The sequence below is a fragment of the Emys orbicularis genome, chromosome 6 (genome assembly GCF_028017835.1).
Source record: "Emys orbicularis isolate rEmyOrb1 chromosome 6, rEmyOrb1.hap1, whole genome shotgun sequence".
Lineage (NCBI taxonomy): Eukaryota > Metazoa > Chordata > Testudines > Emydidae > Emys > Emys orbicularis.
Window position 1 is genome coordinate 52279432 of NC_088688.1, and position 576716 is coordinate 52856147.

The 576716-nt window shown below is 41.2% G+C and overlaps 3 protein-coding genes across 3 annotated transcripts; 2 read left to right on the forward strand and 1 right to left on the reverse strand.

Moving 5' to 3' along the window:
* Positions 1 to 9871: 9871 nt before the first annotated feature.
* Positions 9872 to 37804, reverse strand: TMEM167A (transmembrane protein 167A). The gene is made up of 4 exons (XM_065406380.1): positions 37725 to 37804; positions 24139 to 24248; positions 19649 to 19683; positions 9872 to 10283 (listed from the first exon to the last, which is right to left on the reverse strand). The coding sequence occupies exons 1-4, from the start codon at positions 37725 to 37727 to the stop codon at positions 10213 to 10215; spliced, it is 219 nt and encodes a 72-aa protein (XP_065262452.1). The 5' UTR covers positions 37728 to 37804; the 3' UTR covers positions 9872 to 10212.
* A 147-nt stretch (positions 37805 to 37951) lies between these two features.
* Positions 37952 to 345005, forward strand: XRCC4 (X-ray repair cross complementing 4). The gene is made up of 8 exons (XM_065406751.1): positions 37952 to 38007; positions 74876 to 75025; positions 89784 to 89974; positions 211260 to 211426; positions 218082 to 218234; positions 219255 to 219361; positions 262689 to 262833; positions 344897 to 345005. Exons 2-8 carry the CDS (start codon positions 74887 to 74889, stop codon positions 345003 to 345005), a joined length of 1011 nt encoding a protein of 336 aa, XP_065262823.1. The 5' UTR covers positions 37952 to 38007; positions 74876 to 74886.
* A 67055-nt stretch (positions 345006 to 412060) lies between these two features.
* VCAN (versican) lies at positions 412061 to 533131 on the forward strand. Its single transcript, XM_065406321.1, has 12 exons — positions 412061 to 412130; positions 419830 to 420207; positions 435277 to 435451; positions 435576 to 435703; positions 450609 to 450902; positions 500001 to 500114; positions 501938 to 502051; positions 509906 to 510064; positions 511426 to 511508; positions 530823 to 530967; positions 532100 to 532282; positions 533001 to 533131. The coding sequence occupies exons 1-12, from the start codon at positions 412061 to 412063 to the stop codon at positions 533129 to 533131; spliced, it is 1974 nt and encodes a 657-aa protein (XP_065262393.1).
* Positions 533132 to 576716: the final 43585 nt, after the last annotated feature.

Sequence of the window (576716 nt, forward strand, 5' to 3'; positions counted from 1 at the left end):
CATTGAATAAGGGACCCCATTAAATGGTTGTCTTTTGTGGTTTCTTGCCACAAAGTTGACCAAGAGTAGTGATATAAAAAAATGTAATCCATTTAAAGGGAAAGGTCTTTCAGATTAAATTTGATTGATAGTTTTCATACAAATCTACTGGTAATTTATGGGTGGTAATGGGTTTTTTTTTTGAGCATCTGACGGGTGGGTGCTCATTAAATTTAATTAATATTTTATCTGAACCAGTTTGCCCATCTCTAAATATCAAGTAACAGAATACAGTAGTATACTGAACTGTTTAGAGGAAATTAAAGCAACGGATTATTTCTTGGCGATTACATTCTTATACTAACCAAATAAATGTAAGAACCTATTATAAAACTCACTCAAATTATTTTCAAACAGCCAAACATTATAGGCTACATTTTCAATATGTCAGTTCTATTACCTAGGTGTTCCTGCCATGCCCATAATCCGTATCTAAATTTCTACAAAAGCACAAGAGAAAAAAGTGCTTTTTCCTCATTTGATAAAGCACACCCATTACAAATAATACTTAAGTCAAACACACAAACAGAACTGTATGAAACCTACTGCGTGTAGGTCTGTGGCAGGGTGAAGTCCTGCTCCTGTCTTCTGCCCTGTCGACACAGATTCCGAGACCTTCGGTTGTTAAACACCCCAGTGCAATTTATTTACATTTGCTCCTCCCACCACCTTACTGAGCCATACATCATAGTTTTTCACAGCTTCAGTTTCACATGCTGCTCAGTCACTGAAGTACACTCTAAAGTGTATACATTGCTTTAAGATCTAGCCACCTTATTTTTATTGTTAATGGGAGCTGTGGGGGAAAACACTGATCATCACACTGAAAAAATAACCTTAAAAGTCCTTGCCAAATTTTAAATAGGATTTTAATTGCAAAGGAGATTAGGGGAAAATATTAATCAGAGTTTAGCCTACAGCACATATTAACAACTGAGTTTTGAAATGCTAGAAAAAAAGATTTTGAATAGACACTCCAACAGCAGCATAACTCTAGTGGAGTTTCCAGGGGCTTTGCTGTAATTTGTTTTACAAGGAGTACTGCAGGTTGCTTCTGTGTAGAGGAAACATGTCATGCCAGGACACTCTATGAGCCAGGACAACATCTTGAAGTGGCAACAGATTACATCCTTGCTGTCAATGTCCACAGAGGATTTCCCATTCTATAGCCTCTTCTTTGAAGAGCCAACCTAATGGATCGCCATCTATTGACAAATAAAGTCTTTTGGCCAGTGGTGTTACTCATTCCTGAATTACCTTCAGACTTAATTTCTGAAGATGAAACATCTCCATTTTCATAATATTGGAGAACGTATCTGACACAAATGTGCTGTACAATAGTAATTGGAATTAAATACAGTACTGTACCTCACAGAACTTCAGTCTCCCTGGATTTATGCAATTTGTGAACGGTTTGGAAAAGTAAATACTTTACAGTACTAACAATAGAATAATTGTTTCCTCTACCATACTGTAATTTCACCTCTTGGCTACAACATAACTCCATTTGCTCACACTCGTTCTAGTTAATAATGTAGTAAGTGCATTCACAGAACTGTAACTTTGTTCCAAGGCCAGAAATCTTGGAATCATTGTTGGTCACAAACTTGACATTTTCCTCCTGCATCTTCCTTGTCTGCATATTTGCTTATCAGTCTCTCCAGAACATTGTCAGACTAAATCCTTATCTTGACCCTGTCTCTGATGAAATTCTTATTCATGCCTTACTCATTTCCCAGCTTGACTATTGCAATTTCCTCTTTCACAACCTTCCTAAATCACTACTTTGAATTTGAAATGTAGCTGTGCACAAAAGTTAATATTCGTATGTTTTGGATTTGGGGAAGGATGCAAAGACATTTGCTTATCCAAAAAACTACACATCATCTGTCAGGATTTCACCTATGAGATGAAATCTTTGCATGATATAAGTATATTGCACCACTAAGCACTGAACTGAAATATAGAAACAGCATTATCATGTGTCTAGTCCAGCTTCCAAGTTTGCGACACACTCACCTTTCTGCATTATGTTAAGGGTGGTGGGCTTGTAAAAGAATAAATCTGGGTTTCAATCTCATTTTGTCACAGAATTCCTCTGACACGCTGGTTGAATTACTTAATCTCTCTGTGGCTCAGTTTCGCTATGTGCAAAATGCCTAAAATCACACACGAGATCTAAGGCAGAGCTGATGATTGAACCCAGATCTGAGTCTTAGTCTGGTGTCAACCACAAGATCAAGTTTCCTACCTTGTTCCCTCTGCTTACGTAACACTTGTCTCCTCTTCTTCCCTGAGTGTAGGTTTGTCATAGGTGGTGAGGAGCCTTCTCCTTTGCAGCATGAAATGCTAATCTGGAAGAATTTACCTGTATTTCTCTGACTATTTGATCCTCCATTTCAAACTCATCTTAAAAACATTTCTCTCTCTTCCTAGACAATACTTTCAAAAAGAAAACCCACAGCATCTGAGAAAAATTAACTCTGCAACTGCATTATTCATAGGGTAAAACTGTCAAAAGCACTTAAGTGATTTACGTTACCAAGTCCCATTGACTCCTCCCAATGAAAATCAATGAGGCTTAGGAGTCTAGGGCTAGATTCATAAAGGTTGCACTGCTTAACCCCTAGTGCGCTGTTGTGTAGTGGAATTCTCAGCCCCAAGTTAGGTGCCAAGGCTCCCCAATCATTGTAGGGGGGAAGATAAGTGTCTAAGAAAAGGGATTCTCAGAAGCCAGCAAGCAGTGCAGGGACCCACCTAAGTTACTCAGGAGTGAAATGCAGAGTTTAGGGCTCATATTTACAAAGGCACTTAGGTATCTAACTCCCATTGATCTGGGTACCAGGTGCCAAACGGATAAGCTAGAGATAGGCACTTCCCTCTTCATGAGACTCTGAGCCATGAACCTTCTCCTGGAGTTTGGGGCCTAAGCCAGATGAGCCCTTCCTTGCGGAAAAAGCAGATAGAGACCCACCCCAGAATACCGAATAGCCTGGTGGTTAGGATGCTTGCTTGGATGTGGGAGACCTGGCCTCAAGTCCCTGCTCCAAATGGGGAACAGAAGGGAGTCAAACTTGGGTTTCCCAATCTTAGGTGAGTGCCGGAGCCACTGGGCACATTGGGACACATGCATCTCTCCCCCAACCCCAACTGTCTTTTATGCAGGGCCTAACCCTACAGGCATGCTGACAATTTGGGCAGGTCTACACGGGGGGTTACATTGGCTTAACTCCATCTCTCAGGAGTGTGGATTTTTTCACAACCCTGAGAGAGGTAGCTAAGCCAATGTAACTTATCAGTGTAGACCAGCCCAAAATTGTCAGCAGATTCTCAGTTTGGCTTCATATCCTTCACCAAGCTCACACCATGGGCTAAATTTTACCAAGAAGAAATAATGAAGGAAATAAGTTGCCTTATTGCAATATGTTGCTCTTTTTATCCCAATTTAAATATGTATTAATATGTATTTAATCACAAATGGACTTACTATGGTTGATGTAATTCAAACAAAATTGCCTAGTGAATAAAAACCACTTTCATTCTGCTGCCTGAATGGAATTAATTTCATGACCAGGTGAACGTCTTCCACTATAGATGTGGTCCTATCTCCTTCATTGCCACCACCTTTTTTTGTCAAATAGTACTACTTTTCTACTCACCTTCACAGAATAATACCATGCCCAAGCTCAGTCATCTAGCTGTCACCCTGGCCTTCACCTGCTGCACATGCCTCCGTCCCCTCACAGTATTTTATTGACTTTTTCAAAGAGTTAACAAGACATGACATGACCTCCCACCTCGCCTGTCCTTCCGTGCCTACTTTTACCAATATTGATGATTCTTGTCTGCTCTCCTATTAGCTCCTCCAACTACTCTAGTGAGACCAACCCTTATCTCCACTCTCAGCCCCTCCTCTTTATGATTTCTTCCCTTCACAGTATAAGCATATGCTGATCTGACTCACCCCTTTTAAAAAAATAAATAAAAAAAATAAAAGTCCATACTTGACCCCACCTGCCTCCTAAGCTACCATATCATCTTCCTTTGTCCCTTCACATCTAAGCATACATTACCTACAGCCATTGATTTAAGTTCCTCTTCTCTAATTCCACTCCGGATTCCCTCTGGCAGGCTTTTTATCATCTCCATTCTTCTAAACTTCTCACATAGATGTTGTGTGGCCAAAATTCAGAACTTCTCTTTCATCCTCATCTTCCCTGACTTTCCTACTGTTTTTGACACAGTCTGTCATACCCTCTTTGAAATCTTGTCCTCCCTTGGTATTAACTCCAGCCTCTTATGGTTCTCCTGCCTCTCATAGACTCCAAGGTCAGAGGGACCACTATGATCTTCTAGTGTGACCTCCTGCACAACGCAGGCCACAGAATCTCACCTACCCTGTAACAAACCCCTGACCTATGTCTGAGCTATTGAAGTCCTCAACTTGCGGTTTAAAGACTTCAAGGTGCAGAGAATCCTCCAGCAAGTGACCCGTGCCCCATGCTGCAGAGGAAGGCAGCATTTTTGCATTTTCTTCTGTGGGTCCACGTATTTCCATCCTCCACTGACTCACAGATTCTGTCCTGGCCTTACTCCTTTGTTCTCTACATCCTTTCTGTAGGTGATCTTATTGGCTATCCTGGCTTCACTTACCATTTTCATGCGAATTTCACACACATATGCCTCTCCAGTCCTGACCTGTCTCCATCTATCCAAACCTACATATCTCATCTTATTTCTCTAACAGTTCCTGGATGCCTTGTTGCCAGCTTAATATAGCTAAAACTGAACTCCTGACCTTTCCTCTCAAACCTCTCCACTCTCCTCACTCTTTGTCACTGTGTGACATCTTTCCCTCTTCTCCCCCTATACATTTTGCATGCTTAGGAGGGATAGGGGTAGCTCAGTGGTTTGAGCATTGGCCTGCTAAACCCAGGGTTGTGAGTTTAACACTTGAGGGGGCCACTTAGGGATCTGGGGCAAAATCAGTACTTGGTCCTGCTAGTGAAGGCAGGGGGCTGGACTTGATGACCTTTCAGGGTCCCTTCCAGTTCTATGAGATAGGTATATCTCCATATATATTAGGAATCGCTGAATGTTTTCAGTGTATGTACTGAAAACATGTGAATGCATCTGACTCTACACAGAGCCTCTCCAACATGGTTACTTTAAGGCCAATTACCTGATGAAACAATTCAAAGCAGACTTTGTTTGGCAGAGACAATTAGAACAAATACCAAAATACTTTTCATGGGTTTGCAATCTCTTGAGTTATTTCTAATCTGGACCTTTTCAGTGGACATTGTTTTCTTTTTTAAAAGCACCACAGTTCAACAACCACAGTGTTTCTATCAGCAATAAGTATAGAAAGCATAGCCTGGTGTATGTCAGGAATAGACTGTTTCTCCGTGTCTTTCAATAGCCATGTGGCAACAGTAATTGTTCACCTAATATGGTGGTAATAGAAAAATGGGCATGCATATTTAACACGTATTGTCATTTTTAAAAAAAAGTTTGTTGTGACGAGTTGGTGGCTCTTCTTTGCTTCTGTGACCATCCCAGCACGAGGTGACCGCCACCATCTGCTTCACAGATCATGTTGGATATTGCTAAAATAAACATTGCAAAGAATTTGAATGCTGCATTAGGCCTTTCATTTAAAAAAAAAAAAAAAAAAAAAAAGAAAAGAAAGTAAACTCTAATTTTTTGTTTCTGGTGCTTAGTCCCACACAAGTGCTTTAGAAATAGCTCTCTGATGCATTGTCCTACCCATCAAATATAAGGGACGATTAACAACAAGAGGTTAACAATCCCATTGCAAAACAGAATACTGAGAAGAAAGTAGCTTCTAAAAAAAGCTATCATTTCTCTTTGGAAATCTGTAGCAAAACTAGTTTCTTGACAGGAATCTCTGGTGCATCCTAACTTACACCATTCCTCTCCTTCAATCTTCCAAAATGAGGAGAAAATAGTCACATCTGCATCCCACGGTTGGACAGAGAATCAGAGGAAAGGCTCAGAAATGTGAGCCTTTACCATCAAATAATGTTTTCGTCTAAAAGGAAAAAAGGTAGTGTTGATTGGTAATGGGATAGACTTTCACCCTTAAGGGGCAACTACTAAGCCAATTTAGCTCAGTAATGAACAGTAGGTTACCATCTAAGAGCAATTTTGTGGCCTATGTGAAATTTATTTGGTGGTTTTAATCCTGTTCTCAGTAGACAAGTCCCCATTTTACCTATATTAACACAAATGTTCTCATGACAGTCTCAGAGAGCTCGGCCGAAGATGACATGGGCTTGAAGAAAACACTTTTACCCGACAAGGCAGTTAGTCTAGTTTAAAGAAGGAGTGTATTGGTAGGGCATACACTACAATTTTCAGTGCTTCATCTGACGTGCTGCTAAAGAGCCCCAATCTCTTTAGGGTTCATGCTCAAGGCCCATTAATCTGGGGCTTTTCGGAAGTGCTGTCACTTGTAAACAATGTTTTTGTTATGGATTGAGCGAAATCACCAGCTTTCATTTAAGATAGTTGTAAGAAGCCAGAGCTGGTCAAATCCTGTGCACTGAATGGGGTCTTACAGGGAAAAAAATAGTTATGTGATCATGTAATTAAAGACTGTAGCACAATACATATGCACAAGAGGTCCAAATAAATGTTCACAAGCAACCTTAACAGGCATTTCCTAACTCCAGTACTCACCACACACTCCAGCCAGGAGTTCTCTCTCTCAATCAAGTATCAGAGGGGTAGCTGTGTTAGTCTGAATCTGTAAAAAGCAACAGAGGGTCCTGTGGCACCTTTAAGACTAACAGAAGTATTGGGAGCATAAGCTTTCGTGGGTAAGAACCTCACGAAAGCTTATGCTCCCAAGAACCTCACTTCTTCATATGCATCTGAAGAAGTGAGGTTCTTACCCACGAAAGCTTATGCTCCCAATACTTCTGTTAGTCTTAAAGGTGCCACAGGACCCTCTGTTGCTCTCTCAATCAGTGGATCACAGTGTCTTTGCCCAATTAGTCCCTGTTCTGCCCCCAAAATCCAGCTCGTCGGATCGGTTTCCCCCCCACCTGCTCATCTCCCCTCTCAGTAGTTCCCAGTCCTCCCGTTCCCTAGCTCCCAGTTGTGGTCTACTTGCCTAGCCACTCTCAAGTCTCTCCCTCCACCACCTCCATGCCCAAAGCTACTCTTTCCCCTCTGCATTTGAGTCAAGATCCTTTCTCCCACACATTGCCTAATGGGGGAAGGGTGAGGCTTCAGAGCACAGGACAGACCAGGAAGCATCTCACCAAAATGGCTATTTTCTTTAAAACAAACAAACAAACAAACAAACAAAAAACACTGTAAAACAACATTTTCTGCTACCCTTGTTCTCTGAGAGAGCTGAACTGTTTTGGCTGAAACTTTCCCCAGAAAATCAGCCTGCTAGAGAAAATTTCAACCTCAATGATTAAAGTCTAGCAAAGTTAAAAGGAACTGGAAACAAGGTCTTACAATGGGAAGAAATGGCCAACCTTAAGAATAGGTGGCACTGTTCACTGCATAGCACAACAGACCGTGCTATGTGGATCTCCTACTGGTTCTTAATATGTACATTGTAAGCAACTGGCTAGACATTAATTCTATTTATCTGGTTTTGTTGCAGAAGCAGAACTGCTCAGCCAACATGCAGCTAGCATAGGAGCATGGGGGAGGGATAGCTCAGTGGTTTGAGCATTAGCCTGCTAAACCCAGGGTTGTGAGTTCAATCCTTGAGGGGGCCACTTAGGGATCTGGGGCAAAATCAGTACTTGGTCCTGCTAGTGAAGGTAGGGGGCTGGACTCTATGACCTTTCAGGGTCCCTTCCAACTCTATGAGACAGGTATATCTCCATATATTATATTAATGTCCCATAAATTACAACTGATTTCAGTGGTGCTTCCTATAAAACACCAGGGGAACTAATGTCAAGCATTCACAGATGTATCTGCAGCGTGGATGTAAGCATAGTTAATATGCAGAAGTATTTTGTACAACAAGAATGTTAGTTTATGCCTACAAATCTAATTATCAAACATTTTAAAATAAAGCAATACAATGCATCGTCCAAGAAAGTTTTTATTTCTGAATTTGTTGGCCAGTAACGTTAACTGTTTTGAAAAGGAAAAATAAAGACATTTTTCCAGAGAGCTCTTTTAAAGTATTAGTTTGCTATGTTTCTAGATACTCAAGCATGAAAAAAACAAACATTGTTTGGATTGCTTCACCATAGGGTTAAATCTGTGGCTTGGAATAGTAGGGAATATTAGGAACTAGATGAGGTGGGGCTGTACATGAATATCATTGTTATATCAAACATCTTTTTTTAAAAAAAAAAGTTTGGAATTCTGTAAATAAAACAACCTAAATGTGAATCTAATATAAGGAGACATGCAGTAGTTGTTTTATCAAACAATTCTTTGGGATGCATAATTTACATGTGACAGAGGCCATAGTAGGGTTTTTCTTTGTTTCTAAAAATCTTCTGTAAAAGGAAACCTGTAACCACATAACTTTGAAACTGCTTTTTGGAACTCAAATTTAAAGATAGGACCAAATCTTGAGGACCAGAGACAAAACACTCACAGCACAGGTCAAGGCATGTGAAATGGTCACAAAGTTCACCTTTGTAATCTTCTGATCTTGGATTGCTGCATACTGAACCAACTGTTTGGCATAGGTTAGAGCAAACAGCAGCCAAAAATGTGACCCATTCTCAACTGCTCAGTCTTACTTAGATTCATTTTTCTAGCTACAAAATAGAAATATAAGCATTCAGAATTGCATGATAGGTATAGCCAAGCTGATGCTATCACCTGCTTGTATAACAGTTAACGGGTGTCAAATAGTCACTTCTTCTCTGAGACATAGAGCAATTTGCATTCAATGTAACTTTCATCTGTAGTAACTGAAAGGTATTTTTCTAACAAGAATTCAGTGACTTCTGTACATCTTCCAGTTTGTTTTAGTGCCACCTTGCTCATTCCGATTACACAGCTTAGCTTTTCAAAATGCCAATAGTGATGGTGACAACTCTTAGATGCTGGCAAAAATTTTAATGTCACTAAGTATAAATATGCCTTTCAGGCACGCTATCAAAATAAGTTACTAGATAGTTTTTTAAAGACTAAAGCTTGCAGAAATATGGAATAAACCCAAAATGCAAGCATTAATATGCAGCAGTTAATTTAATTACAGTAGCTTTTCTTACCCTTTAGAACACTGGCACTTACAAGGCTGCTCAAACAGTTAAATGAATGGCTAGATTACATAAAATCTTCAGTTTAGAAAGGGTTGATGTACTAAACAGCTCATTAACAAATACTCATCTGTACAGCCATTAGAATTCCTTTGTGGCACAGTATTGAAAATATTTTGAGAACTTTACCTTCTAAAAATGCACATGTACAGTTTATACACATACTGGTTTGAGTTCACAACACCCAACTTTGTGTATTCTAATCAGATAGTTAGATACAAAGCTACATGATTTGCAATGATGATGACCCTTAATTGTAGAAATAGTTTCTTTTTAAATTTGATAAGACCTGCATCCATTATTACTGTATACTTGTATAAGAAGTGTTTTAAAAAGTATTAAAATTGCAGATGTAATTTAAACCAGAAGTAGTATGATTAGTGTACATAAATGTGTTGGCCATGAAATACACAGGAATTTATTAAATGAATTAACAGTGAAGTGAATGCATTTCTGTAACCATATTCTATGATGATGTGGATTTTTTATTCCTACCAGAGTTGGTCTTCCTGTTCTAGGAATGTCTTTTTAAGCACACAGAAAGAGACCTCTCAAACTGATATATATTTATTAACTTTGTTTTCAATTGCATGGCTTAAAAATAACCACTTTGAAATCCAATATACAATGCACGTGAATGACCTTTGCAGAATTTATAACATCAATAATCAAAATACAGGTCTTCAATTCCAGAATTACATTTTGTTAAACTGTACACCATGGTCCACTAACAGGAAAAAAAAAAAAAGGAAAGGCTTGCCAAAAGTATGGCCCATCCAATACACGCAACAGAGAGATAGAGGGGTTAGAATATGCTTTTCATCTTTTTTGCTGCTCAAAGTTCATTTAGCCATTGGCTTGACAGCAAGATATTCTTGACATTCTTCAGTTGCTACTGTGCGAACAGAATGCTGAAGGCCATCACTATACAGCACACAGCTACATATGGACTCTTCCGTTCACCTGGTGGAAAGAATTAAAGTGAATTACTGACCAGATGTCACCACAGGAGCAGGCAGACATTATATCTAACTGGTTCTGGCTCAATATAATCTAATGTATGATAAAATAATTACAATCCTGTTTAAATTAGTAAACTAGAAGATTATATTCAGTAGTTACTCTTGAAAGTATTGTAAAAATGTGAATGCGGCTATTTTAGGATGTTGAAGGAAGGTGCAAGAGAGGGTGGAGAAGGGGAAAATTGTAAGTGAAAGATATAGAGGCAGATTTGCTGTTGCATCCAAGGTGCACTTGGCAAAACATGGAGGAGAGAGGAGGGCATCAAGAAATTATGGTTCCCCGAATCTCTGCCTAGCTCTGTCTCAGCACAGTTTAGCTTAAACAGCTCCCCGGCTGCTCTATATCCATTGAGAACAGATGTAGCTCATCAGTGCTTGGCCATGCTCCCTCCCATTACACCCTCTACACCAGCGTTTCTCAACCTTTGGGTCGGGGCCCAAAAATTAGGTCGCCAAAACGTTTCAAAGGGCCATGTGGCAGCTCCTATTCCACAGGGCTGGCTGGACTCACCTCCCTGCTCCAGGCACTGCAATCTCTGGTGTTCCAGCACCACTCAGGTTTGGCCCAGTCATCATGATGCCAGGAATCTGGGTAGGCCAAATTTGAGTGAGTGGCATTGCAACCCCGTGAGCCAGGTCACAACTCCACTCTCACAGATTTGGTCCAGTCAGGGGGTCAGGGCCAAAACTGAGCGCTGCGGCAACACTAGAGGTTGCAACGCCCACAGCAGAGAGCCAAGCCCAGCCAGCCCCATAGCACAAGTATTGCAGGAGCTGCCCCTGTGGGGTGAATGCCAGGCAGGACTCAACCCCTCCCCCCCCCTTTCAGGATCTGACTGAAACCACCCCCAGGGTATGCTGTAACCAGAGCAAGGCAAGTGCAGCAGGGCAGCGACACCAGGCGGTGTGGGACAGTGGGGTTTGGGGAAGGAGCACCACCTACACCCCCTGACTCACCTCAGCAGGCTGCTGAGTCTGTTTGGGTTGGGGGGGCTGCAACCAAAAAATCTGGAGGAGCATGTGACCCCAGGTGCCTCCCCCTCCCATGCATCCCCTCTGGTAGGGGGCGCAAATATACTTGCTTGCTCCAGGTGCCAAAATGTCTAGTTATGGCTCTGCCCCAGGGCCTCCACCTGCAGACTAATTACGGAGTTGCGACAGGCCATAAATATTTACAAATGGGTCGTGAGCCAAGGTTGGGAACTGTTCTACACCCAGCCTAGGAGTGGTGTAGGAGCCAGCTCTCAGAGGAAGTTTGCAGCTAACTTGATATGCCCAGATTCTAGCTTTTTTGTACTGCTAGAGAGGCATAATATAGCCAGAAGGTGGACAGAATCTGGCCCATACATTTTTAGTTCAAAATGATAACCAGGATTAAAAATACAAAGAGTGACCAGAGATATCTATTGCAGAAACATTTCTTCCAACTATTGCTACTGTTCTAATTATGTCAAAGGTTTCTATAATCCTGAACTATTTGTTTGCACTACTTCAAATAAACAACAATCATAGCTCTATACAGGGCCGGCTCCAGGGTTTTGGCCGCCCCAAGCAGCCAAACAAACAAATAAACAAAAGCCGCGATCGCGATCTGCGGCAGCAATTCAGTGGGAGATCCTTCGCTCCGAGCAGGAGTGAGGGACCATCCGCTGAATTGCCGCCGAACAGCTGGACGTGCCACCCCTCTCCAGAGTGGCCGCCCCAAGCACCTGCTTGGTAAGCTGGTGCCTGGAGCCAGCCCTGGCTCTATATGAAGTTACATTCATTCAATGAACAGATTTCTTTGTGGTTTCATTGTCGTGTAGATCAAGGAGGACTTTTCTTGCCCCTCTGATCCAGAATTAAGTTATGGAATCTCCATCATTGGAGAGTTTTTAAGAACTGGTTAGACAGACACCTGTCAGGAATGGTCTAGTTATTACTTAGTCCTGCCTTGAGTGCAGGGGACTGGACTAGATGACCTACTTAGGTCCCTTCCAGTCCTTCACTTCTTTGATTCTATGCCATTGGGGCCTTCCAAGGCGTGAGAAAGTTGAATATGAAAAAAGAGACTGGAACATGAACAGGCACAGGATCACTATATTGGAGTTGGGGCTGGGATATCTGCCGCTGTGTGGAACACACAGCCACCGTGAGGGCTCATCTTTGCAGACATCAGCACCAGTTTAACTTAACGTGTGTGCACGTGGACATTCTTATTTCAGTTTAGCTTCAAACTCTTCCTAAGGCTTTGTCTTCACTACCCGCCGATCCGGCGGGTAGCAATCGGTCTATCGGGGATCAACTTACCGCGTCTAGTGAAGACGCGGTAAAATCGATCCCTGATCGCTCTGCCGTCGACTCCGGAAATCCACCTCGGCAAGAGGCGGCAGCGGAGTCGGCGGCAGCGGTCGACTTTCCCGCGTCCTCACCGCCAGGTAAGCCGACCTAAAATACGCAACTTCAGCTACGGTATTCACGTAGCTGAAGTTGCGTATCTTAGGTCGGACCCCCGCTGTAGTGTAGACCTAGCCTAAAGGACTTAAGCTAAATCAAATCAGCCTGGTTCAGAACAGAGTAAGTGTCCACAGGCGCACACTTGCACTGGTTTAATATCACATTAAACTAAACCACTGCAAGTTGGAGTACAGATAAGCTCTGAATGAGACATTACAGCCTGTGAGAGGGAGCTGATCGGAGCATAGCACAAGTCCCAGGCTGCTGGTGTTAGAGGAGCGATGGAAGAAGATGTGGGGGAGGGATAGCTCAGTGGTTTGAGCATTGGCCTACTAAACCCAGCATTGTGAGTTCAATCCTTGAGGGGGCCACTTAGGGATCTGGGGCAAAAATCAGTACTTGGTCTTGCTAGTGAAAGCAGGGGACTGGACTCGATGACCTTTCAAGGTCCCTTCCAGTTCTATGAGATAGGTATATCTCAATATATTATTATTATATACTTTAGCCACACCCCAACCTTTTATATGGTGGTTATATTTATATCCTCTAACAAAGTGAGCAGTGGTGCATTTGGTTTCTGCCCTTCCTCCACTCAGCATCACCCCATCTATCTCACTGACAGTTCTCTCTCTGTTGTCTGCTGAAAAAAAGCTTCCTACATGAGAGTGCATGGTCAAACTAGAGAACGAGGACTCTGGTAATACATTAACAAAACAAGAATGATCTTTGAGAGAAGATTGTCATTTTTAATCATTTTGGAGTGTAAAGGCACAGAGTTGACACTGTTTGTTGTTAATGGAGCCCAATTAAATTTCCCTTTGCTATTAAGGACATTCTTGAAAGTTCATCTCTCAACTAGAATTTTTTTTTTTTCCAAGCTGTAGTTTCCAGAAAAGTGTTTGTTAAAGAAAAAAAGCTGCCAGAGCTCTTGAATTGGTACAATATTTATGTTGACTCTACATACAAATACTTTCTTTCACATTACTCCTGGGGGAATTCTGCACCACTGTGCATGTGCAGAATTCATGTCCCCCACAGATTTCTTTGCTTTCCCTGCAGAAAAATGATTTTCTGACAGGGAAGCTGCAGGAGCAGTCACACACCACTCTCTAGCTGCGCAGGTACTTTGTTTCAGGAACCCGGAGCAGCCAACGGAGAGGTAAATAACCACAGGGCTGGGGACACCCCAGCCAGTGGCTCCTATGCTTAGACGGAATCAGCTGCTAGTCCCGGCTGCACTGGAAGCAGAAGAGGATGGGACTTCCGCTTCCCCTGCAAGAAGTGGCTGGGGCTGTGTCAGACCCACCCCCAGAAACCTCTCCCAGCTGCAGGAAGCTCAGCATCCTGCCCTCCTTCCTGCTCCCATCGCTCCTCAGCTGCGGGGGAGAGGTCACTGTAAGGGGAGCTGCCCCCCATCCGCCCAACTCCTGTGCATCCGGACCTCCCATACCCAGACACCCCCATCAAGCCTCACCCCATATACCCAGAACCACCCTAGCCCTCCATAACCAAACCCCACTGAAGCTCAACCCCTGCATCTGGAGCTCCCTGCCCCCAGACCACCCCCCACTGAGCTCCCTGTACTCAAATCTCCACCCTGACGAACCCAACCCCCTGCACCACCCTGACCCCCACATCCAGACCCCCATGCCACAGACCCCCCAATTAGTTGCACCCAGACCCCCACCCCAACTCCCAGACCCCTCTGCTGAGCACCAACCACCTTCACCTAGAGGCTCCTGCAGAGTCCCATTGCCCTGCACCTGGAACCCCCCCAACAAGCCTCTGTGCATCCAGATCCCCCCACATCGAGCTGCCTGCAGCTAGAATGTCCCACACAGAATCCTCTCCCCCCACACCTGGATCCCTTCACACTTGGATCCTGCCTGGATGAGCCTGCCTGCCCCACACCTGGTGACCCTGGCACAGAAGGGCAGGGCCCCAGCGTGTTTCTGGGCCAGGCCCAGGCCTTGTGCTGTGTCAGGGTCAGGTGCAGCCTCACCACTGAGTTAGTGTCCCCAGCGTGGGGGGTGAGGAGGCTGAAGGGTGATGTCCCACCTTCGCGCAGCCAGTGAGTGGCCTGTGCTCCCCACTGCCATGATGGAGCCTCTGCATTTATTTATTGACAAATAATAATTATAATTAATAATTAATGGAGATATCCCATCTCCTAGAACTGGAAGCGACCTTGAAAGGTCATCGAGTCCAGCCCCCTGCCTTCACTAGCAGGACCAAGTACTGATTTTGCCCCAGATCCCCAAGTGGCCCCCTCAAGGATTGAACTCACAACCCTGGGTTTAGCAGGCCAATGCTCAAACCACTGAGCTATCCCTCCCCCCCGATTTAATTCTGCAAATAAAACTTGCAGAATTTTAAAATATTGTGCACAGAATTTTTGAGTATCACATGCAGGTCCTCCAATTTTGAGTAACATCTTGCCATTGCAAAAGAAAAATAAAATACTCAGTGACACCTCCAATAAGTAAGGGGGGCTACCACAATGGCATTACAAGACTTCGTCATCATCTGGCACAATTTAACTGAACCTCAAATAACTGAGAGAATTAATGTCTGGACTTTCACATGTGTTTAAAATTCATTTTTGAGGAAGTACACCTTCTCCAGGTTAGAGTATTACAATTTTTATATGAGTTACTTTCCTGCTCTTAATTTTCTTGAAAGAGAGATCACCATGTGGCACGTTTAAACAGCTTTTAGCACAACTTCATAAATACGTAACCACTTGCCTGTTTTCAAGGCTTTTATATATATGAATATGAAAAGGTTGCTTAAACCTACTCTGCAAGTTAATTAAAAGATTAACTAGATTTGTTTAAGCCTACATTTTGGTGGAAGTATTTGTGCATATCTTCTAACATTTTATTTGATAATAATAGTACATAAACATCTCCAAAGCCATTTTCCTACACTGAGTATGTCATGACATCATATTGGAGGAAGGAGGGGGGAGAAGAACAGCGGAAATGCCAAGATGCAACCTACCATGTCAGGAAACATAATCCAAAGGAAGGAAATCAAACCAAACCACACAGTGAACATGCTGAAATGTTTTAATAACCTATTTTTCCTCAGACAAAAGAAATATAAAATCTTGTATGAGACCATAAAAACAATGTCTGAGCTCACACTGATACATACAGATAGATAGATGCACATCTGTGTCGTAACCCATCCTTTATCTTTCATGTGCTCTGGGAAGTGGTCCCACATCTTTAGTATGAAGGTGTGAAAACTTCTGATGGGTGATTGTGTTGATGAAGTGATCCCTATGCACAGCATCAGGCGTGTATGATAGGCTCTGCAGCTTTGGCACAAGAAAATAAATTCCTGGATAGAATCAGAGAACTTTTCTTGGCACTGAAGATGAAGCTGTGTGCATGGAGAAGATTCAGTGTCTGAGACATGGCCCTGTGTGCTGCTGACTGCAATGGAGCTCTGATCAGGATGTCATCTAGGAAAGGATACAGGTGAGTTCTGTGAAACCTAAGTCTGGCTATTATCACCACCAAACTCTTTGTAAATAAACCTGAGGGCTGTGTGGGGCCAAACAAGAATGTCCAGTACTGATAAGGTTTCCTGCTCCAGGCAAGCCTCAGAAGTCTGTGATTGCACAGTCTGATGGGGATATGGAGATATGTGTCTGCTAGATCTACTGAAATGAAGAAGTCCTCCTGAGACAGGGATGTCTCAGTAGAAGTCAAGGTCTCCATTCAAAATTTAATTTTCTTCATCTATTTATTGAGCCTTTTGAGGTTGAGAATACCTCCCAATATCCCTCATGCACTTCTGTACAATGAAGATGATGGAGTAGAACCTGGAGAAACTTTCTTCTGAGGGAACACTCGCTATCTCTCCCATATCTGGAAGATGGGATATTTTGTTCTGGATCAGACTGTGTTTTAGGGGTTGTTGGAAATAGGTGACTGGATAACGAATGAATGAGGGGATGACTCAGCTTGAAGGAATATCCCTGGCTCACTATTTCCCTAACCCACTTGCCTGTGGTCAATGAAAACCATTTCTCTAGGAAATGGGACATCCTGCCTTGCTTCAGCATTAGGCAGAAGCCTATGTGACCTTTGTCATAAAGTGGATTAGGGTCGCAGATCCTTCTGGACTTTCCCTTTGGCTCTCGATTCTACTGTTTTTCCTTGGGGAATCTGTTGACCCTTTTCTGGTACTTCTGGAGGAAGAGGAGCGAAAAGAGAGCCTCTCTCTGATGTCTATATTCTATGTCTATATTCTATTCTGAGGATCCTTAGTGGGGAAGGGAGACACTGTTTGGATTTTGCTGCATTGTCAGCCAACACCTTATCCAGCTTTTCGCCAAAAAGGAGGAAGCCTGTAAACCTGGCCAACCACCAGACTTACTTAGAATGAGTATCTACCTTCCAGGGACACAGCCATTGGTGATGCCTGGCTACTGAAGTGAAAGCCATGTCTTGGTCTAAGAACCTCACTGCACCTATTGAGGCATCAACTACAAATGCTGTTACTAGGGAGACTTTCTTTAAAGTGGAACCAAAGTCAGGATGATCTCTCTCATTAAGGGCTTTGAGATCTTCCATCCAGGAAATAGATGCTCCTGCAAAGCAGGTAATTGCCAGGGAGCCCCAACCACCTACACACACAGCCCCCGCTGAGCTCCAACCACTTTCACTTAGTCCCCCGTGCAGACTCCCATTGCCCCTGCACCTGGAACCTCCCTGTGCATCCAGATACCCCACTGAGCTGCCCACACCCAGTCTGCCCCACACAGAACCCTCTTACCCCCATTGGGATCCCCCCACACTAAGTCCCTCTGCACTTGGATCCTGCTGCCAGGCTGAGCCTCCCTGCTCACATCTGGTGTGCCTGGCGCAAAAGGGGCAGGGCCCCAGGGTGTCTCTGTGGCAGGCCTGGCCCTTGTGCTGTGTCAGGGTCAGGTTCAGTCTCACTGCCAAGTCCCTGTCCCAGGGGGGCGGGGGAGGCTGCAGGGTATTCTCCCCACCTCAGTGGCCTGTGCTCCCCACTGCCATGGTGGAGCTTCCACATTTATTTATTGTAAAAAAATAAATAAATTGCAGAATTTTAAAATATTATGCACAGAATTTGATGCAGAATTCCCTAAGGAATATGGGGCGCTGTACAGATGTGATGGTGGGACTGTGAAGGGGGTGCTGGACAGTAGGGGGATCTGTGGGTGGGGGAGCTGGGCAGGGGGTATGGTGTGCAGGGTGCTGTGCAGTTGTGGTGGGAGGTCAGCGGGAGGGGTCTCTGGGTAGGGGGTGTTGGACAAAGCAGGTCCGGGGGCATAGGGAACTGTGGGGGAAGTCTCTGGGTGAGGGGGTGCTTGGCATGGGGGCAGTGTGGAAGGCGCACGCTGGCAGTGCAGGACTGGGTGGGCCAGTGAGAGTCTAGCAGTTGTGGATTTGTAAACAGTGCCCTTGTGCTGGGCTGAGTGGAGCCACTCTCCCTGCACTGTGCCTCATTGCCCCCAAGCAGCCCCACGCTCTGCGGACCCCATCACATGCCCTATTTCCCCAATGGGGGCCCACAAATATGTTTGGCGCTGGGCCCACAAAAAGTTAATCCGGCCCTGCCACTGTCTGCTGCTGTGGAGGCAGAGAAACTGCAGTAAGTAGGAGCAAACTGGGTGTGGCCAGCCTGCGCGACACCAAACTGTGTATGGCCAGACTGTTCCACCTCCATGAGCTGCAGAGAGAGGAGAGCAATCCACAGGTTCAGAATTGTGGGAAACACTGGGCTGCAGAAAAATATTTCAACCAAATATTTTAATTATTCAAGTTTTGATTGCAAGTGTTCCACTGTGTTGAATTAGAAAAGAAAATTGTATGCAGTCTCCTACACTGAGTTTCCTGATGTCAGTGTCACAAATGACCTCTCATTTGGGCAAGATAGACAACACCAGCACTTTGTTTATAGTGAGAAATACTTCTTACCATTTAAATAACTAGACAAAGAAAAATGGAAACAATTAGTTTTCATTTAAACTTGAGGTGGCAACTAGCAAGAGCTACACAAATAAGTATATGTTGGCTATACATATATTGTACAATCTAAACTTTAGCATTTCATTTTTCTTTTAAATACTTTATTCACAGAAGAAAGGTATACCTGATTGTTCTTTACTTGTCACACCCACACAGAACTGCCACTGAGCTGTACCATTTCCCCAAAAGACATTTGAAATATAAAGTTAACCACAACTAGCATCATGGAAGGCTAAATTCATTATGACTTCAATTAAAGTGAAAATTTCCCTCTAGATCACAGCTGACCAATCTCTTTATACTTGCCATTTGGCACCAATGGCTTTTCAAGAATAGCTGAAAAGGGTAGAGAAGCTAACCAAGAAGGAGAATGGAAAGGTTATTTATGATGAAATAGAACTTTACTACATGAAAAATTCCAGGTCCCTTTATTATTATGAGAAATTACTGCCCAAAGTCAGACATTTACACTTAGAATTTCTAATGGGCAATAACTCTTAATAATATAGGTAATTTTTGCACATGTTTATTATAAATAAAAAAAATATGTAATAATAATAATAATATGTAATATAAGGAATTAACAAGGCCTAGTCCAAAGGATTTTGTAAATTTAACAATGTAGATATTAATAAGCACTCAGCAACAAGTCCACTTAGCACTACAGAAACCTGCAATCACAAAACCAGTCATGCAAAATCCTACAGGATCTCATACCATCCTGCATTTTTAAGCTGATATATGAGTATATATATTTTCATGTCGACGTACAGACATATAATCACTGAAATAATATTGTGTATTATGGAAAGAGTTTGAGCTAGCTATCAGAGCCAAGGAGAAAAAACACACTTACCAATCCTGGCACACTTCCAGAATATCCCCAATAATCTGTATAGATATATAAAAAGTTGTTAAAGTTCTACATTTAATATGATAATTTAAAAATAATTTAAATGACCTCTGATGCATGATTTACTATTCAAGTTTTTTCTCCATACTGAAACAGTGTATTAGAGCACTAACTTTTCACCTCTGAAGACTTGATCAAATTAAACATTTGAACTCATCCTTTTCTTGCCCTCCCAAAACACCAACACAAATGGCAGTCTCTGCCAACAAAGTGCCAGGGCAGAAATAGTGCTCTGCCAACCTGTTAGGGGAAACTTGCACAGTATTTGCTCACATGCCCATCTCCTAATGGTTTTTTGATATCTAAATTTTTTCACTGTTTATATTCTTTACTCTGCATTCCTCTCAGTTTAGGCAATAAAAGTAGAGAAAGTATCTTTCTGAGGTGCATATGTAACAACGCACACCTTTTGTGTTGCAAACACAAGAGAAGAAAGTTTACATTTAAACAAATCTGTTTTCATTGGAAATTAATTGAAAATGGAAGCATTACTACTGGTGTTATGTTTTCCAAAAACTTATTTGAAAAATCTAGATATGGGGCCAAATTTTACCTTGACAGAGTTCCTTTAAGTTAAGCCTTTTTCAGGCTTTTCCTTCTTTACTAAACTGTGATTTAACAGTATGTCCAGATGCATGTTCAGAAGAGTGGCAGAGTATAGGTGACACACAATTTAAAAGCTTTGGCACCCCAAGAAAGATAGATATCACATGAAACTGATGAGTTGAGAGGAAGAATGTACTGTACTCAGTTGAAATGATAGAGTTATTTGTTACGAAAAAGGTTGCAGATGAAAACAAATTGTAGAGGCTTAAAACTCCTGAAGTGGGTGATAAATGGAATTTTTTCCATCCCATCATCCCAAATGGTATCAGAAAGACCACTGTACAGGAAGGATATAGCACATGGGAGTATTCAAGATACTTCCAAGTAAGAAAAGGTTTTTAAAAGTTTGTTTTGCTGCATTAGCTAGGTACAGTTCAATACTATTTTGGCAAAGAGAAAATCTAGCAGCAAATACGAGGGGCCTCTTAAAGACTATGGGGGTATATTATATCACTTTGCTGTATCATCTCCCATCCATCAAAGATGAGATTGTATTTAAAGTAACAGTGACTCAACAGATCCAAATTTTCTTTCTTAGTACAGAAATGTAGCTAATAAATATTACTGCTGATCATTTCTCAAGAGCAGTGAACAGGAAATAGTAATACTTTGCTGGTCCTAATTTAGAGCAGGCATAATGAGGTACATACTTTTCTGTGGTAAGATGAAATATCACTAGAATTCATTTTATCCAGTATGTCTAGACATTCCCAACTAAGCATGGAATATTCTAGCACAAAGGGACAGGGGCTTTACAGTATATGAGTTCTTTGTAAATATCTAACTTTCAGGAAACTAAGTGTTGGCCTGGAAGCAATGAAATTTCATTTTCTGGTACAAAGTATTCAATATATATATAACAAAAATAAAATGGCACTTCCAACATCTATGTAAATACAAACCTACAGATCAAACGCTTAAGTCATCCACTGTGACAGCACCCTTTGAAAACATTTCTGGTGCATAAAGACAGTTCTATTGTACTTGAGAGAGATTTGCTTCAAGAGTAAACATAGTAGCTCCAGATTAAAGGAAGTATTACATGCCAAAAACAGCACTAGAATTTTAATCAGTAAAATAAATGTTCTAACTTCTTACTGTGTACACCTCATTGACTATTATCTTATCCTCCATTAGCAGAAACTCAGATAAAAAATAAAATCTTTTTGTAAATTTTCATGTCTTTCCTTCTTTATTAATGTCAAGAAAAATCCCTCATGACAATGGTAATGGTATGGTTTTCTTGTGTAAGGACAGATAAATGTTTTCATACTAGTTTTCCAAATGGAAAAGGCTGGTGTATCTTCTTATATAGACATTCAAGTACAAGTTAAAAGAAAACCCCAGTGTGATAAGAGCTATTCTACCCTCAACACAGAGTAAATCATTTTTAAGGATTTTACAAATACAATCCTCTTAGTAAAGAATTATTAAAAATTGGTCTGTTCTGAAAAGTACATGTAGAAACAGCAGGATAATATATAGTTATTGTTCTTAATGGCTTCCAGATCAAATTGGCTGTATTTTCAAGCAAAAAGATAGTATTTTAAATGACAGGCCTGCAAACTCAACATGGGATCTAAATATCAAACTCTATTCTTCCTGGCTCAAACATCATTGATAAATAGGTTGCATGTGTGTGAATGAGAGCAGAATTTAGTCCAGCAATTGGTACCTCATTTACCATTCTGTTGAGAAGCAACCAGAACAGAATCCAGCTCAGTGTCCCACAACAGTTGGTCCAGCAATATTAACAGAAATAAGTAATAAATACTAATATGACTTGGAGTACACAGATGGAGAAAATTTGTTAAATACGTTAGTGCCCTTTTCAAACTGTCATTTTCCAGAATAGAACCAGACTTTAAGACTCAAAGTGGATAATACCATGTTGGCAGTCTAATGAGGCAAAAGAGGACAACAATAGCAAAACCAATTAAAACAAGGAGAATCCAATTGTATGTTTGGAAAGTAGAAAATTTCCAGAGTTGTTCTAAGCAACGTTCCCTCTAATTTATTCCATCCATGTGCGGAATGAATTTGTTATGTGCACCAATATTGAGGTAACGTGCGGATGTGCGCCACCAGTAGAAACAAAAAACCTAGATATAATATATATATTTTTAAAAATTACCATAGGGATAATTACTCCAGCCAGGTCAGGTTAGGCATTTTAGAACTCACTACTCAAAGAATTAAATTTTAGCATAAGAGAGAAATAAAATTATGAAATGCAGACCAGTCAAAAAACTAAAATAACAGCACTTTGTAAGAATAAAACTACAGAGAATATATGTGTATTCAGGAAGTACCAAGAAGTAACAGCAACACCACCACAAGTTTGTGTTGGAAGGTATGTGTGAGAGATAGAGACTGTGTGTGTGTGTGTGTGTGTGTGTATGTGAGACACAGAGACAGAGTGTGTGTGTATCTTAGACTGTGTGTGTGTGTGTATATATGTATGTGAGACTGTGTGTGTGTGAGAGAGAGAGAGAGCGAGCCAGAGAGAGTATGTGTGTGAGTGCGAGACTGTATGTGTGCACATGCATGCAAGACAGACTGCATGCGCGTGTGTGTGAGAGAGAGAGAGAGAGAGAGAGAGAAACGGTGTGTGTGTGTGTGAGAGAGACAGAGACAGAGTGTGTGTGCGCTAGCTGCTGGAGAAGTGCATGAAAGACCATGCACTGTCTCTTTAAGCACAGGCGCACTCACCAGTCTGAAGGCTCATTCAGATTGCAGTGACTGCAAGCAGCTCTGTCTAACTCCCAAGCCCTGTCCCCCCACCCCTGCTCTGTGGAGATGGGGTACATGGGTGGGGGAGGGGGACACCCTGATGTCAGTACCCTTCCCCCCCAGCTCTGCACAGCAACAGGAGGGTCCCGGGAGCAGCTGGCCAAGGGCTCCAAGGCAGAGGGCAGGAGCAGCGTGGCAGCACAGCAGTGTGGGGAGGGGCACCTGAACACAAGTCACCGGATGTGTGCGGCTCTACTAATCAAGTGCGTGGCATTTGACTGACTCTTGTACGGCCATGCAGGTGCGCAGCTTAGAGGCAACACTGGTTCTAAGGCAAGTTCCTTTAATATCTTTGAAAGATATTAAAACAGCATGATGAGAGACTACTCACTTCTATGGAGATAATGAGGCTTTGTTCAATAAAATATTTTGAAAATTCATTTTAATCTGAATTCCTAGTTAAATGTTTAACTATCTGTGGTACTATTTTCCTTCATACTTGTACCCTCAAAGACTTAATTTAATAGAACTATAATAAAAAAGGTTCCCCCCCCCCTTTCTTTCCATCCCCACTTTAAAAACCACACAAACATAGTACATGCACATCTGTGAGACTAAATGGAAGTAGAAAAATTGGTAGATGACCAAATAAGTCTTTTTCTATAGCTAAGTTGTTAGAGTTTAAGTTAATAAGCACCTGTTCAGGCAGAAAGTTAAAAATCTACAGAATAGCTCTACAGGCAAGATTTGCTAGGGTTTGTTATATTTATATATGTGTAAAAAAAAAAATCTCGACTATAAAACTCCATGGTCACTTGCAAATGCCATTTTATCCTCTTCATTTTATGAGATGCCCATTTATGTCAGCAGCATTTTTAATTTTAAGATGAGAAAAATCTTCTGTAAGGATGAACAAACTACAACACTGTTGACTTACATTCTGAAGTATGTAAAGATGATGTAAAATGCCTAGTACCAAAATTTCAATCTATTTTAAACATCTTGTGTGAAAACACAAATGATATACACAGTTCATTACAAAGTGAGCAGACAATCTATATATTTTTTAAAAGCAACTAGACTTATTAACATACCCAGTTTTATTTTTGTCCAGTAAGCTGGGAGCCAAGGATCTGATATAAGCACAGGTACATATGAGCAGCAAGATTACTGTCAGTAGGCTCTGAAAGTTGAAGATCGCAGACTAAAAAAGAAAGTTAAAAAAAAATTACACTTTTGCATTACAAGCCATTCCAAAGTCTCCCACTGCCCCTTCTAAACACACACACACACACACACACACACACACAACAGAGAGCAAGTAGACAATACTCATTTAAAAATGGGTGCTCTTCTAAACAAGGCTGGTTCACTGGGATTGTATCAGCCATATGCAATGTACAATGCCTAAGTGATCTCAAGATTTTTAGTTTCTAACTCAGCATTTATTCACACTCATTTGGTATGGAGGGTGGAAGGGTGTACCTTACTTCTTTGCTCCAACATCTGTTCCCAAGCTGATTCAGAGAAACCCCTAAATTGCATCCTCAGATTTAAAGAATACAGATACTGTCCTCTCTCAACCAAAAAGTAAATTAAACTGTGATTTGCATGAGTAGGTGATGAAAGAGGGAAAAAGACTGACAATTAAAGCAGCGATAGCCCCAGAATAAAAGGCAAAAATTATGTGGAGAGGCGTCAAAAAAAGGGATTTGCCACTAAGAAAAACAGAACCATTCAGCCATTAAAATTTTCATATATTATTTTAGCAAGATCAGCAGTCTACATACAAAAGATCTTCTGCAGAATAGATACAATTAATTTACATTAATCCAATCATTTAAAAAAAAAAAAAACTTAAATAAACCAAAAGCATTACTCAGTTGTCTTTTAAAGCCATATCAGAGTTAAACAGTTACCATTTTCAAATGATCTTTTTCTCTCAAACTCAAAGGTGGCGTTCATATAAGTAACATTTCTCAAGGTATTAGTTGTATAGTAAATATTGCACAAATAAGGCACAGTATTTTAATTAAGATACTGGGATGTAAAAATCTAACACTTGGTCAGGATTTTAATTAACTGCCTAAAGGGCATAAGAACCTGGAATGATTCTTGAGAATCTGTTCTTGTTTCTGGGAAATATTTATTTAAAAAACATTTACTATAGGTTAAAAAAATAAACAATGAAATATAAAATTACTAAGTTTATTAGTCTGACTTACATCGATAAAACACAGCAAATTCATCTTATGCACTTAATTTTTCAGTATGTTGTCTGGACATTGTGTTATCTATTCACAAACCAGAGACTGAGATTACCATTGCTGGCATGAGAAATATAGCACCCTTTATGAAACTGCAGATGCTATGGAGGAAAGCGAACCTTCACTTATGACTTTCTATATTTCCATAAGCAAGTGCATTATCTATACGGATGCTAATTTGCTCCAAGTGCCAAGCCACTATGTTTCAATTAATAAAACACTAGCAACCTCTGTGGTGCATTTTTCTTTGTAGTGGGCTCACAGGAAGTTACATTTTCTAAAAAGACATTTGTCAGCCTCTTGCTTGTGATTCATGGGGTCATAGATTCCAATTATTTAACTTCTTTTTACAATGTGCAAATGTTTCAGCTATCTGAGACTGTAGTTTGATTGCTTCTTACTTAATATTGCTCAGCTAGTATTTGGATTAACTCAACAGTATATGCTGTTACACTGAAGATAATTGTGGGAAGTATATTAGACAACTGCTTATTGCTAACTGCTTTATTTTCTCTATGCTCTAAGTTCTTACTTATTCTCAACTCCAGAAAGGACAAAACAAGTAGAGAATTAAGTTTTCCCTTCCTTCTGGGGTTTTAGGTTCCTGAAAGATTGCTGTCTGAATACCTGTTTTTTCCTCCTGTTGGACCCAGGAGGCTTCATTATAAAAGACTAGTTAATACTGTATCTGTACACCAGTTTCAATTATTTTGGCAATTTATTTCAAAATACCTGTTCGCAAGTATGTCTGTAACAGTACAGACAACAGAAATGTTTTTTGACAAATAGATTCCTTACAAGGCATATTAATACAGAACTTTGAGTAATAATTCATTTAAACTACAATACAGAAATGTATTTCCTGCACCACTGGGAAGCAGTGCAAAGGCTTGAGGGAGTCAAGGGTAAAGGAGGAGTTGAGGGAGAGGGAAGTAACTGCTGGGCGGAGCATGGGAGTGAACCTGGAGGGTTGTTGGGTATGGGTTGGAGGAGTATGGAACAGGGTTTTTTTTGGCAGTGGAAGGATTGTTAGGGAGTTGGGGAGTCTCCTCATGCAGACCCTGGCTGACCCCAGCCTCTCCCATCCAGTCGGGCACATCTGCCCCTGTCCCTATGTGTCCTTGCACCCTTTCCCTCATCCGTTTCCCTGCACCCCCACACCCATTCAGCCCTTGGTTCAATCCTCCACTAGCTCCTGTGCCCCCAACCCAGTCTGTCCCCCCCCACTAGCCCTTCTGAACCCCAGTCTATGGGACCCCCATCAGCCACATGTACCCCATTCTGTCCATCCCTCCCCCCCCCCGTATCCCGTTCCTCCTCACCTGGTCCTGCAGGCAGGGCACTATGAGGAAGGCAGCCTCTTCCCCTCCCTCTCCCTGGCTGGCTGTTCCAGCCCTGAACTGGCTGCCCTCTCTTCTGGTGCCACATCAGCCCCTGGTGGGCGAAAGTTGTAATTGCAGTGCCTCCCCAGCAGAATGTATTATTCTGCAGGGGGGGGGGCAGGAGGGAAATCTGCAGGGGACATGAATTCTGTGTATGCGCAGAATTCCCCCAGGAGTATACAAAGACATACATGTTTTACTGCTGCTCAATTCTCATTTCCACCAGGCTAAGGGAGAAAGAGATCAGGAATCAAACCCTTCTGAACTAAGGGGAATGAAAAAATGTTCATATTGTACAATTACAACGAGGAGTCTGGTGGCACCTTAAAGACTAACAGATTTATTTGGGCATAATCTCCTCGTTGTTTTTGTGGATTCAGACTAACACAGCTACCCATCTGATATTGTAAAATATTGACTTAGCTAGAGAGCAAGGCAGGGGTGTTTTATTGTTACAAATGAAATGATTCAAAAAGAAGTCAATAACCTTTTATGATAATTTATTGAGGTTTTAGGTATCATCAGTAGATAGGCATTTGACAGTATCTATAAAATTTGTACAAATGACAAGAGGAAAAACTGTACCACACCCAAAAAAGCAGACAAGGATGAAACATGAATTAGAAGTTCAGAATGAAAACTATGTGGAGAGAAACATTTAAAAAATGTAGAGTAGAAGAAATCTTGTCCAACGATTTTTTTAAATTAAATTCTGAAACTTGACATTTTTGCCATTCATCATTTCCCCCAACCATGATAAACATTTAGTCCTTGCTACAGACTGTATTATTATTATTAAGGCTACCACAAATGAACACTAAGGCTAATCCTGATCCTGCAAGAGTAGAAGGACCTGGATTCAGCAGAAAGCAAAAATCTGAAAGGCAAGGCACAGAGCTGTGAGGTTACCTGTGATTCTCCACAGAATAGCTTTTTAGGTCAAGCTAGGTGCATCCTCAGGTACGTACTAATCATTCACATGTTTAGGGGAGAGATACCAGGACTGGGGTAGATTGGAAAGGGGCTATTCCAGCAGGGTGGCTCAGTTGATGCTCTACAGTTTGGAAGGAGGATTCCTTCCTGCAGCCCCTGCGGAATCCCTATGCATCAAGCCCAGGTATTCAGATTTGGTTCATTGTCCACAATTTATCCTAGTTTACATTTATATTGCTCATAACATTTTAATTGCCAATAATCAATGAAGAGGTGCAGTAGCTCATATTGAGGCCTCAGCTGTGGAACTTTTAAATTGTTCCCCATGTTAATAGCTTAAGGCACTAATATGATTAAATACTACAAAAATTCCATTTTAAAAAAGGCTTTGAGTTATAAATACATACGTGGCTTAAAATGACAAATACCTACATTTTTAAAACATTACCGTACAATTTAAAAGTCATAACTCTTCTTAAAAACTGGAAATGAAAATTCATCCCTGGACTGAGGTGAAGTTTCTGGTTTCAGCTCTGAAGGAATTTTTATGGCTAAGACAAAATAATAGAAAAGGGAATTTTAAATCCAAGTGCTGACACTGGTATAATTAAAAGCTACTATAACAAAACTCATTACTTGGGATTCCTTTTGCAAATAGCTTAACTATATATTTTTAATATTGCGCTTATATATATGTTGGAATTATTAAATCTAATTGGCTGAATTGGGGTCACGTGACCTAAAATACTGCCCTACCTTTAAAATTTCACATGCTAGTAACTGGCTTATATAGGGTCACATGAGCCTGTGTCCTATTATAAAGAAAGCTCAGAAGGGAAGAACTGGTGCTGTAACATTACTCCTAGGCCTGGACTGCAATGCAGGATGGAGGGCACACTCTTAACTGATGGCGAGCCATGGATATAGTTGCATTGGTAGACAAGGAATTTGCTCTGATAGAGCTTATCCTGATTTTAAACAAGGAAAAGCTCAACTTGTGCACATTGTGGTTTTCCTGGTCTGTGCTTCGGTTTTGTACATCTGTGGCTGGTAAGCATTTACAGGAATCGGAGCAAATTCACAATACAGGGAGGGTCCCAGTATCTATATTCCCATGTTCTATGCTAAATTATTCCTCTCTCCTTGTGATTGTCTCTAAACATTTGTGGACTGTTATCACATCATCTAGGGCAATGAGGCTGTTAATGCTTTGGGTGAAATTTGCAAGAGCAAGGCTTTTTCCAGTGGCTGGCCAACAGCTGTAGAATGCTTTCCTTGGGAATCAAAATGACCAAATATCCTAACCTTTTATGAGCCACATGCAAGACGGCTGTTTTTGGAGTAATTTTCCCAAAACAACAGCCTGAAAAATGGCCTAGCATTACTTCCCTGAACATATCAAATAATACAATAATAGTTAAGAAATCCATAGCATACCCCACAAGGAAAACATACAGAAAGAAAATCTTTCCAACTGATTGTCTGCTTTAGGCAAATCTGTTTGCACTCAGGTGCCACAGTACTGAGTGAGACATTAGAGATACCCAGATGAATATATACAATAGTTAAGATAAAATACATTGTAATTTAAATGTTTCAAATATATTCATATCAGAGTCCTTATCTAAACACCATGGCAGCCAGCCCTGAGGACACTGGGGCACACCAAAGCCCCAAGACAGAACAAGGGATCCTGATGCACATAAGAGTCTCCACAACACTAGCTGCCATAGCTAAACTAGAAAAAGCTCCCATTGTGCGGGAACAGCGGCCACTGGGAGCTGTGGGTGGCCGTGCAAATGTAAACAAACGGTCTGGTGGCCTGCCAGCGGATTACCCTGAAAGGCTGCAGGTTGCCCACCACTGCACTAAGGGAAGGTGTACATCAAGTTAGGTAAGATGGTGTTATCTTCTGGGTGCCCGATCTACTCTAATGTGCCAATTATTGTTACCTCTGGTGAAACTGAACCAGTTGCCTCTCAGACCTCCCCAGATACCAAAACCTCCTAATTCCCGACTTTTACAATGTAGTTGTACGTTATCAATACCAAATTCTGTGGCATATAAAAAACTTAAAAGGTGGAGATATTAAATTCAGATTTTTGCACTAGCAAAATAAACAACACGGGGGTACTCTGTGGATGGAATTACTCAATTTCATATTTAATTTAATGAAAATCTAATTTTTATAAATTTTTTGGAAGTTGATGGAAAATTTCCACCAGAATGCTGCAGAATCAAAGGATCTTATTGCAGAATTTAGATTCAGACCAGCTTAACACGGAACACCTTAGGCCTCAACAATAACAGACATTCTTTTGCTGTAACTTGCTGCGAATGCTTCTCCCTTGTAAGCAGCACCCTAATGGGTAAAGTAACAATATTATTTCAAGAAAACGTTCAATGTCCACTCTTTGGAAGTGGGGTGAAATCTGGCCCTACTGAAGTCAATGGGAGTTATGTAATTGATTTCAGTGAGGCCGGGCTTTTACCCTATGAGTTAAGGGGTCAGTGTCACAGTTAGGTCCTCTGTCAAAGACAGGCCACTGCAGTGCCATCAAGCAAATTTTCCCAAAAATTACTATGACTTGCCAAACTACCAACAATTTGTTAAACAGACATAACTACAAAAATGGATTGTTGGACAGAAATTTTATAAGAAAAATACATAGTTAAGGCTTATGCTTAAATGACAAAGGAAACCTTGTGTGTGTGTTGGATCACTTTCTATGATACTATTATTTTATCTTGAGAAAAGCTAAAAGGGAAGAATGATAGTGATTGTTTGAACAAAACTGATAAATCCCAGTTTCTGTTTGAGTGATTAGACCTTATACTGGATGTTTTTCCTGGACCATATTAGATATCTAATCAAACAACAGCAGCTGTTAAAATGTACACACACAGTCCTAAAAAATCCACATTAAAATGTGTATGACTCAGAAGTACAATTCACAGTCCCAATCATATGAAAAGGTGAAATCAACCCACATAAAATTTTAAATAAACAGAACCCTTTGTGAAAGGGCTGAAAAGGATCCATGTTATTCAGAGCTCTCCATTGGGAAGAGGGACTCTTTGAAAGGGGGAAAAAAGTAGTCAGTTTTAAAAATAACAGTAAACTTCCAATGTTCTACTCCTAAAACTCTAATAGGAAATGAATATATAGAAACTATTCCCATTGTGAGAATAAAGAAAAACTATTAAAATCACTGCTAGAAATAATGAATAAATATGTGCACAGAATTCTACATTTCTCTAATCTACTCTGAAATACATGTTGGAGGAACTTTTTTTCCCTTTCCCATACAGCAGCTTTTTCACAAAGATGAACAACAAATTATATATATAAATAAAATAAACAGATGCATTTGTGCACGGAACAACCCAAATATCAATAATACAAGGGGAATTCAATTCAACTAATTTCAAATTGATTTTTTTCTCCACCTGAGCTCCCCCAAAGTTACATCAGTAAGGTCTACTTTCACATAATAATGCATTGTTAGAGGTCATGTTACAGCTATGCAACAATGCCTCCAGTGGGACTATGGACCCAGCACATATTATAGCATGATGCTATTTTGCTAACTGATTTAAAATATTTATATTCATTGGGTATATGATGCATTCTGAGAAGGAATGGAGACGGATTGGACAGTGTGATTTTTTGGGGGAGCAGAAATTAATAAATTTGAAAAGTTGTTAATGTACTGAATACCCTTGCTTTTGGAATATTTTACTCCCAAAGATAATTTTCCAAATTCGTTAAAAAATATAATTCATCTTTAAGTGACCATTTCTTTTTGAACGCCTAATGGAAAGCATGCTACTGCAGAACAGAAAATAGTAATGGAGAAGGGATTAATATATTTCAAGTAGGGAAGTATTCAGATAAAAGTCCTTTTCTAAGAAATTTGGGTCAATGGGTTAACATACAAGCTTTGTATTCTGGTTACTCATGTAAATTTTATGTGGTCACTTAGGGCAGGTCTACAGTACGGGGCTAATTCAACCTAAGTTACGCAACTCCAGCTATGTGAATAACGTAGCTGGAGTCGACATACCTTAAGTCGACCTATTGTGATGTCTACACCGCACTGGGTCAATGGGAGAAACTCTCCCCTCGACTTAGCTTATGCTTCTCATTCTGGTGGAGTACTGTAGTCGACGGGAGAGTGATTGGCAGTCGATTTAGCGGGTCTTCACTAGACCCCGGTGGATTGATGGCCGCAGCATCGATCCACGGTAAGTGGAAACAAGCCCTTAGTAAACCGTTGTCCACACTAAAGAACTAAACTATGCTAACACCTGTGTTCAAAAGAAGTTCAAGTTTGAAAAAAGTTTTTGAACACTGCGGCAGCTGGCACGCTTTGCTGCCACATTGTGAATAAGGATTTTCTTTTAAAGTGCACAGTACATTGCTCCTCTAACAAAGCTTGTAACTGTTTCACATGGGCATAAAAGTGGCCAGCACTGCTGTGCATTGGCGGAGATGTAAATGGATGGCTGACCGTAATAAATGCCTTAGTTTTCAAAGAACCTAACCAAAATGGTGGGGCGGGGGACTTTTCTCCAAAAACTGGAGGAACAACATTTTATATAGATACAATAATAAATACATAGCATGGGAAACAACTGATATGCTTACAGGCCAACTAAGAGCAATATCTCTTTTCCACACCCTGTTTTAAAGCGTAACTATATTATTTTAAATCTATAAGACAATCTATAAAACTTGCCTTTGTTTGTAAAATACTTCCGTTTGTACTAAAAATATAGTCTCCATGAGATTCTTAGGGTCACAAATCTGAAATATTATGCTTCACTTCAATTCTTACCATCATGTTTATTCACTCACGCATCAATACTGGATATACGGATGTACAAGCTCATAGTTCTTCTTTTAGTGCCAAGAGCTAGCAGTATGTATTACACTTGCAAACAGTAAAAAAAATAAAATTCAGTAAAGAAAACCTAATACCCCACTAAGTTTTGTTAAGCAACACTTTTATTTTTCCATGTCTACATTCATCAATCTAACATATTCTGCTGCCAGACATATTAGTAAAATTTAAAGATACCTTTGGTACTACTCTGCATGGATTATATAGCAAATACAATTTATTCTAATTTTTCCATGATTTTTTTCCTCATAAAATGTGAACTATTCCCATGACTTTTTTTTTTTTTTTTTTTTTTTTTTTGAGAAGCTGGAACCAAAGATGATGCTCTTAGTAATAATGGACTAATAGTACTGGTTGGAACCAGTCATTAGGACAGTTGCTGTTCAGTCAGTGCCACATAGCTCTTCCAATGCACATAAATCTTGATCTGCAACTCCTTTGCTGTGTCTGTCCTGGGAATCTCATAAAAAGAAACTGCCAATTGTGTTGCAGTATGAGCAGAAAGAAGTTCTCCTTGGGAAAAGAGAGATATTACTCCATGATGAGTAATCTTGTCTTCCCTTTTTCTTGCAGCTCAGTAGGGCAATCCAGGTTATTGTTATTTCTTTGTATTAAGCTATTTATAAAGGGAGATTCTTGGATCCAGGTCTCCTCAACAACAGAGGATGGTACACTTTTGATATTTTGAGCTATATAGGTATGCAAGTTATACTGCTTCAAGTTTCTTCTCTCTACTCAAAATGTGTTACAGAAACTTCATGGATATGTGGCAGAATTAATTTGCCCTGCAGTACAACTGATGTGAAAATAGATTTATGATATTCTTACCCTAATAAAGCATCCAAAATGGTTTGAGTGAAAGGTTGACTTGTGTTTAATGGTAGAAAGTACTACAAGTTCTCAGGATGACTCTGTATGAAATAGCTAAAATTCTTTAAAAGGTAGAGATTAAAATGGCATTTACTCCTGGGGGAATTCTGTGCCAATAAATTAAAAATTCTGCACAAAAAAATTAAAAATTCTGCATACAATATTTTAAAATTCTGCAAAATTCAGCATATTTTATTTGTCAAAATAATGCAATATAATCATGCTGGTTTAAATTATTTTGGTAATTTATTTAAACTACAATACAATGGATAGAGAATGGGAGTGGGGAGCATTGGAGGAAATCCCCAACCCCCTTCCCCCACATCTAATGTAGCTAGTATTGACCCTTTACTTCTAGTTATTAGTCAACAAATGTATGTAGCCATACACTCAGTGTTACCTCATACGCAGCCAAAGAACAAGTGAGGGCTGGGGACTCAAACTCACAATTTATATTGGCTACTGACCATCTCCAGAAACATCAGTAGTACACAGTTCATGGAGCACATTTATATAGGAAATTTTTTCAGTCCAAAAATTTAGACCAGTTCTAAGCACCATAAGCATTTATAAGGCCACGATGCTCTTTACAATAGGCTCCTTTACACCACTCTGGAGCCTTAAAATTTTTACACCTATTTTATACTCCTGGGGGAATTGACTATAAGAACAATAGGAATAATTCACTAAGCAGGCAGGCTACTGAGGGGACAGAGTCTGCCCGGCGCCTACCTCCTCAGAAACACCCCAAAGCCCTGCCCTTCCACGACGAATGTGTGGCAATAGCAAGTGAGAGGGACAGAGTGTCTCTTTCTCTCACACGCACGACTGACCAGCTCCCCCTCTACTACACCCGGTGGTGATTTACGTCTCTACCGGCTGCTCGGGGTGCCCAAACTGACCTGTCTGCACTGCCGGGGAGGGGTGCATGACCGCTCTTGTCACTTCCCTTTGCTTCCCCATTAGAAGTCATTTTTCTGCAGGGAAGCAAAGAAATCTGCAGGGGCCATGAATTCTGCGCACGCGCAGTGATGCAAAATTCCCCCAGGAGTAGACATTGCTTGGTTATACTGGATATTTACCAGCATGCTGACATAGTTGAAAATCACTGTATTAACACTAGATATTTGATAAACTGGGCTTTCAAAGAAAAGGACTATAGTGAAAATATCTTGACAAATTTACAGTTGAGAACCAGGAATAGATCAGAGATTCGCTCCATAACTCAATAGCAAAGTACTCAGGTCTTTTGGCTGTCTGCATTCCCCTGGAAGATAGCCATCTATAAGATTACATAATGCAGACTCAAACACAATTATTATATTCTGCAACTAATCAGGAATTTAATAATGGTATAATGTATAATTTCTATTAACATGATTCTAAACTTTTGTAGGTGTAAAGAGAACTACACAGGTTTTCAATTTACAACAGTTTTTTGTATCGATAATATATGGCTGCAATGTAGAAGCTGTCAGGGAGAAGCACTGGGAAGATTTGGTGGTTTGGATATTTAGCACCTAGGAGGCAGGTGAGACATCTGGCAATGGAATAGGATGCCCCTCTTCTTTCACGCCCCTGTTGTGAACAGGGTAGAAATTTGAAATTTTTTGGTGGGTTTGAACCCCAAGATTCCCACATCAGCAACTCAAGTCAGCAGCCAAGCTGCAGCCCCCCACATCTATGTTTATTACTGCAGCTAATAACGATGATCAAGCACATTAACTGACTGCTTCTACTAAAATGTTAAATAGTGAAATAGTTAATATTGGCATTTAAAAGGCAATAATTAATAAGACTTCAAAGTCAATAGTCATACTGAGATGGATGGGAGCAGTTCACACTTCACAGAACTACTGTTTAAAGCTATCTGCAGTTTCAGGAAGACCATAATGAATTAAGTTTACATTCAAATCATATTTGGAATGTCTTTTCCCCCACAATCACAAAAGTTAGAAACTCAATTTTTGGCTTTTACTGACATCCTAGTTTCGGGGCTGTAGAGTTTTGTGGCAAAATTTGGCAGAATTATAGAATTTAAATGGTCCTGACCACTCTGCTCTCCCCAGTTCGCACTAAGGGTATGTCTATGCTGCACATTACTTACGGCAGTGGGTAATGTACGTGCACTTCTCACCCCTGTAGCATGGGCATAAATAGCAGTGTAGACCATGAGGCACGGCTTAGGTGAGTAAAGACATGCCTGAACCCTTAATGTATGTACCGTACATGGCTCTCTACATACACAAGCAGTAGGGAAAGGCTGCAGCTGTGGGGAAAAGCTCCAGCACCTCCCCACTATGGAAGTCTTTCACTGCAGCAATGAAAGACTCTGCTCATCACACTAACATTAAACATGGCCCATTTCTTCTAGCTCTACTGGATGATCTTCACAGATGAGCGACAGGCAATAGCATAGTTCTTCACAGTCATGCTACCAGAGGTAAGCACCACAGAAGGGCCAGCTTCCTGCTTAATAGTCCTAGACCTAGGATCTGCCATAATGGAGCCTGGTTTCCCTTCAGAGCCTAGGGCTCCCTGTGATTTGCAGTTCTCATCACCTGCCTGAACTGCCACCATTCCCTTCCCTTTGTTGTGAAGCATGCGGAAATCAAATAAAGTAAGTCCCCCAGTTTCCTTTATGCTCCTTGGAATACATAGCCCAACTTTTTCAGAGCAGTATGTTTCACTGGTCAGAACAAGATTTTTCTAGGTAGTTGCTCTATACAGAACATGCCCTTACTTGGACTTCTACTACTTTTACAGAAAAATTAATCTCAGGGTAGACCTAGATCCCAGATTTTTCTTCAGTTTTGCACTTAAAGAGCCAAATTTAACTAATTAAATGACCCCTTGATCAATGTGGCTATCTTAGTTTATGTTTTAGGACAGGAGTTTTCAATTTTTTCCCTTCTATGATCTTACATCCTCAAATCCTTCAAAGTGCCATTGGAAAAGTCATAAAGATATGAAAGTTCTACAGCTCTCCCAGGCTTCTGGTGAAAAGGGAAAACTGCACTTATGCTCATCCTCCATAGTGTCCATATATTTTCAGAGACCATGCAACACACCAGGCAGATAACTGCTTTGTCTGACACTTTACTCACTCTGCCTACAAGACACAGCACATCAAAAAGATCTGCCAAGGAATGCTTACACAAGCAACTACTAGTGGCTCTTTTTTGGGGTCGTGATCCACAGGCTAGAAACCCTAGTTAGGTCTTTCACCCCCTTTTTTGAAGCAGGATACAGGTTCTGTTGAACTATAAGGCAGGGCTGTGGACAGAAAGTGATACCTTATCACTGTCGAGAACTACAGCCTGACAAAACCAAACCAAGATGAGACTAGTCAACTTGTACTTCAATAACTCAGAAGGTATCATAAGCATGACGATTTATTTTAATGAATTACATTCTTACCTAACTCACATTAGCATCAAACACTTAAAACCAACGGAAGAAGTAATTACATCATTAATCTTACACCGTTCACAAGCATCTTATCCTTATCCAGCACAGAAATGCATATTTTATCAAACTGTAACAACCTTAACTCTGACCCCAAAATAAATACTATTCCTTGACCCCTATTCTCACAATGTAAACACAAAAAAATCCTTCCGAACCAGAAGTCATAATAATACTTATTGATTAGCCTCAGGTGCAAGTCCACATATATAATCATTCTTTTCTAACTACCCACATTATTTTAAAGAAACATCAGTCACCAGTGTGTTATCAGGAATCCAATTGCCAGCTGACAAATGGGAAATGTGAGTTAAGTATATTTAGCCCTTTAAAGAAATGAAGCCAAGACACAAATGTCAAAGATGCCAGGCCAGGGGTCAGAGTAGAGGCTGTTGGGTGATAACCAAAGCTGCTGATATACATCACGTGCTAGTTAAGGGGGCCGGTGAGAGATTTCTCCCATCCTTTCCCTGCTCCTGCCTGGGTCGCTGAATGACGTCACAAGCACGCTCTTAGCTAATTTTTGAAACCAGGCGTTGGTGACCGAACCGGGACAGGCTCGCGGGCTGTCTGAGCCCGAAATGGAGCCAGCGGGGGGCTCCGCGCGCAGACCACGGTGGAGTGAGGAGCAGCCGCGCCGCCCCGGACACGAAACTGAGACTCCAGCTCGGCTGCTGAAGTGGGAGGGGGGCCCTGGGCAGGCGCCGCAAGCCAAGCGCGTCACTCACAGAGACCGACCGGCCGGCCGCGAGCTCGTGGGGTCGGAGCCCCTCATAGGTTGGGGGAGAGGGACAGGCAGGGAAGGGGCTCAGCCGCGCGGCCGGCAAGACCGACAAGCACCCTCCGCCCTTACCATAGCTCCCCGCTTCCAGCCACATCACACTTCCGTGACCGAGGAGACGGAACCGGAAGGGACGGTGCTTAGCTTTCTCCTGGTTGGTCGGGGAAGTGCCGGTCCGTGACTGACAGGCGTCATCGGAGCCGCTGCGCGTCCTGATTGGAGGCAGCTCCCAGAGGGGGTGGGGCTGGGAGGTGCAAGACTGTAACTGCGCGCGGCAGCCGGCGGTTTTGATTGGCTGCAGTAAGGCTCCTCCTCTTCGGGACTGGGGAACGCGGAAGCGCGCTGTAGCAGTGAGGTAGGTAGTGAGGCGCACACGGGGCTGGGCTGTGTCCGCGGGAGCGGGGGGAAGGGGAGGCTGTGGCGACGCTCCGTCTGAGCCTGCGGGCAGGCGGACCTGGGCCTGCTGTTGGGCGGCCAACGAGGCGCGGGTCGCGTCCTGCCCTCGTCGTAGTGCTGGCGGCGCCCCCCGGGACAGCAGAGAAACTGAGAAGCAACCAACTCACTGCGTCCGCGCTGCCGCCTTGGTCTGGCAGGCGGGGCGGGGGGAGGATATAACTGAAGCAGGGGAAGGGCAGGGGCCTCCCAGGGACTATCAGAGCTGTGGGGTAATGGGCACCTTTCCCACCACTAGTGACGGGGGGATTTCTGAGGGTGGGAGCAGAGACAGCGGGGGGGGAGTGCCGAGGCCTCGCCTTGCCTCTGCTCAGAGCAGGGTCTAGGGGCAGCAGCATGGGGGTAATCCCAGAAGCATTGCTTGGGTTGGGGAGCAGTGTCTGGGACTCTGTGCGCCCCCCCCACCACCACCACCACTCTAGCAGGCGTGTGCATTTCAAGCCCTGGTAGGAGGGTTTTCTTCCATATCCTTTGGACTGATCCATATTGGGAACTTGCATCGGCATAGTTCTGGGTGTGAAATATCCACATCCTTGAATGACATCGCTAGGCTGACCTAACCCCTGGTGTAGACAGTACTAGGTTGATGGAAGAATTCTTTTGCCTCTCTGGGAGGTGGATTAATTACAGCAATGGGAGAACCCGTCCTGCCAGCATAAGTAATGTCTACACTGAAGCGCTACAGTTGGTAGCCCTGCTCAGTTCATTGGCTTAGATGTCTGCTTTTACATTAATGGTATGAGTGCACTTTTTGTACGTGCATCAGACTTGGCTTCCTTTTGCCCTCTTAGGATAAAAGCTGCTGGAATGAAGAATGAATCTCTCATTTTGATTGTAACTGAGTACCTGTAAATGAAGAGTTCTTCTTGCTGATCAATGCTGGGCAAATTGTTTCTAAAGTTAACAAGCAAAGATTCATATATACAGATGCAGTCTTTACTGGGAAATGATATTCCATTTAATTTAACAGCTCTAAACTACCATTGTAATGGAATATTTGTCATCTTTTTGTCCTAATCTGTAGGAATATATATCACCAGCTCCCATTCGCTAAATAAATATCTACTTTTTTCATACATGAGAGACCTATCCTAGAACATCTTGTTGTCGCTTCACTTCAAACTGAACAAGCTATAGATACAAAATCCAAGAACTGTAATTGGCAGTCATGCGATTAAAACCCTGCCTGTCTCTTTGAAAAGATAGGGGCAGCTCTAATACATTTTTGTGGGCATTTCTGATTTAAAGGATGCCTCTGATTTTCCTTTGACTTGTTTTTTAACTCATAGTAGAACTGCTTGGTATGCTGTAGTAGACAAGGGAACCTTTAAAGATTTAGTTTATCACGCTTTGCACCATGGCCATGATACAGTATTTGTGAACCCTTGTATGGTTACTTCTTGTTATATGAAGTGCGTAAAGTGAAATGATATCATTATAGGCGTGACTCAGAAATGTAGAATTGCAGTGCTGAGGTAACCTCATTTTCTACTTGTTTTATTTAGGGTATATCTACACTGCCCACATTACAGTGTGGCCACGGCAGCGCTGTGACTTGGGCAGTATAGTCATGCTTTATCGCTGGGGGAGAGCTCTCCCGGCGATAAAAAATAAACACCCTGAACCAGGGGTGGTAGCTTTATCGCTCCCGGCGATAAAGCACTGTCTATACTGGCACTTTTCAGTGCTAAAACTTTTGTCGCTCGGGGCGGGGGTGTTTTTTCAAAACTTTAGTCGTTCAGGGGTTTAGTGCTGAAAGTGGCAGTGTAGACACAGCCTCAGTGAATTCATCAACAGTGGGACTTATATTTTTATTGTAAAATGTGATGAATCAAGGAATAAAAAAAGTCCATTGTTTTAATGAAGCACAAAAAAGAAGGGTATTTTAATAACTGGTTTGGTTTTGCAGGTAAATTTAGAATGATTCTCTCTGTCACTGCTGGAAGCACATGAGATAGCAGAGTAGACTTAGAAAGAAGCAGATTCATCTATCAGTCTCCCCTGCTCAGGTTTTACTGCAGCTCCTGTGTGCTTGCTCATTTCATTATCCTCCTTTTCTTTACTACCTTGGTGGGGGGTTTTAAGTTTATGCGCCAGACTTGATGGTGAGGCCAACTTGGAAATGCTTGAATAAAGATACAGTAATATTTGTGTCAGGGCTACAACACATTTTCTCACAACTAACTATTAAAAGGCACAAATTAATTAAAACCTCTTACTTTTTTAATTGCCCAGTGTGCTATTTTACGTTGTTGGCTCACTGAAATCATTACATGCATTAGGAAGCCTGTTAGATTATGAAATCCATAGTGACTCTTTCATCCGGCACCTGATTTTGAAGAGGGTCTACATCTACCTCCAGGGTCTTTGCAGTGGACAGGATTTAATTTGTTGGCTCACCATGAAACTGATGTGGGGTGTGTTTGTTTTGTAAGTTAGCTTTCATCCTCTGAGGAATTTCAGTAAGACAAGACTACATGTGTGAATGTCAATTTTGGTGGAAGAGCTTCATCATGACTATTACATTTACATTAAGGTAACTGGATGTTGCTGTCACCACTGATCTGTTTTCTAAAAGTTTATTGAAGAACTGAACATTTTCCCACTTCTAAGATTGCTGGTGCTTAAATAACTGTAAATAAGAATGACAGTCTTGATTTGGGGCCTCTGTTTTTTAAGGTTCATACGTCAAGTGTTGGACTTATTAGTGCTGTCAGTCTAAAGAGGGCGGGAGTCTTTATGCAGTACAGAATCTTGTGACAGTATTCTTTTTCTATCACTGGAAAAAGATGAAGAATAATTCCACCCCACCTGGAGGAGACAAAGGGATATCTGTTGATTTCCTGTGAAATGTTGCTTTAGGAAGTCAGAAAATAGCAATATAATAAAGGATACACTTATAAAAACTTACTTCTCTAATAAATCTAGGCAATCTTTTATTCAAACCAAACATTTATGGGCCATTGATACAAACATATTCATCAGCTTTTGCATTTAAACATATAATTTGCCTTTACAATGCAATCTTCTCTCCCCATCCCCCCCCCCCCCCCGAGAACAACTTGGCTTTCAGTGGCAATTCACTATAACCAAAATTGCAATGCATTGAAATGATTTGGAACTTTTTTCAACATCACTAAACATGGAATTTCACTTTTAAGTGATAATCACTGTACTGTATATAATTTAGATTCTATAGGAGAAGCAGAATATTGTCTTCAGTTTAATTGGAAATTGCGGAGGATATGTGGGTTGTAATTACCTAAACTGGAATTTGACTAGAATATTAGACTTAACATCTCTGCTCTTGTAGAAAAAGTGTCATGGGATCATTAATGATCGTGGATGCTGAGGATTTCAGTAATATCTCATTTGAAAACTGGCATCTCCAACAGCACAGTGCCCCTTAGGTTAATGCTATGGTATAGGTTAAATGCAGATTTGAAGAGTGCCACTTATGAACTACCAACACCGCATCCTGCAGCAGTTTTCCTTAAAGTTTTCCCATCCAAATATTCACTGTGTCTAGCTTAGGGTGGAGACATCTGGTGAGATTGCAGTCTTTGATCCAAATGCAGGCATAAAAGATACCAGTTGCCTGTTTTCTTTCTTTTAAGAGAGTGAAATAAACCAGTTTTAATGAGTGGTGTTTGGTTTCTGTTTTGTAATAAAAAAATAATCAACAGAAACTCTTCTGTTAGCTGTACTGTCAAATACAGCTGAAAGTGAAGGGATTGTTTTGTGTTCCATTTGAATTGTTTAAGCGATAGAGCATATCAAAGAATTTGCTGAAAAGCGTCTATAGAGAGAATAAGGTTTTAAGTTGCCATAAAATGCACACACAATCCTGAGTAACGTGTGTCAAGTTGTACATGATGTAGTTTTTTAGCCCCTGGCATTTTCTTCTACTTTCATAAAGGCTAACAGGATCTTGAGAGGGAGAAGAGCTGTTTTAGATTAATAGTAACTAAAATGAGACTCAAGTGAAAAATACCATGGGCTTTTGACATGACAGATACACGTACGTATGCTCTAGAAAACAATTGCATATACATAAGGGCAGAACAATCATTTTGCATACTGAGAAAGCAGTGCATCTTGAGACATGGTGTGAAACTCTGTGCAAGTTTTACATGAGCAAGTCTAAAGCTGGGAATAAGGGTGTGATTTATGTAAATGGTTCATATTTTTATACCATATCCATCACTAATTTTTATTGCCTTAAAATAAGTCATGAAATGCATAAAAAACGTGTTCATGTAGCTTGCTGTAACTTCAAATTATAATTATAAATCAATGAATAGCGTATAGGACACACAATTTATTCTAAGCCAGAAAAAACATACTTCTGCTATAGGAATACACATGGGGGCTGTGTAAGCCTAGTAGTATGACTACATACCTGATTAGAACTGCTTGCTTCAGACTGTGTCACTCAGATTTATGACCAGGAGTCATGTATGTAACATTGACTTTTTCCCCGCTTAAAACTGCTTATTTCGTAGAATGACAAGGTGGGTGAGGTAATATCTTTTATTGGACCAACTTCTGTTGGTGAGAGAGACAAGCTTACACAGAGCTCTTCTTCAGGTCTGAGAAGCGTAATCAGAGTGTTCCACATTGTATTTAGCTGTGATAGATTTATTAGCATAAATAGTTAACACATTTCAAGAGACCATTCAAGGTGAATGACATAAATAGCTGGTGTACCTGTCTCAGGGTTTTGATAAGAATGTTGAAGGCACAATGGAGATTGTGGTGCCTGGATGTGCTAATGACTGTCAGTGGCAGGCAGGTGGGACCACACGTAGCATCATTCCTTCGTGAAAGTTTAATAGTGAGCTCGCAACAGTTAAGGACATCACAGATGGCATCAGAAGAGGGCAGTTGTGCTGAGGTTTGTCATAAGGTTTACTGCAAAAACAGCTAGGTGTTTCCTACCTAGCTTGGGCAACAAATTGTTGAACTCAGGACAGCTAGAAGAACAAAAATTTGCAATCACATATGGCAAGTACATTGTAAGTTGATATACCATACGAGAGAGATGCAGACAATAGCTATGCATCATTATCACAGCAGTGCAGCAATATGTATTGCACTCCTGGGCACAATACTATGCCTCTGCATATATAGAGGCACAGAGCTATATGTCAAAGAATATTGCAATGACATGTTTAATAGATGTATGAATGATGCTGTTTGGAACAGCAGGTGCCGTATTCCTTACACCATTAGGTAGGCCCTTTCCCAATAGAAAATGCAATTCAAATATGTCTGAGACTTTCTAGCACATGTGTACACAGGTAGTAACCAGACTGCTGACTGGGTTGGATATGCTATACATCAGTTTGTGCAATTTTCAAAGGGCTGTGATATACAGTATGTACGCTCTAGTGCACCCCTCATTGTAGTATTTTGGTACCTGTCATAAAGTCTCAAAGGGCTGGATTTCTCAGCTGTTTAGGTGCCTAAAGATGAAGATAGGTGCCCAGTGAGATTCTGAAAATGTAACAGGTACCTGTGCTATCTTTAGATGTCTAAATACCTTGAAAAACCTGGCCCGAAGGCATTATATTGCTTCAGACCTCATAATTTGAACAAAGCACGTGGACTGTTGGACATTGTTTAACAGAGGATTGTACAAGAGTGATGACTTACCTCTTAAATGAACAACCTTGACCACTGCGTTTCATTTTATTCCATTGTACCCACTACTGTGCTATATCTGTGTATCCATGATGTGAACCTCACTGGATCATACATCATTCTGTCTGGATGCCTTGTCATAGCACACATTTGTCTTTCTGTGCCATTTGGATGTGATTGACTTTTGATGGTTGTATTTGCATCTGTTCTGGGTTGCAGATTCTAATTAAGATGTTAAGTAAAATGTACTCCTTAACTTATATTTTGTGGGTATTGAACCTCATAAGCCTAATCGGTCAAACTAGTAAAGAAATTTAACTTTAAATTTCTTTCTTCGAGGGATTTTTCTGGCATGTGGGAAATAGATGGCAGATCTTGCTATTGGCCAATGAGAGTTTTGTATGAGTAAGGGGAATAAGATTTAGACAGATTCAGGGATGTCCTACTTCTGGAAAGGTAGGTAAAATCAGTTAAGTTTATGCCCAAATTCTATCTTGAGCTGGTATGAATATTTGTCTGGGTAATAAGATTCAGTTGACTTCCTCAGCTGTAATCTGGCAAAGAATGGACCATGGTGGTTGTAGTTACTAGGAAAAAGATAGAAGAATAAAATAATGCACATAAATAAGTACTAATCATGCTCTAGACTATTTCCCACTACACAACTAGGTTAGAAAGCTATTTCTAAAATAGACAATAATGGTATCACAAGCCATATATTTAGACAGCTTCAGCATGCTCTTTGAAGTCCAGTGCAGACCATCCCAAAGAGCAGTATTCTACAAGAAAGAAAATAGAGTAAAGCAATTTAGCAGAAAGGCACATTATTTGTTTTTTAAATTCCAAATATTTTGTTACATTATCTTTCAATTTGTTTTTGCCTTTTAGGAAAAAGGTTAAAATTATCTGAAAAGATAGAAAATTTTGCACTAAAAAGTTCTGTTCCTTACTCTGATACTGACTTTTGTGGCCTTGTGGAAGTCACTCAGCTTCTCTGTGCTGCTTCCCTCCCCTCACCCCCAACTCTGCAATTGAGATAATATGTAGTTTTGTAAAGTGCTTTTTTTGATTCCTTGGAGGAAAGGCCCTGCGAGTGCAAAGATTATTACTAGAAATAAATGTTAAAGCTATTACTATGATATAGGCCTTTTTTCCTTCTGTCATAAATGAGATACTTACTGGATTCTTTATGATAGCAAATTGACGTGAGCTTAGGAGACATTCAAAAACAAATTATTAAAAAGTTACTGAAGTTTGCTAATCTAACGCAATAGGTTCTAATGAATATTAACTCAATATGAGGAGAGAACTTCTGACTTACACAATAAAGTATTTTCATCAAATGAATAAGCAGAGACCACCACAGTTACTCCCTTCAGAGACATCCTAGTAACCTTACAAAAGATTGTTTAATAAAAGGTACTGAGGGATTGAAAGTTTTGGGAATTATCTCATTGGAATAATACAAACAATCCTACATCTGCTACACAGACTTGTAGATGAGTTTTCAGTCTAGCATTCATTGTGTGAATGGGTGTCCTCAAACAGACCAGATGGATAGATCAGAGATGCCCCCCCCCCAAAAGTCTGATCTTTAGCTGTAATTGGTTCACTCACACAATGACAGAGGGAATGAGAACTTTGCATAAGGACAAAAATTTAGCCAAATTATTGTTTATATTAGAAGAAAAAAATTAATGCAAGAGCAAAGTGAGGCTGTCTATCCTATCACAAGCTGCATTTGTTTTTACAAATAAGGCAAATGATTATGAAAGGGATTGTTTGTTTATAGGTCTACAAAAGGATCTTACAGGCCACTATTTTCAACCTAGTAACTGGACAGGAAAGAGGGAGCACAGGGCTTTCTATATGCAATTAGCTGTGTTCAGCGTGTGGAGGAAGTTTTTCAATTAATCTTTCCTCAGGTTTTTGAATCTGAACAAATTAGAACAGCTTAGAAAGTTGCTAGAAACAAATTGTATTGTGTGGATTTATATTAAATTTCACCACATGAAAATAAATCTTGAAATAAAAGTAATACAGGGAGTACAACTTAAAATGCCTATGGATGCAATGGGGACTGTCTGGGCTGAAGCATTAATTTGAATGGGAGACATGGATGCACATCAGAGAGCAACATTTTCCTCTTGCCTCCCTCCTCCCCTCCCCCAATATAATCAACGGTACTCAGTGAAAAAACTACTAGGATAGATGGCAAAGGAAATGCTCAAGATATGAGACTCAGTTTTGATAGCCTCTTGAATGCACCTTTAGAGAGAACAAAAGAGCTTGTTTTCCCTTATCCTTAGTCAAGAAAATACGTTTCTTCATACATAGGTAAAAAAAATATATTTTAAATTTAGGAAATACCTTTCTTAGATCTTGTCTACACTAAGGATTTCAGTATCACCAATCGCAAGTGTTATAAAAGCATGACCCAGGCCTCCAAAATCATTTGATTGATTGAATCATTTGATTCAAATCATCATTGATTTTTTGAGCCTTTATGTTACACTTGAGTCATATCTTCAATATTTTCTCTGCAAACATGATGGCTAGAAACTTACTTTTTTGGGGTAAATGCAAACTGAGCTGTTCATATAATTAGAGGACTCATGGAGCTGCTGCTTTAAATACCATGAGACTAGTGATAAAATCTTGACAACTGGCAATACTGAACTTTTTTCTAAGACTTTCCCACCATGGCTCACAACATACATTATTTTAGTTGGAGTTTTATCATGATTTTGTCTGCTTGATGCAAACCAAATAAAAGTTGATTTTAGCTTTATGTGAACATGCTTAAAAATGCAGTGGGCAATGCATAACACTAGAGAGCTATATAGTATTAATAACGTTTGAAACTTCACGATAGGTAATGTAACTGCAAACTAAACAGGAATTGATTGCACAGATTGAAAAATTGCTTTTTCTGTGTATGGTATATTTAGTGCTTAAGTGACGAATACACTGAAAATTAAGGACCCAGTCTTGAAAACACTGAGGCCTTGTCTAGGCTATAATTTAAGGTGTGACGTTAGCATGTTAGTTAACTAACCCAATAATATCACACCTTAAATCCTAGGCTAGATGAAGCATTACATGGTCATTACCATGAATGTTCCCATTGAAGAGAATGGCCCTACTTGCTGAAGAATGGGCCCTAATACTGTTAAAAAAGTGAAGATTGCTGAGAATAAAATCTAGGTGGTAGTTATTAAACAGAATTTTTTAAAGGGATTATCCCATCTATGTGGTAATAGAGTCTTTGGTTCAGGTTTCAAATTAGTTTAGTTTCAAACATTCCATGGTTGGTTGCTAATTAGAATTATGTTACTTTCTTGATAAAATACCTAGAAGGCCTGACCAGGTTCAGAGCTCTGCTGCATAGACTTTCTACAGATATACAGATATGTTCCCTGTTCTAAAGAGTTTACAGTCCAAGGCTCCAGTTCTGCAGATGTTTAACTGCATGCAGTATGAAAAGTTCAGTTGAAAACAATGGGGCTATTCACAGTGTCTAAAGTTAAGCATATGCATAAGGTTTGCAGGATCAGGGCCTAAAATAATCTCTTGTGTTTAGGTCTCAAATTACATAGGATAATCTATTTTTTCCCTCCCATAGTGCATGGCTGTAGGGGGAGTAGGAGTAGGTGTGTAACTACTATTTTTTTAATTTAAATGCATTTTTTCACGTTAATAAAATTTTCCCAAGAACCCTCCAACTTCTCTCTTTCCTTGGGCAACTGGGAAAGTATTCAAATATTTAAAGCCAAATATTTAAATCCCAGACCAAAGTATTAACCATCTTGTTGTTTCCTATCTATTGGTTTAACTCAACTCACTATCTTAAATGACACACATTCTGTTGTCTTCTTTAGATATCTTTATGTTGCTGTTGAGCGTTTTCAGGATGTCCTTGTAACACATTGATTTACTGAACTGGACTCTTAAAGAAGTTAACATTCAAAGAATTAGTACTTCTTTTGCTTTTACAGGATAGACTTTCTGGTCTTTGAATAAACTTAGTGTATCAGATCTCAGCTCTAAACAAGACATATTAACAATTGTGGTGTTAGATTCATTAATTTAAAATCAGAAACACAGCTGAAGAATATTGAATGATCACCATAGCTAGGTTAGTTACTTACTGACTTGTAACCCAAATGTAAACATAAAATCAATATTATAGATGTTTCCCCTCTCCATCCTTAACACTATCATTAGTTGGAGGAGTGGAAAAATAGACATTGTCTTTCTGCAGTTTTATCTTTTTTACAGAATCTAAGCTTTTCTTCACTTTTTTTTTTAAAATACCCATTCCTAATAATTCCTTGTTGTGGAAAGAGTCTTTTGTACATGAGATTTTTGCTAGGTTAATATACAATGTAATGTAAAAAGTCTCTCCATAAAAACTGTAACAGCGGGAAAAGTATGAAGTAGATCACCTATTCAGTTCAGTCAGGTGTTAAAGTCTAGCTAATGCTATTTAAAGTCTAGCTAGGACCATTTAAATGTATAGCAGTCTGAGAAAATAAACCTGAGTCAAAGAATTAAAAACAAACACATCCTTCACTGCTGTTAGATCATATTCCATTCCATCTTTAATCTCTGTCTCTTGTCTTGCTTTCTCACCCTCCCCCAGACTCTTCCAGACATTCTCAGGGTATGTCTGTACAACAAAGGTGTGATTGTAAACAGAAAGGCATACCTGCGTTGCTTTAAATCTAACCAGCACGAGTAATGAGTAATGAAGAGGTGGCGGCACAGAGTTCTGCACAGCTAGTAATCCCAGTACAAACGTGCCAGAGACCCTTGGTATGAACTTGGATTGCTAGCCTGTGCTGAAGTCATTAGCTAGATTAAAGATAGCATGGGTATACCTACCCACACTACAATCACATTTTTGTTTTATTGTATAGATATACCCATAGTCCTTTGTCTCATCTCCCCCCAGACTAAGGACTTGGCAACATTAGTTTTTGCACTAGGGTAGCTACACAGTGCAAACTGTAGTGTAGATTCACTGCTTCAGTCTTTAAAAGAAAAAAAAACCACCACCAAAAAACTTGCACCAGTGTCTGTCTAGATGACAAAAAATTGTTTTAAAACCAGGGTCAACTGCACCATCGCAAGTCAATTTTTACACCAGCGTAGTGTGTGTACACTAGGGATTTGCACCGGTGTAGCTATGCCAGTGCACAAAACCCAGTGCAGACAAGGCCTTACAGACAGGCTTCCTTTTTTCACCCTGTGTCTTGGCACCATCGAGTGCTTATTTCTGATGAGAGGAGATAAGAAGTGCCATTGTAATTTACTAGTGCCTCTGGTGCCTTTTAAGTTCTGTTTAAGGGCTTGCCTACATAGGTATGTTCAGGCCACACTACTTCTGAAAGAGAACATTTAGGCCTTGGCTACACTTGCGAGTTACAGCGCAATAAAGCCGCGTACAGGGCAGTATCTCACTCCCCGTCCACACTGGCAAGGCACGTACAGCGTTGTATCTCCGGGGCTACAGCGCTGCTGGTACTCCACCTCCCCAAGAGGAATAAAGAGTATTGCGCTGCAGCGCCAGTGTGGCCGCCCAATGCGCTCTGATTGCCCTCCAGAAGTATTCGGCAGTATCCCACAATGCCTGTTCTAGCCAATCTGGTCATCAGTTCGAACTCTACTGCCCTGGCCTCAGGTGACCAACTGTCAGACCCTCCCTTTACATTCCCCGGGAATTTTAAAAATCCCCTTCCTGTTTGCTGAGCCAGGCGTGGAGTGCTATCAGCGAATCTTTCCAGGTGACCATCCCTCCACGCGCCAAGCGAGCTCCAGTATGGAGCAATGGCGAGTTGCTGGACCTCATCAGTGTTTGGGGGGAGAAAGCTGTCCAGTCCCAGCTGCACTCCAGCCGTAGGAATTACGATACCTTCGGGCAGATATCCAGGGCCATGATGGAAAGGGGCCATGACTAGGACGCACTGCAGTGCAGGATTAAAGTGATGGAGCTGCAGAATGCCTACCACAAAGCCCGTGAGGAAAACAGCCGCTCGGGTGCTCCCCCCGCGACCTGCCGATTCTACAAAGAGCTGTATGCGATACTTGGGGGTGACCCCACCTCCACTCCGAGCACCACCATGGACACTTCAGAGCGGGAGGAGGAGGAAAGTGGGAATGAGGGTGCTGGAGCAGGGGGAGGCTCCCCAGAATCCCTGGAGGCATGCAGCCAGGAACTCTTCTCGAGCCAGGAGGAAGGTAGCCAGTTGCAGCGGCCGGTACTTGTTGGAGGACAAACAGAAGAGCAGGTTCCCAGTAAGCGGCTTTTTTTTTCGGGAAGTTTTTTTTTGGTGCAGGCTCTTTGGGAGAGGAGGGTTAGGGCTGCTTGCATGCTTAGATGCGGAATACCGCATTGATGTGGTCTATCACATCGCAGTAATCGGCCTCGGTAATCTCTTTGAAAGTCTCATCCAGAACATGGGCAATGCGCTTGTGCAGGTTTCTTGGGAGAGCCACCGTGGTCCTTGTCCCAGTCAGTCTAACGTGTCTGCGCCACTGTGCCACGAGGGGCGGGGGGACCATTGCTGGACACAGGCAAGCTGCATATGGGCCAGGGTGGAAGCCGCATTGCAGTAGAAACCCTCCCTTGCTTCCCAGGTCACCTTCAGCAGCGAGATATCTTCCAGGATTAACTCCTGTGGAAAATGTTGGGACAGTGTTCAGTGTAGGTTCCCCCAGCAGCTGTTGGCTCTCCCCAAGGCATAGAAACCCAGAGGACAGTACAGCCCTGAAACAATCAGTCCCCTTTACTCACCATTTTGGGGCTCCCATGGGTTGTGTGCTCTCTTTGGGACGGGAAAATTATGCTATTGTGTAGACTGTGTGCCCTCCTTAAGTGCGGGGGAATCATTACTCTGTCTGGTATAAACAATGCTGCCTCTGTTAAGTGTTGCATTTTACCTTTACAGATGCAACCTTGAGATCTTAGCTGTCCGTGTTATCACCGGCTGAGAGACTGCAAAAACTCCGGAAGAGACCGCGAAAAAGCAAAGAAGACATGCTGCAAGAAGTGATGCATCAATCTCTTAAAGAGAATTAAAAAGCGCAGGAGTGGAGGGAGAGCGAAAGCAGGATCCACCAGGAAAACGCAGCGCACCGGCGGCGAAGCACGGAGCACCAGCAGCAAAGCACGGATCGGCTGATAAGCATCATGGAGCACCAAGTGGACTCTATCCAGGCCCTCGTAGCCATGCAGGCGGAGCACTACTGCGCCCCCCCCCCCCCCCCGCAGCCCTTGTCCCAAAACTCTTTCCCTTGTGCCCCCATGTCACCTCCAACCCACTTTCCCCAACATCCGTGTTCTTACCGCTACCAGCTGCCTCCAACACCTGTATCTTCACCACCCAGCCCTGAGAACTACGACCCTTACCCTCTGCACTCAACCCCCATCACCATGCAGTATAGCCATCCTGAAGTGCAGCACTCATTGCACAGCACTCCAGACAGGACATACGCAAATCTGTGATTGTACCATTCCCCACCCCACCCCTTTGCCCTTTCTGATTCTCAGGCAGTTGTGTTTCTTTTCAATAAATGCATTTTCTTTTCAATAAATGGATTTTTTGGCTTTGAAAACAGTCTTTATTATTGCATAAAGTAAAAGATACCTTAGTCCAGGAAAGAAACAGGCACTGCAAATCAGCTTAACAAACACAGATTCCTACTAACATTGGAACCACTGCACTTCACTCCCGTGCAGGGCACCAGACATTACTGCTGGTTTTCAGCCTCAAATTGGTCCCTCAAGGCATCCCTAATTGTTGCAGCCCCGTGCTGGGCCCCTCTAATAGCCCTGCTCTCTGGCTGTGCAAATTCAGCCTCCAGGTGTTGAATCTCGACGGTCCATGCCTGACTGAATCTTTCATCCTTCCCTTCACAAATATTATGGAGGGTACAGCATGCGGATATAACCGCGGGGATGCTGTTTTCGGCCAAGTCCAGCTTCCCATACAGAGATCGCCAGCGGCCCTTTAAACGGCCAAAAGCACACTCCACAGTCATTCGGCACCGGCTCAGCCTATAGTTGAACCGTTCCTTGCTGCTGTCAAGGCTCCCTGTGTAGGATTTCATGAGCCACGGCATTAACGGGTAAGCGGGATCTCCAAGGATCACAATGGGCATTTCGACTTCCCCTACTGTGATCCTCCGCTCTGGGAAAAAAGTCCCAGCCTGCAGCTTCCTGAACAGCCAAGTGTTTCGAAAGATGCGTGCATCATGCACCTTTCCGGGCCAGCCTGCGTTAATGTCAATGAAACGCCCACGGTGATCCACAAGCGCCTGGAGAACCATAGAGAAATACCCCTTCCGATTAACGTACTCGTATGCTAGGTGGGGTGGTGCCAGAATAGGAATATGCGTCCCATCTATCGCCCCTCCACAGTTAGGGAAACCCATTTGTGCAACGCCAGCCACAATGTTATGCACGTTACCCAGAGTCACGGTTCTTCTGAGCAGGATGCGATTAATGGCCCTGCAAACTTGCATCAACACGATTCCAACGGTCGACTTTCCCACTCCAAACTGGTTAGCGACCGATCGGTAGCTGTCTGGAGTTTTCAGCTTCCAGATTGCAATAGCCACCCGCTTCTCCACCAGCAGGGCAGCTCTCAATCTTGTGTCCTTGCGCCGCAGGGTGGGGGCAAGCTCCTCACAGTCACATGAAAGTGGCTTTTCTCATCCAAAAGTTCTGCAGCAACTGCTCATCATCCCAGACTTGGATGACGATGTGATCCCACCACTCAGTGCTTGTTTCCCGAGCCCAAAAGCGGCATTCCACGCTGCTGAGCATGTCCGTGAATGCCACAAGCAATTTTGTGTCGTACGCATTACGTGACTCGAAATCATCATTGGACTCCTCGATATCATTGTTGGACTCCTCACTGTCACTTTGGATCTTAAGGAATAGCTTGACTGCCAAACGTGACGTGCTGGCAAGACTTGTCAGCATTCTTCTCAGCATTTCGGGCTCCATTTCCCGCAGACCGAAACGGAACACAGACCGCGCTGCACAGAAAGCGTTGAAAGATGGTGTTGAAAGATGGCTCCAAATGGCACCAATGTGGACGGAAACACAGGGATTGCTGGGATGCGAAAGCGATGCATCACGGGGCGTTGGGACAGGACCCAGAAAGCCTCGCCCCCTTCCCACAACCCACGGCGCCAGAATGAGAAGAGGTGCGCTGTGGGATAGCTGCCCATAATGCACTGCTCCCAATGTCCAGGGTGTATGCTTTCAATTACTTGTCTTAATTTCACAGCTTTAGTTATTTTGTCTTAATTCTCCTGCATGTTGCTGTGTAGACAAGCCCTAAGAGTAGGTATAGCAGTTACATCTTGGAGAAATGTGTATGGTTGATTGTGGTGCAGTTACTTTTAGAAACCAATCCTGCATCAATAAATGCAGTTGACTGCATCAATCATCTGACTGCCTTCTTAGCTACTGTCTATGCCCATTAAATTTGTTAGTCTATAAGGTGCCACAAGTACTCCTAGTTGTTTTTGCTGATGCAGACTAACACGGCTACCACTCTGAAACCTGTCTGGTTTATAATCCTGCAAGAAACAAAATCATTTCATGGTGTTAAAACATTACTGGGCTCAGGCTGGGTCATTGTCTGCACACGATGGTGATGTAGTTGAACTGCTTGAAGGCTCATAACTTTCAGGACAGCACAGAGTCTGACTCCACTTGTATTTGATTATATGCAGCATAGGGGAAGCTTTTGAAATCTTATCTGGAGGTGGGATTAGGGTTGCTAGAAATCTGTTTTTTGACTGGAACGCCTGGTCGAAAAGGGACTCTGGTTGCTCTGGTCAGCACCACTGGTCTGGTTGGCAGTTCAGCCGGGGCTAAGGCAGTCTCCCTGCCTGCCCTGGCTCCATGTGGCTTCTGGAAGTAGCTGGCATGTCCCTGTGGCCTCTACGTGCAGGGGCGATCAGGGAAGCTTCGAGGGCCGGCTCCACAGTTCCTATTGGCCAGGAACCACGGGCGCAGAGCTGCCTGGCCGCCCTTGCACCTAGGAGCCAGACATGCCGGCCGCTTCTGGGCGTCGTGCAGAGCCAGGGCAGGCAGAGAGCCTGCATTAGCCACGCTGTGCCGCCGACTGGGAACCCCCTGAGGTAAGTGCCGCTTGGTTGGAGCCCGAACCCCCTCCTGCACCTCAACCCCTGGCCCCAGATTGGAATCCCCTCCACACCCTAACTCCCTCCAAGAGCCCACATCCCAACCGCCTGCCTGAGCCCCCTCCTTCACCCAGACTCCCTCCTGGACCCTGCAATTCCTCCCGCACCCCAACCCCCAGCACTGAGCCCCCTCCTGCACCCCAAACCTCTCATTCCCCTGCCCCATCCCAGAGCCTGCACCCCCAGCTGGAGCCCTTACCCCCTCCTACACTCCAATCCCCTGCCCCAGCCCAGTGAAAGTGAGTGAGGGTGGGGTAGAGCGAGCGACCGAGGGAGGGGGGACGGAGTGAGTGAGGGATGGGGCCTCAGGGCAGGGGGCAGGGCAAGGATGTTCGGTTTTGTGCGTAGAAAGTTGGCAACCCTAGGTGGGATCACTAGAAGGCCTTGCTGGTAGGGAAAGGGTAAGGACATCGTACCAGGTCTATTGAAACTATTCCCTTTAGACACACATGCACTGAGCCAGCATGCTGACAGCTTTACTGGCGCAGGCCTTGTCTACACCATTTTGTCAGCAAAAGGCAGCATTTGCTCACAAAATAGTGGAGATGAACACACTGCAATGCTACTTTTGTTGGCAAAATAAAACCACCTTGACGAGGCATAAAGCTTTTTGTGGCAAAGTTAAAACAACAAAGTGTCAGTGTAGATGCTGCGTTCGTAATGTCGCTATAAAAGGCCTCCCCCACTATCCCACAATGCCTGCCATGACTGCTTTCCTCACTGTTTTGAATTTTGCTGCCCTGTTTGCACAGGCAAGCTTCACAGGCATGCACCCCTCCCCTTTCAAAGCTCTTGGAAGTTCTGACAGCTGAGTATGTCACTCCACTCTGGCAGCAAAAAGCAAATCATTAATGTTGAATCCTGCTCTCTCTGGCACTAGGAACACAGCAGCAGGCAGTCTGCTGCTGCGAGGGGAGGGGCGGAACTGCTGCGGGGGGGGGGGGGACTGCTGTGATGTGCAGAGACAGGGAGGGAAGTGGGGGCTGGTGTCGGGGTAGTGGTCCTCTCTTCCCCCTGCCTCAGGACTGCTTGCTTCCAACTGCTGTTTGAACTTAAAGAGAGCATGCCAACACACTCCCTCTCCCCCAACACCAATGTGACGTTGCACTCTATATGATTTTATGAAAATATGCTAATATAACTGGAATATGCTTCATGCAAAAGGTCTCTTGTAAGGTGTCATTACAAAGCTACTGAGTGTGATCATCCTATTTGTATAAATGTACCACTCTTGTATCTGAAACTAGAAATATAACTCTGAGGGCCTATTGTAATTATGCAAAGTGTGGGCCATTAATGGTGGTTTGGAATCTTGATGACTCCCATTAACCAGGACAATTGACTGCAGATGGCTCTGTTTTACTTGTAAGTCTTCCTGTATATGTGTGTGCTGGCAAGTGGGTAATGAAATCTTACAGTGACATGTGATCATGTCACCTGAACTGGAATCCATCTTTAACCTGGTGTCTTTCCATTGAGAAGGAGCGGGTGGGAACCCAAAGGGACAAAGGATTCCCTCCTTATGCAAAAGATATATAAATGGGTGGAACAGAACAAAGGTGGAGAGCCATCATGAGGAATCCCCTAGCTACCACCTGAGCTGGAACAAGGGCTATACCAGGGGAAAGGACTGTGCCCAGACTAGGAAGGCGTCCAGTCTGTGAAAGAGACTTATTGAAACATCTCTCAGGGTGAGATTTTTACCTGTACTCAGCTGTATTACTGTATTAGGCTTAGATTTGTGTGTTCTATTTTATTTCACTTGGTAATTCACTTTGTTCTGTCTGTTACTACTTGGAACCACTTAAATCCTACTTTCTGTATTTAATAAAATTGCTTTTTACTTATTAATTAACCCAGAGTATGTACTAATACCTGGGGGAGGAGGGGAAACAGCTGTGCATATCTCTCTATCAGTGTTATAGAGGGTGAACAGTTTGAGCTTACCTTGTATAAGCTTTATACAGGGTAAAATGGATTTATTTGGGGTTTAGACCCGATTGGAAGTTGGGCATCTGAGTGTTAAAGACAAGAACACTTCTGTAAGCTGCTTTAAGTCTGCAGCTTTGGGGCAAGTAATTCAGACCCTGGGTCTGTGTTGGAGCAGATGGGCGTGTCTGGCTCAGCAAGACAGGGTGCTAGGGTCCCGAGCTGGCAGGGAAAGCAGGTGCAGAGGTAGTCTTGGCACATCAGGTGGCAGCTCCCAAGGGCGGTTCTGTGATTCAAACCGTCACAACCAACACTTCCCTAACACACACTGTCTCTCACATACATACTCTCTCCCACACATACATTCCCTGTCACACACTCTCCTCCACACGCTTGAAAAGCGGCTGGCAATCTAGTAGAATGACCATGGAAAGATGGGATTGAGAAACCAGCATCATGTGACGCTGTATCCAGTGGCGTAGCCAGGGTCTAAGTGTAGGGGGAGCAAACGTAAAAAAAGCGCCCCCCCTTGGCTCCTCCTCTGGCCATGCCCCCCCCATGGCTCCTCCCGTTTCCCCCCCAGATTAACCCCGGGGCCCGGCTCAGGACTCCTGCAGGCTTCCCGGGGGTGCGGATACCCCCGTCCCCCCGCAGTCCCGGGAGAGACTGTCCTGCCCAGCCCGCTCTGCAGGTGTCCCCCGCCGGGCTGCACCGCCTGGCCCCACCTGCGGGGTCCCGTCCCCCCTGCCCCGAGCTCCAGGCTCCTGCGCCGCGCCAGGGCCCCCCGTCCAGACAGCGCGGCCTGCGCCCCTGCCCTGCGGGCCCGGCCCCGGGGAGCCCCTTGCCCGGAGGGGACCCCCCAGTGCAAGGCACCAGACCCCCGCTGCTCACCTTCTGTCCTGCGCCACCGCCTGTCCCCGGCCGATCCCGGCCCCGCGCTGTGGGTGGATCCCAGCTCCGGCTCGGGGCGGGGAGCACTTGGCCGCCGAGCCCTGAGCCGCCGCAGGAGGTGGCTGCGCCTGCGGCGATGTTGGGGCCGCGTGGGGCGCGATGGCCGGGGAGCTGGCCCCCTCGCTCCTCCGTCCGCGCCTGCCGCCCCGCCCCCCCCATGCCTCCTCCGGCTGCGCTGCTGCGAGTGCCGGCCGGCAGGCGCTGCTTTTGGGAAATGTGTTGAGGGGAAGTGGCTGCTTCCCCTGCACCCCGCTAGCTACGCTACTGCCTGTATCTGCTACATGAGGCATTGCAAACCCTTCCCAAAGCACCCTGCAGCCAGTTGCACAGTGGGATAGCTACCTACAGTGCTCTGCTCTCTGTGTCGATGCAAGAGCTGCTAGTGTGGATGCAGTCTGCCAACACAAGTAGCATAGCGTGGACATGCAACAGCGGTTTTAAGTAGAGCTCTTTAATTAAAACGGCATAACTTTTACCGACAAAACTCTGTAGTGTAGACAAGGCCTCAGTCAGCTAGTGTCAGCAGGGGTTTACAAAAACTGGAACAAAAAGCTTTTTGGTAATGCTGAATGCACTGCAAACATTTAACTAATGTCCAGGAAGAACAATATCTGTACTCTACTCTTCAAGACTCAATAAATATCCTTTCCGTGTCCAGTAGTATAAGGTTAGTGATATATTGAATAGTTCAGTTTTAGGGCAAAAATCACAGAAAAGTTAATCAAACTTTTTGCAGCTTTTCATTTTTCTTTATTCAGTACATACATAGTAAAAGCACATATAAAAGAACTGTGCACTAATGACTGCAAGGCCCTTTTCTAAATAAGTAGTTTGCTAACAGTCAAATACTATAGAGATACTGATAAGACTTTGCTTGACAAAACATACTTTACAGTCATATCCAATTAATTTAGCGATAGAGATGCATGCCATTTGGTTTTAGAAAGACTCTAAAATGCAAGTTAAGTAGTTGTTACTCTAACACAATTTTACTTGTATAATATGTGAGGTCTCTAAAATGTTATGGAAAAATGGCAAAATTGCTTTTTTTTTAAAAGAAAAAGGCAAACTAACAAAAATCTCTCCCAATTTTCTCCTCTTTTTCTGCTCAATTTTCTATGCTATCATCTCTTAACTGATCACATAGTGTACATGAAAACCGTGACCTTGACACTAAATAAACACTTTCAGAACTAGATGCCAGTGCTCAATATAATTGCCTTGTTTAGAGATTGGAAAGAATAAATTATCACTCATAGCTGATAGAATATTGAAGCAATCTTGTGCTATACTTTCCTAATGAGTACCTCACTACCCTCTCTGTTCAAGCAAAATAGCAGTTTTCCTTTAATATGCCCCTGCTGTGTCTTTGATACAATTGTTGGACTGCAACTTTCTTTTCACTGCGGTGCAATCCAACATTCCTTAATGCTTGTGAAGAAAAACTAATATTGAAGAGCCAACTTCCTTAAATACTACCCCTTGCTTGGTATCCAGTGTCTGGGGGGATTACGTTTTTGTAAGATTAAGTTTTTTATGGGTTTAAAAAAAAAAAGCTTTGAAAGTGTCAGAAAAATTAATCAGCAAAACAGTGAGCTGACATTTACTGAAAAACCCTGAGTTGCATGCAGAACTTTAACAAAGATTGAAAATTTATACAAATGTTTTATTTTTCCCCGAAGACCCTCTTCTCTCCCCTCTTCATCCCCTTTCCTTCCCCCCTTTCCAGTGCGCACAATAAGTAGACATCAAGTTGACCAGATCTGAGGTACCAGCAGTATGGCACAGGAACAGACAGTTCCCTTTGGCTGTTTTAATTGATACTGTAGGGGCCTGATCCAATACCCACTGAAGTGAATGATACTCTGGTATAAGGCCCCATTCCTGCACTGTGCGCCACAAGGGCAGACCCCTGTATGTACACAGTGCAGAATTGGGGCATTAATGTTCTATTGGCCCCAAACCTTGCTGATTAATGTATTAGGTGACAAACCAGGCAAACTTCTGCCAGCCATAAAATTCTTAATTTCATTTTTATCATATGTAATTCTATCATGTTTGTTGACACACACACACACACACACACACACACACATTCTACCAAGCCTACACACAAGCACTTGATCAGGTCTGACAATAACATTTCATCCAGTAGAAAGCTGTATTTGGGAAGCCAAATAAACACAGAAGAAAACCTAGCATACTATTAATACATAATTAGTACTTTTTAATTTTCCAAAGTCTGTTCAATTTTTTAATCTTTATAACACCTCTTTGGGCTTGGGGAAATTGAGGAGTGTTCCAGTGCCATAGAGGGATTGTCAGAAATGTGACTAGCCTGGCCTCGTCCCTGGCCTTTCTGAGTCTATGCTGTATGTAGGCTTAATAGAGCTGTATGACAGAGCTTCCCCTTTACTTTTCCTGTTAATACAATACAGCACTGTTTCCTTTTCTTTTTTCCAATTCTTAAAAATCATCCTTTCACATTTTGTCTTTTTAGGAGTATTATAGGGGAATAATCACTTTTTTTAAGCTTGTAAGGCAGACAAATTGTTCTCTAATGAAGTAACTGCTTTTTTTCCCCGTCTGCAAAGATTTCAGTTGTATGAATTGACTTAATTTTACTCTGTTTCCAGGTAGGCAGAATTTACTTAACATATTCTATTTCTCTCAAGGAAATCTCAGATTTCTGGGACAAACTTCCAAAATTTGTGTTTTAAGTGATACCCACAAGTGTACCAGTGCAGCTATGCTGCTGTAAGATCGCTCATGTAGCCGCTTTATGCCGATAGAAGAGAGCTCTCCCATCGACATAATAAAATCACCTCCGTGGGCGTCGGTAGCTATGTCAGTGGGAGAAGCTCCCCTGCTGACATAGTGCTGTGAACATTACTACTTATGTCGCTTAGCACAGTGTTTTTTTTCACACCTTTGAGCAACATACATTTTGCCGAGATAAGGTAGTGTGGTCATGGCCTTAGATTTGCATATAAATTTGTCTGGGCTAATTTAGGATACAGCTGCTGGCAATTGGGCAATCCCGTCTAAAAATACCTTGTATTCATATTCCCTGTTCCTCAGTCATCAGGGAAGTGCCCTTGCCATTTAGCTGCTACTAGGGACCAGCTGGCTGGGCTCTGAATCTACTATGTGCTTCCTGTTCCTGTAGTCCCTTCCTGGCAGATCTGTCTTTCCCACTGGAGAATGCAATCTGGGAAGGGTGCTTTCAAGGGGTTCTCCTTCTGGGAGTGTGGGAAGAAGGGCTTGTCTACATGGGAGTAATACCCTTATAATTAAACCACTATAGTTATATTGGTGTAATTTCACCATGTGGACCCTTTCCGGAATAAGAATGTCTTTTTTGGTTTAGCTTGAGCTGCTTCCAAAATGCCTAAAGTAAATTTTTTAAAAAAACCCTCTCCTACACTGGAAGAAGTGTCCACAAGGAGAGTTATACAAGTCTGACTGTAGTTCTTTAAGTTCTTATGCTTGTATAACTTCTTTGTTTAGACAAGCCCTAAGAGGGGAATTGGGCAGATTCAGCCAATTGTTTGACTCCCACCTATCTGTTCAGCAGTATCTGAGTGGGATGGACCTGATGCTTCAAAGCGAAGAGAGAAGCAGCAGGATGACCTTGCCTCCAGGCTGCAAGGATGATCAAAGCCTGGGTGGTAAAGTTCCCATTGGCTGGAGTGCTGGGCTGGCTGTGGTTCTCGCTGCTTCCCCCTTTTTTATCTTCCCCTGGTGACTGCAACATTCTATTTCTGAGGAGAGAAGGTTGCTTTAGTTTTTTGCAGCATCTGCTGTGATACAAAATGGCTGTATGCTGTCTACCTTAAGGGTGGGAAACACTGATCCTTCCTTAATCCCCTGTATTAACATGAGGAATGGGATTGCTTGATCTTTCCCCAGTGCCTCTGCTGGCTGCGTGGCGGGGGGGAGGAGAGGGGGAAGAATTGGTCCTGCTCCCCTTTCCCTATAGCAGCTAAAAAGCTTCAAATTCCACATCTGGGTTAACTTTTGCTATCTTTCCCTCAGATTATGTCTGAGAGCTTGTCTACACTTACAATACTGCATTAGTGCACCTATGCTGCTGTAGTGTTTAGTGAACACTGCATATGCTGATAGGAGAGATTCTCCTGTCAGCGAGGGTACTCCACCTCCCCAAGAGGTGATAATTATGTTGATGAGAGAAGCCCTCCCATAGGTGGTCAGGGGATTTTTCACACCCCTGGGCGACATAGTTATACCAACATAAGTTTGTAGTGCAGACCGGGGCTGAGAAGGAGCTCTCTTGAGGCAGAGGAGGGGCTCCCTAGTAGCCCCTCAAAAGCCCTGAAAATATTTGTTTTAAATAGACCCATTTTAGGCTGTAATTGACGTTGACTCTCCTTTGTGTAGGGTGTGGGTCAGTGTTATAGAAACACTTGTACAAAGATTGTGGTATGATGAGTATTCCAGATTTTCAAGAAGTTTTCTATTTTGTAACTGACCTTATCTGACTCTTACACCCATGATCAATCCCACACCTCTCCCACATGACTAGGACCATTGCACTACAACAGGCATGCTCTCACTACTCCTACCCTAAGGAGAGGAGGAGCAACAAAGAACTGCGGAGACAATTCAATCTTGATCAGGGTTACTGAACCAGTATTTAGGGGAATTGCTGTTTAGAAAATTACAAATCTGGTATACGCAAAAATAACAGGAGTACTTGTGGCACCTTAGAGACTAACAAATTTATTAGAGCATAAGCTTTCGTGGGCTACAACCCACTTCTTCGGATGCATATGCATCCGAAGAAGTGGGTTGTAGCCCACGAAAGCTTATGCTCTAATAAATTTGTTAGTCTCTAAGGTGCCACAAGTACTCCAGCTATATGCATCCGAAGAAGTGGGTTGTAGCCCACGAAAGCTTATGCTCTAATAAATTTGTTAGTCTCTAAGGTGCCACAAGTACTCCTGTTATTTTTGCGGATACAGACTAACACGGCTGCTACTCTGAAACCTGTCATTATGCAAGGCACTGCATTTAGCCGTATGGAGTGGAAATCCATCAACTTCATGAAAAAACTCGTAGCTATATGCATCCGAAGAAGTGGGTTGTAGCCCACGAAAGCTTATGCTCTAATAAATTTGTTAGTCTCTAAGGTGCCACAAGTACTCCTGTTATTTTTGCAAATCTGGTATAGGAAATTTTGCATATCATGTTGGCTCATGAAGTCTGATATATTGACTTTGGCTTATGCCTCATGTTTCAGGGGAAGGCAAACAAACCAAAATACTTTACCTGGACAGTTGTGCAAAACTGTGGGTGTGTTTATGATCTGTCAGTGACCCCTCTGATAATCAGCTGGTACTATCTAAGGCCAGTGGCGGATTAGCCACTGGGCCAATGGGCCCATGCCCAGGGTCCCCAGCCAATTGGGAGGCCCTGGAAAAATGGGCACCCCTGCACCCCGACCTGCTCCACCCGAGTAGAAAATGGGAAATGGGGTCAGGGCTTGGGGGCTTGCCCCTGTCCCTCCCCCCATCTGGTGCTCCTGGGGGAAGTAGGGTCAGGGTGCGGGGGCTTGCCCCATTCCGCTTGCCCGGCACTCCTGCCGGGGATCGGGGGAAGCCCCCGCACCACAACCCTGCTCCCTGCCAGGAATACTGGGCTGGGAGGGGCAGAGCAAGCCCCCATGCCCTGACCCCATTTTCCTGGCAGCAGCGTGGTGGGGGGCTGGGATGGGACTGAAGGGGTAGGGAGGGGCCTCCCACTTGCTCTGGTCCAGGACCCCACAAATCCCTAATCCGCCTCTGTCTAAGGCTTCAATCCTGCAGTTGCATCCAGGTAGGCAGACTCTTGGGCTTGCACAGAACACCATTAAAGTAATTCTGTTGATACAGATTAACTTGCAGGATCAAAGCCTTAGATGGTAGCAATAAAATCTTCTGCTAGGTTAGTAAATCATTCAGCTAACTTTTTTATCTCTAGCTGTACCGTTTGAGTCTTACTCCTTTTATTTGCAGGGGCATTTAAAATTATTGATTAATCAAGAAACCCTTTGCTCTTTTAATATGGAACAGTGTAAAAATGAGGGCCTGTTCAGTTCTGAGGGCCTGTTCAGTTCTGACTAAATTCAGTATAATTTGAAATCTATCAATTAAGTCCTCCCTAACTCTTTTCATCTAAAGAATAAATAATCCTGGCATTTAAAATCTCTCTTCTTTGGTTGTGAAAAGTATGTTTAAATTCCACTTGAAGGTCTGTAACTGGAGCTGAAGGGAGTTTCAGACAGAACCAATATCCTGCCTGGAAGCATGGAGGGCTTGTTTTGTGAGAAATGATACTTCAAGAATGCTCTACTCTTATTGACACTTATAGGCCCAGCCACTTTACATGAAGTAAGAATTTCCTCTTGCTTTAGGCTAATAATATCTTAAACTATTTGCTAATGACTAGGGGAAGTTTTGTAAATCAATTGAGATATTGTAGTTACAGATTTTTTGTTATACCTTTGTTCTATTTCTGCATTTAAAAACCTTAGATTCTATTCATCGCCTCTAGTTTAACATGGAAAAAATAAGCTTTGATTAAAAGCAGTAGAAATACTTGTGCTGCAAAATCAGAAGACCAGGCATAACACACATAAATGATTACTGAAAGCAATCTACATGCTTTTCTTTCCTGGTTTAAATGCCAAAGAGTGTATTTATAAATGTATGTTATATTCCATTTATCTGGACTTCTCTTCCTCTCTTAAACCACTCAGTAGAGTTTCTCACCTCCCCCATTTCAGATCCTGGCTCTCATTTTCTACCATGGTCAAATTGAACTGTGACACCAGGGATCAAACTGAATTCAATAGCAGTGTGCTAATCTTTTATTCTGAAATCACTTCAGATAGTGGCCTATTTTTCTTAATAAGAAAGCACTTAAGTTAATTGCTCCATTAGAAATGTACAGTAGCTCTTTCTAATCTGTAGGTAGGTTTCCATGCATAGCTGCTGCAGTTCAAAACACCTGCAGCAAAAGCAATTTGGGGGAGTGGGGGAAGCCCTAGCTCTGCATAAATTAAAATAAAAAGCTCAAAGTTCAAAATGTTATCAGTGACACTGTTGTAGATAGTTGGAACAGACCTAAGAGAGTTGGCTTCTGCTCCATGCCCTACTGCTATCCAAAACATCATACAAAATTCTTTGTAAACTAATTTAAAAAGTGTCTTGTTTATTCAGAAGCAACTGTGTACAGTGTTTGTTCAGAAAGTAGTCCCCAATCCAATTGCAAACCAGCCAACCGCTGATTTTTTTCCTTAGAAAGAAACATTGCCTAATATAGATCATAGAAGCCAAACACCAAAGACACAAAGTGCTAAAGATAAACAGCTCAATCCTCAACTGTTCTAGCCTCAATAAAACTACTGATTTACAAATTTGGGGTGGGACTCAACTGTCCCCACCTGCAGGCTTGTCTCAGCTCCTTGCTATTACATGGTGAGGTGCTGAGATGTAGTGCGACCTTCTGTGCCCTTAGGAACAAAACACTGGCTTTCTTATAGCCCTAATCAATCAGTTCTTCTGAAGCTTTTCTTTATAGCAATCAGGGGAGGAAAAGAAGACTGACTGTTCTCATTTTACAGAGCTGGTGAATTCAGAGAGACTACAGGGGCAATGTTACTGAATCTTTAAAGGCATTCCAAGATACTCCATTCTGGCTGTAATTATCTCATAGATGTTTATTATACTGCATAGTAAAGGGCTGATTTCAGTAACTTAAACTGAAGTGGCACGGTAAAACAGTATATTTTCATGAAACAATTTCTGAGAAGCTTCAATGGATATTACAATATCAAGCTGTGAAGGTACAGAACTTTACTATTCAGCTGCCCAGAGTGTCAGGAATACTAAGCATTTGAAACGGTGTTATTATCTCTCTGTATATATGAAGAACTGAAAGGTGAAACTGGTTTTGACAGTTCAGTTCTCACTACACTGCCTCTTAAAAAATTTAAAAATCATTCTCCCCAAAGTGTTTACTTAGGTATTAAAATATAGGTGACACATATATAATTAACATTTTAAAATAATAAATGAATAGCTAAGGCCTTGTTCTTACAAACACTTAAGCATTTGCTTACATTTGCTCATGTGAATAGTTTCATGGAAGTCATAGGGAGAGATCATCAGCTGTTGCAAATCACTCTGCCCCACTGAAGTCAGTGGATCTATGATTATTTGCACTGGCTGAGTGTCTGGCCCACCATGTGTAGAAATTGTGGTGGTATATGTGATCTCATAATTGCTACAGATTCTTATTATGAGGCACAATTAGCATCAAAGTTAGTTATAGCCAGAAATGAGGAGTTCCTTGGAATGCCTTTAAGGACTACTTATGTATCTAAAGTGACTACTTATATGCATAAAGTTAAAGACACGTGTAAGTATTTGCAGGACTGGGGCGTATAATGTTTTTCTATTGTACAATGAAAAAGTAACAAACAAAAAAATAGTTTAGTTACAGTGGCGGGTTATGGTAGGAGTAACGTGATTTTTGAAAGATACTTAAAGAGAGCCTGAGTCTGGCAGTTAATGGTTGAATCTTGTAATGGTTATTAACTTATATTGTTGAGTTAGATATTTTCAAAACACTTAGAAGATGGAAATACACTAATTAACAGCAATAAGTAGAATGTTGTGTAGGAATAGCAGGATGATACTAAAAAAACCGTTAAGCAGAATAACAGGGGAAAGCTTCTTGATACTGAGATCTACTGGATCTCTTCAGGATAGTCTCCAGGCAAAAAGTGGGTATCCCATCACTTGGGACACTTAAACAGAACCTGTCAAATTGAAAATCACATTTCCATCTGAATATTTTGAACCTAACGTTGTTACAAGTAACCCCTAAGATGATTGGATTTGTAATATTTTTTTCCTGTTTGTGTGCATTGGACAGCCATCTGTGTTTGGTTGGTCGTTAGCATCCTTTTCATGTGCTGCTCTGCATCACCTTCTCTTGGCTCTAAAAGAAAGTGTTTAACAGTAACAGTAGCAACAAATCTGAAAGTGCAACTGAAGAGACAGTAGGCAGGTGTGTTTCTAGAGAGAAAGGACAGGGGCAAGAAGGGGTGGGACCAAGCGTGTTTTGGGTTTGTTGTTTGCAGACACTTAAACACTGCTAGGAAGTAGAAAAACTTTAATTTTGAAATGAATTTTTTTTAAAATAAAGGGTGCTTTAAAAAAGAATACCCTTCCTCTCCAAATTTAAAAAAAAAAAAAAAAAAAAAAATCAGTATCCAGGATATTCTTCAGAACTGGCAAAGGGATCTGTTGGGAAAGGAGCTGTGTTCCCCCCCTCCCCCTTTTTTTCTGGCTGAACTGAAAAATTGAGGTTTAAAAAATCATTTTGAGTTTAAAAAAAAAACACATTTTGTTTAACCAAAAACAAAATGTTGGTTTTCTTAGTTTTGAGGTTTTTAAACTTTTTCTTAAAAAAAACAAAAACAAAAACAAAAGTAAAATTCAAAACAAAAACTCATTTTAAACTGAAACACTTCAGTTTGAAAATGTCTAAATGAAATGTTCTGATTGTTTTCAGATTTGTTTTCAACTGAACAATTCAGCGAATTGGACACATGGTTTGATTGATCTGAATGTGCATATTCAAAATAAAAAAAAAGTTTTGGTGAAAAAATGTCACCCACCTCTAATTATATATCATAGGAAATTGTCTTCTGACTGAATGATTTCAGCAAGATTAGTGCTAACCAAAGAATTAAAATAAATAAATAAACCATTCTCCTATATTTGTTGCACTTATGGCAATGGAAGGTAATAATAATGGAAAAATTAGTGCACCGTGGCCCCAATCCTACATTTCCTACATTTCCATGCAGGTGCAGGGGGGTTGACTACATGGAGATGACATCGATCTTGAGGCTGCAATCAACACAAAACAAGGGAGATCAATCAAACAGGAAATGTGGTTGCCTTTTTTGTGCTTCTGAAGCAAGCACAGTGACTTGCAGTTAAACTGAAATATTTACAGCCTTTTTATTTCAATCAGTTAAAATAAGAATATCCTTGAGAGAATCTTCCCTTCTCAGAGCCCCAGACCTCAGCAACATACTCTGCTTTCACCCACTGAGGACTTGGTAGATACGTCCTTCAGATTAGAACATAGATGTGTGCACTGAGACCTAGGCTTGCTATGTGGAAGGATGTTGGGTGATAAGGGAATAAAAGTAAGGAGATAAGGAGATTGGGGTTAAGAGATATTTTGTCTTGGAAGGGGGATTTTAAAAGTAAAAAGGGGCTTTGCACTGTTTTAGGGTTGTCAAGGGGACAGTTCTGTGGCCCCGTGAGTATCTAGCTAATTCATAAGATTCAGGCAGTTAGGTACACAGCTGCAGACTTTTGAAGCTTCCTCTCCCTGAATTATTGGTTCCATTAAGTTACAGCTTTATAGGTCAGCTGAGGTAGTATACAATTGTCTGTGTGCTTGGCTCAAAGGAAAGGGAAAGATAGATTTTGTCTGTTTTTCTCTTTATGGTTATGATCATTGTTAGTAACTGAGTGATTAGATGTTGATAGTCATTCAGTGTGTGCCATATATTCATATTCTTTACCTATTAACGTGCAAAAATGAATCTAATTAATTCTCACTTTACTAATGTGCAAACCTAATTCTAACTAACTCATTGCAGTCGTTTTCCACTTTGCAGCAAATCTGTAATAGCAAAATGCTGGTAATTAGGTCTCATATTCAGACTTAATTATTTTTACAAAATCTACCACAGTGCATTAGCTAGAGTACAATACATTGTATTGTTACCAGTATTCTACATGTGTAAAAAGAAAGGGGGGGGGAAATATACTCTGCAATGCAGCCTTAATTTCTTCTCATCTGCTCAAAGATCCCACTCATGCAATGGGCAGACCCTTGCTCTTGTAGTGGGGCTTCATGTGGGCACACTTTTACCCACATGGAGCTCCATGCAAGACTGGTGCTTTGCTCCTTTGCAAAGTTAAGCAATCTGCAATGGTAATCTTAGCTACACAGGTTATGGACTACTCTTGCTATAAAATAAAGAGCCACAACATTTATTTTGATTTTTAACTCTGTAGTGGTGAATATACTACATAGCTCAAGCTTATTGGCCTTTGTGGGAAGGAATCAATCTTCTCAGAAATAGTGGCAGGGCGAATGGGGGTTAAAGAGAATGGAAATTGGCCTTTGATTTATATAGAGTCAAGAAATCTGTCTTATCTAATTATTATTAATTGTATTTCAATAGTGCCTAGAGGCCCCAGCCAAGATCAGAGCCGCTCAAAGGCTGGGAGAAAAGAAATAGTCTTGTCCTCACTTTATTACAGATAGAGAACTCGGGCAAAGACACATTAAGTGACTTGCTCAAAGGCACCCAATGTAATCTGTGGCAGAATCAGAAGTTGTATCTGGATCTCCTAAATCCCAGTGTGGTTAACGAACCACTAGACTGTCCCTCCTCCCCAAACCACCACTCTTCCTAAGTGAACACTCTTATGTTGTTTGTTTTTGTTTGTTCTTTGAGGTAATATTTTGGCAGAGGGCAGATAAACACTGCGGTAGCTTCCTCACTATTTTGCAAGTGTATCTCAGTTTTTACTGTAGCAACAGGTTCTCTTGACCAGTCTATAACATAAATACCCAAACTCACTATGCTTTCATCCATCAGTGACTAAAGTCTGCCCACTGATTTTTTCCCCCCACTTGTGATCTGTGTGGATCTGCATAGGAAATCTCGTGGCTAAAAATATGCATGATTCATTGTAAACCTTATCAATCATCTTTGAATGCAAATGATTGTAACAACTAATATTCTACATTTAGTTGCTCACTATATTGGCATGGTGGAATTTTCAAAATGAAGAACTGTGAAACAGCAATTGAATTGCTGAATGGGTAACTGTTTTCGATTTAAATATAAAATATGTTTACCATAAGAAGGCCAGAGCAAAGAATGGGTACCGTCAGTGGAACTGTACTGGGGATGAATCTGACCCCTTTTGCTTCTACTGAACCAAACAGATAGAAATGGGTGAAATTCAGATCTTTTATCAGCAGACGTAACCCCTATGGAAATATCTAGGCCACATTAAATAATGATGTAAATGGTAGTGTAATAATCTGGTGTAAGAACAAAAAATGGCTATATTGGGTCAGAGCAAAGGTCCATCTAGCCCAGTATCCTGTCTTCCGACAGCGGCCAATGCCAGGTGCCTCAGACGGAATGGACAGAACAGGCAATTACCAAGTGATCCATCCCCTGCTGCCCACTCCAGCCTCTGGCAAACTAGTAATGTTAAGGAGGGCTCTGAAGAGACAACTTTTTTAGCTCCTGGGACATGCAACGGGGGAAAGGCACACTGTCTCATCAGGGACTTGAACTCTGGAACCTCGGAATAAAAATCTGATGCTCTACAGACTGAGCTAGCTAGGTGATCTATAAGTGACAACTTGGTGCCATTTAAGTTGATGGGAGTTTTGCCATGGACTTTAGTTGGGCCAGGATTTCACCATATGTATTTCTATTGGGCTTATCTCTGTGGCGCACTGAGAGAAAGGGGGATGTAGAAGGAAAAGTAAACGATGGCTGAGTTGCTGGGGAAGGGCAGAGGACCTTCAATAGTTTATATCAGAGGGCATATTTTCCGCCCACACTTGTTTTCTACAGTCAGAATTAACCACATCTTACTGATCTGACGCTACCCAGATTATATAATTCATTACCACTGTTCATTACAAGGATTTTCTTAGTAACACTACATTGTTTCAAGGTTTTTGCTTGGTAATTAATCATATTAGATAAAGTGCCCACACAGTTATTCAGCTAGAGTTTTGCTGAGGGCCATAGGACTTAAGATCAGAGTTCAGGCTATCTTTTCATATAAAAAGCTCCAGGCATGTCTATACACCTCTTCATGCCGCTGACCAACATAGCTTTGACAGCAGAAATCTGTGGTGTGGACCTGGCCCCAGTCTCTAGCTTTGCCTCCATTTATAAGGGCACGTACAGCATGTCTGGTGAAGACACTCTATGCCAACAGGAGAGAGCTCTCCCATAATAAAACCACCTCTGTGAGCGGCAGAAGCTATATTGGCGGGAGAATGTCTCCCACTGACATAGCACTGTCCATACTGGCCTTTATGTCAGTGTAACTTATGTCGCTCAGGGGGGTGGTTTATTCACATAAATTCTGCTGGCATAAGCTGTAGTGTAGACATAGCCTAGGAAACTCTAAATTGAAAGGAGGGCGTGCAGTGTCAATAGTTTTCACTGACCCGCATGTTTGCTTATGGAGCAACAATCAAAAATGCAAACAACAAAAGGTATCTATTAATGCATATTTCGATATGTTGTACAACTTCTCTCTCTAGGTTTTAACAATCAGCCTTTTAATTAATCTTTCATCATCAGAGGAACTAAAGAGCTCCCAAATTCCAAAGTCCTCTCAAAGGTACAGTGTCCTTTTAAATCTCTCTTACTCCGTGGCAGGAAGCATTCTTGATAAAAGATTTGCAGGTTTCTGGCTCACTCTAGGACAATCAGAAAAACAAAAGGAAAAATCTGTGGCAGGCAAAAGTTGGGGGGAGGCGGGGGGGGGGGGGTGGAGGGAAGAGGGGAGGAATCCCATTCATTCATATACATCCCACACATTGACCAGTATTTCTTGTCACATGCTTTTTGTTGCCCTCTATCTGGGCAGATATTGAATCCCACATATTTAAAACAAGAATTTCCCCCATAAACCAGTAATTTCAAGTGACTTGCTACAGACCTCCATGCCCTACCTTTTTGTTTTTTGATGCTTGGTGTGTGTGTGGGGGGAGGAGGAGTAGAATGTATTATAGGTTTTCATACACTTTCAGGAGTGAAATATTGATCTTTTAAAATCTGGAATGGAATATAAAATAATCTGATTTAGACTGATCAATTCAGCTGTGATATATACTATCAGTTTTATGTAACCTCTCTGCCCTCAGCATTCTTTCAGTGTGAATTGAGCCTCGGGCTTCTGTGTACCTTTCACAATACAGCCATTTATAGTAATACAAGTAGTGGTAGTTTACAGCTGAAGACAGTAATGACCTCGTCATTGTTTGTTGAAGATGAAGAGAATTTATGGCATCTAGTGTGTATAAATTGTTTATTCCTCTCAACCTAGTCACAGTGTTGACATTTCTAGGCTATTTATAAATAGGATAACCATATTTTCCCAAAGGGAAAACGGAACACTGTATGGGGCCAGCCCGTGGTGTTCCCCCCTTCCCCCCCCCCCCGTGCGAGCCCCACCTCCCTCTGCACACGGGGCCAGCCCAAGACTCACCTCTTCCCCCCGCGCATGGCTGTCACAGCCCAAGCCACTCTCCCTAGTCCTCCCTCCTACGCAGGGCAGGTGTTACCACTTCCCCTCCCCCAGCACGTTCCTCCGCACCCCCGCTAGGGGTTACACCCCACTTCTTTTTGCAAAACTGGACATTTGTCCCATTTTTCTCTTGCCAACTGATCATCAGTTGGCAAGAGAATATGGGACAAATGCTCAGTTTGGGGGGGGGGGGGGTCGGGATGACCTGGACAAGGCTTAAAAAAGGGACTGTCCTGGCCAAAACAGGACGTATGGTCACCCTATTTGTAAGTTCTGGTTTTGGATTTTTCTTTATTCCTTTATTTGCCAAAGCAGAGAAATACCTCTGTAGCTTGCTAAGGACATATGTTTACATTTTAAACTGAAGAAAATAAACTCAGCTCATTGTATGAGATATTCAAAAAGATATTCACTTACCAGATATTCAGGGTATTGTCAGAAATTATAAACAATTGTAGGCTTTCAACCAAAATTCAACAAGGAATTTGTATCAGGTGCTATACAAAACATTTTTACAGTGAATTGTCTTATTGCTGTGTAGAGAATATAAACAACTGAATTTAATATTTAATTGATTTAGCTAAATATCTGTGTATGTATCATAGTTTGATTAGCTCTTGGAACTTATTTGTTATTGAAATTAATGAGTTAAGGACTCTGAAGATCAACTATTCAGTCTTAGCAGGTGTGGAAAGGTACGTTATCGCCAAGGTATTGGCAAGGTACGTTATTGGCAAGGGGATTGTTTTCTAGGTATTAATACTTGTTTATGCGCCAGTAATGAATCTAAGATTCCTGTGTTTCATTTTTCTATGAATACTTTACACTTGTTAGGACAAGGGAATGGCATTTCTAGCTGCTTTAAGACTCATACTTGAACAAAGGTCAGATACAGTGCAGGCAACTGGAGTTAAAACTACCTCCTACTTCCTGTCAGGTCATCCTTCTGCAGAGTCAGAGTAGTGATTAAATCTCAGTTCAAACTTAGGTCTGAACCTCTGATCAAAGACTATCCCACATCTTTTGTTGGGTTTCTAATGTAGAATACAGTCCCCTGGGGGACTAAGCTGAAATCAACCACAATAACTTCTTGTATCACCTAAAACTGAAGGCTTGATAGAGCATTTTAGCACATACAACGTCCCTGATGCAGCCGTTCCGCATCCCGTGCAGACTACTCCCATTACCTGCAAGTATAATTTGTGTTGTGGGGGTAGGCTCTACATCAGTGGTTCTCAACCTTTCTCTCTTTACCATTGTGAGCTGCATCCAATACTATCTGTATGGCCCTGAGGATGTTATATGGGCCGCAACTGTGTGCTGATTGGGCCGCAAGCGGTCCATGGGCCACAGGTTGAGAACCACTGCTCTACATAGTGCCACTGGCTTGTCACATGGCTACATGGCTTTTGCAATGTTAATGAATGTCTATATGATCACAAAATCAGTAAGGCCTGAGTCTGGTCTCTTTGGTAGGAAACTTTCATCAGCTTTATGAAAGTATGTGTAGCAAGCCTAAATGAAATACTTAATATACCAGGCAGCTGAGAAATAATAAAGACCTGTATTTCAACAATATATAAATAAATGTGAATTTTAAAAGGCCTCAAGTAAAGTGCAGACTACTAGGTTGTTTTTGTTTTGGGCTGTAAAACCCACCACAGAATCATAAAGTTCGTTTCCTGAAGTTGCAGCTTCAGCCTCCAGTTTCATTTTTAAATTCCCTTTGCTGTTGCTGGTATCCACTGTAACTTCTGTTTTTGCAGTGGAGCTTGATAGCGTTCTTTTAAATGGCAATATTCCATCCAATAGAACACTGGCTCTTCAGTGATCATATTCCAGATGACGTACATTTGGGTGATAGTGAATGTTCAGTTATTATGTGGCAGTGGGGAATTGCCTATATATCTTAACTGTGCATTTCCAGACTTTTTGACACTTGATGTGTTTTTTTTTTCTTTTTATGATAGGAAGATTTAAATGTTTTTGGTTGTAGTAAATCTTAGCATCCTTTCAACTTTAATTATTTTAAACAAGTTTTCTCTGTGGAAATTTCATAGGTTTTAAATATGAGGGGCCCTGAAAGGTAAAATCAAGTTGGCACAAAAAACTTTATTAGCTAGCTGCATCCATGTTTAGAAAACTTTAGTTTTAAAGTATACGTGATCAAGATTTCATGGCTACCTTTGGCAGATTTCTCTGGCATCTGATGTAGGGTTGCCAACTTTCTACTCGCACAAAACCGAACACCCTTGCCCTGCCCCTTCTCCAAGGCTCCGCACCCCACTCACTCCATTCCCCCTCCTTCTGTCGCTTGTTCTCCCCGCCCTCACTCACTCGTTCATTTTCACCAGGCTGACTCGGGGCTGGAATGCAGGAGAGAGTGAGGGCTCCAGTTGGGGGTGCGGACTCCGGGGTGGGCCAGAAATTAGGAGTTCAGAGTGCAGGACGGGGATCAGCGCTGGGGCAGAGGGTTGGGGCACGGGGTGAGGGATTGAGGGTTTGGGGTGCAGGCTCTGGGGTGGGGCTGAGGATGAGGGGTTTGGGTTGCAGGAAGGTGCTGTGGGCTGGGACTGAGGGGTTCGGAGTGGGGGATCAGGGAGGGGGATCGGGGCTGGGGCAGGAGGTTAGGGCCCGGGAGGGGGTCAGGAGTGCAGGCTCTGGATGGCACTTACCTCAAGCAGCTCCCGGAAGCGGCGGCATGTCCCACCTCTGGCTCCTATGCGGAGGTGCAGCCAGGTGGCTCTGCACGCTGCCCTGTCCACAGGTGCCACCCCCGCAACTCCCATTGGCTGCGGTTCCCAGCCAATGGGAGTTGCGGGGGTGGTGCTTGGGGCGGGGGCAGCGTGCAGAGCCCCCTGGCTGCCCCTACACGTAGGAGCCTAAGGGAGGACATGCCGGCTGCTTCCTGGGAGTCGTGCAGTGCAGAGGCTAGCAGGGAGCCTGCCAGCCCCACTGCACGTCACCACCAACTGGACAGTCAACGACCCAGTCAGTGGTGCTGACCAGAGTCACCAGGATCCCTTTTGGACCAGGTGTTCCGGTTGAAAACTGGACACCTGGTCACCCTAATCAGTTAGGCTGTGCAAATGCAGGTGGCTTGTTTTGGGGTATGTTACGCTAGTGGCTGGTGATAATGGACCTGAGGGGCCGAAGGGACATAGGGGAGAAGTCTGGATCAAAAGAAAAGAACCCTTCCCAGTGAAGTACCAAACTGAACTTGGGGTTGGTCTAGAGTTTTGTGGTTTTATTTCACTGGGAACAACGTGGACCAAGGAGAAATGGACCTGAGGTCTATTCTTGGAGGCACTTTCTAATCTTGTCTCCTTTGCTTTGGCGCCTTGTCCTCTAGCCCACTGCCACCCTTTTACTGCTCCCTGCATGCTGTCCTCCATGTCCAAGCCTTCCCTGGCAACACAGACTCGAATCCAAAGCAAACGCTCATCTGGAACCTCATGTGCCCTTAAACTTTAAAGGCCAATTCCTCAACCCTACTAAATTTCCTTTGTGCTATTCTGGTGGTGCAAGGTGATCTTTAAGCTGCCCTCAGTGGGCAGCTGGGAATTCATCTGTCGTGAGATGGAATAAACACAAGATTACTTTCTTTTGTTTCCAAAACAGGTGACTAAAGAATGGAGAAAAAAGTGAGCAGAATTTATCCAGTTTCTGAGCCAAGCACAATATATTTTCTACAAGTCACTTGGGAAAAAGACCTAGGCACTGGCTTTATTATAACACTTAGCGATGGTCAGTCAGCATGGACTGGGACAGGTAATATTGAAAACAAAAGATGAAAAGATGTTTGTTTGTTTTAATTATACATTTTTTCCATTGGCTTTTGAGCAGTGATTCTTAACTTCTTCTGTGACCCCATGTTATATAAGAAGAAAGCTTCCAGATTCCCCCTCCATCTAGTCAGGAAGGAAGGAGGGTCACGGGACTTGTTCAAATCTATCTTTGAAATCTATATAAAGACTCAACTGTCAAAACAAATACTAATTAATTTAACATATGGCTATACAATAGTTGTTTATATTTTTCCCAGTAATATAATTTCCTGTGACATTACCCCAGGACACGGCAACTTCTCAATCTCTTTGAACAAATGTGACAAGCTAATTTCATCTGTGAATTACAATAACTCCTCACTTAAAGTCGTCCCGATTAATGTTGTTTCATTATTACGTTGCTGATCAATTAGGGAACATGCTCATTTAATTAAATCCTCTGTTGAAATATGAAATGTTTCAAGTATATTTTAAACATAATTAGAAGTTGTTGCACAGGTTAAAAAGGCAATATTTGCTAACATTGTGGCCTGGCTACGCATACAAATTACATGTGAAGGATCCCTGCAAGGCTGGCCAAAATATATTTCAAAAACATCAATGTCTTTTTGCTTTGTTTTGTTGTTGTTAATTAGGCATTTGGTGATTGTTCCAATATTTTTGGCTGAAGGCTTTTGAAATTTGTTTTATGTTAAGGGAGACTGCCAACTTAAAGTCACACTTGTATTGTGTTCATCTACTGTTGTTCTAAGTAAAACCTAGCGTCACTACAATAGAAAGAGAATATAGAAGAACATTTCTATCCCTTTGTTTTCAATTTAACTTTTTTCATCTGACAGACCTGTCGTATAGGCACTTCACAAAGGATGGGATCATTGACATCACTATGTCAAAAGAAGAAAAAGCACAGTCCAGCATCAGCACCAGAAAAACACAGGGGGGAGTGGTCTTTGACCTCCTCTCCTAGGGCCAATCCAATTCTTATTGACTCCTATTAACTTTCTAGTCCTTTCGCTGAGTCGAAAGGGAGCTGAATTGAACTCCTTGTGCTGTTGTCAATTGGGTGGGATTAGGTGGAAACTACCTCTGTTCCAGCCTAGTTTTACATTTTGTTTGCACTGAGGCTAGTTTTTTGCAATTAGTTTTCCTGGTTTGTTTTAAGAAAAAAAGTGGACAACAAGGAGAAATCCAGAAAACTTTATCTTGTTCATATTACAAGCTCCACTAGTTACACTAGTTGAGCTTATCATCCCTTTGCTCTAGAATGAGTTGTTTTGTGTAGCTATGAATGTGGCTGTGTTATCCTTATTCCAAAGCTAAGCCGTTTGCTGCAGAAACAAGCAACAACATGCCTTGTTTTGAGACTTTTAAACCTCTCAAGATTTCAGTGTTCTTTTGCTTCAGCAGTTGAGCTTGAAACTTCCCTTAACTAAATAGCACAGTTAACTGCATGTGCACGACCTCTCTCTTTAAGTGCACAGCTAACAGTGTAAGATTTTCTACTGCACGTGCTTAGTCTTGCATTTTCAGAAATTCATAACTGTTTTAAGACCATCTTTCAAAGTGAGTGAAGCATATTCAAGACTATTCACATCTCAACTTCGAAGTTTCAGATTTCATCTGTTTTGGAGCTATTTGCTTGAGGGAGAAAGCAGTGGTCAGATTTTTTTATTTTTATTTTTTTTAAACAGTGGGAAATCCCTTCAGTTTCTCATGTTGTGGGATATTGTTCTTGGCAAGCCAGGTCACGAAACGAGTAAGAGTTGCTGAAGGATTGGTCTTTTCTAGTTCTTACGGATCTAGTGTGATGATGAAAAGTGGTGGAAGCCTCACTGTTTAAGAAATGTAAAACCATAGGAAAACTTGACAAAAGTCCTACAAAATATACTGTATGACCCAATATTGTATTGACTTGAAGGTGGACTAAAGGATCTATAGCAGTGGTTCTCAAACTATGGAGTGGGCCTCCCAACTGCGAACTGTGTGCTTTTTTTTTTTTTTTTTTTTTTTTTTACACGGGAGTTCTGGTTGTCAGCCCTGGGTGGCTGGGGCTTGTGCAGAAAAGCGTGCATACCCAGGAGTTGGGGGGATGGGATAAAGGGGACAGCTGGAGCCCCGCCACCCTGGGGCTAACAGCCAGAGCCCTTCCGCCTGGACTCTACATCCCTCCCCCTCCCCCGTCCATCACCGGGAGGCAGCAGAGGGACTCCAGCTGTCAGCCCTGGGTTGGCAGCAGCAGTAGCGCAGAAGTAAGGGTAGCAATGGGGCGTTAAATCTGCTATGAAAAGTGGTATTAACAAATATTTCACATTGCCACCATTACCGCTGCGCTGCTGCCTTCAGAGCTGGATGCCCACTAGCAGCTAGGAGTCTGGTGGCACCTTAAAGACTAACAGATTTATTTGGGCATAAGCTTTCGTGGGTAAAAACCTCATTTCTTCGGATGCATAGAGTGAAAGTTACAGATGCAGGCATTATATACTGACACATGGAGAGCAGGGAGTTACTTCGCAAGTGGAGAACCAGTGTTGACAGGGCCAATTCAATCAGGGTGGATGTAGTCCACTCCCAATAATAGATGAGGAGGTGTCAATTCCAGGAGAGGAAAAGCTGCTTCTGTAATGAGCCAGCCATTCCCAGTCCCTATTCAAGCCTAGATTAATGGTCTTAAATTTGCAAATGAATTTTAGTTCTGCTGTTTCTCTTTGAAGTCTGTTTCTGAAGTTTTTTTGTTCAATGATAGTGACTTTGAAATCTGTAATAGAATGACCAGGGAGATTGAAGTGTTCACTTACTGCCTTATGTATGTTACCATTCCTGATGTCCGATTTGTGTCCATTTATTCTTTTGCGGGGGACTGTCCGGTTTTAGCTGGGGGCTGTATGTGATGGCCAGTGGTGTTCTGTTACTGTCCTTGTTGGGCCTGTCCTGTAGTAGGTGATTTTTGGGTACCCGTCTTGCTCTGTCAATCTGTTTCCTCACTTCCCCAGGTGGGTATTGTAGTTTTACGAATGCTTGATAAAGATCTTGTAGGTGTTTGTCTCTGTCTGAGGGGTTGGAGCAAATTCGGTTGTATCTTAGGGCTTGGCTGTAGACAATGGATTGTGTGATGTGTCTTGGATGGAAGCTAGAGGCATGTAGGTACGTATAGCGGTCAGTAGGTTTCCGGTATAGGGTGGTGTTTATGTGACCATCACTTATTTGCACTGTAGTGTCCAGGAAGTGGATCTCTTGTGTGGACTGGTCCAGGCTGAGGTTGATGGTGGGGTGGAAATTGTTGAAGTCCAAGTGGAATTCTTCCAAGGGCCTCCTCTCCAGCGCATTATCCACGATCTACAACCTATCCTGGAAAATGATCCCTCACTCTCACAGACCTTGGGAGGCAGGCCAGTCCTCGCTTACAGACAACCCCCCAACCTGAAGCAAATACTCACCAGCAACTACACACCACACCACAGAAACACCAACCCAGGAACCAATCCCTGTAGCAAACCTCGTTGCCTACTCTGTCCCCATATCTACTCTGGCGACACGATCAGAGGACCCAACCACATCAGCCACACCATCAAGGGCTCATTCACCTGCACATCCACTAATGTTATATATGCCATCATGTGCCAGCAATGCCCCTCTGCCATGTACATTAGCCAAACCGGACAGTCCCTCCGCAAAAGAATAAATGGACACAAATCGGACATCAGGAATGGTAACATACATAAGCCAGTAAGTGAACACTTCAATCTCCCTGGTCATTCTATTATAGATTTAAAAGTCACTATCATTGAACAAAAAAACTTCAGAAACAGACTTCAAAGAGAAACAGCAGAACTAAAATTCATTTGCAAATTTAAGACCATTAATCTGGGCTTGAATAGGGACTGCGAGTGGCTGGCTCATTACAGAAGCAGCTTTTCCTCTCCTGGAATTGACACCTCCTCATCTATTATTGGGAGTGGACTACATCCACCCTGATTGAATTGGCCCTGTCAACACTGGTTCTCCACTTGCGAAGTAACTCCCTGCTCTCCATGTGTCAGTATATAATGCCTGCATCTGTAACTTTCACTCTATGCATCCGAAGAAGTGAGGTTTTTACCCACGAAAGCTTATGCCCAAATAAATCTGTTAGTCTTTAAGGTGCCACCAGACTCCTTGTTGTTTTTGTAGATACAGACTAACACGGCTACCCCCTGATACTTGACACTAGCAGCTGCTGCTCTTCGCTCTGCCTTTGGAGCTGGGTTTGTGGTATATGTGTTTGGGGGCGGGGGGAATAAGCAACTACAGACACACAAAAAAAGGGTCGCAATCAAATAAGTTTGATAACCATTGATCTATAGAGACTTTCCATTTATAACTTATGTTTCTCTGAAAAAACTTAAGATTTCCTGTTGCTTTTACAGCTCTGATATACAAATCTAGCATGTTCGACATACATACTTGAACATCTACAAAAGAAAATCCCATTGATCCCTTTATTATAGCCCACAAATAATGATTTTATGTTTTTGGTGATGACTCATTCCTCAATAATACTGTAACTTGTTTCCTCAATCTTCAAATCATTATTTTAAATAATCACTTTAAAGTTGAAAACAAAATTTCTTTACCCATTTTTTTTTCTTGCCCCTCTCTGCTTATCCCACTTCTCTTGTAGCATCACTCCCCCTGCACACTCTGCCAATGGTGACAAGCATTTGGCCCCTATTTCTGATGTACCCAGAGGCATGTCCAGACCTTCTTCCATACTGTCCCTTGTCCATCCTGAACAAACATGTGAGGCCACTACCCTCTCCTGCTTTAAATGCCTCATCAAGACCCACTTCCACTGCAATATTTATAAGAAAGCAGCCAACTAATAATGGCTAGGCTGTGGACTGTTGGGTACCATTTAAAACTAAACAAAAACATTTTTGGATTGTAGATGTTATCCCTTCCCCCCATCCTTTGTTTGTCATTTGTATTTGATTGTGAGCTTCGTGGGGTGAAGACTTTTTGTAGGATCAGGGATATATAGCAAGACACTTACACATGTGCTTAATGTAACGCATGAGTAGTTCTATTGACTTCAGTAGGACTGCCCACATGTGCAAAGTTAGTCATTGTGGGATTGGGCCTTAGTTTGTATAATGACTAGCGTATTGTGACTGCTACCTTAATATAAAACAGGATTTTGAAAAAAATGTAGAACAGTTGAAAAAGAGAGTTGTTATAGAATTTCATGCTACTATGAACATTTAGAAATGGTGTTTACGTCGTGCAAAATGTAAGAATTTTTTTGTGGGGGAAAAGCAACTGTTAAAATGTTTCCTCGATCCTAGTGACCGTATAATTATGTTCTCAATGTGGTTAAAACGTGCTTTTAAAAAAATCTGGAAAAAACACTTTCAATTCATTATCCGGGATACAAAGCCGGTTCCTTTAGGACTCCAATGGAACATGGAGGTGGGTAGTTTGCAGGCAAGACAAGAAAGTATTGGAGGCATATCCAGTGTACTGCGTGGATCCACTGGACTATCACTATGGGTACTGGGTTGCACTGGCTATGGCCACCTGTGCAGTTGCACCAAATTCTGCCCCTGAATTGGGAGAAGGATTTTGTCCCCCTTCTTTCGCAGCATCTGTCTGTCTGTCTGTGTGTGTGTCTCTCTCTCTCTCTCTCTCTCATATGTACTCTGGCGCACAAAGGCCTTTTTTTATTCTAACTTTGTATATGGCACCATGATTTGGCTTTTTCTGTACGTTAAAGTCTCTATCAATAGGTTGTAAAACAAACAAACAAAATAATTTTGTTGTTGTTACAAAAAACATAGACCAAGTAAAACAAATAAAAAAAAAATTGTGTTCCCAGAAGGTCTTGTATGCTGAGCTACAAATACAGATCTTGTCACTTTTACAGCAGAGTATTTTATTTTAATTTAGCTCAGCTAAAAGGTTAAATGAAAAATTTTGTTAACTTCATCATGTCTTATTAGCTGTTAATTGTGCTTTAATAGGCAACAGAACACAATATCCATCACAGGAATTATTGATTAAACAAATTTATTTTATTGTGCGTTAAAATCTGCAGGGCTGTTGAGCTATATTCTGTTTCATTCTGTTTTCTTTCCTTTTTGCTTTCTTTCATATCTAGAAAATCTAAGCTTGTCTTCCTTTTTTAATTCACCAAAACTGAATTTAAAAGTTTAACTTTAATTTTATTTTACACCCAGTTCTTTGCCATACATGGTTCACAGCATTGCTTTGCTTATTTATAGACATACCTGTAGTACTCATCATTGTTGTATATGATTGTGTTTCCTGTAGTGCTGCAATACTTATAAAATACTATAGTCTGCCATTGTCCTTTACTGTAAGTGAAGATGGTGTATATGATATCTGTATGGAATTCTTTAAAGATACCATCACTTAAGGATTCTCAGTTTTGAGTCTTGTTTCTCCAGTGTAAGAGCGAGGGGAACTCCTATCATGCTAAGTTTCAGAGTAGCAGCCGTGTTAGTCTGTATCCGCAAAAATAACAGGAGTACTTGTGGCACCTTAGAGACTAACAAATTTGTTAGTCTCTAAGGTGCCACAAGTACTCCTGTTATTTTTATCATGCTAAGGTGAGTAGTGTGATGCCAGAAGACCCACATGGAGCTCTTTAAATGCCTCCACAAGCATTGTTTGACTACCTTATTTGTTTTACTTGAGACTAATTTCATTCCTGTTTATTTGGTAGCTGTTTTATTTTATGAACCAGTCATACCCCTGGTACTAAAGGATATTTAATATGATCCTGGCTAGCCTGATGAAGGGTATTATTGACCAGTTGTATACCTGTGAGCTCAAGCTTCCTACAGAACAGATAACTTTTCCTTGTGTAGGGGACTTCAGCTGGTAAAGAGAGTTAGCTTCATGTCACAGGTACAACCACCAGTGGGAATAAGGATGATATGTTCCCTTTCCCTTTTCCCCACTACTTTTATGTCCCATTCAGTACAGCTATAGCACTAATGCATTCTCAGTCCTGGTTCCCTATCCCTCCACTATTTTTGTGTCCCTCAGATTGCACCACGGATTTTGGCTTTAATGGCTGACCTGCCTTATACCAGATTTTACGAGCATAACATGGTGCTATAGACTTATATTAGATGTTTTTCTAAAATGGTGGGCAAATTCAACCTTATTGAGACTACCCTGATATCAATTATTCCCCATGCTCATCCTGGTGAGGTTCCTTTCTATAAACTTAGTGTTGAAAGGTCCGTGCGTTTTTACCTGGACTTTACTAAAAGTGTAAATTCTGTAATTTCTCAAGTACGTTTTGTTCAGGTCATACTGAGCAAAACAGAACCTAGGCAGTCCCTCCTCTGCTATCTCTGAACTATTTACTTTGATGTGTTTTAACTTCCTTTTCCTGTCCCCAAGCAGAATTTACAAATTTACTCTGTTTAAACAGAGAGTAGCTTCTGTAGGGCATGGAGTTAACCCATTACAATTCCAAAAGAAAGAAACACATTACTGTTATTAGTCATCTTGGGTTTTGCTAATGCTTCTTTTTTCAAAGCTTTTGCAAATATTTTGGACCTGATTTTCAGTCAGAAAATTCCTCTATTTGTGCAAATATTCATGAACAAATGTATATGAATGCAAAAACGACTAATTTGCACATCTGGCAAATAGGTCCCTATCTAGCTTTCTTGTGTGCAAATCTCCAATTAATGCATGCATACCTGTGCAAATGCATTACTACTTTCTGTCTGAAAACCTGATCCATTGTGTGACTTAAAATTTTTAAAAATGTATAGTGTCTACATATTTTCCATACTCTGTCAAAGTGCATGAATAGGTATAGTTACCACCTTTACAAGGTAGGCGTGTGTGTGTGTGTGTGTGTGTGTGTGTTAAAAAAAAACACAGAGAAAATATTGAAACTAGCTGTGAAGGATGTGATCTCGTGTTGTTTATCAATGCTGATTTAAAAAAAAGGATGATGTGCAAAACTGCTTAAAAATAATTGGGGGGGAAGATGTCTACCTCTGTGTGTGTAGCAAATAATTGCCCATTCACCCCACTGTTATACATTTGGATGACTGATGATTTGACGAGTAGTGCTTCCATTGCAATACCAGATTACCTATGCTGTCAATAATATAAATAAGAGAAGAATGAGGCAATTTCAACATGGTTTCCTTACTTGGAAAGCTCTTCTGTTTTCATCTGCATGATCAGGATATGTATGCAAGTGTATCTCTTGAGGTGAAACAGTTGTTAAGACGAGATTTATGGAAAGAAGAAATACAGCTAACTAAAGTACTACATGAGATATTTTTCAGTTGGGGGTTCACTTCGGTGTTAAGAACTTATTTCAGTCTGACACAAGCTATGGCTCTTCTTTCCCCCCTCACTGTCTCAAACGTTGGGTAGTCCTTCAGTCCCAAATGGAGAACTCATAGACTCATAGACTTTAAGGTCAGAAGGGACCAATATGGTCATCTAGTCTGACCTCCCGCATGATGCAGGCCACAAAAGCTGACCCACCCACAACAGAATATTCCAGCCTGCGAGCCCTGCCCTATGCTGCGGAGGAAGGCGAAAAACCTCCAGGGCCTCTGCCAATCTACCCTGGAGGAAAATTCCTTCCCGACCCCAAATATGGCGATCAGCAGTACCCCGAGCATACAGGCAAGATTCTACAGCCGGATCCTCATTTTACCCGCGATGGCACGTTAATGCCTAATTGACTAAAATCACGTTATCCCTTCAAACCATTCCCTCCATAAACTTATCAAGCCTAATCTTGAAGTCAGAAAGGTCTTTCGCCTCCACCGTTTCCCTCGGAAGGCTGTTCCAAAATTTCACCCCTCTGACGGTTAGAAACCTTCTTCTAATTTCAAGCCTAAACTTCCCCACGGCCAGTTTATATCCATTCGTTCTCGTGTCCACATTACTACTGAGCTGAAATAATTCCTCTCCCTCCTTGGTATTAATCCCTTTGATATATTTAAAGATAGCAATCATATCCCCCCTCAGCCTTCTTTTGGTTAGGCTAAACAAACCGAGCTCCTCGAGTCTCCTTTCATAGGAAAGGTTTTCCATTCCTCGGATCATCCTAGTGGCCCTTCTCTGTACCCGTTCCAGTTTGAGTTCATCCTTTTTAAACATAGGAGACCAGAACTGCACACAGTACTCCAAATGAGGTCTCACCAGCGCCTTGTATAACGGAAGCAGCACCTCCCTGTCCCTACTAGAAATACCTCGCCTGACGCATCCCAAAATCGCATTAGCTTTTTTCACAGCCACGTCACATTGCCGACTCATAGTCATCCTACGATCAACCAGGACTCCGAGGTCCTTCTCCTCCTCCGTCACTTCCAACCTATGCGTCCCTAACTTATAACTAAAATTCTTATTAGTCATCCCTAAATGCATCACCTTACACTTCTCACTATTAAATCTCATCCTATTATTTTTACTCCAATTTACAAGGTCATCCAAGTCTCCCTGCAGAATATCCCTATCCTTCTCCGAATTGGCAATACCTCCCAACTTTGTGTCATCCGCAAACTTTATCAGCCCACTCCTACATTCGGTTCCGAGGTCAGTAACGAATAGATTGAATAAAATCGGACCCAAAACCGAACCTTGAGGAACCCCACTGGTGACCTCCGTCCAACCCGACAGTTCACCTTTCAGTACTACCCGTTGCAGTCTCCCCTTTAACCAGTTTTTTATCCACCTCTGGAATTTAATATCGATCCCCATCTTTTCCAATTTAACCAATAATTCCTCGTGCGGGACAGTATCAAACGCTTTACTAAAATCGAGGTAAATTAGATCCACCGCATTTCCTTTATCTAGAAGGTCTGTTACTTTCTCAAAGAAGGAGATCAAGTTGGTTTGGCACGATCTGCCTTTCGTAAACCCATGTTGTAATTTGTCCCAATTGCCATTCACCTCAAGGTCCTCAACTACTTTTTCCTTCAAAATTTTTTCCAAGACCTTGCATACTACAGAAGTTAAACTAACAGGTCTGTAGTTACCCGGGTCACTTTTTTTCCCCTTCTTAAAAATAGGAACCACATTAGCTATTTTCCAGTCCATCGGTACCACCCCCGAGTTTACAGATTTATTAAAAATTATCGCCAAGGGGCTTGCAATTTCTCGCGCCAGCTCCTTCAATATTCTAGGATGGAGATCATCCGGTCCGCCCGATTTAGTCCCATTTAGCTGGTCAAGCTTGGCTTCCACCTCTGATACTGTAATGTCAATCGCCCCTCCTTTATTCCCCTCTGTCCCGCTCCCTCTATTCCTAAACCCTTCATTAGCCTTATTAAATACTGACGCAAAATATTCATTTAGATATTGTGCCATGCCTAGATTATCCTTAATCTCCACTCCATTTACATGCTTCAGCGGTCCCACTTCCTCTTTCTTTGTTTTCTTCCTATTTATATGGCTATAAAACCTCTTACTATTGGATTTAATTCCCCTCGCGAGGTCCAACTCTACACGGCTTTTGGCCTTTCTCACCGCATCCCTACATGCTCTGACCTCAATAAGGTAGGTTTCCTTACCGATCTGCCCCCTCTTCCATTCTTTGTACGCTTTCTGTTTTTTCTTAATCGCCCCTTTGAGATGCCCGCTCATCCAGCTAGGTCTAATTCTCCTGCCTACTAACCGTTTCCCCTTTCTCGGGATGCAGGCCTCGGACAGCTCGTGCAACTTCAGCTTGAAATAATCCCAGGCCTCATCTGCCTTTAGCTCTCTAAGTATGTTAGCCCAATCCATTTCCCTAAGTAGTTGCCTTAGTTTATAAAAGTTGGCCTTTTTGAAATCGTAAACCTTAGTCACAGTTTTATTTCTGTTAATCCTTCCATTTAGTTTAAACCGAATTAGCTCATGGTCACTCGAGCCAAGGTTGTCCCCTACTAACATTTCCTCAACTAGGTCCTCACTACTCACCAGCACCAAATCTAAAATGGCATCCCCCCTCGTCGGTTCAGCTACTACTTGCTGAAGGAATTCATCTGCTAGCACGTCTAGGAACATCTGAGCCCTATTATTGTTACTAGCATTTGTTCCCCAATCTATGTCTGGGAAGTTAAAGTCCCCCATGATCACACAGCTCTTATTAGTTTTTACTTCCTTAAAAACATTAAATAGTTCTCTGTCCGCATCCAGGCTAGATCCCGGCGGTCTATAGCACACCCCAAGCAGTATCTCAGGGGAGGCTCTAGTAGTTCTTTTACCCAGTGTAATCATTGCCCAGACAGACTCTGTCTTATCCATTCCATCACTTATTATTTCTTTACATTTTAGTTCATTATTCACATACAGTGCCACACCCCCACCTTTACCTTTTTTCCGGTCATTCCTAAACAGCACATACCCTTCGATACCTGTACTCCAGTCATGACTACAGTTCCACCACGTTTCGGTTATTCCTACGATATCAGGTTTCATTTCTTGGACCAGGAGCTCCAGTTCCTCCATTTTGTTACCTAGGCTTCTCGCATTGGTGTATAAACATCTTACCGTATGCTGTCTGTCCTTTCTCCCATTAGTTATGCACTTTGGTACGGACCCCCTAGTGTCCATCCGCCCCGTCCTTCTAATGTCCAATTCCCTACCCCTATCTATATCTGTGCTTATCTCTGCGCCCTCATTTTCAGTGTTGGAATCTGGCGTGGAGATTAACTGGACATCTCCCAACCGTCTCCCCCAAGTTCCTAGTTTAAAGCCCTTTTGATGAGATGAGCCAGCCTTCCTCCCAGAAGTCTATTTCCTTCCCTACTCAGGTGAAGTCCATCCCGCGAGAACAGCTGTCTGTCCCCGAACGCCTCCCAGTGGCCATACATCCCAAAGCCCTCCTTATAGCACCACTCCCTCAGCCAGCTATTTATCCTCACAATTCTGTCTGCCCTTTGCTGTCCTTCTCTAGGAACAGGCAGAATCCCACTGAAGATAATCTGAGCCTCAACTTCCTTAAGCGTCTTCCCCAGCCTGGCATAATCTCCCTTGATTCTCTCTAGCGAGAACCTAGCCGTGTCATTCGTTCCTACATGAAGGACGATCAAGGGGTTCTTACCTGCTCCCTTTAGGATCCTTTTCAACCGCAGGTCCACATCCCGTATCTTAGCTCCCGGCAGACAGCACACCCTTCTGTTTTCTGGGTCCGCCCTGGTTACAGGCCTGTCTAACCTCCTCAGTAAGGAGTCCCCAATCACATACACCTGCCTTTGCCTAGGGGCAGCGCAATCTACCAGTCTATCCCCTGTTCCCTGCGGCCGTAAGTCCTGTCTGTCTCCATTTACCCTTATAGTCCCCCTATTGCCACCCTGTATCCCCCCGGGGCTGAGTATTGATGCTGTCTCCATCAACTCCTCCCCCCTGTCTATTGGACTAGCTGCCCTTCTTTTCTTCCTCTGCCTCCCACCATCAGTTACCACCTGCTGCGTCCCCTCCTCGTTAGCCAAACACCCAAACCTGTTCCTGAGTTCTATTTCCCCCTCACTAGCCCTCCTTTTCCTTGGCCTGCTTCTCACGGTCACATGCTTCCACTGCTCTTGTTCTCCCCCCGACATTCCCCCCTCACAGACCATAGCCCCCGCTTCCACCTGCACCCTTGAGCATTCCCCTTCAATTACCCCTTGCCTTTGCTCCATTAGCTGTTCAAACCCCCTTCTAAACTCTACCAGGGTCTCTACCTGCATCTCCAACCCCCGAACCTTTTCCTCTAACAGAGCAAGTAGGCGGCATTTCATACAAACATACCTCTGATCCGTTGCACCTGCTAGGACTATATACATACCACAGCTGCTACATGCTTTCATCTGCATTGCGTCCCCTGCTGCCTGGCTCATGGCTGCCATGGTCTCTGCCTGCAGCCTCTGGGGACACAAAGCACACCGACCACCGCGCCCTCCTGCCTCCCCTTCCACCTCCCCCTGTAAACTCCCACTTAAACTCCCCTGTTAGCCGCCCTGTTTGCCGACCGCTGCTCGCTGCTAGCTGACTATCTATCCTCTTCTGCAGAAGATTGGTGCTGTAACTGGAAAGTGAAACACTTGTGAACCCAATAAAGAGTATAGAACATTGATAGGCTAAAGAGGCTAGATCTGACCCAAGTGGAATAGACTTGTGAACCCAATAAAGGGCATAGATCATTGATAGCCTATAGAATAAGGCTAGATCTGACCCAGGTGGAATACTTTTTTAAAAAGTGTGCATTTTTTCTCTCTTCCATTTGAGTCCTTATACATCCTTATACATAGTACAGTGAAATCTGACTCAACAATAGATCTTGCACTCCAACAAAAATTAGACTATTAGAACTCAAATCAGGCTATTACTATTTGATTAAATTAGTCTGCAAAACATTTTTGAATAGAATGATAAAATCTGAATTATTTTCATATGAACTGCAAAGAGGCTTGGATCCCACTATTACTGATGCTGAAGGTAGATGCTAACAAGTGAGAAATGGAAAACTAAGAGAAAACAGATGCATATTTTATGAAGACAGATATGATGTGAATCATTTAAGGAAAGCTTTATTGTTTCTAAACAGCCACATACATAGATTTTTGTTTCAAGAGAAATTCTAAACACCTGTAATAACTTCATGACAATTGGAGCAGTGGTCTGTGCATATACCTTCTCTGCTGGTAGCAGGACTCTGGGGAGAGCTTCCTGTTGCGGAGAGTCAGTTACACTCACATTGTAAATAATTACTGGAAATCTCATTGCTATATTTTTAAAAACCCAAAATATTTGTGCCTGAAATCTCACCCGAGGCGCATCATGTTCAATGCCTCCATAATCCTTTGTCACATTTTAGCATGGAATGAAATTGGGGATGGTTAAAGCTCAAGGGTGTGAGGGAATTCACTGTGGGAAGTGCTTAGAGAGCCCAATAGAGAGTCAACTGCAGCCTACAATGGATTTTGAAGACAGAAGAGGAGAATAAACTAGGGTGGTCAGATTCTGGTAGGAGTGAATGTGCTTGGGTAATCTTAGCAAGAGGAAGGGATGAAGCCTGGTGACCTGGTCTTTCAGTTTGTGGGGCAAGGGGAGGGAGGGAGGAAGGAGGCAGGAAAGAAGTACATAGGAACTCATGTCTAGCCTGAATAGGAAAGGAGTTGCTGGCTTCGGTCCTGTGAGGGGGATTTCTCCTTTATTGAACCTTTGTAGGCCCTAAGTGTTTTAGAAAAAGGACATAGTATTTTCAGAAGAGGCCTCATCCAAAGCATGTTGAGGCCAATAGAAATTCTGCTGTTTGATTTCAGCTGGTTTTGGATTTGACCCAATAAGAATTGGTTCACCTGTCTCTAGTGATACCCCTTTATTTTGAATTGAGAGACATTAGATTGGTAATGGCTGCAAAGTTTAAACTTGGAGAAGGTGATAAGGAACATGTGAGGGTAGGAAATAAGTGTAGTGAAGGCCACTATCTCTTAGGAGTTTGGAAGACCCCCCCCCCCCCCAGGAAAATTGTGGGATACAAGACAACATATAAAGTTATTCAGAGCTCTCTTTTGCTGTTGAAAAGTTAATCTATCATTACTCTAGCTAAGCAAAAGGGTTGGGATAAAGTGGTAATAAACCACATTCAGAGATGTTAGTTTTAATTAAAAATAGTAATTTGATTTACCTTTTTAAATAGTTTTTAAAACTTCCTTTTAATATTAGTATATATTTCCAGAATTAAAGTGTGGTTTTTTTTAGACTTCTCCAATTTCCTCCTCCCTCCCCAGTGTCTGAAGCTGAGATTTCTAAGGAGGCTGATGACATGGAAATGGAAAGAGAGAAGTATGTTGAAGAACTGAGGAAAGCACTAGTATTGGGAGCAGGCCCAGCCAATATGTACAACTTCGATGTTTCTGAAGATGAAGAAAATGTGGAAAGCTGTGATTTCTCATATGAAAAAAATCTGAAAGATGTTTCCGTAAGTATTTCTGTAACACTACATGTTGTAAAAAGTCATATCTGGTGCAATACATATGAAAAAGGGCCTTTTGCTGAGCACATCCCTCAGTTTAATAAAATTCTCTTTTTAAAAACATGGCCAGTACTTTGATAAGTTGTAACAAAAACCTTGAGTTAAATAGATACTGTCAATTCCAATATGGTCCAAAATATTGAGATTTTGTAAAAATAAGTTTTCACAAAACTTATGAACAACAGAAATGTTTCCAGAACCTTTTTAAATTCCTTTTGGAAAAGGACTGGGGCCTTGAGGTTGATGTGGTGGCCTCTCCCTTCTTGGAAGTCCCATTGGCTGCAATTTGAGTCTTGAGTATGTAACAGCTGTAGCATCAAACCCTTATTTCGTCAATATGATTGCTGTTTCCTTTGTGTGTGTTCCTCTAATAACTGGTTCTAAAAGTTTAGTAATTGTATTACAACTGGTGTTGCAGTCCGGTCTTGTACTGAAACAATACATATGCTTTATTTATTTCAACATAAGGAGAGGTCGAGGGTTACATTCCTTTTTCTTTGGTACCCACCCCTGTGGTAGTTTGTGTTTGGAACTTATTGCTGTGTCTCAGTATTGTAATTACTGTGAAATGGGTATTTATATGTCTTTATTCCCTCTAAAAAGATTGTGTATGTACATCTGCTATATGGTAGAACGTCAGAGTTACAAACACCAGAGTTAAGAACTGACCAGTCAACCACACACCTCATTTGAAACCGGAAGTATGAAATCAGGCAGCAGCAGAGGAGAAAAAAAAGCAAATACTGTACAGTACTATGTTAAATGTAAACTACTAAAAAATAAAAGGAAAGCAGCATTTTTCTTCTGCATAGTAAAGTTTCAAAGCTGTATGAAGTCAATGTTCAGTTGTGAATTTTTGAAAGAACATCCATAACGTTTTGTTCAGAGTTACGAACAACCTCCATTCCCAAGGTGTTCGTAATTTGAAGGTTCTACTGTATATATTGAAATCTATCTCATCATTTCCACCTTTTGGGAGATCAGTTCTTTGGCGTGTAATAAAAGTATTCCATAGTTCTTTAGTTAAATGTATTCCTTTCAGCAAAAGAGAGAAGTTTTGGCATGGCTGTTTTTTATTTTAAAGTATAGGTTCAATTAAAGGAAGCGATGAGTTCCAATAATTACAATGCTACATTGTATGCTTTGTGTAAATCCATTGCTTCTAAAGCTACCCTCCCCATTATGTAATCAATCATCACCATTTGAGAAAAATCCACTAAATTACTAAGAATGATTATAGGATTACTTTTATTAATTCAATACAGTTTTATGATTTGATGAGTAGCAAAATCATTACAGAAACATGCCTAAACATTAAGATGTTTTTTTCTTTGGTGCTTGGCTGTCAAATTTGCTTTATTTTCCTAGAGAAGTGTGGTAATGATTGCTTTGTTACACAAACTTGGAAAAAGGAGTTGGTACTTGCATCTTTTTTTCTCTATAAATTATGGTGGGATTTTCTTGGCTTAACTCCCATTGACTTCTGGGGAACCAGAATTAAGCCAATGCTGAGTGCTTTGAAAGCCCTATCCTAAAGCATTAAATAGGGACAAGATTACTCAGAGTTTTCATTAAATTGAAAATGCTGAAAAGCAGACTTCAGCTAAACCCATCAGCTTCAACATACAGGCCAGAAATGTTTATTTTTTCCTTTGTTTTTGGAAGATGTGACTACACATAGAGTATTACTTTAGCACAAATTAAAAACAACCATGTTAGTCATCTCACTTGTATGTCTTATGTACGAATGTGAGTTACCAGACAGAATACAGTCTTTAAGAGGTATACAATGGGTACTTAGGTACACAAGTACCTAGTTTGCTCATGCAAATACAAGTTCTGGTCACGCCTGCATGTCTAACATACCTTGCCTATTCTATCTACGTTGAAGGTGCAGCCTTTCTGCAAGTAGTGTAAATACTATTGTAAACGGGGCTCAGGTGGTTTTACCATTGTTTCATGAAAACTTGCTCAGAGCTTGGATATATATTTTTCTGACATCAATATAGCCAAAATGAAATCAATTGTGGGCACAAAGAGGAAGAGTGACAAATTGGTTAAAACAGCAGTTAATTAAGGCACTAATAATATTGTTACAGTGTTTTACTTTTCTGCTTTCATTCTTTCATGCTGTGTGTTGCTTGTGACCATAGAGAGATGACTTTTTTTTTTTTATACAGTAAGCAATTGAGGCATGGATGGTGCTCATCAGAATGGAGTGCTTTTCTAAGAATGCTTTTTTAATGATCAACATTCACTTTTTTTATTTAAACGTTCCTTCTCTGTCATTACTTAGAAAAATCCATGCTTTTAAATTTGTGTGTATTTCTGATTATTGGAGTGTCTCCATTGACTTCCTTCAGGAATAGAAGGGGCGGCCCTAGACTAGCTGCCAGCAACTGGCCCCTAGGTGAACCATTCAGTCGATGCCCCCCACCCCCAAACCCCAAGGGCAGATCTAGGCTGAGGTTTTTGGTAAACTGGGAAACATTTTGCCCCTTTTTTCCTTTTAATGTTTTTTTAAGCATTTTTTTTTAAACAGAGGCTTAATTATTCAGTTTGTCCATCGGTCCAACCAATGTTTCTGAAATCAGATAAAATAGAGACCCCAAATTTTCAGAATAGATTTGTACACAACAGCTAGATGATATCTCAGTCCGATTTCAAATAAAAATGTATTAAAAATGTTAATTATTTTTATTATTCCAAATCCAGAATCATCCATTATGCTATCCTGCTTTAACTGCCATTACCACCACATCCAATTTAGAAAGAAATAAGAAAACTCTTCAATCAACTTTAACCAGTATTTACAAAACACTCAGAATAAAAAACTCTGTGCTCTTAAAACATGACTTTCGTTGTTTTAAGTTTGGAAAATTCAGTCACTACTTCTTTTAGATCCAGTTTTCCAGCTATTTCGTGCTCTATTGACATTGTGGCAAGTCCAAGTCTCTCTTGCACCATTGTTGAACACAGATATGTTTTTATCAATTTTAACTTTGAGAAGCTACGTTCCCCACTAGCTACGGAAACTGGCAAAGTTAAAAGAATGCATAGAGCTATAAAAATCTTTGGAAAACTGTGGGTTTATTTTCACAAACAAACTTCAGTACTTTTTCAGGAGTGGAATGTTTAAGTCGTCTTGAAAAAGCCTGAAGCTCTCTACCCAAATCTGTAGCATCCGTGTCTTTTGAATTTTCATGAGTCAATGCCGACTCCAGTTTTATACAAAATTTTCTTATCTGTTTTGCTGTTTTCTTTTGCAAGCTGTGGATATCATATAGAAAGCCAAATACTTACTCTAGCTGCTGCATCTATTGAAATCTTTCATCAACTGAGTGAATAGCAGTATCAAGGACTGCGAAGTAGAAATTCATTTTGAACCTTTTGTTTTGGATTTTGAATGGGTGTGTCTCATCCTTCTTATGAAAACTGCTGTTTCTTTTGCCAAATGCAAACTGGCTCTGGTTCAAATTCTGTTGGAAAGTCTATTTCTTCAGCAAGCTCGAGAGAATCTACCAGTGTTCTTTCAAACCCTTCATCATTTCTGAATTCCTCCAGAATATTTTGAATGAGTGAAGTCACAAATTTGAACTTGGAAAGGCCATTTGCAAGAACTTCTGCATCTGAATGTGCAGTATTGCCAGATGATCCAGTAAAGGTAGTATCAGAAATTTCAATTAGGACATCATAAATGTTTCCAAGTTCATAGTGAAGAGGCTTCAAAGCATCAGTGTGATTCTCCCATCTTGTCTGACTAAGTGGTTTTACAGTTAGAGAATTCACATGGTGAGTCAGAATCTCCCAACGGCGTGTTGAGCCTGAGAAAAACACACAAACATGTTGCACCAGGTCAAAGAAACTGCTTGCCTCCAAACAGCATCTAGCAGCATCATTGACAACGAAATTCAGAGAATGCGCACTGCAAGGAACGAAAAAGGCCCTAGGATTGATTTCCATCATTCTCCTTTGCACACCATTGTCTTTACCCTTCATATTACTCCCATTATCATAGCTTTGGCCACGTAAATTTTCAACAGATAATGACATTGTTTCATTATTCTTGTAGAATAGTTTCAGTCATAAATGCTCCAGTCATCTCCTTCAGTGGTACAACCCCAAAAAATGTTCCTTTATGAGCACTTCAATATTATCTTCATCTGCAGACTTTTCTATATCCACAAAACGAATGATCATTGTCATTTGTTCAACATGACTCACATCTGGTGTACAGTCCAGTATTATTGAAAAGTATTTTGCCGAATGGACAGCTTCTACAATTTTCTTTTTAATGGCATTTGCTAGGATTTGAATCAGTTCATTCTGCAGATTTTTTCCTAAGTAATGAACCTGTCTTTCATGATCAGTTATTTTACGTAGATGCTCCTTCATGACTGGATCAAACAAAGCTAGGTATTCAACAAATTTTAAAAAGTTTCCATTACCTGGAGTATATAATTTTTCATTTCTACCGCGGTCACAGAATGCTAAATTTTGCCCACCGAGAACTCTCACTAAAGCAATCAGAAGCTCTAATATTTGTTGCCAATGTTCTTCTTTTTCCTTGATATCACATACATTTTCTTCATCGATAGTTTTTCCTTTTTTCAATCATAATTCAAGTTCTTTCCAATTTTGAAAACATTCCAAATGTTCGGTACTACTTTCATGTGAAGAGAGAATTGAAGATATGTTTTTTCCAATCCTTCCAACCGTTTTCAGTAAGTGATATACGAATTGCTTGATCTTAAACAACTTGCAGCAAAAGCAAAACACCGAGTCCTTCGACACTGAATATTGTAACCAGTTTCAATGAATTTCTTCTGCATTAATGAGTTTCCTCTTGTAATGCTGAGCAGAGAATTTTCTTTTATTTCCATCCTTAGGGAAGGGAAATTCATGAACTTGTTTGGGTCCATGTTCCATGAGAATTTGCCGCACGCTGTCATCACTTCTGGACCATGAAGCTGGGTCCCCATACTGTAACTTGTTTGTAACTTCCTCATCCTTTCTTCCTTCTACTTCATTTACTTCAATTTCTGCATGTCTCTCTGAAGGTGAATAAATTTTCTCCACTTCCATATCAGTCTGATGCTGTGAGCTGCCTTCATCTAGAAGTAAGTTTCCATCATCTTGGGTTTCCAAACTGCTTTTTTGTGGATGTGAGCTACCCTCATCTCAAAGTAATATACCTTCATCTTGATGTTACAAACTACTTCCATGCAGATGTGAACTAGCCTCCTCTGCAAGTAAAATTCCTTCATCTGGATGCTGTAAACTGCTTCCATCTTCATTTGGATTAAAGAGAAGATATTTCAGGAAGGATCCCTGCTGTTTTGTTTGGTCCTTTTCCTTCTTAGCCTTTCGTTTACGAAACTCCGCTCCTGAGGGTTTTCTTTTTCCTCTTTCTGCCATGGGGCATTTGAATATCGTTATGTACTGTGCTCCCGACTGCAAACATTATAGCGTTAAGGGTGGCTGACACACCACATAGTTGGCGATTTTAAACCACATTGCAGCCAGGGCCGGCTCCAGGGTTTTTGTCGCCCCAAGCGGCAAAGAAAAAAAAAAAAAAAAAAGCCGCGACCGAGATCGGCGGCAGCTCCACCGCGCCGCGTTCTTCTTCGGTGGCAATTCGGTGGCAGGTCCTTCCCTCCGAGAGGGACAGGGACCCTCCGCCGAATTGCCGCCGAAGAGCCCGACGTGCCGCCCCAAGCACCTGCTTGCTCAGCTGGTGCCTGGAGCCGGCCCTGATTGCAGCCATCCCAACACGTCTTTTCACTGCTTAAAGGTTCAATGATTAGTAACATATTAAAACAGTTAGTTACAGCATTTACATGGAAACAAAATGACCTTTTTCGACATTATAACCCGACACCGGTTGTTTGGAAAGTAATCCCCTTCCTCACGGTTACCCGCTTGGAGTGTGACGTCATCACTTTCGTAGTCTATTAAGCATTAACACTGTTACTTTTCTTTTATGGACCTTATTTATAACAGGTAAACCAGTTATTATAAAGAGAAGTTCATAATTATACAGCCCGATAATAATGCTAAGGTTTAATAACGCTTAAAGATACTCACATTTTGGATTTATAATGCTGAAAGACTTCATTCTTTGGCACCAAGAAACATAAGTTTTCACAGTATTCACTCAATTCTTAACTATCTACCTGTGATGTGTGTTAAAATGACTGACTTGTATCAATTCACGATATCTCCACTCTACATGAATTTCCGACTATGCAACCTTGATGTATATTCGAGTTAGGTGTCACTAGCATTGCAGCTCTTGCCGCTGGTGGATGTGTTTCATTGTGGCTGAGTTATTGCTTATCAAAATTGCGGAGTGGGTCATCTTGACCCTATGTCGCAAATTGAAGAAAAATTTCGTTAAAATTTATTTTTGCAGTAAATAAAACATTTTACATATTAATAAATTCTCAGAAATGTAGAGAAATGAATTATAATTCATATTCCCTCTGTATGCGCTTGGGAATTGAAATAATGACATCTTCGTTATTTTATTTGTATTTTTTTCCTCTTTTTAATTTTTTAATTTGATTTTTTTTCCTTGAATTTGGCGCCCCATTTAACTTGGCACCCTAGGTGACCGCCTGATTCGCCTATATGGAATAGAATGACATTTTTGAATTAATAGTAGATGATGATAGTACCCTGATTGCTTTCTAATTGCTGTTATTTTGCTTTATTGACCTAAGTGCTTACCCATACAGGGAAATTGGCCAGCAGAACTATAGAGGTATAATTGTATTGCTATAGCTATGTCAGTATAACTACCCTGTGGACACCCTTGTGTAGAATTTAAGTGGCTTTTTGTCATGTCTTATTAACCTATTTTTTTCTGTGTAATATTATTTATTTGTATTACTGTAGCACCTAGGAGCACTAGTCATTGACCCCACTGTGCTAAGTGCTGTACAACTACATCCCTTCCCCAAAGAGCTTGCAGTCTAAATCGACAAGCCCTTAAGCCCCAATTCTGTAAACATTTATGCACTCGACTAACATTATGTACATGGGAAGTCTCATTGCATGCAGAATTGGGTCCTTAATGAACTGTCTTAATTAACATAAATAAATGAGCCACTCGCTTGAGTCTTGTTCACCTCCCCACACACACACACACCCATAAGGGACAGGGCAAACACACTTTCGATGGCAAAAGAACTGAATGTTGACTTTTTAAGAATAAAAATGATGCAGGTGTATTTTCTAAAATTGTTGAACATATTCTGACTGCTTTTACTGTAAATTAAATGTTAGCTTCAGTACCAACACCATTTGGTTTCTAGTTGTTAGGGAGTGGTTTCTGTTTGTGACAATTCATGCTATTACTTGTTTTCAAGAGTTTCTGTGGTCTGTTTGAAAGTTTGTACATTTGGTGCCCAATGCTGTGCCCAGTGACATCAGTGGGAGTGTTGTTATTAACTTCTGTGAGAATAGCATAATGCAACTAGAGCAGAAAGAATGCATTCTCATGTACTATTGGAGTGGTGGTTAAGAGTAGTGATTTAATAAAAAAACAAACTTGAAAGCATGTGGATTCTATAGCCACAAGCAAAATTGAGATTCCTAGGAGTGTGTTCTGAAGTATTTTAATGGCAATATTTACCTTTTTGAATCTTGTTAAGGAAACCCTGGTTAATATAATTAACTAAAATGTATCATATGCCAAAGAATGACTGGTGTAGAATGGTCCAGATATGTACATGCAGAAATAATGGGATGAACTTAAGAAAAGGAAAATAGAGGCTCATTATTAGCAAACATTTTCTAATGGTGAAATCTGTTTGATTGTGGAAGTGTGTGTTTTGCCGAGGGAGATGGTGGTAACCCCATTGCTTGAGTCATTTAAACAGGACCCGACAAAGCAATTGAAAATACACTGGAGTGAACAATCATGCATTGGTAGTGGGGTACACTAGCTGACCTAATGGGTGTTTTCCATTTCAAAAGTCTGATTCTCTGGTTGCCCCTATAGAACATCTGTGACATAAAAGTCCTCTAGATAGCAGTGCATTGATTATCCTAAACTTTTCTACGGAAGTAATATCCACACCCTAAACCCCCACATAGAAGTCTGGAAAGTGGTAGAAAGGTTAATATAGGTTTTGCAAGTCACCGCATGAAAATAGGATTGCCCTTTCCTTTTAGATGCCCTAGGTTGTTTGTTCAGGGCTTAGGTTGCCTTTTGGTGTCTAGATGGAATGTTTGACAGTGGTAAATCTGACAGATGAGTCTCCACGTCTACAAAAAAAAAAAAAAAAATCAGTCAGAATTGTAAACATCCTCTGGCCAAGGGGAAGTTAAAAACAAGCTGTTTTAGATCAGCTTGGTTTGCATTTTCTAACTGATAGGGAAGAATAATCCCACCTGGTCCTTGATTTGTGTATGGGAATAAACTTTAAATAAATTCAAATAAATTTAAATAAATCTGGACAGAGATTAATTTTTAAAACAATTAATTTGTCAGAAGATCATTAGAAATGTTACACTTTTGAGCCTATATTTTATCTTTTTATACCAAATCACTAAGAGTTCAACGACACTATTTAGGTACAGCTCTCCCTTGAAGACTGTGAGGGAGCCAACTCAACCCAGGGGGAGTGCAGGAAGGCATTCTGCTCCCAGATATGTAGACAGTAAACCCAGTGTGACACTACTGCAGGCAACATGGAGGGATTGAGGGGGTGGGTTTGCCTTGACCCTGCCTCTTCATTGTAAGGTAGTAAGTTTTCCTAGTAGGGGCTGTGCCACTTATATCCTAAATTTTTATATGCGGGGGGAAGAGCTTCCAGTTGTCCCAAATATTTCATTTCTGAGTCTTAGGAAATACTTCTATTATAGACGCATTCATGTTACAATTTCATAGTAGCATATGATTGAAAGCAGTTTTCTAAATAAGGAATATAATTTATTTAGACACAAGGAAAAACCGTAAAAGGTCTGTCATACAGAACTATTACTGTTTTCTTTGTTGTTGGTCTTTTGAAACAGTGATCAAAGAAGATTTGTTTCAAAATATTGGAAATATTTGTCTTAGCTGCATCTCAGCCTGATAATTGTGCCAGTTAATTTAAATTATACAATTTATTTTCTTTATGACAGGTGGCTTTGCTACAGGGTATTGAACACACTGTCCTCAGGAGCTGTTTTTAGGGTGGTAAGGGCAAAGGAGACTGTTAAGAGTCACATTAAAATAACAATAGGTTTGGTATACAGTGGGACTTGTGTGTCAAGCCAGCTGCAATGCAAAATGGGCCACACACACAGAGCTCAGTAAGGAGCCATTGAGACTTGGCCAGCTAAACTGCTGCCACCTAAACAAACATCATCACAGAGTCAGTGATTTAGTGCTTGATCTAAGTAGGTGACCACTTGCAAGTAAATCTTTCCAAGTACTTTAGCTAGTAACTCCACATATGATAAATAATGGAATTCCTGCAAGATTCTCTTTTTTGAAACTGGCAATTAAATTGATTAAATAGCCTTTGATAAACAACACTGGGGGGCTAGCAAACTTTTTCACATTAATGTGGCAGGTATTAGATTTGTTCCTTGCTTATTAGGAAAATTAGTAAATAGGCAAGATGTTAGCCTAAGAAGTTCCAGCACTAGGTACAAAACTCCATTACTAATTGGGCTGATGAAAGAAATGTTATTATTTGTTTCTCTAGTTTTCCATGGCAACATTTCTACAGTGGGTTCTAAAATATAGTGCAGGGAATCTGAGATCATTGTAATTTCATTATGGTTAAAGTACCTTGACATATGTGCATTAAATATAACTTCTTATAATGTGAGTGAATTAAGCAGAATTGGAATGGTTCTAAAAGTTTCCCAAATGTTGAAGTCCTGATCCAAGGTTTGAATAGGTGCTTAGCTCTAATGGTTGAAGATGCGTTGTTTGGGTAACAAAGGTCATTCAGAGTTCAGATAGTTTCCCAGGCAATTTAACTAATTACTCAATTAAAAATGGAAAGGGAAAAGAAGAAATATTGCACAAAGACAAGAAGATGAACTGGTAAGTCAGTGTAAAGGTAATTTACTTTATATTACTCTTAAATACATCCTTCTGAGTATAAGAGAACATATCTGAATGATTTTTTCTAAGACATCTGGTCTAGGAATATTTTACTACTGTACTATGCCTGAGACAAACATAGACGTTGCTTGCCGGCTGAAAGACTTCTGTGCAGTACAGGGTTCTTCCCTGCCCCCTCCGCTCCCCAACACTTACTTTATGAAGTTTAACGTATTCCTGCATGATGTGAATATAAAGGTAAGTCATCTTTCCAGACCTGAATCATAAAAGCTTTATTTTGGTTTGGTTTTGAAGTTTTAAGATTCCTTTTTGCTGTATTTGAAGGCACACAAAAAAACCACAAAATTTCTTATTTCACAGAGGGTGACATTTTCTTTTTTTAACTGTTGTCATGTAATCTGTTTTGTTTTGCTTTCATGAAGGAGATTTTAAATACCAATAAAATAAGCTTTTGAAAAAGGTGAGGCTGCAGGGAAAACCATTTTATAAAAGGTTGGCATTAATAAATTCTCCTCCACCATCTCCCTACTTGTCATGGCTGCTGCGCTAAAGTGGAAAAAAAATTTCTTAACACTGATTACACCTGATATGCTCAAACTGTACAATATTTTTAGTGATTGCAATTTCTGGATAATTCTTTCCATCAATGTCAAATGGGTCTATTATTAGAAAAGCATAGCACTTTTAAATATACATTAAGAACAGTAAAATATATAAAACTCTCAAATCAGCATTATCTCCTGCCTGTGGTCCTTTCCTCACTGGTAATATTAATTGTATTGTCTGTGAGTTTATTATTATTTTATTATTTATTTTATTTATTATTGTATTTCAGATTTTCCCATTTTGGAATACATGCTGTGCATTTCTTTGTATAGAAATCAAGGTTTACTTTTACTTGTACTGCTGAGTTAGAATCACTTTCCTTTGAAGAGGCAAAACTTTAAATCATTGTCTATTGACAAGTCTTGGTTTCCCTAGAAAAATATTGGAGACAGATGATGTTCTGCAAAAGAGATTACTCAGTGAGTTGTGTGGTATGTTTTTTTTTTTTTTTTTTTTTAATTCTACCACAAAAATCTATTCCCATATTCTTCATAAGGAAGCATAAAAGTCTAAACTTGCAGAACAGCAAGTATCTTATCTACATTTCTCTTCTGCAAGAATTTCACAGCTCTAGGGAAGGTATTTATGTCTTCCTACCTCAGTAGATGCAGGAACCCCCTAAAGCTCAAAATAATGTGCTGCTAACTTTTGCTTTCACTAAAGTAAAGTCTGTACTAGTTTTAAATTCTCAGTTGACATGTTTTAGCTCTCTAAAAGTTTTATGAATGAATTTTTTTTTTTTTTTTTTTTTAGGTTAATGCAATTTGTGACAGTTATGCTATACTTGTATACCTGAAGATTTCGTGAGATATTGTAGGGTTTGACATTTAAAAGAAAACTTGCCTATCCTCATGGCATGTAATTTTAAAAGTAATTATAAAATACATGACTTGCATACCCAATTATTGTTGTGCATGTTTTGTGTAACTTAGTAAAAATATTTTTATATTTTGAATAACTCTGATATGCCTTTGCTTAAAAAATGAAAAAAAGAAATCCTTTGGATTTCATTTTAAAGGTCTTGCACACTTAGCAGACAGATGTTTAGTGATAACCGCGTTATTCAGTTCTGTGCATTTTTGGAATATCAAGCTTCTACATTGCTTAAATAACAATAAATGAGATAATGTAAAATAATGCTCCTACCAGAACATTAACTTGCCATGTTGTACATATTTCTATTTCTATTTTTCTCTATAGAAATGTTATTGAATAGATTTCTGTTTATAATTAGATAAATAGATGGCGTGTTTAAAAAGATAAACAGGGATAGAAATATGTGCAACATGGCCAAGTTAATGTTGTCGTAGAACCCTTACTTCTAAAATAATAGAAGTGAGGGAGTTAGTATTGTTTTGTATAAATAAATTTTGTGTAACTTGAATGAGGCGAAGGGTGAGGATTGGGTGAGATGCCATAATGGCAGCAGGAGGGACGGACCACGACGGATTGGCCCTCCACAGTGGAAACTGGCTCTGGGGACATGGAATGTCACTTCTCTGCCTCCTTCCCCGCCAGCATTGGTGGAAGAAGTGGAGAGGCACCGACTAGATATAGTTGGCCTCACCTCCACAGATAGCATTGGTTCTGGAAACAAACTTCTCGAATTAATGTGGTTTCTTTCCTACTCAGGAGTGGCCCCGCGTGAGAGGCCCCGGGCGGGTGTGGAGATACTAACAAGCGTCTGGCTCGGGGCTGAGCAGTTGGAGTTTGTTTCGGTAGATGAGTGTGTTGCCTCAGTGAGACTTTGGGTCTCATTGAGGTAAACCCCGACTGTTGTTTGTGCCTATGCACCTAATAGCAGTTCAGAGTATTGGCCTTTCTAGAGACGGTGGGATCAGTGCTCAATAGAGTGCCACTTACCGACTCTGTAGTTCTACTGGGGAACTCCAATGCTCACATGGGGAATGATGGAGATACCCGGAGGGGAATGATTGAGAGGAATGGCCTCCCTGATCTGGACTGTAGAGGTGAATTATCATTGAACTTGTATGCTAGTTATTGATTGTCCATAACGAATACCATGTTCGAACACAAGGTTACTCATAAATGTACTTGGTACCAGAGCACCTTGAGCTGAAGATTGATGATTGACTTCATAGTTGTGTCATCAGACCTAAGGCCGTATGTTCTGGACATTCGAGTTAAGAGAGTTGCCGAGCTGGCAGTCGATCACCACTTAGTGGTGAGTTGGATCCAACGTACAGGACGCCGGCCAGATAGATATGGGAGGCCCAAACAGTCAGTGTGAGTCACCTGGAAACCCTGTGCGGAAAGACTTCAATTCCCATCTCTAGAAGAACTTCTCCTGCATTCTGGGTGAGGTCTTGGACATTGAGTGTGAGTGGACCATGTTCAGGGCCTCAATTGTTGAGACAGCCATGAAAAGCTATGGCCTGAAGGCGGTTGGTGCCTGTCATGGTGGCAACCCTAGGACCCGCTGGTAGACTCCAGTGGTGAGAGAAGCTGTCAAGTTGAAGAAGGAGGCGTTCCAAGAAATACTCACTAATTGGACTCCTGATACGGCTGAGAGGTATCAGCTGGCTAAGAGGGCTGTGGCGGTTGTTGAAGCAAAAGCCCAGGCTTCGGAGCAATTTGGAGAGACCATGGAGAATAACTACCATATGACCTCAAAGGTGTTCTGGCAAACCATTCACTGCCTTAGCAGGGATCAGCGTTACATTGCCCAAGCTGTACTCAGTAAGGGTGGTGAAACGCTTACCTCAACTGAGGAGATCATTGAGAAGTGGAAGGAACATTCTGAGCAACTCTTCATCTCCGACTCCAGCTCTTCAACCCTGTTTCAGGAGGCAGCGCCGGAAATCTACAGTGAGATTGGATCTATTTCTAATGCTGAGGTCAAGATGGCTGTAAAGTACTTTCATAGTGGTAAGGCAGCAGGGATGGACGAGGCATTGGACTATGTTGGGGTGTCATGGTTAATGTGCCTCTTCAATGTTGCGTGGAAGGCAGATGCAGTACCTCTGGACTGGCAAACCAGGGTGGTGGTCCCAGTCTTTCAGAAAGGAGACCAGAGGTGGTGTTCCAACTGTAAGGGGATCATGCTCCTCCGCCTTCCTGGCTAAGGTGCTGAAGAGGAGGTTACACCCATTAGTTGAACCTTGGATTTAGGAAAAAACAATGCAGGATTCCATCCCGGCGGATTCCAACCCGGCCATGCTCTCTCGCAGATACTCGAGGAGTCGTGGGAGTTTGTAGATTTGGAGGAGGCATATGACCATGTTCCCCGAGATGTCTTGTGGGAAGTGCTGTGGGGCATGAGGTGCCAGTGCTGCTTTTGCGTGCCATCCAGTTCCTCTATTCTCGGAGTGAGAGTTGTGTTCGTATTCTTGGCATTAAGTCGAGTTCGTTCAAAATCTTATCCCCACTTCTGTTCATGATTTTCATAGACAGGATACCAAGGCGCAGCTGAGCTGCGGAGTCCATCCGGTACGTGGATTCGGAGGTGGCATCTCTGCTGTTTGTTTGCAGATGATATTCTTCTTGCTTCTTCAGACTGCAATCTCCGACGCATGTTTGAATGTTTCACTGTTGAGCGTGAAGCATCTGGGATGAGAATCACCACATCGAAATCAGAGGTCCTGGTCCTCTCCTGGAAGAAAGTGGATTGCTGTCTCCAGGTGATGAGGGAGCAGCTGCCCCTAGTGGAAAAGTTCAAGTATCTAGGGGTCTTGTTCCCGAGTGATGGCTAGCGGGAACATGAGATCAACTGGCGAATTGGTGAGGTGGTGGCAGTGATGTGGGCACTGTACTGATCCATGGTGGTAAAGCGGGAGCTAAGTTCTCGGATGAAGCTCTCTGTGTACAGGTCACTCTACTTCCCCATCCTCACCTATGGTCATGAACTTTGGGTAAGATCACAGGTTCAAGTGGCTGAAATGAGGTTTTTGTGGTCAATAGAAGGAAGTATAAAGTAATATTGTTGATATAAGCCTAATCACAATGAAGGATATGCTCCCTAAACATTAGGGGCAGTGGACAGAGCATCTCAGTGAAATCAGTCTAAAGATCTCATGTTGAAAGATGAGTTTTAATCTGAAAAGTGGGGGTGGGGTGGGGGAGGAGGAGACAAGGAATTGCAGTTCTCCTAGACTTTAAGGTCAGAAGGGACCATTGTGATCATCTTGTCTGACCTTCTGCACATTGCAGGCCACAGAATCTCACCCACCCACTCCTGAAATAAACTCCTAACTTCTGGCTGAATTATCGAAGTCCTCAAATCATGGTTAAAAGACTTCAAGTTACCAATTCACCATGTACACTAGTTTAAACCTGCAAGTGCTGTATGCTGCCAATCTGAGCTGGGGGAAAATTCCTTCCCGACCCCAAATACGGTGATCAGTTAGGCCCTGGGCAAGACCCACCAGGCAGATACTGGGGAAAGAATTATCTGTAGTAACTCAGAGCACTCCCCTTCTAGTGTCTTGTCTCCGGCCATTGGGAATTTTTGCTACTGGCAGTCGCAGATGGATCACATGCCATTGTAGGCAGTCCAATCATACCATCCCCTCCTTCCATAAATTTATCAAGCTCAGTCTTGAAGCCAGTTACGTTTTTTGCCCCCACTGCTTCCCTTGGAAGGCTGTGGCAGAACTTCACTCCTCTGATGGTTAGAACCTCTAAATAACTCATTGACTCTAAATGAAATTTTCAGAAAAATGTCAAAACTTGTACCTACACCATATCAAGAAACAGTAGTTGAAGATGTCTAACTATTGAAAAATTAATGAAATAACTAAGAGCTAGAAAAACAGAGAAAAATATACCGTACTTGTTTAATGTTCAGTCTGTAGCTCAAGGCCTGCTAGAGAGAATGTGTTTATAATTTATAACACTTTTTCAAAATCAGGGGTTCAAAATAAATGTTTAGTAAGGTTATAGACTGGTCAATAAGAACAGTAAAGCTGTACAATATATTTCAAAATTAAATTAGGATTGTCTTTAATTATTTGTAAAATGTTTATTGAAACAGATGAGAAAACAAGGTGACAAATATAGACGTTGAGCAGTCTTCATTAGTTGCTATATAGGGAATGAAACTACTAGCTTTGTAGTAAACTGTCAATTGTTTAGTTTATTATTTGCATTGGAGTAGTACTTAGAAGCCCCATCTGGGAATTAGTGCCATTCACACTCCCCGCACACAATGAAAAAACAGTCTCTGCCTCAAATAGCTTACAATCACGAAGTCCCCTATCCTGCAAAAACTTATTTATGTGCCAATTCTGTATTGACTTCATGTGTAAAGTAAAGCAGGTGCATAAGTCTTTGTGGATTGGCAGCTTTAGGTGGCCTGTATACACCAGAAAATTTAACTGTGTCTGACATATACACTGGCCTTTATATACCAGAAATTTTTTCCTATGCCTGGCATTTTCACAGTAGCATATAATGTTACGTGTGTTTGTAGGTTCAATTCTACTTTCAATGATGTCAGAGGCAAAATTCTGTGACTTCAGTGGGAGCAGGTCCAAAGATTGTAGAAATTATTTGTATACAATATTGTGGAAGTTAATAAATATTATGTGATCATTATAGGTGGCACAGGTAGCGATGTCTGTAGTGAAGGTTGCCCAATGATTCCCATTATAAGACCTAGTTTTCAGTTGATTAATTACTTTCACAAACTTTAACCATTCAGGCTAAAATTTTCCATGTTGGGTGTCTGCTTCAGACTAATTTTATTTATTTATTTATATTTTAATGTTTCTGTATAAATGTTTCATTCATTTCTGAGAATGGTATTAGGGTAAAATAAGTTGTTTTGCCAATATTAACAAATTGGTTGTATGACTATTCTTTAGAAGTTTTAGTGACTCCATGCGTTGGAGCAGAGGCTTGAAATTTTGCACGGGGTAACAATGATATTATTAGGAGTACTTGTGGCACCTTAGAGACTAATTTTCTTATTCCCATGAAAGAAATTTCCCAAATTTGGCCAAGTTCTAAACCTTTGTGAAAATCTCGGTTCATACATGTTTGGTAGATTTGGTAGTCTTGCAATTTAATTCTTTGAAGATTCCATCTGCACTGAGCATACACCAACTAGTCACAGCTCCTACATTTAGACTAGGCCAGATTGTGCATGTACAGTCTCCAGAGAGTGACTGAGCATATGCCATTCTGGGGCTGCTGGGGCCAAGCAGGACTTTCTCTGAAAATTCTGCTCTGGACCACTGTGGTGCTGGGCACCAGGACTGAAAGCAGGCAATCTTAAATCTGGTATTTCTTAACTTTTGAGTGCTTGATTTTGCAATGTTAATGTTTTTAATATATATTTTCATGTAATAGGATATAAAAGTTGTACCATATATATGCACAAAGTGCAGACTTAAGGGCATGGACGCAATATATATATTTGAATATTTTATGACTAGAGAGATTGACCATGCATCCTTAATTTTCTATTAATATAGAAATAGATTGTGCCACCCTTACTTACCAAATAGGATCAAAATCAATAAGCAGTCCCATTGAAATCACATGATCACATACTGTTTTTTAACTACTGCACTGTAATATAGTTTCAAAAACAGTTTCTACAATCTCCGTATGCAATTGTCTAGTTTTTAAAAGGGTAAGTTTGGGGATATAAGGAAAAAAAATAGCTTCACTATCCAAGATTTAGAAATTTGTTGGCTTGCAAAAAACTTGCAAACAGCAAGTATAAATTTTAAAAGCTGGAAATACCAACATCAACAAAACTTCCTGATATAACACTCTTGGTCAGCAGCATGGAGCGCCTCTTATTTGAATCATAGGAGCTCATCAGCTGTACTTTGGATCTTCACCAGCAACATAGTTTGGGAATGTGTCCAAGTGGGGCTCAGGCCCCCTTTTGTGCATTTTAGTGGGCTGCAGGATGGAGCAGCTCTTTTTCATTCTTTAGGAGCTTGAAAATGCACCTGCTGTGTCCCTGGGCAGAGCAGTCAGAAAGGGAGTTTCTGTGGAGCTAGGAAGACACTTTAGTAAATTTAAAGTTGAAATTTGAAGAAGTGGATTGTTTTAAAGTCTAATCAGATTTAAGGGGCCTGATTTTTCCATTTACATGATGGCACAGGAAGTGAGGCAGTAGAAAAATCAGGTCCCTTAAATTTGATTAGATGCACCAGTTTTCATCTACTGGCCCTGCACCATATGCCTGCACGCTCTGTGGCAAGGACTGGTGCTTGAAATTTGGATTTCTTCTGCCACTCTTTATGCTGCAGCATGACACATAGTAATAAGTGCTTTGGTTCTCACGGCCTTGTGTTTTTAGATGTATGGTTACCATCACATTGGGAATAAAATGCTACATGTGATTTTTTTTTTAAAGCCCCAACTCCTGGAGTCTTGTTATGTGAGAAACTTTGCTTTCATAAAAAAAAAAAAAAAAAAGATACACTTCTAGACTTAATGTTGCAGGACAAAGTTTGAAAATGTGAATCCTAAAGGCTCAAAAAACAATACAAATTTTAAACAAGCCCTAAATATATTACTTTAAAAAAATCTTATCTTGTTTAAAACAGTCCTCTTAAAACAGCTTGATTTATGATTTTTTTTCAACATTTGAGGATGGCAATACTGTAGTTGAGGAAATGGTAGCATTTTACACTCTCTGTGCATTTATTTAATGATTACACAAGTTGGAAGACAGTGGAAAATCACCTTAGTGCCCTATGCATGCATGTTTGTTGCTACTCACTTATAGCTAGATTGAGAGGAGACTCTGAGCCCTGAGTATAAGGTAGTGCTTATCTGTGCCACCCCAGGAGCAAAATATGGATAGAATTGTGATTTCTTTTAAATTGTGAATCCGTCTTGGATATGGATTAAGTTACAACAATTTAAGGGTTCAGACTATGGGGTCTGAATAGCAGGGTGGGCCAAAGTGCTGCTCTGTAACTCCCCCGTGTGGATGCTGCAAGCACAAACAAAAAGGTTCCTAGCTTGTGTTAATGTAGTCTGGTTTGAAGAAGACTGTTAAGGCAAACCATGAATTTTTTAATTTGTGCCCACAGCGTCCACGAAGGGAAGTTACAGCGCAGCATTTTGGTGTGCTCTTTTCCCTCCTCCTCCGGTCTGAACTTTGGGGTAGTATAGACATAGCCTTTGATTGCTTTATCCCTGAATGAAAGCATCCACATTGGGGGTGGGAGGGTTAATTTATGTTAATAAACGCCAAACCATTAACTAATTTGCCTTAATTTTCCTGAGTGTCCTCCTGTAGACAAGCTCTGAATCATGGCCAGGAAAAAAGTTTGTGCAGTGTCTAGTTTAGCATTCACAGCCTTGTTAGCTGATTTAGTTGGTAGTCAATTGACTTGAATTACAACAGTACCAAAAACTCTAGTCTACAAAAGGTCTTAGTGTCGAACCCTTAAATAGTTTGTAGACTTTTACTGAAGTCTCTCAACCTATATTTGGGGAAAAATCCATGAGATAATCTAGCCTTTTGAAAATATAAATATTATTCTATGGCTCAGAACTGAAAATATTTAAGCCAAATAAAAATATTAAACTAACATTTAAAATAGAAATAAATATATCCCATGGGCCAGTCTGAATCTGTGAGTAATTTTGCATTGTAAGAAAATATTTTCTGAATGTTTCCTTTTTTAATTACCCATAGACATCTGATTCTTTTTAAAGGTTTTCCTGCTTAGCAATTAAAGAAGTGAATTGTTTTCATATCACTCTTTCCCAGACCCACCTAAGTAGTTGGAACAGTGTTATCTTGACACCCGTTTGAAGGATTTGTCATCTAAACATAAAGGCATTCACTGTTGTGTTGCTCCACTTTTATGTTAAAAAAAATAAAATAAAAAAATTAATGGAGATATCCCATCTCCTAGAACTGGAAGGGACCTTGAAAGGTCATCAAGTCAGCCCCCTGCCTTCACTAGCAGGACCAAGTACTGATTTTGCCCCAGATCCCCAAGTGGCCCCCTCAAGGATTGAAGTCACAACCCTGGGTTTAGCAGGCCAATGCTCAAACCACTGAGCTATCCCTCCCCCCCTGAATGTTGGTGTTTATTCCACTGACTTCAGTGTAAAATGTGAGTAATGTTGTGAATCAGGCTTAGAAATCATTAGTAGGGCCCTACCAAATTCACAGCCATTAAAAATGTGTCACGGAATGTGAAATCTGGTCTTTTGTGTGCTTTTACCCTATAATATACAGATTTCACGAGGGAGACCAGCATTTCTCAAATTGGGGGTCCTGACCCCAAAAAGGAGTTGTGGGAGGTTGGGGGTCGCAAGGTTATTCACGGTATTACCGCCTTTACTTCTACGCTGCCTTCAGAGCTGGGTGCCCAGAGAGCGGTGGCTGTTGGCCAGGCGCCCAGCTCTGAAGGCAGCACCCTGCCAGCAGCAGCGCAGAAGTAAAGGTGGCAGTACCATACCATGCAATCCTTCTGCGCTGCTGGTGGTGGCAGCTCTGCTTTCAGAGATGGGCTCCCAGCCAGCAGCTACCGCTCTCCAGCTGCCCAGCTCTGAAGGCAACGCCGCCAGCAGCAGCACAGAAGTAAGGGTAGCAGTACCGCAACCCCCCCCCCCCACACACAATAACCTTGTGAAGAACCCCCGCCCCCACACACACACACACACCTTTTTGTGTCAGGATCCCTACAGTTACAACACCATGAAATTTCAGATTTAAATAGCTGAAATAATGAAATTAACGATTTTTTAAATCCTATGATTGTGAAATTGACCAAAATGGGCTGTGAATTTGGTAGGGCCCTAATCATGAGTAAAATACGCTTTAGAAAATGATATCTTAAAAGTGAGAAAGTTTAAATAAATGGAGAGAGAGAATGAATAATGGCAAAATTATATGTGGAAGCATGTTTAAAACTAAATGTCTGACAGTCATTTCAAAAACTAAGGGTAAAATGCTGACCCCATCGAGTCAATGGCAGAACTCCCACTGACTTCAATGAGGCCAGGATGTCAGCCTAACTTTTTATACATAACACACACAACTCTAATACGACCCTCTTCATTTGTAGAGGCACCCCGTCATTTTGCATCACTTATTTGCAAATATAGCTTGAAATTCACAGAAACTAGAGCCAGGCAAACTATTTGTAATTAATTGTTTAACTGAAGAAATTTTGCATTTTTTAAATTTTCTGTCGACCTTCATTTGACTTTTTTTTTTAGCTGTTACGATGACTGTCATTTGACACTTGTGTGACAAATGTGTTGCTGTTTAAAATTTGAATTGGGTTGGTTTGTTAGGATATGGGGGGGAGGTTAGGATGGTTAGCTGTGATTGGTTCTGGTCAGGAGGGTCAGTAGAAGCTATTTTAACTCATTTTCTCACGGGACATAACTGCCTTATTTGCTTTCTATAAACAAGTTATAGTTGGTTTTGAAAACAGCACCCAAGGTGAGATAAGCTATGTGCAGAGAGGATGACTTCCCCCCCCCCCTCCCTCTATCCCTAAATATTGGACGGGGCCAGTGACATCTCTGTCTCATTCTGCTCTCTTGACAACACCAGTGGAAGGGCAACCCATTTAGCAAAGGAGTGTGGGTAGGTGAGAATTAATAGACCACTGGTGGTTCTCTGCAAGATGACAACCCCATGGGGGAGACAATATTGAAGAACAAGGATCTCATAGTAGCAAGACCATATAGGAACACTACTGAAGTTTATAGCAGAGCAGATTCCTATGTCAACTGACTCTGCTCTCATGGACATCCCAGCCACTTGCATTATCAGCTGCAGGACATCCGTCTCTGGCTACACAGTGGGAGGATAGACCTGTTCCTCCTGCTAAGCAGTCAGAACTCCGAGTATCCCAAGGCTGGCTCTTAGTCAGTTAGTATGTAGCCATGCGAATGTGAGCAGCCACTTCCACCAGGGCCACCACCCACTCTGTCAGTCACTGGAGAGAGATTCAAATCTAGAGTTGGAGCCAAAGAGCCTGTGTCCCTGGCTATTTCCATCCCTGTTTGATGTGGTGTGTCCATTTCTGTATTAATAACCTATTGTAAGTGAATATGTGTGTTGTGGTTTGTGGTATTCTATTCCTCCCTGCCTTCTCTCCAAAAATCAGAATGGCCAGAAATGGTTGTCATGGTACATTCTGATGAAATTTTGAATGCACAAGATTTAAAGTTCAGTATTTCAAGGCAATAGTGCATTTTGCAAGAGAGTCTGTGAAAATGTTTTAACTATTTTTTTTGCATTTAAAAAGATGAACAATTTGAAACTGTGAAATGTTTTGGCTTAAAAAACAATTGTGAAATTTTCACAAATTTGCCCAGCCCTGACAATAACCTGCCTTTTATATATGTTTAATGTAACACATATACCTGAACTGGTATCAGTAATGACACATCCCTGACAGTTCAGGATTGATTGATATAAATATATTCTTGAGTACTTTGTCCTGTTCAGTTTCAGGTGACTTCAGCAATGGGGATATTATTTCACAGTTTAACAGTTCTCACTGTTGTTAAATTTTTTGTTTGGTTCAGTTTCATGCTCTACTTTTAGTTACGCTCCTTAGACAACCCCAAACAATTCCTTTCCATCCTTGGTGTTTATATTTGTTTTGTTAGAATCCATTCTTCGGTGTGTGGATCAAAAGTCCTCCAGGGAATGACACAAATTCAGATAGTGTTCTTCAATGGTAGTTTTTTGCATCTGGAATTCTGATTTAGCTGACAGATGTGAAACATACACATTCAGTCAGACAGTTCCTTAGTGACTTAACAGCAGTGTGTGCTAAACAGTGCAAATGTATTCCAACTAAAGTCCTTAATTTATGCAAAATTATTCCTACCAGATGCTTTTTTCTGAAGGTATTCTATGAATTATTGTTCTGATAATACCTAGCTTGATAAAATGTTCTAAAACAAATGCAAGATGTATGAGAAGCGGGAGATCCATGGATTTGACTGTAAGAGAATACCAAGTTAAGTGAATGCTTGGTGTAGTGACTGCAATGAGCTCCTTACGTAAATTGTCAGATTTTAGACCCTGTTGGTGTCCTTAGCCCATATTGCAAACATGTTTAGCACTGACAACATTAATTTGGTTTTCTTTTTCTAAGAAATTCTTATGTCTATTTTTCTCACAAAGCTCTTGGCAGTTCCATTTGCTTCTAAGAATTGCAGGAGTGTACTAGATTGTGTGGGACTCATTGGAGGTTAAAATAAAGACAGTCCACTGACTGAGTAAAAGTTTTGGTTGTGAAAAACATCACAGCAGATAGCGAGCTACTTTTACCATTAAAAAGACTGGACTTCTTTGTGCTATTCCAGTCACTGGCCAGTATACCTACTTAATAAATTAGATCTATTGATTGAAGGGAGAACAACCTGCAAAATGCACTTTTTGGTAAGTTTTTAAAAATATTTTTCCAAGTTTTTGAGATGAAAAGTTAAAACAGCATCCAGAAAACATAAAGCAGGCAACGCCTTGCCTTGTTGTAAGCTAATAATTTAAAATGCTTGATCAGAAATAGGCATCAGGATTCAGGCTCATTTTCTCTCAAGCAGTGAAGATTTTTCTTGGAGAAGTTAAAGTGATGTCTTTGTCCTACCCTTTTAAGTGAATTCTGTTACTATACTCTGTTTGACCCTTAGTGCCAATCCTTTTTTTGTAGTTTAGAGGTAGGAGTGAGGATGGGCTAAACCTGGGGATACCTACAGGCATATGGATGTAAATCTATCTGTATAATTTATCTCAGATTTCCCGGACAGTATTTATATAACACAAAGGTTTGTTTCTGGCATTTTGCCAGGACTGCATGTGTTCATCAAATGTTGTTTAGCCATTGCAGCACATTTATGCCATCTGGAAATGCATGTATTTCCCTTCATGAACAATGGGCTTTAATCAAGGCCTCTATTATGGAAAGGCTAGAATGATCAGTATACAAAATTGGTAGGATGCCAGACTTAGAATTATACATATATTTTCCTAACCCTAACGAACTGATTTCATAGGGTGCTGCTAGGTCTATTTTAGATCCAGGCCTTGCTCATACTAACTTTAAATTCCTGTATATTTTGGTCAGCGCCCCAAACATTAAAGTCATAGGCGCCGACTCCGTGGGTGCTCCAGGGCTGGAGCACTCCTGGAAAAAAAAAAAGTGGGTGCTCAGCATTCACCAGCAGCCCTGCGGATCAGCTCCAGCTCCCCCCCCCCCGCACCCCCCCAGTGCTTCCTGTCCACCAGCGGGCCCTGCCAATCAGCTCCTCTCCCTTCCAGCGCCTCCCACCCCTGCGATCAGCTGTTCAGCAGCGTGCAGGAGGCATTGGGGAGGAGGGAGAGGAGCGGGGGAGGGGCGGAATGGGGAGGGAAGAGGCAGGGTGGGAGCTTCGGGGAAGGTGTGGAGTGGGGGCAGGGCCTGAGGTGAAGCAAGGGTCAAGCACCTCCTGGGAACTCACAAAGTCGGCGTCTCTGATTAAAGGGATCCATAGTCATCACTGAGAACTTTTATTGCTTTTGGATGAGCTGGATAGGATATTTTGTCTTCCTGGGCTTTGCATTGCTCTCAATATAAAGTTTCATAATAGGAAAATGAGATCTCAGTGTTTCAAAAGCAGCATCCGTAAAATTGATTCACAGTGGATGTGTACCCGATATTGGTTTTATCAAGCTTTTATTCCTCTCCTTTTGTAATAGTTTCTTAATTGGATCACAGTGCATGACCTGATACATAGAACAGATATTCAAATAATATTGAAAGAATGCTAAGTGTTTCAAGTTACAGTATTCACTCATCTATGAAGAGATGGAATCTGAGGCCCCTACTAGTAATCAGAAAATACTCATGTCTGCACATGAAACTCAAGGAGCAGGAATACGTAATTCGCTTAGAGATGTGAAACTGTAATTCTGTGTGATGAATGAGGAGTGGTTTTGCCACCTACAATTTGCTGTAAATACAAGATTCCAAAAAAGGGGGAAAAGTTAGTGTAGTGACAATATTTAATATGCCCAAACTAGTTAAACCAAACTAAGTAGGAAATGGTGTGCTGTTAACATTCAAATGCCAATAAGAATAATATCTAGTGTGCAAAGTCATTTTATATACAAAATAAAAATGTTCTGTTCTAACAATACCACTTGCATTGCCAAGTCAGTCATTTTGAAGCTCAGTTGTCCTATGGCAAGAGAAAACTATTTAACCTTTTTGAGCTTTTTGACATTGCTCAACACAGTACAAACTCATTGCCCAAGTATCCCTAGAATTGGCTTGGGTATCTTCATTGGGCCTCTTTCCTCATTGGAAATGGTTGCTTTGTGAAATGTTTTTCTTCCCTTTGCCTTGTTTGATCTGAAGACTGGTCAAAGGCTAGATGTCCCAGCCTGGATGCTTCCAAATATATCCATAATCTCTCATAATGGTTTCTCAGGGATATTGCCATTTCTTTGCTGGAAGAGAAGCTTGAAACTGACTCAATGGCAGGTCTTTTTGCCAAGGATCTAGCCATACACCTTTATGCATTTCTCTTCCTTTCATGGATGAGCTTGAGGATTTCACAATTCTACCTTATTATATTCATTGGATGTTCTTTTCTTGCATGTCCCTCAAATTTAGAAGTTGACAAAACGTATTATGTTAACTGTTGCATATTGTTCTTACAAAAGCCGTCTTTTTCATTAACTACCCCAGAACTTGTCCCAAATGTGGGTATTTTCAAACCCTTTATCAGTCTGGGGTTTCCAAATATTAATGTCAGTCCTGTGTTGTATGAATGTAGCAAAACTTTTCAGAAAGTATACAGGCAGATGGCGGCTGGCTCCCTAGATGCATATAGGGGAGGAGAAGCTGCAAGGGAGGCCTTTCCACAAAGATCATACAAATACCATAATGTGGTATTGTGCACAGCTGTGTTAGCCTCCTTAAAAGCAGGGTCAGGGCAGCTTCAATGGGTGTTTTTTTTAAGTACTCTCTCTCAATGTGGCGGAGCTGCCCCTGCAGAATGTGCTCCAAATGTAGAATGGCCTCTCTGCGCTCCCCTTTAGCACAATCTGTGGCTTTAATCCACAATCATGTCCTTAATATGACCAAGTTATTTCTAAGTTTGTTTCCCAGTCTCTGTGGTTTTCTCTGTGGTGGTCTCTAAACACTGACAAGAATTGTTCTGCTGGACAATTTACTGTTTGGAACGTAAAGAGTAACTTCTATCCTCTTTTTACCATCAAATAATAATCCATAAAATGCAACATCATATTTCATATTGCATCCATCATATTTCTTTTTTGTAAGATGATAAAACAGTGATGTATATGAATAGAAGTGGTATTCGTACTGCTACTGAGCATTTGGTCAGAAAATATAATGTTTTTAATTTAATAATAGTGAGCTACATTTTTAAAAAGTTTAGATTTCAGGTTGCACTCCTTAACATGTGAAGTTTGCAATATGCAAACATTTTCCATTAAACTACAACTTTAATTTAATTAGGAGTGCAAGTTTGGAAGGAAATTCATTTCCATGTGGTAAAGATTTTACTAATATTTGTAAATACATATGAATTTAAGCATTTTATCTATAACTGAAAGATAAAAGTAACACATAAGTGGTCTGGCTGGCAGCAGATATTGTCACCTTAGTGTCTAACTGTTTTCAGGGCATATGATAAGGAAAAAGGTTGGTAGAGAGGTAATTAGCTTCAACACATGTCCCGTTTCTTTATTTTCATGAGACAGAACAGTACAGAAACTTTGTACATTAAATAAATCCAAGAAGAATCAGATCTTAAGTAGATTTCATTATTAGCTTCATGAAATATACCTTGGTCTCAGGAAGAAAAAAATATATTTTGCTTAGGTTTCAGTTAGCAGCTGACAAAAGTATACTGAATTCTTGAATCCTTCTGCTTGTAATTTTTAGTAAAATACATGAACAGTTATATTCTTATTGACTTGCAGTACAAATCTTTACAGAGGCAGCATTCATATAGCTAACACTTGGGCCTGGTCTACACTATGACTTTAATTCGGATTTAGCAGCGTTAAATCGAATTAACCCTGCACCCGTCCACACAACGAAGCCATTTATTTCGAAATAAAGGGCTCTTAAAATCGATTTCTGTACTCCTCCCCGACGAGCGGAGTAGCGCCAAAATCGATATTGTCATTTCGAATTAGGGTTAGTGTGGCCGCAATTCGATGGTATTGGCCTCCGGGAGCTGTCCCAGAGTGCACCATTGTGACCGCTCTGGACAGCAATCTGAACTCGCATGCACTGGCCAGGTAGACAGGAAAAGCCCCATGAACATTTGAATTTCATTTCCTGTTTGCCCAGCGTGGAGAGCACAGGTGACCACAGATAGCTCAGCTCATCAGCACAGGTAACCATGCAGGCCGATAATCGAAAAAGAGCACCAGCATGGACCGAACGGGAGGTACTGGATCTGATTGCTATATGGGGAGAGGATTCAGTGCTAGCAGAACTTCGTTCGAAAAGACGAAATGCCAAAACTTTTGAAAAAATCTCCAAGGGCATGATGGAGAGAGGCCACAATAGGGACTCAGATCAGTGCCGCGTGAAAGTCAAGGAGCTCAGACAAGCCTATCAAAAAACAAAGGAGGCAAACGGTCGCTCCGGGTCAGAGCCGCGGACATGCCGCTTCTACGCCAAGCTGCATGCAATTCTAGGGGGGGCCGCCATCACTACCCCACCTGTGACCATGGATTCCGGGACGGGGATAATCTCATTAGCTACACCTGAGGATTCTGCGGATGGGGAAGAGGAGGAGGAGGACGAGCTTGCGGAGAGCACCCAGCACTCCGTTCTCCCCAACAGCCAGGATCTTTTTCTCAGCCTGACTGAAGTACCCTCCCAACCCTCCCAAGCCAGTATCCAAGACCATGACCCCATGGAAGGGACCTCAGGTGAGTTTACCTTTTAAAATATAAAACTTGTTTTAAAAGCAAGCGTTTTTTAATGATTACTTTGCCCTGAGGACTTGGGATGCATTCGCGGCCAGTACAGCTACTGGAAAAGTCTGTTAACGTGTCTGGGGATGGAGCGGAAATCCTCCAGGGACATCTCCATGAAGCTCTCCTGGAGGTACTCCAAAAGCCTTGCCACAAGGTTTCTGGGCAGTGCAGCCTTATTCCGTCCTCCATGGTAGGACACTTGACCACGCCATGCTTGCAGCAAGTAATCTGGTATCATTCCATGACAAAGCCTGGCAGCGTATGGTCCCGGTGTTTGCTGGCATTCAAGCAACATCCGTTCTTTATCTCGCTGTGTAATCCTCAGGAGAGTGATATCGCTCATGGTAACCTGGTTGAAATACGGGAACTTAATTAAGGGGACAGAGGTGGCCGTTCCTACTGGGCTGTTTGCCTGTGGCTGGAAAGAAATCCTTCCCTGCAGTTAGCCAAGCGCAGGGTGGGGGGAATTGGCCCTGAGCTTTTCGCGTTTGGCTAGCAGGGATCTTCCCTGTTACCAGCCACGCGGTGGGGGGAGGGGTACAGCGATCATCCCAGATAATTCATGGCGGGAGGAGGGGGCGGGGGGGTTAGTTTGGTTTCTGCTGCTGAAGGTTAACAGGAAAACCGCAGCAGTCAATGGGCTTTGTTTGGTATGTGGGAAAGGAGGGTGCAGAAGCCGAAAGACAATGGCTTACCATGGCTGCATGCAAGCTGAATTCTGTTGCCCGGACCTGCGTCTGTGATCTCTAACACCAAAGCCACAGGCACTCAATATTAAGATGGAAAATGCGACCTTGTACTGAAATCACATGTGCTATGTAATGTGAATAGTGTTGTTCACCGTGAAAGAGTATAAGCATTGTTCTATAAAATGTATCATTTAAAAAACTTCTCTCCTTTTTTTAACCCTCCCTCCAGTAGCTGCAAATTTTTCAAGCTTCCCTCCTCCGTCCCGAAGGCTATCTCAGATAAGGCGGCGTAGAAAGAGGACGCGAGACGAGATGTTCACGGAAATAATGGAATGCACCCGCAATGAAAGAGCTCATTTGAATGAGTGGAAGGACACGGTATCTAAATTTAGGAAAGATGCCAGTGAACGTGAGGTCATGAGGGACGCTCGAGATGAGAGGTGGCAGGCTGCAACGCTGGGGCTGCTGCGTGATCAAATGGACATGCTCCGGCGTCTGGTGGAGCTTCAGGAACGGCAGCAGGATAACAGACTGCCGCTGTATAACCTCCCTCCCCCCTCACCATGTTCCATATCCTCCTCACCCAGACGTGTAAGAACGCGGGGGGGGGGAGGCTCCGTGCACCCTCCCACTCCACCCCAGTGGACAGCCCAACCAAAAGGCTGTCATTATATTGAATTTTTTCAGTGGCCTTTTACTTCCCTCCTATCCTCCTCCCAAACCTCACCCAGATTACCTTGTTGGTTCTCTCCCTATGTTTATAATCACTTAATAAAGAATACATGATTTTTAAACGATAGTGACTTTATTTCCTTTGAAAGCAAGCTGGGGGAACGGGGAGGGTGGGTTCCTTACAGAGAATGAGTCAATAAAGGGGGTGGGTTTTCATGAAGGAGAAACAAACAGAAATTTCACACTGTAGCCTGGCCAGTCATGAAACTGGTTTTCAAAGCTTCTCTGATGCACAGCGCTTCCTGGTGTGCTCTTCTAATCGCCCTGGTGTCTGGCTGCGCGTAATCAGCAGCCAGGCGATTTGCCTCAGCCTCCCACCCTGCCATAAAGGTCTCCCCCTTACTTTCACAGAGATTGTGGAGCACACAGCAAGCAGAAATAACAATGGGGAGATTGGTTTGGCTGAGGTCTGAGCGAGTCAGTAGCGATCGCCAGCGACCTTTTAAACGGCCAAATGCACATTCTACCACCATTCTGCATTTGCTCAGCCTGTAGTTGAACAGCTCCTGACTCCTGTCCAGGCTGCCTGTGTATGGCTTCATGAGCCAAGGCATTAAGGGGTAGGCTGGGTCCCCAAGAATAACTATTGGCATTTCAATATCCCCAACGGTTATTTTCTGGTCCGGGAAGTAAGTCCCTTGCTGCAGCCCTTTAAACAGAGTAGTGTTCCTGAAGACACGAGCATCATGAACCCTTCCCGGCCAGCCCACGTTGATGTTGGTGAAACGTCCCTTGTGATCCACAAGTGCTTGCAGCACCATTGAAAAGTACCCCTTGCGGTTTATGTACTGGGTACCCTGGTGCTCCGGTGCCAAGATAGGGATGTGGGTTCCATCTATCGCCCCACCACAGTTAGGGAATCCCATTGCAGCAAAGCCATCCACTATGACCTGCACATCTCCCAGAGTCACTAGCTTTCGTAGCAGCACCTCAGTGATTGCTTTGGCTACTTGCATCACAGCAGCCCCCACAGTAGATTTGCCCACTCCAAATTGATTCCCGACTGACCGGTAGCTGTCTGGCATTGCAAGCTTTCACAGGGCTATCGCCACTCGCTTCTCAACTGTGAGGGCTGCTCTCATCTTGGTATTCTGGCGCTTCAGGGCAGGGGAAAGCAAGTCACAAAGTTCCAAGAAAGTGCCCTTACACATGCGAAAGTTTCGCAGCCACTGGGAATCGTCCCACACCTGCAACACTATGCGGTCCCACCAGTCTGTGCTTGTTTCCCGGGCCCAGAATCGGCGTTCCACGGCTATAACCTGCCCCATTAACAGCATGATCTCCAAAGCACCGGGTCCCGTGGTTCGATAGAATTCCATGTCCATATCCTCATCACTCTCGCCGCCGCGCTGCCGTAGCCTGCTCCTCGCCGCCTGGTTTTGCAGGTTCTGGTTCAGCATAAACTGCACGATAAGGCGCGAGATATTTACAATATTCATGACTGCTGTCTTGAGCTGAGCGGGCTCCATGCTTGCCGTGGTATGGCGTCTGCACTGTTCACCCAGGAAAAAGGTGCGAAACGGTTGTCTGCCGTTGCTTCCCTGGAGGGGGGGAGGATATACCCAGAACCACCCGCGACAATGTTTTTGGCCCCATCAGGCATTGGGATCTCAACCCAGAATTCCAATGGGCGGAGGAGACTGCGGGAACTATGGGATAGCTACCCACAGTGCAACGCTCCAGAAATCGACGCTAGCCCCGGTACATGGACGCACACCGCCGAATTAATGTGCTTAGTGTGGCCGCATACATTCGACTTTATACAATCTGTTTCCCAAATTCGAATTATATAAATTCGGATTAATCCCGTAGTGTAGACATACCCTTGGAATCAAGATTTTCCACTTAATTAACATATTCCAGGTCCATGATTTAGCTTTTGATTTGTAAAGTATGGTAGTCCAAATCTAATAACTTAGTGAATTATGTTTCTATTGTCTATGGAGTGTGGTGAGCAGTGGTGCTGGAACAATTTCTATAGTGGGGGTGCTGAAGGCGGAAATCATGATTTGGGTTGGTATTACTACTTCAAGCTGCGCACCCCTAGTTCCAGCACCTATGGTGGTGATGAGTGTAAGGGAGAAAATGGCTCATAATGGGTCAAACTGTTTGCCTAACTCAGGTGAATACTCCTGTTGATTCCAATGAGACTGGTTGTATGAGTAAGGTGAGCAGGATTTGGTCCCATGTGGGTGATAGAACAAAATCTTGCCTCTGCATAAAAGAGACATGCTCTTCTTTTACTGCTGAGATATCCTTCCTAAAAATCAAGGTAAATATTGGATGCATACTACTTATCTTAGAAAGGAGGCCCACCTTACTCTTTGTATTTATCCCCTCTTTAAGGTTAGTCCAAGCAACTTTTGGATGGTGCCACAAAAGCTTTTCAAACTTGATGGTTAGTTCAAGGTTAAGCACACTTACTTCGTGTACCATCCTTCTGTAGGATGAGGCAAAATGTGTGTTTATCAACGGCACTGTGGAAACTATTTGGATTTTCATTTGTTAATACTCTGATATATGCTCTTGGGTCTACCAAATTGATTTCAGAGTTTGTATATTACCTAGACAACTATTTTAATTTGAACTAACTGCTGTTCAGTGCTCACAATACATTCTTTTACGATATACTGAAGTAGAGTATTTTTACCTTTTTTGAGTGTTCCTTTTGTTACAGTTCAATGGTCCATACATTTTTGAGGCAGTGAAATACACATCCAAAAGAGCTCCAGAAGAAGTGAAGTTTGCATTCTTAGAGCTATCTGTTTCCTTCATAGGTATATCAATTAGCATTTAAGGTTGATCATTTTAAAGGATGTTTTATTTACTGGTTATTTTAAATTTAAACACCATCTCTTTTAATGGGAAAATTAATTTCTAGATCTAGAGAATTTTGGAGTACTCCTGTGGTACAGAAAAGGAAGTCTGGAACTTATAGCCACCAGCTGTCTTCCTACAGCTGGTGGCTGGGAAAGGTTTCAGCTAAAATTTAAACTCATTACCTTTTTTTCTGCTGCACGTTTTTTTTAAGGGAAGGTAATATTGAAGAAATCCATTTAAAATGCAAATCTCGACAAGTTTATATTATAAAAGATGAAGGCAAGCTCTAGTTATAAGCTGTGTCTTCATTAATCTTGTTATTATATTAAGCTACAGTAAATACATTCCATTATTGCATATTTCAGTCTTTATTGGGTTTTCACAACCATAAGTTGTATCCAACTTGGGACTCTCATGAGTGTCTTGGATATTGAAATTCTCTCCTATTGTGAAACTTTTCTCAACCCGTTGGTTCCTCTCTGTAATGTGCAAATTGCTTAATAGCAACTTGTTTAAAATATTAAGTAATCTGTAGTGAAGTAGCTTAAAAAAAATCCCATAAAACTATGGAGCTGTGTGATAAATCTCCTCTGTTCCCACTAATGTTGGTCAGAGTTCCTGTTGCTTTTACTTTTATTTATTTGCATTTGTCTTTACCCAAATCTTGTGAAATTAAAATACTTGAATACATATTTTAGATATAATCAAACTAGTAGATATGTCTTGTATATTCACCGTTATTCAGTGCAGACAGAGCATGATGATAAGAATATTAGAAATGGCAGATTTGAAGGGCGCAGCATTCTTGGGCAAGTGGACATAGCACATTTTGTCTTCTCTGAATTTTTGCATACTCTGGGTTTGCTCAGTTCTGCAGGGCAGACAGAGGAAAGGTGCAGCTCAGACTCAGAAATTGTTTTGGTTTGTGCTCTTGCCATCCTTTCCCTTGTGTCTACATTGTTCTCAATCTGGATATGTGGATCGGGGTAAACACGTGTTTCTTTTGGGGTTTGTATTGGGAGCACCACTGAGGGCTTGTTTACGTACAGAAATTGCGCAAGTTTAATTGAACTAGGATTAGAACCTAATTTAATTAAACTGCTACAAAACCCTGTGTGGATGCCCTTATCAGTCTAAACCTGTCTTATTTCAGTTTAACTTGCATACCTAAACCGATGTAAGCCAGGTTTAAGCCTCTGTAAAAGTATCTACATAAAGTTGCATCATCTTAAGTAAATCTGTTTAAAATAACACAATCAGTTAAACCAGAGTAGCTTTGTGTAGATCAGGCCTGTAATTCACAATACAGGGGTGTGTGTGTGTGTGTGCGCGTGCGGGGGAGGGGTGGGAGAATGGCGGGGATACTCTGGAGCCAGACCAATGTCTTTATTATATACATTTCTGGTTTGTTCTGCTTCCACATTCATAAAAATGTTTTTCTTAGGCCAATATGATCAATGGGCTAAAAATCTGACCTCTTAAATATAAAAGATATTTATTTAGCATGTGAAAATAATAGGATTCTAACTCTGCTCAAATGCAGCCAGACCCAATTAATTTTTGGCCAAGAGACACCACTTATGTGAACTGGAAATCTCAATACTTCATAGTCTGAGTAACCAAGAATTTTCTCTTTCTGTGCAATGAAAGAAAGAAAGTGGGGGCGGGGGGGAAGCAAGTATCTTGGAACTCTGTCTCCCATTTCATGTGAAAGTGCTCCTTCTTAGATTGACAGTTTTGGGTTTTTGGTCAAAGCAAACTATACTACGCAATATGTATGCGCCTTTGACCAACACTACTATCAACTCTCATCTCCTGTTTGGGCTTTTGGCTTCTTTTTTGTGTTTGCCTTAGGGTTGCCAACTTTCTACTCACACAAAACCGAACACCCTTGCCCTGCCCATGCTCCACCCCTCCGCCAATGCCCCGCCCATTCTCCGAGGCCCCAGCCCCTGCTCACTCCATCCCTCCTCCCTCTGCTGCTCGCTCTCCCCACCCTCACTCACTCGCTTATTTTCACCAGGCTGGGTCAGGGGGCTCCGGCTGGTGGTGCAGGCTCTGGGGTGGGGCCAGAAATGAGGGGCTTGGGGTGCAGGAGGGGGTTCTGGGCTGGGGTAGGGGGTTGGGGTGTGTGGGGTGGTGTGAGGACTCTGACTGGGGGTGCAGACTCTGGGGTGGGGCTGGGATGAGGGGTTTGGGCTGTAGGAGGGTGCTTCAGGCTGGGATTGAGGGGTTTGGAGGGAGGGAGGGGGATCAGGGCTGGGTTAGTGGTGCAAGGCTGGCAATGAAGGGTTTGCAGGACTGTGCTCCAGGCTGGGACTGAGAGGTTCAGAGGGTGGGAGAGGGATCAGGGCTGGGGTAAGGGGTTGGGTGATTTGGGGAGGGGGGATGAGGGCTTTGTCTGGGGTTACAGGCTCTGGGGTGGGGCTGGTGATGAGGGGTTTGAGGTGCAGGAGGGTGCTCCGGGCTGGGATTGAGGGGTTCGCAGGGCAGGAGGGGGATCAATGGCCCGGTCCGCAGTGCTGACCGGAGCCGCCAGGATCCCTTTTCGACTGGGTGTTCCAGTCAAAAACCAGACACCTGGTCATCCTAGTTTTCGTGTCACAAGCTGATGGCAACACAACCGTCTGGGAGCTGACTTGTCTGTCTATCCAAGCTCTTTGATCAAGACTGAGAGGGGATGTATGTGCCAGAAGGCTTTTTACCCCCTGGACTTCTCCTTAGAAGTTATGGGGTTCTCTGTTTTCCAGGGTTGTCTACATACAACAGGGATCCTTACAAAAAACCCAAGATTTATTAAAAACACAAATGGAATTAAAAGAAAAGAAACAAGTTGCTTAACATATTTAAATTTACGCTTTGCATAAACTAAACTAGATAAGCCCTCTTCAGCTTAGTTACAGAGAATAAAAGAAAAATGAATTGCTTGCATCTCATGAAAACATTGTTCTCCTCTGACTTGTGTCCAAATATCAAGTAAACTCTTCCTCTGTCCAGGACTCACTGTAAATCCTTTGGATTGGGCTGGCTTACATATTCAGACATATCCCTCCTGGCCTGTCATCTTTCTCTCAGGTGTTAGAATCCATTAACCCAAGAGGGTAAGGTTTCATTCACATTTATACAAGAATCTTGGATCAGAAGTCCCATGGGGGGGGAGGTCACATGTGTGTTATTTCGTAATTACCAGTGGGAATTTCCCCATAGTGTTTCTGTCACCAATGATGATATTTTTGTTTCTTTAGATTTAATATGGTGATTGACTTTTGCTCTATACCATTGTTCCTTTTTATAGGAGTTAGCCCATGCCCTCTGGCTGCATACGCTCAGCCTGGGACTCTGCTGGACACAGAGATAGTTAGTTAGATGTGACTCTTTAACATTTCTTTTGTTAATTTTGATAGACCCTAGATCCACTGTCAAGGCCCGCAAAAGCATAGATTAGGGCTCTCCTCCCCCCCCCCCCCCCCAACAGAGTCAAATCACTACTTTTTCATTATACAGTTGTAGGACACTCTATGAATGTGAGATTTTGTGTGTCATAATTCCTAATTTTTATACATCATCTATTCCAAGAGTTGCCTAATTAGGCCCTGTGCTGCCGTAGTTTGCCCCTTTCAGAGTAGTGGTGCCTAGTGGTCACCCAACCCCATTCTGGTGTGGCCCTTTGAGTTTTTGAAATGTCTGAGGTAGGTAGAGATAGCTATATACACACATACAAGGACCTAAGAGATATTGATAGAGAGGAAGTGATATTGGGAATAAGTGGTGCTTGGGAGGAAATCTCATCACTGTGTCTTTCAGGGCCAAGAGCCTTGTGGAGAGGGTGGGGCAAGGCTTCCTTCTCACCGAAACTGTTTGAGAAAGGGACCAGCATAAATGCTGCCTCCTCCCTCAAAGCAGGGCAGATACCAGCAAGAGAAGATGGGCCTGCAGAACCCCCTGAATGCAGGCCCATCTTGAGACTAAATGCAGAAAAGGGGCGGCCAACTGAGGGAAAAGCTGGCTAGAGCCCTAGAGCTGGTGAACGTACAACCTAGCTTCCAAAGAGAAGTGCTGAGGGACTCCTGTTCTGAGGGAGCACTAGCCCTGCTCTAGGAAGGGTGTTGGGTGGGGATGTGGGGTGTGTCTTATGAACTGGGATGAGAGCGGACCAGGACTCTTATATGGACTTAGAGTGGGGTGACTTGGAGCAGCTAACAGAGTGAGTTAAACATTGTAGACTGACTTAATAAATCAGATCCCACAAGGAGGTGTGTTTTGGCGTAGCCTACATCTGGAGAGTCAATTGAAAGAACCCAAGAGGCGCTGAGTGCAATGCACTTGAAGGGCTACAAGGGGCCATAAATGGGCATTCATAGACTCTATGAATCTATGCTGGAGGGCAGTACCCCATGATAGGCCCATTTCAAAGATTAGCGTTCTTTCTCTAATAGCTATCTAGAGACAGTTACATCTAAAGAAGCATGATTTTCACTTTTCAACTAATTTTTGTGCTCATGTATTGATTAACTAAGGTTAACTATGGGTCTAGTAGCCCAAACCTTGTTAGCACAAATTAGGATAGTGTTATATGGTGTGGTGATGCTGCCCGGGGGAGCCAGCTAAGGTCACTCAATCCGGGTGAACTGCAAACAGAACGGGGCAGACAAACCCCAAAAGCTGGTGGATATTCCAATACTTAGATTTACCAAGCCAGCACAAAACAGCTTCTATAGTAACTCACTGGTTACTTAGAAGTACAAACAACGCAGTTCCCTTAAAGTGCCCAGCCTCAGACCTCCATCCTCCACATGTCAGATATGATGATGATTACTGAAAATTTTATTTCATCATATAAAAGAAAAGTTTCTTCTAACCCCAAAGGATCAGCCACACACCCAGGTTCAGTTATAACTTAGATCCTACCCAAAATACACACTAATTCTTGTTAACTAAACTAAAATTTATTAAAAAAGAAAAGAGTGAGTGTTGGTTAAAAGATCAATATACATACAGACTTGAATTCAATTCTTGAGGTTCAGGTACATAGCAGAAGTGAGTTTGTAGTTGCCAAAAGTCCTTTGAGAAATAGTCCATAGGTTATAGTCCAATGTCCATATTCAGGGTGACTCCAGTCTGTGACTGGGGATCTCAATCCTTGTGGCTTAAGGGGGCTCAACCCCCTCTTGAAACCCAAACAGATCTGAGATGAAGAAGGATCATGTCCCAGGGTTTTGATACATTTCCTGCAGCCTTTTGGCCTGAGAAAACAATAGGCTTAACTTTCCTTCTCCTAAACATCATGGTAATTAGCATAGGGTAATGTATCCATTAAACAGTTCAGATACAGGTTACCACAACCTTTAAAGAGACATGTAGACAATAATACTATTTCACTCAAGTATCTTCCTAAATATTACTACTCCTTTTTTGATCTTTGAATCAAGGCTATAGCAATAGACAAGACTTGTTTGCTTATATCACAAGACCTGAGCAAACATCTACCTTTCTATCTCTAACAATACAGGCCTGCATTTCAAAGCTCTATTCATTTACATATCTTCCCAACCAGTCTCTAAAGTTGGGCCATGGGTCAGGTCAGTCTTTGAGTTAATTAACTCTTTCTGGCCCTGTCATCTTTCAATGAAATATTATATTATACTCATAACGTGACATATGGATTTAGACAATGTTCTTAAAACCATACAGCAGGACAAAATGCTTTCTAAAAATAGTCTCAGGATTCTGGAGGGCTGATAATGGGTCTCTTCTAAATACAATCTTCTAGTTTAGAAGGCCAGTATGCCACTAAAAGTAGTTTAAAGAGACTCAAACATTATATCTCAAACATTAACCCACAACTTTTTTGGGAGACCATCAAGATTTGTTTTATAGGGATGATCATGCAGGAGAAACTCAATCAGAGGCTTTTAGAGGTTATGTTTATCACTAGCAAGGCAAAAGCCAAGTTTCCAAAGTCTTCTCACAAATAAAGTTGGCTTTAAAAGTCCACTTTTGTAGGAAGAATCTCATGAACATCTTTTATGAAAGTTAATCATAACTTTTAAAACTTAATTAATCAAGAAAATGACTCCTTACTTTGATAGAGGGTCAAAATTGACTTCAACAATGCAAAGGTCCTGATGGCACAAGTAATAAATGACACATACAAAGGTGTTTAGAATTTTCCCATAGTTTTTAGGCAACCACAGACAATACAGCAATGTTCGTATTTTCTGAGTTTATCAGATTGAATGATTCCTACAGAGTGTGGGTGGCGGGGTGTGTGTGTGTGAAGATGGAGGTAGGGGGACATTGGATTAGTCATACTGGTTGAAGAAAATTGCTGTTGCTTCTCTGCAGAATTCCAGTAAGGTCATAAGTCAGTATGAATATCAGGGTTTTTTTACAAGCTTTTGGTACAACAGGTTACATCTATGACTTTAAAAATATATCCAGCCAGTCCTTTTTTAAGGGTTCTTTCTCAACCAGTCATCAAATCTTGAGGGTATCTCCTTTCTCCAAAAATCCTGAGAGCTGTGCATATCCCACACTGTTACATTCTGGTTCAAAGGGAAATCCTGCCCTTCCTCATTGATCAGGATGAAACTGATGTACCAAGGTGACATTCATGGTTTGGTCTGAATGGAAGCAGAAAAATCTTTTGACTGAGTTGAGTGGGACCATGAGGTTGTTGGTGGCTTAGTTAAATAACTTTTTAGAAGTGGATATAGGTTTTTTAGTCCTCCCCCCAATAGCCATTATCACCAATGAGAGCTGTTAGAATTTTTCACCTTTTTGCTTAAAATTATGAAGCAGTTTGCATTGCCTCATTCTATTCTTCGCCTTGGCTGTATACCAAACATCTGAGACTATCCCAGATCATATGTCTGTGCTGCAGGCTCTTTGTGTGTGGAGACATATGGAGGTGCCCGACCCCACCCCACTGGCCACAGTCAAAGCCTTTAAACATGCAACTTGGGGAGAGATTGTAAGACTAGTCTGCAGTGCCAGGAGCAGATAAAGCATCTGAAGCAGCTGTAACACAAGGCCATGGGTAGAAACTGGCAATATGCTCCTCCATGTGCTCTTGCTATGAGGCAGTTGACTGGGTGCTTTCCAATGTCCCATGTCAGAGCCTACCACCATCACCCATGGTATTATCCTCAACCTGGATGGTCTTATTTTCAGATCAAGTGGGTTTTGCCATGATGGAGTCTTAAGAACAGGATCAAATTGAACACTTGGAAGCCTAGAATCTGATGAATCATCTGAGGACATGTTCAGGGAGGAACACCGAGAGGGAGACATCACTGGCTAAGGATCCGGTGGTTATGGCCAATAAAATTGTCATGGAAGATATGCCATGAATTAGAATGTGTTTAACTTCAGTTTGGGGGAAGAAGTTATGGTATTTGAATGTCGCACCCTAAGTATTATCTAGACCATCCCTGACAGGTGTCTGTCTAATCTGCTCTTAAAAATCTCCAGTGATGGAGATTTCACCACCTCCAAACTCAATTTATTCCAGTGCTTAACCACCCAGACAGGAAGTTTTTCCTAATAATCAACCTAAACTGCCCTTGTTGCAGTTTAAGACCATTGCTTCTTGTCCTATCTTCAGAAGTTAAGGAGAGCAATTTTTCTCCCTCCTCCGTGTTAACAACCTTTTATGTACTTGAACACTGTTATCATGTCCCTTCTCAATCTTCTCTTCTCCAGACTAAACACACCCAATTTTTAAAAAAATTTCCTTCCTAAATTATATTTTCTAGACCTTTAATGATTTTTGTTGCTCTTCTCTGGACTTTTTCCCATTTGTCCACATCTTACCTGAAATGTGGCGCCCAGAACTGGACACAGTACTCCAGTTGAGGCCTAATCAGTGCGGAATAGAGCAAAAGAATTACTTCTCGTGTCTTGCTTACAATACTCCTGCTAATACATCCCAGAACGATGGTGTTTTTTTTTTTTTTGCAATAGTGTTACACTGTTGACTCATATTTAGCTTGCGATCCACTATAACCCCAGATCCCTTTCTGCAGTACTCCTTCCTAGGCAGTCATTCCCATTTTGTGTGTGTGCAGCTGATTGTTCCTTCTCAAGTGGAGTACTTTGCATTTGTCCTTGAATTTCATCCTATTTATTTTCAGATCATTTCTCCATTTTGTCCAGATCATTTTGAATTTTAATCCTATCCTCCAAAGCACTTGCAACCCCTCCCAGTTTGGTATCGTCTGCAAATTTTATAAGTGTACTCTCTATGCCATTATCTAAATCATTGATAAAGATATTGAACAGAACTGAACCGAGAACTGATCCCTGTGGGACCTCACTTAATATGCCCTTCCAACTTGACTGTGAACCACTGATACTACTCTCTGGGAACAGTTTTCCAACCAGTTATGCACCCACCTTATAGTAGCTCCATCTAGGTTGTATTTCCCTAGTTTGTTTATGAGACGGTCATATGAGACCTTATCAAAAGTCTTACTAAAGTCAAGATATGCCACATCCAGTGCTTCCCCCCCCCCCCCCCCACATCCACAAGGCTTGTTACCTTGTCAAAGAAAACTATTAGTTTGGTTTGACATCATCCTCGTACTTCGCGGTCTGTCCATTCTTGGGACACTGAAAGAGCTTGGTGGAGGAGGGTGTTTGAACCAACTCTGTCCTCTACATCCTAGTTCAGAATTCTGTTGATGTTCCTCCTAATTTTCTTCCTCTCCTGGTTGGTTATGCTAATTAGTTGGTCAATTAGATTAATGGGGATGGCATACTTGCTCATACCATCTAACCAAATCTCTCCATTCAGTGATATGCTGTTCAGCCACCGAATGCCTCAAAATTTCCTTTGGAAATGGAACTCCACCCTCATGGAACCTCACCACTAGCTTGAAATGCTACATTTCTTTTCCATCTGGTACTTGTAAGAGATCTATATTTTCAAGGGGTTGGTCAGCCTGAAAAAACATAACCAAAACTGGTAACAGTCCTTGCTAGGACTTTAACTGCTCCCCTCCATCACTCCCATATCCCTGCTCAGCCAGGCCCAAATTAAAAAAAAAAAATGTAATGACTGTTAAATTATCTTATTATAATGTGTCTCTGGTCTTGCAACATTTGCAGCAAGCAACTTCTGAACAGAAGCTCCCACAAATGAGAGAGCTAGACATTCCAAAAATGCTAAAAGTTGCAGCAGTCTTATTTTCATGCACCACATAGCATCCCTTATTTCCCTTGCCCACTTGGACCCAGACCTGGTTTGATAGGTGCACTTTCTGGTTACCTGTCCTAGGGCTACAAGCCAGCAGTGTAATGAGCCAACTCCAAGTGAAAATACTCATCTTTACCCTCCCAGATGTTGTGCAGGGCATAGCAGGCTGCAATCATATGGATGGCATTGGCCACACTGACACCCAGATGGTTTTTGTAGGCAACACCATCTTGCCTTCAGCCAGCTAATGCACATTCCACCACTGTCCTGCACCTGCTAAGCATTTCTGAAGGCAGAAGTTGGTAATATCACCATCTCTGATCATGCTCCAATTTCTGTTCACAGAGATACTGGTCATAGCATTACAAGATCTACAAGATGGAAGTTAAAACACATCTACCTAAATTTCCTCAGATGATTGAAACATCCATTACCAGCTTCTTGAAGGAAAATACAGATATTATCTCCTCTACTACAACTTCATGGGAGGCTTTAAAGGCTACATTAAGGAGCGAATGCATAAAATTCTCATCTGAAAAGAAAAAAAGAAAGGAAAAAATTGCTTAATACTTTGGCAAAGAAAGTTGCTACATTTGAAAAAAAAATAGATTACACAGAATAATGAGCTTTTCCACTCATTAGCTCAAAATAAAATAAAGTGAATGTGTATCCACCAAAATCAATTCATGCTTAATAGAGTTAAACAGAGGCATTGTGAATGGGGAAATAAAGCAGGCAAAGTTCTAGAGTGGAAAATTAAAATGGCTTCATCCAATAAATGTATATCCTTTTTGCTCTAGCAAGTCTTTCTGTACTGGAACCTGATACAATTAACAGACAATCCTTTTATTCCTCTCCTGGTGAATTCGGTTCCAATCTATTTAACCACTTCAGGGAGGGACTACCCTAAATACATTTTTGCTACCTCAAACTGGTTATATGGAGGAAGATATCTCTCTACTAGAAGTTAAGCAGGTAATTGTCTCACTCAACTCGGGCAAAGCACCTGCGTGCAATGACTTTCCAGCAGAATTTTATGACATTTATCAATCAATTAGTACTTATACCGCCAGAAGTCTATAATGAAATGTTTACAAAAGGAAATAATGTAAATAATGTTTACAGAAGACATGAGGATGGTGATAATTACCAAACTCTTAAAAAAAAAAACAAAAAAAAACAAAAAAAAAAACCACGAGACTGGTGAAGCAATTACTGCCCCGTTTCTCTGTTGAACACTATAAATTCTGACAAAGATTCACTCTTATACAACGTTGCTCCATCAATCATTCTTGCAGATCAGGCGAGTTTTATTCGTGCAGATTAGTGGTAGACAGTACTCAAAAGATATTCCACTTAATCCACCAGGCACAAACAAATTATGTTTTAGCTGCTATTTTATCGTGAGATGCTGAAAAGGCCTTCAGTCCAATGAAATGGCCATACCTACAAGTGATCCTGAGAAAATGTAGGATTTGGATCTAAATTTCTGACCTGGATTGATATTAATTACAAATTACCCCTTGCCTCTGTTCTGACAAATGACGTTCTCTCCTCTGCTTTTCAGTTAAATAGAGGAATGTGTCAGGGGTGCTCTCTGTCACTTCTACTATTTGACATAGCCACGGAACCTGTAGCAACATATATCAGACACACACCTTCCATTGAAGGAATTACCCTGCAGGACAAGGAGTACAAGATTAGTCTATCCACAGATGATATTCTGCTCACTGTCAAAAATCCTTTGTGTTCAATTCCACTATCTGCAGTGAACTACTTTGGTGAAATATCAAGATTTTGGATAAACTGGAACAAGTCTCAGGTGACTGGATATTTCTCGTAGACCAAATCCATCTCAAATACAATCATTCTCCTTTCATTCATGGAATGAGATAACCTACCTAGGCATCAGGATATTCTCTAATTTATCAAAGATATTATCTGAAAACATGGATGTCCTACTCGGAGAAGGGACAAAAGACATGGAGAAATGACATTCATTACTAATATCTTCATTGGGAAAGATAGAAGCTATTAAAATGAATATAGGACCAAGATTAATGTGTATATTTAGCTTAATTCCGCTTAAATTTCCTGCTTCAACTTTCACAAGAATAAATAGTTGTACAATTCTTATGGAATATGGGGGATAGGATTACCTGACTTGTATTTATTTCACCTCATTACAAATCTTAATTGAAAAGTACCATGGTTCTCTCCCACTAACTATTCCCAAACCTCAGTGTGGTTTGAGATTGAAGAAAAATTAGAGTGTTAATCCTTTTGGTGCAATCCCTGTGGATTTCCATTTTTGAAATGGTTGCCTGCACCTTTAAGGAAAAAAACAATATTTACATCCTCTTGGAGTGTTCTTCAGAAAATCAAGTTCATTACCACGTCTAACCTTACCACGTCTAACCACACCAACTCTCCTTCCATACTAATCTGGAATAATCCCCTATTTAAATTTGCCAATAGCTCAAAACTTGCTTGGTTTACCAAGGTCTTATTAACTATAAAATATATTATTGAATGGACAACTTTAGCTTCCTTCACATATCTTCATGATAAATATCAGCTGCCAATTGAGCAAGGTCCTTTCTGCGATGAGCTTTGACTCAAAATTATAAAGGAGCTGGGGAATAACACTCCACTTGATGTGGACCTTAAGAAGTATGTTAGTCAAAAACATTTTGTGGTAACGTACAAATGGCTGAATTCCTTGATTTAGCCTACTGAGTATACTATAAAAGAAAAATGGGAAAGGAGCTAACCATCTCCATTTCCTCTGACAGATAAGATAGCGTTTGGCGAAATATACACAGAACATCCAGTTCTCTGTTTTTGTTTTTCTTTCAGAACAAAATTCTAAATAGATATTATTAGACTCCTGAGCAATTTCCTAAAGTTAGACTCACCCCACATAGTAAATGTTGGAGATGTGACCTCTTCACTGAAAACCTGCCTCATATAGTCTTCGAATGTCAAAAGAGATCCATGTTTTGGAAGGAAGCATGTGGTGCTCTTTATAAGGTGACCGGTTTAAGGGTTTCCCTCATGTCAAGCCTCTGTGTTTTGAGCATTCTAGAAGATCTACCCTGTTTGAGCAATGCCAGGAAACCACTTATAATGGTCAAAAGAATCATTTTGCAAAAATGGAAATCTGCTATTCCCCCAACAATCTTGGATTGTCTAACTGCGCTAACCAACACTGCCCACATGGAAAAACTGACAATCTATAAAGGCACAAGATCTAGTTATGGAGATACTTGGTCTTTCATGAGAGCATTACAAACTGACTCCAGGTAGATTGGGCTTCTCCCCTTTTATGGGGCTTGTTAGGGAATTATTTATCTTACAATGGTCAGGAATATTTATCTATTAATATTGCATACTATGTTTTTGTTAAATCCATACTCCTGCTGTTTTCTTTGTCATTGCATTTGAATATGCCTGTATGGATACGTTAAAACTTCTGAAAAAGAAAATTAAATAATCATTTAAAAAACCTATCATAAGGTTGCCAGCATTGCACACACCCGTTTTATGTAACATCCATTCTTTCCTTTAATATCCACTTGTGTTTTAAAATACTGACATGTTTAAATAGTTTTGAAAGATGTTTTATCTAATGTTGTAAATGAGACAAGGTCAGGCTTATACCCCTATACTGCAGCTTCCATTGTCTTCTCATGCTCTGATCAAGATGAATGAACTCTTTGTACCTCCTATCAAATCAGGTTTTTAAGTTGATCTTGTATAATGAACATTCCTTTGTCAGTCGCAATTCTAAAGAAGTGCTATTTTCAGTGAAGTAAGCCAGTAGTGATTGTCATGGATCAAGGAGGCTTGCTTGAGAAAGAAGATCTGGTTTTCTTCAGCATTTGTATTTGGGGAATAGCTGGTTGCACATCATGTGTTTAAAATTTCCATTCATTATCAATTTGACAGCTACAGAAGACAGATCTTGACTTTCTCCATCAATTCTTTCCTTTTAACAAGGAAACTAATTTTAGAATATTTGCTAGAAAACAAATGCCTTTAAGTGTGTGTTGATATTTTTAGAGTGTTTTCAATTATTTGTCAGAATAGTCTCACTTCATTCTAGTTCATGCAAAGAAGTAACTGCCAGCAGTGGCAATAGTTAATGACTGAAATATTAAGGCATTTACCACATTGTTGTACAATAGTGTTATTTACAGGCAGATCGGTTTGAACTTGCGTAGCTAAGAGTAAAATCTTTTTTTCCACTGGAAATTGTTATGGAGTGGCACTAGGAGAGTATAAATCCCATTTCCAGGTCAAGGAATCTGTTTATAATAATCTCCTATTTTGAGATTTTTAAAGTGACTAGTAGGTTTAGCCACACAACTCTCTTTAATTTCAGTGGAAGTTGTGTGACTGAATCCCATAGTCTGCTTTGAAAATCTGAACCCTATTATTTGGTGTTTTTGTTGTTTTGACCTTTGTGTATATTTTTGCAGATGTTAGCTGACAAGGTTAAGTTTGGATGGTCAGCTGTGAATTGAGTGAATATCAGTGAACTGTGAGTTATAAAAGATTAAATGATAGCGTGGAACAGCCTGGATCCCTTAGCTGTTTACCTGAAGATATTAAAATGTTTGAGTTTTCTTAAAAAGTGTTGAATTTTTTTTTTGGTGTTAGCTGGATGCCATCAAATACAATTCCACCTCAACCTTTTTCTGATGAAGTTTCTGAATTCTGACATGCTATTGGAATTGAGCTACTTAATGTGTATCTAAGGCTCAAAACACTTTAAGTCGCTTATTGAAAACTGAAAAGGTCAGGAATTAAGGTCCTGCATATGATAGTGGAGAGCCTCACACTGGCTACTGGGCCATCCAGTCTGTGTTTCAGTATAGCTTTGCACGTGCACCATAAAGATTCTACACCTCTCCTTCGCAATGACTTAACCCAAATGGATTTCCATCTCCTGCTGAACTGGTCACATGAAATTAAGCAGTGCTGTGAAAGCTAGTTTTCAGCACATTTTGCAGACAGCCTCTCAAGTAGTAATAAAAAGAGGAGAGAAATTCATTCTGATATAAATCTGGAAGTCTGGGCGGGTATTCTGAATTTGAAGTGGAGTAACTGAGAACTTAAAAAGGCCTCTCTTCCTATCCTTGGTAAAATCTCACCTTGTTACTAGTCTATGGATTTAATGATGAAATCTATAATTCCATCATTAAAATGAAAGTGTGATTTCAAGCTGAATGAAAGCAGAAATACCTTTTTATATTTCCCTCAAGCCATGTATAATTTTCACCATCTTGCTGTTGTTGTCACCCTATAGTTTTTTACTCTCCTTGTTTTTGTGGAGTTCTTCCCCTATGCTTTTTCTAGTAGATGCTCCTTTGTTTAGATATCTCTGAAGTTACTACTTTAAAAAAATACCTAAATAAATATAGAACAGATGCACAGTGCACCTTAGAATTATGTGATTGCATTGTGACCAAAGCACTTTCACTGTACCCCCTCATGATCAAGTTTTAACAGCTCATGTGGTGTACATCTGTGCCTTTTGGCAGTATGCTTTTGCTGCGTGCTTTGTTGCATGGGAGACTCTCCGCTTTAGAGTTAATCTTGTGTCTTTATTCACGGCTCATTCTAGAAGTTTTGGAATTTCTCTTTATGTGACTGTGAACAAAGCTGCTAACGTTCTAAATACTGTATAATTAAATAGGAGCAAAGAAATACAATCAATGTTACAGGTATGGACTTTCTCTTTAATTAGATTGTAATACTCTTCATTGAACTCCACTTTTTCCCCTCTCTCCCCCCTTGAAGGTCATAAGGATTGTAATTGTAAGTAAAAATTAGTAGAAACTTTGTATGCACAAATTAGAATCCTGGATGATCATTTGACTTGTGTAATACTGCTGTCAGAAAAGTTGATTGCTTAAAGGCTCAATAACATAGGTGATACTAAGGTGCTAAGGGTCATATAAATACCTCAATAGGATAGACAGACAGATTTAATCAGAAAGAAGCTAGAGAGGGGTGCTGTATTTCTCCTCAATACACAACTCTGAGATTTCATGTATTATTCACACACTTTCTGAGAGACAAGTAGTCTATCCTCGAACTAGATTTAGGAAAATCAGCAGAAACAAATAAGGTTCTAATATTTTTGTGAGGAAAAATTTAAATAGGTTTTATTTCTTTATTTATTAAAATGGGGGGGGGGGGAGAGGGGGAAATAGTAATAAATATTAGAAGTTATGAAGTGTAGAAGATTGATAAGGGAAGATAAAGACTTCAGGGGAAAATCCACAGCTAGCAGTACTAAAGACAATATGGAGTTGTTTAAGTATTTTAGGAACAAGAGGACTCCTAATAATAGTATAGGTCCATTATATGGAGATGATAAAATTGTTAATAATGATGCAGAATAAAATGTATCTCTGTTCTGTATTTGAAAAGAAGCAGGATGATGTACTCAGATCACATGAGGATGATAAGTACTTTAACATTCTCCTTAGTTACTAAGGCACTGGAAACAGCAGGTACTAGGGATAAAGATTTTTAAATCAGCAGACTGAGATAATTAGTACCTGAGGGTCCTATGATTTGGCTAAGGGGATCTCTGGCCAGCTGATGTTAATTTTTACTAAAACTTGAAATAGCAGAGAAATTCCAGAAGGCCGGGAGAACGCTAATGTTATGCCAATATTCAAAAAAGGCAAAGGGCCAACCTTTGCAATTGTAGGTTGGTTAGCCTAGCATAAGTCATGGGCACAATAATGGAAAAGCTTTTATAGGATTTAATTCATAAAGAATTAAAGAATGGGAATCTTATTGATGCCAGTCAACACAGAAAATAAATCTTGTCAAACAAACTGATTTCATTCTTTGAATTAGATTGCAATTTTGGCTGCTAAAGGTAGATATACTATGTGGTACACTTGGACTTTTGCAAAGGTATTTTACTTAATATCATGCAACATTCTCATTAAAAAAATCAAAACTACACAAAGTAAATAAAGAACATATTAAATGAATTAAGGACTGCCTAACTGACAGACTTCAAAATATTATTTGTCCATGGGACACAATTAGGGCCCTACCAAATTCACCGTCTATTCTGGTCAATTTCACAGCCATAGAATTTGAAAAGTAGTCAATTTCATGTTTTCACTAGTTTACATCTGAAATTTCATGGTGTTGTAATTGTGGGGGTCCTGACCAATGGGGTGGGGGGGTGGGGGGTGGCACAAACCTGTTGTAGAAGGGTCACAGGATTGCCATCCTCACATCTGTGCTTCCTTCAGAGCAGGGCTCTGAAAGCAGCATCCGTGGAGCTTCCTGCTGCTGCTGCAGGAGGTACCGGAGGTGGAGGTGAGTCTGTTCTCCCACCAAGAGTGGCCGTGCAGGGGAAGAACAAGTCCTGTCCCTCCTCAGCCTGGCTGGGACTAGCAGCTAGGGCCCCCGGCTGGGGTGCTCCCAGCAGCATGTAGGAAATCAGACCCACCTCCACCTCCGGAAGCCTCCTTTGGCTGCAGGAAGCTTTGGGGCTGCTGCCCAGCCGTGGAGTTTCCTGCAGTAGGGGGAGGTACCCAGAGGTGGGTCTTCTCTCCACCCCGAGAGCGGCCGTGCAGAGGAAGTCCTGTCCCCCTGCTCAGCCCAGCCAGGACTAGTAGCTAGGAGCATGCGGCTGGGGTGCTCCCAGCAGCACGCTGGAGATTGGATTTCATGGGAGGGAGCTTATTTCACGATCCGTGACACATTTTTCCCTTCTGTATGCAGCACTGGTGAGACAAATACTAGTATATTGCATATTGTTGTGGTGACCACATTTTAAAAAAGATGTTGAAAAATTGGAGAAGACACAGAAAGGAGCCACAAAAATTATTTCTGTGCTGGACAAAATGCCTAACAGTGAGAGACTTAACGCTCAGTCTGTTTAGTTTATCAATAAAAGAAATTGGGACATAGGTACTAAAGGGCTCTTCAGTTTAGTGAAGAAAGGCATTACAAAAAAAAAGGAAGCTTAAGATGGACAAATTAAATTAAAAGTTAGGCACAATTTTTTAACAGTGAGGGTGATTAATCACTAGAACAAACTACAAAAGGAAGTTGTGTATTCTCCATCTCTTGACATCTTCAAGTCAAGACTGAATGCCTTTCTGGAAGATATGGTTCAGTCAAAAGACAAGTAATTGGGCTCAATAGAGAAGTAACTGGGTCAATTTTAATGGCCTGTGACGTACAGGAGATTAGACTAGATGATCTAATGATCATCTGTGAATTTTGTGCACTTCTCCTTTGTTCCCACCTCTTTCTCACACACAGCTATGCATTTTAGTCCCTGTTCCTGATTTATCAGGAGCTGTTCAGAGATAATAAGCCATAGCATCCCCACCATCAAGTTTTTAATACTTGCTCATAGATTTTAAGGCCAGAAAGGATCATCATGATCATCTAGTCTGACCTCCTGCTCATTGCAGGTCACAGAACCTCCCCCCACAGAACCTCTCCTGTAATAGGCCCATAACATCTGGCTGAGTTCCTGAAGTCAACAAATCTTGATTTAAGAACTGCACTACAGAGAAAGGCAAAATCTGCCCAGAGTCTCTGCCAATCTGACCTGGAGGAAAAATCCTCCTTGACCACAAATATGGTGACCAGTTAGACCCTGAGCATGTGGGCAAAATCTACTAATCCAAATACCTGTGATATCTCAGAGCCCTCCTCATCTAGTGTCCCATCTCTGGCCACTGGAGATGTTTAATAATAGCAGTTGTGGATGGGCCATATGCCATTGTAGGGAATCTCAGCATACCATCCCCTCCAAAAACTTAACAAGCTCAGTCTTTAAACAAGTTAGATTTTTTGCTCCCACTACTCCCTTTGAAGCTGTTCCAGGACGTCTCTCCACTGATGGTTAGAAATCTTTGCCTAATTTCAAACCTAAACTAGTGATGGACAGTTTATATCCATTTGTTCTTGTGCCAACATTGACCCTTGCCTTAAATAAGGCCTTTTCTTCCCTGGTGTCTACCCCGCTGAGGCATTTGTAGAGAGCAATCATTTCTCCTCTTGTGCTTCATTTTGTCAGGCTAAACAAGCTTCTTAAGTCTCTTCTCATAAGGTAGGTTCTCGACCCCTCTGATCATCCTAGTAGCCCTTCTCCGCATCTGTTCCTATTCGAATTTAGCTTTCTTAAATATGGGAGACCAGAATTAAACATGGCATTCAAAATGGGGTCTCACCAGTGACTTTTACAATGGCAAGAACACTTCCCTATCTCTGCTGGAAATACCTTGCCTGATGCATCCTAGGATTTCACTGACCTTTTCCCAGCCTCGTCACATTGGTGGCTCATAGTCATCCTGTGATCAACCAACATTCCTCTCTTGCTTCCAACTGATATGTCCCCAGTTTAGAACAAACATTCTTGTTGATCCCTAAGTACGTGACCTTGCACTTTTCACTATTACATTTCATCCAATTTCTATTACTCCATTTTCAAGGTCATCTAAATCTTGTAAAATATTCCGGTCCTCCTCCGTATTGGCAATGCACCCTAATTTTGTGTGATCTACAGATTTTATTAGCATACTCCCACTTTTTGTGCCAAGGTCATTAATGAAAATGTTAGATAAGATTAGTTTCAAAACCTATCCTTGAGGAACTCCACTAATATCTGCCCTCCACCTTTCAGTATGACCTGTTGTTGTCTCCCTTTTAACCAGTTCCTTAACACCTTTTGATCCTCATATTAATTCCCATCTTCTCCAGTTTAACTAATAATTTCCCATATGGAACTGTATCAAACACTTTACTGAAATCCAGGTAGATTAGATCTACTGCATTTCCTTTGTACTTGTCATATAGGTGGTTCTTAGCTGGTTTTGTTGTTTTCCTGTATCCCATCTTGCTATTAAGCCTCACTGTGGAGCTGGGTAGCGTACAAGTAGCTGGCTATGTAAGGCTACATTTTTGTTTTTAGCCATCCTTTTGCAGGATTTCAGCCTCCTGCAGTACTGTAAATACTCATATAACCTCTCTCACATACTATGCACAATGTGATTATTATTTGTTTCCATGAATGACAAGCCATAAAAGTTTTCGCTTTGTAAAGAAATGCAAGTAATGGAAGACATGTGATGTGCAATACACTGGAAACTACACATTTCAATGCCTTAAAAAATGACTTGACTCTACATTCATATGTCCTTGCAAGGTTTGTTTATCAGCTACAAAGTGAAGTAATGCAGAATCACTTGCGTTGACATGCAAGGTTAAGAGGTGCATAAGTGTACTTTGTGAATGGTGGAGAGGGCAATGGGTTATCATGAGGAAACTGGTGAGCCATTTACTTATATGAAAGCAGATTAAATTATTTGATCAGTTAAGAAATATCTGAGCAATATTTAAAACTTGGTGCAGTAAATGTGTCTCTAGAATCCTACTTATGCATTATGCAAAATATCTGAAATTGAACATTTTAAAGACAAAGAGAATTGTGAAGGGCAAACTAGCAGTTTGCAAGCATTTGTGTAGTGGAATATTAAAATGTAATAGGAGTCCTAATACCACCATACTTACATTTTTTATTTGCAGCAGCATAATCATACTTATATGCTTTTCATGCCTAAGGTCCCCAAATGTTTGCAAATTGATTAAAGTAAACAAAACTATACACACAGATCATGTAATCCACCTGTCAAGTATTGCCAGTACCTGGGTGAAATGTGTCAAATGTTTAACAGCACAAACTCTTCAACATTTTTTGGACAGAAAATGAAAACTCTTATTTTCTGGGGAAAATCAGACAGTAGATAGATAAAATGTAATTACAGAAATTGAAATTTGACCAGGGTACTGGGACTTTTTGCCAAGTCTCATGGAATCCTTAACTACAAGAGGTCAGGACCTAAGTCAAGTGGTCAGGGCCTCAGTTTTATGTCTCATCTGAAAGGCAGCACCTTCTGTACAGTCTCCCTTAGCACTGGCTTAGTACTGACTGAGCAAAGAACACTTGCCTGCAGCACCTTATGTTCCCTGGAGATCTTTCATCTGAGTACTGACTTAGTTCAACAACATTGCTGTTGTTTATATTGTGGTATCACCCATAAAGTCCAATAAAGACTCCATTGGGCTGGGCACTGTTGAAACACCTAGGAAGAAACCATCCCTAGTTTAGTTTATGATCTAATTTGAGACAAGATGTGGCAAATTGGAATGAGGATAAGGTCGGTAACAGTTCTCTTGGTTGCAGTTATGTGAACAACTTGAGGGTTCTGAATCATTCAAAAACATTGACTTTTGTTTTTTTTCAGAATGAGTCATTGCTATGTGGCTTATTCTTGTAGGTGGCATGGTAGAAGTGGCAATCTAAGTGTGATGGGGTGTACATACCCCACCCTATAGCAGGGAGAGCATGAATTGGCTTCCAAGAGAACCCGTTAGAGTGATTGCCCTGCACCAGAGAAGTTGCTTATCCTGCCAGCTAGAAAGGGAGCAATCCACAAATGTGATAACTTGGACATAAATGGGAATAGAAAAGGGGAAGTAGTGAAGAGGTTCTGAGAGGGAAGGGGAAGTCACCCTCTCGTCCTGGGCATAGTCACAAGAGATGCAGGCAGCTCCCTGAACTGGTTCTGATCTAGTAGCCTAAGGATCCTAGGGTATGGCTGGTTTGTTCAGTATTGAAGTCATCTGTGCTTTGTCCTGGTTTTGGGAGGAGTATGCCATTCCCATACTCCTCCCAAAACCAGGCAACCAATCAAATATCACAAACCCTCCCCCCCCCCCCGGTAGTTTGAATATAATGCCTCCACAAAGCGTTCAGTCCATAATCACTTTATCAGAGGGTTAAATTTAGGTCTCAAAAGTATATTTCAGGTAGTTTCTGAGCTTGTTCCCAACTTTTTTTATTGTAATATTCTGGGAGACTTGGATCTCTGAGACTAAATGATAGTTTTTTCCCCCAGTATTTTAAGTAATAATGAAGAATTGCCAGTTAGAATATATTTAACTTTTTTGAAACATCCTTCCTGGCTTCCCACAACTGGACTCATCTAATGCTGGCCTCTTTCTTTACGTTGGAATGGGCAGACACATAGGGGTGCATTTTCAACGGGTTGTATGGTGTTTTATCTGTGCAATGCCCATGGATTTTGCTAAGAGTTGCATGATTAATGATGGTTTGTATAATAATTTTAGTATGTACTTTCAAGGTCCATGCACTTTACTGTGTGAGATACCGGTTCTGGGGTACTCTATATGATGTTTTGCCAAGATGGAATCACAGTTCCCCCCCCCCCCCCCAATGGTCTAAACATGGTTTAATTTCTTTCAAGATGAACTTTACAAAACTCTTACTCTGAAGTTTTAAAGTGTATATGTATGAGTGACATGCTCTGCTGTATTAAGAAAGTAAGTCTGACTCTCTAAAGCTGAGAAAATGTAAAAATGGAATTTTAAGATAACTTAATTAAAATGCGATTTAAGGGTTTAAAAGATCATTAGTGGAAGAGAGAAATATTTTGTTTTGACAATTTTGACCTTCTGAAAGAGTTGGCTTATATAATTGAATTGAATTGAAATGAATTTCAGTAACATAACCAACCATTCTGGATACACTCAAACCAGCCATGTTGAGACTGATTTAAATGTAGCCTTAAAATCTTTGTCATGCTAGGTTTCAAGTTCTGTAGGACCAGTGCACCAAATTCCTACAGGATGGCAAATATTGCGAGGAGACCCAAATAATGCTGTGCTTGCACTGAGTCTGGGCGGACAAATAAAATGTCCAAAAAAAAAAAATCCGTTCAAGATTTTAGCTTTTTAGAATTTATACTAACATATAGCATCACATGAAGAGAGCAATATTGAAAGACTTTCAGACATTTACAAATCCCATTTGCAAAGCTCTGTTGCATCAGTCATTCTCAACCTACTTGTGTGATTGAACTTTCTGCATGGGAAATTACATTTAGGATTTACTTTTAAAACAGTCACAGTATAAACAGCGGCCATTATTTTGGCCATTATTTATTTGCACTTTGCCTATTCTTTTTAAACTATGTTATATTATTTTTATTGCCCAATGGTGAGAATTTTATGTTAAAATTTAAAAGACAAAAGGACAAACTAATACACTATTAGTAAATTAGATTTTACTTCCATATAGTGCACATTTTGTGGACAGCTCTATTTTACAAAGAGTGTCAATTTTCTAGGATGTTATTTTCTATATAATATACTAATTTAGTGAACAATTCTTCAAAGTCTTTGAAAGATGTGTATGAGACTTTTGTTCCCAAGAGGACTATTGTGCATTTTGTTGGGTAAGACCGAGATGTAAATTATAAGAGGGAACAAAGATGTAAAGCAGGTCATACCTCTTGTTAACGTATATACATTAATGAGCAAAACTGACATATTAGGTCCGCTCTAGGGAAAGGCAGAGAGACGCTGGGCTGAAGTGGGCTGTACATCCCTGCATTAAGCCACAACATCTGTAGTTTGACATTTCTGTGCTGGAGATTGGCTAGAGTTCATTTTGGATCATATTAGTTTTTTTACGTATTCAGCCTCTTGTATTCATTTTGGCTTGGAACAATTAGTAGATGTACAGTATAAAGCTGAGGGGAAAAAGTGCCTTCTATTAATGTACTCAGCCGGTAATATTTAATAAACAGGCTGTATATTGCTATGGAAACCAGACAGTAAACACCATTGAAAAAAGATCTTTCTAAAATCTATCATATGAGTAGTTAGTTCATTTAAAAGGATCATCTTCTGCAAAGTATAATGATTGTTTTACCGCAGCCCTAAATATTTATAAAAATGGCCCTGTTCTCTGATATTTCCAAACGTTGTCTTTCAGTGGTATAATGGGACAATGCTTATTGGATTATAACATGAAAACTAAAATGATTGCCACCCTCATGATTTACTTACACAATCATAGTTTTAGAATCCCTGCCAGAAAAAAAACTGATGGCTTTTCTTTTTACCACCAGATAGTTGTAAACTCAATTTATAATGGACTCGTGTCTACCTTAAACATTCTGCAACTGCAATTGGTTGTTACTGCTGAAAAGAAGCCTGTGACTTAGCTGGCGTGGAGGCTTCTGCTTAGTCCAAGACAGGGTGGTTCCTCTAGGTCACTCACTGACTGTACAATAACAATGGAAAAGCTTGCATCATTGCTGTCTTCACAACACTTTTGAATTATAAGGACTTCTTTTTGTACTTTTTTTTCAGCCATCATAAGGCCACAAAACAAACTCTCATTCCATATTTTAATATGTATCATTGTTCCTTTTTCTTTTATGAATTCAGAGTATCTTTTTAACTTAAGTTGCTAAAATAAAAAGTTTATAATTTTCTCTTTATGTATGTTAACCTATTCATGGTCCCTATTCCATTATTTTTTATTTTATTTTACTTTAGGAATGGGAAGTGTTCCTTCAGTTCGCTACATTCTCCCATTCAAGGTTCTGCATTGGCCAACCTGTTTTTCTGTCTGAAAAGGGAAGATACAGCTTTCACGTCTGCTATTTCTGGATTGGCTTTAGAGGATAGCTCCAGAGTAACACAAACCTCCCAGTGCTCCCGGTCCCTGCTCATCCTGGCACTGAGGGACAAAACTTGGACACAAACTCTGATCAGTTCTGTGGCAGTTATGTCAGCTGTCATTGTTTATTTCCTCATAAGTAGTACAAGTGAATGAAAGAAGTCAGTCGGGTGGGGAGAAACTCTCACTGCCATTTCTAGCGCATGTTATTACCTAATATGTCAGTTCTGTTAGGAGAAGTTGGACATTTGTGTATTGGGTGGCAGCCTCAGCATCTGCCTCCTGCCCCCAGGGTGTGAAATGGAAACCCAGGCATTCCCTGGATCTCCTGCAGGCGATGCACCACAGAAGCTGGTAGTTTGGATCTTCCTGAGTATTTTTATGATTTTTTAATATAATTATGAATGTGGTCTACATTTCATTTGCTTTAACTTCTGTTCTTTCTAACTATGTCTACCACAAACAGGCTATTTGTCTTGTTGCTGGAGAGAGATGTCTTAGTTAAAAGTTATTACATCGTTAAAAATGGTTTCCTTTAAACTTGTGACCCAGGGAATCATGATTCCGTATAAAGTAAATGTTCGTTCTTTCTTGACTCTCAGACTTAAAGAACAGAGAGAGTATACTATGCTCTGTCTCTAAGCATCCACACAACATACCGTGTAACCATTTCACAACAGGTAAAAGATCCAGTTTAAACCACAACTCTCTTCATTTTCCATCCATAGATTGTATTGTATATTTATATAATCAGTGGGCAAGCGCCATATTAAATAAGTAGATTTTATATGGAGAAACAGCACCGTGAATATTGTAAAGAGCTTCATTGATACAGGGAGTATGCTTCAATGAGCTCTGTCTCCTTTCAGATTAAGGGTATTTCTTCTCTGGAGAGTTAACTAAATTATCTACACTGGAGTTACTTCTCTTGAGTTAGCTTACCTCAAGTGGGCGTGGCCATACCGCAAAATAATACACGAGCTACTGTGTCCAAACTAGCGTTGCAAACATTCATAGGTGACAGTAAAACTTTTGGGGGCTATATCCTCTGGTTCTTTGCACTGCAGTAAGAAGAGCCACTCTATGAATTCTTTACCAGTGACTTGTGGGAGAACTTGTCTAGTCTTTTTGGCACACTGGGGAATTGTGGGAAGGCATTGGATGATTAGTGGTACTTGAATGAAGCTAGCCTGTGTTTGCACTGCAGAGTAGTCATGTTAGCAGCTTATGAGTTGTACTAACTGAAGCCTCAGCCTATACCACAATGGGCCAGCCAATTTGAGTTAAAAGCACCACTGTACTTGATATTAGTGATTTTGTGTGTAGATGAAACTTGCGTTAGGGTCAGCACTTGAGTTATAACTTGATTTAACTTTGCAGTGAAGACAAGCCCTTAAAGAGCAAGGGGTTGGAGAGGTGAACCTTGCAAATCTACAATAATGGCCACCTATTGATTGGTAAAGAATCTGAATTTAAATGGGTCAAGACAGTGCTTTGTCCTATCTTATTAGCAGGTGGGTGCTTCTGAGGAGTGGCTGTGGATACTTCTGATGGAGAAGCGGTGTTTTGCTACATCAGGCAGGAGTGACACACAGGGAGTGGTAGAAAAACCTGAGCAAAAATATCAGCCACACCATCAAAGTTCTGGTGAAAACCAAGTGACTCACTGCTACTAGCTAATGCTCTGAGTCACTACATTGGGTGGTACAACATCTAATGATAGAGGCCATTATCCATAAAAGAGTATTATTCAGGGGTGTAACAATTAAGCACAGGTATCAAATGTACTGAATTGTAGTTTAGCTAGTGGTTTCCTGGTCATTAAAGAGTAGATGTAAAACTAAAACATACAGTATGATAAATGTTTACTACTAATAAATAATTTTAACTTGTTTATTCTTAGTATTTATGAATATTACAAATTTAATTGTTGGAAATTATGCTTCATGGAATTGTCTTAGTGCTTGCATTTTGCCTTAATGGGAAAATCTGTCATTCTTTTTATTAAAGCAGAAGCTGTCAGTTTAGAATATGAAGAAGTAGGTTTGGAATCAGCTGTGTGACTCCTGTATTTCTTTAGCCAGACAGAATATATCTCTAATAATCTAATTTTTAATAATCAGGGTATAAACTGGTAAAATGACTAAGCACAAACAAAATCCAGGAACAGCCAGTAAAGTTTGACCAATGGGAGAGTGTGACACTGAGACTCCTTGGCAAAAGGGTCTCCTGTTCTTTACAAACAGCTCTCTCACCTCAGACCTGACAAACTCACAAAGACTAATATGTAAAGTATCTACAGAAACCTCGTAACTTGTTAGATTCATAATCATTGCGAGTAATATGTAAGGAATTGAATATATGCTTTATGGACTTGGAATAAAAATTGGTCACAATGGTAACATGTCTTGGTGGTTGCCCATTCGGGCAAGGAGAAGTTGTCTCTCCTCCCTATTTAGCCAATGGGGTATTGCCAGGCTCAGTTGTCTAGCGTTGTTTCCTTTCAAAACTATTAATGGAAAACCATCAGAGACAGTGACCAGGATCAAAACCACTTGGAGGTGAAAAGGGAGCTTTACAACACAGTGGTTCGCCCTATATGTAAACAAACACAAAATGTTGTGTTTTCAATATAACATAGAAGAGGGAGAAGCATTTTGTATCCATTCACTGAGGAAACCCTGTAAAGAGGGGTGCTTTCATGAATGTTTGGATCCTGGTTCTCGTGAAGCTAGCTAGCTCTGCAATGGATTGAACTCTGGGGAGAAAGCCTGCTGGCCTGGGTTTCTGTTTTATGTTTTTGTTTTAAGTTGTGATCTGTTGTTTACATCACTTTCTTTCACTTCTAGTTAAATCTTTATTTTTTCTTAAACAAACCTACTTTTGTTTTATGAAAGTGCTCCCAAGTGCTGTGTGGTTTACATGAGAGGTGGTTTAAGGTAAAACTGGACACTGCACCTTGGGATGGGGGGAGGGCAGAGGATCTGGAATCATCATGAGTAGCCAGTGTCAGGGGCTGGATGTCACAGGGGAACGATTCAAGAGGGACTGGGGTGCACCTCTTGTTAACCTGCAAGCTGAAGACCGGGCTGGCATAGCCCAGAGGAGAGTATGTGAGTGGCGAAAAGGCTAGTGGTGCTAGGAAGCTGACACTCAGCCATGCACAGGCAAGACTCCCTTATGCTGGAGGCAGGGAGTAACAAGGTGACTCACATTCCTGGTGCCCTAAGAAATGTCACAGAGAATCAAAAGAAGGTAAATAAGCAGAGTAACAAACAAAAATACTTCCCCAGTGTGGGAATCAACCCAACCCTTGAGGCTGGAACAGTGAGCTCTGACTTCCACCAGGTATTCTCCCACTATTGTCAACCCCAGACATTCAAAAATCATGACCCCCAAAATCATGAGTGGCTTAAAAATCATGACATTTTTAAAAGTACAAGTTGGGATCATTTTATTTCCTTTTTAATTTTGGGGTCATATGTTCAAGCTTTTCTCTGCAAAGAAACTTTCTTTTTTTTTAATAGAAGCTGAGATTCTCACATAATCTCTCGTTTCCAGGATCTAGGACTTTAAATAAAACATCAAATATTGTGATAGTTGGCAAGATTTGTCTCCTACTGTCCTTTCAGCTGCTGGCCCTACACTTTAGAGGAAAGGAAAAGTGATTCAATATCTGGACCTTGGGGACCAGATTAGTGTCTCTGCAGTCTCTCTCACAGGGTTTTTGACTGTGTTGTTAAAAACAAAATGCTGTAAAATATAGTGCTAAACATTTCAGATCTAGGTTCCAGCAAGGATAAAATTACAGAGGTTGTGGATGGAGCATAGTGATAATAAGTTGTTGGCTTGTCTACACAGGGGTTTTAAACCAGATCAAACTGAGTAAATGCAGTTCGAAAATGTTACATATAATTATAGGACTGGAGGGGACCTCGAGAGGTCATCTAGTCCAGTCCCCTGCATTCATGGCAGGACTAAGTATTATCTAGACCATCTCTGATAGGTGTTTGTCTAGCCTGCTCTTAAAAATCCCCAATGATGGTGATTCCAGAACCTTCCTAGGCAATTTATTCCAGTGATTAGGAAAAACTTCCTGTCAGGGTGGTTAATGTCCAATCTAAACCGCCCTTGCTGCAATTTAAGCCCATTGCTTCTTGTCCTATCCTCAGGTGTTAAGGAGAAGAATTTTTCTTCCTCCTCCTTGTAATAACGTTTTATGTATTTGAAAACTGTTATGTCCCCTCTGTCTTCTCTTCTCCAGACTAAACAAACACCATTTTTTTCACTCTTCCCTCATAGGTTATGTTTTCTAGATCTTGAATCATTTTTGTTGCTCTTCTCTGGGACTTCCTTTAATTTAATCTTTCCTGAAATGTGGCGCCCAGAACTGGATACAATACTCAAGTTGAGGCCTAATCTGTGCGGAGTAGAGCAGAAGAATGACTTACTTACAACACTCCTGCTAATACATCCCAGAATGATGTTTGCTTTTTTTGCAATAGTGTAATACTGTTGACTCTCATTTAGCTTGTGGTCCACTATGACCCCCACATCCCTTTCCACAGTACTCCTTCCTAGGCAGTCATTGCCCATTTTGTATGTGTGCAACTGATTGATTGTTCCTTCCCAAATGGAATACTTTGCATTTGTCCTTATTGAATTTCATCCTATTTACTTCAGATCATTTCTCCGTTTTGTCCAGATCATTTTGAATTTTAATCCTATCCTCCAAAGCACTTGCAACCCCTCCCAGCTTGGTATTGTTTGCAAACTTTATAAGTGTACTCTCTATGCCATACAGCAGAATTTAAGACAGAATTTGCTCAATTTTTGTTTGCTTGTTTGCTTGTTTGTTTCGCACATTAAGCCATGCACCCATCCCCCCTGTTATATCTTGCAAGCTCCTTCCACTACTCAAGCACTTCTGGGAGGGACTGTCCTGGTGAATAACTTCACAACGTATCTTGCTGGTCTTCCCTTTGACTTTTTGGATAGGACCAAATTCTGCCTCCTAGTCACCCCTCTTCCCTCCTCCCCCCAGTGTAACTTCATCAAGAGTCAGGACAGCCTAAAGGCCATATAGAGGAGATTACTGTCCAGCTCCTGATGCTCCCCTTATTTGCCTCAATACCACAGAAGTGCCTCAAATGCACAAAGAAAACTGCAAAACCAAAACTCGAACATAATTCCAGCCCTTCCCCCCCAAATAAACAGCATATACAGCAGACAGAAATCCGACTGCACCCAGTAGTGTCCTCACACGCAGACCACTTACCGTCTCAGAGATTCCCCAAAGAATGAAAAGTCTCAGGCAGGTAAAGTCACATATACATATGAAAAAAATGCTATCATGGCCTGTGTGAAATATGCACAGTATATGACTTTCCCCCACATACTGCCGTAGCCACAGCACTTACAACTGCCAGACCATCAAGGACAGGGCCTCTATCTACTGCTGAGAGGCTAGCCAGCTTGACTTGGGGCAAGATGTTTTCCGAACTTGCCAGAGGAAATCCACACTGACTGAGAGGTGGAGGCTGTATCTGAGGACCCAGTGGGAGAAAGAAATGCAGCTCTCCCAAGCTCGTGGCAGTGGCCAAAGAAAATGTTGCAGTGGCAAGGGACAGCATGGATGTGACCAATGACAGCATCACCAGGACCAAAGAGAACATGGGAAAAGGGAGATATAGAGGCAACTCATAGATGCTCTCCTGAGTCACAATACCCTCCTCCAAAACGTGCTTCTGCTTGGCCTGCAGTCCTGTAATCTGGGACCTAGCTGTGTCCTTCAGCCCCTGCACAATAGTTGGTACTGTAAGCAGCAGCAGCTCCTACCCACTGTAACCCCACAGCAGTGCTCCCTGCAACCATTCCCCTCTCAGAACCAACCTCTGGGCATTGAGAACATTGAGAACCTGGAAGCCCATCTCTTTCGAGCCCTGCAGTGCCCACGACAATTTTGAGCCATAGCACTTCACCCCAGAACCCATGCGGACAGGAAGAGCCAGAGAGAAATCGTATATGTGCCTGTAACTTTAAGCACTTCCCCCACCTCCAACCTCCAAATTGTTCTATTTGCAATGTTCTTACGTTGCACTTTCATTTTTTTCTTTTTACCGTTGCTTTAGTTAAAGGTTTGTTTATAGTTTGTTAGTTAGTAGATTGCTTAGTTAAATTTATTTGAAAATGCAAAAAAAAATTTCCATTGGTTCCATGAAGACTTTATTTTTGTTTATTGTTCTTTCATAATAAAAACAGTTTACAAAGCATTAATTTTGAGTTATTGCATTTACTGAAAGTTCCTTTAAATAAAGCTGAAGTAATTCATAGGGTTTCACAAAAGTACGTGGGGAACATTCCACTTCCACTATTCATACGCAGTACCCCAGTGCGCTCAATGTTTCTATGCCAGCACTCCCCTCCATGGGCTAACATGTTAAGGCATGAGACTCAAAATATGAACAACATGCATCCCTGACAGCAATCCTCCTGGTGTTAGTGTCTTCTATGGGGTGCCTAGCAAGCTGCTTGAACCACTGAGCTAATCTCTGCACCTTGGCCTCCCACCTATCAGTAAGACTTTCTCTCCAGTTCTTACAAATACTGTGTAGAACATAACATGCAGTTGTAATGGTTGGAATGTTTTTTCCCGCTGCTTCCAACCTTTTCCACAGAATAACCGGACCAACCTCCACATTATTAATGTCCACTGCGGTCTTGGGGCAAATAGTCCTTTTTCCATTAATCTAACTAAAACTCCGTTCCGAAAGATTGTAGCATCATGCACCCTTCCACACCATCCTGCATTTATATCTATAAACCTCTCGTGGTCGTCAACCACTTCTTGGACCACCCTGAAGAATTACCCCATTCTGTTTATAAATTCTGCACCCTGGCGGGGGAGGCAAATTATAGGCACATAGGTTCCATTAATTACCCCAATAAAGTTTGGGAACCCCATGTGCCCAAAGCTGCCATCAATCTCCTGAGCATTGCCCAGATTTATGACCCTGTTAGACAACACCTTATCAATGTCATAGCAGACCTACATGAGAATGGCCCCAACAGTTGATTTCCCCAAGCTGAACTGTTGGGCTACAGACTGGTAACGTTCTGAGGTGCCCAGCTTCCAGATGGCAATGAAGACATGTTTCCTCATGGGTGTAGAGCACTGCATGTTGGTACGCTGTTGCTGAAGGTCCAGGGTCAGTTCTGCACAGAAAGTTCTCCCGCCACCGCTGGTCATCCCAGGTCTGCAGAACGATCCTCTTCCCACCAAACCACACATGTTTCCCGGGCCCAGAAATGGCGCTAAATGCCCTGTAGGTGATCCAGGAACCAGTCCTTTTGTTCAAACAGCTTGGCATCATCCTGTTTTTCCTCTTTGTCCTGCTGCCATCGCCACAGGGTGTTTTGCTGCTGCTGTAGGATGCTCTTCTGCACCCGCATCATTTGCTCAGTAGTGCAATGGGGAAAATCCAATCCCAAATGTGTCCGGTTTTGACTGCTCTAATACTGCTCAAGCAGCATGTGCCTATTTGCCCTTGCCACCATCGTGGCACGGTGCATTTCTGGGTCCATACTGGCAGACAGCAATTCGAAGATGGCCTAAGCCCATCCAGAAAGGAAGTCTGAGAAGGAGAGACCAGAAACATGGGATTTTTTTAAAAACTTCAACCCACCTGGCTTCCCACAATTCACAGCAAAAACAATCCCAGGATGCACGCTGCTCAGCAACAAAGCAGAGGACCATAGGAGACCCCCCCACGAATACTACACCTTCACTTCACAGCAAAGCACTGCCGTGTGTTCATGCAATGCAAATTGAAAATGGAACAGGTGTTCCATGTGCATGCTCTTGGTGTTAACTGCATGCTGAGAGTCAAGCAATCTTGATGCTCTGGATTAGCTCTCTCTCCCCCCGCCGCCTTGTAGACACACCCTAAGATATTTAGAAATAAATACTGTGTATTATCTTGGTTCATGTGCATAGATTCTACTAACACTGTTAATGGTATCAGGTTTCAGAGTGTTAGTACTCGTTCTTTTTGTTAATGGTATGTACTTCTACATTTCATCAAAGTATCTCAAAACAGTGTACACACTAATTAAGAAGAGTTGAAGCTATGTTTTAAATGGGAAAATACAATACATAGTAAATAATAAGATTAATTGTTTTCTGAGAACACTTTATTGTAACAATTAAAATAGACATACATTAAAATTAGACATAAAGAAAGATTAATAAAAGTATACCTATCCTGAGGACATTCACTGCTTTGATTTTAAAGGTCCAGCTAGAAACCACTTAAAAACGAATCCTTGTATTCTTATTGTTTGTTCTTATTTCCTCTTAGTGGGGAACTATAATAAAAACAAAACAAATAAAAACCCTTCCAACTAAACTGGGATATGGGGTATACATAAACGTTGACACATTAGATGAAAGTTTAAAAAAACCCCAGGCCCTATGTACTTGATGATACAAGTTCTTATGTTATCTGAAAATCTGAGTAAAGTTATAGAAATAATATTCCTGTGTTTATGCTATGTACATGGTAACCATGACCATCCAATCCAAAACATTCACTGTAGCTGGGGGAACATAAATCTTTCTGTTCTAACCTTTTGCTATATGCAGTTAAAACAAACAGTTCTATTTCCTGTAAGTCCTCATGAAATAGTCATTATGAATCAAACCTTGGGAGTTTCACTGTCAGACATGAACGTTTCTGAACAATGTATATTTTGGTACATATTGAACGTTTTGTATAAGCTCCCATAAATAAATCAAGGAAATGTCTGTCCCTTGAGTAACACCTTTATTAAATTTGGAACAGCTGTTGTCCTTGAACTTGCACCCAAAAATATAATGGAACCCTTGACATCAGAAACTCTTCTATGGCTGGTGTATTATTGTAAGGCGTTGTAAACATACAAACTTTCTGAAACAAGAATGACTCTATGAGAACCATAAACTGGCTGAAGTTATCATAGGTGGAATTCTTATACGGTGTATTCTGTAGCAGTGATTGATGTTGTACAAAACTTGAATGAGTCTTTTGTGGGAGGGGTTTTGTGTTTGCTTAACAGCCAGGTACTCTATAAGTTACAAGTTATTTACATGATTACAACAAAATACCACATAGAATAACACTATGTAGTGACCTTTTTGAAACAGTGGTGACAAAGTGACTTAGCAAAATCCATAGGAAAAAATCACAGAAATGTAGGGCTGGAAGTCCATCTTCCCACATTGAGTCAGGGTTAAGTATACATAGACCATCTCTGACAGGTGTTTGTCTATCCTGTTCTTAACAACCACTGATGACAGGGATTCTACAACCTCCCTAGGTAACCTGTTCCAGTGCTTAACTATCCTTATACTTATAAAGCTTTTCTTAATATCTTACCTGAATCTCTCTTGTTGCAAACTAAGCCAATTACTTCTAGCCTATGCTCTGTGGGCGTGGAGAACAATTGATCACTGTCCTCTTTATAATAACCTTTTACATATTTAAAGACTGTGATCATGTATCTCCTCATGTCCCTGACTCCTCTCTTCCTCCTCCTCCCCCCCCTCCACGTATTGCATTATCTCCTGCCAGGCTATGATTGCATCTGATCTCACAAGCTGGACAGGGAAGCAGGGTCCTCATTTGAACAGACTTCTCAGGAACTCTTATGTGCTACATGAAGTGATGTTCATGATGAAATATGTGACACTCTTTTTCTGAGTCAATACTGAAGCAGTACCCTAGCATGGTATTATGGGCCAACATGCTCTTATTGGAGGCTCTTCTTGTAAAAAAAAAAAAAAAAAAAAAAAGCCTGACAACTTGCAATGATTAAAAGTCTCATGTCACTTTTAAAAGAGTAGGGGTATTAGCCAAACCATCGAGCCCAAATTCCCTTTTTTGGTAATTCACTTCTTCATACCAACCCAGCAACCTCAATATTGTATCCTGCACTTTGGGTGGTTGACTATTGTGAGTGTTGCTGTTAAACATTTTCTGTATTCTACCATAGAGAACACTGCATTTCATTGATAGGCCAAAGGATTCCCGAATTGCATGTACTATAGCTCTAAATAAAAGTGGCCATGGTCCATATTTTCAAAAAAGGCCTCTGATTTTTGGGTGGCCTAATTTAGGACAACTAGGGTTGGATTTGTGGAAGTGCTAAGCACCCACAAATCTAGATGAAGTAAATGGGAGCTGCAGGAGCTCAATACCTCAGAAAACTAGGCTATAAATGGATTGACTTGGCTGCTGACATTTAAAAGCAAATGTATGTAAAAGCACAATGAAATTATAGTGGATGTTACAACAACAAAGTTAGTTGTGACGGGGGGAGAGAGGGAAAGGTCAAGAACATCTAAGGTTGTCAAAAAATTGTAAATTAGATTGTATCATAATGCATAACTATAAGGGGCAGAGTTAAGGCTATCTATGCAGCCTTAATTTTGGCATATTATGACTTTTGAGTGCTTAATTCTATAAGTTTTCTCAACACAGATTATATTCTACACCCATCTTTATCTTTATTTTCCCTTTAATGTTGAAGAAAATATTTGTGGGTCTATTTCCCCCCCAAATTTTACCATCTGATTGTAATCTTCAGATTTTAGGGAACTCATTTTAGAGAAACCAAATAGTTTTTTATCTGCGAATATATTTTATCAGCTGGGACATATAACTAATGCAATTGAAGAGATGCTAATTAAATACAAGACTAAAAACCCATAGTAAATTTCTGTGCTGTGTTCAGAACTTGTGGAATCAGGAAACTTTCTCTTTGATAATACATTATGGGCCTGATCCAAAGTCCACAGAAGTCAATGGGAGTTTTTCACGTTGTAGTCAATCAAATAAGAAAACAGATTCGACGGTGAGATTTAGGCAATATCATGTTATCGTGATTCCGTTTTGTGTAAGGATTATAGATTACAATGACTGCAGAGTAGGAAATTCATAAGTAAGAAGTTAGTATTTCTGTTAATGAATTTTGCCTATAGATTGTAGTCTCAAGCCGTTACTTGAAGTCATCTAATACTAGTATTTTCCCTACCTGTTATGTGTTTTTCTATACCCCAACTGTAAATAGCCTATTAATTGTAAAGGCGTTGGAATTGCTATGATAGCAGTCAGTTTTCTTTGCCCAAATAAGTCTCCCCTCCAAAATTCCCCCTTCAAAGCCCTAACCCAGCTTCCTATCATTTTATAAAGTAATAAACTGTTTTCCTCACCCAGCAAGTTCATCTCTTTAACTTATAAAGATTCACTTAACTCAGTGCTGCCAGGTGCTTCCTGCACATGTATGGAAAGCTACTGAAGTCATTTGGGCTCCACAAAGGCACAAGGGCCCACCTATGTGAAGATTCTTGCAGGATCACACAAATACTGGGCCCAGGTTTATAGAGAAACTGTATTGTGTGGTGGTTGCTTTCTCTCTGGTTCAAGGATCACAGATTTACTGTACTGGAGCCCTGACTTAGGTGTGGCATGTTGTCACCAAGGCTTCACCCAGTCTTCACGCTATCTCCTCCTACCCACCTGTACAAGGATGGGATGATCATGTAGCAGCTATCTGGAGCCTACTTTCCCTCCACAATGCAATCCAGGATGGAGGTAGCCAGAACTGACTTCTGAGGGGTGGTTTTCCGCCTCATTATATTCCTGCACTGCCTTGCTAACCAGACCACAATTTGGCCTCTAATGTTTATTAGAAAATGATTGCTTTCCAGATGTTTGGATTACTAAATTTAATTATTTCATTCATTTCTTGCTCTTTTTAAACTTTATTTGAATAGCTAAATTTGCTGCTTCTAATCCTGCAAAGAGAAAAACCAGACAAAATGTGTTGCTCCTGGGATTTTATTTCTCAGTCATTGCGTTTTTGTTTTGAAAGAATCAACAGAAGATAAAATAGACTTTAAAATGAGTCCTTTTTAATTGGTGTACAAAGAAAGAATACTTATAGTGAGAGAGTGAGAGAGAAATGTGATCTCATTGTTATAAACAACCCTTTGCTCTTTGGTCAAGACTTTTAAAGTCATAATAAGCAAACAAACAATAACTTTTCTGACCTCTTGCACAACGAGCTCAGCCCCGTGGGGTTTGAGATACAGTATTTGTTTACATAGTAACTAGGATTTCTTCCAGAGTTGAAATGAAATGTCCGGTTTTCCAGGGAAGAGCTATTTTTCTTCTGGAGAGTTTTGACAAAAGTGTCATGTTCTCTGTGATGATCTCTATCTCATAATGTAGGGGCAAGTGATTTATGTTCCTAAAAACTATTTTGTAACTGCACAATTTTAAGTTGCTGTTTTATGGCTTCAGAGACTACTACTGTAGAGCATTCTACTGTGTGATGTACTTCCATAACGTCATAAGTAACTTCCCTATGCTAAAGGCTTTATCTACAAGAAAACAGCCTTTTTGCCAGCTGGCCCAAAGATACTCTTTAATCTGCACAGGCTGTACAACTGTGGATGTTGCTCCCTAAGCTAAAAGATCCCTGCGGGGTTTGCTCATCAAGTGGGTTACTACCAGAACAATTGTAACGCGAAAGTGGGGATAGAGACATGCTGAGTTCAGGGGCATATGAGGGTGGCAGATTGAAAGCGCCGCTCGACCCAGCCTGCTCAGACTTACTCTATTCCAGTGCAGTACTGATGGCATAAGAGGGTGACAGTTTGGAAGGGCTGCTCGACCCAGCCTACTGAGTACAGGGACATATAAGGGGTCAGCTTGGGAGTGCTGATTAACCTGGTCCTCTCAGATGCGGGGTGTGTGTGTGTGTGTGAGAGAGAGAGAGAGTCTGATTCTGGGGCTGGAAGAACACAGCCTTGGGGAACCTAGGTCCTGCAGGATAGCTCCATTGGGAGGGAACTTGCAGCAGGGAGAAGTAGAGCTCTGTATGAGAACACAAGTGACACAAGCAGTACATTGATAGGAGTACAGACTGCCCCCCAACGAGTAACCCTAATAAATGAGAATACCCCAAACTAACGGGCAAAGCTGGTAATATGGTGAGTGTCTAGAGAAACAGGCACTGTAAGATATATTGCCTAGGCATTTCTTAAAGTTAAGGTAACTGGCATCTTTATTTAGATATTAACTTATTTGCAGCGGTCAAAATATAGTACCCAGGTCTAGCAATGATGCCTGCATACTGAAGTATTGGGAGCATTAGAAATGCTTAAGATACAGAACTAGACAGATTGTAAAGCTGTTTTGAGTGGTGGGGAAGGAACCCCCATCTGCTACAAAAAAGTAATGGGTAAAATTAGAGTAGAGGAATACAGAAAATGTTTAAGTTAAAAACATCTCTGTTTTAAAAGGCTAAGACTGTGGTTGTAACTGCCAGAAAATCTATGTTTTAATAGAGCCACCCTGATCACATTGAAATTCATTACGTATCAGAGCATAACTATGTAATTATGGATCTTTTTACAAGGAAGGAGTTCCAAGCACTTTGGAGAACAGGGTTAGAATTCAAAATGACCTTGACAAATTGGAAACTATCTGAAATCAAGATAAAATTTAGTAATGAAAAGTGCAAAGTGCTACATGTAGGAAGCAAAAATAAAATGCACACCTACAAAATGGCGAATAACTGGCTAGACAGTGAAGCTGCAGAAAAGGATCTGGGAATTAGAGTGGATCACAAATTGAATATGGCCAACCATGTGATGCAGTTGTGATGTAGGGTATAGGGTCTAAAAGGATTGTCATATATAAGACATGGGAGATAATTGTCCCACTCTTCTTGGCATTGGAGAAGCCTCAGCTGGTGTGCTGTGTCCAGGTTTGGACACCATCCTTTAAGAAACATGTGGTCAAATTAGAGATTGAACAGGCTTCCAAGGGAGGTTGTGAAATCTCTGTCATTGGCGGTTTCTAAGACCAGGTTAGATAGACACTTGTCAGAGAATGGTCTAGGTTTACTTGGTCCTGCCTCAAAATGGGGGGTCAGGGGAAAGGCTGAACTAGATGATATCTCGTGGCCCTTCCATCCCTATATTTCTTTGATTCTCTGGTAATTCCAGATTTGAAGGGCTTTGGTGCAGGGGACCTCCACTGATACTTTGAGGGGGCAAAGTATCCTCCCTCATGTAATGGAGCACCACTGAATATCTTGCTGAACTTCTTCACAGCTGTTGTACCTACTAATTTGTTGAGTTTTGGGCCGTATATCCATTTAGTCTCCGGCCTACTAGTCACATCTTCAAAGACCTCATCATGCTGCTGTGGAACATTACTTAATGGCTCATAGACCATGTTAAGATTCCCTGCTACCTCTGTCATGTTCAGAATTATGGCAGCTGTATTGCATTTAGAGGCTACCACACCCATGAAGATGAGTGATGAAGGAGACTGCACCATTCTATGTGGTATCAATCCTGATTAGATAATAAGCAGTTCAATATAGTGCAGAGGCTTCTTAACTTTTGCAGTACAGTTTTATTTGATCAGTTTAAAATGTATATTATTACTCTTACAAACCATATCCAGAGTATTCTTATTGTTGATACACAATTGTAAATTCTTTATCAAGATTAATGAAAAAAGTAATAGCCAGTTCCAAACAAAACAGGGGAATGTAGAACATAATATACTCAGAAATTTAAAACCATAGATACTTGTTCTTCCTTATCTGCTTCATTACTGACTGCAGAAACCCTTCCTGATTAGCCAGCTGTATTTGCTGCCAGGGGTAGAGTCATTTTTTATGGCATAATTTGTATGTTCTGATTGTGTGAGCTCACATATATTAGCTGCCATGGTGTTGGCAATGGTATAAAAAATAGAGGTAGAAAGACAGAATCTTTCAGTCAAATGAAAAAAGTCACATTCAATTACATCATGTAATGGCAAGCAGCTAAAAAGTGACAAGTTTTTAAAGTGTTTATATACCAATGCTAGAAGTCTAAATAATAAGATGGGTGAACTAGAGTGCCTCATATTAAATGAGGATATTGATATAATAGGCATCACAGAAACTTGGTGGAATGAGGATAATCAATGGGACACAGTAATACCAGGGTACAAAATACATCAGAAGGACAGAACAGGTCATGCTGGTGGGGGGAGTGGCACTATATGTGAAAGAAAGTGTAGAATCAAATGAAGTAAAAATCTTAAATGAACAAAACTATACCATAGAATCTCTATGGATAGTAATTCCATGCTCGAATAATAAGAAAATAGCAGTAGGGATATATTACAGACCACCGGACCAGGATGGTGACAGTGACTGTGAAATGCTCAGGGAGATTAGAGAGGCTATTAAAATAAAAAAAATCAATAATAATGGGGGATTTCAACTATCCCCATATTGACTCGGTACATATCACCTCAGGAAGGGATGCAGATATAAAGTTTCTTGACACCTTAAAAGACTGCTTCTTGGAGCAGCTAGTCCTGGAACCCACAAGGGGAGAGGCAATTCTTGATTTAGTCCTAAGTGTAGCACAGGATCAGGTCCAAGAGGTGAATATAGTTGGACTGCTTGGTAATAGTGACCATAATATAATTACATTTAACATCCCTGTGGCAGGGAAAACACCACAGCAGCCCAACACTGTAGCATTTAATTTCAGAAAGGGGAACTACACAAAAATGAGGAGGTGAGTTAAACAGAAATTAAAAGGTACAGCACCAAAAGTAAAATTCCTGCAAGCTGCATGGAAACTTTTTAAAGACACCATAATAGAGGCTCAACTTAAATGTATACCCCAAATTAAAAAAACAAAGTAAGAGAACCAAAAAAGTGCTACTGTGGCTAAACAACAAAGTAAAAGAAGCAGTGAGAGGCAAAAAGGTGTCCTTTAAAAAGTGGAAGTTAAATCCTAATGAGGAAAATAGAAAGGAGCATAAACTCTGACCCAGTATGGCTGTTCTGATGTTCTATGTGAGTTCATTGTGACACTTAGGTTTTGGGATTAACTTTTTTACGGGGGGAGGGGGTTGATTTTGTTTTGAAGATAATAACCACTGTAGTTCATGGTCATGTTGATACAAGTCATTTGGATCTCTGTGGTCAAGAAAAGCAGATGTATACCAAGGGCTAGGTGGCATAGTGGGCTAGTGCACTAAATTTATCTTTCTGTAAAGCTGGGGTGAAGATGCCTCACTGGCAACTGGAATTTAGAACGAATCAATTAATTAACTTTAGATGTTTAAGGTGAATATTCATGAGAACATAGAAATTAGAAGTGTGAAAGACTTATTAGATCAACTGATCCTCTCCTCAATTAGTAGAGAATTATTGCTTACAATATGTATATGCAAGTAATTTTCCAGCCTATTTTTAAATCTCAAGCAATGGTGTTTATGCTGCCCTTTTTTTTTTTTTTTTTTAAAGATTGGTCCACTGTCTATTGGACCACAGCATTAGGAAGTTTTTCCTTCTATTCAGCTTAAATTTTCCTTTTAAAGAATTTTCATTCTATTATTTACTTAATTACCTTAGCCCCACCCTAAACAATTCTTCTCTCTCTTTGATTTCTAGTCTCTTCAAGTGCTTGTATATTCATTTAGTTCAATATAAATAATAAAAACAATTCATATGCAAATCTCTAGGCACCCTGACACATAATCTGTATTACAACAATAATATACAAGGCAGTTATTGTGTCTGCTCATGTTCTTTGAAGTGCCTTGGAAGTTTGGCAAGCACCTGACAAGATTAGTTGTAGCGTGGGTCATTAGTTTCTACTGGTTTAATATGAGAGAACAAACTTTAATGTTTAATATTTCAACATTTTATTTGAGCATTGGCTATTTTAATGATTGTTAAACCCAGTTTCTAAAATAGGGTTTGTTGCTGAGTTTGCAGATCTGCCAAAAAAATAAGAGGTCACTGAGAGGAGTTGGTCACTGGCTACAGCGTGGTAACACTACATAAGAGTGGCCATATTGAGTCAGACCAAATGTCCATCTAGCCCAATATCCTGTCTTCCAACAGTGGCCAATGCCAGGTGCCTCAGAGGGAATGAACAGAACAGGTAATCATCAAGTGATCCGTCCCCTGTCGCCCAGTCCCAGCTTCTGGCAGATAGAGGCTAGGGACACCATCCCTGCCCATCCTGGATAATAACCATGGATGAAACTATCCATCCAGAATTCCATCTAGAATGTATCTAGTTCTTTTTTGAACGCTACTACACTGAACACTGCAAAATAATATTTCCTAATTGGCAAATAGCACAACATTGACATTCCCTGTCTGGGGTGTTTTCTTGTAAGTTTCTTACTATCTTATGCAGTGTTTTGAAGCACATACATGGGATTTAGGATCATGAATGGAGAATATCTCTGGTGTGAATTTCAAATTGCAAATAAATTATATGGGTTCATTTTGGTTTCTCTTGTGAATTTTTGCTCTCTTGGGTTGGGCAGCTGTTGAAAGCCATGTTAATCTGCTGTGTCACTATGGTTCATCCCTAACTATTCTTTGGTCTGGTCTACACTACAGACCTATGTCAATTTAATCCACACCCCTGAGTGGTGTAGTTATACCTACCTTAACTTCCCGTGTAGACCACACAGTGTTGATGGGAGAGCTTCTCCTGTCGACATAGCTACCGCCTCTCAGGGAGGTGGATTGTCTACGCCAATGGGAGAGCTCTCTCCTGTCGCTGTAGGATCATCTTCATTTAAGCGCTACAGCAGCACAGCTGCATCGGTGCAGCTGTGCTGATGCAGCATTTTAAGTGTAGACCTGCCCTTTGCGTGGGCTGATTCAGTCACCTAACACTCCCTGCTCAGCTATTCAGACTATTTCACTTTGGTATTCACTCTAGTACTTGAAATCCCCACTGCCCTACCACATGTGCCTAAAATAAATACTAAATAATACTATTTTACATATATTTAAACCAGTTGTTCGAGTTTTTTTATGAGCTGATACAAGTCAAAAATTGAAAGATGATAGATCTCATGCTTCGCTGAGATTCAGAAGGTTTTACATCTTTTATTCTGTCTAATGTAACTATAGATGCTCTCGTTATCATTAAAGGTCTAATCTTTTCTTTAGTTCTGCTAAACTTGGTTTAAAGATATTTTGTGGCACTAGGTTCCACCGGTGGTTAATGCACTGTGTAAGACAGTATTACCTTTTATCAGTTTTAAATAAGTTGTTTTTCAATTTCATGGAATGTCCCCTTTTTTTGTATTATAAGAAGCAAAAAAGGAGCTCTACCTTTATTTTTCCTTTACCATTCATTATTTTGTATACCTCCGTTATATCCCTTTTACATGTCTTGTATCTAAACTGTAGTCTCAAATTTTACAAACTCCTGTCCTATGGATGTCTTTTGGTGCCTCTTAATAATTTTGCTGCACTTTCCTGAACCGCTTCTACTTCTGCTAATTCTCTTGAGATAGGGTGACCAGGACTGAACCCAGTTTTCCAGGTGAGAGCATATAATTGATTTATGATGTTATGCTGAAAGCGATATAATTAACTTTTAGAAATAGGTTGTTATAGTAACCTTGGAACCATAGTAAGATGGGTTGGAACTTTATTAAGCCAGTCAGATTGCACTCTCATTCACAACTAATACATATTTTTCTAATGGTTTCTGTCTTGCAAACTCTCATGAAAATTGACCAGCCTCAACACAAAACCTATTGCCTTACATAAGAACATAAGAATGGCCGTACTGAGTCAGACCAAAGATCCATCTAGCCCAGTATCCTGTCTACCGACAGTGGCCAATGCCAGGTGCCCCAGAGGGAGTGAACCTATCAGGTAATGATCTCTCTCCTGCCATCCATCTCCACCTTCTGACAAACAGAGGCTAGGGACACCATTCCTTACCCATCCTGGCTAATAGGCATTAACGGACTTAACCTCTATGAATTTATCCAGTTCTCTTTTAAACGCTGTTATAGTCCTAGCCTTCACAACCTCCTCAGGCAAGGAGTTCCACAAGTTGACTGTGCACTGTGTGAAGAACTTCCTTCTCTTTGCTATGATAATAATGGGGGGGGGGGGGGAATTACTCATTAAAAATAAAAATTACATTTTCTAGGCATGTGAGTGAGTAGAATTTTTGCAAGGCGAGTCTAGACACAGTTTTTAGTGAATTGAAACTCTGTAGTTTCAGCAAACAAACCAGTAATGTACATTAAAACACAGTCTCTTTAAATAATCAATCATACTTTTATAGAATTCTAATTATGAGGGGGGGAAATTCCCATCCCTCCTGATTGTCTTGCTTAGGCCTTCCAAACCCATGATTCACTAAATAGTCTTATAGCAACTTCTGAAAATAATTTTATTATGTGGAAAAAAGTAAATGTTTTGTTTGTGTTGCTAGCAACCAGGTCTTAGTCTAAAATACTGTATCTGTTAACCATGTTTCTTTTGCAGATGGGATCATATAAAAAGCAGGGAAAGTGTTTTCAATTAAATAAACCCAATCCGCTTTTGAATCCCTTAGCAGAAACTTCCTTTCCAGTGAGACGTAGATTGTTACTGTACCTTATTTTTTTCAGAACTTTTCTGATTAAATCAATTCACTTTTGCTAATTAAAGGTTATATAAATATGTTCAATATGATCTTTCTTTTAAAATTTTTATATTAAGATGTATACAAACTCTTTTGTACTTGAATGTGAATTTTCAGAAACCCATGAATATAACCAAAAGGGGGGGAAATTGTCAGTGAAACCAGAAGGTACATAATAGACATCTGTCAAATATTAAATGTATTCCTTGTGCCATTTTCATTTAAAGGAAAGAGATGTTGGTTAGAGCTGTGCATGGTTTCTGTGCAGAGTACCAGCCCACCAACATCAATGAGTCTGTCTCACTGGAGTTTGCACTCCCGGAGTTTAAATGTTGAGTTTGGGATCTTTGCAAACTGCAGCCAAACGTGCAAATTTTAATAAGGAAAGTGGTGAGTTTCACCCTATAATGCAAATGGGATCGCCCTACAAGATAACATTGACCCACAAAATTCCTCAAACTCCCTCTTCTCGGACCTCCAGTCCTACAAGCTTAACTTTAGATGTCTCTTTGATCGTAGTTGGGATTCCATCTTGAGAGAGCGTTTCATGAGCCTCCTCCCTTGTCCTGCATGATTGCATGGGGCACCTCACCTCTCATTCACAATAGCATAACATCTTTCTAGTAACATACATGCATTTGCTTGAATGGAAAAATATTATTTGCTAATCATGCAATGTGTCTTTAGCTTTTAAATGTAATCTATAACAACTGGACACAAGAAAGAGACCCTGCACCATGTAAGCAGTCAGCTGTCCTGGGATTACAAGCAAGTGCTCTATAGACCATAGCTGGAGAGACTGATATTGGGGGGGAGGGGAATAACTAATTAATTGATTGGAGAAATTTTATTTTATTCAAAAATCAGTTTGTTTTACTGTTCAAGGAGGAGTCTAGAATGTTATGAAAACTGCATGTCCTTGTACCATTTTTATATACAATATGTACTTTGGATGAAAAGGGACTGTATGTGCTGTCCAGCCTCAACAAAATGATATTTAATTAGGTGACATTTGAAAATGGAAAGTTTCCTAAATGTTGCAGTATGGTGTGTGGTATCTCATTTACTGTATAGTGCATGTAATTATTCAAAAGGCAGAGTTCCAAGTAACACAGTTAGCACTGGTAGAGAATGATCTCAAAGTATAATAATAAAAATAGTTTGAGTTCAAAACTTTCTAAAATAAAGTTCACAGTTGGACATCTTCTTTAAAATGTTTATTTTACATGAATTGCTTACATTTGAAAATATTAATAGTTCTGAAGTATTTGAACTGAATTCTTCTTGGGCAAAGATTTTCAAACGTAGGAGCCTAAACATAGGCTAATAACTCCATATTTAGGCACTTGCCTGATTTTCAAAATGCACCCCACATTTCCCAGTGAAGTTGGTTCCTATTTTTGAAACCTTTGTCTTAGTCTCTAGTACCTGAATTCAGCAAAGTACTTACATATATGTGGAACTTAAGTAGCAGTATTTGCTAAAATTTCACTTGTGACTAAGTACCTTGATGAATCGGAGCCTAAAGCAATTTTGTGTTTAAAATTGTGCAGAATTATCAATCAAGTGGATGTATTTAAGTAAGTGGAAATAATTTAGACCCTTTTTAATTAATAGAATTACTTTTTAATTTTTTTTACACTGGTGGCCGTAACATTTTGATTTTTAACAATAGCTTCTAGACCTGAAAGTGCTAAGCAGATTTTATATATTGTGTGAAATAGATTCAAGAACGTATCAGCTAGTGTTTTCCATTCTTTCGGATAGATTTCTGCTTCTTCCCCCATAGTTAGCACTGTGTTGATTTGGCATGGGAATTTGTTATGGCTTAGGTCCATTTATGGGTTGCACACTTTGTTGCCACAGGGGTTCCATATATGTAGGGAGAACACAATAACTGCTGATGTTCATAGTGCACCTCAGGGAGGTGAATTTAGTTCAAAGGCAGGTTTCTAATTTACCAAATTGGGCTAACATAACTTATGTTTATATATAAAATGTACATCCTGTGAAGTTTTATCATTGGTAAGTTATTTAGATCTTAAAGAGGTCTTAGCAAGATGCTGTCGAGACACTAAAAGGATGTTGTAAACAAAGAGGAAAACACCGTCAAAACAGCCTACGGTTGTTCTAAATGTATCCTGTGTTATTACTCATACTGGAAAATTGTTTGTAGTGCTTAGTTTGGGAACACTTTTATATTTTGCCTCAGTCTAGGCATTATCTCATGCTTATTCACGTGGGTATACACTTACTTTCCAAGCTAGAAACTCTACAGCACAATCATTGAGACTTTAACCCTCAGAGTACTGCATGTTCAAGGGGAGTCAGTCTTAAATTACTGCACATTCTTGGTATGTTAGTTCCAAGGGTGTATTCAAGAAGCACTTTATAGTTTCCATTACTTCCCAAACCTAAAGGTCAACACTTGAAGGGAAGTAGCTCCCAAGACAAGTTCTCTTCATATCTGACATTTATTACTCTAGACATTTCAGTTATGTTTTATTAAGGTTAAAAAAAACCCTCTTAGTCTGGGTTTCACTTATATGAATATGATCAATTGAGAGGTAGTTTTAAAATGCTCCCATTATGTAGCAGCTAGCCCATAATATGGTGGGGGGGTTTTAAAGCTGAAAATATTAATCATTCATACTTTGCTAACTTGTAACTTGTACTGACAGTAATGTCACCAGCACTCTGGTAGGCCTTGCTTTTATTTTGGGGATCTAGGCTAAAAGCACATTTATCTGGATCTGTAACAATTCATAACGTTGCTGAAACTTTCTAGAGGTCAGCAAAAGGGATTCATACTTTTTTTTGGTATTAAATGAAAGCATTCAATCTATATTGCAGGTTAGTATTATTGACCACCAATATATCTTTACTTTTCCAGCCAAAGATTTTTCTAAAATCAATTAAAGTCTAAAATAAATTGTAGGGGGTTCAAAATCTAAACCCAAATCCAAATTCCTTCATAACTAATTCTGATAGAGCAAACCAAAACCCAAGATCTGAACACTTATATTTTGGGAGTACAAAATCTAGACCTGAAGGTTATGGCTGAAGCCCATATGTTGTATTTACAGTGAGTTAACTACTATAGAAAGTTCAGTAGAAAAAAAAATTAGTGGATTTTAAAGTTAATCCAATTACTTAATTAATCAAGGGGCCTTTTAAAACATGCAGAAATGAGGGGTTTTATGAAATGAGGTCTAAACGTACCTGATTGTTCATAGAGCTGTTGAGCCAATGAGAAAAAAACACTCTTGGGCAGAGCCACTTCAGCAGCCTTTCAAAAGTTAATCCAGAGGTACTTCAGCCATTTTCGTGGTACTTCAAAAATGGCCACTGTGGTAGCAGTTTCATGAAGGAACAGACAGGAAAAGTATAAAGGAGGGTATAAAAATATTGGGTGTATGAATAGAATATAAACCAGGCAAACTGGGAATTTTGGGGTCGTAACTTCCTCTGAAATTCTGGTGACTATGTAAATCACTCACACTTTTTATTCTAATGGTCATGAGTTTATGGTTTATGTTGGTACAATTTACTGTTTGTGGAATCATAACCCTGTATTTTGAAGTTCCCTGTTTATTCTATATTTATCATTCAGTTAATGACAACTAACATGACTGAACTTTCATAAAAAAAAATCTTACTTTTATTAGAAGCAGAATTAGGAGATGAGTGACACTAGTATTGCCTGTCATCTTCTAATGAAACCAATAATGATATAGTGCATCTCTATGACACTAATGCTAGGAACCAAAACTCAATATTTAATGTATACCAGAAGGGTAGAAAAATAAATGATGTGGGGATAACATTTTCAGATGTGCCTAAGTCCCATTTTCAAAAGTTGCTTAGTTTATTGAAGATCAAGTCATGGGACTAAGTGACTTGACTTAAGCTGCTAACTCACTTATGTGGCTTTTGAAAAATTTACCCTAAGTTCTTTCTTTGTAAAAAGGTATTAATAGCATAAATATTACCTAATAATACCTAATATAAATAGGTATTAATTAATCTTTAACCCTTAGATAAGAGACATTTCTTCATATTCCTTCAGCTTTGCCTTTGGCCGTTTTGCTGCAGTTACTGCATTGATCTTTCTTTCTACCTACCAACCAACCAACCATAGTGCCTAGGAGCTCTAGTCATGGACCAATGCTCTATTGTGCTAGGTGCTGAACAAAAAGAGAGTCCCTGCCCCAAACAATGTACAATCTAAGTGTAAGAAAAGAGAAAGCAGATGGATACAGATAGATGGAGGAGTACAAGGAAACAGTGTGACATCATTGGTCAGCATGTTAAGCAGTGGTCTCAACTCACCAGCAGCCTAACCGTCGTCAAATTGTTGTTGGCTTATTTAGCAGAATGTTACATATAATGTTTATTGGAAAATAACTGCAAATTTCAACAAATGTTTAATGTTAATATTACAAATACAGAATCTTGCTTTTGCCAAAACATTATGGTACATAATGATTTTAACTGGAAAATATTCAAATGGATGATGAGGAGGACACAAATGGTTTGAGAAGAAGTGGGAATATATTTTGTAGCTTAGCAGTACAAAAAGCAAACTCTGACTTACCATAATTATTTCATAGCTGTGCTCAGTGCATTTCAAATTAGAAATAGATCTAGTTTCAAAAGTAAAGCCTAAATTGGGCTTCAGTCTTTCTCTGCAGTACAAGAGTGCCAAGTTAGAGAAATATTTCAAGATTATGTTATAATCATGTAATCTCTCACAGGAAACCAGTTTATTTTACTGTAGATGGAAAAAAATGTGTGTGTTAGTATGATTCTAGCAAAATGATTATAGACCATGTTAAGATAGTGAATCATAGCCTGGCTAGAGCTTGACCAAACTATCATACAGTAGTCAAAATGTAGTCACTTCAGCAGCATTGGGATTAAACTACAAATAATTCATTGGCAGACAATCATTTTAGCTGACACACAGAACTAGTTTTATTACCTTGTTTGGTTGCTAAATTTTGTTATATATATCGACGACTATTTCAGGTAATATTGTAATTATAATATACTATTTGTATTCCAAATATAGCTAGACCACTCAATTCAGAACAGGGTCCTATTATGCTAAGCACAGCTGTGGTCCCTGCCCCAAAGATCTTACAGTCTAATTAGACAAGACAGATAAGATGGGAGAAAGTGAGGTAACATGCAGAGCAAGCAATGATGATCTGCAAATGTCACTTTAGTTGCATGATTTTTCCCTATGGATTTCTGTTTATTTTACTTTATTTTGTAATATAAATTTTATAGTAAGGCAAGGTGGTTAGAGGAGGAAGGTAAAAAGGAAAGACAAAGGAAGGTAAAGGGGACAATAAGAGGAAGGAGGGAAATGGGGGAGGAGAGGAAAGCAGAGGGAAGAAGAGGGGCCTGGAGGGCAGAAGAGAAGTGAGTGTAAAACAGGAGACATGAGGACATTGTAGCAAACAGCCAATCTGCCTAGGGGAAAGAACGTCTAGAATTGAAACTGAAGAAGATGTGTTCTGATCCACATCAGGATCCCCAATGGAGGTGGCTGCTTCTCCAGCTGCATCTGCTCCTTGAGACAAGCTGGCTAGCTCTTTACTGGGAGTTTCTCCCTTCCCTGAGCCCACATTGTTAGGGAGGGTATGGTGATTAGAGTGTAACAGAGTAACGTCTAAATAAGTAATGTGCTTAGTGTGTGGTATAGAATTTAAATGAATAAATTGAATCTAGGCTGTTAGTGTCTAAAAGTTACTGTCATGTGATGATAACGAGGAGTATTTAGAGACTTGGCACCTTAGAGACTAACATTTATTTGGGCATAAACTTTTGTGGGCTAAAACCCACTTCATCAGATGCATGGAGTGGAAAATACAGTAGGAAGACATATATACAGTACATGAAAAGATGGTAGTTGCCTTACCAAGTGGGGGGTCAGTTCTAACGAGACAATTCAATTGAAGTGGGCTATTATCAACAAGAGGAAGAATCACTTTTGTAGTGGTAATCAGGGTGGCCCATTTCAAACAGTTGACAAGAAGGTGTGAGTAACAGTAAGGGGAAATTAGCATGGCAAAATTAGTTTTTAGTTTTTGTAGTGACACATCCACTCCCAGTCTTTATTCAGGCCTAATTTGATGGTGTCCAGTTTGCAAATTAATTCCAGTTCTGCAGTTTCTCGTTGGAGTCTGTTCTTGAAGTTTTTTTGTTGAAGAATTACCACTTTTAAGTCTGTTATTGAGTGTCCAGCGGGGTTGAAGTGTCCTCCGACTGGTTTTTGAATGTTATAATTCTTGACGTCTGATTTGTGTCCATTTATTCTTTTGCGTAGAGACTGTCTGGTTTGGCCAATGTACATGGCAGAGGGGTATTACTGGCACATGATGGCATATATCACATTGGTAGATGTGCAGGTGAACGAGCCCGTGATGGTGTGGCTGATGTGGTTAGGTCCTATGATGGTGTGATAGCATTTTCATGTCTGAAAATGGTGTCATGTGATAGCATTTTTGTGGTCTGTGTGAGATATGTTGTATTCTGAGTCCAGTGCCTAGTGAAACAAATTGGCATCTGTTTCAGTAATGTCAGCAGGGGCTAAGGACTAGAGGTGATACCTCTAGAACAATGGCTAGGCACAATGATGAGGAAGACTACATTTCTGTTGCATGCATCATACTTCTCCTGTGGGGAGATAGCGTGCTTCAGCCTTCAGGAATGTCACTCCAGACCCTTTCACAAGCACTTCAAAAATAAGACCCCATCCTGCAAGTTGTACTATGTGGGCAGACCCCTGTGCCCACATGGGAGCCTCCTTGAAATCAACAGGACTCCATGCAGGCACAGAATCTTCCTGTGAACAGCAGGTGGCAGATTTATAATGAAGTCCAAATGCGTTGCTGCTCCCAGTATTGAGTAATATTACACATTAAAAAAATTTCAAATACCCACTAACAGGTAAGCTTTCCTATGGTAATGATACCAGTCAGCTCTGTGTTCTTGGGGAACCAGGGTGCAGTACCCAGCCTGAATCATGAAAGACCCCCCCCACCCCCCGCCTCTGTTTAAACCAAAACCCATCAGAGGAAAAAACTTGCAGAGAGCAGTGAAGGGCATTGGGAGACGTACCTAGACCCCTCCTGACAAGAGTGACAAGATTAAGACATCTCCATTAGCATACAGAATGGAGAGCAGAGACAACTCCCCTAGCTTCATCTGCATGAAAGATGGGACAGGGAGATATCTCAATTTACATACAGAATGGAGAACAGAGAACCGCACTGAACTTTGGGACCAGAAAAAGCAGGGAAGCACTGCATCATGGGAAATTCTGCTCCAGATGCTAATGAACCTATGCCTGCACACACCCAGCTCGGCAGTTATCAGACCAATTCTAGTAAGGAATCCTTGATTGATATCCAAAATACTGAAGCAGCCTAGTTGCATTGTGAGCATTGTGAGCTCCCTAAGAGAAAACATCACCCATAGCCAAGAGTGATCAGCTCCTATTGTCTAGTCTAAAGAAAACCCTTGAGTCATCAGTTTACCTATAAACAAATCTAGTGTTTTGAACCATTGTATTTTCTCTACAAAAATCCCTACTCACCCTCCAGTCAGTGTTCTGATGCTTAGATCCAAACTATGCATCAGTTCCACTGGGACTCCATATTCTCCTGACTGATCATGCTGGGGACTCTGCCTGACTCCTGCCCTCAGGACCCACCATCACCTGGGAACCCTGACCAGTTCAAGCCTCATGGAGTAGGTGAGATCCCCCTCTTTCTTTCTCTCTGTTTTTCTTTCTACCTTAGGTATTAACCTTTAATAATGTATGTTATGTTGGTTTAGCCCTCCTTGTGTAGTTATCACTATTATTTAATAAATAAATTTTATGGTTAACTTGGTTGCTTCTCTCTCTCTTGCTGAACTTTACTCTTTTGTGTTTTTAGCTTCCCCCATTCACTCTACAGCAACGCTTCTTTTACCTAAGCTCAAGATCCCTGCAGTGCCCAAAATACTGTGGGGTTTGCTCATCAAGTAGGTTACTGCCAGTACAATTGTGATGTGAGAGTGGGGATAGGGACGTGCTGAATCTGGGACACATAAGGGTAACAGCTTGAAAGTGCTGCTTGACCCAGTCCATGGAGCCCAGGGGCATATAAGGAGAGGCAGCTTGAAAGTGCTGCTTCATCCAGCCCATTGAGTCCAGAGACATATAAGGGGTCAGCTTGACAGTGCTGATTGACCCGGTCCGCTCAGGCTTGCTCTGTTAATGTATGTGTGGGTGTGGGTGTGTTCATCCAGTTCTGGGGCTGGAGAAACCCAGCCCTAGGGAACCTAGGTCCAGCAGAATAGCTCCATTGGGAGGGGACTTGCAGAAGGGAGAAGTAGAGCTCCATATGAAAAAACAAGCGACACAAGCAGTACATTGATAGAATTACAGAATCCCCTCCCCCAGAAGAGTAAACCAAATAAATGAGCATACCCCAAAGTAATGGGCAAATCTGGTAACAGTAAGTCATGCATGGTAGTAGGTTTTCTCTATAATGCAGTGGTCACACTTAAATAGTTCATTTCAGTTTTAGAAATATTATCAATTCCAGCACTATTCCCGCCCCTTAAAATAGGGAATACTGCTGGAACCAGTTTGACCTCTAAAACTGAAATTCACCTTTTAAGGGCATCCACTCTATCTAGACAAATTTTACAACTATAGGTGGGTATCAGTTGGAAACTTAAATGCAATCATCGAAGTAATGTTGGTGATTTTTTCCCCTTTTACAAAGGAAGTGATATCTGACGCTCCACCTCTGGGATGGGAATAAAGCTCATGGTATCACACTTTTCCAGGCTTAATAGAAGAGCAGTGTTTGAAGGGTATAATAATGTCATACAGTGTAATGAAACCAGATGGAACTTCACCAATTAAATTGATGTGCAGCAAATGTGAGTGCAATTTATGCTGAAAGCTTCTTTAATTTCTAGCAAAACTTAAATGGGGTAGTAATTTGTGTCAGCAGAATGGTCAAACTTCTGCAGGGTAAATGTGCAATATGTTTTTATCAATTGGGAAAGTATTTTCTGTCAAACAGGAAGATAATGTTTCTCCTTTCAAATGTTCTTTCCAAAAACAAATAGAGGAGAAAGACATAAATCGTCCCTCAAAAATGTGATTTAGTTACTCTCAATCATATTTTTTATATGGATTGATGTAAACAGCTTAGTTTTCTGGCTATTACTGGTTCTTTGCCCCACTTACAGATGTCATGGTTACTATTGAATGATTTCCCTGGAGATGGTGATGGCACAGCTTTAAAAAAATCAAGACCACTAGCTGATGGATTTAGGAAATAAAATGGTATAATGCTTTCCAGATCCAAATTTGTAAGAACAATACTTTCTTTATATAAGGAGCTAAGTGTCATCATCATTCATTTGTAGGTTCATGTTCTTTAACCCAGGAGATGCCTTTTTATTAACATTTTCTGCTTTTAAATCTCTTTAATCCCTTTTGAATCTTGATTGTGAAAATCTTTACTTGATTAAAGTCTAATTTTTCTACATTACTGAGCGACTGTCTTTATATTTGCACCATATGCAACGTAGAGTACATTGCTGGAATTTAATAAACAATAATGATAATAAGCAAGATGGTGGAGTTATAGTTTTATTTTCTATCTGAAGTATCTGGAGCAAGCTTAATGTATTCTGAGAGTGGTTTTGTCAGAGAATCCCCTCGGTATAGTCCTGAAAAAATAAACCTCTTGTCTTTTAACATCTACAGAAAATATTCCTATTGGATTTGAATAAATAAAGTCTGTTTAAAAAACACCTGTCTGTGGAAATTATTTCAATACTCCTTACATTTCTAGAATAGGAATGATTTCTGATCAATTTACAAATGGCTAATTTTAAAATTAGTTTAGGCTGGTCACATTACATACCTTTACTTTTTATTTAACAGTGCTCCCTCTCTACTCTGCACTTAAAGCATTTAAACATGGATGTGGTTGTGTCCATAGAAAAAGAAAGCACAAGGTAATGTATAATATGAGTGGAAGAGTGCTTCAGGTTCTGATGGGCATAAATAAATGTTCTTTTTGGAGTGATAGTCCACACAGATTTCACTCTTGGTATGCGTGTGCTCCATGTACACCAGATCAGATTCTCTTCTGAATAGCAGTGTCTGTTGAGACCATACCTGTACCTGGGAATCCATCACAATCTCCATAGCTGAGGGCTTGTCTACACTACAATGCAGTAGAGAGAGAGCTCTCCCATTGGCGTAGACAACTACCAGACAGCTACCGGTCAGTCGGGAATCAATTTGGAGTGGGCAAATCTACTGTGGGGGCTGCTGTGATCCAAGTTGCCAGGGCAATGAGAGACCTGGTGATATCAAGGGTAGTGACTCTGGGAAACGTGCAGGACATAGTGGATGGCTTTGCTGCAATGGGATTCCCAAACTATGGTGGGGCGATAGACGGAACCCATATCCCTATCTTGGCACCGGCGCACCAAGCCACCGAGTACATAAACCGCAAGGGGTACTTTTCAATGCTGCTGCAAGCCCTGGTGGATCACAAGGGACGTTTCACCGACATCAACGTGGGCTGGCCGGGAAGGGTACATGATGCTCGCGTCTTCAGGCACTCTCTTCTGTTTTGAAAGCTGGAGGAAGGGACTTTCTTCCCGGACCAGAAAATAACCATTGGGGATGTTGAAATGCCTATCGTGATCCTTGGGGACCCAGCCTACCCCTTAATGCCATGGCTCATGAAGCCATACACAGGCAGCCTGGACAGGAGTCAGGACCTGTTCAACTACAGGCTGAGCAAGTGCTGAATGGTGGTGGAATGTGCATTTGGGCGTTTAAAAGCGCGCTGGCGCAGCTTACTGACTCGCTGTGACCTCAGCGAAAAGAATATCCCCATTGTTATTGCTGCTTGCTGTGCGCTCCACAATATCTGTGAGAGTAAGGGGGAGACATTTATGGCGGGGTGGGAGGTAGAGGCAAATCGCCTGGCCGCTGATTACGCGCAGCCAGACACCAGGTCGGTTAGAGCAGCACAGCAGGGGGCGGTGCGCATCAGAGAGGCTTTGAAAACTAGTTTTGTGACTGGCCAGGCTACGGTGTGAAACTTCTGTTTGTTTCTCCTTGATGAAATCGCAGCCCCCCCCCCACCCGGTTAACTCTACTACCCTGTAAACCAAGCACCCCAACCTCCCCTACCCTCCCCTCTTCAAGCACCACTTGCAGAGGCAATAAAGTCATTGTTACTTCACATTCATGCATTCTTTATTAATTCAGCACACAACTAGGGGGATAATTGCAAAGGTAGCCCGGGATGGGTGGGGGAGGAGGGAAGCAGCACACAACTAGGGGGATAATTGCAAAGGTAGCCCGGGATGGGTGGGGGAGGAGGGAAGGAAAAGGACACACTGCACTTTAAAACTTTAAAACTTTAACACTTATTGCACTGGAAATCATCTAGGCTGGAGTGATTGGGTGGCCGGAGGCCCCCCCACCGTGTTCTTGGGCGTCTGGGTGAGGAGGCAATGGGACTTGGGGAGGAGGGCTGTTGGTTACAGAGGGGCTGTAGCGGCGGTCTCTGCTCCTGCTGCCTTTCCCGCAGCTCAACCATACGCAGGAGCATATCACTTTGATGCTCCAGCAGCCGGAGCATCGACTCTTGCTTTATGAGTACAAGTTGACGCCACTTCTGCTCTTCAGCCCGCGTTTCAGCACGCAACTTCTCCTCTTGAGCACGCGACTTCTCCTCTTCAGCCCGCCACCTCTCCTCTCGCTCATATTGGGCTTTTTTAAAATCAGTCATTGACTGCCTCCACGCATTCTGCTGTGCTCTGTCAGCGTGGGAGGCAGTCTGTAGTTCAGTGAACATTTCGTCACGCGTCCTTCGCTTCCTTCTTCGAATATTCACTAGCCTCTGTGAAGGTGAAACATTTGCAGCTGGTGGAGGAGAAGGGAGAGTTGTTTAAAAAAGATACATTTTTGAGAACAATGGGTACACTCTTTCACGTTAGATTTTGCTGTTCACATCACACAGCACATGTGCTTTCGTTACAAGGTCGCATTTTTCCTCTTATATTGAGGGCCTGCCGGTTTGGTGTGAGAGATCACTCACGCAGTGCCAGGCCACAGATTTCAGCTTGCAGGCAGCCATGGTAAGACACAGTCTTTTGGCTTTTTTAACCTTGTTAACAAGTGGGGATGGTTTAAAACAGTACTGCTCTCATTAACCATACCAAGCACCCGTTGGGTTGGCCATTTAAAATGGGTTTGCAATGTAAAAGGAGGGGCTGCGGTTTCAGGTTTAACATGCAGCACAAACCCAACTAACTCCCCTCCCCCACACACCCAATTCTCTGGGATGGTCACTTCACCCCTCCCCCCCACCGCGTGGTTAACAGCGGGGAATATTTCTGTTCAGCAGAGCAGGAAGGGGCACCTCTGAATGTCCCCTTAATAAAATCGCCCCATTTCAACCAGGTGACCGTGAGTGATATCACTCTCCTGAGGATAACAAAGAGCGATAAGGAATGGATGTTGTCTGCATGCCAGCAAACACCGGGACCATACGCTGCCATGCTATGTTATGCAATGATTCCAGACTACGTGCTACTGGCCTGGCGTGGTAAAGTGTCCTACCATGGTGGACGGGATAAGGCAGCCCTCCCCAGAAACCTTTTGCAAAGGCTTTGGGAGTACATGAAGGAGAGCTTTCTGGAGATGTCCCTGGAGGATTTCCGCTCCATCCCCATACACGTTAACAGACTTTTCCAGTAGCTGTACTGGCCGCGATTGCCAGGGCAAATTAATCATTAATCATTAAACACGCTTGTTTTTAAACCATGTGTAATATTTACAAAGGTACACTCACCAGAGGTCCCCTGTGTGCCCACAGGGTCTTGGGTGAGTTCGGGGGTTACTGGTTCCAGGTCCAGGGTGACAAACATATCCTGGCTGTTGGGGAAACTGGTTTCTCCGCTTCCTTGCTGCTGTGAGCTATCTATGATGTTCTCTCCATCCTCATCTTCCTCGTCCGCCGAACCCGCTTCCCTGTTTCCAGCGAGGGACTGATAGCACACGCTTGGGCTACTGGTGGCTGCACCCCCTAGAATGGCATGCAGCTCCTCGTAGTAGCGGCATGTTTGCGGCTCAGCCCCGGACCTTCCGTTTGTGTCTCTGGCTTTGTGGTAGGCTTGCCTTAGCTCCTTAATTTTCACGCGGCACTGCTGTGCGTCCCTGTTATGGCCTCTGTCCTTCATGGCCTTGGAGATCTTTTCTAATGTTTTGCCATTTCTTTTACTGTTTCGGAGTTCGGCCAGCACTGCTTCATCTCCCCAGATGGCGATCTGATCCCGTACCTCCCGTTCGGTCCAGGCTGGAGCTCTTTTGCGATCCTGGGACTGGGACTGGGACTCCATCACGGTTACCTGTGCTGATGAGCTCTGCATGGTCACCTGTGCTCTCCACGCTGAGCAAACAGGAAATGAAATTCAAACGTTCGCGGGGCTTTTCCTGTCTACCTGGCCAGTGCATCTGAGATGAGAGTGCTGTCCAGAGCGGTCACAATGAAGCACTGTGGGATAGCTCCCGGAGGCCAATAATGTCGAATTCCGTCCACACTAACCCAATTCCGACCCCCCGAAGGCCGATTTTATCGCTAATCCCCTCGTCGAGGTGGTGTAAAGAAACCGGTTTAAAGGGCCCTTTAAGTCGAAAGAAAGGGCTTCGTAGTGTAAACGTGTCCAGGCTTAAGTCGATTTAACGCAGCTAAAGTCGACCTAAACTCGTAGTGTAGACCAGGCCTGAGGATAGAAAGTGTGGGGCAGCTTCAATTAACTCTCAGTGCTTTACCACCCATGGCTGCGAGACAGAACCCTGTGGTATCTGCAGCTCTTCAATCCGCAAGAGATTTCTTAGCTATTGTTCTAACTCCTTGTTAATAGTTAGTTAGCACACCTCTTGGTGTTAAGAGATAAATTTAGATAGAAGCTCCCTATGAAAACAGCAGGACATTGATAGTGTGTCTGCCAGCCTGCGCGCACACACACACTCTCCCCACCGCCAGTCACCAGTACAGGGCTAGAAACTCCCCCTCTCCCCCTGGCTGCTGCCCACATAAAAACTTAAAGTGGCTGAAGGCAAATATCCAATATTCAGGATCAGCCCCTCCTGTGACATGGCCACCCCGTCAATGATGGTCACTCAGGGTGCCTCTTATGCTTGGGGCGAGTGGCACGCCTGTGAGTGCTGCTCAGTATGCAAGACCTTCCTGAAAGGCACTCTGAAATCTAGGGAAGGCAAACTGCAGTTACATTTGGAGACCTCAATGCAAGCATTAGGTACAGGGAAGCCAGCTGAGAGATCATTCTCATCCTTCAGTGCACCAGTGAGATATGTCACGCCAGGCTCAAGGGACATTCAGAAACCTTGCTCCTCTGGGAGCCACAAGGGGCACTACTCCAGAGATCAGGGAAGACCGAGCTCTCCTTCCCTAGTTAGGAGAAAGAAGTCTTCTCCTAAGGCTTTGACTCAGCAGAGCCTCAAGGTACTTCTGGTGAAGTACAACTGTCTGCTGTGGGACACTCTCCTCTTTGACAGACAAGCTCCCCATCAAATATTTGGAAGAGCTAAGATCTGCCATGGCTGAAGGACAGTGCACTGCTAGAACGACGGTCCTAGGCTATGCTTGATGCAATTGAGGTGGCAGTCCAGACCATGACAATGGATCACAACATTCTTATGTTCTTATGACAATGATCCCGACAGTTGAGATTCTTTATTGATGAAGAACTGAGAAGTGGTTGAGGATACCTTGACCCTGATGCCCTTTCCTATGGTAGCTGCAAGGGCTCCTGGGGCTCAGGGGCAGCCCCAACAAACACAGCTATTGGAAAAGAATCTGATCTTCTGCATAGCGAGCATGCACACACCAAGAGTGGAGTCTATGTAGACAACATATTTCAAAGACCCACAGTTACTTAACTGTTCTTTCAATTAGAAATGTTTTTTTTAAAGGAAAGCAAATCTTTTTTTCTCCTTGTATTGTCCAACCCCCCACCCTTTCCATTTTTTTACTTCTCTCCTCACCCGTTTCTTAGACCACGTGCTACAAAGTCTCCACATCTTGCCAAAATGAACCTTCCAGTTAGCGTAACTGAATATGTGCTGGTGATGGAGTGAAGTCTGAGAGCGATGCAAAGTGCTCCTTCCCATACAAAGTTTTTTTTTTAATTAATTTTCCCAAAACCCAACTTCTTGGCTGAAAAATCAGACATGAACACACACTCTGTTTTACTGCAGTTCTATTTTTTGGCATATGTTTATTTCTGTGTAACAATGAGTATCAGATGATCTATTAAAATGACTTAGCCTTTACACAGCAGTTTGCATGATCAAAACAGCACAAACATAGGCATTAATACTCATCATCCTTCCATTAGATAGGTATTAATTTAATTAAAGTATTATCAACTTCATTAGTTATTAGTTATAATTGCCCACATTTTGTAGATTGAGTGTTCTGAGGCAGAGAGATTGAGTAGCCCAGGGCAATTATGTGGTTATGTGATGTAAATTGTAATGGTTGAAGTATTAGAATTATCAAAATCTAGTGCTGTGGGATCTTAGCTTTTTTGACATCACAAGTTTAAAGTCTGTATAGATTTTTTTGAATGATATACCTGTTTGAGACAAAGAGTCATTCAAATTGAGTAAAGTTATTAGATCTTAAAAGTGAGATTCTGTCATTCAAATGTATGCTTTTACCACATGCCAGTCTAATAAGGTGATCCCAAGCTCAAAGTTAAACAAAGTCACTTATGAGCACTGCATAATCAGCCTTTCTGTGCACACACTAATGTTATTTTTAAAATGCCATTTGGCATAGCAGTTTCTAGCTTAGTATTATACTTAATCGGGTTTTAAGTATTTGTTGTCTCTTTGGATCAGATTTAGCCCCTTTCATCGGTTTCTGCCATTCTGGATGATGATCACCAGCACCCATCTAACATGGCTTGGTGTAAAAGAAGAAAATTGTTCCATGAACCAATGCTATTTATTTACAGAAAGAGGAGTGTCTATTTTTCAACAGTCTGAGCCCACATTGTATTTTTACGTAGCCAAAAGGTATACCGTACAAGGCAATTAAACATACCACACTGGCACACCAGATTGTAGTCAGCTGGGACACAATCTTGCAATTAACTGCACACAGGTGGAGCAGTACACCTGCACAGAGTCAGTTGCAGGTTCCAGGCTGTTTGGTAAAAATATATCCACTCTGAATGGAGCCCTTTACCATAGGACTCTGCTTTTCCATCTTCTGATCACCAAAATGTTTGGCTTAGAAGAATGTGTTAAATCTATTTCAACCAAAGGGGAACATTATCTTTTAAGATCTAAGTTGTCTGATAAATTTCCCTCCATTTTAATGAAATAAAAATGCTAACTGGCTTTAGGATATGGTGCTGATATAAATTTTACTGTAAAAAAGGTGAAAGGTGAGTTGCTATGTTGGAATTCCTATGTATGTGGATTCTTTCTTAGTTTAATTACATATATTTGCTGCTTTCCAAAGTATTTCTTCTCTTGGCCGGGCAGTTTCCTGACCAAGATTCCCTTTTTGGCTTTTTTTGGACAATTGCTGTATAAATGTAAGATTTCAGACTACTGTTACTGATAACTGCCTAAATGTACCTCCACCCCCTTGGAGGGTGCCCAAAGACCAAAATGCATTGGAATTGGCACTACTGCATAGCATGGAGGTGGTGTACTTGGTGGTGTAACCCACACATCTCCTGGGTGTGGTGTTCTGTCCCATCTAGTGGCACCGAGAACACTTAGCGAGAGAGATTGTTTGCTCTACAGCCTTTGCTAATAGCCAGTTGGCTTTTAGCTCATGCAGTAGAGGCTTATGCACTAAGCTCCAGAGGTCCCAGGTTCGATCCTGCCTGCCGACGACCGGTCTGTCGGTGTTACAGTGGCTCTCTCCATTGCAATGTAGATGGAGAGTTGGGCTTGGGGCAGTGACAAAAGGATCTGGAAGTACAAACTCCTCTGTGCAAGGGGAAATATAGGGGCCACACCTGTGATTACAGACCTTGTGATATAATCCAGATAGTGGAGAGCTTGTACAATTGCTGCATGCAAAGCTGGTGTTCTGGAGTATACGATTGCATCCTTCACATCCCCCTGATATTTCCCTGGGGAAAGGATATTTATTCAGACGTTACATGGGGGAAGGCAACATTTGTCCCCAAGCATACAAGGATTATGAATGATGCTAACAAAGCCAATTGTTAGCAGTTTTGAAATATTAGGATTTCGCTAGAAATAAAGAAGAAATTAGGGCTCTCCACAAGCTCAACTTCGAAGTAACTAGAAGAAAAGGAGTGTGATAAAAGAAATCACTCATTTCCAGATGCAAGAAAGAAAACTGGAAACAAGCAAGATGAACTTAAGGTAATTCTACATCATAGAGAAATGCAGCTTAACTCATGTAATTGAAACTTGATGGAATCTGTCACACAACTAGAATGTTAACATTGATGGGTATAATCCTTATAGGAGAGAAAGAGACAGAGGTGGAGAAATCTGTGAAAATGATTTACAAAAGCAGACAGACGGGGAGCTGGAACAATTTTTATAGTGGGGTGCTGAGAGCCATTGAACCAAACCATAAACCCTGCATATAATGGAAACCACTTCAAGCTAGGGGGTGCGGCATCAAACTCCACACCCCAAGTCCCAGCACCTATGCAGCCAGATGCAGTTTCAAAATGGAGATGGCATCAACAACAAACTAACGTGGGTCAAGTTTTAAGAATATTACAACATACAAAAGAGAAACCACAGTATGCAGCTGCTGCAGACCACCACTACTGAAAGAGAGCAAGAACTGAGTTTCTGAACCAAGTATCAAAGATCCTCCTCATACGATATTGTGTTCATGGGAGAGTTTAACTCCCTAAACAGATTTTCTGCAACAAATACTGCTAAAAAGGATTGTCAAGTAGATGCTTGAGTAATGTGGAGAAAATCATAGCCAAAAATTCAGACCCAACGAAAGGATCCTACATTTACTTCTTACTAATGGGATATAATGTATAATAAAATCTTGGCACCAGTGATCATGAGCTAATAAATATATTAATGAGTGAGACAAGCTTTTGAGCTCCACAAAACTGTTCTTCAGACCTGAAAGAAGAGCTCTGTGGAGCTCAAAAACTTGTCTCTTTCACCAACAGAAGTTGGTTCGGTAAAAGCTATTCCCTTACTCACCTTGTTATAGCTGTATTGGTCCCAGAATATGCAACACTGCAAACAAATATATTAATATAATTACTCATCAAGAACAATAATCTCTCTAATATTCTTGTCCATTTGTCTGTTCAGTTGTCAACGTTTATGAGCGCTTGTCTGTACAGCATCTAAGTGCTGTACAAATATTGAAAATCATAGTGGGTCAAATTCTCTGCTGGTTTAACTCCACTGGCTTCAGTGAAGTAATATCAGAAGAGAATTTGGCCCAGTGAGAGCTTGTGTGTGTTCTGTTTACTCTAATTGTAAGCAGGTCTTTTATCTTTCTGCTCTGTCCTATTCTTGGTTAATCATGTTTATTACTTTTGAATGTGCTATCAAGTGTTCTTCTGTTCTGGTTGTTCTGGATGTTCTGAAAAGGTCATCTTTCTTACAGTGTTACCTGAAGATGACAAGGTTAGGGTTTCTCCTTTGGAGGGCTTTTTCCCATTCTTAGGCTTTCTGTTGAGAAGGTTCTGCCTCTTGTTTCCTTGAGTATGTGTCTAAGTTCTTGTAAGTGTATTGTGCCTGGTGATGATAGTGTGAAGAAGGGCAATCTTTTAGGTAATGTGGGTCAATCCCATTGAATGCTTTGTACATTAGTAATGGAGCCTTGACTTGATGCAGCCAGTGCATGGGGAACCAGTGCAGGCTCTTGAGTACTGGTGTGATATGTGCTCTTCAAATACTTCTACTCAGGAGATGGGCTACTGCATTGTGTACCAGTTGTAGCTTCTTCAATAAATTTCTAGTCAAGGCCAGATAGAGAGAGGTGTAGTACTTTATATCGATCTAAGTCTTATTACCTTTGGGTCCAAGCACTGAAGCAGGGAACCATAGCAATGGGAGTGGACAAACCCAAACTGTTCCTCCTCCCCTTGATAGGACCTGGTTGGGCCTAGAAATGATGAATGCATGGATTACTGTAGCCACCTCATCCGTTAAAGGTAATTTCCAACAATGGCAAATTTTCATCCTGATATACTAATTAGGTATCTCTTTAAAGTTCACATAAGAATTAATCCCAGGATCATAGGATTCTGCAATTTTTATTGTTGGTGCAGTTTTGCAAATTTTTCATTCAAAGATGCATTGCATCATACTTAACAGATATGAGAGTTATTGCCTCAAATAAATTTAGTCCCTTGAACATCCAGTAATTTAGAAAGAATTTACTTAAAAGAAAGTTTGATGAAATATTTGTAAATTACTTGAAAGGATAGCCTGTATCCATACCACACCCTTACTGTTAGCTAATAGCAGAACTTCTGTCAACAGTAAATCAGAAGAGAGATTTGGGTGGGTGGGAGGGAGTATGAGGGAAATGAGAGTGTCACTCTAAGTTTCTAGTAGACTAGAAGATATTGGTCTAGGGCTGAGCATAATTTCAGGAGAAGCTGAGGTGGCATGTTCCTAAAGAGTTCTCACTCTCTGTCACTCTGTCTTTGAAATAAAAACCACCTCCACCACCACAAAAGATAGAGGGTGAAGACAGAAAGGGTGGATCAGCTACAGGCAATTCATTGTCTGCTGGGACCTCTAGCAGTTCTGGTCAGGCCCTTTTTGAGTGAAGTGCTTAATGGTTCAATGCAGAGTCCTCTTTTATTTAATATTTTCATGAATGATCTGAAAGAGGAAGTAGAAAGTGCATTAATTACATCTGCAGATGATACAAAGGTAGAGTTGCAACCAGCTGGAAGGATAGCAAGAAAATATAAATTGATCTAGAGAGACTTCAGTAATATGGAGAAATTAAAAAATGAGATTCAATGTGGAAAAATGAAACCTATACTCTTAAGGGGAAAATTGATCCAAGCCATGCAAAACTGCATTAATACAGGGTTAAAGTTGAGCTTTCAATCACACACTAGTCAGGAAATTCAGGACATAATTTATAGTGAGACCTTACCCCGGCTTCCATATTTGTATGCATATTTTTGCCCTTTAATCACTTCTGTTGATCTTCCCAGAACTCTCTCCAGCCTCTCTGTCTTTCTGGCAATGAAGAACAAAGGACTGAACTACTTACTCCACTGTGGTCTCAGCATAGTTATTCGCAGAGAGACTAATCCCTCCTTTTCTTTGTATAAGGATGCTTCTGCATATTTTCCACATATTTGCTTTCCCATTTTTTAATAATTAGCTGGTTTTGCAAGGTCCCAACTTCCATATTTCTATGTTAAATCAGATTTGAAAAAAGATGAGTCCATAATCTCATCCAGTTTACAGCTATCAATGATTTTGTCCCCTCCTCTCTTAGTAATACAACTAGTTTCTTTCTATTTCTTTTTTATTTGGATTCAGCAACATTAAAAAATAAATGTAAGGAAGCAGCAGGGTTTGGGGCACTGGGCTGGGAGTGAGGATGTCTGGAGTGAAATCCTGGTTCCACTGAAATCAGTGGCAAAACCACCAACTCTCCTGTGTCCTAATCCAAGTTTTTCAGCTTTGGCAAGTGCTGTAATCACTTTGTGCCTTTGTTTCTCTTTCCCTTTTTCTGTATTGTCTATTTAGATTGTAAGCTCTCCAGGACAGGCCCTATGTCTTACTATGTGTTTGTCCATATCTAGCTTGTTGAGGCCTCAATCTCGCTTAAGGGCTTTGTGTGCTACAAATAATTAAGAATAGTAATAATCTAAATACACCTCTACCCTGATATAACGCGACCCGATATAACATGAATTCAGATATAACGCGGTAAAGCAGTTCTCCAGGGGGGCGGGATTGCGCACTCTGGTGGATCAAAGCAAGTTCAATATAACGTGGTTTCACCTATAACATGGTAAGATTTTTTTGGCTCCGGAGGACAGCGTTATGTCGAGGTAGAGGTGTAGTTTTAAGATATATCATATACCAATAGTTTACATAGGTGGTGAAAAAAATATATATGAATGTAAAGGGTCAATGTCAGCTTAAACATCATTTGTTTTGTTTTTAAGTTGGCATCTGTATTACAGTAACATGTTAGGTTCTGATACTGTGCACACTTAAGCTCCTGTGCTGCAGCTGATTGCTGGAGTGCTGCATGTTTAACTTTACTCACACAAATGTCTTATTGATTCCACTCATGTGAGTAAAGTGGGGTGTGTGTGTGTGTGTAAATACTTGTAGGATTTGGGTCTTAAATGATCAACATTGCAAGAAATTTGAGAACTGAAATTACTTTATATCATTCGATTGTACTTTTCTCACTGTCAATAATGAAAAGAAAGTACCTGTAGTTGATTTCACTTTTATGGATTGTGTCTAGCTGTTCAGTTTCTGGTTCTGATGCACCAGCAGTGTGTTGAAATATCTGGATTGCAAAAATCAGCAGAACAAAAATGGGGATGGTTCTGTGGCACTATCCCTCAATTTACACCAGAGATGAGTTCCAGAGCTGTTATAGAAGCAAAGGCCCCTCTGTGGACAGCCTTGGCTTCTGTGGATCACTTGAGAGCTGCAAGGTTTGAGTTTGCTCCTCTTATCCTTTTCCTGCATGAGAGAGGGCAGTCCAGCCCCTAAATGGATAGACTGTAAACTCCTTCAGGCAGGGATTAGCTCCTGCTATGTATTTGTGGAATGCCCAGTATAACGTGGCTTCTGAAAGATACAGTGGTATAAATATTTAATGAGTATTCTAGTCTATAACTGCAGTTTTATTTTCAAATTCTTTGAACTTCCATCTTCATTGCTTTTTTATGTCTATGTACTTTCAGCTGTTTGCTTTCTAGTTTGGGATTCAGTGACAGTAGAATAAATAGGACCTCAGAGTACAACTAGCTTGAGAGTTTATTCTCTCTCTTCTCTTGTGAATAGTCAGTAGTTTGTGTCAAAAAAGATTGCTAGAAATGAGGGATGAACATTTTAACTAATCTAGCAGTTTTATCACTCTCTATGGATTACTTATCAGTCTGTCAGCACTAGCCTCCTTACAAACTGGTTTCATTTCTCTTTTGTATCTTAATCAGATAATAGTGTTAACATTTTCTCTGTTTGTTAAATTGACAGTACAATGGCTCATTGAACCAAATAGTTTTATATTCAGGAAACACAATAAGAGCTCTCTTCAGCATACTTGGTATATGCGTTTGTAAGAAGGAGATTTACTTGCCTTAATCTAACCAAAGGCATATAGTCACTGTGGTGACATTTTTATCTTACTGGGGCCATATGTACTCTAGAAAAACTTGATAGTGTTTTCTGAACTGCTGCATCTCTATTGATGGTAGGAGTGGGGGAAACTGTAATGTAGACTGGATAAATGTTCTTACCACCCTGCTACTAACACTTAGATGAAGAAAAAGGATATAGATAATATGATTTTTTTTATTTATTACACTTTACTCTGTCTTAAGCTTGTTTTATGTAAGAAGATACACAATACTCATTGCTTTTACCATGATGGCCAGTTACTATTAAAGTGATACAGCTAAATCCTGCCCTTTACTGCACTGGTTTACAGCAAGGGAAGGGACGTAGAGAGTTTCTTTCACTTACCACACCCTCATTCAAAGGACATGGCAAAATCTCCCATAGCATTCAAAAGAACACTTAAAAAGGGACCGCCAGCTAGTGCTCTAGCTAATGCACTTCATCTCCAAGGAGCTGCAATATGCAGTTCAGGAGATCTGTCTAGCACCCTGTCCTAGCTGATTAGCTCATTAGGTTGACTGCTGCTCCTCTACTGTTTTCTCCTGTGTGACCTCCCCTGTCTGCCCTGAGGAACCCTTCCATAGCAGGTAGAATACCTGAAGGAAAGGGGGTACCTTGCTGTATCTCATCTCTACCTCACTGCACTAGTCAGGGTGGGATTACATAGTTCATGAAAAATATGGGTGAGAGTGATGCTACATCAGTGTAATCACATCATATTTGCTATCTTGAAATCTTACAAATAAAATATTTCATTACGGTATGCCTGTGGCATTAACTTTCTGTAGAAATAAATTTCATTTCCTGTTAGTCTTTCTTGTAATCAGAATTAATTACATAACACGTGACAACAGAAAGTAAACTGTAAAAGGCACCACATTTCATTGTTCTGAATAAACATTTTAATTTAATTCATCTGAATTCATTATATTCCAAGTAATTTACATGGCAAAAGCTTTTAAACTTACTAGATCTTTTCTCTCTAATCAAAGTTAAGAGGGCAGAAAGGTAGCATTTCCATTTATCTGTGCTACTATATTTTTACATCTTTGTCTAGTATCAGTGTGGCATGAATTCTTTATCCATTTGGCTTGGTGTGACTTGCAAGTGATGAAAAACAGTTTCCTTTACACAAGTCTATCTTTGTTAATGCTGTCGGGCAAGTATGATATCCAGGGAATACAATGTCACTTGGCAGGTTACTGATAATGCAATCTAACTTCTAAAAATAAATAAAACTCATCTTGTCATCTGTTCTATATAACCTTAAATAGCAGGTTTGTACAACATAAAGGAAATTGTGTATTGTGAAGTGTACATTTACATTTAGAACAGGTTCACATGCTCAGTGCTAGACTAAACCTTCATTTTCAACACATTTCCTGATGATCTTCTACTTACTAAAGACAGTGATTTTATGATAGTTTCATTGCTTGTTTACAGTAAGTTGCACAACTGAATTGACTAATTAAGTAAAAGTTAAATCTAGACTGAAGAATTAATATAATGTTGTTGTCAGTTGTTTCAAACGATTCCTTTAAAACATTTCTGAGCAGTTTTTAAGGGTCGGATCCAGCAAAGCCTTCATGCACCTGAGTAATTCAGTCCATTTCCCCTATGACTGTTTTTATATTACCTGCCAGCCTCTCCTGATTAAGGGGGAGTAGAGTAGAGAGAAAACAAAGGAAAAGTGAGAATAGGATAGACAGGATGACCTACCCATCTTAAAGTCTTGTTTTCTTTGTGCAATAAGATATGCTGTGCAGACTGAACCCTTCCTTGGCATGTAAAATTGCCGGTGTTTTCTGAAGAGCTGTTGTTTTTATTTGTCCTTAATCTGTAAAAGAGGACTGTTACTTAATAATGTCATGAAATACCAAAACAGTCTTGTGAATCCTTTAAGGATTCCAAGAGACTAGTCAGAGTCTACACTCTTTGCAGACATCCTTGGCTGACTCTATTATCCTTTTGGGCCATGCCTATGCACAGGTAAGTCCTGTGGACGCTCCCAGTAGTGGGCGCCTCTCACCTCCTAAGATGGCTCACATTTCCTTTGAGGTGACTTGATCACAGTCTATAAGTACCTACACCAGGAGCAAATATTTAATAATGGGCTCTTCAATCTATCAGAGAAAGGTATAACACGATCCAATGGCTGGAAGTTGAAGCTAGACCTTTAAGAGAGCAGGCTGTATTTTAAAGAATCCTTATTGAGGTTGCAGGAACAAATCATCCCGATGTGTAGAAAGAATAGTAAATATGGCAGGTGACCAGCTTGGCTTAACAATGAAATCCTTGCTGATCTTAAACACAAAAAAGAAGCTTACAAGAAGTGTAAGTAAGCTTGGACAAATGACCAGGGAGGAGTATAAAAATATTGCTCAGGCATGCAGGAGTGAAATCAGGAAGGCCAAATCACACTTGGAGTTGCAGCTAGCAAGAGATGTTAAGAGTAACGAGAAGGGTTTCTTCAGGTATGTTAGCAACAAGAAGAAAGTCAAGGAAAGTGTGGGCCCCTTACTGAATGAGTGAGGCAACCTAGTGACTGAGGATGTGGAAAAAGCTAATGTACTCAATGCTTTTTTTGCCTCTGTTGTCACAAACAAGGTCAGCTCCCAGGCTACTGCACTGGGCAGCACAGCATGGGGAGGAGGTGACCAGCCCTCTGTGGAGAAAGAAGTGGTTCAAGACTATTTAGAAAAGCTGGACGAGCACAAGTCCATGGGGCCGGATGCACAGCATCTGAGGGTGCTAAAGGAGTTGGTGGATGTGATTGCAGAGCCATTGGCCATAATCTTTGAAAACTCATGGCGTTCGGGGGAGGTCCCGGATGACTGGAAAAAGGCTAATGTAGTGCCCATCTTTAAAAAAGGGAAGGAGGAGGATCCAGGGAACTACAGGCCAGTCAGCCTCACCTCAGTCCCTGGAAAAATCACGGAGCAGGTCCTCAAGGAATCAATTCTGAAGCACTTAGAGGAGAGGAAAGTGATCAGGAACAGTCAGCATGGATTCACCAAGGGCAAGGCCTGACTAACCTAATTGCCTTCTATGAGGAGATAACTGGCTCTGTGGATGAGGGGAAAGCAGTGGACGTGTTATTCCTTGACTTTAGCAAAACTTTTGATACGGTCTCCCACAGTATTCTTGCCAGCAAGTTAAAGAGGTATGGGCTGGATGAATGGACTATAAGGTGGATAGAAAGCTGGCTAGATCGTTGGGCTCAACGGGTAGTGATCAATGGCTCCATGTCTAGTTGGCAGCCGGTATCAAGCGGCGTGCCCCAAGGGTCGGTCCTGGGGCTGGTTTTGTTCAATATCTTCATTAATGATCTGGAGGATGGCGTGGATTGAACCCTCAGCAAGTTTGCAGATGACACTAAACTGGGAGGAGTGGTAGATACGCTGGAGGGTAGGGATAGGATACAGAGGGACCTAGACAAATTAGAGGATTGGGCCAAAAGAAATCTGATGAGGTTCAACAAGGACAAGTGCAGAGTCCTGCACTTAGGACGGAAGAATCCCATACACTGTTACAGACTAGGGTCCGAGTGGCTGGGCAGCAGTTCTGCAGAAAAGGACCTAGGGGTTATAGTGGATGAGAAGCTGGATATGAGTCAACAGTGTGCCCTTGTTGCCAAGAAGGCTAACGGCATTTTGGGCTGTATAAGTAAGGGCATTGCCAGCAGATCGAGGGATGTGATCATTCCCCTCTATTCGACATTGGTGAGGCCTCGCCTGAAGTACTGTGTCCAGTTTTGAGCCCCACACCACAAGAAGGATGTGGAAAAATTGGGAAGAGTCCAGCGGAGGGCAACAAAAATGATTAGGGGCCTGCAGCACATGACTTATGAGGAGAGGCTGAGGGAACTGGGATTGTTTAGTTTGCAGAAGAGAAGAATGAGGGAGGATTTGATAGCTGCTTTCAACTACCTGAAAGGGGGTTCCAAAGAGGATGGATGTAGACTGTTCTCAGTGGTACCAGATGACCGAACAAGGAGTAATGGTCAAGTTGCAGTGGGGGAGGTTTTGGTTGTATATTAGGAAAGACTTTTTGACTAGGAAGGTGGTGAAGCACTGGAATGGGTTACCTAGGAGGTGGTGGAATCTCCTTCCTTACAGGTTTTTAAGGTCAGGCTTGACGAAGCCCTGGCTGGGATGATTTAGCTGGGGATTGGTCCTGCTTTGAGCAGGGGGTTGGACTAGATGACCTCCTGAGGTCCCTTCCCACCCCGATATTCTATGATGCTATGATTCTATGACAAATTCAGACTGAAAATAAGGCATATATTTTTAACAATAGCAAAGAGTCCTGTGGCACCTTATAGACTAACAGACGTATTGGAGCATGAACTTTCGTGGGTGAATGCCCACTTCGTCGGATGCATGTAGTGGAAATTTCCAGAGGCAGGTATAAATATGCAAGCAAGAGTGAGTCAGGCTAGAGATAACGAGGTTAGTTCAATCAGGGAGGATGAGGCCCTCTTCTAGCAGTTGAGGTGTGAACACCAAGGGAGGAGAAACTGCTTTTGTAGTTGGCTAGCCATTCACAGTCTTTGTTTAATCCTGAGCTGATGGTGTCAAATTTGCGGATGAACTGAAGCTCAGCAGTTTCTCTTTGAAGTCTGGTCCTGAAGTTTTTTTGCTGCAGGATGGCTACCTTTAAACCTGCTATTGTGTGTCCAGGGAGATTGAAGTGTTCTCCTACAGGTTTTTGTCATACCAAATAGACTGAAGGTGAAAAATCCATTGCTATCTACATACTACACAGACCACAGTGAGAGATTATGCCATACTCTATCAAAGAAACTGAGGAACCATCTGATCAGCATCCTATACAGCAAACAGGAAAACATCAAAAAAGAGCTCTCCAACCTGGAGACTCTCATAAATAACCAAACTTCCATACAAACGGACTTCACTAAAATAAGCCAGGAGATCTACATTACACACTTATCCTCTCTAAAAGGAAAAAGGACTGTAAGGTGTATAAAATCCTACCTGCCACATGGGGCCACAACAGTGGTACCCCTAACCCACCCAGCAATATCGTCAATCTATCCAACTACACACTCAGCCCGGCAGAAGAGTCTGTCCTATCTCGGGGACTCTCTTTCTGCCCTGCCACCCCCACAAACATGATACAGTTCTGTGGCGATCTGGAAGCCTACTTTCGCCGTCTCCGACTCAAAGAATACTTTCAAGATAACACTGAACAGCACATTGATACACAGATACCCTCCCACCAACAGCACAAGAAGAACAACTCCACATGGACTCCTCCTGAGGGTCGAAATGACAGTCTGGACCTATACATAGAATGCTTCCACCGACGTGCACAGGCAGAAATTGTGGAAAAACAACATCGCTTGCCTCATAACCTAAGTCGTGCAGAACGCAATGCCATCCACAGCCTCAGAAACCACCCTGACATTATCATCAAAGAGGCTGATAAAGGAGATGCTGTTGTCATCATGAACAGGTCTGACTACCAAAAGGAGGCTGCCAGACAACTCTCCAATACCAAATTCTACAGGCCATTTCCCTCAGATCCCACTGAGGAATACACTAAGAAACTGCACCATCTACTCAGGACACTCCCTACACTAACACAGGAACAAATCAACATCCCTTAGAGCCCCGACCGGGGTTATTCTATCTACTACCCAAGATCCACAAACCCAGAAATCCTGGATGCCCCATCATCTCAGGCATTGGCACTCTCACTGAAGGACTGTCTGGATATGTGGACTCTCTGGTCAGACCCTATGCCACTAGCACTCCCAGCAATCTCCGTGACACCACTGATTTCCTGAGAAAACTACAATGCATTGGTGACCTTCCAGAAAACACCATCCTAGCCACCATGGATGTAGAGGCTCTCTACACAAACATCCCACACACAGATGGAATACAAGCTGTCAGGAACAGTGTCCCTGATGATGCCACAGCACAACTGGTTGCTGAGCTCTGTGACTTTATCCTCACACACAACTATTTCAAATTTGATGACAATATATATCTCCAGACCAGTGGCACCGCTATGGGCACCCGCATGGCCCCACAATATGCCAACATTTTTATGGATGACCTGGAACAACGCTTCCTCAGCTCTCGTCCACTAACGCCCCTTCTCTACCTATGCTACATTGATGACATCTTCATCATCTGGACCCATGGGAAAGAGACTCTGGAAAAATTCCACCACGATTTCAACAGCTTCCACCCCACCATTAACCTCAGCCTGGACCAATCTACACGGGAGGTCCACTTCTTAGACACCACGGTGCAAATAAGTGACGGTCACGTTAACACCACCCTATACCGAAAACCCACCGACCGCTATGCCTACCTTCATGCCTCCAGCTTCCACCCCGGACACACCACACGATCCATTGTCTACAGCCAAGCACTGAGATACAACCGTATCTGCTCCAACCCCTCAGACAGAGACCAACACCTACAAAATCTTCACCAAGCATTCTCAAAACTACGATACCCGCACGAGGAAATAAGGAAACAGATCAACAGAGCCAGATGTGTACCCAGAAGCCTCCTACTGCAAGACAAGCCCAAGAAAGAAACCAACAGAACTCCACTGGCCATCACATACAGTCCCCAGCTAAAACCTCTCCAACGCATCATCAGTGTTCTACAACCCATCCTGGACAACGATCCCTCACTTTCACAGGCCTTGGGTGGCAGGCCAGTCCTTGCCCACAGACAACCCGCCAACCTGAAGCATATTCTCACCAGCAACCACGCACCGCACCATAACAACTCTAACTCAGGAACCAGTCCATGCAACAAACCTCAATGCCAACTCTGCCCACATATCTACACCAGCGACACCATCACAGGACCTAACCAGATCAGCCACACCATCACCAGTTCATTCACCTGCACGTCCACCAATGTAATATACGCCATCATATGCCAGCAATGCCCTTCTGCTATGTACATCGGCCAAACTGGACTGTCTCTGCATAAAATGATAAATGGACACAAATCAGATAATAGGAATGGCAATATACAAAAACCTGTAGGAGAACACTTCAATCTCCCTGGACACACAATAGCAGGTTTAAAGGTAGCCATCCTGTAGCAAACGGGGGGGGGGGGGGGGGAGGGATAGCTCAGTGGTTTGAGCATTGGCCTGCTAAACCCAGGTTTGTGAGTTCAATCCTTGAGGGGGCCACTTAGGGATCTGGGGCAAAAATCAGTATTTGGTCCTGCTAGTGAAGGCAGGGGGCTGGACTCAATGACCTTTCAAGGTCCCTTCCAGTTCTATGAGATAGGTATATCTCCATATATTGTCACATATATTGTCTAAAAAAACGTCAGGACCAGACTTCAAAGAGAAACTGCTGAGCTTCAGTTCATCTGCAAATTTGACACCATCAGCTCAGGATTAAACAAAGACTGTGAATGGCTAGCCAACTACAAAAGCAGTTTCTCCTCCCTTGGTGTTCACACCTCAACTGCTAGAAGAGGGCCTCATCCTCCCTGATTGAACTAACCTCGTTATCTCTAGCCTGACTCACTCTTGCTTGCATATTTATACCTGCCTCTGGAAATTTCCACTACATGCATCCGACGAAGTGGGTATTCACCCACGAAAGCTCATGCTCCAATACGTCTGTAAGTCTATAAGGTGCCACAGGACTCTTTGCTGCTTTTATAAATCCATACTAACACGGCTACCCCTCTGATTTTTAACAATGAGGGTAATTAACCACTAGAATAACTTACCCAGGATCATGGTGGATTCTTCCTTACTGACAATTTGTAAATCAAGGTTGAATGTTTTTCCTGCAAAACCTTGTAGGAATTATTTTGGGGAAGTTCTATGGCCTGTGTTATGCAAGAGGTCAGACTAGATCACAATGGTCCCTTCTGGCCTTGGAATCTGTGAATCTATGAGAGTGTCAATGGCACACTTTCCATCCTCCTCTCTAGGCTTCCAGAGATACAAATACCTTCCAAGAGAAGCAATCCATCTTCTTCCCCAGAGAGTTACTACAGCAAACCTTCTTCCTGCTTCGGACCCTGGGAGTAAGATGACTCAGGTTGCCATTTCCTAAGTGAGGCTGTGGAGGTTTTGGCAGAACTGATCCATTCCTCCCTCAACATAGCGGAAACAGCCCATATTCCCTACTGCCAACCCCGTGGCCCCCACCCAAGATGAGATGTAGGAGGTGCCGTTTCATCTTTCCCATACAAGAATCTCTGTTATAGATTGTGAATGCTGCATGGCCCAAACTGAAAGAAAAGGTCTATCAGCAAGGCTACATACGGTCTGTATAAAATTCCATCAAGTTGTGTCCCCATATTTATTTTTCTTCCAAGAAACGGTCACATACTAAAAAGATCTTGACCTCAGTGGCTAGAGCAGGGTCCCCAGAGGGTTATGTGGAACAAAAGATTGAAAATTCACCTAAGGAAGGGTTTTTAAATCTTCTTCCATACTTTTATGTGCTGCAATGGCATGTGTTGTTTTAGCCTGTATAGCCCTATCCATCACTGCCCCCTCTTGTATTCTCAGAAGAGGTCCCATAAGACTGAGGTAGCACTGATAAGAAAAAACTGATTTCTTTTAAGAACTCTCTTACAAAAGTATAAGCCTTCATCTATGATACTTCTTGAGACATCATTAGATTCTCTGCTAGATCTCTCCGGTGCAACACCCTTGCATGGAGAAATATGTGGCTGTGGGCTCCAGATGCAGACCCAACTTCTAGGTAAAACTTTTTCATGAGTTTCTAGAAAAAGCTCAGAAGGACTTGTCAGTTCTGAATTAAATTTTGTCCAGCCAAACCTCATATAGTGAGGAGGGAGGGAGCTTCAGGTCATTTCACCACAGTTGCAACTGCTAGCCATACCAGAATTACCGTTGTTTGCATCCTATAGAGGTAAGGATTCTCCACAGGACAATGAGCCCAACTATAAAATAAAATAGTTTACTTTAACATTAAAAAAAACCTAATAATTTGTGCAGCAAAGAATCTTGTATTTTCCCATCATGTTCTATATTGGAACATTGACATTAGTAAGAATTGTTCTACATTATCAGCCATTCCATTCTACAAAACCATTTCTATGTTTTCCATAGCATCTTCAACAGCAAAGAAACTCCACCGCTGCCAAAATGCCCTATCCTGTAAATCTTTACTTATATGAGTCATCCCATTTGAAGTAATTGGGACTGTCTGCATGATTAAAGGACTACTTGCATTATTAAGGGTTTATTGGAGAGGGTCCCTAGAGGGAAAGCTCCTGGAATGGGGTTCTTCCCTTCTTATAGATCTGTAAAGCACCAAAGAAAACTGTGGTGCTATATTAAACCCAAAGTCTTTATTATTAATTTTCATAATGGTCATTTGACTTATTCATATTTCTGTTGTCGTATGGCCGTTCTGGCTACTGCAATAGGTGGCAAATAGCTTTCTAGATACTTCATCAGGTAGCATAATAAGAATAATGTTATAAATGCCTTACAGAATTCTTTCCCTATAGCTCTGCACTACATTAAAACTGCGTTTTGCTCAGTACCTAAGGGTATATCTACACTACGAGAGTAGTTCGATTTTACTTAAAGCGAATTTGTGGAACCGATATTACAAAGTCGAACGTGTGTATCCACACTAAGGACTAATGGGAGAAAGGATAGACAGCATACGGTAAGATGTTTATACACCAATGCGAGAAGCCTAGGTAACAAAATGGAGGAATTGGAGCTCCTGGTCCAAGAAATGAAACCTGATATCCTAGGAATAACCGAAACGTGGTGGAACTGTAGTCGTGACTGGAGTTACAGGTATGGAAGGGTATGTGCTGTTTAGGAATGACCGGAAAAAAGGTAAAGGTGGGGGTGTGGCACTGTATGTCAATAATGAGCTAAACTGTAAAGAAATAATAAGTGATGGAATGGATAAGACAGAGTCTGTCTGGGCAATGATTACACTGGGTAAAAGAACTACTAGAGCCTCCCCTGAGATACTGCTTGGGGTGTGCTATAGACCGCCGGGATCTAGCCTGGATGCGGACAGAGAACCATTTAATGTTTTTAAGGAAGTAAAAACTAATAAGAGCTGTGTAATCATGGGGGACTTTAACTTCCCGGACATAGATTGGGGAACAAATGCTAGTAACAATAATAGGGCTCAGATGTTCCTAGACGTGCTAGCAGATGAATTCCTTCATCAAGTAGTAGCTGAACCGACGAGGGGGGATGCCATTTTAGATTTGGTGCTGGTGAGTAGTGAGGACCTCGTTGAGGAAATGGTAGTAGGGGACAACCTTGGCTCGAGTGACCATGAGCTAATTCGGTTTAAACTAAATGGAAGGATTAACAGAAATAAAACTGTGACTAAGGTTTACGATTTCAAAAAGGCCAACTTTAATAAATTAAGGCAGCTACTTAGGGAAGTGGATTGGGCTAACATACTTAGAGAGCTAAAGGCAGATGAGGCCTGGGATTATTTCAAGCTGAAGTTGCACGAGCTGTCCGAGGCCTGTATCCCGAGAAAGGGGAAACGGTTAGTGGGCAGGAGAATTAGACCTAGCTGGATGAGCGGGCGTCTCAAAGGGGTGATTAAGAAAAAACAGAAAGCGTACAAAGAATGGAAGAGGGGAGAGATCGGCAAGGAAACCTACCTTATTGAGGTCAGAGCATGTAGGGATGCGGTGAGAAAGGCCAAAAGCCGTGTAGAGTTGGACCTCGCGAGGGGAATTAAATCCAATAGTAAGAGGTTTTATAGCCATATAAATAGGAAGAAAACAAAGAAAGAGGAAGTGGGACCGCTGAAGCATGTAGATGGAGTGGAGATTAAGGATAATCTAGGCATGGCACAATATCTAAATGAATATTTTGCGTCGGTGTTTAATAAGGCTAATGAAGGGCTTAGGAATAGAGGGAGCGGGACAGAGGGGAATAAAGGAGGGGTGTCAAGGCTGTATCCCTACTTTGAACTTTAGGGTACAAATGTAGGGGCCTGCATGAAAACTGCTAAGCTTATCTACCAGCTTAGCTCTGGTCCCGCTCAGTCCCAAGAGTGAACAACCCCTTAAACAAAGGACACACACAAAAGCCTTTCCCCCCCCAAGATTTGAAAGTATCTTGTCCCCTTATTGGTCCTCTGGGTCAGGTGTCAGCCAGGTTACCCGAGCTTCTTAACCCTTTACAGGTAAAAGGATTTTAGAGTCTCTGACCAGGAGGGACTTTAGTACTGTACACAGTATGGCTGTCACCCTTCCCTTTATAGTTATGACACGCCCCCCAAATCACAGATAGTGTTGGACGTTCGGTTCCACACTGGCTGTGATTTCTTCCTGGAGTTCTAGGAGAAAACAGAGTTAACAAGACACATGTACCTTTAGACATACTACTGATTATATAAAAACTAACAATATGTTTCATTACAAGAACAATTGTTAACCAGTGAACTCTGGGAAACTTTCCCGGGAGAGTGCATCAGCCACTTTGTTAGAAGCTCCCGAAATGTGTTGTATTTCAAAATCAAAATCTTGGAGAGCTAAACTCCACCGAAGAAGTTTTTTGTTATTCCCCTTGGCGGTATGAAGCCACTGTGGCGCAGCATGGTCTGTTTGTAGTTGGAAGCGCCGTCCCCAAACATATGGGCGTAGCTTTTCCAGCGCGTACACAATGGCGTAGCATTCCTTTTCGCTGATTGACCAGTGGCTTTCCCTCTCAGACAGTTTTTTGCTGAGAAACACGACAGGATGGAATTCTTGATCTGGTCCTTCCTGCATTAAAACTGCTCCCACGCCTCGCTCGGAAGCATCTGTGGTTACTAGGAACGGTTTGTCAAAGTCTGGGGCCCTTAGCACAGGGTCAGACATGAGTGTTGCCTTAAGCTGGTTAAAGGCCTTTTGACACTTATCAGTCCACTGAACTGCATTTGGCTGTTTCTTTTTGGTTAGGTCTGTCAGCGGGGCGGCGATTTGGCTGTAGTGTGGTACAAATCGCCTATAATATCCGGCCAAGCCTAAGAAGGATTGGACCTGTTTCTTTGACTTTGGAACCGGCCACTTTTGGATAGCATCCACTTTGGCCTGTAGGGGATTTATAGTTCCTTGACCCACCTGGTGCCCCAGGTACGTCACTCTGTTTTGGCCTATTTGACACTTTTTAGCCTTAACAGTTAGTCCTGCCTGCCGGATGCGCTCGAAGACTTTTTTCAGGTGCTCCAGGTGTTCTGTCCATGAATCAGAAAAAATGGCCACATCATCAAGGTAGGCAACTGCAGATTCTCCCAATCCTGCTAGGAGACCATCTACAAGTCTTTGGAAGGTGGCGGGTGCATTTCGCAACCCGAAAGGGAGTACATTGAATTCATACACCCCTGCCTGGGTGACGAAGGCTGACCTTTCCTTAGCGGGTTCATCTAGTGGTACTTGCCAGTACCCTTTGGTTAAGTCTAAAGTAGAGATGAATTGGGCATGTCCCAATTTTTCCAATAGCTCATCTGTGCGTGGCATTGGATAGTTGTCAGGACGAGTTACAGCATTTAGCTTACGGTAGTCCACGCAAAAGCGTATTTCCCCATCTGGTTTGGGAACTAGAACCACTGGAGATGCCCATGCACTGGTAGAGGGGCGGATTATACCCATCTGTAGCATGTCCTGGATCTCCCTTTGTATAGCCGCTTGGGCATGAGGTGACTCCCGGTAGGGTGGGGTTCTAATTGGGTGAGCATTACCTGTGTCAATGGAGTGGTATGCCCGTTCGGTCCGCCCTGGAGTGGCTGAGAAAATCGGTGCAAAGCTTGTGCACAGCTCCTTTATCTGCTGTCGCTGCAGACGTCCCAGGGTCGTGGAGAGGTTCACCTCTTCCATGCCACCATTCCTTTTTCCTTCATAGTAGACACCTGCAGGCCACTCCGCGTCATCAGTTTCCTGGGCTGTAAACTGGCAAACGTTTAATTCTCTAGAATAAAAGGGCTTAAGAGAATTAACATGGTATACCTTAGGCTTTATGTTGGAGGTGGGGGAGGCTATGAGATAGTTAACAGCTCCTAGGCGCTCCTGGACCGTGAATGGTCCTTCCCACGACGCTTCCATTTTATGGGCCTGGAGCGCCTTTAAGACCATGACTTGGTCTCCTACTTTGAAGGACCGTTCTCTGGAATGTTTATCATACCAGGCCTTTTGCTCTTCCTGAGCATCCTTTAGGTTTTCTTTAGCAAGGGCTAAAGAGTGTCGGAGGGTGTTTTGTAGGTTGCTTACAAAGTCTAGAATGTTAGTTCCTGGAGAAGGCGTAAACCCCTCCCATTGCTGCTTCACCAACTGTAATGGCCCCTTAACCTCGCGGCCATACACAAGTTCAAATGGTGAAAACCCTAAACTGGGATGTGGTACAGCCCTGTAGGCAAAAAGCAACTGCTGCAACACTAGGTCCCAATCATTGGAGTGTTCATTTACAAATTTACGTATCATGGCCCCCAAAGTTCCATTAAACCTCTCCACCAGACCATTGGTTTGATGGTGATGAGGGGTGGCAACCAAGTGATTCACCCCATGAGCTTTCCACAGGTTTTTCATGTTCCCTGCCAGGAAATTAGTTCCCGAATCTGTAAGTATGTCGGAGGGCCACCCTACCCTGGCAAAAATGTCTGCTAATGCCTGGCACACACTTTTAGTCTTGGTGTTGCTTAAGGGTACAGCTTCCGGCCATCGGGTAGCAAAATCCATGAAAGTCAGTTCGTACTGCTTTCCTCTGGGTGTCTTCTTTGGGAAAGGACCCAGAATATCCACAGCTACTCGCTGAAATGGGACCTCAATTATGGGTAGTGGCTGGAGAGGGGCTTTAACCTGGTCTTGGGGCTTTCCCACTCGTTGGCACACCTCACAAGACCGGACATAATTAGCAACGTCCTTGCCCATTTCCTCCCAGTGGAAGGACTTCCCCAACCGGTCTTTGGTTCTGTTCACCCCAGAATGGCCACTGGGATGATCATGGGCTAAGCTCAAGAGTTTTACCCGATACTTAGTGGGAACTACCAGCTGTCTTTGAGGATGCCAGTCTTCTTGGTGCCCACCAGAAAGAGTCTCCTTGTATAAAAGTCCTTTTTCTACAACAAACCGGGATCGGTTAGAAGAGCTGAGAGGCGGTGGGGTGCTCCGTGCCGCCGCCCAAGCTTTCTGAAGGCTGTCATCTGCTTCCTGCTCGGCCTGGAACTGTTCCCTTGATGCTGGAGACATCAGTTCCTCCTTGGACTGTGGACTGGGGCTTGGTCCCTCTGGAAGCGATGCAGGTGCTGGGGCTTTTTCCATTGACTGTGAACCGCTGTCCGCTGGTGCACTATGTGGTATTTCAGGCTCTGGCTGAGCCTCTTGGGTAGGGTTATCTGCTGCTTCCGCCAGTTTAGGCTCGCTGGTGCCCTCTGGCATTGGAGTTGTAGACGGGGTTGCAAGCGCTGGACTCAGTGCTGGCAGTGGTTCTGGTGCTGGTTGCGTTGCCAGTTCCGGTTCTGGGACTGGCTTTGGCTGGGTCTCTGGGATTGGATCCACTACGGCTGTTGCAGTCGTTGGCAGGGGATCCGGTTCCACCACCTGTGTTTGGGTCTCCGGTAACACAGACGGGGTCCTGGTGGACGGCTCAGGAACAGGGATGGGGGTGAAAGCTTGCTTAGCCTGGCTGCGGGTGACTATTCCCACCCTCTTGGCTAGCTTCACATGGTTGGCCAAGTCTTCCCCCAGCAGCATGGGAATGGGATAATTGTCATAAACTGCAAAAGTCCACATTCCTGACCAGCCCTTGTACTGTACATGCAACTGGGCTGTAGGCAAGGTTACAGACTGTGACACGAAGGGTTGAATTGTCACTGTAGCCTCAGGGTTGATGAGTTTGGGGTCCACTAGGGATTGGTGGATAGTTGACACTTGTGCCCCAGTGTCCCTCCAAGCGATAACCTTCTTTCCGCCCACTCTCAAGGTTTCCCTTCGCTCCGAGGGTATGAGAGAGGCATCTGGGTCTGGGGTTCTTTGGTGTGATTGGGGTGTAATGAACTGTAATCGGTTGGGGTTCTTGGGGCAGTGAGCCTTTATATGCCCCAGTTCATTACATTTAAAACATCGCCCTGCTAAGGTATCACCGTGGCGATGTTGGTTGATGGAGACTGGTGTGGTGGGGTGAGAAGGCGTCTGGGGTTTCCCTTGGGATGTGGGTGGGGCCTTGGGTTGTCCCCGGTGATAAGGTTTTGTTTCGGTTTGCCCCTTCTGATATTCGCTCCAACTGCTACTAGCTTTTTTCTTTTCTGTCACCTCCACCCATTTGGCTCCAATCTCCCCCGCCTCGGTTACAGTTTTGGGCTTCCCATCTAGGATGTACCTTTCTATTTCCTCAGGAACACCCTCTAAAAACTGCTCCATTTGCAATAGGAAGGGCAACTCTTCCGTAGATTTAACATTTGCTCCTGATATCCAGGCATCCCAATTTTTCCCAATGTGGTAGGCATGTCGGGTAAATGACACATCAGGTTTCCACCTTAGGGCTCTGAACCGCCGACGGGCATGCTCAGGTGTTAGCCCCATTCTGATTCTGGCCTTGTTTTTAAAAAGTTCATAACTGTTCATGTGTTCCTTAGGCATTTCAGCCGCCACCTCTGCTAAGGGTCCACTGAGCTGCGGCCTCAGCTCTACCATGTACTGGGTTGGAGGGATGTCGTATCCAAGGCAAGCCCTTTCAAAATTTTCTAAGAAGGCCTCAGTATCATCGCCTGCCTTGTAGGTGGGGAATTTCCTGGGATGGGAAGTGGTACCTGGAGAGGAGTTGTTAGGATGGTCTGATGCACCCTGCCTAGTCCTTGCTGCTTCCAGTTCCATCTCTCTTTTATGGGCCTCCTGTTTGGCTTTCTCTTCTCTTTCATGGGCCTCCTGTTTGGCTTTCTCTTCTCTGTCATGTTTGGCTTTTTCCAGCTCCATCTCTCTCTTGTGGGCCTCCTCTTTGGCTTCTTTCTCGAGTTTTTTAATTTGAAGTAGTCTCTGATGTTTTTTCTCATTTTCTTCTGCTTCTAGTCTGGCCAGTTCTAGTTTGCTAGCTGCTTCACTGGTAGTCATTTTCCTGCTTTCCTGTGCTGGGCCACACCCCTCTGCAGTTGGCTGAAACTGGGATGTATTTAGCTCAGGCTCCTGCTGAGTGCTGCTGAGTTAACAGAGACTTTCTAACAAGCTATTCCCGAGGATGTAAAAAGAAAAAAAAACACAATTCAGATTGTAAATTACCTTTACCAGATCAAAGTTTGCTCACTTATTGAACCGTTCTCTTAACAAAGGACCTTGTTAAAAAAAACTTAACACCTCTGCCTTCAGGCAAGGAGAGATAAGATATGCATCTACCTTCAGCTCTGCTCTCCAAGCAGCTAGAAGGAAAAAAATTTTTTACTGGCTTTTGGGTTTAAAACGATCCCACCGCTGTGCCACCATGTCAAGGCTGTATCCCTACTTTGAACTTTAGGGTACAAATGTAGGGGCCTGCATGAAAACTGCTAAGCTTATCTACCAGCTTAGCTCTGGTCCCGCTCAGTCCCAAGAGTGAACAACCCCTTAAACAAAGGACACACACAAAAGCCTTTCCCCCCCCAAGATTTGAAAGTATCTTGTCCCCTTATTGGTCCTCTGGGTCAGGTGTCAGCCAGGTTACCCGAGCTTCTTAACCCTTTACAGGTAAAAGGATTTTAGAGTCTCTGACCAGGAGGGACTTTAGTACTGTACACAGTATGGCTGTCACCCTTCCCTTTATAGTTATGACAAGGGGCGATTGCAATTACAGTATCAGAGGTGGAAGCCAAACTTGACCAGCTAAATGGGACTAAATCGGGCGGACCGGATGATCTCCATCCTAGAATATTGAAGGAGCTGACGCGAGAAATTGCAAGCCCCTTGGCGATAATTTTTAATAAATCTGTAAACTCGGGGGTGGTACCAATGGACTGGAAAATAGCTAATGTGGTTCCTATTTTTAAGAAGGGGGGAAAAAGTGACCCGGGTAACTACAGGCCTGTTAGTTTAACTTCTGTAGTATGCAAGGTCTTGGAAAAAATTTTGAAGGAAAAAGTAGTTAAGGACCTTGAGGTGAATGGCAATTGGGACAAATTACAACATGGGTTTACGAAAGGCAGATCGTGCCAAACCAACTTGATCTCCTTCTTTGAGAAAGTAACAGACCTTCTAGATAAAGGAAATGCGGTGGATCTAATTTACCTCGATTTTAGTAAAGCGTTTGATACTGTGCCGCACGAGGAATTATTGGTTAAATTAGAAAAGATGGGGATCGATATGAAATTCCAGAGGTGGATAAAGAACTGGTTAAAGGGGAGACTGCAGCGGGTAGTACTGAAAGGTGAACTGTCGGGTTGGACGGAGGTCACCAGTGGGGTTCCTCAAGGTTCGGTTTTGGGTCCGATTTTATTCAATCTATTCGTTACTGACCTCGGAACCGAATGTAGGAGTGGGCTGATAAAGTTTGCGGATGACACAAAGTTGGGAGGTATTGCCAATTCGGAGAAGGATCGGGATATTCTGCAGGGAGACTTGGATGACCTTGTAAATTGGAGTAACAATAATAGGATGAGATTTAATAGTGAGAAGTGTAAGGTGATGCATTTAGGGATGACTAATAAGAATTTTAGTTATAAGTTAGGGACGCATAGGTTGGAAGTGACGGAGGAGGAGAAGGACCTCGGAGTCCTGGTTGATCGCAGGATGACTATGAGTCGGCAATGTGACGTGGCTGTGAAAAAAGCTAATGCGATTTTGGGATGCGTTAGGCGAGGTATTTCTAGTAGGGACAGGGAGGTGCTGCTTCCGTTATACAAGGCGCTGGTGAGACCTCATTTGGAGTACTGTGTGCAGTTCTGGTCTCCTATGTTTAAAAAGGATGAACTCAAACTGGAACGGGTACAGAGAAGGGCCACTAGGATGATCCGAGGAATGGAAAACCTTTCCTATGAAAGGAGACTCGAGGAGCTCGGTTTGTTTAGCCTAACCAAAAGAAGGCTGAGGGGGGATATGATTGCTCTCTTTAAATATATCAAAGGGATTAATACCAAGGAGGGAGAGGAATTATTTCAGCTCAGTAGTAATGTGGACACGAGAACGAATGGATATAAACTGGCCGTGGGGAAGTTTAGGCTTGAAATTAGAAGAAGGTTTCTAACCGTCAGAGGGGTGAAATTTTGGAACAGCCTTCCGAGGGAAACGGTGGGGGCGAAAGACCTTTCTGGCTTCAAGATTAGGCTTGATAAGTTTATGGAGGGAATGGTTTGAAGGGATAACGTGATTTTAGTCAATTAGGCATTAACGTGCCATCGCAGGTAAAATGAGGGTCCGGCTGTAGAATCTTGCCTGTATGCTCGGGGTTCTGCTGATCGCCATATTTGGGGTCGGGAAGGAATTTTCCTCCAGGGTAGATTGGCAGAGGCCCTGGAGGTTTTTCGCCTTCCTCCGCAGCATAGGGCAGGGGTCGCAGGCTGGAAGATTCTGTTGTGGGTGGGTCAGCTTTTGTGGCCTGCATCATGCGGGAGGTCAGACTAGATGACCATATTGGTCCCTTCTGACCTTAAAGTCTATGAGTCTATGAGACAGTAATTCGACTTTGTGAGTCCACACTAACGGGGCAAGCATCGACATTGGAAGCGGTGCACTGTGGGCAGCTATCCCACAGTTCCCGCAGTCCCTGCTGCCCATTGGAATTCTGGGTCGAGCCCCCAATGCCTGCTGGGGCCAAAAATGTGTTGAGGGTGGTTTTGGGTAACTGTCGTCATTCAACTCTCACTCCCGCCCTCCCTCCGTGAAAGCGCCGGCGGGCAATCAGTTCGCGCACTTTTCTGGTGATTGACAGCGCGGACGCCACAGCACTGCGAGCATGGAGCCCGCTGCGATCATCGCTGCAGTTATGGCCGTTGTCAATACCTCGCACCTTATCATCCACCTTTTTCAGAGGCAGATGCTGAGAAATCGTACGAGGAGGCTACGGCAGCGCGGTGAGGACATTAAGTCTGAGAGGGGCACAGACCTCTCACAAAGCACGGGACCCTGCGCCGTGGACATCGTGGTGGCAATGGGTCATGTTGATGCTGTGGAACGGCGATTCTGGGCCCGGGAAACAAGCACGGACTGGTGGGACCGCATAGTGCTGAAGGTCTGGGATGAATCACAGTGGCTGCGAAACTTTTGGATGCGTAAGGGAACTTTCCTGGAACTTTGTGAGTTGCTGTCCCCTGCCCTGAAGCGCAAGGACACCCGGATGCGAGCAGCCCTGACTGTCCAGAAGCGAGTAGCCATAGCCCTCTGGAAGCTTGCAACGCCAGACAGCTACCAGTCAGTTGCGAATCACTTTGGAGTGGGCAAATCTACCTTGGGAGTTGCTGTGATGCAAGTAGCCAACGCAATCATTGAGCTACTGCTCTCAAAGGTAGTGACCCTGGGAAACGTGCAGGTGATCATAGATGGCTTTGCTGCGATGGGATTCCCAAACTGCGGTGGGGCTATAGATGGAACTCACATCCCTATCCTGGGACCGGCCCACCAGGCCAGCCAGTACATTAACCGAAATGGTGCTGCAAGCACTGGTGGACCATAGGGGACATTTTACCAACATCAACGTCGGATGGCCGGGCAAGGTTCATGATGCTCGCGTTTTCAGGAACTCTGGTCTGTTTAGACGGCTGCAGGAAGGTATTTACTTCCCGGACCACAAAATAACTGTTGGGGATGTGGAGATGCCTATAGTCATCCTCTGGGACCCAGCCTACCCGCTAATGCCCTGGCTCATGAAGCCCTATACAGGCGCCCTGGACACTGAAAAAGAACTCTTCAACTACCGGCTGAGCAAGTGCAGAATGGTGGTGGAGTGTGCTTTTGGACGTCTGAAGGGGAGATGGAGAAGCTTACTGACTCGCTCTGATCTCAGCGAAACCAATATCCCCATTGTTATTGCAGCTTGCTGTGTGCTCCACAATCTCTGTGAGAGCAAGGGGGAGACGTTTATGGTGGGGTGGGAGGTTGAGGCAAATCGCCTGGCTGCTGATTACACCTAGCCAGACAGCCGGGCGATTAGAAGAGCACAGCGGGACGCACTGTGCATCCGGGAAGCTTTGAAAGCTAGGTTCCAGAGTGAGCAGGGTAACCTGTGACTATTAAGTTTGTTTAAACAGAAGCTGAACCTGCCCCCGTTTCTTTACCCAGTTAATGTTGACTATCCTCTCCAGTTACCAACCCCTTCCCCCCCTTCCAACACACCTTTAACAATAAAATAAATGAAACTTTGTTCATTAACACCGTTTTCTTTATTAAGGATTTCGTGGTAAAGTGTTGAAACTGGGACGCAGACTGTGGTGGGGAGCGGGTGTAGTGATGGAAAGGACTCTTCTAAACTCGAGGAATGACAGGCTCCTGCTCCTAGAGCGGTCCGCAGTGGTGGACTGGTTTTTTCAATGGAGCCTGCCACCCCTCCTTTTCGGGACTCTGTGTGTGGGGGCTATGTGAGTTTGTGGCGGGGGAGGGCGGTTACAGATCCCCTGCTGCGTGGCTCTGTGATCCAGGCTAAGGACCACTGCATAAGATCTGTAACCGCCCTCCCCCGCCACAAACTCACATAGCCCCCCCACACAGAACAGGAAAACCACCTCCCAGACTGACCAGGGTGCCTAGTGACTGCAATGTGTGTGTGACCTTCTGCTGAACCTGCCCCCGTGTCTGTACCCTGGTAAAGGTGACTGTCCTCTCCAATTACCAACCCCTTTCCCCCCCTTCAAACACACTGTCCTCTAAAAGAACATGACGGAAACAGTAATTAACAGAAACGTATTTTTTATTAACAACTACACAGTTAGGGGATGAAACTGGGACGGGGGCTTGGGTGAGGTGCTTTTGGAGTGAAGGAAAGGACTTATCAAATCTTTGGGAATGAGAGCCGTCTGGTACTTGAGCAGTCTGCAGGGGTGGAGTGACAGTTTTCACGGCCCCTGCCGCCCCTCCTTCTTGGGACTTTGGGTGAGGGGGGGGATGGGACTTTGTGGTGGGGGAGGGTGATTAGAGATAGACTGCAGTGGGGCTCTGTCCTCCTGCCTCCGGTCCTGCAGAACATCTACAAGGCGCCGGAGCGTGTCCGTTTGCTCCCTCATTAGTCCAAGCAGCGTTTGAATCGCCTGCTGGTCTTCCTGCCGCCACCTGTCCTCCCATTCACTGTGTGATCGCTGGTATTGCGACATGTTCTCCCTCCACTGGGTCTGCTGTGCCGCCTCGGCTCGGGAGCAGCCCATAAGTTCTGAGAACTACTCGTCCCGTGTCCTTCTCTTTCGTCGCCTGATCTGCGCCAGCCTCTGGGAGGGGGATGCCGGGGTAGCTCGGGAGACACTCGCAGCTGTGGGATGGGAAAAAGGGAGTGAATTCCTCAGAAAGATACAGTTTTGCGAACAATGAATATAGTCTTTCTCTGTGAAGAAGACCATGCACAGCACCTATCACATGCGCACTCAGTACAAGGTCGAATTTTTGGCCTTCCCATTGAGTGCCTAGGGTCTTGCTGTACAGATCACACAAGCAGGGCCAGACAACGGAATTCGGCTAGCAGGCGGACATGGTAAGCCGTAGACTTTTGGCTGCTTAAAGCTTAGTTTATAGCAGTGCCCTCCTTTCACGTTCCAAGCAATGCTCCTAGCGTTGGCCAGTTCCTGCTGCCGGCAATCCGGCCAGCATGAACTCTTCCCCTGTCCCACCCCCCTCGCGGCTGTCCCTGGGAAAGATCCCTGCATGCTTCCCCTGTCACGCCTCCACCGCGTGGCTGTAAACGGCCAGTTACAGTTATGTAAAGGAACAGGCAATCAGTCCTAATACTAACATTCCCCTAATTCAAAGCAGGTCACCATGAGTGATATCACTGTGATGAGGATTTCGGAGACAGAGAAAGACTGCATGCTGCGTGAATGCCAGCAAGCACCAGGGCCGTATGCCGCCATGCTTTGCGAGGCAATGATCCCGGAGTACTTGCTGCTAGCCTGGCGCGGAAAAGTTTCCTATCATGGAGGACGCAATAAGGCCGCTCTCCCCAGGAACCTGATGCAAAGGCTTTCACAATACCTCCAGGAGACTTTCGTGGAGACGTCCCAGGAGGATTTCTGCTCTATCCCCGGACATATTGACAGAATTTTCCAGTAGCTGCACTGGCAAGGACTAAAAACTAAAGCGCCTAGGGCAAACTAATCATGAAAAACCCATTGTTAAGATACCATTCCTATTCTGTTCAAAATATATGTTTAAAACACTTACCTACTGATCCTTCCCCTGATTCATGGTCCGGGTTACCGCCTTGGGAGGGTTGGTAGGGGATCTCCGTGAGGGTGATGAAGAGATCCTGGCTGTCGGGGAAATCAGCGTTGAAAGCGCTGTCGACTGCCTCGTCCTCCTCATCTCCTTCCTCATCTTCCCCGTCCGCGAACATCTCCGAGGAAGCGGCTGTTGACAATACCCCATCGTCAGAGTCCATGGACAGTAGTGGGGTAGTGGTGGCGGCCGCACCTAGAATGGAATGCAGTGCCTCGTAGAAACGGCATGTCTGGGGCTGGGATCTGGAGCGTCCGTTTGACTCTTTGGTCTTCTGGTACGCTTGTCTAAGCTCCTTGATTTTCACGCGGCACTGCATTGCATCCCGGCTGTATCCTCTCTCCATCATGGCTTTTAAGATCTTCTCGTAGATCTTCGCATTCCGTCTTTTCGATCGCAGCTCCGAAAGCACGGACTCATCGCCCCACACAGCGATCAGATCCAAGACTTCCTGATCAGTCCATGCTGGGGCCCTCTTTCTATTCTGCGATTGCATGGTCACCTCTGCTGGAGAGCTCTGCATCGTTGCCAGTGCAGCTGAGCTCACCACGATGTCCAAACAGGAAATGAGATTCAAACTGGCCAGACAGGAAAAGGAATTCAAATTTTCCCGGGGCTTTTCCTGTGTGGCTGGTCAGAGCATCCGAGCTCGGACTGCTGTCCAGAGCGTCAACAGAGTGGTGCACTGTGGGATACCTCCCAGGGCTATTAGCGTCGAATTCCATCCACACCTACCCTAATTGAACATGGCCATGTCGAATTTAGCGCTACTCCCCTCGTCGGGGAGGAGTACAGAAATCGATTTAAAGAGACCTCTATGTCGAAATAAATAGCTTCGTTGTGTGGACGGGTGCAGGGTTAATTCGCGTTAACGCTGCTAAATTCGACATAACCTCCTAGTGTAGACCAGGCCTAAGACATCTTGTTGCATCTTCCTGCAGTTAATTTCTTCTCTTCCTTAGGGAGCAGATTTTTAGTGTAGCATATACTCGTCTCTCTTGATACTGGTTTATCAGTGTGTAGATACTGTGGTGATGGATACCCTATATGCACCTAAGACGGTATAAAAATGTAGATACGTTAGATAAGCAAATGGTGCTTTATGCCACTTGCTATATACTTACTCAAGAGGCTTATTTTTGTTGCCATTATGTTGTAATTTTCAACAGGAAAGTATTCAAGGATTTTAATTATACAATATGCTGATGCCTATTAAGAGCACGTCTGGAGTTGATTGAAGCTGGGGGTTTTTTTGACCTTTTTAGTTCCAGCAAAGTAACTCAGTTTTTCCTTTTGTCCCAGTTTAGACTTGGATCACTGAAGCTACAAAAAGTCTCAAATCCAACTGAAGTCATTAAAGAGCTGATTTGCCACTGCCTAGACTGCATAGCAGAACTACATGCCAAAAAGGAGCACCTGCAAAAGGAAAATGAAAGGCTTCTAAGTGATTGGAATGACGTGCAAGGACTGTAGGTTGAAAAATGCATCAATAAGATATTCTTTATAAACTATGTGTCTGCAGTCTACCTATGCAACAAAGTGTAGGTTATACTGATGGACACTATATATTTAAGATATTTGCAAAATGAAATGTACCTATTTCTTTTTTATTGATAGTGTTTTGGGCCCTAACGGCTTATAGGCTACACAGCTGTAGAGGCTTTTTCTTATTTCAAGGTGGCAGGCGACACCTCAGCTGCTAACATATAATGCTGATTGTAGCTTTATGTAGCCAGAAATATCTTCACTCTCCCTTTCCCCCTCCTGCAGAATGCAGTGTGCATTTTCTTCTGCATAGGTCCCTTAATGATGACTGTCTTGATTTTGCCTGTCTTGATTTCTGTTTCAGTTGTGATTTACATTTTAAACTAGATTATTTCTGGGGCAACAGGGGGAGAGGATGTAATTTGACAGTAATTAAAGCCAGCTATATTGTCAAAGTATTAGAAGGGTCGTGAATGTTTTGCGGGGCAGCAGGGAGGAAGACACAAATTAAAAAAAAAATTGCACAAGATCACATTATTTTAAGCAAGATATTTTTATTTTTCAATAGAGTGCCAAATTTAGAAATATTCATGGAAGAAATTAAGTCAGTGATGTGCTGGGTAGAGTGACAAAGACCATATCTTTTTTTTTTTTTTTTTTAAAGAGGAATCAAAAATGGTCACAGAGTTTGTCCTGAAAGTTTTGTCATGACAAATATACAGCCTCACTAGTAGTGTTTGACTACTTAATAGTTTAACAGTGTAGTAAACAATAACTTTTTATAATTAATGTGTTGCACTGCATTAAATGCCATTTTGATTTGTGTAGTGCTGTGGCACTTGTAACTGATAATTCCACAACAAACTCACAGGAGGGGTTTCCCTCCAAAACAGTAATTATTACATCTTAATTATTACATCTCAACTTTAAACTAATTAAATACCTAGTCACAATTATATAGCATACAAAATGTGCTGAGCATCTCCAGTGAGGAGCTGGGTGCCCTCGATTCCCATCTAGTCAACTGCCTTCTACTTGCCAACAGCTAAGTGCAGGATTCAACTGTAAAGCAGTTTTCCTGTTTTAGATGGTGTCATTGCAAGGCTTCTTATGTTAAAATTAATCAACAAACCTATCTAGTTTACAGTTGAATATGCTGAAAGCAATTGAGAAATTATAATTTACAAGTTAGAACTGTTGCACTAAATTTAAAAAAAAATACCCCCACCCCGAGTCATTAATTGGCAATATCCAAATATAGAGAAGAACGCTTTGGAAACCATTGCCATTAATTAGGAGCTGGACTGAACTGAGTTCTTGCCACCTAACTGCTTTTAGCTACATAATAACTTTGGAATCTAGTTAACATTTGTTTTTTAAATATGAATTTGTTCAGTTTCCTTGTGTTTTAATGTACATAGAAAATTTAATAAGGATTATCTTGAATATCCTTTGTGCATGAGTACACACACACACACACACACACACACACACACACACACACACACACACACAGGGAAAGTGAGTTAAAATATCAAAATAGAATAGCCAATGTTTTTGTTTTATACAGATTATTACGTTGGTAAATATAGAGCAATACTAATAATCTTTAATAGCAAAATTTCCTCTGTTTTGTATGTAGTGTGTGTTTTTATACTAACCAAGTAAAATTAATATAGATGAGTTGTAGTCAAGTAAACTGTCAATTTATATTATGGTCAAATGTAGTGACAGAAAATCTGAACCATAAAATTAGTGTTGGGTGTTTTAGTATGTGAATAAATCACTTGAAAATGACTCATCAACATTAGTTTGTCAGCATTCAACACCACTGTTATAGAACAAAAAGGGACTAGGATGCAGCTAAAATGTAAGAAGGAGATTATGTAAATGACAGAACCATTCTAAGGCACAGACAGCTTTATACATATAAGACTACATTTTCAGCCAGGCTTTGGGTACAAAAATCTCACATGTATAATTGCCACAAGTTCTTTAGTTCGTGTTATCTCTGTCTCTCTCTTCAGTAATGGAAGAGGTTGAGAAATGGACAGTTAATTCTTGATTTAGGTCACCAGTATTACTTGTCTACAAATGGCAACCATTACTAACGCCAGTTGTTTTCAGTAGGTTGTGGTTGTGTTTTGACTACTATCATCCCAACTTGACATATTAAAAGTATCATGCTTCTATTAACTCCAAGATGGCTGCGATTATGGAACTTGAAAAGCATGTGCACATAAGACTAATAAAAATGTCTATGGCCATTAACTTTATTCACTTGTGATTTCACTTTTTTTATTACATTTAAAAGCTTTGTTTGAGATGAGTAGCTTATGTACAGGGGCCTGTGGAGATGTGACTTCTGCAAAACAAATGACATATAGGCACCAGTGTGTGACAAATTGCAATGAAAGGTTGCGTTTGTAGCTGGTGAAATACTGAAATGTAATCCTAGCCAACTTTGCTTAGTTCTTACATAATACAGGTGATGCATACTAGAATGAAAAACGTCTTTGTAGATCTTATGCAGAGAGAGAGCCAGAAAACCCCATTCCGCAACATACTGTATAATTTGTGACCCATGTTCCTAAACAGCAAAGCACAACTGCTTTCCAAGATGTATATTTTCATGTATTAACATGGATGGTGTAATTTGTAATCGTTACATTAATAAAATAAAAAAATTCCTAAACACAATAACTTAATAGTTTATATCTATACCAGAAGAATGTATCAATTTTTTATTTGTTTGGATTTCTAAAAAAAAAAAAAAAAAGTGACAGGGCAAAAGGATAGTCACTTATCTATGAGCATTAAAGCCTAAAAAATGCATACAAAATTAACCAATAACATAGTACAAACTTACCTTACCCACAATGTCCTTGCATGTCACAATAAATAAATAATCCAGAATACCTTTTATCCTATGAAAACAATGAGGAGTCCGGTGGCACCTTAAAGACTAACAGATTTATTTGGGCATAAGGTGCCACCGGACTCCTCATTGTTTTTATGGATACAGACTAACACGGCTACCCCTCTGATACTTTTATCCTATGTACATTCTCCCTGGCTCTGGGAGAACATGTAGGTCTTTTAGCATGCTCTGAAGGTTAAGAGTTGGGTCCTGATCCTGAAGTGGAATTATCTAGTATAGTTCCTCAAGGCCAAGTGGCAGCATCCAAATGACTTCAGTAGGATTTTACACAGATGTAAGTGTCTGCACAAGTAGAACTTTTTGCAGGATTGGGGCCTTTGGCTCTTGTCATATTAAGGGGAAAAGTGATTTCCAGAGTCAAGGGTCCTTCACTGAAATTGCATTGCATGCAACCCCCCTTTGGTTAAATCAGGAGACTGCTACTAGTAAATTGAATAACTCAGATGATCTCAACTGCTATGGTACCAAACAACATTCGTTTTTGTTAACCTTTATTTGGTTACTATTCCCATTGCGGGGACGGAGTCTTCTTTTTCTTCATTGAAGGATTTAATACTCTTTGTCATATTTTCCACTTGCATATGAGGTTCATATATGTAAATGGAGACAATGGTTAATTTCAACCCTGTTGAAGTCAATGATATTACACCAAGGATTAATTTGGCTTGGTATTTTAAACCATCTTGCTTTTATGACGAATCTTTATTTAATCAGGTAGTGGGTTTAGGCAATCTCCCATCACCCCATGAACTGGATAAAGATGTCACTGCTAGGGCTTGTGACTCTTTGTACTGTGCTTTAACATTTTTGTATATATTATTCCATTAAACAGTTAAAATTCCCATTTATAGATGGAAAGTCTCCTTGTAGTTGATTAGTACATATGATGTTTCTTTTAAGAATTATTGAACCGATCTATATGGTAATGATTTTCAGCATCATTTGCATTTAAATTAGATGAATTATTTATCAGCTATGAAACATATCCCAAAAGCATATCACAGAAGACTACGTTAATACTTCATAAGATTCCTTTCTTTTGTCTTTTTCATTTTATAGACATTTCATATAAAAATGATGAAATAACCAATATTTGTTTTAAATACACATTGAAAAAATATAATACTATTACAGTGTTGACACTTTTGTTTTTATAATAGCTATTGAATAAAAACCCACAAATTTTTGAACAATACTTTTGAATGCTCTAACTGTGAAAAATGGCATGTCTTCCAGAATCAGTCTCTTCATCTCAACTCTTATATATCAGTCCAGTGGAAGATAGAATCATAGAAATGTAGGTCCGGAAGGGATCTCAAGAGTCCATCTAGTCCAGCGCCCCCCTCCCCCTCCCCCCCAAAGCAGGATTAAGTACACCTGGACCATCTCTGACATTGTTCTGATATTGTCCATAAGTTTGTGGTATTTAAACATCATTTGCTTTATTAATTTACCTACCATGTCTATGTTCTGAAGTCTGCAATGAACAGTAAGATCATTACCAGTATGTGTATTTATTTATATATTACACACACAAATCTATGTTAAAAACAATTAAGGTCTCAAAATCAAGAACTAAAAAACTAGGAAATACCAGCATTAAAGTTGCCTGTTAGATGATCACGTTTTTCACAAGACCTCTGCTTCATTCAATGCACAGGACTTTTTTATTCATATTGTGGCCCCATTCCTTATTTACTGGACACTATATATTTATTTATACACTATTTATTTTGTTGATTTTTAGATTTTTGGTTGAAATTTAAGCTCAATCAATTTTTTATTTAAAAAACAAAACAAACAAACCCCCTTATATTTAGATACCATATAAAAACTTGAGGATGACCCTATTGCAAAGACGTCATTCAGCAGAACTCTTAAGATTTTCACATATAGAATTAGGTATCCCTCTAAAAAGTAGTTTACATTAAATGGGGGAAAAAGCCATTCGCTCTCCAAAATTAGTATCTGCAAGTATCTTAAAATCTCAGCTATGTCACTATACAACTCAAATAAAACAAACACCACAACGTAGGGTTTGTTAGCATTATAGTTGTTTGTATGCCAGTAGGAAATTGAAATGGCCACAAATCCTGCTTCAGTGGTTCTGCTGAATCCGTTTCAATATCCTGCTTCACCAGAGGAACAAAGACTTCAGAGGAGCAAAGGGACAATGAGTGGGCAAATGTTCATGTAACATACACACCTGCTTCTGGAATCCTGACAAATTAAGTGCTTCTGTATGGGTAGCCCAGAACATCAGCTGGAATTTTAAGATAGTTTCTACACGTTTGGAGGGCGTGTTTTTTTCCTGTAAATAAATATACATTAAAAGTGCAAATCAGAATGAGTAGGCTTAAATTTTGGGCCCATGGAACTTGACCATAACTCTCTATTTATAAGCTCAGTATCCTTCTAAATTATACACGCTATGCTGAATTCACCATTGAATCTAAATAACTCTGATATCTAACATATAGCTGTCTGTATAGTCTACACATAAGCTAACCTCTAATAAATAGGGGTTAGGAAGAAACTTTCACTGTGGGCGGATTATTATATAACTGCCTACTGTAGGGCTTTTTTCATGTTCCTCTGAAGCAGTTTCTATTGACCTTTTTGGGGGACAAAACGCTGGACTAGATGGACAGTTTATAGATTCATAGATTCATAGATTCTAGGACTGGAAGGGACCTCGAGAGGTCATCGAGTCCAGTCCCCTGCCCTCGTGGCAGGACTAAATACTGTCTAGACCATCCCAGATAGACATTTATCTAACCTACTCTTAAATATCTCCAGAGATGGAGATTCCACAACCTCCCTAGGCAGTTTATTCCAGTGTTTAACCACCCTGATAGTTAGGAACTTTTTCCTAATGTCCAACCTAAACTTCCCTTACTGCAGTTTAAGCCCATTGCTTCTTGTTCTATCCTTACAGGCTAAGGTGAACAAGTTTTCTCCCTCCTCCTTATGACACCCTTTTAGATACCTGAGAACTGCTATCATGTCCCCTCTGTCTTCTCGTTTCCAAACTAAACAAACCCAATTCTTTCAGCCTTCCTTCATAGGTCATGTTCTCAAGACCTTTAATCATTCTTGTTGCTCTTCTCTGGACCCTCTCCAATTTCTCCACATCTTTCTTGAAATGCGGTGCCCAGAACTGGACACAATACTCCAGTTGAGGCCTAAGCAGCGCAGAGTAGAGCGGAAGAATGACTTCTCGTGTCTTGCTCACAACACACCTGTTAATGCATCCCATTTCCAAGTTTCATGTTACTGTATCTCCCTCCTCACTGAGCAGTTGGCCTACCCTGTCCTTGGTCTTCCTCTTGCTTCTAATGTATTGATAAAAAGTCTTCTTTTTTCCCTTTATTTCCGTAGCCAGTTTGAGCTCATTTTGTGCCTTTGCCTTTCTAATCTTGTCCCTGCATTCCAGTGTTGTTTGCCTATATTGATCCTTTGTAATCTGTCCTAGTTTCCATTTTTTATGACTCCTTTTTATTTTTTAGATCATGCAAGATCTCGTGGTTAAGCCAAGGAGGTCTTTTGCCACATTTCCTATCTTTCCTACTCAGTTGGAGTGATCCATAATGACCATTCCAATGTACCTCTCTTCCTAATTACATTTTAGGAGGGCTGGTGTTACTATAGTACATTGTTAGTAAAATATGAAGATATTAACTATTGTTATGTTTTAGGCTGGAAAAATGTGTGGAAGCTAAAGAAGAACTGGAGGCAGATCTTTACAAAAAATTTATTCTTGTGCTCAATGAAAAGAAAGCAAAGATAAGAAATTTACACAAGTTGTTAAAAGAAGCTCAGGAACCTGCAGAGGATACAACACATGCAAGGTATTTGTTAATTTGCCCAAGGTATTTGTTGTCGTGCCTGACACATACATAGGTTTCATTTGTATTTACTAAGTTTTAATAGATGGTGGTATAACCATTGTTTCAATGTAATAACAATTAATAAATCATCTTTATATAGTTTCTTTAGATTTTAAAGGCTTCGAAGTGCTTTAAATACAATATAGTAAATATACAATGGGACACTTCACTCATCTCTGAAGAGCAGCCAACTTTGGAATTTACTTGGGCAACTCTTCAGCAGTCTGTGGTTACATGAAGCAATAGTTCAGGACAGAAACAACCCCATATTGAATTGAATCTGCAGGAGGAATGTCATTTGGCTGGCACCTCAAACAGCACATGCCCCATCATATGTTATGGGGTGCTTTGTTAAATGCAGACTCAAAAGGAAGAGTCAACTAGCCACTACCTGGGGTGTCACTGAATGTCTTCTATCTAAGCACTGACCAGGGCTAAGTTTGTGAGTGGTATGGCTTCAATGGAAGTGTTTAATTAAAATTGAATACAGAGATTTACTTAACTGTAAATGTTTCCTAAAATATTTGAAATTATTTCTTGGTGGGGGTGGGGGTGGAAATGGATAGTGTTTTGTGTCAGAGTACAATTGATTCCCAGACCCACTCCAACCTGCCTCCACTAGTTCCTCAAGTACCTCTTAAAAACTCTCTTATTCCAAAATGGCTTTCCTCCTTAGAGAAGTGTTAATAGTGAGGTGATTGGAAATATTTACTTAAGAAGCAAATAACATTTACTTAGGAAAAAAAAATCCAAACCAAAAAAATCATGGAACTGCCAAGAGACACACGTTAAATCAGTGACATTGTTTTAATCCGGTCTGACTCCACTTCCTTTTAGGACATTATCTATCTAGTTTGTTTATCTAAGTTGTGAACTCTTTAGGATAGGGACCTAGTATTGACCTCTGTCTTTAAAGTACTGTAGAAATAGCAGCTATGTTGCAGGAATAGCAGATGGAAAATTACCTTTCTGTTGTTCTAGGGATAGCATGGCTACAGTCCAAACTGCTGTTGAAAGAGAGAGAGATTATGATGGCAGCACTGATGAGGAATGTGAAAATTTAGCACAGCCCTCTACATTAGCATCAGGTAAGATAGAATATGTTGTGCTTATTGGTGATATCACGAGTAGGCCAATTACTTTACATGAATAAACTATAATGAAGATAAAACACTACCTGACAAATTGCTTTGTGACAAGTCAATTTACATGCATTAAAATAATAGCCCTCTATTGAAGCAGAGTATAATGCTGACGTTTCAAATTAAAGAAAGGAAGTTTTAAAAAGCATGTAGTGTAAATGAAGGAAATGTCATTGTTTATGAAATGAGAAATTACATACTTTGCATAACTAATAGCCATTTTACAGTTTGTGAACTGTCAACAATTACATTTTAAATTCCAGGAATCATTATGAACACGTGAAGATTGCTGTGATTTAAAATGTAATTGCTAACAGTTCATAGTCTGTTTAAAAAAAATGGTTTTAACTTCAATCAGGAGAGTTTTTTGCTCTATTTTTGTATTGCACAAATGGAGCAAAACTATTTTTATAACATCCAGCAGAATTCATTGAAATTTACTGGGATGCTTTTAGCCTCAGGTAGTTGAGTGTGAAAATTAAGTTGAATAATCTGCCTAGGACTGGAGAAGTGGGAGTACATGGTATAGGGATTGCCCATTTCACAATACACTGTATAAAACTTTGCATCATATGCATTTTCAGCTTTGTGTGTCCTCTACTCTCTGTAGAGGGAATGCTGTCAGGGCATAAAGACTGCCTTACACTGACAGGTACCACATACTTAAGGATTTCCCTTCAGGATTATTGGTTTTCTATGGTTTCTCTCACCCGAGATAATCAAAGAAAGATAAAAGCAGATAACTGACTTAGTGCACATGCTTGTTGTCTTCAGTGGGAGCTGAGGTTCTCAGCACCATAACGTGATTAGTCTCCAACTCTGTAGTATGGGTGTACAGGTTTTTTGAAGACCTTCTACCACAATTGACATAGATAATAGATTTAGAAAGTAGCCAGCCTTGTAGCACGCATTTAAGTGAAGAAACAATGTGAAGTGCAGACACTATCCAAAGAAATAATTTTCTGTTGACTAGCTGGTAGTGGTAAGGTATCTGTTTAATAGACAATTATTTGCTTTCAATCTGTATTTCATCAGTGGCACAGACAATGTCTTGAGGAATACTTCATTTAGTAAAATGGCACGGAGAAGGGAAAGGACTTCAGTTATCAACTTTTTGCTAGATCCAGTAATAATTAAGCTGCTAGATAGCGTTTTTATGACAGACATCTGTCTAGCATTTCCTTTAACTGCCCAGCATGAGAGACTGAACTTGATGCCTGAATTTGTAGGGAGAATAGCACGTGCATAATCTTTTGAGCTATGAAACATGTTCACTCCATTTGCCTGTGAAAGTCAGATATATTCAGAATTGCTTTCTGTGAATAAGCAGAGAAAATAACATGAACATAATGTTCAGGTAACAAACAGTTTCAAAGTAATGCGTTTAAAAAGTCAAGTTTTTCATAGTACTGTTAACTCTGTGACACTGAACATCTAGTAAACTTGGGGCCAGATAATGCTTCCTGGTTCTGGGCACAACAGGTTTCCTCCATGCATGGTCTACCCTTCCCACAAGGAAGAAGTGTACATATGCCTCTGCAGTATTTCCCTCCTTTCCCAGTGCCCTACTCAAGCCTTTTCACCTTTCCAGGGATCTATGCTGGGGGATGGGTGGGGACTGAATGAACCCTAGGGAGGAGGTGAGTGGTTCAGGGATGAGGTTTGGGGGGAGAGGGGAAGATGCACACAGTCCACCTTCAGGCTCTATAGACCTTAGGCCTAAAAGATGATGCTTTCCCAGACTGTATTATCTTCTCCTTGTAACACCCACTCCTTGGAGCAAACACCTACGTTTACTTTTTTAATAACGTTTTCTTATGTTTCCTGTGTAGTTGGGGTGGAATATTGCTGCAGCACTGTCAAGGCTCCTAAGCTGTTACAGCTGCTTAGTGCTTCTGTCCTTGGAGCTCTGGTGTTATCAGCACTAGCAGAGAGCGCAGACTGCTAATTCAGCAGACCTCGATGTTATTCATCGAGGGAGGGATAGCTCAGTGGTTTGAGCATTGGCATGCTAAACCCAGGGTTGTGAGTTCAATCCTTGAAGGGGCCAGTTAGGGATCTGGGGCAACATTCTGTCTGGGGATTGGTCCTGCTTTGAGCAGGGAGTTGGACTAGATGACCTTCTGAGGTCCCTTCCAACCCTGGTATTCTATGATTCTATGATTATTCTATCAAACGATCTTATCTTGTACTAGATTGGGGTGTATCTATACTAGCCTTCTGAAATATATTTATGTAAATATCTAGTGCCTAGTACTTCTTAGGAACACCTATGTTTTAGCAATGTTAGAGGCAACTTTGCTAAGTTCATGTATCAGACAGTGAACTTGTAAGCATTTGCTTTAATACATGGCCTGACTTTGCCTCACAGCTTGTGGTTGAGGCATCAGGTTTTGCACCAGGCCCAGTACTCCAGGCTCTGTCTCTCTATTACATCCTGTTCAATTATTTATTTATTTACATTTTCCTCCCATTTAGATCTGGAATTTAACATTGCATGGGTAACAGTAGTCTCATAGAATGAAACAAGCTCCTGTATCTTCCACAAAATATAAGATGTATTCATCTTGTACAAATTCAAGTGAGGTTTGTGTCAGGGTCCCTTCCTTGCAACAGTTTGATAACATGTAGAAATCTAGGTCTTTCCATTGTTTGCAATAAAAATATTGGACAGTGCAAGCCTACATGATCTATAGAATATTTTATAACTGCAGTGCCTAATTCATGGCTCTTGGCTAGCATCAACAGAAATATCCAAACATTTTTCCTCAAATTTGCACAACATTAAGTTAACACTTTGTGTTTTAAAAAGTGACAATTATGGTTGGATTAGAAGGCATATTAATATAAGGCAAACAAAGAAACCTCAGATATATTTGAGAAGTATAGCTTCATAAAACATTCCATGTTACTTCTAGACTGCAAAAATCCACCCATTTGTCCCTGGTGAGTGGGAAATGTACCTGGAGAGTTGGTGAATGTAGCAGACACAAAATGAGAAGATCATCAGTTTCATAAGGGCGCAATAGCTTTTGAGTAGCAGCTGTATTATACAGACCAGTGTCTTGCAAATTTCACTGTGGTGCTACTGAAAAATGCTCCACTGGTGAAGGAGAAGACTAGAGTCTCCCCTTCCATTGCAAAGCACTCCAGTAGTGGAAGAATGAATTTCTGTTTTACTTGCTGTTTCTGAAGTGCATAGAATTCCAACTGCACCCAGGAGAAATTTACAATATTGTGGTCACTTTCATTGCTATTGCTCACAAAGCTATTAGGTATCAGTGAATGCGATGAGAATCTGGCACCTTACTGACTCAGTGCTAAGGCTGCTGGTGTGCTGAGACCACTGCCTATGATGCTGACCAATATTGTCTCATTGTTTCCTGGTGTTCCCCCATCTGTCTGTCTATCCATCTCCAGGGGCGGGGAGTTGCATGGGCCCGTGGTGCCCGGGCTCCAGCAATATTCAGGGCCCAGGGGCCCGGCTCCACTAATGTTTGGGGCTGGGTCTCTCCTCGGCCCCGCCTGTTGCCCCCACACGCCTCCCCCGAGTGTCCCCCGGCCCCACTTGCTGCCCCCGTGCTCCCTCCCCCCCCCCCCCCGGGCCCTGGAGCCTGCAGCTCACGCTGACTCTGCTTTGCCAGCTCCCCGCATCAACTGCTGCCGCAGGGTCCTAGTGCCCCCCATCCACTAATGGCGGGGTAGGCTGCCCTTACCCTGCCCTTCCGCCCTAGCCCTGAGCCTCTCCAACGCCCCAGACCCCTCATCCCCAGCCAGAGCCCTCATCCCCTCCGCACCCTAATCCTCTGCTCCAGCCCTGAGCCCCCTCCTGCATCATGAACCCCTCATCCCCAGCCCTACCCCTCACCCCTCACCCCACACCCCAACCCTCTGCCCTAGCCCTGAGCCCCCTCCCAAACCCCTCATCCTAAGCCCCACAGCCCTCACCCCTGCACCCCCTCCTATCCCCAAACTCCCAGAGCCTGCACCCCCCCTTCCCACACACCCTGTCCTGCCCCCAAATTCCCTCCCAGAGCATGCACCCCAGTCCTCTGCACTCCCTCCCAGAGCCTGCACGCCTCACCCCCTCCTGCACCACCACCCCCTGTCCCAGCCTGAAGCCTACACCCAGCACCCAAGCTCCATCCCAGAGTGTGCACCCCAGACTCCCTCCAAGGGCCTGCACCCTGAGCCCTTCCTGCACCCTAATCCCCAGCCCAGGGCCTGCACCCCAGACCTCCTCCCCCCACCCAAACTCCCTCCCAGAGCCTTAGGAAGGTGGGAGGTGGGGTTTGTGGGGGGTCAGGTTCTGGGCACCACCAAAATTTCTACAAACCTGCCACCCCTGTCCATCTCTTGTCTGATACTTAGATTGTAAGTTCTTTGGGATAGGGACCACCTTTTGGTTCTGTTTGTACAGCACCTAGCACAATGGGGTCCATGACTAGGGTTCCTAAGTGCATGGTAATTAAAATAATAAATAATAATAATATGTAAGTACATTGATGGTGCAGCAGGCTCCCTACCTGGCTCCGCACCTTTCCCCTCTCAGCAGCAGCAGATGGGCAATGGAAGCTGCAAAGCCGGCGCTCTGGGCGGAGGCAGCCCACAGAGCTGCCTGGCCACACTTCCGCCTAGGAGCTGAGTGAGGGGGATGTTGCCGCTTCCAGGGAGCCCCCTGGGTAAGTGCCGCCCAGAGTCTGCCTCACCTCATCCCGTGCCCCAATTCCCTGCCCCCCCCCACACCCAAACTCTGCTGCTGCTGGGCAGTGGGCCGCAGTGCCCTGAGATTTCCCCAGCAGCGACTGGTGCCTGAGCTGCCCTCTGGCCAGGCGCACTGGCCACTGCATAAGTCATGGAGGTCACAGAATCCGTGAGCTCTACCAGAGACTAACTGTGTAGGCCCACAAGGAAGCTTCAGCCCCTTCCAGTGGGCTCTCAACCTTTCCAAACTCCTGTGCCCCTTTCAGGAGTCTGATTTGTCTTGCTTACCCCCAAGTTTCACCTCATTTAAAAACTACTTGCTTACAAAATCAGTCATAAAAATGCAAAAGTGTCACAGCACACTATTACTGAAAAATTGCTGACTTTCTCATTCTTGCCATACGATTATAAAATAAATCAATTGGAATATAAATATTGTACTTACATTTCAGTGTATAGTATTTAGAGCAGTATAAACAAGTCCTTTTCTTTATGAAATTTTAGTCTGTACTGACTTCGCTAGTGCTTTTCATGTAGCCTGTTGTAAAACTAGGGAAATATCTGGATGAGTTGATGTACCCCCGGAAGAGCTCTGCATACCCTCAGGGGTACACATACCCCTGGTGCCTTAGCCCACCTTCTAGACACGGATAATCCAGAGCACAACATAACTTGCCAAGCACTCCTTTGAAGTGATGCTCCTTTGAATGGAAAGGGGATGTTCAGATCTCTGATGGTGCTATCCTATTTAGCTGGTTGTGGAGGAAACGAGACAATAGTGCACTGATTTATAGTGTAAACACAATCTCCTTCACTAGAAGGGCTAAATATGTTTTTGGTCTGGATTGTGAACCCCTTACTCACATTGGGGAACTGCTACTCCCATAAGCAGATATCAGAGAAACTGCTTATGGGAGTAACTGCTCCACATTCTGAGCAGGGTTTACAATCATGTTTAAATGGAAGCTTATATTCTGCAGCACACAGGCAACTCTATGGAAAGAACCTGTATCCACTGAATCCTCAGATTTTCCTGTAAATTTCTATAGAATTTGCTTATGAGCACACATTTAGAGGCAGTCGTAGTAAACTTAGTCTAATGCCCAAAATAAATAATAGCAAGCATCTTGCCATTTTCCAGTGTTGTAAAGTGCAAATGTTTTCAGCCCTCTCACTCAGGTTCCTGTTTTGGGGATTACATGTTGTGCCTTCTTGAGGCTATGGCCCTTTACATTTAATTAGTTCTCTTGTGTAGTCCAAGCCACCAATGGCTTGATGCTGCTGGTTATTAAGCTTTGATCCAAGTTATTAAAAAAATGTCTATTATAACAGCACCCAACTGTGCTGCTGCTGTTAAAATGCCGTCTGTCAGGGCTTCTCTCTTAAAGCCTATTTTAAGGAGTTTAGAACTTGGTCATTTTAATTCATTTCAAGCTGAAATGATTCCCCCTCCCCACCCCACCCCAAAAAAGATGTAATTAGAATTGGTTTGTCCTTTCTTTTCTTTTCTTTTCTTTGTTTTAAATAAAGCAAATCAGATTTTTCTTTTGATTTTAGATGCATTTTCCTTAAGTTGTAGTGAAAATCTACTTTCAACTGTAACCTGACATTTGGAGGCACTTTGGGTTTACATTTGTAAAACTGCTTCCCATCTGTGTAGTACACCAGGTCTTTGATTCAAAATGCAGACACAGTGCTGCTTTCACAAACTTGGTATTTTCTTTTCTCAATCCTATTGTTCCAAATGTTGCATTAGGGAAGGAGTTAATATAAAATAGCTATATTAACAGTTGAAAACAGCCTACTCTGCATCCACCTGTCACTTCTATTGTACATTCCTTATTATATCGATATTAACATTGTGGTATAATTGAAAGTCCTAATCTCTGAATGAGCTATTGCAGGCTGTTGAATAAATCTACTAGAACATCAATAATTTGCAGAGATGACTGAAAGAACCATTGTGGATTACTGAATTTTATGAGTAAGCAAATAAGCAAAATAGTTAATCACAACATTTTATTTGATAACTGTAGTTTAGTTGTGACTACATTGGTTCGTATTAGCAAATGTTCTGTAGTATATTTTGTAAAGCTTAGTACATTGTAGTGAAGACCCAGCATCTAACTACAGCACTGCCCTGTTACATTTCAGAAAATTGGGGAGAGGCCATTGATTTTTGTATGCAAATTATGGGATCAGATGTATTAATAAAGCACTAGTTGCCGAGATTCTATTTCAGTGTCTATTTTTATATTCACTTACATTTGTATTTGCAAAAAAACATGAACTCACTGAATTCTAACATCCAACCCTGATGTACTTCCATGAATATATTTAATTTTGCCTATATTAAGATGATAATAAAATAAAAGAGCAATTCAAATAAAGAAGCAATATGACTTTTTTTTAGGAGGGTGAATGAAAATTAGGTCAGTAGTTTTCCTTTTCCTTTAGCATATCACATGCACACAACAGTACTAATGGCTCTTCTAGGCACTAGTTGACTCTATTTGAGAGTGACCTGGAAGAATGAAGCCAGAAAGACCTAGCCGTAAGTCATACTTCACAAAGAATTTTGAACTGAAAATGTACTGACCCACTGTGTGTCTCCTGAGTGCTAGTGCTGGTCCAAGTGGGTTGTTTTACAGTAGACCTGGGTCTGAATCAAAACCTTGGATCTGAAAAACCTTAAACTCTTGAACAGGACTCATGTTCCAAGAACGGAGGGAGCAGCTCTGTTTTTTTTTGACAGAATTAGCACTTGCAGAAGTATCCTTTCATCAATGGGAAGAATCAGTTCTTGAGTTAGAGAGTTGTTGAGAAGAGCTGATAGCAAGGTTCTATAATCCTGAGCAACTGGATAAAACCTTTATTTTCAGCTGTTGAAGAAGGCTGCATATGAGATGCAATCAACAAAGCCAGACTAGATTTCACAGACTAGAAAATCCTGTTTCTGGGACCTTTTAAAGAGCAGCATACTCAACTATAGTTTGGTGGAAGAACATAATGCCTGCCATTGATTGCAAATTTAAAAACAATGATTTTTAATATTTATCCTTGATATGGTATCTTTTTAGACTCCATGCGCTCTGTCATGACTCTTGTGGTATAGCCTGTTTCAGATAGAGAACTGTGGAAATCAGTGTTTTCCATTTGTTTTTATCCTGATTTTTCTCACAAAGTAAAGAACTTCCAGGCCAGACTTTGTGTTCTCTGAGTCATTCTTCCAAACAAGATCTTCTGATCCTTGATACCAGTTTACCTGCTCATCCAACAAACATCTTTGTGCTTCCTCACATACTATATTTTATGCATAGAACACTCTCCTTGAACTGATCTATAAGGTCATGTTCAATCAAGCCCTTTTGTCAATTTTAGAAGGGTTGTACATTGGGGCTAATAGATCAGAAAAGAATCAGATAAGGTGGCTTGAGAGTATAGGGTTAGAAGTCAGGAGGTCCTGAGTTCTAATAATCTCTTACGATGTATTTATACTGGCCTTGGACAAGTCACTCCATCTTTCCATATGTTTCCAGATTTGTAAAAAGGGATAATATTTATCCACCTACCTGACAAGGATGTTGAGGGTTTATTAGTTAATATCCATACAGTGCTTTGGATGTGGGAAACACCATATAAATGCCAAGCATTACTAATGAGTCAAGCAAATTAAAAGTTTTGGGGAGATTATTTCTAGTGAATTTTGATCAGTGCTTAAAATAGGAAAGAGGAATAGGCATCTTACCTCTGGCCAGTTGAAAGAAGCTGAGGGGGGAAATGGAGCATACTCCTAATTTTTAGTTCAAATTTTGAATTTAGTGACTATTTTAATGAATATCCAAATTGTACTAGCCTAGAAAGTCTATGCCTCTTTGTGCATAGATTTGGGGTAGATGAAAGTCTGATTGCAAGTTATGCAAAAATGACATAGAAAGAAAAGTGTTTTGCTATCTTTTTCTACCTATTGCAATAATTGCAAAGCGAAACTATAAAGTTTTGAGTGAGAAAGGATTAATGGGAATTTTTGAATTTGTCAGTTTATTCTATGCTCTTCCCCAATGCAGTGAATGAGTAGTAAACCTGGAAGAAGGTGATTTATTCAGACCGCTCCAAAATATCTGTTTAATCTTTCTAACTCAAGTACTGTAGTACAATTTATATAGTTCATTTGCTGTAGAAGCCCTTTAAAAATAAGAATAATAGAAACATGACAATAAAGAAAAATGTTGGTATTGTGATGCACAATAGGCGATATATATAAAACTTCATTTAAATGTATATGAACTCAAAAGCCCCATAATACATGCAATAATTATAATAAAGAAAATTGTTCTATACAAAGGGCTTGATTGAAAGCCCACGGAAGTCAATGGAAAGGTTCCCTTGCGTTCACTTGGGTTTAGATTATACCCAAAATCCATTAATGTGCTTCAACTTTTTACTGTATAGCTCATTTTACTGGTTTTGAATTTAAGTTCTCATCCATGATGATAGGTTCTCTCATAAAATTAGTTCCCTCTTTGTCCCAAGGATTATTAGTTCTTATCCTCAAAGAAGCAGCATGTACATCAGTATAAAAGATGTTGACAGTGAAGTACTGAAGTAGATAAATTAAATTTTTAAAAGGAAGCTTTAATTAATGTCAGTCCTTAGTGATGAAAAAAATCCACATGAATGGTTTGGCATGATGCCACGGTGCACTGGTAACTGCCATTACCAGACAATTTCTATCTTTGAAAAGCAGGTACAGTGTTTTCATGCTGGAAAGCCTGGAAGCTCTCTTTCGTCTTCATGATGAAAAGCTCTCCACAGGGCACTTTCCCTAGATCTGCATAACATGACATGCACACACTCGAGGTTGGGTGCCAAAGCTTTGTAAAACATAGTGAACATGGAAAAAGGGTTCTAAAATAAAATGGTCCAGCAGCAATAAGTAATAACAAAAATTGCTACCCTGTAAAATTCATTCTAAATTCATCTTCTGTTATACAAACTCCTAGCTATTTCCTATTTGTTTCTAGGGGTAAATGTGACATATTTAGAGTGTGCATTTCTGACTAATAAACAGAAGTGCTCCAAGGAGAAACTGTTTCTTCAAAAACCTTTGTGCCAGGCAGTCACACGTTATATTTCGTATAACAATTCTTTTGAAAAACATCTACTGATGTGTAACCTTACAAGAAGGAAGCACTTTTCAAAATTGGAATTGTCAGCAGTGGCTTTATTAGTATTAGCGCTTTGACTTACTGTATACATTAAAAGGAAGAAAAAGACACAAAGCCAAACCAAGAGCATCATAAACTCCACATTCTGCTTTTTAAAATCAAAAAGAGAAATAGAATCAAATGTATTTATACATGGTTACTTATCTGTTCTGTTTATTTCATTCAAGTATCACATATTCAATGTGACAAGTCCAAAGCCTTTATTAATACCTAAGAGTTAATTCACGAGATTCCAAGCTTCACAAATTACGGGTGGAAAGGCAGTTTGGATTTATCACAAAACATTCTCTGGTATTTGATAATATATATTCCAGAAATTGGATATCTTTCACTAAGGATGAATTAAGTCTCCACTTGGCAGGTATATGGTCAGACAGAATGATAATATAGGTCTGTACATCCTGAACATTGCTAAGTGCTGCTTTAGAAATTGAGCTGTGCTTGAAGAATGATGGGTATAAGGCAAAGTATGATTATAGGCAGGTGGGTTAATCTTTCTGCACATTCCCAACTCAATTCATAATTATAAATTAATAAATGTTTTTTCTTTTTTCACAGATGGGAGTTATTAGATTGATTTAGCTCACCTGGGATTAACCAACATGCTGAAACCCTTAGGCTTAATTCTGTATTCCTCAGACACTCAAACTCCCAATGACACACTTCTGGGACTATGATTTTAAAAAAAATTAGGTACATAGAGTTGGGCACCTAAGTGAGCTGTTGGATACCCAAAACTTTTGAAAATCTAGTCAGTTACTGAGGTGCCTATATATGGAGTGACTTTAGGTACCTGTTGGGTTTTTTTTAATTTGGCCAGGGAGTTTTGGGTTTCAAGGAATGCAGGACAAGCCCTTTATAGAGAGACAGTGTCTATCAACTGCACTCAAGATTGCACAGGGCATAATTTAAATAAAATGGGATAAATTGGCATATACGTTTACATATGTTAGTACTTCGGAGTGTAATATGTATATTTCTCAACTATCGTGTCTCCAAGGTAAGAATATTTTCTAATAACAGTAAAATAAATATTTCCCAATGAAAGAATAGCTCTCTTTAACAGTTGTATAGTTGCCAGCATAGTCTAAACAACCTACTTAACCCATTTTAACCTTAAATTATTCTAGCAGAAGAGTATATTGCAGTCCTGGGGCTACTTATTCCTCAAAATTTTGTATCTTTATGTGTCCAATTGCTTTCGTATATCAAGAAAAAAGCTTAAGTAATTAAGGTTTTTAAGCATAAAAACTAAAGCAAGAGATGCCAACATGTAAAATATGAATAAATAAGAATAGACAGTTATTCCCTGTTAAAAACATTTGAATTCCCAATACACCTCTTCAAATATTAACTTCTTCAATTATATATAAAACCTTCAGTTATTTTACATAGTTTTTATAAAATGTGTATCATTAACCAAACATTTCACTTGTAACTTTATCACTCCCATTTATAACAATGCACAAAAGTATTACTATGTGGCTCTTAATTTTAAAAAAGAACTTCCTAATTCTGATGGTAAGAAATACCTTTGAAGCTTTTATTTTTCTCTTTAAGAATTGTGTAATAAAAACACCAAGTCATTTCCCAGAAGGTGTTTTAAAAGAAATGTCACTGCCAACACAAAGGGGAAGACCTGGAACACCTCCGTGAGACCTGAGATGCTAGGTTTTTGCATCACTGATCAGCATACGTGACAGCCAAACAAAATGTAAATGAAGCAACTAGTCGCCATTTGAAGGCACGCACGTAAAATTATATCAGCGAATCTAATTTGCACCATTATCAGGGATTGAAAAGGGAGGAACCCTTCAGGCAGCCTGTAACACAGAGCTCCACTAATGAGAGTCTAATTTATCTCATTCAAATCCTACTTTTCTATAGCAGAGGAAAACTATCAAATACTCACAAATAGTTTGTTAGTTTTATTAACAAAAGTACTTTTCTTCAAGCAGAGAGCAAAGAAACAGCAATTTTAACTGTGAGATTACTATCATCTTAGTTCTTGAGCCTTGGCATGTGGTTTTAGTCTATTTGAAACAGACTAATTGGGAGTATAATATGAACTAGAAGCTTTTTTGACAATCATTTTACTTGCCAGTGTGTTAAAAAAAATTAAACCATACTATTTTACAGGTCAAATGTTTATAGTAATTACCTGACTCTGCTTTCATTGGCATAACGTAGTAACAATGTATAACAGTTTATTTTATGTTTTTGCACAGTGCTAAACAAAGCTCAGCAGTTTATGGCATTTGGCAAAATCACCTGCTTATCTTTGCACTATAAAGTGTGGTTTATACTGCTTGTTGTGCATCAACCGGCATCATAACACTTATTTAAACATTGCTCTTTGGTCCATATTAGTCTTAAAAGCACTCTATTCATTACTTGTTCCTTGGCTAGAATCTGCCATTTACTCACCAATTACATTAAATATGATTAATTGTAGGCTGCCTGCAAGCCCCTGTTCCTTCATTTTACAACAGCAAATCTGAGTCACAATTCCCAGTGCTAACTAATTTTATAATGTGTAATAAGGTGTGCTTACCAAAATTCCCAACAAAACAACACTACTTTATTTGTATGGTAGCTGAGCAGAAAATGACCCATTTTATAGAAGATTAAAAATGCTGTCCCCACCCCCAATGAAGCTATTTACTAAATCCTTCTGATTTCAATTCATGGTCTTATGTAGCAAAAAGCTCCTTAAACGTATATGATGCCACCTTCAAGCTCTGCCATCTACCATTTCCTTGAATAGAACATACTGATTAATATAAATTAGCCCTCCCCTCAAAAAAAATATACATCATTAAATGTTTAGTTATAATCGTATTGTTACAGCACCCAACAGTACTGTGAAAGTTAAGAACCTGGCAGCATTATTGGGGCCAGATGCTCAGCTGGTATAATTTGGACAATGATGTTATACTGACTTATACCAGCTGAAGATGTGGTCCTCAACATCTGCAGAAGTCCACAAGATAGATAGCTGACATTTTGCTTTTAAGTTCCACTATTCAGGAGCCAAGATGGCAGTTGGCTCATTCTGAAACAATTGTGTTATACAGCAGTTGTGATAAAAAGAGATATAGAAGAAGAAGAAGAAAGGGATTGCAATACAGTCTGATACTGGTAAGCTGAGTTAAAAAAATTATAAAACTATGTTGTGTTAAGAAAAAGTGCTTACATCCCTTCATTAGGGCCAGGAGGAACACAGAGACAATAGCACAGAAGAAGAAGAAATGACTTCACACAGTCTTACTACAGGCCTAATCCAACTACCATAGAAGTCTATTGACTTCAGTTGACTGGATTAGGCTTTATGTTAGACCAAGTATTCATTACAGATTCTCAGTAAGTATGACTACTGTTGCAGGGTGCTTCTGGCCCTTTAAGAGGGAAGAGGTCAGTCCACCTGTGACTGGTCATCTGGCACCCCCTATTAGGCTTAAAAGAGGGCACGAGGGCTAGTGGGAAACAGAAAGAACAAAGAGTTACCTGGGGGGGGGGGGACACCTGCAGAAAGCCCTACAGGGCATCGCTGGAAAGATGGAGGAATTGCCAGAAAGCCAGCAGAGGGATATACCTACTGACCTTCCTGTGCCAGAGAGCCATGGCCAGAGAAGGCTGGAGAGGGCTGAAAGCTCTGCAGAGCAGTAGAGAGAGGTGTCTGCTGGCTCTCTGAGCCTGATAGCTGAAACCAGAGGGCAAGAGATATCTCAAGGCTGGGATGAGGCATGGTGAGAAATGTTGGAGCTACAGAAAGCCTAAGCCTGGTGAGAGACACATGGACTGTACATTGATGAACTGTTGGGGACTTAATTTTGTGTGGTTTATACACACAGGGCTTTCTTTTGTAATAAAGTAATGCTACAAGAGCTACTTATAGTCAAAGACTGTGTAGACTATTTCTGGGAACCATTGGAGGGGAAATGAGGCAGGCACACTGATCTTGACATGGCCTGTCACAGGAGGACAGGAGGGCCTGTCACAGGAGGGCCAATAACAAAGATAACACCTTTGTTATTGGCAGTACAACCACTTTGGATGAATGGGGATGCATAAGCTGCAGTATCACTTATGTCAGATGCATCGTTTGATAGACAAGGTCCTGTACCCTCTGTGGTAAGCTGACCCTGCATTCTGCGGCAAGACATGGTGGTTTCCGTGGCACTCTGGTGAAAACTATAAAGTGTGACAGTTTTGGGTAGGTTTAAAAATCAGAGGGTTTTTAACTGAAATATACAAATGCATATGCAATCAGCATAGTGTTCTTTGTGTTGATTTTTATGTTATGCTGTCCACTTTTTAAAAAAATATACCACAGATCTGTGCATTGACTAAAGATAAATGCACTGTGGAAGTTGTCAGGGAAAAGTGGCATCCGAGTGTAACCCTTCAGCCAGATTCAGTATGTCTTGACAAATAACTAAACCAGCTCAAGCCCCCATCCTGAAACCTCTGAAAACTGAAGGCACCCTCCCTGGATGCCCTTAACACTTAACAGGCACGACTTTCTCACTTGCAAGCACTCTGAGACTTGCATACAAACAAGAAAATCATTATTAGTGGACAGGGAACTCAGTCATAAGCTTGAGAAAACACAACAATAGAATATACATGCATGCAAAAAGTAAAATATCTCCCACTCCTTCCAGTAACTTTGACCGTAGTCCTTCTAACTCCCTTCCCAGCCACCAGTGAGAATGCCAACGATAATAGTCCTTTGGCCACACCACCCACCATCACCCAAACCCACATAGTTTGGATCAATGAGTAGCATTAGTCCAAGTGTGTCTTTGCAGGTCTGTCTCCAGTCCCACTGGAGCTGCTTGTATGGTCTCGCGGGAGGCGCCACCACCTAACTCCTTAATTTATCTTTAATAAGGTGCTGGGTAGGCAGGGCCTCACTGAAATCCACTCAGCTCTATTGTCCTCTATGACAGTTATTGCAACAAAGTCCTCAGTCCACATTATCTCTTGCAATGAAGTTCCCATGGGAGAGGAGTCAAGAGCACTTAGGACCCTTGAGTAGAGTCCTGACTGCTTGGAAATGAGCTCTTTGCTATAAAACAAGAGCTCTTTCCCTCTCCAATCTCCCCTTCCAATACCCTGAAAAATCTGAGTTCATGTATAGTTATGACTCACCAAGTGTCACTTCAGGAATTGTGGGTAGATAGCCCATGCAAATGAATCTCTCTTTGGCAGTACTTTTCCCTTTTCACAAATAGAGGAGTAGAAAAGCTCTTTCCTCTGTTGCTCCTGCCCTTAAGGTTTACATATTCAAGGAAAAGTTAGGACTTTTGGCACCCAAAGACGTATGGGAAGTGGTTCCAGGGACCCAGGATGTGGTGAAGACCTTTAGCAATGGTGAAGGGAATACATTTGCCTCTTCTTTTTGGGCTGAGGTGGAGGTGATTTGAAAGTGGAGAAACTGGAGACCTTGAACTTAGTTGCCTATCTCTGAAATCTAATTTTCAAGGAAGAAATGCTTAGCATGAAAGACATCACCAGACAGCTAATCATTAAACTGGACATTCAGTTCAACTGTTGCAAGTCAAGGACGTATTTGCGTCATCAGACCAAAAGGTGAATGCAAATTTGTGCCATCAGTCAAGACAGGATTCTGTCATCTGTGACGCATGACAACGGTTGGAGGATTATCACTGAGAATTCTCAAGTACAATAAGAGTTTTTCAAGCATTCCTTAGAGTATATAGACCATAAGATGGATGTCAGTGGTCTTCATAAGGTGTCAGTAAGGTCAAGGCTATAGGTGGAAGCTTTGTGTGAGTGAATTATGCTCCTTTGTTGGGTTACTGAACAACTATGGATGCTTCATTTCTCACCTGGTGACAGTATTTAATCTTTCTGATCTTCTGTATCCAAGAAAACCATGAACCTAATCACATGAGTGTAACAAAGTTGTTTAAAACAGCTAAGGACTTTCTGCTCAGCTTTCAGGTGTCAATACAGGATTCATCAGTACAATTGCGTGGATACATCGTTTTGTGGAAAAGGAGCAGTCATCTCTCCCATTGTAGCTTCAGGAAAGAAAAAGCCAATTGCTATTATTTGAAGGATGCCAAGCAAAATAATGTCTTGAACTATAACAGGGTTAAAAAAAGAACTAGATAAATTCATGGAGGATGGACTCCATCAATGGCTATTGGCCAAGATGGTCAGGGATGCAACCCCATGCTCTGATTGTCTCTAGCCTCTGTTTGCCAGAAACAGGCACTGGATGACAGGGGATGGATTACTCAAGGGTTGCTTGTTCTGTTCGTTCCCTCTGAAGCACTTGGCATTGGCCAGCGTCGGAAGATAGGATATTGGGCTAGATGGACCATTGGTTTGACCCGCTATGGCCGTTCTTATGTTCTCTCCTGCTACAGACTATTGAGAAGATATGTAAAGGGGACATAAGTTCCCAGAAGTCTAGTGGGAGGAGGGGGACGGTTCGCTGCCTCCCCCACCCAAGCCCAAAGGTCCAGGTGGGTGGAAGCTGTGCAAAGGAGGGTGGAGAGGAGAGAGCCTGGCAGAATGGATCTCTTCTATGTTCAATCCTCCACTGACACAAGGTCCTTGAAGGACATTACTGTGGTGAGTTCAAGTTAGGGCTTCCCCTGTGCAGCAGAACCTTCCAATGCAGCTGGGTAACCTTGAATCAGTCAAGTTCCCTGTGCACTGCCCCCAGTGCTTTCACCATGCATGAACACCCACTCTCTACTCCATGGGGTTCTAGCTCTACTGGCGTGGACTATCAAAGCCATAAGAGTACAAAGTCCCTCCTCCCAAGATGTTTAAAGCTTAATATAGGCAAATATGCATGAGATGCGGAGAGGAACAGAATTGTTGTTGGTGAGATCACTGCCAGAGCTTTGTGGAAGAAGTGGATTATGAACAAGGATTTGAAAAAAGGAGAAAAACTTTACATTTCCTTGTTTTGTTTTGTTTAAACAAAGTGGAATAAATAACACAAAATGTATATAGCACTTTAATGTGACTGGGAACTATTTCCCCCCCCCCCCCCGCTAAAATATGAAGTTATAGAAAAAAGTAAATCCAGCCTGTTACTGTAGCCACTGGAGTCAATGGATACTGACCCATGCCTTATGACAGGGCATAGCCTTTTGTAGCCCCTGACCCATGTCATGTAAACAGGGTCAGGAAATATAAAAAACAGACTCTTACCAGCACTCTTGTGTGACAACGTTGAATTGCATATGCTTGTCCTTACCACTATTGTTATGATTAAAAAGTGTAAAACAGCATTCATTTGTAAATCATGCCTGCTTTAAATATTAACCCAACAAATTTTAAAATCCTAATCTGAGGGAAAGCATCATGCTCGATTACTTGCTTTAGATGGTGATTTATATCAAGAGAATCTGAACATGGTTCCTGTTATAGAAGAGTTTGTTTTATTATCTTTTGATATCCTTGGGTAACAAGATCAACACAGTTCTGTTATTAGTGAAAATAGTTTTGGAGAAAATAACAGGTGTTTTAGTAGTAAAGAGCCATTGAGAGAGTAAATCATTGGGATATGCAGTATTTATGTGTATGACTGAAATAAGAGATTATAAAATGAATCTTTTCATGTGCAACCATGTAGGCTAGCAGAAAAACAGATATCAACTACAAGAACTGGAAGCCCTTAGTACCAGTAGGGAATGTCCTCTTAAAACTGATCTTTAACCTTTGGTCAAACAACTCAGTTTGACATTTTTCAAGCTTGAAAAAGATGTATTGCCTGAAATGGAATAACTGTGAGAATGTATGGTTAGTGGCAATCTAGAAACCATCATAATCTTCCTTACTGCACATAGACAAGATTCAGGGATGGACAGAATTTATTACTGACAGATTAACAAATTAAGATAGAATGTTTGAGATAATTTCTCTGAATACTCTTACCTCCTCTCTGTTACTTCATAGGCTGCGGGAAAAAAGAAATCAGCTACTAACACACTAGTATAAATGTTTGGGGGGAGGGGGTAATTTTGCATAATCTACACAGTAATCCTATTATTCAGTTACTTGTTTAGGAAATATGGAAACAGGAAATATCTCTGTTCGTCTATTGAACAAAATTAGTTTTTATAAAATCATAGAAATGTAGAGCTGGAAGGGACCTCAAATGTTCATCTAGTCCAGCCCCATACACTGAGGCTAGAACTAAATATACCTAGATCATCCCTCACAGCTGACATTTTCATGTAGTGCATTTAATAGGGGGGGTAGTTTGCAACAATGGGCCAGATCCTTAGCTGGTGTAAATCAGCATAGCTCCATTAACTTCATTGTAGCTACACTGACTTATGGCAGCTTAATATCTGGCTCAATGTGTTTACTACTAACTGTGCCATGAAGGCATTTTCAAACAGCAATGTTTCACACCCAGCCTTGGACATTGGAGTGTTTTTTTTTTTTTTTTATTGAGTGAGACAGAGTGCATTTATCGGAGAGTATATGGTGGGTGTGACATTCAGAGCTATCTCCTACTCAGTTTGGACCTGATTTTGATACCCTTATTCATGTTAAATAGTACCTTATTCCATGAGTGATCCAATTATAGTTAATGGGACTAACTCATGAAATAAGGTACTACTCAGCGTGATAGGATTGTTAGAATATGGTCCAGTGAAAGGAGTCAGGCATGGGGTCTTGAACATTTTTTTAGAAAGTCATCAAAGATGTACAGAAATAATATTGATTTAACGTTATCTGCAGGACAAAAGTTCTAATGTTACAGGACCTTGGTTGTGCTTTTTGGTGGTATTGGTCCTGGGTAAAAGCTGGAATATTGTGTAGGACTTCATCCCACAACTTTCTGCCCAAGAAGAAAAAAAATGACTCACTGAGCCATGGTTATACAGGTTTCTCCTTTCTTGGAAAAAGGTTAAAGTCAAATGGTTCAATATATTTTCCGAGCACATACAATTTACATAGAGTCGTGTTCTGGCTTTAAATCAACACCCAATGAAGTCAGTGGTTTCTAAGTGCACGTACTGTGATCAAAACCAGAATATGGCTCAATAAGTTTTGGCATTCTATTCCAATCTTACTTTTAATGAAACTTTATCACATATCTCTGTGTAGCCTGTATCACATGCATTTTCCTCAGTAAATGTCATTTTGTAAATTTTTCCAATATTATAAAATAATAGATGCTTACTGCCTTTGTTCTCTGGCAAACCGTGTCCCAGAATGAGCCTATTATATCCTTTCATTAGGAATATTAAGTTTCTATAATACTCTTTCACTAAAGTTAATATCTGCTTTATATTGTGGAAACTCATCCCTTCCTTCTCATTGTAGACAAGTGCTCAGGGAAAGTCCTTCTCCCCCCCCCTCTCCCCTCAATATAGAGGAGTCTATTGAATTAAATTGTTTCTGCTGGTTCTAATCCTCTGATTTATTCTTTTAAGCAATTTATAAGGAGTTTATTCCTCTTTCCTTAAAAATGTAGCAGCAGTTATTGGAGTAATTAGTTAAAAAGAAGCACTTAATCCTAAATCACTATTTATTGAATACATCTCACATAACTTCTGCAGGTCTGTTGTGAGATGGACACTGCACCAAATGGTTGTTTTTTTCCCTTTGGAGTTCACAGCTATTTAGAGTAAATTAACCCCTGTAATATGGAAACTAATATCATCTCTCCCTGATGATGAGACTGTGTGTAGGTTGGGTTAGTAGAGCATGCACATCCACCCCCTGAGTTTTCCATACCCACACAATTTACAGGAAAGACTATATTAGTTTTTCAGTAGAACCTCTTTAGAAAACACCATGGCCAAAGGGGGATTCCCTATTATGGTGTTACCAGTGGAGCCATGTTGCTATGAAGGAGTGTGTGAGTGTTTAAAGCCTCCATATGGAGCCTTAATAATAATGTATATGTATTTTCTAATTGTAAAGACACAGGGGAACTCAACAATGCTATCATAATAAAATTTCTGAACTCAAAATACACAAAGAGGAGTTTGTTCTCCTCATACATTTGTTGAATTTTCATGAAATGTTACTCTAAAAATAGTCTTATGTTTGGACATGGAGTACCCAGTCCTTAGCATCTGTTTTCAGTGGCAGCTTGGTATGGAGCTAGCTTTTCAGTGGAGAACCTATCTGGATGATCATGTCCTACTATCAAAAATGTCCCAAATCTGTGACACTTTTGCAGGGGGATGGTCAGGACACAATAGAGCTTGTCAATAAGAGATTCTTCAGTGGAAGAGGATAATGTGCTTAATTTAACAGAATAGATCACTATTGCTATGTCATGTAGGCCTTGAAGATTTTGGGAGTCAAAACATTGCCATTCCCATTTTGTTAAGGATTTTGTGTACTGCTTCTGGCCTTGGTGGCTCTCAGGACATTAGGTGGGGGAGGATACATGGAACATCAATACAGGCTGGGGTGGAGATTATCCTACTTTGTGGAAAGGCTGTCCCAAATCTGGTAAAGCCCCAGAAAACCAAAGTCGTCTATGTGGAAGTTCTGTGTACCGACTCTGGTTGTGACCCCTGGCAGCCTCCCCCTTAATCCTGACAACACTACTCAGTTATTATATGACTAACTTGGGGTCAGGATGTACTCCTTTTTTAGTTAACTTTCATCATTAGTCTTTAAAATCTGTCAGTCTTTCAACTCGTAAGTGACGATAGGTTTCATAGGTATTTCCATGACATAGATGAAGTATTCCAAATCTGATCTTTTCACTTCTTTTGGTATTTGCACTGTTATCTTAAATATCTTATTGTTCGAGGCCCTTATTTTTCATCTTGATCCACAAATGTTGACCTCTGTACGTATGTAAATTTCCATAAAGGTCAGTGTATATACCTTGAAGATCAATGGGAATCTGCATCTGCACGAGGAGTCTGTGTTTGTACACCTTGATGGAGGGTCAGGGCCAGATTAGAGTACAGTCCTCAGGCTTCAACCTTATATTAAGTTTCCATTTATGAAGGGTTAATACATGATTAATAAATATTATAAGGATACGGCATTAATAATCTGTAGTATAGATAGTTATAAGCACATCATTAGAAAGTAAGATAGATGTTTATAAACTCGGCTTATAACCATACTGTTAACCCATTGAACTTGAATTGTCCATAACAATTGATTATTAAAGTTTCAATTAGCCATGTAACACTTTATAAACTGTGACCTTACTGGATAGATACAGTATACTTACAGTGCTCAATAAGTATATTTAATAATGATGTTCTCCCTTGTTTGTCCAAAATTTAGAACAATAATTTCAAGTTTCTTTCTTTATATACCTACATTCTCAGGGGGAAAAAAGCTTTTAGACTGAACAAAGTTACCTGTAATTTTTTTCCATAGAAAAATTCTCTTGTAATGTTGATTGAAATTGTGCCAGCACATCTCCCATAAAAACATTAGTGTTAATGTCATATGTCTGATCAAGACATGGGCACCTTCTATGTACATCACTCTTGAATCCATTATTAAGACTTAATGGCAGCAATATATTCCCAGATATGCCATAATGACATCTTAAACGCTATCTTTAAATTCACAGTATAAAAAGCCTTTTGGAAGTCACTGCAAATAAAAAAAAAAAAAAAAAAAAGTAGGTAGTGGATAGAAATTTTTATAAAGTATTCTAAGTATACCCTTGGTTTAGCAGTGCTGTTGTATTAATTTTGATGGAATAAGTGGGCTCAGAGTGTCAAAGTGACTCTATTACTGTGCAACACTAAACGATGAAACACGGTTCAGGGTTATGAGTTTCAAGATTGCTTGATTTGTCCCACAGCAAACGCACTAGGAAATTCATACCAAAGTTTGGAAATGTATTGATTAGGACACACAAGAAAAAAAGAATGAGGAAAAAAAAGGCATTTTGGATAGGGCTGTCAAGCGATTAAAAAAATTAATCGTGATTAATCGTGCTGTTAAACAATAATAGAATAGCATTTATTTAAATATTTTGGATGTTTTCTACATTTTCAAATGTATTGATTTCAATTACAACACAGAATACAAAGTGTATAGTGCTCACTTTATATTTATTTTTGATTACAAATATTTGCACAGTAAAAAACAAAAGCAATCATATTTTTCAATTCACCTAATACAAGTACTGTAGTGCAATCTCTTTATCATGAAAGTTGAACTTACAAATGTAGAATTATGTACAAAAAATAACTGCATTCAAAAATAAAACAATGTAAAACCTACAAGTCCATTCAGTCCTACTTCAGCTAATCACTCAGACAAACAAGTTTGGTTAAAATTTGCAGGAGATAATGCTGCCCGCTTGTTGTTTACAATGTCACCTGAATGTGAGAACAGGTGTTTGCATGGCACTGTTGCAACCGGCATCGCAAGATATTTACGTGCCAGATCTGCTAAAGATTCATATGTCCCTTCATGCTTCAACCACCATTCCAGAGGACATGCGTCCATGCTGATGATGGGTTCTGTTCAGTAACGATCCAAAGCAGAGCAGACTGACGCATGTTCATTTTCATCATCTGAGTCAGATGCCACCAGCAGAAGGTTGATTTTCTTTTTTTGGTGGTTTGGGTTCTGTAGTTTCCGCATCGGAGTGTTGCTCTGTTAAGACTTATGAAAGCTGATCCACACCTCATCCCTCTCAGATTTTGGATGGCACTTCAGATTCTTAAACCTTAGGTTGAATGCTGTAGCTATTTTAAGAAATCTCACATTGGTACCTTCTTTGCATTTTGTCAAATCTGCTGTGAAAGTGTTCTTAAAATGAACATGTGCTGGGTCATCATCCAAGACTGCTAAAACATGAAATATATGGCAGAATGTGGGTAAAACAGAAGAGGAGACATACAATGATCCCCCAAGGAATTCAGTCACAAATTTAATTAACACATTATTTTTTAACGAGCATCATCAGCATGGAAGCATGTCCTCTGGAATGGTGGCCGAAGCATGAAGAGGCATATGAATGTTTAGCATATCTGGCACGTAAATACCATGCAGTGCCGGCTACAACAGTGCCACGTGAATGCCTGTTCTTACTTTCAGGTGACACTGTAAATAAGAAGCAGTCAGCAGTATCTCCCATAAATGTAAACAAACTTGTTTGTCTTAGCGATTGACTGAACAAGAAGTAGGACGGAGTGGACTTGTAGGCTCTAAAGTTTTACATTGTTTTTGAGTGCAGTTATGTAACAAAAAATATCTACATTTGTAAGTTACATTTTCACGATAAAGAGATTGCTCCACAGTACTTGTATGAGGTGAATTGAAAATGACTATTTCTTTTGTTTATCATTTTTAAAGTGCAAATATTTGTAATCAAAAATACAAATATAAAGTGAGCACTGTACACTTTGTATTCTGTGTTGTAATAGAAATCAATATATTTGAAAATATAGAAAAACATTCAAAATATTTAATAAATTTCAATTGGTATTCTATTGTTTAACAGTGTGATTAATCGTGATTAATTTTTTTAACTTTGATTAATTTTTTTGAGTTAATCACGTGAGTTAACTGCAATTAATTGACAGCCCTAATTTTGAAATTGAATAGTTATGCAACACAATCATAATGAACATTTTTTATCAAAAATATCAGTTAGAGTCAAACTATCCTTTGTAATGGGAAACAAAATGTTGAATTTTGAACGGACCCTGTGAGTTTGGTGGTTACTTTTCCTGTTTTCGACAAAACAGATAGACACAAAAGGAGAAGAATGAGAATAGTAAAAGTGGGTGAAATACAGCTTCTTGTGTAGATGTTCAGGATACAAAGTGGTCAGTCATGGACAGATGCTCTGGGCTAGGAAGCTGGTTACAACTGTTGCTCTGGACCCTGGCTAATTTACCCAGTCTGAGAGCTCATTTGACAGGCATGGGCAGGTTCCTCTCTTTCAACAGTCCTCCTAAGGCTGGGCAGAGCTGGGTGGGCCATCTTATCTCATTGTGCTAGTGCTGTGTGATGCAGCTGGTCTCAGGATGAGGTCAAAAGCTGGGGGTGGGGGTAGGGAGGGAGAAGGAAGATCATGAGATGGAAAGGAACACACAAGGCAAGAGAGGACAAAGCTGGATCTTGCATGTATCACCCTGGGGTCTTTGCTAGTCTACTGGTGATGGTCAATCATCTCCACTGCACACGGAGGTCTGGGTGTCATAATGATGCTAGAGACTCTGTCCTTCATTGTTGAGCCTCAGGAGCAAAGCAGATGCCTGTCAGCTTTTTGCAAAGGGAATCCCTCAGGAGTTTATTAGGCCATTTTGACCCCCCAATGTGCCCCCTTTAAGGACCCAAAAGGGGTGGTGATGAACAAAATAATGAGGGAATAACCTATTCTGCCATCAGTTAGGTTTAATTTATGACACCGATTTTGGTCCATTGATTTCTGATTTTACTTTCATCTTGTTTTTAAATCACAACCTTAGCACTGTGGGTGCTATCAGTAGCCTCTGTTTTCTTTGTACTACTCCAGTCTTTCTGCTTCTTTTCATATGCTTTCCATCAACATTCATTGCCATAGGTTATTGTAATGTTTTATACACTTTTACCCACTTTCCACCAATTGAGCTCACAATTGGAGTAGGTCTAGTAAAGCCTAATTATTATAACAGTGCCTACAATAAGAATACCTAGCTCTTGATACGGCTAGTGGAGTCTCTCCCAGTTACTTTCACATGCTTTGGCTCAGACTCTCCTAGTGCTTTGGATCCTTAAATCTCAAGGTACTTCACAAAGATAAGTATCGTTAGCTCCATTTGACAATTGAGGAAAGTGAGGCACAAAAAGGGGAAGTGATTGTCTCAAGGTCACACAGTAGGTCATCGGTACAGCCAGGAATAAAACCCATGTCTCCTGACTTCTAGTCCAGTGCAGTGTCCATTAGACCCTGCTGTCTTTGTTGGAATGAACAAGAAGGACACTTACTCAAAATTCAAAAAAGCCCAGAAGATTACATATTGAAAACTTGGTATTTATAATGTAATTCAAAAATTGTGAGGGTAACTTAGTACAGAGTACACAATATTGTTATAATATTGGCATGCATCCGACGAAGTGGGTATTCACCCACGAAAGCTCATGCTCCAATACGTCTGTTAGTCTATAAGGTGCCACAGGACTCTTTGCTGCTTTTACAGATCCAGACTAACACGGCTACCCCTCTGAATATTGTTATAAGTATGGCTCAGTACTTTATCCATTTTCAAATGCCAGGATCATGACTCCATATGCTTGCCAAAGTTGCTTTCAGCCTCTGCCGTGAAGTCAGTTAGAACTGTCTGACAAAATTCATGTTTTTGCCAGATCTGGACCAAGTGAAACATCTGCATGTTCTCATCACCATATGTGGTGTTTCTGGCATAGGTTTCTATGCCTTTTATTAACCTAAATGCATTCAGTTTATTAATTTCACTAGACTTAAAAAAAATACCCTTGATGTATCCAGGCTCCAGATGTCCCAAAGTGCAGCGGTCTTACTTTGCATCCACTCCATGAGGGAGCCAGAATGAAGCAAGACCATATAGATGGACTTTTCAGTGCCCTGTACACCAAGGAGTCAAGCTCTGTGGTGGCTAATTTCATGGGAGTTCAGAGAGGAGTTCTGTGGGTGGGCAGGCAAGAGCATAGCCAGTGGATTTGTGGACAACGTGGATCCATATGTTGGAAACTCTGCGTTTGATGCTGATCTCACATTGGTTTTATATGAGTGTAAGTCCACTGACATCAATAGGCCATGGCTGTTACTATAGCCAATAGATTGTAATGGTAAAAGCATCTACAGACTAGCTGCAATGGTGCCCAGCACCGTGGCTCCAACTTCAAGAGGAGGGGGGAAGAAAGAATTCCTGAACTGGCCTTGTTTACTCAGGCTTTGTGACTTACCCACAACCTTAGGGCCAATGAGAAATATAGTATATTGAAAAAAATTCAATAGCAGTTTTCCAGGGCTGTCTTAAAATTAATAGGCAGTTACAGAGGTTTCCAGGAACCAAGGTACAAAATGATAAGACTACTAAAGTAAAAGGGGGTTCAAATACTTATTCCAGTAAAGGAATTAAAAAGCTTTACTGTTTACAAATCCTTTTTGTTTCTGTTAGTATTCACTGTAAGGGTTATAATGATTTTGAGTGAAGAAGCTGACAAAAGAGTAGTTACCCACCTCAGGCTTCCAGTTTCCTAAATACATTCTTCTGGGATAGAGTTAATACTGCAACTCTAGGTTAACAGTACTCTAGGATAATAATTTCTCCTAGGACCATTAGGCTTTCCTTTATTATTAATCCAGAAGTCCAGTTTCAAAGCATGATTTCATATCTTAACTTGAATAGCAGTAGTGATGACCATCTTGCATAGAGGGTCAACACACTAACCTATTAGTGGTCTTCAATCTGTAAATAATTAATACAATTACCAGCGTGCAAGATCTTCTTAAGACTGTTTTTCAGAAGTCAGACTCCACACAGCTGGAGGTTAGACATAATGAGAAATACCCCCTGACATTTAGAATAACCCTCGAGGTGATCTTTGGAAATCCAACACTCACAGTGTCAGGGGCAGGGTCACCAGGGTGGGCTGGGAAAGATAAACTAGCGTTACCAGAAGAGTTCAAGGCGTAAAAATGGGAAGGTGACAATAATAAGCATGAGTTCTAAGCACTAATATTTGCCTGTTTTTCTATTACCTGTAGAAACTTAAGCTAAGTTTTCTCAACAGGAAATTGAATGATTGCACCCTAGAAAATTTCCCAAAGCTTTTTTTTTTAAAAGCTTCATTTCCTTTATTCCCATGATTGATTGTTTCTCATTTTAGGACAGCTCTAATTTTCTTTTGATTATTTGTCATACATATTAATCTCTTTAATTTCTCCTGAGGAAACCACTAATAAATCCTCTTACCTCCAGCCTGGTAGGTATGGAGGATCCAAACAAGACAGCAATAGGTTCCAGAGAATGATGCAGCAAATAATCACACTCAGAGCAATGAGCTCATCTAAGCCTCGTTCAGATCAGGACCTCATCATACATAATCATTGCTGAACTTGGATGTGCTGGTGTGCTGGATGACAGCACAATGAAGTGAACTAACTCCACCAGCCTGGCATTATTGCGAATTATTGAAATTATTCATAAATCAGAGATGGAAAAGGTTGCAGGTAATAAATCTGACTTTCAATAGAACATTGAAAGCCCAGAGCATGTTGCTGCTGAACAGTCTGACTGTTCATTGAACTGCTTTTGGCTAGTCAAGAAACAAAACAAGAATGTTTGAGCCACCAATATTACCAACCGTTCTGTCAAGCAGCTATAAATAATAAACCAGAGAAAGCAGCTTTAATGGTTAATAGGTTTCAAATAACAAAAATTACCGTTTTTTAGCTTTCACCGGCTTCATAATGGAGCCTCTACCTGTGACCCATGTCATGAAGGGTTTTGAACACACTATAAAGCTTCCATTGTTTTATTGTAAAGCAGGTATTCACTTCTAGGGTCTTTGTGACATTTCTTCATGTGCCAGACACAAGGATTTTTAAGGTTACTTTTTAGACATTTATAAATCACAATTATGGAAATGTTAAAAATAGGTGTACTTTGTTGGGATTATGGCATTAGTAAAATAAAAAATCACAGCCATTATTCTTATGGATTACTGAAAGAGAATATTTCACCTAATGAAGCATGCATCATTGACACTGAAAATATCACATCATCAGTGCATTGTTTCTAAAGAGGGGTATCTGGGAGATATTGTAACAGGTCATGGGTACCAGGATTCAAGTGCTGAGCTCCTTTGGCAGTTTGTGTTTATATATAATATATAAGCCGGGTTCAGGGACCTTTTGCTACTATTTTTGAAGCCATGTTTATTTTCTTTCTGAAGCCCCACTGATGTATGAAAAGCCTTCTTTCCCATTCACCCAACCACAGTATTCATTTGGGTACCAAACAGTTTATCTGGCAAGAGTACCAGACAATTTAAAGAACACAAAGGAGGCAGTTGAGCACCTGAATGATCACTATATAAATAAATGCTGAGGAAAAAATATTTTAATACATTTTAACCAAATTTCTGTCTTACCCTGAGGTTATCTCCCTCCCCTCCAGTTGAAGGCAATGGCTTGATGGGCTGTTTTAATTATAATACAAATATTTTTACATCTCTAAAAAGAATTGTTTAAAAAAGGTGACCTCAGAAAAAGACGAGGCATTGCCTATGCAAACTTGAGAGGCTAGTACTTATGTCTCAGCACACATTACCAATGATACCATGGTAACACCGTCCACTACTGTGTAAATATAAACTTCCTTACTAAACTGGATACAATTTATACAGTTTTGTACAGATGAATCTAAACTTTTTGCTACAGCTGTTTTAATGTGTGTCTTAGTAAACTCTTTCCATGGAGATATTACTTATAAAAATAAATGTTAATAATTAACTGACACAGAATTTATAATACAGCGGTCTCAAACCTCCTTTAGACCCCAGGGTATTACAATACTGTACATATGTGTTTATACAAAGAATGAAATATGTCCGAGAATGTGGCAAGAGGAAGGAACTGTGATACTTACTATTTTCCTAAAATTAAAATAGAGACTTCTTTCTGCTACTTTTACTGGAGAATATTCATGAGCCATAAATATCTGTTTTATTTCAGACCATTGAATGATTTTATGGATTTATTGGTCATGAAAAGTGCTAGACTGATGGCATTTCTGGGTGAAGTGCTTATATTTGCAGAACAGCTATAGTGTGGAGAGGTGGTGGACTTTCCCAAATTGCCTTGCTAATACCCCCTAGTCCTAAATTAAAGGGACTGCCTATAACAGTGAGAGATATATGAATTTCCATACCTATTCCTTTAATAGCCTCCACGCTGAGATTGTCAACAAAGTGCCAATTATTGTCAACTATAATGGTCCATTAGGAACTGGACTGAGACTACAAACCAATGTCTGTCATATATTTACCTAAGTTATATACTATAATCGAGCATTAATGTAAGGAGGAGTTCATCTCCTTTTCCTCTGCAAAAACCACAGCGAGAGCCACCTCTCTTCTCCCTGGCTTCGGGAGCAGCTCTCACCCCTTGCTGCCACTCCTTGGATGATGGCAAAGAGAGTTCTCTGTCCCTTTCAATCTACCTTAACCACTGCCTATAGTGCATTAATGACAGAACCAAGATAGGCCATCATTCATTTTACTTCCTGAACAACAGTTCCCCAAACTGAATATAATAAACATTATCCAAGGGACTTATTTTAAATTAAATAGCTGTCTCTCATTGTAGAAAGACAGCGGAGCATTGAAGAAAGAGCAGTCAACTAACTTTACAGAGTAAGAGACATTGTTTAGACCAGTGGTTCTCAAACTTTTGTACTGGTGACCCCTTTCACATAGCAAGCCTCTGAACGTGACCCCTGTTATAAATTAAAAACACTTTTTAATATATTTAACACCATTATAAATGCTGGAGGCAAAGCGGGGTTTGGGGTGGAAGCTGACCGCTCGAGACACCCCCCCCCATGTAATAACCGTACGACCCCCTGAGGGGTCCTGACCCCCAGTTTGAGAACCACTGGTTTAGACTAAACAGTAACAAATTCAGTTGGAAGCTTCTGATCAGTCAACAGCCAGACTCTGAGAGAAATTTATCAGATTGAAGTGTGTACATCTGATGATAGTCTGAATAGTCTCCATAATACCATTCATAAATTCTTACTTACTACTTTGGATCATCCAAAAGAAGGAAGGAGCAAGTGAGCTTCAGGAGCTTAGAATAGATATCAAATCTGAATAGGTTTTGTAGCACTCTCTCTTAAACTTTGTGGTACCCCTAAAATGGGTGATTCAGAGAGCCAAGCTGACCTTTTCTTGACAGTAAAGTGCTTGTGTCCTATACAAATCTCTCTTTCTGCCCAGTGTTTTCCCATAGAAATATCCCAGCAGAAAGAGAGCATCTGCCTTTTGTAGACAGACAAGAATTTGTTCTGTCTTACAGCTCCTCATAGGGAGCAAAAAACAGGCAAAAAACTCTTAATGAGTTTAATTGTTCCACAGAATTAACTGTTCTTGTCAATTAGCTTTAGAATTATCATATCTTTTTGATTGTTTTGCATATTGACCATTTGTCTTGTATGATTATGATAGTTATTTACATATGTTTTCCTTCCCAATGTTTTTATTAATTAGGGTGTTTGACTAGACTAGAATGGAACTAAAGTTTTAGTAAATAGCAGGACTAATCTCCTGAATTTAATTATTGTTAGATTGTGGTATTTTTACAAGAGAAATATCTGATTTCCTCTCTCTATATATGAAAAATACATTATGAAAGCGTGTTGAACGACACACCTGTTGATGACTGTCTAGAGCCATGTGACCTAGCAAACTGTACAGCTGTAGACCCAGGGATGAACACTGATCCTCTGTGACTTGAGGAAGTATTAAAGGCCATCCAGACATTGTGGAATGGACGTGCTGCTGGACCTGATGGTATTCCCCCCAAGCTGCTCAAAGGTGCCTTGGAACTAGTGACTACAGGCCCACATCAATTGGTGGGGGCATATGGTAGAGTACCAGCTGACTGGAAATATGGCATCATAGCATCCCTGTACAAGGGTACATGATCTCATACCAAGTCTGACTACTATAGGCTGATCTTACTGCTATTGGTCCCTGGAAATGTCATCACTCACATTCTGCTTTGCAGGATGCAGCCAGTCCTTAATGGACATCGTCATCCACAGCAATCCGGTTTCACTGCTGAATGGTCAACAATGGGCCCTGTCATTAGCCTCTGGCTTCTGGCTGCACTGAGAATTTAACTGCCCACTTCACATAGCATATATGGACATCAAAGCAACTTTTGATTCAGTTGACAGGTCAGCACTTTGGGTCTGACTGAAGGGAGCTGGTGTACCAGATGTACAGCTAAATGTGGTGCATGATCCTCACACTAGTATCATGAGTGTGCATATTGATTCATGGCTTTCGTCACATTTCTACAGAATCTCAGGTGTGCAACAGGAATGCATTAATTATTGTTAGATTGTGGTATTTTTACAAGAGAAATATCTGACCATTCTATCAAGCTAGTGACTGGATGTTATGACTTTCCGCTCACACATCGGAAGCAAGGATGGTCAAGATGTTTACTGAGCAAGACTATACTGATGCTGCTGCCTTGCTTGTGGAGAAGCCAGAGAGTTTCAGCCCTGCCACTCAAGGTTTTCCAAGGTACTACCCACACTATGGGGTTGAATGTCTCAATGGTCCAGAATCTTGGAGCTGGGCCACCAGACCCCAGGTGCAGGCAGGTGGATAATGTTGACAAGTTCATCTGCCTAGGCTGAAAACAGAGTTCAGTTTCAGCAAACCAGCTGTCCAATGACTAATAGGTCTCACCTCCACCATCCTGAAGTCTGAGTCTTGATTGTCTCTGTGCTGAAACAATCCTGTCAAATCTGTGTACTGCCCGTATTTCCATATAGGTCAGAAACCTGGACTAACTTATTGAGGCATTCCATATGCCCTGTCAGTACCAAATCCTGAGCATAAAGAGGTTTAACTTTGTGCGAAATGCCATAGTCTTGCACATATCTGGCCTTCCGCCAGTCACTCACTACATTCAAAAGTGGCATTGCATGCTCTTCAGCCATGTCACCAGGATGGACAAAAAACACCCCAGCACACTGTGCTCTTAAATTGTCCATCAATGTGAGAAGAGGAGAATGCCTTCTTCCTTCCTGGCATCACCCCCATGGCCATCCCAGAGATTTGTGAATTCACAGAATTAAGCCAGATCTGGGAACTTCACTTTACGATGCCTGGTATGATGCCATCAACCGTAGTCACTCTGGCTGGTGCAGTGGTCCTCTGTAGACTATGTATGTTTGATGATGATATATGTATATTAGTAAATATACATATACACACACAATCAACACACCTTTTCTAATCCACAACAGTACTGTTTTTATCAACAATAAGCAGTAGGGACCATATGCTGTGCTCATTTACACAATGCCCCTTCTCACATAAGTCAGTGGTCTTTAAATCAAAACAAAATTTGGCCTTAGATCATTTGTAAATACTTGTTAAAATATATATTCTAAAACATTTTCTACAAGGGGCAGTTTGTTTAAATATAAAATAAGCACATGTGGCAGCTTTACCAGATGTTTTGGAGATGAATGCATTAACTGAAATCATCAAAGTGATTGTCTTTGGTTACTCCTTAAGGCTTCACGTTTTAACAAGCACTAAGGGAAATAAAGAGTTATGTCTCCATGATCATTTTTCTCTGCTGGTCAGATCTCACAAAAAGTTACTCGTTTTTGCTTGCACAGCAACTTCTACAGATACAGGTACTGAGAGTTCTCATCCTACACATTTGAAGTGTGGTTACTGTAGGAAAATAGAGTATTTAAATTTGGAACATTCTTACTCAAAAGCTCTGCTCACGGTGTGTATTCCAAGTAATATTTGCTTACTTTTGTGGGCTAAGCTAAGTCTTTACTACTTATTACTCCTGTTAACACCACTGAGCCAATGCAGCATGGGAGAGAGGGAGCTGGGTTCTGCTATGGCTCATGCAACATCAACAGAGTTGTTAACTAAGTTCCAACTGTAGAATTTTTATTATAGGTGATGATGTGCAAAGAATTGCATCTGATATTCAAATGTAAAGCTGAGTTAAAGGGCTGGAAGTTTTAAAAAAATTCTATTTTTTTCTTTGTAAATTAAACAAATATAATTCAAAAGTCAGTAAGAGAGAAAAAACATTTTAAAGTGTAACTATGGTACAGATTACATTGTGGCATTCCATTTTTATTGTCTTTCAATGTATGTATAAACATGTATTTTATAAATGGTGTGTGTGTGTGTGTGTGTAACGGGGTTAGGAACAGGGGGTATTGTAAAATGGGATCTTATTCTAAGTTTTCTTGGTGAGATGAGAAGCAACCCATCTGTCACTGCCCCTGGTGTTACCCAGAGGAACAGGCTAGGAGGTGTGGTTCCCTGTCTGTGGGCAGGAGTGAGACACTTGTATCTCCAGGGGACTTCCTTCCCCTGATCTACCTACTGAGGCTACACCAGCAGGGTCTTGCCTACTGGGTCCCCAGAACACTCTGGGATTGGGTTTAAGGCTGCAACCCAATTACCATCCCTCTTGAAGGATATTGCAACTACTCATGAGTCCCCAGGACTGAGTCTGAACACTGGAGACTATGGTGAGTGAGCTTTCAAATCACCTCACCCCATCTCGGTGCTTCTCTGTTTCTCCTTACCCCAGCACACACGTAGGCCAGGACCTGAGCCAGGGCTTCCTATTTGGCCTGGCTGCTCGATCAATCAGACTGATTGATGGGGTGGTGGCTACTGCTTCCCAAAGGCCCTAGTCGGGAGCTCACTGATTGGCCACAGGCTCTGGCAATCCCAGGATCCTGACTCCTCTTTGGTTCTTCCCCTTTCTCCTGGTATGGGGAGAGGGCCAACCGAAAAAAAAAAAAAACATAAAGTTTTAGTAAGGGGCAAACAGTCCCCTTACATTTGCCTGTGCTTTTCACAACTGCGTCCTTGATGACAAATTCACTTTTGTTTGTCAAAGCCTGTTTCAACAGTCTGATCGTCACATCAAGCCATCCAAGCACCAGGATTCCTAGTCCATTAGCTGCTGTCAACCTTGCAAAACCCATATCCTTGATCTAGTGCATACAATCCCAAAAGTGTTGGTTGAAATGAGCCTGGCTCATGATGGAACCAGTGCCCAATTAATAAAGGGCAGGAACTCCACCTTTATCTTCTAGTTCCATGACCAGACAGTTGCCAAACACCATATCCTTAAACTCTTTGTCAGGGTCATACTCCAATGAAGTTTCTTGCCCTACAGCAGCCATCTTGACCTCCCATGGGTGGGTTATTTTAGACAGAGGAGTGTTGGAGGGAGTCCCCCCCCCCCTTGAGGACCTTTGCCTGGACACTCCAGGGCTCCTGGCTCCTCACAGAAATAACAGATGTACCTTCCCTGTTCATCCATGTATCACTCTATCACTTTGACATGGGAACTCTCTCCTTTGGCTTCACTGTCCTCCTGCTCTGTGCTGTTATGAGTTGGACTAATTGCTTCTGTTGTGTGGCAAGGAGCTGAACAGTCTCATTCAAACTCTCCAGACTTAGACCTTTCTGGCCACTTTTGGATTTGGTGGAGAGAACCAGGGTTCTAGCACCATGTTAGCTGCTGGGGCTAGGCACACCTGCTTCCCCTTTCACCCATTTGACAATAGAGTAATAGAAATGGGATAAAATGTAATAGTGCAAAGTGTAAGGTCATGCATTTAGGGACTAACAAGAAGAATTTTTGCTATAAGCTGGGGGCTTATCAGTTGGAAGTGACAGAGTAGGAGAAAGACCTGGGTGTAGTGATTGATCACAGGATGACTATGAACTGTCAATGTGATGTGGCTATAAAAAAGACTAATGCAGTCCTAGGATGCATCAGGCGAAGTATTTTCAGTAGGGATAGGGAAGTGTTAATACCATTATACAAGGCACGGGTGAGACCGCATCTGGAATACTGTGTGCAATTCTGGTCTACCATGTTTAAGAAAAATGAATTAAAACTGGTACAGGTGCAGAGAAGAGCTAGTAGAATGATCTGAGGAATGGAAAACTACCTTATGAGAGGAGCTTGGCATATTTAGCCTTACCAAAAAACACTTGAGGGAAGATATGCTTGTTTTCTATAAATACATCAGAGGAATAAATACCAGGGAGAGAGAGGAATTATTTAAGTTAAGCACCAATGTGGATACAAGAACAAATGGATATAAACTGGCCATTAACAGCTCAAAATTAGACAAAGGTTTCTAACCATCAGAGGAGTCAAGTTCTGGAATAGCCTTTCAAGTGGATCAGTGGTGGTAAAAAACCTAACTGGCTTCAAGGCTGATCTGGATAACTTTATGGAGGGGATGGTATGATGGGACTGCCTACAGTGACCTGTGGCCCATTGGCGACTGCCAGTATCAAAAATCTCCAATGGCCAGAGACTGGACACTAGAGTTACCTTGGAAAGAGTTCTCTGTAGTATCTGTCTGATTTGTCTTGCCCACATGCTCAGGGTCTAACTGATCACCATATTTGGGGTCAGGAAGGGATTTTCCCCTGGGTCAATTTGGCAGAGACCTGGGGGGTTTTCACCTTCCTCTGCAGCATGGGGCACAGGTCGCTTGCAGGTTTAAACTAGTGTAAATGGCGAATTATTTGTGACTTGAACTCTTTAAACCATGATTTGAAGACTTCAGTAACTCAGCCAGAGGTTATGGGGTCTATTACAGGAGTGGGTGGGTGAGATTCTATGGCCTGAAATGTGCAGGAGGTCAGGCTAGATATCACGATGGTCCCTTCTGAACTTAAAGTCTATGATAATGACTTGCATCAGTCATGTGTATGTTAAGTCCAGATTTTCTTTATTCTTCTGCTCCATCTCCTTTCTTAAGAGGCTATCATAGAAGCTGCTCCTTTAGTAGGACCTCTGATTGTGGAACACTGGTTGGCTCTCTTCGCTCAGCCACACTCATCCTCTCTTTTTTAGGTCATAGGCGAATGCCCTAAGAGACTTGCCAGGACCTTGCTTTTGCTCATAAAACTCCTTCAGCCTCATGTCCACATAAACCCTGTGTCAACCCCAGAAATATTTTTTGGATTTTGTTCTCCTTGGTGGAGATACATAATTTGACAGTACTGTGTGCTTGCCCCGCAATATATTGCTTGACTAACTCGACCTGATCCTCTGCTGGGACTTGCAAAATCCTCATGGCATCTTTGGTGGCAGCCACCCACCCTTCCACTTTGACATCTCCTGATTTGTTGGGATGTCTGGTGAAAACGGGGACTGGAAGGTGTTGAGGTATATACAATACAGCTGTCTGTATAAACTGCTTCTCAATAACAGTTCTGGCCAGGGACTGGGCATCTCTCTTCTCCTCTCAGGCCTGTTGCAAGAACTGGGCCTGCTCTTGGTACCTGGACTCCTGCTCTTCCAGTTTTTCTGGAGCTTTTTTAACTGTTCACGTATGGTCTTCACTCGTATGCCACCCCACTCCTCATTGATATCAAGCAACTAGCCAAAACTTCTGCTTCTCTGCAGACTAATTGAGGATCCAGTCCTATCCTGTTCATGCTGCCAAAATGTAATGGGGTAAGAAATAAGAGTAGGGGGCAAGTTTTGGGGTGTTGGCTACTTCCCAAAGTTCCCTGGTCTGCAGCTCTCTGGCCAGAGGCCCTGTCAGTCCCAGAGTCCTGACTCCTCTTAAGCCCTTCCCCTTTCTCCTGGGCTGGGGAGAGAGCTAATACAAAAAAAAAAAACTCCACGAAGTTTAGTAAGGGGTCAACAGTCCCTTCATATATATCTATATAATATAAAGCGATTTTTGTACTACTGGTAAATTTACCCCTTATTCATTTTAGTACATATATTTTTACAGCAAGAAAGATGTTGGTATTCTGCCTTCTCAAAAGGGCTAATGACTCCACATAGGCTATAGCAGTGTGTAAATAACAGGGTGGATAAAAATCAATGATTTAAAAAAAAATAGGATTTTTATTTAAATCAGTTTTTTTCCTCAAAAAGTGTTTTATCAAAAAAATCCATCTAAAGATAGTTTTAATTAAGATACATTATAGCTCAAAGATATCTCATCCTGGAATAAGGATTATAAATTCTAATTCTATAGTATGAGATAATATATTTGTGTAATGTTTAAGAAAAGTTTTGTAAATGAGTTCCAATAGTTCATGGATTAGGGACTCAATCTTATGGGGTTCCAGGGGCTTTGTAGATCTGTATAGATTATTTAGGTTAATCTTTCTATCTACCCAATGGGACTCAGTGCTCAGTCTAGAAGATACCATTAGAGATGCTTAGTTTTGCAGTTCTCAAACTGTGGATTTGTGTTTCCAGAGATAACATGCTTGTTAACAGCAAAAATGTTTTTAAATAAATAAATATTATATAGAGATGAGAAACAACAGACCCCAACCCTATTGTCCCTCTGCAAATTTGTGCACACAAAGTCAGTCCCTTATGTCTCTCTAAAAGTGCAAAGTTTCAAAAAGTTCAATGAATAGAAGATTGTTGGGGGCGGAATAGATCTGGACAAGGAGAAGAATTCTGGAGATAAATGTGAGAAGGGAGGGACAGGCAGTAGACACAAAAGAGAAACTGTTTGAGCAGCATATTCCAGAAGTCTTGAGGTCTTTCTGAGTGTAGCCTTCACTGATCTGAGATCTACCATACCATTCTCTCACTAGAAGGGAAAACCTATAATGGCAGCAGGCCATAAAAGAGACCCAGTTTGGGAATAAGAACCATTCAAGAAATATGTTTGCTGATGAAGTTTTAAAGAAAGTCACACCAGTGAACTGGTGGAAGTCACTTAAGCACTTGGATTCAGAGGCTGTTGAAGTGATAATCTCTCTTTTAACAGCAATAGCTTCTTCAGCCAGAGTAGAAAGAATATTTTCTTCCTTTGGACTAACTCATTCCAAATTGAGAAATCGTTTGGGACCTGGAAAAGCAGGAAAGCTTGTTTTTCTTTTCAAGATTATGAACAAACAGGAAAATGAAGGTGAAGATGACTCAGTTAGCTGCAGAAGCCAATATTTTAAGTTTTTCTTGTTGACCTGGCTGACACAGTCGATTTAATTTTTTTTTTAATATTTCATTTAACTTTTTTGTTAAAACAATTTTAACAAAAACAACCTGTCTTTAAAAAAGTTGAATGTTTAACTAAATTCAAAAAATCATATGCTTGTTTTGTTAAAATATATGTTTGCAATTGAAGAAAAAAAAATCCAGAATACGCGACATTGTTGTTTTAGTTAAATAAAACCATTTAAATGTCTGTCTGGTGATTTTCTCCTCCTAATACAGAATGGCAAGAAAATCCTCCAAATATTAATGATTAACCTGTTGAATTGGAGATAGTTCACCTCCCAATGACTTCATAAATATCTGCTTCAATTACCTTTGGTAAATGAAATAACCAAACAATCATTCATTTTCTGATATAGCTGTAAAACTAATCTGAAAAGTTTTCAAAATAAATCACTTAAAATATATAGTGTGTACCTTCTAAAAATGAAACCTACATCTATCTCTGAGTTGTGAAGAATACGTATTAAGGTTATAACAACCAACAAGAATGCACTTTTATGTAGAAATCCATGATTAAATCGAGTCTTCCTGACTAGTGATTTAAATCATGATTTAAATCAAATCCACCCTGGTAAATAACGTTTATAAAGGCCCAATTCTGATTTCAGAAACATGTGTGAATGCTGCCATTCACTTCGTATTTTATCATCATTGTCAGGCTAAGTTTACTTGAAAGAAGGGAAAATAGCCATCTTTCCCTTTTGCAATTCTATTACAGTTTTCTAATTTACATTCCTCTCCACAAACACACACAAACTTCAGGCCTTCTGCATTAAAGATATGGGCATACCCATAACCACTGATGCATATAAGTATCCATGGCTGTTCACTTCATTTAAATAAATACTGATCCAGTTTCAAAACCTATTTGTAGCAGTACAGGACTGAGGAATTATGAAAGAAAATGAGAGCACTTGATACTGTCACTTACATACCAACACCTAGATTACAATACATTACATCTTTATTTTGTATACTGCCTTTCATGCAGACTGTTTTCAGAAACACTACAGAGATAAATAGTGCAAGGCAGTATATAGCACCATGGCTATTTATCACACTGCCACAGAAACAAATTAAGAGGCTTGAATATACTTGTAAGTAGGGGAGAAGATCATGCACACCACTTACAGCTCCCCAAAACAGACTTTGCACAGGGAACTAGCATAGCTGTTAACGAAATAGAATCCTTCCCTTGTCTGAAAGTTGGGACATCTGTGCAGCCTAGCTGTGGTTCCTATGTGGCATAATAAATATATGTTTATTAATTTAAACATGCTACAGGTTTTCAACTTTTTTCCATCCTGAGGTTACAGACCATCTTGTACTTCATTGCAGTATCAGATGTATCCATTCCAGCTGACTGACTTTTTATAGAGTCCCCTGGTCAGCTCAGCTGACACCCATCCCATCTTGGATTTTGGGACCATTGCATCCATGTAGTTCATAGAACTATTGACTAGGCCTTAGCCTTTTCCTGGCCCACCCACCATGCCCCACTGCACTGTGGAATTTGGATCCATGTCACAGAGAGGCTTGCCAAATCCCTACTGTGTAGCCTTTCTGCTTCCCAGCCCATGCACACAACAGAACTGCAGTGGTTTCCTTGCATTTGGGCTCTCCCAAGCCAGGGAGGGTTCTGTAGGATTTCACCTTAAGTTCTGTTTTACAGTGTCCTTTTTTTGACTGTGGACTGCCATGCTTGTGTACAAAAACAAGACAGTGATAGCTCTCTTACAAAGGGATACAATTAGCAGGGCAAGGGTTTATATTTGATAAGATCTTTTTAATCTTATTTACACATAAATTACCTTATCGCTTGAACTAGGCTTTATGTTCCTGATCTCTAATCAGTTGTGTCACTTGCAGCAATTGACATGTCAGCTGCATCTAGTATATCAGGAACACTTTTTTTTTTTTTTTTTGAAGCTTACACAAGCTGTTTTTCAATTTTCTTCATAAATATTAATCCTTTCTGTGCTCTAAATTGTGCCTGTTAGCAAAATGCTAGCAATGCTCATCCATATTTGTAATAAAAATTTTTGAAGACTGAGAAGTAACATTCAGAGAGAACTCAAAGAACCCATTAATTACAATGTGCTGAATGCTCGAGGGAAACGTTGAGTTGGAGAAATCACCAGAAAGCTAGTTTTAGATTCAAGACCAAGTCCAACTGTGCCATATACACTTTTCTCAAGGACTAAACAGATATGTATCTGCTTGTGCTTTGCTTGGCCCTTAGCCAAAAATCACGATTTCATACGCCTGAATGTAATTCATTTCTGAGCAGCTGTAGTATGCATTATGAAGACTTTGGTGTGGTAGTTGATTCTTTGAGCTTCAAAACATACTACTGCTTTTCAGTTAATGTTTCTAACCTGAAGGTGTTCATTTTTGGCTTAAAAACATACTTCAGATATAAGCCAGCCTATTTTTGCTTATGATAACATAATTTTCTGTGCCATCTGAATTGGAAACATTTTTCCTCGTGTCATGAAATTGAATCTTCTCAGAAGAGGAATTTCTGTTCATTGCGTGATGTTCAGATTAATTGATTAGGTGAATATTTCCTCTTCTTGGCTTCAACATGTCATTCAAACCAAATTTTCTTTTAATGAGATAATTTTAAACGTCTGTGCCAATTGCATTCAACTACAAGTACTGTGGTCTACTGTCAATCTGAAATTAAATGCAGATGTAATATGCTGCTAGCAATGGGTGCATTTTATGTTCACCTTACTCACATAAGCTTCAGCAAGACTTCTGTGTAAGGTTAAGCAGGATTTGCCTGTAAATGTTTAGCATGAGCCCATGTTTACTGTTCACTATTATATGTTACACAGATGGAAACACAGAGGTGCACTCTTTATACAACATCAAAAGTATCCATAATTAATTACAGAATGCATATACAAAGCTATGGCCCCTAACCCAATGCAATATTGGATATGAATAAAAGAGAGTAAATAATGTGGGAGAGGAATAGCAGCAGTAGAGAATATAAGGGTTAAAGTAATAAGCTTACCCTGATTCCAGTTTGTTGCTATATGTGCAGGTCTTGCTGGTATGCTGTTTTATTGTTATTTATACACATTGATAAGCAAAGGAGATAATTTTAACAGCTCAGGTTGGGAGGGACTAGATGGGATTAATATGGGTGTTGGATATACTGTTCTGAACACACTATCAGTAAATAGTAATAATGCTACTGTTGCTTTATTGCCATTTTACTATTAGGTTTAATTTCTAGGGCCTTGTCATGACTAAGATTTAAGATGTGAGGTTGTTATGCTAGCTAACAGGTTTTCAAAGTCTAATATAAAGGAGGCACATTGCCTTTAATATGTGTGCTAAATTACTCAAGTTAAAGCATGAGGAGTGGCGCAGCATTGGTTTTAGCTCGAACAGTTTAGCCCGTGTTAAAGACAGTGTGCCTTGTCTATACTAGACTTTGAAAATGTGTTAGTTAGCACATTAGCTTCATAACTAGGCAAGGCCTGTGAGTCTCTTTTAATTAAATAAAATACACATTGTTTTCAGCTTTTAGTTCCTGATTCAGCAAAACACTTCATCACGTGTTTAATTTTAAGCATGTGAGTAGTCTCTTTGGCTTCAATAAGACTACTCATGTACTTGAAGGTAAATATGTGCTTAAGTGCTGTACTGAATCAGGATCATAGTTTTGAGAGCAGTAATGAAAAAAATTGTGCAACATGTCAGTTGCAAGATTAGTAAAGGGAGTAAAAACCATACTCCGGTTTCCTTCGTTTGTGTGTTGTTTTTTTGAAGAAAGGATCACACCAAGAAGAAGTGAGAAAAATTGTGTAATTTCATGTAAAAATCTCCAGTGTTCATTCTCAATCACATCTTTCATCCACACAGAAATGAATTCTTCTGAAGATGATCAGGGGGGATAACAGCCAGGGAAAGTTACCTTAGCATCACTGCTCTCAGTCACCACCTTGTTATTTGTTGCATTTCACTTGAAAACCATGCTATTCTGGATAGTGTTATCTTAAAAATTAAAGATGATTAAAGCTTTTACAATTAAAAATATGCATGTTAAATAAAAGTGTGCTGCAGACTGTTGAAGGCTTGCAGAAAAATGTAGGCACATTGGATAATAATAATAATATAATATACCACAACCCATAGAGGTGATAATATAATAATAATATAATACCACCCATAGAGGCGAGTCTTTGCATACGTACTTTAAATAATCAGATAGCTGTTGGAGCTGAGGGAGGAATCATCTTTTGTATTTGACCTAAAATGAATGAACAACAATTAAGTAAAGTCAAAACAAAGTAAAAAACATTTTTTTAATTAATTTAATATTAATTTAAAATTAATAAAAAATGTTGTTGAAATGAGCTCTCAGTGTGATGCTGTGGCCAGGGCTAATGCAGCCCTCAGAGATATAAACAGGAGAAGTGAACAGGAATAGGGAGATGATTTTATTCTGTATAGAGCATTGGTGAGACTGATAATTGAATACTGCATCTGGTTCTGGTGCCCACATTTTAAAAGGATGTTAAAAATGGGAAAGCGCTCAGAAAAGGCAGAGACAAAAAATATTGGAATGCTGTATTATTAGACTGTGGTCCTGGAAGTGACGGGATGGTCCCAGAAGTGATGAAATGGTCACTTCCACCCCGGGCCCTGCACCTCCCTAGAGATTGCCCTGGTCTTGGGGCCCGGAATTGCTGTCGGTGGGCCTGTCTTTAGCTTTAGCTTGAGTCAAACCCAATGTATTGGCCTCAATAAGTGGGTGACATTCTATAGCCTGTGTTAGATGATCAGATTACACAACGTAATGGTTCTTCTGGCCTTAAACTCTATGAATCCTTTAGGAATTTAAGGGGTTTTCTAATATAAATTCTGGGCCTAGTCTGATGCCCTGGTTTACGCTGCATCTCCACAATGTTGCATGGGCCAAGAATTGGCCACATGTGTGTATTTCTGCTGTTGAGGTTGTAAGATCTATTTCTCTAAGGACACTATTATGCATGATTCTCAGTCTGGGTCTTAGCTCCTTACTGCAGTATTAGCAGAATTCCCTTAATTCTTACAGTTTTTGACCCTTGAAGGCAGAGGTAGCAGGATGGCATGTAACCCAGGCTCAATATCAGCCATTGCACATCAAACTCTGTTGAGCAGAAATGCTGCTCTCTGAAAGTTCCAGTCAGTTCCTTCTTGACCCTGGTCAGCAAAGGAGCTACTTTCAAAGGTTGAGCCTAGTAGCTAATTAATCTTTAGAACCCCCTTGTGAGATAGATGTGTATTGTTATCCCATTTTATAGATGGGGATGCTGAGACACAGAGAAGTTAAATATCTTGCCTAAAGCCACACAGCAAGTAAGTGGCAGAGTCAGGATTAGAATGCGTAAGTCTTGACTCCCAGTCCTTTGCTAACATCTTTGTAGGTAACTCAGACAGATATACAGATGTCAATCTAGGTTATTATATGGCTCCCATTAACATGGCACCTAAGCACGTGCTACCAGCAAAGAGGTACAGAAAAGATGTAGAACTGGGAAATTATTTTATAACATTGTCTTTTTGGGCATCTTGTCAACCTCTGGTCTTTTTGCTTTTGCTTTGGCAGCTCTATCAAGGAGGGATTCCCTTCTCAACAGCCCCGATGTCATTGATATTGCACCAAGTAGAAAACGGAGACAAAGGATACAAAAACCTGCTGGAGTGGAACCTAAGGTGGCTACATATGAGACCCAGCTACCGGCAAAGGAAAAGTAAGGGAGTTTTGAAAGTTCATTCAAGTACACCTCTACCCCAATATAACGCGACCCGATATAACATGAATTCGGATATAACGTGGTAAAGCAGCGCTCCAGGGGTCTGCGCACTCCAGCGGATCAAAGCAAGTTCGATATTACGCGGTTTCACCTATAACGCAGTAAGATTTTTTGGCTCCCGAGGACAGCGTTATATCGGGGTAGAGGTGTAATGATATAACATTGTGTCTGTCTGTCTGCCTCTCTCTCTGAGTGACAGAGGTTCCCTTTTTTAATTGCATTCATTGCAAGCACTGTAAGATCGCAAATGCCTAATTTCTATCATCTTGCACTTTGTGCAGTCATTTACACCTGTGCAAAATGCGTGTAAAACTGCTGCCATTCTGATTTGGTAAACTTTTATACCCATTTTGCTCAGGTGTAAATGACTACACAAGGACCAAGGTAGTGAAGAATCAGGCCCAAGGACTTGTTTAGTTTGAATCTTCAGAGTCAAACTTGCAGGAAGCCATTGAAAGAAAGGCATTCACTTGGTCAAGCAAACAAAATAAGTCTAAAATTTAATCTATGAATTACCATATTTCTATGAAAGCAAAAAAGAGTGTGTTAGTAATAAGAATTAAATTAAGGTGCGAGACACGGACTAACTGGCAGCACAGGAAACAGTAGCATTAGTATTGTATTTATAGTATCCCATGTTTAAGAGGGATGAATGCACTGGATCAGATAAGAAGCAGCAGTAACTAAAACTTTTTTTTTTCAAATGATCCAAATTTTTCAAACTTTTTTTTTTAAAAACCATTGTTTATTTTCATGTGTCTTCACTTCCTGATTTCTCTCTATTTCCCATCTCTTATTCCTAGACTCCTAGCTGGAAAATGTCTTTGGGAGGCATGTGGGCATCCCCTAACACCTTTTTTTACCCACGCAAATGGCAGATTTCTGCAGGAGTCATCACGGGGGCTTCTTCTCACTTTCAGCTCTCTCTCCTTGATGGTAACATCATATGACAAATAGGCATAACAGCAGGGCTCAGAACTCTTCTGTGCTGGTAGGAAGAAATTGAGGTAACTAGTGGTGATTCTGAAACAAAGGAAAATTAAAATGAATAGAATTTTTAATAGGCCAAGCATGGTTTGCAACTCATGCTGATCTTTCTTTGACAAAGTGATGATCACTGCAAAAATAATTCAGGCTTTAAGATAATATTTCTAATTTTGCAATATAAACAGTTAGCAAAGTTTTTGTGTTTCCTTAAATATTGATACAGACTTGTGGAAATATTTTCACATGATCCTTGAGGGTGAAATTATATATGGTACTTACCTCAGGGCTTTTGAAAATGATTGGAGTTGTTTGCTTCAAAAACTGGTCTTCTTTCGAGATCTGTGGTAAATTAGTTTTGAAAATATTAATTTTCTCCTTTCATGTGTGATATTTAATAAATAATAAACTGTCTAAACAGATATGGAAACAAATACATTACAAAGACATTTCCTGTTATTAAAGAGGATTTGCTATTTTAAATCACCCAGTAAATATCCTATCTTGATGTAGAGAACTATGGCTTGATGCCAACAAGCTTGTTTAAATTTAGAATCCTATTTTATTAGGGAAAAAATATTATTTTCAACAGCCATATTAATCAAAGCCAAATTCTGCTGTTCTGTTCATTTGAAGTTCTGAGCACATAAATTGATAATTTTGGTGGCCAGTTGTATGTAGTTGTGGTAGCCACAGTCAGTGTGACATTGTAACAGGCTGGCTGTGTTTGCCTGAAACACCCCTCCCTGTTGGTAAGTGTTGATCCTACTGGGAAAAGTTGAAGTGGTTCTAGCAACTCCTTGAGGCAGGTGATTGGATATAAAGAATGGGGGAAGAGTAGTGTTCTGGGGAAGAGAGTATCTAGGGTTTGGGCTGAGCAGTCCTGAAGGGAGGAAAGCTAGAAAAGCCAAGCCTGGGGAGCAGGTTTGAGATGATTATTGTTATTTAGTCTTAATTCTTTAGTTAATAAATACAAATATCAGACAGGGAAAGATTTTGGATGTTACATACTGTGCGTACTGTGTTTGTAGAGCAAGTTAGGATAGACATCTGGTCTTTGATTTCCACGAGCCTGTGTGAGTAGTTTTCTTGGCTGTTGCATGACGAGCAATGTTCCAATTCATTTCTTACCAACATCTGCCTGTCAATCCTTTATTATCTTTTACAATCCCAGCTGAATGTAGCTCAGCAATATAGGACACATAGTACCTGCATTTATATAGTGCAACTGTTTTGCAGTAGAGGTTGCAGCATTTTTTTATATGTGGCATGTCTGCCAGTAGTGTGATAGGTATACCTGATAATGACATTTCCACGTGCTTATTTTTGAACCCAAAGTGAGTATCACAAATCCACATGATCTCCCTTGATGCTAGATTATGTATTTGAATCCCTAATTTAACTGAAAATCACTTGTTTTAAATCATGTAGCCCAGTTACTATGTTTCTATATTACCTTTATATCTGATGAGGTACAAGAACAAAACTGTAATAATATAACTTCCATTCTATTGAGAAGCTTTTCCTTGCTGTCCCTGCTGACTAGTTCTGGTTTCTTTGAACTTTATTTTGAGTCTTCATAAGGTTGCTGACTGAATGGTCAGTCAGCTTGCTCAGGTAATAATTTTATTTCTCTTCCGTGTGTCAAATGTAGATGTGAAAACTTAGATTTGATATAATTATCCAGCTTCCCAATATAACTCATTATATTTGATCCATTATCTATTATTGTTAAACTTCTTCACCATTTGTAATTTATACTCACTACAGGCTTGACCTTGCATGGGGCTAAGCATCTTTTGAGGCTTCATTTTGAGCTGATGATACTTGGCATCTTGTAGGAATATAACCCAAACTGGCAACAAATCTTTATTTCAGGGTCTGCCATGGGAATGTTTTATTTCTGCAATAAAACCCTTTTTAAAAATAACTGCCTCCAAATTCCATCACCTTTTGGAGATGCACCATCATAAACATGGAAGATGTTCAGGTTTTGGGAGGATAACATAACATTAGGAGAGCAAATGTTTGGCATAGAGACTGTGATGTCATCCTCAAATGCATGACATACTCCTAACTTGACAGAGCTAAAAGATTTTGGCACTATGTTATATGGGTAAACGTTTTAATTTGTTTTCCCATCCATCCCAGTCCTTTAATACCCCCAGTACACTAAAGCTTATTTAGTGCTCTTTTCCATTTACAAGTTTTGATGATCACATCAATGCATGTTTCATGTTCCTCAGCCAATAAACGAGTAGATACATGCCACACCAAGTGCTTTGTATTGCCTCTGAATTTTCATAATATAGGACAGTTGGTCCAGGAAAGATCCCAAATCAAAATAAAAAAAACACATGTTGAGTGACTGAGTAAGTGAAAAGATAAAAGGATATTTGTGATATGATAAGATAACTGGCTCTGTGGATGAGGGTAAAGCCATGGACATGTTATTCCTTGACTTTTGCAAAGCTTTTGGTACTGTCTCCCACAGTATTCTTGCCATCAAGTTAAAGAAGTCTGGGCTGGATGAATGGACTATAAGTTGGATAGAAAGCTGGCTAGATCATCAGGCTCAGCAGGTAGTGATCAATGGCTCCATGTCTGGTTGGCAGCCGGTATCAAGCAGAGTGCCCCAAGGTTCGGTCCTGGGGCTGGTTTTGTTCAATATCTTCATTAATGATCTGGAGGATGGTGTGGACTGCACCCTCAGCAAGTTTGCAGATGACACTAAACTGGGAGGAATGGTAGATACGCTGGAGGGAAGGGATAGGATACAGAGTGACCTAGACAAATGAGAGGATTGGGCCAAAAGAAATCTGATGAGGTTCAACAAGGACTAGTGCAGAGTCCTGCACTTAGGACGGAAGAATCCCATGCACTGCTACAGACTAGGGACTGAGTGGCTAGGCAGCAGTTCTGCAGAAAAGGACCTAGGGGTTACAGTGAACGAGAAGCTGGATATGAGTCACCAGTGTGCCCTTGTTGCCAAGAAGGCTAATGACATTTTGGGCGGTATAAATAGGAGCATTGCCAGCAGATTGAGGGATGTGATCATTCCCCTCTATTCGGCATTGGTGGGCCTCATCTGGAGTACTGTGTCCAGTTTTGGGCCCCACACTACAAGAAGGATGTGGAAAAATTGGAAAGAGTCCAGCGGAGGGCAACAAAAATGATTAGGGGGCTGGAGCACATGACTTATGAGGAGAGGCTGAGGGAACTGGGATTATTTATTGTGCAGAAGAGAAGAATGAGGGGGGATTTGATAGCTGCTTTCAACTACCTGAAAGGGGGTTCCAAAGAGGATGGATCTAGACTGTTTTCAGTGGTACCAGATGATAGAACAAGGAGTAATGGTCTCAAGATGCAGGGGGGGGAGGGGGGAGGTTAGGTTGGATATTAGGAAAAACTTTTTGACTAGAAGGGTGATGAAGCACTGGAATGGGTTACCTAGGGAGGTGGTGGAATCTCCTTCCTTAGAGGTTTTTAAGGTCAGGCTTGACAAAGCCCTGGCTGGGATGATTTAGTTGGGGATTGGTCCTGCTTTGAGCAGGGTATTGGACTAGATGACCTCCTGAGGTCCCTTCCAACCCTGATATTCTATGATTCTATGACTCCACGTTTATCATTAATCAAAGAGCAGGTTTTTTTTCATTCTAGTTCCTCTGCTCAATCCATTATTTTTCTTCCTTTATGTATATAAGAAGCAAACAAAAACAGCCAAAAAAAGAGTTGATCTTGGTTCGTCTTTATTCCTATCAAAACCTTCTGATTACAGTGACTTCAGAATGCAAGCCATGAAATAATATTTCAGTATTGGTTTAAATGGATGCAGAAAATTAAAAATATTTTCTACATTCAAATAACCCAAATCTCAAAAAACTTTAGAAATATAGCAGTGAAGCAACAGTAACCATTAAGTTTTTCTCCACATTGAGGCCATGTCTACATTAGCGAGCTTACAGTGACACAGCTGTACTGATGCAGCTGTCCTGCTGTAAGCTCTCTCATGTAGTCGCTCTATGCCAACAGGAGAGAGCTCTCCCATCGACATAATTAAACCATCCCCAATGAGTGGTGATAGCTATGATGGCAGGAGAAGCTCTCCCACCAACATAGCGCTGTCCACACTGGCACTTCTGTCGGTGTAACTTATGTTGACCGGGGGGATAATTTTTTTTCACACCCCATAGTGACATAAGTTATTCTGACAAAAGTGGCTGGCGTTATGGGGTGCCATTTTGTGTTGTTGTGTCCTGGTCTGTGGGGAGCTTGCTTCTGATGATGGGCGTGGCGAGGTTGGGGAATTGTTTGAAGGCCAGAGAGGAGGTTCAGGAATGATTTCTTTCAGTGTGTGGTCCCCATGAGTTTGGGTTGTAATTGTTTACTGATACCTTGTATGGGTTCCAGAGTTAGGTGGTAGGTGACAACTAGGCGTGTGCTATCAGAGGTGGGGTTTTTTTTCTGTATTGAAGCTGGTTCTCTCAGGATATTTGGGTGGCCCATTCCATGATGCGATCTACTCTGATGGAGTGTCCTTGTTTGGTGAAGGAGGTTTTAAGTGTGTTAAGGTATATATCCTGGACATTCTCCTCAGAGCTTATTCTGTGGTATCTGAGGGCCTGGCTGTAGATAACAGATTTCTTGGTGTGTTTGGGGTGGTTACTGAATCTGTGAATGTGAGCATGGTGATCCGTGGGTTCCTTGTACATAGTTGTCTATAGGGTTGCATTGTTGAAGCTGATCGTGGTGTCCATGAAGTTGATGCTGGTGCAGGAGTGTTCTAGAGAGGTATAGATGGATGATGATTGTTGAAGTTGTGGTGGAAATCTGTGAGGGAGTTTAGGTCCTCTATCCAGAGGATGAAAACATCATTGATGTATCTTAGGTATATCATTGCTTTTCTGGTGTTTTTGTCCAGAAATTCTTCCTCATTATGGCCCATGAAGAGGTGGGCATATTGGAGAGCCATTCTGGTATCTATGGCAGTTCCCATGGTTTGCACAAAGTGTTTGTTGTTGAATGTAAAATTGATATAGGTGAGGATGAAATGGATGAGTTTGGTGATGTGTTTGGAATGTATATCTGAGTGTTGTCCATTCTCTTGTAGATATTTGAGGCAGGCAGCGATGCCGTCATGAGGGATGTTGATGTATAGGGAGGTGATATCCATGGTGGCAAGCATAGTGTTGTGAGGGAGGTTGTTAATGTTGCAGAATTTCTGGAGTAGTCAGTTGTGCCCTGGAGGAAGCTGGTCGTTGTGTGGTGAGTGGTTTGAGAATGGTTTCTATGAGTCCTGATATTCCTCCAGTAAGTGCTGCAATCAGTTATCATAGATTTCCACCACAACTTCAAGAACTGCCAACCATCCATCAAAATCTCTATAGAACACTTCTGTGCCAGAATCAACACACAGTGGAACCCTATCAACAACTATATACAAGAAACCACCGGATCACCACACTTATCTTCACAGCCTATGCACCTAACTCAGGCTTTGTTAATCACAGTGTATTCCCATTATTTTCTAGACATCTTAAAGTTAGGTCTTCCAACAATCAGTGTCACAATGCCTAAGTCCCTTTCTGGATCTAACTCATAGAGACTAATTTACTCTGTGTCACAATGAGTCAGAGTCAGGAAAAAGAATCCTGTTGCTGGACAAAATGTTAACTGTGTTTTTGAAAGCATCACAAATTGGAGTATGATCTTTTGTACAATCTGTACTGCAACAATCTGATCCAAAAGCAAAATTTCAAAGAATTTCTGGACAAAAACACCACAAACATAGAGCCCATTTCTGACTCAATGGGAGTACTTGCCTGATTAAAGTTACTCATGCAAGTAATTGTTTGCGAGGTCAGGCATATAGTTTGTTGCACGGTAACTAAAAATGGGCCTTTCCCCTTCACATCATCTTTTCTTCTTGTACCTTTCAAAAGAGTTTTAAACCTTAGATAGGCAGGTATCATTTTGAGTTCTACATTTCCGTTTAAAAAGTTGCTTAGTTTTATATTAAAATGTTGTGAGTAGCTAAACAGCCTTCTTTTGATAATCCGTTGCTCCTTTAAAACACTGAGAGCCTGTGGTGTGTCAGGAATCCTCTTGGGACTGTCTCTCTGCATTTATTTAATTTATAGCTTGCGGTTCACATTTTTAAAGTTCTAACACAAGGTTTATTTAAAATGTGGTTTGCCACCACCAGTGATTCAGGTAGCAAAAGCATAGGTTTATCTTGGAACTCAGCTTTCTCAGAGGGGCACGCAGACGTCAGTATTACTGTCTCACACATGAAGTAATACTTTCCAATAAAAGTGTAACCATGTGAAATTAGATTCCAGTTTAAATGATACCATAACCTATCATGACCCAATGAGAGTATAAAGTTTATACCAGTCACCCTTTTTAAAAAAAATCGATCTTATTTTCTTTTGAAAGTACATGTTAACATGTCAGTTTTCTATACTTTAAATGTATTTATTTAATATAATTGGAAAGAGAACTTGTACAGTCCCGCATAGTGTGACAAAGTGCTACAGTTACTGGTACCTCACACAGGGTTCACTGTAACATCTGTAAAACAGAGTGATAAAATGATTCCTACCAAATTAAACATATAAAATGGAGTTTTTAGAACGCTGTTCAAAAATACTCATGTAGGTTTGAACATCAACAGGTTAGGAAATCACTAGAGGTGGACAAGTAGATTCATATAACATAAGAACCAGCCCAAACGTTTGTACAAAAGTTGAACTGAGCCCTGAACCTTCAGGATTTCAACCATTTCTGTTAATCACTTAAAATGATTCCTGCTAATTTTAAGGAAAGCTGAAATGAAACAAATACCAACTATCCAAAGACTTTTGCCAGAAACAATACATTTCTAATTGCAGAGTGTGAATGCTGTTTTGAAAGCCAAATTCTAAACATGCAAACATTCAAAGTTATACCCTAACCCTTTTGTGACCCAGTGAGAGTATGGTTAAATGGCATGCATCTTCTGAACCTGGCTTGTGTATGTCTTTCCAGTTTAGTGCAAGGTTATGAAAAATGTCAGGTGTACTCATCCACTTGTTATTTGACTTGTAGGTGAACTAAGAAGAAGCATGGTCAAAAGAAAAATTAGCATATCATGCTTTACCTATCTGGTGCCATCCCAACCCGCATAACTGCACAAAATTTAAAATGGTCCTGCACACAGCTGCAATAAATCAGGCAGACATAGAGCTATGGGATAACTCTGAGGACTTGGCAAGTTGTGGCACCCTGGCTTTCCACTCAGCAGTAGTCTCTCACCTTGTCACTGACAGAATGCCTTATCGCTTTATCAGGTGGTAGATAATTAGAGGGGATTGTCACCATAGGATCCATGGGTGGAGGTGCACTACATGGCCAGGATCTCCTGCACAGAAGGTGTAAGGATGTTAGACAATTCTGCAGCACCATTTCTTCTCTGTTTCCCCCATTCTCTGGGGTCCGCAGGCAAGGGAAGTTGTAGGGCTGGGGACATATCTCAGGGGAGAATGTGCATCATCTCCCTCACCTCTGAGGCTGCATTAATTCCTGAACAAATCTTCTCTGTGCTGTTTTTTTGCTGCACATCAGGCCCAATTCTGTGGCCCTCCAGATGATTTCAATGGGACTATTTGCCTGGTAACTCACTACTCAATATGAGTAAGATTGGCAAAATTGTGCTCATAACTTTTTTGATGGAATGTTTTATAGCATAGTGCATCACAATTATAATTATAACAGAGCTGGGAAGCTATATGCCCCAAAAGGTTAATTTATAGTGGATTTCACTGGGGTTGGTAGCTGTAGTATAGTAGTAATAGGTAGCCTTAAAAAGTTTGAATAGTATTTCCTCCTGTCTGCCGCTTTGGCAAATTAGTCTCATTTCCTTGCCTTTGTAACAGGACTTGTATATTAGTATGAAATCTATATTTGTATTCCAGCTCTTCAATGACCATTGGGCTTGTGTAGTTTAAATCATAGCAATATGGGTTGATTTCATCTGGACAATGTGATCCCTGTAGGTTTATTTTTATGTGGCAGGCAAAGGTACTGCCCTTCGGGGTAAATTAAAGTAAGAAAGAGGAAAGACCTTCTGCAATTGAACTAACCTGTGCTACTGGATGGAGAACAAACTGCAATATTTTCAGTATTTTGGGGGGAAGGGTGGGTACAAAGAAATTCTCATTAAAAAACAACAAAGAAAGACAGATTAATAACCTTTCCTGTACATCCTTACATTTGTATACAGCAGGAAATATGTGATATTTTTATAAACGTTTCTATAAAATGCACTTGACAACGGCCGTCAATTAAACCTACATTTTCTAAAACAGCTACTCAAGCAGAATTCTTTTCACATTGCTCCTAATAGGATGAAACAGGCAATGTAGGTGCCTATGATTTTCATTGTGTGCTTTGGCAGGAGATTAGAGTAGGCTGACAGAAAGCCTATACTACCATGCTCCAGTGGCTGAGCCATGATACTGAAATAGACAGCATACAGGAATTTGATACTAAAGCTTTGATATATTAATGAGATGGATCTGCTTCAAATAGCTTTAAAAAATCTGTTTTGATTGATCCATCTAGGTGCAAAATTTAATCCAGCAACACCTTGCTTTAGTGAAGTCCCGTAATTGTACTGTCATTCTAACCTAAAAATTATCAACTTTATATAGACTTCAGTGAGTGTTCTGGATCAAATGTCTTATAGGATGTAAAATGTTACATGAAAAAAATACTTTGAACTGTAGAATTTTTTTAAATGGTTCACTTACAGATCGTTGAAAATGCTCCTGTTTGACTCTGTCGCCTGGTCAGCTGCTATGATGCTGTGCTGGGGCCAGTGCACCAAAATATTTACCTTTTCAGTCATATTTGCACTACTGATGTATTATTTTTTCTGTCGTTTTAAATAACCATCAAAAACACCCATACAAAAAACGTTCTAAGTTCCCTAACAATTAACTAGATTCACGATGGAAAATGATGCACTATTCTTGAGGAATGAGGCTTTAACCACTCCATCTGGGAAATGTCTAGCTTTTACTGGCACCCAGTGTATCATATCCAACATATTTCACATGGAAAAAATCCTGGCTAGTAACAGAAAATATCAGTCATCTAAAGATATGATATCTAGACGTACAGCACATTATAAGAGGGTTAGTCATTTAAATGGTTGAGATAAAGGAGACTCAGTTGGGGGTCACTTGCATTTCAGTAAAAACAATGAGGAGTCCTTGTGGCATCTTAGAGACTAACAAATTTATTGGGCATAAGCTTTCGTGGGCTAAAATCCACTTCATCAGATGCATGGAGTGGAACATACAGTAGGAAGATATATATACACAGTACATGAAAAGATGGGAGTTACCTTACCAAGTGGGGGGTCAGTGCTAACGAGCCAATTCAATTAAAGTGGAAGTGGGCTATTCTCAACAGTTGAGAAGAAGGGATAGAAATCACTTTTGTAGGGCTAATGAGGCCAATGTAATCAAGGTGGCCCATTTCAAACAGTTAACAAGAAGGTGTGAGTATCAGCAGGGGGAAATTACTTTTTGTAGTGACCCATCCACTCCCAGTCTTTATTCAGGCCAAATTTGATGGTGTCCAGTTTACAAATTAATTCATGACATTCGTGCATTTCAGTGTAATACTGTGCGAGTGAAACACAAAAAGGCCCGATTATCTGCTGACTTTCATTTTCTGTTGGCAAAACAAGCAGTTTTTGATTGTTTTCTATTAAAGAATAAATAATAAAAGGGTGTAAGGTGAGTGCCTATGTGAGGAACCCCAGGATTTGGAGCTGGGATGAGAGGAACCAATGGCAGTAAAGCCTAAATAGGGAGTTGGGAGTGGGAGGGAAGAAAGGCATGTTAATGGACTTCAAAAGCAAAACCAAAATGTAATAGTTGTAATCGTTCTCTCTCTAACAACCTATTTTTACCTTGGGTAAGATTATTTTACCAATGTTTTTATTTAATGCCCAATTTATTATTGTGGTAAGATGCGACAGGTATGTAGGAGTTTTATCACAAAAAGGGCGTGGTCAGATATACTTTAAGCAGTACTACTGCAACATCGACTGCATTATATTACTTAATTACTCCCTGTGGTTTTGATTCCCCCCTCCCCCAATGGAACAATGTGCATCTCTCGGAATCCTTGGCAGTAGCTGTGCCAGAGGAAGAGTAACTCCCCTGGATAGCATAGATGAGGATTTGGCTTCTACCCTCCCTGTGGAGGGTTCCACCAGACAGGAGGAGCTTTAAGTTCCTGCCAAGGATCTCCATAGGAGGCTTCTCAGTAGAGGCTGCTTGGCAGGTGTGGTAAATAATCAGACATTCCAGGTGCCTTTGTCTGCCCCTCTCCCCAGTCAGATCTGCTCATTTTCTGGTCTGTGCTTCTTGGCTGAAAGGCCTCTGGCAGAGAAGAGGTTGTGGTTGGCTTGTGGCGATGGGATCCCCATCTAAGCGGATTTAATATTACTGGTGGCGGGCAGCCTGGGATCGTCTGGTGGGGAAAAAAAGAACAATATTAGCAGTTACCTAGCATCTGTGTAAGTGTGTAGCGAGGGGCTTAGATGTACACATGTATAGCCCTGAACCATATGCTGTCATTTACATTTGTGCAAAGTGGGGATAAAATGCTGCCATTCTGAATTACTAGCATTTCATACCCCCTTTACACTACTGTAAAGTGACTATCCATAGCACAAGACAACAGAATCGGGATCGTGCAATGTATCTTTAGATATAGTTTCTTACATGGCTTTCAGCACTGTGTTGTGAGTCCCTACATGTAATGTACAGTACAGAGTAGATTCGGTTATAGCTTTACTATGGATTTCATCACTATTTATATGAAAGCTTTTCATATCATTTGCTAAATATGACGTGATGGCTCTCAGATGTTCAGTGTATTACATTTCAATGTCATTTTTTCATAGAGTAACCTTTGATCAAATTGTAGATAACTTTAAAGGAATGGCATGTATCTAATACAATAGTGCTTTACTTTCCCCTGTAAATTCCCCCCTCTTCCTCATGGCAGTTCTTAACTGAACTAGTTATGAGTATCAAAATAAAACTCTGTTAGGAGGCCAACAGCTTATAGACATACATGTGTAAGGTAGTTGAAGAACTGATTAAACTAATGTCATTATTTGTTATATTTATCCTTAAACACCAATGATGTGCTTAAAACCATATGAGATACAAATATTAAGGCAGTTCCTGTTCCAGAGAGCTTACAATCTAGAACACAAACATACCATGACCAGGTCCTCTGGCATATCAGAGGAAGACCTTACCTTAGATTTTTTTTTTTTTAAATCCTTGGTTCTTTTTCTTTTCTTTCTTGTGTCTGAGCCTCACAACATAAGTGGTTCCTTTGAAGGGACTTGAAGGGGAAGCGAAGAGGGGCTTTCAGTCTGGGGAAGTCATTCTGCATAGAAAAGGCAGCATGGAAAAGAAACAGAGATGGCATCTAGCCAGGAAGATAGCAGTGTGTGTGTGACGCACCGGATTGTGTTTTTGCCTTTCTATTACTATTTCTATTACTATTACTCTTATAGATGGAGCCAGAATGCAATAAATTAAACATTTCTAAGTCTCATATAGTTTCATTGTCATCAATAATACTCAGAAAATCCCCAGATCTGGTTAATATGGATAAATATTCATAAACTTTTGTGGTGTGACTAATCTATACAATATGAACAAATGCACTTTCATGGTCCTTTGGGAAGACTCATCTGTTTCTGTCAACTGGTGTCAAGATTCAGGCTCATAGCAGGGAAGAAACTGAATACTATGTTCTACCGTCAGTAGGATTGTATATAGTCCATTTTTTTGAAACTTTCTAAAGAAAAATGTAAAATATGACAAAAACATGGAGAAATTACACTATTATGTTCATGCTCATAACTTAGTACAAGGATGTTAATAACTTTAACCTCCCTTCCTTGAGGGCAAACAATGGTTTATTAAAACCTGCAACAGAACAGATTGAAACATACATAGCTCTTGATTACATGGAATACTGCTAGAGAAATCTCTTGATTATTTAACAACAAATAAATCCTTCTTTATTTTATTCAACAATCAAGCGCATTCACAAAAATATTCATGCCTACATCACATCATTCAGGCACACACATACAATCAGTAAATAGGAAAGCAAAAATAAATTTAAAAAAATTGGACTGAAGTACACGTATTAGTTGCTTAGGATTTTTTACAAACTCAGGTTGATCTGGTGTCCTAAGTGAAATGAAAATGCTAAAACCTTTAAAGACAAACTTAAAGCAAAACATATATTTTTTCAATGTAAGTTTTCAAAGGGTAGGAAAGAAAATAAGTCATAGCTATTTCATATAAAAAGAAAAGCTTCATGGACCCTAAATAGGCTCTTATTCAAAGTAAATGCACAGGTTCAAAAGACACTGCTTACTGGAAAAACTCAAACCTAATGAGAGTTTTGCCATTGACTTCATTAGGGCCAGGATTTCACCCAATATCTTTAGAGCTATAATAATAATAAACTTACCAAAAGCACCAAAACATACATGTAAACATCACTACTCTTGTTTCCTAAGACTGATTCAATTCTGCCAAAGTAGAAATGGGTTATTCCTCTAATTGAACATGAGTTGTTTTACTCAAAACAAAAAATACAATTTTTATGTACAAATACTTTCTATGCCATTTATACAGATGTGAAAAGGAGAATTCTGCATTAGGATAAAGGATCTTTTGTTTATATAAAACAATTGACATGCCCAAGCCTGGGAAAATAATGTCTTGCAGGATTGTTGAAAAAAACAAGCTGTCTGAAGAAAGAACTAAAGCAATTTGTGAATTTTTTTAAAAATAACTGATCCAAAGAAAGGGCTTTGGAGTACTTACCAAGACAAAGTTGCATGTTTCCACAGGAAGATATTAAATATGTTTTATTACAATCACCAGGTTCATAATAGGCTTTCATAAAAGGAAGAAAAGTGTTAGTGAATCCCCATCTATCTCAAAGGTATTCTGAGGATCTCCCCCCATAACTCCTGTGAGAATCATTTGGTTCTTAAATTACTCTTTAAAGCATTTTCAAAATAATCTTTTTTTCCCCTTCATGTCAGAACCCATGGCCAAATTCCAAAATTCTCCCCCAAAATGTTTAGGCTTCACAGCATATCAACTTAATAGCAGTATTTCCTACAGTAGAAGGAATCTCTGATGGGTTTGAAGTGCTGATTGAGGCACATGGGTACATCGGGAGCAGTCTGTTAAAATTTGTAGATGATAAAATATAACCCTGAACTTTGCTTGATTTCATCTGGACTTAGGTCTGAAGGCAAATCTTTTCTCATGGCTGTGAGTTAGGGCTTAGTCTGTCTGAGTCTAATCCGGTTTCCTAACTTCTTTATTTAAACCCAATAGTAGTCAGAAGAAAAATTTTATTATGTAATATTTAATTTTAAAACATTCTGATGGTTCTTATGATTGTTAGAACCATATTCAATTTATGCAGAAAATTGAGTCTTAGGTAGGACTCCCATATTGGCAATGCCACAATTGCTGCCGCATCTTTGATACAGTGACACCAACCTGGAGGATCAGCCATACCAAATGTAATTAGGTTCTCAATTTTTAAATATATGACTGTGTTGAGTCATGCTGACAAGTGCTACTTACCTTCTGAACTTTCCAGTTGTGGGGCTGAGCAAAATGAATGTAGTTTGACTTTTGAATTCATGTCAGATTGAATAGGTTGACATAATTATCTACAGAAAAGTGCACCTGTGTATAAATTGATTCACCATCATCTGACATCTTCAGATGTTATTCTTCCATTGTATAATCTTGCAAAAGTACACTGTATGCTTTACACAGTCTTTATTGTGTGCAAGAGAAAAATGTGACTCCATATATTATTGTATATGCAGAAAGCGGGGGGAAAAGAGGAAGTCAGGTGTCAGTGCCTAGTGCATTTGATAACATACTATTTTGCTATATTAAGAAATGTGTTTAAACACAGAAATGAGGGATGCAAGAAGAAAGGGCAAAGTCCACTAACAAATGCTCTGAAATTAAAGAAGGAACATCAGAAAATCCACGTCTACAGATTTTTCTTGGCCTACCTCATAACTATGCCATTAGTGGTTTGGGTTAGCTTTTGGACTTAAACACAGCATCTCTGAGCTAGAACTGACAGACTACCAATGTAGTATGTTGAATCACCATGACAACCTGACATTGCATCTTGATGAATCACTTCAGAAAGAAAAGGTATAAATGGCAAGATGAGTAGTAAAAAAAATGATGACTCTATCCTTTAATTACAATCTAAAGCCTGATTTTCTTCTCACTTACACTGCTGTAAGTGGAATTACACCAGAATAAAACTGATGTGAAATCACAATCAAGGCCTTTATTTTAAATTCTAACATCTGATATTAAAATACTTTCTTCACTATCCTTCTCATAAATCTGCAGGCATAGTTGAAAATTGATATCCTAGTTAGAAGAGAAAATAAAAGTCTTCTTGCAAAGTCCACCCTTTGTACACCACACAAAATTCATTTTAGTAAGTCAGAGAGAGACTCTGCATAGAGAGACAGGAAATGACTGGGGAACTTTAAGACATAACTCGCAAGTTAAAGTTTTATTATAAAAGTTTGATTGAAACTTCTATCCAGATTTTCATCCCCCTCGGTTGAGGGGGTGGGCCCTTAGTTTTGGGCGGGCCAATGCCTGCCTGTCTGAGTACTTGCAATAGGTATCCAGATTTTCATCATCTTCCTAAATTTATCTAAATGTATGTTGTTGTAGTTTTAACCTAGAAGCAGCATGCTCTAGTGGACAGAAGACTTAGCTGGGACTCAGGAGACCAGAGTGGTCAGCTTTACCCCTGGCCTGCTGGGTGACCATGGGCAAGTCACTTCTCATCTCTATGCCTCAGTTTCCCTATCTGTAAAATGGGCTGATGATAATTTACCTTCTTTGTAAAGCGCTTTGAAATCTACTAAAGAAAAGTGCTATGTAAGAGCTAGGTATTATATATTCTCTCTCATGTTATATATACTTTTTCAGTGTAAAATTTGTTCTTTTATTTCCACTCTTCTTCATGTTCTCCATAATGAGCTCTACTGCCAGTAACCAGGCTGACAGATAAATGATAACAAAGATCACATTAGCTGAAAAGTGAATTCCATGAGTGGTGTATGTGAAAACTAAAACATAAAGGAATTCTATAGTTGCTCTGTATGTGAAACTTAGATGGGAGTGCCCATATAATGTGGCTACAGAATCGGTTCTACTTGTTAAACAAGTTCTCATTTTCTGGACAAGTGAGTTCCAGGTTGTAGTGAAAGCATGTTACTAATCAAAGCAAGAGAGATCTCTAATATCAGGCATCTGCAAATGAAGAGAAAGAAATGCAAAATATATTGGAAAGAAGACACCTGTTGTATCTTATAAATACTTTCCTAGATAGGTTATGAATTACAGGTTGTAAAACTCTCCAGGCAGTGCAGTGCTTAATACATCACTTATTCCCTGTATTTCATTTAATATACAATATGTGTGATGTGTAGCTGCCTGGTCCTAGAGAGTAAACAGAGGGATTGGGTGCATAAGAACTCCTTCTCTGTCTTTGGACTTCCTTCCTCCTCCCCCTCTCTTTCCCACTTCCCCTGCAGAATCAGAAGATGGATATAATTGCAATCCCTGTACTGTACCGGTCTGTTAGTCATACCAAAATGGAATGGCCCACCATCACACACAGATCAATAAGCAGAGCTGCTATGGAGGGGAGTGCATGCTGCTTCATCATAAGCGGTTGTGCAACACACTGCTACTGTGTACCAAAAAGCTCCAGGACACAATGCCTCCTGGAGCTCTCACTGGGACAATGCAGTATCACTGTAGCCCATAGTGTTTATTTCCCTATAGTACACTGTGGCCCTCCCACCTGAGTTATTTCATGTTATGATTAATGCAGCCTTGCACCTAGTCCATAATAAACTTTGTTTTGTACATGTCAAAAATGATTTATTAATTCTGTGTATTACTGGAAATAATTGGGTAGGAACTGGCCATAACAAAATTATTATGGCTTTTGACAAGAAGATCTGAAGTTTTATCCTTAAATAAAGAATGTCTGAATTGAATTCTTAAAACCACAGTAAAATACTGTGTAAAATGGAAAATAAATCAGATGATTGAAAACAATTCTAACAAATGTTTTCAATCTTGAGTATAGTTTAATGTATTTCTAAACCTGAGGAGATAAAACCTCATGACTGGAATATTTGTGCATTTTCTCTTCAGCATATAATCAATCATATGTCCATTAATTCAGAGTACAGACACTGTAATAGACAGTCTTTGGTGAAGTGATTTTTATAAAGGTTTCATATCTTTTCATCCTCAAACTCTAGCCTGCTAAGTACTCCCACTGCTATTTCCTGAAGCAAGTATATGAATTTAAAATTCAAATTGCTGACAGACATGGATTGCTGTTGAAACAAGGCATCTAAATGTTCTCAAACACCCTGATGGGTTATACATTTTCAGTGGGTTAGATCAATGAAAACTATCATGTGTTTTTTATTTATATTACCATTCCCATCAATAGAGTCTTCTTTCACATAAATCTCCAAAGGCCAGTCTGACAATTGCTATATTGTTTCAGGTATTTTCTATACCTGCCTCTGAAAACTAAAGGACAATGTATAAATATTGTATGCATGACATCTGGTCCTTGGAGCTATTAATCAACACAGGTTGGCTGTTTGCAACCTATAGTTCTTTCTTTGCATTTGGAAAATAATGAAAGCAGAATTGGTTCTTTTTAAACATCCTATAGATTCCAGATGAGTCTGATGGTTCTGTATATTTTACTAAAATATCAAATGGAAAACCATTTGATATTTCAAATGATGGATTTTTGGTTCCTAGGCTGCAAAATTATTGTGTAAGTGATGTGCTCATGTCACTGAGTATAGATGAAACCGTGAGTAGGATTTCGAACTATTCTGGGGTGCGTTTTATATCACTCCCCATTCTCATCTAGAGGTGAAAAATTACATACAAACGCCAACCTAAATTACACACTAATGCCAGCCTAAAAGAAGGAAAGAATGAATAGGGAGACAGAGAACCTGGACAGTTAAAAAAGATGGGCCAATAAAAAAGGAGTCAGATTGCCTCAAGGACAAAAATCCATAGCAAATAGATAGTTGCTGTAATGTGATTTAATGGACAGACACAGCTCTCTATCATATTTGAAATAAATATTTTACTTTCATATGTTGAACCAGTATGTTGACTTCCAGAGTCATATAGATAGTGAAAATTGTTCAAATGTGGGCCCTTATCTTGCATTTGCAAATGTGTTTGTACATACATCACACTACATGCACAACTTCAGTTATGAGTGCAGTTCCCAGAATGCTTTGCTCAGGGCTTGTTTTGTTTTTAAAAAAAATCATACTGCAACAGTATACTTTGTCTTCCTGTAAACAGATTAGTTCAGAAACATATTTCTGCTTTCAGCTCTTCTGGTTTCTTCTATTTGCCCTGATTCCCATGCAATTAAATAGGAGATGAATTTCATTTTCTTCATAGATCCTGCATTTTTTGGTTTTTCATGTAAGGTGATGTTCAAGTAAGGGAAAACTGGAAAATGGCTTAACTGATTTTTAATACAATAAATTATGAAAATTCCTTTAGTTTAATTAGCAGAAGATATCCAAACTGTCCGTGTTTATCAAAAGCTCTGGAATAGATACCAATTTTAAATATTGGCGCTTGTTTTATCAAAAATAGAGTATATACAAAAATATTAATATTGAGTACCTAATTCTCTGTTTTATCAGGATGCAACCCTGTTAACTTCAGTGGCTTCGCTGGGCACTAACTTAACTATACTGGACCAGACTAAATGAGTAGAATTTGATCCATGTGATCAAACCATCACCAGATTCTAATCTTACACTTCTTAGGCACTGATTTCAGTGGGAAATTTTTGAGCTAAGGAAAGTAGGATTGGGTCCAGAAAGCTCACAGTCCTCAAAGAATATTTATGCTTTTTGAAAAAGAAATATCTAAATATCTAAAGCCTCCTCTTCCGATTTAGGCAGAGTTTCATCAGAATTTTCTGACTTTACGTAACCTGAAAATATTTTCATTGGAAATAATAAAGGCATTTTTTTCCCTAATACAAAAGAACAAGAGGAAATATAGTTAATAATCTCAGGCTCTGCTGTCATGTGAACCATTAGGGCTTTCATGAAGATGTATTTCGTAAAAGAAGCTGGTTTAACCCAATCAGAATAACTGTGGTGGCAATCTAATTTAATGTTCAATACCTAGAAAGTCCATTCAAATAGAATGATAGCAAGAGAAAAATAAAAAGCCTTGAAATGCCCATGGCTCACTGAGAGATTGCCAGAGTCTAGCCACAATATAAAATGAAAACATTAGCTCTTTTGTGTAATTTCTCAGCAAAACTTCCCAGAATCCCTGGAGTATACTGTTCTTACAAGCCTCAGGTTCTATAGGAAACATTTGCCATTTTGAAAAAAAATGAAGCTTCTAGCCAAGACGTTTTTATGCTCTTAAAACATGGGCCAAATTCTCTGCTGGTGTAAATTGGCACAGTAAAGTATTATTAAAAAATAAACACCCAGCTGGGTGATTCAGGAACAGTGTATAAGACATGATCCTATGAGCGGGTTCACTGGTGAAGACCCTGACATCCATGTGAAGTTCCCTGGACTTTAATGGCTTGAATGGGACTCAGTGCAGTCATGAGGGTCACAACCACTGCTTTAATTTACAGAATCAGCACCTTAGACACTACTATAATAGGTGCTTCAGGGCTGAAGACAAACAAACAAATACTTTGTGGTGCTATGAAAAAATACTGAGCTCAAAAATTCCCTCTCTTTGGCTTTATGCTCCTGCAGAGCCTCCCAGTGAAATCAATAGGAGTCTTCCCATTGTCATTAATACAAGTTTGAGCAGGACCTCAGTGAATTCAAGTGGTTAGCACTGAGGCCATTCACCTGCTTAATTGACTGGAGGTAATGTGCTGCAAAATTGCCCAGTTAATAGGAGGAGGAACTTATCACAGCTTTTTGAATGAAATAGTGTGCCAGAGGCAATGCCTAGATACCACATGTGAGCCTAGGCAGAAGCAGAGAAATAGTACATTAGGTACACAGAAATACCACCTGTATTTTAACAAGTATTTCATCCTGGTTAGAGATGAACACACTTTTTAACTGTAGCAGTTGAAGGTCATCAGTGAACCTCTGTGAAAATGGGTATATATAATTGTTCATAACCATAAAGATTTATGTTCATTGGGAGATAGATGCCAAGCTGCTATTTGTGTCTCTGAAAACCTCCTCCCTTACATCCATATTTAGGCACCTAAATAAGAGAATTGATTTTCAAGAATTGAGCACCACTGAAGTCAGTGGGAGTTGATGGGTGCTCAGATTTCTTTCGATGACTAAATATGTATTTAGGTGCCTACCTCTGGGTATGCATTTCTGAAAATCTTGAGCAGCATTTATAGATATGTTCCATATTTTCTCTTTGGTTTTGCAAAGTTTTTCAGCCATCTGAGTGCAGGTAGCTCTTTAGCCCTTTTATTCCAGGCTCTACTCAGTGGTCCAACTCCTTTGAAAATGTTTCCCTCTTTTATTGAGTCAGGGGTTCTATGCTGTGTTTGCTTAACTTTTTCAGTGGTGAGAGATGGAGATATTTTGTAAGTGTTAACTGAGAAGGAGGGTGCCAATAAAAGCTAATGAATTTGAGACTTCTATTTGAGTACATTAATTCTGAGCTAAGTGAGACAAATTCAACCCTTTTGTAATTTGTTTTATTTCAGTGCAGGATGAAATTGGTCCAGTTTTCTATTTAGTGCATATATTAACTGAAAAACGAGCATATATAAGTGTAGTAATTGTTTCCCCCCCAAATAACTTAAGCACAGAAACAGACAAAAAACATCACAGGAGCTGTTGCACTTAATTCTTGGCAATATTTTGTGACACTACAATGCTGCTTTTATGGTTGATACTTCATTTGGCATTCTACTAAATAGATGATCTGTATTATTTAATATTTCCATTGCCCAACCCTCCGTGCTTGTAGCTTTAGCCAGGAGTAGTTAATGCTGCAGGATCGTATTTGTATGACTACTTAACATGACACTTTATATAGCAAAGTTGGAGAAATGATCTTAAAAGTACCTAAATCATTATGAAGGGTTCTGCATGGAACTGCACTTATCTGAACCTTAGGAAACTGAACCATGTGCATGTTTTCAAGCTACTGGGGGGGGGGGGGGAGCTCCTCAGAGGAGCTAACTGTGATAGTTAAAAGTACCAGTTTATTAAAAACACAAACCAAAACTAACCAAAAGAAAGTAAATAGGCTAATTAGGTAGCCTTTGTCAGGACAGGTTTGAAACACAAAGAGGAAGAGCCTGGCTCTGGGAGTTGCTTCCCATTACAGCTACAGCCAAAAGGCCTCTCTTCCTCACTGGTAGCTAGGTCAGGCTTTTATAGCACTTGATTACTCCCCTTTCATCTCACCAGCCATCCCTTGGGGGAGGTCAGGGGTTGGGCTGGTGAACCTGCAGTGGAGCTGTTCTGCAAAACCTGCCCTGTGAGTTGTCCATCTTTTCCTGTTTAGGGTTCAATCCTATAAGGTTCTGAGAATTCTGGCCCTGATCTACCACAGCACTAAAGCGTGTGCTTAACTTTAAGCACTTTGGGCAAGATTTCTAAAGGTATTTAGGTGCCTAAAGATGCAGACAGGTGCCTAGTGGGATTTTTAAATGTGCCTATGCATCTAACTCCTGTTGAAATCAATAAATTTCGCCTCGTCATGTTTGAAAATCCCATTAGACGCCTTCCTGGATCTTTAGGCACCTAAATACCTCTACATATCTGGCCCTTTGAAGTCAATGGGACTATTCATGTGCTTAAAATTAAGTACATGCTTATGTACTTTGCTGGATTAGGGCCACAGTGTTCAGCACCTTGTAGGATGGAGCCCTGAATTAGTATATAGGCTCTCAGCCTTCAACCCCACAGTCAGGGGAATGTATCAACTTTTCTCTTCTCCTCCACATACTTCCAGGGCCGGCGCAACCCATTAGGCGACCTAGGCGGTCGCCTAGGGCACTACAATTTGGGGGGCGGCGACCACGGTGGTATTTCGGCGGCGGGACCTTCTGCTGCCTCTGTGGGGGGCGGCATTTTGGGGCGGGACCTTCCACCGCCTAGGGCGGCAGAAAAGCTGGTGGCGCTCCTGCATACTTCTCCCAGCTTGTTGAAGCTATGTTTTAACTGAGAGAGCGCAACATTAGAAAAGCTAGTCAATCACAAACTCATGTGCTCTTCATCTCCAGAGGCTATAAATTAACCACCTCTTTAGTTGATGATCTTAGTGTATTTACATGCTGGACAACATTCATATGTCCTTATATTTCTAGGTAACTCTTCCCTTATTTTTCCTAAAAGGTGTAAATCCATTTTTTAAAAAATCTTTATTCAGGGGTTCCTTGAAATTATATTGTATATTCCCAAGAAAATCTAAACCAAACACAGATCTCCATGAGTGTGAATATTGTACATCCTTTGGCTCAGATCCTCATTTTCCCAACGTTCAGGGTTGATTTTTGTTAAGTACATATCCAATAATAGATGGATTACAAACTGATGAAGGTTAAAAATCAGAATATTTTTAGAATGACTAACAAGCCTGCACTTTGCAGCAGCAGATGTTGTCACTGTAACCACAATTGGTAATCTGCCTCCAGGTAAAACGCTGTGCTGAGCTCCAAAAAATCAGATAATGAAGTAGATGAGCAAAGTTAAGTTAGGTCAATAGCATTCTTCACAGAACTGTTTATTGATTATTTCCTCAAATGTTTCTTTAAGAAACCAAATAGGAGATGAGGCTCCCATGTTAACGTTTGAGGAACTTCACAAAGGACCCTTTGTTTTAAAAAGGTATATATATATGTTGGTAGATCATTTTGACTCACAAAAGAAAATCAGTCATAAATTTGTATAGTACAAATGCTATTATTAGTTCTTAAACCTAATTAGGCACAACAGAATTCACTAATCCATCCTCATGTAAATCCACTGTTTGCTCTTTCTCCTGATCTTACTGCTACTTAGAATACACCAATTAAATATTGTATCATCATCATCATATGCAAATGTTTGCTCCTCTAATAGCAATTTCAAGGCTTGTGTACACTTTAAACAGGGCTATATTAACATGAACTAGGTACCTTTTAGTTCATACTAACAGGTCTGCACGGGGCAGTTACAATGCAACATGTTAGTGGGCACCTCAGTTAGCACCCCCGTAGTCCGGGCTGCAGGCATGTAGACCTGTTCGTATCAGTCCCTAAAGATGCAAAAAAAAAAAAAAAAAAAAAAAAAACCAATCCCTAAAGTATACCATTTAGGTCTGCATTACCCAAGCAATATCAGGAAAAATATTTTTTTTTCTCTTGATACAAACATCACTCTATTGCTTCCAAATGCCACTCATGTATGTGGTCCTTATAATAAAAGTAAATATAAAGTCTTATCTAGGCTAGGAAATATTCTTGTTGTTTTTTTTCAGTGCAGGTCAGCTGTGTTCTTTGCTGGCACCCATTGTTAGAAACAGGTACATTTCTCAAGTTAGACAAGGCTTAGGAATACAGCATAGAACAGATTTAGATGAAGAATCTGCATGTGTTAGTAGTGGAGCTCTCTATTTGTATGGCACTTTGAACATCTTTCCTATCTGCAAGGGGTGTGTCTGTGTGTAAAACCTTTTCTCAAGAAGGACTTTGCAGTTTCAAGTGATGTTTTTGTGCCAGAAACATTAAAGAACCATTGAGCCCAATCATGCACCCTGTTCTTTGTTCAAAGGCAACCCTTCACGTGGGGATCACACCTCCCTTTGTGGAATGGGGACTCAGACACCTTTGTAGCAGGGTTCACTGCCCTCTTCCTGCCCTCCTCCAATCCATCAGAACTGTGGAGGACAGTCTGTGCACCTGGAGATCCACGTGAAGGAAGGCCAGTACTGGGCAGGCAAAGGGAGGAGGTAGATGTGCATCGTTTTCCATCTCCTCCCACTCTTGTACCCATTAGTGAGGAGAACAGAAATTTAATTCACCCTAGGCTTCTGTCATGCCCTCTTTGTAGTGGGAAACCCACTTTAGGTGTTCCTGGTCAGCTGCTAGCTGCAGGAGGAGCACTGGCAGTAAAGTTCTAGTCAAGCCATTCTGCCAAGGAACAGGGATTGTGCTACTGAGGCATAGGTACAGAAACACATGGCCTCCGCACTAAAGGCCCTAGCCTCCCATTGATCACCCAGGAGACAATACAGAGCACCTTGCTTTTAGAATTACAATATTGATCTCTAAAGGTAAAAATAATTATAAATTGGAAGTCAGATTTCAAAATACAGTAAAGTTGCCATCAAGACAAATTTCATTCTTACATGAGGGGCTAGTCAATTAACAGTACCAACAAAACCTCAATGAGCTGCTTGGGGTGCTTTGGAATCCTGTTCCTGTTTACTAACCATGTGAGCTGACATAGGGACCTGTCTTCTATTCTCCTTGTTTCTATAGTAACAAGCTATAAAATCAATCAAGTGAAAGCCCATAAGTTCTTGTTGGTCATAAGTGAAACAAAAGCCACAGCTTTTAACACAGCCAAAACAATGTTTCTTTGATTGTACAGCTGAAACTCTGGGTAAATAAAAGGAAGAAGATCATAATTTGCTCTTACTTTGGGAGCAATTAATAGTCCTTTGATAACACACAATTTCCTTTCTTCCGGCATTTGTGTTACCCTTCCTTTCCTTTTGCTATTTAGACACACTGGCGTGGGCTGTAGAAATCTTCACATGTTTTTGTTTGTTTGTTTCTTTTTTTCAGGTGAATAGTTGTATCTATCAGTGAGACAAAGGATAGCAGTTCTTGAGTTTCTCTCAACCCCTTTTCCTTTCCATTCTAGCTATTACTATTGATCTAAGCATCTTGTACATACTAGATGGAAAATTATGTCATTTCACCTCGTACAACCACAAATGTTATTTTGCTTTAGTCAAAGTTCCTAAGTGTCAGAAAAGCTTGCGTGGTTGTATTCTCCAGTCTTAACTGGATTTTGAAAAGTAACAGCTGGATTTACTTCTACAAGTTAAAACACTTTGGCAAATCTGTGGTTTCGTTTCTAGGTGTTTGTTTGCACAGTGGACTGTTTTTAATTTAGTAGCATGCTGTAAAATTAGGGAACTATTCAGTTTAATTACTAATGATAAAATTAATAAGAGTAGTGAAAGCAATAATTATAGTAGTAATACAAAACCAAATTTAATTTATAAAAGTTTTAATATGTAGCTTTATATTTATTTATAGTCTTATCTTATTGACACCCTTAGATGGTGCTTTTTAGGTTCTGTTACCTTAAATAATGTTTGTAGCAGTTTCCTTCCACATTTACACGGTATCAAATAGAAGCTAGAATGGTGCATGTTGAAAGCTGTATCACTGACAAAAAATGTTAATTTCATACAGCCTCACAACTTAAGATTGCGTGTTTGATTTATGCTTATCATAGGAATTTGGACGCAAAGTAATGTCTTTTTATGGTAACACCATAGAACTAAAATTTTAATATTTATTTCATTATTTTCCTGATATTGTTCTGGAAAGAGGTCTTTGTAAGTCAATAACTGAATTTTGGGTACATGCTGTATTTAGAAAAGCATCAATTATGGATGTTGAATGTGGATTTTGTAAAGGGTAGAACTGAGGGGCAGCAGAGAAGTAGATATCTGTTGCCAGGAACAACATAAACCCTCACAAATTTCTTGCCAAAACCTGAAAATTATTCACGCAGAGCAAGCTCTATGAGTAGTAGTGCTCTATTTGGTAACAGTTTTCAATTTCTCTAGTCTTATTTTTTACAGTCTCCATTTGTGGCAGCCTAAGAGATTTAAAAGCAAAACTTTAAGTAGAACAACACAAACAGTGTTCATTTATTAAAAGTGTGATTTTATGGCCATTCTTGTAATTCCTTTGGGCTTTATTCTATTGAGATCTGCTCAGGGATGGAAGCACATTACAATCCATTCTGCCCTCTCTCCACCTTCCTGGAACATTCCAATTTGATGAATCAATAGCAAACATAACTTGCCACACAAGCAATTTTATTGTCAGAATTATTAGAGGTCTAAGATGGAGGAGCAGTGATTTATACCCAACACCTGACATGCTTCTCTAGAGACTAGCATAAGGATCCAGCTCTTAATTCCTGGTTAATAATATAATGCTCACTACAGGGTGGAGTTCTAGACAAGGATATTCTGGTACACCATGACCCAGACTGAAAACTAATCGCACCCTTGGATCGGAAAGGCCATGACTAGATTTGTCTAGATATGCTTCCTGTCAACTATTCTTAGGTATCAGCCAATGTATCTATAAAAAGCTGCCTATTATATGCCTTCTCCTGTGGCTTCAGTGCAATCTCTTGCTCTCTTTATCCCTCTAGTAGATCTGGATAATTGTTTTCCATGTTCCATTTCCATATCTAAAGCCATCTGGTGATTAAGACTAGAGCACTGCAGGGACTGGATCACACACCTTGTCTGAAGAGAACAATAAGACTGTGTGGCCTTCAGCTCCCCATATGCTGACATGAAATTTCTCTGAGTCATGGTGTGGCTTATCCCCAAAAAAGAAAAACCAGACCTACAGGAGACAGTCTTGCCTCACTAGAACTTCCTTTATTTCCCTTAATTAGTAATCAGACATAAAAAGGGAGCCCCCCCAGATTAGGACAGTTTTACTCACATGAAACCAATAGTCCTAAACACATCTGTCTCATCCCTCAGTTCCACAGTACCATTTTTAGTCATTTTCAGCATATCGTCACCTTAAAAGTGAATTACTCTATTTGATACTGTTCAGCAAAGGCAAAGTTTAAAACAAAAATACAGTTACTTGTGTCAGTTCAGCTGGTTGAGAATATCATGATACAAAGATAGTACTATGAGAAAAGACATCTCTTAACAGACATGCACTGACAAGCAGTATGTTTACTCTAAAGTGTTGCCATTCTCCGTGGTATTATCAGTGAGTCTAGATAAGCTTCCCCTGAGGGTGTAAGTTACTGTTGTCTTAAATCATATCTGGGTTCTCCCTGTGAGCCATGTTCCAAATGCAGACCTAGGCCCACCTAGGGAAAAACTTGCCTTCTTATTCCAAAGCAGCGTGAGGGGGAAAGCTGCAGTCAAATCCAAGAGTGTTTTTTGTTTTGTTTTGTTTTCTTTCTGTGCCAAAGAAATAAGAGAGAAGTCAGAGCAGGTGAAGTCTGTGGCTGGAGATTAAATTTATATCAGCTAAAACCTTTCCATAAATTTAATTGAACAAGATACAAGATTAATGCAATAATAAAAGAGCATTTGGTCAGAGTTTTGACATTTTATTTTGCTATTTTTAATCACTTTTTCCAATAACACTTGGACCCCTGCTAGCAGGATTGATGGGGAGGAAATGGATAGGAACAGAGGAATGAAAAGAGATGAAATGCACATATGAAAGTATCACTAAGGCTTTAGTGGTGTAAATCTTCAGAACATGGCAAGGTATTAACTTAAGTGGCAATCCTCCGTTTGTTAGGAGATACATTTTTGTTAATATTCATTGCATACACCAGGGCTATGTGTAAAATCTAAACTATTACTAGCCTGTGACATGCATCTACATTTACAATAAAGGTAATCAGCAAACTTATTCTAAATATTTAACACAGTAGAACAGTTTTTAGCAAAAATAAAGAGTTCTAGTGAAGACAGGAAGCAGAGACTGGGCTAAAACTATGCACAAGGACAAGATTAAAACCTTTCCAACAACGTTCCCATTGCTTATGGCTATTGTTAAACTGCCTAATTCACTGCTGCCCTGTGCTTTGTATAGTCATTTACACCAGTACAAATTGGGGTAAAACTGCCAAATCGGAATGCATCTCTTTTCATTCACTTGCCATTGGTGTAAATGGCTACAGAAGATTCAGGGCAATAATGTGATGCATAGTCTCCTGATCATTTCTGCTGAAAGACACATTTACTTTGTCCAGGAATTTGGGGACAGTCGTCATCCAAGAAGCTGAGAGAGGATCCATCTGGACAGAGATTGAGATCCTCTGTTTCTCCATAGAACAGGAGCAACATGGGCAGTAGTACTGCAATCTTACCCACTCTGCCCCATTGTTGTACAGACATATTCAATCCTGGGATTTTGTCTACTGAGGTTGCCAAGAAGTGTGCCAGACAGTGCAATTATGATGGTGAATTTTGTTTTGCCCAACTTGTCTAGGGTTGGGACAATCAGCTCATTTCATATAGGCCACCAAACAATCAAAAGGTAATAAGTTTCATTCTCTAACCCGCTGGGATGGATTGAGACAGTAATTGCAGATCTGCTTGTATGTGTAAAAACTGCTTAGTCTTAGTCCAATACTTTTTATTACTTGCTTGAGAAGACACAAAAATTATGTTTTGCTTCAGTGTTTTAAAGGTTATCTGTTCAGTTCCCTTCTTCATGCTAAGAAGTGGCTTTTTTATGGCCCTGACTCTCCGAAACATGCACCTGTATAATATTATGTACATGAACAGTCCCATTCAGCTAAATGAGTGTGTGTGGGATCAGGGCCTATATAGCCTGTTCTGATTTGTAGTTTTTGTCATGGTTTTGGATTGTGGTCATACTGGTTGGAGAATCTGGAGGGGTTCTTTCCCCTAGCAGGATTAATTGGCGTTTAATTTGCTAATTATTTAATTATTTATTTGAAAATTGTTCTGCATTATCCTAAGAAAATCTTTGAGTAATAAACCATTAAGAATAGAATAGTTAGTATTAGTGAGAGTTACTTATGTTCATATATCGTATGAAAAATAATATGATACAAGGTGCTCTGAAAGAAGGCATGTAAGTGACATTATGCAGTAGTCAGGCATTTGTGTAGCATTTAACTTCCTGTCATTTTATCAGTGCCATTTTGATGGCATCTTTTGCTGAAACAGTGGAAATAGGAGACATCTGACATTTGTTTAGTATGTACACACTGATTTGGCCTGATCCTTAGCTGGTGTTAATCGCGTTAGTGTCAGTGAAGTCAAAAGAAATACATCAGTTTATGCAACTGAGGATCTGGCCCATTAAGTTGTTTATCTTCCTGAAGATAATTTGAAATAATTTAACAATAGAAGAGATGAACACCACTGGAGACTGACTGGGGGATTAGATGAGAAGAACTGGCAAGACTGGTATTTTTCATACTTTCAGGATGTTTTTATGTTTGTTTTATTTATTTATTTTAATAGAGTTCTACCAGTGTTCATGGCAATTTACAAGCAGGTAAAAAGACAAAATATCTTCATAATGCTACACATTTGATCAATTAACTTTATGCTGCTGGGCTTCATTAATAGAGCAGCTATAGCTCTTTGTTCTCTCCCTCTTTCTCCGGGACTTCTTTATTTCTTTGATCATTGCCCTACAGGTCATTATTAATATTACATGTCTTCACTCTGAATCCCTTGAAAAGTCTGAGTCGATATCTGTGATTTCATATGGCCTCTTAGGATCCTGCCTTATTCTCAACAAAGCTGTTCATACATACACACTAGATTTCAGGGCACTATGTGGAATTTGTGGATAATTCCATCTTTAATTTAAAGGGGGAAATGTATCTCTGGATCCAAGTGGGGGGTAGAATGGGTTGTGGAAGCCTTAAAGGCCAGTGTTTAATCCTGAATACTAATATAAATGTGTATGGTTTGTCATAAAAGAATCTGAGTATAAAGGGTTGGGGAGGCATTCTACCTTATAAGGAATGAAAGTGGAAATAGAATGGTCCAAATAGTCCATTAGCTGCATTGCCTTAAGAGATGATGAGGCTGAGGCTGCTGCACAGCTGTTTGTGAGTATTTTTCTCAGCCTGCCAACACCAAATATTGGATGCAATGCGTGACAGAGACTCAAAATGATGGGCACAAAAATGTTATTCATGCAAAAATCCTTCATGCTGTGCAAGTTGTTTTTTTATTGTAAGTAACACTGTATAACTTCCATTCTATGAATTTGCATCGCTGATGTAAATAATTTTCAATAATAAAAGTGAAGGGTCACTAAATTTGTGTTTAACTCAGGTGATTTGCATCTAAAATGTGTGACTTGCGAAATGAAGGATATTTGACAGGTACGTTTGTGAGATATTTGCTAAAGAATGGAATTCTACTGTGAGAAGAGTACCTTTAGGATGCTGGGACCATACATTAAGAAGTCTTTTTTTTCTGATGCTGTAAATAAAAAAATAATATATGGAGATATACCTATCTCATAGAATTGGAAGGGATCCTGAAAGGTCATAGAGTCCAGCCCCCTGCCATCACTAGCAGGACCAAGTACTGATTTTGCCCCAGATCCCTAAGTGGTCCCCTCAAGGATTGAACTCACAACGCTGGGTTTAGCAGGCCAATGCTGAAACCACTGAGCTATTCCTCCCGCCCCCAACATTATAGTACATTTGTTTTTGATTCACACAAAAAAAATCCTGTTAACATTTAAAATAACAAATAGAAAGTGTGTAAAACAAAGTATTTTCAGAAAAACTTCCTTTTAGAAGAAAGGTCCTTTTTCATAATTGTCTAATGGGTAATTGTTTCCTTGTCTTTATATTTTCCTATGTGATTTGTTTTCTTACAAACTAATAAGTAAAAAGAAACATTGTTCACTTACTTATCCTCGATGGAGTATAGTGAGTCATACAGTTACACTTGTATGTGATGCAGTGTGAGTATTTACTTGTTTGGGGTGGGTATAACACATGTTTGGATACTGCGTAGGTAGTTCTTGTTATATTCTGCATGATACAATACTCACTGGTTCATCAAATGGAGGAAAAGGCATTTTGTACAGGAGACTCTCAGCTGTCTTTCAGCACTCAGTGCACACTGCTGTGGTGACTACTGATGCAGCGGTATTCCTCCCCCACCAACTATAATAAATTCATGTGGTCACATGTTCTTTTTGTCTTTTCTCCTTTTCAAAAAAAGTGTGTTTCCGTTCGGTTATTAATTTTCAAAGTAGTGCACAGCGCACTGATTTTAATGGGAGACACATAGCTAATATCATCCTCTGAATTGCAGTAAAAAGTCAGGGCCATATTTTTATAAATCCTTTGTACACCTATTCGGTGTCCCATTTTTTGAAAACTCAGCTTCCATTTAGGCACCAAAATAAGTGGCCAGATTCTCAGAAAAGCTCAGCAGTTTGGCTGATAAGTAGTTTTGAAAATCTGGCCACTTCATTTAGAGGCCTAACTGGGAGCTGAGGGTTTGTTTTTGTTTGATTGATTGTTTGTTTGTTTGTTGGTTGGTTTTGTTTCAAAATCTAAGAACTAGAAAATCCAGCACAGAGCTCTTTTGAAAATCTGGCCTCTAGGGATTTTAGCTTTCAGTTAGCTTCATAGGAAAAATTCTCTGTAAGGTTTCCTTAGTGCAACTGTGAACTTCATTGTTCAATTCTGGTAAATATGGGAGCTTCTAAAATGTAAGGATTCAATAATAGAAAAATTTTATCCTGAGTCTAAGTCGAAAATCTACATTTACAAATGTTTGAATATAATAATAGACTAGTATAAATATAACTCTGACATTTTCTAAGGATTTTAGATTTAGTTTATAATAGTGTGTGTACTTTTTCCAGTGTAAGACCCTATGGAATTAATTTATAAATTGTGAACTACCTCTGTCATATCAGCCTTTATTGTAGTCATTGTACAGTACCCTATAAGCAGCATGTCTATCTAGTTCCTGGGATGCACTTATCTTTAACAATCCTGTCAGATTTCAATGGGATTACTCATTGTAGTAAGCATTACCCCTGGGAGTAAGTGTTTGCAAGACTAGGATTTAAATTTAAATGAGAACAGACAGGAAGAGTTTACAACATGGGAAGGAGAAGGATGAGGGAGAAGACAATTCACTTTTCAAAATGTATTTTTACTGGTTTAACTCAAAATTTGCACATAAAAAAGGCTGCTACATTTAAAAAAAGAATAAAAAACAGTGTAAAGAGGCAAGAAAATTTTTCTTTACCTTCTGTGTAAAAAGAGCATTCTTTACCTATATTTAACACTTACTGTAATAAATGATACAATAGTACACAGCATTTGGATCACCTATTTTATTTTTACCTATCTTTAGCATAACTTGCATTACAGTTCCATCCCAGCTAAATACTGATTTCATGACTGTTCCTATAGATCTTGAAATGGGAAGCCTGACAATTATTACATTGATTTTAATGTTACTTCCATAATAATTATCATTTATATGAGAAATAAATCTGTGCATTCATGTATTTGTATACATTCATTATAAACACTGCTGTTTTAAATTTGAGACTGAACATAGAGCATAATTAAGGCTATGATTTAGTCATGGAGGTTGCGGAAGTCACAGAATCCGTGACTTTCAGCGACCTCCGTGACTTCAGCCTGCCGTGGTCGGGAGCTGCAGGGTCCCCTGCCACCTCTGGTGGCCCCTGGAGTTCCAAGCTGCCTCGTGCGGTGGGGTATCCCCGAGCTCCTGGCTGCCGCAGGAGGGGGAACCCCTGGGCTCCCAGCAGCCGTGGGTGGCGGGGAACCCCCGAGCTCCCGGCCACCATGAGCGTTGGTTGCCCCCAGAGCTTCTTGTGGTTGGGGAACCCACAGCTCCCGGCACCAATAGATACTAGACTTCCCTCTGTGACTGAGAATGTTGGGAGTGAACTGAATGACACAGCCCAAGTATTGACAATAGTGATGAATTTAGGGGTTAATACTATAGAGGGGAAAATGGAAAAAATGTAAGATGAGGGGTGCTTGAACTAGGGGTGCTGGTGGTGCAGCAGCATCCCCCTGGCTTGAACTAGTAATAACAAACAAATATATGGTTTCCACTTTCTGCGCCTCCTCTGTAAAAATTGGTTGAGCACCTCTGTGTAAGATGCCATTGCCTAATAGAATACAATTTTGATACCAATGAAGGAATATAAAAACAATTTGAACTGCCTCTTTGAAAAAGTATTAGAATTGTGTAATCAAAGTGTAAAAAATCAGCTGCCAGAGTCCTTTCACTGTCAGTGTAAATCACCAAAAATATTTATAGAAGTGCTGGAAAGAGTTTTAATTGATGTGGCATGTGCAGCTGAGCTAGTGTAATTTAGTGCCCATGGCAAATTAAATGTATGTAATGAATGAAGAACACACAACACAGAATACAAAGTGCTCACGTTATATTATTATTTTTTATTACAAATATATGCACTGTAAAAATGATTTAAAAAAATTGTAGTTTTCAATTCACCTCATACTAGTACACTTTCTTTGTCATGAAAGTGTAACTTACAAATGCAGATTTTTTTTGTTACGTAACTGCACTCAAAAACAAAACAGTGTAAAACTTTAGAGCCTACAAGTCCACTCAGTCCTACTTCTTATTCTGCCAATCGCTAAGACAAACAAGTTTGTTTACATTGACGGGAGATACTGCTGCCTGCTTTTTATTTACGTCACCTGAAAATGAGAATAGGCATTAGCATGGCACTTTTGTAGCTGGTGTTGCAAGGTATTTACATGCCAGATATGTTAAACATTCATATGCCCCTTCATGGTTCGGCCACCATTCCAGAGGACGTGCTTCCATGCTGTTGATGCTCGTTAAAAAAATAATGCGCCAATTAAATTTGTACCTTGGGGGGGGGGGGAGAATTGTATGTCTCCTGCATTCTGCATATATTTCATGTTTTAGCAGTCTTGGATGATGACCCAGCACATGTTCATTTTAAGAACACTTTCACAGCAGATTTGATAAAACGCAAAGAAGGTACTGATGTGAGATTTCTAAAAAGAGCTACAGCACTCGACCCAAGGTTTAAGAATCTGAAGTGCCGTCCAAAATCTGAGAGGGACAAGGTGTGGAGCATGCTTATAGAAGTCTTAAAAGAGCAACACTCTGATGCGGAAACTACAGAACCCAAACCACCAAAAAAGAAAATCAACCTTCTGCTGGTGGCATCTGACTCAGATGATGAAAATGAACATGCGTCAGTCCGCACTGCTTTGGAATCCTTATCAAGCAGAACCCATCATCAGCATGGAACCATGTCCTCTGGAATAGTGGTTGAAGCATGAATCTTCAGTGCATCTGGCACGTAAATAACTTGCAACACCAGCTACAACAGTGCTGTGTGAACGCCTGTTCTCACTTTCAGGTGAAATTGTAAACAAGAAACAGGCAGCATTATCTCCTGCAAATTGTAATCAACCTTGTTTGTCTGAGTGATTGGCTGACCAAGAAGTAGGACTGAGTGGCCTTGTAGGCTCTAAAGTTTTACATAGTTTTATTTTTTAATGCAGTTTTTTTATACATAATTCCACATTTGTAAGTTCAGCTTTCACGATAAAGAGATTGCACTACAGTACTTGTATGAGGTGAATTGAAAAATAAATTTTTTTTGTTTTTTACAGTGCAAATATTTGTAATCAAAAATAAATATAAAGTGAGCACTGTAAACTTTTTATTCTGTGTTGTAATTAAAATTTATATATTTGAAAATGTAGTAAACATCCAAAAATATTTAAAATAAATGGTATTCTGTTGTTGTTTAACAGCACGATTAATCGCAATTAATTTTTTTAATTGCTTGACAGCCCTAATTTTAATCCAAGTGAAGCCAATGGAAAAAGTGAAGTAAGGCGTTTTCATGTCTGAAGTTGGTTGGGAAGGATCTGTTGCAAATATTGTCCATATTGTTGATTTATATATTTTATTTTATTTTATTTTATTTATTTTTGTAGTTAGGCTGCTTAACAGCCACACACATGTGCAGACATGTTATTGAACTGGAAGTTACAAATTGTTTGACAACAATTATTTAAAGCTATATTATTTTACCCAATTTGAAATCACCCTCAAGACTGAAAACAGAACAGAATTTTCACCTGGGTTTATTGCATGAATCAATATGATGTAGTTTTAGTGAGGATTGGAAAATATTTGTTCACCAAATGAGATGCCGCCTCCTGCCGAGGTGGATTTCCGGAGTCGACGGCAGAGCGATCAGGGATCGATTTTACCGCGTCTTCAGTGACAAAATGGCACCATGTTTGAACACTATAGTGAAGAATTGAGTTAGCTGATATGATGCTGAACCTGACTTTGCAATCAATGTAGCCCTGAACAAATTGTGTTCTGCATCAAGTCAGCTAATCATCATTAAACCTAGTTTCCTTCAAGCTCCCATATGCACATTTATTAAAGTCTGTTACAGTGGCGGAAGAATGCAAATGGAAATTGATGTATGATTAACTTATTTGAAAGAAAATTAGGGGGCTACTCTCAGCCAGTCATGTGACTGTTAGTCTTACACATTTGTAAAAGAGCTGAATATAAGTCATAACATAAATGAACTATGAGTGTGTGACTGGTAGATGTCTCTCTAGTCTCTGTGTCCCCACATTAAGGTAAACATCTCTGCATTCTGTGTTTTATCGAGAAAAAATACTGTGTTTTGCTGCTGTCATTGAAAGTGGCATCCAGTGCCATCACTGTGACAATGCACTTTTACATGTTCACACCTCAGGCATGAGCACCTAAATCATTTGTGTTCCTAAATTCTCAAGGACTTTCTGCAAATCCTATCCTAAGTTCCTAGTTTTCACTAGTTTTGTTTTGTCTGCAAGCACACAGAAAATAACAGGACCTCTTTCCTCATCATTGCTTGCTGACCTAGACGAGAGACTCTCATTCTGACAGGCTGAGGAATGTATGCAGAGTCTGTGTTGATGCTAACACATCTGGCATGTACTATCTGGTGATATAATACATGTATGTTAAGCAAAAGTGGAGTGAGGGGTTTTTTTTTTCCTTTCTTTTTTCGCTATCATACCTCTGGCAATATCTTTGCTCCCTGTAATCTGATTATTTACTACTGGCTCGTTGCCACATTGGGGAGCTGTGTTTTTTGGGGGGCATTGGGAACTGGCTTGTATTTTAGCTCATCAATGGAACATGCAGTTGGGCTGCACTGTCATCAGTGCTTGTGATTTGGTACCTACAATTGAAAATGAAGATTCCATAGTACTGGGCAGCAAAGACTGGGTGGCTCTTTTTCATTTCCCTTTAATGGCATCTGTGACATGACAGTCTTTTAAAACCTTGGACGGACTTAAATCCAAGCAAAAGAAAAGTGGCATCATTGTGTAAGTGCTAGATTGAAAGTGTCATTTATAACAAAGAAGATTTTGTGGATAGTTCTTGGGAACAAAGCATCCGCAGAAGCACTTTATAACAGAAAAGGCCTCAGTATGTAATGATGGGAGCACAGCATTAGTATACTGTATATCCCTAACAGAGATGAATTCAGTATATAAGAATGTAACAATGGCTATACTGGGTCAGACCAATGGTCCATTTAGCCCAGTATCCTGTCTTCCAACAGTGGCCAGTGTCGGGTGGTTCAGACAGAATAGGACAATTTTGAGTGATCCATCCCCTGTTGTCCAGCTTCTGGCAGGCAGAGGTTTAGGGACACCCAGAGCATGGAGTTGTGTGCCTGACCATCTTGGCTAATAGCCATTGATGGACTTATCCTCCATGAACTTAGCTAATTCTTTTTTGAACCCTGGCAACGAATTTACAGGTTGACTGTGCGTTGTGTGAAGAAGTACTTCCTTATGTTTGTTGTAAACCCTGCTGCCTATTAATTTCACTGGGTGACCCTTGGTTCTTGTGTCATTTCAAGAGGTAAATAACACTTCCCTATTCACGTTCTCCACATCATTTGTGATTTTACAGATCTGCATCATATCTCCCCCAGTATCTCATTTCTAAACTGAACAGTCAGTTTTTTTTAATCTCTCCTCATATGGAAGCTGTTCCATACCCCTAATCATTTTTGTTGACTTTCTTTGTACCTTTTCCAGTTCTAATATATCATTTTTAGATAGGGCAGCCAGAACTGCATGCAGTATTTAAGGTGTGAGCATACCATGGATTTATATAGGGTGCTATGATATTTCCTGTTTTGTTTTCTGTCTCTTTCCTAATGGTTCCCAACATTCCATTAGCTTTTTTGACTGCTGGTGCTGTTTTGTTTAGGTGGAGCCCATCCTTCCTCCTTTCCCAAAAGGTTCCCAGTTCCTAAAAAACCTCAGTCCTCCTCTGAACACCATCATCTCATCCATGCATTTGAGACCCTGCATTTCTGCCTGTCTAACTGACCCTGCACATGGAACTGGAAGCATTTCAGTGATTGCTATCATGGAGTCCTGGACTTCAATCTCTTACCTAGCAGCCTAAATTTGGCCATAAACAGTGTAATCATTGTCTTAACAATAAAGAAACTCTTTAGGTGATGGAATCAGTTCCAGTCCAGGGCTCTCCTATGAACCTACATTAATAAAATATTGTAATGGTTCTCTCCATGGACAGGTCCCATATGAATTAAAGCAGATAAAATACTGCTCTTTGCTTATTGATGGGTCTGTCTAAAATAGACTAATGTGTAAATAAATTCTGTTCTTTTTAATCAGCTGAGCCATTCAATATATGGATTCTGATAATTAAAATGTTTTGCTGATAATCTCTCATTTCCTACACACTGGGTGAACAGAGTACTGTGCATATAAATAGTAATACCATTCACTTTGTTTTTCTGAATCTCAGGTTACTTTATGGATATCATTGAGTCTGAATCTCTAGAGAGGAGGGACTGTAGAGGCTTCTTAGAGTGCTTATCTAACAGGCAGCTCTCTCCTGACAGCTTCAAGAAAAACACTCTCTTACCATTCCTCGTGTCTTCCTCTCCTTTATACACTGACCCTGTTTCTTGTCCCATAAGTATTTCCCTTCACACATTCTTCTATCACTCCCCTGAGGTGAGTCACTGCTCCCTCAGCCTCCTGATGCCCCACTGAAAACGGACCAGTGACTGTGGACAGTGGACTAGGAATTGGGCAGAGTCTTTATTTGACCTGAAATCCTGCAAGTTAGGAAAATGAAAGAAATCTCATAAGAAAAATAGTTCTTGTGATATTTCTGCACATACTGAACTGGCAAATGTGCAAGAGGGGTTTGGGTCTGAGCCTCCATATGCAATACCCAGAGCCATGTTTCAGTGTGCATGGGGGCAGATCTTTATTTCCAGTATAGTCACTCTTCTCTTTTCTAAATAAAGTATTTTAAAGTATCTTGATATGCTAAAGATGCTATAGTCTGATTCTGCATACTTTCAACACGTGAATCTTCCACTGATTTCAATCCCACATTCCATTTAAGCCACAAAAGGTCTAACGTTTCTTAAAATTAAATGTAGTATCAATTTAATTTCTGATATATCCCCAATCCGGGAGCTAGACCCTCAATTAGTAAACTAATTTAGTGGGTGATTAAGTGATTTTCTTCTCCATATATCATTATTCAATTCTAATCAAGTCTCGTGGGGAAGTGGGGAAACCCTGTTCATTGCTCAAAAAATAATAATAATAATCTAAATGATAATGGCCAGAAAAAGTTAAAGTGCAGGGTGATTTAAAAAATAGCCTGTCATTTGGCTTTAGTTTTATAATTACTTTATTATCTATTCTCCATATAAAAATATTGCAAATACCTTGATAAAGTAAATACTTCAGTGCCATAAATATTGCTTTTTAATGACACCCACTGTCTCAAAGAAAGTGGGCCAGTGAAATGTAAAATCATAGCTGTCATACATATTTTTTGCTTCATAAACCAAGCCTAGTAAATTTTCATTGAAAATTAAATGTAACACTCTTTGTGAAGACATGCAATGCTTTTAACCTTTGCAAGATAAGACAATGATATGGACAATTAAATCTCATGTTTCGGGACAGAAGTGGATCTCCTGAGGGAGTTACGAAAGAATTTCCCCACAGAAACACAATATTACATAATTGGTTACATGCCTTATGTTGGCTTTTTGTATTTCTCTGAAGTTTCCAGGTACTGCCCATTGTCAGAGATCATAGTATAAAACACCAAGGACTATTTCACCCCAATAGATATTAAAGTGAAACAATACAATATTTTCTCATGGACTGGGTCTGATTTTACACTTTACAAATTCACTCTGAATTTACACTGGGTTAACTTCATTGACTTGAGGCCACAGTGTCTAAAATACAAAATATTTTACCAAGTTTATTCTTTTTGTTTGACATTTAAAATGTTTATTTGGGATAGTTTTTTTTAAAAAACATAGCAGTATAAAGCTTCAGTTTCTTTTTATAGATGCTCTGGGGAAGACAGTGATATAAATCATAATAGTTTCCCACATAAATAATGTTAAAATAAACTGCAAAACACAGTTGATTTAATACATGTATAAGTCATATTGACATTCACATGGTCTAGGGCATTCTGATGGCATGAATTACAGCACATTGGAAAAAAATATGAATGAAGGAAAAGCTAAGAAAAAACTCTCATCTGAGCATAGAGATATTTCGGAACAATATCATCTAATTTATTGAAACTGAATGAATTCTTGGTTTCATTATAGCAGCTATGATTGGCAGAAAAATTACCACTCATTCTTTACAGTAGATTGTCACTCTTCATTCGTGGATTGCTAGCTAAAAGTAGTTTCCTTCAAAGGAAGAAAAATTTTATACTCTGCTTTGAAGCTTCTTTAAAGGTTGGCTATCAGAAAATGTTTTTAAATCAAATGCATAAACTTGCTAGTGGGTTGATGTTTATATAGTGCAGTATGAATGGAAATTCTTCCTGCAATTTAAACCCAAATCTAACAAAACACTGACGCACATGTCTCAGTCTTAAGCTTAACTGAAGCATTTTTTTTCAATAGGACAGTTCGTGCGCTTAAAGTTAAGCATATGCTTAAGTGCTGTGTTGGAGCAGGCCCTAAGTCTTTAACATGAAGCAGGAAATGGGCAACAGAGTTGTCCATCAGATAGTACAGTACTTTCTAGATCATAACGTCCATATCAAGAGATGGCTACTTGATGAAGAGCATCAGAATTACTCGTTTAAGAGGTGCGGGCAACTTGGTCCCCCAATATTGCTTTATTAGTTTTTTGGCAGCCTAGTGGATCATGGATCAAAATTGTAGGTCTTAATCCAAAACTCCCAAAGAAACTCTATAACTTCAGTGGGTGAGACTGGCTGAAACTCAATGAGAGACGCTGTGTGAGCACAGGGTAAAATATGAAGTGTGAGATGATTACAGGTGTAAGCAACAATATATCTTCACACATGTGTGCATGATGTGAATGTACAAGTAGTTGGAGGCATGGGAGTGCTAGCAAATAACCCCAGTAACATGATGGGATGTACATCTTGACTAGTATGTGTGGTTTAAGGAAAGGGGGACATAATTCACAGTGAACTGTAAGCTGCCATCCACAGCAAGTGCAAGATGAAAATTAGTAGACATGAGCACATAGTTCCTGTAGAGAAATACAGTAAAAATACCATAATGGAGTGTATTTAGCCACCACAATAACTGGCACTCTACACTGTGGTAGCAGAATTTCTCTTGCACTAGCCTTACCTCACATTGGTATCCAGTTACATGCAGCTGCGTTGGCTTTTGGGCATATTGCCAGGTGTTGGCCCTTTGTGTGTATATTACCGAGTTACTGTAAAATATATGACAAACCTGGCCAATAATCATTAATAGATCTGCTCACAAAATGAAAGTCTTTGGGATACATAGGAGTTCTGAGATATGGTGATCATTATGTACACTTGAATTATTTATTAGAGGTACCTATTTCAGTCACTGAGCTATTACTTTTATAAAATTTCATTTTAAAAATAGTCATTCCCCAATATGTTTTTAGCACAGCATAACTTGCCCTAGCATCAGAGTTTTAGTTTTCATCCAAGTCAGTCTGTCACTGAGCATGTAAGAAAGCTGTGCGTTGTAGGATCTTACTATTGAGCTGATTACCTCACAAAGTCTATATAAAGCTGCCTTGTGTGATCGAGCTCTTATTGAACTCAGTAAGAGTGTTTCAAATGGTGCCGGATCATGCTGGTTGACAATAATGCAGCTGAACCTCTTATTGTACTGAAATGCAATGTTAAACTTTTGTTCATGAAGTGATATTAACAAAACAGTATCGCCTACCAAATTCAATTCATAACACTCATATTGGGGGACTTTCCTAGTGTGGATATTGGATAGAGTGTTCTAAGTTCAACTGTTCCCTATGAAACGTAATTGGAAAACTATTCTAGTAAATTAAGAATATTCCATGTGTAAATAAATGGTTCAGGTATTTTAGGTCTTGATTTAGCAAAGCACTTAAACTCTTGGACTTCCATGGGACTGACTACTCTCATTTTTAACATTAAGGAGTTGCTAAAGTGCTTTGCTGAATCAGGGCCTTGGTAGATTTGAGAAAAAATTAGTGGTAGAACATGTCTTATTTTTCCCCCCAATCCATATGCTATAAACAGCATTGCTGTTATGGAAACTATGATGACTTGCAGAAAAGTGGAAGTAATAGGAAAAGAAAGAATAAATGGCAAGCTGAAGGGTTTTATTCAAGGTTGTTTAGATCATAAATATGATTAGTGACTTTACTTTCTATATTTGTTAAAACAACATAGAAGACAAACATAGTTGTTTTGAAACTGTCAGAATGTTCCTGTCTTATGTTTCATGCCTTATCCATGAGATAAAGAAGCTTATAAATGCAATTATCTATTGAAAATAGTTGACCTCATGTTCATGTATCTTAAGTTATTTTGCAGATTGTTTCAGTTCTCATAGAGTGCAATGTAAGTTGTATAATGATTTGTTAACTTTTCACATTTTGGTTCTTGTCTGGCTGTAAAACCACAGTCCCGTTAATTACAAAGAATTTACGTCTGTTTTCCTTACTTTGCCTTGTGGGGGAGGGGGGGGAATTAAATGTTAGGGACGGGAGTTGGGGATTTTTTATTTATTTTTTTTCTTTCATATAAAATGTTAGTGAGCTGTGGCACTTTCCAAAGTATTTCAGCATGTTCTGTGATGTTTAAATTGAACTTGACATCATTTGTTATGGTGACACCTGCTACCATTGCAATAGTTAAGAGTATGTTAGTACCTAGAACCCACTTTCCAAAAATGTATAACTTGGCTGTAAAAATTTCATTCTGTGGTGAAATTTGGCATACAAAATTTTTGACCAGGAGCAAATTGTTCTTTAAAATGGTGGTGGGGAGAAATTGGTCCTTTAAAAGGACTTGCAGTGCAATAAAAACAAAGTGATTTTACTGTTGTATATGCTTGATTGTGCTTTAACGTATTAGCAGGATTAAGTGGAAAAGTGGGTTTCTCCACTAGCCTCTCACAACTATAATCTGAGTTCAAATCCTTGTTTACGTCCCAAGTGAAAATGAATCTGATGTTATCAGATTCCCTATGATCATTCATCTACATCTCAAAACCCCGCCACACAACTTTATAACATTTGGCCTGGTCATTTTCAAGTGAGGAGCTAGCTCTGATATTGCCATTTGGAGTGGATGGGACTGCTGTATGTGTGTGGGAAGTATGAATTGATTGGTAGATGTGTGTGAGAAGTTGGCATAGGTATATCCACTATGTATCTGTCTCAGGCCTTGTCTACACTCTGACCAGTGCTGTTAGTTCTTCACATTCATGAGTAGCAAATTCACACAAGTACGAAAAAAAGTCAGATATGTCCTGGGTACCTTAATGACATAGCCAGAATATTTGGCATGCTATCTTCAATGGGCAGTTATCTCCTAAGGAGTGCACTAGTACATCTAAAATAACTAACTGGCACTCTCTTTTTTTAAAGTTGGCTTTGGGGTGAGTAAATAGCTAATCTTGGTCCTGTTTAAAAACAAATCAACAGGACTGCTCATGTGAGTAAGAGCTGGAAACAAACAAGAGTTAGCAACACAGGCGGAGAAGATCCCACAGATCTTTTGATGGAGTTCATGTGCTCCCATTACCCTGTCTATCTTGAAGGGCATGGGGGTTCCCCAGATTGTTAGATGTAGACTTGTAGGTTCTCTTTTATCTTCCCTTAATCCCCCTTTGGGCTGCTGCTCTCTGAAGCAGTACCAGTCTCTTGCCTTCAGGAAGGTACTGCTTCTGCTACATCTTCACTTTGCCATCTCCTAACGATGTTTAAATGATTTGAGCAGGGCTTCTTTGGAAGTTAAAGATGAATTCAGTTGCCCCTCTCACCCTGAGCATTATAGACTGCGGGGGTGGGAGGGTTGTTTTGGTATTTTGTTTTGCTTTCTTTTTAAATATCAAGATGGGTCAGTTCTTCTTTTTTTTTTTTTTTTTAAATTATGTCAGTGAAAAGAACTGCACTTTAATTTGACTTTAGTATCCTGAAGTCTGTGGATGAATTTCAGCAGTTCTGACTATGAGAGGGAAGAGTTAAAAATTGATGCTTTTCCTTTTTCACAGCAGAACATTTGAACAGAGATTTTCAAAAATATTTTGGAGATTTAGGAGCACAAGTTTCAGTGACTTTCACTGGGACTTGTGCTTCTAAGTCAGTTAGGTGCTTTTGAAAATCTCCTCATTGGGGTTTAATATCAACATTTCATAGTGCCTCCTGGATTGTATTCTAAAAAAGTGTGTGCAATTACTTGCTTTTACACATATAAAAGGACACCTCTGCCTGTTGTGCATATTGAAATATCTGTGCTCACAAATGCAGGTTTTGTGCCTTCAAATATCCCACATGCAATGTATGATGCCTTTTGAAAAGTTGGCCTTTCAGAGCATGATTTTTAAAACCCATCTCTTTCTTTTTTTGTGCCTGCAATTTGTGGCCTCAGCAGAATGCCTGCCATTATGTAAGGGTGTAAGTATGTCATTCAGATTCTAACTATTTGACATGGGGGTGTCATTTTAGGGGCACTTAAAAGAAATTCAAGTTGAGGCTCCTTTCTCAATCAAGCCCCACATATTTAAAATAAAAAATGTTGTACTTTACCCTATTAAAATATCTTTTTATTGTAGAGCTATTTAACATATACGGTGAATGCATTGTCAGAAAATAATTGCAGAATTAGTCAAAAGCAGTAAACTGCACATCCTAGATGTGCTGATACTTCATGATTACATACAGTAAATTTACAGCACAGTATGTTGCTCCTTGGTACTATGGTGCTAGACAATATATACCTTTTCCGCATACACATTAGGTCCCTTGGCAAGTACTGACAAATGACAATTCTCCTTTTGGCAGATTCCAGCTGCTTTTACTACTACAGCACAAGATGATGTAATCTACAGAAGCCAAACAGTGGCTAACTGTTTGCAGGGGCTTCCAAACTTTTGGAATAACTTGTCATTAGCTGATCACTGGCATTTGTCCATAAGGACATCAGCAACTAGCTTTTGACAGCTTGCTCTTGTGTCCTATGTAGCCTCTTCTTTTTAAATGAAGGAAGAGTCATTTTCAAGCATTGCTGGCTAGGATCAAAGCATTTATTCTTTTTCACACTTAAGACAATGCTGCCTCTACTTCTGTCTTTTTCTCGCAATAGCCAAAGCTCAGCGAACTTTCTTTTTTCTATATGTCACCTGGGTATTTTGGCATCTAGTGATGTGACTGCCTTTGGAATCTCTTTAGTCTTTCCTTCTTCACAAAGGAATATCCCACGTCTGTATTAATTCCAAAGACAGCACAATGAAGAGATCTACTGGAGCAGCTAATTATTATTACATCTTTACCATGCTTAGCAATCTGAGGTAATGGCACATTGAAAACATATGGGTATTTCTTTTACATCTCCAGTTGGAATTACTCTTGCTCACCTTGTCTCTCTGAAGTTTGTCATTTTTGTACTCTTGGTTCTTTATGATTTGAGGTGAAAAAAGCAAGCAGCTTTTCACTCAGATTGTATTCTGGTTTCACAAAATAAAATCAATACAGAGATGGATAGAATATCTATCCTTAGAGGTTTTTAAGGCCCGGCTTGACAAAGCCCTGGCTGGGATGATTTAGTTGGTGTTGGTCCTGCTTTGAGCAGCGAGTTGGACAGGATGCCCTCCTGAGGTCTCTTCCAACCCTAATCTTCTATGATTCGATGTTTGTCTGTCTTGTGTATATTATTGCTTTTTGGCAGTGCATGAGAGTTTATTAGAGAATTTGCCCTGGATATAATAATCTTCTGAAGTGTCTGTTTTATAGAAATCCAGTACAGACCAACTGTGATGATGGCTTAGCCTCTATGTCATTATATTTGGCTATGAATTATGGGTTTGCTGAGAGTGGTGTATGATGTTGTTTGGCTAGCCATGAGAATGTAGCATGTTTTTCAAAGCCAGATTCTAGTATCTATGTTCTGCCTATAAACAAATGCTGAAGTCATTCTTTGACAAAATGCCTGAGTTTAATGGCATGTTCAACTCTACATTAACACACAACAGTTGTGTCAATAAAGGGAGGGTGTTTTCCTTCAGTGACCTAGTTTTTCTCAACTACTAAAGCAATTTATATTCATGATAGTTAGAAAAGCTGCAGATACAGGTACTGTATATGCGTAGTGGAGTGCATTGCCTTGTCCTCACACTGGGAGATGAGAAGGAAAGGCTTGTGGAGATTAAAGATTAATTGTTTTCTAAGAAGAGAAAAGGAAGAGAGTAGTGAGACAAAGAAATCACTGAACTGGTCAGACAAATGAGGAAAATTTGCCAGGGTGAAACACTGATGATCAGAACTGTAAGGCTGTTGGGGGAGAGGGACAGAATGAGAGAGAAGCGAAGAGCTGGACTGGAGATAAAAGAAAGCACTGGATCCTTCTCATCATTTTGCTCTCCCCAGTCCTCTCCGCTTACTGCTCCTTCGGTCTCCTCCTGCTCTCATTTTTCTTCTTTCATTCTTACCTCCCACTATGCATGGAACAGACCTTCCTGTTCACCCAGGGTCTGATCCAGCGAGGTGCTCAGCACTCTCAGCTTCCATTACAGTCAATGTGAGTTGAGGGCTTTCAGAAACTCATAGAATCAAGCCACAAGTTTACTCTCCTCCTTCCAGATCTGTGCATAAAACACACTTCTGTTGGCGTGACTTTTTGATCTTACCCCAAACTATTGGCTTTTTACATGTCTCTCCAAGGCACCAGTCCAGCAATATGATGCAAGCCGGCTGACCCCTGCAAAGCTCCATTGAAGTCAGTGGGGTTCAAGGGCCTGCCCACATGCATATAGTTACGTGACTGGGGCTTTAGACTGAGAGTCCTCTAAGGCTGAGAATATGTCTTAACACTATGTTGTGTAAGTAGACAGTGCTATATAAATGATATTAATAATCAGAATATAACAACACTTTCTCCTCACAGCAATTCAATAACTAGCAGCAGCAGTGGCTTTGGTTGCTATTTATATAGAGTCTAGACATTTTATATGACTTTCGAGCCCTGTTTTGCATTTTTATAAGGTATGCAAACACACCTTTTTTTGATCCTATGGCAACATGACACATGCATTGGCTGTGTGGCTGTGTCCAAAATAAGCAGTCTGCTGGCTGAGTTCACCTGAAGGGATGTTGCAATACAGTTTTGAAAACATATTGACCACTAACCATAGAAAGGAAGAAGGGAAATTTCTAAATTGCAGTGTACACATTATTCAGTATCTAGACCCAATGAGAGTGATTCTACATATTACACCATACTGCACAAGACATAGTTACATGGATTTTCAAGAAACAGATACGAGAACTGCTTTCACAAGATCTAGAAGAACAATAAATATTACATTTGTTCTCTGGCCCTGGATGCTTGAGATGGACACTGTACTACAAAAAAGAGGCAATGTACACGAATATTCTATACCAGGGGTAGGCAACCTCTGGCACGCATGCCGAAGGCGGCACACGAGCTGATTTTCAGTGGCACTCACACTGCCGGGTGCTGGCCACCAGTCCGGGGGGCTCTGCATTTTAATTTAATTTTAAATGAAGCTTCTTTAACATTTTAAAAACCTTATTTACTTTACATACAACAATAGTTTAGTTATATGTTATAGACTTATAGAAAGAGACCTTCTAAAAACGTTAAAATGTATGACTGGCACGCGAAACCTTAAATTAGAGTGACTAAATGAAGACTCGGCACACCACTTCTGAAAGGTTGCCGACTGTTCTATACTGTGATACTGCTCTGAAATGTTGCAAAGAGAATAGCGCACTAAAACATGAACGGAGGGCTAGATTTTCTCTGCATTGTCCACCCTGACTTGGTTTGTTGAAGGAAATATAGGCGGAAAGAGATGGCCCATATGCCTGATTTTGGAGAATGGCTTGCAGAAAAATTGCAAAAATTAAAACCAAAATTATTTGTTTAAAGCTGGCAAAGTCTGCAAGATTTAGCCTGAATGCCTATTATGCTTGATCACGCAAGGAGCTGAATACTCTGGCCCTGATCCAGCAAAACACATGCTTAGCTTTAAGCATCTGAATAATCCCATTGATTTGAGTGATTACTTTGTATGCTTAAAATTAAGGACACTCTTAAGCACCTCACCGGATCAGGACCAAAGAGACTGAGCCCTATAAACCTGACTTATGCTGGTTTTAATTTACTATTTATTTGGGCCAGTTTCTCTCCTTTGTCTATTTCTCCAGCCCTTTCAGACATGCACGTTAGATACTAATACATGAAGGCCTGATCCTGTTAGGTAGCTAGTGACATCAATTCCCTTTAATGAGCGCTGATGCCACTCTGAACCTTACAGAATAGAGTGTTTATGTGAAGTTTCCTATGTACCTTTCAGATTAAAGGTAAAAAGGTATTGATGTACTTTGAGTGTCTTTGTGGAATAAACTACTTAGAACGATATTCATTTATATGGACACCAATTAAGTGGTTGGGATTGAGAGTAAGGATTTTTGGAAGATGAGACTTTGACGTGTCATTTACTAGAGTAGTTATTAATGCCATGCACACTTACAAGACGTCATGTCACTAAATATTGAATAATGCCCTTTACCAGTCATTGGTCGTCAGACAGTTATTAGACTGTTGGCACACACACACGCACACACTTGTGTAATGAAAGTGTCTTAAATTTCTCTGTGTTCTTTCTGAATTACTCACGCAACTGCGCAATCGCCTAAACTTTTTCCTCTTGCTAAATAAACACGTAGTAGATGATGGAATCATTTGCATTTTTATTTTCTTTGTATAACACATGCAATGTATACTCCTGTCCTTGTGTACAGATACTCTACAAAGAAACATTTCCTATCAATTTGTCCAGTTCAAAATATGTTTAGGGAATCAAGTGTCCATGGTCAAGGACTGTACATGTTAAACTCGTGTCATAAAGGTAATGGAATCTACTTCATGTTACAAATAAGAATCCTTAATATTTATATAGCATTTTCTATCTTGAAAGTATTGTAGAAACATTAATTAAGTTAAAGTGTATCGGGGGGAGAGGGGAAATGATCTGAGATGCGGATATTCCATGAGTGGAAGAAACGTTGGAAAGCAGTAATGCCAAAAGAGACTTAGGGGCAGCAGCTCACAGCAAATTAAAAATGAGTTTGGAATGTGATATGATAGCAATAAAACTGATTCAGGTTTAGGCTGAATAAGCAGAGGCCTTGTGTCACATGGAATCTGGGAACCTTATTAGCAGAAGGATTTTGATGAGTTCACAGAAAAGCAGCAAAAATGATTAACAGGTTGGAGTCACTGATTTACAAGGAATGATTAAAAGAGTTAAAGGTGTAGAGCCTGGCTAAATGACAACAAAAGAGAAACCTGATAATAGTCTAGAAATATTTGAACAGCATAAACACCAAGGAGGAAGAGGACTTAGCATAATAAAAGAGGATATAGCTAAGGAGTGATGGGATGATATTAGGAAAAGGACATTTGGGCTAAATATTCAGGAAATTGTTTGACAGTGAATTTGTTGGCTTGTAGACTAATGTTTCAAGAGAAGCGAGGAAGCCCCATCCTTTGCTTCATTCAAAATTGCACTGAACAAACACTAGTGGTAACAGGGCCGGATTTCCAATTAGGCACAGTAGGGGCATCTTACCTCTCTAAAACTGTGCAACATGAAGGTCAGCTGTAGGCGACTAACTGGAAGGCTTTCATGCCGTCTTTTCCTTGCCACACAGTGCATGGTCAAATGCATCATCTCGAAGAAGTTCACGAATCGGAGGACCAACAAAGACACCTTCCTTTATCTTAGCTTCACTTAACCTTGGAAATTTTCCACGGAGGTACTTAAAAGCTGCTTGTGTTTTGTCAATGGCCTTGACAAAGTTCTTCATCAGACCCAGCTTGATGTGTAAGGGTGGTAACAAAATCTTCCTTGATTCAACAAGTGGTGGATGCTGAACACTTTTCCTCCGAGGCTCCAATGACTGTCAGAGTGGCCAATCTTTCTTGATGTAGTGGGAATCTCTTGCACGACTATCCCATTCGCAGAGAAAACAGCAGTACTTTGTGTATCCAGTCTGCAGACCAAGCAAGAGAGCAACAACCTTCAAATCGCCACAAAGCTGCCACTGATGTTGGTCATAGTTTATGCACCTCAAAAGTTGTTTCATGTTGTCATAGGTTTCCTTCATATGGACTGCATGACCAACTGGAATTGATGGCAAAACATTGCCATTATGCAGTAAATCAGCTTTAAGACTCATCTTCGATGAATCAATGAACAGTCTCCACTCATCTGGATCGTGAACGATGTTGAGGGCTGCCATCACACCATCAATGTTGTTGCAGGCTACAAGATCACCTTCCATGAAGAAGAATGGGACAAGATCCTTTTGACGGTCACGGAACATGGAAACCCTAACATCACCTGCCAGGAGATTCCACTGCTGTAGTCTGGAGCCCAACAGCTCTGCCTTACTCTTGGGTAGTTCCAAATCCCTGACAAGGTCATTCAGTTCACCTTGTGTTATGAGGTGTGTTTCAGAGGAGGAGGATGGGAGAAAATGTGGGTCCTGTGACATTGATGGTTCAGGACCAGAAGTTTCATCCTCTTCCTCTTCCTCGTCTGACTCAAGTGAGAATGATTCTGGTGCATCAGGAACCGGCAGTCCTTCTCCGTTGGGTACTGGGCGTATAGCTGATGGAATGTTTGGATAATGCACAGTCCACTTTTTCTTCTTTGACACACCTTTCCCAACTGGAGGCACCATGCAGAAGTAACAATTGCTGGTATGATCTGTTGGCTCTCTCCAAATCATTGGCACTACAAAAGGCATAGATTTCCTTTTCCTGTTCAACCACTGGCGAAGATTTGTTGCACAAGTGTTGCAGCATATGTGTGGGGCCCACCTCTTGTCCTGATCTCCAATTTTGCAGCCAAAATAAAGGTGATAGGCTTTCTTAACCATAGTGGTTATACTGCGCTTTTGTGATGCAAAAGTCACTTCACCACAAACATAGCAGAAGTTATCTGCACTGTTCGCACAAGTATGAGGCATCTCTGCTCACTTTGGCTAAACAGAAATGTGTCCCTTTGCAAAATCAAACACTGACAAATAAGAGAGCACGACACTGTATGATTTCTAGAGCTGATATAGGGCAATTTGTTCAGCAGAGAGATGTAAGCTTCGTTATGATTGCATCATCCATGACTTCTAGGAATAACATGATGCAATTCATATCATGTATGACGCAATACCAGCTTCAGATTGCATCATTCATTGTTTTGCCTAAAAAGCAAGTACTGTCCAAACCCAGTCATAGATTTATTCATAGATCCAGTCAAAGATGTATTTTAGTCATTTCTGGTTTAAATTGAGATCCCTTCCCTTTATAACTCACTTATCCTCCGCCATTCCCAAGTCAAGGGTCGTATATACTGACCCAATAGCATATCTTGAAAACTAGAGCCAATCAACAATTTTAAGCATCATTTTCGTTCTCAGTGACCCAGAATTAGTGAAGTTTGACTACATTTATTTCAGAAGCATTTTGGCTGTAGAGCAGTGTAATCTTAGGGTATGTCTACACAGCAATAAACCCCTGTGGCGGGCCAGGTCAACTGACTTGGGCTTAGGAGCTTGGACTGGAGGGCTGTAAAATTGCTGCATAGATGCTCTGGGGAGAGGGTTTCAGAGACCTGGCTCCAGCCTGAGCCCAAATGTTTACACAGAAATGTTTAGTCCGCAGCCCGAGATCTGTGAGCCCAAGTGAGCTGACCTGGGCTAGCTGTGGCTATGCCGCAGATCTTTTATTCCAGTGTAGTTGTACCATTAATGGTGTTAAATTGTGTCTACATGGGCTTTGGAAAGTGGATGGGGGATTCAATCGAGATGAGCTGACTGAAAAACACACTTTTTTCTACATTTAGGAAGGCACTTACTGCATCTTGGGAGTCAGTCAATGAGACATAGGCTCCTAAATGCCTGTCTCTTTTGAAAATGGGATTAAGGTTCCAAGTACGGTACATTTTGAAAATGTAACCCAGTGGCAAGCTTACTAAATGTCTCTCATGCATTACAAAATAGGGATGGGTGAACCAGGTGGAGTTTTGGGTTTTGCAAACTTCTCATATTTTCAGGGTTCGCAAGACTTAAAGTTCATAAACCTATTGGAGCAACTTAGGAGCCTGTGTAAGAAGTGGAGGATGTCTGAGTGTTCTCTTCTCTCCCCACACCAACAAGTGAAGGGGAAAGAGCATTGCTGGGGTCCCCCTGAGATAGCAGATGTGATCGAGAGCATTCCCAAGTGTGCCTTTTTAGAAGCAGCAGCAGAGAGAAGTGCTGCTAGGGTTTCTGCATAGAGTCAGAGCTGCAAAGCATAGCTCTTAAGGCATGTACATCATATAAGATCTGTAAGGGACATCTGGCTGAATATGGTAAAAGCCCTAATGTCTAATAAAAATAAAAATTTATCAAATTCCTACTTCAGACTCTTAGCCATGCATGCTTTATAAGAGTCATACTTCAGGCTGTTATGGACTGCACATGCAGCCCCTTACTGTATAGGGGGCTTATATTTATAGGAGACCTCTGTGGCATTCTTGTCTATCAGTTTTCTGTAGTTCCCATCACTGGCAATGCTGGCAAATTAGCTCTATACAGCAAAGCTGATGGTAGACTTGAAGATTCTTCTCATTGCCCTTCCCTGATTCTAGGAAGCTCTGCTTGTAGTATATGTATCTAATGTTCAATATTAAAAAGAAAAACCTTTATTTAAAAGGGGACTCTCACAGCAAATTCTAAAAGTGGTCAGACTTTGGGTTAGTCCAATCTCTCCTATTCTCTCCGATTCTTCGGTGGACTGGGGAGGAACATTTCTTGTCTCTGCAGGTTTGGGGGCATTCTGCCTCTCCTTCCTGCCAGCTACTGTGTGTTGGGGGAAAGGCACGTAGCCTCTTTAATCCCCCCAACCCTGTTGTCAGGGGCAGCTACTCAGTCACTCTCCTCTTCTCTTATTGGGAGGGTTATCTGGGCCAGATTAAGGCACATGCCAAAACCCCAAGCTCCTGGGGCCATGTAATTACATTAGAAATTCAGCTTTCATTTATAAAAACAGTGAAAGTTTCTAGCCCTCATGGTTGTGAAGAAAAGCTTGAAACTGTGACCCACGTCTGAGTCCACAGACAGCCTGAAATAATAGCCCAGAAAGAGAGAACGCTCTTAATGGGGTGTTATCGCCAAGACCCATTGCTCTGCGGGACCCCACCAACTCCACTCCAGAAGAGCACTGTATGACAGGAGGAGAGTGGAGCTACCTTGGCCTGCCCACCCGAGCAAATACACCCTGGCTGTAGGAGGTAAATGCTGGGGGACCCCTTCTGCTCCTGCCCATCCAAAAAGGGAGGGAGGTGGACCCTCTGTCACCACCATTCTGCATGGGAGGTGGGGAGGTGGCTGTGCGGGCAGAGCCACAGGTTGTGTGTGTGTGTATATGTGTCATGGTATGCATCGGACCCCAGCTTGCCTTAATCTGTCCCGGAGAGTTAACCTCATCAGAATGCGAACCCAATAGGCTTTCATTTCTAGTCTTAATTTTGAACCTCAGTATTTGTGTGAAAGTTTGGAAAGTAGCTCAGCAAAATGGAGAGCTAAGCAAATTCATCTATTTAAATCTTGGCTATGCCAACAGTGTTTCAAGTTTGTACTTCATCTACTTCCAGCAACGTGTACAATGCACAGTCAGATTTTCAATCAACAAGAATTGAGTGGAAAATATGAGAATGAAAATGGAGTGGCTGAAAGCTATATACAACCCTTAAGCTGACTTATTAAATTCACATTTCGCTCTACAGGTTAAATTAAATCCTATATCTCCCTATTTGATGGGGTTTTTTTATTTAGAAATGTTATTTATTTTTAAATACCAATCGCCAAATACACAAGAAATTAAATGGTAGGATTTACGTATGAGTAAATTATTTGCATTGCTTTTATAATGCCTAACAGATTCTATAGTGGTTTTTATTCATTTAAGTCTAAAATCCCTTGCAAAAGTCTTGTAATACCCAGAACCCAAGATTGATTTCCAAAGTGTTTTAGCTTAAGGCTCCAGGGTCAAAAGTTATATTTACAAAACTTTTTAAATACTCTGAGAAAATGCTTTGTCTCATTACTTGGCTAATTTCCTTGAAAACGTTGATTTGCAAAGTGGGGGTTTGTTTAAATGACTCCAGACCATGGAAGTATTGTGTTAATGTGGAAGATTTTAGGAGGAATAAACTGTGTTCCAGTAAAAATACAGCAATTGAATTTTCAACATACAATCCTCCTTTGATCCTTTGGATTTTTTAGGATTTGATTCACAGCACTGAAAGTTGGGGTGTAATTGATATTACATCGTACAACTATATAATTCACGTTGTTTGCAAAACCACAGCAGAGGCACGGCTGCCTCCTGGCTAAGGTGAAAGGACTGATTAGGCAATAGGAACTTTGGATCACTGAACTGCTTCTTCATGCTGGGCTTTCACAAGCTTTGGCAGACCACTAAGTAGGAGAAACTTGAAATCCTGGCTCAGCTGTTTGTGTATCAACAGTAAAGAACTGTAGCAAAGGAAAAAGAAAGTAACAGAAGTGGAAAGGGAAAGACAGAGTAAAGAGAAGTAGGAAGAGAGGAGTATGGATCAAAAGCTGAAAGGGAAGGAAGGATGGAAGGTTGTGTAATCTGTAGATATCTACATAAAATCAACCAATCATTTCCTGTTATCTTCTAATAAATTAAAACTGGTGAAGCCTGACAGCATGTGATGATGATTGGATGTGTGGAGAGCATGGTTGTAAAAATGGCTTAGGATTCTCAGTTCCAGGGACAGTGAAGATGGAGAATACATTTTAAAGGGAGCTGCCTGCATGGTGCTAGTCGAGGCAAAGACTCAAATATAAGGATTACATGCAAATCAGATTTCCTATGGGAAAATCATTTCCTATGCTATGGGATGCATATATACAATATGTAGAAGCAAAATATCTATCTCGGGTATATATTATGCAGGATTAAGACTCATTCTCAGTTCCAGGGACAGTGAAGATGGAGAATACATTTTTAAGGGAGCTGCCTGCATGGTGCTAGTCGAGACATATATAATCTCCAGGGAACTCATCAGGATAGAAAGGAGGAAAATCACAAGTTGTGTGTTAGGAGGCAAAGACTCAAATATAAGGATTATATGCAAATCAGTTTTCCTATGGAAAATCATTTCCTATGCTATGGGATGCATATATACAATATATAGAAGCAAAATATCTCTCTCGGGTATATATTATGCAGGATTAAGACTAACACAAAGTAGGCATGCAGAGGGGTCCAAAATGTGTTTTTTGTTAAGCAATGAAGTGTTAATTCTTTCAATCAAAGGTCTTGCTTTTTTCACAATGACATCAGCACAGGGAGAGGCTATTTAGTAGTCTAAGGAAATAGGCATGCCTTCAGTATGCTATTTTATTATGAGATATCTGACACAACCATGTTAAACTCATATTATATAGAGTTGGTAAATCAAGAAATAGTTTATAGTTCAGGTTGGATCAGATCATATGGCAGTAAAGCTAAGCCTGGGAATACTTACAGGTAACTCTGCAGTGAATGTCAATTTTCCAAAATCAGTTTTGTCATTTGAAATTATTTTCTGTATACTGTATGTCTCCAATATTTAGCTTGAGATACTTTACTTTTGCTATTGTAAAACTAGCTATTTAAATCCTGAGATAATTCTTGAGTGAATTTGTATGATAAAAATGTACAGTAGTATTTTAACATTTACATTGTTTTGATACTGTTAATTTCTCCAAAAGTGCTATTTAACTGTTGAATCATGACTGTATGAACCAAAGTCCTTGTTTAAATATTAGCCTTGGAGAGAAAGAAAGACATTTGATCCTTCAACCCTACTAGGTTCTTTTAATAGTCTAACATGTTCATCCAAAAGATGTTTTCAGCAGCCTTTAACATTGTGGGATGAATGTATTGAAACCATTAGCTCTGAATTTGAAAATGCTTCAAAAAAAAGTTTACATTCATCACCTGTCAATTAGTAGTTTATTGTTAATTCTCTGGAGTATATCAAATGTATATACCCAGAAGTACTGTAATGGGTTGAACTGTATGGCAGAAATTGAAATAGCAGAGTAAAAAGGCTATCTGCATAACTACAGATAGAGTGGCTAATCTCTGCCTTGCTCTCATAAGAATCTACATAAAAATTGTAGTTTGGTATTTGCTACTGACGTATTTGGAAAACATGAAAATATAAATGTCCATCTTCCACATCACACATTCCCTGTTACACAGAGGTACATCATCTATCATCTGATATTGTTGTATCTTTTTAGACACCATGGACCTGATTTTGCAAATGGGAGAAAATTTTCAAAAACACAGGTGCAAATGAGAGCATATTTTGCATGTACAGTCATTGCAGTCGCATGTTCAACTGCTGTAATTGTGTATTAAAATTAGGAGCCTAGTTGCGTCTGCGTTTTTGTGTGGAGACTTCAAAATTCAGGCCCACTAAGATGTATGTATTAGGTCATGGAACACAAGATGTCAGGGTATTCATTGATATGACGTGTGCAATATGCATATTAAATAGTTTCATATAGTATTACATCTCGTAAGCATTTTAAAATGTACTTTCCTTTTTAAAACAAACAAACATTATAGTTTAAATTCTGAGTGATCCCAAAGTATTTTTCAGACAATATGTGCAGTTTAGGGAGCCATCACTGAAATGCAGACACCTCTAAGAAGGAATTCAGCAGCCATTTGTGACAGAAACATTTCACAACAGGTTTCAGAAAGGTGAATAGATAATATTATTCATATTATATCTGTAACAAATAGGAAAAATGGTGTATGTAGATGAGTGTAATTAGGTCATTGGATTATGGACCCAAAGTCCTACTGCCCCAACTTGAAATCCCCACACAATGGATATTTTATATGGCTCTCTGATTTGGCTGAAAAATTTGTAAAAACTGTGGTTAGGCAACTCCCTACTGGCTACACAGCTAAGTAACCTCATGCAAGTTGATTATTCCAGGAATGGTTGGCAATAACTTATCCTTGTGAAATTTGCTCAATAGCTGCCAATTTTGGATAGTATGTGATTGTCAGGCTTTAGAGTATACCTTTCATACTGCATGGTTCTCTCTATAGTTCTCACTAAAGCAATGAACAGGAGACATGCTCGGTGGGTCCATGCACCACAAGTATACCTTGACTAGACTACCAGTGCAGGTGGGGTATATCAGGAGGCACTGACTACTATAGCCTAGGGACTGCAAGAGCAACCACAGAATGACTGTACAGTTACTTAGTAACCTGGCAGGAAGCTATGTTGAAAGATTCCATTTTCATATCACCTGTTTAAGGCTACTTTACTCTGACCTAATCTGCAGAATGGAAGATTTAGGTTGTGTATTAGGGAAACTTTCTAACTATAACAGTAGTTAAGTACTGGAATAGGCTTCCAAGGGAAGTTGTGGAGTCCCTGTCATTGGAGGTTTTTAAAAACAGGTTAGATGAACATTGTCAGGGATGGTCTAGGTATAAATGCTCCTATCTCAGAACAGGAGGCTGGACTAAATGACCTCTCGAAGTACCTTCCAGCCCTACATTTCTATGATAAGGGGAGTTCATACTTGGAAGAGGTTGGTGGCAATACATCACCCCTGGAGGTTCTGCTAGTGTGTGGCATATGGCTATGGCTACTGACACCAAAGGCTGTCTATTCGGCATCTGGCCTGGCCCCGGCCTTTCCTGGCTTGGATCCACCATGGATCTATGCCAGCCATCTCATAGTCCAGCAAAATGTACCACTTTTTGGCAGTGCAAGTGCATAGATTCTGCCACTTGTATTGCTGGAAGTCAGGGGTGGAAGCAAAAAACAAAATACATAATGAGGCATGGTGGTTAAGGAGGTGTTATTGGCATTCAATTGGGATAAGCCACATAACTCACTTGTGGCTCAGACACATGTGCAATGTGGCTGTCCCAAACACATGCCAATAACATCTTTATATTACACCATAGCATCACATCTGTCCATGTCTCTGCAGTGTCTACCTTCAATCTGCCAATGGCACCTTCTCCATAAATGTAAATTTGTCTGTCTTCTTTGCCTCAGGTGGTCCTCTGGAGACCCATATGTTTCTTTCCCTCTCCTGGTTTTCCAGGCACTCCAATTTCTACTCTTTATAATTATAAGTTATAACTGGTTGATTTAGGGTAGGTCTACACTTACCCGGTAGTTCGGCGGCGAGCGATCGAACTTCTGGGTTCGACTTATCGCGTCTTGTCTGGACGCGATAAGTCGAACCCGGAAGTGCTCGCCGTCGACTGCGGTACTCCTGCTTGGCGAGAGGAGTACCGCGGAGTCGACGGGGGAGCCTGCCTGCCACGTGTGGACCGAGGTAAGTTCGAACTAAGGTACTTCGAACTTCAGCTACGTTATTCACGTAGCTGAAGTTGCGTACCTTAGTTCGAATTAGGGGGTTAGTGTAGACCTGCCCTTAGTGAAGGTCTCTCTCTATGAGGTGGGTGCTGGCACAATGCTCTTGGGGAAGACAAAGTGAGGTTTACTTTAGTGATCCCTTAGGACCAGATTCTGACACCTGGGTCAGTCCCCTAGCTGGCAGACCATGAATATCCTTGGGGCTGTGGGACAAAGGCTGAGGCAGTAGCCTGTCCTCCATCCCTGTACTTTCAAGTACTAGATTGAAATCCTGCCCTACAGTTCTTTTTTCCCTATTAGCACAACCATGCAACACAGGGCCGGATTAGTCTCTACATTGTTCTTTAGAGAATAAAGTGAGTCAAAGAGAAGTCAGATTTCAGACTTGGCGAGATCAGTAAACTCACACCAGTGAAGCAGGACAGTATCTCCCAGGGAGTTTGAGCCACCTGTGTTCTTGATTTAAAGAAAGCTGCTTTCGCTTCATTATTCCTTTTATTGATTTTAATTCATGCCGTTAGTCTTATATTGATCTCAGCTGTTCACCAGGGACATTTTCACTACAGTTTTCGTCTTTTTAGCCAATAATTAAACACACACACACACACAGAGACATCATAACAGCAACAAGACACATAACAAGCCACCAAATTAAACATTTTCTCTAGAGAGTATCAGAGGGGTAGCCGTGTTAGTCTGAATCTGTAAAAAGCAACAGAGGGTCCTGTGGCACCTTTAAGACTAACAGAAGTGTTGGGAGCATAAGCTTTCGTGGGTAAGAACCTCACTTCTTCAGATGCAAGTAATGGAAATCTCCAGAGGCAGGTATAAATCAGTATGGAGATAACGAGGTTAGTTCAGTCAGGGAGGGTGAGGTGCTCTGCTAGCAGTTGAGGTGTGAACACCAAGGGAGGAGAAACTGCTTCTGTAGTTGGATAGCCATTCACAGTCTTTGTTTAATCCTGATCTGATGGTGTCAAATTTGCAAATGAACTGGAGCTCAGCAGTTTCTCTTTGGAGTCTGGTCCTGAAGTTTTTTTGCTGTAAGATGGCTACCTTTACATCTGCTATTGTGTGTCCAGGGAGGTTGAAGTGTTCTCCTACAGGTTTTTGTATATTGCCATTCCTGATATCTGACTTGTGTCCATTTATCCTCTTGCGTAGTGACTGTCCAGTTTGGCCAATGTACATAGCAGAGGGGCATTGCTGGCACATGATGGCATATATAACATTGGTGGACGTGCGGGTGAATGAGCCGATGATGTTGTAGCTGATCTGGTTAGGTCCTGTGATGGTGTTGCTGGTGTAGATATGTGGGCAGAGTTGGCATCGAGGTTTGTTGCATGGGTTGGTTCCTGAGTTAGAGTTGTTATGGTGCGGTGCGTGGTTGCTGGTGAGAATATGCTTAAGGTTGGCGGGTTGTCTGTGGGCGAGGACTGGCCTGCCTCCCAAGGTCTGTGAAAGTGAGGGATCATTGTCCAGGATGGGTTGTAGATCTCTGATGATGCGTTGGAGAGGTTTAAGCTGAGGACTGTAGGTGATGGCCAGTGGAGTTCTGTTGGTTTCTTTTTTGGGCCTGTCTTGTAGCAGGAGGCTTCTGGGTACACGTCTGGCTCTGTTGATTTGTTTCTTTATTTCCTTGTGTGGGTATCGTAGTTTTGAGAATGCTTGGTGAAGATCTTGTAGGCGTTGGTCTCTGTCTGAGGGGTTGGAGCAGATGCGATTGTACCTCAGTGCTTGGCTGTAGACGATGGATCGTGTGGTGTGTCCGGGGTGGAAGCTGGAGGCATGAAGGTAGGCGTAGCGGTCGGTGGGTTTTCGGTATAGGGTGGTGTTAACGTGGCCATCGCTTATTTGTACGGTGGTGTCTAGGAAGTGGACCTCCCGTGTAGATTGGTCCAGGCTGAGGTTGATGGTGGGGTGGAAGCTGTTGAAATCATGGTGGAATTCTTCCAGGGTCTCCTTCCCATGGGTCCAGATGATGAAGATGTCATCAATGTAGCGTAGGTAGAGAAGGGGCGTGAGTGGACGAGAGCTGAGGAAGCGTTGTTCCAGGTCAGTCATAAAAATGTTGGCATATTGTGGGGCCATGCGGGTGCCCATAGCGGTGCCACTGGTCTGGAGGTATATATTGTCACCAAATTTGAAATAATTGTGCGTGAGGATAAAGTCACAGAGCTCAGCAATAAGTTGTGCTGTGTCATCATCAGGGATACTGTTCCTGACAGCTTGTATTCCATCTGTGTGTGGGATGTTTGTGTAGAGAGCCTCTACATCCATGGTGGCTAGGATGGTGTTTTCTGGGAGGTCACCAATGCACTGTAGTTTTCTCAGGAAATCTGTGGTGTCACGGAGATAGCTGGGAGTGCTGGTGGCGTAGGGTCTGAGTAGGGAGTCCACATATCCAGACAGTCCTTCAGTGAGAGTGCCAATGCCCGAGATGATGGGGCGTCCAGGATTTCCAGGTTTGTGGATCTTGGGTAGTAGATAGAATAACCCCGGTCGGGGCTCTAAGGGTGTGTTGATTTGTTCCTGTGTCAGTGTAGGGAGTGTCCTGAGTAGATGGTGCAGTTTCTTAGTGTATTCCTCAGTGGGATCTGAGGAAAGTGGCCTGTAGAATTTGGTATTGGAGAGTTGTCTGGCAGCCTCCTTCTGGTAGTCAGACCTGTTCATGATGACAACAGCACCTCCTTTATCAGCCTCTTTGATGATAATGTCAGGGTGGTTTCTGAGGCTGTGGATGGCATTGCGTTCTGCACAACTTAGGTTATGAGGCAAGCGATGTTGTTTTTCCACAATTTCTGCCTGTGCACGTCGGCGGAAGCATTCTATGTATAGGTCCAGACTGTCATTTCGACCCTCAGGCGGAGTCCATGTGGAGTTCTTCTTCCTGTGTTCTTGGTGGGAGGGTATCTGTGTATCAGTGCGGTGTTCAGTGTTATCTTGAAAGTATTCAAGCCACCAGCACTCCCAGCTATCTCCGTGACACCACAGATTTCCTGAGAAAACTACAGTGCATTGGTGACCTCCCAGAAAACACCATCCTAGCCACCATGGATGTAGAGGCTCTCTACACAAACATCCCACACACAGATGGAATACAAGCTGTCAGGAACAGTATCCCTGATGATGACACAGCACAACTTATTGCTGAGCTCTGTGACTTTATCCTCACGCACAATTATTTCAAATTTGGTGACAATATATACCTCCAGACCAGTGGCACCGCTATGGGCACCCGCATGGCCCCACAATATGCCAACATTTTTATGACTGACCTGGAACAACGCTTCCTCAGCTCTCGTCCACTCACGCCCCTTCTCTACCTACGCTACATTGATGACATCTTCATCATCTGGACCCATGGGAAGGAGACCCTGGAAGAGTTCCACCATGATTTCAACAGCTTCCACCCCACCATCAACCTCAGCCTGGACCAATCTACACGGGAGGTCCACTTCCTAGACACCACCGTACAAATAAGCGATGGCCACGTTAACACCACCCTATACCGAAAACCCACCGACCGCTACGCCTACCTTCATGCCTCCAGCTTCCACCCCGGACACACCACACGATCCATCGTCTACAGCCAAGCACTGAGGTACAATCGCATCTGCTCCAACCCCTCAGACAGAGACCAACGCCTACAAGATCTTCACCAAGCATTCTCAAAACTACGATACCCACACAAGGAAATAAAGAAACAAATCAACAGAGCCAGACGTGTACCCAGAAGCCTCCTGCTACAAGACAGGCCCAAAAAAGAAACCAACAGAACTCCACTGGCCATCACCTACAGTCCTCAGCTTAAACCTCTCCAACGCATCATCAGTGATCTACAACCCATCCTGGACCATTGTCAACTAGAGAGTGATTCCAAGGAGCAGTCACTTGCAACTTGCTTCCTTGTGCAATAGGCCAAGTTCTATCACTCTTCCTTAGGCTTATCTCTGATTGCTGACACTTAGGGTACATCTGCACTGGAATAAAAGACCCACAGCATAGCTGCAAATGGCCTGGGTCAGCTGACTCGGGGTTGCAGGGCTAAAAATTGCTGTGTAGACATTCAGGCTTAGGCTGGAGCCTGGGCTCTTGGACCCTCCCACCTTATGGAGTCCAAGAGCTCGGGCTCTGCCCTGAGCCTGAACATCTACACTGCAGTTTTTCAGTTTTACAGCCCCACAGCCTGAGCCCCACGAGCCCGAGTCAGCTGACCCCGGCCAGCCACGGGTTTTTAATTGCTTTGTAGACATACCCTTAATAAACACACGTATAAGCATTAGAGATGGATGAACTCATGAAGATAAAATAGGAGCTCCCCTTCTCCTCCTGAGTCTCTACTTATTTTTAGATCGAAGCTCCACTTCCAAAGGCTGCAAATCTCACAGGAACATCTATTCTTGCTAGATTTTCAGCCCATTTTTGGGGACTCGGGAGATTCTGATAAACACCCAATCCAGACTCTAAGTCTTTTCAGGTTGCTCATACCTAATAATCATAATATTGGACTATTGACCTGTATTTCCAGCAAGAAGCAAGATAATATTCTAATCCCCATATTCAGTCTAGAAGTACAGACATTTCTACCCGTCTTCATTTCAGAACATACAGTAATTTTACTGACCAAACAAAACAGTGTTACTCTATGTATCTTGCATGCTCCCAACTCACCCATTTCCTTCTGCCTTCTACTGCATTTTCTTCCTAACGGGAGAAAGAGGGGTTAGTAATATAGCTGCTTCCAAAACAATGTTGTGTGCATCTATAATAATCAACATCTGTATTGCAAAGAGTCCATAAGTAAAATCCTCTATTGTAGTTTTAGGGATCAAATTCTTTTGCGTCCAGATGAGACTGCACCCCTCAGCTGATTTTTTTTCTTTAGTGCATTCAGCCACTGCTGTCTGTCTGGCAACTTCATTTCAATTAATTCCCTTAAGCATCTTGTCTCTTAGGCTGCAGATCAGCACATTGCTCTTTTTGTCACCGTTTTGGCTAACAGTGGAAGTTTAAAAAAAAAAAAGAAATACTGCCAGCTTCACCAGCCAAAGCCATTAATGCAAGTTTTATGAAAGTCCCATTTGTGTTTGATATACTGTGCTAATTTATTTATAATTTGTACACGTCTTCTTTGCCCCAGTCAAACAGATGTGACATAAACAGTTTAGAAGGCACATTAACACTCTTTTAATACTTGAGCTATCTTTCCTTCTGCCATTACCGTATGTATACCATCTCTATATCTATCTAGGTACTTATATAGCCCTATCACTATAATATCACTGCATGCCTCCCAAACACTAATGTGTTTAACTTCACAACAACCCTGTGAAGTCTTATCATCCCTATTTTACCGATGTGGAATTGAGGCATGGGGAAATTAAAGTGACTTGCCAAAAGAAGTCTGTGGCAGAGCTGGGGAAAGAGCCCAGGTTTACTGAGTTCTAGTTCACTGCCTTAATCATAAGACCACACTCCATTCTCTAAAGAGCAAATATAGCCTGTTGCAAGGGTTCGCAAACTTTTTCATAGCGTGCACTGTTTTTAATAGACTGATTGCATGCTGGCCCATCCCTTCTATATCTGCAACTGCAACATAATATCTCTGGGGTGAGAACAACAATTGTTTACCTGGAAAAATATTAGGAAAGTATTTAATGTATTCTAGCTGCCTAGAATGTAATTTAGTAGCTTTAGGGAAGAGCAAGGAGCATGTCACTGGCCAGCCTTTGGTGGACCACCTGCAGGTGATCTGTAGACCATAGTTTGGGAATAAATAGCCTGTTGTATATCAAATCTGATATCCGTATAATCTGAAATTTCTTGAACATTCAGGACTTTGAAAAGTACTTTGGTGTCATAGTTCCAATCTGTTTGTTGCTATCTTCTTAGAAGATCATGCAGGTTCCCCTTTCCTGTGGCAATTCAACATGTGGAGGAGTGGTAAGAGAGTCAGTGGTATTGGGACATGGAGCCTTTCACTTCTATGCCACCTATTCAAATCCAGCCCAGCTCATTAGTGCCTGAAAGTCATCGTTATGTGATAGCTAATTGGTGGCACATGTGAAATAAGTAAATTATATCATTTTAGATCCTGCTAGATAGGTATCTACATCTCAGAAAACACTGTACTAATGGGCAGCCTCAGTTGAGAGACTGTAGACTGAACAGGTACCGGAAAGAGACGGTCCCTTTAAGCATTATGGGGCTGATCCAGTGGATGCTGAAATCAATGGAAAGATGACCACTGACTTCAGTAGGCTTTGGATCAGGTGCTTTGTCAGGTGACTAGTGTCACGAATGCTGCCCATGTTGTACCTATTCTGTTGATAAATAAAGGAATTAGGCTGGGTCTTTCACCCTGACAATTTGCACTTTTCATGACCATGTACTTCACTGAACTTTAAAAATAAATGCATTAATTAAATAAATAAAACAAATTTTGGCTTGTTGTAACCTATACAAATAATAAAAATCATAATTCAAAATATTTAGGAATTCTTCTTTTTTTTAAATTTCTTTTCAATGTTGCCGATAAATATTAAATCATAAATACACGTTTGTTCATATTTTATTTACTCTCCATGTCGTATCAGCACATAACTATGAATTTCTGGCTTTGGTAATTGTTGGGGTGCTAGCTGGTCATTTGGCTCATGTTCCAAAGGATCCTGAGAAGTCCTGTGTGCTTTATTGTACTGCTCAGTTCTAAAGTGGCAACTCAGCTGTAGACTTTCCTTTAGCCAAAATCTATTCTGCTAATAAAAACGGTATTCAAGCTGAACCCAATGACTCATTATTTTTTATTATTTCATTGTTTCCTCCAAAATGGAGCATTTCTCCTGCTTAGAAAAACAAAAAACAATTGTAAAAAGCAACAGAGGGTCCTGTGGCACCTTTAAGACTAACAGAAGTATTGGGAGCATAAGCTTTCGTGGGTAAGAACCTCACTTCTTCAGATGCAAGTAATGGAAATCTCCAGAGGCAGGTATAAATCAGTGTGGAGATAACGAGGTTAGTTCAATCAGGGAGGGTGAGGTGCTCTGCTAGCAGTAGAGGTGTGAACACCAAGGGAGGAGAAACTGCTTCTGTAGTTGGATAGCCATTCACAGTCTTTGTTTAATCCTGATCTGATGGTGTCAAATTTGCAAATGAACTGGAGCTCAGCAGTTTCTCTTTGGAGTCTGGTCCTGAAGTTTTTTTGCTGTAAGATGGCTACCTTAACATCTGCTATTGTGTGGCCAGGGAGGTTAAAGTGTTCTCCTACAGGTTTTTGTATATTGCCATTCCTGATATCTGACTTGTGTCCATTTATCCTCTTGCGTAGTGACTGTCCAGTTTGGCCAATGTACATAGCAGAGGGGCATTGCTGGCACATGATGGCATATATAACATTGGTGGACGTGCAGGTGAATGAGCCGGTGATGTTGTAGCTGATCTGGTTAGGTCCTGTGATAGTGCTGCTGGTGTAGATATGTGGGCAGAGTTGGCATCGAGGTTTGTTGCATGGGTTGGTTCCTGAGTTAGAGTTGTTATGGTGCGGTGCGTGGTTGCTGGTGAGAATATGCTTAAGGTTGGCAGGTTGTCTGTGGGCGAGGACAGGCCTGCCTCCCAAGGTCTGTGAAAGTGAGGGGTCATTGTCCAGGATGGGTTGTAGATCACTGATGATGCGTTGGAGAGGTTTAAGCTGAGGGCTGTAGGTGATGGCCAGTGGAGTTCTGTTGGTTTCTTTTTTGGGCCTGTCTTGTAGCAGGAGGCTTCTGGGTACACGTCTGGCTCTGGTGATTTGTTCCTTTATTTCCTTGTGTGGGTATCGTAGTTTTGAGAATGCTTGGTGAAGATCTTGTAGGTGTTGGTCTCTGTCTGAGGGGTTGGAGCAGATGCGGTTGTACCTCAGTGCTTGGCTGTAAACGATGGATCGTGTGGTGTGTCCGGGGTGGAAGCTGGAGGCATGAAGGTAGGCATAGCGGTCGGTGGGTTTTCGCCTTAAGCATATTCTCACCAGCAACCACGCACCGCACCATAACAACTCTAACTCAGGAACCAACCCATGCAACAAACCTCGATGCCAACTCTGCCCACATATCTACACCAGCAGCACTATCACAGGACCTAACCAGATCAGCTACAACATCACCGGCTCATTCACCTGCACGTCCACCAATGTTATATATGCCATCATGTGCCAGCAATGCCCCTCTGCTATGTACATTGGCCAAACTGGACAGTCACTACGCAAGAGGATAAATGGACACAAGTCAGATATCAGGAATGGCAATATACAAAAACCTGTAGGAGAACACTTTAACCTCCCTGGCCACACAATAGCAGATGTTAAGGTAGCCATCTTACAGCAAAAAAACTTCAGGACCAGACTCCAAAGAGAAACTGCTGAGCTCCAGTTCATTTGCAAATTTGACACCATCAGATCAGGATTAAACAAAGACTGTGAATGGCTATCCAACTACAGAAGCAGTTTCTCCTCCCTTGGTGTTCACACCTCTACTGCTAGCAGAGCACCTCACCCTCCCTGATTGAACTAACCTCGTTATCTCCACACTGATTTATACCTGCCTCTGGAGATTTCCATTACTTGCATCTGAAGAAGTGAGGTTCTTACCCACGAAAGCTTATGCTCCCAATACTTCTGTTAGTCTTAAAGGTGCCACAGGACCCTCTGTTGCTTTTTACAGATTCAGACTAACACGGCTACCCCTCTGATAAAAAACAATTGGTATAATTTAAAAAAAAATGGGTTCACTAGACCTGAGGAGTTAATTTTCATGATCTCACTGTAAAAGTCTCTTTTGGATCAGTGTAATAAACCAATCTCACATATTTTCCACCAAAGATATTCACAATGTGGGTTTTTTTCCTGAAGTATTGCTGTGACACGGAGTATAATTTTATTGGTGCATTATATGGTTTTTCTGGACTGCACAATTCAATTTCTCCTGGTCTCATTCAGAAGCATTCTGTCCAGAAAATGGCTTGAACTCTATTTCTTCAGAGTGTGGAAAAAAATGCAAACTCAAAAGAATTACATTAAGCTTGATGTGTGACAGTTCCAAGCCCCCTCCTTAATTGCTTTCATCAGTTCCCACCAGATTTCCGAAGAGCTATTATTGCTGTTGCCTGCATATCTTATTACAATTACCAATACATAGTATTAAAAATAGAATTTGTTTTCTTACAGTGTGTGGTGTAGCTCTAGATTGTAAATTAGTATTAAAGCTCATGTTGCTTATTAAGTAGTCTCAAGATTTCCCAGTTTAGGGCTTTGCACTAAATTTTGACCTTGTGTCTCAATTTTGAAGTTTGCAGTTTTGCATATTGATACCCAATTATTTGATGACTGCTTCCTAAGAACACATCTCATTGCTAATCCTGGCATGAGAGGGGAGTCAGGGTTCATATATCCTCCCCAGAGCACGGGGCCAATGGCTTACCTGAATCCCACTGGCCTGCCTCCAACCCAGGTGATGCCTTCCTCCTTTTTCAGCAAGCCCTGCAGGAGGGGAAATCCTTAAAAGAGCCACTAGCCTTTTCCCCATTAGTCCAGACAAAGACTACGGCCTTTGAAGATGTGGAGGTTACATTCTCCCCCTTCGGTACAAATCAGTATATTCTATTACTTTTTATAGTGACTGGTATTGTATGTTCATATGCAGATAATTATAATTTCTAACACAGCAGAGCACAAGCAAGTACACTCAAAGTGTACACTAAAAGATCACCCTTAACTCACCAGATAGGGTGAGTTAAATACAATGTCCTGGGCTTAACTCTGAATTTCCTTGCTTCTGGTTTGTGTCACAGCCTTCATAGTGCATAAAAAAAGGGTGGTTTGATTTATTTATTTTTATTTTAACGGTCATTTAAAAAGATAAAAATCTCCCTGATGTGTACGACAGTTGACTTTTGAGCAGTTTCACAGCACTCTCTTGTCAATATAGTTGCAGACATTTGAAAAAAGCAAAGTGTGTTCTGTAAATACAGATTAAAAATACACTCTATGCATTGGTGCTGGAACAATTTTTATAGTGGGGGTGCTGAGAGCCATTGAACAAATCTGTAAACTCTGTATATGATAGAAACCACTTCAAACCAGGGGGATGCGGCAGCACTCTCAGCACCCCTAGTTCAAGCACCTCTAACTCCACTGACACCCTCCTGAGCTTTGAGAGGGTCTCATGTAAGTATATTCTGTATGTGGGATCCAAAAGCCTAGTGAAGTCAATGGAAAGTCTCCCACTGACTTCAATGCACTTTGGATGAGGCCCAGATGCAGCTTGTAAGAACTATAGTATTTAACCAGCAGGCAGGAAATATGTAAGTAGAAATTACTTGTGTATTTAAACATTGTTGAAGCCTCAAATAGTTAATAGTAATAAAACTTTTTTTTGAAAAGTCCGTCGGGGCTGAAGCTGCAACATGCTGGGAATCTCACTGAAGGAGCTGTTGAGCACCATCAGCTGCCATTGAAATGAATAGGAGATGGGACCTCTCAGTCCCTTGCTGGGTGAGACTCAGAATCTCGAAAGGTATTTAGGGGTCAAACTGACATGGATTTCAATGGGAGTTAGGCCCCTGGATACCTTTGAGGATCTGGGTCTGAATCCTCAATGCTGACGTTCCCAAGCCAAGCCACCACTGAAAGCTAACTCTGGGTGGGATTTTTTTTTCAGAAGTGTGTAAGCGTTGGCTTAACCTCGCTCCTAAACAAGTTGATTCATTGACAGTAGAGAGAAGTCAACTGCGAACCTTTTTAAAAATCCCACTCTGTATTTTTCCCAGATGCCAACAGTGATTACACTGTATAAAAAGCTGCGTGCCAAATTTAATTTTTCAAATAGCCATTTTTATGTATAGTAGTACTTTAAAAAAAAAGCTTCTTAAACCAGTAAGTCTATTAGATACCTACATTAATTTATATCTAAACTGATCTTTCTGAATTTTTTCTGAATCAAAGTTCATCCCAGGGTCAGGACCTTGTATGTCATGTTTTAGCTTGAAACGCTTCTTTTTTTCAGTAAAGATATAGATTTCTGCAAAAACAGGATTCATAATATAAACATTGACACAATCTTAACTAATGAAAGACAGCAGACGGGGACTACCTCTGAGATGGAGGACTATGAACATACAATTGTTACTTATTTATCCTCCAGAGAAAAAAAGTGAAGGCATCAAATGAAGGGCTTGTACTTGAAAAATTTCAGTTCCTCTCTTCCTGTTTCTCAATACTGCAGGGTTGATGAAACCAGATGGATTTCAAATAAGTGGCCTTGATACTAATAACCTAAGACTGATGTGTAATTACGTTTTCAATGATTCATCTGTATAACACCCTGGGTTATTTTACATAGGCAGCATCTGGTTCACATGTGCACTGTGATTATTCTACTTTGATTGACATCTGTAGTCTCCTAATAAAGTCCCAGTTGCATAGATGTGTCGTGCTGCCTTCTTCCTTAATGTGCTTGTATAGACAAAACGTCCTTTAGAACACCATGCTGAAGCTTGCAAAAAGGAAGGTCAGTCCTTGTTTGGCAATAACTGTAGTTACTGATTGCCAAAGAGTTAAAGACTCTGAAGGATCGATACTTCTTTTGCTGTTAGTGGTTTGAACTGTCATTTTAATATCCAATTAGTACAGGTGAACTTCAATGAAGCTATCCAGATTTACACTGGTGTTCCATAACTGAGATCAGAATCTGGTTCAACACTTAGATCCAAGAAGATTTTGTAAGGAAAACAATCTTAATTTTGTGTTGGAATGATTTTGTAATGTTGCTTTGATTCCAAATTGGCCTGAGAAGTGATCTCCTTTCACTACCTATTTCCCACTAGGTCACCAATTTGAATCTGGATGAGGTCACGGTGACCAAAATCACTGATGTTTGTTTGGTGCCCTGTGTAAAATAAGTGTGACAGGTATCTGAATCCTGGAACACGAAAGAGCCATCAAACACTGCCTGCTTATCTCTACTGTGACCTCGCCAATCAGGATTGATGCACATTGGCACTGCAGTTTGAAGAAGCTCCAGCTGCTGCCATCTGTGGCATCCATTCTCTCTGCAGTCTAGCCCTGAGGCCCATCAATCCAGCACTATTTATGAACACTAAATTCACTGAAAAAATCAATAATAGGAACATTCATAATTTAAAAAGAAAGTTGATTATAACATGCAGCACATATCGACTCATGTCTTGTAAAATCAGTTACTCTATGTAGATATATTATCTGCAGTATGCCCAAAATTTTCAATCAGGGATACTTAAAGCCACCTTTAAGCAGTGACTTTAAAGGATTTTCAGAGAGATTTTTAGGGCTCTTAAACTTTAATTTCCTTGAAGCCTTTACAGAAAATCTAACAATATATATACTTTCATTGGCTGTTGCTTCTGTATAATTACAGAATGATTTTATTTACAAATGGATTAGAAAATGTGCATTAGCAAGGCTTATGGCTCACCCTTTAGAAGTTGAAGTTGTCCCTCTTGTAAGAGTTGGCTCTGTGTAGCTTCTCTTTTAAAAACATCAAAATCTCAGAGTGCCAGCATGGAGTCGGATGTGGTTTTGGCCAGCTCCCATGCTATAGTTCCCTCCCTTTGATCTTTTGGGACAGATCCTTAGCTGGCATAACTGCATTGTAATCAGTTGGGCTATGTTGATTTATACCACTTGAGCATCTAATGCTGTATCTGTATAACTAAAGGTTTTGGGGAAATACCTGTACTGAAAAGAGGTGTGTGTGTGTGTATGTGTAGGCGGGGGGCTAATGCATCTTAGTTTGAGTCTGGATCATATACAAAGAAGTAATAGAGAAGCTAGTTAGGAGAAATCTGTTATATATTATGTGAAATTCATGAAAGAAGTACAATGGTCCTGGTTAGTTGAGGTTTTGTTGTTTATGGAGACAGTACAATCCTTCCTAAAATTCCTAGGGTCCGGCACTCTTTGCAGCATCCAGCCAGGCAATGATGACCCAGTTCTTTGGTCTTTTGTTAAACTTTTCTGTTAAATGGTCATTGCTGATTTTGAGCTCTTCCCTGCTGCAAGCACAGGGAACAAGACTGGCCTGAGGGCCAATTAGAGTTTTGGAGTGGATAGAGAAGTGAATCATTCTGAAGAGAATGGAGATCTTTTTGTGTGTGGTGCTTTTGACCTGTGGAATAGTATGTCTTATAAATAATTGTTGTACAGCACTGGGAACTCCAGAGAGTTGCTCTTCTACATGCAAGTAAATGAAAATCCGTCGCAGTGAGTCACTTCCTCGGCTCTCTGTGAGCTGAGGGGTGAAAACATTGTCTACTTTTTAAAGGGAAAGACATTAGAACATCTTGCAAAGTGTCAAAAGTGCAAAGAACAAGAAGGTTCTAAGAAGAGTGCCTTATGATAATTAACAGGTTAAGTACACTCAGCTAGATTCTCAATCCCACTTCCATCCCCTTTGCACCACCTGAGCAGCAAGAAGGGGACGTGATCCATTGGCAGCTGATGTAGGAGGTGGAAGAGATTTCTGAACTGGTGCAGGGCTGGTAGAGATGGCTCCTATCCTTCCCTCTTCCTACCCCTGGCTTAGGTGGCATGTCAAGAAAAGGTGGCAATATGATGAAGATGGGAAGGGGACAAAGCCACCCTCTTATTATAGTAGCTATAGCAGCTATTTACTCCATTCTCCCATCCACCACCCACTGGCTGCATTGTATCAATTTTACATTTTTTCCATGGATGTAATTTATTTTTCAGTGGGAGTGCGGTGTGTTGACCCTCCTCCCCCTACATATCTCCAGTGCTGCCATTTTATCACATTTCACTTCTGAAATTTACATAAGGATGTCAGTCTCCCTAGGAATGATCATACACGTTTCAGGATTAATCAAAGGTCTGATCTGCCCACTATAGAAAAAATGAATTCTGTAGCTGAAGATAGGGCAGGAAGAGCATGGGTGAGTTTGAGTAGGGAGAGACGAAGTACAATTCTGTTGGATGCCAAAAGAATTCTAGGTGGAATTCAGACCCAGTACAAAAAATATAACGGCTGTATGTTATATCAGTTCTGCTCCCAGGTTAAATAGCTTCCAGGTTTATTAAGAATGCACTGCTGCTTTCTGCATCCAGGTTGAATGGTGTTGGTGAAAAATGTGTTTATAAGTCATATCGGTGTATTGTACTGACAACTCCATTGGATGTTGTGAAGGCCAAAAGAATAGCTGGGTTCAGAAAAGAATTAGCTAAGTTCATGGTCCACCAATGGCTATTAGCTAAGATGCTCTGTGTCCCCCTAAACTTTTGACTGCCAATAGGGGATTGATCACTCACAATTGCCCTGTTCTGTTCATTCCCTCTGAAGCATCTGTCATTTTCCAGTGTCAGAGACAGAATACTGGGCTTGATGGACCATTGGTCTGACTACTATTGCCATTCTTATGTTCTTAACTCAAACCTTATGAGCAGGTTTATTTAACCTAGGAACAGGTTTCGGACAGATGCCAGTTGTGTGTGTATAAAGTGGCTTTTTTTACTTTTGATTTTGTTTTTTAAAGGCGCTTGTAGTTCAGCTCAGTGTTTGTGGGTTTACATCCTTCTGACAGCAGGTTTATTTTGAGGTACCCATTACTTTGTAATAGATATAGGGATACCCTGTTCTGTTAGTACGAGGTGACCTTATACCAGAGAAACACTGGTCTTCTGCTCTTAAAAGTGAATTTATTTTTATTTTTTTAATTATTATTTATAAAGTGTTAACTGTAAGTTAAGTACGTAGAGGAAAGTGTGAAGACATGATTTCTATCCAAAGAGTTAGAGTCTAAGGCTTCGATCCAAGAAGGCACTTAAGCACATGTTTAACTTTAAGCATTTGCTTAGTTCCCATGGAAGTCAATGGGATTTAAACACGCACTTAAGTGCTTTCCTGAGTTAAGGATTCGATAGCACAAACAAAAATCGAAAAGATTGAGGCATGGAAGAAGAAATGCAGTTTCAAGGCTAGATTTCAAAACTAGTCCTTATTACTGGATTTCCTGCAGCTTTGGGAGCTTTATTTCTCTGATTGTACTGGGCATGTTTTCACTGCTGTAGCTGCCATCTGTGTATTCTGTGTTTTCAAGAAGCGATGAAAACTAGAATTTATTTTAAAACTTTTCCTGGTGGGTGGTTAGTGCTCATGACCCCTAGTTGTGTTGACACTGTGGAGCACACAACATGGGCCTGATAGTGAGTGGTCATTGAGCAGGTGTTTGGGACCGGATAGGCATGCAGTGAACCTTCCCTTCACCACACACAGCTGGGCATGGGCTGTTCCCAGTAGCAGTTCTGACTCACTCTCAGCTCTGGGGAGTGCAGGGACTCCTTTTCCCCCCCAGATCAGGACACCAAAATCAGGGGTGGGCAAGAGGCTGTGTCATGGCCCGATCCTGTGGAGTAGGGCTGGCACAATGAGGGCAGCAATCTATGGAACAGACTGGCCATCCTCAGTGTGCATGGAGGAGTACTCAGTCACAATCCTGGGGCACTTCTCCGGGGACACCGAAGGTCTGTTTTGTCCCTTCACAGGCCTGTGGCTTAAATGTGGCCTGTGGCCTAGCCCCATGCGAATAATGACATTTCAGCAGCAAAACGGTAATTAATTTCAATCTGAAGTTATCTGTGCCAGTAAGGCGCTGAACTGTGATAATGAGGCACTAAATACCTACGGTAAAGGATACTTCAGTACCAAATCCAGGTAGTGATCTATTCAGTAGCAAGGGTTAGCTAGCTTCCCACTGCCGCACAATTCAATAGCACACCACACTGACCTTCCTGCGGACAGCTGAGCTTGCTCTGACAGGGTTATGGAGTGGATCTGTGCATGCTCTGGATTGGCTTGGAGGGGCTGGAGGTCTCCTATAAATGTGGTCCCTGTCCACTACTGAACCCCTACCTAAGTCCAAAGCAGAGCCTATGTATCCTGGCCCTTTTTCACTGCTCTGGAAGCATGAAGACTGCTGCTCTGGAAGCATGAAGACAGCCCCACCAGGGTGCTGAAATTTGCCCTGTTTCCTCTATCCTCCTCAAACTGGCCTCAGTTCTTTAGCTTTGAGGTCCTGCATGTGCTTCCTGGTTCTCATCTAGAAGCTTCATCTTTGGGCCATGTGGACCTTTTAAGTGTCTCCATGGCTGATTGTGAATTGGCCAGACCGAAGTTTACCAACCGGTATTGTGCCTATTCATAGTCTCCCTGGCATCACCTCTCAGTGCCCAGTGAGGCAAGATCATACGCTCCGCCCTTGAGCAAGGCAAATAGTTGGGCAGTGCATAGAAGCTACACAGTTGCTCAAGGGGTTTGTGTCTGTCGCATCTCAGAATTTCGAGGTGCTATGTCTGGCCAGGCTGAACAGCTCCTTCTCTGTGTCACAGAGGAATCTTAGGCCAGAATTTGGCCTTTACTATTAGTATATAAATGTAAATGTGATGAAACCAACTACAGGACCAATCATATAAAATGAATTTTAAAGTTTAACCTAATGAATTTATAATTCACTGGTTTTATAAAAGCTCTTAATTCCTAAGAAAACTACAGTTTTCCTGCGGCGTATACTTTTGTGGTCATGACTTAGGAATTGGATTCTTAATTTTTTCCTCTGAAGACAGTGGCTGCTAATATGTTTCTCAAACTAGGTGTGTGGTCTAGTTTATTTAAGTAAAAACGATTTTAAGTAGAAATGAGCCACAGAAATGTATGCTACTTGTCTCAAACAAACATGATTTCATTTTTTATTTGTTACATCTATTTCTTAGTTTTTAAAGCAAGCGTTTATTAGTAAGCAATCATAAGTGTGTTTGATCAGATAAAAGATCCATCACTATGTTTATTTTACCCCTGAGGATATTTATTAATTTGTAGTTTATACTGAGTAAGGACCAGTGAAATCATTGGGAATTTTGCCATCAAGCAAGATCCAGTCTTTTTAAAAAGCATTGACGTTGTTCATTTAGGTGAAGTGTTGTCTAAACAGCAATTAATAAAGCTTGTGTATAGAGTTCTTAGGGTCCTTAACACATTTATAATGTTTTCAGATTAAATTATGAAATAGCTTCTTATTAATGTTATATGAACCAATCTTGACAAGAATTAAGAGTTATATGAATGTCATATTAGGGTAATGGATATGCCAGTTAGCTGTTGCAGCAACCAGTAAATCTGTTTTCATCATTTTGAAGTAATTCCCAACTCATCCTGCCCCTTTTACAAGGATAGTTTTAGAAAGTTCATTCTATGTGCATAATTTAAATGTAGCTCCTGCACTGATAGTTTACCATTCCATGGAACAAAGAGTGGCTCGTGCAAGGGCTTGCCTTAAATTTTATTTGTTGGGATACTTCCAGATTTATCATACTCTCCATAGTGGTTATGATGAATGCAGGTGCAGTCTGGCTTGCAGCCAAAGGTTGAGGCTGATTAAGAGATATTGATTCCCTGTCTGAACATTAGATTTGTGGTTTCTGCCTTGAATATATCATTCATTAACCATGTAATTCAACAAGTTCATAATAATCTGTTCTGCTGATCTTAGCTGGGACTACATGGAATATTTTCTCAGTGCACTAAGTATGGGATGATGTGCAGATGCACTCCCCCCAGGAAGTGCTCCTGGAGGGAGATGGATAATTCTTTGGGGTGGGAGTATTTTGCTACAGCCATTTCTTGAGCAAAGCATACTCCTCTCCACTTTCCCATGTCATCACAACTCTGCTGGCTGGTGTGCTGGGGGTGTGGAGAACTCTCACCTGTGTAGCTGTATTGGAATTGGACACAATCTGAACCCTGGTGCTCAGTGAGCCCACAACAATATTTGGATTGTCCATTGGGAAAAAAATGGTTATAATGGACACACATACCTGCAGTTTAAATTAAATTTGCTAGTGATTTGTCTCTACTAAGAGTTACTGTTACCTTGATGTTACAGTGACGGATGTGTTACAAATGGTAAGGTAGCTAGATATAGGGGTATTCTTCGCTCACACCAGTGTATCTCAGTGGAGTTACTCCTGATTTACACTGGTGTGAATGAAAGGAAAGCTAAGTCAAGCATTTAAAATGTCATTTTAAAGTTGCATTGAATTAGAGATTATCCACGTTTAAATGAAACATCTTGGTATGTTTTCTATACCTTAAATAAACTTTTTTGCTTCTTTTTCATAGTAAAAGTTAAGCAGAAATCAATTATTTGGCTTTCAACATCTTATTTAAAACTTAAATGTCATATGACTTAACTAATACATTCATCATTCTACAATTTCCAGAAAGGGGCTTTTTTCCAACTTTGTTCGTTCATCCTTTCTCTGAGCTGATGAAATTACATCCAAGACTACTGAACTCTGTAGAATTAATGTTCAGTTTCTTTACTGACACATGTTGAGGGGAGAGCTCATCAATGGCAATTTCTGGGGCTGCTGGTTTCAACCAGTAAGCTTCTCAGGACTCCAGGAGAGGGTTTCTCACTTTATAAGGTCAATTGGAAATTTATGGCTTAATTTTCACTCTCCTTCCAGGAACAAATGCCAGAACAGACAAAATCTGGAAAATGACTGCTTGGAAGTGTGCTGAAATCATTAGTACTGCCAAAACCTAAACCAGGTTCTTGAGAGGTTTTTCTTTAATAAAAAAAAAATGTAATGACTGCCTTATACTTTATAATCCTTGGAACCCATACCAGAGAGAACAGTTGATCATATTTAAGTCACATGTGAACTCCACTTTATGTACTTTACACTTTTAAATTCAGCTATGAAAAAAAAAAGTCCTATGAATAACACTCTAGATGCATTTATTTATTTAAGATGTTTTCACCTCCCCTCATCACATTGTCTTTGTTTTCTTGTCACTTTTGAATTTCTCTCTTTTTGGTGAATAGCCCTAGGCAATCAATATGATGCCTCTGTTTTCTTTAACTAAGAACTTACACTAAGGGGAGATTCTGTCATTGTAGGCTGAGGATCTTAGACATAGCCACAAGGACTAGGCAGCTTTCACCTATGACTTTACTCTAAACTCCTTTCCTAATGCTCCTTCCTTAGTAATGACAGTTTTTTCCAGATGGGACCATCTATGAAGCCACCATTAATACCAATAAGACATGAGACTGTTGATAAATCAAAGAATCAGTTTGCCTCTTGGCACTAAATGTTGCCTCTGTAACACAAATTTTGCTCCTAACTTTTGTTCTGTTAGATGCAATGTGGCTATATTTTTACTGTTTGAGATTTCATACCTTTGTTTAAACTTTAATATTAAAATGAATACTAATTTTCTGTTTATGGGCTACTACTGCCACCTACTTTTTATGATGACTCCAAAGAAAGTATATATTAAATCAAATTTTCCTCTAACATTATTAATTTCTGATGCTATGAATAGGCCATTCTTTGTCAATCAATAAAAAATAAAATGTTATGCAAAACTTTTATGAATCATTACACACAAACAAAGAAAAGGCATCCCCAAACCTTTGAAATTGAAAATTTCAGCCCCACTCTGAGATGCAACCCCGCATATTTAGGACTGGGGAAGACTCTCCTCTCTTAGCAAAATGTCACCTTCTGACATTAAGTAGTTAAGACAATAACCTAAGGAAAAGCTGAGGCCATCAGGATTCAAGGACACAAATACATCTCCAAAATTGATTACGTTTTCTAGGAAAACATTTAAAAATATTAACTTACTGCAATATTTATTGCTTCAAATCCCATGTTAGAAGCCAGAACAAAACCATCAAGAGAAGTGTCAACATACCCTGGTGGGTGGATAAACCAACATGACTAAGTACAAGTACTTTGCATGTTCCCAGCATATGCAAATGATATGTTAAGATTGGCAGTTGTGCCTATTTGGTTGCCTTTGACCTGATTTTATTCCATTGCAAGTAAAAATATTTAATCCTTTGCCACTGGAAAACTCTTTTTAATAATGGCTTTTGCAGCAGTCACACAAATTTTTTTTTTCTATTTCAGCCTCCTTCAGATCTTACAAAATGAAATTGGCTGAGTGCTCCATCAGGAATTGTGTTGCATGGATCTCCTGGGGGGGGGGGGGATGTCTGTGTGAACAAAGGAATAGTTAAGTCACTTGAAATAAATGGCATTTATTGAATCCCATTGCATAGAAGGAAATGCTTTTATCACCAGGTTATACAATGCCATTGTACCACACTGCCATGCAGTGTAGCACTAGTATGTCAAGTATTGTAGTGCGTCTGTAGCTTCTCTTTCTTGTGGCTCATCCTCAAGTGTGGAAAGAAATATCCAGTAATTCATCTACTTTCTTCCTAGTTGTGGGTTCAAACCTCAGCTGGTGTAAATCGGCAGAGCTCCAGTGACGTTAATAGAGCTCTGCTGATTTACTCCTGCTGCAAATCTGGCCTCCTGTTTGAATGTAATGTCAGGAAATATGAAATTATCTCATTGAGTTAGCAGTTTTCCAGCTGCATTAATGGAGTTTAAGTTTCCCAAAAGGCAAGTCTTCAATAAGTGATCCAACACTCTCTTTGAAACTTGGGAAAATTAAAGCCCAGATCCTGCAATCTGCACCACGCAGAGAACTCCTGTGCCTAGTGCAGGACCCAATGACTTCAGTGGGACTCTGTGTAAACATAAGGGTCCCCAGTTGCCTAAGGTTGTAAATATAGTCCCTAATCCCTGCATAAATCCAGGACTATACTGAAATTTGACTTAGTTGCTCTTTGCAATGTTTTTGTAGTCGTGTTGGTCCCAGGATATTAGAAAATCAAGCTGGGTGAGGTTATATCTTTCATTGGACCAACTTCTGTTCATGAGAGAGACAAGCCTTCAAGAAACACAGAGCTCTTCTTCGGGTATGGGAAATGTCCTCAGAGTGTCACAGCTAAATACAATATGGAACAGATTGTTTAGCATCAGTAGTTACATATATTTCAAGTGACCATTCAAGGTGAAGTGGCTAGTTAACACCTACGCAGTCACAGGAAGAAAAAAAAAAGGGGGGGGGGGAGATAGTCAGTGGGTTATAAATTGTTGTAATAAGCCATAAATCTAGTGTCTCTAAGTCCTTTATTTTTTGTGTCTAGCAAAGTTATGAATTTAAGCTCCCAGGCTCATCTTTTGAAGGTGTTGTGCAGGTTTCCTTTGAGGACGAGGACTGACAGGTCATATATAGAGTGATCATTTTGTTCACCCACAGGTGATATGGTGTTTTTGTCTTTTATTAATTTTCTATGTGAGTTCATGCGAGAGTGTAATAATTGTCTCATTTCACCCACATAGTTGTTGTTAGGGCATTCAGTGCATTGGATGAGTTGCCCTTTGTCAGAATCTCTCCATGGCTTGATTTCAGAAGAAACCAGTCCATGTTATTGCTCAGATTTTTGAATTACACACCTTAGATTGTATTATTGGGCAGACTGTCCTTCACTATTTTATCCATTTTGGTCAGATTGAGGCAGGACCAGTCCTTATTTTGTGCCCTGCACAGCACAGAGCATACTGCAGGCACTTAAATAATCTCAATGCATATATGAATCACATAGTTTTAAAGCCAACATTCAGTTTTGCATATGAGTCTTACTTATAAGAAATGTATTTCCTCTGTATGTCTAATGCTTTCAGTTTACAAACTTCACACACCTGGTATTATCATTTCAGCAGTTTAACTGTTGTTACAAAAACACAGAGGCATCAGTAGCACCATTAAATTAAAATTAATCAGTAACCAGGTTCTTCATCTCATGACCTATTTTGTTTAATCTAATTTGTACCACTTTTTTTTTTTTTGTAGAATGAAAAGATTTCTGCAAGGGATTTATAAGTCTGATTTTAAGTTTAATGTCTAAAGCAATTAGTTTACATATGGAGCATAAAATTATTGTTGAAGTTAACACTGAAGGCCTATTTTCAAGGTTGTAGTTTTTAATTAATTTTTAAAGTACATATGGGTAGTTGATAGCTAGGGATTCAGACTCAACATGTATGCAGTCCTGTACTGGACTTGGTTGGTTTAAACTATTATACCACTCAGTGATGAAAGGACAGTGCATTTTCAACAGGCAAACTTGGATATCATAGTGTACATAAAGAAGAATAAAACACTAATTGGATGACTGCTATTGAACAACTGGTATCTGAATAAATCTGACTGCTTGATCCTGCTGGCCAGAGATTATGGGTTTAGGGCCTGATTCTGGTGCCCTTCCTCTATAATTAGTTCCACTGACTTCTGTTGAAACACAGCTCTGCCTGTCCTTCACCACATATGACCAGACTACTACCATCAGGATAACCTAATGCTTGGATGAGGTCAGCTCATGGATGAAGAATAGCTGGTTGAAGCTAAATCTGAGCAAGACAGATGTGATGTTGGTGGGTAAAGGAAAGTATTTTGAAGAGTTTACAGCCATGGATTAGTCTCCTTTGGTTGAAGATTACACACCCACAATTGGTCAAGTCAGTCTGTAATTTTGAAGTGCTCTTAGATTCCTTGCTGACATTAAGCTCTCACATAGCAGCATTTAATGCTTTATGCCATCTTCAGTTGGCTAGAAGACTTCATCCCATCCTGGCAGATGATGATTTGGCCTCAGTTATACAGACATTTGTCACCTCCTGTCTTGACTATAGCAATAAAATATACCTGGGCATGAAGCCACCAGCACTTAGGAAACTCCAAGTACAGAACTCTGCAGCATATCTCCTCAGCAACATTAGCTACCACAAGCACATCAAACCTGTCCTCCCTCTCTATGCTGATTTTCCATGGAATATTGAGTTCAATTCAAGATTTTGGTCCTTATCTTCAAAGCATTCAATAACCTAGGCCCAGTTTATCTAAAGGTTTTCCTGAAATTCTGGGATGAAGACTGTGGTCAGTAATTCTGTTCCTTAGGCACAATGGAACTTTCTACCGTAAGGGTAAAACTCATCTGTGTGGGAGACAGAACTTTCCCAGGGAGCTGGTCTGAGGCTGAGAATAAACTCCCACAGCAACTAAGAACATTCACAAACCTCACCACTTTCCATTGCAAATGCAAAGTGCAATTCTTCGAGCTTGTCTTCTCTAACATAAAGGCATAGTTGTGTGTACATTTAAAAACAAACAAACAAAAACACCGCTAAAACAAAACACTACATTGCACACACAATTGTCCCCCTGGGAAAGGTTGAGAGAGAATGAACCACTTAATGCACTAATCAGAGGTGCTGAGATACTATGATGATGAGGGCAGTATAAGAAGCTATGTAGAACAGAATAATGAAAGAGTATGAGAATCTGGTCCTAAATTTTCCGCTAGAGCTCTATGTGCCTTCCACCTGTGCATGAGCAAAATGTCCATGAACACACATGCACCCATGGATCACAAGTGCAACCACCCATATACTAACATAAAACTTCAAACATGGAATGCACACGAGTAGAGGTCAGGGACTAAAAGTTATGCCTAAATACCAACATTTTGGACAACAGGCACAATTCAAACATTAGGGAATGAGAAGGGAGCAATTAACTCCGCATCGTTCCGTGTGATAGCAGGAATGGCTATCAATAGACCTATCATGAAACCAACATAAATACTGCACAGCTGCCTCTACATTTCTTTCCTTTCTTGACTCTATCAAATTCTTCATGTTGGCTCTGCAGGTGGAGTTGTAATTTTCAGTGTCCTTAGAGTCATGACAAATTAAACAGAAATGCAACTAGAGATTAAATAATTATAAGATTATATTTCATCAGCTTGTTTTGCCAATGACATCTCAGCAAGTAACTACGGTAGTATGTCTTACAAAGGACACATTCAAAGGATGTATTCATATGCTGAGTCTTAACAAAAAGTCTTAGAATAGACTATTAAAGGATTAACTTCCCTTCATGTGTTTGTATCTGATTTTTTAATTATGTAGCTAAATTTCTTTCAAATACATTTCTTTTCTTTACATTTCCAGACTTGATCCTGCTCCATCAAAGGCATCAGACAAGCACCCATCTGATGTGTCATCACTGGAAACTCAAAAAAACACTGCTGAGCCAGAGGACCTCTTTGATGACATCTAACTAGGCTTTTTTTCTGTTTTTGCTGAGAAATTATCAGAACAAAATTCCTGTTCAACATAAGCTGTTAAACCATTAAGTTTAATTACACATTGAGTTGAAGCCATTATTCAGAGAGGGTTATTTGTAAATGAGGATGGCACGTTATTCTAGCCCATCTGTATAATCACATCAGTTGTCAAAATCTTTCACTCTGGACATTCCAGCTCTTTGACCTGATCCTTAGATTGATTCGTGCGACTCCGATGAGACCTTAAAATCAGAGGCCCTATGCTACCATCTCCAGTGTAGGGAGTGCGTCTGGGGAAAGAGGGCATGGCCAGGAGATCTCTATACCCCCAGCAATCCTTGGCTGCTCTACATTACACTGGGGACCTGCTGGTGGCTTAAAGCCACCTTATACTTGCCCTCCCCACCTCACCATCACCTCCTTTCCCGAGCTGCACAAAGCACAGCCCAGAAACTGGACTGTTCTCTGCATTTTAGAGGGGTTTATTCTAAAAGAATTAGTTTAGAAGTTGTACTTTGTGATGGAAAACACCTGTATAAGTTTAATTTATGGCTGTTCCTTAAAGTTCTCAAAGGCCACCTTTCTAGCATGAACATAACTTCAGTATGCACTCTGAGATGTATTTTTGGCTTTGGGAGTGAAATGGCTATAAGTTGATATTGTCTATTTTTTCTAACATATTGAATATTGTCAAAATAATTATTCTTCTGTACTGAGACACTGACATAGCCTTTTAAAATAGTCATTTATGTAACGCTTTACTGATTTTTCTCAAGGTGATTTTTAAAAAGAATAAATGCATGTAGAAAAAGACACCTTTCCTGGATTTTTTGGTTTGTTTGCTTTTATTTTTCAGGTTGGGAGCCGTAAATGTAAAGGGGTTAGTTGGCAAAGTTAAATGGCCTACATTTTCCTGTCTGAGAAAGCCAAGTTCATTTGCGTGACAGATTTAAGACCTGATCCTGCATGCTTACATGGCAATGGGCCAACATAAGTGTGTAAAATTAAGTTTGGGCTTCAGTTTTTGCAGGATCTGGGCCTTGCAAAGGCAGGGCCTGCCCCAACTCCCATTTAAGTTAACAACAACCAGATCATTTGTCCCATGAAGGTTCTGATACAGCAAAGTATTTAAGAATGTAGATAGTCTCATTGAAATCAATAGGACTACTCACATGATTAAAATTAAGAACTTATTCAGTGCTTTGCTGGACTGAAGCCTGTGCATTACTTCAAATTTCAGTGGGAACTGTTGGGTGCTCAGCATTTTTGAAAAACCATCTACTCAGGCCCTGATCCTGCAAATACTTGTGCATGTGCTTAACTATAAGCACATGAGTAATTGCTCATGTGCTTAAAGTTAATCACCTGTGTGTTTGCAGCATTGGAGCCTAAATGAGGATTTAAGAGTCTAACTTAAGGCCCCCATTTTTGAAAAACTTTGCCACAACATTTGAAACTCACAATGAGCTTTAGAACAATGTTATAAATCACAAAGTAAAAACATAAATAGCTAACGTATTTTGCTTGCTACAAAGGTTTTATGTCTGAGAAATGACAGGGCCACAAAAGGCTCATTCATACATCCATTCATAGACATTGCCTGATTTAAAATCTTTCACTGCTGATCTGACAATGCTTTCAGCAAATGTTTGTATATAGACTCAACTTTAACATTAAAATGTTCCATGACTTAACCTGAAATATAAATGCTTGAATTCATTGTGCCTGAAGCAAAAAAAAAAAAAAAAAATTAGCTAACCTAAGCTGAATATCCTTCAAAATTCCACTCTCAAGAAGCTGTTAGTTTCTACCAATAAAATGTTATATAAATAGCAAGTGTTGCAGTCAATTGACAAATGTAATAAATCCCTAGAGAATGTTTACTTTTTTGAAGGTGTGAAGAATCAAGCTGAGAGTTGGGCAGAAAAACATGTGACGTTGAACATGCCTTGTGCTATATGAACACTGATCATTTTTCAGTATGGGTAGCTGCATCTCTATACTGGGTTCTGGAACTCTAGGTCTATTTACCTATGCTGCTCTGCCCCCAGTCATAGAATCATGGAAGATTAGGGTTGGAAGAGACCTCAGGAGGTCATCTAGTCCAACCCGCTGCTCAAAGCAGGACCACCACCAAATAATCATCCCAGCCAGGGCTTTATCAAGCCGGGCCTTAAAAACCTCTAAGGATGGAGATTCCACCACCTCTGTAGGTAACCCATTCCAGTCCATCACCACCCTCCTAGTGAAATAGTGTTTCCTAATATCCAACCTAGACCTCCCCCACTGCAACTTGAGACCATTTCTCCTTGTTCTGTCATCTGCTACCACTGAGAACAGCCTAACACCATCCTCTTTGGAACCCCCCTTCAGATAGTTGAAGGCTGCTATCAAATCCCCCCCTCACTCTTCTCTTCTGTGGACTAAATAGCCCAGTTCCCTCAGCCTCTCCTCATAAGTCATGTGCCCCAACCCCCTAATCATTTTCGTTGCCCTCCGCTGGACTCTCTCCAATTTGTCTACATCCTTTCTGTAGTGGGGGGCCCAAAACTGGACGCAGTACTCCAGATGTGGCCTCACCAGTGTAGAATAGAGGGGAATAATCACTTTCCTTGATCTTCTGGCAATGCTCCTACTAATGCAGCCTTTGCCTTCTTGGCAACAAAGGCACACTGTTGACTCATATCCAACTTCTCATCCACTATAATCCCCAGGTCCTTTTCTGCAGAACTGCCACTTAGCCAGTCGGTCCCCAGCCTGTAGCAGTGCATGGGATTCTTCCGTCCTAAGTGCAGGACTCTGCACTTGTCCTTGTTGAACCTCATCAGATTTCTTTTAGCCCAATCCTTCAATTTGTCTAGGTCACTCTGGACCCTATCCCTACCCTCCAGTGTATCTACCTCTCACCCCAGCTTACTGTCATCCGCAAACTTTTTGAGGGTGCAATCCATCCCATCATCCAGATCATTAATAAAGATGTTGAACAAAACCGGCCCCAGGACCGACCCCCCGGGGCACTCAGCTTGATACCGGCTGCCAACTAGACATCGAGCCATTTATCACTACCCATTGAGCCCGACAATCTAGCCAGCTTTCTATCCACCTTATAGTCCATTCATCCAATCCATACTACTTTAACTTGCTGGCAAGAATACTGTGGGAGACCAAATCAAAAAGCTTTGCTAAAATCAAGGTATATCACGTCCATCGCTTTCCTCATATCCACAGAGCCAGTTATCTCATCATAGAAAGCAATCAGGTTGGTCAGGCATGACTTGCCCTTGGTGAATCCATGTTGACTGTTCCTGATCACCTTCTTCTCCTCCAAGTGCTCCAAAATGGATTCTTTGAGGACCTGCTCAGTGATTTTTCCGGGGACTGAGGTGAGGCTGACCTGTCTGTAGTTCCCCAGATTCTCCTTCTTCCCTTTTTTAAAGATGAGCACTATATTTGCCTTTTTCCAATTGTCTGGGACCTTCCCCAATCACCATGAGTTTTCAAATTTAATGGCCAATGGCACTGCAATCACATCAGCCAACTCTCTCAGCACCCTCGGATGCATTAGATCCGACCCCATGGACTTGTGCATGTCCCACTTTTCTAAATAATCCTTAACCTGTTCCTTCACCACTGAGGGCTGCTCACCTCCTCCCCATACTGTGCTGCCCAGTGCAGCAGTTTTGGAGCTGACCTTGTCTGTGAAGACCGAGGCAAAAAAAGCATTGAGTACTTCAGCTTTCTCCACATCATCTGTCACTAAGCCTCCCCCATTCAGTAAGGGTCCTACACTTTCCCTGACCACCTTCTTGTTGCTAACATACCTGTAGAAACCCTTCTTGTTATCCTTCACATCCCTTGCTAGCTTCAACTCCAATTGTGCTTTGGCCTTCCTGATTACACCCCTGCATGCTCGAGCAATATTTTTATACTCCTCCCTAGTCATCTGTCCAAGTTTCCACTTCTTGTAAGCTTCCTTTTTGTGTTTAAGCTCACCGAAGTTTTCTCTGTTAAGCCAACCTGGTCGCCTGCCATATTTGTTATTCTTTCTGCACATCAGGCTGGTTTGTTCCTGCACCCGGAGTAAGGCTTCTTTGAAATACAGCCAGCTCTCCTGGACTCCTTTCCCCCTCATATTAGCCTCCCAGGGGATCTTGCCCATCAGTTCCCTGAGGGAGGCAAAGTCTGCTTTTTTGAAGTCCAGGGTCTATATTCTGCTGCTCTCCTTTCTTCCTTTTGTCAGGAGCCTGAACTCAACCATCTCATGGTCACTGCTGCCCAGGTTGCCACCCACTTCTACTTCCCCTACTAATTCTTCTCTGTTTGTGAGCAGCAGATCAAGAGGAGCACAGCTCCTCATTGGTTCCTCGAGCACTTGCATCAGGAAGTTGTCCCCAACACTCTCCAAAAACTTTCTGGATTGTCTGTGCACTGCTGTATTGCTCTCGCAGCAGATGTGAGAGTGATTGAAGTCCCCCACGAGAACCAGGGCCTGTGATCTGGAAACTTCTGTTAGTTGTCCGAAGAAAGCCTTGTCTATCTCATCCTCCTGGTCTGGTGGTCTATAGCAGACGCCACTATGACATCACCCATTTTGCTCTCGCCTCTAAACTTAACCCAGAGACTCTGCTCAGAGCTCCAGTATGAAACTGGAGAAAAGCCTGTTGAATCATACTGCTCTCTTACATACAGTCAGGGGCGGCTCTAGGCACCAGCAAAGCAAGCACGTGCTTGGGGCAGCCCATTTGCAGGGGCAGCAGGGATCCAGCATGGGAGCTGAGAACCAACAGGGGGCCCTGGGAGCTGTAGTTCCTTGGTTAGCTCCCTGCCTATAGAGCCTGCCATGGAGCAGGGAAAGAACTACATTTCCCAGCATTCTCTTGGCCACTACCAACAGGGAAGAGGGGGAGGGAGTGAGGAAGCTGAGACCTCATGCTGCAGCCTGCTGTGAATGGAGAGCTGCACTGGGAAGGGTAGGGATACCATATTTTAACATTCAAAAAATAGGACACTCCACAGGGAGGGAGGGTAGCCCCACCATGCCACCATCCACTCCGTCTGACTGCCCCCCACAGAAACCCCAACCCATGCAACCCCCCCTGCTCCCTGTCCCCTGATCACCCCCACCCCCTATCTAAGTGCCGCTGCTCCTTGTCCCCTGATTGCCCCCTCCTGGGACCCCTGCCCCTAACTGCCCCTTGGGACCCCATCTAAGCCTCCCTTCTCCTTGTCCCCAACTGCCCCCTCCTGAGACCCCCCCCAACTTCCGCCCTAGGACCCCACACCCTACCTGTCCCCTGACAAACCCCCGGGACTCCCATGCCTATCCAACCGCTGCCTGTCCCCTGACTGCCCCCCCAAACCCCTGACCCATCTAACCCCCCTTCTCCCTGCCCCTGACTGCCCCCCCGAACCTCCACCCCATCCAACCCCCCAGCCCCTTACCATGCCACTCAGACCAGCGTGTCTGGCTCCGCGCAGCGCCAGACACACTGCTGCATACATGCTGCCGTGCTCCCCCGCAGAGCCACAGCCCCCTTCCTCCCCCCCCCAGCACCTGCTTTCCAGATTTGAACACCTCAAAATTCAGGAGTGCTCAAGCTCAGTTTGGGCAGCTGTTACTTCATTTCTTCCAAATCAAATATACTGATCCACTGTAACTTGCTGTAGAAAAAGTAGGATAAAATTGAGCAAGAAATGCTTCCCAGTGGTTATTAGGACTGGAATTGCTATTTTCAACAGCCATTGCCTTTTGTTTGTTTGTTTGTTTAAAAGGAAGACAGTGATATTACATTGGCAAATTCCCCATAGAAAGAAAGAGTGGAACAAAAGAATAATAAAGGCACCTCAACTTTTCCTCATTTATGTAGGACAGTCTTATAATATGCATACAGATATCCTCCAATCACACAAGCTGAAAATTGTTCCACTTTACTGCAGTTCTGTAACCATATGGGAACCAATCCTGTCTGTGTTCTGTGCACATCTAAAATTCCTGCTGAATGACCGGCCATGGGAGCGAGTTACCAGTGACCCAGGGCTGCAGCGGAAGAAGGGTGCAGGTGGGGGGGGGAGAGAGAGCCCAGGGCTGGGGCAGCAGGAGGTGTGTGTGGGGAGGAATGAGGGAGCCCAGAGCTGGGGCGGCAGGGGGTATGGGTGGGGGGGGGGGGCGGGGAGAGCCCAGGACTGGGGCGGCAGGAGGGGGCGGCGAGGAGCCCAGGGCTGGGACGGGGGGCAGCGAAACATTTTTTTGCTTGGGGCAGCAAAAAACCTAGAGCCGGCCCTGCATACAGTGCAACTCCTCCACCTTTTCTCCCCCAGCTGTCCTTCTTGAACAGTTTATACCTATCCATGACAGTGCTCCAGTCATGTGTTACCGCACCCAGTCCACTCTTTATGTATCCGTCTCTACAGGGGGCCCATGTGACGATGCATGAAAGAAGCTCTCTCCTTTGTGGGGCTTAAGAGATGTGAGGAATGTAGCGACTTTCTTAGCCAGCTTCCACTGGTAAGAATTTTCAACTTAAAGTTGGAAATTCTATCAAATGTAATGCCAGAATTTAAAGCTGTCCTCCACTGGCAGAACCTCTGGATGAGGGCAATGGAGATACTGCCACCCGGGGACAAATCAATCTCTCTTTTGTGAAATTCCTGTATGGATGCAACCGTGAAAAAGGCTAATGAAATCCTAGGATGTATCAGGTGAGGTGTTTCCAGGAGAGACCAGGCAAGTGTTAGTACTGTTATAGAAAGAACCGGTGAGCCCTCATCTGTAATACTGTGTACAATTCTGGGCTCCCATGTTTAAGAAAGATTAATTCAAACTGGAGCAGGTGCAGAGAGAGGTTTTCCTCAGATCATCCTAGTAGCCCATCTTATAGAAGGAGACTGAAAGACTTCACTTGTTTAGCCTAACCAAAAGACTGTTGATGGGAGATGTGATTGCTCTCTATAAATACCAGAGAGAAGGAGTTATTTAAGTTAAGCACCAATGTTGACTGAAGAACAAATGGGTATAAACTGACCATCAACAAATTTAGGCTTGAAATTACACAAAGGTTTCTAACCATCCAAGGAGTAAAGTTCTGGAACAGCCTCCAAGGGGATCAGTAGGTGCAAAAAACCTAACTGGCTTAAAGACTGAGCTGAATAAGTTTATGAGGGGATGGCTGTGACATTCCCCAGGGTACAATCTGGACCGATGGACAGCTGTGCCCCTTCAGTTCTCGAACCTCGGGTGCCTTTTTACTCTTTTGCACAAGAATCACCTCCAGCTGATATTCAGGAGACAGAAATTTGGTGTGTCCAGGAACCTTAAGCTGCTTCTTTGTCAAAATGTAGATCTTTTGCCCACTACCTCTCTTCTGCTGAAGAGTGGTCACTTAATCAGGTGGTGGGCCATTTGATTCTCTTGACACCTCACTGAGGCATTGGCTAACCTTTTGTCTCTGAGCAGTTTGTTTGTGACTGACCTCCAGAATAAGTTGGGACATATCCTGGGTAATATCATACAGTGGAATCTTATAACTTTTGCAGTGTTGCCACACATGTTTTACAGGACAGTAATGATCAGCAAATCATGAGTTTCGAATGATAGCTTCACAGTAGACTTAGTACAACATGTAATATAGTTTTGTAAAAGGGATAATAATAGGGTACAGACTGTCACAATGGTATGCTGAGACTGCCTACAATGGCATTTAGCTGATCTGTGACTGCTAGTAGCAAAAATCCCCCATGGCTGGTTATGGGACACTAGATGGGGAGGGCTCTGAGTTACTACAGAAACTTCTTTCCCAGGTTTCTGGCTGTTTGGGTCTTGCCAAAATGCTCAGGGTCTAACTGATCACCATATTTGGGGTCAGGAAGGAATTTTCCCGTGGGTCAGATTGGCAGAGACCCTGGGGGGGGGAGGGGTCACCTTCCTCTGCAGCATAGGGCATGGGCCACTTGTAGGTTTAAACTAGAGTAAAAGGTGGAATCTCTGTAGCTTTAAGCCTTTAAATCATAATTTGAGCACTTCAGTAACTCAGGCTAGGTCTACACTACAGGGGGGGGGGGTCGACCTAAGATACGCAACTTCAGCTACGCGACTAGTGTAGCTGAAGTTGCGTATTTTAGGTCGACTTACCTGGCTGTGAGGACGGCGGCGAGTCGACCGCTGCTGCTCCCCCGCCGACTCCGCTTCCGCCTCTCGCTGCGGTGGAGTTCCGGAGTCGACAGCAGAGCGATCGGGGATCGATTTGATCGTGTCTACACTAGACGCGATAAATCGATCCCCGATAGATCGATCGCTATCCGGCGGGTAGTGAAGACGTGCCCTCAACCAGAGGTTAGGTTCTATTACAGAAGTGGGTGGGTGAGATTCTGTGGCCTGCAACGTGCAGGAGGTCAAACTAGATGATGTCTCTTCTGGCCTTAAAGGCTGTGAGGTCCAATTTATCCTCAGAACTCTTCCACCGCTATAGCTACAGGAGTAAATCTGGCCGAATACGTCCAGTGTCTTATAGTCCAAGCTGAGCAAATGCTGTTCCAATCTAATTAGTGATGGTTGTGAGAAGGGATCTCTGTAATAGCTGTCGATAAGATATGGAAAAAATCTAAGTCTTCTTGTGGTGCCATAAAATGCTACACTCCATGACAGGATGAAATTCTGCAAACAGATCTTCACAATATCCCTTGATTCCTATAATGGCCTTTCCCACTGTGTGCATGGAATCTCATTGTCATCACTGCTTCAGTTTATATCCAGTTTCTCTTCGCAATGATAAGAGCCTAGCAACAAATAGAGAGAGATGTATAAATTTTGAAATGAAAGTTTAAATTCTGCAGCAGTATGGGATTACACAAAAACACAGGACGAAGAAAATCTAATTAAAAAAATAGAAAATTTTCAAGAAGGCGACCAAAGTGAAGAAACTCAGATTAAAGCTCAAACACCATCCTTCATTCCCCAATTAAGTGTTTTCTTTGGTTGAAACAGTACTTTATAAATGTACATTAAGGAAGGGTAAAATGTGTAACTCTTTTACAGTGGGGAAAACATGCTGTCTTTCATTACATTTTTGGACTTCTGCAGTGTTTTATGCTTTAAAAATAACTACTTAGATTATATGTTTTTATGCATAACAATTCATCGTTTGAAGTCTGGGTTTGTTCAACAAATCTTTAAGGTCTGAAAGATTTACAGCATTTTTTAAAGAGAGAGAGAGAGAGAGAGAGAGAGAAGTGTAATAAACTAAATAGTTACTGTTTTCTTGAGTGATTGCTGCATAAAACATGCCTTTGAGAAAGAAAGGTTACCTTGATTTTGAGATAATATTTTGGCCTTTCCCATTATTGTTCTCAAAAGCCATCACTCTTTCTAATATATACAAACCAATGTATACACTAGATGCTCAACATATTATTTCTTCTTGCTTTGTACCTTGTAACAAATAAACTACTGAGTATATACATGACTCTTGAAATGCTAAATGCAATCCAGTTGACTGAGACAGTTTTGCATTACTGCCTTCCTAGCAGACTATTAGTCAATGGGGGCGGGGGAGTCCTGTGATCTAAAATTCAAAAGCCTTGACACAGGGTAATTCTGATATTGCTGCAAAATTTTAGCAAAACAGCTTTTTGAAAGGCTTGCCAGCCATACTGTATGGGGGGAAAATTGAGGAAAAAAATGAAATGAAAATGGTAGGAAAACAAAAGTGGATAAAAATACATGCACATGCTCAGGGGCCCCAACAATTGTGAGTGTTTTTCTGAGCAAAACTGAGTTTAAAAAAGGAGAGCCAGGAAATAACTGCCCTCATAAAACAAACACTACATAAACGAGAACCATCTTTTCAGTTGGAATCCTTCCTCCACTTCCAGTCACCTTTTACATCCCTCCCATTCAGCCTTTTTGTTCTCAACGCCGTTGTTCTGCACCACTCGCCAATAACTATATTTCTGCTTTCGTTCTCTTGTCCTCCCTTCCCACAGCCTATGCTTCTACCAAACCTTGTTCCTAAATATCCCTTTGGCATCTTTCCAACCGTCATCAAACCTTTTTCCATGCAATGCTTGCCAACATCTGGACCTCACTCCCTCTTCCTTATTTCCCAAATGACCACCCTCCCATTCAAGGCCAACACCCGAAAACTCATTTCTTTGAGGGGAACCACCCCCCAAAAAAACTGGAAATAATGCAGGATCCCTAAGAGACTGCCTGATTACCATGAGTTCTAGGCATAGCAGCAGATGGGGTTTGTCTACCCAAGGTATACAATGTTGCCTATAGAAAGCAAAAGCATGCATATTCCAGGAGCATGCTGTGTTGTAACCATAACTTGCAGTTTATCAGTTTTCCCAGATTCTATCATGACTCCCATGTACTGAGCAAGTCATAGCTGCCTGCACAGAATGGATGTGGTAATATTTTGGGTGAGTAGTTTACTAATGGACTGAAAAAAAAGAAGATGAACAACAGCATGTTATTTCCTTTCTGTGACAGGAAAGGATAGATATATTTCCATTTTTTACTGTTATTCCTGTTCTATTTTTGCTGTGGAATTGCATTTGATATTATAAATATTTTCTGTGCTGCTTTCAACAAAAATATACATTAGAAGAAACTTATATTTAAGATGATTCCATTAACTTGATCACAGAATAAAATTCATACACATCTTCCAAAAGGCTTTAAAATAATTGGGAGTTTCACATGTGTAAATCAATTTGTCTCCCACTACTGGTGGTTTTTTATCACACTTCCTGCTTGTTTAACCTAATAGAGCCATGGCTCAATGCTCCAACACCCTTCCTCATGAGAGTAGTCCCACTGACTACAATGGAACTACTTGAATGAGTAAGGTTTACTTACGTCCCAGTGCTGCAAAGATCTATTTATGTGCTTAACTTTGTGCACTATGAGTAGTCCCAAATGAATGGGATTATTCACCGTGTTTTAAAGTTAAGTGCATGAGTAAATCTCTGTAGGCTCAAGCCTTCTATAGGTGAGGGTTACAGCCCCAGGGCCTTTGCCAAAGAGTCCTCTGGGGCAGTTAGGGAATAAATTGAGGAATAAATGGATTATTTTAACATTTAATATTAAAACTTCCACTGTCTCTAAAGTTTTATCATGCAGGCACCTGTGTCATCATCTAGTAGTATTACAAAGGGCCAAAATCTACCTTCGTGTATGCATGCAAATCTCCTGTTTACTTCACTGGGAATTGTATATGAGTATCCAACAGAAGAATTTGCTCCACAGATTGCAGGTCAACTCCAGCAGTGTTTGCAGGGCCTGAATATTTTTACTTAGTTTTATTTTTATGTAATGGACATTTCTACAGTGCTCCTTACCATAGTAGTAAGCACTATGGAAAGTGCCGCTGGGTAAAAAGTGAAGTTAGGCCATCATTTTTATTCTAGTTAATTAAAGAACAGCTGAAAATCCTGTTTTCCATTTTCAGCACATGGTTCCGATTACATCTGCTGAAAAACGAACCCTGGATTTGATCAAAGCATTCACCCTCTTTTTCTCCTGTAGCCCTTAGTTTCCATTTTGCCTTCTGAGCCAGTACAATGTCCTCTTTCATTTTACAAGGTGATTGAAGTGTAGCTTTAAAGATCAATTTTATTTTCACCAAGAGTAGGAGGTACAAGCTGAAAAGGGGAAGATAGGCACACACAGTTATGTTTGTGTCAGTTGATGCAGCATTTCAGGACCATGGAAGAAGATGAGGGATTACTCACCATTGAAGACAGTTTTCCAGAGACATTTGTGCTTTCAGGCTTTGTACTCACTGAGATATGAACATCAATTTGCTCAATATGTGAAAGATATATGAGGGCATTTATATTTGTTACTGTATTAGGCAGATATTATGGACAACCTATTCCAGAAAGTAACTGAAATCTCTATCTAAATAAATTAATTTCAGTACAACTCCCATTGCTTGTAACAGAGAGAAACCACAGCTTTTACTAAGATTTTCTCTGAATTTTTGGATATTGTTAGTGTTTTAAAGGAGCAAGGGAAAACCGTTGTCATATGCATCATAGAAATTGGAGATGGAAAAGACCTGCACTATTAGGTCATTTTGTACATCTTCTTGCCAATGCTGTGCGGAGAATTGGCTTGAATAGAACATGAGACAAAGGGCCAGATTGTACTGGTAAGGCATGGAACTGTGGGAGGCCATTGCCACAAGAAGAATAATGCCTCAAGGAGCTCCTGGGGAGTGCAGCTGCTATGCCACGTCTGAAGAGAATGCAGTGTGCACTCCCTTCCATGTCTGGCCAGCTCTGCTCTGCCTCCTCCAGGCCTCTTTGGAGAGGCTAGTGGCCTTGGGTTGTAGACCTATGTAGTTGTTGCACTTGGGAGAGCACAAAGGCTGGAATTTGGTCAGTCACTGAACAGAGGGGTGCAAATGAGGAAAAGGCTCCGTGTGCCCAATCCTGATATAATCATACAAGTTCGGCCACAGCTAACAAGATTCTGTCCTCCATTCAAGAATACTCATCCCATATTGTACTCAGGGAAAATATCAGTTTCCCATTGATAAATAAAGTGAATTTCCTGCGCTCTATTCTACAGGTCTTCATGAATAGTACAGATACCCAACACAAACTAAGGCTGCCCTGGACACCTTTAACATGTTTTGTTAACAAAGATATGAGGACCTTTTGCTCATAACTCCACAGGCAACAAGTAAAGGGAAAACAAACAGCTTGTGATAAGTAAATGGGACGTACGTACCTAATTCTATGCATCAAATAGAAAAACATTGATTTCATTGTACAGGCAAAGCCACTTAAGTGGGATGCAGTTAATCAGGACAGACACTTTAATGGGACAGCATTGGGAGAATGGATTCCATTTCTCTGGATTAAAATGTATTTGTGATTTGTTGTTTTAATAGAATGCTTGTTAACAACAAAGGCCTGTATGCGGGATGGCTGATAGACTCTTTTCCTGCATCAAACATGGACAGGGAGGTGCTACTCAAACCTGGGTATCTAAAGGTAGGAGCCTAAATCAGCACTCAGAAGCCTAATACAAGTATTTAGGGGCCTAATTTTAGGTACCCATGTTTCAAAATTGAAGTCAAAATTGGCATATCTACAGCACCTTTCATATGGGGATTTCAAAGCCCCTTATAAATATTTGTTAAATTAATCTTCACAACACCCCTGAGAGGTAAGTGTTGCACAGGGTAACCTGAGGCAATTAAGTGTTTTGTCCGAGATCAGCCATAGAACAGTGAAGAGAGCCCAGGACTCTGGACAACCAGTCCCTGGCTCTAATTACAAGGTCATTTTCCACCTCATTTACACACCAGGAAGCTAAGATGCAGTGACCTAATATCAGAGACAGGGGACATGGACAATGATAATGTTAACATCCTTTTCCTGATTCCACACTAGAGAGGCACAGAATCATATATGCTGTTGTTTACAATATGCACCATAGGCTCAGAGGGAAGAAAAACACCCTAATATACAATCTGTGTTAGGGCACCTATAACTCAATGAACGTACCCAAAGACTTTGTTTGTTTGACTTCGTTTCTACCACTGAGTGCAGAATGTCGGTAGGCAAGGAACACCCGAAAACCCAGCCCTCTGCTATATCATAGGCTGCCCATAAAGTCTTCTAATCAAACAGTTCAGCATCTAAGTGTGAGATGGGGGAAATGTCTGCATACTCCTGGCTTCTTGAGTCTGTGTATTTCAGTTTTATGACACAGCATTTCCCACAATGCAGCCAGCAAAGAAACAGATGGGAAATGAAATCAGCTGTCTCCAAGTTGTACAAATAAATATCTAGAAAGATAACACTGGATTCTCAAGAACAATTAAGATATTTAACCTAAACATATATGAAAAACTAATCTGGGCTGCTTTAGGGCAATCAGCCTTGTGCAGCAAGAGTGTGAAGGAAGCAAAATATCCTCTTCCCTCCCCTTCTGCTTTTTCAGTAGGCTCTCTCTCTCTCCTTCTTAGCTGGGCTCTGGGAAAATGTGGCAATTCTCCTACTAACAAATCATATGAGTATTTTGTTTAGTCTCACTGGGCCTGGGGCAGCAATCAGCCGAGAAGAGAGCAGCCCAACATGATTACGATTTATGGTAACTCCTCAGTAATAAGCTGCAGTAAGCCCACTATAAGCTGTTGTTTTTTTAAAGGGTGACTTTGCTTTTAATTTAATGCACAGAGTAGCAAGCTGTAGCATATTTTCAAGTTTTGCTTTAATAACTGCAACACATGGAACTGATATAGGGACTCCCGTGTTGATTTGCTATCAGAGAGCCGCTCCCACACTAAAACACCAAATCCCCCCTGACTATACCTGAACTCTGAGAAGTAGGGGTCAGAATCCAACACAGACCAAGAGTCTTATTTGTCATTTATCTAGATAGGATAAAAACCTCCATAAATCCTCATGCTTCCGTGTATATGCTAACTACTACTAACTGGTTATTCCATAATTATCTATTATGGGCTTTCACAGGTGAGCTGGTGAAAAGGAAGCCCTAGGTTCACGGTTGCTTGTCACTAGTTCATCTCCCAGCCCATGAATTGTAATGGGAGCATATGACAGGCACCAGGCCTGCTGGGGAATATAAGGGCAGCCTGAGGGGAAAGATTCAAAATTGATAGGAGGGCCTAATGTCTCTTAAAGGACCAGCTCAATCTGTAACATGGGAGTTATGTACCTTCCTCTGTCTAGTGCATCTAATATTGATTGTTGTCAGTCACAGTGTAGATGGACTACAGGTCTGCATTCCCAGTTACAAAGTAGATAGTCCAGATGCAGCTGTGCTAAAGAAAGCCTGAGGAGGAAATGACCCATGGGGTATGTGTGTCAGGGGAGAGTATAATGAATGTGAAGTTCAACTTTTAAAGGGAATATTCCATCTTCTGAACCCCATGGATTTGCCTTCTGCAAAGCCCATTTATTTGGCCTAGGGAGAGATTTGGGTTTCATTGTGCTAATGGAGTCCAGAAACGATTCTGCTAACACCAAAACATTCTGCATGACAGCCACTGGAAACTCCAAAACAAATGGATATTGTCAGGTGTTCTACTTTCAGCACACAGTGTAAACAGTTAAATTAAATGGAAGTAAAACAAGAAGGAGCAGAGGCCAGGAAAACAAAGCTACACTTTTACAGTGGGTTTCACAATAACTCCTCCCCCCCCCCTCTATTTTACAAGCACATTTTGGATGCCAAAAAGACATGCCAACTTGAAGTTAGTGAGGCACATCTGAGGTCTCTCCCTCCATCAGCTGTCTGATGTTATGAATTTGATTCCCTGCTCCGGGGGAAAGGACTTGAGCAATTGACTATTCATATCTCATTTAGGCTGGCTGGAGGCTTTCTGTTCTTTTATTACATGTGATTTAATCATAACACACTTACCCCTTCTCCCACCAAGAACTAGTTGCCAAATAGAAATTATTCCACACCCAGTTCTTTACCAATTACAACTAGAGTGGAAAATTGCTATTCAACCATTAAATAAAAGCACTTTGAAGGCCTCCAAACTTACTAATATAAAATGCTTCAATAAATATTAGTGACAAAAGTGCATTTTTAATTTTTTTCTGGCTATATTTCTTTGTCTGCTCGTGTTTATAATTAATTGGTTTTTATTGTAGCACATAATTATTATTTTATTGCCTTATACTAGGAGAGACAACGGGTAGAATACTGATCCTATTGAAGTCAACCACAAAACTCCCATTGGCTTCAATGGGGCTGGGATTTCACCCAAGCATTTTTAAAAGTTCTTAGGAGCACATAGATTTGAAATTGGGAGTCTCCACTGCTAAGCAGATGGACAACAAGCTCCAGGTGCAGTGTGCTGGAGCAGCTGGGAAGTGATTATGAAGGATGTGGTGAATGTTCTGGCTATGATGCATTTATTCCAAACTTGGTATAAACATATTTTACAGCAATTTCTTCCATAATATTTGCACATGTGAAGCTTTCGCCTAAGAAACCAGGAAAAGATGAACAATGCACACAGTTACTGAGCTCCTGAAGTCAAGGCACTCAGTGAAGCACATAACTGAGAGTTTCATTGATGTCTGCCTTGCATGAGTATCCATACAGCACTAACCCCCACAGCCCTGTCCCAGCATTCACTGGGTTCAGAGTAAGACCCCAGGAAGGATTCTCTGGAAGCAGTCTCTGGTTATTTCAAAGTTCAGGGTAGAAATGTTGAGGCCCAATCCAGCATCCACTGAAGTTAGTGGTGTCAGATCAACGGAGGCAACATAATTGGGACAGACCAAGAGTGATGTTTGAAGAGGGCTGTAAGGCAACACAACACAGGTGTGCTGCTCAGTAAATAGTGAGTGCATTTTATCAGTGGATTGTTTCCAAAGGCCATGCTTGTGTGTGATCTTCTCAGCACCCAAGAGAAGGAGGGTTGGCAGAGTAAACAGGAGATCTCCACTGACAAATAGGTGCAGCAGTATTGCTGCTAAAGGTCCATCCCCTGAATCACTTTCTACTGAGTCTGTACTGAACCACTGCTCCACTTAACCACTCTTAAGAGGACACTGTGCTTCTGGAGATGCTGTGTTTCAGGTGAATTGCAAATCTTTGGTTCTGACTACTTGTGGCCATTTAGAACCAAATATTTAAAGATGACAGCCTGAGGCCTCTGTGTGATAAATTGTTCTTACAATTGTCTGCCTTCATGTGTGCACAGTTATTGCAAATGCAGATCTTAAACTTGTGTGTGCAAAGTGCTAGTTAAGTGCCTACCTAGCCAGGTTTGCAGACAGTTGTGATAGTTGCATGTGCAAACACTGGGTAACAAATTATGCACAAACTCAAGCCAGTTTCTTTTAAAAGTAGGCCTTATACATTTTATACTTATTACTTGTTCGTTCACAAGATCAGGGGAGCTAACCCTAGTGTTCTGGCCAAATTCTAACTTGCAAAATTATGTTCTGCCTACCTGAATTCCCCCCTGTAGCTTCACTAGCAAATGGCTTTCATCTTAATTTTCTGTTTCACGTGTGTGTGTGTGTGTGTGTGTGTGTGAGTGTGTTGTTATGCACTGTTAAACAGTTGTCATGTTCTACCCCAGAACTAGCTGCATTTCACTGATGACCAGTGTGAATTGTTATTTTATCTTATTAGTAAAGTGCTTTAGGATGTCATGTCTGTGTTCCTAGGCTCCCATTATTATGATTTTATTTCATTACAAATGTATAATAGTCATTGGCTCAGGGAACATCCCCAGAAGCTGCTTGTTCCTTCCCCTCATCTCTTTCTCAACTTTTTGTTGCTCAATTTGTTAGCAAGATTGCTCCAGTACATGAGCATAGTTAGCTGTGTCCATGAGCATACCGAACCTAGCAATTTAGGGGAGATGGGGGGCCACAATGGCCAGTTTTCTGTCTGCATCTCACACTAGCATACTAAAATATGAGCACATTGTGAAATGAAAATTAAATATGGCTTGAGCTTATCTGCTGTAAAACTAGCTTAGTCATGCCCAGACGGTGGTTGTCTACATCTGCTGATTACAGACTGAAAGGCCTCAGCTTGAGACTTTGAAGACTTTGCAAGGATTTTGTGAGGTCTTGTGATATAAACTCTATTCCCTAAAGTGCAGGAGCAAGGCCAAAACTTGAAAATGTTGTCTTAGTAAAGACATCATTGCAGTCAGTGAGTAAAAAAGTGAGTTATAGCTTCAGGATTTGGCAAAAAGTGTTTGTCTTCCAAAAACCTGTTAGTTTCATGTACATATTGTAGCATGTGCATCATAACTGTGATGTTCTTCTGAGGACAAATGCCAAAACTATCCAGAGAGCTGACTTTTAAATCAAATACCTTTTTGTCAAACAAATCTCTTCTTTGATACATGTAAGGAGAATTGTTCTCCCACAGTGAGCTTAAATGCGTGTTGAGGAACTTTCTTTGTCTGAGGAACAAGAGTAGTTGCTGCTTTTCTGGTGCCAGAAGCTGACACTTACAATGCAGCTTCCATGACGCTCTAGTGTTAGAGCTATTCTGGAATATGTTTTTATGGCAGGAAGTCTACCTGGACTAGCAACCTCAGATTGTATCTTCATATACACTGTACTGCTCAGGCAGTGCAGTGGGGCTGGGGGAGTAAAGACCATCCACTGCTGAAGTCCTTGGAACCTACTTTCTCCCCACAGGATATGAGTAAGTCACATTAATTTCAATATCCCCTTTTAGCTCAGACTCCACTTGGGCTTTCCTGTCCATATATTGTAAAAAATCAAGTATGCTGACGATGGTGATTCAAACGATAATGGTAATTATATATTACAAATACGGGAGATACTCATATGAAAAGAGGGCAACATTTTAATTCATAGTATTAGGCAAAAGAGAGAGACCATTAAATAATATTAAAACGTTAATCACAGCATTATCATTACTTCCTCATTACAGAAAGTCTGGAAAATCATGTTATAATTCATTTGATAAAAAGATTCTCTGTTTTGAAGTAAAGGTGCTGGAGGGATTCTAACAATTCAGTGTTAAACCTTGTGTGAGAAATGCATTATGGAGCAGAGAGAGATTTTCTAAGTACTAGCCAACAGTGGATTCTTCAAGCCCAAAGGGAGAACAGATGTTTTAGCACCTGTACTTAGTTCTAGCAAAAAATAATTCAGATTTGGATACTCCACTCTGAATCAGTTTGTATTTCTTTTTTTAAAATGTCTGCTCCTCCTTTAAATTGTATGTATAGCCAGGAAAAAAATGACATTAGTATTATGCCATAGGTGTGCATAGTGCTTACAGAAAAATATTTAAAATTATCTCTCTGTCTGCAGAGGTTGACAATCTAAAGTTAGACAAGGGGTGTCATAAAACTAACAGATATGGGGAGAGCACCTGGGCAGATAAAAGGAGGAGGAATACAGCCCTTCAGACGTGAGCGGTTAAAGCTGGTTGCATCGTACATGCATTACTAGTTACTGCTTTTGTTTACTTATAAAATATATAAGTATCACTATAGGAAATGAAATGTGTTTCAGTGCAGGGTTATAGATAATAAGCGTTGTGGGAGATGTGAGTTTTAGGGCAGGAGATGAACTTGTTGTGTGTGTGGTGCTTTTGGAGCACAAAATCAGGGAGCAAAAAAGGGTAAGAGACAGCATGGACTTTGTCCCTTGCTAACTGTACCTCTGCTCTCCCTAGAGGCCAGACTGCGTCATACCTTTTTCTCACACCGGATAGTACCTTACTCCATGAGTGGTCTCATTGAGCTTAATGGACCTTTTTAAACAAGATTTTACTCAGTGTCAATAGCAGCATCACAGCGTGGCCCTATGTGTTCCCCAGTTCTACTTACCACTGAAAAGTAGACTTCTTCCACCACCACCACCACCACACACACTTTTAGCATTATAAAGCCCAATATCTTCAGAAGAACAAGCTGCCATCTGTTCTTCCTAATGAATCTTAAACAAAATTGCCAGATGAGTTCTGATCCCAGAATCTTTTTGGTGATCACCAGGGAGGATGTATTGTATGAAGCAAACACAGCTTCAGTGTTCACATATCAAGTTGTCCCTGCAGCACTAACAGTTGGAGAAACATTTTTGGAATAATAAATGATCAAATTTGATCAATTACCATCAAGATAATATTTAGCCAGAAAAGGGTTCTATATATCTCCATATTCTAAGAAAGCACAGTTAGACAATTGCATACACATTAAAAACACGAGACCAAATTTTACAGTGTGTACACATTTTAAAAGAGCGAACTCCAAATGGCACATTAAGTGGAATAGCAACAATTCATTCAGTTTCCATTATGTAGCTGTCATGTTGGAGATTTATACACATGACTAGGAAGCTCTTTAATTGGGTACACTCGGGGCAAGATCCTACAGTCCCTATTGAGGCAAAACTTTCCCCTTTAATGTGCCAGGTTCAGAGGTGAATTACAGTTTCTAGAGTCTCTGTGGCCTACCTTAGGCCTGGTCTACACTACGAGTTTAGGTCGACTTTAGCCGCGTTAATTCGAATTTAGCCTGGACACGTTCACACGACAAAGCCCTTTCTTTCGACTTAAAGGGCCCTTTAAACCGGTTTCTTTACTCCACCTCCGACGAGGGGATTAGCGATAAAATCGGCCTTAGGGGGTCGGAATTGGGTTAGTGTGGATGGAATTCGACGTTATTGGCCTCCGGGAGCTATCCCACAGTGCTTCATTGTGACCGCTCTGGACAGCACTCTCAACTCAGATGCACTGGCCAGGTAGACAGGAAAAGCCCCGCGAACGTTTGAATTTCATTTCCTGTTTGCTCAGCGTGGAGAGCACAGGTGACCACGCAGCTCATCAGCACAGGTAACCGTGATGGAGTCCCAGGATCGCAAAAGAGCTCCAGCATGGACAGAACGGGAGGTACGGGATCTGCTCGCCATATGGGGAGATGAATCAGTGCTGGCCGAACTCCGAAGCAGTAAATGAAATGGCAAAATATTAGAAAAGGTCTCCAAGGCCATGAAGGACAGAGGCCATAACAGGGACGCACAGCAGTGCCGCGTGAAAATTAAGGAGCTAAGGCAAGCCTACCACAAAGCCAGAGAAGCAAACGGAAGGTCCGGGGCTGAGCCGCAAACATGCCGCTTCTACGCGGAGCTGCATGCCATTCTAGGGGGTGCAGCCACCACTACCCCAACCGTGTGCTATGAGTCCCTCACTGGAGAAACACACAGGGAAGCGGGTTCGGGGTACGAGGAAGATGAGGATGAAGATAATGTAAATAGCTCACAGCAGCAAGGAAGCGGAGAAACCGGTTTCCCCAACAGCCAGGATATGTTTATCACCCTGGACCTGGAACCAGTAACCCCCGAACTCACCCAAGACCCTGTGGGCACACAGGGGACCTCTGGTGAGTGTACCTTTGTAAATATTACACATGGTTTAAAAGCAAGCGTGTTTAATGATTAATGATTAATTTGCCCTGGCAATCGCGGCCAGTACAGCTACTGGAAAAGTCTGTTAACATGTATGGGGATGGAGCGGAAATCCTCCAGGGACATCTCCAGAAAGCTCTCCTTCATGTACTCCCAAAGCCTTTGCAAAAGGTTTCTGGGGAGGGCTGCCTTATCCCGTCCGCCATGGTAGGACACTTTACCACGCCAGGCCAGTAGCACGTAGTCTGGAATCATTGCATAACAAAGCATGGCAGCGTATGGTCCCGGTGTTTGCTGGCATGCAGACAACATCCATTCCTTATCGCTCTTTGTTATCCTCAGGAGAGTGATATCATTCACGGTCACTTGGTTGAAATGGGGCAATTTTATTAAGGGGACATTCAGAGGTGCCCCTTCCTGCTCTGCTGAACAGAAATATTCCCCGCTGTTAGCCACGCGGTGGGGGGGAGGGGTGAAGTGATCATCCCAGAGAATTGGGTGTGTGGGGGAGGGGAATTAGTTGGGTTTGTGCTGCACGTTAACCCTGAAACCGCAGTCCCTCCTTTTACATTGCAAACCCATTTTAAATGGCCAACCCAATGGGTGCTTGGTATGGTTAATGAGAGCAGTACTGTTTTAAACCATCTCCACATGTTAACAAGGTTAAAAAAGCCAAAAGACTGTGTCTTACCATGGCTGCCTGCAAGCTGAAATCTGTGGCCTGGCACTGCGTGAGTGATCTCTCACACCAAACCGGCAGGCCCTCAATATAAGAGGAAAAATGCGACCTTGTAACGAAAGCACATGTGCTGTGTGATGTGAACAGCAAAATGTAACGTGAAAGAGTGTACCCATTTTTCTCTAAAATGAATCTTTTTTAACCACCTCTCCCTTCTCCTCCACCAGCTGCAAATGTTTCTCCTTCACAGAGGCTAGTGAATATTCGAAAGCGGAAGCGAAGGACGCGTGATGAAATGTTTACTGAACTACAGACTGCCTCCCACACTGACAGCACAGCAGAATGCATGGAGGCAGTCAATTACTGATTTTAGAAAAGCCCAATATGAGCGAGAGGAGAGGTGGCGTGCTGAATCGCGGGCTGAAGAGGAGAGGTTGCGTGCTGAATCGCGGGCTGAAGAGGAGAGGTGGCGTCAGCTTGCACACAGAAGGCAAGAGTCGATGCCCCGGCTGCTGGAGCATCAAACTGATATGCTCCTGCGTATGGTTGAGCTGCAGGAAAGGCAGCAGGAGCAGAGACCGCCGCTACAGCCCCTGTGTAACCAACAGCCCTCCTCCCCAAGTCCCATTGCCTCCTCACCCAGACGCCCAAGAACACGGTGGGGGGGCCTCCGGCCACCCAGTCACTCCACCCTAGATGATTTCCCGAGCAATAAGTATTAAAGTTTTAAAGTTTTAAACTGCAGTGTGTCCTTTTCCTTCCCTCCTCCCCCACCCATCCCGGGCTACCTTTGCAATTATCCCCCTAGTTGTGTGATGAATTAATAAAGAATGCATGAATGTGAAGTAACAATTACTTTATTGCCTCTGCAAGTGGTGCTCGCAGGGGGGAGGGAAGGGTGGGGTGGTTGGTTTACAGGGAAGTAGAGTGAACCGGGTGGGGGGGGTGGAGGGTTCATCAAGGAGAAACAAACAGAAGCTTCATACCGTAGCCTGGCCAGTCACAAAACTAGTTTTCAAAGCTTCTCTGATGCGCACCGCGCCCTGCTGTGCTGCTCTAACCGACCTGGTGTCTGGCTGCGCGTAATCAGCGGCCAGGCGATTTGCCTCTACCTCCCACCCCGCCATAAATGTCTCCCCCTTACTCTCACAGATATTGTGGAGCGCACAGCAAGCAGCAATAACAATGGGGATATTCTTTTCGCTAAGGTCTGAGCGAGTCAGTAAGCTGCGCCAGCGCGCTTTTAAACGCCCAAATGCACATTCCACCACCATTCGGCACTTGCTCAGCCTGTAGTTGAACAGGTCCTGACTCCTGTCCAGGCTGCCTGTGTACGGCTTCATGAGCCATGGCATTAAGGGGTAGGCTGGGTCCCCAAGGATCACGATAGGCATTTCAACATCCCCAACGGTTATTTTCTGGTCCGGGAAGAAAGTCCCTTCCTCCAGCTTTCGAAACAGAAGAGAGTGCCTGAAGACGCGAGCATCATGTACCCTTCCCGGCCAGCCCACGTTGATGTCGGTGAAACGTCCCTTGTGATCCACCAGGGCTTGCAGCAGCATTGAAAAGTACCCCTTGCGGTTTATGTACTCGGTGGCTTGGTGCTCCGGTGCCAAGATAGGGATATGGGTTCCGTCTATCGCCCCACCACAGTTTGGGAATCCCATTGCAGCAAAGCCATCCACTATGTCCTGCACGTTTCCCAGAGTCACTACCCTTGATATCACCAGGTCTCTCATTGCCCTGGCAACTTGGATCACAGCAGCCCCCACAGTAGATTTGCCCACTCCAAATTGATTCCCGACTGACCGGTAGCTGTCTGGCGTTGCAAGCTTCCACAGGGCTATCGCCACTCGCTTCTCAACTGTGAGGGCTGCTCTCATCCTGGTATTCTGGCGCTTCAGGGCAGGGGAAAGCAAGTCACAAAGTTCCATGAAAGTGCCCTTACGCATGCGAAAGTTTTGCAGCCACTGGGAATCGTCCCACACCTGCAGCACGATGCAGTCCCACCAGTCTGTGCTTGTTTCCCGGGCCCAGAATCGGCGTTCCACGGCATGAACCTGCCCCAGGAACACCATGATTTCCACATTGCTGGGGCCTGTGCCTTGTGAGAGGTCTAGGTCCATGTCCATTTCCTCATCACTCTCGTCGCCGCACTGCAATCGCCTCCTCCTCGGCTGGTCCTGGTTTTGCTTTGGCATGTCCTGGCTCTGCATATACTCCAGGACAATGCGCGTGGTGTTCATAGTGCTCATAATTGCCGCGGTGATCTGAGCGGGTTCCATGATCCCAGTGCTAGCTATGGCGTCTGGTCTGAAAAAAGGCGCGAAACTAGTATCTGAAGGACCAGGGGAAGGAGAGAGGGAGGGAGGGAGGGAGGGGCGAGTGACGACATGGCGTACAGGTACAGGGAATTAAAATCAAGAAAGGTGGCTGTGCATCAGGGAGAAATACAAACAACTGTCACACAGAATGCCCCCCCCCCCGAGATTGAACTCCTAAGCCTGGGTTTAGCGGGCCATTGATTTGACGGAGGGAGGGGGGAAGGAAATGAATACAGAACAAATCTATTTTTTACATCTTAATACGACGGTGCAGCATGACTGATAGCCCTCGGCATTTTCTGGGTGCTTGGCAGCAAATACTGGGCACTTGGCAGTATGATGATGACGGATACCAGTCATAATATACTATTTACTGCCAAAAGGCAAGGGGTTGCTGCTGTGTAGCAATGTAGCCCCACGTCTGCCAGCCACATGTCTGCCAGCACCCAGATCGCCCTCGGCCTCTTCTGGATGCTTAGCAGATAATACTTGGCAGAAAATAGTATACTACGACTGATAGCCATCATTGTCAAGACAGTTCGATAGGTGCCAGTGATTGATGGCCACGGCTGTCCAACGAGGACGGTTACCAGTCGTAATAAACCATCTACTGCCAAAAGGCAAAAGGTAAGGGGCTGGTGCAATGCAGCCCTACGGCTGCCAGCCCCACAGCTACCAGCACCCAGATCGCCGATGAAGGCTACCAGTCATGCTGCACTGTCTACCGCCAAAAGGCAGTTAGCTGCTGCTGCTGTGTAGCAATGCAGTCCCACGTCTGCCGGCACCCGGATGACATATGGTGACGGTGAACTGAGCTGAGCGGGCTCCATGCTTGCCGTGGTATGTTGTCTGCAAAGGTAACCCAGGTAAAAAGGCGCGAATCTATTGTCTGCCGTTGCTGTGATGGAGGGGGAGGGGCCTGACGCAATGTACCCAGAACCCCCCGCGGCACTGTTTTGCATCATTCGGGCATTGCGATCTCAACCCATAATTCCAATGGGCGCCGGAGACTGCGGGAACTGTGGGATAGCTACCCATAGTGCAATGCGCCGGAAGTCGACGCTAGCCTCGGTACTGTGGACGCGGTCCGCCGACTTCATGCACTTAGAGCATTTTATGTGGGGACACACACAATCGGCTGCATACAACCGATTTCTATAAAACCGGCTTCTATAAATTCGACCTAATTTCGTAGTGTAGACATACCCTTAGACTTAGATGCACTAAGGCCTGGTCTACACTTAAAACTTAGATTGATATAACTACGGGTCTCAGGAGGTGTAGTTAAGCCAACCTAACCCCGAATGTAGATGTGGCTAGGTCGACAGAAGCATTCTTCTCTTATTGCTTGGGGAGATAGTTACTACAGTGATGAAAGAAGTCCTTGCATTGCTGTAGTGTGCATCTATGACACCGGGTTACAACCAGGTTACCCTGTAGTGTAGACAAATCCTTAGACTTGCTTACATGAGGGTCTGACTCTCAACCCTGTCTCATACTGAGAAATATCAGCTTAGACTCACCTCTGATTTGGTCCATTGTGGGAGGGAGTTTTGCCTGAGTAGGCGCAGTGTGACTATGCACATTTCACTGGGACTATTCCCCTCAATAAAGCACTACCCTGTGTGAGCAAAGGTTGAAGAACTGGGCCCTAAGATCCACTTAGCCTCACACCTACTTACTAGCACATAATTCACCTTTCCCTTACACATTGCCTCTGAATTCAGTCAACTGAATCTAACTGGTTGCAGGAGCGGCGCCAGGGTTTTTGGCGCCCTAGGCGGGGGTCCTTCCGCGCTCCCGGTTGTCGTCGGCAATTCTGCAGCGGGGGGGGGGGGGGTGTCCTTCCACCCTCCTGGTCTTTGGGGCACTTCGGCGGCGGGTCCCGGAGTGAGTGAAGGATCCACCGCAGAATTGCCGCCGAAGACCCGGAGCGCGGAAGGACCCCCCGCCGCTGAGGGTGGCAAAATGCCACCCCCCCAAATCCTGAGGCCCTGGGCGACCACCTAGGTCGCCTAAATGGAAGCGCCGGCCCTGACTGGTTGTAAGAATCAATCTGTGATGATGTAACTAACATGCTGAAGGAACAGCATAGAGGAGTGTAGCAAGAAAAGCAAGGAACAGGAGGGTGCAAGAAGGGGTAAATTAAATTGCTCCCACCCTTACACAATTTAGGCATGTCTAAGGTAGTCCATCTGGGTGAAAGGAGTTTTACCCACGCCATCTATCAGAGCCTCTGAATTTGGCATGATATGTTTTCCCATTGAAGTCAATGGGAGTTTTACCTACTCATACAGAATTTGGTCTCTTTAAGTACCAATAAAAACTGAGTATAACCCTTGCTTGCCTATGGACAGACAAAAGCACAGAGAGAGGACAGTGTAAGATACAATGGTTTCTAAACAAGCACAAGACAGTTTACTTTACTGACAGATAAAGATAAACAGGAGGAGGCAGCTGTAAAAAGAATGCCCGTTGGCCATTGACCTGGCAATGTGCAGTTTTCCACAAACCAAATGCAAATCAGACAAATAAAACAAAATATTTAGATGCTGCAACACAACTTCCTTGAGGATTCTGCCAATTATTTTAGAGGCAAATAGGCATAAGATACGTGAGATGGAAAATGCCATGTTTTTCTGGGCTGAGATTACATATATTATGGACATAATATACAGACATATTTTCTTTGTCAAATTAGATTAGAATAGAAGAGCTCTTGACTATTTATGTTTGCACAAAAAGATTGAATAGGCATTCTAATCCCACTTTCCTGTATTAAAATAAAATTATGCAAAGTTATGGAACTCATCAACTCCTTTGGTATGTCAAATGCCTTTAACAAGCTGAGAAGGGTATTATTATTTTATTATGTATATGATGTCAACAGATCATGGTACCATCTTAAGCAAAGTAACAGTCTCTCCCTCTATCACAAAGATTAGAAGGCCAGAAACAAATTTGATAAGAACAATAGACAAGAGATGGGCAGAAGATAAAGCCACTGCCAAATGGCAGCAATCCATGTAAAATGGAGCTCAGATCCTAACCACACTCTACTTTTGCTTTGTGAAACTCAAACCTGACCAGCAAATTATCACACATCCAGCATGCACCTATAATCTGGGGTTCTGATTGAGATCCAAAACAGAAGAGATCTATTTTCCTAGGTTTAGCTCAGACAGCTGAAATCTCACAAAAACATTTATACTTATGAGATTTCAGCCTGAAATGGTGAAAATGTTCAAATGATCTTACAAGACTGCCTCCCTTTAAAGCAAAAATCTTGTAAGAATTTGGTGCTGTTGAATCCACATCCAAACCTGAACCCTACCCCTGATATTTACCTTGTACCCAAAACCTAAATCTAATTTTAATCCAAATATAGTTCTGATCTTGATTTATTACTAATAAAACACATTTTTCTTCTGTATAGTATTACTCCAAGATTTCAACCACATTAACACCCAGACTCAGGATACAAGCAAACCTACTAAAAAACAAATAACACTTAAAAAGTCAGTAGGAAACACAGATACATTCTGTATTTCTACAGATCCCTAGAGAGAAGCTTCACCTTCACCAAACTGTCATATCAGCAGTGATCAGAAACCCCCATAAAGCCCTAGTGAAAATTTGAAGGGAGGAAAATACTGCAACAGGCTCTGAAACAATAAACATCCAAAAGTGAGGAAGATGAATGGAATAAATTGGGCAGGAAGTAAAGTGGCTGCAGAAACAGAATCACAAGGAGTGAAGGACTCACTTGGCCAGGTTTTCAAACAGACCAATGACTAGAATTACAGGCAAAGATTTGTGTGCACAGTTACTACAATTGTATGTGCCAATAAGCTATCTGCTAGTGCCAATAGCCACACTGGGTATATCGACACTGCAAAGTAAAACCCGGGTCTCAAAAGCCTGGGTCAACTGACTCAGGCTCACGCTATGGGCTAAAAATAGCAGTGTAGGCATTCCCACTTGGGCTGGGTTGTGAAGCCTGGCAAGGGTGGCGCATCTCAGAGCCCGGGCTCTGAGACCAAGTGTGAACATCTACACTGCTATTTTTAGCCCCATAGCGCAAACCTGAGTCAGTTGACCAGGACTCTGAGAATTTCTGTTGCAGGTTTTTTTTTTTTGCCACTGTAGATGTACCCTTAGGGCATGTCTACACTTACCTCCAGAGCGATCGATCCAGCAGGGGTCGATTTATCACGTCTAGTGAAGATGCGATAAATCAACCGCCGAGTGCTCTCCCGTCAACTCCGGTACTGCATCAGAGCGAGAAGCGTAGGCGGAGTCGACGGGGTAGCAGCAGCAGTTGACCTACTACAGTGAAGACACATATAACATGAGGTGAAATGACTGTGAACAGGATACACAATAAGGATGAGCAATCACAACAGTTACAGTACAAGACTGGTCGGAGTTAATATCATTTATAACTAGAGAACATCTGCTGATGCAGCCCACCAACGGGCCTGTTGGATGGGGCCATTCACTTGCACATCAGTTGGACCTTTTCAGAAATTGTGAGCAGAGCTGTAAGGCTGTGGCTGGAACTTAACCAAACCTTTTCTATCAAACGGAGAAAGAATCAAAGTATTATGCTGTCATGGTCATGCTCTTTTTAATGCTGCCCTATTATCCAGAGACATTGTTATTATCTTGTTACAGTTTTTTATCATCCGGAATGTACAAGCAAAGCTGGCTGACAAATGCTACCGTTCTTTTCAAAATCAGAAAAAAATGGATTCCAGAAACATTGGCCAACAATTACATTCTCAGATTTGTTTGCAGTGGAAGAGAGACAAATGTGAGTTGAGAAACGCAGCCTTATAAAACTATCCTTTGGACACTGCCAGTTTATTGAAATAATATTCTATTATTTTAGTTGAGGTGATCACATGTGGTTGTTAATTAGCAGCTGTACATATATTCATGTGAGAAAATGAAAGAAACTAAAAACCTTCCATAGTAGCTAGTTCATAATTTATAAGTGAAATGACTCCACAATTTCATCATAACTTGGGCTCAAAAATCACAGCTGAATAGAAATTGGCTATTGTAGATAGATCACTGTTTCTAATGAACACATACAGATAACAAAGTTTACAGTTGCTAGGCTTATGTTTTTCCCTAAATAGGCTAGGAAAGAGACTTTTCTTCTTTCTAAAATACCAGTTTCTAGATATCTGTTTGTCTGATATTTTTCACTTTCCAAAAAAAAAAAGTCGGTTTAACAACAGGAGGTACTGCCACATGAAGGGTTCTGCCCTTAGCAATTCAAGCAGGGAATAATATATGTGTAAAAAAATACAGCAAAATTATTCTTGCAAACCCTATTTACTAAATTCTTCAATATTTTTTCATATTGCTTTGACATTCTACATTAGCATTGCTACTTTGGTGCTATAAAATACAAAATAAAGGAAAGAAGCATATACAGAAATTTCAACCACTGCAAGGACTGGTGAAAACAAAATTAAAGATATGTTACATAAGATTTGGGGAAAGTATCCTGTGATCTTTAAAGACCAAATTCTGTCAGTCCTACTTGTGCTTAATAGTATCTTACTCCATGGATAGTCCCAATGAAATCAATGAGACCATTTATTGAATAAAGTGCTATATAACATGAATAAATGAGGCAGAAGCTGGCCTTCTGTGTTTAAATCAAATTCAAATTCAGTCATATATATGTTTCCTGCACTAAATTAATCCTTGATGTAACTGCAGTGACTTTAAATGAATTTAAGCCAGGGAAAAATTTGCTCCCATAGGAGCGATCTGATTTGACTAATTATCTTATTCCAGTGGAGTGCAAGATGCAATGTCTCAGGGCTTATCTTCCTGGGGATGTTAGTGTGCAGTAAGCTTTGAATTTAAAGTGCATCAGCTACTCTGCCCTAACTCCTCATGCGCACTAAGAGTGCCCGTGGGTGGTTTTGCTTAACTCACTTCCAAAGGGCATTAAGCTATTGTACGCAAAGGCACTCTAAGGCCATGTCTACACTTACTGGGGATCAACACTGCTGTAATCGATGCAGCGGGATCGATTTAGCGGGTGTAGTGAAGACCCGCTAAATCGATGGCAGAGTGCTCTCGAGTCGACTCCAGTACTCCACCGGAACAAGAGTAAAGTAAGTCGACGAGAGAGTGTCTCCCGTCTATGCAGCGCGGTGTAGACACCACAGTAAGTTGACCTAAGCTACGTCGACTGCAGCTACATTATTCACATAGCTGAAGTAGTGTAACTTAGGTCAACTTACTCTGGTAGTGTAGACAAGGCCTGAGTGTATAGTAACAGTGTCCACACGGGGATTAAGTGCAGAGTAGCTAGTGTGGGATTCTTCCCCATGTAGACAAGCCCGCAGTTCCATTCAGACTCCTGTGGTACTGAGTCCTTTATGCCTGGTTCTGAAAATCAGGTTCTAACTGAACACAGTAAAATATAATACATTTTTCCTACATCAGGACAAACCAATCTCCAGGAAGTTACTGGGTAGATACAGGTTTAATACACAAACTTGTACCCAGTTGAAAGTCTGGGATGGACACTTATTTTGGTTTAAGAATGGCTTATTTCAGTTTATCTTAAACCTGTTCCTAATCAGTTTAAACTAAAGCCTTGTCTACATGGGGAAGTTGCATCAGTATCATCTAATGTGAGTTTAACCCAATATTGCTAAACCAATGCAAGCTCCTTGTTGTCACACTTGTTTCAGCATAAGAATGGCCTTTTTCAGTTTAGCTTACATTGATTAGAAACAAGTTTGTTAAACTGAAATAAGCCATCTTTAAACTAAAATAAGACTCTTATTTTAGTTTAAAGACCCACATAGATTTACACCAGTCTAACTATATCAGTTTAAGAACCAATTTTAAATTAAACCAGTGCAACTTTCCATTGGAGATAAGGCCTAGACCAAAATAAGGTCAGTTTAAACTGAAATACACAGCCTTTTGCACTGATTTAAGTCATTTTAAAATCACACATTATATTAAACTGGTGCAACTTGGCATATAGACAAACCCATATTTGGCTGCAATAATAACCCACTATTTTAAAAAGCATCATGGTGTAAATCAACAATTTGTGCCAGCTAGTCTTTTTTATTATTATTATTTGTTTATTATTGTAGTCAATGTGAGAGGTATTGGACTGGCAGCCCTGGAAACTCATGTTCTCTGTTAACCAAAGCATAAGTAAGTCTCAACTAGAGACCAAGCTACCCTGACCCACCACTTTGCTTCTTTGCTGACTTGTGGGGCTTACTTATGGACGTCTCCAAATTCACTCTCCAGTTTCATTCAGTCCTTGGCCTCTTTTGCTGAGAGTCCTTGGATATTTTTAACATGACTGTCATCATGACATCTGAATGCAGTTCCCAAGAAGGGTTCAGTTAGTGCCAGTTGCACTGGAGGTTTTTGTGCTGTGACAAAGAATGGGGCTGAAATCAGCAGTTCACTTTGAACAGGTGGGTGAACAGCCGAGAACTTAGTTACAGTTGACATGAGCTGCATTTGACCTGCTATCAAAAGGTGAAAGTCTCCATATTCCCTAAGCCATCTAGCACACACGTGCACATACAAAAATATAAAACTGGGGATGCAGCGTTCTTGGGAATCTCTGTCATGCTTTCCAAAGATGCATTCAGTCGTCATGCAGCACTTGCAGAGCAAAGACTTTTTTTTTTTTTTGGTTATGGTAGTCTTCTCTTTAAACTGGAGCTCATCAGAAAATTTATAAGTGATTTTAAGTTATTACTGAGAGATGAATAACGGATTACTATCCTAGTGAAGTTGTATATCATAGGGCTATCTCCTAAGACATCTTAGCATTTGTCTTCTCCAGCCCTAAATCTCAAAAGGATATTTTTCTTGATCCTTGTTTGAAAAATCATAACAGAATTATAAATTAAGATCATAATACTGTTTAAAATCAGCTCTTATATCTCTGAGACTAGTAAAAATATCTCTGAGCCTTTGCCTTCTTTACACTGGATTTAATTAGTTTGGTTAGATACATTTTAAATCTTGGTTACTTTTGTTAGTATAAAAGATAAAGTGCAATGACGCTAAGCCGTTACTTGGCTAGCAAGCTGGCCTTATATAGATTGCCTTACAAATTTAGGCACATGGAGTATTTGTATGGGAGTGGGGTTAGAAAGTAATGTTATGGCAAGCCTTTTTTAAAATCACACTGCACACCACACTGGAAATAGCAGTGGTTTAGGCATCTAAGTCATTTTTTGTGAGGGTGAGTTAGGCGCCTGTCTCACTCCAAACACGATGGCCTGTGGTGGTGGATAAATCATTGAAGTCATTGAAGCAGAGGGACTTCCACCTTCCAGCTGGGTGCTCTAACCAGAAGCCTACAACAGAGTCATTCTCATACTCGCTCGCTCTGGCCACAGTGGAACAGCTTCAACAAGTGAGACCAAGCAAGCCCCACATCAGAATATCCCATAGCTCATTGGTTAGATCACTCTCTTGAACAGGGGTCTCCCACACCTCTCAGATCACTTCTCACCATCAAGTGAGGGAAGGGGGGGGTCTCCTACATCCCAAGTGAATGCTCTAACCACTGGGCTAAAAGTTGTAAGGTGGGTACTTTCATCACCTCTCCCTTCTCTCCCCTACCCATTTGCCTCTGAGTGCGCCTACAAGATAGCCTGCCTATCTTGCCTGCAGGGCCCAAACATCTATCTCACCCCACTTTGTGGATGTCTCTGGGGCTTAGGCAGGAGATAGGTGTCCAGATGCCTAGGGGGAGGCAGCAGTGTGTATGCCCAGAGGCAGAAACTTAGGCACCTAGGGAACTTTTACTGAAAAATCTTAGGTGCCGAGTGAGTTTAGGTGCCGACAGGGTTTGGTGACAGCTGAGCAGGAGCTTTATGGATCACAGTGGAGCTTAAAATGGGGACCTAGATGCTCAACTCTGGGGGTATGGCTCTGAGCTATCTTTGTGGAACTGAGCCCAGGAGTTCTGTGAGTGGACGGATCTGGTGCTTATGTGGTGGCCCTTATGCTTATTTGCACTAAGGCTTTTCTATACCACTCTGACAATATAAAGGGACCTTAATGCAAATGATTTAAGCCCATGTCTTCTGAATTCCTGCCTTACTGTTACCAGACCCAATTCTTAGACAAGGACAATGGTTGAGCATCATTTCAATCCATTTAGGGATCTTAGTCAGGCATCTTCCATTACCGCTATTTGTAAATGGGTCTCAATGCTCGACTGCTTTGGAAACCTCACTCTAAAGTATATTTTTCCACAGCTGACTTCAGTGATGACTGCCTTTTCAAATGACTACACCTGAACTTAAATTACAGACTCCACCCCACAAAAACACTTTGCATTTGTATATATTTACATGGGGTACTGATAAACTATTTTGTTGTTCTTTCCTCTTTTTTTTTTTAGTTTAAAACACATTTTGGCTGGTGTCCTAGTGACCAGCTCAGACAAGTAACAATCTTCTGTGCAATTTCCGACCAAATTACAAACACACCATTTGAAGACATCTCTCACCTTTTCTGACAGGCAGCTGTATACACATTGATTCCTTGGGTAGATAGGATGAAAACCCAGGTGGTCTCCAGTTTCCCATGGGAGTTCTCCACTCTCAAGTGAAAGGAGCAGCAAGCTTCCTTAAATCAATGCTGGCTTATCTCGCCATTCGTCAAAGTTTCTCTACGTTAACACAGCTCGGCTTTCCATTTTCAAATTGAGAGTTGAGAGCTAAACTCTGCCAATGGATGCTAATGTATTTTTTTTCTGTAATAATACACAGAATAATGAGACTTGGAGACTGCCATTCACTTCCCTGGTGACAGTAGGTAACAGTGTGCGTGCACCTGAGTACACCCCCCTCATTACTTCTGCCATATTAAAATAATTAATATATTGTGTGAGGTGCCAACTGCAGTCTTCTAGGGAGATATAAGTACCTGTCTTTAAAAGGTTTTTCTACAAAATGACTTTTTCTATTTGACTGCATTCAATTGAATAAATAAACAGATTCCTACACCTGGCCTGCTTCTCAAACGTGGGTCTTCAATAATCAGGGCATCAAAATCTCATGTGTGGCATTTTAAATCTGCTCTTGGGTGCTTTAAGCCCATTGCAGTCAATGGAAGTTTTGTATAAGACTCTAAATGGACACTTAAGTGTATACTGATGTGACATTTTGATACCTCGATAAGACACTGTTGTTTGAAAATTGGGCTCATGGTGTTTCTGAAATATGCATGCATTTCATATATACATAATAAAAGTACACAGATAATATGTATATAGATAGAGATACTGACTCAAACAAAAATATACAAGAAGTTAGCATTAAGAAACTGGCTGAAATCCTTGGGAGTCAGGAAATTCAGAGCTAAGGGTGCCTCAGCTCCCTGAAGTCTGCTGAATAGAGCTGGTTGGGAATTCTTCAACATTACTTTTTTTGTGAGAAAGTCCATATTGGTTTTGATTAGACTTTCATTGGGAAGGTTCTTGGGATGGAGCGAGCACTCCACTCTAGAATAGTCAATAGCCCAGTGCTTTGGGCACTTGCCTAAGAAGGGGGAGACCCATGTTCAAAAGTTTGTGCTCTGCCTGATTTGGTGCAGGGACTTGAATCTCAATCCGCCTCAATCTCCTGGGTAGGAGCTTGTTCTACTTTGTATAAATAATTAAATAGTCGTTGGGCCAGAGCGAGATTGACTGTCTATCCTGATGGTCAGAGCATACACCTGGGATGTGGGAGACCTACATTCTAGTTCCTGCTCTTCCTGATTCACTAGGCTATTCGGTATTCTGAGGTCTTGCCCTCTTTCCCCCGCCCCCCATGAAAACGTCAAAAGTTCTCAGGTTCCAATACAGGATGAAAACAAAATTTAAAACCTAATTTATTTTTTCAGATTTTCCCATGGACTCCCTTTTCCCCCAACCCTCCTACTTTTTAAAATGAGAACTTGCCTGGCTCCACTGCTTTCTTTGTCATGGAATCCGCTCCAGTCCCATGTCAAAGGAAGTGTCAAGAAAAAAATTGCCACAGGGCAATGAATGTAAAATTCTCCTGTCTGTGGTTACCCCAAATGACTCCCTCTTCTGTTTAGTTTCACACTTGTTCTTGTTGTGTGGGAGCACACCATTCTAGTTTCATTTATTGTGGTGTCCAGGGATCGCGGCCCAATAACACCAAGCAATTAAAGAGGGTATTGGTAATGCAGCCACCAGCACTTGCAGTTCAATCACTCCTGACTCTGACAAGTTTTCCCCAAGGTGCCAGTAGCATTACAAGGATTATGATTCCAGAAATAGAACTTATGAGGCAGAAAGTCAAAACACACAACCAGTTACTCTCTAGCACTTGGACTTTGAAGAGGGATCCTGTGGAAAAAAGATATTGCCATGGAATAAGATCCTGTTCTCCAGGAGTGCCCTGGGATACTGTAAGCACTGATGTGTGGAAACGCAAACAGAAATGAAGAATCCGGCTTTTCTGGGGGTTTTACAACAAAACAAAAAAAGTGTTTGTACAAGGAAATGAAGGGGCCAGGAAAGAAGACAGATACTCCATGTTTTCAAGAAAGACATATGTACATAAAATAGTAGGTAAACTTTGCAAGAAGAGGCAAACCCTATGAAAAGATTTCTCCAGTCATGGTGACAAGTACAATGACAGTTTGTAGTCTCTGCTGTTAGGGGACAAATTCTGTCCTTAAATATTTCACTGAAACTCTCTTTTGAGCCATTTGTATTTATGCTATTGCATTTGTAGGCCAAATTTGACCCAGAATTCACAAATTTGCCTATCCTGGGGTTTTTCAACTTTGCATACCTAAAATGTGTGTGTGTGGGGGGAGGCGGGATGCCTTCACTTTTCATCCAGCCACCATTTCATCTTGTTCTCTGCTCCATTGTTCATCCTGCACAGGAAATCATCCTAGTGCATGCTGACAACAAGTAATTGGTGTTTGTGACTATGGAATTGATCATGTTGCACAGAGGTGTGTGGCAGGCATTCTGCATTATGCTGAAAGCTGCAGAACAAGGGGGGGAGAGAAGTATTTTAGTAAATCAAAACTAATTAATCCAGGAGACTAGTGAAGAGTCACAAGCAGACGTTCTGAATGGATCAGAGTGGAAGGTAACTGCTTGTAAACAGGAGCAGAAGAAAATCAGTGAGGGCCTGTTAGTTAACTGTTTCAGAAACAGAATCTACTTAGAGTCTCAGTCTTTCAAGTTCCCCCCACCCCTCAAAAAACACACATTACAAGACACATCTGATTTTTTTCGTTCAATTTTTAATGAATGTTGAGATGAAAACTTCTGAGAAAAACTAATTTATTCAAACCCTTGTTTGAATCTATAAATGGCTGATATATCAGCCCCCAATTCAAAATGGGATTTCTCTGTGGCAAGTTATTAATATGAGTATTTATTTATTTATTTATTTAACAGAGTGGTAGGCACTTCACACATACATGGCCCCTGCCCTGAGGAGTGTATGATATTAGGCCAGGGTGGGCAAACTATGGCCCGCGGGCCACATCCGGCCCGGCCCCCGAGCTCCTGGCCCAGGAGGATAGCCTGCGGCCCCTCCCCTGCTGTCCCCCTCTCCTGCAGCCTCAGCTCACTCGCTCCGCTGCTGATGCAATGCTCTGGGCAGCAGGGCTGTGAGCTCCTGGGGTAGCACAGCTACAGAGCCCGGCCTGACCCAGTGCTCTGTGCTGCGCGGTGGTGGCAGCATGGCCTGGCTCCAGCCGGATGGCGTGGCCGTAGCACCGCCAGCCACCAGTGCTGCAGGCAACGCGGTAAGGGGGCAGGGAGCAGAGGGGGTTGGATAGAGGGCAGGGGAGTTTGGGGTGGTGATCGGGTGGGAAACAGGGGGTTGAATGGGGGCAGGGGTCCCAGGGGGCAGTCAGGAAGGAGGGGGGGGGTTGGATGGGGTGGCGGGGGGGCAGTCAGGGGCAGGGGTTCCAGGGGCAGTCAGGGGACAGAGAGCGGGGGGGTGTGGATGGGGCAGGGATTCCAGGGGGGCTGTCAGGAATGAGAGGAGGGGTTGGCTGGGGGGCAGGAGTCCCGGGGGGGGCAGATAGGAGGTGGGGGCCGGCCCACGACCCCCTCCCCTAACCGGCCCTCCATACAATTTACGAAACCTGATGTGGCCCTCAGGCCAAAAAGTTTGCCCGCCCCTGTATTAGGCCCTGTTCCTGCAAAGAGAAATCCCATTAAACTAAATGGAAACTCACTTGGGACTATTCCTATGTATAAAATTACTGATATTGTATAAGTCTTTGCAGGATGATGCCACAGAAGAAAGCAATTAACAAAGGGGATTTGATGAAGGGAAAATAAGGGGATGGCACATGAAGGTACAAATAATATGGGCAAGTGGGTACCTACACTGGTTATATCATAGAACACATGAGGCAGCTAGGAATATATATCAGTGCATTCACATACACTTTAAAAAAATCCTTCTAAATCTTTCCCGATCACTGTCCCATTTGCATCTAACATGCTTGCACTAAACCACTGAATATCATGTAAACTCAGTACTGAGAATTCTTTGCCACTGCCTGTCAAAATTTGGAGGTGGGTCCTATCCTCTGAATTAAGGAAAAGACAAATCTCGCTTATTCTTTTCTCTTTCCCTTCCCCATCCTTGCAGCCTTCTGATTTTTGTGTGTGTGTGTGTGTGTGTGTGTGTGTGTGTGTGTGTGTGTGTGTGTGTGTGTGTGTGTGTGTGTGTGTGTGTGTGTGTGTGTGTGTGTGTGTGTGTGTGTGTGAGAGAGAGAGAGAGAGAGAGAGAGAGAGAGAGAGTGTGTGTCAGATCAGGTTCCCTGCCTTGAGCCTGAGTATTGAGGAAACCTTAACCTCAAGTGAACCTCTTGGCTGCTTTATATTTTCGGTGAGAGCTAGATGAAACTCTGAGTTTTGCCTAGTTTCATCCTGAAATCAAGCACAACTCAGCAGTTTGAGCTAAGTTTTGAAACTGGACTTTGTGAAAACCTGAACCTCAAAGTGAATGCCATGTAACCCCTGGTAAAATCTTTTTAATCACTTTGGTAGCCTCTTATCATGAGACCTTAGGGATCTTCTAAGCTGAAACCCTGGAGTCTTCACTGGGGCTAAACTCCCAATGGGCTGATGGCAGGTAAGGGCTAATGGCAGGACCTAATCTGAGCATGCTATTATCTTTCCATCCTTTTTTCCTTCCTTGCTATGGTGTTTTGGTGGATTCTGGTATTAGAACATCAAATAAGGAATGTTCAAGATTTTGAGTGCTTCCTAAAACTCAGTGAAATTTGTCTGCATATCATACAGCAGGGGTCGGCAATCTTTCAGAAGTGGTGTGCTGATTCTTCATTTATTCACTCTAATTTAAGGTTTTGCGTGCCAGTAATACATTTTAACGTTTTTAGAAGGTCTCTTTCTATAAGTCTATAATATATAACTAAACTATTGTTGTATGTAAAGTAAATAAGGTTTTAAAAATGTTTAAGAAGCTTCATTTAAAATTAAATTAAAATGCAGAGCCCCCCTGGACCGGTGGCCAGGACCCGGGCAATGTGAGTGCCACTGAAAATCAGCTTGCGTGCCGCCTTTGGCACACGTACCATAGGTTGCCTACCCCTTTCATACAGCAACTTTTTTCTAAACGAAATAACCAAACCTAATAATAATGTAGGAGGCAGGCTAGTTTCAACAAAGTAACGATGCAGAGGTCAAGAATTCATAATTTGATTTTAAGTTCTGAAAAACTAAGCCAAAGCTAAGCTAGGAAATTAAGATAAGGAATGTGTGCAAACCTTTTTTAGTAAAGTTTTGTGTGGCATCTTGTTAACCTACCTAAATAAGTAGGCAGTAATCATTAACACCATACAATTACAGTGTAATTACTGTATAATATGTAAGAGAGAAATCCAAGCAACACCTAGTGGAAAAGAATCCTGTCATTGCTCTAACTGTATGAGCTTGATGTATCTGAAGTACAATTTCTTTTGCCTGAGGTCTCTGCTATCTGATAATAAGCAAATGCAGTTTTCTAGCACATTACTAGCCTAATATATTATTACTTGTTTATTGAATGCCAGTGGTGGTCATGGAACATACAGAGAGGCAAACTGCTGTCCCCCAATGAACTCCCAGTCTTCTAAGTGCAGTTCAGATGCAGATGATGGATACAGCTAGTAATGGTGTTTAAGTTTCATTTAATTCTGTTTGTATTATTCACTATGAATAACTATAGAAATCTTAATAAAAGAAGGGGGTTAATGAGGGATCTGGCTAAAGAGAGGAAAGTTATTTGCTGTATAAGGAATTTTAAACATAAGTGGTGGCAAGGGACAAAGTGTGATGGCTCTGCAGTTTAGAACTCAAATTCTGACAGAAATGGGGGAAGGGGACAGGGAACCACACCAGCTACAGGTCAGCAGCAAACCCTCTTTTTAGAAATTCCTAACACTCCTCAAATACTAGTATGGTTGTGGGGAGGGGTGGGGGATGGCAAGTAAACAAAACACTTTTTTTTCTTGTATTGTTCTTTGAAGGTTACATTTCTGACACCACTTTGCCTTCAGCAGCTCAGCTTTACTGCCCCCAACTCATTGTACCTCCATGTCCATTTTGTATTGTTCATGTTCTTCCTGTCTTCCACTAGCCCTTTGCACCTCTGCCTTGCTGCCTCCAATATACCGTGTGTCTTGCTGCTGCCCGAATCCTGTCCCTCAGCTCCCCTCTTGTACCTCTGGCTGGCTGCTCCCTTGTTCCCCTGTGCCTTCTCCCAGCTGAATTCTGTACCTCCAGCCCCCCAGTAGTAGCCATGGGCACCAACTCCATGGGTGCTCCACAGAAAAAAAAATATTGTGGGTGCTCAGCACCCACCAGCCACAGCTGATCGGCTGCATCAAACAGCTGTTTGGCAGCTCGGGGAGGGCAGAGAGCAGCGGGTGAGCAGGGGTCTCAGGGAGAGGGCAGAGCAGCGGTGGGAAGAGGAGGAGTGAGGGTGGGACCTCGGAGGAGGGAGTGGGGACAGGGCCGTGGGGAGAGGGATGGAGCACCCCAGGGGAAAACTAAAAGTCAGCATCTATGGTAGTAGCTCTGCTTTACTGATCCCTCATTCATTGGGATGAACAGTTGTGTGTGTGTGTGTGTGTGTAGGGGCATACTCCCCCCCCCCCTTTGAGCAGCCAACAGCAGCACGTTCTCCATATATGGTGGGGGAAGAGCCTCTCTCCCCCAGACTGAGCTGGGATTGTAGCGCTTGTTATTGCCTATTCTTCCCTTCTGCAGAGCCTCCCTTCTTTGTGTATGTTGTGGGGAGTCTTGTTTATGCTCCTGGTCTACTCATAGCTTAGGAGGGCTCCAAAGGGGGGCGTGGGTGGGTCAGCAGCACCTCAGAGTGGAGTTGTTCCCAGAAACTGGAACTGATCAGCTGCTGCTTCTGCCCCATGTCACTGTTGCCAACCCCAAACGTTCAAAAATAATGAGCCCAGCCCCCCAAAATCATAAGATGGGTGTGGGGAACCGATGCGGCGCGGATAAAGCACACGACCAATGTGGTTGCAAGCTGAACTCAAGCTGACTCCAACTCTGTTTATTACAAGCTTTCTTTTATAGTCTTTCTTAACATTACATAACACAATTAAGCTATAATTACACATCTACCGATTGGACAAGAAGGAGAATCATGTGTTTATCACATGTATAGCCCCACACCGATTGGTTCAACCGTTCCTTACATAAGGCCTCATCTTATATAACCACCAGGGGGCCTTACATAAGGCCTCATCTTATGTAACCACCAGGGGGCCTTACATAAGGCCATGATTTATTGCCAGGCAAGTGTCCCATCGTGACCCTTACCCTCTCATGGAACTTTACATCCCCACACCTCCCCCCTTTTTCTTAAATAAGGAAGTACAGCATTATCAGGTGTCTAGGCTGTGACAAACAATAAGTGCAGGTCCGGTGTCACTACTGGATAAGCCTCGGGCGCAAATTCCCCATCTATATGGGCTTCCCTAATAAGTCCGTGCCAACGCCTTATGGAGTCCGGGGGGCCCGAGCCGCCCGGGATATTGTTCGAAGCATGTCACAGGGTGGAAACATCGGATGAAACTGTATATGGTCATCTGTTAGCTTCTGGCACTTTACAATGTTATTCAAGTCAGCACCCATTAAATTTGTCACAAGATACACTTCATTAAAATTTTCTATTGAAGTTGCTGGTATAACAAAAACCCCGCGTCTTTGTCCCCATTTCAGCAATCGGGACAACGCGTCAGAGGGAAGCTTCTCTCCCTTTTTTTTCAGCGATGCGTAATAAAAAATCATGCACCGTCTCCTCCTCTGCAGACAAAGCAGAGCCCATTTTATGGAATGCAGCCGCTCACCTGTGAGCTCACGAACGCCTCTCTCGGACGACCAGGAGCCGGTATCCTCCGGTACCTCCTGCCGCGGCTGCCATCGAATGCAGCCGCTCACCTGTGAGCTCACGAACGTCTCTCTCGGACGACCAGGAGCCGGTATCCTCCGGTACCTCCTGCCGCGGCTGCCACCTCCACCTTTTCCCACCGAACGCTTCAGTCGGCTGTGTTTGCATACGTGATAGGAGAATTTGGACAGTCTTTATTTGCATCCCCAATTTCTTTATTTTCCATGGCTGCATCCTCACTTTTTTCAGTTTCTGTGGCTGCAGATGTTTTTATATATTTCATTCTTTTTGTTTTGGTGTAAGGTTCTTCTGCATGTTTACGTTTTTGTTTCTTTATATGTGTTTGTTTTTCTTCTTCATTATGATTACCATTTCCATTTATTTCCACCCGAGCTGTATTATTCCTCTCATGCTTTTTCTTCTTCTTTTTCCTCTTTGCATTATTGCTTTTGGAAGTTTCCTCATTTTCATCTTCAGTACCTTCCTTTTCTTTTTTAGGCTTTAATCGGCTGCCTTGATGTCCATGCCGAATCACGTCGGGGCCACCATTTGTGGGGAACCGATGCGGCGCGGATAAAGCACACGACCAATGTGGTTGCAAGCTGACTCAAGCTGACTCCAACTCTGTTTATTACAAGCTTTCTTTTATAGTCTTTCTTAACATTACATAACACAATTAGGCTATAATTACACATCTACCGATTGGACAAGAAGGAGAATCATGTGTTTATCACATGTATAGCCCCACACCGATTGGTTCAACCGTTCCTTACATAAGGCCTCATCTTATATAACCACCAGGGGGCCTTACATAAGGCCCCATCTTATATAACCACCAGGGGGCCTTACATAAGGCCTCATCTTATGTAACCACCAGGGGGCCTTACATAAGGCCATGATTTAGTGCCAGGCAAGTGTCCCATCGTGACCCTTACCCTCTCATGGAACTTTACATCCCCACAGATGGGCTTAAAATAAGATTAAAAAAAATAATAAATGTGCATTTTTTCCCTTTGCCTTCTGGTGTTTGTGCCTTTCAGGTGCACTCACTTCACATTTTTAAGGTAGTCTTTGCAACAATGATGGCTAGAAAGTCTTTGCTTCTTTGTTTTAAATGAAAGCTGAAGTTCTCATGCAGGACCATGATTCTGGTTGCTAGGACTTTAAAGAAAACCGACCAGAAATCACAAGACTTGCAGTAAAATCAGGATAGTTGGCATGACTCCACTTATCGGGTCGGGGGATCTGGAGTGAGAGCAGCATGAGGAGCGGGTGTTTAGCTGGGAAGTCTATAGCGCTCCCAGCCTTCCTGTGGTCTTTGGAGCAGCAGCCACAGTTGCTGCGAGAAGCCAGGAGTTCCTATTTGTCTGCTCTCCTCCAAAGGGAGATCTGTCCACCAGGGAAGGAGGTAAGGAAACTCCCCCTACTATTGTGAGCTTTGTCTCCCCTCTGGATGGGCAAGGCAGATAAATAATCCATAGATTCTTGTGTGTAAAATCTTTTTTCTTAACATGCCTAAAAATCCTCTAAGATGCTGTATGTTGCACCTAATATTTCAAAATGTCTCTGCAGCCAAGCCTGATGAGCCCCTCTGTTTATGAGTATTTACTCTATTTCAGATCCTCCGTCCTGGTCTAGTCTAAAGGCTGACATGCACACTTTTGGTTCGTTATGGCCCTGCTTGGTGACATGAACTCCTTTCAGGTATATTTCTTCTCGTGCCCCATTGTTTTCCCCTTGCTGTGTCCTGCCACCACAAACTACAGTGCTACATCACACTGAGACCTCTGATGACAGCCACCCAAATTTCTCCTCTCATATTATGATCTGCTCTCTCCATCGCCAGACAGAATTCCTGGGAAATAGCTGGGGTGCATTGGGGAGACTTCCATAGATGCCAAAAGATCGGGTAAATGATGACTTGACTCTGATCCCCTCTTCTATAGCTTTTGGGGCTTTCCTGTCCCATTTTACTGGTATCAGTCCCCATATCTGCCTTGCAGAAGAGATGAACATAAGGACACGGGGCCTGATCCAAAGCTCACTGAAGTCAATGGGAATCTTTCCATTGACTTCAATGGGATTTGAGTCTGGCCCAAAGTGCACATTTGTTGTCATTTTGTCAGTCAGGCAGGCTGATAGAGGCTCAGTAAAAAGAGTACTGAGAAAATCTCTTTTAGTACATTTCAAGAGCTGGCCCTATCAGTGTGGAACCAGACCTGGACAGTTTATTCCTTCCTCAGTGATAGTACCTTCATATCATAAAAAAGAAAAGTTATGAAAGGCTATTTCATGTGGTAAAAGCAAGTGAACAAAACCACAATTGATCATTATGATGCAGACGCTGACTTATCACAACAAAAATAATGTGTGTCCAGGATGGAGTTTATCAGAGGAAGTCTGAGACAGTAAGGATTAACACAGCACTTGACTGTGGCTGAGACTGCTTGATACTGACAAGTTTCTCTCCCTCCCTTGTTTGGGTGCTGTGTTCTGTTCTCATTCAGATCAGAGTGGAGAAGGAACTGAGTAGTGACCTATTGAACCTCTCTCAGGGTTCCCCCTATAAACTACAATGCCACTATTCTTTAAAAACTCAGATCTGGCAGAGCATGCTGCCTTATAAACCTAATTCAGGGCCAGAAGCTGATAACTTTGCTCACACTGAGGTTGAGCATGGACCTTACTCCATGAATCTCACAGATTCCAATGGGACTACTCACGGAGTAAATATTATTCAGCATGAGAAAAAGTATCATAATCTGGTCTTTAGCCTTCGGAGCAGAAGAATTAGCACAGAACACAGTACCAAGAAACAAACCAGGAAAAAAAAAAAAACCACCCCAACCCAGCATGCAGTTGAGGAAGTTATCACTTTGAAGGGGTCTGAGCCATAGACAATTGCTGTGTAAAGCCTGAGTGTCCCAGACTTCCTTCTGATAAACTCAGTCCTGGAAACTTACTATCTGTGTTTAGATAATTTGTTATCTGCATCATTAAATTTAATGCAGCAATAAAAGTGAACCATCAGTTATGGCTTGTTCTTTTACCAGATGAAACATGCTATATTCATAGCTTATCATAACTTAATGCTCTCTGCTCCAACAAAGAAATACAAAGTAAAAATAGACAGGTAAAGAATAATTTTGCCATGCAAGAAACATGAACATTAACATAAGCCATCTGTTTTTTCATCTTAGACGGCTGTAATAAGCACTGCTATTATTAAGCCTGAATATTTCCCAGGGTGTCTTATTTGGCTGTAAAAACTTTGTTCTGAGCCAAAGCTTAGAATACAGTATTAACAAGGAGGGCTTTTTAAAACATAAAATTGGAAAACACAATTAAACCATACAGTGAGTGTACTTAAAAAGTTCTACTGTCTTGAAAGTTTTTGCTGTTTTCAGTGACACCGATTCTGGAGACCTGATTTACCTGCACTGGAATGAATTGGGAGTAACTCCATCAGGATCAATACTATACCAGTACTATAACTGGGAGGAGAATCTGACTAATTGGCTCATTTCTCTCTGTACCAGGGAATGACCACCCCACAGCTGGCACTGCAAAGAAGTTTGCAGAAAGTACCAATGGGGGGAGAGGGCTGCCCTCTGTATTGTGGGCCATAGATTCAGGAGGCCAGGTTGAATAGCCTCAGAGGGAACCCTGATTTGCTTGAACTGACCTTGGTAATTCCTGTGGCTCTATCTGAATTGAATTTTGGTTCCTAAAGGATGACTAGAAGATTATAGAATCTAAGGTCCAGACTGTGACAGGTTCTTGTGTGACTGTGCAGGAGCATGCTATGAGTATACACATGGATTGCTCCCTCGGTGTGCCCTTGGGGGATATATGGCAACCCACAGGTGGTGGGAAGTATGCAAGCTCATGGTCCTGCAGGCTCCCTGCCCTGCTCTGGACTGTTGAGTGGGCCTGCTGCATTGCAGGGAGCAGGCTGCTGCATCTTACCCCTGTGCACCAACAGGCCAGCATGCTCCATGCCCCATCCTCATTCACTACACAACAATGCCTCACTTGCTATTCAGCCTGCACACTGAATGAGCCAGGGTCCTGTGAAGAAAACAATATATGATCATGTAATTAAAGATTACATCATAATGCATGAGTAATATGCAAAGTGGGCATAGACATAAGGATGTAAATACTATTATTTAGTAGTGGCAGAGCCAGGTTCTATTCCTGACTCACCACTGGCCTGCTGAGTGGCCTTGGGGAAGTCAATTCACCTTTCTGTGCACCAGTTTCCCCATCTGTGAAATGGGGATAATGATACTGACCATCTTTGTAAAGTGCTTTGTGATCTGCTGATGAGAGGTGCTATATAAGAGCTAGGTATATTTTATTGCATTATTTAAGCTATAGGATGTAAGAATATGAGGTAAGTGTGGAATGTCAGTTTTGGTGCATTTACATTTGGAATTTGTGTCTGTGTGAAGAAGTTCTAAACCCACATGAGCACTATAAACTCTACTGTGAAAGTTTAACTCATTTCCATGTTGCCAGGAACAATGGACTAATTGTGCAACTAGAAAGTGATGCATACAACAAAGTGATTATCAGTTGCTTATTGTTTTTCTTTCCGTTCTTCCAAATTTACAGCAGCAGCTACTTTTCACTAAGGTGTAGCCAGGTGCCAAGCCTGAAGTATGACACTTCACACGTCTTTGAGTTAAACTTTAAAAATGCATGCCCGTCTGCTCAAGTAATTCAAGGATTGCTGAAAATATTACCTAGAAATTTTCCAGGAAAATATCCCTTCAGGTTGTGGCTAAGCATGCAGAGTTTCAGTTTATGGGCCAAATCTTGCTTGCTTTACTCAGGGGAGTATTCCTGATTTCACCGGGTCTGCTTGTAAGTAGGGTAAGCAAGATTTTTTGCTCCAGAAGCCAAACCTATAATGAGTTATTAGTAGCTGAATATTGGGCAGGATACAATTCATTTATTGTATTCATTTAATTGTGAGCGCTTTCTGAGTTGCATAGACATGTGCAATGCATTTGTCAGGACATACACATTTTTAAAAGGACATCACCACCTTAAAAATTACACTTCTTTCTGGAATATTTTTTACCTATTAATGTTACAAGCAACATGTAAGACTACTAAACCTAAAAGAGATTTGAGAACATAGTATTTTCTCTCTTTTTCCAGTTTGTTTACTTTGGGCATGGGATCCAAAGCCTATCTCAATCTACAGAAAGATGCCCATTGACTTCAATAGACTTTGCATCCTGCGTTGTGCATTTGACCATGCTTTCTATATAATCGTTTTTACTAATCTCATTTTTCCCTGATCTGTGTGTCTTTCACACCCAACAACATAGAAGAGAAAAAAGCATTTTTAAAATAGGAAAATGTGGTTGTAAAACCATAGAAATTGGCAGGGTTAATATCTAGTATAGTAAACTACTTTTAATATTTTTCCTTTTGTTGATTATATTTCACATTAATAGTATCCTGTTTAAACAGAGTGATATTTTCTCTACACATGCTCAGTTTGGTATTTTCACATGGTCACAACTTTGTTCAATCAAAAAAAAAATTCAAATATTTCAAAATAAACACTGCTCACAAAGGGTCATTTATAGATAACCATTTTAAATGCCTTATATAAAAATTGTGGTTAAAGTATTTTTAGAATGAGAAAAAAAATTCACCATCCCATAACTACAAAATTGTGAACAGAATTTTTCTCAAACTCTTCTTTTATGTTACTTTTGGGCTGAGAAAAAGTATAGACCTTTTCCTGAACATTTTTCACAAAGATCATGTGAACATCTGAAAATAGTGATTTTTAATGGGAAACATTTGGCAGCCTAACTTGTAGCTTTCACTACTACCAGTTATAATCTTCCTAAAGTATTTACAGCAAGAAGGACAAACAAAATAATTGATATTCAGAATGAATCAGAAATTAAGATATAAATCATCCAACTTCTAATTTATATAGAATGTTTAATGAGGGTTTCATAGTGAGGGAAATGTCGCCTTCTTCAGCTGACTTTTGATTCAGTTGCAGAAAACGAAGTCCCAAAGAAAAAAAAAGTTTGCTAAATAAAAGCAGGATTAAAATACCAAAAGGTTGTCGAGGAGGTTTGTTTTTCTATCCATACTAACTCCTCACCTTTCCCATTACTGCTCACCAGTCTCAGAAACCCTGAGGGTCTCTAGAGTAAATCAGTTTCCTTCTTCTGTTTTCTTTTCGTCTTGGACTGACGAAATTGCGGATCACTTCCTCCCCCCAAGTTTCACCGAATGATTGAAGTATACTGTGCAAACAAGAAACAGGAATAAGCTATGGTAGTTACCTATATTACTCTTCTGAGCCCCTTTGTCCCAGTTTAAATTTAAAGGGACACATCAGCTCCAAACTCTCATTTCGGTTTTAAAATGTGCTATCTACTGTAGTTGTAAATAATACCTACAATTACTGGAACTGAAAGTTGAGACACTTGATAGATAGATATAAACTTTCTTTGTGCATTCAATAGCTGTCTCTGGATAGTCAATTTCACTATTTGTCTATAGCCACTTTCTCCCTTGCTGAAAAGACAGCAGCAGCTGCAAAGAGGCAGAAGCCCTCTTTATAATATTTAATTGATTTTTTGTTTATTATTTACAGAATGCTCTATCACAATCAAGATATTTTATTACTAGCAATTAAGAATAATACACGTTGATGGTGTTAATTTAAAGCACACCAAACCCTCTTGCGTGAGTTCTGCCTTTAAAATCAGACACTCAGATCTTCTACACTGGATTCTGAAGCTCTCTCTGTCATCAATATTCACTGCATTTAGCCGTATGGAGTGGAAATCCATCAACTTCATGAACTGCTACTCTGAAACCTGTCAATATTCACTATATAATTGTGAGTCCTGTTGGTACTAAAATGAAAACTGGAGTTATGCCTGTTGCATTTACGCTGTTCCCTGGACAAATTCGGTTCTGTGTATATAAGTGTCTTGTTCATTTCATTTGTGTTGTAATCCCCCTTCCTCAACCTGCAGAAAGTCGTCTCCTATTGCAATCAGTGCAGCAATCATCATTAGGGAATCTCCACACCCCGGCCCTACTGTGCCTCAATTAAATAGGTAGCAAAAGCCCACTAGTGCAACCTCATGCCTCTTCCCCTCTGACGTGCCTCTGTAGCGCTCTGTTTTAAGATCTCTGCTGCTTCCTTGTGTTCAGAGGGAAACTTCAACTAGCTGGGCCCCGCACCGAGTCTATGGCCCGTGTTCTGTTTTAGCAACTTCAGGAGGCTCAGGGTGGATTCTGTCTGGATCCGGCTCAGACTCCTGAGCGCTTCAGGTCTCCCCGAGAAGCGGGGCCAGCCCTAGTAAGTGGGAAGCCTCCCTCTGGGTGAGGGGAAGGCGGCGCAGTTCGCATGTAAGTGTTGGCTTAGTACAAAGGGGAAAGGAGCGAGACGTTCTCGTCGCTGACTGGTCGAGCTCCCCGGCAAACGCCGCCACGCCAGAAACCTCCAGGAATCCCCTTCTAGAGAAAATCGGATCCCTTGTTGGGTGGGTCTGAATCCGCAGTCCCAGTGGCCGCGCCAGGGCTGGGCTGGTCCCAGGCACCTCGCTCTCAGTGCAGAGCGCTGAGCCCGCTTCCCATTTAGCGCTCTCGGGTGTGATGGGGGCGGGCACACCAAAGAGGCTGTGTATTTACAGTAGGGTCTCACCGGAACGGAGCGGGTTCTTCAGAGGGGCTTTTCTGGCCACTCTCCTCTCCAGGGCTGAAACGTTTGTACGGACGGAGCTGAGAAGTAACCCCGCTCCCTCACCCCTAGTCTCCTGGGAGGGGGGGACCCAGGAGTCCGAGCCCCCTCTGCTCCTGCATGACCCATGCAGGGAAAGGGAAGATCTTAGGGTCTGCTGAGCCCCTTCTCTCCATACAAGCAGCGGTCTAACTCTAGGCGAGTAACTAATGCGGGGAATGAGGGCTGTGTGAGCCCCTCGCCTCCAGGGGGAGGATCCTGCCGCTTTAGCCCCCTCTTGCCCACCAGTGTGGAGCGAGCGAGCTGGCGCGGGAGGCCCCCTCCTGTCCCTTCGCCCCGCTCAGTGTATTCCCGGGGCCAGGCAGGGGGAGGGGAAAGGGGGCGGCTCCTCGCGTTGTGGTTTCTTCCGCGCTATGAATGAAGCTCTTGAGCGTCCCAATCCACATGTGAGGCGCTGCGCTTTGCATAAAGGATTCCCCACTCGCGAGACATCCCTTCAACGGGAGGCTGGTTGCAGCTGGATGGCGCCTCGCTTGGGGGGATTGCCATGGCGTGCTCTCCAGCTGCACCAGGCATTTCCCAGCCGGGCCATCTCTTACCTGGCAGCGATGGGCGGGGAAGCAGAGCGCGCCTTTTATTCTGGGCTGGAGCTGCGGGCTGTAGTGGGTGACCCCCTCCCCGCCTAATGGCTGTGGTTCCCCCTTGCTATAAACGTAGCCAAAGGCTGCAGTAGGGTAATTCCTCATGCTCTTCAGTGGATGCTCTTCCAGCTCTTGGGCAGCTGGAAAGGGGAGCTCTGGCCAGGAGGTAAAGAAAAGCAGACGTTCCCTGGAGTTTCTTCAGTTCGGTTCCTTTGACAGCCAAGAACAATTGTTCAATCTTCAATTGGCAATAATGTCGAGAGGCGATGAAAAGACAGATCTGGTCATTTCCCCCCGGACCCTGCGCTACTTCCCTAGGGACAGGGAAGGAAAGTATAACAAATATAGACAACAGTGTAAAGATCTGCCGAAAACAGGCAGGTGAGAAAAAGTGTAGACTATAAAGAGGGGTCTGACCTCGATAATATTCGATCATTGATAACCCAATTTAGCTCCATGGTTAATATTTGAATCGCCCGGGTGGATTGGCTACGAACAGAATTGTAAAGATAATGAGTACCACCATTTAACTACTTCCCTCTTGTCCTCGTTCTTTCTAGTGGAAAGTGATTTTCCTATTGCATACGCGATAAACAGCTTAGCAAAACGTTAAGGGCAGGAGGAAAATAGTTTCATTCATCCTCAGCCTGCGCTAGAGGTGCTGCAGAAAAGGGAGCTGAGCATTGTTCGCGTCTTGTGAACTAATGAATCTGAAACGAAAGGAACAGTAAATTCCCATCGTGAGAACTGGGTTTCTCTTGGCAAATATTTTACCCATATGTCATTTAAGTGTTTGATCTACAGGCAAGGATCCAAAGGGGGGTGGGGATGGAGAGATGTAGGGAGTGGGACTTTAAACCAACATAACCAAGGGAATTCAGAGTGAAAGGTGAAAGGTTTTCCTTTAATCAGTACATTGTGCTGAAGCATTGCAGCTGATGCAGCCTCAGTATAGAGGGCGACTGTCTATCATAAGGGTAGTCTCTAGGGCTGCAATATTTAGGCATAAACCAAGCGAAATGAAGATAAGAGTTTTAGTACTAACGCTGATTGTCCTGATTTCTGCTGGTTAAACTGGACCAGGTGTAACGCTCCTGCGTGAATTTCTTTGCCTTTTTAAGTCTGTAAAATGTAACACATTCAAACACATTCAAACGCCTTGCTTACTTTGAGTATCGACATACATATTAAAACCTCTGTGACAACTGTTACACCGCAGTAGCTTTAAGAATTTAAAAACTAGACACTTCGCGGGTCTCTTCTTTCAACCAGACCATCACTCCTATTAATTTTAATAGGCAATGGGTGTGCCTCAGTAAAAGTAAACCCTTTATTATTTTACACAATTTACGAAAATAGTGTAAACTTAGGCATAGGCCACTTTTAAACACATACCATCTGTTCTTACATACAATGGCATTAAACAGACTTTAAAACTCTCTCTCTAACTACCAGCAGTTAGAGAATTTATAAAACCCCAAGCCTTTTTGTTAAGAAACGCTGATACTGCTACTCAGTTGATGCTCCAGGTTCCTCTCGAATTTTGCTAACGTCTGTGAAAACTTTTGATGAACCAGCAGCAATTTTTGGGCGCACCTGAGAAGATTGGACAGTTTCACCTAGCCATGACCCTTAAAGTGCTAAATACTACCGAGTTATGGCCTAGTGTGACAGTGCTTTGGGGTTCTTAAATACAGAACTGAAAAGAAACTCAAGGGGTGCATGAGTCGAAACAATAATCATGAAAGCTTTGCATGAAATCCCTCCACATTTTCATAGCATTCACTGCCAGGAATTTGCTCAACTCTGAACCTGGCCTTTGTAATAATAGACACACCTATTCTCCAGGTTTTTCTATGAGTGCTGTTTCACGTGCTACTATCTAGTACAGTGGTTCTTAATCTTTCCAGACTACTGTACTCCCTTCAGGAGTCTGATTTGTCTTGTGTACCCCCAAGTTTCACCTCATTAAAAAACGTCTTGCTTACAAAATCAGACAAATATACAAAAGTGTCCCAGCACACGATTACAAAAAATTGCTTATGTTCTCATTTTTATCATATAATTATAAATCAGTTGAAGTATAAATATTGTGCTTACATTTCAGTGTCTAGCATATAAAGCAGTATAAACAAGTCATTGTCTGTATGAAATTTTAGTCTGTACTGACTTTGCTAGTGCTTTTTATGTAGCCTGTTGTAAAACTAGGCAAATATCTAGATGAGTTGATGTACCCAGTGGTAGGGTTCCCTGATTGAGAACCACTCATCTAGTACACTGTCAATGTGCACTCTTAATCTTTCTCTTTTTGAAGTAATGGGCCTAGACTGTGATCACATTTAAACCAGTGTAAATCCAGAATATCTTCACTGTCTCAAGTTGACTCACTCTGGATTTACACCCCTATGAATGTGATCAGAATCCGGTCCATGGTGCCCAGGGGAATTGACACTCTGCAGATAGGTATTATCTTTGCTAGGTATATTGTGCCCAGAGTGTACATCGATGTGTGCCTTCTGATAAACATGTATATACATTTTTAAAAGTGTTCAATGGAAACACTAATCGACCCTTTGCTAAAGTGGAGCTAGAGAGAGACTCTATCAAACACTGTATTTAGATTTCTGACCATGACTTCATACTCTGACTCTGGTTACCTTCTCCAGACCTGAAGAAGAGCTCTGTGACACTACAAAGCTTGTCCCTTCCACCAACAGAAATTGGTCAAATTAACTTGACCGGGTGCACCTTGACTCTCTCATGTCCTGGGACCAACACGACTACAGCAACACTGCAAAGGTGACTTCATCTGCCGTTTTAAAGAGATTTGGACAGCAAATGCCTAATCTAATCTCAAAAGAGATGGGAGATGAGTAAATGGGAGGGGGGGGGGGCTGGCTCGGTACTGTGGATTGGGACTGCCTGTGAATGTGGCACAGACAACCACCAATATATTCTTTCATTACAAACCTCCGTTGAGATTTTTTTTAAAGCGATTACAATTCCGATCACTTCCCCCATTTAACTGGTGTTGGAAGACACAATAGGAGAGTTCCTTCGTTCTCTTTTAATTATTTAATTAGGGATACAATGCTTCCTTCACGCTAGGACAAAACATAGCCTTTCCGGCTGGAAGATCGTGTGTGAGCGACAATTTTATTCAGCGTTCTATTTGTTTGTATGGTTCTAACAGCAAGAAATCGCGTTCAGTTTCCCTTGACATGAAAAATGATCTGCTGCTACCCGCAGACTCGTTAGGGTTCATGTAAGGGATATCCCCCCCAAAGTACTGGGCTGACTCAACAAAAGCATATCGTGTTCAGGGGTTGGGAGCAACTTTTCTGTGCAAAATAAGGCGCTGAACTGAGAAAGCAGCTTCCCCCTCCCCCGGTACTTTGTCAGGAGGGACTGAGGAGTGCCTGGCGAAGGAAGCGCTGGGAACTAGCTGCTCCTGCCCCCTTTCCTGTGTTACAGAGTTCTGAGCTCTTTGCTCTTGCTGCGGGCTTCTTCAAGAGCATGTGTGGGTCCACCCTCCTCTTACAGAGCTAGGGCCCCTCCTCTTGCAGCTCTGACGGTACAATGATATAGTAATGATGGGTGTTGGAGCTCGCATTTGAACTTGCAGGCAAGCTGTCTTGCTCCTTCTTTTGCTAGAACTCAGTTCAGACTCAACAGCTTGGAATCAGGTGCTCATCAGTGGGGAGGGCTGGAGACCCCGGAATCAGCATCTCCTTCCAGCACTAACCAGGGGATTTACTCTTTCATGCGGCCACTGGGAACTCTGGACTAGTCCTAGCACTACGTTGTGATTTTTTGCAGTCTCTGCAATAAACTACCTTTTAAGGTAACTATGCTCCTTTTTATGCACTTTTTACATTTGGCTGCTAGAAAACACCTCGTGTAATATTTAAAGCTATTGTTTGCTGTTGGTACCTTCAAAGACAAAGCGTTTAACTGGAAAGCTAAGGTGGCGGAAGATCTGGTAAATTTTAAAAATCTGGGTAAGTTTTCAAGGACAAGTAGAAAATGAAAAGGTTTTGTTGGTGACCCACAACATTTACTGGGGAAAAGAGTAGAACAAAGAAATCTGGAGAATAGAGGAGTTTGGGGGTGGCGACAGTGAAATAACTCTCTGGTATTGGTTGTCGAATGGATAGCAAGGTAGAGCTGCACCTTGATTTGTAATGGGACTTAGGAGGCTAAGCGAAGGGAAAAATGAGGAACTATTTGTAGGGGTGTTAAATACACAAAGCACCACCATTGGCACAATAAGAATGGTCCTGGCTGGGGAGCCTTTCTAGCCACCAGGTTTAATTGCCTGTGGAATAGTGTATGGTCAGTTTCTTATGTCCCGAGTGCTTTTTTGGTGTTCCTGGAAAGCTGCTCTCAGGGCAGCCCCAAGCTGAGGGGCTGGGGGACCTCTTTAGACAGCATCCCTCCAGAGGAGACAAAAAGCAGGCGTTCTCTAAGCCACATTTTCTTGGTAAAAGGGGGGGGGGAGAGAAAGGATCACAGGGTTAGTGGAGCAAAACGCCCCCTGTTACACCCGCAGCCAGCTTCTCTGCTCCTTGGGAACACAAGACGCTGCCTTTTCTCCCTAGTCCTTGGGTTCCCCCTTTGTTTTAGAAAGAGAGTGAGCGAGCGTCATGGAAGGAATTAGGGGAGTTTAGACCGCGGGGAAAAAAAGCTCCTTTGCTAAGGGGAATCATAGAGATAGACGCATTTGTTGTGATCTTGTCCATTTCCCCCATTTGAACCGCCCTTGTTTAAAACTTTTGCACACAAAGGGATTTAAGGAAGGATGCGAGGACATGCTCTCTCATTACCCCACCTGTCACGTTCAGTCTGCTCTATCTATCATTTATCTAGCCTTCATACATCGGAGCGAAGCCAATTTTAATGAGTGAGCCGTGGAGATTTTTTTGGAGAAATGAGAGATTTGAAATGTCCCATTGAAACACATTGCACAGTCCGCCCTAAGAGGGAGATGTTTTAAACACGGCTTTTTCCTCCCAAAAGAGGGAGTTTCCTTACCAAATTAGTAAGACTTGGCAGATCTGAAACAACTTTAAAACCAAACGTAAAGACCAGTGGCGTTTCTCTGAAGCATATTGTAGGGCAAATGAAAGAGCCGCTCATTATTATTATTATTATTTTGTTACCCAAAGTGAATAATTAAGGAACTTTCCCTTTCTCTTGGTTAAGTCCTCACTTGGCTGCAGGAGAGCCCAGGGGAATGGCTTAGCTAGGAGGTACCCATAACAATCCAGGGGACTAAGCAATGTGAAATTTACAAACCTCAAGCCCGCCCGTGGCTATTACTCAATCCTATTAGAACGTGCCCAGATTTCTCTAAATGTCACAGGGTGTGGGACCGTCATTTCAATACAATTCAAGCGAAAAGGAAAAACCTATGTCATAGCTGGAAGTAATTGCTTTGAAAATCCAGCTGTTCGCTTAGCACATCGGCATGTTACTGGGTCTGGGAAGCGAGGGGAATTTATCTGGGTAGATTGGGAATAATAAAAGCTGGAGAACTAGAGCAGAGACTTGGTCCAAAAGGAGTCCGTCCTCCTATGAAACACGCAGTGCCGCTGAGACAACCTCCGGGAGAGGGGCAGGGTATTTTCTCTAGCAAGGAAAGCCTGTGTGCCCAGTAACCCCTCCCCCATCCCGCCAATAAATGAATGGGCTGGACAGGACTTCAGTGGCTTGGTTCCTGTGTAAAATCGCTAACAGGCTCCGTCCTCCTGTTGAGCACTGATACATGGTGGGGGGCGGTGCATTTAATCGGTTCTAAACCCTGAGCTGATGTCTAGGAATCTTCCGGTTTCGAGAAGACCCTCGGCTCCCCCTACTGGTGAAACGGGGAATACCAAAGATCACATTTTTGTACCAAGTATCAGGGGGTAGCCGTGTTAGTCTGTATCTACAAAAACAACAAGGAGTCTGGTGGCACCTTAAAGACTAACAGATTTATTTGGGCATAAACTTTCGTGGGTAAAAACCTCACTTCTTCGGATGCAGTGCCACCAGACTCCTTGTTGTTTTTGTAACAAGCACCCAGACACCAATTATTCCTTATTTGTTATCAACAATGAATGGTAAATAATCACCAGTCCGGGCGTTTACTTGGCCAGGGTTACTTTCCCCCTGCATACAACAATGACTTGCGTTATTCCATCGTCCCTTTGCATATTAAAACAATGTGTTATTACTAAAATACGGTAGAGTATTCTCTTGATTATCAGGGCAGACGCCTTGTTTAAATGTGAGGTTTACTTTCAGGTTAAGCTTCGCCTCAAATTCTTCCGCCGAAAAGCTTTCCTGCTAAGGAAGTGTTTAGATCTGCTTTAAATATTGGTGTAGCTGACGCTCCAGCCTCTCCCAGGTGATGGATGCTTCAAGACGGAACAGATATTAACCCTAAACTTCTAACGGTGACATGACAAGACCCAGAGGATCCTCCATGTGGCTCAAACAGAGCTGCTCGGGAAAGCAAACAAACCAGGCTCAGAGATAACGTTTCTTCCACCTCCGTCTGTTTTCAGAGTCCCTCTAATCCCGGCTGGGGTTTGGAAACGTGCATTTGACGGTATGAGGAGGGGAAGGAGCCGCTCGGAGGCCAAGGACTGGAGTGTTAGGCAGGAGCTGGAGGGGTTTCAGTTTGGGTTTGATTCCGCTCTAGGGCAGTTGTGGGTCTTCGCCGGGCGGGCAGAGGGGGTATCGCAGGAAAGCGCAATATGAGCGTTACCAGCTGCTGCCATCAATGAGCTCCGAAGGGACGTGGACTCGGGCAGTTTGCCTGAGCACTTTCAGATGCCAGCAGCGCCTCCCCCGGTTTAGCGATCTGGGATCGGAGGGCTGTCGCGCCTTCAGCTGGGAAGGCAGCTGCCTGCAAGTAACTAGGAACTTACTGGGCTCATGGGGAGGGAGCCGGTGAGATCTTGTTCCCTACAGCCACGTGGACTCTGGGAAATTCTTCTGGGGGTGGGGAGCTCTGAAGTCAGCTCGATCCTTTGCTGTTTCTTTGTCCGCTTGGGTAAAGCGTTAAGCTAGAAACTGCAGAGAAATTGCCCGGGTGGTGCCTTTTGTTTAACTGGGGGGGGGGGGGGGGGGGCGGGAGAACAGAGCATGACAGGTATCTTCTCATTCAGCTGCATACAGTGCAGCGGTAGCAGGGGTCCATGACACAAAGTAAAACAAGCGGAGGCAGTTTAGAATTAATGTGACCTTGATCCTAACCTGCCAGATGTGCCTATCACAGGGAATCTTAATAGAATGATCTTTACCCACTAAACTCAGCCTGTTTCAATGCTCTGGACATTGGCTCCGGTTCTCATTGGCAGCACCATGGCCTAGATTGTGATCTCAGGTGTCAATCTCTAGAGTGACCCTACTGAAGTCACTCTGGATTTAAGAGGATGCAACCGGAAACAAAATGTGATCCATTCATTCTTTTCCCATACATATGTTTAAAGGCACAATACAAACAATGGGTCAAGCTCACCCTGGGCAGGGTTATGCTGATATTAGGTGGAGAGCTCCTAGAGTGGAAAATTTGCCAGGAATGAGGTTGTGTCTATAAGGACCATAGGAGGCCAATAAAAACAACAAGGAGTCCGGTGGCACCTTAAAGACTAACAGATTTATTCGGGCAAAAGCTTTCATGGGTAAAAAACCATGCATCTGAAGAAGTGAGGTTTTTTACCCACGAAAGCTTATGCCCAAATAAATCTGTTAGTCTTTAAGGTGCCACCGGACTCCTTGTTGTTTTTGTGGATACAGACTAACATGGCTTCCCCCTGATAGGAGGCCAATGAAGCGCCAAATTGGCAACATTGGGGTATCTCCACTCATCTGCGCAGCAGCCCCTTTGATAGTTCTTATGGCAGTAACCCCAAGGGAAGATCGCATTGCCCCTTTGAGGCTCCAGCACTAGTGAATTTGGCCCAGTGTGGACACAGAGGCTGTGAGGCCTGCTTCAAGATTCCATGATTCTTAACACAGGGACAAATTCTGCCCTCAGATTCACATGTCCATTGAAGTCAAGGGGAATTTAATGTGCAGGACATGCGAGTACAGGACTGACAATAGCAAACTGGAACATGAGGCTGTTAGGTGCACAACAGGGCCACACGTGTTGCTATGCTGAATGTGCACAGAGCATTCATATGGCAGGGAGGGGGTTGAACAGATTTCTTTTTATAATTTACTTATTTCTAATAACAGCTTTAAAAAAAGACAAAAGCAACACAAAGTCCTTTGTAGAACCTCAGACGCAGACATGCTAGAATCTTTGGAGTGTGTTGTGTAAACTCACAGTGATGTGTAAGACATCAGTAGATACCTTAAAATGTGTATGATATGCATGTGTATTTGAGAACCTAACAGGTAACACAAATCCAATCAACTCTAGTGGCTCCTAACCAGCGAGGCTGGAAAAGTCTGTAAGATATGCAAAAAGTGAGGCATCCAGCTGAGATCAGCTTAGTACAGCTTCTGCTTGCATTGCCAGGGGATAAGTCCCTTTTTGCTCGCCTAATCGAATTGTTGCCTGTGGAGTGTGAGGGTCATAGTTTGTATTTAAATTGCAGTAATCTGCACACAGCAAATTCAGCCCTCGGATAAGACTAACTAGTTGAGTCTGCTCTATACAACAGGGAGGGAGTTGCAAGGTTTCCCTTGCCCCACCCCCAAGCCAATACTGCCTTCCTTGGTGTAATGGGATAAGGTAGCTCCAGGGATCTCCTTCCCTGCCCCTCCTCCCAGCCTGGGGTAGGGGTCCAGGTCTTCCTCCTGCCGTCCCGCCCCCCCCATTTCTCTTCTCCTTCCCCATTGCTCTTTCTTTCCCTCCCATTCCTCTCTCTTCCCTACTTTCTCCTTTTCACCATAATAATGCTAGAGAGGACAACACACAAATGAGATTGAGAGAGGCAATGGAAGAGGAAGACAGGGCCAAGAATGGGAGACATGCTATGAGACATGAAGGGGCTTGTGGGCAGAACTTGGATGAATACCATCACTTACTTGTTTTCCAGTTTAATCCTACATGTGCACAGTATTTTGCAAGACATATAAAAGAACTGGGGGCAGAGTCTGTGGTGCACCTCAGCCCTTGGTGGGTGGAAAGGAGGCTTTCTGCTACCTTTGCATCTCTCAGATTCTGGGCTGCTTCAAGGACCAAAGTGGCCTAGGGACTGATCTAAGAGCAGCTTCAGCACAGCTGCCAAAAGATTGTTCTGCAGCCCAGAATTGCCACCCTGTTCTGAACACTTTCCCTTCAGCCTCCAGCACAGCCCAGCCCTCTGCTTGGGGCTGTAGTTATGTGGCCCAGAGGAATTCCCTCTGGGGCTGCTAGTGGAGGAAAGGTACTGGAGCAGGCACCCTAGTTAAGAGTTTGTAATCTACTTATGGACATAACAGTGCAAGTGATAATGAGTGATAATGAGTGATGAATTAAACAAAGGCCAAGTTAACCAAGTGGCAGCAATGGAGCAATTAATCATATGCAAGTAATGTGGAAAAACTGGCAAAGTTAATTAAATGGCACTTATGGCAAAGTTAATTAGTGTCAGCAATTAACAGTCAGTCAGATGGTATGAAAGGGTGAAAGACAGGATTAAGTAAAAGAAAAGGGCACATGAAATACTGACTGCTTGTAGATTATGGAGGCTAACAGTTGTGAAAGTTCCAGCCATAACATGGAAGTGCAGGGCTCAGCTGGTGCCCAGTCCTGCTAAGGGCTGGAGGCAGCACATATGTTATGCCTGCGATGGAGCTTTTCTAGTTTGCCTACGCAGCACTGGGGAGTTGGTCTCTGCGATGTGCAGTGGCCCTTTGTTCCCTTTAGCCCTAGGAAGAGTGGCCTTAACTCACTTCTCTGGTGCCTGATCATGTAAAGGGCTGGATGCAGCTGTTGGTTAGATTTTTTTCTACATGTGTGTTGCTGTAACCCTGAGCCTCACTTTATTAAAAGAAAAATGTGGCCCTGGAGGGTAATTGCACAATAAGGGCCAAATTACAAAAATGCATGCAGTGCTGCCAACTCTTGCAATTTCATCATGAGGCTAGTTGGACCCCAGCTAGAGCCTAATTTCATTAGGACCTGAGAATCTCCAGCTTTCTCGGAATTTTAGCACTTCTGGGGAAAACCCCCTCTGATTGGCTTCCTTCCCCACTTCCTTATGTCCTAGGAAAGAGCAGCCAGTCTTTTGCAGGAGTTAGGCAGAGCTCTTGCCCCCCTTTCCCTCCCCAGGAGCAGAGAGGAGTTTAGGTGGGGGAGGGGAAGAGGAAGAAGAAATAGTCCAACATTCCTGGTGGCTCTGCACCCTCTTGCGAAAAATGGGTTAGTTCCTCTCTGCTCCTCCCAGGAACACCAGGCCTGGGAAAGGATTGTAGGGCGAATAACTCCTGGAGCTGTCTCACCCCCTGGCCTGGGAAGGTAGAGAAGATGAGCCCACAGTGGCTGACCCCAAGCTGTGTGGTGGGGCAGGACAGGGAGAGGGAAGAACCCCTGAAGCTGCAAGAGGAGCAGAGATGCCCCGAGGGGTGAGGAGCAGATATAGGGCTAGGGGACAGAATTGGGGTCTGATGTGGGGGCAGAGGTCAGGGATGCAGGCAAATATGCGGCTGCAAGGGGCCCATAACTAATTAATTAGATCAGGGGTAGGCAACCTATGGCACGCGTGCCAAAGGCGGCACGCGAGCTGATTTTCAGTGGCACTCACACTGCCCATGTCCTGGCCACCGGTCCAGGGGGCTCTGCATTTTAATTTAATTTTAAATGAAGTTTCTTAAACATTTTAAAAACCTTATTTACTTTACATACAACAATAGTTTAGTTATATATTATAGACTTATAGAAAGAGACCTTCTAAAAACGTTAAAATGTATTACTGGCACACAAAACCTTAAATTAGAGTTAATAAATGAAGACTCGGCACACCACTTCTGAAAGGTTGCCGACCCCTGAATTAGAGTGTTGGGATGTGGGGAGAAGCTGGAAGCTTTGCACCTTCAATCAGCCAGGAAAACTCCTGCAGCAGGGGTCAGAATCAACTTACTTAATACTTTTGTGGGGAGTTGGCAACACTGTAATAATACACACACACACACACACAAACACACACACACACACACACACATTCTTACACATGAGGGGCAGGGGGAGTTTACAAATCAAAAGGCAGACCAAAAATCATGAGGATCTTTAAAAAAAACAAAACGCTTGTGATTTTGGAGCCAAACTCATGATTTTTTAGGGTCTGACATGATTTTTGAACTTTTGGGGTTGGCAATACATTTTGAAGGGTCGGGGTGGGGGTAGGGGGGATGATTAGATTCCCAGGAGATCCTAACTCCAAACCAGGAATAAACCCCACTCTCTATTGTGACATCTGAAAGGTAGCTCCCTACGGGGTTCGTCATGGTAGCAGCAGGGGGTGGGCAATAAAAGGCAGTTCAGTGGATAAAATTGTGAGCCAAAATGATCTAATCAAGATCACCCTGAAGTTAGCAGGCCTTTTGGGAGGTGGAGGAGTGGAGAAGAGACATGGGGAATAGGACCATCCCACCCTCACCCTCCCTGCTAAAGAGCCTCCTATCCTGGGGAACCTGTTAGGTCCTGGGGCTGGGCCACAGAAGGTCATAGCTCCTGAGCTGCCTTTTCCTGCTACCATGAGGAAGCCCCAGGATGTTCCATCTTAGATGTCACAGGGGGATCAAACTGATTTTTGGTTTGGGATTGGGGTCTCCTAAGAGCCAATAAATCCCTATTTTTTTAAAAAAACTTAGATCTGTGTTGTGCCATTACTAACACTAAGCTCCATTTCTTTGCAAGGTGTGAGTCAAGGAAAAATTGAGGCTAACCACTCTTTAATTCTTTTGGTCATTCTTTTGTTGCTCACAACAAACATAACCACTATAAACTTTTACAATGGGAAGTTGTTACATGTCAGATCACAATGCCTCAGACACCTGGCTTCTTCTGAAGAAAATAATGAATGAATGCCCCTAGGAGACCATTATTTCACTGCCACCTGGGAGGAAATGGCTAGGAGTGACAAACACCTTTTGATAGAAAGGTGCATCTGAAGAAGTGAGGTTCTTACCCATGAAAGCTTATGCTCCCAATACTTCTGTTAGTCTTAAAGGTGCCACAGGACCCTCTGTTGCTTTTTACAGATTCAGACTAACACGGCTACCCCTCTGATACTTGACACCTTTTGATAGAGACCATCAATCTCTCTGGCTGGATAAAATGTTGATAGCTCCATATATATGTATCACACTGGAGGCCTTTCCTCTCTTTCTTGATCTGGAATCTTAGAGGGAAGCAGAGATTATGTTCTCACATCACTTTAAATCAGGAGTAATCCCACTTAAATCAACAGATACACTGGTGTAAAACTGGTGTGAGATTAGAATGGGGCCCATGATGTGCTAACCAAATTCCAACTTGAGTAATATTTGCTCATCTGGACTCTTCCTGCAATATTCTTAAAAGGTACTCTTCACTTCCAGTATTCAGACATAGGGTAGCATCGCTGTGAGCTGTTAGAGTATTGCTGCTATTTTATCTCCAAGGAGGCAGCGTTTCAGGCTGTGTGTAGTGTCTGTAGCACTTGCTATAGATGTTAAGTTTTGTCAAGTGTTTTGGCTTCTTTCAAGTTGAAAAGTGTCACACGGGCATTTTTCAATAGAGGGTAGAAATAAAATATATGCCCAAATCCTGCAGTCTTGAGTTGGGAAGAATTATTTCTCAACAGGTCAACTACTACACAGTCTGTCTAGGCTCCCTCTATCTGTAAATATGGTCCTATAATGAATGAGTCCATAACTGTAATAGTGAAGGGATGTACAAACTCAAGTTAGAGGGGGCCTGGCTTAGAAGGGAGCCAGAGGTTGATTTAGAACAGGAACAAGAGAATGGTGGCTGCATTGTGGGAGCTGGCAAGCCTTGGGCAGATGTGGAATTTGGGCAAAAGCTTTCATGGATGTGGAATTTGCCCCTCCCCCCCCACCGCCATGCATGGCCCCGTTGGCCTGACTGGAGCTGCCCTCCCAAAAATAGAAGTCAAACTACACCTGAGAGGGAAGGCTGGTCCGCTTAAGAGGTGTGACCAAAGGACTAGGAGAGGGGCTGGTGAGGGGGGCCAGCAGGAGCCATGACAGATGCTTGGGAGGGGCCTGCAAGCAGAAGGTGAGGTGGATAGGTCTGAATGAGACTTCAGGTGCTGGATAAAAGTACTGGACACTGGCTGAGGGATCTGAAGGTCAGTGAGTGATTGTTGCTGAAAAGAGTATCCCTGGTATTAGTTCTGAGGAGCCTCACTTCATACCCCTGGACTGGATTGCCCATAGGGCCTGAGTTAGGAATTGTTGTGATCTTTGGTCTTAAAGCCATTGTGCCTAAGGTAATTGCACCTCTGTTTCTGGCACCCCAGTAAAGGAATCCTTTGTTATTTCATTAGAATCTGTGAATGTTTAAGGGAACCCACTGAGGGCTAGGGTCTGAAGGGCCGAGAGTTTGAAGCAACTATAGATCTTGCCTTAGCATGTGGTACACCCAGCATACTACCAGGCATGTAAAGACTGGAGTACAACAGGGACACCCTGTACTGGGGTCAGTTACAGTATAGAATATTGTTTCCGCACTACATATATGTGTCCCCTGATAATGTCAATGGGAGTCGCACACGTGAATCTGGAGAAAATAGAACCAACCACTGTTAAATTGATTAGGTAGGTCCTACAGGTTAGAGAAGATTTGGGCAAGATGTTTGAAAGTTAATGTATTTTGAGGTAGATTTTTGGAGTTGTGAGGAGTTCTAGGGGGGTGTTTCATATTAAAGTCAGTGGGGGCATGGCTAAGCCACTGTGCAACATTTAAAAAACATTCAAGCTCGGTGTGTAGCAACTGTAAATTCAGCAGTAGTAAATAGAAGGTTGTGTATGAAACATGCCAAAACATTCATGCCTATGTACTGTCCTTCATCTGCAAGGCATGCTGATACCATCAAGGACCCTTATCAATTACCCTTCCTCACCATTTTTTCCTCTCTCTTTTACTTTTCTATTTTTGGTGCTATTTCCAGTAGCCTTCAATCACTAGCCAGCAATAATATCTGACAGTAGATTTCTTTGAGATGATTCTGTAACTGTTGATCAATTAGAGTGAAAGCCATTCCCTGGCATGAATTCTAAGTAACGGGGTGAAGTGCAGTGGGGTGGGGAGGTGAAATCCCAGCCCCAACCTGGAAGCCAGCACACCGGGCCACAGATGGAATAGCTGCCACTGGCTCCCTGCACCTTTTGTACGAAGTGGTGGGGCCACTGGAACTGCAGAAATGTGGGTCCCATGGTCCCTTCTCTGGCCTGCCCTGACACAGCTCTGTTGCAGGGAGCTTTTCAGGGTAGAGAACTTTTCTGCGGTGTGTGAGGAGTGTGCAGGACCCCACGCCAGCATCTGTGCACACAGCCCTGGCCTGCAGAATTACCATGTTGTGTCACCCATCTGCAGGCAGAGTTTGCAGGCACTAAGCAAGGTTTCCTCTTCTCCTCCTTGCTTTTAGAGGCTATATACCCTAAGCAAACATGTCTCCCTCTCCCTGTCTCGCTGCTCCCTCTGCTGGATCCCTCACTCTCACTCAGCCTCTCAGTGCACCATAGTGGGGTAGGAAGTGGGAAGCAATCCACGACCAACACTGCTGAGAAGCAGCACATTTCTCTCCCCAGGTCTTTCTCTTTTTGAATTCCTTTCTGACTCCTCTGGTCCTGCTCCCTTAGACCAGGGCTACCTCCTGGGAGTGAAATGTGCAAAGTCAGTACAGACTTTGTTCTTGTTTTCTTCAGTTAAAGTTATTTGACCATTTAGCCATGGGCACAACCTTTATAAAGGGCGGAGGTGCAGCCACAACCCAACAGGGGGCACTCTAGGAGATATTGTGCTGCAGGGAAGCCCACTGTTTCCTAAAGCGTCTGGAGAAAAATACACATTGCACAACCCCTTAGGAGGGCACAGCATGTGCTCTCCTCTGTGGCTGGATAGCTTGTTGGTCTTAACACTTCCATGCCCTCTTTGAAGAAGTTGTACCATAGGGGGCACCAGCCGTGAACAGTCCCTGGGCATGGTGGATCCCAAACTGTCTGGATACAGCGGCTCCTTGACCCATCCTCTGCATTGCACAGTCCCATAGGCACCAAACACATTCTTCCTCCTAGTCTACCAATGGTGATATACAATAATGAGGAATCATTCCTTTTAAATAATGATTTGTGCATACAAATGCAGGATATGGACAACTTTTGGAGACGCCCACCTTTGAAAATTAGTCCCTGTAGAATAATAAAGGGCAAATGATCAGCTCTGACATATACAACTCTTTCTTATGCAGCCATTTCACTCATGCACTCATTTCAAGATGAAGGTCTAGGAGATGGTATAACTGTCCAGACTTTTAGAATTAATCATCTTATCTTCTCCCCCCTCCCTCCCCCCTGACTAGCCATGTCCCCGTGAACTGATTTAGATCAAGCACTGCTATTTGACCCCCTAAGATAACTCTGACTGAAGATATGGATCAGGTTGAATGAACCCATTAAGGTCATAATTCTTGTTTTGGATTTAACCACAAAAATATGTGAACCTTGTGTGATGGCATTTTTGTTGCAATGTCAATGCTATCACACAAGGTTCAGCGTGGGTGAACACTGACATTGCAACATAAATATTATCACATTGTAATCCCAGCCCAGTGCAGTTGGTAATAAAAGGATTGGGGTGTGCTTGGCAGCATTTGGGCTGCTACATGGGAAAGCAGTTGGCTTTCTCCTCCACACGCTCTAGGAAAATGTTGCACAATGTGTTTCCCTATGCAACAGAGTAACACTAGCCATCCATTTGCTGGGAATGTAAAGCTCCTGAAATATATTCTCTTTTGAGTGGGAATTATAACATTGTCCTGTTCAGATATTCAAGAGCCCCACATTGTGAAGGGTTGATTTAAGATGTTCTGCATTATTTTCTGAACCACTCTCCCATTATGGAATGTATCCCAGGCCAGATACAGGTATGTGGTTTTGGGGACATACCTGTAGGTTGTGTAACAAAAGTTCTTTACGTTGAGCGTATCTCCCACTGTTATCAGAGGATGTCATACTATGTCTATTGCAATCATGTGTGAGTGTCCACTTTGCCTAGTGAGGACTTTTTGTTGCATTGGCCAGTGTTTTCATTCCAGTGATTACTTTTTAATACTTAAGCATATATAGTTCTAATGTAGATTGACTCCCAATAAATCTCTGCTCCATACTTCCCTAAAGAAAGTTAAATTATATTCTATTCAGGACATGAAATAGTTCTCAATGTTGGCTACTGCTCTAATTAGAGATCATGAGTAGCATATTCTGAGAAGAAAATCAGGAAACTCCTATGAACTCAAACTAACAGCCTCTCAACAACAGTGCCGCACAACCCTTTACTGTTACTGAAAGCTACTTCTCATGATTGCTAGAAATTTATAAAGAGATAGTGGCTATCATTTAGTGGGAATCATTCTAATATCACTTGTGTACTTAGCACAGATTTTCATGTTGTTCATACAGGCAACACATTTAACTAGGAACTGGCATGAAATGGCAATGTGTTGTTATGGAAACACTGTGTATTTTAGAGAACTTTTCAGTTTTTTGATGGGGCTCATAGCTTAGAAAGGGGAAGGGCACTGAATTGACCAAAGGCACACTTTGGAAACAGAAACCTAAAATCCACCATGCATCTGTAATAATGGGGCCACATTGTCCTTACAATGACATTTCACCAAGGGATATATGTTGCAAGCAGAAAGTCCTAAGAGATCCCGTATTCAGCAAAATGTTGGAAAGAACTGTGATGCTGTCATTCAGTCTCCTTCAGAACTCATTTGTGATGGTAACTTGTGAAATGAAATGGACCCGTGGTCCGTATGGCAGTTTGTAAGTTTCTGAATGATGGTGTTTTTTTGTGCTGTATACACCAACTACGAACTGGATTTGGACTAGTTCTCATTTCATCAAGACCATGGATCAACCACCAGATGGTAATGACTTTCTGTCACTACTGTACTGGATTAGATTCAAGCCAGTGATTTACATGTGAAAAAATCTTAATATTAATCCATTCCCCCTGACAAATAGCTTGTTACAGTATATCATCATCTTTAATATTAAGGACAGGTATTGATGTATTGACCTACAACACTTCATAAGTACACACTAGAATACTTTTGACTTACTCATTTTTTCTTTATTTGTAGGTCAAGATGTTATTAAATATAAAAAGTGTCTTATGGATGTGCTCTACCTTAGTTGTAACATATGCACTGCATAAAGGTAAGTGTATGACATGGAAACATTTACTGGAACTGTCCCTTAGTGACTGTTAGAAGCAGCATGATCTAGAGGGGAGGTTGATACCATGGGACTCAGGAGACCTGGTTCTATTTCTGTCTCTGCTCTACTGAATGACCTTGTGTGAGTCACTCCCTTTTGTGTGCCCTTCCTATGCATTGTTTGTCTTGTGTACTTGGATTTCAAACTCTCCCCTAAGGACTCTAGATGCTACAGTAATGCAAAAAAAATGATGCAAAGTGCCATAGGATTATGTAATACAGATTACCAGACAGAGCAAAATGGTTTTTTTCCCCTCAACATTTCTAATAATGAAGTTCTGATTCTCCGGACCAAGAACACAGTACATTTTATTAAGGCAGCAAAGGGTAAATGCATCTATTTATAGGGGCTTTCTGAGCTGATTTCACTCCCTTGGCAAACGCTTGCATATACAATTACTAATTCTTTTTTCCAGTTTGTCCAATGGCTCTTACAAAACTGTTCAAAGATTTTTCTAGAGAAAAGTGAATGGCTGTGGTGCTTAAATAAGCCCACCCATTATAAAAAGTAAAATATATTTTTCCTAAGAGCAGGATGGAAGCACCATTATTTTTTACTTAAAACCTCCCTTATTTTTTTCTATCCTTCATTAAACACACAGCAGGCCAGAGAGATTAGAGTTGTCCTCAAGGACAATAGATTCAAAGACTTTCAGGAGCGGACAACTAAGTTTCTAAGATTTTTCCCTAGAGAGCTGGGACTTCTTTGGTTAGTAAATGGTAACCTTCTTTTCAAGTTTTACTTAGCAATATAACTGAAAGTACTGCATACCAGAGAGAGATATGGGTCTTGTTGTATTTAATGTACTGTTTATATGAGGGCTGCTAGGCAAGGGACATCATTATGGGAAGGGGTTTTTAGATTTGCAAAGTGAGTTTACATGCTAAAGAATCCAGTGGTGAATTTAGAAGTCCTTATCCAGTGAGTTGTATTGTTCCATTAAGATAGAAATATCTAGCATAAATTATAGTGAAACTAAGAGCTATTAAGCATAACAAGCTAACTTCAAAAGTGACACAAATGGGGGTAATTTATGTTCTGTAAAGGGGTGTAATTCACATGATGAGAGGCAAAAGGGTGAGTTTTAGCAGGAAAAGCAACTAGCAGGAGGAAGAATGTACAAGACGAAGCAGCTTTGAGCCTCATTATACATTCCTATTAGTTTCTGTTCCTGATACCTTTGTGCCCTCCTGCCCCATACTGTGTAATTCTACTCACACTCACATGCACACCAAGTTACTGATGTATAATTTACACCACCTATTAACACTTCTTAATTTGGCTCAGAGTTTCTCCAGTATGGGATTTACAGTACATGAGCAACCCACTGCTAAGCATCCAGTTAAGCAGATAACAATAATATTGGGCCAGATTCTGGCTGGTGATCATCTGCGTGTGGCTTGGTGGGAGCAGATGGAAAGTCTCCCACCCCTAGAAAGGCAGTATGAATGCTGTGTCTCATTCATTTAGAGCTCTAGTTTTATCATAGCAATTAGAAGAAAACCTCACAGAATGGCCATTGCGAAGAGGGCAAAAGAAATGGGAAAAATACTTTCCAAAAGATCTAAATGTCAACAGATTGGTTTATATCTCAAGTAGCCATTATTTTCCATTCTAGAACAAATGTCAGGAATAGAGCTCATGTGTGCAATGCCATTTTAGAGGGCAGGAGTTACTTCACTGGACCCAAACTTTGCAGACCCAATCTGGTCTCTTCACTATTTAATTCTCTCTGTATACCTGGGGAAGAACCATTATCTCTCTTGGAGTAAAAACTATCACTGATCATCCACTAGTGTGGTCCTGTGTGTCACTGCATTGCTTTTGTTCTCTAATAATTTGTCACTCAGCTCCAGGTTAAACGTTTGCAGCAGTCTAGGTTCTGTGTGGTTTAGTCAACTGCTTGCTATCACGTCTTCCCCATAACCAGCCCCCCTGCCATGCCAAAGTCTCCAAAGGGCTTGGTTTGGATATTTCTAAGGATTTTTTTTAACGTATCAGTCCTGAAATCCAAGATTCCCATGATAGACACAACAAAACTCCAACTTTATTTGTAACACAGCAGATTACAGATATGCAATATTTTATATATTCACCATTAATTATTGTTCTAGTCTTTCTTTCATTTTATCATCTCTCTCATCCTTGTACTTGGCCCTATCCATATATACCTAGCACATATGCAAGGTAAGCACATAATTTTTATGTAGAAACAAGAGCATTTTTTTGTTTTAAAAGTAAACGTAGAGGCTCTTGTGTGGTTTCTTTAAGATCCTTTAAATTCCCATAAGATATTTTTGGGAGCGGAACAGCAGGAAGTACTACATAAGCCTGTGAGGTCAAAGGAGTGCCCCATCACAGGACCTGTGCTGTTTGCTCTAGTGCACATAAAGGATTAATGACAGAAGTTAATGGACAAAGTTTACATTGGTTGCTAGCATGACATTCACTCACTTTTGAACTAGCTGATGGTCTAGTATGTTAGGTTACAATCTGGACTAGTGACTGTGATAAATGTGGGAATTTACCTACCCGATTTAAACATTCATTAGTCATGTCACGAATGAGTGTGATTTAAAGAAGACCCTATAAACCTGAAAAGAGTAGAAAATCCCCTCAGTAGCTGTCTGACACTTGAGTCTGTGACTAATACATAATAAACATCTATTTGTGCCTGTATATTACATATATGTACATGTGGGTGTGCTATAATATTCAGGACTGCAGATGGAATATACATTTGCCTGGTTTTCTATGATTTACTGACAGAGTATGAGAAGTAATTGATCCTTCAGTACTCTATGCCTGGTTTACATCCTCCCTCTCTTTACTGTAGTAACTCAGACCACAAACCATCTGGTAGGAACACAGTGAAGTTTTTGTTGGGATTCAATTTATTACCTCCATTCTCAAAGCTCTATACATGTTCTTGCAGGTAGTCCTGATTATTTTTTTTTAAAATTTAATTTAACAATCTAACACTGTTATATTCTTAAGTATTGAATTTCCTTCTTAAAAGATTTAGAGTTAATGAACAGAGTTTGCTTAGGCTCAGTATATAAAGAAATCAGATTTAATAGAGCACATGAGATCATAGGTATTTGTTATGGCTGCTACTAGACTGGACTATAGAGAGTATGTGTAGTCAGACTATTGATGAACTCTCAACAAAGGTTTTTAATTGTTCTTCCCCTGTAAACTTGGCTTAACATAAATAGGATCTTTGATTCCATGAGAATGCATTTTTGTCTGATTACTCACTGTCAAAGTTTCTGTCCTCTTAAACTTAATTACACAGCAAGACCATTCTTCTAAGCAGCTTCTCCTCCTGGAGGACATTCCTTCCAATTGGATCCAGACCTCTTTGCCCCATACAGACCAATGGGTGTTGCTATTATTTTTACCTTAAAATAGCCCTTTCTCTGCTTACTTCACTTTTCAGGGATTTGCAACTTTTGCAAAAGTAAGGACTGTACAAGACATTCTGGGGAAGGAGTCTTTGTCTCAGGCAGGGAGCAAATGTTTTATTTTGTGTCCAACTTCAAAAGAAAGAGAGCAAGCCCTACTTCATAGATAAGATGAGCTGACTTTTACAACCCAAACTGTGAACTGGGAGGACCTGAGGCAAGGTCCAAAACAACAGATAGCTGGAATTCTGGTTAAAGTCAAAAGGAAAACAGCTTTATTCAAGGTAGAAGCTCACAAAGGGGAAATTCTATCAGGGAGCTCCAGGAGGCAGCGGTATGGAATTTATAGCCTCACTGAGCTCCCTATTTTTAACTACCTCCCTATAATTAATTATGCAGCCCCACAATCCTTAGAACTGCCTGGCAGCAGGGTACACTAACTCTGACTGGTAGAACATTACAGCAGGTTCGAGATGAAACTGTTCTACAACTTTTAAATACTCACACCAAAACCCCCATGTTTATGTAATGAGAGGGCTCCAAGAAACCCACCAGAATGTAGGGAAACTCACAGTTAAATCCACAAGGCTTGGCCCTTAACATGATCCTGTACATCAGTGTGGATAAATAAATGAAGGAAGAACGCCCCCCCCCCCCGATAATTTGCATGAGGAAAAGTAAACAGACCTTCATTTGTCATTTATTAGTATCAGGATTGGCTGCAACATGAGGCCACGTTGCACTGTAAGACACTGGCTCACACTGGGCACTACGGCAGGGGAGCAATCTGGTATAATCTTAAAACATGATCCTTTCCCCAGCTCCCTGATAAATGCTCCATCCCTTTGGACTGTGCACCTGCTCCCCCCTGAGCAGTTGATCAGCTCCATGTGGAAGGGATGGAACCATTGCTCAGCCTCTTTCCAGCTCTCTTTGAAATGATTTGCACCCTTAGGGAAGTAGGAAGGAGCAGTGTCTGAAGTCTTCAAAATACTGGGGGACTGTGATTGACATTTCTTTGCAGGGGGCCACAATGCGTGGAAAGATTTCTTATGCCTTCCTTCCCCATTCACCCATTCTAGAGCTAGTGATAAGCTGGTCATTAAAATTTACATTTAGATAAGAAGGAAAGTACTCTGACAGTTATGACCGATTACTTAGTGAGGCCCCCATAACTTGACTACACTGTGATTCTTTGGGCTTGATCCCACCGTCCTAACTCAGATAAAGTTCCCATTGACTTAACTGGGAATTTTGCTTGAGCAAGGACTCCAAGGTATGGCTCTTTGTGATGATTTAGACTTAAGTCTCTCTGTGTGTGCATGTGTGTCCTCTATTAACCAGTTGTATTGAAAAGTTTTTTATATACCATTTATCAATAGAAAAATGCTTGTATTAATCACCATCCTGGCTGGTGATTTCAAAACCATGTTTCTTTTTAATACATACAAGAGGACATTAGTGCTTTTAGGTCTCACGTGGCTGTGGAGATGGGTAAAGGGGCTGGAAAAATGGGTGTCCAGGTTTCATAGCACCTTCTATTGTTAGCTCTAGGAGAGCTGTTGACCTAGGAAAACTGGCAAATATCTGCCCCTCTCAGCTTCCGACAAACACACAGGCAGTTACTGAACCTCTTTCCGTTCTTTGCTGTCCTTGGTGACCATTTGTTTTGCTGGCCCTGTACTTATTAAGGAATGGTCTGCAAAGTGGCATTCCGAGTATCTGGGGAAGAGATAGCATTCTGTGCTTTCAGTCAGAGGGAAAATGCTGAAGCAGCAAAAGGGGGCGTAAGGGTTAAGAAAAGAAGAAAAGGCTGCCTTCAGCAGCGGACAATAAATCATGCTTGAATAGCTAGCATGGGCTGCCACAGGAAATAAAGTTTTTGGAACAGTGCAGGAGCATCACTTACCCATGTTTAATTGCCAAACATTTTTTTCCCAAATGGGGAAAGTAACTTTTTTTAAAAAAATCCTATTTTATCTAATAACAGACTTAGGCTGATTAGCCTGCAAGTCAGAACAGAGAGTACTCTTATTATAAAAGTGCTCTGGGATACTTACTTTGTAAATAGATGGATGTATTTGTGGCCACATGGTCTCCTTTCTTTCCAGAATGTTGCCCTAGATTAGAACAGATATAAACTGTATATCATAATGATATGGTTGCTGCCAAGAGCTTTCAGTCAACTCAACATGTAAATATCAATTTTAAGGAGAAAATTTCCTCGGGGATCAGTGCGGATATTGCAGATCACTGCAGCCACCACCAACTGTCTCTGAAGATTATTAAAATTTTGACAGGCAGGATAAATAGAACTAGATATTTATTCTTTTAAATATTCTCTTTAATGAAGATACATATTTTTCAAAAAGCAACTAGACATCATAAGAAATATGAAATATTTCGAGAGTGATTTTGATCTCACACCTGTATAAACTGGTGGTAACTCCATTGAAATTGAGAATCCTGATTTTGCAGTCTCTCACACCAATTTTACTGCCATGTAATTCATTGCAGTTATGTTAGCACAAAGCTGGTGTAATGGAGTGGAGAATCAGATCCAAGGACATTTATCCTAATGTAAAGCTTCAGATTAGAATAATGCCCTCTTACTTTATTATCCATTGATGCCATGATGGGCCAGATTCTGACACCCTTGCTCAGGTTTAGTAGCCCCTGACTCCTCAGGTAACTCTATTGATTTCAGTGGGAATATTTGTGCAATAAGGCAATACTCAACATGAGTAAGAGTGTTTGAACCTGGACCTTGGTGATTTTTACCCAACAACCTATAATCCTAACAATTCCTTACTCTTTTGGCTATTGTATCTGAATTGTCTTGGTCTTTCCCTGTTTTTACAAATAAACTCTTGTTAGAACTATGGTCTCTAGACCTTAATTGTAGTTTGTGACTTGTTTAAATCTCAGTACCTTTCTGTAATATTGAGACACTCAGATACCAAGGTGATGAGCATAATATCAACACCTAATAAAGAGAGATTTGACCATTTAATGTATATGCTGTATAGAGCTATCTATGCCTCTTTGAAAAAAATAATTTAACCAACATTCAAATGCTTTACAACATAGCAGTTTTTGAAATAGCCAGGTGTTATCTTTCTTTCTTTAGAATCTTCTACCGTATAAGCATAGAAGTCATTTTTGACAACTAATAACGAACAGCTAGATAGTTTCCATGTGTTGGCAGCACTTGTTTCTTCCCTCACACTCTTGGTGGTCAATATTAGTTTGCAGATATTATCTTTCTAAACTATGAACCCTAGTTCATTTAAAATGAATTACCATTATCTTCAGCCTTTCAGAGAAAGAGTTATAGAGCAGGCCAGTGGAAAAGGAAAGAGATAAAATATACATATATGATGTTATTGAACCATACCTAATAACTTAATGAGGATTAAGAGCTGGTGTGTAATGGCAGCAAACAGAAATCCATTCTCCAGACACATGCGGTAGGCAAGCTGGGTGAACAGTAGCCAACTTTCCCCTAAGGATATTGTCTGGTAGAAGCATTTCCCTGTAAAGTATTTGCAGCTGGAGATGTCATAAAACTATGATAAAAGTCCTATAATCACAAGTCTGAGCCAAGAAGGGACCTCCATGTGCTTCATTTCCTCCTTTACTTGAACATCCTACAATATTTGGTTTCAGCAACACGTTAAGGCCTGCGATTGGAAAAGAGGCAAACAATTAAAAAAGAACTAATAGTTGGGAGAATCTCACTGGAAAGACTGTTGTTTAACAGATCAAAATGAGTTAACCTTTGATAGAATGATGGGTGGGTTCTGAGAGTTGTAATGCGCTTAAGGCCATAGGTCATATTCTCCTCTCATACTGGTTTTACGTCTGCATAACAACCATACCTACCTTTTCCATCTGTTGATCTCAAAGCACTTTACAAAGGGGGGCAGTAATGTTAATCCCATTTTATATAGGAGGAAACTGTGACTCAGAGAGGTAAAGTGATTTGCCCAAGGTTACCCAAGTAGGCTGAGGTAGAGGCAAGAATAGAACTCTCCCAAATCCTAGTCTAGTGGACCACACTGCCTCTGAGTTTCTTCTAGTGACTCCAGTAAAGGTAGTCCTGATTTACACCAACATAAAGGATATGAGAATCAGCCCCCATGTGAGCTTTAATCCTTAAATTGCAATGGAATTGATCTGGTTCTTATTTTGTTGGCCCACTAATGTGATTTTTTCCCTTCTTCTTTTAGTTAAAGTGGAAAAAAGCCCCCCTGTAAAGGGTTCCCTTTCTGGAAGAGCAACCCTACCTTGCTTCTTTTCAACCTTGCCTACTTTACCCCCCAGCTACAACAATACAAGTGAATTTCTTCGAATCAAATGGTCAAAGGTTGAACAGGATAAAACCGGAAAAGATGTGAAAGAAACCACTGTTCTGGTGGCCCAAAATGGGAACATCAAAATAGGGCAAGGCTACAAAGGCAGAGTGTCTGTTCCAACCCACCCGGAGGATATTGGAGATGCTTCGCTGACTATGGTTAAACTACGTGCAAGCGATGCGGGTGTGTACCGCTGTGATGTCATGTATGGAATTGAAGACACCCAAGATGTCATCTCTTTGGCTGTTGATGGTAAGGATTCATTTAATACATTTGTAGATAGTAATGATCCCATATATCTAGTGTGACAGACCCAGACCAGTGGGGTACAGGAGTCTGGTAGAGGGCAAATATACTGGTCACTGGATGAGTAGTTTTCTGTTCCCTGAGTGACCAGAGCAGGGGCTGCACTAGAGTAATCAGGAACCTGCTAGAACCAGTTAAGGCAGGCAGGCTAATTAGGACACCTGGAGCCAATTAAGAAGAAGCTGCTAGAATCAATTAAGGCAGGCTAATCAGGGCACCTGGGTTTTAAAAGGAGCTCACTTCAGTTTGTGGTGTGAGTGTGAGGAGTTGGGAGCAAGAGGTGCAAGGAGCTGAGAGTGAGGGTGTGCTGTGCTGCTGGAGGACTGAGGAGCACAAGCGTTATCAGACACCAGGAGGAGGGTCCTGTGGTGAGAATAAGGAAGGTGTTTGGAGGAGGCCATGGGGAAGTAGCCCAGGGAGTTGTAGCTGTCATGCAGCTGTTACAGGAGGCACTATAGACAGCTGCAGTCCACAGGGCCCTGGGCTGGAACCCGGAGTAGAGGGTGGGCCTGGGTTCCCCCCAAACCTCCCAATTGACCTGGACTGTGGGTTCTTCCAGAGGGGAAGGTCTCTGGGCTGTTCCCCAACCCACATGGTGAATCTCTGAGGCAAGAAAATCCGCCAATAAGCGCAGGACCCACCAAGATAGAGGAGGAACTTTGTCACACTAGTTAAAATGGAAAGGACAAATCATTACTGTAAAGTCAAAGCATTTAGAGGTGCTTCAGCACCCTTGATAAATATGCTCCTGGTTTTCTGCTATCATTTCTTCCTGCTCCCCTTCTTTCTCCCAAGACTCTCTCCAATGTTGTATCCTTCTACTTTCCTCTTCATGATTTTTTGATACTTCCCTTTACACTTGGAACAATCTCCCTCCTTTATTCACTAAGTGGTCTGCCTCACCACCTTTAAATCCCTCCTCAAGACATTCTGCTACTTTATCACCTTTCAACAATGATCTCTAAAAGATTCCTATACCACCTTTCTCCAGGACTGTGATGTACTGTAATGTGTGTGTGAACTGTTTTGCTTTTACTAGATTGTAAGCTTGTTGGGTAGGAGTAGTGTCTTTTTAAATGTTTGTATAGCACTGGGAATGTTGTTGGTTCAGTGAGGAATAAATGATGATAATAAAGAACTATTTATTTGATCCTCTGGAACTATGGTAGGGCACACAATATCACTGCCTAATACCAAAAACATGATGCAATCTTAGTTGGAAGATACTTTCTCCCAGGTTTTCCCCGTAAAACATGCCATGATAGTCATGTCAGGCACAAAGTACCTCCTTCACCACAATAAAGGGGAGATAAAAGCTATGGTGGAACTCCACAATTATGTGCATGTAAGGTACCGTACTCGGCACCCGCTTATCTCAGGCTATGATGCTGAAAGGGAGCCTGTGTCTCTAGTGCCTCCTACTGGCCATTTGCCTCTCACCAGGTCTTCCATGGCTCAGCTAGGGTGACCAGATGTCCCGACTTTATAGGGACAGTCCTGATTTTGGGTCTTTTTTTATATAGGCTCCTATTACCCCTCACCCCTGTCCTGATTTTTCACACTTCTATCTGGTCACCCTAGGCTCAGCCCTCTGGCCAAGTCACCTAAAGTCCAAATAAATGTCCAGATAATAGTTCTTCCACCTCTCTCAAGCTCCATTGAAGTGTTCTTACTGCCCTCCCTCACAGAAGCCTAATTTGCTCCTGTAGTTGGGCTTGCATGCCCCTTCCTCAGCGGCTGGTACCCTCTACTCTGGGTTCCAGCCCAGGGACCCTGTATTAAGCAGTGAGGTGTGCTTCTTCAGACATGCTGCTGTTTCCCAAAACTGCTTCCTGCCTCTAAGTCCACTTATGCTGCTTCCCCGCAGCCTGTGCTTAACACAGTATCTCTTTGGTTTGCAGGCCTCTGGCTTCTCCCTTCTTTACCAAACTAATAAGCCTTCTGCTCCTCTCAGGCTCCACTGAAGTGTTTTCACTTGTCCTCCCTCAGGGCCTCCCCTCTTCTTTCAGAGTACGTCCTTTGTTGCTCCTTGTCTTAACAGGCTTTCTTTCCCTGCCTCCCTTTCCTAGGGACTCTGGCAGCTTCCATTAGGGATCTCCTTACTCCTTTGTAGGCGCCAGCTCAGGGCTTCCTCCACTGGAACTTATGCTGCTCCCTATGGGTCCTTCCACCTGACTTCCTACCTATTTAAGCTCTGTCTCAGGGCTATCACCTGCTGGAGTCAGAGCCTGCTCCAACCTGCAGGAGAGTCCTGCTTTCTCTGTGGCCTTTCTATCCCTTCCTAACTGCATTCTCCACTGTGTATAGTCTTTTCCTAACCCTTTCACAGCTGGATTCAGTAATTATCACTAAGTTGCCATATCACCATCATCTGGTGCTAGTGTAACCCACACACCTCCTGGGTGTGGTGGTCTGTTCCATCTAGTGGCACCAAGACCACTTAAAGAGATAAAATAAGTCTGCTCTATAACCTTAGCTTCACAGCCAGTTGGCTCTTAGCTCATGCAGTAGAGGCTCGTGCACTAATCTCCAGATGTCCCCGGTTCAATCCTGCCTGCGGATGACTAGGGTCTGTCAGTGTCACACTAGCTACAAGTCCCAGGCAAGGCTGAGCATGGCTAGCATTTGAAGGGCCACCTAGCCTGTAACAGTGCACAAATTAGATCTGGTGAAAAAAAATGGGGGAGGGGGAATCACAAATATTTGTTTCAAAATTTCCCACTTCCCTTATTTTTTTCTAAATTTTGAAATTTCATTGAAATGTCTACATTTTGAAAATACTCGGCCAGCTCTAGTACAAAAGAGGAAAACCCTATTGTTAATTCTTCAGTTTGCACAGACAGATGCTCTTTGTTGTAGGTGCGAGGAGTGCATGTGCCTTTTTGACTGTACAGCTGTTGTGATCTAGCTGAAAGTTTGGCCCTTTGAATGTTTTGATGATTTTTTCTATATTCGCTATTACCTGTGCTTTTATTTTAAAAAGAAAACATAAGTCCTTCTAGTTGTGAAGAATAGCTTTACATGTTTAAATGGTTGTCTGCCTGTGGCTTTTTATATGTCTTTCATTAGTATAGCATCTGAGCCACCTCCTTTTCATCTTAAAGGATGTTAACTACAAAGCCTATAAACATCAGACCACTTTGCTCTGTGTTTTTGTCAGATCTTATAAACTAAGTGGAGCTGAGATCAGTTCTTGGATGAGACCTTTAGAGCCTTTTCTATACTAGGATTATTTAAAATTGCTAATACCAGTGAAGCTGAACCCATATTAGTGATGATGGGAAATTTTTGCAAAATTCTCCATTAGTTGGAAGAAATGTTACTGGTGATTCAGAAGGTGGAATTCTTTCATTTCATTCAGGATAGCTCTAAGACTCTTAGAATGATGGATAAAAGGACATGTAGTTTGTAAAGCAATCTGGGATTCTTCTGGAAGAAAGATGTTTATAAATGATCAAAGTTGCTATTGTTAATCATTATGATATATTGCTACTCTTTAAATGCCAACATTATTAAGGGTATGTCTACACTGCCGCGCTAGTTCGGCGGCTGGGGATCGAAGTTCCGGGTTCGATTTATCGCGTCTGGTGTGGACGCGATAAATCGAACCAGGAAGCGCTCGCCGTCGACTGCGGTACTCCAGCTAGACGAGAGGAGTACCGCGGAGTCGACGGGGGAGCCTGCCTGCCGCGTGTGGACCGCGTCTGAACTGCGGTAAGTTCGAAGTAAGGTATGTCGAATTCAGCTACGTTATTCACATAAATTTGCGTACCTTACTTCGACTTGGGGGGTAAGTGTAGACCAAGCCTAAGTGTGTTCAGTGATGTATTAGATACGTCCAGTAAAATTTGATACACTTGTTAGAAGTGGCTGAACATACTGGGCTAGAGCCTAGCTTTGTAGATTTACTGTGAAGCAGTGTAGCTCTACTGAAGTCAACTGAGCTACATCACATTGTACCATCTGAGGATCTGGCCCACTGTTCCAAGCAATTCCTGATGTCCTATTTGTTTGAATGGACATTCAAAATAGATGCATCTTAAAAAATTTTTGATTAAAAGCTAGAATGATATAAAAATAATATGCACCCATTAAATGGATTAAAAATGGCTAACTGATAGGTCTCAAAATGTAACTGTAAATGGGGAATCGTCATTGAGCAGTTGCAAGTTGAAGCTAGACAAATTCAAACTGGAAACAAGGCGTACATTTTTAGCAGCAAGAGTAATTAACCAGGGGAACAATTTACCAAGGGTCATGGTAGATTCTCCATCATTCACAATTTTTAAATCAAGATTGGGTTTTTTTTAAAGATATGCTCTAGCAATTAGTTGGGGAAAGTTCTATGGCAGGTGTTATACAGGAGGTCAGACTAAATGATCATAATGGTCCCTTTTGGCCTTAGAATCTATGTTCCAGTACCAGCAAAGGTACTTAAATAACCTCAGACAGCTGCCTTGTTGGGTTTTGACTTGGAGGACCCATACAAAATAAAACATACAGAAACTGACTAGTGCTTCCTGAGTGGATGCATATAAAAAATAAACATATTTTTTTGAATAGCCTTTTTCAGCCTTTCCACTAGATTTAATCAGTATATTAAGTCCATTGAATCCTGCCTGCATCAAATGAGCATGTGTTACAATTGGTGGACTATGCTGTGAATGAAAGCAGTAGTTTCAAAGGAAGGAGGGAGAGGTCTCTGCGGATTATTATTTACCCTAACACAGGTATACAAACCTGGACTCCTGCTACCAGTCATTGAAAGTAAACTATAAAACATTTAAGGCTTGATTTTTCAAAACCTCAGAAGTCTAAGGCTGTCTGCGCAAAAAAAAAAAAAAAAAAAAAAAGGATGTAATTGCATGTCTAATTTGTATGTGCATTTGCTGCAAATACACAAGCAAATATGTTTGTATGCAAATGGCCAGTTTAACTGGCTGTCTTTATACCTACATACTCATTTGCCCGGTCATAAGCAACTTTGTGTGACCTTGGGTTTCTGAAGTTCAGAAAATCAGGCCTCTATGAGTATGTCTACACTGCAATAAAAGACCCGCGGCTGGCCGGGTCACCTGGCTTGGGCTGTGGGGCTATAAAATTGCAAGTGTAGATGTTCCGGCTTGAGCTGAAGCCCAAGCTGTAAGACCCCACAAGTGGGGAAGGGTCCGGGAGGGTGACAATTTACTATTTGTAAAAAATGTGGACAATAATCCATCTTTTTGAGATCTGTGCATAAAAATGCTATGTAAGTGCAAAATATTTATTATTATGCTCCTCAGAATATGATAGGACATGTTATTAAATGGCCCCTTTTGTATCCTACCATGGTATTAGGCATTAAAATATAACAGTGGGGCCAAATATAATGGAAAAGAAAATGAAAATCTCTGCAAAAAAAGTTCAACTGTTTTTTTCATAATCCGCCTGGGGGCTCCTGCAGATTTAGGAGGTTCAGGGTGGCAGGTGGAATCCTTGCAGATTTCTTGCTCTTGTCTATATCTCACGAGTGAAGGCCTCTCTCAGCAGCCTCTCTCTTCTTGTCCTTGTCTCACTGGCTGGTGTGGGGGAGGGGCTGTTTCCATGGATCTTGTTCTATTTGTTTTAGCTGCAAGCCTGGCAGACTTTTCAGGTATTAGGTAAAAACAGAGAAAGCAAGTATGGAAAAATGTATGTTTAAAATCCTGAGCTAGATGTGGGGAGAAGCAGCTGTTAAAGATGTAGGTAAATGTAAAGAGGAAAGGAGCGAGAAATTGTAATTCACATTTTCATTTTTATGCAAACCCTCCTTTGGTGCAGGCATTATGATGATGATAAATGGGAGCTGCTCCTAATGTGGGAATAATGCCACTTTATTGAGCTTTCAGCCCTTGGAGATTTTATGTTGGCAATCTAATTGATTTGTTCTCTCCGAAATCTGAGCTCTCATTGATTAGCCCTTAAATACAGCATTTGTAGAAAGATTGGGATTTAAAACTGCCTATCTTATATCACGATCATTTCTGGAAGTTAACCTCACAGGCTTTCTTTCTAACTGAACAGGCTGCTCCATCTCTCCACTGAGCCACGGTTCTGTGCTTCTGATTTGAGACGGGCAAAATGGCTTCTGGAGTACAGCCCGAAGACTGCTTTAAGTTACATAAGCCAAAAACTGAAGCACTGTGTACCCTGGCCCCACCCTACCATATCCCCTAGTCATATGGGAGGGGCTTTACACCCCCTGAGTATTCCCCTACTTGAGAGAAGTCCCTGGGTGCTGTGTAGCTCTCCAGTTGACTGGAACTGCTTCAGCATGCCAAAGCCTCTGGAAGAATGGCCAAAGATCTCACCATAAGAATTCAGGTCCACATCCCTGTGCAGGTGAGCAAAGTGGAGAGGATGCAAGAAGATCCCATAGTGCCCTCTGCATAGTCCCTATGCAGACAGATGCTAGCCATCCCAAAGGGGGCATTGAGGAAGGAGGAGGAGGTTGGGTGCACAGGAGTGTAGCCGTTGATCCACTGCCCTTGCATTCTGGTAATCAGTGCCAAACGTATTCATGCTTGGGCCATGCAACTCATGAAGACCCATGTGTAGGATGCAGTTTGTGACCAAAACCTAAAATGAAGGACACAAACGAAATATTCATTTGAGAAACTTAAAATGCTGTGGTAGTCCCTCTAGTCATATAATCGACTCTTTCTATAACCTCTATTTTGTTGTTCGTTTTTTTCTGATGTATATGATTTTCAGCAATAAAAGTGAGGGGTTTCACCAAATTTGTGTTGCGCATAGTTAACTTTAGGACAAAAATGAGAGACATTTAGAGGTATGTTTGCACACTGCCTCTTAATCAGGACTGTGCTTACTAGACAGTTGAGCTCTTTGTTTGCTTCCCCACAACGCCAGCTTTGCAAATCTTTCCCCCAGTCCTCTATAGTTTGGGCACCTAACATTGATACAAGTCAACAAAATAACTGCCCCTGTTTTTTAACAACTCCCCCCTCACACACACACACTCCATCAGTTCCTATTATTAACAAGTTAAATCAAACATTTGACCAATAAAATCCTTCAGTGTTCCGTGAAGCTTGCCAAATGCAGCTGTGACAGACTATTGGAGGGCACAAGTTCCAAAGGCATGAACCCACCAGTGAAAGTCTGCTTTGATTTGTAGGCCACAGTAATGTGACAGCTGTATTATTGGAGCCCTTCCTAGTAACACCAAGGGATTTTGCAGCATAATACACTGGCAAATAGCCAAGCAGTGTTGCAGCCCAGGGGTGTGAAACAACAGATCTGTTTTCTTCTAATTAAATTACTCCCTTAAGAATTAAATCCTTCCTTAAATTTTTCTCCATAAATGTAACAAACAGGTAATTGATTAAATGTCACTCTTGTGCTCACTCAGAAATGAGTTCTTTTAAATTTTGGATACAGCAGAATACTTTCCTTAAGTGCTCTCGCCTACAGACACTGCTGCTTCTTCCTGTAATTATACTTATTGTGTTTGCCAGATGTTCAGTGACAACACTGCACTGTTCTAGTCTGTTTTCCAGTTGCTTTATTTGCTCCTAGGACAACTTTGTTGTTGCCTTTTCTTTCTTAAAACAAATAGACTCAGGGAAAAATCCTTTACAAATTTTTAAAAGTGCTAAATCTTGGACAATGGATTTTGCCTTCTCTCTCCCTGTCCAACTGAAACAATGGAAGTCCTGTGTTTTAATCTCCTTAGCCCCAGGGGGTCTTCTAATTGTTGCAGCCATTACACAGGCTTATACATACTGATGTTCTCCTCTCTATTCATCCTGTAGGCTCCTTTATGTCCATTGGCTCCTCACTTGAAAAGCAAGAGTCTTATACTCTAAGAATAGGTGAAGTTTACCTTCTGGATCAGAGTGAAGAGAACAAAGCATTTTCTAAGTTCCTGTACAAGTCTTACAAATGACCAAAGGATTTCTCTGAACATTGAGAGAGCTACTTTAAATTGGCACCAATATTAATTCTTAAATACTGCCTTATTTAGATATTACAGTGATTAGCAACATGTACATGGGGGCGAGATGGTCAGTCATTGGGAATGCATTCACGGACTTACTGCAAAATGAAGTTTGAAAAATGAAAATGAAGTGCTGTTATCATCCCACTTATTTGCTGCCTTACCATGCCTTTTTCTGTTTGCACTGAATGGCAGAGTTCATCTACAGAAGTGAAACTGTTTTAGATCAGGTCAGCCATCTATCAGAAGTGCAGACCGTTGTGAGGCACAAATCCAAATCAGTGTCAAAATGACATTTTTGTGAAGGTTAAAAACCAGCCAGCCAGCCAAACAGTTTCATAGAAGTCTCACTGTATGTGTTTTCAGACTGAGCTATATAAACTCAATATCAAGTAACATATACTGTTAAAAAACTGGACCATTAGTGCATACTATTAAGAATAGAACCCATTGGGCCAGATCCTCAGCTGGTGTAAATCAGCATACACCTCTGGCCCCCTTAGCATCAATCTGCATGAAGAGAGTTTTTAAAAATAACTTATAAAATGTGCAGTATGTTTTCTAAAACCCCAGAAGCTTAGATGTTGGGTTGCATTTCTCCTTTAAATACCAGAACCAATTTGTTGTTGCTTGTGAACTGGCTCCCCCTTAGACTCCTGGAAATTCTGTCTGGTAATCCCTTTTTGTGAATTAAGTAGCATGCACAATACTCCAGGGTACAGCTACCCAGTGTCTTTATTACTGTGTGTGCTCCAGTGGGTTTCCTGGCTCAGCCTTTTATACTGCTTTCTTTCTTCACAGAGCTATCCAGCTGGTGAGCTAATTACCTCAGTAGCTCATCAGGCTCCCTACAGGTGCAAATGATCCCTTCTACCCTTCCAAATCCAAACTATCTAAGTCCCTCCTGCTTTAACTACACCCAGTACTCTTGAGGGCATTCTGTGCCAAAAAATGAAAATTCTGCACACAATATTTTAAAATTCTGCAAATTTTATTTGTCAAAAAATGTGGAGGCTCCATCATGGCATTGGGGAGCACAGGCCACTGGCTGCACAGAGGTGGGAGATCATTGTGCACCTCCCACCTGGGATATGGACTCAGCATTGAGGCTGCACCCAACCCTGACAGTGCAAGGACTGGGTCTACTCCAGAAACACCCCAGAGCCCTGCCCCTCCATGCCAAGTGCACCAGGTATGGGCAGGCAGACTCAGCAAGGCAGAATCCAAGTGGAGAGGGTCTTAGTGTGGGAGGATCCAAGTGTGGATTGAGAGAGTTCTGTGTGGGGCAATCTGGGCGCGGGCAGCTCAGTGGGGGATCTGGGTACAGGGGGTGATCTGGTGCACAGAGGCTTGTTTGGGGGTTCTGAGTGCAACAGTAATGGGACTCGGCAGGGGGTCCAGTGAAGGTGGTTGTGGCTCAGTGGTTGGGTGTGGGGGGATAGAGCTCAGCAGGGGGGACTGGGTATGGGTGGGGGGCTTTGGGGAGGGTCCAGATGCTGGGGGAGTGGGACAGAGATCCAGGTGCAGCTGGTTGGGGCTTGTGGGGTGGGGATCCAGGTGCGGGTGGCTCGTCGGGGTGGGCCAGGTGCAGGGGGAGTGGGCTCATTGGGCGGGGGAGTTCTCAGTCCGGGGGGGGGGGAAGCAAAGAAATCTGCAGGGGACATAAATTCTGCACATGCGCAGTGGTGCAGAATTCCCCCTGGAGTAACCCAGTGTCCTGGGTGTTCTAGGTGTTCTAGGTTACCAGGATGCTTGCTTCCAAAGGTCTCCATTTATAGCTGCTAATAGCACCCTGTCACACTGTCCCATGCCTGTGTGGGTATCTCAAGGTAGAGCTCTGCAGTATTCCTCTGCATGCCACTCTGGGCATGGGCATGTTGGGACTGTGGTTAGAGACCATGCACAGAAATAATCCACAAAGCCAAAGCCCCACATATGTTTGTAGAGCTCAGGCAGCACAAATGGCCTGTAAACCTGCCCTAATTGTACACAGTAAATTCTCCAGGTTAGGGCAATTCCTAGGGGACATAAAGCTAGCATAGCTGGCACTACGCTTTGCCATCTTAGCTCCTTCCCAGCATGGGAGTTGTGTCAGGGTCTTGTCCCACTTAGGTCCCGCGTCAAACACAGCTTGGCCAGACCTGAAGAAATTTGGAGTATTTCCATTGTTTCCATTATGCATGTACACTGCTGCAATGGAGACCAGATTCTGATCCTGTTCTCTGTCTGTGCCATTGAATTAATTGATGTAGAAAGGATTAGGGTGTTGTACACAAGATTTTTTTATTTCAACTGGAAAACTTCCTTAGTAAAACATGACAAGGGTAGAGAAATGAGGTAATTCAGTTTCAACTGAATGGAAGGATAAACAAAAACAGGTCTGCAACTATGGTCCTTGATTTCAAAAGAGGAAACTTAAAAAAAATGAAGGGCATTAGTTAAGGAAATGGACTGAACTGAAGAACTCAAGGATCTGAATATGGGATGAGGCTTGGAATTACTTTACATCAAAGCTGCAAAGCTAGCTGAAGCCTGCATCCAAACAGGGGCGGCTCTAGCTTTTTTGCCGCCCCAAGCATGGCAGGCATGCCTTTGGCAGCATGCCTGCGGGAGGTCCGCCAGTCCCGCGGCTTCGGCATACCCACCGCCGAATTGCCGCCAAATCCACGGGACCAGTGGACCTCCCGCAGGCATGCGTGGAGCGCTGGTGCCTGGAGCCGCCACTGCATCCAAATCAAGGGGAAAAAATTCATAGGGAATGAACAAGCATCTTAAACAGGTTATTACTAGAAAGCAGAAAGTCTACAAGGAATGGCAGATGAGAAGGATTAGCAAGGAAAGCTACCTTTTGGAGGTCAGAAAGTATAGGGGGAAAAGTGAGAAATGCCAAAAGCCAAGCAGAATTGAACCTTGCAAAGGAAATTAAAAACAATAGTAAAAGGTTCTATAGCCATATAAATTAAAAGAAAACAACGAAAGAAGAAGTGAGACCTCTAAACCCTGAGGATGGGGAGGAGATTAAAGATAATCTAGGCATGGCCCAACACCTAAACGAATACCTTGCCTCCATTTTTAATAAGGGTAATGAGGATCTTAGGGCTAATGGCAAGGTGGGTAATAGAAATGAAGATATAGAAGTAGAAATTAGCACATCTGAAGTGAAAGTCAAACTCAAACATTTTAATGGGACCAAATCAGGGAGCCCAGATAATCTTCATCCAAGAATAGTAAAGGAACTGGCACATGAAATTGCAAGTCCAATAGCAAGGATCTTTAATTAATCTGTAAATTTGGGGGTCATACCCAGGACTGGAGAATTGCTAATATAACAGCTATTTTTAAGAAAGGGGAAAAAAGTGATCCAGGAAACTACATGCCTGTTAGTTTGACCTCCATTGTATGAAAGGTTTTGGAAGAAATTTTGAAAGAGAAAGTAGTTAAGGACAGAGAGGTAAACAGTAATCGGGACATTGTACAACATAAAACATGGTTGTACAAAAGGTAGATCACACCAGATGTGGCAAATTGCCGGCACTATTATGACAGGTCCCGCGCTTTCTCCTCTTGTGGGGGGGTTTCAGGGCACCGTTTCTTGCCCCTGATCTGGGGTATCAACTGTCCCACTAGTGTCCCAGAGAAGGGGAGTGGAGAGGGAGGGACCCGGGTCCGCTCTCTATGCTAGGTACCAGCCCAGGGGCACTAGGGATAGCGGCAAACCACTCAAACTAGCGATTCTTTCCCCTGGGCCACTTCCCTCTCCGGTCCTTCAGCTTGTGGGGCTTCCTGCCCTCTCTCTGCTTGGGCCAAGTTTCTCCCAACCCCTTGTCTCTGTTGAGTCCCTCTGCTCTGCACAAGCTGGGTTTTCCTTTACCTAGGGTCTTGGTCTTCTGGCCTGCCACAGCACTTCTCCAAACTGCTCTCTGCTCCAACACCAAATTACTCTGCTTCAACTCCTTCCTCTGTCTGATTGAAGCAGGGGTTTTTATCAGGTGACTGGCTTCAGGTGCTCTAATTAATCTATAGCAACCTCTCTTCCCTCTACAGGGAATAAGGCTCTCATCATCCTGGGGCTTACATATCTCCCCTCTATCACTCTCCTGCTGCCTCTGCTCCGTGTCCCCATCAGGTTCCCTTCATTTGACCCTTTGACTACACTCCTGTCCCTGTTATTTCATTAGTTGTCCCCTGGAATTGCTTGGTTTCCAGGTCCTGTGGAGTTCCTCAGGGATTGGTCTTGGGACCAATCTTATTTTACATTTTCATTAATGACCTTGGTACAAAAAGTGGGAATGTGCTAATAAAATTTGAGGATGACACAAAGCTAGGATTGCTAATATTGAGGAGGACCAGAATATCATGCAAAAAGATCTGGATGACCTTGAAAACTAGAGTAAAAGAAATGGGATGAAATTTAATAATGCAAAGTGCAAAGTCATGCACTTAGGGACTAACAACAAGAATTTTTGCTATTAACTGGGGATGTATCAGTTGAAAGTGATAGAAGAAGAGAGAGACCAGAATGTAATTGGTGGTTCATAGTCATCCTGTGATCAACCAGTGTGATACGATCATGAAAAAGGCTAATGCAATCCTAGGCTGCATCAGGCGAAGTATTTCCAGTACAGATAGGGATGTGTTAATACCATTGTACAAAGCACTGGTAAGACCACTTCTGGAATATTGTGTACAGTTCTGGTCTCCCATGTTTAAGAAAGATTAATTCAAACTGGGACGGGGCAGAGAAGGGCTAGTAGGATGATCAGAAAACTGGAAAACCTACCTTACAAGAGGAGACTCAGGGAGCGTGACTTGTTTAGCCTAACCAAATGAAGGCTGAGGTGAGATAAATACCAGGAAGGGAGAGGAGTTATTTAAGTGCCAATGTTGACACAAGAACAAATGGATATAAACTGGCCATCAACAAGTTTATGCTTAAAATTAGATGAAGGTTTCTAACCATCAGAGAAGTGAAATCCTGGAATATCCCTCCAAAGGGAGCAGTGCGGGCAAAAAACCTAACTGGCTTCAAGAGGGGATGGTATGGTGGGACTGCCTACAATGGCATGTGGCCTATTGGTGACTGCCTGTATTAAAAATCCCTAACAGCTAGAGGTAGGACACAAGATGGAGAGGGCTCTGAGTTACCACAGAGAATTCTTTTCCCAGTTATCTGCCTGGTGGGTCTTGCCCACATGCTCAGGGTCTAACTGACTGCCATATTTGGGGTCGGGAAGGGATTTTCCCCGGGTCAGATTGGTAGAGAACTGGGGGCTTTTCGCCTTCCTCTGCAGCATGTGGCATGGACCAGTTGCTGGTTTAAACTAGAGTAAATGGTGGATTCTCTGTAACTTGAAGTCTTTAAACCATGATTTGAGGACTTGAGTAACTCAGCCAGAAGTTATGGGTCTATTACAGGAGTGGGTTGGTGAGGTTCTGTGGCCTGCGATATGCAGGTCAGACAAGATGATCACAGTGGTCCCTTCTGGCCTTAAAGTCTATGAATCTATGAATGTATACCATCTATGGTTCACATTCAGACCTCTGATTATGACAATTAATTCCACAGAAGCCACTGAAATTACACCAGATCTGAATTTGTCCTCATGGGCAAAATCATTTCTAAAAATTATAGACCTACTTTAATCTGCACTTTACCACTTTCGAGTTCATGCAGAAAATAATGGTCTTTTCCTGCTTCTCAGCAAAGTTTTAATGTAAAAAAACTGTAGTGAAATCGCATATTACGAAGGCTCCATCATTTCTTCATAATATATCAGAGTACATTAATGAGCACATAATTAAATATTACAATAAAATTAAAATGTCAAAATAGAAGAACAAGCACATTGTATAATATATTTACCTTTTTTATTAAACACAGAGATTTATTTGCTAGTTCATAACTCTTAGTAATGTGTAATTGATACTTCAGTGATTAATGAGGTTCTACTATATACACCTCTACCCCGATATAACACGACCCAATATAACACGAATTCGGATATAACGTGCTAAAGCAGCGCTCCAGGGGGGCGGGGCTGCGTGCTCCGGCAGATCAAAGCAAGTTCGATATAACGCGGTTTCACCTATAACGCGGTAAGATTTTTTTGGCTCCTGAGGACAGTTATATCAGGGTAGAGGTGTAGTATTTTTCAAAGATCATCGTGCAGCATCCATTGTTGTTTAACTTTAAAGGCATGGCGATAGGGGAAGAATGATCTTGAAGAGTTTAAAAAAAAATAAAAAAAAAATTATGCCCATTGAATGTTAGTACACTTTTTCAGTCATAAGAACGGAAGAGTGGCCATACTGGGTTAGACCAATGGTCCCTCTAGTCTATGATCCTGTCTTCTGACAGTGACTGGTGCCAGATGCTTCTGAGGCAATGAACAGAACAGGGCAATTTAGCCATTAGTTCTACTCTTAGATATGCATGTGCAGCTGCTGCTGCTGTCAGTGGGATTTGCACTTATATTGAGAACAGAATTGGCCCCTAACTAGAACTAAACTTTTTTTAATGCTCTGAAGTTTTTAATTTTTATTTTCTAAATTCTGCCAATTGCCATAATCAGGAATCTGCAAATACAAGAAAGCTTTATGTAGCTTGTAGTATTTTTAGTACATAAAAGAAAATATAATTGTATAGAATATAAAAAGTGACCAATCTTCAGATGTTTATAAATAGTATTACTATATTTGTAACTAATCTGGGCTGCAGAGACAGACATCATGTAGAGATCAAACCAGGGACCTTCTTCACCAAAATCACAGGTTTCTACCACTTGAGCTAAAAGAATTTCTCCAACTCTGAGTAGTAGCAGGCTGTTATCTAGTCATTAGTGGCCATCACTAGAGGGAGACATGATCATACTTATTACTGAATATCTTGTAACAGCATGTTGTTATTATTGTACAAAGAGGGAGTCACCTTATTCTTTTTTTTTTTTATTATAGTTGTATCAGGATAATGTTACTGTATAATGAATATAGCAGATGTGATGCAACTTGTCACTACCATGAGTTTGTTGTCTTTGTAGGTGTTGTGTTTCACTATCGTGCCGCAACCAGTAGATATACCCTGAATTTTCAGCATGCTCAGCAGGCTTGTTTGAACAATGGTGCTGTCATAGCAAACCCTGATCAGCTGAAAGCTGCATATGAAGATGGATTTGAGCAATGCGATGCTGGTTGGTTGTCTGACCAAACTGTTAGGTGAGTTGTTCAAATTGCCTTTTGACAGCATTTCCCAAAATTAATTGGCTTGATCTGTTCATACTTAAAATGCAATAAAATGTTAATGTACTGTAACAATAAATATTAACTTACTGTATTCCAGATATCCAATCAGGCAACCCAGAGTTGGCTGCTATGGAGATAAAATGGGAAAGGAAGGAGTTAGAACATATGGATTCCGTCTTCCCAATGAAACTTATGATGTATATTGCTACGTGGATCACTTGGAAGGTAAGATTGCAACATAAATAAGGGGCTCTTTGAAAGCTAAAATAATTGGAGAATCTAACATGGCAAGACAGTAAAATAAGAACTTTTGTATAAAAGTATCAGAGGGGTAGCCGTGTTAGTCTGGATCTATAAAAAGCAACAAAGAGTCCTGTGGCACCTTATAGATTAACAGATGTATTGGAGCATAAGCTTTCGTGGGTGAATACGACGTGGGTATTCACCCACGAAAGCTTATGCTCCAATACATCTGTTAATCTATAAGGTGCCACAGGACTCTTTGTTGCTTTTTGTATAAAAGACATCCTAGTCATTTTGCATATGAAAAAGAATGGTTGGATGAAATGAACCTATAGTTTGTGGTATAGCAGGCCTTAATTAAAGGAGACTGTGGAGGTGGTGGTTCCCAAATGGGTATTCAGGTTTGGAGCTTCTATAGTTAGTGACAGTAGTCCTTAATGCAAAACTGCTATTGGAACATGTCCTCACATTTTTAGAATGTTAAAAAAAGAAACAAACATTTCTTGAAGTATCTAGTTCTATGCAGTACATTCAAATGTTAAAGATGCGCATATATTTTACGTATTAACTATATTATGGTTCCTAAAGTATATAGCTAAGGTGCTTACCTATCTGTAACTCCAGAATTAGGTAGATATTAAATGACAATCCAAGCTTAATGTTGAATTTTGGAAATAAAAGGCTTTCACAGTATAACATACCTCTGGTGAGACATGTGCAGTATGTTTAGTAGAACTGTCTTTGATTCCACAATATGACATCAATTCATGTGAAATTTGTCTGTGGAAGGCCTCCTAGTACAGTACAAGAGCTGTGGGTCTGCCCATCCCCCACACAACAATGATGAAGCATGAGAACCAAGGGACTTTGAACCCCTGTCTATAGCAAAGTTAGATTCTGTGCCAGCTCTATGAAGATCAAAACAGCACGGATTTGAGGGAGAGTTGTGAGATGTGAGGGTCCAATGGCCACAGATTCCCACATCATGTTGTGATCCCTGCATGCCCTTACTTCAGCCGACAGGCTAGTGTAGCAGCTATAGTTAGCATAGCTAACTACCCTGCACTTCTCTAGTGGGATTGGGGCGTATTTTAGATACTAGATACCTCCATGCTTAGACACTATACTAATTGACACAATATAAACATTTAAGATATATTTAAAGATAGATTCTCTCCCCGCTCTCTCCACCTCCATGTAGACTTATACTCAGCCTTTGTGCTGTGAATTTTACCCTATATGCAGAAATCCACAGTAACCAGACATACGGCTGTCATGTTTCAATGCACTGAAACAGTGTGAGACTTTCACTTTGTTTCCCTGTGAGTAGAGTTTCATTCAATGAGGTTTCTACTGTTCCATCTTAACACATTACCAGAGCTATCAATTCCAAACTATACTCTTTATGGACATCCACACAATGTGCAGCGGCAATCAAAAAAGCGAACAGAATGCTGGGAAAAATTAAAAAAGGGATAGATAATACGACAGAAACTATCATGTTGCCTCTCTATAAATCCATGGTACGCCCACATCTTGAATACTGTGTGCAGATGTGGTCCCCACCCCATCTCAAAAAAGATATATTGGAATTGGAAAAGGTTCAGAAAAGGGCAACAAAAATGATTAGGGGTATGGAATGGCTTCCGTATGAGGAGAGATTAATAAGACTGGGACGTTTGAGCTTGGAAAAGAGATGGCTAAGGGGAGACAAGATTGTGGTCTATAAAATCATGACTGGTGTAGAGAAAGTACTACTACTACTTCTCATAACACAAGAACTAGAGGTCACCAAATGAAATTAATAGGCAGCAGGTTTAAAACAAATAAAAGGAAGTATTTCTTCACACCACGCACAGTCAACCTGTGGAACTCCTTGCCAGAGGATGTTGTGAAGGCCAACACCATAACAGGGTTCAAAAGAGACCTTGATAAATTCATGGAGGATAGCTCCATCAATGGCTATTAGCCAGGATGGGTAGGAATGGTGTCCTTAGCCTCTGTTTGTCAGAAGCTGGGAATAGGCGACAGGGCATGGATTATTTGATTGCCTGTTCTGGTCATTCCCTCTGGAGCACCTGGCACTGGCCACTGTCGGAAGACCGGACACTGGGCTAGATGGACCTTTGGTCTGACCCAGTACGGCCGTTCTTATGGTCTTATGTTTCTCAGCTGGCATAAATTAGTATAGTTCTGTCAAAGTCCGTGGAGCATTGAACTAGCCGAACTGTATGTGTCTTCAAATTTAAATAAAGGAATAATAATTACATGATAGATTGTAAGGTTTTGATTGTTTTATTTTATATTTCAGTTATTGTCTAAAATTCTCATTCTGTTCTGAATATCTATATGGATAAAGACTCTGATCCTGCACCCACTGCAGTCAATGGGAGTGTTGCCATGAATTTCGGTAGATGCAGGGTCAGGTCCAAAATAGCGCCCAGAAGAGAACTATTGAAACTATGCCAGCTTTTACCTGTTGTATTAACTGTTCATAATATCATAGTCACTTCCTGGTGATAAGAGACAGTATTATTGTTATTGCTTTAAATAAGCATCAGTAATGTGCGTTTAGTGCATACATCGTTGAAAGGCAAAAATGAAGTACACATGGCAGTAGTGCAGTTTTTCTGAAATTTCAAAAAAGCAAGTGCTCATGAAAGATGCTCGATTGAGGGTAGCATATTAATGGGGGAATTTTCATGACTGCTCATTGTTGGCTTAACTCTGCTTCCATTCACATCAGTGGGAGTTTTACCATTGACTTCAATGGGAGTAGATTTAGGCCAACACTGAACGCTTGTGAAAAGTCCAACCTGAAGTCCTCCAGCTAGTCACATTGCAGATAACAGCAGCAATGTCAATGGGCCGTCATCCTAATCTGGAGAGACCCCTGCTAGGGGTGAGTTAGTAGTTCAGTCTCTGTGGCCCATTCAATCCTTGGTCTCTGTAACAGGGTGGCTTGGCACTTTATGGGCTAGAGGCCTGAGGGCAGCCAACCCTGATTTCTAATGAGGCACACCTGAGCAAGGATCACCTGATTCTCCTATAAAGAGCAGAAGGAAACTGCAGAGTGAGTTCTCAGTGGGTTCTCAGGGAGAACAGAGTGGATTATTGACGCTGATGGGGGAGAGTAGGCTCCAGCAGAGGCACCTGGGATTTGCGGAGTGAGACTTCAGGCAGGAAAAGCATGGGAGTGACCTGATAGGAATGTAATGGGGTGGACTTGAGGAAAGACTGGAGAACTTTATTTTGAATGTTTGTTAATTTAATAAATCAGAACCTGAGAAGGGGTGTGAATGGACAAAAGGGTCTGGGAGTCATGGAGAAAGCCCCTTGAAGGTGGAAAGTGACGCAGGGGGCTGTTGGCCATTAGGAAGTGCTCAGGAGGCATCCACCTGGTGACAGTCTCTGTGCTGAGATTGCCGAGAAGAGTACCAGCTAGTGCCAATCCTGGGAATGTTCTTTTGTGGTGAAGACATTTTTTCTTTAGGAATTGGACTGAGACCACATATAAGTCACCAAACAGCAGTCACATCTTACTCATTATTTGAAATGGGCTAAATCTGAACCAATAAAAGCCTCAATACCCCATTGCCACCCCCCTCACACCCCCAAGATATTCAGGTAACATTAACAGCCCCTTGTTTCATAGCTATTCCTGCTTTTTCTTGTAAAATATAAACATTAACATAGTATTGTTTCTGGGCCAGCTCTTCAGTTAGTGTAAATCAGCATAGCTCCATCAAAGCCAGCTGAGGATCTGGCCCTATGTTTTAAACATATTTCATAAGAAGTATAGGATTTGAGTGTGGCTAGATTAACCGTGGAGGAGCACCATGGCTTATGGAATTTCCTAACTTCCGAGGGCTTGATTTCTCAACCTAAACAATGCATTAATGCTATTTTTTTGCTTGTGGACAAATGAGCTTGTAGCACCCACGGTAGGTAAGGGTTGCAAAATAGTTTCCATTATAGTCTTAATAGATTTCAAGCCCAGAAGATATCATTATGATCATCTAGCCTGAGATCCTTCTACTTTTGTATGGGTTAAAGTTTTCAATGGAATGGAAATGTCCAGACTCAGAAAAATATAAGAGAAAAATCTACTCTAGGACCTGAGTATGGATATATGGCATCAGTATTATATACTGCCATCAGTATTATATCCTCCCATCTATGGAGGAAAACAGATGCAAGAAGATATAGAAGGTGAATGGTAATTCGTCATACCCTTACCAGCATGTCCCTAGAAATTTAGCAAGATGGTGGGCTCTTTACCTTTTCACATAAGGGTTAAAGAACCATGATAGTGCTTTGCTTCTACAAAAATGGTTGCTAGAAGGACAAAAGGTGATTTTGAATTCAGGAAACTACATAGCACAAAAGAGAATAAACGAGTGAAACCATTTGCCCATGGAGAATTTGATAAACTGCAGACAGAAGTAATTTATGTGGAGAGTAAACATTGCATAAAAGGACATTTTGTTTTGTTTGCTGCATAAATAACACATGAATTCCATGGAAGCAGCCCATATCTTTTAGGATTTGAAGCCACATAGTGTGTGTTTATTGCCCTGTTCATTTAGGGTCTGATTCTGCAACAGGCTGACTGAGCTTCTCTTGTGAGGTGCTGAGCACTCTCAACTCCCATTAAAGACAAAGGGAATGGAGGGTAGTTAGTACCTCACAGAACTGGGCTCATACAAGATATTTTCCATCTTAATTATGATTTGGAACCAAGAACAGGCAGGTACTATTCTAAGATGTTGATTAAGGGCCAGATCTGCTAGCCTTATTCACATTGAATAGTACCTTACTTCTGTAAGGATTTCTGTGTCTAGATCAGGGGTGGGTAAACTACGGCCCATGGGCTGGATCTGGCCCCTCAGGGCTTTGGATCCGGCCCACGGGATTGCCCCCCCTGGCGGCTCTCAGAAGCGGCCCCCAGGCGGGGGGAGGGGGGGCGCAGAGGGTTCCGCGTATGTTGCCCTTGCCCCGCAGCTCCCATTGGCCGGGAATGGGGAACCGTGGCCAATGGGAGCTTCAGGGGAGGTACCTGGAGGTGCAGTAAGGGCAGCGCAAGCAGAGCCCTCCGCCCCTCCTCCCCCAGGGGCTGCAGCGCTTCCTGGAGTGACGTGGGGCCGGGGACAGGGCAGGCAGGCAGGAAGCCTGCCTTGGCCCCGGTGTGCACCGCTGCCACCCTGGAGCCGCTTTAGGTAAGTGGCGCCGGGCCGGAGCTCGAACCCCTCCTGCACCCTGCCCCCCAACTCCCTGCCCTAAGCCCCCTGCCTGCACCCTGCACTCCTTCTGCACTCCAACCCCTGCCCTGAGACCCTCCCGCAGTCCGCACCCCTGCCCTGAGCCACCTCCTGCACTCCGCACCCCTCCTGCACCCCAACTCCCTTCCCTGAGCCCCCTCATGCACCACGCACCTCAATCCCTTGCCCCGAACCCCTTCCTGCACACTGCACCCCTTCCCACACCCCACACTCCAACCCCCTGCCCCGGCCCTGCATACAATTTCCCCACTCAGATGTGGCCCTCGGCCCAAAAAGTTTGCACACCCCTGGTCTAGATCCTGGGGTTATAGGGTCTTGGCTGACTGATACCTCTGTGTTGCCACTGGGGAGCGAGGCAAAGCAACACCCAACAGTTACTGGAGGGTTAGGCACTGCAGGAAGTACTGCCTGAAGAGGTCAGTGCAACAGAACCCTGAAGCCCTCTGATTAACTCACGCAAACTCTTTAAACCAGGAGCGTCTGAGCCACAGTGGAGACTTTGGCTTGCTACAGCCTCAGACATCATGTTTTGTCCTGTCTTGCTCCTGACTCTTGCCTTCGAACCTGGCCTGTCTTGACTTTGATGCCCATTTCCTGATGACTTGGTAGCTAGTCTTGACTCCTGCTTTTGACCCCAACCCAGCAGACATTATTGGTCCAGCTGCCTATGCCCTGGCCATTATAACTTCATGAGTAATATTACTGAAGTCAGTGGGACTACTCATAGAGTAAGGAGCTGCTTGAGTAAGGGTACTGGAATCTAGACCATAATAAAGATGCTCATCTTGGAAATGTTCGCTCAATAGTTGGGAGCCTTGTGTCAGGGGCAATGTTAGACCAGATGGTCTCATAAGGGCATGGAAATATTTGCAATAGACTTTAGCTGAAATATGTACTGAATTCACATTATTTATTTGATTAGTTACAGACAAAGATGTGTATGAGCAAGCGGCATTTCAACTTTCTTTTTTCTTCCTTTCTGGCTTTATAAAATTACATTGCCTGAGACATGAATTTCTAGATGCAACACAAACAATTAACCTAAATTAAAACCAGCCATCTAGGCTAAATCTTACCAGTTCCTTGTTCAGAGAAAAGCCATAGAGATTAAAGGCTGTGCATAATTACGAGTAAAATATTTTGAGTTTTGTTAAAAAAAACATGGGGGAATTATTATGTAGGTTTAAAACTTCAGAACTATAATGATAAAAAAAGAGATTGGAAACAATTTTTCATTAAACTAGGTGTGGGCATGGTGGTTTATAATAAGCTGATTTACACTTTTTATAGTTCATTTCACCTCATTATGCGAGATTTTGAATATGTTTATTAATATACCAGTGCTTACAGTTAAAGGTCTCATAAATGGGCTATTAATTTAGGAGATTCAATTCTAAAGACCTTGCTGTAACCTCATTGCCTGCTTTGCTTCACTTCCATCTGAAACAAGTGTCCAACCAGCTATATTACAATGCCTATTGATTTGAAATGAATGATTAGAAAATGAGTCTTCCAGTTCAGCTCCCAGATAAGTATGAATTTGAAATTTGGGTAGTGCCAGTGAAGTCTAAGTGAAGTCCCTTCACCAACGCCCACTGATGAAGTGGAGGGCTGGGGGATGTGGTCCACTGGCCAAAGCCATGTAGAAGCCATGTATGTGTAACATGCAAATAGGAGTTGTGCTAGAAAAGTATTTTTGGGGTGGAGGTTGGGAAGATTCCAAAAACCCCTTTCTTGTGACACACCTTTTTTTTCCCACTTGGTGTAGGGAACCAATAGAAAACCAGATGGCCTTTCAACATTTTCCATTCACTCTTATATAGTTCTTGCTGTTGTCATTGAAATTTGTGTAAGAATAAAAAGGAACATCCTTTCAGAATAAACCCTCATGCTTAGGGTATTCTTTTGAGGACTCAAGGCCTCCTCCAAAGCCCATCCAAGTCAATAGCACTCTTTCTATTGATTTCTATAGGCTTTTTAGGGTTGCCAGGTGTCCAGTTTTTGACCGGAAAGTTTGGTCAAAAAGGGAACCTGACAGTGTCCAGTCAGTACTACTGACTGAATCCCAAAGTCTGGTTACTGCAGGTAGGAGAGGCACGGAGGAGGCAGATCATCACCCATACTAGCCCCTACTCAGCTGGGGCCATATCCTACTGCTTTGGGCAGCTGCAACTTCCAGTCCTGGCTCTGCAGGTGATTCCCTCCTGATCTGGGCAGAAGGGAGTGGGGGGAGGAAGAGGAGGAGGAAGAGGGAAAAGCAGCAAGCAACGGGGGGGGGGAGGAGGAAGTAAGGCACACATGAAAGAGATTTGCCTGAAAAGCCTGTGGAGGGTTCAAAATTCACTTGGCCCATCAACAAATAAGAACCAGTAAAACTGTGGTGCTGAGTCACAGCTGCTACTTCTGAGTTTAATGAGGTGCAGCTCACCTTAGCATTTGGGGGCAGGCCTGTGGGGAAAAAATGTCTCCTCCCAGCTCTTCCAAATGTAATAAATTCCTGTCTAGCATTCTCACATCACTTTGCACAGAATAGGACTAAGAGCTTTGGGGAAGGTTAACAAGATAATATTTTGATGCCTGACTCCTATTGATATTAATGGAAATTGGGCATCCAACACTTAGGTGACTTTGCAACCCTAGGGACTGGTTTATGATTTCAAGGCTATCTGTGAAAGTGGAACGGCTACTGAGATTGCCTGCCACATCTGTGGTTGAGGGACACACACAGACCGTGGGAGCTGGACTAGGAGTCCCGACTGATGGGCAGGGCAGGCTCTGGAGAGCCTGCACAAAGCTGGAACCACCCAAGTGTGCCTGGAAAGACACAATATATGTGAGGAAGAGGAGTTAGCAGGCCAGAGTCTGATTAACATGATCAGACAACCAACTGCAGACCTCAATGAGCCTGCACATGACTGGGACTGCCCAATATGTGAGCTGAGCCCAGGCAGGGACAATATTTGTGAGAGGTTGTTGCAGGTCATCAACTTACAGCAGCTGGAGGGGAAGCAGCCCTGGAGTTGCTTCCTGCAGGAGGAGGGGAGATGTCAATTTGTTTCTTTCGGCCCTAAGGCTTGATACTGACCAAAGCCCCAGCTACACAACAGAGAGACTAAGGCCCAAGGCTCCATTATACCTGTAAGGACTATCTGCCAGCTGAGCCCATAGACCTCTCCCCCCCCCTCCAGTTCCAGGAGCCATGGCGGTCAGGGCTTGAGGCCACCAGGGACCTCCTTCACCCGAATGGGAGAGCTGTCGGCTTCCCAGTGTTGGAGTAGCCAACCTACACCCAGTAAGCCAGGCCTATACCCAGTAAGGGACCCTAGATCTTCACAGCGAGCTCCAGTTCCACCAAGCAGCTAAAGCTTGTGGGGAGACTTTAGAGCATTTTTGTTGTTTTTACCTAATTAGTTGATATTTAGTGTTTATTGCTGTGGGATTGGCTGGTTACTAATGTATTCAATATCCCAACTTCCCTTACCAGTTCGCTTTCCCTGCTTTTAATTTACCCCTGTCCTGTCAAGGAATAAAATGATTTTTTATCCTTATCTGTTGGCCTTTGATTTCCTGTATATATAGTAATGTCCTGGAAGTCATTGAGCTGTCTATTAGTTTACGCACCCAGCCACTAAGCAGAGGCAGTGAACACAAACAACCCCCTGGTCCTAAGGTGGGTCACTGAGCCTTGGAGGAGGGCAGAATAAGGAGCTCTACCACTCTTGGTAGAGCAGAGGTGCCCCCAGAAGCGGCTATGGCAGATAAGACAAACACAGGCATATCTTTCTTGAGACTATAGTGTTCACTTAATGAATGTTCTCTGTACAGGTTATAGGTATCACTGTTGGTTAGGGATTGTATTCTACGCCATGGGGGAGGGCCATTGCAGCACCTCCAGGAACTAAAAACAGTGGTGGGTAATTACTGCAGACCCTGGGACCAGTAAACAGATCCAGAGATGCTTGCCACCCCCTGAGGGGGTTTGGATATACTGATTCTGGCTGGCTTCAAGAGCCCCAGAAGACAAAGGAAGAGCCTGGGTAGAGGGCCAACTTGAACTGACAGAGAGCCCTTCATTTTGATAAAAAAAGATGACATGCCTTTTGCCCAGAGAGAAGGGAAGGGTGCCCTGTGGAAGGCTTGGAAGGACTGGAACCTGCCAGGGACTCCCTAGGAGTGAGGGTGGGGGAGGCACTGGTAAGCTTAAATATGCATTAGACCCTGCTATTGTTTTATATACTTTCTCTGTAAAGCTTTTCTCCTAAAATCATGTACTTTGCTGTGGACAGAGAACCTCTTTCCTCCTCCTTTGGAAAAGCTGTTTGGTTACTGGTAACTGCTGGCATAGCCTTTGGAGAGGAAGCAAAGCACAGGGGCTGGAGAGTAGTCAGACCGGCTGGGATAAACACAGTGAAGTACAAGGAAGCTGTGAGACTAAACCCCTGGTCAGAAAGTAAAGGGTCACAAGTCTCTGCCCAGAGAGAGGTGACAGCTAGAGCTCGGAGACCGAAGAGGGAATTCCTTGAGCAGACCATGAAGGAGGATCAGAGGTGCAGTTACCCCAAAACTGTGATAGGGCTGCATGGGGGAAAGGATAGAATTTTAAAAAATGAAATCTGAGGTTGCCTTTAGCATTTCTAATTTTCCCACAGTGGTTGGTGTTGGAGAGGGAATAGACACTGACATCATGGGTCCCAAATGCTGACTCTGATGGCTGAGAGCCATCTAACCCGTTCTATGAGGGGCTTTGGATTACTGAGTCCGTGCAGTGTGAGGACTCTCTGGATGTGGTTCTGGCCCACCCTTATTTTCATACTTGCTTTTAAAGCATATGGTTCATGAAACTCACGCACTCACTCTCCTGACTCAGTGAGACTTTTTCTAGTGAGGGTGAATAAGTGAATTAAGCTTCAAAGGAATGAAACTTGTTACAAATCCACCTGATAAGCCTGTAGATCCAAAGCTTATTGGCATAGCAGTGGTAGTGAATCAACCTTTGTCTGCAACAAAAAGCTTGGCTTCCCCATCTAGCTTGTTGTATTTGACAGCAAAAAAAAAAAAAAAAAAGAGAAGCTTTGGTCAGGTGTTTTGTAAAACTAAGCAATGCAAATACTCACAACAGGAAAATCCTGGAGATTCTTTCAGTGCTCTGACTGCTGAGAGTAGGGAATCAGCCTGAGACTTGATCTGAGAAAGGGGCCAAGAATAATACACGTTGCATTATTGTCTGTAATCAAAATATTGTCATGGTTTCCATTTCGCTCTTGCTATTGCAGGGCACGGTGAGAGCTAGTTTTTCTTCCATTTCTGCTCCAGGCCCTGGGTTTGCCTTAATAATTTTGCTGAGTTACCTCTCAGCATGAACTCCAGCTATCAAAACATTACAGATCACATTTAACTTCTTGGCATTTTTTTAAAAGAAGAAAAGTTGTTTCTTCATTGCTTTGGTGATGGGGGCTATGTCATCCACTCGCCCGCCAAATGAGTTTTCTGTAAGTGTGAAAAAAGTGCACTCCTAATGTTTTGGTTGGGAAACCCTGGAGCTTCCAGATAGCATAATTACGCAGCTCATGATGTGTGATGGCAGTAATCCCCCTGCTAAGTATGAGACTTAACGCCCCCACGCACAAGGAAGGAGTTATTTTGAGAGAATACACCGCTAGTTAAATATATTTTATTAGTTTCATTAGCAACTTTTAAAGCTTCTTAGAGGAAGTCTATAAGGGCCAAATTCTTCTTTCTGTTTGGTAGGTCAGAGGGGATAAGATAAGTGCAAATAGCAGCCAAATTTGACCAGTACCAGGGGAAGCCAGGACCGGCACCTAAGTGAACTCCCTTTCCTAAATCCCACTGATGGCCTCTCTGCCAATTTTGAAATAGGAGATGGAGTGCAGAGCCTGAGCATATCTGCTCTATGTAGCATCATTTCCTACCACACTTTTGGGATTTCCATATGAAATCCCTAGAGGAGTTAAATGAGTTTATTTTCAGCATTAACTCTTACTCCTCACATTTACCTCTCCTGTGCTAAGGGAATAGCATGTGGAGAAGACACAAGTGGGCAGTAGCATGAATAAGTTGTCCTACGATGAAAGGAAGGACCAGGGTTACAATGAAGTGAGATTGGCTCTTCCTTAGAGACTCCAAGATACAAAGGATTTCCCCATTGTAGTTGGGACATACGTTCAGGGTGGTGGGTGGGGTGCAGAGAGCACAAGTAGGTCCTTCCCTCCCGTCCCTTCCCCTACAGTACATGCACAAGAAACTCCAATAATTTATCAGCCAGCTGTCCCTGAGCAAAGAGGATACCACCTAATTTTGTCCTCTGCAATCACTACACCAGCGTGTTTGTATTGGGGTAGCAGCATGTGTTCCTCAGCACTTGTCTATAGGGCTATAATGAGGGACTACATGGCTCACACTTCCTACTGGAGTAGCAAGGGCCACTGCAGCGCCATGTCTTCATCGACCACCATTTGGCCAGAGATCCCCTTTCCTCCTCTTCCGGAAGCAGTTGGTTCTTACAGCCATTAATGAGCTCTAAAACTTCCTTTTAAATTAAAGTCAGAACTAAGGAACTAGATGACAGACACTGGTTTTACTCAGCCCTATGCATGCATTATAATTCTCTTTCTCATTTAAGTCCCAGAAATCAGAGACTTCTGTTTGGTGCTAGTGTGAATCAGATCAGTACCTCTGGACTATCTGATGATTGGCTTGGAAATATTTCTCCTATGTGCTCAATGGACGGAGGAAACTTTTTTCTTTTTTTATGTTTTGTTAAACTGCAGAGCAACTTTTAAAAGTTTTCAGATTTATATAACCAGACTCATCTACAGGTTTGAGAGTTTTGCTTGATTTTGTTTTTATTTGGTCGTGATGGTTATTACACTGTTGTAAATGCAGGTCATAGTAACATTGACACATAGACTTGTCGTTTCTTTTCAAATTGGACAGGCTGGTTGCAGGCTAATTTCTGGTAGTGTCAATGTGTGGTCAATTGGAATTTGGTTTGGGGTGATTTTAAACTAGAAGTTTTGGATTCTAAGTATCTAATTCCTTGGCTTGAACAAATGCAAACTGCTATTATTTTAACATAGTTTTTTTTTTAATTTTCACACTAGCATTCTTGAAAGAAATTAAGCTTTACACAATATACGGTGGAATGACAAAAGTATTTTGCTGATTGCTTTGCCACCTTTTTGCATTCTTTGTGCCTTCAGCTCCAAAAAGCCCATATCATGTCAAATAGGTGGTAATGGGCAAAAAGCTGGACTCTCTTCGGGCAGTTTGCCCCATTTTAGTTAGTTTACATTTTTCTTTAAATGCATTTTTTGTTTTCAGCATTTATGAATTTTTTTGCTCATAAACTGAGCTTCAGACACAGAATCTTTATTACACTAGCAGAATTTAAAAAAATGAACCAAATAACTTGGCCTCTGGTCTATCATTAGACAGATTCAGTAGAAAGAAGGGCACTCTACCCACCACTCAAATGTGCAGTATTATTAACATTGCAAATTCAGGCAGGTTGCAAAGGTTTCTTCCATCTAAACAGCTCTTTGTGTGACACTGATGGGTAGATTTTCAGCAGGGCGAAGGCACAATATGAAACCATGAAAAAGTGTTCCCACCATTTGCAGGTGTAAATCCAGTAACAAGAGGCAGAAGTATGCAGAATGGTATGCACGATTCTATGTGTGGGTGCAAAAATGTGGGCCCCAATTTTCCACGATTTAAATCTGAAATTTCACGGTGTTGTAATTGTAGGGGTCCTGACCCAAAAAGGAGTTGGGGAGGGGGGAGGTCACAAGGTTATTGTATGGGGGTGGGGTTAGGGTACTGCTACCCTAACTTCAGCTCTGAAGGCAGCACAGAAGTAAGGGTGGAAATACCACAATCCCCCCTAAAATAAGCTTGTGACCCTCCTGCAACTCCCTTTTGGGTCAGGGTCCCCAATTTGAGAAACTTTGGTCTCCCCTGTGACATCTGTGTAGTATAGGGTAAAAGCACACAAAAGACCAGATTTCATGGTCCATCATGCATTTTTCATGGCTGTGAATTTGGTAGGGCCCTACCTATAGTAGTAGGCGTACTCCCCCTGCGGTCTAAGGAGCTCAGAGAAGCATTTTGCCTCCTGATGCTATTCAGTGTGATGCAATTCTGTGCTGTCCCTTACTCTGAATCATTCTTAGCAGGTCTAATCTGGCCCTTAATGGCTACAGTGATTTATCCCTAGGTTAGAAATTCCCTACAATTTGTATAAGGAAACTCATACCATGAAATTGATATTACAGCTGTAATAACAAATCACAACTCTTCTAAGAATGAGGAAAAAATGAGCCCACTGCCTTCTTTCACACTTGCATTCCTTTCAGGCCTAAACCAAGTGTATTATTGATGTGACTGGACCTGCTCATGGGACGCAGTCTCTCCATCTGTCTTTTGCTAGGTTATCTAGAGACAGATCACATGTCCAATGTGGCTAAGCAGCTCTCCCCAGCAATAGGAACTTTTGTATTCTGGTCCAGAGAAGATGGGAGAAAAATCACCTTCTCATAACAAGCAACTTGAGTTTACCCTACTCTCTTTAACTGAACATTTTTTACTTTATATCTCATTAGCTACAATCTTAAGTCTAGACAGAGGAAGGTGTCAAACATTCCACCATTCCCAGGATATGGGTTTTAAGTTTGTTATTATTTTGGTGGGTGAAGGAGCAGCTCTGTTTGATTCTAAAACAAAACTCCAAAAACGATCAATCACAAAAGGCCTATTTACATTGGAACTGATTCTAAGACACAGGAATCATTTTGTTCAAACCCCATGAGTAATTTATAAGTGGAAAGGTGTTACTTGGAGATTAATATTCACTTGAAGCCAAAGTGCACAAGGGAGCTTCTGGACTAATTTGTCTATTTCAGTTGAAGTCACAGACTCAGGGCATACCATAATGTGTCCAGTGCTGATTCTCTTTTTCTTTTCATTGGACATGCTATCAGTAGTCGACTTGTAGAAGTATCACTCTGAAAATTGATTTACAGCAGCCAATAAAGAGCATTTGCATTCTTTGAGCCCTGAGAGAGATCCTAGTGATGACTAGAAGGGCCAGGTAAGAGGCCTGCAGATGTAAGAGAGTAGATTTGCTTTCACTGAGAAAAATAAGCGCTATCAAACCATGTTCCAGGTTCACTGAGTGCACTGAAGTCACAATGCCTATTTCAGCCCAGGGCTCAAGTAGAAGTCACACACGGTTTGGCTCCCCTGTGCCCTGCCTGCATGTTGAGGGGAGGAGTCTGTCTCCAACCACTGCATAATTCCCTCACAGAAAGGTCACAGATTCAATCTGTGTGCTGTGTGGTGAGTGGGTGAATTTCATGTGCATGTACATAGTGTGAATTTTGGGCAGATCTGGTTCTCTGGCCACAGAGCACACATGCAAAATTAGAAAGGAAAGGCCTTGTCCTAAATATCTTACAGAGGGAATGGGACTAAATTGAGTTGGTAATGGAATGTGCGTCTCAACCTTAATAATGGAGAGGCAGTCGGAACTGGAGTATCAAGAGGGAACTGTTCAGTAAAACTCACCTTTGTTTTTATTCCTCTAGGTGATGTGTTCCATGTGACACTGCCCAACAAGCTAACCTTTGAAGAAGCTAAGAAGCAGTGTGTGAAAAGGGATGCAGTTCTTGCTACAGTTGGGGACCTGCATGCTGCCTGGAGGAATGGCTTTGACCAATGTGACTATGGCTGGCTGGCTGACGGCAGCGTGCGTTATCCTGTGTCTGTGGCTAGAATCCAGTGTGGAGGAGGTTTACTTGGGGTGAGAACCCTGTATCGCTATGAGAACCAAACAGGCTTCCCCGACCCACATAGCAAGTTTGATGCCTACTGCTTTAAACGTAAGCTTTTTTTTATTATGATTTTAAGAATGCATTTCGGTCACAAAAGGGTTTAGCCTGCCATTTTGCGTGATTCTGTTCCTTACAGAGCATGTATATTGTAACAAAAGCATTTCATTACTGTGGCTTTACGGAACAACAAAGAATCCAAACAGAAACAACTCTGTTAAAATAACATTAAGGACAAGGCAAGGCACTATGGAGAGAGGAAATGTTGAGATAAGGTTCATCTGTGTCCTGTTATTCCTCAACCGTGTGGCACACATTTTTCAACAGCCTCCCACGGTTTACTGGATTTCCTAGTGCTGTGGAATTGTAGGTGATGCAGTGCCTGGCTGAAGTGTGGCTGAGTTAAGGCATCAAGGCCTGATTTTGAAACCCATCATGACAGCAGTATTATTTTTGATTGACGTCAATAAAATCCTTATTTCCATGACTAGTCCCATTAAAGTTAAGGAATAAAAAGTATTTGCATGAGTAAACATTGAAGTACTGGGCCTTTAATTCAGGACTTCTGGTTTCAGTGACAGTAAGCCACACCCACTCAGTGTGTCACTCCATCCCCCTCTAGTGGAGGCTGGGTCACATATAGAGGTTGATGAGCCTGCTACAGAGCTAGGTCCTTAGCTCAATCAGTAGAGTTTTATGATCCCAATATCCCAGTTCAACCCCCATAGCTGATGACACACCTAAAGGTGTGGCATAACATGACATGCTGCCTGCTCTCAACTCTAACTGAAGTCAGTGGGAGCTGAAGATGCTCAGCACATTGCTGTACAGGGTGCTCTTGTTTTTTGTATTTTTAAATAGTTTTTTTCCCTACTGTTTGTGGGTCAGATCTTACAAAACTTTGCTCACAGCAATAGTCTCATTGACTTCAGAGGCACTACATGCTTAAATAAAGACTATATATTCATGCAGGATTGGTCCCTTACTCATCTTTACAACTCAAGTGGGAGATGACTCAATATATTTGCAATTTGTTTGTTTACGATCATTTTAAAGTATAATGGGTGAAATTCACCCTGTTGTGGAGGGACTGCAGAAGACTCTCCAATGGGTTGGAATAGTGACTGTTTTGGGGAGGTGGTTGTTTGAACTGAAGGCTGGAAGCCTATCCTCAGTTAGAACACAGGATTTCACCTCCCCAGCCCAGTTGCTATTCACTCACATAGTCTGGCTACCGGGCATTAGATGTATAGAGTGAATTTCACCCTATGAAAATAGAATTTGTATTTTGCACTTTGTCCTTTCAGGAAGTTTTTCTTAAAGCAAATTTTGACATACCCCGGGGCTTATAAATATCCTTCACAAGAATTTGCATGGGGTCACTGTTTTTTTTTCTTTGCTTTTGTGTATTTGCACAGGGGCTCACACCATCTGGTCCATTAGATTTAGACCTTACTCAGCCCTCTCCTTACTTATCACTTGCTCAGGAAAATCTCCTACTGATCATTGAAGAATTACAGCTTGTTCCTGCCAGGTACTGAGCACCAAGGAGACCTGGGTGAAATTTGCAAGTTGGATTGACCAAAACATTTTCCAAATTCATGTTGAATTCAAAACAATTGTTTTGATTAGGATTAAAAAAAGAGCTAGATAAGTTCATGGAGGATAGGTCCATCAATGGCTATTAACCAGGATGGGCAGGCATGGTGTCCCTAGCCTCTGTTTGCCAGAAGCTGGGAGTGTGCGACCAGGGATGGATCACTTGATGATTACCTGTTCTGTTCATTCCCTCTGAAGCATCTGCCATTGGCCACTGTCGGAAGACAGGATACTGAGTTAGATGGACCCTTGGTCTGACCCAGTATGGCTGTTCTTATGATTGGAAGAAAAAGAAACCGCAATGAAAAGTTTTTTTTTAAATGAAAAGTTTCAATTTTTCAATTCAAAATGACTTATCATTTTGAAATGTACTTCAATTTTGTTAGTAAAATAAAAAAAAATTAAAAGCTCAAAAGTGAAATGAAATATTTTATTTCAGGTCAAACAAAATGTTTCATTTGATGCTAAACAAAAGTTTAACTTTTCAGCTTTCCAAAAATTTCAAAAAAAATTAATTTGGAGTTGACTCAAAATAATTTTTTTTAATTTTTTGGAATGGCCAGTAAACCGAAAAATCAGTTATTCACATAGCTCTACTTCTGAGAGGGGTTGGGTACCTTCAAATCCCTTAGATATCAATGGGAGAGCATCCAGCTCCTCTGAGTAGGCATCTGGCATGATCAGGCCCTTAATGAGTACAGAATAAGGCTCAAACACACACACACACGTATATTTGTTTCCATAAACAAAGAGGGAGGTAACTGGTGAATGCTATGTCATCAGATTGTAGCATTTGGTTTTATTTAGTACTGATGCAATATTGAATGCAATTCAAAATGTTAGAGAAAACTTTTTGAAGCAATTCACTGTATCTCCAAACCATATTAGTTTTGTTTATTGTTTTTCATGTAAAAAGGTTTAAGTTATACACTGTCTTTTTTTGGTTTGCAAATTAATAAAATCTTTACATCTGTGAACATTGTCCAAAACACAAAAGCAAAGAAAAAAAACACCCAATGACCGCATGCAAATTCTTGTGAAGGATATTAATATTTACACGGCTCCTCAAGGACTGTGCACCTGCTTGCCTTTCTTCCCTTATAGAGCCAGGATCCAACAAGGGGGCAGGGGAAAGGAGGAGAAGCTAAGAACCTACCCAACCTCTGAATCAACCTGCAAAACAAGGCCAGCATACTAGCAGCAGTCCCCTCTGATGGAGAGTGAAATTGCTCACTCTTTGTATACAAGAGTCAACACTAGAGAGATTGTGGCACCTTATAGACTAACACATGTATTGGAGCATAAACTTTTGTGGGTGAATACCCACTTTGTCAGACACATTCACCCACGAAAGCTTATGCTCCAATACATCTGTTAGTCTATAAGGTGCCACAGGACTCTTTGTTGCTTTTTACAGATCCATACTAACACGGCTACCCCTCTGATACTAGACAGATTGTGACATAGTTAATAATCTCTCTATTGCTCTCCCTAAGGTGAGACGACTCCACACTGCTCTCAGGACTGAGGCTTAAATGTCACAGTCTAGCTCAGTGTGTCACATGAAAATGCAGTATACCTGTGATTCTCAAACTTTTGTACTGGTGACCCCTTTCACATAGCAAGCCTCTGAGTGCGACCCCCCCATATAAATTAAAAACACTTTTAAATATATTTAACACCATTATAAATACTGGATGCAAAGCGGGGTCTGGGGGGGGGGCTGACCGCTCATGACCCCCCATGTAGTAACCTCACGACCTCCTGAGGGGTCCCGACCCCCAGTTTAAGAACCCCTGTAATATACAGTCACTGTGAGGCTCTGTGTGATACAATAAGCCCTGATCTGAAGCTCAGACACAACTGTTCCATATGAAACTGGTTAAGAGCACTCCTTTGTAGCAGTCACCACACTGCAATCTTGGTTTCTTAAAACCTTGCACAAAACCTCAGTACGATGCTTAGTGCTCTGTCAGTATTTTCATAATGTATCTTGTTATGTTTTTCCCCTAATACTTGAATACTGACATTTATGGGACTTGTGTTAATGAAAAGTAACTTTAAAAAATTGTTACATTCATTTATTAGATCAGAGGCTGCTAATTGGAAACACACAGCGTTCCTCTGTGGCAAAATCAAACAGAGTTATCTAGGTAGTGCCAGTGCCTAAAGTCTGCAAAACAGATTGTAGTATCGTTGAAAGCAGTGGTGTCACATTTTTACTGTGTCCCAGTAAACTTTCCTCTGCCTCATAGATTCGAAAGCCAGAAGGGACCATTATGATCATCTAGTCTGACCCCCTGTGTAACACAGGCCCTAGAACTTCCCCTAAATAGTTCCTAGAGAAGATCTTTTAGAAAAACATCCAATCCTGATTTAAAAATGGTCAGTGATGGAAAATCCATCATGACCCTTAGTAACTTGTTCCATTGGTTAATTACCCTTACTGTCAAAAATTTATGCCTTTTTTCCAGTCAGAATTTGTCTAGCTTCAACTTCCAGCCATTGGATTGTATTATACCTTTCTCTGTTAGAGTGAAGAGCTTGTTATTAAATATTTGTTCCCCATGTAGATACTTATAGACTTATAGACAATCCAGTCACTATTAAAGCTTCTCTTTGTTAAGCTAAGTAGACTGAGGTCCTTGAGTCTATCACTATAAGCCATGTTTTCTGGTCCTTCACCCATTCTCATGGCTCTTCTCTGAACCCTCTTCAATTTATCAACATCCTTATTGAATACTGGGCACCAGAACTGGACATAATATTCTAGCAGCAGTCACACCAGTGCCAAATCCAGAGGTAAAATAACTTCTCTACTTCTTCTCAAGATTCCCCTGTCTATGCATCCCAGGATCACATTAGCTCTTTTGGCCACAGCATCACATTGGGTGCTCATGTTCAGCTCCCAAATCTTTCTCGTACAACTGCCTGAAAGCCAGTGATTTAACTTTTTGAATGTTATGCACATTATGCATTTAGTATGAAGTGAAATGGCAATGATTAAGTACCTCAGTTTACCACTTTCACTCATGCTGAGTAATATCCTCTGTGACTTTGAGTAGCCCAATTGGAATCTGTGGGACACATGTAAACATATGCTTCTCCACTCCAGAAAGGATGGCTGACTCTGGCCCTTGTGGAGCCAGCTAGTGGATTAGATTTTTCAAATGCTCCAAAGCAGCAAATCTGTGCCAAAGGAGGCATCTGTCTTAATCATTATCAAAACAAACCTTGTATTTAAAAAAGGAGACACCTCTTTCTTCAGCTCAGCATGAAGTCTTTATTGTGATTCAAACTCTCCTTGGTGGAAATTCTATAAATATTGGATTTAATTTTGCAATTAAAGTTAGAAGAAACCTCCAAACCACATTCTGAAGATTGCTAGTCTAAAAACTGAATTAAATAGGTGTTTTTATTTTTAAAAATATATAAACCAGAAACCTGGACAATAGATTTAAATTACAAAGCACAATTTATTAGCTTCAGATAAAATCACGAGCCAAGAAAAAATCTATCTATAGTACAGTTAAGTTTAAGATTTACTTAGTTTGCTTTCCAGTTGCAAAACCATACTATACTTGACTCTGGAAAATAAAATTGGCTCAGACTAATAATTTGAGATTTGAAGTCTAAAGTCTTGTTTTTTAAAAATAAGAGATCATTACTTTGATCATGATTTTTTTTTTTTCTCTACAGAAACCATATGGCTTATTATCTTTCATTTTCTTCTTGGTTGCTTACAGATCTCTCTGAAGTCTTCTTGAAGTTTAACCTCTGTTAATGGTTTTATTGTGTTTATTTCCTACAGCTCATGTTTAGTCCCTTATTCTGCAAGGTACTTAAGATCATGCCTAAAGTGTTGACTTTGACCGTAGAGTTAAGCATGTGCTCCAGTACTTTGCTGCATCAGGGCTATCATCAAAAAAGTCTTTTATTTGTTAAAAGCTAAGATTGCTTTTGGTGGGAGAGGGAATGTTAAAAAAGAATTAATTACAAAGCAAAATTTGCAGAACACTGATGCTCAGCTGCAGTGGAACAAAATATGATTTCAGCCAAAAGTGACTTCATTTCTAATGGATACTGGTTTTATGGCCACTCATTACAGAGAGGAAAAGGGTTTTTTTTTCCTTCTCTTAGGGCTTGATTGAAAATCCACTGAAGTCTGTGGGGGTCTTTCCATTGACTTCATTAGGCTTTATATCAGGCCCTTAATACTGCAGTAGCTAGAGAGTAAATCACGGACTACTTTTTTTTATCGACCACTGATTGGAGTATGGAGGTTTATTTTTTTTTTGACCCACTTCAAAAAGTGGACTTGATGAGCTTCTGCATGGGCATGTTTGCTGGGCATGTTTCATAAGGTACTGATGTAGTATAAGGCCCTAATTCATCTAGATACTTAAGTACTGTAGGCCTCAGCTTAATCATGTGAGTAGTTCTATTGATTTCAAAGGGACTATTCAAGTGCTTAAAGTTAGAGACATGCTTAAGTATCTTGTTGAACTGGGGCCTAAGTATCCTGAAAATGTAGAAATACTTATTTGTAAAATGTAAGTAAAATTAGTATTGTCTGCCTCTAGAGAGTAAATTAGAGATACATTTCTTATTAAACTTCTCAGTTTGTGGTCTCAAAGTTAAAGCATTTTGTTCTCAGGCCATATAGTGTGTTTTCCTAGATAAAATTATTAGGTCTTAATATAACTCCACCATTTTAATGACCTTATTTAAACAACAGTGAAGAAGAGGGAAGAAAGCTGTTCCAGAGTGAAAGCATAAAGTAAACAGTTGGAGAATGAAAAAGTACAGCATCTCTACCAATTCACATACGGTCCATCCAAAATCAACTTCATTCAGGTTGTTCTTAATATAAAAGGAATCAATTGAAAGCAATACAAGATAGCCTTTGATGTAAGCAGCAGTTGTTGAGATAATTTGCTTTCTTGCTGCTAAAAGATACATGCATTTTATTAGGAAAATCTGTCTCATGTCTTACATCAGAAGAAGCACAAAGAAGACAGCCTTTTGAACACATGGTGCAAGGAGTACAGTAATGCAAAACATCTGGATAGAGAAGCAACCAGTTAAAACTGGAGTTGGAACCTATTAAAAAATCAACTTTTTTTTTTTTTTGGTACAAGGCAGAAAGAAATGCTGGTAGATGTCTTCACTAAGAAGAAGCATCTGTGTCTCAGCTAATTCTTCTCAGTTAAGTTTACAAATCTGAATCATGTCCATGAAAAATGTATACATCATATTAGTGATAAGGCACTTACCTAGTATAGCTGAAACAATCCTAGAGATGGTGTAAATCAGCACTGTTCCTTGGATTTCAGTTTGCACCAGCAGAAAATTTGGCCACCTATCTATAAACTGAATAGAATTTATATTGTATTCTTCTTCTTCTTTAGGAAACAAAATGTTTGTTTGTTAGAGTTGGTCAATTAGTAATTGCTGAACCAAATATCTGATGCATTTGGCCTTATTTTTTTTGGTTTGTTTATTTCTGCTCCCTCACTGAATGTCTGAAAGTTTTTATCAAGAGATTAGTAGTTAATAAGTAATGAATAGTAAGTAACTGCATATCAGGCATGAATTTGTTAAACTTTTAAGATTTGCAAACATTTTAATGAAAACCTTGCAGTCACCTAAAAAGTCACAAATAACTAGTATTACAAAGCCCTCAAATAGTGGTGAATCACATTCTATCTCTTTATTCATAAATATATTTTGATGCTGGCTTTATTTTCTATTTTCCCCCACCTCTATTTAATGTTAATATTCTTTAAAACAAACAATAAACTTTGTTCCCACTGGAACAGATGTTAATTAGAGAATAGCTCACACCAGAACCTTGTATCCAAGCACCCCCAAACTTCTGGCTTCTGATCCAAACTTAATGAATGGATCTAACTCCGTACTGGGTATGGACCAAGCCCTTGGATCCTAATGCTCTGAACTTTGATGAAGTTTGGATCTGGATTTGGATACATCTGACTGACCACCTCTTTGTCCATTTCAGCGTATAATCTAAAAGTTTGACTGTAAGGGCAACATTTCAAAATTAGGTGTGTGAAACTTCAAACCTACATTTGTGTAGACCTAGTTTATGCACACAAATATCTTATATGCATGAACAAATGCCTACGCCCTGGTCTACACTTGGTATAACTACATGGTTGCTCAGGGGAGTGGAGGGCTTCTCCCATCGTCATACTCGGGGAGGCAGAGTATCTACACCAATGGGAGAAGCTCTTCCGTTGGCAAAAGGTAGTTATCTTCATTAAGTGCTACAGAGGCGCAGGTGCAGCTGTACCATTTCAGTGCTGTAAGTGTAGACAAACCCTGAGAGACATCTAATTAGCCATGTGCATGTGAAAATACCTGATATGTACATATGTATTGGGTACTCTTGAGCATTAAACAAATGGATGTGCTCAATTTGCATATTCCTATATTCTGCCTTAACTTCTTCCCCTTCTCTGCCTGTCCCATTACCTGTTCTAACAATTTTTCCCTGTGCTCTTAAATTCTGGATGTCTTAGTGGATAGTAGATTCTTCTTTACTCCATCCTCTGGAATATCTCCTTTCTGTAAATGTGACTCTCTGAATCTTATCTCAAACCTCATCTTTCTCCCTGACCCCTGGCCCTCAAGTAGGAATGATAAAATTTTCATATCATATGCTGAGTCTTTGAGTTTCCCTGAGCTCATTCATTAACTCTGAAACCCAGCTTTTGGCCTTTGTGCCTGTCTTCCTAAAACATTGTAACTATATAAATTTCTTGCATGTTTGTGTAAGGATTTTAATTACCTGATTAGATACTTAGCAATGCTTTCATATGAAAGAGGCTGTAGGTTCAATTGTGTTGTGCTGGGATAGTTAGTGCTGACATATTTATGTACTAAAAATCTTGAAATTGTCTATGTCCTAATGGTGACTCTAAAGGCCATACTCCACTCTTGATCCACAATTGCTGTCCCCTTATTGTTTTTGTGTTTTAAAGGGCCTGATCCTGTTGTCTTTTCATATATAATGCTCCCCGTTTTGTGTGTGAAGGGAAGCAGGATTATGCCTTTTTAAAGTGGTTTTCCAAAAGTCAACTTCATTGCAATACGGGGTTTCTGATCCTACCTGTGGGTATTTTTTGGACCTCGGTGGACTATTGTTCTTGCTTTCAGACCTAATCTAAATGCCTCGGAGTATAGTTTACATGGATTACAGCAAATCTTGTGACATTATAATACAGTGTTTTAGGATGGCATGTTAGTTTCTGTTGCCTAAGCACACTCCTGTGCTGTCAGGGTTCCTTTTTGTGATTTGTAATTATGTGCTGAAAATATACTGAGCTGGTATTTTACTTCCTGTTATACATGTGAGTTGTATGCTAAAGTAAGCCTTGAAAAAACACCCATGACATTTGCAATACAACTAATACATAGCATAGCATAAAGGCACCAGGGGAAATGGGAAACATCTCTTCCTTTAACTGGGAGTCAGTTGGCAAGAGTATGAAATGAAAGATTCAAATTCAACATTTCAGTCAGTACAATAAAGAGCAATATGTTTGTATTTTGTTGACATTATGTTGTATGAAGACCTCTGATAATGTTAATATAGCACCATGAAACTAATATTACTGACATTGCTTTGTTGCTCCTGCTTTTGTTGTTGTTCAGCAAGGCAAGAGATTCCCTCCCTCAGGTCTGAGGATGCTGCCCTCACAGCACTTCCAGCTCAGGGAGCCAAAGACAGGACTTTTATGAATAATATTGTATCCTAAACTAAAAGTAATAACATTTAATTTCCTTCCGTTACTTAAAAACACTCAATAGCATCTCTAAATTAAAACAAAACAAAACCTGGGAGACAAATACTTTGGCTAAAGGCAAATTAATTAAAGCCATTCAGTGAAAAAATACTGTTCTCACCTTCAGCCCTAATCTAGTGTATAGTGTATGAACTCAAGCAAATCTTGTGACATTGTAATACAGTGTTTTTATGCTGGCATTTAAAGCTGTACTGAATTCATAACCTTTCTCTAAAACATTTTGTCGCTTTCATTCATTCTGTTCAGGTTTAACATTTAGTTTGCATCAGAAAAGTATAAAAATGGGTTTATTTATACCCTTTCTAACTGATTCTTTAACATCTTTTTTTAGGTAAACAAAATATATCAGAGTCTGCATCTGTTGAGCTGGACATTCCTATGGAAAGTGGGCCAGCCAATCTGTTAACAGAACTAAAAACAATACCTGGCATAGCTACTCTTAAACCCGATATCTCTGATAGTTTAATCACTGAATCAGTTGTCACCAAAACAAAGATCCCATCTTTGGAAAAAGTGATCCTGGAAAGCAAAAAGGAAGATCCAATACTAACTACCAGAGGGGGTGAGAAAAAAGAAGAGAAGATGCCTAAGGAGAACATTAAGTTAACCACTATTCTACCTCAGATTGTCACAGATGGCAAAGTAGATACTTCTGAATCATTGGACATGACTAAAGCTGATGCTACACCTAGGCTAGCAGTGAGTACACCTATACAAAAGGAGTTGGAGCACACTTATTCTGCAGCAGAATTATCTAAGAAATCAGATGTGTCTAAAATCAGAGAGGAAGTTTATTTGTCCTCAATCATTTCCGAGCATAGAGCAGCTACAAGTGCGATTCCCACATCACTTCCAATCACAGATTCATGGGAAGATGTTGAAACTGAAAATACACAAACTGTTGAAAGTCAGACTGAACAAATAGAGGTGGGCCCAATGAGAACATTGGCAAATGCCTCAGTGCAAACCCCTGTGAGAGAGTTTGCTGAAACAGAGACTTCAGTTACACTAACGAAGGAGGAAATGTATCTTAGTGCTCAACCTACAAAAGAATCAATGGAAGCAAAAACTCATAAGAAACTTACAACTGTTGTAATTCCCAAAGATCTGCACACTGATCGTCATGAACCTACCACAGAGGAAAAGAATGGCAAAGGAAGCACATACACTGTTATGCCTGACCACAGAACTTTGGCTTCTAGCAGAATCCCTGAATTAGAAGTAATTACTGTATCAAAGACATTCTTAGATGGGCATACTGTAACTGCTAGAGCATCTTCTACAGCAAGTGAGTCAACTCCAGCAGTTAGAATGACAGAAGAACTTATTCTATTTGATAATGAGGCATCAGCTGAAGGAAGCAGAGAGGATGTGCAGCCTACCGATGCACTTGAAATTTCCTTTGGAGTACCTATGTCTACATCTGTACCAGCAGTTAATCAGACAGAAGCTGAGGCCATCACCGTCTCACAAGGTACCACTTCACCACAAGGGGTAGTAAAGGGAACGCAGACTGACATCTACCCATTTCTAAAAACAGAAGGGTCAATCATCTTAGAAAAAACTAGAGAGCCAGAATTGAGAACAATTGATGTTACAGCCCCCTATATCACAGCAGTTATTCCTGACTCTGATAAGGACAAAACAGAACCCAAGGGACATGTTGCTAGTGAGAAATTCACACTTGCTCCTCAAGTTTCAAGCACTCCACTACCTACTGATAAAAATCAGGAAAATGTGACAGAAGATTTGCTTCATTATGTGAAAACATATGGAGCTTTAAGAACAGGAGATGGTATCTCTGGAATGGATTTTTCTACAGCTTCTCCAGGGCAAATTTATATTGTAGAACATACAAAGCACCCTGAAGCAGCAATTTCAACAGCAAAAGATAAAACTAAGATAAGTGTTGAGCCAACAGAAACAAAAACTGATGAAGAACTTAAAGCTATATCAGCTGATATAGATCGGGGTAAAGATATTACAAGTGTCTACCCCACTCGCAGAGCTATAGAACTGGAAGTGATCACAGTATCAAAAATATCACTGGATGAAAGCAATGCAACAATAAAGCCCTTTCTGCCATCGGTGCCAGCATCAAAAGCTACAAAATTACCAACTGCCAGGCCCCCTGTCATGGAAGTGAGTGACAAAGTACAACTGACAGAAGGTTTTACAGAACATGCAGATGTTGTTTCAAGGTATCATGATACTATGAGAACATTTGCTCCTGCACCAGAAATGAAACCAGAAGAGACCACTGAAAAAGCACTATTTACTGAAGACCTTACATTTACAGATAAAGAGGTCACAAAATATGCAGTCACAGAGGGTGGCCAGATAAGTACTGGAACAATCATTAAAGAAGAATCATCTACAATGACATCCACTACTGTAAAAGCCTATGAAGAAAGGGTTGTACCTAGTGCAGGAACAGGAGGGCAACAAGATGATTTGATTGAGGAAGGAAGTACTATCGAGCAGGACCAAGATCTAGGAATCTCCAGAGCAATAACTACTATTCACCCACATGTGGAAACTCAAGATATAGAAGGAACAGTATTTCAAAAGGAACACTCTACCAAAGGTGAAGCTATGGTACAAATGGTTACTGCCACAGAGTCCACAGCATCCATTTCTAAAATGGATGTGACATCTACTCAAGTACACGTGGAAACAGATGATCAGGAGGTTGTATCTAAATCTGAATCTGCTCAGACAACTATTACTGAAAGACAAGATGTGATCCAAATTACTGAAGAAACGGTGGAAGGAAAACCATATGGAATTACTATAGAGCAATTGGTTACTGCCACTGATTCTACTGCAACTACTTCTAAGGTGCCTGTGACATTTGTTCAAATATATGAACAAAAGACAACTTTAGAACCTGAATTGGCTCACACAGCTATTACTGAAAGGCAGGACGTGGACATAATTACTGAAGGATCAGCATATGATGAAATACGTACAACTACAGAAGTTTTCATGCCTGGTATAAATATAAGTGATTATGAAAAAGTTCTAGCGTCCGGTGAAACAACCACTGGGACCATACAGCTTGTACTGTCTCCAAAAGTTGATGCTGTTACTGAACACAAAGTAAAGACCACTGAATTTATGCCAGTACCACCAACCACTGAAACTGAAGTAGATGAAGGTGGAGTACCACGAATCAAAAAAGAAAATGAAACAGAAGACACCAGTGTGGTGAGTTGGGAATCTGAGTTACCTTCACATACAGTGCCTACAGGTCCTTCTGCACCAGAAGGTATTACTCATCAGATTGAGAAATCTACTTCTGTGGAAAAAGTGGAAAATTTTACAACCCATAGTCTGGAAGGTTCAGGAATATTGGAGGAACCTAAAGGAACAGAACCAATTATATTTTCAACTATTGGAACAGATAAAACAACAGTTCTAAGTGCAGTAGACAAAATCCAACCAACTTCAACTACCAAGTCCTTTGTTACTAAAACGCCGCGACCTAAAATTGACAGGGAAGATGAGGAGGAAACAAGCATAGACATGGTAATAATTGATGAATCTATTTCTCCCAGTAAAACCACTACTGATGATGGTCTGACAGGCAAGACAGTGGAACCAGAAATTGATAAAGAATATTTCACATCATCAAGTGCCACTGCAGTTGCACGACCTACCAGACCACCCAAAGTTGAGGAAACCACAGAGGTTTTAGAACCTCAGGAAGTGTCTCCCTCTATTCCAGTTCTTGAAACAGACATGAAAAATATATCTGACATAACAGTGGTTTTTATTGCCATTACAGGCAATGATACAGGTAAGAGTTTGCCCTTTAGACCTATGACCCATGTCCATACAGTTTGCCATAATAGTAATGTTTCACAATATACCAGGAGTTATTCTTTGAAGCACAGCTTTGTCTAAACAGGAGTTTTTAAAGTTTTTCTATGTATATATTGGTACTAATTATTTAAGATAATTTAGAAATGTACATTATAATTGTCTTTGAGTCAAATTCACTGTTGATGTAAAAAGGTGCAAATGTATTGTACTTATTATTGGGAGTCATAAGAATGGTGTTTGTCACATGATGTACTCAAATCACTGATTGGACTTTGCTTATCTGTGACACAAAGCATTTGAATTTCACAGTTTCCATGCCATACATTACTACTCTTAAATGTAGCATTAGACAGCATTAACATTCCATTTGTCTGTAGCCATTAACAATGCTATTTACAGTGTGGTTAGCTAAAACATTTGGGAACATCTGTTACATCCATAGGTGGATGTTGTGGGATTTGGGGGGCAGGATATTTGCCATGGTGTATCATCATCATTTTCCTGAGTCCATGATGCAAATTACCATAATTTGCACAAGTTCACAAAGTTTTTTAGCTGATGGCACTGTATTTGCATATGCAGCTTTAATTCCATGGGTTTCCAGAACAGAAACTGCAAAACTACATTGAACTAAACTAGCATTGAATTAAGTTACCAATTCCTGAATTAAAATATTGTATCAGACAACTGGCCATTACTTGAGATCTTTCATATAGTATTAAGTTTCAAAAAAAGAGATATGAAAGTGTTGAGAAAAGGGATATTAATCGAGGTATATTGTAGGATTTGTTGAATTTCATACTATGTTTAATTCATGTATAATGATTTTTTCCACAAAAATATACATTTTATTTTTCTTTTAGCCTAGCTGAATATGATGCCTTCTGTATGATTACTTAGAGGATTAATTTCCCACTTATTCATGACCATAACTACCATTAGTGTTAAGAACCTGATCCAACTCCCATTATAATTAATGCAAGTCCTTTTATTGATTTCAGTGGGAGTTGGTTTGGGACCTAATAGAGTTGTGTGCACCAATCAAAAGGCAAAAGTAGTACAATATAGTTAGCAGAGCTTGTACAGAGTGCAATTTTTTACTTTTGCTTATTTTATACTATATATCTACAATATTTAAACTGCATAGTCTTGACAAATACATTGTAAACAATTGGGGGTTAATATAAAAAACTAGACTGGAAAGGATTACATGATTTTTTTTTTTTAATTGAGCAGTACTTTTGTTACTGGAATATGTGACACATTAGCAGCATTGTGGGTTTGTGTTCTGCCTAGTGCCTATATTTAGGAAGTCATAATTAGATGAGACACTCTGATGAGCCATATCAAATGGTTGCGGTATGTGGATTGGATTTAAGTCAGATACAAAATACTTTTGAATTCATGAAAGTTCGATTAAATCATCTCGCTATCTAAGGACCAGATTGTGGAGTAGAAGAGGCCATTTACTTGTATGCACTAGTGTAACAATACCACAGCTTACTGTGCATGGGAGGATGCAATCTTCACAGAGATGCTATATCCTTCCCTCATGCCTGGGGTCAGGAAGGGTGGGAGGGTTTGGGGAGTGAGTGTAGCCTTGACTCCTCCCCCAAGATGAAGGTATGCCAGGGCAACAGGAGCGTATGCTGAGGCAGGTCTCAGTTCACTCTTTCTGAGGAGCAGCAGCAGTCAGGGGAAGAGGGGTGTTGTGATTCCCTGAGTCACAATTCCCTCCTGGGATGCTCCAGGGGCAACACAAGAGTGTGCAGTCATTTTCTGTGGGCCAGATCTCACACTAATGATCTAGCCCTTAGAGCAGAATTTCTTCAAACGTTACCTTCTGTTAGAGTTTCAAACTTTTTAAATCTCTCTGTGTGTATTTGTGTATGTTTGTGGGTATATGTGTCAGTGGTTGAAGCCATGGAGCTTTAAAATTTTGTCATTAACGATGGTTTATTCTACCATGTATGAATCAAAATAACTCTTTCTGTAAAATAAGGTGGAATTCCCCAAATGGCAATTTCTCTACTGTGTTCAAAAAGAAGGGATTTTACCATCTTTTTAGTGCAGGATTAGAATGGAAGTTTGTTTCCCTCCTCCCTACAGCCTGTTTTCAAATCTGACAACCACTGTATGTGAATTTCCCAGCCTTAGACATCTAATCAGATAACTGCCCCTAAAGGTGCTTTTCTTTTGAGCATTCTGACCATTTTTTTTTCATTCCACACAAGTACTGGAAAACATTTGCAAGATCCCATCAAGCACATTTTCAATTCACCGCTTCTTAGTACATAAACTTTCTTTTATTCTGAAGGAAATACATACAGTAAGTGTTAAAGAGGAGACAATTTGACAGAGATTACTAACACAGAAGTTAGTTACTACAGAACATGATACAATCCATTTTTTCTGATATGCTTTGCAATGAAAGTTGATTCATAATCATCAGGGAACTATATAAAACAGTGTCATTGACTTGTTGGTTCTCAGCTAAGGGATCACAGGAAACAGTATTCAGAATTACAGTTATCTTTAGTAAACAATGTTTGTCCTCATTTGTATTAGCATATTTTCAATAAAATATATTTTAACACTCTTAAACACAACAATAAGCTAGGGATGGAACAAACCCCGCCAGGATTTTGAAGTAAAAAAAGTGTAAATATCTCCTTGCAAATAGCAACTTTCTTATCAAGTCCTGAAAAGAATAGCTCTTGTATGTAAATAGCAAAACAATTACAAGGTGAGCTGAGGTATGTATAGTTCAAGCTATTGTATATAAATGACTCCTCAGTAGTATTGGTACATTTGTGTGAGTCAGTTCTCTACCTTCCTTTGCCTCCTTTTCTTCAGGATATGTTTGTGCTGGAAACAATAGTTCACCTCAATAGAAGAACAGGACTCTATGGAAGTAGAATAGTATGTTTTGTTTCATATCACTGATGTGACTTGTCCGGTACAGTGGAAGTTTGCTATTATGCTAACATGATGAAATACCAATCTCTGCAACTCAGTTTCACTGTCTGTAAAGTGGACATAATAACAGTTAAGTACCTCATACAGGTGTTGTTAGTCTTAATTAGTTATGAGCTCTATTTTGCCTTTTGCCCCTCATTAAGGGAGTAATTTGGGGTTACCCGACTTAAGTGGTAGCACTGAGTGGAATTGTGTCTTGGAAGCAGAATTACATAAGAACATAAAATGCCCACACTGGGTCAGACCAATGGTCCAGCTAGCCCAGTATCCTGTTTTCCGACAGTGGCCAATGCCAGGTGCATCAGAAGGAATGAAAGAATAGGAAATCATCAAGTGATCCATCCCCTGTCGCACATTCTCAGCTTCTGGCAGTCAGAGGCTAGGGACACTCAGAGAATGACATTGGATCCAAGACCACTCTGCTTAATAGCCATTGATGGATCTATCCTCCATGAACGTGTTTAATTCTTTTTTGAACCCCTTTATAGTTTTGGCCTTCACAACATCCCCTGACATTGAGTTGACTGTACATTGTGTGAAGCACTTCCTTTTGTGTATTTTAAATGTTTATTAATTTCATTATGTAACCCCTGGTTCTTGTGTTTTGTGAAGGAGTAAGTAACACTTCCTTATTCACTTTCTCCCCATCATTCATGAGTTTATAGATCTCTATCATATCCCTCCTCAGCTTGGAAAAGAAATGACTAAGAAGTCCCAGTCTGTTTAATCTCTCCTCATATGGAAGTTGTTCCATACTCTTACTCCTTTTCATTGCCCTTCTCTGTACCTTTTCCAATTCTAATCTATCTTGAGATGGGGCAACCAGAACTACATGTGTTATTCAAGGTGTGGGTGTACCATGGATGTATATAATGGCATTGTGATATTTTCTTCATATTATCTATCCCTTTCTTAATGGTTCCTATCATTCTGTTAACTTTTTTAACTGCTGCTACACTCTGAGCAGATGTTTACAGAGAACTATTCACAGTGACACAAAGATCTTTCTTGAGTGGTATCAGCTAATTTAGATCCCATCATTTTGTATGAATAGTTGGGATTATGTTTTCCAATGTGCATTACTTTGCTGTAGCTTCCCCCCGCCGCCCCCCCCCCCCCCACCCACTTGTATATGGCTGTTGAGGCCATACTCAAGACTCCTTTGGGGTGGCTAGAGTCCTAGTGAATTGTAGCAGAAGGAACTCCCTTGCTTTCCTGAGCTAGTGACTGTGCCTATGGTCAGCCTCTGTGGGAGGTGGAATGGTGAAAGGTTTCTTGCACCTTTCCCCTCAGCTTCAAAACTGCACATGGGCCAGCCATAATCTGCCACCAGCTTTGTTAAAGCACTTTGATGTCTTTAGAAGGTGTGTGTTATAGATGTATGGAACATTATTATTAATTATTATTATTATTATTATTATTTTATTATTATTTATTATAGACCCATATAGTAATGATGTGGAATATTGACTAGATTGAATGAAACTGAATTAAAAATATTGACTAGGATATTAGGTTATTCTAGACTGTCATAAATTAGAGCCTCATATAGTACAGTATATGTCCCAGTTTTGATTTTAAATGTATGTATGAGAAATGTATATTTGTATAATTCAAATATTGGACTAGATGACCAGAGATAGCATCTCCACAATGACCTCTTCTTGTGCTGTCCACAAATTAAATAGTTAAACATCTAACTGCAAGTATTTTTGCCTGAAATTAATTGTGGGTGCATAAATGAAGTTTCAGTTACAAAGAGGTGTACAATTGCACCCATGGAAACAGAAGATAGTTGAGGCCTGGCTGAAAAGCAAGCCCATTATGTTATATTTTGGCAATTACGCTGAAATGCTGATAAGAGAGAGAATATAGCTGAATGGATTAAGCTGCTTATTTGTATAAGAATACAACAGTTTTCCATGAGAGAATTTATTGGCAAACAGCCCATGCACTGGCATGTGAATGAATCTGAGGCAGGTGCACAAATTAATGAGGAATATAAAACATGGCATTTTCTGACAGTCTATGGGACATGGGCAGGTCTAGGACAGGTGTGCAAATTAATGAGGGAAAAAAATATATATATATGGGGAAACATCCCCTTTTTTGTCATAAAAATGACTGTGTGCAAGTTCCATAATGGAATGTGCTTGAGACTTTATTTACTTGTATAGAACTTCATGCCGTTCTCTTTTGCTTATGCTCAGTGTGGAATGGGACTCAACATGGGCAGGAAAAACATCCTTGCACTGCATTATTTGATCATATTAGTAATTTTCCACCATATTGAGCAAGTCATATGAGACTTGTCTTTCATGGTGGAAAAACAAAACATGCTACTCATGATCCTGGTATGTTACATTAGCTCCAGTGGATTGTAACAGTGAGTTATGATGCTGTAGCTGGAAGGGTATGAGTTAGCAGCTGAAAAAAAACCCTGAAGAAACTTTTCAGCTCATAAAGCTTTTATTAGCTGAAAAATGCTAGTGGGGGGTGTGTTGGGGAGTGGTTTAACAGTGGTTGAGGGGATACTGAAAAAACAGCTTCTGTCTGTATTAGGAGTAATTTGCACACCTGCATTTTTGGAGACATTTAAAAGTGTTTACTTAGTGAATACGTTGGAAGGTGCTTATTAGATCCAGGGTTTCACAACTGCTCTGTCTGGTTTCTTGTCCCCTCCAGCCTTGAACAGAAAGGAAGTGAGGGAACCTGTGCTTTGTGGGTGTGGAATTTTATGAAAAGTGATTGCAAACATTGTGTGTGTTTAATATGTGATTTCTGTTTAATATGTTCATTTCCTGCCTTAGAAGGAACAAAGTGTGTGAAATTTGAATGAAAGTAATTACCTTAAACACAGCATGTGGATTAATCACGGCCATTAACCCCAAAACTGGCAAATAGAGTCTTCATTAGGGCTCTTCATTGGACGTTGAGAATGCCCATCATGGGCCAGACTATTCACATAAAATAGTACTTTACAATGATTCAATGGAACTATTCATATGAATTTTGGTATACCAGTGGGAGTAAGGGGCTCACGATTTGACCCCAACTAGTACCACTGACACTAAGGGGACTATTGATTGAGTTAGGTACCACTTAGTATAAGGGTATCAGAATCTGAACCCATGTGCTCTGTTCTCAATGAAAGGGGCATGTGCAGTGGGATTTGATAGAGTAGCACAGGGTCTTGCTAGATGTCTTTATATATATGCATGCACAAATTAGATATTCACATGTTTCGCACAGGGAAGGATAGTATAGAACTGGCCTGTATCTAAGTACTGTCAGACGCACTTTACTTTTCCTCTGAAAAGGACCAGTTTTCATTCCTGGCTGGCTCAGGTTGTTGTCTCACATCACTGGTGGCTACATCTGACCATACTTCCTTGGGTGTGCTGGCAAGCATGGTAGACGTGGTAGCCAATACCCCCAAACCCTGCTGGCCCTCTCTTTAGTCTTAAGTAGGAATCCTACTCAACTGCAGCATGTGTGTACTGGGTAGTAAAAGACTCCCTACACTCTACATGCCTGTGCAAAACAGGGTAGCATTTTTCCCTTTAAGTGTTATATTGCATGGAAAATATAACAATAAGTCTAATAGTTTTTTAAAACTAAGATTATTTATGCACAATGGCATATATCAGTCAGGACACTACTCTGTGGGACATATCCACATACTTGCTATTTTTAACAAGGTTACTTTAATTATATGTATTCATTGTTGAGTTAGAGAGAAAGATATTTGTCCTGCAGGTGAGGAAGCACCTACGGTAATATCTCACGTATTGAATAAATATTAGACATTTTTCTTCACTGAGAGGATAAATGTATGTTACCCCAACCTATTATTTATTCTTAGGGGGTATTCCAGGTTTATCTTTGTGTTTTATACAGAAAGTTTTACATTCCTTGTTGTGTAGCCCTGTTGTTTTCTATGGTGGTTATGCAATGATTTATTGGTTAAAAAAGCAGATGTATGGAGATGGTCAGAGAAATTTTGACTAAACCATATTCCATCCAAATATGCAGTTCTGTTGAAATAGAAATGCTTCACCAAATTGGGTCAACTTAGCTGGAATTTTGTTTTTAAAAAAAGAAGTTCTGACAATGTCTTAACGTACCATTTTGATAATAGCAGAACAAATGTTTCAGTTTCTCATTTTGAATTTTTTTATCTTGTATTATATTCTACATTATAATATATTTGACAAAATAATACAAACATTAAAAACTCTAAGTTGAAACATTTTAATTTTGTTGAAACAAGGCATTTGGAATGACCCGAAACTAACTTTTTTTTTCAGAATTTTCCTTCACAGAGAATTTCAAAATTGTGGGGTTTTGCTCCAATTTGGAATGAATCTCAAAATCCTCTGTGAAATGGAACATCTGGCCTCTGCATACAGGGCCGGCTCCAGGCACCAGCTGAGCTGTTTTTTTTTTTTTTTTTTTTTTTTTTGCTTGGGGCGGCCAAAAAGCCAGAGCTGGCCCTGTCTGCATAGCTTTGTTGATATATTATGTGAACTGGATTGTTTTATTTATGAGCAACAAGTTTAGCTTAATTAGCAACTGCTTAGCTCTTGGGAAAGCTATCATATATTTAAAAATTAATATCATTGAACTAGAATGGTACTACAGGAAAATGGTCTCTTATGGCTATGTAAATGCCGATACAGAGAGGTGACATTTGTTTTGAAAGCAAAGCCAGCTGGTCCTGTGACAGTGTTCTCTTGCCATAACTTCCTGGGTATTATGCCACAAGATTGATCCAAATACATTTCTCTCTGGTGCAGCAGTGTGTAAGTAGCTCACTGTTGGCCTGATTGAGGTCCCCTCTAAGTTAATACAAAAACTCCCATTTATTTCACTAGGAGTTGGACCAGGCACTGTATCCTCATTAACCTGTAGCATTCTGGATGACCTTGAGAATGGATCAGTTGTGTGCTTTTGCCAATCAGAGAGAAGGGGTCAAATTAATCACTGCTGTAAATAGGCTCAGCAAATGGATGCTGACTTACATCAGCAGTGAATTATTGCCACGATCAGCCATCCAGTATTCTGACTGGCTGTCAAAGATGCCATTTGATATGGTAATTTATTTGTCAAGGGTAGACCCCCATCTTTTTGTTTCTGTGCAGTAATGTGTCAGTGCTAGTGCTTAGTGTTCAACTAAGACAGAAAATTGACTCTTTTGAGATACATTTCCATATGAAATACGGCTGCTACTTGTTTGGTTAATAAGGTAATTAATCTATCAGAGAACTATAGGAATCATTTTCATATCCTGAATGACCTAATCCTTTACGTATCCATTCCTAACAACTGGAAAATATAGACAGAGAGCCAGATTTGCATCTTGGTTGCTCCGGAATAAATCCAGAGTATCTCCACTGTGGTACTTGAGATCAGAATCTTGCCATTGTAATTGGCATCAGAATCTGGCACAATGACTTCCAAAAGTTCTTTCTCGAAAGTAGGGTTTTTTAAAAATACATTTAAGGCCATTTGGCAGCAGAGACTTAAATCAACATATTTAAGCCTGTTTGAAGGACCTATTGCTTAATTAAGCCTGTTAGAATTTCACCACATTACCATACTTTTGTTTAACCAGCGTTATGAAGAAATGAGACACAAACACAGTATAAATTCTATTTGAAATACAAATGAAGGAGTCATTTGGTATGACCCAAAGCCAAACAAACAAAACCAAAAACGAGAGTAAATGTGTATTTTTGTGCATTATTCCTCCTTCTGCTTCAAAAAACGAAATACAGCTTTTTAATCTCACACTTATTAATTTTAAAAACTACTAAATAGTGTGCTGGCCATAATTGTTGGCTCTTTCTGAGGAGCATATTATAGAATGATGAATATTTTTTTCACATTCCTTTACAGATAGCCATAGAGACCAGAAAACAGTACCCTCATGTTACATACTGTTTGGAGGATGCATACACATTCCCTGATGTTTGTGCATTGTTGCCAAGGAAACCTCCCAGAGCTAGACACAGGGATTACACACTTCAAGCTTCCTTATAGCTCTTTGTTAATTCATGAGACAAATGAATGATCATCTTATTCATAGGTACAATGTAGTTTTTAGTATTTCTGTTGTGAAGGGAGAAGGAATCCTTTTTTAGAAGTTTCAGTCACACATATAGATGGTCCTGTGGAATTTTAATGTGTACAAGATGGCTGTTGTCTTTATGTGGAGACTACCTGCAGAATATGATTTCTATTTGGAAAATAGCGGTATTTTTTAATTAGGTTGGTGTCTGTATCCAAGGTGTACTGTACTTTTCTCTGAGTGAGTAAATGAAAGTTTCTTGCTATTCAAGCTTTTTCCCATCTTCAGAAAATACTTGCTTTACCAAAAAGTAGTGAAGATTTACTTTACAAGAAGTGATTCAGCTGATGAAGCCTAATTCAGGATGAATACGTGGTTTGGTGTCAGGAATGTAAGCTAACATCACTTTAAAAGTAGCTTGAAGGTTAAAATGATTCACAACATGGGTAATAAGTACTCTGGTGACAATGGTTTTTAAATATGTCAGCAATTCATGCTTTTTGAGCTATTCATCATTTTCTCTAGCTTTTTTTTTTTTTTAATGTCAGGTCTCTGTGGCAATACTTTGAAACTGTTGAAGTTTTCCTGCTAGCACAGTAAATATGGTTAGCTTCTTTTCCACATCTGTCTCCCTCCTTTTGGCAGGATGGGTCTGATTGATAACACACAAAATACATATTTGTACTTTTCATAAGTTTTGTGAATTATTTACATGGCATTGTCAATCTGTGCTCAAAGTGTTGGCTATGTGTTTCCTGTAACCTTTGGGAGCATGAAGTTGAGATTGTCCTGTTCTAGTGAATAATTCATATTTATAAGAAAAAGGTTGAATGCAGTGTATTATGATCTGTCTAACCACCCAGTGCATTATTACTGTTGGTACCATCCAGAAAACTCAGTTCCTGTCACCGCACAGCAATAGAAATGTTCTTGTCACCAAGGGTTATACACCTCTACCTCGATATAACGCTGTCCTCGGGAGCCAAAAAATCTTACCGCGTTATAGGTGAAACCGCATTATATCGAACTTGCTTTGATCCACTGGAGTGCGCAGCCCCCCCGCCCCCCGGAGCACTGCTTTACCGCGTTATATCCAAATTTGTGTTATATTGGGTCGCGTTATATCGGGGTAGAGGTGTATCTGTAACCCCTAAGAAGGATCAATGCTGTCTTTCCTTTACTTAAAATTTCTTCTTGTTCAGAAGCAATTTGATCTTCTGAACCAGTCTTGCCTATTTTTAGGCTGCCTCTGCTCCTCTTAATTAATCACTGTCTTTTTATTTTGTCATCATTAGGCTACAGAATAAACAAAGACATCTGGTGATAGATAAAAATATATCTGCTGATGTTCCATATTTTAAATTGTTGGGGAGCTCCCAAATGCCTTGACCAGAGTGTGGGGAATGCTTTAGAGATATTAATTATTATTGTTAGTAATAATAGTATGTCAAATTCTGAATTCCTCATGCAGTCTTTTCTTACTCAGGCAAGAGTCCCAATGATTCAATGGGAGTTGTGCCTGAATAACAAAAAAGATTTGGCCCATTGTTATGATTTTCTATGTCAAGAGAGCTGTATCTATCTCACACACACACACACACACACACACACACACACACACACACACACACACACACAGAGTAATGTCATTCTGAGTAGATATCTAAACTAGTTTTTCTCCTTTCAGGCAACCTGCACTAACTACCTTAAAATTGAAAATATGTGATTCTTTGTTATCCTATCCTTTGCCACTCTGGTTGTAGTGAGATTGTCAGTGATCCAAACATCTTTTACATGACTATTACATCTTTCTGAATATAAACCTCGAAGTCTCTGTAACTGTTATATATGCTTGGGCCACAGCATATGTAGGCTGGCAGGATGAGATAAAGACCACCAGAAGTATCCTCTGGTGAAGCAAAACTAATAGTGATAATGGAGCTGTAAGGGTCAGTGTACCAGTCTTTGAATCCTTTGTCTGATTTCTACCTCAAGTGTAAAAACAACGAGGCGTCCTTGCGGCACAAGGACGCCTCGTTGTTTTTGCTGATACAGACTAACACAGCTACCACTCTGAAACCTACCTCAAGTGTAGATATTCCTCTTCATGCTTGAAGGAACTGGAGATAGTGTAAATTCCCACATGATTTCTTTAACTAATCATCTAAAAAGCAATGGACTTTACTTAATTTCATGGCTTGAGGCAAAAGGACAATAATTGTCCATTCAGAAATAGCATTGGTTTTACACTTTGAAATGATTTAGCTGCAAGCGGCCAAATGGAACCGCTGTTTTGCATTGGTACTGGAGGTAGCAGTTCAGCACTCTCAACTTTGAAAAATGCTGAGCTTTGCTGTACAGAGAGTTAATAAAGGGTTAACATAAAGTCCTGAGCATTGGATTGTTACTTTGCTTAATAGTTTTAAGTACAGCTGGTAGAAATTTTATGTTCAAAACTTTTTTCAAAAAAAAAAAAAAAATTTGTTTAAACAATGTCCCATTTTTAAGCGGAAAGGCTGAAAACAGAAAAAAAATTGAAACCACCAATTAAAAAAATTCTGTTTTCATGTTTTAGTTTTTCAGGTTTTTCCCCCCTCCTTTCTCTCCTCCTCCTCCTCCCCCTTTTCAGTGGCAAAATGGGGCAGGAAGAGAAGAGAGGAAGAGGGGGAGAGAGAAGGTGAAAAAAATAGGGAAAAACAAAAAAGTCCTTTTTGGTTTTGGAAATCAAGAAATATTAGGGGAATTTTTCCTTCAAAAAAAATTCATCAAAACCTATAATTTTAAATGGAAAATTGATTTTTTCCAACATTTTTCTTGAAACATACTTAATATTTTTCAACCAGCTCTGGTTTAAAGTTATCAAATTGAATCACATTTCTTAAAATGAAATACTATGCTGTTTCAGTGCTTGTTCAAGGTCTGTTTGCACCCAGCTGTTGAGATTTTTCCCTATAGGTAATTTAGAGGAGCTACTTTGCTCAATAATCTTAAATCCTCCATTTTACTTAAGAAATGGTTACATCTTCACTAGAAAAGATAACGGGGTTGATTTGAAAGGCAGTTAGGGCCCAGATCCTCAAAGGTATTTAGGCACCTAACTCCCACAGACTTTCAATGGGAGTTAAACTCTTTGAAAATCTCCCTAAGTAGGTTATAACTATGGTCAGGACCCCAGTGAGAGTTTCTTTCTCTTGGTCTCTAGCTCTAGTCTATACCTTCTTGTATTTCACCCTAGTTTACAAAACTCTTCTTGTTCAACACCCCAATGATATGTTCAAATCTGTAAAAGTACATTGTATTGTAATTAGTTCTCACATAGGCCTCCACCCATGATAAGTATGCTATTGTGGTATGTCTACATTGCAGTTAGACACCCACGGCTAATCCATGACAGCTGATTCGGGCTCATGGGGTTTGGGCTAAGGAGCTGTTTAATTATGATGTAGATGTCCGGGCTTGGGCTTAGAGTTGCCAACCCTCCAGGATTGTCCTGGAGTCTCCAGGAATTAAAAGAATAATCTTTAATTAAAGATTGTCATGTGATGAAACCTTCAGGAATATGCCCACCCAAAATTGCCAACCCTACTTGGGCTGCAGCCTGAGCTCTGGGGACCCTCCCACTTCCTCAGTACTGCTGAGGCCTGCTTTTTGTTCTGTGCTCTTCTCGCTATTTCATCTGCAGTGCATAGGGTTACCATCCGTCCGGGTTTCCCCGGACATGTCCGGCTTTTTCAGCTTTCAATGGGTGTCCGGGGGGGATTTCTAATACAGTAGAAATGTCCGGGATTTCCCCCTTCCCCTCATGCAGAGTGAGGCGCGGCTGATTGGACGGCTGGGTCTGATTGAAAGCCGCTCGCAGCCACTGGGGCCTCTAGCAGCCAGAGTCCCTCCCTCTCCCCCGCAGAGCAGCGCGGAACAGTGTTTGGGTCCACGTGGAGCCCGCAGCTCTCCCTCTGCCGGGTGATCGGGGGAGCAGGGCAGGCCGGGCGGTGCAGAGGCTGCAGGGCGAGGAGGAGCAGGGCAGGCAGGGGCATAGAGGCTGCAGGGGCAGGGCAGGCGTGGGGCGCAGAGGCTGCAGGGCGAGTGGGGAGCAGGGAGCACAGAGGCTGCAGGGGCGGGGGGGTGCAGGGGCTGCAGGGCGAGTGGGGAGCAGGGGGCACAGAGGCTGCAGGGGCGGGGGGGTGCAGGGGCTGCAGGGCGAGTGGGGAGCAGGGGGCATAGAGGCTGCAGGGGCGGGGGGGGTGCAGGGGCTGCAGGGCAAGTGGGGAGCAGGGAAGCACTTAGCAACCCCCAACCAAGATCAGAGCGGGAGGGAGGAGGGGGAATGCGGGGTGCTCAGAGGAGGGGGCAGAGTTGGGGCAGGGACTTTGGGGAAGGGGTTGGAATGGGGATGGGAATGGGGAAGGGGCGGGGTTGGGGCGGGACCGGGGCCTCTGGAGTGTCCTTTTCTTTTTTTTAAATGTTTGAATATGGTAACCCTAGCAGTGCACAGCCCTGCAAATGGGGGCAAGGGCAAAGTGGGTAATTGCCCAGGGGCCTAGGCAATTTAAAAGGGCCCGGGGGCCCCCAGCTGCCGCCGATGCCGCTCCGTGAGCCCCGGGCCCTTTTAAATTGCCCGGGTGGGCCGCAGAGCTCCTAGGTGCGTGTGGGGTGGTGACCGCTCTGGGCCCAGCACTTTGGGGGGCCCCGCGGTCCAGGACAAGAAAGTGACAGATTCGTCATGTCCACCCTGGGCCTGGCAGTGCAGATGTCACCGTGCAGACTGGAGAGAAGAGTAAGGCTCAAAGGCAGCTCAAAAAATAAGCCCAGCAGCAATAATTATCAACTAATTATTATTATATAATTTACTGACTACCATCAGTGTGCATGGCACTGTACTCCTTTCTTACAGAACATAGAGTGTAGGGGCAGATTTACACTGCTGTAATTCCATCAGCTCAGAGGGAGTTCCTGCACATTCATGAAGTTACATTTCAAATGGGTGTAGACATTTTCAGCAACTTTTCTCCATTTTTACAAGTTATGGGGTGAGGAATATTCTATTAAAAATGCAGTTATAGAGTCCAGTCTGAGTCTTCCAAGTGAAATTTTCAAAGGAGGAGACCCCAAATGATGCATGTACATTTACATGTGCAATTGTGCCTACAAATAGGTTTTTAAAGGCCTAGATACCCAGTTGCATTTGCAGAAAATATACGTATAACTGAAGCAAATAAACACATAAATGTAGCTGCACAAATGTGCACACTTTTTTTGTTTACACAGGTAGGTCTGTACCTACTGAAACTTTTCCCCTTTGTAACAGGGCTACATTTGTGCAATCGTTAGCTCATATTTTAATGATGAAAATTAGAGTCTAAAAATAGCCTTGCTTTGACTTAATAAGTACACATTCCCTTATGATTAATAGCACTAACCATCTTAACCTGGTAAATTCCACAAAGAGAACAGGAACAGCAGCCAAAAAGTGCATCTGATCAACTGTGATTTTGACTGTTGGCTTTATGACTAGTGGACTTGTATAGAAGTTAAATTAAAACTATGCTATGAAGTACTTAAAACTTGGAAAATTACAGGTGATAAAATCTCAGTAAAGCTTTGCATTAAGTGACACTAAGTACACATTAACCACTCTACGAATCAGTAAAAAGAGTATTGTGGGCCAGATTTTCAGCTGATGTAAGTCAGCATAGCTCCAGTGCCTTTAATGGAGCTATGCCTATTTGTACCACTGAAGATCTGGCCCATATCCATATCATTCTGGCATACATATGTAATTAGTACATTGTAGTAATACTATAGTGTAACTACTTAGATAGCTTTTAAAAATAGATTTCCTAGAGCTTGGACTTTGCAGGGTCGTTTTTTTTTTAATCCAAACAATTTCCCCCCCTGAAACCACTGATACGGTGCAAAAATACAAATCTTGGACAGCTGAAATAAAACAGCGGAAAAATAGCACGCCAGGGTCAATGTTACACAAGTATGCAACAGGAGTGCTGGAACAATTTGTATAGTGGGGGTGCTGAGAGCCATTGAACCAAACTGTAAACACTGTATATGATGGAAACCACTTCAAGCCGGGGGTACTATGTACTATGGTACCTATGTTGTGTAATCAATTTCAGTTTTCTCAGAACTGCTGCTAAATTATTATTGAATCTATTGTAAGTGTTCTACTAAATTCAAAATACGTTTGTCATTTTGTTGAACAGCCACAACCAATGGGTGAAAAAAAAACCACCCCAAAACATACATTGAGTTGTGAGTTAAAGATTGAGAAGGTGGTAGACCTTTGGTGTTTATCGTTCCTGTTTTCATATTCAGACAGTCTCCTCCCTTGTTGGAGTTGGTGGGCATGAACAGGACCACAGGAATAGTCTGACTATAGACCAGCTCTTTTGTTTCCCTTCAATTTTTGGGATCATACACCCCCATTTTCCCCACTCTCCTAATCCTATCTTTGTTCCAAAGAGGCACTGCATCAGTTCTGTTGCCAGGAGCTCTCTGACCCTAAGGAAGTAAGGGTAGAGCTTGCACCTACGTGGGGTAGTTCCAACTGTCTGTAACAGCAGATGCATTTGGGTGCCACCCTCTTGGGTAGCATGGGGTGAGAGAAAGCAAGGTGTGAGTGGGCTAGGGAGGGGCAAGGGCAGATCAGCCTCCTGTGATGGGCCACATGAAGGCTCACAGAAGCTTCTACAACTCTGGCAGGAATAGGTTCTGTGAGCAACTCTGCAGTTGCTCCACAGCTCGGAGAGCAGGATTCTTCCTCTCCCAACCAGCACATCTGTCTATCACCTGGCCTAGGTACTTGGCCTGGGAGCTGGTCTGTGGATTTGGCCTTATATTCATATATCCAAACAAACCATCCAATAGCAGATGATTGAACAACTCTGTGATATTTTCTTTATTGCTTTTTGTAAAATGCTGACCGGAGATAATGGCTTAGTATTTGCCAATTTGGTTTGGGGTTATTTAACACTACAGTGTGTTAGAATCATGTTCTTTTTAGGCAATAGATAATGAGTTGTCATTAGAAGACTGTTCATGTAGGGACAATTGTGTCAGCAGTAGGTTCCTCTTAATACGAGACACCCACTGTTGATGGAGTTTTGGTAATGAGATGTTAGGCTATAAAGGAAATGTGAAGAAAATAATTGACCTTAGACTAGCATGTGACAAGAATTCACCTACTATCAAGGGATCTGACCTAATAGGACTTTCCCCTCTTTAACAATTATAAGCCTAACATTCTTTCAATTAAATTGTAGCCTTTGACATATTACTCAATCTGTTTTTTGTAATAATTTTACCACCAAGGGGGAAAAAATGCAGAAAGCAATAAGGGCAAAGGAAAGCTCAGAGGTCAGCAAAAGGTCTCATGATAGTTTCTTTTAAAATCGGAATGTTGCTTTATTTCTGATATGGTTTTCGCATCATCGCTTTTACATCAAAATTTGGCAGAGGCATGTTAGCAAAAGGACACAGGTCAGAAACCTGTGGGAAACAGATGTTCACATTGGTGATACCCACTTTCTACAGGTGTTTCTGGTCGTAGCCAACAATTTTGTCAGGCTAGAACTTGTGGTAATGGTACCGTTATAAAAAGATTGGAATTTAAGAACATTCCAAGAACTGAAACCCAGGTTTTCAGCAGTGCTGTGTCTTGCATGGAAATACAGACACCCAAATACTGTAAATCATGCTGGATAGCTGAATTTGACTAGTCAAGACTGACCACCCACCTTGTATGACTTTCAACTTCTTTCTAGCAGCTGTGCAAAAGTTGTTCTTTTCAGATGTTGCCTTCCAGAAACTGAGTTGAGCAGTTGAAAGTTTTACTCAAGGTCAATTTACATTTAAATAATTTTGGTTTACTGCTGAAGGGGGGGGGCAACTGTCAGAGGGAGAACAAAACATAATTTTTTGTTAAGTTTAGAAAGTGAAAAAATAAATGTATTGAAACATGCACTATATCCTTTAAATGTTTCAAAAGTTAGAAAACTGGCTCAGAAAACTGTTGGAAAAATATCTCCAGATGGGGAACATTTTGAACTGAATTAAATAAAATCTTCTGTTTATTTAGACTGAATAGTAATAAAAAATAGGGTTTTACTAGATCGCATCCTACTTACTAGACAACTTAATATGAGGAGGAAAGATTAAAATAATCAGAAAATTGATTATTTTTGGAACTTTCTTTGTTTTGTTATACTTAGGTGTGTATAGGAGTAGCCATGTTTCTTTAACACTTAAGACCAGATCCTTAGTTTCATTCACACCTCTTCATAACCAGGAGGGAGGAGACAGGCTGGAGCACTGTTCCATGCTGACCATGCTTGGACGTCTTTATGGTATTACAAGATGGCACAAGTTAGAGCAGTCATAAGTAGAGCTGATCAAAACATGGAATTTCAGTTATGTGGGAAATTCAGATGTTTTGAAATTATTATTATAATTTCTAATTTGTATTGTCATTCCACCTAAGAGCCTTCGTCCTGGACTAGGACCCCATTGCGCTAGATGCTGTAAAATGCAGAACAAAAAGACAGTCGCTGTCCCAAAGAACTTACAATCTAAGTGTAAGACAAGAGACAACAGATGGAGATAGACTGATGGGGAAGTACAAGGAAACAATGAGACAGTATTGTTCAGCTTGATAGGCAGTAGTCTAAGCACACCACAGGATAAAGATTTTGTTCCAAATTGGAAGGAAAACAAATTTCAAAATTTCCTGCAAAACAAAATTGTCAACAAATTTCATTTTGGGTCAATAGGAACATTTTCTTTCCTTCTGTTCTGATTTCAACTTTAAATAAATACATTTGAAATAAAAACTCATTTGGAAACAAAAGATCAAAATATTTGTTTTGATAAGATCTACCTTTATTGAAATGCTTTTTTTTTTTTTTTTCATTTTTTTCTGACATGAAATTTCTTCTAAATCAACATGTTCCCATGGAAAGTTTTTTGATTTTGACAATGGAAAAATGTGTTGGAAATTTTTCGACCCGATCTGATTATAAGGCTGCTCTAACTGGCACGAGGTGCCAAAGGAGTTCCTGGCAGAGCTGAAGATCAGGGGAGCACAAAGGAGATGTAAGGCCATGTTTGCTTCACCTCGCACAGATCCTATGCTGGGCACAGCTCACCCAGACCTGAAGATCAGGGCTTGTACCAAGTATTTGGTACCTGGAAACTTCACTTTTGAGCTTTAAATTTGTAAGTTTTCACATAGTGTAGATTCTAAGAAAGTTCTTGATTGTCATCAGTGTGTGATACAACATGTGTACATACAAAATATGCTATGGACTTTATTATAGGGTCAAATTTTAAAAGTGGCTTCAGCCCATATCTCAATGCAGGAGTAACTGGGTGAAATTCTATGGCCTGTATTATGTGAGAGGTCAGTAGATGATCTAATGGTGTGTTCTGGACTTAGAACTGATGAATCTATGAAGATCTAACGTATATCTCATGGACCTGCTTTCAGTGTTAATTTGCTAGCTAGCTAGTCTGTATTTTCTAGTATCTTTCATTTTCAAAATCTTCATCCTGGATCCTCATTCTCAGAATCAGTGTCTAGAAGGTATATTCTAGAGATTCAAGACCAGAGATTCATCGGGCTGGTGTAAAATATAGCACCACCGACTGCAATTGAGCTATGACAATTTACAAAAGCTGAGGATCTGGATCCCCATGTCTCTACAGAGAACTGAACTGCCATGTCAATCACTAGTCATGAAAATACTGCCAATTCTTTAGTCCTTCTCCCTAACAGATCTAATCTTGGTCTCAAAGCAGTTGATCAGTAGAACAAGAAGAGCAGGCTCTTGTTGGTGAACATGACTGTATTTCTCACACCAAATTAATGATGTGCCCACTGGATTTTAATTCAGCAAATGAATTTGAAACTACTCAACACAGCCATAACAGCAGAACTGTTAGCATGAACAACAACAACAAAAAACTTCAGAGAGAGTAGAGATACTAAATGTTATTTCTGAGTTAATTTTACCTTAACTATCAAGGTAAATAAGGCAGCTTGTTGAGTTTTATCGAATTCAGTCAGAGTAGTGTGCCAGATTCAAAGCTAGTGCAAGTTCCTGTGAAAGTCTTTAGGTTAAATTAATCAGTGACATAAACAGTGTGCGAAAAAAGATAAGTGCTAAAGAAGTGCAACCTGCATTGATTTGGTATCCAATGGATGTGCAAAGGGAGCAATATATATGCCAAGGAGAAGGAAAGGGTAATTGTAGCATGTAAAGTAATTAACAAAGTGTTTGAAGAAAAACTAGATTCCCCTCCAATTTTATTTTATACCATCCCGTTGGCTGCTTTTCCAGCTACATCACACCCTTTCATCTTCCAGTGTGTAAAGTACACTACTGTCATTTTGTACAACCACTTAGTACCAAAGTGGGGTAATTTACAGTAGTTTAATGCTTACACACATAATTTACACCATTGTTTAAGACAACACTGAATTAGACCTACTGACCAAATTCATCCGTGGTGTAACACCACCGAAACCCTAACAACCAGTTTTTCAGACTAATGTTCATAAGGCGAAATTTGAACAAAATCAAAGGATACATTTCTTCTTTACATATTGGTGTCTCCTGTTAGGGGAGCTTGCTACACACTATGAAATGAAATCCATGCCCACTGTACCTCACTTTCACAACACAAACAGCACAAAAGTGCTTGATTCATCTTTATTTCTGTGTCTCTATTATACTCAGAATTTAGAGCCTGATTTTTTGAAGCTCATGAAAGTCCATGAGAGTCTTTCAATTTACTTCCTTGGGCTTGGATCAGGCATCTCGTAACAGTGAAAGTCCTCCCCCAAATCCCTCCCATTCCATTTACAGAAAACGGAACTCCACCATCCACCACAAGTTAGTAGAAAAGTTGCAGGAATCACTGGGTGGAATTCTATTGTCTATTATACAGGGTGTCAGTGTAGAAGATCAAACTCAAAATGGTCATTTCTGTTTTTATAGTCTATGAATTAATCTATGCAAAAGTCCACCAAATCAATAAGTCTTCTGAACAATACTTTTATTCTTTTGAAAGTTTTTAAAATTTTCAAAATCTGTTTTTCATTTAATCATTATTTCTGCTTGAATAGTTGCTGAGCTGAAGACTTGGAGAGACAAATCTTTTATACCTCCTGCCCATAAACAGTGATCTCCGAAAAGCTCTTCAAAGTTCTTTACAGAATATTTTAAAAACCCCTCTTAAATTAAAAAAAAAAAAAATCTACGAAACATTTTAAAACCCTTTTTGCATATCTTTGAGTTAGTTTTCCGGTCAATGGCATGGGAACAACATCTGCCTCACAGTCAGTAAGAAATTAATATTGGGTGAGAACCAAGTCCCATTAAAGTCAATGGAAAGACTTTAATGGGTTTGGATCAGTCTCATTGTGGGTAGCAGTGTTAGAAGTAAGTGGGTTCTGGACTTGGGGAAGCTTTCACTTTTTTTATATATTGTTGATTAGAAATGTTCAAGGAACAAACTTACGTAGTGTATACAATTGATTATTTACAAACACAAAAGGCTAGGAAACAGACCATACTTCATATCTATTTATCCATCTGTCTACTCCATCTCTGTTTCTACTCCATAACTCTTCACCTTTCTCCTCAAAAGTCTTTACTGTCTAAATCTATTCAGAGCCTGTTTGTATTGACAATCTGAACTATCTTCTCTTCAGCTGGCTGTTTTTTACTTACTTTTTCCAGGAATCATATTACCAAAGCCCTCCTCTGAACAAATGCCCACTTTCCTGGCCTTTCTCCATTATAATGTGGGAAACCATGATAATATTCAATAGTCATATCCCTTGCCTTTGGAATCTTCTCTTTGTCTCTTATTAATAGGGAAGAATCTGTGACTTTTGGGTCCTACTAAATTCATAGTCCATTTTGGTCAATTTCATGGTCATAGGATATTAAAAATCATACATTTAATGATTTCAGGTATTTAAATCTGAAATTTCACAGTGTTCTAATTATAGGAGTCCTGACCCAAAAAGGAGTTGTGTGTAGGGGGGGCGGGGTCGCAAGGTTATTGTAGCGGGGGGGTTGCAGTACTTCTACCCTTACTTCTGCACTGCTGCTGGTGGCAGCGCTGCCTTCAGAGCTGGGCAGCTGGAGAGCAGCGTCTGCTGGCTGGGAGCCCAGCTCTGAAGGCAGAGCCACCACCAATAGTAGCACAGAAGTAAGGATGGCCTGGTATGGTATTGCCACCTTTCTGCGCTGCTGCCTGTAGAGCTGGGCTCTCAGTCAGCAACTGCCATTCATCGGCCACCCAGCTCAGAAGTCAGCAGTGCAGAAGTAAGGGTGGCATGGTATGGCATTGCCACTCTTCTGCGGTGCTGCTGGTGGGGCGCTGCCTTCAGAGCTGGGTGCTCGGCCAACAGCTGCTGCTCTCCAGCCACCCAGCTCTGAATGCAGTAAGGGTGGCAATGCTACGACCCCTATAAAATAACCTTGTCACCCCCTGCAAATCTCTTTTAGGTCAGGACCCCCAATTTGAGAAACACAGGTCTCTCCCGTGAAATCTGTATAGTATAGGGTAAAAGCACACAAAAGACCAGATTTCATGGTCTGTGATGCATTTTTCTTGGCCGTGAATTTGGTAGGGCCCTTGTTATACTAGGGCAGTTGAAAAGGATGTAACCATAAAAATTGACAATACATGTCAGATATAACTAGTGTATTTTAAATTGTTACAGATGGTTGAGTGTTTGGTGTTAGGGGACAAGAGTCCAGTTTAATAGATAGCACTTTTTCTTTTTTCCTTTTTATATTTTATGGTAGATTTCAGGTTTCCAGCCCAATGTCTTGCTTATTTATAAATAACATAGCTATACATTATATGCTGATATTATAATATAGCTCATTGGCCATCTGTAAGTGTTAGAGAATTTATCATCACTTAATAAGCCTGAGGACTGGCAACTTGATTACTGACATTGAATCACTGAAATTCTAGCGTAAAGAAGGCTATTTTAATGAAGGACAATTGAGCTGCATCTTTTATGACAGAGGTGCCCCCCTATGGCCCGTGGGCCATACACAGCCCACCAGATTATTTCATAATCTGGCCTTCTTCAACACAATATACTAACAACTGATTCATTAGCATTTTGTCATCATGTTTACATCATTTTAGTTACACAAGTGTGTAAATAGACAATACTGTACATAGAAACAACCTATCTAAATACATACAAAACAAGCTGAACTTAAACTATAAATCAATACAGGTGACCTTAATTCTTATTAGAATATGTAGAATCTGTTTAGCTCACACAAGATTATGTTTAGGTTTATGTGGCTGTCCTGTAAGGTTGGGCACCACTGTTTTATGATACTGTTTTCTTATAGGCCAGTTATTCTGCCATGGAACACTGCTTAATGTTTCGGAAGGGAGTCAACCTGAAAGTTTATCTGAGCCATATTATAGTTTCATACCTAAGCAGAGTTGCTTTTATGCAGGACCGTCATGGCATGTTAGATCTTGAAAAAGCTAACAAATTATAGTATGGTCTGACAGAGATCTTTGCTTGCCTCAGTATTATATGCATTTGTACATGTCATCTAGGTGAGTTTGGAACAGATGTTGTTCATTAAATTCATTAATCTACCATAAATCCATAAATGATTTAGACTGAGCTAGTAATCTGAGTGGTTCCCAGGTGTGCATTATTACAATAATAATGCACTGGTCAGAACTTGTTAGACATGTTACCCTCCACAAATTATTGCCTGTACAGTTCAGTCCAGATTTTCAGAATGTAGTGTGTACATTTTTGTGCAAAACTGTGTGCATATTCTCATGCCTAACTAGCAAATACAATTCCTATGACAATGGGTGAAATCATAGTAATTTCTGGAGGCCTGTTTGGTCAGTTTGACTGGGCATTTGCTCTTACAACTACTTCAGTTGTGTGTATAGTCATAGTAACTGTTTCCACAAGATAGTCATATATATGCACATTTGCATGTGCAATGTACTGAAAGTGTGGTGCGTTGTTCATTGCGATTTATTTTGTTTTCAGTTATACTAACTTCTCTACTACCCAAATATTGAAGACCTTTCTTAGTCAAAACTCCCACAGTACATCTAATATGCCATTTGCACTTGCACATACCCAGTTTCCATGCATAGTGGCATTAATAGTGTTATAAAGAAGATGTGCAATCGCACATGGCTTAGGGCTTCATTTATGTTGAAAATCAAGCCCTTAATATATTGCCCAGAAGTACTGCCTTCCCGAAGTGGGTCTTCCAAAAATGGCTTTACTGCTGAGTACTAGACACATCTCTCAACGTTGATTTTTGGGTAGCATTATGGTCATTAATCCTGCAAATTGGCAGGCATTTCACTCCTTCCTTCCCTCTGTGTTTGCTAGTAGCCAAATTTCACAAGAAAATCCTCAGTACCTATATTTCTTTGCCTTTATTGGGCAAGCAGAACTGAACTGTACTTTCACTTATACCATGAGGTCTGCCATTGAGAGCTAAAATAGATATAGCACTCTATTAAGTGGAAAAAATGTATGAATATAGTCACTTGAGGTAAATGATGTACAACAATTGGTTAAAATCAGTAAGCTTGTGGGAATGGCAACAGCTCTTTGGCTATATGTGCTGGAGTCCTGGTTAATCTAGAAATAATTCTGTCTTTCCCCAATTGGGGCAGATTTAAGATATTACAGATTTCTGAGTGTGTGTATAAGAGATTGAGAGAGAGGAAACAGATATGGCACTATTCACATTGGCACAAAGTAGGTCCAAAATCAAACCAAAGGCCATTAGGTCAGGAATATTTTGATGGCAACTTACATCTCTACTCCATATATTTTAAAAAATTTCTAAGGTACAGAAGAATGCAGACCCCTCCATTTCTGATTAAAGTTAGAAACCACTTCAGAGGAAGATACTTTGTTCTCTGCATTGCAGGCCAGACCGAAAAATGCACAAGTGGAGTGGGAGATTAATAGAAAGGTTTGAAGTAGCAATGGAAAAACATGAGCAGTATGAATGAAGAAGCTTTAGAAAATCAGTGAGGTACATTAGCCCAATCTATTGTACTGGAACACATTGTCATAATAGTGTATGGGAGTTATGTGCCTAAATTCTACTGTCTGTCAACGTGATTAGTCATGTTGAATTCTTTCCCAGATTTTTGGCATTTGATGGATAGGCTGCCATAGAACACACTTTTGTCTTATCGGTTCTGTGTTGTGGTGGAATATGATTCCATCATCATGTCCTAGAGTTTCTTGCGTTTTGTTTCTAGTCAGGTAGGAGATTTATTTTGATTTCTTTTATTTATTAATGTATTTTTAATCCTGTAGGATCTATTTATAAAAATAGTTTCATTACAAAATATAATACACAGTGGGTTTGTCTTTATGAATAAAACTGACAAAAGTACAGCAAGTGGTTTTTATCTTGTATCCAACAGGTACAGCAATCAGTAGTTCAAATCTTTTTGGTAGTGAAGAAAATAGAGGGGCAGGATCCTTCCTCCCGCTGTGTCCCTGGATGGTCCTGTGGCAGCAAAAAGGGTTTGTAAATACCCTGGAGCCAGCTAAGGAGAATTCCCCTGGGACAGCCATTGTGTTATGTAACCCTGTGCTGCCCAGTGAGGCCTCCCAAAAAGCCCTACTGTAAGGGAGGGAGAAGTCTCAGCATCACAATCAACCACTGGGCAGCCCAAGGAGGTTCCCATAATTTGTGCTGCATAAATTATACATGGGGCTACGCTGGCCTCTAGAGCTGCACAGAATAGGTGTTATGCTTATAAGAAGCCCACGGGATCTTTTTGAGGGGGAAAAGCAATATTCCGCATTTATTGGAAACACAACAATTAGCATATGCATTCAATCATACACCCACACACTGTCCTGCCAGTCGATGTTATAGTTACCAGTCCAGAGTCTGGATCAATCTAGTGGCCAGCTAGGTTGATCACGGGTTGGGAGGAGCCGGGTTCTGTCGGTCGTGACATGATGCTCCAGGGAAGTCTTGGCAGGACGAACCCAAAGTTTCATGGCAAAGCACCCTGTTTATATAGTGATTTTCCTTCATTGGGACCAATGAGTTTTGCACTCTCATGCTGTAACCAATCATCGTTTGACGAGTGCTTGTTTTTTTAAATTGTTTTTCTCATTCTTTAGTTTGTTTTTTTATTAGTCTCTCAGGGAGTTACCCCAGGCTGGTTTTGATCACAGCTATTTTGTCCCTATTGATAGGTGCCCGTCTCATCTTTAGAGTCGTCAATCTGCCCTCCTCTGACATTTCAATAGGGGTGTGTTACAATCTCCTGGTGCCTCCTGTCCGTCCTTGATTCCTCCCTAGAACATCTGGTCCGGTGATGGCCTTCACACTTATCTTTTAACACACACATTCCTCATTCACACACAAAACAGGATTGATTTACACAGAGCATTTGAACAGGAACATCAATTTGCAATGCAGAAGAAAACAGTCATTGCATTATTTTACTTATTTCAAAAACCTAAATCTATAAAAAAGTGGTAACCCTAAAGGTCTGTCACTGCCTTGAAATCAGCTTCAGACACAAGATTCTGGCTGATGCATCTTTACCAATGGCACACTAGGCCATTCCTTTCTGCTTTCAGAAAGGGTGGCTGGCAGGATATGATCAAATAATACATTAATACATTTAATTCATGCGACACAAAATTCTTTATCCTTCATTCTATATTATACAAAATGCAAACATAAAATCCTACTACTACATAGGGAGGGCACAGATGTTGCTTAAAGCACCTTAAAGCCCTCTCCCCCGGGCTGCGAGGTTTGTGCTGTGCCACTAAGAGATGCAACACTCTCAGCCAACGTTTTTTGAACGTGTCCTATAATATTTTAATAGAAATACAGAATACTAGAGATGGGCTGACCTACAAACATTGGACATGGATCTTAATTTCCCCACAGATTGTGTGATGATTAAGTCCAGAGTTTTGGTTCGGGTGTGTCACGATTGCATACACTTCATAACTATTAGCTTGCACCAAATCTTGAAGCCCTTACTTAGTTTTTACTATATTCCTCACCCAAACTTCCCATTGTCTCCTCAATTGAAATTTTACCTGACTAAGGACCAAGTAAATTCTTCAGGATTTGGCCCATAGTCATTAGCAAGACACTGGGCAAGATTTTTAAAAACCCAGTTGCAGGAGCAAATCTGGTCATACAAGGTGCAATACTCTGAAACTATTTTTTCCAGGCTCAAAATGCAGATGCAGACTGTTCTGGTATAGTTTGCATGAACAAAATAGTGAAACTAGAGTCGGGGGGCGAGCACACCTCAGCAGTTTGAAAAGTTGGCGCCTGTGGCCCCAGAAGCCTATGGCTGTCTCCAGCTCTGCAGGGATCGAGAGGCCCAGTGCCTCTGTGTTGTGCGTCCTGAGCATACCATGCAATGCAACCTGGCAGATTAGTTCCCTTAGGAGACGAATGGTCTCCCCAACACCTGGGGGCTAGGGGGGCATTCAGTGACTAACTGGAGCAGGCATTTGTGTGATCTGCTGCTCAGAGGCCAGCAGAGACATCCCCATTGGGTGCTGGGGAAGGATGCTGCACAGTGTCCTTCCTTTGTGCTGCCTCTTGCCTGCTCTGCCTGGTTCCCATGTCGAGCCCAAACCCACAGAGCTTGCATGGGGAGGACTCTGCAGGCCTAGGAGTGGGAGTGTTGTTGGCCCACACCCGCACCAGAACTCTGGGGCCAGAGGATATTCACTTACCTAGTCACAGCTGAGAGTCAAACTGCACATGTCTTTTGTCTGGCGAAAAAAAATTCCCTGGAACCTAACTCCCCCACCCCATTTACATTAATTCTTATGGGGAAATTGGATTCACTGAACATCATTTAGTTTAAAGTCACATTTTTCAGGAACATAACTACAATGTTAAATGAGGAGTTACTGTACTATGTCATTCACTGTGAATATAGCAGAAAGAGAATCTTTCCTTTAATTTAGCTTTTCAGGACCATAGGGTGAGTAGCATTATCTGATAATGCTAAAGAGGAGAAGCCAGGTGTATCAGGCCAGATTCTCTGCTGGTGTAAACAGGTGCAGCTCCATTGGCTACCTCAATTTACACCAGCTAAGATCTGGTCTATCTTATTTACCTAGAATTACATGTAAGAGAAATTTGTGGATTAAAAGTTGTGTACAGCAGCACAAAACTTTCTGGCTACAAGTCAGTAGAGCAAAGAGTTCTATAAGGCAAAGTCTAGGACAAAGAGAGCTTATAGCTCTTGGTTATCTGAAGGTGGCATGCATCCTATAGACCAGAAGATCTGAGATAAAGTGTACATGTTGGGGGAGATTTTCAAAAACACTGAAAGAATTTAGGAGAATAGATTCCCACTGGAATTCAATGAGATTTCTATACCTAAATTTCTTACAAGCGTTTGGAAATCTCCATCTCAATATTTGTTGAATTGCCCTAAAGAAAAACATTATTTTTTTGCACTATATGTAAACAGTGATACTATTCAAGATATAAGCATAGAAAAAAATTAATTGGCATTTATCAAATCTCATTGAATTAAATAAATGTATCTGTACTATGGCATCATTTTTGCATACAATATATTTTTATATATTATTTATTATTTAATATATTTTCACAATAGCCATAATGCACCTGAGTAGTGACATATTATTTACTAACCTAATGATCAAGAGTACAGAGCAGAGTGTCTCTTATAGTCTTGAAGCAATTACTTTCATTTGAGCTAGCATGGTTGGGAAGACATGCACTTTACTTTTTTTTTTTTTTTTTTTTAAGAACATGGGAGGTTTCACCTGAGTTGCTAAGGAAGATTAGTTTATGCCACAAATCCACAGAAGTAATTGTTGCAGTTGGGCAGTGCTGATAGCTTCTTCTATCTAAAACTGATTTTTTTTCTCTGCCCCCTTTACATCTGTTTAGAATAGTGTAAATCTACTGAAGGAGAAGTCAGCATACGGCTATTTCTGTGACTAAACATGCGTGTTTTATGACCATCAATGGTATTTAAAAATTGGTGAGCTCTGTGTACAAAAACATTTGAACTGGTAAAGCAAGTGTGCAGTTTTTAAAACAGGTTATATTTAACTTATTGTGTTAATAAAATAAAATAACATACTATATTTAATTTATTTAATTTGAAATGCATTTATTTTTGCTATGATAAATTGTTTGTCCTGCCTATGGCTAATGTAATGCATTACCACACTTGTCACTTAAGGATTGTGAAAAGCTCTTTCTTTTTGCAGATCTATTGCATGGACTTGATTGCAAAATACATCCACACACAATAGATGAATCCTTCATAGATGCAGACTCACTACAGGCTGAACCTTGTACCTCAGGCCCTGAGCAAGAGTCTTCTGAGTACCCTATTGAAATCTTAATGGAACCTTTATTTCCAATTTTTGACTCTGAAGAAGATGAAGATTGTGAAAATACTACTGATGTTACAACTCCTCCAGCATTGCAGTTCATCAATGGAAAGAAACAGGTGACCAGTGCACCTAAAGACACAAAAGCTGAAGAAGCAAGAAGTGACCAAATTGAAAGTGTTACACATTCCAAAAATGTCAAATTTTCACAAATCAATGAAACTAACACCATAATATCTGAAAATGAGGCCTCTGGTATAATGCAACCAGGTGTATCTAGAGAAATAAAAGGGGCATTTGAAGTTACACAACAACCTACAGCAGATGTTGCACTGTTGGAACCTATTTTAAGTAGTGAATTGGAAGTTGCCACTACAGATAAATCTGAGGTAATGTCTGTATATGGGCAATCTTCATCAGAAACTTTAGAGACCTTAAAACATAATGGAACTGAATTTCAGCAAAACTCAACTAAAGACCCCAAAACCTTGCCTTTGATTACTATAGAATCTTCTGGAGATGCTGCCATTGACCCTGAGTTCCCTGGTCTTGTCTTTTCAGAAATGGGGAAAACGACAATAAAAGAACATGCAGAAAAAAGTTCTGCTGCAACTTCTGCTCCCAGTCCAGTGTCTGATATTGCTACTGTAGACATAGGCATAAAAGACCATATGCCAGAAAAGGAAACCTCTACTCTAAGAGATGATTATAAATCAACTATTAAGCATGATAAACTTCCCCCACTGGAAACCCTTGTAGAAACAACAACAAGAAGTCATATAGTAAAGTCTGTGGAAAGTCCTATCTCATTTATAATACCAGAAGGCTCTGGAGATGTAGAAGAGGAAGATGTTTCTAAAACTTCAGCTATGGTGACAGAGACTGTAGTTACTGAAAAGATTTCAGTAGAAGAAACTTTCTTAGGGTCTGGCAAACTGCTGACAACAGAAATTACTGCCACTGTTTCAGGAACCACCATTTCTTTGCATAAGGAAACTAGCACTACTTCTGTTTTTGACCAAAGTTCTGAAGAAACTGCTACCACCACATCTGTTACTGGGTTGGTTACCGAAAAAGGAGTTAGCAGTGCTACTGGAACAGAAATGAAAATGAAAGAAGATGAAAAAGAAGCACAGAGCACTGCTTCTTCAACTAAGGAACGTTCATCTACTGTTGAGATAGGAAAGTTAGTATTCAGTGATAGACAGGAAAGCCCTAGTAACAGAATTGGAATTGTAGATCAGGAATCCACTACTCTCAGCAAAACAATACCAATGACAGATTCCACATGGCCTGAAAGCAAAGAGTTTACTGCTGCTCCTTTCTCCACAGAGAAAAGCCTTTTTATAGATGAAGGATCTGGGGAAGAACCAACATACACTAGGAAAACCATTGGAGACATAATTTCAGGGGGTGTCACAAGAAGAGTGGTAAGTACTGATCCCCCATTTATTGATCTAGGTTCTGGAGAAAGAGATGTTATCATTGATTCTACTGCCATTATTTCAGTTCTATTGGAGCCTGTGACTACGGACATTGAAACACAAATGAAAAAGCAGGAAAGAGATGTCTACAGCACAGATACTTCATCTGTGGAATATACAACAACCGTTGAAGCAACAAAGACAGTGTTAAGTACTGAGTCAGATGACTCAACTAAGGAAGCTGGAATAGGAAGGCAGGTATCTAAGGACATTTTTAGTACAGGTAAGCTAGGAGAACAAAAACATGAAACAGAATCATATTATTTGATTACAACTCTTCCTTCTCAAGAAAAATCTTTTCCTCAATCTAGAAAAGAGATGACAACTCATATTGCAACAGAAGAGCAAACTAAATACTTCGAAAACTCTGGGGTCACCTCTTCTGTGGAGTCTGTTGTTAAAATCATTTCTCCTGACACCATTGCGACACATGCTGTCAGCAGTATAAAGACAGTAACTGAATCTACAGAAAGTGAAAGTGGAAAAGACAGCTCGCCAACCATCTCAGCAGAGAACATTATCCTTATTGAGGTAGGCTCTGGAGAAGAATCCAGAGATGAGAGTGGTACCATGGTACCAGTGCCAGATGGTTCTACAGAAAAAGTACTTGGTACTAATTTCCCATTAATTGATCAGGGTTCTGGAGAAGTGGATTCTGTCATTGAGTCTTTTACAAAAACTACAGCTTCACTACATTCAGCAGTTAGAAGACCAGAAACACAAGCAACAGAAGATGAAAGAGAAATTATCAGTTCACCATCTGTGGATTATTCCTTTGCTGTTGAGTCTGCAAATTTAGTCATGAGTACCAAAGGTGAAGTCAGCACAGTTAGAACTGAAATTGCAAGAAAAGTCATTACTGAGGTACAGATAGAAGAGCAAATGCCTATTGAATCCGTAACAAGAAGTTTTGCTATAAATCTTCCTTTGGAAGAAGATATACATTCTGAGCATAATATTTCTGCAGAAACTTCACAAAAAGTTGTAGAACCCTCTGGAATAACAACAAAATATCCTGTCATTAAAAGTACAGAATCTATCCTAGAACAACTTGAAATTGTAGTTGTTCCCACAGTTAGTCCATATTCAGAAGAAAATAAATTGGAGATAATTTCTGGCACTAAATCTGTTGATACTACTCTAGTAACTGAGTCCATAAAACTTGAAAGCAAAGATATAAGCTTGCTAGCTAAACTTACAAAGAAAGAAAAAGACTTGGGACAAAATATTTTCCCTACAGAAGACATTCACGGATCACTTCTGATCCCCAAGGGTGACGAGCCAACTAATAAAGAGATCAGTAGTGATTCATTGTTTTCAGGAGAAGGATCAGGAGATGAACTTATTAGTGTTCCATCAGTAGAACCACTGAATTTTGTGACTATAAAAGAAATCACAAGTACTTTAAGTCCTGAAACATTTCATCCTGAAAGTGTGGGACCAAGACTTTCCATTGACAAAGCCCAAGAATTTGAAAGTGGTCAGACTGAATCAAACAAGGATTCCAGTGAAGAACTCGGGCTATTCAGTTCTATAACCGAGGCAGTTTCCAAAACAACAGAGAAAATGGCCACTAGTACTTCCGCTTTAGCTGAAGAAATTTCTAGGAACTTCAGTAATAAAGAAGCTACCACAAAAGAGACATCCCATTCTTTTTTAATCACTGAAGACTCTCACAAACAAGAAACTTTTCATTGGGTAGAAGAAAATGAAACATACGGAGCACCAGCTGCTACTGATCGAGTTGTTACTCAAGAGGAAACTTCACAATTGATGACTAATGAAAATATAACTGCTGCTTCTATATTCTTTAATGGAACTCCTCGTCTTGGAACAGAGGAAGCACTTGCAACATCAACACCAAAAATACCTCCCACACCACTATATGAAAGTTCTGGAGAAGGATCTGGCTGGGTGGACATTGTGGGGTCATTTCACCCAGATGTATCTACTACCCATTTGCGAAATCTGGAAATAACAGTTGCTCCTCATGCTCACGAGGAAAACTATTCTGAAGAACGGAGCACAGAGACAACATTAAATGGATCACAAACTGTTTCAGTGTTATTTTCCACCCACACAGAAGAAAAAAAGATCTTACCAAGCCCGACTAGTGTTCAACCAAAGACATTTACAGGTGAGAGTTTAATAAATGATACAAGGATAGAAAACAAAGTCCTCCCAAAGCTTGATGACTTCAGAAATGTTACAGGGAATGTTTCTGCTTTTAATGAGATCACACTAATTGAAGTACGACTAGGAATCACATCAGATGAAACAACAATCATAGATGTGGATCATTCTAAACCAATGCATGAAGATATACTAAGTGTGCAGACAACTCCAGATACAGAGACTCATTCAACACATGGCAATAATGATAGCATGAAAGTTGAAGAAGTGGAGTATGATTTAACATCTAATCTTTCTATAGCTGAAGAGAAATCATATGGATCTGGTGATAATCTTTCCATGACTATTTCCAGTAAGTCAATAAATAGTGAATCAGTAACAGCTGAGAACAGACCCAGATCAGATTACAAGGATTTTGGTTCAGGGGATGTCATGCAGTTCACAATGGAAACTCCCATCACTGGTGAATTCTCTGAACTGGATATTTTGCTTCCAACAATATCATCAATGGCCAGCCCTAGTGTGCCTCCCCGAGTCAGCGAAGAGGCCAAAGAATCTCCATTTGAAACTAGACATGTAGCACTAGAAAATAAAACAGAAGGCCTCTCCGAATCAAGTACTTTGTCAGACAACCAAGCGATAGCAGATCAAAGTGAAATAGTCTCTACCTCTGGGTATTCAGGAATGGAACAAGAAGAGCCTGATGAGGGGAAACCTTTGTTTCCTTCCTTTAGACCTGACTTACCTACTGAGACAGAACAGGCTTTGACAGCAAACATGTCTGATGTAAGTATTGTTACCTCACGACTTGTAACCCAAAACTTAACAGAGTCACCTAATATAAGTGAAGTAAAACATCATACAGTTTACACAGAAACAAAAACCACTTCAACAGAATCTGAAGAAACCGATCCAGCCAAACTTTTTCCTGTAACTCAAATGCCAAAAACTCCAGTAACTGTCCACTTGGTTAATGAAGTATCAGAATACCCTGAAGTAATCATTCCAAATACTTTGTCATCAACTGATTCAGACAAGTCTAATCAAACATCAGGACAAACCTTCAAAGAAGTTAGTTCTGATGTTGCAGCAACTTACAAACCACCCACCAAAGTGCTGTCCACTAAAACTGAGTCTCCACTAGACTCTTCTTCTGAACCTGAATCAGAAAGCACATCTGTTGAAAGTACTCCTGATATTAGTGGACAGATAACAGACAGAACAAAGGAGAAAGAAACTTCCATAATAGAATTGATTACTGAAGAACTAGCAACCATTTCTGAAGATCCTCTATCAAAATATGTCATACCAACAGCTTTTATACATTCTGGAGAAACAGTAGACACAGATATTCCAGAAGTTAGCACAGAAGATGAAACCTCTACAGAGAAAGTGAAAGATCTCAATCAAGTAGATGAAAGCAGCACTGAGGGAGCTTTGCCAAGGCTATACACCACACCAGCTTCAGTGCCACATGAAAGTATAGCAGGTAGAATATTTAAGCCTGGCCAGGCAACTGTTATAATGTTACCTTCATCTTCACCATCTCTGGATATAAGCCTGGAGACACAAACAACTGTGGTAGTACAGAAGCAGTCCACAACAATTTCTTCTGACATTGCAACAAAAATTACAGCCCCTAAAAACATTCCTGAGTATAATAAACAGACAACAATAAGCACAGAGGACATAAGCACTACTGAACTTGCAACTTCATCATTTTTCCTTCTGGACATTACTAATGGATCAGATTTCCTGATTGGCAACAGTGGAGATTCAGTTGAAGGCACAGCAGTCCAAATACCAGGTAAGATCCCAATTTGATAAATACCATATAAACTTGTTTTGTTACCGGTAAACATTTAATTTGTTCTTTATTTTCTCTTGAAGACTTTATTTTATACTAAAATGCTAGGTGTTAGCAAACATGTGCTTGTGTATGAGATATGATAATCAAACTACATTTGGAAGGCAGTGAAGATAATACACTTAAAAGCATTACATAATGCTGAAATCAATACAATGGTGAAGCCTACTGAGTACAAGTTCAAAGAAAACTAGGGGGCTGATCTAAAACTAGGGGGCTCGCTAATTCATAAGTGACCTTCCATTTGCATCAATAAGTTTTGGTTCAGATCTGAGGTGATGAGAGACCATTATAGAAGAAAAGGAATATTGATCCTAGCACAGTATCCAGTTGTGGTTACTTTATTTTCATGTTCCTAGTGGATATGTAGATATCATTAATTTATCTGATGAATGTTGTTGCGTTAGCATGACAATTGCAATGTACAATTATTGTGGCTTTCATGGAATATTCCAATTTATTTGGAGAACAAACCTAGTGAACACGTCAAGTAATTGCAGACAGGCTTATCCAGAATACAAGTTTAAAAAATATATACAGGATTAGTCTCAAGACTGGCTGAAGTTTGAGGTTTTTAAAAAACTCAGCTATTGAATAATAGTCGGCTATTCAGCAATCTGACTGTTTGATACAGCTTCCGTCTGCTATAAATATAAATCAAAGATCTTTGGCTTGGACAGCATTTGGCATAACACAAGCTATACCGATAGAATGATTTCTATGTACAATAGCTACTATTCATCATTTACCTGTATATGGCTGGCATGTTGAAGACTAATATTTTAAAGGTGGTCAAATATCCTAGTTTTTGATAATTTTTTCAAACAGTTTGGGTAACTAATTGAACTCAGTAGAAAGACTTTGGATTGTGTCCTATATACCATAAAGGACAAGCGAACTAATTTGGAAAATGTAAACAATGTCTCAAACATTTGCTCATGTCTTTGAATCAAATTGGATTAAAATAGGACCTTTTGCTTCATATCCCACTTCTGCTCTCTTAGACTCCCAATATAGCCATGGCTTCCTTCTTGCAGGTCAGAAGCACTGTATTAATTGGTTTACTGAATGCTTAAGAGTGCAAAAAACACAGGTGATATGTAGAGTGGTACCTTTTGTATGAATATGTGTATCAGTGATTGTTCCTATTTGCCTATACCATGTACATATGTTTAAGTTTGAACTGAGTTCAAATAAAGATCAGTAGAACACATCTACACTCTGTAAGAAAACAGTATTAAACTGATGACTCCAATAAATGTTGGGATTTCATGGCAGGTACGTTTTTTATCTAAATATTTTGGTTTAGTCTCGTATACAGTTACTACGTTTGTTTTCTAAAAGTATGTTTTAAAGTAAGACAATTTGGGCATGATTTGGGGAAAGAATATTAATTAGGAAAAGATTCTTTCAAAGAAATAAGAGTGTCTGGGCAGTAAATGGTTAAGTATGACCTTCCAAAATGACAGCAACAAGTCAGTATGCTAAAAAGGTGCATGTTCTGGGTACCCAACCATTCCATATGAACTAACCCCATTCAAAAGAATACATTTTCCATTCACTGTGCACATATGTTTAACTGTTTTGGGCTATAATTAATTGCCATGTCATGCCAACTAAATCCTCAATAGAATATTTCAACTGCCAGGAGTAGTACAAAATGTCATTTTAAAAACATAAAACATCTCTGAAAATGAGTTATTGTTCTGTCGTGAATATAGTGTTATTGGTAAGGCTGAAAATGACATCTCCAGGTAGTACAGAACTTTTAAAAATGGTTTAATCTTTAACTGCAGTAAAGCATCGAAGCAGAAATAAGGAAATACCTTTCTTCCTTAAAAGAAGCAACAACTAACCAAGTATTTTAGACAATGTATCAATTTTTCTTTCTTTAACTCATATCACAGGTCAAGATCCCTGCAAAAGTAATCCCTGCCTTCATGGGGGCACCTGTTATCCACGTGGCTCTTACTACATCTGCACATGTATGCCAGGTTTCAGTGGCGAGCAGTGTGAATTGGGTAAGATGATGCCAACCTGAAAGCTTTTCTTGTACTGGATTGTCTGCAGATTGACTAGAAAAACATTTCATATATTAGATTTGGAAGCAGAATTATTTATCATTACACTGACAGATGCTGGGGCTTTAAAAGATTCTGTAGCTGGACTTGATCCAGGCAGAGAGAGGCTGAGAAAGAAACACCTGCTCCTCTTTGCCTGCTCTCTCCACCTGGTGTGTGTGCGCGCGCACACACACGCACACACACCCTACCTACCTACTTCTGTAGAGGGTAATGTTCAAATTGTGTCCAATTTATTGTCCAAAATAAAAAAGACATAAAATACATACATAAATCAAATCAAAATGAAGTGCGTTAATATCAAATCATCAGCATAATCTAATTATCATATTGATGAAACCCTTTTGAATAAATCAGTAAATTCTTATAAACTTTTTCTAATGGTTCAGGAAGGTGGTAAACTTTATTTAATCCTCAATCCCCCAAATAAAAGGGCATTATCTATATTAATGACGGCTGATATTTGACCAGCCAAATAGCAGATGTGGGCAGGGAGAAATCAGTTCCAGGTTGAAATCAATATTTAGACAACTCTGATGCCAATTAAGAGAGCTTGCCCAGACTATACAATGGATCTGATGTCCAATCTCTCTCCACCGCAACATATGGCTACATGAGACATTCCAATACAACCCAGGATAACACAGCTTGTTACATTTAACTAGCAAGCAAAAATCTGGTGAAAGTAACAGTTTTTCAGAATTTAAACATATACTTCCAACCTATATGATATGTATGTGTGATCTTTTAGACAGTGAGGTTGTTTAAACTGGGACTGTTTTAAGTGCTTGTGAAACTATTCATTAAGCACTGTTGTCAAATAAAAATACCCTTTTTATATTTTGATACTCAATGGCTATCAGCAATTCAACTTTGAACAAGAGTTTTGATGCACAAAATCTGGGTGAAAGTTTAAACTTTAGCTGTGCCAGAGTAAATTTCCTTTAAAAATTACAGTTGTAGGTTCAATTTGTAGATACAGACCTATCTGTCTCACAGCTCACTCTCATGCTCAAACTCACGAATTCTTCATACTAGATGGTCAGGAGACACTACTGTACAGAAAGAAATTGGAGATGTCTGGGTATTTTAATACCACGTGCTAATATTTTGATTAGCAGAGAGGAACCTTTTGTTTGCCTCAGGATCATAAGTCCAGTAAAGGTCTCCTCTATCTCTCTATGAAGATTATTATCAATCAAGACACCTAATAATAAACAGTGAGAATGCCTTTGAAAAGCTTTGCCCCTATCATGCAGAAAGCATGACATGAAGGAATGGATAAACAATACATAAAATGCTAATGCTTGCAGTTTTACAGTGAAAAACTAGAAGCACTGTTTATGTTGTTAGATAAGACTTGTGTACCATGGTCACAGTCTAGAGAAGGTTATACTCTTCACAGAGATAATTAACCAGCTGAAGAAAAGATACAGTACAATGTATCTTCTTTCAGAGGTACACAAGGAGTGATAGCTAGGAAATGAAGATACAGATTACAGAAATTAACCCAGGAGTCACACAGCAGGATTCAAAAGCATGTAAATGTGAAATTGTTGTTCAGCATCTATAGCTTTTCTGAGGTTATTTTGTATGTAGAAGTCATAATTCTCATATGAAAAAAGCAGGTATGCAGTCTCTTTTGCAATGCTTTATCCTTCATGAGTGGAATTGTTCTTAGTACTAATTCTGAATAAGGGTAAACACTGTTTCCCTTTAAGGAGGTGGATATATTTTAAATACTCTTTTACATTTTTATATAGATGTTGATGAATGCCAGTCCAATCCTTGCCGGAATGGAGCCACATGTATTGATGGTCTCAATCTATTTACTTGTCTCTGTCTGCCAAGTTATGCAGGTGCTCTTTGCGAACAAGGTAACACATACCTTTTTTTTTTTTCAATTTGTGACTAGCCAGAGCCCACTGTGTAGTCATCAAGTAGGCAAAACTCCCATTAGCATTTATATGAGCAAAGACATCAGGAATAGGCTATTCTTATGGGTGTGTTTGCTTTTGTAAACTCTCCCTTGTGTTTCTTGATCCTTCATTCTCTTTCCCATTTGCTTATGATCATTGTTATATCCAACCAGGAGAGGTAATTTCAGTCTCTGTTTATGGTTCTGCTATTACGAATGTCATATGACCATCTTTTGGAGTCTGGTTTTAGCCTCCTCAGGGCATGCAATCCTAATTACTCCAGTTCACTAAAGAAACTGCAATATGCTGATCTCATGCAGTTTGGCTGCTCCTTCTGTAGTACCCAAAATCTGCTCTGCTTGTGGTTTGCTAAGGGCTGTATTGCCCCATTGGTGGTGCTACAGAACTGCCCCTCACTAAGAGGAGCAGAATGCCTCCTGGAACTCTCCAGTAGGCCGGGAAATGCACAAGCTGCTACACTGCTTTAAAGGGTGCAGCATGCCACCACCTGCATGGCTGGCCATGGCTCTGCTGTCTACCCCATCCATCCTCATCTAGCTCTCTTTGGAGTAATTAGGAGAATATTCCTTGTACTAGAGGCAGGATAGAAGCAACTTGTGGTGTTTGTGGGAGAAATTAATGAATAGGTGGATCAGAAGAGGCAGCAAGGAGAAGCATGATTGGATGCAAGAATAGATCAGTAGGACAGAACAATGTTGTGAAGGCTTTAAAGGTGATCCATGTGTCCGTTTGCAAGCAGTGGCACTTGTTGCTAGCCCATTCCAGGTTTCTTTTAGGAATTCTGGAGGTTCTAATATCCAGTTGAACCAAAAAACAAAACAAAACAAAAACAACCCTCCAGCACATCTCTGCAGGTTGTGCATGACTATTTCAACAATGTCAAGTGTTTCTTTATTATATATTCACTTCACCCATGATCAAATTGTAGAACAAAACCAGCATGAGAAGGGTAGCAAATGCACAGCAGGACAGAAACACTCTTCTGGTAAATTTACAGTTTGTTTATCGAACAACAGAGACCACAAGCAATGAAGGCAGATTTTGTTTTCAAGAGAAAAAGAAATGGTGCTTAAAGGTGCGCTTTTTTCCAGGTTAACAAAAATATCTTTCTTCCTCTTTTTCTGTCACTGACTGGTTTCACTCACAGATCAGCCAAGTAGATCTCTACATATAGTTGCATAAATGTTGTCAGTTTCAGGCTTACCTTTCATCCTGAGCCTATTGGGTGAAATGCAGTTTTTCCAAGTGAGCCTAAAGTAGGGTTACCATATTTTGAGTGTCCAAAAAGAGGACACTCCACAGGGCCCCGGCCCCGCCCCCAGCCCCACCCCAACTCCACCCCTTCCCTCAAAGTCCCCGCCCCAACTCCGCCCCCTCCCCTGCTTCCCGCGAACATTTGATTCGCGGGAAGCCTGAAGCAGGAAGAAGGTAAGCTGCAGGGGAGGGAGGGAGGGAGGGAGGAGGCGCGGCCCACTCCGGCAGCCGGCCCCGGCCCCGGCCCCGGCCTCTCCAGCCTGGCTCGGCTCGGGCCCTGGGGTGCCGGCCCCGGGCCAGCACCGCCGGCCCCCGGCCCGGCCCCAGCCCGCGGCCCAGCACCCCCAGCCCAGCGCACCCCCGGCCCAGCGCACCCCCGGCCGCCCAGCACCGCCGGCCGCCGGCAGCCCGGCGCACCCCCCGGCAGCCCGGCGCACCCCCCGGCTGCCCAGCACCGCCGGCCCCCGGCGGCCCGGGCTCCCAGCACTGCCGGCCCGGCGCGGCCCCGGCGCGGCCCCGGGCCCCGGCCCGGCGCACCCCCCGGCCTCCCAGCACCGCCGGCCCCCGGCGGCCCGGCCCCCCCAGCACTCCCGGCCCCCGGCCACCCAGCACCGCCGGCCCGGCGCGGCCCCGGCCCGGCGCACCCCCCGGCCGCTCAGCACTGTCAGCAGCCCGGCGCACCCCCCGGCCGCCCAGCACCGCCGGCCCCCGGCTGCCCGGCGCCCCCCCCCGGCCGCCCAGCACCGCCGGCAGCCCGGCGCACCCCCCGGCCGCCCAGCACCGCCGGCGGCCCGGCCCCCCAGCACCCCCGGCCGCCCAGCACCGCCGGCGGCCCGGCCCCCGGCCCAGCGGCGCTGGATTTTCCCGGACATGTTCGGCTTTTTGGGATTTCCCCCCGGACGGGGATTTGAGTCCCAAAAAGCCGGACATGTCCGGGAAAATCCGGACGTATGGTAACCCTACCTAAAGGGAAGGAGCTTGTTTGTTAGAGCTGAAACGTCTGAAGAATGACTAGCTCCAGCTCTCATCACAATTCAACTTTTCAGTAGTCTGGCGTAGCCCACTGTTTGAAAGACCTTCTGAATCTGTTCTCTAAGACTAGAATTTGACAATGTTTTTATAACAGAAGGAATAAATGTTCTCTTCCCCCCCCCCCCCCCAGCAAATCCATAGTACTGAATGGCCTTCAGCATCATGGTAGCTTTAATTTGCATTTTATGACCGACCTGAGAATACATTTTAGGTGGTTAATGGGAACATTTCCTAGTTTGTCAATGAGAAACAGACCTCTGCTCACTCAGCTTTGGAATTTAAATTTCCTCCACTTAAAGTCCTGCAGTGGTTTGGGACTTGGGAAAAATGTTCAGTGCCAAATTTCCATTTCACCAGACAAAATAAAACTGTATTGGCAATTCAGACACAGTTGTCTGGCAAGGCGTCTTTATTTCACGGCATCAACCCTGACTTTGCTAGATTGAAAACACAGCCAGAATGACAGAACATGTCACCTCAATGCCTCAGAAAGGGTGTGAGTGAGCATGCAAACATTGTTTCGTTATTTGCATTTTATTTTATTATTTTTGTTTGCAATACATCCTATTCATGTTTTCAAAATAAAGATTAAGGGCCCTTTAGCCAGAAGTGCTGAGCATCCACAATCTCACTGTAGTTAATGGGAGCTGAGTGCACAGTACTTCTGAAAATCATGTCTGAAGATAGGAGACAAAGGGAGTCAGAGATCAGAAAGCAGCCAGATATGGCCAGCTGCTAATTCCCCCAGGGTGAGGGAACTCTCAGCTGGTGTGGTGTGTGTTCCTGCCCCACTCAGTCACAATTTTGGGCATGTTAGGGTTAGGGAGATAGTATGGCCAGAGCTCATACACTCTGGCTGTGCTCAGCAGATGTATAGTCCTTTAGGGACCTTTGCCAGCTGGTGAAGGATGAGCACCCTCCTGGGTACTCTCACCTATGCTGGGGCCTAGGGTGGAACAGATCCATCCTGGGAACCGGTGAACTATAACTGACTCCTGACAACCATCTTCTTCTGTCTCACCAAATTGAAACATAGTTAATCAGAGAATCTGGGCCAAGAACAACTTCTTGAATACTGCGAGAGAAAGTTGTCAGGCATAAAAAAAACAAGATACCATTCTTTCTATAAACTAAAGGAATAATTCAGAGAGACAATATTGTTTCCAATTCAGACTAAACTACTGGTGCAGTTAAATACACCTGCTCTCTTTTATAAATATCCCTTTCTGTCACTTATTTTGTTTTTTTACCCATACTCCCCAACTTTTCAAAATACAACTATATCTGTGTAAAGTACCTGGTTATCAGAGCAAATAGTTTTTTGTTTGTCACTTTTCAATGCAAAATATCCAAGAAATGTGTGACTGCAGACTGAGGCAGTGGATCTGAACCCACTCACTTGCCACATAAGTTGGCCGTAAGTCTAGGGAGTTATATCAGTGTAAAGTTGGTGGGAAATCAGTTGGTGTGTCTAGACAAATGAGCTCATGACCTGGGGTCTTTCGTTTATAACATATAAAGTGCTGCTGTGCAAGTGCTATGTTTTATTGGGCTACACTATTATAACCCTCCTCACAATGAGGAACAGTTCTCCAGAAGTTAGTGGGACTAGTCATAGGATAAGTTAATATTCAGTGTAAGTAAGTGCATCATAATGTAGCCCATGATGATTTCTCAATATTGAGCTATCCTTACTCAGGTTGAGAAGTACCTTACTCCACCAATAGCCCCATTGATATCAGTGGGAGTATTTGGGTAGTAGGATACCATATAATGTGGTGAAAAAGGCCCATAATTTGGCTATTATCCTCTGGAATATGGTCCTGGAGTGTCTAGCAGAAAGAACAGATTTGCTATTTGCTACTCCCGCACTTTCGTGCTCTGGCTAAAGTTTCCTTTTGTTTCATCTCTTTCCCGCTCTGCTATTCTGACTGCGGTCCACCTGCTCTCAAGGTGCTGCATTTTTGTTTTAAACTTAAAGCAAAGTTTGGCTTCCCTACTGCTGAATCTCTGCAGACACTCGCATAACTTATCCTGTTTACTGAATGCAGCTGTGCTCACGGATTGCCAAAATGGCACATATGCGTTTGTTAGTAGACATCCCTCACTGGGGTAATACCACAAGACTTTTTCTTTTTCTTTCCAAGTTCCCAAAGCAAAACAAATGTTTTCTTCATTATCAGCAACATTGCTTTTCAAAACTGAGATCCCTGTCCAAATGTTTGTGATTACTGTTTCCTCAGCTGACTCACTTTTTTCTCCGAGTTGTAGTACCTTGGGAAAGCAGAATGGTGGAGAAAGGTTTATTGCAAGGATTCTCTTTGGAAACAGGCAGTTTCTAGCTTATATCTCACAGCTGGGGGGATTTGAATATTTACTAGAGATGCAGCTTCACTTTGAGATGTCTGGTCTAATGGGACTCTGATTTTCATTCATTACCTGAATCCAGAGACACTGAGAGAGTTCACAGCTGAGCAAGTCACTTTACATTCTAGTATCTGTGCTTCAGCTTTTGGTTTCTTAAGTCTCTTATGGAATTTGTTTGAAGACATGGCAGCTACTGGCAGCAGCCGATTGCTGCTGTTGAAAAAGCTCTACCTGCCCATATACTTTACTGAAGGGGCACATTTTTAATGCAGTGTTTGGAGAGTTATACAGCTACAATTGCTGTTATGAGGAACAGAAGCGTGTGGGTAACTCCTGGCACACATCTCTGAAAACAAACCTCTAAATTATAATAAACCTTTGGGCAAACAAGGCAACTTTTAAAACACCATAAACATAGTAAGCAGTGTTTCAGTCTTTCCAACACATTTTGAGATCAGCTTACAGAAAACTGATTACCTTCCAGGAAATAAAGCGTATGCATGCAATGTAGTCTGGCTAAGTCCTCCCACATCAATTGTTCACAAGTGGGCACAGATCAGATTGGAAACGTACTGCCGTCGCTGCCGCTAGACTCCCATGTGCAGTAAAGGCATAAGCCGTTAGATAGCTCTCCTGCTAATACACATGTGTATCTCTCACAGCAGTGTCAATGGGAGGTATGCTCATTGGCAATAGAATAAGGGACTGATTCAACTCTATGCAATGCAGTGATGAATCAGGCTCTACGTATTTCATTGCTTTTTGGTTGGGTTGGTTTGCATTTCCTATAGCTTGCTTACTTACTGAAAGAATAATTATATATATATAACACTATATAGTGATACAAACAAAGAAAAACCTAATTTACCAAATGCTGTCACTAAGGCCTTAACTACAGTGGGATTTCAGTGTCTGCTTAGCTGCACCAGTCCAGGCTTCTAGCATAGGCACCATTTACAGCAATGCAGCAACCTTGCAGTCTAACCTGGTTTGAAATGCCCGTGTCTCCGTTAGGTGTTTGCATTGGCACAATCTCACTGGTGGCTGAAATCCCATTGTAGGCAAAGCCTTAGTTTTCTGGGAAGAATATTCACCCATGAACTTCTGAGGCTGGTAAACAAATGACAGTCCCTCTTTTCTTCAAGGTTAATAACAATTGCTTAGGCTAAAGAGAAGAATTTTGATACAGTGTGTGTTTCTAGCATTGGTGGTAGGTCAAGGCCTCATATTACTTACTATTTTGAACTTAGTCTCCCTTGTGTTGAAGCCTCACTGCCCCCTCAAACACTATTTAGCTGGCTTCCCTGGTGGATAGTCACTGGATTGGGATGGCCCAATTCTGTGTAATCCCCGAGCCCTCTCTCTGTGCGTTACATCTGCTTGTTGTTATTTGACTTCCTTTCTGTGAGATGAGGCTCCTAAATAAGATGAGTAATAACATTTGAAGCATCCACCATGAAGGATACAGCACAATTAGTCAGTGCTGTGTGGTTAAACAAAAGCTCTAGACAGCCACAGACAGACCAAACTTAAAAACTCTCCAGATCGTGGAGATTAACTTCCAACTGCTGCATGTGCCTACATCATTGGAGCTAGAAAAAAACCTCAGTATTGTAGATTACATATTCCATAGCTGAGATTCTTTAAAGTATGAGCAATTTCTTTATAGCTTGACTTGTCCAATATAAAAATGTACATGTATTTTACTGCAATATGGCAATTGCTTTGACACATCACCTCCCGTTAAAAGCTAAGGAATGTGCTAGTTAAGGAATTGGCACACGTGGTATAAATATCTGGCTACCGCTCCCTCACATGGAGCTGGAGTCCCTTGGGTCAAATCATGCCATTGACTTTTAAGCAAAAATCCCAGTCTCCCTCCCCACCAAGTTCCCCAAATAAGTGTAATTTATACACAACTTCTACATCATTGCATTGGGAGTGATGCAGAACTGTGTGGGGGAATCCTTAGGTGGTGGAAAGCTGGCTCTGTGCCTTCTGGCAGAGGGACCATGGGGGATCAGTGGGGGGTTGAGCCAGGGGCATGTTCATACGTTTGGAAAGATGTGGGGTGAGAGCATGCTACGCTCTGGTGATCCTCAGCTGGTGAAGTGGTACTATTCCAACCGGCATAACTCAGAGCAGTCTTTAGATTTCACTAAATCATGCTGGGACCACCTTTCCCGAAACCAACTCCTCCTCAAAGACATTTCCTGCATCAAACCCGAGGAGCTGGTTCACTCTTTCTATACCCTTCTTACTATAAAACTATTTTTCCATGTGATCACTTTGTACAGTGAAAGCACAGAACCAAAATAAATATGGAAGTTTTACACCATCTGTTCTGTCTGTGGCTGCCTTAGCTTGACACTGTAGTTGACATCAACCCTAGAAACTGCTACAATTCCAAAGCTCACGTTTATTTCTCTTTAGCTGAATTGAAATATTGGCTGTTGTGAGCTCCTATCTATAGTGTATTCTTATCAGTACCACTCCTCATCCAAGCACAGACAATGTGCAGTTCATTACTTTATATTCCAGCTTTACAGCTGTCTTTAGAAATTGATACCTCAAGTTTACTTAAGTCTACTCCCTTTTTTTGGCCAACCTTAATCTTTGCTGAGATAGCACTTCAACTTTGCATCTGCTAGCTGAACAATGACAGTTACTTTTCTCCATGGCCATTTTCAACCACAGTCCTTCATAGTAATGGAACAGAGTAACTCAAAGAATTATTTGATGAAGTAAGCAAAAAAAAAATAAAATAAAAAGTATAGCGCCACTGCAATCTTATGTCCAAGCAGAGCACCTATGTTTAATTCTTTCAGAGTTATGGGATAATAATGCCCTTTTGGGATATTCAAGATCCAGCATATGTGATAATACCCACCAAAAACCTCCAGATTAACAAGCAAAGCATAATTTTCCTTATGACCAGTGGTGAAATTTAGTAAATAAAAGTACCTAGGACTTGAATAAGAATTACAGGATCAGTGATTTTTTTTTTCCATCTGTGGGGCTTAGGTTGTGTGTCTTCTTGAGCCTTTAAATAGCAGAATCCTCTGTCCACTTGCATAAAACTCAAGTGTGTGCATTTCTTGCATATTTTAAGGGGTGTTTTTTGTTTACTTGTCACAGATACAGAGACTTGTGATTACGGTTGGCACAAGTTCCAAGGACAATGCTACAAATACTTTGCCCATCGCCGCACATGGGATGCAGCTGAAAGAGAATGTCGTCTCCAGGGAGCCCACCTGACAAGCATCTTGTCTCATGAAGAGCAGATATTTGTGAACCGTACGTACCATTAGGATTCCTCTGAGCAACTCTGGATTGAGGATATATAAAGCTAGTAAAATATGCGGAGAAAACACCCTCCAAACCTCTGAATAGTTTTCATATTTCCCTTCTAAAATATGCATCGTCATTTGATTTTTAAAAGGAAGACACCATATTCTCAACCATTCCTTTTGCTGTTAATTTTTTATTAATCATTACCTGATCTTCAAAGAAAATCTACTTTTTACTCCTAAAGGTTTAGGTCCTGAGAAAAAGACAATAAAAGACAAAGAAGTTCAGCCCTTTATTCTGGAGACTTTATTCTAGGCTCATTGTTTAGACAATCTCGTTCTCCAGGCCATCTTAAACACTGTTTCACAGGCACAAAGCATCAGTCACTTCATGTTACATTACAAGACAGATTCAGCTCTGTGGTACTCTTCACAGCATCAGGTGCTGCCTGCACAAACTGAGTAATGCTATTGATTAAAATATTTGGAGAGGGTTATTTTCTAATAGTCCTCATTAATTGTACTAATGCTTGGGTCAGGTATTCAGTCCCTGAATATCATGTTGTAAGAAAACTCTTTGGAGCTCTCATGGTACGTCTATGTAGGGATAAAAGACGCATTGCACGGCCATGACTGTCCTAGGTCAGCTGACTCAGGCTGGCAGGGCTCGGGCTGTGTAACTAAAAATCTCTGTGTAGACATTCGGGTTCAGGCTAGAGCCCGAGCTCTGGGACCCTCCACCCTCTCAGGGTCCCAGAGCTTGGGCTCCAGCCCAAGTCCAAACATCTACACAGAGATTTTTCACCCCCAGAGCCCAAGCCCCAGAGCCTGAGTCAGCTGATCTGGGCCAGCCAGGAGTTTTTTATCCTGTGTAGACATACCCTCTTAGTGCAGTTGGCAGTGACTCCTGACAAGTCTGCAGGTCTCTGACTTTCTGCCACAGAGTTTGGCACGTCTCTCCTGTAAATGTCACGGAAAAACTTTTGACATTACTAAGGAAAAGAAAATACTTATTTAATTATAGTAAACTGGTGAGGCAGGGTTTTTTCCCCATTTAATTGTCTGCCTGACATTTAAACTACATGGCTAGATAGAAAGCAAATCTGATCTTTTGGGATGTGCAGGATAAAGGGAAGATAGGCAATAGTTTAAAACAATTAGGTAAGAGACTATATTTCTGTAGATTTCCTGAATTAAAATAAAAAGGCTAAAAAAGAGCCTGTAAATATTTGTTTGCATGTTTAGTGAAAGCTATTTAAGAACAGGAAGTCTGATTCATTCTGTGAAAATTCCTTATATTCTTTGATGAATTTTCTCCCTTTTATGGGAAAGTTAATAAAAATATCTTTGTGGTTCCTTTCCTGTTAGGTGTCGGGCATGACTACCAGTGGATTGGCCTCAATGATAAGATGTTTGAGCATGACTTCCGCTGGACTGATGGCAGCACACTGGTAAGATGTCTTAAAAAGAAAAAGTTAATTAAAAAGCCTTTTGGTGGTTTATCAAATACCCATTGGAAATGGAAAAAAATTGGGCAAATTCCAGAATCAATACAGTAGCCAAATGTTTACCCCAACAAACTTCCTTGTTTGGGATTGCTACCTTTTCTTCTTCTTCAGTAGTGATGAAAAGCTGCTGTACAAATCCACACAGACATTGTTCCAAAGAGATTACATTCTGAGACATTTCTCATATAAGGCCCAGATTCTGATCCCTGGTGGAACTGCTTTGTGCTTATTTGCTGGTACCAAAAGGCTGTAAAGTTGATGTATTCAGCTGCCTGATGAGTCCCTCAGCATGGGGGAATTCTCAGGTTGTATAGGGTGGGCATAATGGTTCCTATATCTCCCCTGCTTCTGGCCTCCTATGGAGAGGGCATTCTTAGGGTGAAGGAGACATAGGGCATGTCTACCCTGCAGTTTTAAATTGACCTATATAATTACTGCGGTGGCTGATGTCCACGCCACCCTCCTTCTGTCGGTGGTGCGTATCCTCACCAGAGCACTTCTACTGACTGAAGATGGGCAGTATGGGGAGCTGAGAAATCAGGCTCCCTGCCAGGAACCCAGTTGCCCCCGGGCTTGTTGCCTCCCCTCTACCAGCCAGGAGTGGGAGAAAGCCACCCAGACCATCTCACCTCTGGTGGGGAGATCCATTCCTGGAGTCTGGTCAGCTGCCATGCTCCCGGTGGGGAGCCTAAAGCTGGGGCGGGGGGAAAGAGAGGAGAGGCAGCCGGGCTCCCTGCCAGGAGCTGGGAGCTTCAGTGCAGCCGAGCTTCCAGAAGGGAGCAGGGAGCTGGGACCCAGGGGACAGAGCTCCCTGTGGGGAGCGGGGAGCCCTGAGGACAGCCCAAGTTGGGAGCCTAGGTGGAAGTCCAACTTGGAGTGGAGACCCAGCAGCAGCCCAGCTGAGGAGTCTGGAGCTGGGCAGAGCCATGAAATTGACAAGACAGCCAATAGCCAATGTAAGTAATACAGATATTATAGAGATATTATGTCAGTATAGTGGGGCACTTACATTGGCGGGACAAGGCTGTAGTGTGTACACTGACATAATTAGGTTGACGTAAGCTGCCTTACATTGGCCTGTGTAGTGTAGACCAGGCCATAGAAGCAGCTCCTCTGCACTCAAGTAATCCCTGGAAGATCACCCTGGGGCTGCTCTAAATCATGCTTTGAGACTGTTTTAAAGCATGGCAATCCTACAGTTGGAAGGGATGTAAAGACATCTTAAAACCACCTCTACACACCTCCTTCTTGACCTGCAGTGGGTGTAGAAGGTCTGGACCCAATGCTCTATCCCTAAGATTTTGGAGTACTGTTGATACTTTTTATAGCATCAAAGCAATAAAGAATAAAACAAGTAGGTGCAGAAAGAAAACATTCCTCTCCCCACCTTCAGCTAAACTAACTCAACCATCTGTCTGCTAGATTTGATTCAGTATCATCCAAGCCAAAGTATTCAATCTCTTCTTTAGAAGAGACAGGTGATTTATGGCCAGTTTAACACCCATTGATACACACTATATAAACAGATTGGTCATGCTTATTTTTCCATTTGTGAATCCTTCTGTAACCAGGAAACATCTGGTCCTCAGGTCACATACATACAGACTATGATCACTACTGCTTATCACATAGATATGGTGTCTTTAGTAAGAAAGCTGAAACAAAGCTAAATTAAATAAAATAAAAATAAATTAATGGAGACATCCTATCTCCTAGAACTGGAAAGGACCTTGAAGGTCATCGAGTCCAGCCCCCTGCCTCCACTAGCAGGACCAAGTACTGATTTTGCCCCAGATCCCTAAGTGGCCCCCTCAAGGATTGAACTCACAACCCTGGGTTTAGCAGGCCAATGAGGTTTAAAGGCCTTTACAAGATCAGTGTTTTGTGAATGATCCATTTCTTGAAGAACTGTTGTGTGCTTCAGGTGAGAGTACAGAGAAAAGAAAAGAAAAATCAAACTTTAATCTCATGTGCTTGCTTTAGTGCTGGAACAAATGTGCTTAATTGTGCCTGGAGGCACAATGTCTCTTGGAATGTAGGGAGAGGAAGTCTGCTACTCTACATCACTTCCTCATCTTCACCTATTCTTGGGAGTCTACCACCTTTGGCTGCATCAGATTTGCATAGTCCTTGTACTCCATTCACTTTGTTGATCCTTCTTCTCCTAAGCACTCTGATAGGGTCAGGCATAATCTAGCTCTATCTGTGGGATCAGCATATCTTCGCACTGGTAAATACTAAGGGAGTTGTAAACGTACACATTGCAAAAGCAAGTTTGGTGTGACACAAACTGATAAAATCCAGGAAATCAAAAGCCAGAGCTGATGCTCTATTTGCAACTCATGCTGCTGGGCAAAGACGGGTGTTGAGTTTTTGCTTTAACTTTAAATTTAAGAAGAGAAGACATTCCCAGCACGGTATAAGACCATCTGCTGAACAGGCCTTTTTTTTTTTTTTTTTTTTTTTTAAATTGATCTTTATCCCACTTTCCTGCTTTTTTTACAACTTCTCTCAATCCTTTCCTTTGGGACCAATCTGTGTGTCTCCTGAACTCATTTGTACTCATCAATTCAAAAGCTTTCCATGGACATTTATTCCATGTGTTAATTATTCTGTGCATGCGGTGACTCTGCTTGAGTTTCCTGTTTGCTCACAGTATCCTAATTTTTAGATTATTTTCCATAATTTCTGCCCCCTTCACTGGACTATTTATCACTATTAATTGTTGGACTGCTAAATAAATGTCCAGTTACATCTTGATCAAATGCATAAGCACTGTCCCTGAATGTACCAGCTGCATCTTCAAATTCCATTGGTTTGAATAAAGTGTTAGCCCTATCAATCCAATTTATAGTCATGAAAACTGACATTACACCACCATAAGTAAGGTTACAAGAAGAAGAAAGTCAGACATCTGTCCTCTTAACTTCAATTTCTTAGATTAGAGAGGAGTCTGCCTATAAAGCGTGATCCTAAGCAATCCTGAACTTTGGGGGATAGTGGAGGCCTATCTCTAATTGAGATCTGGTATTGTCTTTGCTGTGCTATGCTCAAAGCAACATAGCAATATTGTCCTTCTAGAGTGCTTCTTAGATCTGTTGATTTAAAGACACCAGTTTACCCAGTCAGCTGTGAGGATTGCTCTGGCATTAGAATTGTCTTGGGAATGAGGCTGGAGTGTTATACTGCACCAGTGTTCTCTGACTGGATTAAAGACTAGTTGACTATTGCCAGAGGGCCAAACCAGTCTTCAGTTGGCCTCACAGTGTTAAGGATATCAAGGTGATATAAAGCTGCTTTTGTCTCACTGCCCATTTGAAGATTATGCCCATAGTTCCTTTAAATTAACCTTCTGAAATAGGTGATGATAATGGAAATGGAAATCCTGACACATTCTTAGCCAGTGCTGCCCAAATGAAATAACTATAGTATATATTACAACATCACCAAGATTTCTCCTTCACTTAGGGCACGTCTACACTTGCCATTTAAAGCGGAAAAAGTCCCTTTTTTGCACAAAAACCATGGGAGCATCTACACTTGTCAATAACTTTGTGGTGAAACTCAGAAGTTTCACCACAAAAAGAAAACCACCTCCATGAGAGGCGTGCAGCTCTTACCGGTGATGTGCAAGTGAAGACACATTCTTCCTGTTTACAGAGCTTTTCGGCTCCAGAGGACATCCCACAGTGCCTAGGTGACCACTCTGGCCAGCAGCTCTGCTGCTCTGATGCCAGATAAAGAGACATCCCACCCTTCCCCCTGTAAAGCTCCGGGAACTTTGAAACTCCCCTTCCTGTTTTCTTGGCAAGCGCTCACTTATCATCTGGCCAGGTAACAATGCCTGTTCCATGGAGCAAATGATCTCCTGCTTGGAGCAATGCTGAGCTACTGGAGATGATCAGTGTTTGGGGAGAGGAGGCTGTGCAGGGACCCAGGATGCCCCACAATCGCTCCCTCCCCTTCCGACAGGACCTATCATCAAAATGGAGAGAGCTGCACTGTGGGATAGCTGCCCTCAGTGCGCTGCTCTCATCAGTGATGGAAGTGCTGCAAATGTGAACATTCTCTGATGCCTGTGGAAGTAAGTGAGTACACAAACCAGCACTTTTCTTTCACTGGTTCACTATCACCGGTGAAACTGACAGCGCAAAAACTCTGCAAGTGTAGACATAGCCTTATATATTCATTCTGGGCAAAGAGAGCAAGAATTAGGAATCTGTGAACCTCAAACTCTACCACTGGAGATTGGGGAATGAGGTTTGATGCACTTTTTCCATGGAGATGAGGAAATCTACAATATCATTATTCAATCTATTGAAGGTGGCATGTATTTTATTAGCACAGTTTCTGGAAAAAGGCTCAAATGTACTTTTTATTTGCACCGAAAAGATATTTAAAACAGTGAATTAAATAGAAGGAAATTGGGACTCTCTTTTGACATTTTCAATTTATATCCATCATAGGTTGTGTTTTTCCAGATTTTTTTAACTGTAAGTGCCAACCACGTTAAATATGATCAGGGTTGGACATAAATATATGCTTACATTGATTATTGTGTACCAGGACTAAAGCCATCCCTTGGATGTGCACATCCATTTCTAACTGACTTCAATGAGAACTACGTCCAAAACCAAAATGTTGGCCTTGCTTTCTCTCACTTCCACTGCCCAAAAAGAGAGAGAAAAATTCTCTATACTCTCCCTGTAAGCTCATGTGAGATCAGCGCTGAGATGTTAACATGATGAAATGTGATGGATGGATAAAATGAGCGTTTTCATCAGTCTAGTAATGCAGAAAAGTTTAAGTGACAAGATACAGTTGAGGAAAAAAATCGGACATATATAATCAGATTAAAAGTTTCATTTCAATTCACTGAGAACTGTTGTGCAGGTTAGATAAAATCAGTTCACATCACTTCAGTGTTTTAAAAAAAAAAAAGTGTTTGGGACGTTTCCAGCCAAGAGTTTAAAAAATGAAAGCTTAAGCTTCTATGTAAGATATCTACTTTTCAAAAGTACAGAACACCTATCAGCTCCCATTGGCAAGCACTCTGCATTTTTGAAAATCAAACCATTTGTTTAGGTACCATTTTTCAAGAATCTGTATGTAGTCAGCCCCTTTTGAAAATCTTGGCCTTCGTTTTTCTCATGAAAAATGGTCAGCTATTGGCAATTTATCAAAAGCAGCAACAATAAAACTGCTCTTCTTTTCCAGTGCATAGTTTTCATGCATCAGCTGGCATTTGTATGTGGTTAGCAATGACAATTCCAGTAAGTGAGGCAAGTCTTGGAATCCATGAAGATACAGGTTGTAAATATATGGACTGATCGTTAGGCAGAATTTCTGAGAGAAAATACGTAGGTCATTGACGAACCAAACAAGAACAAATGGATTCACTGTGAATGCAAGTAATATTTTTTCATGGCCCAAATGATGTTTATCCATCTGTCCATTGTTTCCTTTAAAAAATAACTTTTGTTTGTGATGGAGGAGATATTCTAGAATAACAGAAATAGGCGTGTCTTATGCCCCCATACTGAAAAAAGAATTGTCCAGGTCACCTTGAACACCTATGTGGAATCTCATTGAAGTCAATGGGGTTCAGTGTGGATGTTGGGTCTGCCTTTGTTGTTTTCTTGGCAGGATTTGGTACTTAGACTTAAAGCTGCTTTCATGTAGTAGTTCTTCGTGGTTTCCTGTTGTGTGGACAAATAGCAGGATAACCCGAAAGTTTCATGAAAGGTTGAGTTGGCTAGATAAGATGACATATCCACTGGCACCAAGGTGCTTTTTTGGGCATGCCACTTTCCCTACAGCCCACAGACATGCTCAGCTTGAAACAAGAGAGTACAAGAGAGTGGCTGTAAAATATTTCAGTGAGATCATAGAATCAGAGGACTGGAAGGGACCTAGAGAGGTCATCTAGTCCAGTCCCCTGCACTCATGGCAGGACTAAGTAATATCTAGGCCATCCCTGATAGGTGTTTGTCTAACCTGCTCTTAAAAGTCTCCAATGATGGAGATACCATAACCTCCCTAGACAATTTATTCCAGTGCTTAACTACCCTGACAGGAAGTTTTTCCTAATGTCCAACGTAAACCATCCTTGTTGCAATTTAAGCCCATTTCTTCTTGTCCTATCCTCAAAGGTTAAGGAGAACAAGTTTTCTCCCTCCTCCTTGTAAGAACCTTTTATGTACTTGAAAACTGTTATCATGTCCCCTCTCATTCTTCTCTTCTCCAGACTAAACAAACCCAATTTTTTCAATTTTCCCTCATAGGTCATGTTTTCTAGACCTTTAATCATTTTTGTTGCTCTTCACAGGACTTTTTCCAGTTTGTCCACATCTTTCCTGAAATGTGGTGCCCAGAACTGGACAAAATACTCCAGTTGAGGCCTAATCAATGCAGAGTAGAGCAGGAAGAATTACTTATGTCTTGCTTACAACACTCCTGCTAATACATCCCAGAATTATGATTGCTTTTTTTTGTAACAGTGTTACACTATTCACTCATATTTAGTTTGTTATCCTCTATGATTTCCAGATTCTTTTCTGTGGTACTCCTTCCTAGGCAGTCATTTCCGATTTTGTATGTGTGCAACTGATTGTTCCTTCCTAAGTAGAGTACTTTGCATTTGTCCTTATTGACTTTCATCCTATTTACTTCAGACCATTTCTCCATTTTGTCCAGTTCATTTTGAATTTCAATCCTATTCTCCAAAACACTTGCAACCCTTCTCAGCTTGGTATCGTGTGCAAACTTTATAAGTGTACTCTCTGTTCCATTATCAAAATCATTGATGAAGATATTGAACAGAACTGGACCCAGAACTGATCCCTGTGGGACCCCACTCGATATGCACTTCCCAGCTTGACTATGAACCACTGATAACTACTCCCTGGGAACAGTTTTCCAACCAGTTCTGCATCCACCTTACAGTAGCTCCATGTAGGTTGTATTTCCCTAGTTTGTTTATGAGAAGGTCATGCGAGACAGAATCATAAGCCTTATTAAAGTCAAGATATACCACATCTACCACTTCTCCCCTATCCACAAGGCTTGTTACCCTGCCAAAGAAAGCTATTAAGTTGGTTTGACATGATTTGTTCTTGACAAATCCATGCAGACTGTTACTTATCACCTTATTATCATACACCCTAGGCATTGCAGAGCAAGTACTCATTGAGACAGGTGCCAGTTTTCCACATATAAACTATTTTGCACATAACTGCCATTTTACTGTCCTGAATTTATAGACTTGGTCATATTTTATTTATATTTGACAAATTTATTTTTACTCCTAAAATATACGTGCTGAAAGCATCAGCACTAAGTTCTGGGCACTTCTTCACGTATTTAAAACATAATAACCAATACTTACACTGAACAGTGTGAATCTACTGCCAAATCACCAATATAATCATAATTTGCTCTGGCCTGTAACACCATTCAACTGAAGCAACAAACAACCCTGCCCAACATCATCCAGTCCTTCCTCCAAATTCCTGAGCAAATCATGACCATTGCAGCATGTCCAGAAAATTCACATGTCTAGGCAGTGGCAGACCGTGCGAACAAGAAGCATTATGTGGAATTTAGGTGCCAGGTGGAGAACATTCTACCAGTAGTTCTCTCTCTTGTATATCAAGGGAGCTCCAGCTTCAGTGCCTCTGCTGATTGCAACTGTGTTAGAGCAGCATGAAAAGCAGATGTCTCTATACGATAACTTGGACCAAAAAAAAAACCTTAGAGTTGTAAAGAAAAACAACAACACCTTGAATTTCACCCAGAAGTCCAGTGCAACCCCCAGATCACAAGTGCTGTTTGATCCCAGCAAACAATTCTGTTTAACAAGTAGGCTACTGCTGTAAATGGTCTCAGGGAGAGATTATTGACCGATGCCACCAACACAATTTCAGATCAATAGCCGTGTCTAAAACCAGATGGGCCACCATCAAGGAAATCTGCAGGCTACAAATATTGCCATAACTGCTTGGCTTCAATCTTCTCAATAATCTTTCCCAAAATAGGAGATTCCGTAGCAGCCTCTAGTTGGCGAGGTCCTCAGCATCAAGTGTTGAAGTCCTGTTAGTGAAGGAGTAGTGGCCAGAGTACTTCCAGAACTTCATTATGCAATACTGGCTGGAACTCAAGCAGAGTTTCCCCTCAAGACATTGCCCTGCACCCTGGAGGCAGCAGGCTGCATTTGAATTATATACTATGCCAGAGAGAATATGTTAACCATGGATTTAGAACCCATGACATATTACATGTCATGTTGTCCTGTAGTTTGGTGTTTGTGTTCCTCTGACAAGGCTCTTTTCTACTAGTTTCTAATTTATTTGGGAACTAAAACAGACATGTGTAAGAGTTTGTTTCACAAACATTTTTGCAAAATAAAAATAGTGATTTCCTTTTAAACATATTCCTATCCATTTCTATTCACTTTTCTGCAAGCACTTCTGTGAATATTTTTCCTTCACCAGAATGTATGGGTAGGATTTTTTATTCATGCAAATAAAATATTTGTACGGCAACAGTTCAGGGAATAGGAATCATACCATGTGATTTAACTGACTAATCACACAGTTTGACTATTGAATGCTCATTGGAGTATTTGCTAAGAACTGTTTATGAACAGTCCACAGTTGCAAATATACTGTAAAAAATATTACTAATAACAACCAAACAAACCTGGGAAAATCACAGTGGGACTATGAAGAGGGAAAAAGGACTAGAGTCCTGAAATAATTATTTGCAAGGAATAGGTAGACCATATCAAGGTGGATGATTGCATATCTTAAACCCTGCTCAGTTCAGCTAAGTTTAGGACAGACAACAGTCAGCAACAAAGGCTGATAAGTGCAAGAAAGACTTAGAGATGAATATTACCAGTCCTAATCAGCTGGGACATTCTCCAAGCTATTTTTCAAAAGCCAATAAATAAATATTATGTGGCATTTGAAAATCTCATAGGGAAACTGAATTTTAATAGCAACCTTTATAGCCATAAAGCATACTCATCTATATAGAAAAATCTGGTGTCACTTTTGGCAGTTTCTTCTCTTTGTATTTGGATTGCTAGCATTTCACCATTAAACACCCTTGCAAACAAGTAGAGTGGTGAACGAGCCCATTGGAATTATGTTTCAATGTTCCATGTTATGGATTAAGCACATATTGCTACTTGGGGTTGTGCTTCAGACCTCTGTCTATTCATATCCTTTGGAAAATGCTGTTGATAATTAGTGCTTTGTATGGCAGTGAGCTCACTTCCATTACACAAGATTAGTGCTGTGTTAAGGAGCTGGCTAGTGTCTGTGGCCAGATTGTCTGTCGCTCATAGAATGCTGGCAGCCAGGAAAGTAATGGGCATGTTGCCACTTTAACAACTGCCCAGAGACCTCACGTTAGTTTTTCTTCCCTTCAGCAAGAGTGTTATACTTCATGTTTGTAATACTGGACTTCTTTGCCAGTGTTAGGTAGCTACATAAAAACAAAAGTTTCATTCTGTTAAAAACAAAGTCCTTCCTTATTCTTTTCTTTATTGGTCAGCGAATCAGACTGTTTTAACTTAAATCTATAACACCTCCCCTTCCAGAAAGAATAGCTGTATTGAACACAAAAGGACTTAAAAATACATAGAACTTTGTAGAGAGGTAGGCTGCCTGTGAGTTAAATAAAACAGACTAAAAAATACTGTGGTCAACTGCAAACACAAAGGCTATTGTGCCAGAGATCCATAGGTTTCTTGAAGACAGGGATTTTAAATCTACCAAATATTTTGATTTTCAGATATAACAGTCATTACAGCCCCTCTCTAAAATGCTCATTTGACCTGCTTAAGCCAGGAGAACTATGTATTATTATTATTATTTAAAGTACACCTCTACCTCGATATAACGCTGTCCTTGGGAGCCAAAAAATCTTACCACGTTATAGGTGAAACCGCGTTATATCGAACTTGCTTTGATCTGCTGGAGTGTGCAGCCCCGCCCCTCCCGGAGCACTGCTTTACTGTGTTATATCAGTTTTTGTGTTATATCAGGTCATGTTATATCGGGATAGAGGTGTATATTGTTTAATGGCAGGTATGTTCTTAGCTCAGAATGTCTCAGGCTAGTAAGAAGCCTCTTAAACAAACTTTTTTGGGGAAGGGGCGGTCTCTCTTTTTACCCCAAAGGTCTAGGCAATTACTTCTGAGGCACTTTACATTTGGCTTTGGGTTGAAACTCATAGCAGCCTAAAACCTGCAATAACGGTTGGAATAAATGACAAAAATGGGGCATTTTTGGTGTGTCTCTCTCTAGTTAGTCGCACATGCGAAAAATACAATTGTGTAGATTTTGATTTATATAATTACTTTAGTATAATTCCCAGAGTTCATGTACACTACTAACATACCTCTGTCATACTTCTCAAAACAAAGATATCTTCCCGCTGGCAAATTAGTTTAATCAAGTTAGATTGGTCCTTGTACAACATTCACATAGGGAAGACCTAAACATTAATTAAATTCCTATTCCTATTTTTAAAAAGCCAAATAAAGAGCAAAGTTATGTTAAATCATGATAATCATTTATATTGTGGACTTCATCCCAAAGATCCTAAAACATTTTACACATTTTGTACATACAGCACTTCCGATGGATGCAACTACTTCTTGGGTGGAGAGTGGCAGTCAGGTAGACAACTAGCACATTGCTCAAGCTGGGGATCATACACATACCTAGATAGTCGTTGTCTACATCAGAGACGCTTTGTACACTGATGAAGTTCCAGGGGTTCACATTTCTCTAATGTAGCCTTAGCTAGTAGACAAAGACATCAAGGAAACTCCCCTCTTACCAACAGTGCCAGTATCTCATTAATTTCTGGAGCAGTCTGAACTTCCTCTAAAAGTCCCCCTTATGCATACAAATAGAGCAAACTACATTGTCCTCACTAAGCTAAATATATGAAGCATGATGAAAACTAATCAATGAGGGCCTGATCCAAAGTCCAGTGACGTCAGTGGGAGTCTTTCCATTGGCATCAATGGGCTTTGAATCAAGCATGGAAAGGAGAAGTTAATATCTTTTCAGTATCTTTTAAATTTTTTAGTTTTATTCAAACAAGATAGTGTAACACAGCAGCTGATTATTAATATCTAGGCATAGTAATGGGTAGGCAGCTCCATCTAGTGGAAGCTTCCCATCATGCTCAACACAAAGTTTCTCCTTTTCATGAGTTCTCAAATAAAAAAAATAAGCCACGAAGCCAAACAAACACCTAGCCTTGCAATACAAAATACAAGTTTCACACTGATTTTATACATCAGCTAGTCACTGGTTCTAAGCAGGGATTGGATCTTCATTATATGGCATTGGTAATATTCTCTCAAAAAGATACATATTCTACTTGAGATGTAAATATTTATAGGGTATACACGTGGTCTTTCTGGGATATTTCCAGAAAGACATGAACATGCGCTAACTAAGGCCCCTATCCTGCAAGCTGATTCATGGGGAAGCAGTGGTCTGCCTGCACAGATCCAGTTGTAGTTTTAGGGCCTAAATCCTTAGGGTGAAATCCTTGCCCGGTTAAAGTGGGGCAATTCCCATTGTCTTCAAAGAGGCCACAATTTCACTCTTAATTATTAAGGCTCTGAGTCTGCAAAACACACACTTACCTCTGGCCTGGGATTCAGTAAGGTGCTTCAGCATGTGAGCTGCCTCAAAGATTTCCTTGGGATTACTCATGTATTTAAGGTTAAGCATGTGCTTAAATACCTGACTGAACAGGGGCCTTTAAGTGCATGAATAGTCCCAGAGAAGTCAATGGAACTACTCACATGCTTAAAGTTAAGCACATGTGGAACTGTTTGCAGGATTGGGACCTAATTCAGTGCAACAATTCAAATGTAACATCTTGTCTTTCCCAGAGCAAATATCAGATTCATTTAAATATTAAGTGATGCTGTGATTATAAATGGAAATGTTGTTAGGATCATTGTTGAATCTTTACAAATAAACCCTTGACTTTTTTTCTTGCTGTTTATGGAAAGTGAAATTCCTTCCAGTCCTCTTCCAGGTCTCTCAGTTAGTAGAAGCAATGTTGTCTAATAGAGTAATCTGCCAGTAAAGTCTGAACTGATCCACTGACTCACTGTAACCTGGGACAAGTCAATTGACCACCTTGTGCATCAGCTGTAAAACTGGTAAATAGCAGGACCTCATTGAAAAGCAGATATAACATCTGAGTTGAGCTATCCTAGGTAAATGAATTTCAAAAGAATCCCACCATGTGGGTGACTGTGTCAGCAGACTTTCCTGATAAGAACTTCTAAGGGCTTATCTGTCATTATGGAAGAGCATATTCCCATTCTCAGTTAGGGAAAAGGAGACAATTGCAAGTGGCCATGGTGTTGTTAAAGCTTCTAGTGCTCAGTTTAAACCAGTTTACTGATAAATGCCAGTCAGGAAATGTTGCTTAACTTTAAGATAAAACAGACCTCAGAGAAATCATTCAGCCCACTCCTGATGTCCTTTTCTCAGTGTTGTGATATGCCATATCAGTTTCTCATTGTGAAGCATTCAGAGAGGACAGCCACGAGAATACAGATCACATTCATAATAAAAAGTGCCAAAAAAATGCCAGGATACATTTGTGCTGGAGAATCATGTAAAGTTGCAGAAAATGTTCCCTTCCCCAGGATGAAAAACAGCGTAAGATTGTGTAAAGATTAGACATACTTCTAGTAAATAATTTCTTGGGTTTAGTTATAGAAGGGATTATTGGCCTTTACACAAGAAAAGGGTCAAGTAATTAAGCTTTGTTTGCATCAAAGGTTTATTTTGTTGTGGTTCATTACACACAGTGTCTGTTGACTATTTGGAATGTAAAATCCTAGCTATTGATCACAGCCACTTGGTATGTATTTCCTTGATAAAGAAATGGCTGTTATCATTGGATGGCTATTACAATGCTAAGATGCTGTTCCCCACAGATTCACCTTGACAATATGCAAACAGCTAAAGAGCTAAGTGGATTACTTATTAGTTTCCAAAGTATGGGTGGTTATCCTAAACTATTATAAGTACCTAAGCTTTTATAAAGCAGAGTGTATTCGAATATTTGCAGAGATGTCTTCATGATGGGAATACTGTGGTTGCTCATTTTGATTAGTGATACTTCTGAATGACAAAGGTTTGCTATTAACTGTTTGTTTCCTTGGACTTAATTTAATTTAAAAGACAGTCTGTCACTCAGTTGGCAGAGTCTGGTTAAGTTTAATTCAAGGCAAAATATGGGGGAAAATGAAGTTTATAGAAATCCATTCACCTGAGGGACATAATAGTAAATGTATTTTAGATACTTATATGCTTTCCACTACCATAATATCTGAGTGCCTCACCGTCTTCCCATTTTACAGATAAGGAACCAAGAGACTAAGGACATACTGCAATTAGACACCCATGGCTGGTTCATGTCAGCTGACTCAGGCCTGTGGGACTCGGGCTAAGGGGCTGTTTAATTATGGTGTAGATGTTTGGGGTCTAGGAAGCTGCAAAGGGGGAGGGTCCCAGAGCTTGGGCTGCAGCCTGAGCCCAGAAGTCTACGTTGCAATAATACAGCCCTGCAGCCTGAGCCCCGAGAGCCTGAGTCACCTGGCACAGGCCAGCGCGAGTTTTTAATTGCAGTGTAGACATAGTCTAAGGTCACACAGGAAGCCTACAGCACAGTGCACTACAAAAGTAATCAATTGTTGAGAATAGGCCACTTCCACCTTAATTGAATTGGCCTCGTTAGCACTGACACCCCCCCCCCACTTGGTAAGGCAACGCCCATCTTTTCATATATATACTACTTACTGTATTTTTCACTCCATGCATCTGATGAAGTGGGTTTTAGCCCACGAAAGCTTATGTCCAAATAATTTGTTAGTCTCTAAGGTGCCACAAGGACTCCTTGTTGTTATTATTGTTATAAGCAGTGAAGATGTATTAAGGGCCTACTCTTGTTCTCAGCTGGACCGTGATCGCAGGGCAGTGTTGTTGTGTGATTCCTAAGGGCCAGGTTAAGGCATAGAGACACTCTATTCCTGTGCCTAGGACCAGCTCCTGGAGTCTCAACATCTCATTGAAAACGAGTAAGACTTGGTGTAGTCTACAAAGTTTTGCCAGCATAGCTATGTCGGCTAAGAGAGTGAAAAAATCAGGCACTCCCAGCTGACATAATTATGCTGGTAACCCTCCCCCCCCCCGGTGTAGATGCAACTATGTTGACAGAAGAATGCTTTTGTTGGCATAACTAATCTCATTCAGAGAGGAGGTGTAGCTATGCTGGCAGAAAAGTGTAGCCAGCATATGCTATGTCTTCACTAGGAGGTTTTGCTGCCATAACATATACGTGACCAGCAAAGACTTTGTAGAATAGACAAGCCCTAAATCTCTAGCCATCACAGTTGTGAAGATGAGCTTGAAAATGTGACCTGAGTGTTACCAACAGAGCAATGGCTTCCCGAGTCTGCAGATAGACTGAAACAATAGCATTGAGAGATATGAACTACTCTGTGCACCTCATTGGAGCGTTAATTCCAATGTATAGGTCCCTTCCATTAACACCATCCTTGCAGATCCACTGTGTGGCTGGAGGAAACAAGTGCAGTGAGCCCAACCTTTGTCTGGCATTGCTCTTCCTTCGGGGCTGCAGAAATGGCAATGAGTATAGGTCCCTATCTACGCTTCCTGGATGTGCTTTAACATTTTGATCTCAGGCATCGTTTCACATTATGTGTTACAGTGATTTCCTCCTGGCCTTGCTTCCATATTGCCCATGTTGGTAATGTTTTTTAGGTCGGTCTGTTTGATAGCTTAACTCGATAATATTTTTGTTGTAGATAAAAAAGCCCATAGTAGCTCTTCCACCTTGAGTTAACTTGAAATTTGAATGTATTCAGGTTTTCAGAAATGAAGACTAATGATGTTGGTAAGATGTCAGTTTACCTTTGATTGATGACTTCAGGCTGGCTTGAAAACTATCAGGATAAGAGTAAGAGCCCTTTAATAATGGCTTCACTGATTTGTGGAGACAGTAACAATTTACATGAAGATATAAGCTAGCTGCAGAGTGACTGGAACAGTGCCAGTATTCTTTGGATCCATCTGTGAGTTCGGTTGCTGAACTCTTTTACACGTGATCTTAAAAAAAAAAAAATCTGTACAATAAACAGTGCCAAGGAATGGGGAACTGAAATATGCTATATTTTGGTACAATGTATTTTTGTAAAATACAGTAATTGAGTTGAAATATAAGGATCTCAAATGACATAACCACTAAAAAGAAAGATGCTTTGTTTAGAATATTTGAGCAGTGTTTCCCAACAGAGGAATTATTAATCAAGTATTTTGGATGCATTTTCACAAATATAGGAGATGCCTTTAAACTTCGCAAGTGCAGTGATTATAGACATGGGATATCTTTGAATGCAAATGCTGTAGCCTAATAACTGACACGTGGGGTTTGATTCTTCTCTCCCACCAGTTTTATGCTGATGTAACTCCACTAATCTCAATAATGTTGCTCTTGATTTACACCGTGTCAAGTATCAGGGGGTAGCCGTGTTAGTCTGTATCTACAAAAACAACAAGGAGTCTGGTGGCACCTTATCTGTTAGTCTTTAAGGTGCCAGCAGACTCCTTGTTGTTTTTGATTTACACCATTGTAAGAGGAGACTCAAGCCCATGATTCCCCAAAATCTCTCCCATAACAAGAAAAAGGATATTAATGCATTCGTAAAGCAACGCATGCCATCCAAACTGTAAGATACTTTCCCCCTCACATCTCCTATCTCCCAATCAGTGAAGTGTGGCTAAATAAGGTATTGAAAAACTACAGAGGAGCAGGGTGGAGACTTAAGAAAGCAGTTCAGGAGTTTGGAAATTCCTCTCCTAAGCAATTCCGGCATTAACATCAAGCAAAATCAGAGCTGCCCAGCCAAAATAAATCTGTGCAATGATGATATCAGATGTGAGGCAACGGCATGTCATGTCGAGGGATATCAGATATTCTTGCACAAACCACAGCGTCTAGATATGATCCTGCACCACTAGACTGCAGCCCTGCCAACAAAACAAACAAAAAAAGTTTGAAGCCATTATGATGTAAAACTCCCACAAACTGCTATACATGATTAGAGCTCAATTCAACAAGGTGCTGAGCCCCCTCAACTCACACACCTGGGGTGCAGAGCACCCTCGACTTCCACAAATCCGCAGAACCTCCCAGGAGTGTTGAAGGATCAGACCATTTTAGAACCTATTGAAATCAATGGGATTCTTTCTATTGAGTACACTTTGGCTCAGGCATCTATCCAGGATCCTGGCTGTTATCTCTGGTTTTCCTAAGTGTCTTATCTGAGCATGCTGCAAAAGGGTCCCAGCACCTGGACTGAGCAGGCATAGAAGAACATCCTCTTTGGATTTTACTTTGTCAATCCAGAGTAACTCCACTAACTTCCATGGAGTTACTCTTTTACTGGCATTACTCAGGGCAGAATTTTTGACCCATGCTTATGCATCCTCAGTCACATTTGCATCACTATGCCCAGGTAAGGCCTCCCTGACCCACCCGCTTTGCATTGTGGGATGCATGCAGATCCATTTTGCATTTGTGCACAGAGTGATGCAGAAAGTCATGCACACTGCAGATCCCTGCTTTTGCATGTTTGGATACTGTGCATTGTGCTTAGCTGCTGTGCATCAAGGATTTGCACTCCCACCGCAAACTGCTGAATTCTGGCCCTTAATGAAGAAGGACCTGTATATGTCTTGTGTTAGTGATGCTGAACACTGAAGTGAAATTAACTTAGGGTTGCCAAATTTCTGATTGCAGAAAACTGAACACCCTTGCCCCGCCCTCTGCCCCACCCCACCCTCTGCCCCACCCCTTCCCTGAGGCCCCACCCCTTCTCCGAGTCCCCATCTCACTCCATCTCCCCTCCCTCGCTCTCCCCCACCCTTGCTCACTTGCTCATTTTCACCGGGCTGGGGTAGAGGGTTGGGGTGCGGGAGGAGGTGAGGGCTACAGTGCGGGTGTGGGCTCTGGTGTGGGGCTGAGGGGTTTGGGGTGCAGGAGGGGGCTCTGGGCTGGAGCCAAAGGGTTTAGAGTATGGGAGGGGGCTTCAGCCTGTAGCAGGGGGTTGGGGTGCGGGGGGGGTGAGGGCTCCAGCTGGGGGTCCAGGCTCTGGTGTGGGGCCAGGGATGAGGGGTTTGGGGTGCAGGATGCGACTCCTGGCTGGGGCTGAAGGGTTCAGAATGCGGGAGGGGGGTGCAGGCTCTGGGAGGGAGTTTGGGTGTGGGAGGGGAATCAGGGCTGGGGCAGGGGTTGGAGTGCAGGAGGTGGTGTGGGATGAGGGCTCTAGCCAGGCAACGCTTACCTCACGCAGCTCCTGGAAGTGACCAGCATGTCCCTCCAGCCCCTAGGCAGTGGCATGGCCAGGCAGCTCCATGCACTGCCCTGGCCTGCAGGTGCTGCCTCTGCCCACAGGCACCGCCCCTGCAGCTCCCATTGGCCGTGGTTCCTGGGCAATGGGAGCTGCAGAACTGGCTCTCAGGGCGGGGGCAGTGCGCAGAGCCTCCTGGGCCGCAGGGACATGCCGCTGCTTCCGGGTGCCACATGGAGCCAGGGCAGGCAGGGAGCCTGCCTTAGCCCTGCTGCACTGCCAACCGGACTTTTAACAGCCTGGTCAGCGGTGCTGGCTGGAGCCACCAGGGTCCCTTTTCGACTGGCCATTCCAGTTGTAAACCAGACACCTGGCAACCCTAAATTAACTTAGTCGCACACATCAAGGAGGATGTTTTACGAGTTAGGCACCTGTAATAAATTCAGTGCAGCTCAGTTTAGAACATTACAGTTGAGAAGTGCTTAGATAATTAGACTTGTGGTGGATAACATGACATATTGTAGGAAAAGGTTAAGCATTAAACTCAGCTGTTTAATAGCCTGATTCAGCATTGTGTGTGGCTCGTTAACTTTATTTCTAAATGTGTTCACATGGGTACTGAATTGTGGTAACTTCATAAAGTTATTTATATTTTAAAAGCTATTCTTTTATGGACATTTATATGGACAAAGTCCAGTCAGGAGGATGTAAGTGCCAAATTCAAATGTGAGCATTGAGGGGCCACTTTGACCGTAGAAGGAGCTGATTGGCTGGCTAGGTTATGGCATTTATATGAATTCCTATTTTCAGATACTTATTTTTAGCCTTCATACAATTCTTCCAGCAGTGACACAGCAGGAATAAAAAAGAAAATTATTATATGTAGTGTTCCAAATCTTTTTTCTGTTTTGTTTTTTATGACATATGCATTTTTAAGAAGAAATTAAAATAGGGTCAGAGAAATCCAAAAAGGGTGTGGTCTCCATTAATGGAGGGGAAAATATGTCTTTAGTTGATGTATCTGTTTGGAAACCAGGATGAGACTTATCCCACATCTGCCTACTGTGGGGTTCTTACACCTTTCTCTGAAGCATCAGGTACTGGCCGATGTCAGAGACAGGATACTGAACTAAATGGACCTTGAATCTGATACAGTATTGACTGTTCCTATATTACAATTTTTCACGCACTCCTGGCTTGTTGTTCAACAGAGCAGATTGAATTCTCTCCCTCCCCTCCCCCACACCACCACAAATGACATCACGAATGATCTTAAGTCCATCTCCTGCAATGAGGTATGTGTGGACCAATTTTGTGAATGAAGCCCCATCAGAATCTGCCAGGGATGGAACTCTTTTCAGGGTCAGGTCCACAGTTTGTCTCTATTTGTTTGCTAGGCTCAGCGACAGGCTTACAATTAAACAAACAAGAGCAATGCATCCTTGTGTTTGGTTTGGTTTGCTCCAAACCGCATGTAGTTGGTTTCCTTTGTGTATCTCTGTGTCTGTACTGCTTTTTTAACTGCATTGTTTAGATGGCAGGAATTTCTCCTGTTCAATTTCTGTATGAATGTGGTATTAATAAAAATGGACTGGTAGAAGCAGGTCTGATGTAGGAGGAGGAAGCTTTATTTTTTTTCCCATTAAGATAATCAATTCCCTCCCACTTCTATTAATTGTACATCCATTTTTGTTTAATTTGTGCTGAATTGCCTGGGTTGAACTACTGAATTTGCCCACTTTCTGAGGTAATATTATGTGATCTTCTCTAATACAGAATGTAATATGCCCTGACTCCGGAAATAACTTTACTCCTCTTTTCTGCAGCAATATGAAAACTGGCGACCTAACCAGCCAGACAGTTTCTTTTCTGCTGGAGAAGACTGTGTTGTTATAATTTGGCATGAGAATGGCCAATGGAATGATGTGCCATGCAATTACCACCTCACATATACCTGCAAGAAAGGAACAGGTGAGAAACCATCACCATGTGATAGTGACTAAAATAGGCATGATTCCCTGCATTCATACATCTGAGTGACCCTGCTTTATAAAGTAATGGGGAAAAATTCTGCCTGAAGACTGGCATAATGGATCCTCAGATGGGCTTATGCTTACCAGCTTTAAACCAGCTTCTTTTTTTTCTAGCCCAGCAAGATTATATTTTGGGCAGATTCCAACAACTCAGTAGCCTAAATTAACCAAAAATAAGTGGCTGGGCAGGGTCAGAAGGTGGAGTCACCCTTCTAACAGCAGAGAGTACTGTAGTACTCCTACTGCTGGACTGATTGAAGAGAAAACCAATGAGAGAGCTTGTTTGCTCTGAGAACTCTCTTTAGTTAACAGAATTATGGTCTGGACTGAGCGTACAGTCAATGCCTGCTATTACCTGAGTTGGTGTTTCAGCTCCCGTCGAAGGCATTTTCTCACAGACTTTTATCCACGTGTTTTCCGAAGCAAGATTCTTTTATCACGCTCTCTAAACCTGAACTATGTTTGGATTCATACAGCTCAGCTGTGTTGTGGCTTTGCTCCATTAGAATGGGTGGGAATATGAAACCTTGCTGTTACTAGAAGCTGTGCACTCAGCTGATCACCTGAAATTCTCAGCCTTTACAGACTGGTGCAGTCTAAACCCAAACCTTCCCCACTGCTGCCTAATGTAACATCCTTAGATTTACTGCATTTTGTTGATATATCGTTGATGGATCCACAGGTCTCCAGTGTTTCACATATATTCTTGTTCAAAAGGAGAATTCCAGACTAAGTTTATGAATTAGCCCTTTTTGAAAAACCTTTTGATGTAGAGTTAATGGCCTTTGGAGTTCTGCAGAAATTGCTGTTTTATTCCCATTTTCTGTTGGCCATAAAACCACATAGTAAATTCAAAACAAAAAGGAAACTCCATCAATTTTGTCTGCAAGTTTCCATTTCCATTCTTGTAACATTAAAATCTGCTCAGCCATGTCACAACAGGGCTGATCCTGCAGTTCTGATTCAGGCAAGACTCCTACAAAGTCAGTTGGTGCCTTCCTGAGTAACGACTGCAGGGTTAGACTCACTTTGGAATGACACCTATGAACTTGGTTCTTTTTGGTCTTTAGTTGCCTGTGGTCAGCCTCCTGTTGTAGAAAATGCAAAGACTTTTGGGAAGATGAAGCCTCGCTATGAAATCAACTCCCTGATTAGATACCATTGCAAAGATGGTTTCATCCAGCGCCATATTCCAACTATCCGGTGTCAAGGGAATGGAAGATGGGATATGCCTAAAATCACCTGCATGAATCGTAAGTTGCTGACTATGAGCTGTATCAGAAACTATAGACCCAACATGGTCAAACTTTTTATTAAGGATCCATTTTCAGATCATGTATGAAGAGTTAATAAATGATTAATAGATGTTTTAATATAGTATTAGGAAGATTAGTCAATTGATATAGATTGTTCTAGCAGCATTATTAATCTCAGGTGTTCAAAACCATGAATCAGGCCTCAAAAAATCATGATTAAAAAAAGGGGTGCAGGGAGGGTCTTTTATTTGTCTTCTGGTTTCTTGGCCTTTAGGATGTCCCTGGATCATGTCTTCAAGCTTTTCTCCACAACCATCAGGGCTAGAAATTTATTTTATTTAAAAACAAACCAAAGTGAAAGCTGAAATTCTCCCATACCCACTTAACTTCAGGAGCTGGGGCTTTAAAAATACATCAAATATCACGTAACTATGATAAATTCATAAAAGTTAGCATCACAGTCAGGGCGAATAGGTTCCTTATAACCGTGGCTCACAACCATCAATGATACTGTCTGTTGATATGCTTGCAATCACCTATAACACATATTACTTCTGTCTGTAACATGCTTATAATATCATTTATAAATCCTTTATAAACCATTAATAAACTTGATATAAAGTATGACTCATTATATTGTCCATCTATCAGCCAGTTTATTGTTCAGATCAAGGAATTCTTTTAATATTTTTCTTCTTTTCCCCCTTCTTTGCAGCATCCACATTCCAAAGGACTTATTCTAAGAAATATTACTATAAACATCCTTCCCCAGGAAAGGGAACTTTGTTAAATTCATCAAAACATTATCACCGCTGGATCAGGACGTGGCAGGATTCAAGGCGCTGAATGCTAAATGGTGAATGGGGATTTTCACCATTTCAGCCAAAGTCCTAACTTACTGTGCCTTTTCTATCACTTCTAGAAGTATTATCAAATTGTTTGGAACTATGGACTCCAGAATTCACAACACATTTTGCAAAAATGTTGGGGTTTATCAGCAAATTCAAAAATAAAAATATGAGGAACCATTTCCAGCCAATCAGAAATGTTAGTTTTCTATATGCCACCAGTGGGGACCATTTTATAACATATACCAGCCTACTGCAATATTTAAACAGCTCAATTTTAGCACCAATGAAAATGTAAATAAGATGATTTTATTATGTTTAATTGTGTGTTGTTTTTAAAATCCTGTATATAAAATGAAAAGTCACACTAAGTTCAGGCATATTTATGGTTATATGGCCTCAGAGGTCTGTAATCATTGATTTCCTTATTTGTCTGTTGTTCACCTAGGTTGGAGATCGTTTAAATATAATTGTATTGACTGAAAACTGCCAGATGAAGATAAACACACAAGTTACATGTAATTTTTTTTTTTTTTAATTCTGCCATTTCCCATCAGAGGAACAGTTTTTGTCCATGTGATACAAAACATAAAGTGAGATCAAGCCTGAATTAGGGACTGCAATGTGGAACTTTTCCTGCTCTCCATTCCAGCTTCATCACTGGTGAGAAAGGACTGCATGGAGGACTTGTATATGGCAAAGGAGGCCTGTAAGAGTCAAAGTGCTAATACATTAACTCTCTCAACCAGGGTTACTTTCTTAAAATGACTTTCACAATACTAACCATAGGTCTATGTTACAGGTCTCTGCATTTTATAATGGAGGTAGACCTAGGGTTGGTTTTTTGGGGTGTTTTTTTTTTAACAAACAAACAAAAAGTCAAAAAAGTAAATAATTTTGTATATATAACCATTTTTAATCTTTTTTATAAAGTAATGAATGTTTGTGTATGAATGCTGCAGCTGTGAAGCGTACATAAATAAATGAAGTAAGCCATACTGATTTAACTTATTGGATGTTATTTTACCAATGCAAAGAAAATGGAAAGAGCTTGGTAGTTCAGTGTTAGCCCCTGAGCTCCCCTGATGCATTTGGATCCATATTTCAGTTCAGCTGCTATTTCCCTCATGTACTAAATTCCTAGCAAACAGGATCACTTGTTTGTGATGAAATGGGTGACTTGTAGAAGAATCAGCATGTTGGCTATCTAAAAAGAAATGCACAAAAAGATTATAGATCATAGTGAATGCAGTGTGCATGTAGGACTTCTTTATTTTGATTGTTTTATTTTACTTTGACCCATTCAGCTCATCATTGGCCTGGACATGTATAGTAAGGTAGTATTTAAAATAAGCTCTCCACAGCAAGGACCATGTCAATTTGGTTGCTTCAGCCCACTTTGGGGCTGTGTAAAAAAACAAACAAAAAAAAAACCCCTCTGATACACCTTCTAAAATAATAATATAAAGACAGGTCGAGGTCTCTTATAATATTGATGTAGGCAAAAATTATGGAGAGAGAAGCAAGCAAAAGAAAAAAAGTGAAAATCCAGCTAACATGTAGGAGTTTGTATCCTATTGAACTGTCCATAAAGTAAACCTTCTATGGCTTCTCAGAAAATACAGTAGCTACAATTGCAAATGGTGTCTTTAAGAAATTCCATTGACTGCTAAACCAACTTGAACCTAACCTTTGAGTGTTCTTGACTGCAGTACCCCACTGCATTGACTTGTACATTTTCCCCCTCTACAGCACACATACTGCTTTTCTCTATTTATATTATAACTTGTATAGTGTATAATGTGAATGTCTGTTTTTTTGTGAATGAAAGTTAAAATCTTTGTAACTTTAATATCTGCTTCTGTTTCACCAAAGAAACAAGGTTTTGCTATACTGTGACTTGTCTTGTTATTGCATGTCTTCCACTTTAAATCTATGCAATGTGATATTTTACATATGAATAGGGTGATCATGTGCTAGGCTGTTTGTATTCACCGTTATTTCAAAGGTACTATGGGCCCAATCCAATGCCAACTGAAGTCAAAGGGAGTCTTTTGATTGAACTTTAATAGGGTTTGGATTAGATTTTAGATAAGTAGCTGTACAGGATTTTTGGACTGTGTTTTAAAATAAAGAGCAAGATTATTACTTGTGTAAATCAAGGCTCTGTTCACAATATAGAGTATACTATACATCATTTCATTGTGCAAACACATACAGATCATAGAATAGGTTTTAGCACTCTGTCAATTTTCTTACAATATGTACAAATCTGTTGTATAAATCTGTTGTTTTACTTGTTTGCTTTTTGATTTAAATAATGTTGTAAGCCATTCAGATACCATGGTGATTGTAGTTTAAATAAGTTAGGTATAGCGCTTATGTTGACTCTTTCCATTTCTGCCTCTGTCGCTCATAATAAAATAGGACTGACAACTTTCCGTATTAAAAACAAACCCATGTTTCTTTATTTAGAAAATGAATTGAACTTTCTTCAACTCTGGAAACCTAATTTAATTCCTGATTTAAATCCCAAATGTAAAGTTAGTTAGATGGTCACATCCTAGGCCATAGGGCACATCTTGGCAGTTTTGTGATGTGGACAGCAGTTAGGTATGTATGCTTGTTAATCTCTCTGCTCAAGAGAAGCCAAGACTCTACTCAAGCCAGTAGTATTAGCCTTCACTTCCAGGAGCACTAAACGCAAACACACTCAAGGTTATTGAGGTCAAAGTTAGGAAAAGGGGATGGAGTCCGAGATTTGAATATAGATGTCAAAGTCAGCATTTCATGGCTCCTTCCTCTTGGCTAACAAATTAGTCCAGCACTGTTTATCTTTTTTTTTTAAAACCTATCTATGTCAGATGAGAGTATTGCAAATAATTTTTTTTTTCAAAAAATACCAAATTAATAGAAGAAATATTGCCACTAAATTTACTTTTGACCACAGGGTTAATTACTAAACTTTTCCTCTCTATTTGCCCGCTCTGTGCTATTCCACACAATAAAGAAGCTGATTACATCAGGTTGGATATGGAAGGGAGATGTTAATTGTAAAATTTGACAGTATGGAAGAGGTCAAAAATTTATTGCGTATTCCCGTCTTGTAGGCAGGCTCAACAAATGGTTGGGACAGACAGGGGTCTGGCCTGAAGCCTGTGCACAGAGCCCAAAATGCTACAAGGAAAGCAGGTCCAATACCATGGGTCTGTGAATATCTGTGCAGAGCAACTATTATTCTGTGCACCTCCCCACAATATCTGCAGTACATCTGGCTCTTGTAAATGTGGCTGTAGGCATGTGCTTCATCTGATTGCGTTTATATGCTCCAGAGGGCGAGTTGGGATGCTACTACTTACAGCAGGAGTAAACTTTGCTGCATATTGCAGCGAAAGTTGCAACATTTCAGCAAGAGAATATGCTACATGGATCTACTGTTCCTATATTCCTATCCAGGCTGTCCACAGGGACATACGCCCCTCCTTTCAACTATGAAACCACTCAAGCTTGATGACAGTGGGCACTTCCCTGAAATCAGAGCCAATAGAGGCAAATTGAACTGCACACCTGACTTTGTGGATGCCGGAGATGATGAAGTTGGAATTGGAATGTCAACGCAAATAGAATCTCCTCCAGTTTTGTACTTTCAGTGCACGTGTTAGGGATGGATGATCCATCTTGGATAAAATAAGAACCTTCATTGAAAACTTGGACTACAGACCAGGAGTGGAAGAAAAAGAGTCTGTGCACTGCAAGAAAGGCTGTTGGCACAGTACTTTTATCTCAAGCCTGACCAGAAAGAGAAATGTAATAAGAGTCTGTTGGTCCAGCACAGCCTTGCAGATTCAAAAAGAGCTGGGTAAAAGTAGTTAAAAAAATTTTCATGGCAAAATTGCATTCAGTATTTATGTGTGGTGTTTTCCATTCTTTTCCAGTAATCCCTAGTGTTAAATTGTGAGGGTCTAAAGAGAGGAAGGACAGTCCACAGCTCATGGCCCTGGCCTAGTATATGGGAGCGCTGGGTCTGCCTCAGACTTCCTGTGTGATGGGCATATCACTTAGTTTCTCAGTTCCACATATATGCAATGAGGATAATGGTACTTCCCAACTTCCCCAGGGTGTTGTGGGGACAAATACATTAAAGAGAGTCAGGCACTCCAGTTCTGTTTTTTGGGGTGAAGGGGTCATAAAAATATTAAATATTTGTTCACACATCAACTTGCAAAATCCACTTCTAGCTCTGAAAAAGGGAGCTTTTGGAATTTTGCACATTTGAAACGTTGCACACACTTACCATAGTAATCCTGGTCTGTGGAGTGAAGACGGGGGTGACACAGCATTTCTAATATATTCCCATATATACATACATACACTAAGTGAGGTAGGGTCCTCCAGTACTTTGTCATGGTAACTGAGAGCAGCCCTATTGTGATGGAAGATCACTCATCTGTCTGTTGAGAGATGAAAGTGATTTTGGAGCTACTTTTATGCAGCCAGCACTGGCAGATCAGGAGTTCTGGCATCAGCAGTGGACACAGGTCCTTTGTGTGACTGTGTTACCAGCTGGCAATACAGGTGGTCAGGGCAAGGGGGTAGAAACATTTAATTTACACCCCTCCCATGTTGCATCACCATCAGTGGGATCCTCTTCAGGCCCTACTGTCGATACAGTAGTTCCTTCTTCTGTTGTTCATGGGGATGCATTAGACTCTCAGAAAGGGATCCAGTTGAATAGTTATGTGACTATTCTGGAATAGTCAAATAACTGGAATAAAACTGGCATTTTCAGCAGCTACCATGAGGGAAACAAATTTGAGACAGAAGACACAATGGCTATTCTTGGTTATTCCTATGATAGTGTGGCAGCTGTTAACCCAGCCTCTTCTCCGCGATGTATCCAAAGCTGTATGGATTTTACCTGCACACTATGATTACAGCGTCAATACTTTTTTTTAAAAGGAAAAAAACCTGAATTAACATAGCCAAAGTACTTACAAAAGCAAGGGAAGTGGAGCAAAAGCCAACAGCAAAATGCAAAGGCACCTCACTGAAGGTGATAGGGCAGAACTGCAATGGTCGCTGGGAGTCAGAGCTATAAAAGCCCAGCAGACCAGCAACTAACGGCAATTAAGAAAAGGTCTTTGAAGGGAAAGGAGACAGCTAGCATGCTGAAAATCCCGCTTAAGGAGGAAGACCTGAGAACAAGACTTTCTTCATTTCAGAGCTGAACTGTGTCCTGTGCAAAGCTGGATCATTTTGTTGCTGTTGTAAGTTTAGAATTTTATTTTGTTGTAAGTCTGTATTTTTCATTTCTTTGTTGTAGCTACTACTTAGCTGCCATTTCATGAGACCTGCATTTGTGAGCCAGAGCTTATTTCCCTAGAGGCACACTCCACCCCCTCCCAAGTTCACAGTCACATGTTTTGTAATCATTAGTTGTGGGGGGTGATGTTTTTTATTATTTATCTTATTGTTAAGGAATGGTGTCTTTAGTAAACAAAGTCCCAGTCCTGATCAGCACAAACCCCCAGACTGCAGAATCGGACCTTTTAGTCTGTTGGCATTAAGGGGTGCACCAGTGTTGTAGTCAATTTTTTTAACTAATTGTCAGCTATGAATAATCTTCCTAGTTGTTAGTAGCACTTGGATTCGCTCAATAGGCCCTGTGACTTTTACTGGTGCAAAAGCTAACAATCTTTCTGTAAAGTCGTTATAGCTTTTCATAAACTGAGTTAGATAAAAATTGTTGTCTCTACATGTCATAGAGCCTACCATTACCTGCTACCTCTGGTTTGGCCTGCTACCCTGCCTGCACCCTGTCCTCCTCTAAGTTTCTTAAGACTCACTTCTGTGAAGCCCAGAGATCCTAGTGTTCCCTTTCAAAGGCATTTTATTGCTCACAATCAATTTAAAACAATTATTGGTACCTCTGTAATGGATGCATTACCAACCAAAGCAAATCGATTCTCTTACTGGTGATTCTCTTGTCCTCTCGAACCTCTCGCCAACTGCTTATAATGATCACACATCAGTTTGCCTCTTGGTGTCTTCTGCAAGCTCTTCAGTGCAGGCACATCATCCCATATCCTGTCCTGTAAATTCACTGTGACATCAGCTCTCAACCGGGATTCAAATGCCTTTAATTCACCTCTAAGCCCTGAAAGTCACCCTTTAGCTGCATAGCCCTTAGCTAACGTTACATCCTTTGATTATGATTTATAGAGGGAGTCAAGCAGCCTTCTCATGTAGAGTGAATCTCAGATCTCCACCATCACCAGCCTACTAATAGACTTTAATTAATCTGTCAAGCACCAGCAAGTGTATGTCATTATATAAATAATACAACCTCATTCTTTCTGTTTCCTTAATCTTCAAAATTTGTATTGTTTTGCTTATAAACCTGTGTAGTCAAATATGACAACTTAAATATTCATTATGACACTTCAAAGTAAAGCCCTTAGTTTAAATGCAAAGCTTACAGTACTTCTCAATACATGTTGTCACCAGATATATTTCCATCACATCTGGGTAGTGGTTTAAATTAGTTATTGCAGTCCAATAGCTTGCAAAGCACATAGTTAAATGATGACACATTTCTGGGAATTAGGCATTGATTATTCCCATAAGGAAGACTGGCTAATGCAACTGTTGGTAGCAGACGTGGGAAAATAGACTCTTAATAAATACATTCATAGACATAACTACTTCAATTAAAGTAGTATAAAAACATACATGTATTTGTATGTGAATGTATTTTCCACTTGAAAACCAATAGAGCACAAAGGAGTGCCATAAGTGTACTAAGCGCCCACTTTCCTACATCTGCAACCAACAGTAGCATTAGCCAGTCTTCCTTACGGGAATAATCAATATGTAATTTCCAGAAATGTGTCAAAGCATGTAGTTAAATTATAAGCTATTGGACTGCAATAACTGGTTTAAATCACTTCCCAGATGTGATGAAAATATCAGTCCTATACATATTGTCAACAATCTCTGTTTTAAGAGACTTTCACCACTATTATGAACAGAATCTTAGTTTCTTAAATTACCGGTAATAAATCTATCTTGTTTTTTCACAGGTTTGCTGTTTACTTTTTGTGATTCACTCAGCTTGGACAATGAAAACAGACTGACCGGTTTCACTTCTCTGATTCCAGTCCTCCTCAGTGTCCTAAAGCAATGGACAATAAGGGAGCCAGGGCTTTGCCATTGACCTGTTGAGTGAGCATGGGCATGTCACTTCATCATCATGTGTCTCTTTCCCTATCTGTGAAATAGGGCTAACACTCTGTCAGGCATGTTGAGCTCTCGGGCTGAATGCTCTGGTGTAGTGGAAAGATAACCCTGAATTGTTTCCAAACATTATTTTCTAGTGGATATTCTAGCAAAATGTTCAATTCCTTTGTGCTCTATTGGTTTTCAAGTGGAGGACCACTGGATTAAACTATCTATTGCTCGATTCCAATATCTAATTGCCAACTGGAACCAGTTAAAAAAAAATCAGCTATGGATACTTTTGTGACATAAGCTTTATATGGTGGTTAACTTAAAACGTTTTGGGATAGAGCTATATAGCTGTCTCTTTTAGAGCTTGTATAACATAATGCTTTCCAACTCACTAATGCTTGTGCAATTTTGAGTGTAGGAAAAACTTAGCAGGCACTCCTAGAAAGGAACTTAAAGGTACTATTATAGACAGCTACTCTAAATCAGCAGTGGAGTATTCTTTCCTTAGTATTCAAAGACTATAGATCATCCACGGCGTGGGGTTCAGGGAATATGGTGAAGACAGATATGTCCATGAGATTTGTTCAGGGAACTATGGAAAATCTTCAGCAGAAAGCAACTGAAAAACATAGGTTGTTTTATTGTTATCTGGCTCTGTGGAATTAACACCTGAAACAGGATTAAGTACATGTGTGTTAACTAAAAGAGTTGATTATAGATTAAAAGTAGGTGAATTTCAAAGTAGAGTATACACACATTTTAAATCTGGAACGTCTGTAAATACAGCTATTTATTAATATCAACTACCTGACAGTGATGACAATTTGAGTCCTGAACATACAGAATTCTTTATATGGGTATTGTTTTTTAATTAGGAAAGGATCGTGTGCACAGTTAAATTAAATCCTAAACCCTCTTAAATAGGGGCTACAATGTAATCCAATTCCAATATAAAACTAACACAATTGGCACCCTTATTGGCTGTCTCAGAAAAGAAGCCAAGAACTGAGTAGTCATGGAGACAGAACTACTCACATCCCTAGAGGTGTTTATCTGAAAGTCATGACTGAAGTACATTGATGGAGTAGCATGTGGTAAGCTTGCATTGCAACTGTCTGTTATGTGGAGAGACAGACTTAGTCCCCTGTGTTGTCAACCCAGCAGCTTTCATGAGCACTATAAAACTGACTTTAAGAAACTGCTGCCACTGAAAGTGGGAAACTGCATTTCATTTACACACCAAAAATACTTTGGGATAATCACACACAGTAAAACAAGCTGTCTGGGAGCTAAGATATCCCTCAGTCTGAAAAGGAAAGATGTGAGAAATGAATAATTCAATATAAATTCAATAGAGCCAGGAATGTACTCTAACATCGTATAACTCCACAAAAATCCAACTAGTTATTTTTCACTCATTGCATTAAAATGGCAAAGAAGTATCCACTTTAATATAAACATCCTTTTTTCACTAATCTGTTGCCTGTCCAAATTGGGAAGAAGAGCAAAAGACTAAAGGACGTTTTCAAAGACCTTGATGACTGTGGATATGTTTTTGATATACAGGGCCAAGCCCCCTTCCAAGTGTACCCTTGCTGCAGTCAAGAATGTGATAAAAGAGCAAAGAACTATTGCAGTATACGGCTTGTATTAAAGTTGATTATTTTTACATTTTCACAAAGCATGAAGTCTAAGTAGTAACACTCCAGAGCAAATTTGGGCCAAAATTCATCTGAATAACAGAACAAGGCAACGAAGAGCCTGTTGTTTTTTTAAAGGAACCTTAACTCAATGTTCCTTTTTGCACCCTCTGTTTGTGGGCAGAACTGAAGGCGTGTAGATGTCTAGCTGTCTGTGGGTTTAAACTTCTGTTCAGCTGACTGTGTCCTCATTTGCTCCCACTATTATTTTAAATTTATAAAGCACATCTTTATCGCACACAAAAAAGATCAGGTTTGAAAAGTCAGGACCATTCCAGCTTTCATCCCCCCCCCCCAAAAAAAAGTCAGTGGATCAGGTATGCTCTATTGAAACGAGTGAAGAAAGTAATTCCAACAAAACAGATGTTCAGTACTACTGAAAGGAATTTATCACTCTGAAAACTGCCTTTGTCTGTGATAGTGGAGCAGAAAGACATCATTAGATTCTAAGTCTTTCAAGGAAGGGACCATGTCTTAATCTCTGTAAAATGCCTTGCAACTTCGTGGCATCATATGCATGCTTATTGATAAGTTTATAACAATGCTTTTCACTTCTCCATGGGCTATCTTTTGCTAGCTGGAATGCCGTATAGTTAGGTATAATCTAAGCAGAAATGAAGGAAAAGTAGGAAGGAAAAAATGGAGGGATGGTATTATATCTTAAAAAAAAAGCTGCAGTGCCAGCAAACTGCATTTTGACAACAGTGGGGTGGTGAAGTTCTTTGGCTTGTGGTCTAGGTGTCGTCCATAAAAGGATCTCAAAGTATCTTACATGGAGGAAAGGCTCTATTCTGCAACACTTCATTGTCTCTCACCAACAGAAGTTGGTCCAATAGAAGATATTCCCTCACCCACCTTGTCTATCTGCTTACACGAGTCCCAGTGAAGTAAAGCTTGTTTGTATTGTAGTGCATTTTTAATCTGGATTTTCACCGTTGCAAAGTTCAGGCATACTCAGTTCCAGGGTTTGGGGTCTGTTTTGGTATTTGCTAAGCCAGTGAAGTATTGCATTACCCACTATGACAAAAATTAGCATTTTAGACAGCCAGAGAACATGTTTACCAAAGTTATTTGAAACACAAAATGCTGAAAGGCACATCTTGTGTTATTACAAATGTATGCATATGGGTGGATGGGTGATAGAGGGTACAATACTATATGCAATCGTAAAACCGTTTTCCGTAGCCCCAAACCACTAAAGTTATAAGGAACCACCATCCTCTCACAAGGACCAATAGCTGATTAAATGACTTAATAGATCTTGTCAATTTTAGTTTCTGACTCAAATTTTTAACAGATGCTACAACTGAATACCTGAAAGCAGAATTTGGCCCTCTGATTCTAGAAAAGTCTCAGAGGAATGCAGAAAATATTTTAGACTGACAACTAATTATTTTGTATCCTTTAATAAATGACATAGGCATATTTTTTAAAAGTTTCTTTATTGCAGTCATGCAGTTAGTTATATTAATGATGTTTGTATTGTGAGATTTAGAGTGACAATATTCTAATGGTAAAGAGATGTTACTTGCTCTAAACCACTTAACCACTAGATATCACTGTGCATTGTACAAAGTTCCAGATAAACAAGGAAGACAAAGCTGGAACACGAGCTATGCACTATCCTTTTTGTTTGTCTATATAGCTTGTCGCTTTTTTTAGTAAATGCCTCCCATTAAAACCAGGTCATGAAAACAATTATGAGCCAGATCAGCGGTGAAGTACTTAATCAGAAAAATGTAAATGATGATTGGGAATAATTTAATAACACCTTACAAGATGCCCAAAAAGCCACAATCCCCCAATTGAGGAAAAAGTCATGCTGATTTTTAAAAAAACTGACTGGTTTAGCAGGGAAATGAAGGCAGCTGTAAAAATAAATAAATATACATACACCAAATAGAAGAAAGAAGAAACTGATAGTAATGAATATAAATCAGAAGTTAGGAATTGTAGACAATTGATAAGGCAAGCCAAGGGACCCAAGAGTGACCAGAAGAGTTAAGGACAATAACAAGGAAGTTTTTAAAAAAAAAATATATATTAGGAACAAAAAGAATCTTGACAATGGTATTGGCCCATTACTAGATTGGAATGGTAGAATGATCAATAATGCAGAAAAGGAAGAAATGTTCAATACATATTTTGTTCTTTATTTGGGGGGGAAAACAGATAATATAGTCTAATCATGCGGTAATACATATGGTGAACACTCTTTCCATTCCAATAATATCTCTAGAGGATGTTAAACAGAAGCTACTAAAGGTAGAGATTTTTAAATCAGGAGGTCTAGATTATTTGCATCCAAAATTTTAAAAGTGCTGGCTGAAGAGCTCACTGGACCACTAACATTGATTTTTTTTTTCTTCAGTAAGTCTTGTAATACTGAGGAAGTTCCAGATGATTGGAACCAAGTTAATGTTGTGCCAATTTTTAAAAAAAGAATAAATGGTATGACCCAGAGACTTATAGGCCTGTCAGCTAGACATTGATCTCTGGCAAAATAATGGAGTGTCTGATGCAGAACTGGAGTCCATTTGCTGCTCCTGGTGTTTTTCATTGTCACTGACTGGGTGGGCATGTGCTGCTTCTGTCAGCTCCAAAGCAGTGTCAGTAGCATTCTGGATGTTCTCAAGAAACAGAAAAATACTGTCCTCCTCTGTTTTGTTTGGCTGCCTTCCTTTAGGACTGACCTTCAAGGGTGATCATGACACATGACATTGATACAGAAAATATAGTTATTCTCTTGGTGGGCTGCCAACCACTTTCTGTTTGAAATCTAACATTCTGTCTTACTTGCAGTGGGGATAATTGTTTTGCAGTCTTGTCCAGTCTTTCTTCTTTCCTGCCATAGCCCTCTTTTGTAACTATTTCAGTGTTAATTGTCTGGCTCAAGACACTTGTTAGCTGTGGCACTAAAGTTTCTGTCCTTCTGTCCATAAGTTCAGAAAATGTATTATGACTGGTGTTATGTGATATAACAATCAGTACTAAATATGTATCCTTTAGATCAACCAGGGCTTTTAAAATTAGGTCCTTTGTTATTCTGACTTTCTGCTAGCTCCTTCATTTTTTTTCCCACTGCTTGTTAGCACTTTAATTTGGGAAGTAACAAATATGTACCACATGAGATTCATTTCTTACAATAACCTTGCTTTGACCTGGCTTCGAGTTATTCTACAAATAATCCAGTCTCAAAACTTATCAGTTCACTGATTCAGCTCTGGGTTGGGTATCATCTGGAAGAGGCTTGGACTTGTGAGCAAGGAGACTCTCTTCTTGTTTGGTTCCTCTTGTGCTCAAGGAAACAGGACTTTTTGTACACTGATGCAATTTTTTTTTTATTTGCAAAGAAAGAATTTCTGACTCTCACCAATTTCTCCTCCTAACTGGAACAACTTAGAAGACCCTGAATATTTGGCTAGTTGCTCAGGCCAAGAAGAGTAATTATGTCAGCCTATAACACAATGGTTATTGTCTCAACTGGCAGCTGGGTTTTTTGTTGAGAATGCCACTTGAGAAAGTATACAGTACATACTTGCATGAATCAAAGTATTACTGAAATTTTAGAATGACTTTGTCCAGTAGTCTGTAGCCTTCTTCATGCTCCCATTGGAATGCCATACAGCTCTCAAATGCTTATGGCCCTACAGCAGAGAACATTATTTCACCCTTTCTAGTTTGTCTTGAATACTACTTACTTTTAGGAAAATATGGAAGCTCTGTAATCACCTTTTGGCAGTTATCTGCCAGCTCCCCTCCCAGGCAGATGGGTCAGATGGCTTCATTTGCCCTTTGCACAAATATACCTGTCAAAGGTGGGACACACTGGAATGTTGGTAAGAAGATAGGGGGAGATTTTTCAAAAGCATGGATGTGTCCTGATCACTTTTAATGCGGTTTGTGCTCATAAATCCCTTAGCTGCTCTTGAAAACCTCTTCCCTACACTTTTTCCTGGCTCCACTCACCTGGCAGAGGTCAGGTTTGTAAACAGTAATATACTCGGTACATGACAAGAATCAGTATCCACTGGTATAGGTTACACTGGGAGCCAGTTTCAGACCAAAAATACAAGTCCAATCCTGTTGGCAATTTGCGTGTAAACTATAGCTATAACAGCGACATTCACTTCCTTAGTCAGTTTTTGATTGAGTTGATATTGCCAATTTTGGAGAGAACTCCTATGAAATATTTTCCTCCTTTAAACATGGAATAATATACTATTACTACTTTTGCTACAAAGCATAGAAACATTTGATTTGGGTTTGTTTAGTTTGGAAAAGAGAAGACTGAGAGGGGACATGATAGCAGTTTTCAGGTATCTAAAAGGGTGTCATAAGGAGGAGGGAGAAAACTTGTTCACCTTAGCCTCTAAGGATAGAACAAGAAGCAATGGGCTTAAACTGCAGCAAGGGAGGTCTAGGTTGGACATTAGGAAAAAGTTCCTAACTGTCAGGGTGGTTAAACACTGGAATAAATTGCCTAGGGAGGTTGTGGAATCTCCATCTCTGGAGATATTTAAGAGTAGGTTAGATAAATGTCTATCAGGGATGGTCTAGACAGTATTTGGTCCTGCCATGCGGGCAGGGGACTGGACTCGATGACCTCTCGAGGTCCCTTCCAGTCCTAGAATCTATGAAGCTATGAATCTATGATAGCATCTATGAAATTGATCTCAGTTATGCTTCCCCCCTCCCCACAGGCGTGAGTAAGCAATTGTCCACTGCCTTGCTTTGGGGATGAACTTTAATCCAAAACTCTCTTCCCACGCCTTTCTTTGGCAGGACAAACTTCTCCACCAACAAGAGGAGGATAACTTAAGCTGCCTTTTTCCCAGACTACTCTGCATTGAGGCTGTTGTGGGAGAATTGTATTGCAGGTTTCCCAACCTGGACACTAATTATGTCACTAACACACATCCAGTCAGTGTAGTGCTCTGTCCCTCTCTGATGAGGGACAGAGCACTACATACAAAGGTTGAGTCAGCCACAGCAGTTGCTAAAAGCTAGAGGGTTTTTTGTTTTGTTTTTAAGCTCAGGTAGTAGAAACTCATGCTTCAAAATCCAGAGGTCACAGGTTTGATCCCCACTGCCGACAAAACACTTGGACCTATGGTGCTACATTCCTTCCATGAAGCAATCCTCTCTATTCAGCATGAGTAGAGCCCAAGATCAGGGTGATGTCATGAATTCCATTTTCCAGGTGGCAAGATGGAGTGCAGTCCACACTATTTCACTGGTACAGTACTTAAGAATATGGTAGAGTCCTTGACAAACATATGTACACAGTCAATCCTTCAAGGGGAAAATTCTCCTCAATGCACTAAAGACAAGTATCTGGGCTTGGTAGAGGGCAGCAGCAGAGATTAGTGAGCCAGAAAGCTTCCTGCCAAGCCATGGGATAGGGTTAGAGCTACTCTGCAGATGAGGTACTGGGAGATTTGGCAGAGTAGAATTCTCTGTTGCTTAGGAGATGCAGAAACCCTGTCTGTGGGGATGGGGGTCTGAAATTCTGCACCCTAACCCGTAGCTATGCCATATCAGTTGTGGGACACTTACGAGGGCATTGTGGAGGGGTTAGTGCCATGGACTGACCTATCACTTTTCTTTTCCTTCTAGAAACTGTCATTCAAACAAACTACCACTAGATGTCACAAACAGGAGGTTTATTGGATTGTGTCGTACATTACCTGCTTCAAAAAGGAAAATCAATCAAATGATTTTCAGAGTTCTTTAATGTCCTTTATGTGAGCACTGGTGCAGATGGCTCAGAGTATTAGTCTGGGTGAGCAGCAGCTGGAATTGTGGAGGCATTTTGTGTGAGTGTGTGAGGGTTTTTTTTGTTTTGCTTTGCATTCATTAACAATAGATATGTGTTATTGTGTAATAAATAACAAAAATACAAACACATGCCAGTATTTCAAACAAAATTGACACATGATAGTGTGGCATGAAATATCCTATTGGTGGAGGAAGGTGGATCCTACAGTTAAGTAATAGGACTGGGAGTCAAGAGATCTAAATTCTACTCCCAACTTTGACCCAGATTTTATATGCATCTGTTTTAATAGATCTGTGCCTTGGTTTCTTAGAAGTGGGGGTAAAAATACTTCCAGAGCTGAGGTGAGGATTAATACCTTGTTTGCAAAGATCCTTGGATGAAAGTAACTAAAGAAATGTAAACTACTATTATAACAATGTGCATGATGTAACTGAAAACAAATACATTAATTAAAATATCTCTCTATAATAGACAATGCAAAAAGATGGCACTAATATTTTTGCATAGATGTAGCTCTCTAACTATTAAGTTCAGTACTGAATGTTGCATGTAAATGGAAGACCTTCATCAAATAGGCAGAACACAAAAAATAAAAAAATTGAAAATGTGGGTGTTTGTAATCATCCCTAAAGCATTTTCCGTCTCTCTAAAGATCCGTAAGTATCTTTATTTGTTAGAATATAGGTCATAAAGTTTCCCTAAATTAAGCTAAAATCTGGCATGTCCTCTTGGCAATGTATTTATTATTTGCTCCTATAAGAATACTGCTATAAATGCTGTATACCAATAACTCTTAACTGTTTAAATCAGTGAACTTCACCATCTTCATTACAGGAGTCTCTGATAGAAGTAGTGCTAGGGACCTTTTTGTTTTTTGTAAATTGTAGAATAGCCCCTAATAGTGAGTAATTAAAATTTGTGATAGCAAAATTGCAAAGGTCAAATGCAGATTAAATATGATTAAAGAACGGGATTTACTCCTACATGATTAACATCAGAATGAATAGGGCTTTAAAATGGTTAGTATATTAATTTACAGTGTCTCAACAAACTATGCGTACAAGAACAAACAGAACAGAGAAAGTTAATGAACCATATCGCAGATGGTGGAGCTTTTCGGCACAAGACTACTACATAATTAAGTATTACAAAGGTTATTTGTAAGTTATGGTGTTATGTGAAAAAGCCAGACGTTAATATCCTTTGCCTAAGGGCACTGTGAAATAGTTTATCTGTCAAGTAAAGTTATTAGATAGCCTTTTAATCAAATAAATAATTCAGGGCTTCTGTATAATGTTACAACGGTCTGGGAATAAGGCACCATAAGAAGCAGAATAACTGTATTAATGTTAATGTAGTAGCACTAGACTCAAGGCTAATGCTTCAGAAATTGAAATGTGATTCCAGTTGGTTTCAAACCCAAAGCTGCTGGAGTGGAGTTGATGGTAACCCTAGTTCTGGCAAAGCTAGACTTTGGTGGTTACTTTCTTCCAGGACCAATGAAGACCTGAAGATTTTGGGTGCACTGCAAATTACCACTTGTTAGAGCTGTGGACTCACATGGAATTTCTTTACATAATTATGTAGCAATTATGTTCCTTCTGTCAGACCGATCCTGACAGGTGGTTATAATATATGACCTTAGAGCTAAGCATATAGCTACTATCTTGACAGTTGCTCATCCTTTTCTGTTTGGAATCTAGTATTCTCTCCTACTTGGAAAAGGGTAACAGTTTGGCATTCTTGTTAGAAAGTCGTCTTTAGTTTCTTTTGTAACTACTTTAGGGTTAATTGTTTCTGGCTTAAGAAGCTTGCTAGATGTTGGCACTGAGATTTTTGTTCATCTGTCCATAAGTGTTCCTACTAAAGCACTGTGAGGCTTAGTGTGATATTCTAACAATGTTAAGTATGGCTTCCTTGTATCCGCTAGGGAACTTCTCTGTTTGTGTTACTTTTCTGCTAACTCATTTCACTGTCCTAGTAAGGCCTTGCAGCAGTGTGCTTGGACTAATATATCAAAAAGAATTGCCAAAATGAGCCAGTATTGTGGCCTTTTATCTGTTAACTCAGCTGTAATCTAATGCTGAGCAGACTACAATTTACAGTATACCACAGCCCAGTTTATAAAAAAAAAAAAGTAGTATTCCATTAATAAGTTGCTAACAGATGTTCAACACTCTGACCTCTAGCCTAGATATTTCTATTTATGGTTAATCAGCTGGATTCCTTTGTGATTAGTGAAAAATTTATATACAAATAATATAAAACAACTAAGGCTGTCAATTAATCACAGTTAACTCACGTGATTTACTAAAAAAAATTAATTGCAATTAATCACACTGTTAATCGACTACCAATTGAAATGTATTAAATATTTTGGACATTTTTCTACATTTTCAAATATATTGTTTTTTTTATTACAACACAGAATACAAAGTGTATAGTGCTCCCTTTATATTATTATTTTTATTACAAATATTTGCACTGTAAAAATGATAGATAAAGAAATAGTATTTTTCAATTCACCTCATACAAGTACTGTAGTGCAATCTCTTTATCGTGAAAGTGCAACTTACAAATGTAGATTTTTTTATTATTATTATTTTTTGTTTTGTAACTGCACTCAAAAGCAAAATGATGTAAAACTTTAGAGGCTATAAGTCCACTCAGTCCTACTTCTTGGTCAGCCAATCGCAAAGACAAACAAGTTTGTTTACATTTATGGGAGATACTGCTGCCTGCTTCTTATTTACAATGTCACCTGAAAGTGAGAACAGGCATTCAAATGGCACGTTTGTAGCCGGTGTTGCAAGGTATTTACGTGACAGATATACTAAAGATTCGTATGCCCCTTCATGCTTTGGCCACCATTCCAGAGGACATGCTTCCATGCTGATGATGCTAGTTACAAATCTAATTACCGCATTATTTTTTTAACTGAACTCCTTGGGGGAGAATTGTAATTGTTAAATTTTGTGTTCCACCTGCAAAAAAAATTGCAACCCAAAATATTAATTTTGCATAATGCCACAGCGATTAGAGACCAGATCACAACTCTGGTTAGACACATCATATCTTTGGTTTGCTGTTACTTCAAAATCCTCCATCCACTCACATTTCATACAGCTGTGAGGATTTCTGGGCAACAAGTCACTTATTGCAGTCTGGGGGTTGTTGCAGGAAATTAAATAGTGGAGACAGACTACAAGATGACATGAATATATAATCATTCTCCATACCGTGAGCTGCAGCGTTTCACATGCGCTTTCTTGGGGAGGGGTATGTGTGGTTTGAGTATACTCATTAAAGTTAATTTAGGTTGATTGCAGCATTTAGGGTAAGTAACATTAAAGATACAAGAACATAATCAAACCACATTGTTTCATTACACATTTTGGCCCACTCCTCCATGCCTTTTCCACTAAAAACCCCAGAACAGTTAATGGAAGTTTTGGCAGTACAAGCACTGTAGGACTGAGTCTTTTTGGCGAGCCACTATACAGTAAATTTGGACTACAAAAAAAAGTTTCAATTTTATTGCCATAGAAGGCTAGATCCTCAGGTTTGGCTGAGCTACGTATGGACTAGGATTTGGAGGGAGGGAAGTGTTATAAAGATGCTGTTCCACCACCGCTGTTCTGGGACAGCCAGGGGCTGGTCTGACTTCCAGGGAACACCAGCCCCAGTGCTGCTCTAACTTAAGATAATAGTAATGACCTCATGAGGCAATTCCGCTGGCATTGAATTTCCACAGTGGTGTGTGTTTCCCCCCGGTACCCAATACACCCATGATATACTCCCTCCCAGACTATGTAACTGTCTGAATAGGCTTCATGTTGCCATGTGCAAGAGGAATATCCGCTTGCTATTTGAGCCAACTTTCTATCATCTTTGTGCTGCCAGTGTAGTGCGAAGGGATGGAATGGGACTCAATGAGGTTCAAGCCCAAGGTTTGGCATCTCTTCTAAAGCAGCTGTTTTCCAGATGCAAAGACAAATGCCAAGAGTTTGAATCTTTGCTGGACTGAAATTTGTTTATCCAGACTTTTATAGTGAAAGGCCAAGATGTTTGTACTCTTGTTGACTTGATTAATGTAAACATGATTTCTTTTCAAAATCATGAGTTTTGTTCCCTTTTGGATGAATAATGTAAACTTTAGTATGATTCAAGCATTAATAAAATGCATTCATTTATGTTGATTCAAACTCTGCCAATGCAGTACGAAGATTGTGCTAATATATGTGAAAGTGCTGGTGCTGAGGAGGAGTAAATGTTTCTTATTTAGAAAGCAGCACTTTCTGCATCTGAAAAATGGTTCTTGTACTCTGCTCATGCACTCCTAACTCCCAGTGGATTCAATAGGAGTCTGAAGGAATTCAGAATCAGGTTCCATATCACAACTAATAATAATTTTCAGCATCAGCTAGAGCAGAGCTTCGGGAGGTTCAGAGCTGGTGACCTCCCTTCCAGACTAAGCCAGATCCTCAGACCGTTATTCATGGTGACTAGTATCCTATGCACTCCTATTGGAATCAGTGAGGCCACTCCTGCAGTCAGGTGCCAGGCAGGGCAAGATTCTGATACTCTCACAATTAGTAAGAAATATTTTGTGATCTGCATTTCCAAGAACGCCACCATTTGCCAGGAGCAGGTGACATTTTGTAGCCAGGACTACAGCAGAGATAACAACTAATTATGAAACTTCATGTGTCATTCACTAGTAAAGAAGGTACAACATTTTAAATACACTCTCAATTCATTGGGATGGAAGAGGTGGCTAATGAAAAATACTGTTACCCCTTTTGACCCAAGCAGCTAGTCAAAGTTTGGGGCCTTGCAAGTTGTTTCCACTAGGAGGAGAAACTGATGATCGAGTCAGGTATTTTCTCTGATGCAATCTTGTTTATTTATAAAAATAATACATAAATAGGATGACCATATTTCCCTATGCTGAATATGGGACACCTGGTAAAATTACTCGTATTCAAGTGAGTTCAACAGCAGTCAATCAGAACTATGCAGTACAAACGTTCAAATTAACATCAAGTTGACTGACACCCTGTTAACTGAGACCCTGGGTAGTTGGATTCTTTTTATTTACTTACTTATCTTTAAGGCTTTAGGGTTCACACAGGGAGAGGTGATACACATACTCACACTTACTCTCTCTCACTCTCTCTCTCTCCCATACATCTCTCTCACACAGGGGATGACTGACCGACCCGACCCGACCCGACCCTCTCTTCCCAGCGCTCTCCGGCCTCCCTGCCTGGCTGGGCCTCTGGGACGGACCCGCCTCGCTCAGTACCTGATGCTGCGTCTTACCAAGGCAACACATGCGGGAGGGCATGCAGGGACAGATGCCCCCCTCCCCAGATTTCTGCCAGGGTTCATACCAGAATGTAGCCAGCAGTAGCCTTTCGGCACTGTGCAAGAGGACAAGGACGGGAGCTGCTTCCAGCCACAAGGAGGGGCGGGATGGGGGGTGGGGCGGAAGGGATGACCTGGCCCATGTCTTTGCAGAGCTCATCTTTAAGAAAAAGTCAGGACACCTGCAGGAGGGCTTAAATATGGGACTGTCCCTTTAAAAATGGGATGTCTGGTCACCCTATACATAAAGACCTATTTTCTTGAACAGGGAAGAAATCAAACAGCAGAGGAGACAGTTTCTTTGCTTGTTGTTCCAAACCTTCCTTCCCACTTTGGTTTAGGGTGACCAGATGTCCCAATTTTATAGGGACAGTCCCGATTTTTGGGTCTTTTTCTTATATAGGCTCCTATTACACCCCACCCCCGTCCCGATTTTTCACACTTCCTGTCTGGTCACCCTACTTTGGCTTTCTGTGAGGGTGGATAGACAAGCAGTTCCACCAATCAATGCCTCCTTAGGCCCTGCTTTAGAAACCCCTTGGGCCACATTGTTCAACTTCTGGTCACGCTTTTCAATTTGCCTGCATTTTGGATGCTACTGCTAGTGTTCAATCACTTTGACATGGAAGGAAGATTCCCCAACCCATAATAACAGGGTTTAACCTAAACCACAACAACATTCCTCATTATTGCATTGTGGTGCAGGCAGGAGCAAAAAACAGCAGCACTGTAGTTCCTAACGATAAGATAAGCTGGACGTAGTATGATGTGTGCAGTGTAACGTACAGTTAAATTGTTTCATTGCCTTACAGCACAAATGTAAGGGTGAACTGGGGAATGACCCCATCTTAAGTAGTCTTTGATTGCTAGCTAGTTGTGATACTTCAGTATTATTGCCATTATTAAAGAGAACCATCACTTGTAGAGGTCTTAGAGCAAAAATAGGATGAGAAATGTTCAAGGCTTCTGTGACTACCTCTGTGTATTCCTGCCTAGAGACAGCCAAAATCAGTTGAGTTCCTGGCTAGAGACAGTCAGCAGCAGGGTCTCATCACTCAAGATGTTTGTCTTTGCAATGATCTCGCCAGTGTTGCTGAGTCAAAAACAAACAGGATGCAGGGGTTGGTGATCCACCTCTTCCCCCAATGTGGGTCTGAAGTTGCTTTAGATACTGATTTATGAGTTCCTGATGGTTCCCAAATGGCTTCTTGGTTCCCTCTGTGCAGTCTGAAACAGAGGCAGCAGATCCAAGTTTCTCCATTGCACTTAGAAAAGCCAATTTCCAAATTTTCTGATAAATGTTTCTATCACATTGTACATGAACAGAACATTCATATTCCACCCTAGAAGTGAGAAGACTCCCAGAGAAGATAAGCTAAGCATGCCACCCACAGGGGATTACTGAAAGGGTCCGCAAGGGGAGAGTGCAGATTTTTCAGGATAGCCTACACTAGTGCTCTGCTTATTTATATATCTTAGGTATTTATAATAAGTAGGGTTAAGATTTTGTCACAGGTATTTTTAATAAAAGTCATGGACAGGTCACAGGCAATAAACAAAAATTCAAGGAAGCCCGTGACCTGTCCTCAACTTTTACTAAAAATACCCCAGAGGATGGGAGACTAACAGTTGGATCCCCACCAGGGGCTGACCATTGGCCACTGCTCCAGCCCCAGGGACTGACCGCAGGGCGGGGGGTGGGGGCCGATGACAGCAGCTTCAACTGAAGCCAAAAAAGTCACAGAGGTCCGTTGAAGTCATGGAATCTGTGACAGAGTTTGATCCTTATTTATAAGTGATTCCCATTACCATACTAGCCAAGTGCCTTACACCATCTCTGAGGTAGGGTGGCATTATAATACCCATTTTACAGATGGGAAACTGAGGCACAGAGCAGGTAAGTGACTTGCCTAAGGTCACACAGGAAGTCTGGTGGGGCACGTACTTGTACCTACATCTCCTAGTCTAAACTAGTCTCCTAACCACTGGACCATCCTTCTTCTCTCCCTCATGAGGACTTGCTGGTGCAGAGAGTACCCCTGTCATCAAAGAGCAATGCAAAAGCCATATATATGTTCATTGCATGGCCTTCAGTGAAGTTTGCTACTTTACCAGCTGGCAGAAGTTTCAAGCATTTTCATAGCAATAGGAACTTGATTTTGTATGAAACATTCAGTGTGATGTTTTCAATGTGTGCCCAGGCCCCTATTCTTTGCTGTCATTGCCCTGGTACAGGTTGAAATTCAGTGGTCCCACTGAATGTGGAAATCTTGAGTGCTTCCCGAGATGTCTTGAATCAGCATTCTTCTATTGTGCACCCTGGTACGTCTTTACAAAGAAGCATGTCATCTTCAATACAACTATCAGAAACATAGCATAAAACACTGTGTGCAGCACTGGAGACATCAGTTGACCACTTGCTCAGTCACTTCCTGAAGTTGGAAAGCAGTGGGTCAGATTCTGGGCTCAGACAGCACAACAAAATCGTCCTAAAGTGTGACTGGGCATGTCCCTGGCATATGGGAATCCCCCAGGAAGTCTAGTGCCAGCCACCTGTTCACTTGCATTATGCAAAGGAGGCATACCAGAAGTGATTAGAGGTGTGTTGGGTATGTACACGGAATGCACTGTAGTCTAGCTGAGCCTCATCTGGTAGAAAAGTCTGTACGGAACTCTTGTAACTGGCAGAACTTAGAGAAGACCTTGGGCTGCTCTAAGTTACTCCCAGGGCCATTTTGGCTCTGAAGATGAGAAGAAGGGAATGGCCTCTGCTCAGTGCTGCAGTGCTAAGGATTCAGCCTTGTATCTCTTGGGCATCTTCATCAATGCTACTAATGTAGTGTGAAGCAGTGAAATGTAACAAAGGCCCTGTTTCTGATTTGGTACCTGATTCAGGCCCAATAACTTTTGAAACTATATTTATTGCACAGAGAAGAATAAGACTTTCTACAATGTTATGCACCTTAACCTTATTGTGTTGTGTGATTCACAGAGATACTAGATAACACTTGAGGGCGTTCATCTTGATACTGCCAATCTGAGTAATTGGGTCTTGTGGAGTTTTCAAGGGTTCAAGTTTTCTTAACTGCTTTCTTTGCCCCCCTCCCCACCCCAAAATCCTCAGCTTTACCTTTCAGTGACAGATCTCTGGTTTCTAAATGTTGCTGTGGCTTTGAAGGCTTCATCTCTTGGAAGCCAGCACTTCAGACAGAGTAATATATATGGTGTGGTTTTGAATGAAATGCTGCAAAAATCACACTGCATATTTGACATGCTGTCAGTGGAACAACTTGCCACTGTCCTCTTCATTAAATAAACCAACCTTCCAAAACACTCCCTCAGCTAGAACTGAGCTCCCCCAAGGATTAACTGATGCAATTCAGTAATCTGAGGTTCAGCAGTTCCCTGGGTCCTTAGTGATTACAGCTGATGTGTCTCATGTTCCTGTTCAGTGACATATTTTGATGTGGCCTGAGTGCATGACAGAGACACTTGTATGACACAAAATGCCCCATAAACATTTTTTAAAGGGATTGTACTGTTTTGTATAAGGTAAATCCAAGCACGCACAGGTTTAATACTGTTTTATTATTAGAGACCTTCTGTATATGCTCACATCCTGCACTAATTTACATTGAAACACTAACTAGTTTCTCAGGTTATAACAATATAGTGGCCTTAAAAAGACACAGCATTACAGAGCTTATCTTCTGTCTCCAATTGTCATCATATTAAATCTAGTGAGTCCTAGTTTACATCTTTTGCATTATCACCAGGCCCCTGAATTCCCTGGGCCCCAACTTGCAATTTGGGAAACCCTGAGTCATTGCATCAACTTCCACTGTAAGGGCTCCAACCTTCAGATGAGGGTTCATAGAATCATAGAATCATAGAATATCAGGGTTGGAAGGGACCTCAGGAGGTCATCTAGTCCAACCCCCTGCTCAAGGCAGGACCAATTCCCAACTAAATCATCCCAGCCAGGGCTTTGTCAAGCCGGGCCTTAAAAACCTCCAAGGAAGGAGACTCCACCCCCCCCCCCCCAGGTAACGCATTCCAGTGCTTCACCACCCTCCTAGTGAAATAGTGTTTCCTAATATCCAACCTAGACCTCCCCGACTGAAACTTGAGACCATTGCTCCTTGTTCTGTCATCTGCCACCATTGTAAGAAAACCATCAGTGCAAGGTGCTCTAGCACTTGTGGTCCTGTAAAACAGAAAAAATTGGCTAGTGCTGGTGCTGCTTTCTTAGGACCTCTTTTGACATGTATCTGTCTCAGAAGTAACTGAAAGCAGAAGCAGCCACTAAGTGCAGCTCTTAAGGCACAACTTCTGGGTGGCAGTAGTGAGAAGTGATAATCTTAAAGATAGCACCCATTATGGGTGTTCACTGTGTTGCATTAAAACACTATGCTCTCCCTCCCCCATGCACACTCTCCTCAGCACTCAGTTCAGTGCAGGCATAGCTATTTGTTCATGCCCCTGAGCACCATACATGTATCTCTACATTATGTGGCAGCATCTCTGCACAGGTGCTGAGCAGATGCTGGTTTACAGTTATTACAGCATCATTCAGTGGGCTGCAGAATGAGCCCTGAAGGAGCAAACTGTATATATCATCTTTCTAACTGCCCTCTACGGCTTAATAGGTAGAGTCGCTTCAACGTGCAGAGCATTAACAATTTTTTTGATAGTCTGAATTTTATCTTGTGAAGTTTTTTTCTATTTTAAAATATCTTCTTAAATCTATGGCATGAAAATATCTTTAGAAAATTCATCTATACAGTCTCCTTCTTTCCAGTCTCTCTTTCACTCTCTTACAGCTGTTGCTCAGTTGTCTGTCTCAGCTCCCAGACACTTCTTACTTCTGAAACATACTCCGTTTCAGGCTTCTTTTTTACTGAGGCTTCAGACCTCAGCAGGTTCCCTCTCCACCCTTTTGCCATGGTCCTCAGGGACACATGATTTGATTCATAAACTCTAATCCTGCTCCTACTGAAGTAACAAAAAAACTCTCATTGATTTCAGTGATGCAATTAGACCCTTAGATTTTAATCCCAGGAGGGACCATTTAGATAATTTAATCTGACCCCCTATGTAACACAGCCATAAAATTTCATCCAGTGACCTAGCCCAATAACTTGTGGATGAACTAGAATGTATATTTTAGAAAGATATCTGGTCTTAATTTAAAGACAGGAGCCTTAATTTAATCTGAGAATTTACCACAAATTACAAATTTCACCAAATACATCACCTCCAATTTGATTTAAACCAAAACTTTAGAATTTTTTTTTATTTTTATGTAAGCAGAGTCAGGATGAGCTCTACCCTGACATCTGGTGGTGAATTATGGCAAGTGTGGAAAAGAACTTCAGGGGCTGATCTTGTTTGCATAGGCACACCCACCCCGCCTAGCATGAGCCCATGGCAGCCCCAAATGGTCACTTTGGCAGCTGTGGGATCCCCAGTTTCTCTGTTATTGGGGCAGGAGGAATAAAGTGTTGTTACCCTGATTATGTGACTCAAGGACAATTAAACTGTTTTATGACAGGGGGTTTCACCATCACCTAAGTAGCACTCGCTAGACAAGGGACATGAGTTCCAAAACCCAGTGAATTAAGAGAGGTTGGGTACAGGTATGTGTATCTAATGGCATGGGCCCCTTTTGAGGGCCTGGCACACCAATTGCATCTCTACTGTTGAATAGCAGAGCTAATTTTGATTCTATTAGGAGTTTAGCTAGAGACTGCTGAGCTGAAGTTGCTTTGGGCTAATGGTGCACTAGCACTGGGGCTCCTCTCCTACAAGCTGAAATTACTAAAAGAGCTGAGATCACTGAGTGGTGTGTTAACTAGTAGGGGAGCCTGAAGATATATTGCTAAGCAGCTGGCAGAGCGGAGCAGTTTGTGGGAACAGTGAGCAGAGTAGAACAGTTTGCAGGGGTGGCTGGAGCGGCTCAGAGGATGGTGGGAGGAGCGGAGCAGAGTGGCTGGTAGAGCGGAGCTGTTCGTGGTGAAGGCTGCAGCAGAACTCCACGGAGAGGCGGGGCAGTCGGCCTTGGACCACGTAAGGTGCCCCCCCCGATTTCCACCCAGGCTGTGGGGGTAAAACTCTGCAGATAAACTTTTGAACTCTGGGGCAGCACTGACCAGGGACAGAGACTTTTGGGTTGTTGGACTTTGGGGTGACTGGACTTAAGACCCTGAGGGGAAAAGGACACTGCCAAACTTACTTGGAGGTGGGTCTTTTGCTCATGGTTTGTGTTATGAATCCTGTTTGTGGTGTTTCCCCAACATAATGCTGCATTGTTTCCCTCCTTTATTAAAAGGCTTTTGCTACCCTCAGACTCCGTGCTTGCGAGAGGGGAAGTATTGCCTCTTAGAGGTGCCCGGGTGGGTGGTATGTAATTGTCCCAGGTCACTGGGTGGGGGCTTGAGCCGGTTTTGCATTGTGTTATTGAAATGGAACCCCTACATACTGAACCCAGCCCTTGTTGCTGCCAACTCAGAGGGGCAGAAGGGTTACATTTATATATATTCATTCTTGTCTGGGTAAGAGAAGAAATATTCTAATTTTTTGGTCTTCAATAATCTGACTAAGAATGCTAAATTTTCACGGATAATTACCTCTTAAATTAGAAGTCAGACACTCATGCAATATCAACCTTTTATGTAACATGAGAGTTTTTGATTTTGTTTTAAAAAAGATAGGTATTTAACAGCCTCATTTTGTCTGTCTAAATTCATTGTGAGCACCAACTGACATGACATGGAGTCGTAGCCATGTGGATCAGAAAATAAATTAAGCCAATTAATGAAGTGTGGGAGCTAAGTCCTGACTCAAAATTTTTTATTGATACTTCTATTTATTAGTTACAGTACACACATTCTTCTCTTGCTTCCTTTCACTAAATATAGAACATACTGTAGATCTAGTCATGCAAACTGAGAATCTTCTGTTCTTTATGAGGTCGTAGGATGATATTCAGGCTCTGCCAAGTGTACTTTCAGACCGACAAGAAGACTGTCTCCTGGGGTGCATACATTACAGCTCCAGACTCCAAGAATTAGAGACATTCAGAGCTCTTCTATGAGACCCAATGTTCAGGGTAGAATGGTAAAATATTAATGCAATCCTTTAAAAATATTCTGGTACACCAGCATCTTTGTCTGGAGTTTGGAGAGAAACACTTTGATTGAATGTCACAATTATCATACACCTTGCTTCCTTCCTGGACAACAGATAGCAAGATCAAAAATATTGGACTAACTTGCAAGGAAAATGCAGAATGCCATATGCCTAGGAACCATATATGCACACTAAGTAGAGGACTTGTTTTTATTTTGGTAGGAGTTGTGGCGTCTGGTTCTTCTTTCTTGCACCAGTGTAAATCAGGAGTAACTCCACTGAAATAAACAGAAGTAAATGGTGTAAGTGAAAGCTTCCTGATTTCCCTCTGACACAGAAGACTGCAGACAGGAGATCTTTCCTCCTTGAACACCTCCAGCAGTATACATTTATTTTAAACTAGCTGAGAAGAGCTAGGCTACCAAGTGCTATCCCTAAATAGAGCTATGCAAATTGACTTCTTAAACAGACCTGTCATGTTTACCACAATTGTGTGGGGTACATTGTAACACTGACAGACCCCGATTGTTGGTGGGCAGGATCAAACCTGGGACCTCAGTGCATGAGCCTCTACACATGAGCTAAAAGCCAACTGGCTGTTAGCTAAGGCAGTAGAACAGACTCATTTTATCTCTCTCTCTAAGTGGTCTCGGTGCCACTAGATAGGACAGAACACCACACCCAGGAGGTGTGTGGGTTACAACATCACCACAGATTCTCCCACCCTGTGCCCCAAAACTAAAGTAGTGTCCTGCAGGACAGGGAGCAACAGCAGGTGGCTGGCAGGTGGAGGAAAGAAGAGACCTGCTCCTGGCAGCTGTGCACCTCCTGTCCCTCTCTGCCTTTCCTTGCCACTCCAAGGAGCTGAAAGAGGGTCCTAGGCAGGAAGCTCAGGAAGCCAGCAGGGGTTTATTTGGAGGGGGGGCTGTGGGCTACATTCTTCACAGGAGGGAAGGGATGGGGTGCAGGGAGAAGAGTCAGTCTCCTGAAATCTTCACATGCTGGGAGGCTTCACCACTTCCTCAGCCCTCCCATCTGTGGAAAGTGTACGGGGCCAGCCTGATTCATTTGACTTGTCCCCCCATCCCATGAAAACTAGTCTATGCCTGGGTAGCTGGGCTCCCTAGAGGAGCAGCAGGAGCTAGCAGCTCTAGATCCCTGCAGAAAGGCAGGGGCTGGGCCCAAATTAATTGTATTGGGAGCAGCTGGCAGGGCCCACCCCTACATTCTCAAATACCCTTGCTTCTGGTGTTCCATGAGAAATGCATATAGGGACCTTTCTGCAATTTCCTGAATCAGTAGCTAGGGCTCTCTTCCCTGTATACAGAGTGGGCTTATTTTATTCTCACAGTGTGGAAATATCCTTTAAAAAGGCATAAATGAGGTAAGCATTTTTTTAAAGTCTAGGACTGGCTTCTTAGGGAGATCTGTCTCTCTCTCTCTCCCTCTCTTTTTTTTAAAGCAAGTTTTAAGCTCAAATCCAGGGGAAATGAAAGGGAAAAATGCAACTCTCTGCTCTATACAAAATACACTGAATATTCTCTATACTGGTTGGCTTGAGCAAAGTCATAAGTGGCACACAACCAGCAAGTAAAATAACTTAACAGACTGTCCTTGTTTAAAACAAACTACCAAAAATGTACCATTTTTTCCCAACATTTTTATAGGGTGTGGTGCGGAAGGTGATTGCTCTTCCACACCCTTAAATAAATATTTACATGGAATATTATTATGGTTTCCTTTTAGGAGAAATTCACAGAGAGTGTTTCAGAAAACCTGCGATGGGAAATAAGGGCTGAAAACAATTTCCATTAAATGTCTGGCTCTGATCAGGGTGTTGGGGACTTGGCATATATCAAGGGCTTTGAACGAAACACATGGCCACCCAGCAAACCCAAATTTAATCTCTGTCTTCACACTGTATCACTGTTTTACTCAGGGATCTCAGTGAAGTAGAAGAGAAAAATGTTTCGTGCTTTGAGAGGAGATGTTAAATAAATAAGCCCACTATCCTCTCACCTCCTCATCTAAAGCATGGTGAGAGAGAGAGAACATACTGTAACTAAGGAAAAATGCATAACCTGATGGGCACAAAGGAAACTGTAATGTGTCACAGTTCTTCATACAGGCTTTATTTGTAAGAGCATTAAAGGTTATGGTTTCCTTGATGTACACTAAACTGAACAGCTCTGTTGAATGGTTTCCACTCTTCTCTAAGTACTGAATTTAAGCTTTTCTTTCCCCCCCCTTGCTCTGTTTGGCTAAGCCTCCTATTTATAGAATGCACCATTCCATAGTGACACAAATAGAGTCTTTAATAGTTTATAAAGACAGAGCTGTGATCGGAAATGTTGGCTTGAATTGACCTTACTTGCTGTTCCACATGTGTGAAATGTATCCTCGGTGGGTTAGTCTGATAACAAGCCTTGTATGTAACAGAAGATTTCTAGGCTGAGTGAAAGCTGTTTACCTGTGTGAAGCCTATTCAGGTTTTCTCAGCAATTACAACTCAAGTCTAAGGACTAAATTAAGGGTTTGGTAGCCTGAGTCAATGTGGGAGGCGGTACACGTGCACCATATAAACAATGGTGTCTAGAGTCACAGGGCCAGATTTTTAAAAGGTATTTATGTGCCTAATGATACAGATAAGTGCTTCTAAAAATCCCACTGGGCACCTATGTGCCTAATTTCCATGGAATCCCACTAGGCACGTATCTGCATCTATAGGTGCCTTAATACTTTTAAAAAATCTGGACCATTATACCTGGATCAACACACCACTGTGTGTAATACAGCCAGGTGACATTTTTCAGGTGAATAGTTTATCTGCTGAAAAGTGCAGTTTCAACCAACTTGGGATTACTCACAAATTTGACATGGATTTGCTGAATGGCTTCAGCCTCATTTTTCTTGAGGGACCTTCAGGGGCTTGATTTGCTGATCATGGGAGCTCAGCACTTTAAGAAAATCAGGCCCCCTTAAGATACCATCCAAAAACAGACGCATCCAAACTCACCAGTCACTTTAGAAAGTCAGAGCCATGGTGTTTACATCTCTAGGGAAGCTGTCCAAGGTCTATCTGGTGCACAGGGAGTGATGCCTAGGTTTTACTTTGTCTAAGCAATTCTCTCTCCAGCACATTCAGTGTTGCTGGTGATCCTAGAGACCACTCCCATCCATGCCCACACACATAGGCATTGCATTATAGAGAGTCAAAGTATGGCTGCTTCTTAATCAGCTTCAGTCTAAGAAGTAAATATCTCCTTAGCATCACACCAATACTGGTTCCATGTTATTTTTCTACTTTTCGATATAATATTGAAAATGTAGTGCTTGTTATGAAAGGCCAGGCTTCCAGAACTGACAGTACTGGCAGCTGAGCTCCCTTGTATGCACATAAGAGGTACAGCCTGGGCAGTGCCAATGTAAGCTTCTTCACACTGCCTTACCTGTGAGCTCCACCCTCTGGTAAGTGTTTGAGAAAGTGCTGTGTGAAGACAACTCCTCGCTCTCCTAGCCTTATTTGTACAGTTGCGATTAGTCGCACAGCTAGTTTCTGGCTATTGGGATGTTGATTTTACAATGTGGACACCTGTCCAGTAGGAAATAGACCACTTTAGTCCATATAGGTCACCACATTTATATTGCATATTAGATACACTTATGTCGCACAAAAGGATCCTAAAGCATTTTGAAAACCATGGCCCCTGTGCTCCTTTTCATCGAGCAGTGATGAGGGAAGCAAACCCATGGACACAGGCAATGCAATGGGGGGGGGGGTTTCTTCTGGGGGTCCGCGGGCGCCAGTTTAATAATACTGCATAGGGCCCCATAAATCCTAAGAACGGCCCTGTTTCTGGGTCTCATTTTTCTGTGCTGTTTGGCCAGGCAACCTCCAGTTATCTGAAAAACCAAATCGTGTTTCTCGTTATTCTTTCTGGTGAATGACTCTGAATTTTAATTAGTTAAAAGTAACCAAAAGGTGTGCATGAGTGTAAGCTTCAAGGAGGTTGATTTAAGTTTTGGTTTAGTTCAGCGCAGTTGACAGGTGTGACTAAATTGTAACTTCATGGGCAGTACAGAGCACCACCCGAAAGGAGCCCTGGGAGCAATTGTTCTCCAGACACCCTTCCAAGGCACAATTCCTTCCCTTTCTCCATGGAGGGGAGCAGTAATAACTTGCTGCTGGCCATTCGGAGTAGCAAATTGCCCCCCCCCCCGCTGGTCAGTAAGAAGAGAGGTTGGAGCTAAGACGCCGCCTGTTTCTCGTTTCTGCTTGCCCACTGAGGGTATGTCTACACTGCAATTGAAAATCTGCAGCTGGTCCGTTCCAGCTGATTTGGGCTTGCAGGACTTGGCTCACCTTACACCTGTTTATTTGAGCTGTAAATGTTTGGGCTCAGGCTGAAGCCTGAGCTCTAGCAATCTGCAAAGTGGGAGATCACAGAGATCAAGGCCCTTGAGGGGGCGTGGTAGGGGTCCAGGCCTTCCCTCTCCACTGGGCCACAACACTGGCAGGGTCCTCACTGCAATGGGTCTAAGGCCATATCTACACTAGTGATCTTACAGAGGCACAGCTGTACTGATGCAGATGTCCTGCTGTAAGATCGCTCTTGTAGCCACTCTATGCTGATGGGAGAGAGCTCTCCCATCGACATAATTAAACCACCTCCAGCAAGCCACAGTAGCTATGTTGATGGGAGAGCATCTCCCGTGGAAATAGCGCTGTCCACATCAGTGCTTCTGTCGGTGTAACTTATGTCGCTCAGAGGGCGTTTTTTTCACATCCGTGAGCGACATACATTCTACCTTCAAAAGTGCAAGTATAGACATAACCTAAATTGCTTCCCTGGGCTACTCCCTACCTATAGATCCCTTCAGTTTGGAGCATGGGCCCTATAGTCCAAATAGTCATCACCTTAAAACCAAAAGAGTCCAAAGGAGCAGGGGTCTGCTAGACTTGCGAGTTCTCAAAAGGTGGTGGTGATTAGAGAATGCTCTACCTGAGGGTGTACTTTACCCTCAGGTAGAGCATTCTCTATGACAATACAGTGGTCTCAAATAAAGATAAAATATCCTTTCATTTTCCTTAACTTTCCTTCCTCTTTTCTTTCCATTACATTTTTCTAATCAATTTACACGTATTTCTAAGTAATTTACACATCATTCCTCTTATTACTTTATAATAACCATTCCTCTTATTACTTTATAATACTCTTGTTCAATACTTTCAATTTTTACAATCCTTATTGTCTCATTTCTGTTGTCATATTAATTTAGGGTGGATTTGCCCAGTTTAAAGAAGTAGAACAAGCTAAAGAAACCATTCCAAAACTGGTTTGTGTGGTGACTTTTCAGGTCATTTCTTATCTTGTCTGTCACAATTTGCCCATCCTAAATCCTGATCTTCTAACTGAAAATAGTGACCTTCTCCTATGACCTCTAAGTTGGACCTTTACTTTTCTTGCAGGCAAAATCTAGCATTAGGGTGTTTGAATTCATTGTTAGAGGAGAATATCGGTGCCGCTATCTGGGAAAGGTGCCAGCATCTTTTAAATGGGTGATTGTCAAACTTGTGCTCAGAAAGCTAGTTTTTGATATTGATGATCTCTACATGTATTGCCTAGTATCTAACCTTCCTCTGTTAGGGAAGGTTATTCAGAGCTTTTGGAGAAGCATTTTTTAAACTGCCTAATTTTTTCATTTATTTTTTCCTTGTCCCTTTTCAGTGTAGTTTAGTGACTGATGATCCAACTGGTGACTGGCAGAACCTGGCAAAGTTGTCTAAGCTAAACCTAGCAGATTTCAACATCCTTTAGTACGAGACAGTGAGCAGAAGGAGATAGGAAAGACTGGAACTAGTCAGATACAATCCCGTCTAGAAGTCTCTGAGGTGCTGGTAGGGAACCACACATCTGCTCTGATGGCATGTGTGGCATCACAGAGTTTATGAATCACCCTTCTTAAGCACTGTGGCCCAGATCCTCAAAGGTAGCGTTGCAACGACTAACCCGTAGGCATCCTGCTGTCCAATGGAATCCTTGGGCCCTGACCTAGGTGCCCAGGCTCCTCATACAATGCATGGGGAGACTTAGGTGTTTAAGAAAGGAATCCTCAGAAGCCAGCAGGCTGAGCAGGGAGCCACCTAAGCTAGCCAGGAGTGAAATGCTGGGGAGAGAGAAGACTGGCATCTGACTTAGTGAACCTGACTGAATCTATTCATCCTATTTGTATGCATGTATCCTTTCTGTATTCGAAGTTATGAACATTGGCTGTGTACTGGTTTGGTTTTCAGTAGCCTTAGTAAGGCATTTGGGCAGCTTCTTTAGAAAGGAATTCACAAGTTAAGTGCCCAATCAAGAAACACTTAATGGACAATGGATCTTGGAAGGCTCCAATTCACATAAAATGTCTACTTGAGGATGTTCAAGGTAGCATGTGAACCATGGCTGCTACCTGTAAGTTCTGAGTCATGCATGGACATGTGACTTGTCTATGTGACTCCAAAACTCCATCTTGTAGCTGGGATTCTACACAGGGGGAGGGAGGGTTGTCCACCCACAAGAGAGTCTATTTAAACCCCTGGGAGACCTCTCCATTTTGTCTTCAGCTGGCTCAAGAGATAGGCGCTCCACCGCCAAAAGATACCTGAAAGAAACCTGAACAAAGGACAGTAACTACAGGGCTATGAGTGATTACTGGACCCAGACTAGAAGGAGACTAGTCTGTAAAAGGAAGCTTACTGGAATACCTCTGAGATTTTATCTGTATTCAGTTTTCTTACTGTATTAGGCATAGACTTGCGTGTTCTATTTTATTTTGCTCGGTAATTCACTTTGTTCTGTCTGTTACTACTTGGAACCACTTAAATCCTACTTTCTGTATTTAAGATCACTTTTTATTTATTATTTAACCCAGAGTATGTATTAATACCTGGGGGTGGGCAGGGGGTAAACCAGCCATGCATATCTCGTTATCAGCGCTATAGAGGGTGAACAATTTGAGTTTACCCTGCATAAGCTTTATACAGGGTAAAATGGATTTATTTGGGCTTTGGACCCCATTGGGAGTTGGGCATCTGAGTGTCAGAGACAGGAACCCTTCTTAAGCTGCTTTCAGTAAAGCCTGCAGTTTGTGGGACGTGGTTCAGACCTGGGTCTGTGTTTGTAGCCAGCAAGCGTGTCTGGCACAACCAGGCAGGGTTCTGGAGTCCCAAGCTGGCAGGGAAGGCAGGGGCAGAAGTAGTCTTGGCACATCAAAGTTGGCAGCCCCAAGGAGGTTTCTGTGATCCAACCTGTCACAGGTACTAACAGCATTTTATAAACTAACAAATAAAATTACCTGACAATATTCATAATGCAAAAAATTATACTGATGCTACAGATTTTTGAAGTCCCTGATATTCTATATGCTAGCCATTCAGGAGAATAAAAGATATGTTGGTCTGTATGAAGTTTAATTAGGAAATATTAAACTTACTCCAAGATAATTAAGATCAAAGCAGACTGTTACAAACTTCAAAAAGATCTTACAAAACAAAGTGATTGGGCAACAAAATGGCAAATGAAATTTAATGTGGATAAATGTAAAGTAATGCACATTGGAAAAAATAACTCCAGCTATACATACAATATGATGGGGGCTAATTTAGCTACAACGAGTCAGGAAAAAGATCTTGGAGTCATCGTGGATAGTTCTCTGAAGATGTCCACGCAGTGTGCAGAGGCGGTCAAAAAAGCAAACAGGATGTTAGGAATCATTAAAAAGGGGATAGAGAATAAGCCTGAGAATATATTATTGCCCTTATATAAATCAATGGTACGCCCACATCTCGAATACTGCATACAGATGTGGTCTCCTCATCTCAAAAAAGATATACTGGCACTAGAAAAGGTTCAGAGAAGGGCAACTAAAATGATTAGGGGTTTGGAACAGGTCCCGTATGAGGAGAGATTAAAGAGGCTAGGACTTTTCAGCTTGGAAAAAAGGAGACTAAGGGGGGATATGATAGAGGTATATAAAATCATGAGTGATGTGGAGAAAGTGGATAAGGAAAAGTTATTTACTTATTCCCATAATACAAGAACTAGGGGTCACCAAATGAAATGAATAGGCAGCAGGTTTAAAACAAATACAAGGAAGTTCTTCTTCACACAGCACAGTCAACTTGTGGAACTCCTTACCTGAGGAGGTTGTGAAGGCTAGGATTATAACAGCGTTTAAAAGAGAACTGGATAAATTCATGGTGGTTAAGTCCATTAATGGCTATTAGCCAGGATGGGTAAGGAATGGTGTCCCTAGCCTCTGTTTGTCAGAGGATGGAGATGGATGGCAGGAGAGAGATCACTTGATCATTGCCTGTTAGGTTCACTCCCTCTGGGGCACCTGGCATTGGCCACTGTCGGTAGACAGGATACTGGGCTAGATGGACCTTTGGTCTGACCCAGTACGGCCGTTCTTATCTTCTTACGTACTATTATTACTACTTCCATTTACTACTACCTAGTATAAGCTTTTCTGAGGCACCAATCACAGTATTGATTGACAAATTATCAGGTCCATCCAACTCTGGCTCACTATGAAAACCATTCAATCCTGAAAGATGCGTTGAAAAAAAAAAAGCCTCTGAGTGACTGAGTGCAGTAAATATGATTCTCAGTCTTATAAAATAGCTTAATATAATCTTGTTCATGACATTAGTGCGAAGCATTTTCTTTTGCTTAGAATAGGATTATTTATCTGTTCTATCATTAAAATAATGTTGTTTCAACTTTTCTGGCAAACGTAAGTATTTTTCATGGCACAGCCATACAAGTACCCCATTTAAGATCTTTATTATAATTAAAAATGTGGACAGGCTATAGCAAGGGATACCTTTTTATGGCTCTGTGCTTCCCAGTAGGAAACATTCTTTGTGGATTAGAAACGTTGTAATTTCCAGTGTAGTAAAGATGAATTTGTATAAAACGTGACAAGGGTCAGAGGAAAGAAAACAAGGGTTACAAAATAGACTGCAAATTAGTTTTGTGCTTAGTATGTTTTTTCCAATCTACAGAACCCAGCAGCCTCCCTTGAGGCAGAACAGTACAGCGCAGCTTGGTTATACTTGCATGCAGTCAGTAACAGCGCAAACATTTTTATTTTATCAGCTTCCCAGATAAACACCACTCCGTGCATGCTAATAAGCTCATGTAGCATGGATAACTAAATGGATATAATGTTAGTTGTATGTAATGACCTGACATTTTTCAAAGACCGAAGGCTGGAAACCCAAACTAATGGACCCACCTGCTACATTGAGATGAAAGAACCAGATGAGAACAGTACTGTTACAATTGCAGCCTAGTTAGAGCGCAGGCGTGGCCGTGTGAAAGCCTAGATTATAACACCGTCTCTGGGACTGACTTGTTGAGTGGTTTGGGGTAAATCACTCTCAGCCAAATTTTCCAGAACGGGCTCCAGTTTTGGGAGCCCATCTCTGAACACCAGGGCCAAAATGTTCCAAAGTGTCTACTGAGTTTGGGGTCCTCAATTTTTTGGTGCCCAACTTGAGATATCTCTGACAACATTTTCAAAAGCAGCCTCTACTTTTGGGTGCTTTCATCTATAGGTCTGCAATATCAGATAACTTAAGGTATCTCAGGTTGGGCACCCAAAAATGGAGTCACTCTAAATCAAAGGCCCTAGGGCCTGATTTTCAGAGGTGCTTGATACTGAGATAAATTGGAGCTTCATGTGCTCTGGACTTTTGAAAAACAAGGGTGAATTTCTGCACTGCACTCCTAAGAGATCGGGGGGGGGGGGGGGGGGCGGAGTGCACATTGCAGCCTTCCCAATCCTGGGCTTTTCCTCAGCCCACAGTGTAATTTAAGTAGCCCCAGGATCCTTGTTTAAGATATGGCATTTTCCCCAGCTGATTATGGGTCACAGCATAGCCTGGAAGCTCCTTGCTGCTATGTGCTGTGGCCCCACCATTACATGTCCCTCCTGCCCTCAGCCCCATGCCTGATATGCGCCTCTCCCCCCCGCCAAAAAAAAAAAAAAACCACCAGGATTTGCAAGGTGTTCTTGGAAAGTGGCTTTATGGCTGTCTTCCAGGGTCTGTGCAAGGGGAATCTCTCCTGACTGGATTGGGGGTGTTTAAACTCCCTCTATGTCACTCTAGCCTTCTGTCTGGTGTAAAAGTGTCTTAGATTGGACACCCAAAAACTGCAGAACACTTTTGAAAAATTGCACCAAAAAACCCTAGAACTGAGAACAAAACTTCCAAACGTTTTATATGTAAAGCACTGTGTGTGTATTTAAGAAATGGACTTAAATTGCAGCCAGGGTGGTTTAGGTTGGACATTAGTAAAAGCTTCCTACCTGTCAGGGTAGTTAAGCACTCGAATAAATTGTCTAGGGAGGTTCTGGAATCTCCATCACTGGAGATTTTTAAGAGCAGGTTAGACAAATACATGTCAGGGATGATGTAGATAATACTTAGTCTTGCCATGAGTGCTAGGAACTGGCCTAGAAGACCTCTTGAGGTCTTTTTCAGTCCTACGATTCTGAGATTCTATGGTGTGTGTGTGTGTGTGTGTGTGTGTGTACATAAACATGGCCTAATACACATTTTATTGAATGCTGTGGTGGCCTTTTCTTTGACTTCAGTGGGAGATGGATCAGACACTTACTGCATACACAAGTGTGCCAAACCTTTTGGATTGCTTCTGGTGTTTGGAAACCAGTATTATGAAATACTGGTGGGCTTGTATCAATGTGTGGCTGCATGCATCTGGAAAACCAGACTTATCAGACAACCTGCACAGATGTGGCAGTGAATTTCAAGTGAATTTCAGCTTCAAAAATACAAATGTTGACTAGAGCTTAAAGAATAGGTCTTTTGGCTCAGTTGGTAAAAGGAACAGTTTGGATATATTTTGCCTCATAGCGGACATCAGTGATACAGATAGGCAGGTCACTGCATGATAAGTTGGGCGAACATGATGGGAATGTTGATATGTATGAGAACACTAATCTTTTACAGAGTTTCACTGGTACAAATTCACCCACCTAACCCATTCCTGACACAAAGGTATAGTAAGTGTGTTTACTGGGGATTTAAGCAGAAGATGGTTGGGATGGAATTCACCCTTGTAATCTGCAGGCAGAGGGCAACTTGACAGCCCCTCTGTAATGGTTAGGGGCTGTGGAGTTGCCCTCTCCTAGGTGGCAGTTTGTGGCTACCATTTTCCATAACAGTGGACTGACTGGCCACTCATCCATTCATCTCCTCCTAATCCCCAAATATCCCATTCACGCTATCCTATGCAATGGGGCCAGCTGTGGCGAACTGAAGAACTGCAGAATACATCACGAACCTGCCAGAAACCCATCATCACCACACACAGTGGCTACGTTGGGGGCTGTTCACAACTCCCAATATAATGGTGAACTACTACATCCATGGAAATTAGGAAGATTAATGTGGTCACCTGCCATGATTCTGTTGGTTTTCAAATTTTAACATTGTCACTATAATTTTTGAAAAGATATATCACCACAAGTTGTGAACAATTCTTTAGTTTGTTTGCTCCCACCTTCTGCTCCTCCCTTGTCTGTGATTTTTTTTTTTTTTGGAGTGGTTATTGATGGTTTATTTTATTGTGGGTTAAAAGTAAAAATACCTGAAATCTGGAGCACTAACTCATGAATTCACAATAACATTAAGCTAAGTGAAAAACCTAGTCAATGTCTCCTTCAGTCCGATGACAAGAAATGAGTTCAGGTTCTCTTGGGACTGATTGATTGAATTTGAATCTCAACTCTGTTCCTTTCACCAACTTGATTTGATATCCCAATTGTGAAGGAGGTCTGAAGAAAAATATCTAACTAGGAGGCAAAGTGTATCATTTTAAAGTCTGGACAATTGTGTATGAATTAGTCTTTTGCTGTAAGGATTAGCTGAAGAATAACAAAAAAACTCTTTATTTGATAAGTTGCTAGCTATGGTTTTGTGTGGTGTTGTTAGATTTATTAAATGGACCCATCATATAGTCGTTGAGCACATCACAAAAATAAAAACAATACAATAATTCATTGGCCAGTGTCACCATAAGTAAGCTTCCAAAGAACAATTAAGCTATACAAATACCCACTTCCATGCCAAAGCTTGAGGAAATAGATAAGCCTTGCACCTTACCCTGAAGATTTACAGACTCAGACTCTCTCAGATCAAAGAGGGAGGAAACAAATACCATACTCAAGAGGAGTCTGCACTGATGATTCTCTTCCTTCAATGCTCAGGTGTTGAGGTCTGGGCACAGATACACAATATGGCAAATATTGTGTCCAATATTACTATGCAGGGTTTCTTTTCCCAAAATTTAAAGACCAAGGATTATCTTAAGGTGCAAAGTAAGGAAGGGTGAATTTGGTGTGAAAGATCATTAGAAACAGAACTATGGGGGTTTAAAAGGAACCTTTGAGATTATCCTGATGTTAGGAGAAACCTCACAATATGTGGCGCGCACACACACACACACACAAAAGTTTTAATACCAGTTATGTTTTGTCAGTTCAACATTACCTTTTGAATGGATGACTGTTCCATACAATTCTGTTAAAAGGGGGACTATTTATTTGTTTCTCTGTTTGTGGCTGAGTTAGGGCCCTAATAAATTTGAGATCTGGCATCTCCTCACACAATAAAATCCATCGTCTGAATTGAATTGCTCTGCAATGGCCTTGCTTGACTTCAGTAAGTATTGCTGGGGAAAAATGCTAACAAATGTGCAAGACCCATGAGTCTGATCCAGGAGCATAAAACTTTCTTCAGGATGATTTAATTTTAGTTATAGCCAATAAATCTCTTTATTATTGGTAGTCTGTATGTTCAAAGTATAGAGTGGATAAATTAAATGGCAGCCTTATCAGTTTTAATGCCAGCGACTCGAGCTTACTGACTAAGGTAATCGAGTTTCCAATTCTAGCCACTGCCCTATCAGCAGAGCTTCTTGAATTTGTCAGGAGCTTTTAATCTCTGGTGGTTTGTGGAGGTGATGGTGGTGGAAATAAATAAATGATTCACCGCTAATTGTTCCAAACATTGGTACAATTTCTCATTTGTTGCCTGTTGGGATGTCACTCAATGCAACCTGTCAGTGTCAATGTAAGTAGACTAGTGTGGATGGTGTGGCTCTACTGCCCAGCCCATAAAGTCTAAGATGGTTTCATCAAGACACTGGTTTAAATAAATTGTTAGAAAATAATGTATTGTTAATCTTAAACTAGCATGTTAGTTATGTTAGGTATTTGCCCTCTTCTCTTTTGGTAAACACGTTTCTTTTTTTAAAGCTGAATTAGGTTAGTCATCCAAATACCGCCAGGACAGCTCTGAACAAAGCAGAGTGTTTTGCTTGTAAAACTGTGAGCTGAATACTCAGCGGGGCTATATCAGCACTGCTCCATAGAAGACAGTGGAGCTACAGCTGCGAATCTGGCCCAGTATTTTGAATGAATACAGATTGGTTCCTGACCTTGGAAATCTTTACCTGGCTGCATTTTTAAAGTAACAATTCTTTGTGCTCACTAAAGGCACATTGTTTCTTCTTTTGGTTATAACTTATATCCACAGAGTAGACTGGTTCCTTTTTGGCAATGTCTATACCTGTGACAACTTTCTATTTACTCTGCCAGAGTAAGTGCTTTCATACTCTTAATCTTTTATTTTTCTCATTGTCTTCTCTGGGAAAGAAAAGAAGGGCCAGTCAATAAAAAGAAATCATCATATTGAAAAGAATGTGATTTAATTGTCATTCATGGGCATTAAAATTCAGATACATTATGAAATACAAGATAATAACACAGCACATGAATTCATTCTTATGATGAAGGTTTTATATCCTCAAGAACAGAAAATAGCACAGATTTTTAACAGGTCTTAAGCATCCTCTTCAGATATGATCCAAGCACCTAGCAAACATATTCAAAAGTTAAGGCTGTTTTCTAACTTTGACATTATAAAAGTGAAATGGAGCTACATCTGTAGCTGTAAAAAATAAATATAATTCTTGTCTATTCATTTATGCCCATTTCACACGTAATTGGATGCTTTCTCTTTAAAACTGCTTACAGTGTAGTTAATTTCTGCTTCATACTTTTGTGCTCCCAGCAAACTATCCCATTAACGTTATCTGTTATAATGATAAATAGATATAATTATATCTCTGGTGAGCTAAGACTAGCCTTATTCAATTAGAATACTTCTGAGAAAGCCATCAGGCCTTTCCTTAAATAATATAATAAACTTCGCACACAGACCTTCACAATGCTGTGGGTCTGAGTTTGATTCCTGACAACGAATATATTCTGTGGGGTTTCACAGGTGTAAATGAACGGTAGAATTTGGCCAACAGTGATCATATTACAGCTCATTGTCATTCCAGGGTCCCAATTCCTCTGTGCTATGACTCCTTTGTGCTGCAAAACTTGAGGATCTGTCCACCTGGCTATTTCCTTGTTGTAGGGGGAATATCTGGTTGGCATAGAACCAGCTTAGCCACCAGCTGCATCATAGCGCCTTATGTACAGAGCCTGGCCATGGATGTATGTGCTGCTGCATTCTGGCTGTCAGAAAGGCTGCTTGGGTAGTGGGGCACAAACTAGAATAGCCCTGAATCTAACTTATGGTGGAGGCTGGCTAGCTTCAGAATCAGGGAGCTGCAAAGATGTTATAAAGCTGACTTGCCCCCCTTGGGTGTGGATCCAAATGTATCTTGGCCTGACCTAAGGATCTAGACTTGGATGTTCACATTTCTGCAGTTAGAAACCTTGGCCAGATTCTCTTTCTCCAAAATAAGAAATCTGTGGGAGAGGGCTCTGGAAAAAGAAGTTGCTGAGATGACTTCAGCGGAAAGCTGTCTGGTGAGTTGTCTCCCTATGAAAGAGTCATGCACATCCCCCAAATGTGAAGGATCATGCAGGAGGACAGGGTCACTTTTATGAAGGTTCTGTGGCTTTACATCACTCCCAAGTGGACTAACAATTTGCTTGGGAACTGGAACCATGTTATGAGTGACTTCCTCTGACTTTTGCTGCCCTCAGGACTATTGAGGGGACTGTGCAGAAAAGATACGGACATGTTTTCTATTGTCTACTTTCCATGGGTTGGAAGGGGGATGATCTGCATCCCTTTGGCCTTACTCCGGTCCCTGTCCTGCCCACACCTTCCCCGGCCCAACCATTCTCCAGCTCTTTCCCCTGGATGTACCTCAGACCCTTCAGAAAAGTCTTTGCAGAGAGAGAGAGAGATAAATAGTGGTGAGGAGGGGTGGGGATGTGTGTGAGGTGTGTATGGGGAGGGGAGGGGGGGAAGGGATACTTTGAAAGTAACTGAGCCCTCCTTCTGAAGGGAAAGGAGTTGAGAGTGTGTGGCTACAGGGAGGTATGCTTTGGCCTTTTAATTGTGCATATGTTATAATCACTTATGATTACATTGTGCTTGAGTTGCCAGAAACCCTGGCTCTTGTGGAAGTAAATATTATTATAGTTTTCTTTTCAATGACATCGTTTCACCTGGAAAGTATGAGCCAATATCCATATGTCACAAAGGTCTCACCAGGAAGGAATTTTGCCTTCTGCACTTGTTGGGAATGGCAACATGCTCACCAGTTCAATATCTTTCTACTACAATCCTGCCATGCATTTAAAATGGAACCACAATCATTTCAGGAATCATAGATTTATTTACTCATATCTGTGGGGGAAAAAATCTACACAAAAACATTCATGAAAGCATACCAGCTGTGTCGTACTGGGATAATACCACTATATTTCATTTAGCTATGGAAACTGTAAAACTTCATTTAATACAAATATTGGTCCTCTGAAATCTTCATAGTCAGCAAACATGGTGTAGGAAAATAGACTTCTACATTTGCTTTGTTTTTAATAGCGATACTAATATGGGTGGGAATTTCAAAGTTGTCTAACGGATTTGCAGAGGTCAAGATTTTCAACAGTGACTAGTAATTTTGGTATCAGAGGGGTAGCCGTGTTAGTCTGGATCTGTAAAAAGCAACAGAGAGTCCTGTGGCACCTTTAAGACTAACAGATGTATTGGAGCATAAGCTTTTGTGGGTGAATGCCCACTGCATCCGACGAAGTGGGCATTCACCCACGAAAGCTTATGCTCCAATACATCTGTTAGTCTTAAAGGTGCCACAGGACCCTCTGTTGCTTTTTAGTAATTCTGGGTGGCCCAATTTTTGGGTGCCTGACTTGAAATACCTTTAAGGTCTGATTTTCAGAAAGTGTTGAGCACCCACTCTTTGAAAACTAGGCTGCTTTCAGGTGTCTGAAGTTGGGCACCCAGAATTGAAGCATTC

Coding starts and splice junctions, on each gene's coding strand:
- TMEM167A (XM_065406380.1), bottom strand. Junction 19,684..24,138: donor CTGGACAAAAATAAAACTGG/GTATGTTAATAA, acceptor ATATCTATACAG/ATTATTGGGGATATTCTGGA. Junction 10,284..19,648: donor CTGGAAGTGTGCCAGGATTG/GTAAGTGTGTTT, acceptor TCTTTCCACCAG/GTGAACGGAAGAGTCCATAT.
- XRCC4 (XM_065406751.1), top strand. CDS start 74,887: ATGGAGAAAAAAGTGAGCAGAATTTATCCAGTTTCTGAGCCAAGCACA. Junction 89,975..211,259: donor AAAATCTGAAAGATGTTTCC/GTAAGTATTTCT, acceptor CTTTTGTCCCAG/TTTAGACTTGGATCACTGAA. Junction 211,427..218,081: donor TGGAATGACGTGCAAGGACT/GTAGGTTGAAAA, acceptor GTTATGTTTTAG/GCTGGAAAAATGTGTGGAAG.
- VCAN (XM_065406321.1), top strand. CDS start 412,061: ATGTTATTAAATATAAAAAGTGTCTTATGGATGTGCTCTACCTTAGTT. Junction 500,115..501,937: donor TGGCGAGCAGTGTGAATTGG/GTAAGATGATGC, acceptor ATTTTTATATAG/ATGTTGATGAATGCCAGTCC. Junction 510,065..511,425: donor AGAGCAGATATTTGTGAACC/GTACGTACCATT, acceptor CTTTCCTGTTAG/GTGTCGGGCATGACTACCAG.